The 487,587-nt window shown below is 40.8% G+C and overlaps 1 protein-coding gene and 1 long non-coding RNA gene across 7 annotated transcripts; one reads left to right on the top strand and one right to left on the bottom strand.

Annotated features, from left to right (window-relative positions):
* Positions 1-1,964: 1,964 nt before the first annotated feature.
* Positions 1,965-459,471, bottom strand: LOC140482816 (RAC-gamma serine/threonine-protein kinase). Of its 6 annotated transcripts, XM_072580467.1 has the most exons (14): positions 459,102-459,470; positions 457,615-457,756; positions 298,405-298,530; positions 194,331-194,442; positions 151,623-151,770; positions 91,524-91,655; positions 78,288-78,353; positions 77,051-77,119; positions 47,731-47,853; positions 44,441-44,569; positions 29,106-29,320; positions 19,246-19,333; positions 15,683-15,785; positions 1,965-6,133 (listed from the first exon to the last, which is right to left on the bottom strand). In XM_072580467.1, the coding sequence occupies exons 2-14, from the start codon at positions 457,658-457,660 to the stop codon at positions 6,048-6,050; spliced, it is 1,443 nt and encodes a 480-aa protein (XP_072436568.1). In that variant the 5' UTR covers positions 457,661-457,756; positions 459,102-459,470; the 3' UTR covers positions 1,965-6,047. The 6 variants fall into 6 exon arrangements, with proteins under 6 accessions (XP_072436568.1, XP_072436569.1, XP_072436573.1 ...); XM_072580468.1 differs by lacking the exon at positions 298,405-298,530; XM_072580472.1 differs by lacking the exons at positions 457,615-457,756; positions 459,102-459,470 and adding an exon at positions 399,883-399,902.
* On the top strand, positions 215,598-231,238 carry LOC140482818 (uncharacterized). The gene is made up of 3 exons (XR_011961797.1): positions 215,598-217,640; positions 220,102-220,150; positions 230,862-231,238. It is a non-coding gene; the product is annotated as an uncharacterized lncRNA (long non-coding RNA).
* Positions 459,472-487,587: the final 28,116 nt, after the last annotated feature.

Raw genomic sequence — 487,587 nt, 5'->3', positions numbered from 1 at the left:
TGATCCTTGTGGCACACCATTGGTCACAGGCCTCCAGTCTGAAAAGCAACCCTCCACCACCACCCTCTCTTCTACCTTCGAGCCAGTTCTGCACCCAATTGGTTAGTTCTCCCTGTATTCCATGTGATCAAACGTTACTAACCAGTCTACCGTGAGGAACCTTTGTTTGGATTCTCCTTAACTCTATTTGCCAAAGCTATCTCATGTCCCTTTTTGCCCTCCTTACTTCCCTCTTCAGCATATTCCTACTGCCTTTATACTCTTCTAAGGATTCACTCGATCTCTGCAGTCTATACCTGACATATGCTTCCTTCTTTTTCTTGACCAAAACCTCAATTTTTGTAGTTATCCAGCATTCCCTACATCTACCAGCCTTGCCTTTCACCTTAACAGGAATCTGGACTCTTGTTAATTCATTTTTGAAGGCTTCCGATTTTCTAGCTGTCCTTTTATCTGCATCCACCCCCAATCAACTTTTGAAAGTTCTTGCCTAATACCATCAAAATTAGCCTTCTTCCAATTTAGAACTTTAACTTTCAGATCCGGTCTATCCTTTTACATCACTATTTTAAAACAAATCGAATTATGGTCCCTGGTCCCAAAGTGCTCCCTCATTGTCACCACAGTCACTTGCCCTGCCTTATTTCCCAAGAATAGGTCAAGTTTTGCACCTTCTCTAGTATGTACATCCACAGACTGAATAACAAAATTTTCTTGTCCACGCTTAACAAATTCCTTTCCATCTGGCAGTCCCAATCTATGTTTGGCAAGTTAAAATCCCTGACATAACCAGCCTACTATTCTTACAGATAACTGAAATCTCCTTACAAATTTGTTTCCCAATTTTCCTCTGACTACTGGGGGTCTATAGTAGAATCCCAACAAAGTGATCATTCTTTTGTTATTTCTCTGTTCTACCCAAATAACTTCCCTGGATGTATTCCCAGAAATATCCTAAGTACAGGTGTAATGTTACCTCTTATCAAAAATGCCACCCTCCCCTCCTCTCGTGCCCCCCTTTCTAGCCGCCCTATAGCATTTGTATCCTGGAACATTAAGCTGCCAGTCCTGCCCCTCCCTGAGATAAAGAACAGTCAGTGAGGATTAAGAAAATAATGGAAATTAATACATCTTTTGGGGTTTATTGAAGATCAGTACTGACCTTGAATAAATGAGGAATAGTCATTTCTTTGTTTTGAAAATATCATCTGTATTTAAGATTTAAAAACTCGGTATATGAGGCAATGCACGATGGTTGATAGCTTGAGAGAACCATTGTTTTGAAGTTGGAGAAAAATTATATGGTTATCTCGAGTTAATAGCTGAGTATTTCTTTTTGTTTTTAAAAAGTATACAAATCAATTTCCTATTACAGTGCAGTTAAGAGTTAAATTAAGGGCTAGTCTTCTGGGCCTGGGGCTCATACATGTAATTTTATTCTCAATACAAGCCACAAGCCCTGCTTTTATCTTTCAAAATATTGAAGTTAAACTAAAAATAAAAGCTAAGAAAAATACACCACCATGGACAAGAAATAAGCTTACACAGGCACATCCATTACAAATGTGGACATAGGAACGTAGTGAAAGCTTAATCAATCCTTTGCAGCCCTGCACACGTGCCCAAGCAACATGTAGTCCATATGAAGCAGTGAGGTTTGAGATATTATATTGTGCCAATTTTAATGTTTCACATTTTATCCCTATTTGGAAAATGTTTTGATATTATCTGGTTAACATAAAGATCAAACTTGCATTTATAAATCACCTTTCAAAACTTTAACTCATCTCAAAATGTTTCATAACCAATGTGCTACTTAAGTGCAATCAGTCTTCTAATTTGGAAGAAGTTACAGCGCTTCAAGAAGCAGAGGTGCACATTAATTGGAGCTTCACATTCTCAGAACAAAGCTGACTAGCTTCAGTGCTGCCATTAATAGGCAGCTAGCTGGTTGAAGCATGAGATTACAGAGTCAATTTTTATTGTAAACATGGACACAGACATTTACAGTAATAAGTTTTATAACAATAACATAGAAAGCTTTTATAGATTTGAGATTTTAACAGATAGGTTATTGATAAAATTATCAAGATAGATAAAACCCTACTGAAGGCACATGGAGGACAAAGAATAAAGCAATCAAATCCAAAAGGAATAGTTCCTTTTTATCCTTGATTAATACATAAACCTGAAGTTGTGCCCACCATGATCCAATCCCCAGGTCTCTGCACCTGGAGGACTGTAGTTTGGATAATCTATATTAAAGATGATCTGTTGAGCCTAGGTTTTGCCAAATTTGCATAGTGGTTTATACTAGTGGAAGTAATGCAGTACTTAGAAATGGTATAAAGAGGTATACTGAGGCATCTTAGAAAGTATCCCTGACCTTCCATAAATTTTGAAACTGGATCTGCCATTTTCAGAATCAAGTTCAGGTAACCCTAGATAGGCCAGTACTGAAGTACAACACATAATGGCAACAGTAGATTTGTGCCAATAACAACAAACTGGAATCAAATGTTTGAAGTAAAAAGCTATGAAAAGGTTACAAATGCAGCAAAATAACATGATGAGAAAGTCCTGGTTAAATAACCATCTGTTGGATATGGGCACAAGATTATGATGGCCACCAATAACTGGAGAAAAAGAAAACATGGGTGCAGTTGTAAACAGCCTTGTGTAGATACAGAAGTGGGAAAGTGTGGATTAGACCAGAAGAGAACATCCTTAATGATAATATTGCCAGAAATTTCTTAAGACGACAGTTTCCAAAATGGATTTTTCCCTTTTCTCACAAATCGGTGTGTGGAAATGAAAACAAAAGGAGGAATTTTAAGTTTTAAAGCACAATTCATGATTGAAACACCATTGTACACTCAATTATGCAGAACCTCCATTTAACAAAATATCGTGAAAGATGACTTAATACATTTGACTACCAGTCCTACAGAACAAAAGGCATCAGGTACAATGACTAATTTAGTAAAACAGAATACTGCAGATGCTGGAAATCTGAAATATGAACAGAAAAGTACTGGACAAATTCACGTCTGGCAGCATCTGTGAACAGATACAGAGGTAATGTTTTGAATGACATATGACTTCTTCAGAACTCAAAGGGGGCTGAAATTGTGCCTTTTATGTTTTGTCAGTGGTGGAAGGAAGAACAAGTGAAAAAGATATAACAATTATTAGTTTGAATTGTGTTCCTGTCTTCAGCCTGAATAGCAAGGAATGCTATCATCAATTTTAGTCTGGACAAGGGAGGAAACAAGAACAAAACCAGGGTATTCCCAGTTCTAATCTTAAGTTCTTAAAAAGGTTTCAAGCATCCTAAAGCTCATCATGAGTTTATATGTGATTTAAAACACAGTCTGTTGACATCAAAAGAAAGACAAGGGTCAATTTCTTCAGGAAAACATTGGGGGTAATTCTGCAAAATATTACACAATGAAAGTAATAAAACTTCAAACAAACATACATTAGAGACCAATCAATCTTGGCAATCTATAATGACTTCATAAAAGTCATAAATAATGTTGATCTCAGAACATTTCAAATTTTCAAAACCCAAAAAAAAGGTAGCAGGTTTTCTATATGTAGTGATAAAATCCACAAATTGGCACTGCTAAGAAAATATCAAGTACTTGAACATTTACTGAAAAGCATCAGCTGTTTTTATGTACAGTTGGGAAAAATTAATATCCATTATTCCAACCTCATCCAGCTATTTGCAAATAGTGCAAGGACTTTCATTGATCAACATTTTAGTACCCTGAAAAAGTTCATGATTTATTATCTGATTTACAGTTGCATCAACCCAGATAATTAGAATAGATGAATGTTTCATTTAGAGATTTAAAAGCTCTAAAACTACAATATTCATGAATCGAGTGAACAGTATCCTCTTTCTTTTGCTAAAACAGAGAAAAAACAAATCATATTTCCAGTATTTAAAATAATCACTTCAAAAAACCTAAGAAATTTTTGAATGTTGAATTTGGAATCACAGAATAAAATTTTGGTTGATAGGTTTGAAAATTAGTAGCCCTAGAAATATTTTACTGTATTTTATATATCAGTGTTCAATCCAGTATTTTGAAGAGCTATCCCCAACAAATTATACATGCTACTGCTATACAGACATGACATATGGTAAACAATCAAAATTAATAAGTAGTAAGACTACACAACCCAATAGCGGATTGACGTAGTGCTTTATTTAAGCAGTCTGTAAGAAGGAAAATAATGTGCATCCCTATCATATACATTTATGTGTAAAAATACTAAGGATGTACAGTGTACAAAACATTTTGTTGCAGTTTTTCACATCCTTGTGGGTCTTATACTTAAGGAAATAAACAGTTAAATTTTACCAACAGTAATACAGTTCACTAAGTCTTAGTCCCTTCTGCTTACAATTCTTAACCATATGACTAGATCTTTATGCATTTAATGATAGAACTAGCAAGGTCAAGAACTTTCACAAATCCTAGGCTACACAGAGGCAAAAGTAATGACCAATTTAAGATTTTAAAATAAATACTTTACATCTTTTTCATGCTCATCTGTAATACACTACTGGTAGCAGATACAGGAAGTTCTATTTTAGACAGTACAAATAGTAGCAGCAAAGTGTGTACACTGAGGTGTAATATATAGACCCTGCAGTTAGTAGAGGACCTCACCTTTCACCTTGCCAATATACTGTGGTAGCAATGCATTGCCTCAACAAGGAGTGGCAAACCTTGTGAAGCGGCAATTAAGGTGAATACATGTGTTTAGTCATAAAAGCATTTAGATTCAAAATGCCACAGGAATGTGACAACAAAATGGATTAGTGTTAAAGCAAAGCTATGGAATCTTCACAATCAAACAGGAATGGCCTGTTTGGCTAAAGATGGCTGCAGTACAAGAGGGCATACTCAATCAGGAAAGGTCATTTCAAAATGAATCCTTGAAGATCTAGACTTTGCTTAGCTTACTGGTTTTCATTTACTTCTTACGCAAAACACAAAATCTTATGGATTAACAGTTTGAAAACCTTGTCCAAAAAAAAACTAGCATTGTACAGTTGGTCAACCACCATAATCAATAAACTTTTAGCAATAACCGTTCACTGATGGTGGAATGTATCTGACAAACGATTGTTACTACTAAAAATAAATACTACATTTTTTTTAACATGTGTACATTCAAACTTAACACCAGAAAACAAAAAGCTAATTCAGAAGTTTACAGGCAAACCTTGCTGTTCACCAACCAAGACTGGGGGGCATAAATATTCTACCCACAAGTTTGGTGAAAATCATACATTTGAACTTATGCCTGTCAATATCCTTCAGCCTTCATAAAACACGTGCAGGCAGAAGTGCAGGGTATCCAAGGTTGTAAAAAAAATCTGCGATTGCACTTGTTTAGTCTATAACAAGTCAGTTGGGCTAACTCAAGTTGAGCCTTCACTTACATGGGTTGGTACTAACTTTAATATTGACAGGGATTGAGTCCTGACAGTTGATCACAAATTCCCAATTTCAGCCAACTGTTAATGACACCAGCTCATTTCTTCAGTGATATGTCTAACAAAAATCTTCCATACTTGCCTTACATCACAAACAAATGCTTGCTATGAACAGCAATGAATATAACAAAAAGTACACCAGTTGCATCAGATGCTTAAATTTCATTTTTTGTCATTATTGTGAAATTTTGCCAAATGCCTTCTTCAGCGTCTATTAAACCTCGGTTCCATTGACAGGCTGAAATGCATTAATGCTGCATCATGTACAGTACATCCTATTAGGACTTCATTTGTTTAAAAATACTCTTTGCAGGACATTATGTCAAAATAGTAGGAGGTAACAGCTTGAATCTCCAGACTGACATTTAGATTCATGCAAAAAACATTCAACTCGAAATGATTCCTGAAGATGCCCTGCCTCTGAAATCAAGTATAGCTCAAACTCTTATTGTTCAGGAATGATTTCCAGTGATACACCATGACACAGCTGAGCAGCAAAAATAAACCAGAAAAAAAACTTGATGGCCTATTCTCTTCCACTAGCAGAGTATGAGAACTGGGGAAAATGTGGCCGTCTTTCATTGTCCATGCAGTCCATACCATCCTCATCATCTATGAACAACAGATAAAAGAAATCATTCTTCAGACATTTACTTCACAATAACTGCAGTCAATTTAATTCAGAACTTTATCCTTTATAGATTTTTTTAAGCATTTCTTGAAGAGTGAACCGTTTATTTTTCTTACAATTATACATCCCACAGGGCATATTAAAAATTATTTCAGTAAGCCATACTGATGACGAATAGAACCTAATTTTAACTGTACATTTAAAAATTCAATAACAATGACTAAATATACTTGCCAAGTTGTAAAATGAGAAATATTTAGAACTATCATTTACATGATTTGAAAATTTCACGATAAACTAATAAATACATTAATTTGCCAAGGCACCAGTGTAAAATAGCTTTTGGTTATTAGGCCAATAGGCTAGTGAATAGTTACATGCACAGAGATAGATTTTCAAGCTTCTAACATAGATATACAGCATGGAAACAGACCCTTCGGTCCAATCCATCCATGCCGACCAGATATCCCTACCCAATCTAGTCCCACCTGCTAGCACCCGGCCCATATCCCTCCAAACCCTTCCTACTCATATACCCATCCATTTAAATCTGTAAGACAAGTAAAAGAAATAAATAATATTCTACCCAATTTAAGTTTGAGCCATTTCAAAACCTGCATTCATTTGGTATTATCTGAAATTTAGCATTCATTTTATAATCATATTATTCATAATATATTAACACAGGTTTTGTTTAATACAGATTGGAGACTTTTGGAAACATCATACAGATAAATTAATTTGTACTAATTGAGGTAACCTTAAAACATCACTTATCAAAGCACTCAATATATTTTAAGGGAAAAGATTTAACAAATTAATTTTTGTCAAAATTCTTCTGAAGGAAGTTCACTGATTGGGGGAACGGGGATAAAAATAGCCGATGCCTAACCTTTGACCTCTTGTGTTACAAACTGTTTCTGTATTCAATCTTTGCTCTCAGTTGTTTGAACTTTATGAGTGAAGTGTTGCTCTCAGAGGTTATTGCATATGGATTAAGATGCTATTCTGCTTCTATCTGATATTGAAAATAAATGTTCTTCCAGCACTTGGAGATATGGATTGGCAAATGTATTTCTAAAATTTCAGGATAGTTTTAACTTTTCCTAAAATTCTAGGTCAATGCAGTATATTTATTCACATCCTTTAAAAGTCTTGAACTAATATGAATGTGGCGCAAAGAATGAATACATAAAGCATGATCTAAAATAAATAACAACACTATATGAAATTAATATAGTCATGCATCAGTTGATCTTTTTATTCTTTTGGTGTGTGAATTCTAATAATGGCGTAATGTCACTGCATACTCTTTCACTCTGATAGATATTTTCATGTGTTGAGTCAGCAGCAGGTATAATTCCTTTAAAAGGTGCAGAAATTAGCTATGTCAGAATGAAATCCTACATAATTCAACATATCCTTATCCTACTGGTTGCTACAATGGAAGGAAATTTTAGGCACATCTTATAATGAACAGAACAAGCGTTTTTTCCTATTACAACAAAATAAATTGGTACATATTGCTAGCCAAAATAGGACAGAGAATTTCAATAGATAGATGTAGAATCTTAAGTGTGTAAGAGCTGCAATTTAGCTTGTATCATTTAAGTATACCTTGGTGGTTTAGGATGACTTGCTTCTATCTTAAAAAGGAATTCTCAGGTGACTGACGAATATAATACGTGACCTAGTCTGTTAGAGGTGGGACAGAGTGGTTTGAGAGAACAGGAAGGTGGGATGCCTGGATTGCCATGTGCTCCTATCTCTATTGAAACTTGACTTCAGCTTGCCATCAGCAATGAGATGTATACATCTTTCCAAAATGTTTACTTTCCACTTTGGGTGGTCTTGAGGCAGGGTTTTCCAGATGTTAATGGGGATGCCGCTCTTTTTCAAGAAAGTTTTGAGGGTGTCCTTGAAGCATTTCCTCTGGCCTCTTAGGACTCCCGTGCCTTGTCAAAGCTCCAAGTAGAGTGATCACTTCTAAAGTCTGTCAGGATTACAGATGACGTAGCCTGCCTTGTGGAGGTGAACAAGCTTGGTTAATTCAATGATGATACTGACCTCAATAAGTACACTGACACTGGTGCACCTATGCTGGCAATGGATTTGTAGGATCTTGTGAAGGCACCACTAGCTGTACTTCTCTATGGTTTTGAGGTGTCTGCTGCGCATGGTCCACATTTCTGAGCCATATTAGAGGGCAGATATCACTACTGTTCTGTAGACAATGACCTTCCTGGTGGGTTTGAGATCTGGTCTTCAAAGGCTTTCATCCTCAGGTAACCAACAGCTGTGCACAGAAGGCCATACTGAACCTTACTGATGTCTGCTTTTTTTGACAGTAGCTCTCCAGGTATAGAAAGTAGTACACATTGTTCAAGGTCCTATTAAGGACTTTGATAACCCAGGGTTTGGGGTGGCTGCGGGGCAGAGATGGGGTGGGGGAAGGAGGAGGAAATTGCAAGAGACAGCAAGCAAGGGAGAGAAGGAGGGAGCAGAGAGAGAAAGGAGGAGGTTGGTGTGCCATCATCATTGGCAATCACTCACTAATGAATATGATTGACCACCTACGATATGCTTCGTCTTTCAACTATTCAGTGCAAGGCCACTGTTCTCATAACCTCAGTGAAAGTGTTGACAATGTTTTGGAGTTTGGCCTCAAAGTGTACACAGCCGCTAGTAAGCTAGAGGATAAGATAGAATCTGGCCTGGAGGCGGCAGAGGTCAAATAGGTTCTTATTTATTCTATAGGTTAGCTGACTCCAATAGCAAGCTTGCTAAGGGTGAGATAAAACATTACAGCAAGGAAAACAGAGAGGAATTTATCTCATCAAGATGAAAAATATGCAAACGTTTACCATCAGTTGGTTAACTAGAAGATAATGTTGAGCCACACTGTTGGTACTGATGCTGAGATCATAGAAATAAATCTAAAACCCAAAACAAGTTATTGGCTTTCCTGAGAGGCACTAAAAAATGTGTTGCTGGAAACACATTGCTGGACGTTTCAGGCATAAGCCCTTCTTGAGGAAAGAAGGCCTTTAAGGCCTGAAGAAGGGCTTATGCCCGAAATGTCAACTCTCCTGCTCCTTGGATGCTGCCTGACCTGCTGTGCTTTTCCAGCAGCACATTTTTCAGCTCTGATCTCCAGCATCTGCAGTCCTCACTTTCTCCTTTCCTGAGGCACATCAGAATGAATAGTGGAATATAAAATCAACTACAACTTTCTTCAGGTGAGCAAATAATCATTTAAATAAAATGCCCTTCAGCATTGATTAGCCAATCTGCAATTATTAAGGCTTCCAATAAATTGAACCATTCTTGTTAACCCTGTTTCTACTAATGACCTAAGTACACATCATTTGCTTGTGTGTTCACAATTAGATCAATACATTATTTTCTAATATGAAACTTAGTTTTGACATCTGGAATTGTCAAAATGTACAAGAACATCTATAGAAATACTGTAATACTCTACTGTGGTTAGTGTTGTTCTTCATGGTTGACACTGAATCTTTTTGAAAACATTTTTCACAGTGTGGGGAATGCTGTTCAGGCCAGCATTTGTTTTTCATTCCCAATTGTCCTCAAGAAGGTTGCAGCGAGCCAATTCTTGAACCTCAACACTCCATTCAACAAAATGACTTGCTAGGCCTTCTGAGAAGTCAGTTAAGAGTAAATCACATTGCTGTGCATCTGGAGACACACATCATGGTCTGGACAGCTAATTTCCTTTCCAAAGAAAATTTCAGATTTATTGATTAACTGAATTTAAATTCTACCAGCTGCTGTGTAGAATGTGATATGCATTTCCAGAACATTATCCTAGGCCTGAATTAGTAGTCCAGTGACATTGCCATTATATTAGTGTCTCCACAAAAAGACTGAATGGAATAGTAGTCTAGTATCAGATTATCAATTATCAAGTTATCATTCTCACAGAGTTTGGATTTAATTAGACAAGTATAGAATATCTTTGCTGCCATGTTGAATAATTTGAGTGGCTTAAAGCTTTTGACTAGACTAAGGGAAAGACTTAATAAAAATATTTTCTTGACGTAGATTAATGGCCTACACTTGGATGTACAGGGTACAATTTTAAAATCCTGCTGGTAACAAAAAATGTGGAAATATTGTGAATTGAGAGAAAGGCAGTAAAGGACTTCACATGGATTACAGATAGGTTACTGGAATGGTTGGCATATGGCAAATAAAATTTAACAGAGAGAAGTGTGAAGTAGTACATTTTGGCAAGAAACACAATGAGCCATTATAAAGGAAAGGGCACAATTTTAAATAAGGTGAATGTGCAGAGGAACAAGAGGGTATATACCCAGAAATAACTGGGCTTTGCAGGGCAGTTTGAAAATATAATTAATAAAGAGTTTTTTTTCACCTGTGGGACATGGGCATTACTGGCACAGTATTTATTGCCCATCTTTAGTTGCCTTTGAGAAGCCTTCTTGAACTGGTGCTGTCCAGTAGATCCACAATATTGTTAAGGAGGGAATTCCAGGGTTTTGTCCCAACAATACTGAAAGAATAACAATATATTTCCAAGATGGGATGATGAGTGCCTTGGAGGGAAACTTGCAGATGGTGGTGTCCCCATGTATCTCTGTCCTTGTCCTTCTAAATGGTAGTGATCATGGGTTTGAAAGGTGCTGTCTAAGGATCTTTGGTGAATTTCTGCAGTGCACCTTGTAGATGGTACACACTGCTGCTACTGTTGATGGTGGAAGGAGTGGCACCAATCAAGCTGGCTACTTTACATGGATGGTGTCAAGGGAGTATTGCCTCATCCGGGCAAGTGAGACATTGAGATGAGGCAATAATTGGCTGGGTTGGGTTTATCCTCATTTTTGTGTACAGCTCACATCTGGACAACTTTCCACATTATCGGATAGATACCAATGTTGTAGCTGTACTGAAATAACTTGGTTAAAGGCATGACAAGCTGTGGAGCACAAGTCTTCAGTACAACTGCTGGAATGATGACAGGGTCCATAACCCTTGCTGTATCTAGTTCCTCCAGCTGTTACTTTGTATCACATTGTGTAAAACAAATTGGCTGAAGACAGGCATCTGTGTTGCTGGGGATGTCTATAAGAGGCAGAGATGGATTATCCTGTTGGTAATCCTGGCTGAGGATTGCTATGAATGCTTCAGTCCCATCTTTTGTATTGATGTGCTGGGTTCCCCATTTTGATGTTTTTATTTTAGATTATCAGTATCCACAATGTTTTGTATTTGAAAGTTATGAAGAACCATCTCAAAATTTTGATTTCACCCCAACTGGTGGACTCTACCCAATTTGTGAACTGCACTTTAGGAAGACTGAGACAATGAGACGATACAGAAAAGCCTTATGAGAATATTTCCCTAGGCTGCAGCCAAGTAGTTGGATTTAGGTTGATGGGGTTTGTTCTCAGAAAACAGAAGTTTAAATGGAGGCTTGATATGAGGGTTTAAAATCATGAGGAGTCTAGGGTTGAGAACAAGAACACATCAATTTCCAAGTAATTAGCAAAAGAACCAAGAACAAGTGGTTAGGATCAGGAATGCACTGCCTGGATACGTGGTGGAGGTACTTCTTTAAAAAAGTGAGAGAAATAACTGAACAGAAAAAAATCTGTAGGCCTAAAGGATGAAAGTGGGACTACTTTAGCTGCAGAAAGTCAGCTCAGATGTGCAAAGCTGAAACACCTGTGCTGTTACCATTCTGTAATTCTAATTTCACCTTTAGACTAGAAAACGGAGAGCATTCATGGGAAGGTTTTAAATTTCTTCTGCGATGTGATCATGCTGTAATCAGGAGGATGGTGGAAATTCAGTCATTATGAAATTTTTACTGATCACCCTATTTCACTACGCTATCAATATCTAGCAAGGGCTCAAACGTACACTTGTCAGTTGTCTAAAAGCGAGCTGGTTACAATTCTTCATTATAGAAGGGTCATCAAAGAGCTTGGGTTTCCTTGGGGATAGAATCAGTTCCAGAATGGCACCTCTCAGAACAGAGAGAACTCTGAGAGAGATCCCATAATTTAATGCCTGAGGGAAGCAAGCATTATTACAGAAGTCTGGTGCATTTATGAGAACTGGAATCTGTATATAGCATTAGTTCTTTTCAGCTCCACAAGCCAACAGAAATAACCGACTTGCATTTATAAATCACCTTTCACAATCTCAGAAATTCAAAGTGCTTTAAGCCAATGAAGTATTTTTGAAGTGTCATCATTCTGATGTCGGACACACAACAATCACAGCAAAGCAAGGGACCACAAACAAGAATGCGATAAACAACCAGATAATCTGTCACGGACTATTTATGCTCAAGAGTTGAGTTCAGGCATTTGTTCGCAGTTCCTGGTACTTCGTCCCATGTCATTTACCTAATAAAGCAATTAGTACCATTCATTCAACATTACCCAGGCTTGGTATAGTGACACCAAAAGAAAAGTTAATCAGGAGTTGTTGTTTAAAGCACACGCACAAATAATCAATCAAACTAGATTATTTTGGAATATATTACCTGTAGTTAAATCAGAGAACTTAGAAATAGCAAGAACATCAAATGTTAACTCTTTATGAGATATTTTGCATTGTAAGTCTAAAATGTCTCGAAATTTGGCACGGTTCCATACAAATTTATGGTTAATATAATTCGTGGTTGGTCAATGATTTCTGTAAATTTCATAGGATATTTTTACACAACATCACAATCAATTAAAAAAATCCACATAAGAGTTAATCAAGCCATAATTTAAGAACGCTTGGCTCATAAAATGTAATAATTGTACAAAACCATGATTGTACAAATGTACAATCATGTGTTTTTATCTCAGAATGTTACTTCACTTAAGTTTTAGATAACTTACTCTGATACAAAACTTGTGAAGTAAAAATGAATTCATTTCGCCACATAAAAGCTAAATTGTAACTACAAATTTAGTAATTGTCACAGTTTGTGGTAAATTAAACCTATATTTTTAAATAGAGGTGTTATTTTTTTCAAAATTGTAGCTAGATTAACTCTTGCTTATATGACAAGCTCTGGAAGCCAAATTATGTAGATCATATGAACACACAAATCCTTAGAAGCAGACCATTCAATCTCTTGAGCCTGCTACACCATTCAATAATATCACAGAGAATCTGATTATAAATTTAACTCCTCATTCCTGTTTACTCCTGATAACCTTTAACCTCTTGCTTAATAAGAATCAATCTACCCTCTGCCTTAAAAATATTCAAGGATTCCGATTCCAACATCTTTTCAGCAAGAACGTCCCAAAGATTCTCAACTCAGAGAAACAATTTTAGTTTTAAATGGCTGACCTTAATTTTTAACAGTGACGTTGAGTTCTAGATTTTCCTATAACAGAAAACATTCCACAACTATCCTATCAACAGCATTCCCCTGTTGTTTTTCTTCTAGGCAGACCCATGAGGTGGGTGCATGACAGTTCCAGAATTGGAAGTCAATGCTGCAGTCCACATCAGCACACCAATTGTCGTGTGTGGACCTCTAAGTGGCTGTGCACGCATGCAACTTAGAGGGGACATTGGTTAAGATCCCTCAGGATCTCCTGTGGTTCAATCAAGTCATGTCTTACTCTTATAAACTTCAGTTTAGATTGTCCAACCTTTCCTCATTATAAGACATTTACCGACCAACTACAAGCAATCACAATGTGATCAATCACTAACTGTGTTGGCCATAAAACTTTATGAAAGAATGCCAAATAGTAATGGACAGTGAAGAAGGTCATCTCAGAGTACAATGGGACTTTGATCAGATGGGCTAATGTGCCAAAGAATGACAGAAGAAGGTTAATTTAGATAAATGTGAGGTGTTGCATTTTGGTAAGGCAAATCAAGGCAGGACATATACATTTAATGGTAGGATCCTGGGGAAAGTTGCTGAACAAAGAGACCTTGGGGTACAGGTTCATAATTCCTTGAAAGTGAAGTTACAGATACACAGGATAGTGAAGGTGGTGTTTGGTACACTTGCCTTTATCGGTCAGTGTAAAGTTGGGATGTCATGTTGCAGCTGTGCAGGACATTGGTTAGGCCACTTTTGGAGTACTGCATTCAATTCTGGTCTCTCTGCTATAGGAAAGATTTTGTTAAACTTGATAGGGTTCAGAAAAGACTGATGAGGATGTTGCTGGGGTTGGAGGGTTTGAACTACAGGGAAAGGCTGTATTCCCTGGAGCAGGACCTTATAGAGGTTTATAAAACCATGAGGGGCATGGATAGGGTGAAGAGCCAAGGTCTTTTTTGCAGGATAGGGGAGTAAAAAATAGATGTCACAGGTTTAAAGTGAGAGGGAAAAGACTCAAAAGAGACCTAAGGGGCAACTTTTTTCACGCAGAAGGTATGGATTGAGCTGCCAGAAGAGGTGGGGCAGAGGCTGGTACAATTACAACATTTGAAAGGCACCTAGATAGATACATGAATAGGAAGGGTTTAGAGGGATATGGGCTAAATGCTGGCAAATGGACTAGATTAATTTAGAATATCTAGTCACCATGAATGAGTTGGACCAAAAGGTCTGTTTTTATGTTATATAACTCTATGACTCTATTTAGAATTACTTTATTTAAAATGACTTGCTTTACACTGTTCTCACTATTAAAGACATTGGCAAATCTGAAGGACAGAACTTTATGCCCCCTTGCTGGTAAGTTTGGCAGAGTTGGTGGCTTAGCAGCCGCTGGGTGGTATTCCCACTGTCCCGATTTGTCTGCAGTGTTATGTAGAGGGTTGCTTCCTACTTGGCCTCAACTTTAGCAAAGCACTCTGCTTGCGCCTTGGACAAGAAGTGGTGTGGGACACCTCTTCCTCTCATTTGGTTTCTGAATCAAGACTGCCACTCCTTGACCTCTCAGATCCCCTTCTTGTTGTGGGACCCTTAAACTTACCCAATCCTGAACTCAGAAACTAGCAACTGCTTGTGATCATTGTCCTGGCCACTGCTTCCAGTTGGATTGCTAGGCTATTGGCTAATCAGATTGGCTGGCAATTTTGAGGTGGTACTTCAATTTCTAGCCAATTAACACTCATGCCTGTTGGGCTGTTAAGACCAGTGAGGACACGTTCCTCATCTACGTTTTGCTCGGTAGGATAGGAAACTGTGCCTTTCAAAAATTCTTGCCCATAGAAATAAGAAAAAAAAACATTGTTTGTTATCAGTTCCATCGTCCTGCCTTTCTTGGAAGCTGCTTTAGCAATGCTTATTTATGTTCATTTGCTCTGTTCTTCTCACTACAGTAGAATGAAGCCAAATATGATAAATGGAATGTAGTTTAAGGATTACCAAATTACAGTCAAACATGGTTGGAAATAAAATTCTAACACCTCAGTTTTCAGAAAGCTGAAGGTTAAAGGTTAACATTTCACAAAAAGGGCACATAATAAGCAGGAACCACTTTCAGAAACTAATGCTGTCAACTGAACAATACTTTTATAAACGATGCAGAAAGAATTACTAACTTATTTGCAGTAGTACTTACATTTTTCAGGAGGAGTTATTGTAATGGTTTGGGCTGTAAATTCTTCATCAAAATACCTTGTATCTGTCTCAGAAGAAACCTGAGGTTTAAAAGGAGGTAAAAGCTAAAAGAGAGAAAGGGGAAAATAAACAGATACAAATTATTATTGATAAAACCAAACACTTCTGCACTACTCAAATGACCACTGTCACACAAATCATGACTATACACATACAAAGATGTTTAAGACATAATTATGAACTATTATAATCTTGGAAATAGTTACAATTTAAGGAACAAAAAAAAGCTGAAACCTCAGTTACTTACTGAAAGATAGAAGCTACAATATTAACATATTTAAAACAGAAGTGATTTGAGTCAAACAAAGCAAGCACCAAATATTAACTTAGGTATCCACTAATATTGTAACTTTGGTAGATTCTGAATTTTAAATGCAACATGCAAATTTCAGTCAATTAGAATTACATATTAAAGAGCAATGCAAAACTCTACAAGTTGCCTCAGCAGCTCACTCAGCGTGTAAGTCATCAAACAATGACTAAATCTGTCAAAGATCTACTTTGCTTGTATGCTTTGCTTGTAGCTCCTGTCTTTCTAGGAGCACAACTAACCCAAGTTTTAAAGGCAAGATATTCACCAAAAATTATAAGTTTGCACAGAACTATCTCAGATTGGTCTTGACTTTTTGGTGGGTGTTCAGGGAGAAAAGGTTAGTTTCCCTTTTCATTTATAGTCTGTCTCAAAAGATACAGAGATAAATATAGGCCATTAAAAACAAATAGAAAACAGTAGGCCTCTGTAACTAAGCTGGCAATCTTGATTAGACAAAGGAAGATTCTAGCATACAAAATTCCATCTAATTGCTTCTAAAACTTCAACTGATATCCATATAAATTCTACAGAATTCAGATATATGACTTAGCTTTACAACAAGACCTTCACTATGTAGTTGAAGCCAGGTATTTGCAGCTGAAAATTCACCCCAAGAACTGTACATTTTTACAACATATTTGGCTGTACAAAACAGTGCAATTAACGTAAACCTCCATCACCAATATCTGAATTGATTAAGGTGTCTTTCTCATTAGTCAGATCTATTTTCTTTCTAATAAAGACCAGAGTGCAGAAAACAAAATCAGTATTACCAATTTACATAGCCAGCAGAGAATGAGAAGCAAAAGACATTAATCGATGGTGCTTCTATGTTACATTAGTCCCACCCTGACTATTTCTAGGTGCCTACAAAGAAAATATTCTAAACATTTTTCAGGATTGATTCCAAACTTTGAAAAGCATGATGTTAAGAAAACATATTGGCAACTCACTAATAAGTCAAAACTACAGGTTTTTTTGAAGGTGCAGATTTGTTGCACAGTGATTTTAATGTTGACATTTGGGAGCTTCACATCAGCATCTGCACCTGACCCATATTCAATCTCTCCAGTGCCTTTTCTCAGAAACAACAAATCAGATTTAAGACAAAAGACTTTAAAGCATTTCCCAGACCTTGCCTTTGCCATTGTATGTTTCCTTTTTAATAAATGTATTACATTCTGAGGGGATGGGTAATATACCTCATATATCTATTTAACTAAATCAAAGGTTTTACTGCAATATCTTAAACTCAATGCTCCTTCAACTCTTCACACTTGTTCATAATTATCTTAAAAACGACAATTGAGATAATTTTCATGTCCAAAATACAGAAAAACACATTTAAAAATATTCTATCTGTACATCCATCTCCCAAAAATTGCTGACATGCTTAAGTCTCTTTCATGACATTGGCAAAAAAAATCTCCCAAAGGCATCACTGAATACACTATGCATTTCTCTGTATTAAATGTTACCAACAATATTGCAAAGGGGATCTGGCACAGACAGAGCCCAGAGAGGGATGGGGCATGGACACAAGGTTCACACTGGGGACATGGCACAGACAAAGCGTCTGTAGAGGGAATGTGGCACAGACAAAGGCCTGCAGAGGGTGCAAGGAGGTCTAGAAAGGAAGGAAGAGAGAAAGAAAAGAAGATGGCCTATAATGTGGTGCATTAGGGGAAATACAAGTCAAAAGTGGGAAATAGAACTGTAAAGGGTGGAAAAGTTATTTATTAAGGAAACATTTGCTCCTAACTTTGCCTGTTGACTTGTGTCGATTTAGATACTGCAGTTCTGGATGTAAGTTTGGTCGCTAAGCTGGAAGATTCATTTTCAGATATTTCATCACTATACTAGGTTACATTATCCAATCAATTAGAACAACACACCCATCCTGGGATAAGCCAAATAGAGATATGTACAAAAATTCATAGAAGCTTGGCATTCCAACTGGAAATCTATCAACAAACACATCAACTTGGACCCCATTTACCGCCGTCTGAGAAAAAGACCAGGAAATGATATCACCAACCCAAGGAAACCTGAACCCATAAACAGAGAGCAGGTCATAGCACCAGTGCTTCACCGGAGTTCAGATTTTGATCATTGGAGATATCAATGAATTCTTCTAACTTCAAATTCCCCAACGATCAGCCCAAATACAGATGGTGTTATTACTAAGTGAATAGCCAAATGAAGGAGTTCGTGACACTGAAAAAGAAGTCCCTAGTTTGAGGTCCCTCGTGTACCCCAGCTGCTGTCCTGTTTATGATGAAATAATGTAGCCAAAACCAGAGTTTAACACTGGGATATTTCAAATCGGTGCAGTTGTATAGTGTGCAGTTATATACTAACTTGGCTGGTAATTGAGCTTCATAAAATATTAAGAGATTTCAGACATAGAGTCATAGGGATGTACAGCATGGAAACAGATCCTTTGGTCCAACCCGTCCATGCCAACCAGATATCCCAACCCAATCTAGTCCCACCTGCCCTCCATATTCCTCCAAACCCTTCCTATTCATATACCCATCCAAATGCCTCTTAAATATTGCAATTGTACCAGCCTCCACCACTTCCTCCGGCAGCTCATTCCATACACATACCACCCTCTGCGTGAAAAAGTTGCCCCTTAGGTCTCTTTTATATCTTTCCTCTCTCACCCTAAACCTATGCCCTCTAGTTCTGGACTCCCCAACCCTAGGGAAAAGACTTTGCCTATTTATCCTATCCATGCCCCTTAGAAATTTCAACCAGAAACTCACATGGTAGTTATGATTAATATTCTCATCAAATTAGAAACAGAGCTACAAATTGCAAGTGAAAAAGAAATACTATACTGAATGTGAATGGGCTAATTGAAGTTTAAAAAACCTAAATTAAGGTGTTAGCAAACTTCAGTTTTTCAGCTTTTGGATAAAATGTTACTGCTTCAAACAGATTCCAACTTGCTCAGAGCAGTAATTCAATGGAAGGAAAACAATATAAATATTTAAGATTTCAAATTAACGAACATAATTTGAATCAAGCAAATTGCTAACTACAAGAAAATATTAAGTATTCAGATATCTCAAATTGAGATTTGCTTTAATCAATATTGTTATTCCAACTGCTGATTAATGAAACCATTAGCTGACTGACCTGGAGGTGATATTGCGAGGAATGGATGAATGAAGTACACCAACCTTTTTGTCATAAACATCTTGCCAGTTAATTCCACTAAAAAAGCTGTGCTGCATGATGTCCTTTGCATCTTCTGGACCTCCACCAAGCCTGAAGGCAAAAAAAAATTGACAGTTCATATCCAATTTGTCAAAACAATTCTCATTCACTCCTTAGTGATTCTATTATACAGTTTGGTACTTGCGGTTGCAATATAATTGATTGTTTTACTTGTCATTAATAATCACCTGATAATAATGAAAATAAAAACAGAATGGCATTTATCTTTATTTTTTCAAAAATATGTATTTTTTGAAAGTTTACCAATTCTTTTATTCTTTTATCAAGTTACAGTTGCCAGCTGCTAAGCAAATTATAATGCAATGTACGACTCTCAATCCACCATGAGTGCTCATCAGCTCTGGGTGTTGAGAATGTACAACTATAAACCCCGGATGAGATTTCCTCCAATAAATAAATTCCATCCTTTTATTTAGTATTAATAATTATTTGGCAAGCTAAAATGTTGCTTTTGGAATTTGAAATGACTGGTACAGTGAAGCAGCATTCTGGCACAATGGACCTTCAGGAACAGAGCCAGAAAAGCTGTGGTCCTCTACTGTACTGCCTGGCAGTTAGTTACAAAATGTTAAGTCAGAGATGAGATCATCACCTAAACAGCTTTGACTAAGAAGACAAAAATTAAAAATTAAAGACACTAGGTTAAAAATATAACCCAGTCCATTTTTGGGTTCTTGATTCAGTCTAGTTCAGACCTCTGAGATGAAAGTTTGCTTTTATGCTTTCAGTTTTAATACACTACACTACAGCAATGGTTTTGGTAGAAAGGAACGATCTGTCCTGAGGTATCATTTTCTGCCTCTAGCTCCTACAACTGTCTTAATTCCTATTAACTATCAATTGCAAATCATCTCTGGAATTGTCGTTATCATCACACTTGGATCTACATGACAATACTTCATAATGTTGCTACCTAGTAGACAGTTCCCAATATGAGGGGAAGTCCAGGACCAGAATTATAGCTTTCTGGATACGTTATTTGGCATTATCACAAACAGAAGACATACACTACATAAATCATTTATTAGCAAGTACTTTCAAGCCAATACCTAGCAGGCATACATCTATACCAAAGGACGATCTGTGATTTGACACTAATTGTCAGTTAGAACCTTAGAAGTCACAAAAGTTACAGGTGTAATAAATAAATCCAAGTTTAATGCATTGGGAGGATGCCTAAATTATGATTAGAGGCATAAACAGATATTTGCAGATTGCTTACTGCGAACAGAGATACAAGGCAAAAAGAATAAAGTAGCACTTCAACATTACATTAGCTAGATCATGAAGAATTGAAAATCACAAAAGATCCTAAGTAAGATCCACAAGTATTTTACACAAAGGGTACAGAACTTTAACTAGATAACTTATTTTTGCTATTCCTCATGTGGATATGGATGCTGGAAATAAGAACATATTCAAATTCTTGATTAATGCAAATTTGAAGGGCTAAGGAGGAATAAATAATGACCAAAATATAACCCACTCTTAGAATTTATGAATAAAAAGGACAAAACCTGTCAGTTTGAAGGTTAGATTTTTGTGGTGTCAGAAGAAAGCTGAAGTCATTTAAAAATGGAGGGCAGCACTTGATTATGAGATTCACATCTCCATCCTGGCACTCACAAGTTTAGCTGACACAGAATAAGTATGCAAATAGCGAGCCCATACCCAGAGCTCATGACTTGGCTGGCTCCATTTCCATGCACTTGTCTGCAGTCAGGCCAGCTTCTCTATGACTTGTTTCACTGTGCCCAGTCAAGTCATGAATCATACAGTAAGCCTTAGTTTTAAGTTGACTTATTTAGCAGGTTTCATTTCAGCATCATGGACATAAACAGGGACAGTTTTTGTACTTAGAACAAGGGCTGGTGCTTTGCTGTGGTTTCATGCTGAAACCAACGGAGCATGTGTGAGCCAATTGGTGCCATCTTGAAGTGACATTTCCTGCTTCCCAAGAGACATTCTCACTGATTGTCTTCCAATCACCAGTTTCCCCTTCCCAAAGCTCCAGCTCACTGGTACTACCTCCCAGATGTATTCACTTACTGGACCAGACTTGTGCTCATTGCTCCCCAATCCTCCTCACTTCTTGATACTCCCATTTGTATCTCATTGCTCTTCTCTCTAACGTCGGCTTGCCTCTTGCTGTTCTTCCAATTCCAACCCCCGACTCCTCCCTCCCATTCCTCCTTATTGCTATTTCAACCCTCCTGTTCACCACTCATCCCACTTGCCACTCCTCCACCCTCCTCTTATCTCTAGTGTGCTGTCTCGTCCAACCACCCTGCCCAATGCTCCTCCATCCCAATTGCCATGCCACCTATCCTGATCCTCCCACACACCTCTCCTCCCTTCCTGATCCTTCCATCTGCTACTGCCCTCTCCCAATTCTCCCATCCACCTTCTCCCAAGTCCTCTCATTCACAGCCAGAGCTCAGGAGAGGAAATGGTGTGACAATGTAAACTTCACAACTTTAAAAATTTCCTGGATTGAAAGAATCAACAAAACTTGCTCTGGAATAAATTGTTTCTTGAGATGAAATAGACAAAGACAAGTTGTAATAGAGAAATTAAAAGCAATTAGCTATGGCTTGGTGAGATTATATAAACAAAACTGCTTTAACACCTCCTTGTTAAACTGGATACTTTATTGCCAAAAGGACCAGGATTTATGGGTGGCACAGTGGTTAGCACTGCTGCCTCACAGCGCCAGAGACCCAGATTCAATTTCCACCTCAGGCGACTCCCTGTGTGGAGTTTGCACATTCTCCCCGTGTCTGCGTGAGTTTCCTCCAGGTGCTCTGGTTTCCTCCCACAATCCAAAAATGTGCAGGTTAGGTGAAATGGCCTTGCTAAATTGCCCGTAGTGTTAGGTGAAGGAGTAAATGTAGGGGAATAGGTCTGGGTGGGTTGCGCTTCAGTGGGTCGGTATAGATTTGTTGGGCCGAAGGGCCTGTTTCCACACTGTAAGTAATCTAATCTAACTTTTTCTACAGAAGAATTTAAGGGGTTAATTGTAAGAAAAGCTGTTTTAAACAGATAGCTAAACCCCAAATGCAAGAAGGAACGGGGGCGAGGGGGGGTGTGGAGTGGTGGTCTACTTCTGATAAGAAGGCAACCTACACACTTGAGGTCTCCAAAAAATTAACCAATGTTGGGAATGAAAGAATCTTTTGAATCATCATAACGTCACACCACAAACTCAAAAGAGAGAAAACTGTTATTAGAATTCAACACCAGAACAAGTCAGTTACAGAACTTTGAAGAACAAGACTGCATAACGTTCAAACACTGGAAGCTTCCAGAGACAAACATGTTGGTGAAATCCTGGCCAGATTCCATCTTTAATTGGGTATTAGCCAAGTTGAGTTGCGAGGCTTAACTTGCTTACTTGAAGGATCTTATTTTGGTTGCTACATGCAATAAAGTTTATATCATTGTTTGAGTACTTGATTGTGAGATTTCTGTATAAGTAATCAAATTAAAAGGTAACTTGTGATGATTTACCCAAAACATTGGCGAATGGGAGGGTTTAGGCAGGCAAATGGCTATCAGGAAGTAAATAGAAAGAGATAGCATATTTCTTTTATTTCTAAAAAATTATTATGCTTTAATAATGTATTATCATTATTTATTGGAAAGGAATGGACTCATAAATATATCCAATTTTACAGTAGTTATTATGAGAAAACTAATTTGCTTAAAATTGTTTCACTTAAAGTTATACTTTTCATGAATACAGCAGCAAGTATAGTCTGGATTTGGAAACCTTTTGAAAGGCACCTTTGACCAATGTTACTCATCCAAGTACCCATTCATAACTTCAAGCATCCTACACCTTAGAACTCAGCTGCCCCTTTGGCTGCCTCCAACTTGCTTCTCAGAACAAAAATAGCACTTAAAGAGGCACTTTGTCTCCAACCCAGGGCATCATGCTGATAATACAAAAGGTACAAAACTAATGTTTTCTTATGATTCGCTGGGAGCACATGCTGAGAATACACACATTCAGATTTTATTCTCTTTGATTCATTATAAGAGATGGGAAATTCCAGTTTGAAGTATACTGGAAGTGCACTTCTTACCCTAGTCAGTAGCTACATTCATCTGCAATGTATTTCTTACTTTCTTTGGCCTTGCAACATCAAACATTAGTCACTTACTGGTTTCTGCTTTTCACCCCATCACGAACCTTTCTCCTTAGTTCTTTCTCCACTCCCACTGCCCTCCAGTTGCTTAAAATCTATTTCAGTGCATCTCTAAGCTGTCCCAATTCTGATGGAAGGCTACTAACCTGACAGATGCCATTATCTCCAGCATTTTCTCTTTATTCTTCTGGATGTCACGATGTTAGTTTGGTTCTACTGACCATTAAAGGTCAGATCTGAGTGTGGGATTCTGGTGATGGTGGTGGTGTGAAATTGTTGGGATTCAACGATGGAATTTGTTGTAAAGGTCTGCATTTTTTTTTACATGTAAACATACAAATTAGGAGTAAGCCACTGGCCCCTCATGCTTGCTCCAGCTTCCAACAGAATTGTGGCTTATCTGATTCATCCACATTTTATAAACAGACCTTCAGTGAAATGAGCAACTGAAAGGTACAACTGACCCTTCCCATTGCTAAGGAGTCCAGGACTACACTGATATAATTGGAAATAAAGTTATCAGTGGTCAGTGTTAGAAAATGAGTAGTTGCAAAAGTGGCAGAAGGTCAAATGTTCTGAAAATTAGTGATAGAAGATAAAACATACTCAATTTTCTTTTGACAAGGAATTGTGAAATTATAGTTCTGTTAATTATCCATCAGATGACGTAGTGGTATTATCACTGGACTGTCCAAAGATCCAGGCAACATTCTGGGTACCTGGGTTCAAATGCCATCAAGGCAGACGGTGGAATTTGAATTGAAAAGAAAATCTAGATGACCGTGTATTTTGATTGATTCTTCACCAATGTCCTTGAGGGGAAAGAATGTGCAGTCCTTACATTGTCTGATTGACAGCAATGCGGTTGACTCTTAATTGTCTTCTGAAATTATCAAGCAAGCCAATCGATTATATCAACTACTAGAAAGTCTTAATACAAAAGCAATGCCCTCACAGCATTGCGGATCTACCTAAACAAAATGGACTGCAATGGTTGAAGAAACCAGTTCACCATGACCTTTTCAAGGGTTACTATGGATGGGCAACAAATGCTAATCAAGGCAGCAATGTCCACATCCTCAGACTGTTGATAGTGAGGGATTCATCAATGTTAATACCATTGAATGTCTTGGAGAGATGTTAAAATGCTCTCTTGTTGGAGATGGTCATTGCCTGGCACTTGTGTAGTACATATATGTGTTCAGAAGCTCACCCAGGGTCAAATATAACTCCAAGGTTATGATTTTACTGGTTTAGTGTCAGGCTATGGCCAGGAATAGGCTGGAGTTCGTAACTAGGGAGTGGAGCGCATATCAAAAACAATAGCTTCAGTCTTCCCAATATTCAATGGAAGAAAATTTCTGTTCAAAGAACTGGATGCTAGATAAGCAGTTTGTATTGCAGCAAATAGTTGAGAAGTTGAGGTTGTTGGTAGTATAGTAGAGCAGGATGCTAATCATCATGTCAATTCAATACATTTGAGTATCGCAAGTGACATGTAGCATGTAGAGAAGTTTTTTTTGGTGGGTGGGGAAGGAGATGCAAGGACACATCTTTGGGAGAAACTAGACATAACAATGTGGAAGCAAGAAACAAAGCCATCCCACGTGACATCCTAGTTTTGATTAGGTAACTAACGAAGGATCACATAAGACCAGTCCCATCCAGCTAGATTGTAGAGAGGCATTGAAGGTGGATGGTGTGGTCAACCATGTCTAAAGCTACAATAGATCGAAAAGGATGAGATGGTACAGTTTACCTTTGTCATAGTCACACAGGGTGTTATTTGTGTCTGATATAGGCTGCTTCAGTGCTCTGACAGGGTGGAAACTTGATTGGAGGGATTTAAGTATGGAGTTCTGGGAAAAATGGTCATGGATTTAGGAGGTAACACCATGTTCAAGGATTTGAGAGGAAAGGCAAGTAGGAGAATGTATTGTAGTTTACAATAATAATGAGATCAAGATGGGTGATGGGAGATATATTTAAAGAGTGAGAAACACCAATGGAGAGAAAACAGTTAAAAACATTAATCAAAATGGAAGGCAAGTTGAACTCAGAAAGGTAATAGGTAGATAGGACAGAAACTAGATGTGTGATGTAAAATATCCACTACTATCAGACATCATTGACCTGAGCTTCTCATTAAATAAAAAATAGATTTTGTCATCTTAAAGAACAAATATTTGTTGAAGTGATAGAACAAACATTGTGTTACATGGTGTAATATTTATGTCCTTATAAAATAGCATAATTAATGCTACAAGAAAGGCAGCAATATTAAAAACAGCATGTTTCTTCACACGCACATCACATTTCATGAGAGATGTAAAACAATCTTAAAATACAATGTGTTTCTCAGCTGCAATGTGAAACCGACAACACACATTTCAATCACACAATTCTTTGGCCAGTTAAACTCAGGAGTTCTGGATGATTAGCAGTTGGCATTGTGTTCTCAAATTATGAAGAAATACCTTAACAGAATAATCTTTAAACGTGACACTTCAGTTCTTATACACCAGCACACTATCCAACTCAAAATGAGCAAGACTTCATATGCATTGTTTTAAAAATTATCTACTAAAGTATTGTCCCCAATGGATATCCACCATGCTCTAACTAGCATACTAAGATCCAAGTGCAAAACAATTGTAAAGGAATGATCAATTATTTTGTGCTCCTCTGAGCCTAAATTTACCAGCAACGTACTGCAGTCTAAGTGACCTCACTAATGTATACATTTACAACTATTGGGGTCCCATTAGGTGCACTTAAAGAATGGCTTCAACTTGTCAGAATAGTAATCATAACAGCCTTTCTCCAAATTGTCTGTTCTATTTATTAATTTTAGATTTGCGCAGAGATGTTGTTCATAACTTTTCTTTGAAAATTCACTGAGATAGCACATCAGCTCCAATTTTAACCAAATCTGTCCAATATTGTGTCATTCCTTTGAGGAAGTAACAAACAGGATAGATAAAAGAGAAGCTGTGGATGTAATAATATTTGAAGTTTCAGAAGGGACCTGATAAAGTACTGCATGTTAGATTACTTATTAAGATAAAAGCCTATGGTGCTGGGGGGTAGTATATTAGCATGCATTGAGAACGGCAAACTAATAGAAGACAGAGAGTTGAGATAAGGATAGCAACCTTTAACTAGTGGAAATCCATATGATCAGTGCTGAGCCCACAACTACTTGCAATGTATTCATGGCTTGCATGTGGAAAGTGAATGTGCTTCAGCAAGTTTGTGGATGCCACAGAGAAGTAGGAATGCAGGTGGTAAGGATGACTCAAAGGGTTGAACTGGGGATACAGACAAGTTAGGATTAGTGGTGCTGGAAACGCACAGCAGGTCAGGCTGCAGGAAAATCGACGTTTCGGGCGAAAGCTTTACCTAGTTGATGGTTTCCAGCATCTGCAGTCCTTGTTTTTACCATAGAGACAAGTTAAATGAGTGGGCAACAACTTGACACAAGATGAAATATAAAATGGGGAAATGAGAGTGTATGCGCTTTAGCAGGAAGAATACAGGAACAGAACATTAGTCAAATAGGGAAAGACTGCAGAATGCTACAGCACAAAAGGGGATTTGATAACCTTCATGCATAAAACTCAAGCATACAAGTTCAACAGATATAGCTCCTTGAAAGTGGAGTCGCAGGTAGATAGGATAGTGAAGAAGGCATTTGGTATGCTTTTTTTTATTGGACAAAGCATTGAGTACAGGTGTTGGGAGGACATGTTGCAGCTGTACAGGACATTGGTTAGGCCACTGTTGGAATATTGCGAGCAATTCTGGTCTCCTTCCTATTGGAAAGATGTTGTGAAACTTGAAAGGGTTCAGAAAGGATGTTGCCACGGTTGGAGGATTTGAAATACAGAGAGAGGCTGAACAGGCTGGGGCTGTTTTCCTGGAGTGTTGGAGGCTGAGGGGTGACCTTATAGAGGTTTACAAAATTATGAGGGGCATGGATAGGGTAAATAGGAAAGTCTTTTCCCTGGGGTCGGAGAGTCCAGAACTAGAGGGCATAGGTTTGGGGTGAGAGGGAAAAGATATAAAAGAGACCTAAGGGGCAATTCTTTCACACAGAGGGTGGTATGGAATGATCTGCCAGAGGATGTAGTGGAGGCTGGTACAATTGCAACATTTAAGAGACATTTGGATGGGTATATGAATAGGGAGGGTTTGGAGGGATATGGGCCAGGTGCTTGCAGGTGGGACTAGATTGGGTTGAGCTATTTGGTTGGCATGGATGGGTTGGACCGAAGGGTCTGTTTCCATGCTGTACACCTCTATGACTCTGAGATAACAGGGACGGCAAATGGTATGTCTGCCTTTATTTCAAAGGGAATTCAAATGAGGAAGTTCTGCTAAAGCAATACAAGGCAGTAGTCAGACCACAGCTGGAATACTGTGAACAGTTTTGGGCCACTTATCTAGGGATAGATATACTGGCTTTGGAGGTAATCCAGAAAAGGTTCATGAGACTGATCTCATGAATGGAGGGAGTGTTTTATGAGGAGAGGTTTGGCCTGTACAGATTGTAGCGTAGAAGAATAAAAGGTGACCTTCTTGAAACATGTAAGATTCTTAGGGGACTTGACAGTGTAAGTGCAGAAACCTTGTTTCCCCTTGTGCGAGAGTTTAAGACCAGAGGGCCTAATCTCAGAATACGGGCCAATCTTTTAAAACAGAGATTAGGAGGGATTTCTTATATGAGCGGTTAGTGAAATTGTGTAATTCTTTACCACAGGACTATTGAGGCTGACTCACCTAGTAGATTAAAGGCTGAGATAGACAAATTTTTAACGAGCAAGGCAATTGAGGGTTATGGAGAAAAGACAGGAAAGTGAAGCTAAAGATTATCAGATTGGGCGCAAACTCATTGAATGGGCTGAATGGCCTACTTCTGCTTAAATGTCTTACAGACAAGTTCAGTTCAGATACTTATTTTATACTCCATCTGATTTTACATATTTTTAGTTAACCTGCTCAGACATGTTATGACACATCTCTAGTGGGACTGAAATCAGGACATTCTGACCCAGAAGGAAGAACACTACCATTGTGCCACAACAGCCCTTTTATCTAATCTTAGACTTTGTAAAATTGGATGGAACTTCCAGTAGGCTTCTTCTCTGATTCAAACATCTCTTCTCCCGCATGCATGCCAGGTAAGTTGGGTTAGAATCATTGCATTGGTCACCTGCACTATAATGACATTACAATGCACAGAAATTCTATCTAATCTGGTTATATTTTCATTGACCAAATTCTGGTATGCACAATATTTCTTACCAAACCTGATCAAAACAAGAAGCTGCAATTAGAATACCAGGATGAGTCTAGAATATTCGCCAATAACACATTCACACAGAGAGGTGCACATGCAGCTTTACTCACAGCAAACATTATGTTTTCTCGATAATTATCAGAAGAATAGCTCACAGAAACTAGATCTTGTAATTTTACTCCCAGTCAATATCTTGAATTCTACTATCTCAGAGGTTAGATCACACTGATGATAGATAGCAGTGTTCCATAAATTACCATGGCACTGCATATGCGTCAGTTCAAGAACAGACCAAAATTGAAAAAAAATTAACACAAGGGAGTTTTTGTAGAAACATTTAATTAATTACCTTTTATTCGGATCTTTTATAAGCAATCCAGAGAGTAATGATTTTGCATCAGATGAAAGAGTTCTCGGAAATTTAATGTCCTCCATCAGAATCAATTCAAAAAGTTTCTCATGGTCCTGATTGTAGAAAGGTAGCCGGCCACACATCATCTCATACATAACAACACCTAAACCCCACCAATCAACAGCACGGCCATAGTCGTTGTCTTCTAAAACCTATGCAAACAAAGTGCATGTTGTTAAAGTCTGATCACTAATTTTGTGTTTTGAGTTTATCTAAAGCATTATTAAAGTAAATTTTCAGACACTGCACTTAAATATCAATGAAACAAAATACATTAAAATGGTACTGTATAGAATTCACCCCCGAGGTTTTCATTTCTATTAAAATGCATAATGTTTTGTGCACAATGTTTTATGCACAAGTGACATTTTAGTCCTATTTTCTTTAAGATAATAATATCCAAGTTCATACCAGAAGTGTTTGTACAGACACCACTCCTTGTTCAGCAAGAACACAAGAAAAAATATTCTTATAATTCAAACTGTCTGGTAAGTTTCTCTAAGCAGGGTACATTCAAACCACAGTTCTACACAAACATTCTGCTTGTGCTTCAAGGCAATAAAGAGAAAAGTAGATTGTGCCAAAATTTATACAGATATAGCAAGATTGTTTAGACAGAGTGAGAGATATCACAGGAACAATGAAAGCTTGTAGAGGACAGAGTTGGTAGGAGTTAGTTTGCCAGCAACGTGTCTAGACAATTGATACTGTTTGGCATGATATCTCAAATTTGATACAATTTGTTTTTTAAAAAAAATAAAGTCATTGCGATTCAATTTTGACATTCTACACCACCCTAGCACATCAGAAGAACTCCACATAGTCCACTTTCAGGAACAAAATTCATCACAGTTCCAATATAAAATTGATTTTTCTTGCCTATCGGTGTTTTTGTCTGTAAAAAAAAAGTCATTTTCAGTTACTGAAAACTTCACATGTGACATTTCAATAATCAACATATCAACTGTATTCATTTGCCCCAACCCACCTTTTTGGCACATGGGTAGAAAGTACATAGAAATCAGATAACATAGCAACCCAAAAAGCCCAAGCAATCCATGCTGGTGTTTTAATTTCCATTCAAGTTTGCTCCCATGTTTTTTCTTACTTAAATCTACTATTGGAAGCATCTATTTTCTTCTCTCTCAGAAGATGATCTAATTTCCATTAAATACATCCACACTGCTTAAAAAAACTCTATGCAAGCATGCTCCACATTTTACCACTCATTGGATAAAGAAGTTTCTTCAGAATGTCATGTTCAAATTTTTTTGGTGAGACTCTTCTATTACTAGCTTACAGTTATGCTCTTTTCCCACCATAGGAATCATTTTTTTTCTATATGCACTCTATCAAAACCTTTCATAATGTGTTACACCTCATTTATTATTTGCTATTAGGTGACCCCTCAAACCTTCTCTTTCAGGCATCAGAGACACAACCTATCAATCATTTTCTGATTATGTATACCTACGCATTTGTTATTGTATTTGTAAATCTTCTCTGCAACCACTCCAGCATCTTTATATCTATTTTATAATATCATAACCAGAACTGCATAAAGTACTCATAAGTGTGGCTTAGCCAAGACTTGACACAGTTGTTTCTGTTCTTTCATGGGACGTGAGTGTTCCTGGCAGTGGCAGTATGTTAAAAAATGTCGTGCACTTTACAAACACCTTCCACCCCGACCTCAAAACATTTTTCAACTCTGGTACTCCAGCATCTGCAGTCCTCATTTTCTCCTAGTGGCAGTATGTTGTCTATCCTTAACTGACCTTGAAAAGGTATTGGTGAGCCCCCTTTTGGAAGTGATACAGTCCATTACAGTGCTGTTAAGGAGCTCCATGATTTTGATCCAGGTACAGAGAAGGCACAGGAACAGCAATATAGTTCCAGGATGATATGTGGATTGGAGAGCAGCATACAAATTATGATGGTGAGAAATTGCTTCCTTATTCTTATGACAATCGTGGGTTTAGGTGTTGGGAAAGGAGACTTGGCAGATTATGGTACATACTGCTGCCACCACAGCATTGGTAGTGGAGTGAATTAATGTCTTAGGTAGCACATGGAGTGTCAATCAAAGCAACTGCTTTGTTTTGGATGATGCCAAGTTTTGAGTGTTTTTGAAGCTGCAATCGACCAGGCAAGTAGAGATTATTCTATTACACTTCTGAATTACACTTTGTGAATGCTGGACAATTGTTGGGGTCAGGTGGTGAATTATGTCCCAGAGAACCCCTAGCTCTGACTCACTCTTGTAGCCACAGTATTTATGTGGCTGATCCAGTTCAGTTTCTGGTTACAGTAACCATTAGGATGTTGATAGTCAGTGATTCAATAATAGTTATAGCATTAAATTTCAAGGGATGATGGTTGAATTGTCACTTGTTGGAGATGGTCAATGCCTGGTGCTATTGAGGCATGAATGTAACTTACTATGTATCAGCCCAAATTTGAATAGCATTCAGAACATGTTGCAAATGGACCTATTACCTGCAGCATCTGAAGATTTTCCAATGGTGCTTAATATTGTGCAATCATCAACAAACATCTCCAGTTACGAACTTATGCCGACAGGAAAATCATTGAAGAATAGCTGAAATGGTTGGGCTAAGGACACAATTCTGAGAAATTTCCAGAAGTGACAGGATTGATTAAAAGCCCAATCATCTTCTGTTACACTAAATATGGTTCCAACCATGGAAAAGCTTTCTCACTTAAATCCTTTCACTCTAGCTTTGCAACAACACTCAGTCAAATGCTAAATCTCCTGACCTCATTGTAGACTTGATCCCAACACAGATAAAAGAGCTGAACTCAAGAGGTGAAGTGAGTCACTTTGGTTGTTTAGAGTCCTGAAAATCAGAATCCTACTCCAAAGCAGCCTCAAACCCATTGCCTTCCAGTTTTAACTAAGGTAGACAGGTAGATGATGACCAACTCTTTTCAAAATGTTAGCACTTTAAATATGAACATTAAATCATAAGCCTCACTGTTCCAACTTTTTAAACATTAACCATGAAAACCAGGTTTCCTGATGACAGCTGTGGATCAAGGAACTAGGTTCCCTCGACCTTCTGGAATTCACAGTACAAAGCACCTATTTGGACTTTCCACACTGAGGCCTGGTCTGCCAACACTTCTCAGTGTCCATTCACAAGCCTCATGTAAATATCTTCACTGACTAACCATCACGTAATTAGACTTCAAAAATAAAACTTGGAGTCTATCAATCCAGGTTCCACTCTGGAAGCTGACTTTTCTAGTAACAGCTAGGATCACAACATTGTTATCTGATGTATAAATTGATGCTGTGTTTTTGGATAATATCGCCAAGGGATAATGTAGATGAGAAACGGGGACACTCTTTCCATGCATGGGACACCAAATGTAATGGTGCACGTGTAGAAACAGAACCAATTGAGGATGATTATCTAGCCACAAGTAAGCAGAAATGGATCAAGGCAAGCATAATCCCATGCAACTCATCAACAGAGGAGAAGAACTGGAGGAGAACTATGAGTCAACATTGAAAGGTGGTAAACAAGTAGAGAATGATGACAAGAGATAATGGACAGAGGTAACAGAATGTCATTTGTCACTGTGACAGGAGCTGGTTCAATACTGTTGCAAGAGTGAAAATAAGAATAGGGGGATTCAAGCAAGGAATTCAGAGAAGTGGATAAATTTGTGAGGAGACAACATGTTCAAAAGCTACAGAGAAAGGAGACTGGAGATGACGTTCACTACAATAAATAGATATGTACATTCAAATTATTTGATTTGAATCAGATTTTAGTCAGCACTTCTATTTCCGGTTATCAATCTAACTCTTAGTTTCAACCAAAATATTTGTACATAATATGATTGACAAGTTATACATTTGAAACATGATATTATTCAGAGCTACAGTCAAAAGTCAAAGATTCTACCTAATACTTCCATGTCTACCTCTTAATTCAGGTTAATATAAACACTTATCTCAGATAACTAGAGAAACATATACTTCAATATTAAATAAAATGGATATCAAGCTGCATTACTTATAAATGTCATGGTACCAACCGCGGGAATCTTGTGATTGAAAGGAGAAGAAAATAGAACAATTTAGAAACCAACTTAAAACAATAAACCAAAATTCATTGTAGTGGCATCCTACTGTCTGATTAAATAATAATTGTGTCATGGTGGTCCTCTCTTAAGCATTGCTGCTGTTACTTGGGAGCCCTATCTAGTGTGACAGTCTCTGTTTCATTTGCTGTAGAGAAAATCAATGGAATGAGAAGATGCATGATTCAATGTTTTCTATTTTTTCCTGGGTTCTCTTCACAATAAGTAGAGATATTTGTTTTCCTTTCCGGACCCACTTCGAATACTCTTCCAGTCAAATTCCATCGACAATCATTTGCCAGTTGTCTGCATTAATGTACTCCGCCTTCATTTTTCGATAGTCCCTCGGGCAATGATATAGATGTTCAAATAGTTATGACTCTGTGGCCAGGTCATGGTACAGAAGGTCCTTAGGTATTCAGTTGTCACCCATTCGATGACTGTAGCAAATACAGCACATATGTTGTTGGCTTAGCAATGATAGAATTAGCAAGTTCTAGGAACTTGACTTAAAGAGTTGGTAATCTTTGGAAGTGTCTTCCACAGAGAGCAGTGCAGGCTGGGTCATTGAGTATATTCAAGGTTGAGTTAGAAATTTTAAATCTGCAAGGTGGAAAAGGTGAAATTAAGGTCTCAAACAAATCAGCTGCAATTTTATTGACTGGCAGAAGGCTCTAAGGGACAAATGGCTTACTCCAGCTCCTATTTACAAGAGGTACCAAATATATATCTAAGCCAGCGAAGGGAAACCTGTTCAGCCCTTTCTTCTGCCTAGCATATCTTGTTTAGATGAAAAGCTGTTCAGCCTTGCTTGTCCAGTATTCAAGGCACAGGTATGCCATGCAGAAAGTTGCTCAATACTGATAATATTATACTAGCATTCCACACAAAGGAGCCTCTTCGAAATCAAACAGAAATAGCAGAGATACAAGACTGGAAGTTTGCTATGCATAGATAATTGGTAGTAGCTAGCAAAAAAGGCACAGCAACTAAAAAAGAGCTGTGGTGGTACAGAACAGATTACCAGATTGTTGAATTGGGAGGCTCCATTTATAATGCAGATTGTGACAAATAAGAAGTAGAGCAAAAGCCTCATTCAGGCCTTCAGACTATGTCACCACCATTCCAAACAGTTTAAAGAACTTCAAACATTTAGATCAAGGAAGATGTTTTTTTAAAAAAAAGTGAGAATCATCAATTTTAAATATTTACTTACATGAACGTATAGTTATTTGGGCAAGAGAAATCATCCTAACTGCCCTTGGTGACGCATGGTTCAAAGTCTGCGCAATAGCTTCCAACTCAAGCATTAGAGATTGAAATGAGTTCACAAAGGCAAACCCAATTGTAACTGTAAACATCAGAACTTATAATTTTTTTAAAAACTAACCCAAGTAGCAAATGTGGCAACAGGATTATTATAGTACCTGCTGCAGTGTTATGTATTAAAATATCCTATCAAAAACCTTACATGTGCATTTCTTTCCTATCTTCATAACTTACATCCTCCTAGATATTGTCAGGTATTTGTATCATTGTTTAACTACCAGTATATAGAGACCTATTAAGTGATTATACCTTCCTGATAGTGGTAGCTCCTATTCTATAGCTCCTCAGTCCATTGAAAGGCCTGAACTGCAGCAATTTTCCATATAATTTATTGTTAATTTAGTATAATAAATGTAAGTATGTTATATGGGAAAAGCAATAACTAGGGACCATTGTAAAAGTAATTCCTGGGTGCTGGTAAGGCAGGCCTTCTTTGTCTTTGATGTCTGGGAAAGTGGTGGTGGACCCTCATACTGCAATTATTCTTTTCAACAGTTTGTTATAACTTAAGTGACTTGCTGAGGATAACTGATAGCCAACTATGTTTCCACAAGGATAAGGATGCTATTTATAATGAAACTGCTGCATAGTCACTTTTATTCATCCAGTAATCTAACTACTTGACTAACATACCTGTTTCACGTTTGCATGCCTCAAACCAAATTGTCCCTTCGTTATATTTCTATGAAAACTGAAAAAAACACAATTAGACAAGTAAGCTTCCTTGATAACAAAATGGGATAGGAACAGTAATCGGTCAATTAGCCCATCAAGCATGTTTTTAAGGTGAGAGCAGAAAGATTTAAAAAGGATAAGGGGCAACATTTTTTTACACAGAGCATGGTTAGTGTGTGCAGTGAACTGTCAGAGGAAGTGGTGGATACAGGTACATTTACAATTACGTTTAAAAGACACTTGGATAAGTACATGAACAGGAAAGGTTTGGACAGATCTGAACCAAAAGCAGGCAGGTGGGACTAGTTTAGTTTGGGAACATGGTCGATGTGGATTAGTTGTACCAAAGGGTCTGTTACCATGCTGAATGACTCCATGACTCTCACCTGTTCCATCATTGAATACAATTATGGTGGATTGAACACTTTAGTGCTTTTTACTCATCCCATTCTCATACATCTGTACGTCATTGGTAATCATACATCTATCAATCTCTACCTTAAATAGAGTCAAAGACTGAGCCTCCACAGCCTCATGGTACAGAATACCAAAGGTTCATGATCTGGAGAAAATAAAACTATTTTCATTTTGGACCTAAAGGGCATTCCCCTATTTTTAAATTGTGCTGCTTCGTTGTAGACTCTCTAACTGAGGCAACATTTTATCTGCATTAGCCCTATCTATCCTTTTAATTGTCTTCTAAGCTTCATTGAGATCAGCTCTCATTCTTCTAAACTCTAAAGAATACAGGTCCATTTTGCTCAATCTCTCTTCATAGGTCAGATTGAGAAGTGTTCTGAAGAAGGTTCACTGGACTCGAAATATTAACTCTGCTTTCTCTCCACAGATGCTGCTAAACCTGCTGAGCTTTCCCAGCAACTTGTGATTTTGCAAGATTAATTTTCTGGGGAAATATGTTTGGATCTCACCATGATGATAAAATGTGAATTCAATTTTTAACAATCTAGACTTGAAAGCTAGTCAAACGGCTTTTTAAAAAATTCATTCACAGAATGTGGACATCATTTACTGGACCAGTATTTATTACCTATGCCTAGTTTTAGATTTTGATCCAGCAACACCGAAGGAACAGTGATATATTTCAAAGTCAGGGATGCAAGTGGCTTGTGGGGAACTTGGAAACTTCTAGATGGTAGTGTCATTAGTAATACATTGGGCTACTGCTTGACTAGTCTGAGAGTCAGCTCACCTCCAACTTCTAAAGGAGTCATATTAGATTTGAAACATTAATTTTATTTCTCTCTGCAGATGCTGCCAGACCTGCTGGTTTTTTGCAGCATTCTCTGTATCTGTTCCAGATTCTCAGCTTCGCAGTATTTTGCTTTTCTTGTTATGTTAATAAGAAGGATTTTGCAGAGTAGTCAAGGCTGTGTTTGCCACTTTTGCTTCTGGAACATTAGTTGATGCCAGGTGGTCAACTAATGTTTCATTGCTTTTTTTGAGACTTTCTAATGATTATTGCAAATGAATAGCTTACTCGGCTATTGCAGAAGACAGTTAAAAGTCAATCACATTGCTGTCAGTTATATGTAGGGCCAGACCAAATATTCTAAAGTTTCCCTAAGTAACATTAGTGTACCAGATGAGTTTTTATTACAATTGTCACTGTTTTCATGGTCACCTCTAGACTTTTAATTCGATATTTTTATTGAATTCAAATTTCACCATCTGCCATGGTGGGATTTCAACCCAAATACTTGGATATTGCTTGTATTTCTAGATTCCTAATTCAGCAAAATTACACTGGATTATTTTCTCACTTTAATATTATCACTGTCATTTGCTGAAAACAAACATCTGGTCTAATAAGGACTTTAGGAAAGAAAGTCTGATTGTCCTCATCTACATATTGGGTTCAGAAATGCTGTTTAATATTAAATTCCATTGAAATGGCTTGTCAAACCTTTCGGTTGTATCAAAACGCAACAAAATCTAATGAAAGAAATGAAACCAGAAGGAACCCTCAGTAAAGACCCAGGGACCAACAAAATCAAAAGCAGCCCTGTAAACCATGTAAGGTCCTCCTTTCTAACATCTAGAGGTTACGGCAAAATTCTTCCAAGAACTAATCAAGCTGCAGCCTGAAAATGTCTGTTAGGTATGATTCCATGGCTGTGTTCCAGACGTTACCATCACGGGCCCTGGTTATGTCCCAGTTACTGGTCGGACAGATCCACCAGTGGTGGTGGCACTATAGTAGATATTCAGGAGAGAGTTGTCTTGAAGGTCCTCAGCACAGACTTTGGACCCTATGAAGTTTCACAGTATCAGGTCTAACATGAGCAATGAAACTTCCCCAACTTAGTTGATGGATTAGTACACCTCCAAACTGAGTACTACTTGGAGAATGCACAGGGGATGGCAATGTACTGATAAAACGTCTTTATATTTTCCTCAATTTTACCAGCCACTGTTTTCTTGTATCTACTCTTTGCTTTCCCAATTTCTTTCTTGACTTCACCCTTGTACTTTCTACACTCCTCTAAGCTTTCCAAAAGAGTTTTTTTTAGACTTTCATGTGCCCGATTTTTGAGCATTACCTCATCTTCTATGCTTTATGATACTCAGAGACTCTCAACTTGGCAGGTCCATTATTTTTATATGTTTTACATCATTTATTTTACAGGCACAAGTCTACATAGTGTCTGTAAAATCTCATGAACGCATAACCTATAATACTTTGCAGGACAAGGGCAGCAGATGCATTGGAATGCAACCAACTACAAGTTCCACTCCTATCCACAAACCATTTTGACCTGGAATAGTAATTGTTCTATTTCTCCACTGTTGCCCTGTCAAAATTATGGAAGTCTCTTCCTAATAACACTGTGTCTATCCTTGTAACCTAAAGACTGCAGCAGTTCAAGAAGGTAGTTCAACACCACTTCTCCATTTAAAAATGGGCATTAAATGCTGACCTAGCCAGCAATGCACGCTTCCCAGAAACCATTTTTTAAAATACACTAGACTTCAGCTTCAGTATTTTTGTACAGAAGCCGTGTCCGAATATGTGCTATATCTTTTCTGTAGTTGTTCTCATGTTTATGTTAATTATTTTGTTTTCCTGGTTGTTTGAGGTTTGAAACAAGTAGAAGAAATTCAGCTGGTGTAACCATTTAGAATACACTACAAAATATGAACTGCATCACTTCAACTAGTTGTTTGCTTAAGTTGACACAAACTACATAATCTCCACACTCTGTGCAACCCAGAACTGAAAATTAAACCACAAATCACAACCACCCCAGAGGCTATTTACTTCTAATTTGACATTTCCCAGGTCTAACCCTACCTTGTTACATGAAACAGCCACAACCCTTATCCATACCTTCATCACCTCTAAACTGCACTTTGCTTAATTATTTTCTCAATTATTTTCTTGGTATTCTAATCTCCATAGACCCTAAATTGTTCAAAGTCTTAGTGACGGTCATTTTAAATTATTTTTGAGTTTTCTAAAATTTACTTTAATGAAATTGTTCATCCTACAGCTATCTTGTTTATCCATTTATCTTCTTTCACAATGTCAGCATTGGTGCCTAGGAGGGTATAGAGGAACATCGATTATCTGGCTTTCGATTATCCAAATATCGGATTATCCGGCAAAATCGTAAGGTCTCAATGCTTACAATGTTATAAAGTCAAAGAGTCAAAGAGATGTACAGCATCCAGCATTCGATTAACCGAGCGAAATACTCCTCACCTGTGTCCTTCAGATAATCGAGGTTCCTCTGTACTCCCATTTGCCATGGAGAATATGTGGAAGCCTTCTTACACCACTGTAGTCAGTGTGGTTCAGAAAGCTGGCATGGTGGAGACAAGATCCACGATGATTTTTCAACAACAGTGCTGGATGGCCAACTTCAGGATGGCTTGTAACATAGAGAGAAACTTGCAAGTGACTGTGTTCTCATGCATTGATCATCCATGTACTTCTAAGTGGTGGTGATTACAAGTCTGAAATGAGCTTGTTTGAAGAAGCCTTTGAAAGCTGTTGCAGCGCATCCTATAGGCAATACAAATTGCTGCCACTGTGCGTTGGTGTTGGAGCACGTGAATGTTTAAGGTGATGAAGGAAGTGAATATCTAAGGTGGCACAGATGGAATGTCAATCAAATAGGATGCTTTATCTTGGACAGTGTCATGTTTGAGTACTGAGTGTGTTGCTGGAAAAGCACAGCAGATCAGGCAGCATCCTAGAAGCAGGAGAAATGACATTTCAGGCAAAGGCCCTTCATCAGGATTCTCCTACTCCTTGGATGCTGCCTGACCTGCTGTGCTTTTCCAACACCACACTATCGACTCAATCTCCAGCATCAGCAGTCCTCACTTTTCTCAAGCTTGAGTATTGTCAGGATGAGAGTTAGCTTGTCAGAAGATTTTAGTCTCTGACCTGTCCTTGGAGAAAAGTATTTTTTTGTTGATCCAGCTCAGTTTCTTGTCTATTTATTACAAAAACATTCTTTATTCATAAACATCATCTATACATGAAAGGTTATAAATCAGTTCTGTACAGTCTTTGCAGAGAAATACAACAAACAAAACATCATTCAGCATGTAGTCCAAGACCTTGGAATGTGCCAGTCTGCAACATTCAGTCAAAGTCAACTCTGTCACAATATGTGCTCTGGGGAACAGCTTGAAGAGCAGAGTCCTGTGTCACAGGGCTGCTTGGGATGAACCTCAACAAAAACCACTGCATCTCTCTCCAAACTTCCTTTGCAAAGGCGCATTCTAGAAGATGAGTGGTCTTTTCTCATATTTCAAAAACATACTTCATGCATAAAAATCATATATAAACATTTGCAAATGTTCTAAATCAGTAATATACAGTCTTTGCAGAGAAAATAAACAAAGTATTGGAATTTTGACATTCAGAGCATTTCTACAGTTGAAAAAACAAAGGTGTTTTCTACTTATGCAGGGAACTATGTTCATTTTCATGCATCAAAGGCTTTAGATGCTGGTCTTTCCTCACTACACCTTGGGTGGCAGCTGCTCCAAGCTTCAGTGCGCCCCTCAGCACATAGTGGAGATGAGTAGTCAATTTGTTTTTTAATTGTAAAAAATATGTTTTTTAAGTACATTCACATTCACTAAAGCAGTTCTGCACAGACTTTGCAATACCAACAAAACCGAACATTAGAATTCCACATACCCTGCAGTTGCAAAAAAAAGGCATTTCTTACTAATGCAGGACAGTATTTACATAGAGTGAGGCAATGAGAGGGCCTGATAACGAAACAGACCCTCATTATACTTCAATAGAAAAACCTTAGATAGTAGCCTTTTCCCTCAGTGCTTTAGCGGCAGCTACTCCAAGTTTTTGTGCAGCCCTCAGCATGCAGTCCTGGATGTTACAATGTGCCAGTCTGCAACCCCCAATTGAGGTCAACTCTTTACACTAGTCAACCAGCAAATATCGGGCAGATCAAAGAGCGTCTTTCACCGAGTTGATGGTCCTCCACGCACAGTCAATGTTTGTTTCAGCGTGTACCCTGTGGAACAATCTGTAGAGCATAGAGTCTTGCGTCACTGAGCTGCTCAAGACAAACCTTGACAAAAGCTACGGCATTTCTCTCTCTCTCCAGATCTTCTTTGCAGAGCAAATTCAAGAAAGAGATGACAGTCTCTTTGTCAGTGCAGTTGCTTTGAGGGTAGCATGCGGTGGTGCACAAAGACTGAGCATGCATGAAGGTTCTGACGGGCAGTGCCCTTCTCACCATCAACCGTTTTGGTGCTTGCTGGAAAATTCTGGTGGTGAGGCATTCTGCCAAATGACTTTGACAGTCTGCTCAGGCAAATATGCGACAAGATCCACCACTCCTTTTCCCTCAGGAACTTGAGGACATTACTTGCCGATCACTTCTTGAAAGTCTTGCGGTCAAAGATATTTTTCTTTACAAACTTTGCATAAAGGACATGTAAATACAGTCCAACTACCCAGAGCATTCCACGGTGCTGAGGCCAGACCCACCCTTTGCAACACCAGAGAAAGGTAGAACCTCATTACTTACTGACACTTGGTGTTGCAGACCGAGGTCAACGGATGTAACCACTCATAACAGTGGCCATCAGAATAAAAGCAGTGTTGGGTGTGTCTCATCTTCCCAAGACTAGTTAAAACTGTTGCAGATGTTCGTGAGTCTTTTCCACAATGAGAACAACTAGAATATTTTGATCTAATAAACTGTAGATTTTAAATGAACAGAACACTTTATAATATCATGTGATTCTATTCACTTAACACAATATACATAGTGTAGATGACTCAAGTACATTTCTACATTCTATAGCCAATGATTCCTATAGCTATCTTCACTACAGCTCTTCCCACCCCACGTCCTGCAAGAATTCCATCCCATTCTCCCAGTTCCTTCGCCTACGTCATATCCGTTTGGATGATACCACCTCCAAAAACAGCGCTGCTGACATGGCTTCCTTCTTCCGTATTGTGGTTGCTTGGTTCATCATCTGGGCATTCTTCACAAAAAATACATTGATAAACATTTCATAATTTACTGTCTTTGATGCATCCAGCTTTCAATTCAAATAGAACATATGCTAGGAAAAAGCAAGCCTTTACTATTTTACAACAGTTCTGTGCAACATTTTGCTGGATTTCACAAATACCTGTACTACCCTTCTCATTTGTCCCCATCTGCCACTATCTGTCACTAGTTAACATCCACTTTTGGTGAGAACACATCATAATGCAAATATCACCTAGCACATAGGATATTTCTTTCCATCATTGAGTGTCAGGCTTCTTAACATTTATTTTCACATGGTTGAAGCTTTTTAAAAATAAAACATAAAATGCACCCTACATTGGATTAGTAAAAATCTTCTAATTCCTGAAAACTAGAAAATAAAAATTGTTCACCTGACTGTGTAGACATGCAACAAGATCCACCTTAAAATATTCATGACTTAAAAATATTATATACCAGCGCATCACCAATGTCTCTCATATTTACTAAAATAATGGCTTATGTCACATCTCCAAAATATGGATTGTTTTTACATGATACATGCAAAGGTGGCATTAATTGAATATGTTTTTCACAGATGCCTTGGGTAAACGCAAGTACGCCTGTTGCATATTTTCCATTGTGCTTTTCTTTAGAAGGCTGCCCCAGTGATACAGCATTTATTAACCATGATGTCCATTTGTTTTCAGCGGTTGGCCCATGTCACTTTGCAACCAGCCACTGGCAAGAGTGAAAGAGCAGACTTTATCGGCCCCAAGTACTGTTTCCCACTCCATACAACCATCTTTGCTATCCACGAGATATAGGACCAGAAGTAGGCCGTTCAGCTAATCGTGTCTGCTCTGCATTTCAGTGAGATCATGGCTAATCTAATAATCCTCAATTCTACTTCCTTTCCTTTTCCCCCATAACCCTTGATTTCTTCACCAATTCAAAATCCATCAACCTTGAATAAGAAACCTGTCTAGGTCAGCATTGAATTAAAAATCCATCTATCACATCCATGAATTAAATATTGTCTATCTGAGCCTTGGATAAAAACCCATCTAGGTCAGTCTTGAATTAAAAATCCGTACATTGTAGCCCTGAATTAAAAATCCATCTACCACAGCTGTGAATTAAAAATCAATCTATCTCAGCCTTGAATTAAATGCAATCTAAATTCACTATGGTGATAGTTTCTGGCATGAACCTGCATCTTACTTCTTTCTGTCAAATCACTCATATTGCGTCAAAAGACTACCTTCAATATACAGCTTTTAAATTTTATGTTGTCATTTACATCAGACAACATACTTGTGAGTACTGACTTCTAGTAATCTGAACAGTGATAATCTGTTACAAAATTGAAACATGATCAGTCAATTTCTGGATTTTACTATTTCTCCAAGTACATTGTTCTCAGAATTGGATGATTTAAGTAGATAAAAATCGGTGATAAAAATGCACATTATTATAAATTAATCATTTTAAAGAAGCTAAAAATTAAATGTCAAAATTAACATTATTGGTTCCCTTTTTCCGAATAGTTAAAGCAAAGCAGTCTAAATGTTGAAATAAAAATAAGACATACAAAACTGATATCAGAATGCAAACTTGGTACAGTTGGAAGTAAGTAAGAGATGTCAGAAATAGACATTATTACTTTCATTCATAAAGGGTAATTGAGATTTCAAATAAGAAACATCTTACCATGGAACCATTGTTTCACTGTTAACAGGCCAATTTACTTTTCAATTCTTTACTCTGCTTATTCAGAATTAAAAATTATAGGAATCATTTTTGGAAAAACTAAAATTATTTTATAACTGCATAGGGATTTTGCATGGGTGCACATGTTTAATCCCATTTTCTCCAAGATAATGTCACAAAGAAATAATGGAATGAATCTGGACAACGTAAGTAGGCATCACTTGTGAAAGCATTGAGTACAAGAGAGCACAAATTTAAATAATTAGCAAAAACAGCAAAAGTGAAATGAGGAATTCTTTTTCACGTAGTGAGTAGCTAGGTTCTGGAATGCATTACGTGAGATCACAATGAAAATAGGTTCAATCAAGATATTTAAAAATGAATTAGACGGTTATTTGAAAAAGAACAGTGTGCAGAATTAGGTGAGAAGTCTTTTAGAACGGCATGAAGCAAGATGTAAATTCGGAGAATCGGCACAGACACAGTGGGCCAAACAAACGTTTTATTTGTTGTTGTGTAGTGACTCAGTAAAAAGACACTGTAGTGTAAAATCTTCATTCCATACATTCCACCACCAGGAAGACACCCATGTGGTCAGTGAACCAGTCACAAGCAAAGCCTAATAAGGGCAATGCTTACATGAAGGAAGTGAAGGGAGAGAGTAGGGATTAAATCAAAATAGAATTGGCCAAACAGCCTACACTGTGCTGTAGCAACCTGAAATTGTGTAATTACACACTGCAATAGGATACATGTCTCTACGTAGCATACTTGACAAACAAAAGGTAACAGTTTAGCTAAATATCTTTTTGTTAAGTTGATGATCTTAAATTTTAACATATTGAAATGATACTATTGGCTTTGAAGAAATATTCTCTCTCTGATCTCTTTTAGAACTCTTATTAACATTGGAAGTTCTGGTGACTTTAGTTATAATGATCCTACCTCTGGAGCCAAGTATTCTGGTGTACCGCAAAATGTCTTCATTGTAGCGGCATCTGTAATTCCTTCTTTGCAAAGTCCAAAATCTGTGATTTTGATGTGACCATCTTTGTCTAACATTAAATTCTCCAGCTACAAAGAAAAAATCCATCATTTTCAAAAATAAGCAATACCGACAGTCATCAGAACCTACAACAATGGGAACTGAATGTTGGAGGGGTACATTTATTCTAAACCCTCCAACTTATAACAGGAAATAACAGTTATCTAAAATATTGATTTTTTTAAAAAATCAAGCTTTCTTACTGGAATGAGTGGAGAATATAAAGTTAACTTTCCTGCACTGCATTAATATTCTAGTGATAAGATCAATGGAAAGTGTCCTGAAACTTCATTAGAAAAGCAAAGGTTCTAACATAGTTTCCTGGTGTGGTACAACATAAGCCATTTCGAAGTTGTGCCCCTGCTGTTTCTAAAAGAGCTCCACTTGGATATTTTTCATCAATTGAAACAATCTAACAGGAAAGGTCACCATGGCTAAGAATTCAAATGCTAGTAAGAGAACAAAGTCAAGAATTTTTTCTTGGGCTAGTATTGTCTTCTTTAAAATAAAGAAGCACTTTGAACAAAAAATATTCATGGAGATAAAGCTTTTTTTTGCAGTATAATTGCCCTTGCCAAGGGAAAATAATTAAGTACTATCAATGAAAGATGGTTTAATCACCTAATATGTTTCGACATCCAATTTCCCGACTCTACTCTAGTTCTGTTATTAGGATCACCTAAATACAGTTATAAATAATCAGAATGCAACAACACACTGGGAACATAACATCACCTGATGGCACTTCTTAGAAGCATAATCAGCGAACAATAGGTATTGCACCAATGAAAAGGGTACTGAGAAGAGTGTCAGAAGGTTCAATTGAATTTCATGTCAGTTTTAAGGAGGGAGAAAGGAAGACAGAGAATTGGAGAGGGAGATGAAGAAAAGTTTAAAAAGAATTCCATAGTAAAAATTAAAAAGCACAGCTGCCAGTGGTGAGGTGATGGAAGAAGGCATTTAAAAGATCAGAGTTAGAGCAACACAAGAGCTCTCGGATATTTGTGGGAAAATCATGTCTTCGTCAGGACAAGCGAGGACCTCATTTATAAATATGAGAATCCGTAAGAAATTAAATTTCACAAATATTTATTATTACTTAGTGTGGAAACAGGCCCTTCGGCCAAACAAGTCCACACCGACCCTCCAAAGAGCAACCCACCCAGACCCACTCCCCTACATTTACCCCTTCACCTAACACTACGGGCAATTTAGCATGGCCAATTCACCTAACCTGCACATTTTTGGACTGTGGGAGGAAACCGGAGCACCCGGAGGAAACCCACAGACACAGGGAAAATGTGCAAACTCCACACAGACAGTTGCCTGAGGCGGGAATTGAACCCGGGTCTCTGGCGCTGTGAGGCAGCAGTGCTAACCACTGTGCCACCCAGAATTCTTTTCATTTGTTCAACAAATTAGAGTTTTTACTGACAGCATAAAATATTAATTTGGAACTCAGTTTTCAATACATCTTACACGCTGAAATTTGCCCATATGTAATAAACTATTATACGTAGAGTTTTCTCTTGATAATCAGAAAATCTCATTTGCTCTACCACATAGAATCATCAAAGAATTATAGAGTCCACAACTTGCGGAAAGAGGCCACTCAGCCCATTACGTTTGTACCACCCCTCCGAGGAACATTCATCTCAGACCCAGTCCCATACGCTATCCCCATAAACCCATATTTACCATGGCTAATCCACCAAGCCTACACGTCCCTGGACACTATGGACAATTTAGCAATCCACCTAACCTGCACATCTTCAGACTTTGGGAGGAAACCAGAGCACCCAGCAGAAACCCACATGGGCACAGGAGAACATGCAAGGTCCACAAAGACAGACAGTGACGCAAGGCTGGAATCAAACTCAGATCCCTGCCACTGTGAGGCAGATGTGCTAACCACTGGTTCACTGTGATGCCCTACAAAGATTTCAACATATAATATAAATTCAATATTCAAATCAAAATTGTTTAGTAACTAATTTTATGACACTATAAAGCAAATAAATAGGGCAGTCAATCCCTGCACTGACAGTTTGATTATTTGCAGAATTTTTTGAAAAGTTTTTCTTTCATTCCAATATTTATTTTTCAAATTTACATACTATTTCTATGATATAAAACATTTACTCAAAATTAACAGCACAATGGGACACACTTAGCCCAGAACAACACTGTCAGTTTTTGTGGGAACAATACTGCCCAAGCTTTATTCCAAAGTTATGTCTTCTTCTGCTTCAAATATTTATTTAATTGACTCTTAAAAATAGCAAGGGTCTCTATCTCAACCATCTTACATCAAAGCATTCTGTGATTAATAAAATCATTAAAGAAGACTTTTCATAATTTATTTCCTCACTCAGTGAAAACTTTAAATTGCTGACTCCGTTTCTATTATGCCTTCTGTAGCCAGGGCCTTGCAGTCAGAATTAAATTCCCAAGTCTGTAACTCCCCATTCATATTTAATATCCTCCTTAAGATGCATCTTTTTGACTAAACTTTTGATCACTTATTGGCTTCACCTTTAGCTTTTGAGGCGCCATTTGATATATTTAGTTACTAGCACTTTTACACAGAAAACAAGATATTTTAGTTGACCTACATTAATTATATTCCTGATTGCTTACATTAAATATTGCAAGTACAGTGCATTTGAATAAAAATAACTCTTAGATAAGTTACAAATAAAAAATTATAATAATACTACAGTGGATAAGTAAATTGTGCTGAAGTTTGCATCTAAGAAGCAACATTTTGGAAAGTTCTGTGTTTCAACCAGTTTTAGAAGGGAATTAACTGATCACTAGAATTCTTCTTCAAAAGGGAAAAGATATGAAATGAGAAGGAACTTGATTTGTTTGTCCATATTTTATAGTAATTGTTTATGAAGAAGTATTAGTAGCATGTGGAAGTAGGCTGCCATAGTTGAAGACAAGCACATGGGAAATTAAATTAAACTTAGGAGATACGTAGAAAATATGGACAGAAGTTTTTCTTTGAGAAGTAATATTTTAAAGCGTCTTTCAAATTCTAAAAAGAAACCAACTGTGTCCATTATTACAATAATTTGTGGTGGGAACAGCAGGTTCAGCTGTTGCAAGTAGGTTATGAATAATTTCAAGTATGTTCCTAGTGTGAAAAAAAGAATAAAGGTACAAATTCTGATTACATTGTTACCTTGAGATCTCGGTACACAATCTTCTCGGAATGCAAATAATCTAGAGCCGAGACAATTTCTGCGCCATAGAAGCGTGTGCGGTCCTCTGAGAACACTCGTTCTCTCGACAAATGGAAAAACAGCTGCAGGGTAAACAGCGGGGACAGTATTGTAATAATTACTGATTTAGTGGGGAAAATTAACACAAACATAAAACACCTCTCATCACCATATTGTGATGATAGATAGTGCACCCTTGGTAGATAGTGATAGCTCCTAGACGGCAGCTGGTTTATCTTTCAAAGTTTCCAAGGGGAAATGTGAGCTGCTAAATCAGCTTTTTAATCAATATACCAATCTTGTTCTAGACATTCTGTGCACTGCCTATTTAACCTCCTACTTACTCCTGAAAAAAAGTGCAGCAGTGCGATCTAATTATCCTTTTCATATTGTCAGATGTTGAGCTGCATTGTCAAATACCTGTATGTTCACACTGTCATAGGCATTGATACAAATTACCACTGTTACCTTCAAACAGTCCCATATTAATTGACCTGCCATCAAAATTTGCATAAGAAAGACCTGAATGTGTCAAACAGGGATTAGTCATCCTAACTAATCTACTGCTGTAGCTAACAAATTTCACATATTGGAACTAAAGGGTCCACTGAGTCAATCCAAATCTTTTCTGAGTTTTATTAAAAGATGTGTGAACATTTTGCAAAAGAAAAAAATGATATATTATGCATTTTTCTGTGTATGTAACCAGTCCAATAAAAGGTTTAAATTGAATTACGTCCCAAAAAACATAATTTGTATTGATTCTTTTAATGGTTTTTCACATAGGGATATTATGATAAATAATATGAATCTTATCATTAAGTTGCGACTACTCACAAATTTAAGAAAAAAATATAATTCTTTTATATAGGAGTGGACAACCAGTAAAATCCATTTTGCATTGTTCCTTCTAGGTGAGATCAAAAGCATGACACATTCGTGATCTCATGACCTTAAATGCATAGGCATATAAAATCCAAGTGCCTTTAATCCGAAATATATCAACTTAAAACTAGCAATAGTATTTAATAAAATATTAGTGGTTCATAACAATTGATTCATAGTACAATATTTTTAAAGTCTAACAATAACTGCTTAAGTATACATAAGCCTATTTGTAACTTATGAAAATTATACATAGCTCTATACACTCTTACTTGTAATACCAAATGTAAGGTAGTAGCTATCAATTACAGTCAACTGCTGAATTTCTTTGATTCAAAGATCTTGCAACACTTCACAACTATGATAAACCTTACAAATTGATTTTGCTTTACTGCATTTAGTGACATTAGTATAATATTACAAACTAATTAAAGATGAATTAGGCAAACTATTTACCTCACCATAGTTTATTCACCCAGGAAGGCACAGAAGCCCTATTATTGACAACTATTTTCAATTCTGCTGCTTTATTATTTTCAACAAATATCAGCTATCAGTGCCAAATCTAGGATTCATAACTAGTTTCAAAAAAGATCTTCATTGATATACAGTCCAACAGGCAAAGATTGTTTCATAATTGGGGTAGTATTGGAATTAACTGCAAACTGGAATTATCTGCCAGGGATGTCTGAATTTTAGATTGTACAAAATTAAGAATCAGCATGTGTTGAAGGGAGTTCTCCAGCACCATAAATGATGAATTAACATATTTCAAGCATTATCTGTGTTTGAATTATGGCTATGGTCCTCTTTATGACCCTACTGTCAACATGATTTGCCCCTATGTCAAACAGATCACTTCTCAAATCGATCCCATAATGAATAAAAGCTCAACTTTCTCTGGTATTGCTTTGTAGCAAACTGTTACATTCCTGTTTGTTAATTATGTAATACTTAGTGTAGTTCTGGGTGTAAGTTTGCTTACTGAGCTGGAAGGCTCATTCTCATCACCATACTAGGTAACATCATCAGTGAGCCTCCAGTGGAGCACTGGTGTTATGTCCCACTTTCTATTTATGCATCTTGCTTCCTTAATATAGGTGATATCTTTCTGTCATTTACATAAATGATTTGGAAGCGAGCATCAGACGTACAATTAGTAAGTTTGCAGATGACACACACCTGATCAGGTCCTGGGGATTTATCTACCTTTACCCGTTTCAATACATCCAGCAGTTCCTCCTCTGCAATCTGAACATTTTGCAAGATGTCACCATCTATTTCCCTCCAGTCGATATCTTCCATATCCTTTTCCACAGCCCCGACTCAAAGTTGGAAGTCAGAGGGTGGTGGGGGAAGGTTGTTTTTCAGACTGGAGGCCTGTGACCAGTGGAGTGCCACAAGGATTGGTGTTGGGTCCTCTACTTTTTGTCATTTACATAAATGATTTGGATGCGAGCATACAAGGTACAGTTAGTAAGTTTGCAGATGACACCAAAATTGGAGGTGTAGTGAACAGCAAAGAGGGTTACCTCAGATTACAACAGGATCTGGACCAGATGGGCCAATGGGCTGAGAAGTGGCAGATGGAATTTAATTCAGATAAATGGGAGGCGCTGCATTTTGGGAAAGCAAATCTTAGCAGGACTTATACACTTAATGGTAAGGTCCTACGGAATGTTGCTGAACAAAGAGACCTTGGAGTGCAGGTTCATAGCTCCTTGAAAGTGGAGTCGCAGATAGATAGGATAGTGAAGAAGGCGTTTGGTACGCTTTCCTTTACTGGTCAGAGAATTGAGTACAGGAGTTGGGAGGTCATGTTGCGGCTGTACAAGACATTGGTTAGACCACTATTGGAATATTGCATGCAATTCTGGTCTCCTTCCTATCAGAAAGATGTTGTGAAACTTAAAAGGGTTCAGAAAATATTTACAAGGATGTTGTCAGGGTTGGAGGATTTGAGCTATAGAGAGAGGCTGAACAGGCTGGGGCTGTTTTCTCTGCAGCGTCAGAGGCTGAGAGGTGACCTTATAGAGGTTTACAAAATTATGTGGGGCATGGATAGGGTAAGTAGACAAAATCATTTCCAAGGGATCAGGGAGTCCAGAACTAGAGGGCATAGGGGAAAGAGGAGAAAGATATAAAAGATATAAAAGAGACCTAAGGGGCAACTTTTTCACGCAGAGGGTGGTACAAGTATGGAATGAGCTGCCAAAGGAAGTGGTGGAGGTTGGTACAATTGCAACATTTAAGAGGCATCTGGATGGGGATAGGAGTAGGAAGGATTTGGAGGGATATGGGCCGGGTCGTGGCAGGTGGGACTAGATTGGGTTGGGATATCTGGTCGGCATAGACGAGTTGGACCGAAGGGTCTGTTTCCACGCTGTACATCTCTATGACTCTATATCTTTTCCAGTTCTTTATCTCAGAGGATGGTAGAAGGGGTGCAAATCAATGCGCTTATTGATGGAGTTCCGGTTAGAATTCCTAGAAGCATGGCATTCTACCCATAACTATCAATAAACACATCAATTTGGACCCATCTACCATCCTTTGAGAAAAAGAACTAGAAAGGATATCACCCATTCTAAGAAACTAAGACACATAAATAGAAAGTGGGACATAACACCATTGCTTCACTGGAGGCTCACCGATGATGTTACTTGTATAGTGATGAAACGTCTGAGAACGAGCCTTCCAGCTCAGTGAGCAAACTTACACCCAGAACCTCAATCTGAGCTACAAATCTTATCAAAAATCGCCAACTTAGCGTAGTCAAAGTGAATCGGAACACTCAATTTCAAAAAAACACATGGTCCTATGCCTAATTTCTTTTTCAGTCGTTTTCTGAATTTCTATCTAGGTGATGTTATGCAGTTTATAATGTCATAATTATCTAACCGTTAGTAGCTGCTAATTTAAATAAAGTTAACAGCCTCGATATTAATGGGGAGACTGGTTGCACGGGAGGCCAGAAACCCAACAAGTCTGGATTTCAGTTATGTCATGACATGTTATTATATGCAAGCCAAATTTTTGAGTCTCCAGTAGGGTTAGCCACATTTATATAGCACAGGTAAACTAAAATAAGTACAGGCAGTTCTCCTTTAACACTCGCCTATTAAATGCGATTTGTCTGTAATGCGACTTGCGAATTGCTAAACTTTTTTTTAATGAAGCAAACCCCCATTCACTGTTACTTGATTCTCATCCCCTGCACTAGGTGTCACGGTGCACAGAGGCTGGACTATGCGTCTGCATCACGTGATAAATCAGCTCATGCGCTTTCTCATGAAGAGCTTTGTGCAAGTTATTATGAAATGTATTTGCTAGTTGACTTGCAAAAGCATTGTGAAAATGTCTCTACAGCTTGAGGACAATAAGCTGGAAGCAATCTATTAATTTAAAAACTTAAAAAGAGTTTAGATAAGAGTGAAATTTCACTGGAATTGACTAACAGTAAAAGGACAGTATTGTGGAGCAGTTTGAAACTTGGTTTTGTTGCTTGTATTAAGAGCTTTTTTCCTCTCTTTTTATTTAAACAAACGTGTTTAGATGTTAAAGAATATCTGCAGACTCATCAAAATCTGTTTCAGTGACTAATCACAAGGCAACCAACTACAAAAAAATGTACGGGGCTTGGACATGGTCATTCAGCTGCTTAGCGTAGTCAGATTCAGGAAACTCTGCACGTAGTGGGTGAGGGAGAGAAAGGTGGGTGGTACACTGTTACTTTTAGTGCATTTGTGGAGATGTCCTGTGGGGCTGAGTAGGCTATGCAGAGGAGATTCAGGGTTAGTCAGGGTCAGATGTTAGCGAAGATGAGAGTGAGTGAGAAGATGCTGCAGGGAATGGTGAGTACAGTAGCAGAGACAGAGTGAGTGAGAGGTATAACCGAGATGATGGTGGCACTTCCACTGACAGAGTGGAGAAGGTCATTGATCTTCTTCCTACATTCTTCCATTGCTTGGAAAACTTAACTGACCCGATACAGATAGTTGCTTCAGATAGTTGAGATTGCACTGGCTTGGATGGTAACCCTGATCCAGGTTGGCATGGTTCCAGTGGAATAGCATCCTTTGTTGGCCTGGGAGAAAAAGATGTTCTGCCACTGCCTTACCCCATCCCCATCAGCAGCATCTCCATGCTCCTGCTCACAAAGACAGGCACCAATTTTCTGTTGTCTGCACACCCCAGGGCCAATGTCAGGAGCAATGCAGGGCACTCCAGGCTGACAGCTCTTATCTGGGGGCACAATATCTTTTTAAAGATGGTGCTACACCAAGGATGTCAGTCAATTCTGGAATATCCAGAAAGTGATGAGTTGTTTTGGAAATAGTACATGATATGATGGTGCAAGAATGGGAGAGAGGGGCACCAAAGAGTGGGCGTAGGTAATAAGTCAGGCAGTTTTGTAAAATAAGGTGATAGATTTCCCCAAGCTTCAGAATGTGAAACCCTTTGGAAAACCTGGCAAAAGAAATTAAGATTCAGCCCTTTACCTATCAAGGCAGGTTTCACTCTGGGATCTGACTTGTGCAGTGTTACCACTGAATGGGATCAGAAGACTGGCCAGAGTGTAGTGCAGCCAGCAGTTATAGATGTCAATCGAGAGTAATCAGTTGAAGATTCTGATGAATTGCACTATACAGTACCATACAATAGGTCAAAATTTACTAAGGCTGTGCTATCATTTTTGTTAGGATAACTACCATTTTTGATTCCATTTTTACTGATATTTTTGGTGATTACCACTAACCCTGTTTTTCCCACAGGCCCCATTATTTCTATGGCACAATTCGCTATAACATGGTGTCACACAAGAAAGCAACTAATACATTATAGGAGAACTACTTGCAGGTAATTTTAATTGTAAACTTGAAAAAGGTTTTTTTGAGCCTACAAATTGTCTGAAGCCTCTCTTTTAGACCATCTTCCTGAATGTTCTCCACAACTCAGTGCATTGTTACTCTCTCAAATCTATAATCCACTGTGCACCATGGTCCAAGGTCCAAGTACATTTTCCCAACAATTTTGCCAGCTATACTCTTCCTAGTCAGCATTGACTTTCTCTTAGCAATTCTCCCATCCCAACAGACAATCTTCCATCACCCATGATCTGATGGGATATATCACTACGTCAACTAAACCAGATTGCAATCTTACATCATTGACGGAGTGCCACAAATTGATAGAAATCGGGCTAAAACTCGCAATTACAACCTAACTATTATACTTAGATGGATTTGAGAAGAATTTGACATTACCAAATAGTGTGTAAACAGATGGAATTCAAATTCAACTTATTTAAGTTTTTTCTTACATGCATACACAAAGAAACAAAGACTCATGCATATCATATTAAAATATAAAGTACATAAATATACATTGGGAACATATGAATTCAATCAAACTTGCTACCAATGGCAGCTTATTAGTTAGAAGTCTAAAAATTAGAAATGAACACATTAAAAAAAATCAGTTTACAATAGAAGAGGTTAGCACCTGAATCAAATCATAACTTACTTATAAGCAACCATCTTTGGAATACTTTTAAGATAACAAGAAAACCTTATGATTTATCCCTATTCTATTTTAAACGTCCCTTGTCACACAACCAATTATGTTAATATAATTTTACACTGTGCAGTTCCCCAATTGTTGAAAGGATCTGGAACAGACATGGCCTGCCCTGTTCTCTCAGCCTCTTGCCTAGCTACTGTTTCTCTATATTCAAATTTCAAATCCTCTCTCTTCATGCCATCTTGCCACAGTTTCTCAATCTTCAGATTTCAGGCCTATTCTAATACCATCCACTTTGCTCCCAGTATTGGGTGTCATCAGAGATGAATTGTGTTTCCTTAGCGAATAATGCCATAAAGTAAATGCAATATAAAACTTAAACGCCGATGGGAACAACAGTAAGAATAGCTGAAAAGGTGACTCCAAGCAAAACTATTTTAAATGAATTGGTGATCCTTTAAAAATATGCAGGAAAGATATGATCAAGGAAGACAGTTGAGATGGTTTACACTTGATTTAATATCATAATTATTCTAAAAGTATTTTAGTGCCACTGAGTATAAAACAAACTGCAGTAGAGCACATCAACTTTCCTTTACCAGTAGGGTAATCTGAAGTTGGAATGAGCAAGTTACATTGCTACTTCAATTTATGCCTTTATATTTTGATTTTTTTAAAGCAGTTTGATACCTCGGATTAAGCAGAGCATTGGAACAGTTCAACACCCAAGCTAAATCTGCACATCATCCTTTAGATACATTTGGCAACAATATTATGCTGTTGTCAGACATTTCTTTTCACTCAGGATTAGGCAATAATATGTAGGAGAATAGGCCTTTCAGCCCATCGAGTCTGAACAGTACAGTACAGCAAAGAACAGTGCTTTTTCATAATCCTCAACTCCATTTTCTTGCTCTTTATCCCCACAACCATTAATTCCCTTACTGATTAAAAATCTCAGCCTTGCATACACTTAATGACTAGGCTTCACCAGCCCTTTTCAACAAAGAATTCACAAGCTCAGAGAAGTAATTTCTTCTCATTTCTTACATTGTGCTCTCTGCTCCTAGACTCTCTCCACATCTATGCTGGAAATTTCCCTAAAAATACTGTACAGTTCAATAAGGTCACCTCTTATTTTTGTGATGATGCTGTCACTTTAAAAGGTTATTTTGTCCTTGGATTGTTTCACAGAAATCATAAAAGCAAAGGTGCCTTAGAGTCTAGGAAGATGCTAATTTAATAATGGAAGAGAGTGCCCAGTTCTTCCAGTTTTTGTCTGTATTTTGTTTCAGCTGTATCAGTCATAAGATGTGAATCCAAGCTTCAGTAAAGAACTCCTCTGACCTTCTGCTGAAATCTCTCTTTGCATTTCGTTCCCTCCTCCTGTAAGTATCCATGTTTGAATTTAACTTTTTGCCAAGGGGTGTGTTTATGGAATGTTACCGTATTGAACACTTACTTAGTAATAGTTCCTGTATCGGGTCAGTTAAGTTTTCCAACAGTTAAGTCATTCTAAATTCACTTTTTGTTCGAATTTCAACTGTAATATTTAAATAAATTCTGTTTTGCTTAAAGCCGAGTAGTTTGACCAGTTGCATCACACCTGGAATATCCACTTCATATCGAAAGTCAGAGTCATAGAAATTTACAGCAATGAAACAGACCCTTCGTCCAACTCGTGAATGCTGACCACATATCCTAACCTAATCTAGTCCCATTTGCCAGCACTTGACCCCTATCCCTCTAAACCCTGGCTATTCATATACCCATCCAAATGCCTCTTAAATGTGGTAATTGTACCAGCCTCCACCACTTCCTCTGGTAGCTCATTCCCATACACGGACCACTCTCTGTGTGAAAAAGTTGCTCCTTAGGTTCCTTTTAAATCTTTCCCCTCTCATGCTAAACCTATGCCCTCTAGTTCTGGAATCCACTAACCCAGAGAAAAGACCTTGTCTATTTACCCTGTCTATGCCCGTCATGATTTTATAAACCTCTATACGGTCACCCCTCAGGCTCTAACACTCAAGGGAAAACTGCCCCAGCCTATTCAGCCTCTCCCTATAGCTCAAATCCTCCAACCCTGGCAATATCCTGGTGAATCTTTTCTGAATCGTTTCAAGTTTCACAACATCTTTCCGATAGAAGGGAGACCAGAATTGCATGCAACATTCCAAAAGTGGCCTAACCAATGGCCTGTACAGCCACAACATGACCTCCCAACTCCTATACCCAGTGCTCTGGCCAATAAAGGAAAGCATACCAAACATCATCTTCACTATCCTATCTACCTGATACCCCACTTTCAGAACCTGCACCCCAAGGTCTCTTTATACAGCAACACCCCCAGGACCTTACAATTAAGTGTGTAAGTCCTGCTCTGATTTTCCTTTCCAAAATGCAGCACCTTACATTTATCTAAATTAAACTCCATCTGCGACTTCTCAGCTAATTGGCCCATCTGATCAAGATACCATTGCACACTGAGGTAACCTTCTTCACTGTCCACTACTCCTCCAATTTTGGTGTTATCTGTAAACCTACTAACCATACCTCTTATGTTCATATCAAAGCCATTTGTATGAATGATGAAAATCAGTGTACCCAGCACCAATCCTTGTGACAGACCACTCATCACAGGCGTCCAGTCTGAAATGTAAACCTCCAGCACCACCCTCTGTCTTATATCTTTCAGCCAGTTCTGTACCCAAATGGCTAGTTCTCCCTGTATTCCATGCGATCTAATCTTGCTCACCAATGTACTATGAGGAACCTTGTCAAATGCCTTACTGAAGTCCATATACATCATGTGTATGGTCAATCATCACTCATCAATCCACTTGGTTACTTCTTCAAAAAACTCTTTAAGTTTGTGAGACAAGATTTCTCATGCACAGAGCCATGTTGACTATCCCTAATCAGTCCTTGCCTTTCCAAATGCATGTACATCCTGTAACTCAGGATTCCCTCTAACAACTTGCCCACCACCAATATCAGGCTCACCGGTCTAGTTCCCTGGCTTTTCTTTACGACTTTTCTTAAGTAGCGGCACCACGTTAGCCAACCTTCAGTCTTCTGGCACTTCTCCTGTGACTATCAATGATACAAATATTTCAGCAAGGGGCCCAGCTTCCCACAGAGTTCCAGGTACAACTGATCAGGTCCTGGGGATTTATCCACCTTTATGCATTTTAAGACATCCAGCACCACCTCCTTTGTAATATGGACATTTTGCGAGATGTCACCATGTATTTCCCCATATTCTATATCTTCCATATCCTTCTCCACAGTAAACACTAATGCAAAATACCCGTTTGGTAACAGCCCTATCTCCTGTGGTCCCACACACAGGCTGCCTTGCTGTTTTTTAAGGGGCTGTATTCTCTCCCTAGTTACCCTTTTGTCCTTAATGTACTTATAGAATCACTTTGGATTCTCCTTAACCCTATTTGCCAAAGCTATCTCATGTGCCCTTTTTGCCCTCCTGATTTCCCACTTCAGTATACTCCTCCTGCCTTTATATTCTGATAAGAATTCTCTCGATCTCTGCTGTCTATAACTGGCATATGCTTCCTTCTTTTTCTGAACCAAAACCTCAATTTCTCTAGTGTAGCATTCCCTACACCTACCAGCCTTTCCTTTCACCCGAACAGGAAAATACTGTCTCTGAATTAGAAGCGGACTAACAAACTGGCAGGGAGATTTGCTAAAGCTGCTCAGGAGGATTTTAAACTGGTAATGTTGGTGGGGGGGGGCGGGGGGAGTGTGGGGGGTTCGGACCCAGGGAAGTAGTGAGGAAAGAGATCGGTCTGAGACTGGGACGATTGGGAAAATGATCAAGTCAAACAGTCAGGGCAGGCAGGAACAAAGCAGAAAACAAGGTAGCACTGATGAATTAACCTGCATGTATTTCAATGCAAGAGACCTAACAGAGAAGGCAGATGAACTCAGGGCATCTCATTTTTGAAGGTTTCCCATTTTCCAACCATCCCTTTACCTGTGAACATCTATACCCCAATCAACTTTTGAAAGTTCTTGCCTAATACCATCAGAATCGGCTTTCCTCCAACTTAGAGCTTTAACTTTTATATCCAGTCCATCCTGTATCATCACTATTTTAAAACTAATAGAATTATGGTCGCTGGCCCCAAAGTGCTCCCTCACTGATACCACAGTCACCTGCCCTGCCTTATTTCCCAAAAGGAGATCAGATTTTACACCTTCTCTAGTAGCTACATCAACATACTGAATCAGAAAATGTTCTTGGACACATTTAAATTCCTCTCCATCTAAACCCTTAACACTATGGCAGTCCCAGTCTATGTGTGGAAAGTTAAAATTCCCTACCATAACCACCCTATTATTCTTATAGATAACTGAGATCTCCTTACAAATTTGATTCTCAACTTGCCTCTCACTATTAGGGGGTCTATAATACAATCCCAATAAGGTGATCATCCCTTTCTTATTTCTCAGTTCCACCCAAATAACTTGCCTGGATGTACTGCCAGGAATATCCACCCTCAGTACATCTGTAATGCTATCCCTTATCAAAAACGCCACTTCCTGCCTTTGTATTCTGGAACATTAAGCTGCCAGTCCTGTCCATCCCTGAGCCACATCTCTGTAATTGCTATGATATACCAGTCCCATATTCCTAACCATGCCCCAAGTTCATGTGCCTTCTTTATTAGGCCTCTTGCATTGAAATAAATGCAGTTTAATTCATCAGTGCTATCTTGTTTTGTTCCTACCTGCCCTGACTGTTTGACTTGATCCTTTTCCCAACCGTACCAGTCTCAGACTGATCTCTTTCCTCACTACTTCCCTGGGTCCGAACACCCCCGCCCCCCCCTTACTAGTTTAAGTCCTCCCGGGCAGCTCTAGCAAATCTCCCTGTCAGTTTATTAGTCCCCTTCCAATTCAGGTGCAATCCAGCCATCCTGTACACGTCACTTCTATCCCAGAAGAGATTCCAATGATCCAAAAATGTGAACCCTTCTCCCCTGCACCAGCTCATCAGCCACGTATTCATCTGCTCTATCCTCTTATTCCGACCCTCACCAGCTCGTAGCACCAGGACTAATCCAGATATTACCACCCTCGAGAACCTCCTTTTTAAATTCCTGCCTAACTTTCTATATTGTCTGTTCATAATCTCATCCCTTTCCCTTCCTATGTTGTTAGTTCCAATGTGAACAATGACCTCCTGCTGGTCACTCTCCCTTTGAGAACATTCTGCACCCTCTCCAAGATATTCTTGATCCTAGCAAAAAATTCTGATTTTTTTGCTACCGGCTGCAGAAACGTCTGTCTGTGCCTCTAACTAGAGAGTCCTCTATCACAATCGATCACTTGGAACCTGACGTACCCCTCTTACATTACAGCGTGTCTTGGTACCAGAAATCTAGCTGTTCATGCTACGTTCTCCTGAGCATCCATCACCCCCAACCTTTTCCAAAACAGCACACTTGTTTGAATTGGGGATAGCCACAGAAGACTCCTGCACTACCTGCCTCTGTCTCCTGCCTTTCCTGCAATTAATACATCTACCTGACTGTATCTGCAACTTTCCTCCCTTCCTACAACTGCCATCCATCACACCCCAGCTCCTGTGAATTCCTTATTGCCTCTAACTGCCGCTCCAACCGATCCATGCAATATGACATGATTTGCAACCAAAGACACTTCCTGCCGACATAATTATCAGTAACATGAAAAGCGCATCACTCTACTAAAGGCCATCTTTGCTCCTTCACAATCTACCGATCGGCACCATCTTACTGTTCTAAAAAAACACAGCTCCAGGCCAACTTAATACTTACAGTTTATATTTTTAGAATTTAATCAAGAGACAGTTCTCAATAAAACATATAATCAAGAAAGAACCCAGTCTACTCACTACTGCAGATTTATAGCAAGGTTACACTTAAAAACTATGTACTTATTTGGTCCTGTGTTGTGAGCTCTCCCACACATGTTCCTCCAAGGTCAGCTATGAATTTCTCTGTTTGTTATTTTTCCCTGGACACGCTCCGATCTCCAGAGATAGTTGAATGCAAACAGCAAAGGCAATAACTGTGTAGATTCACTGCTGTGTCAGAGGTTTCTTTCTCTGACCAAATGGTCACTGCCTTTGTCTGTCTTCCTGCTTGTTAAAGTGCCGTTATTTTGATCTGTTTTCCCCCAAAGTTCCAAAACAATGCAACAGCTTATAAAATGGTAATTGCTGCTCCTGGAATTTGAAGAAATCACATCCAACACCTAAATTACCTCAAAAAAGGAGCAACTCTTATAGCCACAATATTTTTCTGCCTTCATCCTGGATTGCCCAGAATTCTCTTTCTGCTTTTAAAATAAGAAAAGTCAGGGTCCAGGCTACCGTCTTAAAATATTTTGAGGGGGCCTGGCGCGGTCCATAAGTATTTTCTATATTCCAATGAGTACAGGGCTAATCTACTCAGGTTCTCCTCATACAGCTGTCATTCCATATCTGAGGAGCAGCAGAATCAACGTTTCAGGCAAGAGCCCTTCATCAGGAAACCTATTCCTGATGAAGGGCTCTTGCCCGAAAACATTAATTCTCTGGCTCCTTGGATGCTGCCTGACTGCTATGCTTTTCCAGCACCCCACTCTTGACTCTGATCTCCAGCATCTGTAGTCCTCACTCTTCCATACCATATCTGACATTGGGCTCCGTGAACCTTCTCTGGACTGCCTCCATTGTGAATAAGTCTCTTCTTAGATAACAACCCAAAACTGTTCACAATATTTCAGCATTAGTCTAACTAGCCTTGTATAGCTTTTAGCAAAATGTTCCTACTTTTATGGGCCTCTCCCTTTGAAATAAAAGCCAACATTCCATTTGTCGTGCCAATTAATTAACTTGGATTCTAGTATCCTAAATCCCTCTGATCCATAGTTTTCTGCAGTCTTTCTCCACTTAAACATTATTCTGCTCCTCTATTCTTTCTGTCAAAGTGCATAACTTCACATTTCCCCACATTATATTCCATCTGCCAAGTTTGTGCCCACTTGTCTATATCTCTTTGCAGGTTGTGGGTGTCATCCTAACTTGCCTTTCTAAGAATTTTGTGTCATCCATAAATTTGGTTATAGTACATTCAACTAACCTCATCCAAGTCATCAATGTATATTGTAACTAACTGTGGCCTCAGTACTGATCTCTGTGGCACTCCACTAGTTACAGGTTGCCATCCTGAGAACACACCACCTTATCCAAACTCTGTCTTCTATTAGTTAGTCAATCCTCTATCCATGCTAATGTATTAAGCTGAGCATGCATGACAAGATTTGCTTCTCAAAAGGTATTGTAAAAATAAAACACCTATATATTTTTGTTTAAAAGGCAAAGGAATGAGTATAAAATCAGAAACAGTAAATATAAGGCAGATATTTTTCATAAAAAACCATATAAGTTAATTTAAAACGCCATGCAAAAAAAAAGCCTTGCTCCACTCCACCCCAGGGTCAAAAAATTGTATTAAAGAGTGTGGTGCTGAAAAAGCACAGCCGGTCAGGCAGCATCCAAGGAGCAGGAGAATCGATGTTTCAAGCATAAGCCCTTCATCAGGAATGAGGCTTGTGGGCTCTCTCCAACATTCTAGAACAATTAATGACTGGACTGGAAACAAAAATCTTAAAGAAGCAGTTTCCTTATTTAACATGATTTTGAAAAAGAAATTCAAGTTTTCTTCAGAAAGATCTTATCTGCAATGTTGAACATAGAACAGCACAGCACAGTACAGTACAGGTCCTTTGGCCATTTATCCTACTCTAAGATCAACTAATCGACATACCCTTCATTTAACCATCATTAGGGCAAAGTTATTTAATTCAATCTTTAAACATCCCAACTCGCTTGAAGTTGGAGATTGTTTTAAAATGTTTACCACATGTGTATCCATAAAGTAATCTTGTAATCTAACATTCTTTTATTATCATGGCTAACCTGCTTCAGAACTCTGCAGTACAGGTATACAAGACAAATGAAATAGAGGAACCATAAAAACACATTGGACACATTAAGCAAAGCATCACCAAATTGAAGGAGCGGATCACTGGCTTCTGGAGTGGAATAGTGGAATGGCGCTGAGGTGGAGATGATCAAAAGCATCAAGTTCCTGGGAATGATGATCACCAACAATCTGTACTGGTTCACCCATGTCGATGAATGGTCAAGAAAGCACAACAATGTCTCAGGAAGCTCAGGAAATTTGGCATGTCCACAAGGACTTTTACCAATTTTTATAGATGTACCTTAGAAAGCATTCTATCTGAATACATTACAGTGTGGTTTGGAAACTGTTTCTCTCAAGACCGCAAGAATCTACAGAGAGTCCGGACCATAGCCCGGTCCATCCCGCAAACCAGCCTTTTATCCATTAACTCCATCTTACAGATTCATTGGGTTTTTAATATTTTCAGCATTTCAGCTCTACCTTCTCAGGAGACCTTCTGTACAAGGCATATCAATCTGCAGTTACATTTACCACAACAACATTATCTTCATCTTTCCCAAAATTGAGATAAACAAAATGCTATGTGCTGGCATATATTACATAATCAAATGCATGTACATAGGAGGTAAATGACTTTCTTTTTGAGAACAGTAATTATTGCCATAAGGAATGTTTGTTTGCTACTCATACAGATTTCCTTATTCTTAGAAATAAATTCAACTTTACAGAATAACCTCAGTTATCTGAATTGTGGATTATCCGAACAAGATCTCAAGGTCCTGTAAAGACGTTATCCATTATCCGAACAATCAGTTATTGGAACAAAATACTCCCGCCCGCCTCGTTCAGATAGTCGAGGTTGTTCTGTATATATAAACACACTGGCGCAATCTCACAAGGAAATGAATCGTGAAACTCAAATTATTTATGAAGAATTTTTCAAAGTTGAAACTTTTGCCTTTTACAGGGACTGAAATAGCAAAAAGGTCCAGCAATATTAAAACATTATTGTAATTGGAAATAGTAAAAGTAAGTAGTAAAAAATTTAAAAACCGATATGTTAAGTTCATTTAAAACTCAATGCAAAAAGGAATGTCTTGCTGGCTTTCTGCTCCACTCCACACCAAAGTCAAAAATGACTGTTAAAGTCAGAATAAGGAGAAAAGCCAAGTCAAGAATGACTTATGCACAGAGACTTAAGATTTTCAAAGAACCATGAAATTAACAATAGTCTATAGTCTTATTATTTTCCCTCATAATTTAATCTTTACATACAAACTGCAGAACGCCCATATGATGTAAAAGTTAGCAGTAGGACGTTAAGCACTATCTTCAAGATAGCTCGGAACAGAAAAGCAACAACATAGTTAAACGCATTAAACTCCAGATGCTAGAAGTCGGAAACAAAACAGAAAAATACAAATTCTGATGAAGTCTGTACACCTGGAACGTTAATGATTTTTAGTCTGTCCATCGTGGCTGACGCATCTAATTTGATACTTTTTAATTTGATCTCAATATATGTCAACTTCTCTATTCTTAATAAAATGCATTTGCCAGTAGGCACTGGCTTCCTCCTGGATTGTGGGAATGTTACATTTTCACTAAACAACCAAGGCAGATTAATGGTTCAACAACAGCACTAAATCATATGATAACTCTTTAACCAGCATGAAATTTACTGAGTCCAAATTGGATGAAAAAAGGCATTAAAAAGCCTGATATATAGATGAGGTGCTGCCAATCTTTATGGCTCTGGGATTGATAAACCATTCAGCTCAGAAGGGTGGTTCAGTATAAAGAAAACAGCCTCAAGCAGGGTGGGAAGCAATCATTGAAAAGGAGAATACAGTTTCAACACATGGAGACTGAACAGTATCTGTCAGAGAAAAGTGTCATTTTAGGCAATAAGGAACACAGTTGCACTACTAAACATAGTATAACAAATATTTCTACCAATGTATAATAAATTGAAAGCCTAAGAAATTAGGTGTTGTTTGCTGTCTGTTATTCAGTGCTTAATCAATGCCAGTCCATTACCTCTTTGCCCATGTGCTTTAATGTTGCCATTCAAACTTCATGGAGGGAAATCTATCAAAAATGGTCAAGAATTTCACAGATTCACTACCCTGAGAAAAGAAATTCCTTTGGATTTCCTTTTATATTAGCTGTTGTCATTTCCCGTAATTCCACTTTCCTTCTCATACATGCTGTCTCCCGTTCCTTCTGAACCTTCTGTATTCAGCTGGGTTTTCAATTTACTTAATACCTGACAGCTGTCATAAACACACTTGCTTCTTTGACAACCTTCCTCACTATCCACAACTAAATCATTTTCGTGTCATCTTCAAATTTACTAATCAGACCATTTACATTTTCATCTAAGTCAATTATATATATTACAAACAACAGAGATGCCAGCACTGATCCTTGCAGAAACTAGCCACAGACTTCCAGTGAGAAAAATGCCCCTCCACAACTGCCCTCTGTCTCCTATGACCAAGCCAATTTTGTATCCAATTTGCCAAATTACCATAGATCCCATGCATTTTAATCCTCTCAATCAGTCTACCAATATGGACCTTGTTAAATGCATTAATAAAGTCCATGAAGACAACATCCACTGCCCTACCCTCAATCATCTTTATCACTTGCTCAAAAACACAATCTTGACCTCCCCTTCATAATATCATGCTATCTCTAATAAGTCCATTCTTTTCCAAATGTGAGTAAATTCTGTGCCTGAGAATCTTCTCCAATAATTTTCTATAGATTTACTGGCCAATAATTCCTGGATTATCCCTGTTTCATTTCTTCAACAAAAGAGCAACACTGGCTATTCTCCAGGCTTCTAGGACTTCACTTTGGCTAGAAAGGATACAAAGATTTTTTAAAGGTCCCAGCAATCTCCCCCTCCCTTGCCTCCCTCAGTATCCTGTGCTAGATCCCATCAGGCCCTGAGGACTTCCTGATGAAGGGCATATGCCCAAAACATTGATTCTCCTGCTGCTCAGATGCTGCCTGACCTGCTGTGCTTTTCCAGCAACACACCCTTGACCCCTGGGGACTTATCTGTCATAATGTTTTCCAAGACACCTAACACCACCACCTTAAAATCAACATGCTCTAGAATATTAACATACCACCTCCTTAATCTTACCATCATCCATGTCCTCCCTAGTGAATACAGATGCAAAGTACCCATTAAAAACCTCACCCACTTCCTCTGACTTCACACAAATTTGCTCTTTTGCCATTGAACAGGCCTATCTTTTCCTAGTTACTCTCTTGCTCCTAATATCTGCATAAAATGCCTTGGGATTCTCCTAAATCCTACATTATAAGATTCCTTCTAACTTTCTTAATTCCTGTTTAAGTTCTTTTCTGCTTCCTTTATACTCAAGGGTCTTGTTTGATTTCCGTTTCCTGAACTTTACTTTCTTTGTGAAATGATGTTCAGTATCCCCTGTCATCCAAGGTTCCTCTCAGGGATGTGCTGGCGCTGAACTGTGATCAATTGGCCAGTATGGCTTTGAATCAGGAATACAACTGTAAGGTTCAAAGTCATTATGGAAAGGGATAAGCAGAGAGCAGAACTGTCTAAATTGGGGGAGGCCAACTTCAATATCATTAAGCAGGATCCAGCAAACAGACTGGGAGCAGCTACTTGCAGTTAAGTATATATGTGGGAAATGGGAATTTTTAAAAGTAGTACAGTGAGAAATCAGGGCTAATGTGTTCATTTAAGAGTGAAGGGCAAGGGCAGCAATTCCAAGGAACCCTGGATATTCAAAGTTTGTGAAAAGATTTGTAGCTCGGGTGCTCGTTGTTGTGGTTCTGTTCGCTGAGCTGGGAATTTGTGTTGCAGACATTTCGTCCCCTGTCTAGGTGACATCCTCAGTGCTTGGGAGCCTCCTGTGAAGTGCTTCTGTGATCTTTCCTCCAGCATTTGTCGTGGTTTGAATCTGCCGCTTCCGGTTGTCAGTTCCAGCTGTCCGTTGCAGTGGCCAGTATATTGGGTCCAGGTCGATGTGCTTATTGATTGAATCTGTGGATGAGTGTCATGCCTCTAGGAATTCACTGGCTGTTCTCTGTTTGGCTTGTCCTATAATAGTAGTGTTGTCCCAGTTCCTTGTCAACTGTGTGTGGGGCTACTAAGGATAGCTGGTCATGTCGTTTTGTGGCTAGTTGGTGTTCGTGTATAAATGGATCGTTAGCTGTCTTCCTGTTTGTCCGATGTAGTGTTTTGTGCAGTCCTTGCACAGGAATTCTTGGACATCATCAGAAATATACACATAGACAAGGAAGAAACCATGGTCTCATTCGATGTAACGGCACTATTCACCTCTACTGACAAAACCCTAGCCAGAGAAACAATAGCCAACCTGCTGGACATACAGAACAGACAACAAGACGGGGAACCTATCAACAAAGACGGCATACTCAAACTACTGGACCTGTGCCTCACAACACACTTCACATTCAACGACCAAATATATGAACAAATCAACGGCACACCCATGGGCTCACCCATCTCTGGACTCATAGCAGAAGCGGTAATGCAAAGATTAGAACAAACAGTCTTACCGTAAATTCAACCCAAACTCTGGGTCAGATATGTGGATGACACCTTTGTAATAATTAAAAACACAGAAATAGAGAACACACACCAGATCATCAACACCACACTCACAGGAATCCGATTCACTAGAGAGGAAGAAAAGGACAACCAACTCCCATTCCTAGATGTGATGGTACAGAGAACACCGAACGGAGAATTCACCACAAAGGTATACAGGAAAGCCACACACACAGACCAAGTCCTAAGCTACGAAAGCAACCACCCCAACACACACAAAAGAAGTTGCATCAAGACACTATTCAAAAGGGCCACAACACACTGCAGCACACCAGAACTGCAAAAAGAGGAAGAGGAACACCTATACAATGTATTCGCCAAAAACGGATACCCTCGCAATTTCATCAACAGATTCCTAAGGGAAAGACAACGGAACGAGGACATGCCGCACCCTAAAGGACTAGCCACACTACCATATATCAAGAACATTTCTGAACTGACTGCCAGACTACTGCGACCACTAGGACTCATAACAGCACACAAACCAACAGCCACTCTCAGACAACAACTCACCAGAACGAAGGACCCGATACCCAGCATGAGCAAAACCAATGTAGTGTACAAAATCCCATGCAAGGACTGCACAAAACACTACATAGGACAAACAGGAAGACAGCTAACGATCCGCATCCATGAACACCAACTAGCCACAAAACGACACGACCAGCTATCCTTAGTAGCCACACACATAGATGACAAGCAACATGAATTCGACTGGGACAACACTACTATTATAGGACAAGCCAAACAGAGAACAGCCAGGGAATTCCTAGAGGCATGGCACTTATCCACAGATTCAATCAATAAGCACATCGACCTGGACTCAATATACCAGCCACTGCAACGGACAGCTGGAACTGACAACCGGAAGCGGAAGATTCAAACCACGACAAATAACGGAGGAAAGATCACAGAAGCACTTCACAGGAGGCTCCCAAGCACTGAGGATGTCACCGAGACAGGGGTCGAAACATCTGCAACACAAATTCCCAGCTCGGTGAACAGAAGCACAACAACCCTGGATATCAAGGGAGTAGAGCTTACAGCAGATTGCTTTGGCAGCCAAAGCTTTTTATAGGGGTATATTAAGAGTAAGATGATTACCATGGAAACAGTGGCACCCCATTAGAGACCAAAGGGCAATCTGTACATGGAGCCAGCAGATGTGGGTGAGGTCTTAAATAAATACTTCTGTCTTCACAAAGAGATAGGCATGGTAGCCAGGAATTTCAGAAGGAATGGTGAGGTTCTAGAACATGTTAAGATTAACAAGTAGTATTAGATGTTTCAGTAGTCATACAGATGCAGAAATCCGTAGGCCAGACCTGATGTATCTCAGACTGCTATAGGAGGCAAGGAATGTAATTAATGGGGCACTGGTTGATATATTTAGTACTTCGCAGGCCACAGGCGAAGTGCCAGATGACTGGAAGATAGCTAATCTGGTTCCTTTGCTCAAGAAGGGCAGCAAGTATAGGTCAGGTAATTACAGACCAGTTAGTCTGACATCAGTGGTAGAGAAATTATTAGAAAAACTTCCAAATGAAAGGATTAATCAATATTTATCAATGCCAGATTGATCAAGGATAGTCAGCATGGATTTGTTACATGGTCATTCTGCCTGGCAAACCTAATTAACGTTTTGTAAAGGTGACTAAATATATTGATTAGGGTAGTGCAGATTATATGGTTTACATAGACTTTAGTCAAGGCCTTTGGCAAGGCCCCACATGGAAGGTTGGTCCAAAGGTAAGGGCCCATGGAATGCAAGACAACTTGGCAAACTGGATCCAAAACTGGCCTACGAATGGGAGGCAAACAGTGATGGTGAATGCTTATTTTTGTCATTGGAAGTCAGTGACCACAGGGATTGGGATACCCGATGTTTGTTATGTGCATTAACAACTTGGATGTGAATGTAGTAGGTTTAATTAGTAAGTTTACAGATGACATAAAAATTGGTAGTATTGTTGATAGTGAGTAGGATGGTCTCAGGCTGCAATCTAATATTGATCAGCTAGTAAACTGGGCAGAACAATGGCAGATGGAATTTCATCCCAATAATTGTGAAGTGATGTATTTTGAGAGGTCGAAGGGAAGGATATATACAATGAATGGTAGATCCCTAGGGAGTACTGAGGAACAACGTGGCCTCAGTGTATACGTTCACAGATCCCTGAAGGTGTCAGCACAGATGGACAGGGTGGTGAAGAAACCATGCAGGATACTTGCCTTCAGTAGCCAGGGCATAGAAAATAGGAGCGAGGAAGTCTTGTTACTGGAATATTGTGTGTTGTTCTGGTCACCACATTATTGGAAGGCTGTTATTGCCCTGGAAAAGGTGCAGAGGAGGTTTACCCAATGTTGCTAGGGATGAAAAGCCTCAGTTATGAGGAGAGATTTGATAGGCTGGATTTATTTTCCTTGGAGCAGTTGAGGCCGTGGGGCTTCTGATTAAGGTATACAAAATTACGAGAGACAAAGACAGAGTAGATCATGAGAATATCTTCCTTATAACAAATGTGTCTAAAACCAGAGGGCATGAATTTAAAGTGAGAAGTCAGTGGTTTAATGGAGATCTGAAGAAACATTCCTTTTCACCCAGAGGGTGGTAGTTACAGGGTATATGCTGCCTGAGGGGTTTGTGGAAGCAAATGCTCTTGCAACATTTAAGAAGCATCTGGATCAGTACTTAAAATGCCAGGGCATAACAGACTATGGACCACATGCAAGTAAATGGGATAAGTGGAGTTTGGCATTTGTTGGTTGGCATAGACATTAAGGGTCGAAAGCCCTGTTTCTATGATGTAAGACTCTATGATGGATACCTTACGACAAGCCTCGATGGATGCAGGTACTAAAACACTTGATAGTGAAGTTTCCCATGTGTCTTAGGCATTTCAAAAGTTCAGTGAGAACCAACATGGGGACCTTAAACTGAAAATATGGTTTGCTCCACATTCAATATAAAACATTATCTAACAGAGGAATTGAAGCCCATTTCAGAACAGTTGGCATGAGATTCTTTAGGAAGCTGATTGGGATGCACCTATAAGGTGCATGGCTTTCTGGTAGATAATACTTGACCCAACGCCTTCCAACAGTGATCAGTTAATTGGCAATAAACAAATCCTTTCAAAGTATTTCAAGTAATACTTAAATTTGGTGCTGGCAATGTTCCATCCTGGTAAGCCCTTGGCATGCACCATAGTGGTCAGTTCTGTGTTAAGCATTATCTGGTGTAGCTCGGGGTGGTATTCTGGCATTCCAGTCTCTACTGCATTTGCTGCAGAAGATGATAGTGAGCATCTTTCAACATCAGAACATTATGGTAACTACAACTGGCTGTCCAGCTAGCATTCCACTTCTTCAAAAGGTCAAGGTGGTTAGAAAATCTCCCCTTTACAAATTCAATTCTTATTCTATCAACATTAACCCCTCTCTTAGCCCTGGCATAAGCAGTATTTTAACCATTTCCCACATCAATTCAGGTAGATCCAACATACATGAACATAATCCAGTATGCTTGCAAAAAAAACCACATGATTCTAACACCATGGAAGTGTTAAAAATAACTGCAGTAATTGGAACTAGTGCCTGGTGGATCTAATTGACTATGAGATTCTTGATTGAGGTTGTCAACCTGGGCTAATCAGGGAGCACTTCTGACAGATGTAAATGGGAGATTCAGAGAGTCTCTTCATTCTAGGGACCAGCCAGCTCAGAGCCTATGTACTCTGCACATGTAAATAAAGGATGATTTGGTGTCAGGATACCCCCGGCCTCTCAGCAGTTATATCAGTTGTTTCTTGAAAAGGAAATTTTATAAAGTAGGAACATAGACATCAAGCACCAATTTTTCTGGGTCATCTGGATCACACAGAAATAAAATACCTTGCTAACTAGAAGGTGTAAGTATGAATGAATGATTTATTTACAATATGAATTAATGATTTATTTATTGTCACTTGCATTTTACAGCGAGTAATAGAGTAAAATACAGTGAAAAACAGTTGCCACAATCCAGTGTCATTTTGAATAGTTTAAGAATAAAAAAGGATAAAATATACAACTGAAAGAGAATCCTGAGCCCTGAGCTGGTGCACCAATGATACCTGTGCTACCACCCCTCCTCCACTGCCTCGTCAGCATGTGCGCCAGACCTACCAGCATAGGATTCACTACTCTGTAGGTGCCATCTCTTCGCTGCTGGGCCCACCTTGCCACCACCAATGCCAGGTCCCATGCTGAACCCACATTCACCCCGCAACCAATAGCCCCCAGCTCTGCTGCTGCCTCAATGATGCCAGGAGTCCCAACTCTAAGCATACTATGCTACTGTTATTGCAGCCACCACCTTGCTGCATCACCAAGACTTGCAGTCTGGCTGCCCTCCTCCAAATGTCGCCTTGCCAGTGCCGCCTCACACTTGTCTATACTGAACTTCATTTGCCACATACCCACCTACTCCACTAACTTGTTAATGTTTTTCTGGAATTCCGCACCATCTTCTTTCACAGTTTACAATTTTTCCAAGTTTAGTATTATTCTTAAACTTAGAAATAGCCCCTCGTGCACCAAGGTCAGATCATTAATATACAAATGGGAAAACAATGCTCCCAGAACAGAATTCCACTACAAACCCATCCTCCAACCCTAAAAATATCCATTGGCCATTAATCTGTTTTCTCATCACTGAGCCAAATTTTGTTTACACATTACCACTGTCCCTTTTATACTATAACCTACAACTTTCCTCATAAGTCTATGAGGGACTGTATCAAATGCTATCTGGAAATCAATACATACCACATTAAAGTCATTACCTTCATCAACCCTTTCTTTTACTTATTCAAAAAACTCCAAGTTAGTCAAACACAACTTCCCTTTAAAAATACATGCTGACTATTCCTAATCAATCCACCATTTGCCACGTGACTACTGATTTTATCCTAGATAATTGTTTCCAAATTGATAGAAGAATTAGAAGTAAGTTGAGAAGAAAACCTTTCACCCAGAACATGATGGAACTCCAAAACCCTATGCTTAAACCTTCAACATATTTAAAAACTACTTTTGAGGTGTCATTATGTACAGCGCAACAGATTGAAAGCTGGAAGGTGGCAATAGATTGAATAGCTCTTTCTTGGTTCTGTGCCTTAATCTTACTAAGCTTCTAAAAGTATATTCAGCCTCATGATCAATCTAAGACAACAGAAGATCAAGTCGCTGGAGATGCACAGAAGACAAGAAGGTTTGTGCAAGGATCAAAGCCACAAATTTCAACAGTTACAGACATTGGATTTTCAAGATGGAAACACTGAACCAGTGGAAATGTTAATGTACATTATGGAAATATAATAATACATAAAAAGGAACCAAGTGAGGCTTCAAGGCCCTGATATCACCACATTGCTTAACAGTGACAAGAAGACAAGCACTGCAATTGACTCCCTCAAGGATATCAAAATCTGTTGAGTGTTGGAAACTAGTGTCAGACTGCAAAAGGAAACTTATCCAAAAATTCAGTATGATAGATGAGAATTTAGTTGCTCAGCACCATTAATTAAGATACTGATTCGCAAGCCACAAAAAGAATGAAGCACGAGTTTTGAATTTCAACTGTTTACATCTCCGTTTAAGATTCTAATTCAATGAAACCTGCCTAGAATCTGAACTGATCCTGAAGCCTTATGACAGAAACTTTTGGCCAGATTTTTTGCCAAGTAAGTTAGCTTTTAAAATAGCAGACTACCCATTCCAAGGCTTTCTGAGTTTCAGGAATGTCTTTAAAGGGTGCAGACTGGTTCAGATTGCAAACCATAATCTGGTACTCTGGACCTAATTTTGCAGAGATTTCGTTGATATGACTTACTCTTCTGAAACTTTAATGGCATTGGTCGGGACTTTGAATAGAGTTCATAATGCATAGATATTGTGGACCATAGTCTGCATGATGGAACCTTTGGACAGGCGAGTTTAAAGTCTCCCTCATGCTAAAATCTGGCCTATTCAGCATGATATAATGCATAGTGAGTGAATAAATCCCATAGTGCCAACTGAATGTGTTTAAACAAAATCTCTAAAGGGAATCATTTATGATTTTCCAAAGGCATCAGTGTCAGTTATCCAGACACTTTAGAACATTGCAGCGCAGTACAGGCCCTTTGGCCCTCGATGTTGCGCCGACCTGTGGAACCTAGCTAACCTCCACTATTCCATTTTCATCCATATGTTTATCCAATTAAAGTTGGTGAGTCTACTACAGTTGCACGCAAGGCTTTCCATGACCCTACTACTGAGTAAAGAAACTACCTCTGACATCTGTCCTATATCTATCACCCCTCAATTTAAAGCTATGTCCCATCATGCTAGCCATCACCATCCAAGGAAAAGGCTCTCACTGTCTACCCTATCTAACCCTCTGATTATCTTATATGTCTCAATTAAGTCATGTCTCAACCTTCTTCTCTCCAATAAAAACAGCCTCAAGTCCCTCAGCCTTTCCTTATAAGACTTTCTCTCCATACCAGGCAACATCCTAGTAAATCACCTCTGAACCCTTTCCAAAGCTTCCATATCCTTCGTATAATGCAGTGACCAGAACTGTACGCAATACTCCAAGTTGGCTGCACCAGAGTTTTGTACAGCTGCAACAAGACATCATGGCTCCAAAACTCAATCCCTCTACCAATAAAAGTTAACACACCGTATGCCTTTTCTTAACAACCCTATCAACCTGGGCAGCAACTTGCAGGGATCCACGTACATGAACACTACACTGCCAAGAGTCTTACCATTAGCCCAGTACTCTCTATTCCTGTTGCTCCTTCCAAAGTGAATTATCTCACACACTTCCATACTAAACTCCATTTGCCACCTCTCAGATCAGCTGTGCCGCTCGCCTATGTCCCTCTGTAACCTGCAACATCCTCCGGCACTGTCCACAACTCCACCACCCTTAGTGTCATCCGCAAATTTACTAACCCATCCTTCTACACCTTCATCCAGGTGATTTATAAAAATGACAAACAGCAGTGGACCCAAAACAGGTCCTTGCAGTACACCACTAGTAACTGAACTCCAAGATGAACATTTCGCATCAACCACCACTATCCTCTTTCAGCTAGCCAATTTCTGATCCAAACACTAAATCACCCTCAATCCCATGCCCCTGATTTTGTGCAATAGACTACCATGGGGAACCTTATCAAATGCCTCACTGAAATCCATATACACCACATCAACCACTTTACCCTCATCCACCAATTTGGTCACCTTCTCAAGGCACACCCTGACTATCCCTAATCAACTTATTCCTTTCGGGATGATTATAAATCCTATCTTTTATAACCTTTTCCACAACTTTACCCACAACTGAAGTAAGGCTCACTGGTCTATAATTACTAGGATTGTCTCTACTCCTCTTCTTGAACAAGGGGACAACATTTGCTATCCTCCAGTCTTCTGGCACTATTCTTGTAGACAATGACAACACAAAGATCAAAGCCAAAGGTTCAGCATCCTCCCTAGCTTCCCAGAGAATCCTAGGATAAATCCCATCCAGCCCAGGGGACGTCCCTATTTTCACACTTTTCAGAACTGCTAACATCTCCTTCTTGTGAACCTCAATCCCATCTCGTCCAGTAGCCTGTATCTCAGTATTGTCCTTGACAACAATGACTTTTTCCAGTGTGAATACTGATGAAAAATATTCATTTCGCGCTACTCCTATCTCCTTGGACTCCATGCACAACTTCCCACTACTGTCCTTGACTGGTCCTAATCTTACTCTAGTCATTCTTTTATTCCTGACTTACCTATAGAAAGCTTTAGGGTTTTCCTTGATCTTATCTGCCAACGATTTCTCATGTCCCCTCCTTCTTAGTTCTCTCTTTGAAGGAAGAGGAGTTTAATGTTTCAACAGCTGAAACTTAAACACTTTAAGCTTGCATAAACAAACTTTTTGAAAATGATAAAGATCAAACGGCCAAAGATGTTAATCAAGCTGGGGTGCAGCTTCTTAACAAGTTAAGTGATTAGGTGGCTTGTTAGCCAAAAATATATAGTGGGATGTTGTTGTGGTATAGGGCCAAAGTCTCTATCTCTGAGCCAGAAAGCCTGATTTCAAGTCTCACCTGCTTCAGAGGCACAAAATACCATCTCTGAATAAGTTGATTAGAAAATATCTTTTCACTGAAGAAGACTCTTGAGACACATTGATTGTGTCCCTACCTTTGAGCCAGAAAGCCTTTGTTCAGTACCACTTGCTCCAGAAATTTGTCATGATAAATCTGAACTGGTTGATTAAAACAAAATCTACATCATAAGGCTTGAGGGTCTTCTGATGCAGTGATAGTTTTCCTGATGTCTGAGCTAAGAGGCCTGGTTCAAGGTCAACCTGCTCCAGAGGTATATCATAATATCTCTAAACAGGTTGATAAGGAAAATAACAACATAATAAGGATTGGCTGGGAGAGTTCAAGAGTTTCTGAGCCCCTACTTGTTGACAGTTCAAGCTGTCTGATCTCTATCAGTTTCACAACATCATTTAGACAAGCTTAGGTGGTTTCATGTTCCTTCGGCTTCAATTATTGAATAATTTATGGGTCTGGAAGAGTCAAACCTTGACACGAGAGTACAAGGAGTTACAAGTTTTGGGAAACCCTTGACATGGGAGAATGCTGGGTCACAGAGAATGTTAGTGGTGTAATGTAGTGTGAGAGATGAGGGCTATAGAATTTGGGATCTTTGTAAAAAGAACTACTGGGACTAAATCCCAGCAGACTGAGGGGACATCATTAAAAAGCTGCAGCTGACAGGCCTTACAGCTGGCAGACTTGTAGTTGCCTCCAAACTCCTTTGGCGCAACTTTAGCAGGCAGCCATCTGAAAAGAAGATCCCAGTTCTACAGCCATTATTACCCAAGGTGTACACACAAAGCTGGGACTTTGCCTGACTCAAATCAAACATTATAAGTCACATCTAGATGAAAACTATGCTCTGCAAATTCAAAGCAAGGGGCATCCCTTGCATAGACGTACAATTGACATGCACTCTACAGGTTATTTTCTCCCCAAAGAGATGGAACTAAAGCTGACCATTAGCAAAGATGGCTTGAAGATGATAAGCCCAAGTCTTTGAAAACAAACAGAAAACCAGGAGCCAAGGAAAAGGTACTACAATTACCTTTCAGGCAAAACTTTAACTCATCTTTTACCACTGCTGGAAATCGGCTGTTACATCAGTTTAGCTGGGAGAAAATAGTAAGAAAGAAATCTCTTCTGTAAATAAAATGTTAAGAAACAGAAATTGAACCTAAAGCATATAGTAATAAAAGAAAAAAACAAAGTGCTAAAGCTAATTAAGTGCACTAAGATAATCAAAGAAAGAATGTCAACGTGATTATGGCAGAGAAAAGGAGCAATCGACATTCAAGGTACTGACCTCTTGTATGCAAGTAGTATGCATGCTTATGAAAAGTAACAATTGTTGCACTAAACTTTATATCATTCATATTGAGGGCTCATTATAAACTTGCTGGTAATACATTGCTTTTTGAAGAAAATGTCATGGAAGATAATGTAGTTCATTTTAATAAGTGTGAACGCAAGATATTATTTTCCAATGTAAGTATGTAACTTATCTTATTAAAATAACATGAAACTATTGATTAAATTCTGTTTTATGTAAAATATTCTTTCAAAATCAGCTCAAAAAAGGCAAGAATATTTAATATTGTAACCTTTAAAAAACACAAACATTCAAGATGTCCAATCTTCAATTCTATTTCAATTCAATTCAATTTTATACTGTTTACTTAAAAATAATTGCTTAATAGCTGATGTCATTGGATTTATTAGCTTACTGTCCTGACCATGTGAGATATTAACTAAAATACAAATGATGCTGAACTATCTCAACTTGTGAATCAACCTTTGTGCAGAAAGTCAATTTTCCTATCTCCAGACTGCTCAAAATGTTTTACCCCATCGAATCATATTGCTCCCACTAAAATTTGTTACCACGTTGTCAACTGGAAATGGGACAAGTATTAAATGTCAGGTGGAAAAGGTGATTTTTGCATTTTAATGATTACAAACAAATTCAAATTTGAACAAGAAAAAAACTTGAATTTTGTTTTTTAAATACAAGCAAGAAAACATCAGAAATCAGTATCACTGACCATTGCAAAATGATTGCAGAACATACTGTTCACAATAGCTTGCTTTGTCGGATAATGCTTACCTCGCCACCATTCACATACTCCATGACAAAACATAAACGATCTTTAGTCTGGAAAGAATACTTCAAAGACTGCAATATAAAGAATCATAAGTGTATGTAGAATTATTTGGATTGTTTAGCTTTGACAGTTGTCATGCTACTGCATAGAACAAATTAGATTCAAAATGTTAATATAAATACTTTTTCTCTAAGTGATTGATTAAGTTATTAAAAATCTACATTTAACATGAATACTCCAAGCAGCTCTGATAATACCAAATAGTGATGAAAGATGCCAAGTGTTTTTATCCAATAGCAAATACAAAAATTATATCAGTACTCTCTTCTGAGAATAATTTATAATTGACGGTTATTTAGTGACATTTTACTTCTCAGCATTTCATAGGTTTGAACAGAATAAGAATGAAACTGAAAACCAGAGAAGATACGTTCTACTACCAGATACTGTTGGTTCACTTGGAAAGGAGAATATTTTCATATCTAGTCAGAAATACAAAACTTTTTCTGCTCCATTCGAATGGCATTAAAAGAAAGTTGCTTGTTTTTAGAAGAAAATATGTTGCAAACTTATTCTTTACTTCATATTAGCCATAAGAACGAAGCATTACGTTCTGCATTACTGCATCACCAACAAGTCACAGTGATTGAAGTACATAAGCATAACTTAATACTGTGTTGAGTGCTCTTAACATTTAATAAATAATTAAGAAATTGTGCTCCTTTAATGTACCACAAAACAACTTTTTATCACAGTTATCTTTGATCTCATAAAATGAGATTGTACAAATGAAATTTTACATTGAAAATGAAATTATTGTGCCTGAATTCTGAGAGAAATTGCACATAAACTCAATGATAAAACCCTCAAGAAATAAGTGCTTTTTGTTGTGATTTTGTTGTAAATTGATATATTTTGCCTTTGGCTATGGTTTGGAATGATTTGTTGCAACAAAATGCCAGTAGCTTTCTCACACTATATTAATTGTAATTTATAAATATATCAGTTAATACATTCAAATAGAAGAATGCATGCTCTGTAATTATTCCAATATATTAATACTGAACAGGTGTTGCCACATAATTTTGTAGCTAAGTTATAGTTGCAACTGTCATTGTAAGCACCAAATATTCTCTCCAGGTCTAGTTTGTAGAAAAGTAATGTATAATCTAAAGAAACAACAGCAGTTCGATCTTAATGATTAATGCCTGAAAAAAAACAAAGTTTTGTAGTACTTACTGTTAGAAAAGGATGCCTTGTATTTTTTAATACTCTGCTTTCTGTAAGCGTATGTGCTACCTCATCCTAATAAAAGGGAAAACAATTTTTAAGTATACGTGTCTTAGTGGTAGCTGAACTTCAGAAAATAATTTAAACTAAACCTTAACATTAGCATTGTTATAGGCATGTAAACCAGCAATGTGCATCAAAATTTTGGCAGTTACAAAATCACTATATTTTTATTTGCGCAAGTTCGAACAGGCTATTAGCAAATATTTAACAAAAGTTGGAAAAAAGTTGTGCTATTAAGATTTCAAGTTGTTCTTGGCTGCCAGTCCAAAAAAAAATGATGATTCAGTTTATAATCACTTTCTGTGAAACACTTAGAATAAGTAACACAGTCATACAGCACAGAAATAAGCCCTTGGGTCCAACTCATCCTTATTGACCAGACATCCCAATTTGATCTAGTCCGATTTGCCAGCATTTGGCCCATTTCTCTCTAAAGCCTTCCTAATCATATACCCTTCCAGATGTCTTTGAAATGTTGCAATTATACCTGCCTCTACCACTTCCTTTGGCAGCTTGTTCCTTACATGTACCACCCTCTGTGTGAAAAAGTTACCCCTTGGATCATCTTTAAATCTTTCCTCTCTCACCTTAAAGCCATGCCGTCTAGTTTGGCCTCCCCCATCTAGGAAAAAGACCTTGGCTATTCATCCTATCCAAGCTCTTCATGATTTTATGAACTTCTATAAGGTCACCCCTCAATCTCCAACACTCCAGGGAAAAAAAACCCAGTCTAGATTCTTTAGACTCTGAACAATTCCTACAGATTGGAAGATGGTTAATGTAACCCCACTATTTAAAAAGAGAGGTAGAGAGAAAACAGGGAATTATAGATCAGCGAGTTCTAGAACGGTAGTGGGGAAGATGCTAGAGTCCATTATCAAGGATTTTAAAACAGAGCACTTAGAAAACTGTGGTAAATCAGACACACACACAGCATGGATTTACAAAAAGGAAATTATGCTTGACAAATCTACTAGAATTCTTTGAGGATGTAAATAGTAGAGATAATTAAAAGAAGCCAATGGATTTGGTTTATTTGGACTTTCAGAATGTTTTTGATAAAGTACTACCTCAGGGGTTAATGTGTAAAATTAAAGGACATGGAACTGGGGGCAATGTATGCGATGGATAGAAAATTGGTTAGCAGACAGGAAATAAAGGATAGGAACAAAGAGTCTTTTCTGAATTGTAGGTAGTAATTAGTGGAGTACTAATTGGATTGATACTAGGACCCTAGCTATTCACAATATATATTAATGATTTAGATGAGGGAACTAAACATCTCAAAATATTCATATGACAAAAAGCTGGGTGGAAGGTGAGCTGTAAGGAGGATGCAGAGATTTTTCACACAGAGAGTAGTTTGTATGTGGAATGAGCTGCCAGAGGAAATAGTAGATGCAGATACAATACAAGATTTAAAAGACATTTGGACAGCTACGTGAATAGGAAAGGTTTAGAAGGATATGGGCCACATGCGGGCAAATGTTTGGGAAACCTGGTCAGTATAGACGAGTTGTACCGAAGGGTCAGTTTCCACATTGTATTAATCTATGGTTCTATTGTACCCTCTCAAGTTTATCAACATCATTCCCATAGAAGGGTGACCAGAATGGTATGCAAAAGCGCCTATTAACTGAAACCCAACTGGACGTCAAGCAGGCACTTAAACTGGCTTTATAATTGGAAAATGCGACAAGTGGAGCTTGTGTGTTCCAGGGTATTCTGATGGACATGGACACCCTCGCCACACTGACTGAACTTGGGGAACTCTTTGACTAAAGGCAATTGCAGTGCCTCACTCAGGACATATCCTGAACAGAAGGTCTCTAGGTTCAGCCCTCAGCAAAACCACGTAACAAAATCAAGCCTCGGCCTACTATTAACATTTTCTCAAGGATCCGGACTGGCAGGTCATTGTACTTGCTGTTGGTATGCAGACTCGAGACAGCAAAAGAGTCCCACTAGGCCTGAATTAAGCAAGAGAGCTCATAGGCCAGTATCCAGGGCAGTGTACTCCCAGTAAAGTCCATCTATATCTGGTTTGGAACAGTTAAACTGCTTATCAACATCCAAATCAGAACCATTCAAAATAAACATTTGCTTAAATAGTCACCCAGTTCTAATGGAAGTCGATACTCGCGTGGCCGTATCAGTGAATGCAGAACCAGTATTTACCAAAATTCATTCTGGATTCCAACCTTTACATTTGCATAAGACCTCAGCCACGCTCAGAACCTATACCAGGAAACCCCCACAGATTAAGGGTACAATTTTGGTTCCAGTCTCTTTTGAGAAGAAGCTGGTTCAATTACCCTTGATTGTAGTATAAGGCTCGGGCCCAAGTTTGATGGGGCAAAATTGGTTGAGAAAGATTCAAACTTTATTGCCTTATGATGGAAAAATGGATGTACCAGGCACCCCAAGTGACACTCATGGGCGGCAGAGTTGACATAACTGGGTTACACTGTTGGAAGATAAAATGGGGGCAGATCAAAGGAGCTTAGGTCTTTCCTTGGGTTGGTGAAATATTACAGAAAATTCACACGTAACCTGGCCTCCATCCAGGCACCCTTATATCTGATATTGAAAAGGGATCAGCCTTGGAAATAAAATCATAGCCAAAATGTAGCCTTTAAGGAAGTGAAGAACCATCTATTGTCATCTAAGGTCTTGGCACACTATGATCCCATGCAAAATGTAGTGCAAGATGACATGCGATACTACCCCAAATGAAATCGGGATAGTATTGACTCACTGGTGGCCCAGCGGAGAGGAACACTTGACAGCATATGCTTTCCAGACTTGGCTGATGCTGAACGAAGATACACCCAGATAGAAAAGAAAGAATTGGTGGCTATCTTTGCTGTGAGAAAGTTCCACTGATACCTTCATAGAGATAAATTCGCAATAATAATAGACCACAAACCCCTGCGAGGGCAACTTAAAGAAGACATGGCCATGCCTCCCATAGATTCAGGCTGAGTTCAGCAATTGGCTCTTATTGTGAGTGCACACAATTACAAGTTGGAACACTGTCCGGGAGGCTATGTGTCAAATGCATATGTCTTCAGCTGCCTCCCATTGGTAGATATACTACTGACAGTACCACCACTTGAAGAGTTTTGTTCTGGATATCCTTCCGATCACTGCTGGTGTTATCAGCCTGTGGGTACAAAAAGATCCAGTCCTGGCAAAACTAAAACAACTAGTGGTGATGGGGGAAAACAAAAGGGTCAGCACAACCAGAATTGAACCTTTCCTGGACCTGGTCAGACCAGATCATCATAGAGGATGGCATAATAATATAAGGAGCAAGAATGATTGTGCCGAGCAAAGGTCATTGCCAGATACTGGCTGAACTCCACCAGGGCCATCCAAGGATTTCCAAAATGAAGATGTTGGTGAGAAATTATATCTGGCAGCCAGGATTAAATGCTGACATAACTGTGTTGGTGGGGCAGTGACCAGAGTATCAACAACAACATAGATTACTGCCAGCAGTTCCCCCATATTCGTGGGAATGGCTATGTAAATGTTGACCATGCCAGTCCTTTCATGGGCTCAATGTTTTTAGTCATTGTGGACACTCATTGAAAGTGGCTGCACGCGCACAGAGTTCATTCGTCAAAACACAGGAATAGACAATAGGTGCAGGAGTAGGCCATTCTGCCCTTCGAGCCTGCACCACTGATTGAAAATGACGATTGAAAACTTGTGAGCATCTTTTGCAATACACAGACTACCAGAGGTGTCAGTCACGGATGGCAGGCCTTAATTTACCAGTAGGAAATTTGAGTATTTGCATTCCTCAAGGATGGATAGCTCTATTTCATCCATTGTCCAATGGTCTGGTGGAAAGAGCAATCCAAACTTTGAAGCAGGCTTAAAGAAATAGTCTACAGCTTCACTCACTACCAAACTGTCCTGGTTCCTGCTTGATTATAGGACCTCCCCTCACACAACTACATAGACAGCTCCAGCAGAGATGCCAATGGGATGAAGACTCCGCAGCACGTGACTCCTAATCACGCGCACGTGTGTGTGTGTGTGTATGGTCCCCTCATGCAAGCTGCGACCTTGCAAACGGTCAGGACCAACACATACCCCATTCCTCAGAACACCCAGAAAGGCTGTCACAAACCATGGGTTCTCCCCCTCTGCCTAGTGTTGAAGAAACCTCCGAGAGCAAGATGGAGATGGCACATGTCACAGCCTCAGCGACATTGCTGCCTCAACAGGATGAAGACAGGTGCAAGAGGCAGGCTATGGTCCGCTACATGCTGCCAGTATCCAAGATAAGAGTTGGTGGAACCAGACCTGTTGCACAAATGCACTAGGGCAAGCTACAGGAAAAAGAACGGTCCTCATCCCAAGACATAGAAGGGGAGGGGTGTAGGGATTGTAACAAGGTCAGCCAGGTGGACCACACAGAATGTGAATTCTCTAATTGGGGCTGTTAACCTGTCCAATCAGGGAATCCGGATATAAATAGGAGATATAAGTAGAGATATAAATAGGAGTGCCAGGGGTTCTGTTCTCTCTAGGAGCAAGCTCTGAGCTGGCTGGATCAGTGTCATGTATTATGCACATGTAAATAAAAGGTGGCTTGGCGATGGAATACTGCCTTTGTAGAGTTATTTCACACTTCCCTACCTACACTATCTGCAAACTTACTAACAACTGCTCCTATATTCACATCAAAATCATTTATGTAAATGATGAAAAGCAGTGAACCCAGCACTAATCCTTGAGGCACACCACTGATCGCAGGTCTCCAGAACAAAAATCAAACCTCCAACACCTTGTGTCTCCTACCTTCCAGGTAATTTTGTGTCCAATCAGTTAGCGCACCCTGGATCCAATGGAATCTAACTTTATTAACCAGTCTACCTTGCAGAACATTGTTGAAAACTTTGCTGAGGTCCATGTAGACAACATCTACCACTCTGCTTCATCAATTTTCTTTGTCACCTCTTCAAAAAACTCAATCAAGTTAATGAGACATGATTTCACACACATAAAGCCATACTGACTCTCCCTAATCTGTCCATGTCTTTCCAAATCCTGTCCTTCAGAATCCCCTAAACCAACTTACCCACCAGTAACATAAGGCTCACCAAGCTATAGATGCTGGCTTTCTCTACAACCTTTCTTAAGTAATGGCACCACATCAGATTTCCAGCACCTCACCCATGGCTATCGGTGACACAAGTATCTCAGCAAGGGGCCCAGCAATCTCTTCCCTAGCTTCCCAAAAACCTCTGCCCTTTGGCAATTAGGGATAGGCAATAAATGCCACCTTACCAGCGACGTCCTCATCCTGTAAATGAATAAAGGGAAAAACAAGTATACCCCTACTGCCATTATACTCCTCGAGGGACTCATTCGATCCTAGCTTCAATATTTGACATATGCCTCCTTATGTTTTTTGACCAGAACCTCTATTTCTCTAGTCATCCAGCATTCCCTACACCTACTGGCTTTATCCTTCATATTAACTGGAACATAATGTCTCTGAACTCTTGGTATGTCATTCTTAAAGGTTTCCCACTTTCCAACCATCCCTTTACCTGCGAATAGCCTCCCTCAGTCAACTTTTGAAAATTATAGTCATAGAGATGTACAACATGGAAACAGACCTCTCGATCCAACTCGTCCATGCTGACCACATATCCCAAATTAATCTCGTCCCATTTACTAGTACTTGGCATATATCATTCTAAACCTTTCCTATTCATGTACCCATCCAGATGCCTTTTCAATGTTGTAAATGTACTAGCCTCCACCACTTCCTCTGGCAGCTCATTCCATACATGCCCCTACCTTTGTGTGAAAACGTTGCCCCTTAGGTCCCTTTTAAATCTTTCCACTCTCACCTCAAACCTGTGCCCTCCAGTTCTGGATTCCCTCAAATCAGGGAAAAGACCTTATCTATTTGCCCTATCCATATCCCTTATGACTTTATAGACCTCTACAAGGTCGCCCCTCAGCCTGTAATGCTCCAGGGAAAACCAGCCTATTCAGCCTCTCTCTGTAGATCAAATCCTCCAACCCTGACAACATCCTTGTAAACCTTTGATGAACCCTTTCAAGTTTCACAACGTCCTTCGTTTGGTAGGGAGACCAGAAATGCACAGAATATTCCAAAAGTGGCCTAACCAATGTCCTGCACAGCTGCAACATGACCTCCCAACTCCTATACTCAATGCTCTTGCCAATAAAGGAAAGCATACCTTTTCACTATCCAATCTACCTGAAACTCCATTTTCAAGGAACTGTGAACCTGCACTCCAAGATATCTTTGTTAGCAACACTGCCAAGGACCTTACAATTAAATGTTATAAGTCCTGCCCTGATTTGCCTTTCCAAACTGCAGCTACTCACATTTATCGAAATTAAACTCTGCTATCTGCCACTCCTCGTATCTTTCCTGTTCATGTACTTATCTAAGCTGTAACTGTAGCTGCATCCACCACTTTCACTGGAAGTTCATTCCACACACGAACCACTCTCTGTGTAAAAAAAGTTGCTTCTCTTTTTTTTAAAGTCTTACTCCTTTCACCTTAAAAATATGCCCCCTCCATAGGAAAAAGACAAAAGATCTCCCTACATATTTGCTTCTCAATTTTCTGCTGGCTATAGAGGTGGAGCCTATAATGCAATCCCACAAGGTATTAATCTCTTTCTTGTTTTAAAATGACATACATACAACTTTACTGGACGACTTCTCAGAAATATCATTCCTAAGTACAGGCGTAATGTTCTCCCTAACCAAAAACAACACTCCTCCTCCTCTCTTGCCTTCCTTTCTATCCTTCTTCAGCATTTATACCCGCAACATTAAGCTGCCAGTTCTGTCCACTCCGAGTCACATTTCTGGAATAACTATACCAGTCCCACGTTCCCAACTATATCCTAAACTCATCTGCCTTACCCTGTCAGGCCTCTTGCATTGAAGTAAATGCAGTTTAATTTATCAGTCTTACCTCGTTCTCTGCAAAGCTCCTGTTTGTATTGACCATTTCACTTGCTCTCCTTATCTACTATATCAGCCTCAGCCTTTTCTCTTTTCTCACTATTGCCGAGATTCTCCACTCCTCCCCCACCCCTTTATTAGTTTAAAACCGACCAAGTAGCACTAGCAAATGTCCCTGTAAAGATATTGGTGTCCTTCGAATTCAGGTGGAACCCATGCCTCTTACCCGGGTCATTTCCACCCCTAAAGAGATCCCAATGGCCCAAAAATGTGAATCCCTGCCCCTGCACCAGTCATGCATACAAATACTCTATTCTCCTATTCCTACTCTCACTACCACGTGGCACTGGTAGTAGTCCAGATATTATTACCTTCGAGGACCTACATATTAATCTCCTACCTAGTTTCCTATATTCTCTCTGCAGAACTACATTCTTTACCTATTTTGTTGGTACCAATGTACACAACATCCTCCCGCGGGTCACTCTCCCCCTTCAGAAATATTTGCACCCTCCCTAAGACATCCTTGACTCTTCCACTAGAGAGGTGACACATCATTCTGATGTATTGCTGACTGCCGCAGAAATATCTGTCTGTGCCCAGACTAGACAGTCCCCTATTACAATCGCTCGCTTGGAACCTGACATACCCATCAATACAGAAGAGCCAGTAATGGTGCCAGAAACCTGGCTGTCAGTCCTATAAACCCCTGAGAGGCCATCCCCTTGTACAGCATCCAAAATGGCATACAGGTATTCCCCACTTTTCGGACGTTCACTTCATGCAATTTCGCTTTTACCAATGACCTACATTAATACCTGTTTTTGCGAATCCGAAGAAGAATTTTTGCTTTTACGAGAAACGGTGAAACTTTTTTCCCATATAAATCAAGCTATTTTCGCTTTACGCTATTTTCGGCTTACGAAAGGTGTCCTGGGAACGGTCTCTTTCAATAGCAGAGGCTACCTGTATTTGTTTGAGATGGGGATAGCCACAGGAGACTCCTGCACTACCTGGCTACCTCTCCTACCATTCCTAGTGATCAGGTATCGGTACCTGACTGTACCGATATTGTTTCCACCTTCCTAAAACTAACAGCCATCAGACCCCCTTGCTCTGTTAAACTCTTCATTGCCTTTAGCTGCCACTCCAACCAATCCATGTAGTCCAAGAAGATTCATAACTAAACACACTTCCTGAAGAAAGTCTCCAAGAACACTCAAAATCTCCTTCATCTCTCACATCTGACAGGAACAGCACATCACCATTTCTGCCCCTTACCATTCTACAGATCCAGGAATGACCTAAAACAACACAACACACATTGCTCAAAATACAGTGTTAGCACAGTCTAACAGCTCAAAACAGTGCTCTAGGATAACTTAGTACTAATCCTTAATATTAAAAGTCAACCAAGAGACAGATCAGGATTTGCGCCTCTTCATATTTAAAATACACTCAACTCTTCCATATTAACATGTCATGGAAATTTCTCTTTTATTGTTTATGTAATGGTCAAAAGACAACAAAGATAACTAATTTTCTGCTAAAATTACTGAAGAATATTGTTCTCTTCAACAGCTTTTTAAAATGATCAAGTGTAACATTCAGTTTTGTAAGTTAAAATGCTCTTTCAACAGAGAAAGACCTATTTGTTTTGTTCGAACCCTTGCTGATTTTTCATTATTTTTATTCTTTTATTAATTTTGGCTTGGAGCTGTGAACTGGAAAGTGTGGGCTTAAAGCTGATTTGTGGACTTTGGGAAACTGCTTGTGGTAAAAGGAAAGAAAGAGACCAAACAAGTTGTTTTTTGAGAGGCCAGGGCAGGAGGTTAATTGCAGGCTGATTCTTGAATAAAAAGTGTTCCTAAAGACACAAGAGCATTGTGTTTAAACAGATAGCAGAATTCAGCTATTAAAAAGGTCAGTATGAGAATTGGTTCCAAGTCATGTTCAAGTACACAGTTAGATGCTGAATGATAATTGAGACCAAGGGAAAAGATGGAAAAGCGCAGCAGGTCAGGCAGCATCCAAGGAGCAGGAGAATAGATGTTTCGGACATAAGCCCTTCTTCTCCAAGGAGCAGGAGAATCGATGTGTTGGAAATAAGCCCTTCTTCCTCCACGGAGCAGGAGAGTCAACGTTCCAGCAGAAGAAGGGCTTATGCCCGAAACGTAGATTCTCCTGCTCCTTGGATGCTGCCTGACCTGCTGCACTTTTCCAGCAACACATTTTTCAGCTTTGATCTCCAGCATCTGCAGTCCTCACTTTCTCCAAGGGAAAAGATGGTCAATCTCTCAGAACAGGATCATAGTTGAGTTGCTATTTTGCACTGTGATTTCTGAATGATGAAGTTGGCTCCTGATGACATAGCATGATGACTTGAAAGCACTCTGCCTAATCTCCCTCACCAGTTTTTGGAAGACTAAAAGAGTAAAAAGCTAAGTTAGAAGTATTACAGGTGGACAATCCTTTATCTAAAATGCTTGGGACCAGCTGGTTTTCGGAATTCAGAATTTTTCGAATTTCAGAGCAAGTGACAGTTTGATGGTGAAAGTTTTAAAATCTTACCTCACAGCAGACTCACTGTGATTAAAATGGGACCTGAAACAGAATTGAGGCCTGCCAGTGCTGGGCCACGCCTCCCCCCCCATGTCGCACCTGATTGTCACACATGGAGTGGGTGCGAAGTTGCGTTAACTGTTTGCATGCCAAACAACCTTGCTAATGAGGGGGAAACCTCACAAAAAATCTTTCATATTTCAGGGCTTTTTGGATAAAGAAAGTCTACCTGTACTACATTTACCTCAGTTAACTGAGAAGGTGACCCTGATTGATATTTCCAGAAAATCAAGCAACCGTTTAAAAAATCTGGCCAGTTTCATTATTTTCTATTAATTATCCCTTAACTGTGTTTGCTTATCTCTCAGCCTTGTGTGAGAATGGGGCTTAAAACAAACGTTTCAGGTTTGAAACACAGATATTTATTAGATTACTGTACTGTGCATTTTTTTCCGGTGCTAAAGTGATTGTGTTTTTAATAAATTGTTAAATCTTTTGTTTGAGATACAAACCTCTGTCTGGAATTAATCATTTTTAAAGTCTGGGACTGGTTATTCAAAATAACCATTGTAATAACAATTGAAGGTCTTCGAAGGGTTTAATTTTACTGTGTTGCAAATACAGAGGTAAAAAAGCTGTCTGGTTGAACTATTTATCTCCGTGCCATAACAATTTATGTCCACTGAATCTTCCCATTGCCTAAAAAAGCATTTAGTTGTATGGAGATCAGCACAGAACTAAAACAGTCAGGACAAAATAGATCTCAAAATCAAAAGTACTGCTTTTATTGATACAGTGACTCGCTGCTCTGAGGTAGACATGTTCAGTAACTGTAATTGCTTTCAGAAATAAAGCACTAGAAATTTACTTTTTTCATGTATTGCTTGTTGTTAGTGTCTTCATCGTAGCAACACAATATTAGAAGCATCTCATGAAATGATAAATGACCATTCTTAAATTTCATATGTGGCAGCAATGCATGTTTATTTCCAAAACCACAGTTCTCCTTTCTTCATTACAGCTATAGAAATGTCTGAATATGCAGAGTCTACTGTCCTGGTTACAAGAGAGAAGAATACATAGAATTGCAAATTGCTAGGGACAGCCTTATAAGATACATTTTAAAAGCTCAGAGACTATATATTCTGTTTCATTATTTTCAAAAATAAATGTTATCAACAGGTCCTACAAGCAATTAACAGGTACAGTTTCACTTTCACAAGAATGCAAAGGTGTGGATTTCCCAGAATTCAACACAATAAATGAGAAAATAACTCCTGTAAAAATAACTCCTGAAATCCTATATTTTTTGTGCAAGTAGTGACAGACACAAAATTGATAATATTGTACTTGTATTACGAACACACACAGAAAAGTTAAAAAGGTAAACCAAGTAAAATTATAGCATGGTAGTAATACAGCAGTAATTATATATTTCTGTCCCAAATCTTCCTAAGGCAATGCATTCAAACTGTAAGCTGGATGCATATTAGTTAAGCATCAAACAAGATTAGTATACTTAAATGTTTAATTATTTTAGAGCTGAAAACACCCAATTTAGTAAAACTTAACATTATGATTAAGAAAGCAGATTGCAACAGTTAAATTTCATTGTATTTCAATATAAAGATGATTAATTAGTGTGACATTTGTTGTTAGATGGCAAAATGTTCTACCCTTTACAGCATTACCATTTGGTTAGGTCCAGGAATGCCACAGCAGAGGAAGCAAGGTCAAAAGGTACACGCATAAAGAAAGACTGCAGTCAGAGCCAGATTAAGAATTTTTGTGTCCCCACTGTAACCCCATATTGCCTCAAGTCTTTAGCAATCTAATTGCTAATGTATAGTAAAGTATATAAATAAACAGGCTTGTAGAATGCTAAAACACAAAACTAATAAATCAATATTTTTAAATGTCAGGATACTTTACTTCAAAAGTTGTATGCCAATTTACTGTAATATGCATTTTCTATGGGCTGGTGGCACAGAGGTTCTAACAACTATTTGTAAAGTCTCCCCATGAAGACTGCATTCTGGACAATGGGTCTGTAAATATATAAGTTTTTTTGCCAGCAATAAAAGTATTCATACAGGAAGTTAATGTAACTATCTTTAACACAACCTTTGCCTTATAATTTTTTATTTGAATACTACATTGCTGCATAATTAAGGACTCACATTGAAAATAAACTTTACAAATTAAGTAAAGTTCTCATTATAGGAGAGAAAGGGAAAAAAATTCAAACTGATTTCATAAAGGTTTCACACTTCTTTGGCCCCTTTCCAGATTTTCAACAAGTATGAAAGTTTTTATTAATACAAATTGGTATAAATCTTGCTCCATAGCCAATTATTAGAAGGAGTGTGCAAATGTCACAGAATGATTATTGCTAATTATTAACAGGTACTTGGTCACAACTTGACGACTGCATATTGTGGTATTTGAAACTGAGAACTCCCCATCAGAAAAACCCTGTTGCACTATTTAGCAGTAGAACACATTGGAAAACTCATGGAAGTGTTTTTGAATTGGAATTATCAACAACTAACTGGGCACACTTATTTTGTGTTGAGGAAAATAACACTCTGAATAAACCGATGGGTACAGTAATCCTATTTTGCTTGCAGAAAGAAAAATTCAAAGAGGCTTAAGTAATTTACAACATTTCACAGGAACCTTAACAACACTACTTAAATACCTGGTATATACTGTATTATTCCATCATGTTAAATATGAGGTGCAAGTTGATACAATGCCAAACAACAAGGGGAATTTGGTTAATGTTAGCCATGAAAAAGCTGAAATTGACTGGGTATGTTGTGCATCTTTTTATATAGCAAATCTGTACAACTTTCAAGGGAATGCTATACATTTGATATACTGATTTTGATTTACGCATTTAAGAATCTAGCTGGGAGGCACTTTGCATAGAGTCCGAATATCTAGTTTAAGTGTATGGGGCAGGAGGTTGCTCAATTTGTTGCCCTTTGCAAAACATGTTCATAAAATATGAGTTATCTGGCTGTGAAAGTTGCTTCCTGATTGAGAGTGTTGCAAGTGATTAGTTTCTGTGTAAGGGCATATATTCTGATTTCCATTGAGTCTTGGGTAGGAGATTGCAAAATGTACGTTGTCACCTCAAGATCTCCATTGTGGACGGCAAGATATCAATCAGGAGTGGAGAATAAAGTTGCAATTAGAATTAGAATAAGCAAATAGTAAAGCAGTTATTTCTTCTCTATGCATCTTTTGTGTATGTTTCAAATATTTTTTCCCTTTCTTGCTTTTATTTTTAAATCAAACGTTTGAAACTAAAATAAGATTTCTAATAAGTACCTTAGCAAAAGCTGAACAATTAGTTGAGAGAAATCCTGCACATGTTAGTGATTTACAAATAAAGAAGCAACAAAACACAACCACACATACTTTAAATATATTTGTCATATTTAGTGTTGATCAATATAATTCAATGAAACATTAACAAAGCAATCCTCAACTCTACCAAGCATTTTTAAAAACTTTATTGCTTGCATTTTTGTACTTCGCATTAAAATCCAAACTCTGAAGATAACATGTTCAATCTTCAAATCTTGCTTCTAATTCAAATTCAATAAAAATAAGTAAACCATTGTGCCTACCTTTGCAATAATAATTTCTTTCTTTAGAATCTTCATTGCATAATATTTCCCAGTTGCTTTTTCCTTGACTAAGATAACTTTTCCAAAAGTGCCTTTTCCCAGTAGTTTTAAATAATCAAAGTCATTCATGGTCTGTAAGTAAAATGAGGGGTAGAAAAAAATGTCATAAACTATACAGCATATATAGAATCTAGGCTGAAATGTAGTCAAAAAATGAAATGAGCAATTAACCTTTAAAATACTAATGAAGACAAATCACATATTGTCTTTTTGAGGCTTTACATAATATGGTAATGTAAAAATATCTAATAAAGGAATAAAGCACCTCAAAAGTTGAGTTTATCACTAATGAAGTATAATAAAACAAAAACAGAATGGTGTAGTAACGTGCAAGAGGTTCAGAGAATAATGGCTAGTGGGATTAACGATTAGACAGCGCAAAGGCTAAGGTCATGAGGAAGTTAAATCACAAGTCTCCAATTGATGGTGAGTTTCAACTGTCTAGGCACTGTAGATACTCTGTCATCAAAAACATTCAAGTCAAATATTGGTAGATTTTTGAGTATAAAGGGAATCAAGCAATTAGGAGATAGTGCTCAAAGATATATACAGTAGGTGATCAGTCACAATATAACTGAACAGCAGAGCAGGCTCAATGGTTTAACTGGCCTATTTTTACTCTTTTTTCATGTTCTTATGCATCTTCAATATTTGAGAATTAAATATTGCCTTAAGCTCAGTTTTCAATTTTTCTAGAATTTACTTCATTTTTTAAAAGTGAGATTTAATTCAGAAGTTTAAATGATAAAGGGAAATGAGAAGGTAGCTAAAAAAAGAACATTTTCTCTGGTGGCAAAATCAAGAATGGGGAATAGTTTTAAAGATAGAGCCAGACAATTCAGAAGTGAAATCAGAAGATATTTCTAACTAAGGTAGCAGAATAATGGAACTTCAGGATTGAAACACAGATTAGCAGTAATCTAATCAAATGATGGCGCAAAATCAAGCTGAATGATATTCTTTTATGAATTCATGTTAAACATGAATTCAGCTATGGATGGCTAAAATTCAGTCTGCTTTTACTTTGGATTTTTTGAGACTTCCAGAGAATTAATGCTTTGTTCTAATGCTATAGAAACTAGTTATAAGTACAGAATCACCAGATTCTGTATGAAGGACCAGCAAGTGATTAGAAAGTCAACAGAATATTGTCCTTTATTGAAAAGAATATAAAAGTAGAGATGTTTTGCTTTAGTCTTAGTGTTGTGAGGCCATTTCTGGAGTACAACATACAGATTTGGTCTCTTTTTTAAAGGATGTAAAATGCACTGGAAACTATTCAGACACTTGACTGATGCCTATGATCGACAGGGTGAATGCTGAAAGGATGTTTCTCTTTGTGAGAGCAACAAGAACTAGCAGACATAATTTAAAAATAAGATGTCCTCCATTTAAGTTGAAAATAAGGAGGATCTTCTTGTCTCAGAGGGTCACAAGGCTTTGGAACCATCTACTTGGGACAATAGTGCAGATGGGCATCATTGGATATTTTAAAGGCAGAGATAGTTAGATTTTTGACGAACAGCGAGTCGAAGGTCATCAGGGTAGCAGAAATGTGGAATTGTGACTATAACCAGATCAGCCTTGATCTTATTGAATGGTGAAAGGTTAAGAGGGTCAAATGGCCTACTCCAGCTCAAGGATTGTACGCATATACATGTGTAAGCTACCCCACTTCTTAAAATATGGATTTAGAAGTCACTTGCACATAGCATAATTTCAGAAAAGTTCCTTGTCTCAAGATCCAAACTTCATATTATATATACAGTAGCAAATAGATACATTAGAAATCTACAATGTTATAGAATAAAATTATATAAAAATAAGAAAACTAAAAATAAAAGCAGAATATGACAGATACTAAAACCTCAGCAGCGTTCAACTCTTTTGCTGCAACTGTAAACTTACTTATATTTATCTGTTGCAATAAAATCATCAATTACAGATAAAGTACTAAATAAAAAGTGAAAGAACTGCGGATGCTATAAATCAAAGACAAAAACCAAAATTGCTGGAAAAACTCAGTAGGACTGGCAGCATTAGAAATTATTCTGAGCAAGGGTCACTTGATCCGAAATGCTCACTCTGATTTCTCTCCACAGATGCTGCCAGACCTGCTGAGCTTTTCCAGAAATTTTTATTTTTGTGGAAGAGATGCGGTGGAGGGCATCGTCGACCACATCTGGGGGGAAATTGCGGTCTTTGAAGAAGGAGGCCATCTGGGTTGTACGGTTTTGGAACTGGTCCTCCTGGGAGCAGATGCAGCGGAGGCGAAGGAATTGGGAATATGAATGGCGTTTTTACAGGGGGCAGGGTGGGAGGAGGCGTAGTCTAGGTAGCTGTGGAAGTCGGTCGGTTTATAGTAAATGTCCATGTTGATTCGGTCACCAGAGATAGAAATGGAAAGGTCTTGGAAGGGGAGGGAGGAGTCTGAGATGGTCCAGATGAATTTGAGGTCGGGGTGGAAGGTGTTGGTAAAGTGGATGAACTGTTCAACCTCCTCGTGGGAGCACGAGGCAGCGCCGATACAGTCATCGATGTAGCGGAGGAAAAGGTGGGGGAATTTGCACAAGTTAGCACAAGTGGGCAAACAAATCTCTTCACCAGGAGTTTAAATCCCAAAGTAATAAATTACAAATTCAATACATCTAATAATTTCTGGGCTGACAGCAAGAAAAAAGTACAAACATTTTCAGATGCTATGGGGTTCCTTGCAATAAGCAACACTCCATTTGCCTTCAAAAACACTTGTTACACCTTTCAAACTGCTGGAAAAACATAAGCAGTTCATCACTATCAAAGAAAAATGGAACTTGCCCACTTGACTTCTTCTCCTCTCCAGTCAGAGTAGGAATACACGCTAATGATACACCAACGAGTGTGGGTGTTGGAATTCTTCAATGTAAACCTCATGATGTCTCATGCTTTCAAGTCAACTGAAGTTAACCCTAGCTGATCACCACTTACTGCCCCTGTCTACCTTTAACTGCTCAGCTCTTACTATTCAAATTTGAAGATCATTTGGAAGAAGTTCTAAGGGAGCAAGGGTACAGAATATATTCTGAACAAAAGACCATGACATACCACAAGCTTGGCAGGATATTATTACCACTGTCCATAATAGCTGAATCTTAACCACATGATTATCATACTTCGCCTCTTTCAGACAGCAAAACAATCAACCCAATTAAATGCATACTGGATATCATGCTCATCAACTGGAAAAGCATGTTCGTCTATAGTATTATATACTTTCTGGGAATACAAAGTCTCATCTTCAAAGTTTATAACAATATTGCTACAATACTAAGTTGGACAGACCAAGAACTAAGAATCCACAAGTGACTGCTAATCATCAGGAACAGTAGAATTCTATAATTACAAAAATCTGTTGCTTCATAACACTGCAAATTCCTCACTTTAGTTATCATCTAGTCAGGAGACAACTTTGATCGAATATGACGTACAGAAGGAAGCACAGGCATAACTCAGAATTAGGCACAAACCTTGCCATCTGCAGTTAGTTATTTGCATGCTGAATACAAAAAGCAATCTTTTGACAGATAAAAAGGATTAGAGCAAAAATTACTTGCCCTACATTGTGTGTTACCAACTTATGACGAAAGGAGGGTGCTTCATGTACATTCCCAAAATTGGCCAGATTATATTTGTCTCGTCAGATTCCTCCCAATTATTATCAAAAGTGCTTTGAGACATTTTATTACATTATCATAAAAGATTAATGCCATCAAGGAACAAATCTACTCATAAAAACCTATTCACTGATGCTCAGTTCAAATTCTGCCATAACTACTCAGCCAGTTAGTTTTTAATTGATCTAGAAACTAATATTAGAGTTTTATGTTAAAGAAAAGGTAAGAATAGCTGCCTTTGACCTAAGGGGAGCATACAACCTGGAATAGCACCAATAAATTTGAGTAACAGTGAAGTTATTGAGGATCTAAAGGATTACCATACAATTTTTCATTTGTTCTTCAGAGGAACATGTTGAGCCAAACTAGCTCTGACTACTTTATCAATGAAATTTCCTCCATTATATAAAGTCATCAATTGGGTCCTTTTATCATTATTCCAGTGTTTGGCATCATTCACACTATCTCTGATGAAGCAGTTCGTGACAACCTACAACCGAAGCTAGTTAATACCTGATAAGTAAAAGACACAGGTCATAAAGATCGTCATACAACATTCTGCACTGCTCTGTACTAAAGGAAGTGCTCAATTCAGCTTTGATACGAAGCAGCCAATGTTATATAAATGAAAGAAAGGTCAAGATCCTAAAGATTTGGCCCTAGACGCTACAAGTGCCATTTGAAATCAAGCTGCATAATAAGTGTGTAAACACTGATCGACATAAAAACACAGAAAATACGAGGAGTTAGCCATTTGATCCTTCAAACCTGCTCACCATTTATTATAATCATGGCTGATCATCCAACTCAGCAGCATGTTCCCATTTTTCCCTCACATCCTTTGTTTCATTTAGCCCCAGGTGCTATATCCAACTCTTCTTGAAATCATACAATGTTCTGGCCTCAACTGCTTTCTGTGGTAGTGAATTCCATGGGATCACCACCCTCTGGATGAAGAAAGTTTTCCTCACCTCAGTCCAATATGGCTTACTCTATACCTTTAGACTGTGACCCCTGTTTCTGGATTGTCCATTCATTGGGGACATTCTTCCTATAACTAACCTATTTAGGGCTATGAGGATTTTATAGTTTTCTGTGAGAGTCCGCCCCACCTCCCTCTTTAGAAGATAGAACATAGAAAAGTACAGCACAGAACAGGCCCTTTGGCCCACGATGTTGTGCCGAGGTTTAATCCTAATATAAAATAACTTACACACCTCTCAACTCACTGCTATCCATGTCCATATCCAGCAGTTGCTTAAATGTCCCCAATGACTTTGCTTCCACAGCACAGCTGGCAACGCACTCCATGCATTCACAACTCTCTGCATAAAGAACCTACCTCTGATGTCTCCTTTCTTCTCAACTCCAGAAAATTTAATCTTAACCAATTCAACCCCTCCTCATAAATCAGTCCTGCTATTCCAGAAATCAGTTTAGCATATCTTCACTGCACTCCCTCTACAGTAATAATATCTTTCCAGATAAGTAGAACACAAGTGCACACAATATTCCAGGTGTAATTTCACAAAGACCCTGTATAACTGCAGCAAGACATTCCTGCTCCTGTACTCAAACCATCTCACTCCGAAGGCCAACATACCATTTGCCTCCTTGATCACCTGCTGCACCTGCACGCTTGCCTTCAGTGACTGCTATGCAAAGACATCCAGGTCTCATTGCACAGACCCCTCTTTCAATTTATAGTCCTTCAGATAATAATCTGCCTTCCTGTTTTGGCTCTTAAATTGGATAACCTCACATTTATCCACATTACACTGCACGTACCATGTATTTGCATACTCACTCAGCTTGGCCAAATTACACTGAAGCATCTCTGCATCGTCCTCACTGTTTGCCCTCCCATCCAGCTTTGTCACATCTGCAAATCTGGAGATATTACATTCAGTACCCTCATCTCAACCACGAACGAATATTGCAAATAGCCAGGGCCCTGCCACTAATCCATGCATTACTCCACTAGTGACTGCCCACCATTTGGAAAAAGACCCATTTATGTGTACTGCATTTCCTGCCTGCTAACCAGTTTTCAATCCATTTCAATACACCTCAATATCCCAGTTCCATGTGCTTTAATTTACACACCAATCTCTGATGTGGGACGTTGTCAAAGCCCTTCTGAAAGTCCAAATAAATTACACCCAAGCACTGTAGTTGAAGGTACTGGATGCTGCAAAGACTATTGGCCCTGACAATATTCCAGCAATAGTACTGAAGACCTATGCTCCAGACTTTGCTGCTCCTTAAGCTCTTCCAGTACAGCTGTAACACTGGCATCTACCAAACAATGTGGAAATTTGTGCAGGTATGTACTATACACCAAAAGCAGGACAAACCGATCCATTCAATTACTGTCCCATGGGCCAACTCTCAATCACCAGTAAAGTGAAGGAAGGTGTCATCAACAGTGCTGTTGAACAGTATCTGTTCATCAATAACCTGCTCACTGATGCTTAATTGCAGAAGTGAGATGAGAGTAACAGCCTTCAACACCAATGCTGCATATGACCAATGGTGGCATCAAGAAGCCCTAGCAAATTAGAATCAATGGGTATCAAAGGGTGAACTCTCTGCTGGTTGGAGTCATACTTGGCATATAGGAAGATGGCTGCGATTGTTGGAGGTCAGTCATCTCAGCTCTGTGACATCTCTGCAGAAGCTCTCCAACATAGTTTCTTTTGCCCAAACACCTTCAGCTGCTTCATCAAAGTCCTTCACTCCATTACAAGATCAGAGATGGAAATGTTCAGCAAGGATTTCATGATGTTCAGCACCAGTGATGACTTCTCAAATAGTGAAGCAATCCATGTTCAAATGCAATAAGATTTGGACTTGGGTTGACAAGTGTCACACAAATGGCAGGCAATGTTCATCTCCAATAAGAGACAATACAACCACAATCCTTGACATTCAATGCTATTATCATCACTGAATTCCACACGATCAACATCATGAGGGTTGTCATTGACCAGAGACACAACTGGACTTATTGAACAAATACCAAGAGCAGGTCAGAGACTAGAAATACTGTAGTGGGTAACTCACCATCTGATTCCCCAAGGTCTATCAACCAGCTACAAAGCACAAGACAGGAGTGTGATGGAATACTCCACACTTGCCTGAATAGGTGTAGTGCCAACAACATTCAAGAAGGTTAACAGGAAACAGGGCAAAGCAGCCCACTTGACTGACACCACATCCACATGCTTCTGCTCCCTTCACCACCAATGCTCAGTAGCAGCAGTGTGTACTATCTACAAGAAACATGGCAGAAATTTACCAAAGATGCTTAGACAGCATCTTCCAACCCCAATTACATCTAGAAAGACGTGGGAAGCAGATACATGGAAACACCACCACCTTCAAGCTCCCCTTCAAGCCAGTCACTATCCTGACTTGGGAATATATCCCCATTCCTTCACTGCTGCTGGGTCAAAATCCTGGAATTCCCTCCCTAAGGGCATTGTGGGTTAACATACAAGACATGGACCGCAGCAGTCACCACTACCTTCTCCACTGAAACTAGGGATAGGCAATAAATGTTGGCCAACCAGCAATACCCATGTCCCAAGAGTGAATTTTTTTTAAAAATCCACTGGCTCCTCCTGATCAATTCATCATCTAGTCGTACCCTTGAAGAATTCCTGTAAATCTGCCTAGCCTGATCTCCCTTTTAGAAAACCATGCTGACTCTGTCTGATCTTGTAACTGTTTTCCAAGTGTTCAGCTAGTAAATCTTTCAAAGTGGACTCTATTTTCCACTGTTATTGACGTCAGGCTGACTGCTTTATAATTCCTGGTTTTCTCTCTGCCTGTCTCTCTGCCTAGGCTGTAGGAACCGTTCTATGGTCTTTGGCAAAGACTTTAGCATCATACAGCAGTCCCCTCCATATGGTCAGTTACCAAAAAAGTGATCTTCTATAAAGCTACTATTCAAGCTGAACAATAAATGAACGGCTTTTGATATTCCAGCCACATACCAATTCATTACTTTAAAATAAAAGCCCATGTCCGTAGAATGCTATCTTCCAAATATTGTTTGAATATATATGAACAAAGTACGGGGTTAGTACAAAATGTAAAGACATCTGTGTGAATCCAATAATGTTCAGTATTTCTACTAATTTCCCTTGTTAACTAGATGTCACATCCTAGACCTCCCTCTGTTGCTTCTTTTGACAACCACTTTAGATAGGAGATTGGAGATTTCCATGGGTTTTATGGCTATAGGATTGAGGTGGCCCTCTGCTTCTAGCAGTTGCTGCTGACTATACATCTGAAGGACTGTCCAGACTTACCTGCCACCAGCTAAGGGCATTGAGCTTTGAGAGAAAACATTGGAGTCCTGGTATTTGTTCATGTCCTGAGAGACAGCAATAATTGTAGAAGATTTTCAGCATTGCTATTCCATTGAACTCAGCCACACGAGTCTTTTGGATGGCCAATCTAATAAGAGCTATCAGATCTGTCTAAACATTAATATTGAACCATATCAATTCATTCTGTCCTCAACTGCCTCTAAAGATGCCATCTGTTATTCCTTGAAAACAAAGGCTCCAAGTGGTCTCCCAACTGCCTCCCAGCTGGGACCTGTTGCAACCAACAATGCCACATGGCAACTGCAAGGACAATAAATGTTCCTCGTGAGTCTCCACAATTTTTGTCCATCTCTATGCGGTAAGATTTACAAATGATACTTCATTAACCTTAAAATGTGTGTTTGTAAAAAGAACTATTACTTGAATGGTAGGAAACTGCTGCATGCTGCTATGCAGAGGGACCTGAGTGTCCTTGTGCATGAATCACACAGGGTTAGCCTGCAGTTGCAACAGGTAATTAAGAAGGCAAATAGAATTTTGTCCTTCATTGTTAAAGGAATTGTATTTAAAAGCGGGGAGGTTATGTTGCAGCTGTCTGGGATGCTAATGAGGCCACACCTGGAGTATTGTATGTAGTTTTGGTCTCCTTACTTGAGAAAGGATGTACTGGCACCAGAGGGGGTGCAGAGGAGGTTCAACTGTGTTGATTCTGGATTTGAGAGGGTTAGCTTATGAGGTGAAACTGAGTAGACTGTGATTATATTAATTGGAATTTAGAAGAATGAGGGGTGATCTTAAAGAAACATAGAAAATTATGAAGGGAATAGGTAAGAGAGAAGTAGAGAGGATGTTTCCACTGGCAGGTGAAACTAGAACAAAAGGGCATCACCTCAAAATTAGGAGTATCAGATTTAGGACTAAATCAAGAAGGAACTTCTTCACCCACAGAGTTTTGAATCTGTGGCATTCCATACCCAGTGAAGTAGTTGAAGTTTCCTCATTGAATGTTTTTTAAAACTAGATAGCTAATTTTTTGAACAGTAAAGGAATTAAGAGTTATGGTGTAAGGACAGTTAAGTGGGGCTGAGGCATCAAAAAATCAGCCATGATCTTGTTGAATGGTGGAGCAAGTTTGCAGGGCCAGATGGCCTATTCCTGCTCCTATTTCTTATGTTCTTATGTATGAAACTGACAAACGCTGCACTGGAAAAGGGCAGCATTTTCTATAAGTGACAAACTGAGAATGAGGTATATTAGAGGTGTGGTCTCAATTTGCTGATTTTATATTGTGGTCTGTGCACTGCCCTCCTTTAGAACTACCAGCTTTCCATTCAATGACCAGCAGGTGCACTATTCACCGTTTCTTCTGCCACTGGAGCTCCTTGTTTACATGGTGAATATGCAAGGTAGGATTTCAGAAGGTGACCATATACTCACTTTTGAAAAGAGGAGGTATGTGGAATATGACAGAAGATTGAGAATGCAGGATAAAGTTGAGGGCTTCCGTGGCAATGATACATCTGTTGAGATGCTCATTTAACACTGAATCTTCAGGAATCCCCAATTTTTCTACAATAAATCAAAAACTTCCTGTCCTTGTTTCACTGTTGGTTATTTGAAAGGGATTTGTGTTTAGAATATTTTCAGTTAGCACACCATTTTTTTAGGAACACATTAGAAGTGCTAAATGAGGGTTAGCTGTAAAGTAATTAATTAAATGACAGTGAATATAACTAATTAACATAAATATTACAAAGATAATTTGTTGCAAAAAATTGAAAACAAATCACCATAACTAGTCACAAGACAAGGGTGCAATGTACAAGGAAAAGTAATCATATCATGCTCAATACATGTCAAACCTTGGCTGGATCATTCTTGGTGCACTATGTAGCTGCCAACAGTTTTTCCTTTTATAATCCTTTTTTTTATTTTATGAACATATTAAACAAATCACAATGGATCAATAAAATATTCATTAACTTCTATTTATAGCCTGATTAAATTAACCTATATCTCAAGGGACTCTATTTCAGTAACGAATACTATTAGCCTAGACTATCGCTTTCCATAAAGTAAGGCTGTCACTCCTGGTCGGCTTGCTGTCTACTGTACCCAGGAATCTGCGCCTGAATTCAATCTCCTCCAAGACAGAAATTAGAGGCCAGTCTGAAAACAAACACACACCCTTAGCTCTTGATCACAATCTCTTTCAAACAGCTGACTTGTGGTTGGTGATGACAAGAACACTTCAGGGAGAATCAAGTGTTTAAAATAACACAATATCAAGAAAAAAATACCTTAAGTTTGTCCTGCTAGTGAAAAATTAAGAGTGCTTAAGAGTATGAATACTTCCACTTTAAAACTTTTCAGGATGTACACACGTTACATGCTATGATGTTAATTTACATGTAAATGACCATGCATAGGAAAATTGTGCTATTTTCTGTGACTATAGCACCACAACAAAGGAAATTCAGAACCCAATTATGGCAAAAGGCACAGCACAGTTTCAAGAAAGTGCTTTTTAAAAGACTTATTACCTGTTTCACTCAACATATCTGTACAGTACTTTATAGGTACTGTTATAAAGGCGTAAGAAGTACTGTACCTTTAAGAAAGTGGAAAAGCTAGCAAGGACTTAGAGAAGGACACACTACTTGAAAATTTAAAATGTAACATTTGGTCAAACAGCTAGATTAGTTGGGTTGCCTGGATAGAAAAACAAATCAAGTTTAGCCAATCAGTTTAAATTATGCTCCAAGATACCAAACTCCAATCAAGTTTGAATTCAGTATTTTGACAAACTTAAAACCAATGAAATGATCCAATGCTTTGGAGTATAAATATCAGACATTTTGGAACAGTTAACCAGAGCGGCAAAGAGAACTGCCAAGCACCAACAACTAGACAGAGACTGCTTGCAGAAATATCTGTTCTCTTAAAGGTACCCTTATCTGTCAATGACCTGTGAAACAGAATCCCTAAAAAGAAAAGATGACAGAGGAAAATATAGAGGACACTCAGCAAGCTGACTGGTTTTGTAATTTGAATTTTTCTGTAAATCTTAATTGGTCGTTTTATCGGACCAGTATTGTAGAGGGGAAGGTAAAAGATAGGTTTAGAAAATTGAGTTGTAAGCAATTGTTAGCTAATTATTCTCTGTTAGATTTTTAAAAATAAAATTGTTAATTTTTACTTTAAATAGTGACTTTTGGGTTAGTTCTTGGCCTCAAATTTTAACAATTACAGCACAGGTTAAATCTTTTCTGTTGCTGGTTTAAATTAGAAGATGGGGTGGGGAGAGGGGTTTACCCCATGTGATAACATACCTTATTCATTCAATATTATTCAATTTTCTATCCGGGTAACGAGAGGTCGAGTCATTCCCGGATTAATAATCAATCCAGCTGGACAAAGAACATCAAATGTGTAGTAAGGTTTTACATACCAAAGTGAACAAATGAAATAACTGATAGGAAAAGATCCATTGGCCTATCCAATCTGTTCCACCTAAGTATGCTGCCTTATCTATCACAATACAGCACTTCTAATTTACCCTGAAATTATGTAATCGCTTGGGAGGTTTTAAAAAGATTTCAAAATATTTCTGACCCCTTTACACAATCAAGCCTACACAAGACCAATATTGAACTCCAATTAATATTATGTCCAACTTTAATTAAGTGATCATCTTTAAGCCCTGCTATTCGAGGAGTCATCATAAAATTTAAAGATTTCATCCAAGTACCCCAGTGACAGAAAGCACAAACCAGCTTGTGCACTTTACAAGAATTACTTCTTATTTCAAATAAATACGTTCTAGCTACTGAAAAATATTAAGAACTAATGGCACATTACTCTACAGTTAACACTCTAATCCCTTTTATAAACTCCCCCTTACACACAAAGAAAGATACTGAGATAAAATAAAATGGGGTGTTATGAACAAAAGGGAAGATTGGAACAGCAGCTCAATGATTCGTGTTCACAAAGTCATAGAGTCATAAAGGTTTACAGCACAAGAAACAGACACTTCAGTCCAACTCATCCATGCCGACCAGATATCTTAACCTAGTCTAGTCCCATTTGCCAGCACTTGACCCATATCCTTCAAAACTCTTCCTATTCATATACCCATCCTTTTAAATGCTGTAATTGTACCAGCCTCCACCACTTCCTCTGACAGCTCATTCCACACACTCACCACCCTCTGCATGAAACAGTTGCCCCTTAGGTCACTTTTTTATCTTTCCACTCTAGCCTTAAACCTATGCCCTCCAGATCTGGACTCCCTCATCCCAGAGAAAAGACTTTGTCTATTTATCCTATCCATGCCCTTCACAATTTTATAAACGTCTAAACATCGCCTCAGCCTCCGATGCTCTAGTGAAAACAGCCCCAGCCTATTCAGTCTCTCCCTATATCTCAAATCCTCCAACCTTGGTAACATCCTTGTAACTCTTTTCTGAAGCCTTTCAAGTTTCACAACTTCCTTCCGAGACCAGAACTGCACGCATGTTCCAAAAGTGGCCTAATCGATGTTCTATACAGCCGCAACATGACCTCCCAACTCTTATACTCAATGCAAAGAAAAGCATACCAAACACCATCTCCATTATCCTATCTACCTGCAACACTACTTTCAAGGAGGTATGAACCTGCACTCCAAGATCTCTTTGTTCAGCAACACTCCCTAGAACCTTACCATTAAATGTATAAGTCCTGTTCTGATTTGCTTTTCCAAAATGCAGCACCTCGCATTTATCTAAATTAAACTCCATCTGCCACTACCTCAGCTCTGAGGTAACTTTCTTTGCTGTCCACTTTCGTTAAAATGATTCTTATGATGGTCAGCATGTTGCTTTTCAGTTGTCGTCTGGCTGCTTCCATTGGTTTACAAAAGGCACAAGGTGTTTGGCTCTCTTGTAAAAGCTCGCTGACCTATCAATTAAAAGTCAGCTGAAGGAAAGATACAAGTTTTCTTCACACTTAAGTTAACTTTTATTGCAGAAAACCAAGAGAACTTCTGAGCTGGAGGAGTTTTGAATGGTTCCCTCCATTTTGATCACAGTTCCAAGCTGTTCAGTTACCTGAGAATCAAACACATAGTTGATGACAGCCTGAAAAACTTTGCTGTCAATAACTGGTCACTAATCCACAGACCAATCAGATTCTCATTCCCATTCAAAGCTCTGTTTCTGCTAAATACTTCAGTTCCAGCTAGTCTACAAAAGATGCAGCATTCCTCCGGTAATCCTTAGTTTCAAAACAATCCTTCTCTAATTTAGTCCATAACTAAAAATTCAGAAAAATAAAGAGGCAGTCTTATCATTACTTAAGCATGACAATTGGGCTTCCCAACCTCTCCAATTAATTTAATTGATTACATAAAGAATTATTTTACAAAATGAATCAAACATGATTATACATCTATTAAATCATCCAATAGTCTACATTGTCTGAAAGCTGCAGAAGAGCTAACTAAATGAAGGGATATCTAAAGCATTTCAAACTGGGAATGAAGTTTGCAGCTTTTTTGTGCCCTTTGCAAAGCCTCAATTTCTACCATGTGAAGTACCACACAAATCACATTGGTCTCGCTGACATCTAAATACAGAACTGATGAACATCAAACACACACACTTCACATTGTAATGCATTGTCCTATAATGGCAACCTGTATGCTTTAGTAATAGCTTCACGGCATTGGTCAATAAATCCACTTCACAACCACCAAAGACCACAACTGTATTCCCTAAAGTTACTTACTTCAGCATTAAGCTATTGAAAATATTTGCTTCTAACAATTGGAGCTTAAAGCTAAATATGAATGCCGATGCAATTTGAAAGACTTAGGAAATACAAGAGTGATTTCCACAGGCAAATGCCATAGCAACTACAATTCAAGAACTCAATGTAAATTTTAAAATTGTGAATGGTCATGTAATTGAGGTGAGGAGGGTCAAAAGAACAAAAATATTATAGGATAAATGCCAATAGATAATTGATATTGTACCTTGACTATTCACCCTATACTTGCCCTTCATGATTTTATAAACCTCTATAAGGTCACCCCTCAGCCTCTGACACTCCAAAGGAAATACCATCAGCCCTTCCGTATAGCTGAAACCCTCCAACCATGGCAACATTCTTATATATCTTTTCTGAACTCTTTCAAGCTTAACATCTTTCCAATAGCGTGGAGACCAGAATTGAAAGCAGTATTGCAAAAGGGGCCTAACCAATGTCCTGTAAAGCTGCAAAATGACCACCCAACTCCAATACCTGATGCACTGATCTATAAAGGCAAGTGTACTAAATGCCTTCTTCACTACCCTGTCTACCAGCAACTCCACTTTCAAGAAACTGTAAACCTATACTCCAAATTCCCTTAGCTCGAGAACACTTCCCAGGACCTTCCTGTTATATGTCCTGCCCTGATTTGCCCTACCAAAATGTAGCACCTTAAATTTATCAAGATTAAACTCTATCTGCCACATCTGCAGAATTTGTTACTTGTATGGTGTGCTCTAGAAGGAAAAATATCAGATAGAATGTGTGCTATTCATTATATCAAACCAGATAAGGATGAAGGACATACAATGACTGTTTTTAGAATTTAGCACAGATCAGCTATTCTCCCATAGTTTAGCGATTTGGAGCAGGCATATTACATATTGGTCATAATGATCAGGCTTAGTATTCTATCTATGTGCTTACTGACCATGACTTTTAATACCTGCAATAACATGTTATCACTGCTGAGGTATTAGAATCCAAGAGATATTTGTGGAAAAAACACAATATAATGCAATCTTAAACTGAAGTGCTTTAAAAGAGAAGGCCCCTTCACTATCAGAGTGAAATGTGGTCACTGGTTGCAGAAAATCCTTAGAATAGCGAGTTGAGGGGAAGCAGGGAGCAGGGTCGGAAATGGAAGGGATTGGGAGTGGGTGGGGGTAATAGACAGGGTTGGGGGTGGGCAGGGAGAACGAATGGGGTTGGGGGTGGGCAGGGGTAATGGACAGGGTTCGGGGTGGGCAGGGAGAACGAATGGGGTTGGGGGTGGCCAGGGGGAAGAGGACGGGGTTGGGGCAGGTAAAGAGGAGCAGACGGGTTTGCGGGCGGGCAGGGTAGGGTCACCAGGTGGGACTGGATGGGGTTGGGGCGGGGTCTCGTGCGCAGTGTGCTGCTGCCTAGTCTCCTGAACGGGGAGCAGACTTCACAGAAAACTCTGAGCCCCAGAGGAAATCAATTAACTGAATAATAAGACCATAAGACATAGGAGTGAAAGTAAGGCCATTCGGCCCATCGAGTCCACTCCGCCATTCAATCATGGCTGATGGGCATTTCAACTCCACTTACCCGCATTCTCCCCGTAGCCCTTAATTCCTTGTGACATCAAGAATTTATCAATCTCTGCCTTGAAGACATTTGGCGTCCCGGCCTCCACTGCACTCTGCAGCAATGAATTCCACAGGCCCACCACTCTCTGGCTGAAGAAAAGTCTCCGCATTTCTGTTCTGAACTGACCCCCTCTAAATTTAAGGCTATGCCCCTGGGTCCTAGTCTCCCCACCTAACGGAAACAATTCCTTAGCGTCCACCCTTTCCAAGCCATGTATTATCTTGTAAGTTTCTATTAGATCTCCCCTTAACCTTCTAAACTCCAATGATTACAATCCCAGGATCCTCAGCCGTTCCTCGTATGTTAGACCTACCATTCCAGGGATCATCTGTGTAAATCTCCGCTGGACACACTCCAGTGCCAGTATGTCCCTCCTGAGGTATGGGGCCCAAAACTGGACACAGTACTCCAAATAAGGCCTAACCAGAGCTTTATAAAGTCTCAGTAGCACATTGCTGCTTTTATATTCCAACCCTCTTGAGATAAATGACAACACTGCATTCACTTTCTTAATCACGGATTCCACCTGCATGTTTACCTTTGGAGAATCCTCGACTAGCACTCCCAGATCCCTTTGTACTTTGGCTTTATGAATTTTCTCACCGTTTAGAAAGCAGTCCATGCTTGTATTCTTTTTTCCAAAGTGCAAGACCTCGCATTTGCTCACATTGAACTTCATCATCCATTTCCTGGACCACTCTCCCAAACTGTCTAGATCCTTCTGCAGCCTCCCCACTTCCTCAGTACTACCTGCCTGTCCACCTATCTTCGTATCATCGGCAAACTTCGCTAGAATGCCCCAGTCCCTTCATCCAGATCATTAACATATAACGTGAACAGCTGCGGCCTCAATACTGAACCCTGTGGGACACCGCTTGTCACCGGCTGCCATTACGAAAAAGAACCTCTTATCCCAACTCTCTGCCTTCTGTCAGACAGCCAATCCTCAATCCATGCCAGTAGCTCACCTCGAATACCACTGGCCCTCACCTTACTCAGCAGCCTCCCATGTAGCACCTTACCAAAGGCCTTTTGGAAGTCTAGATAGACCACATCCACTGGGTTTCCCTAGTCTAACCTACTTGTCACCTCTTCAAAGAATTCTAACAGGTTTGTCAAGCACAACCTCCCCTTACTATATCCATGTTGACTTGTTCTAATCCGATTCTGGATTAGTGGTGGTGGAAGAGCACAGCAGTTCAGGCAGCATCCAACGAGCAGCGAAATCGACATTTTGGGCAACAGCCCTTCATCAGGAATAAAGGCAGTGAGCCTGGAGCGTGGAGAGATAAGCTAGAGGAGGGTAGGTGTGGGGAGAAAGTAGCATAGAGTACAACGGGTGAGTGGGGGAGGGGATGAAGGTGATAGGTCAGGGAGGAGAGGGTGGAGTGGATAGGTGGAAAAGGAGATAGGCGGAAAAGGAGATAGGCAGGTAGGACAAGTCCGGACAAGTCATGCGGACAGTGCTGAGCTGGAAGTTTAGAACTAGGGTGAGGTGGGGGAAGGGGAAATGAGGAAACTGTTGAAGTCCACATTGATGCCCTGGGGTTGAAGTGTTCCGAGGCGGAAGATGAGGCATTCTTCCTCCAGGCGTCTGGTGGTGAGGGAGAGGCGGTGAAGGAGGCCCACGACCTCCATGTCCTCGGCAGAGTGGGAGGGGGAGTTGAAATGTTGGGCCACGGGGCGGTGTGGTTGATTGGTGCGGGTGTCTCGGAGATGTTCCCTAAAGCGCTCTGCTAGGAGGTGCCCAGTCTCCCCAATGTAGAGGAGACCGCATCGGGAGCAACGGATACAATAAATGATATTAGTGGATGTGCAGGTGAAACTTTGATGGATGTGGAAGGCTCCTTTAGGGCCTTGGATAGAGGTGAGGGAGGAGGTGTGGGCACAGGTTTTACAGTTCCTGCAATGGCAGGGGAAAGTGCCAGGATGGGAGGGTGGGTTGTAGGGGGGCGTGGACCTGACCAGGTAGTCACGGAGGGAACGGTCTTTGTGGAAGGCGGAAAGGGGTGGGGAGGGAAATATATCCCTGGTGATGGGGTCTGTTTGGAGGTGGCGGAAATGTCGGCGGATGATTTGGTTTATGCGAAGGTTGGTAGGGTGGAAGGTGAGCACCAGGGGCGTTCTGTCCTTGTTACGGTTGGAGGGGTGGGGTCTGAGGGCGGATGTGCGGGATGTGGACGAGATGCATTGGAGGGCATCTTTAACCACGTGGGAAGGGAAATTGCAGTCTCTAAAGAAGGAGGCCATCTGGTGTGTTCTGTGGTGGAACTGGTCCTCCTGGGAGCAGATCCGGCAGAGGCGGAGGAATTGGGAATACGGGATGGGATTTTTGCAAGAGGTAGGGTGGAAAGAGATGTAATCCAGGTAGCTGTGGGAGTCGGTGGGTTTGTAAAAAGACCTGCTCTTCCAAGAATTTAGAACCCTCATCCTTAACGATGGATTCTAGAATTTTACCAACAACCGAGGTTAGGCTAATTGGCCTACAATTTTCCATCTTTTGTCTGGTTCCTTTCTAGAACAATGGGGTTACAAAAGCGGTCTTCCAATCATCCGGGACTTTCCCCGACTCCAGTGACTTTTGAAAGATCTCAACCTATGCTATTTTCTCAGCCACCTCCCTCAGAACTCTAGGATGTAGCCCATCGGGGCTGGGAGATTTGTCAATTTTAAGACCGTTTAGCTTTTCTAGCACTATCTCTTTTGTAATGGCAACCATACTCAACTCAGCCCCCTGACTCCCTTTAATTGTTGGGATATTACTCATGTCTTCCACTGTGAAGACTGATGAAAAGTACTTATTTAGTTCTCCAGCTATTTCCTTATCTCCTATAACTAACCTTCCAGCATCAGTTTGAAGTGGCCCAATGTCTACTTTTGCCTGTCGTTTGTTTCTTATGTATTGAAAGAAACTTTTCTAATATTACTGGCTAGCCTACCTTCATATTTGATCCTCTCCTTCCTTATTTCTCTCTTTGTTATCCTCTATTTGTTTTTGTAGCCTTCCCAATCTTCTGATTTCCCAGTGCTCTTGGCCACTTTATAGGATTTCTCTTTTTCTTTGATACAATTCCTGACTTCCTTTGTCAGCCATGGCTGTCTAATCCCTCCCCGGATAATCTTTCTTTTCTTGAGGATGAACCTCTGTACTGTGTCCTCAATTATACCCACAAACTCCTACCATTTTTACTCTACTGTCTTCCCTGCTCGGCTCTGCTTCCAGTCGATTTGCGTCAGTTCCTCTCTCATGCCCTCATAATTACCTTTGTTTAACTGTAACACCATTACATCCAATTTTGCCTTCTCTCTTTCAAACTGCAGACTGAACTCTACCATATTATGATCGCTGCTTCCTAAGTGTTCCCTTACTTTAAGATCTTTTATAAAGTCTGGTTCATTACATAGCACTAGGTCCAAAATAGCCTGCTCCCTTGTGGGCTCCATGACAAGCTGTTCCAAAAAGCCATCCTGTAAGCATTCCAAGAATTCCCTTTCTTTGGATGCACTGGAACATTATTTACCCAGTCCACTTGCATATTGAAGTCCCCCATGATCACCGTGACCTTGCCTTTCTGACATGCCTTTTCTATTTCCCGGTACATGTTGAGCCTCTGGTCCTGACCACTGTTAGGAGGTCTGTACATAACTCCCATTATGGTTTTTTTGCCTTTGTGGTTCCTCAATTCCACCCACACAGACTCCACATCATCCAACCCTATGTCATTTATTGCCATAGATTTAATTTTGTTCTTAACTAACAAGGCCACCCCGCCCCCTCTGCCCACCTCCCTGTCTTTTCGATAAGTTGTAAATCCTTGGATGTTTAACTGCCAGTCTTGAACCCCCTGCAACCATGTCTCTGTGATGCCTACCACATCATAATCATTCACGATGATCTGTGCCGTTAGTTCATCTACTTTGTTACGAATGCTACGAGCATTCAGGTAAAGTGTCTTAATGCTAACATTCTTATCATTAGAGATATTGGAAGTCATAAGATGTCCTAAGTTATCCTTCCTTTTTGTTGCATTCCTAATCTGCCTCAAGGTTAAATCCACCTGCATACATGCCATCCTCCTGCTTATCTTTCCATTAAATCCATACTCCCTGTCGCTTTCACTTTCCCTTCCCCCCAGCTCAGAAGTTTGAAGTCCTACTGACCACCCTGTTTATCCTCTTCGCTAGAACATTGGTACCAGATCAGTTCAGGTGGAGACCGTCCCAACGGTACAGATCCCCCCGGTTCCAAAACTGATGCCAATGCCCCAAGAAATGGAATCCCTCTTTCCCACACCATCCCTTAGCCATGTGTTTACTTCCCTAATTTTCTTATCCCTATGCCAATTGGCACGTGGCTCGGGCAGTAATCCGGAGATTATGACCCTTGAGGACCTGTACTTCAATTTCCTTCCTAGTGCTTGATAATCAATTATCTAAACTAAATAACGCCCCCCCCCCCCCCCCATCTCGTTGAGATAATCGAGGTTCCTCTGTAAAAGGCTATAAGCCCTAACATTCCACCAACAGTGTTGCGCCTCACTAAGCTAGTGCACTGGAAATCAAAAACTGCTTTTCCAGGAGTTGTCACATAATTTAAAGGTTCTATTGAATTCCGTAAATTCCCTCCATTACCTGATTTTTAGACTGAGGTTCACAAAAAACATGGACCAGGTTTCTGTACTTACAAGAATGACTAATTATTGCAAGTAAACAGACTTTAGCTATAGATAAACAACTTTGAACTCTACTAGTTAAACTATAATCCATACATAAAGTTCCTTACACAAATGCACAGATGGACAGATAAAGAGGACAAAACTTGGGTATTATAGGCAGAGGGGGAAACTGAATAGGTAGTTCAGAACTCATGTTCACAGGGTTCCTGAGACACTTCTCATGATTCTTGTGCTGGTTAAAACACTACTTCTCAGTCTTACTTCTCCAGATGCCATTGCTGGTTTATAGGAGACAGAGTGTGGCTGGTTCACACTTATAAAAAGGACTCTGGCTTATTAATTAAAAATAACAGCTTAAAGCAACTGCTGAAACAAGGATAAACTTATTTGCTTCAGGCTTAAATTGGCTTTTACTGCAGAGAACAGAGAGCTCCAGAGTTGATGGGAAATCTGAAAATTTCACTCTATCCTGTTCACAGCCCAAACTGTGAGCAAGCAGAAGGCCTTTGTCATCAATAACTTTGTCATCAATCACCAGTCCATAGACAAATCAGCTTGCTGAATCTCCATTTATACTTACCCTTCGGCTTCAGTTCTTTTGTAAAATATACTTCAAATATGGCTTGAACAAGCAGCTGCGTAAATGATGCTACAATGAGTGGCAGGTTACTTGCTTTAAAACTAGCAGCAATCCTCCAGAAATCCTGGGTTTTTAAGCAGATGTTTCCTCCATTTCACTCCACAATTAAAAACACAGAGAAACAAAACAAACTGTCCTTATTATAGTACTTGTGCTCCAGAATTAGCTGTGCCACTCACTGGACAATTCCAGTATCGCAACAATACAGGGATTCACCATGCAATATAGAAAATTGTTCAAAAAAAGCAGGACAGAGCTAACCAACCAATTATTCTCCTATTAGTCAACTCTCAATCACTAACAAAGTGATAGAAAGGGTCAGCGACAGTGCTACCCAGCAGCACTTGCTCAGCGGTAACCTACTCACTGATATTGTTTGTGATTTGTCAAGCCACTTAGTTCCTGACCTCATTGCAACCTGGTCTGAACAAGGACAAAAGATCTGAACTATAATGGTGAGATGCACTATGGCAAGGCAGCATTTGACTGAGTAATTAACATGCCCCAACAAAACATCCCAAATCTTGGGATGGAAAGCTCACAAAAGTAGATGATTGTGGCTATTGGAGGTCAATCATTTCAATCCTATGACATCATTGCAGGCGTTCCTTGGTGTAATTCTGTTATGACACGGCAGTGAACCCTTCTGTTAATTAAACTAAACACCCAGGAAAGCTCATCTCACCTCTGTCAAAATATGAGTGACAGAGAATTCCCAGTTCCACTATTTAAAGAAAATATCAATTTATTCTTTAACTCTAAAAGTGAACTCTTAAACAACAACTCACAACTCTAAGTCCCCTTTCTCTTAACTGCTTATTAGCTGCCTCCAACTCTGTAACAATGTGCTGTTCCAATAAGACATTTATTAAAATTACATCAACTTAAATTCAAAACTACACAGCGGCTAAGTTAAAAATCACACAACACCACGTTATAGTCCAACAGGTTTAACTGGAAGCACTAGCCTTCGAAGCACCGAACACACACACACACACATACAAAAACCCACATGCACACGTACGTTTGTGGGGTGAATTTGTACTTGCAGAGTTACATTGTACTTTGCTCAAAAACTACATGAATCCATGTAAGACTCTATTAACTCACTTTTTAGATTAGAACCAGTCTAAACATTATGGCACAGACAGGGAACACTGGGGGCTAACACCTTCAACATATTATCTGGTTGACACCAATTGTTATAGTTAACCTGAGAATGTAACTTTTAAAAAAGGTTTTGTAATTTACATATGAAAGAAGTGAAACTATCATGTTCATTCTAACAGATGAAAGACAATCAAGGTATTTCTCCATGTATAATTTCAGTTACATCACACTGTAAACTTTTGCTATAAATTCTGTGCCTTACAATTGTGTCCTCCACAACCACCTGAGGAAGGAGTGGCGCTCCGAAAGCTAGTGCTTCCAATTAAACCTGTTGGACTATAACCTGGTGCTGTGTGATTTTTAACTTTGTACACTCCAGTCCAACACCGGCATCTCCAAATCTCACAGAAGCTGTCATCTTCGGTGTCTGACTTCTTCCAGCTGAAGTTCTCCCTCGGTCATCGTCTTTCTTTTTACTGCGAATATGTTTCAAATGTAAAGGTACCTTTGATAGAGAGTGTTTCCTAATTTCTTGGATCTGTGTTGATGGCAGTTGCTCTGTCTCCAATTTTCAAAATGCCTGCCTTTTTTATATCCCCAATGTCGGATTGTCTCATTGGTTCAATATTGGCAAAACAATAAATTCAAACTCGATTGGGTTTTAGTATCCTGGGGCATAAGTTAAACTGATTGGTTAAATTTAAATTGTTGTCATGCCTTCAACTTCATAACAGTTCCTCGGCCCAATCATTATCAGCTGCTTCAGAAATTATCTTTCCTCCGGTCAAAGGAGGGAGGCAGTATGCTCATTGATAATTGCAGATGTCTAGCACATGTGACTCCTCAGATATTGAAGACGTTTATGTCCAAATGCAGAAAGGCCTAGACAACACCCAGGCTTCAGATGATAAATGGCAAGCAACATTTGGATCACAGAAGAGACAGGTAATGATCATCTCTCCCTAGCATCCAACACTATTGCCATGGCTGAAACCCCCAACTAAATCACCTTGGGTGTTACCATTGACCAGAAATTGAATCAGCTATATAAACACTGTGGCTGCAAGAGCATGTCAGAAGGTAGGAACTGAGGAGAGTAACTCACCTTCTGTCTTTCACTGTCTTACAGCTGCACACACACATTGGGTGCTGGGGAAAAAATAAGCACTACTGCAGTTAGGCGGTAGTGTGGAGGAAAGAGAAAAAAAGAAGAAAAAAGAAAAAAGAAAGAAAAAATTAACAGGCGTGTCAGAGGAAAAAAAAGAAGAAAAAAAAACAGAGTGTTCCCTGCCCTCTCCTTCACTGTTTGATCACACAGCATTGCCCTTTGATGTGAAGGGCACTGCTTGTCACAGGCCACTCGGGTGTTTCCTTTCTTCCTGGTGGTGGAAAATTGAATAAAGATTCGTGCACCTTGTCTCTTTCAAGAAGAAAAAAAAAACTAAAAAGAAAAAAAATTAAAAAGAATAAACAGGAGTGTCAGACATCCTGTTCATTCTGAGCTGGCTCTGGGGAAGATGGATCTGTGTCAAGGACTCTTCACGTATAATTAAAGGGTGACTTGGTGACGAGATACCAACCTCTGTGGAATAATTTCAGTGGCGACGAGAGAAAAGCACACTCCTGAAGAAATTTGCATGCACCAGTCATCTTGGAGTTGGGGTAGGCATTTCTGACATCGTGGACATTTTTTTAACTTGTTCAATCCTACTATCAAAGACTTAGCCCAGTATGTGGAAAGAAAGAACTACTTTTTCTGAGCAAATGATATTGGGGCAGCTGAAAAGCAACGAGTAATTCTCCTGACAGCTTTTGCACTCGTGACCTTTTCAGTTAGTAGGAGTCTAACTTTCCCTGAGACATCAGATACCAAGGCCTTTCAAGAGTTGATGGATTTAGTTAAGGAATACTATGACCCCAAGCATCCTCAAATTTGGTTTACTCAGCAATTTGAGAATCCATTTTGGGATTTTTGACTAGGTTAAGATGACTGGCAGAGACAGGTGTTCTTGTTTCAACTTTTAATGAAATGCTGAGACCTTGTTTGGTATGTGGGATCAATGATGTAACCATCCAAAAGCTGAAGCCCAACTACACTTTGAACAGGCACTACAAATAGCTTTACCATTGGAAAATGTGCTAACTGGAGCATACGAGTTACAGGACATTCCAATGGAAGAGAAAACCTTTGCCAGTCAGACAAAGCTTGGGCAACACCACTTGAGTAACGGCAATTGCATAGCCTCACTCAGGCTGCATCCTGAACAAAAGGACTTTATAGGTCAGCCCACAGCAAAACCCCAAAACAAAGCTAAGCCTCGGCCAAACAGTTAAAATTTCTGCAGGATCTGGGCTAGCAAGTCGTTGTATTTGCTGCCTGTGTTTGGATATGAGACAGCAAAAGAATCCCACCAGACCTAAACTGAGTAACAGAACTCATAGGCCAGCATCCAGAAAAGTGCACCCCCTTGAAAGCCCACCTTCATCTTGTTTGAAACAGTTAAATTGCTGAGTGATATCCAAATCAGTACCAATCAAAATAAAAGTCTGGTTAAATGGTCAGCTAGCTGTAATGGAGGTTGATGACAAAAAAAAACTGCAGATGCTGGAATCCAAAGTAGACAGGCAGGAGGCTGGAAGAACACAGCAAGCTAGGCAGCATTGGAAGGTGCAGAAGTCGACATTTCGGATGTAACCCTTGTTCAGGACCAAGGGCAGGGTGGTGAAATGGGGTCAGGTGAAGACAGGCAGAGGGTACAACCTGGTCAATGGGAGGAATGAATCCAGTAGGTGGCTAGGAGGGGGGAAAAGAGGGGGATGTGCTGGGAAGGGAGTCGGGGATGGGAACGCAGTTTATTTGAAATTGGAGAACTCAATGTTGCTGCTCAGGCAGAAGATGAGGAGTTGTTCCTCCAGTTTGCGGTTTGGATTGCTGTGGCAATAGAAGATGCCCGGCTGAGATGCGTGACAAATTGTTTCCCAAGTTTACATTTGGTTGAGAAGATAACATCGGGAACACCTATTCCCACTTCACCACCCTGCCCCTGCCACCCCCTTTATTGGCAACTCCCCCTACACGTACACCTAGTTCTGAAGGAGGGTTACACCTGAAACATTGACTTATCTACCTCCTGATGCTGCCTGGCTTGCTGTATTCTTCCAGCATTCTGCCTATCTGTAATGGAGGTTGATACCAGCACCTCCAGTGATCACAGAACCAGTCTTTAACAAAATTAATTCCAACCTTATTTTTGTGCAAGATGTCAGCCAGACTGAGAACCTATACCAGGGTACCTTTACAGATTAAGGGTACAACTTTGATTCTTGTATCTTATAAGAAGCAGCTAGTTCAGTTACCACTGATTGTAATAAAAGGCTCAGGCCCAAGCTTTATGGAGCAAAATTGGTCGAGAAACCTTCATCTGAATTGGCTCAACATTTTTTGATTAGAAAATTGCTGTCCTGAGTGAAGTCATAACTAAATACCCGGAAGATTTTCTGGAAAGTCTAGGGGCTGTCAAAGGAGTCAAGGCCACCCAGCATGTTGACCAGGAAGCAATTTTACAATTCTACTAGGCCAAGCCAGCACCATTTGCTTTGCAGGCAAAAGTACAGGCAGAAATCAGCAGGCTGGAAAGTGAAGGAATTGTCAAAGTAGTCCAGTTTGCAGAGTGGGCAACACCAGTCATACTGATTGTAAAGTTTGATGTGTCAGTTTGCATTTGTGGGAATTTTCAATAAGCGGTAAACTGTTTTTTGTAGCTGGATAAATACCTAATACTTCACATAGACAATTTATATGCAAAGCTGGCCAGGGATACTGTCCTTCATGAAGCTAGACATGAGCCATGCATACATGCAATTGCAGTTACATGAGGATTCCCAGAAGTATGCTACAATTAATACCCATAGCGGTTCATGCCATTTAGGGTATCATCAGCCTGTATAATTTTTCAGTGGACGATACAGAGCATTTTTCAAGGTCTACCCCAGATCATCATTTATCTTGATGATGTGTTGATAACAGGGAAGCCCAAGAAGCAGCACTAAGACATAGTCCTCAGACATTTCTCCCAGGTGGGCATACACCTTAAAAAGGAAAAATGTGTTCTAGGCACACCCTAAGTGACTCAGTTGGGCTACAAAATCAACAGGACCATGTTACACCCATTGGAAGGTAAGGTGAGGGCAATCAAATGTGCCCGGCTCCCACGTATGTATTGGAGCTGAGGTGTTTCCTTGAGCTGGTGAATCACTATGGAAAGGGGCATCATGATGATGGACCCAGTTCAAATCCAGCCTCAGGCAACTGAGTTTACACATTCTCCCCGTGTCTGCATGGGTTTCCTCTGGGTCTTCCGATTTCCTCTGACAGTCCAAGCATGTGCAGGTTAGGTGGATTGGCCATGCTAAATTGTCCACAGCATCCAGATATATATAAACCAGGTGGATTAGCTATGGGAAATGCAACCTTGTAGAGGGGGGGGGGGGGGGGGGAGGTGGAGTTGGGATGCTCTTTGAAAGATCGATGTGGACTCAATGAGCCAAATTGCCTGCTTTCACACTTTATGGGTTCTATGATTCAAATTCATATATAACCTTGCCTCCATCCGGGCACCTTTGCATCAACTCTTAAAAGCTTTCAAGGAAGTGAAGAAACAGTTATCATCCTCTAAGGTGTTGGCGCACTATGATCTCAAGCAAGATCTGCTTGTGATGCCTTCCTGTATGACATCAGGGTGGTATTAGCTCATAGATGGCCTTGTGGAGAGGAGTCCCCAGTAGCATATGCATCCAGGACTTTGGCTAAAGCAGAGCAAAACTACACTCAGATAGAGAAGGAAGGTTTGGCGGTCATATTTGGAGTCAGGATGTTCCACCAATACCTTTACGGATATACGTTTTTAATAATAACAGACTACAACCTCTGCTAGTTAAAGAGGACAAGGTAGTACTGCCCGTGGCTTCAAGACAACTTCAGCTGTGGACTCTAATACTAAGTGCGTACAGTTGCAAGTTGGAACACTGTCCAGGAGGCCAAGTAGCAAATGAGGATACATTGAGCCACCTCCTGCTGGCAGATCCGTCGCTAGAAGATTCCATAACGGTTTTCAATTTTCTGTACACACTTCCAGTCACAGTTGACAATATCAGACTTTGGACTCAGAAAAATCAAGTCCTTGCAAAATTGAACTAGCTGGTACCCACGGGGGAAACCAAAGTGAAACCTTTTTGGACACGGAGAAACCAGCTCACTGTAAAGGATGGCATATTATTATGGGGACCAAGACTGATTGTCTTGAGCAAAGGTTGCTGCTGAATACCATGGCTTTCCAAAATGACGATGTTGGCATCATGTCTGATGGCCAGGATTCAATGCAGACCTGTCCGTGTTGGTGGGGCAATACCCAGAGTGCCAACAAGGACAAAAATTACTCCCAGCAGTTCCCCCATGTTCCTGGGAATGGCCACATGAATCCTGGACTCGGTTACACATTGATATGCAGATCCTTTCATGGGCTTAATGGTCTTAGTCATTGTGAATGCCCACTCAAAGTGGTTTGATATGCATGGAGTTCATTCATCAAACACAAGGACAACGATAGAAAAGCTGCACGCATCTTTTGCGATACATGGATTCTTGGAAGTGTTCATCACAGATAATGGGCCACCATTTGCCAGCAGGAAATTTGATTATTTCCTAAAGTCGAATGCTATTAAACATACAAGGACAGTTCCATACTATCCATCATCCAATGGTCTGGCAGAAAGATTGAAGGCAAGCTTAGGCCCTCCATGGGTAAGAGCATGGTCAATGCGAGGTCAGGTCCAGTGATATAAAGTTTATGTAGATGCAACAGTCCTGAACAAGCACATGGAATATATGAAAGCTGCAAACTCACAAACGGTGAGTGGGGAAAAACGTGCCCGGCTCCTCAACTGCTTTTCTGATTGTGCTGGAACCCATGGGTTCTGTGTCTCCGTCAAGCATTCCAAGGTACCTCAGAATTGGAGGTGGACGCTGTGAATGTTACCGCCTTGACTCCTTCGTCACCTGCAGAAGAAAATGAATTTCTTCTGAGATGCTCCAGGCACAACAGACAAGCTGCTGTGTATTACACATCAGCTGTATCAGATGCAGGGTTGGAGGAATCTGACCCAGGAGGAGCTACATAAAAAGGAGCCGGTATATGTCCTCAGACTCAGAGGGGAAGGAGTGTAGTGATTGTAACAAGGTCAGCCAGGTGAAGCTCATAGAATATGAGTTTTCTAATTGAGGTTGTTAATCTGGTCTAATGAGGGAGCCCTGGCTGGCATATAAGAACAGGCGTGTCAGACATCCTGTTCACTCTGAGTCCTGGCTTGAGGGAGCTGGATCTGTGTCAAGGACTCTCCACATGTAAATCAAGAGTGACTTGGTGATGGGATAATGGCCTCTGTGGAGTTATTTCACTATATTTGAAATAATACAATTGAAACTTTAAATATTGGTTCTTTACAATTTTCTTTTAATGATACATTTTGAAATTACGCTTAGAATCATTTTGGTTCATCTAATAGTGACTAATTATGCTATTAACGTTCATTCAGCCTCTGGTCAAGTCACATGATCAAGGTAAATGTAGCAATAGTGCTAATAGCTCTGACAGGAAAGCAGGATTGTTTGCTTCACTTAGCAACTGACAGTAGGTCCAAACCAAAGCAGTGCCAAAACAATTTGCAGTGGAGACTAGGTACTGGACAATATTGTGCCAAAGCAATTTACACACTACTTTTTGTCACTTCAGATGTCAAAGCAATGACAGAGCTTCCCCAGACAACATGCAAGGTAGCCTAACAGCTGCCTGAAGCTACCTGCAAACCATTTAGAGTAGGCAACTAATTATACCCAACAGATTGCATCATCACTCTTAATCAGAGTTGATCAATAGAATAAAAGGAAAACATGTCACATCAGAGACAAGTGAGCTATGCTAACAAAAGAGATTTAGGAAAATTCTTTAGCAACCAAGTTTGATACTTTCTTTTCATCTTGGTTCAGTAATGTACATGAGCTGCATGTTAAACAATTTAGCATTGGTTTCAAAGAAAATATGTTTGCTCATCACAGTCATGAAACTGCTCTCTGCAAATATTTTTAACTCCTTATATAAAATAATGTAGCTTTGGTTTGTGAATGTTTTGTATTTTTTAACCAAGATGGCAAATATGAGTAAGATCTTATCACATGCATTTAAAGATTTTTTATACTATATTAGATTTTTAAATATTACAACAAATAGAAAGCAATGCAATTTAAAACAGTACAAATATAGTACAAAACTAAACACAAATACTGAAAAAAAAATTCCCCAACCCACCCTCCTATACGAATGTATAAACATATATAGAGAAGTATAAAATTTAAAACTAGCTATTTAACTAAATAAATAAATACCGAACAAACAAACAAATAGTAAGAACTCAGCCCAGCCAAACAAAACACTCATACATTCATAGTTCCTCCTCCCTGGATATTGGACTCATGAAACACAATCGTTACGACTATGTAAAAGCCCTTGTTAGTGTGGCAGATAAATCTGTTTCCAGGTATTTCAAAAAGGGTTGCCATGTCTTGTAAAAATTCTCAGTTTTGTGGTCTACCATATTTGTGAGAAAATCCAGGGGAATATGCTCCATAACAATCTTCTGCCAACCCGACAGGCCTGAGGGAGGGTTTTCGGACATCGAACCTCGCAAGATGTTCTTCCTTGCACACAACGTAAGAATATTGAAATGTTTTTTCAGATGCATGTCTGCAGGAAATACAATGGGTAGGCCAAAAAGGAGAGAAATAGGATCCTTCTCCACCCCTACACCCAAAATCCTCTCCATTGCACTCACCACAACGCTCCAATATGTTTGAAGCCTGTCACAAGACCAAAGACAATGGGTAAGAGTACTCGCATAGACCTTGCACTTGGGGCATGCTGAAGACACCCCTGGTTTAAATTTTGACAAACGGTCTGGGGCTAAGTGGACCCTGTGGAGAATCTTCAACTGTAAAGCATGGGTCTTATTGCAAATTGATATCTTCCTTGCATTCTCCCAAATATCCTCCCATGCCTCTGAAGAAACTTCAACACCCAGATCTCTTTCCCACATCTTGCAGAGTCGATCAGACTCATCTGAGGTGGCACCCCCCCCCCCAATTGGTGATACAAAGTACTGACAGAGAGTGTATTCTTAGCCCTTAGTGCCACTCCTTCTATGTCAGATTTGTAGGGATCAGTCAAAAGTGTGATCTTTTTTTGAATAAAATCCCTAACCTGAAAAAAATGAAAGAGGTCTCAATGAGGTAATTTGTACTTCCATAATAACTGATTGAAGGACATCTCCCTCAAATAAATCACCCATGCAAGATATACCCTGAGCTGCCCAATGTTTAAATCTTGAATCTATCACACCTGGTTGAAAACCCGGCATATCCACTAAAGGTGTAAACAAAGATGTTTTGCCAATATTACCTTCCCTCTGTCGAATTGCCCTCCATGCTTTAGCAGTATTGATGACTATTGGGTTATGGCAATATTCCCTAACTGTCCTCACCTTGTCCAAAAACAGCAAACTGGTAAGGGGGCACCTTGCCTGGGAGACTTCAATATCTAGCCATATTGAAAGAGGGCCCCCACAAACCCAATCACTCACATAGATCAACAGCGAGCTTAATTGGTAATTTTTAATGTCCGGAAGGTCTACTCCCCCCAATCTGTGAGGCAACTGCAATTTGGCTAATTTAATGAGGGGCCATTTACAGTGCCAGATAAAGGAGCTGAACCAACTGTTCAGTCTCCTGAGTGTTTGTTTATTGAAAATCGGGGGAGCATCCGTATAGGGTATAGCAAACAAGGGAGAATATTCATTTTAATAAGCACTATCCGACCCAACCAGGAGACTGGAACTGCCTCCCATCTCTGGAGATCTTGTTTAATTTTTTTCAAATAATTGAGTAAAATTGGCTTTGAACAGCCAATCCAGAACTGGAGTAATGAATATGCACAAATACACAAAACCCCTCTGTGACCACCTAAATGGGAATCTATAGTCTCTCTCAAGAGCCAACTCTTTCATAAGACCACCCAGAGGCATAGCCTCTGATTTAGCAAAATTAATCTTATACCCTGAAAAAGCACCAAACGCATGAATGCATTGTATCAGGCAAGGCACTGAAACTGCTGGATTTGTCAAGAAAATTAGAACATCATCTGCATACAGCGAGATCTTATATAATTTGGACCCCACTTCTGGAGCTGATATATTGAGATCCCCACGAATGGCCTCTGCCAACGGTTCAATCACCAACGTAAAAAGTAATGGTGAAAGGGGACAGCCCTGCTGGCTGCCCCTAGAAATATTAAAATTGCTTGATCGTACCTCGTTGGTAATGACCGCTGCAAGAGGTACACTGTAGAGAACCTTTATCCATCTTATGAAAACTTCACCCAGACCAAACCGGTCTAGAATATAGAAAAGGTACGGCCACTCAACTCGGTCAAATGCCTTCTCTGCATCTAAAGAAATCACCAATCCCTGTATTGACTGCTGTTGGCATTCTTGAATTACATTAAGCAGCCTCCTAACGTTACTGGACGATCTGCGACCCTCTATGAAGCCCGTCTGATCCTCTTTAATAATAGAGGGTAACACAGTCTCCAGCCTTAACGCGAGAGCCTTAGAGAGGATCTTAAAGTCCACATTTAAGAATGAGGTGGGCCTGTATGAAGCACAATCTTACGGATCCTTCCCTTTTTTAAGGATAAGTGAAATATTGGCATCTCTCAGAGATGGTGGGAGACAATCGTGACTGTATGAATTATTAAACATATTCAGCATCGGGCCTGACAGTATACTTATAAATTCCTTATAGAATTCACTGGGAAGTCCGTTCGGACCAGGCGCCTTTCCACTCTGAAGCTGCCTCACAGCTTCCTGCACTTCTTGCTCCGATAATGGGGTATTGAGAAAGGACTGTAGTTTGGGAGTCACACCCGGGAGCTTCAGATCTCTAAAAAAGGATTCTATTTTGGCCTGCCCCTCCTCACAATTCTCAGACTGATATAACTTAGAGTAGAATCTCTGGAACGCCACATTAATCTTTTTAGAATCACATGTTAGGTTCCCAGACCCTTCCCTAATCGCTGTAATGGTGTGTGGGGCACTTTTCTTTCTGGCAAAGTATGCTAAGTATTTGCCTGGCTTGTCACCATGTTCGTATAACCTTGGCTTTGCAAAAGCCAGCTCCTTCTTTGCCGTCTGCGTGAACATGGATTTTAGTGCAGACCGCAGTGCCATAATCCTCTGTAGTTTGACCAACGAGGGTCTGTCAAAATAAGCCTTCTCGGCTGCCTTCAACCGTGCTTCAAGGAGACGTTGCTGCTCACCCTTCTGCCGCTTCCCACTGGTGCAATATGAAATAACTAACCCCCTGGCACAAGCTTTGACAGAGAACAGATGAGCTATCAACCGAGTCTAAGTTGATGTCTAGGAATGTCTGAAATTCCCTAGAGAAATACTCCACAAACTTGCTGTCCATGAGAATAAAAGGGCCCATTCGCCAGTACCTTGAATCCACTGTAACATCCTTAATTTTAACCATGAGGTACACTGGAGCATGATCAGAGATGGCAATATTACCAATCATACAGGATGCCACCAGATCCAGGGTTACCGCAGGGGTCAGAAAAAAATCAATCCTCGTGTGACATCTGTGCGGATTGGAGAAAAATGTGAAATCCCTACCTGTAGGGTGGAGACACCTCCAGACGTCCACCAACCCTAATTCCCCATACAGACCCAATAACTGTTTAGTTTGTGCATAGAGTATTGAGGGACCTTTAGGCAACCTGTCTACTGTGGGGTCCATGAGGCAGTTAAAATCTCCCCCTATAATGATGTGCTGAGACTTGAGACTTATCAGTTTAGAAAAAGCATCTACCAAGAATTTAAGAAGATGAGCTGAGGGACAATAAACATTTAAAATACTATATTCTTCCCCCTTTATCAAGGCTTTAAGAATTACAAACCTCCCGTATGTGTCTTTAACACAATCCAACAATTTAAATAAGAGATTTTTCCTTACCAATATAGCTACTCCTCTACTTCTGGTATTAAATGATGAAAAATAAACTCGGTCAAAGCCATTCTGCTGTAATTTCTGATGCTCCTTGTCATCCAAATGTGTCTCCTGTAACAAAGTAATATCCACCTTCTCCTTTCTAAGACTCAAGAGTACCTTCTTCCTCTTAATTGGTGAGTGACTTCCCTTGATATTTCCAGGTACACCATTTCATCAAATCATTCGCCATAATCTTCTGCAATTACATTTAAATTCCAGAGAGGAGGAACCCGAACCACAAATTGCTGAGTCTTGGTGTCGCATGGTCCACCAAATATAAAAACTACATAAACTACAACCACTACATTTAACAAACATACAAAATTATTTAAAATAAAAAAACAACAAAAATCAGAAAACAAACCAACACATAAAGCGCCAATAGTGCTGAGTAGGGGAACTCGCCCCCCTGCCCGGAGGGGGCAACTACCCATCCCGAACTGCCCATAAATAGGCATCTAACCATCTCAACCACCTTCACTTATCCCAGCTAGAGCCGCATCGCAAGCACAAGCTAAAAAGAATAAACACCCCCATAGAATATCAATATGAATAAAAAAACATTCTTTTATTAAAAAGAAGGGGAATAAATACCCCACCCATCCTTTGGTATGTCCTAACTTAGAAATTTAAAATGTACATCGTAACCACTGCCAGACATAGTTGAACCAAATTATTATCAATAGAGGAAAAAAAAGGGGAAAAAACCAAAGCTCCAACCGGATTTCCTCCATTTCTTTTACAGAATGATAAACGCATACCCAAGCAACAATATTTATACATACTACAATTGTTTAAATTAGGTTAGTTTGTCCACAAAGTCTCTTGCCTTCACTGATGTGTCAAAAAGATAGGTGCTGGATTCATCTAAGGTGATCCAAAGCATTGCCGGATATCTCAGGGAGTACTGAATCCCAAGCTCCTTCAGTCTTCTCTTGACACCATCACACGATTTTCGCTTCTGGATCACTGCCGCTGAAAAGTCCTGAAAAAACATGATCTTAGACCCCTCGTAAATTAGGGCCTTTGGATCCTTCCCCTCGAGTCTGGAACCCTCCATGACCCTCTCCTTATCCCGGTAATGATGGAACCGCACGAGGACAGGACGAGGGCATTGACCCAGACCCGACCTCCGTGCTGTGACCCGGTGAGCCCTCTCTATCTTCAATCCTCTCACGCCAGTCTCCAAGTCAAGGAATTTCGGAAGCCAATCTTCAACAAATTCCACAGGCCACTCACCTTCCTTACCCTCAGGTAGACCGATGATCCAAATGTTTTTTCTCCTGCCTCTGTTTCCAAGATCATCCACTTGGTCACGCAAATTACGAACCTGCGTCTTCAGGGCTTGGATCTCATCCTTGAATGAACTGGCATCAGCTTCCACCACTGTGACCCTGTGCTCCACCTCATCCGTCCTCTTCTCCAGGTCTCCCAGCTGCTGCTCATGCTTCTGCAGCATGAGAGAGACTGGACCCAGCTTCTCTTCAATCTGTTTCCCCAGCATCTTGCGAGATTTCGAGAGATGGTTCACCAGGTCCTGGAGAGTAATTGGCTCCGAGGCTGCTGCAGACTGAGCTGCAGGCCTGGCCTCAGATGCTCCTCCTCCCTTTTTAGGCATTTCTGGACAGCTGGAAATATAGGTAAGTCAATTTTTAAATGTTTCTTGGGGCTCCACAATCTTTCCAACGCCCCAGGAAATCCTGATGACCTGGGTTGGGTGGGTTAAAGGACTGTCCTGCTCCTGCTGCAATGTGAATCTCTGCAGTGTGATCTTCTCAGATCACCGCCATCTTAGATCCCTTAAAGTTATTTTATTTCCAGCATATCCAGCAACTATTTTTACTTTTAAGATCATAAAATGATGGCTTCCTTTTATTATAAGCATAGCTCTCAGTACAGAGTTTACAGAGACCTAAGTGAATCGGTTAAACAGAATGATGACAGGACTCCTGCAATTAGAAATTTGGTACAGAAGGAGGATGAAGTGTGAAATGTAATTTCAATCAATGAGCAAGAAACAAAAACAAGTAAACATATAAATAATGAGAATCATGAATTGAATATAAGCAAATTAAGTTAAAATTGTAAGTGCGGGGCTTCAAGATGGTGACGACCCAGGAGGTCTGCCCTGTGGAGCTCTGCACCAGGCCCAGACAAAATGGTGCACTCACCCTCCCTTTATTATCCAATGTGGTAGAAATTGGTAGTTTTTGACCCCCAGAATTGTTTCTGTGTTAGTTTAAAATAATTAGAAAAATGACTAAATGGACAGGACCGCAAAGATCACAGCAACCAGGGCACTCCCCTGCAGCAACGGACACGTCCATGGCCATATCATTGGCCTCCGCAAACGCCTCAAGGGACTTACCTGTGGAGCAGAGCCTGGTCTCGAGAGAAGATCAATTCAGTGATAGAAGAGACCAGGACCAGGCTGGAACCGATCACGGTCATGCTGCAGAAGCATGATTAGGAGATCCAGAGTCTCAGTGCATTGTGGAAGTGGAGCAACGGTCCGCATCCTCTGAAACCGCGGTAGAAAAGCAGACACCAGCCTTGGAAGAGCAGGTCAACGACCACGAAAATTGAGGCCGTCAGAAGAACATCTGTCTGGTGGGACTTCCGGAAAGGGAGGAAGAAGGCCAGCTCGTCAGCTTCCTGGAGCAATTGCTCCAAGCCTCGAGAGTACTGGGGAAGTATCCACAGGTTCTGATATATAAAGGATCGCAAATTATGTTTTTTCAAGACTTTTCTGTGGTCATGATTTGCAAGAGGAAGGCCTTTGATTGTTTTTTCTTTTTTTTAGAAACTAGGAAGGCCTTTTATGAGGTAAAAAGGCAGCTGAGGGACTTGAATATCCAGTATTCCGTAAGATATCCAGCAAGATATTATGTTTCAGCCACGGAGGGTCTGTGTTTAATTTCGACTCATCGGAAGAGGCAAAGGACTTCCTGGATACTTTATAATAGACTGGCTGGCTCAAATAATATGGACAATAGTGTTTACTTTGTTTTTCTCTGTAATTTGCCTGATTCACCTGGTTATCGGGGTTTTCTATAATATACGTGAGGGTCCTAATTTTTTTTGCTTTTTCTCTCTCTTCTCCCTTCTCTCTCTCCTCCTGTTAACCTTTGTTCTTTTTTCTCATCATTTCCTTTTTGTTTTTTTCTCCCTTGGTATGGGATGGGGGAGCGAGGGAGGGTCATATATTTCTTTTCTACCAGGAGTGCCTAGGATTAAAGTATGGATGGTTCGGGTTGAGTGCCCACTTTTAACTTTTTCTTACTTTGTGTTTTCTGGGGCTGGGGCATGGCTTCAGCTAGAAGGAGCCATGGAGGGGTTAGTGGGTAGTATGAGCGCCCCCTGGGGGCAAGGGGGACGTCTCCTTTCACTTGTGTTATATGTTGAACTGTTGTATAAGTAGTTGTTAGAAGGTTTGATTTGGTAGTTTTGGTAGATGTATTTTTAAAGTTATATGCTGTTTTCACTCGGTGCACTATGAGTGGTGTTCTTCCTCCCGGGGGGTCACAGACTCTCTTGGACAGCTATGGCTAACTATTCGTTTAAACAGTGCACCTGAAATGTTAAGGGGAGTCATTCACATATTAGGAGAAAAACTATACTTTTAAGCCTTGGAAAAGAGAGGGTCAATGTAGCCTTGCTGCAAGAAACAAATTTAACCGATAAGGAGCACTTGAAGTTACAGCAGGGAGGGTTTGGATGGGTGTTTTCCTCATCCTTTAATTCAGAAAGTAGAGTTGTTGTTATACTCATCCAGAAGAATATCCCATTTCGACAGTTAGACCAAATTAAGGATGAATATGGGCTGTTTATGATTCTTAAAAGCTTTAACACATGGAGAGGAGTATGGGATTTTGAATGTATCCTGCCACCCCGGCACATCCCCTCAAATTTTTAACGGATGTGCTTTCCAGGTTTATGGCCCTTGGGGCGTGTCATACAAGTACAGGGGGAGACTAACCGACTTATTGACCCCGAAGTGGACAGGATGCATAGGGGCCTTGGGTATATTCCCGCAATCCAGGTGGACCTGAACATAAGCCACATAAGTGCTACACATTTTTTTTGCCCAATGACCTTTTTGAATTCAGTGTTGTCTTGCAGAATCAAAAACATAGCCATTTCTGATCATGCGGCAGTGTACATGTAGTCGAGGCCGATGGTAACAGGACAGGCCCGTGGCACTGGCACATGGATTCTTTCCTCTTGAAGGACAGCAAGTTTATAGAGTATTTTTTTGCAGGAATTTAAAATGTTTTGGGACATTAATTTAGGTATGGCCAGTAATCCGTTGGTAGTCTAGGAGACTGCCAAGGCCTATGCACGAGTTTGATTACTTCTTACTCAGCAACCCGGAAGCGCAGAGGGAACAGCAGCAGCGTTTGCTCGAGACTTGCCTGAAGGCAGCTGAGACAGCATACTTTGGCAGACTGTAACCAAACTGCAGCGACTTACAGCCCTCACGGCTACTTTGAATGTTATGCTCACCTAAACAGCAAAGAGGGAAATCTCTTTCGCGAAAAAGAGATTATTTGAGTCTGGTGGTAAACTGGGTAGATATCTAGTATACCCTGCCAGAAAGAAGAATGCGGGACAGAAAGAAGAATGCTCCCCAATCTAGTACATCCATTAGAGAGGGTGTTGGTTTTCTTACTTGCGATGTCAAAAAGATTAATGCAGCATTTTGGAAGCTTAACTTGGGGCTGTACCGGTCGGACGGCTGTGAGGACAGATTGGCGAAGTTGGAGTCCTTTTTTAAAACCCTGGACTTTCCAGGTGTACCTTCAGAACAGGTGTCTTTTCTGAATGTCCCTCTAGGAGAAAGTGAGGACTGCAGATGCTGGAGATCAGAGCTGAAAAATGTGTTGCTGGAAAAGCGCAGCAGGTCAGGCAGCATCCAAGAAGCAGGAGAATCGACATTTCAGGCATAAGCCCTTCTTCAGGAATGAGGAAGGTGTGCCAAGCAGGCTAAGATAAAAGGTAGGGAGGAGGAACGTTGGGAATGCGATAGGTGGAAGGAAGTTAAGGTGAGGGTGATAGGCCGGAGAGGGGGTGGGGGCAGAGAGGTCGGGAAGAAGATTGCAGGTTAAGAAGGCGGTGATGAGTCTGAGGGTTAGGACTGAGATAAGGTGGGGGGAGGGGAAATGAGGAAGCTGGAGAAATCTGCATTCATCCCTTGTGGTTGGAGGGTTACTCGGCGGAAGATGAGACGCTCTTCCTCCAGGCGTCGTGTTGCCATGGTCTGGTGATGGAGGAGGCCAAGGACCTGCATGTCCTTGGCGGAGTGGGAGGGGGAGTTAACGTGTTCAGCCATGGGGCAGCTGGGTTGGTTGGTGCGGGTGTCCCAGAGGTATTCTCTGAAACGTTCCTCAAGTAGACAGCCTATCTCCCCAATGTAGAGGAGGCCACATCGGATGCAGCGGATGCAGTAAGTGATGTGTGTGGAGGTGCAGGTGAATTTGTGACGGATATGGAAGGATCCTTTGGGGCCTTGGAGGGAAGTAAGGGAGGTGGTGTAGGCGCAAGTTTTGCATTCCTTGTGTTTACAGGGGAAGGTGCTGGGACTGGAGGTTGGGTTGGTGGAGGGTGTGTACCTGACGAGGGAGTCGCGGAGGGAGTGGTCTTTCCAGAACGCTGATGGGGAGGGGACGGAAATATATGCTTGGTAGTGGGGTCTGTTTGGAGGTGGCGGAAATGATGAAGGATGATACGATGTATCTGGAGGTTGGTGGGGTGGTAGGTGATGACCAGTGGGGTTCTGTCCTGGTGGCGATTGGAGGGGCGTGGTTCAAGGGCGGAGGAGCAGGAAGTGGAGGAGATGCGGTGGAGAGCATCGTCAACCACGTCCGATGGGAAATTGCGGTCTTTGAAGAAGGAGGCCACCTGGGTTGTTCAGTGTTGGAATTGGTCCTCCTAGGAGCAGATGCGGCGGAGACGAAGGAATTGGGAATATGGGATGGCGTTTTTACAGGGGGCAGGGTGGGAGGAGATGTAACCTAGGTAGCTGTGGGAGTCGGTCGGTTTATAGTAAATGTCCATGTTGAATCAGTCACCCAAGATAGAAATGGAGAGGTCTAGGAAGGGGAGGGAGGAGTCTGAGATGGTCCAGGTAAATTTGAGGTCGGGGTGGAAGGTGTTAGTAAAGTGGATGAACTGTTCAACCTCCTCGTGGGAGCACGAGGTAGTGCTGATACAGTCATCGATGTAGCAGAGGAAAAGGTGGGGGGTGGTGCCAGTGTAGCTGCGGAAGATGGACTGTTCCACATATCCTATGAAGAGGCAGCATAGCTGGGCCCATGGGGCCTCCTTTGGTTTGGAGGAAGTGGGAGGATTAGAAAGAGAAGTTGTTCAGAGTGAGGACCAGTTCAGTCAGTCGAAGGAGGGTGTCAGTGGAAGGGTACTGGTTGGGTCGGCGGGAAAGGAAGAAGTGGAGGGCTTTGAGGCCTTCGTGATGGGAGATGGAGGTGTATAGGGACTGGATGTCCATGGTGAAGATAAGGCATTGGGGGCCGGGGAAGCGAAAATCATGGAGGAGGTGGAGGGCTTGGGTGGTGTCCCGAATGTGGGTGGGGAGTTCTTGGACTAAGGAGGACAGGACCATGTCGAGGTAGGCAGAGATGAGTTCGGTGTGGCAGGAGCAGGCTGAGACAATGGGTCAGCCGGGGCAGTCAGGTTTGTGGATTTTGGGCAGGAGGTAGAAACGAGCAGTGCCCCTCCGACAATCCAAGAAATACATGAGGTGGTGAGGCAGCTCCAGAGTGGTAAAGCGCCTGGCCCACACTGACTTCAAAGTGAGTTTTACAAATAGTTTATAGACACGCTGGTCGGGCCACTGTTGGATATGAACAACTCATACTGACAGGGCTGCCTCCCATCCTCACTGAGAGAAGCAAATATTTCTCCTATTCTCAAGAAAGCCCCAGAGGATTGCACTTCGTCCAGGCTCATATCATTGCTGAATGTGGATTTTAAAATTCTGGCAAATGTTGGCGTTGAGGTTGGAGAGGGTTTTGCCCTTTATTGTAAAGGAAGACCAGAGAGGTTTTATTAAGGGTCGTAGCTCTACTAATAATATTAGAAGAGTATTAAACATGATCCAGGTATATCAGTAAAGATCAATTCTGGGCTTGGTAGTCTCCCTGGATTGCAGAGAAAGCATTTGACCGGGTGGAGTGCCTGTATCTCTTTTATGTACTGGAACGATTTGGTCTTCGGTTTTTGCCAGGTCGGTGGCAGTGTTATACAGTGACCCGAAAGCAGCAGTTCTCACTAATGGTATAAGGTCGGACAGTTTTAGTATCAGCAGAGGCAGCCAACAAGGGTGCCCTCTCTCACCGCTATTATTTACATTGGTGATTGAGCCGTTGGCAGAGGCCATCCGGAGGGACCCCAACATAACAGGGGGATCGAGTTTAAGAGCTGTGAGGTTTTGTTACAACTCTACAAGTCCCTGGTGAGACCACACTGGGAATATTGTGTCCTGTTCTGGTTGCCCTATAGGAAAGATACAGAGGATTTGGAGAGGGTGCAAAGAAGGTTTACCAGGATGCTGTCTGGACTGGAGGGCTTGCCTTATGAAGAAAGGTTGAATAAGGTCGGACTTTTCTCTCTGGAGAGAAGGAGTCGAAGAGAGGAGACCTGGTCAAGGTATACAAGATAATGAGTAGAATAGATAGAGTCAATAGCCAGAGACTTTTCCCCAGGGCAGTTTGACTGGTACAAGGAGTTGTAGTTTGAAGATATTAGTAGGAATGTATAAAGAAGACTTCAAAGGTAGGTTCTTTACGCAGAGATTTGTGAATGCATGGAATGCATTGCCAGTTGTGGTGGTGGAAGTAGAGTCATTGGGGACATTTAAGCGATTGCTGGACATGCACATGGATAGCAGTGAGTTGAGGGGTGCGTAGGTTAAGTTACTATATTTCACATTAGGATTAAACCTTGCACAACTCGTGGGCCACAGGGCCTGTTCTGTGCTGTATTTTTTCTTCTATGTTTCTATAATTACCGGACATAGGATAAGGCAGGCTTAAGATCACCCTTTACATGGATGACGCTCTTCTCTTTTTAACTGATCTGATAACATCTGTGCCCCGTTTAATACAAGTGATGAATCTATTTGGTTCATTTTTGGGATATAAAATTAACTTTATGAAGGCCTGTGGGGTCCTTACTAGAATATCCAATCTTGGGGTTGGAAACCATTTCCCTTTCGGGTGATCACATGAAGGTTTCTTGTATTTAGGCATTTTTATCACCCTGGCCTTTGATCAATTATATAAAGCTAACTTTGTGCAGTTGCTAGAAAAGATAAGACAGGAGCTTTGGCGCTGGGAGGATCTCCCGATATCCTGGTTAGAATAGCTCTGGTTAAAATGAATGTTCTTCCTCGTTTATTATATCTCATGAGAATACTCCCTTTGATGCTGCCTAGGCAAGCACTACGGAGGCTTGACAGTTGGCTTGGATCTTTCATCTGGCATCATAGGCGGCCTCTTATTAAGCTTGCCAAATTGCAGCTTCTGCAGGGGATGGGAGGCTTGGATTTCCCAGATTTTAAGAAATATCAATTGAGTTCATTACTATCCTATGTGGCTGACTAGGTTTGCCAGGACCGTGGTCAATCTGGTTGGACATCGAGGCCTCAGGCAAAATGCCCCCTCATCAATTTGTTGTTTAGGGACAAGGTGAGGACTGTTATGGACCATTACAGAAATCCAAATGTCCTTAACACAGTTAAAGCATGGAGAATGATGTGACAAGGTGAGGGCAACTTACAAAAAACTTCCCCTTTCACTCGCATAGTAGGAATGTTAGGATTCCAGCCGGGGTCGATGGACTCTGGCTTTAAGCTTTGGGAGTCTAGTGGAGTCTCCTGTTTGGGAGATTTATTTGACTGGGAGGTCATGATATCTTTCGAACAGCTGAGTCAGAAATATAAGCTATCTGGGGACCTCTTTCATTACTTTCAGGTTAGGGACTTTATACAGAAAAAGACTACATTGATGGTTAGTCCCTAAAAGTCGGGTATGGAGGGAGAGTGCTTCAGTCTACGGGCGCTCTCTCGATCAGCACCCTCTATCACTTGTTAGGAGGTAATGTTTTGAAGGACACTGAGGAGAATTGGGGGTGGAAATCTCCCTCAGAGGCATGGCAGGATATTTGGGAGAATGTAACGAAGATGGATGCAGGCTATGCAATTGAAGGTACTCCACAGGGCTCATTTGGCACTGCAGTGGCTTGCGAAATTTAAGACAGGGGTGCCCCCTATGTGCCCCAAATGTAAAACAGATGTTGTAACTCATACTCATTATTTGTGGTCATGCCACAAGCTTCGTAGGTATTGGGGTGTCACAGCGAGTGTTTTGGAAGGGGTCTTGGGAACTCAGGTTAAGGTGGGTCCAGTGTCCCTCCTTTTGGGCTTGCCAAATCTCCTTTCTTTGGACGTGCATGGGAAGTAACTGTTTCATAATTTTTCATTCTATGCAAGAAAGAACATTTTAATGAGCTGGGTGTTGGAGAATTCCCGGGACTGTCGCGGTGGTGTAGATTAGTTATGGAGCACATCCCCCTGGATTTCCTTAAGAGTATGATGCACCAGAAAATGGAACTGTTTTACAGAATGTGGTGGCCCTTTCTGAATTATATAAACGCAGACTTGTCGGCTATATTGGTCAGAGCCCTTGTGTAGTTATGAGGTTTATGTCTGGTGGTCCGGAGGCCCCTGGGAGGAAGAATCCTGAACAAATACAGGTATGCCTAGTGATGCTCCCAGCGGTGGGGAGCTTTGGTGGAATTGCGCTGAGTGCGGTAACTTAACTGAATGTAATTTAACTTACCTTGATTTAATTTAGTTTTTTTAGTTATTTATTGAATTGTAGTTTTTGTAACTTTTTTTTCTCTCTCTCCTCAGTGGTTCGTGTAGTAGAGTAGTAGTTTGTTTACTATTATTGTTGTTTTATTATAAGGTTGTTACATTGTTTTGTAAAAAAAAATCTTTTTTCTCAATAAAAATATATACAAAACAAAACTGAAAGTGCAACTTTGCAGGATGAGGTATGGAACTGGCTAGAAAACTGTGGCTATGCAACAAATTATTATGTTTTGTAATGCATTGTGAATAGGATGGTAGAAACAGATTCAACCCTGGCTTTCAGGAGGATACTGGATAAATGCATCAAGGAGAAAAATACACAGGGGTATGGGCAAAGAGCCAGGAGAGCTGAAACTGGATTGGTTTTCCAAAGCATGAGTGCAGACACAAGACCAGAAGAGAAAGGAACAAAAGTAGGCTGTTCAGCTCCTCAAGCCTGCTCCACCATTCAACAGGATCATGGCTGATCTGACATTCCTCATAGCCACTTTCCTGCTCTTTCCCAATAACTCTCAATTCCCCTCATGATTAAGAATCGATCTACCTCAGCCTTAAATATGTACAAGGACTCTGCCCCAAAACTCTCTGTAGCAAGGAGTCCCAAAGACTCTCTATCCTCAGAGAAGAGATTATTCCTCACCTCAGTCTTACATTGGTTCTCTTTTATTCTGCAATGATGCCATCAGTCCTAGATTCTCCCAATAAAGGGAAACATTCTCTCAGCATTTACTTTGTCAAGCCCCTTAAGAATCCCTCCGTACTGTGGATCATCCTAATGAACCTTCTCTTAACTGCCTCCAATGAAATAATATCTTTCCATAAGTAAGATTATACGGTCTTCCTTTTCTAAGATGTCACAAACAGCTTGTGCCTCAAAAACAAAATAATTTTCCAAATTGGTTGATAGTATTAGCTTCGATTTTCTAAGATTTCATATGTATAGTGAAGATAGATAAGGATCTACAGAAACAACAACAATCAGATAGCAAGATTTCAGCTGATCTAGTACTAGAGAGCAGGAAATAATTATAAATAGTTCTGATAAGGATACAGGATTCTGCATGGCTCTATTCTGGATCCTTGCTGGTAACAACATGTATTGGTCATACAAGTTATATAATTTCCTTCTGCTAAACAGACGAATAACACTTTAAGCTGATCAGATAAGACATGGAGGACAGATGTGAAAAATGAAAAGTTGTGAAATGTATTTTGTCCACAAACAAATGTGCCGTGTTTTGACATGTTCATTATCTAGTGTTGAAGAAGAAAATGATGGGATGATTACTAATAAAATCAGCACCACTATATGATCAATGTGAAGCTGTAATCCACAAAGAATATCATATGCTAAGTATAATTCAACACCATTTCATTAGATGTCAAGACAAACTACTTTGTCCTAACATTGATCATTATTGAAGTCACATTTGGAATAGAGAGAGAAATTCAAAACCTAGTGTAAAGGACAGTCACTGAAGAGGATCTAACAAAAAATTATATGGAACAGTGAATCTAATAAGCCCCATTTTTATTCAATAAAAGAAACTGGAAATGGACAGGATCTCTGAAATAAATAAGTAGTCTGAGGATAAAGTTTGTGCTGAAAGTGCAGAGCTGAAGGGAATACTTATGAAAGTTAACAAAATTCCACTAAATGGATTTCTGAATTTTTCATTAGAACCTTTCATTGGGTAGCCGTGGAATAAGTGATACAGACTATGTTCTACTCCATCCTTAGTGATAAACTACTTGACATTTACTCTGACTATCCCTTTCAATATTTTGTAGGTATCAATCTTCTAAACTCCAGATAATATAGTTGAAACTCACACAACACCAGATTATAGTCCAACGCGTTTATTTAAAAGTACAAGCTTTTGGAGCGCTGCTCCTTCATCAGATAGCTTGTGGAACAGGATACAGCTGTATCCTGTCCCACTAGCTACCTGATGAAGGACCAGCATTCTGAAAGCTTGCACTTTCAAATAAACCTGTTGCTCTATAACCTGGTGTCGTGTGAATTTCAATTTTGTGCACCTCAGTCCAACACCGACAGCTCCACATCCAGAGGATACAGGCAGTCTTCTCAATCTTTCCTCAAAAGAAAATCTTGTCATCCCAGAAATCAGTCTGATGCACTTCTGCTGCACCCCTTCTATACCAGCCCTTGGACAAGGGGACCAGCAATACTCACAATATTCCAAGCAAGTTTCACTTGCATTCTATACAATTCAGCAAGACTACTTTGTTTCTGTATACAATTTATCTTGTGATGAAGACAAATCATCTGAATTGCTTGCTGCACCTGCATTCTAGCTTTTTGTGACTTACTAACAAGGACAGCCAGGTGCTTCTCAATGTCAGCACTTTCTAATTTCTCATCTTTATTTCTCCTACCAAATGGGATAACTTCACTCTCATCCATATTATATTCAATGTGCCGTGCTCTTGCCCACTCACTCAGACTACCAAACTTCTCCTGAAACCTCTTTGCATCCTCCTCACAACTCTCATTCCCATGAAGTTTTGTACCATCTGTAAACTTGGAAATATTGTAATTGGCATCTTTCTGCACCCTGATATATATTATGAATAGCTGCCGCCCATACACTGGTCTTTGAGGTAGTCCACAGGTCACAGCCTCCAATCTGCTTCTCTGATATTTCTCAATTTCCTATTACAAATTCTCCTGTCTTCGCCTTTAATGGATCTCCAAGTGTTGCTAACCTTTTGTTATTCACATACAATGGAAGCTTTAACCAGCTTCTTTTTTATGTTTTTTGATACTTTACATTTATCTTTTATTTTTTCTTTCTTTATTGATCCCTTGGTCCTCCTCCACTGAACTCCATTTATTCCTACTCTGCTTTCTGCCTGTTAACCCAATTTTCAATCCATGCTAGTGTACTCCCAAATTCACACACTTTAATTTTGTTAACAAGTCTCCTGTGTGGGATTTTATTCAAAGTCTTTAAATCCAAATACACAATTACCCACTTGTTCTCCCTTACTGACTGTTGTTACAGACTCAACAGACTATCAAATTTGCCAACATGGTATCCCTTTCAGAAATCCATGTTGACTGCCTAATCAGGCAATTGTTTTCTAGATATCCAGTAATCAAATCCTTTACAATCAAGTCTGGTATTTCCCTTACTATTGGCATCCAGGTCTGTAATTCCCTATTTCTTCTCTCCCTCTTCATTAAATAATCAGATAATATTCACAACCTTCCAATCTGCAGGCACTGTTGCAAAACTAATAGAATTTTGTCAGATCGCCAATGTATCGAAAGTCTCTGTAGCCATCAATATCATCATCACTGGCGACCCTCACACACAAGGATGACTCTGTCCCACTCTCACGGTGAGTTCATAGACCTATGCAGCTACCACAGGTTTTGTTACGCTTGGGTCAGGCTGTGGTCACAGGAAGGTGTGGGTGAGTGGGGCAGTGTACTTTGTGCCCTCTTGGATGCTGTTTCATTCTATCCTGATAGCAAATCTCGTGGTGCTCAATGCCCTCTCAGATGCTCTTCCTCCACTTTGGACGGTCTTAGGCCAATGATTGCTGCCATTAATATCAGCATTCTGGGGGTAAAGGCTACTAAGTCACAGAGATTTGTCAACTTTCCCCAAAATTTCTCCAAAGCTCCTTTTTTAAAAATTTCTTTCGGCTCCAAACCCAAATTAGACTTGTGTATCTTTATTAGTTCCAGGGAAACTCATGGGGGTCTTCATCTGTGAAGACAGATGCAAAGTAATCATTGAGCTTCTCTGCTATTTCTCAATTTCCTATTACGAATTCTCCTGTCTTCGCCTTTAATGGATCTCCAAGTGTTGCTAACCTTTTGTTATTCACATACTATGGAAGCTTTAACCAGCTTCTTTTTATGTTTTTTGATATTTTACATTTATCTTCTATTTTTTATTTCTTTATTGATCCCTTGGTCCTCCTCCACTGAATTCCAAAATTTTCCCAGTCCTCAGGCTTACAAGGTATTTTGGCAATTTTGTAAGCTTTCTTCTTTGACCTAAGGCTATCTTTAACTTCCCTTGTTAGCAATGGTTCCCTTGCTTTTCCTATTGGATATCTTTTGCCTTAAAAGAAATATAAATGTTTTGCAAGTTAACCATTAATTAGTTAAATATCAGACACTGCTTATCTACAGCTAGATCTTTTAATATACTTTCAAATAGTTCTACTATTTAAGAAAGGTGGTGAGGAAAAGTCAGGGAACTATAGACCGATGAGCGTGACACTGATGATGTGCAAGCTGTTAGAGGGAATCCTGACGGACAGGAGTCACATGCATCTGGAAAGCAAGGACTGATTATGGATAGTCTATATGGCTTTGTGCGTGGGAAGTCATGTCTCACTAACTTGATTGAGTTTTTTTTGAAGAAGTAACAAAAGAGGATTGATGAGGGCAAGCGTTTGATCATTATCTATATAGACTTCACCAAAGTGTTTGACAAGGTTCCTCATGGTAGACTGGTTGGCAGGTTTAGATCACATGGAATGCAGGGAGAACTAGCCATTTGGATACAGAACTGGCTCGAAGGTAGAAGATAGAGGGTAGTGGTGGATGGTTGTTTTTCAGACTGGAGGCCTGTGACCAGTGGAGTGTCACAAGGATCGGTGCTGGAACCACTGCTTTTCGTCATTTATATAAATAATTTGAATGTGAATATAGGAGGTATGGTTAGTAGGTTCGCAAATGACACCAAAACTGGATGTGCAGTGGTCTGCGAAGAAGGTTACCACAGAGTACAGTGGGAGGTTCACTGGTTAGCACTGCTGCCTCACAGTGCCAGTGTCCCAGGTTCGATTCCAGTCTCGGGCGACTGTCTGTGTGGAGTTTGCACATTCTCCCCATGTCTGCATGGGTTTCCTCCGAGTGCTCCGGTTTTCTCCCACAGTCCAAAGATGTACAAGTCAGGTGAATTGGCCATGTTAAATTGCCCTTAGTGTTAGGTGCGTTAGTCAGAGGGAAATGGGTCAGGGTGGGTTGCTCTTCGGAGGGTCGGTGTGGACTAGTTGGGCCGAAGGGCCTGTTTCCACACTGTAGGGAATCTAATCTAATCTAATCTTGATCAGATGGGTCAATGGGCTAAGAAGTAGCAGATGGAGTTTAATTTAGATGAATGAGAGTTGCTGCATTTTGGAAAAGCAAGTCAGGGCAGGACTTATAAACTTAATGGTAAGGTCCTGGGGAGTGTTGCTGAACAAAGATACCTTGTAGTGCAAGTTCACAGTTCCTTGAAAGTGGAGTTGGAGATATATAGGATAGTGAAAAAGGCATTTGGTAAGTTTGCCTTTATTGGTCAGAGCATTGAATATTGGAGTTGGAGGTCATGTTGTGTTTGTACAGGACATTGGTTAGGCCAATATTGTGTGCAATTCTGGTCTCCCTTCTATTGGAAGGATGTTGTGAAACTTGAAAGAATTCAGATAAGATTTACAAGGATGTTGCCATGGTTGAAGGGTTTGAGCTATAGGGGGAGACTGAACAGGCTGGGGCTATTTTCCCTGGAGCATCGGAGGCTGAGGGGTGACCTTACAGAGGTTTATAAAATCATGAGGGCCCTGCAATGATAAATAGGCAAGGTCTTTTCTGCAGGGTGGTGATGTCCAAAACTAGAGGGAATAAGTTTAAGATGAAAGGAGAAAGATTTAAAATGGACCCAAGGGACATCTTTTTCACGCAGAGGGTGGTGCATGTATGGAATGAACTGACAAAGGAAGTGTGCAGGCTAGTACAATAATATTTAAAAGGAATCTGGATGGGTAGCAAGAATTTAGAAGGATATGGACCAAATGATAGTACATAGGATTAGATTAATTTAGGATACCTGGTCGGCATGGACGAGTTGGACTGCAGGGTCTGTTTCCATGCTGCACAATTATGACTTTAAAATCGATCGCAGTCAACTTCCTCGTGGCATAATTGCCCTTGCTTAGATTTAAAGCCCTTGTTTAAGATTGATCTGTATCATTTGCAAACTTAATGGAGAATTCTATCAAACAAAAGTATAATATGTCCTTCCTGTCCAGGTCGCTGGGCACCAGAAGTGATCCCAACTGCCCAGAAATCAAAAGCCCTCCCTCTTGCATCATGTTTCCAGGTTTGTTTAATTTGCTCAATGTTCCTATTTACATACTCTCTAGCAATCTTGAGATTACTAACTTGGAGGTCATGCCTGTCAGTCTCTTGCCTACCTATCTAAACTCTACTTTCATCCTTCCTTCTACCTACATTGTTGATGCCAATGGTAAACATTCTACCTCTCCTCCCCTCCCCCTCACCCCACCCCCACAACCCAAAGAACAGCTTACATCTATTTTGACATCCTTAACCCTGACACTAAAAAGGAAACATACTGTCCTGGAGTCATGTCTATGGTCACAGCAATGCCCTTCTGTTCCTTTAACTATGGAATTACCTATCACTCATGCACTGCCACACCTCTTCCCATTCCACCTGTGCAATAGAGCTACATGTTGTGCCATGAAACAAAAAATTGAAAGAACTGTGATGCTAGAAATCAGAAATAAAAACAGAAATTGATTTTAAAACCGCAGCAGATCTGGCAGCATCTGTGGAGAGAAAGTAGGATTAATGTTTCAAGTCCAGTGACCTTTTTCAGAACTGATGGTGGCTACAAAAAGGTAGGTATTTTTCCAGAAGATGGGATGGGGGAGGGGGGAATGGGAGGAGCAAATGGAAAGTGGAGACAGAGTGAAGAGAGAGCGAAACTAGTAGCCTGCCCTTAAACTATGGCATGACCACTTTGTTAAACATGCTATTCACTTAGGTCTCAGCTTTGCAGATTTATCACAGTGACCCCATCTGCCAGTAAAGGATTTTTTTCTTTTTCTTTGGCCTCTTCCTCCCCCTCCCCTTCTTGTGGATAAATACCAACTTTTCCTAGCCACCATGAGTTCTGCAAAGGGTTACTAGACCCAAAACATCATTGCTGCTTTCTCTCCACAGATGCTGCCAGACCTGCTGAGTTTTTCCCCACAATTTCTGTTTCTGTTGCTATGCTATAAGCTTGGTTCTCAGTACATTCCCTTCACGATCCATGTCCCCCACCTGTATCCAAAATGGAAAACTGATTACGAAGTGAGATAATGCAAAACAGACTAAGACAGAACTCCTGCACTACTTGGCTGATCTTTTTAGACTATGTAGCGGTCACCCATTCACTTCTTACTAGTCTGGTCTTAATTTGTGGTGTGATCACTTTGTTAAACATGCTATCCATTTGAGAACATAGAACAAAGAAAATTTACAGCCCAGAAACAGGCCCTTCGGCCCTCCAAGCCTGAGCCGATCCAAATGTACTGTCTAAACCTGTCGGTCAATTCCTAAGCATCGGAATTGTATCCCTCTACTCCCCACCTACTCATGCATTTATCCAGACGCATCTTAAATGAATCTACCCTGCCTGCCTCTACTACCACTGCTGGCAACACGTTCCAGACACCCACAACCCTCTGTGTGAAGTACTTACTGCATGTATCCCCCTTAAACTTTCCACCTCTCACCTTGAAAGTGTGACTTCTTGTTACTGAATCCTTCACCCTGGGAAAAAGCTTGTCTCTATCTACCCTATCTATACCCTTCATGATTTTATAGACCTCAATCAGGTTCCCCCCTCAATCTCCTTTTTTCTAATGAAAATAAACCTAACCTACTCAACCTTTCTTCATAGCTAGCACCTTCCATACCAGGCAACATCCTCATAAACCTTCTCTGCACCCTCTCCAAAGTGTCCACATGCTTTTGGTAATATGGCGACCAGAACTGTACACAGTATTCTAAATGCGGCCGAACCAATGTCTTGTACAATGTTAACATGACTTGTCAGTTCTTAGACTCAATACCTCGTCCAATGAAGGCAAGTATACTATATGCCTTCTTGACCACTCTATCCACCTGTGCAGCAACCTTCAGGGTACAATGGACCTGCACTCCCAGATCTCTCTGCCCATCAACTTTTTCCAAGGTTCTTCCATTCATTGTATAATTCACTCTAGAATTAGATTTGCTCACCTTTGTCGAGATTGAAAACCATCTGCCACTTTTCTGCCCAACTCTCCAGTCTATCTATATCCTCCTGTATTCTCTGATAGTCCCTTATGCTTTCTGCTACTCCACCAATCTTCGTGTCAGCTGCAAACTTGCTGACCATACCAACAATACTCTCTTCCAGATCATTTATGTATATTACAAACAACAGTGGCCCCAACACTGACCCCTGTGGAACACCACTGGTCACCTTTCTCCATTTTGAGAAATTCCCTTCAACTACTACTCTCTGTCTCCTGGTGCTCAACCAGTTCTTTATCCACCTAGCTAAAACACCCTGCACACCATATGACTTCACTTTCTCCATTAGTCTACCACGGGGAACCTTATCAAATGCCTTACTAAAGTCCATGTATATGACATCAACAGCCTTCCTTCATCTATCAACTTGGTCACTTCCTCAAAGAACTCTATTAAGTTGGCAAGGCACGATCTCCCCTGCACAAAACCATGCTGCCTATCACTGATAAGCCCATTCTTTTCTAAATATAAATAGATCCTATCGCTCAATATCTTCTCCAGCAACGTTCCCACCAGGCTCACTGGTCTGTAGTTACCCAGAATATCCCTACTACCCTTCTTGTACATGGGGACAACATGAGCAACATGAGTACTCCGGCACCTCACTTGTATTTAAGGATGCCACAAAGATATCTGTTAGGGCCCCAGCTATTTCCTCTCTCGCCTCCCTCAGCAAACTGGGATTGGAAATGGTATAACGGCTGCAGAAAGGCAGTTCGAGGGGGATCTGCCTTTGAAGGTAGTATGGGCTGAAGTCAGAAATAGGAAAGGAGCAGTCACCTTGTTGGGTGTTTACTATAGGCCCCCCCAATAGCAGCAGAGATGTGGAGAAACAGATTGGGAAACAGATTTTGGAAAGGTGCAGAAGCCACAGGGTAGTAGTCATGGGCGATTTCTAACAAATTTTGTTAGAATTGTTAGAATACTTACAGTGTGGAAACAGGCCCTTCGGCCCAACAAGTCCACACCGCCCCGCCAAAGCACAACCCACCCATACCCCTACATTTACCCCTTACCTAACACTACGGACAATTTAGCATAGCCAATTCACCTGACCTGCACATCTTTGGACTGTGGGAGGAAACCGGAGCACCCGGAGGAAACCCACGCAGACACGGGGAGAATGTGCAAACTCCACACAGATCAAGTAGATTGGACGGGTCGGTGTTTGTGCAGTGTGTCCACGAAGCTTTTCTAACTCAGTATGTAGATTATTTGACCAGAGGGGAGGCCATATTGGATTTGGTACTTGGTAACGAACCGGGACAAGTGATGGGCTTGTTAGTGGGTGAGCATTTTGGTGATGGTGACCACAATTCTGTGACTTGCACCTTGGTTAGGGAGAGAGATAGGTGCATGCAACAGGGCAGGTTTTACAATTGGGGGATGGGTAAATACAATGCTGCAAGACAGGATCTGAGGAGCATAAATTGGGAGCACAGGCTGTCAGGGAAGGATGTCGTGGAAAGGTGGAACTTTTTCAAGGAACAGATATGATGTGTCCTTGATATGTATGTACCTGTCAGGCAGGAAAGAGATGGTCGTGTGAGGGAACCTTGGTTGACGAGGGAGGTTGAATGTCATGTAAGGAGGAAGAAGGAGGCTTACATAAGGTTGAGGAAACAAGGTTCAGACAGAGCGTTGGAGGGATACAGGATAGCCAGGAGGGAGCTGAAGAAAGGGATTAGGAGAGCTAAGAGAGGGCATGAAAAATCTTTGGCAGGTAGGATCAAGGATAACCCCAAGGCTTTTTATGCGTATGTGAGAAACATGAGAATGACGAGAACGAGGGTAGGTCCGATCAAGGACAGTAGTAGGAGACTGTGTATTGAGTCAGAAGAGAGAGGAGAGGTCTTGAATGAGTACTTTTCTTCAGTATTTACAAATGAGAGGGACCCTATTGTTGAAGAGGAGAGTATGAAACAGACTGGTAAGCTAGAGGAGATACTTGTTAGGAAGGAAGATGTGTTGGGCATTTTGAACAACTTGAGGATAGACAAGTCCCCCGGGCCTGACGGGATATATCCTAGGATTATGTGGGAAGCAAGAGAGGAAATTGCAGAGCCGTTGGCAATGATCTTTTCGTCTTCACTGTCAATGGGGGTGGTGCCAGGGGACTGGAGAGTGGCGAATGTTGTGCCCCTGTTCAAAAAAGGGAATAGGGATAACCCCGGGAATTACAGGCCACTTAGTCTTACTTCGGTGGTAGGCAAAGTAATGGAAAGGGTACTGAGGGATAGGATTTATGAGTATCTGGAAAGACACTGCTTGATTAGGGACAGCCAGCACGGATTTGTGAGGGGTAGGTCTTGCCTTACAAGTCTTACTGAATTCTTTGAGGAGGTGACCAAGCATGTGGATGAGGGTAGAGCAGTGGATGCAGTGTACATGGATTTTAGTAAGGCATTTGATAAGGTTCCCCATGGTAGGCTTATGCGGAAAGTCAGGAGGCATGGGAAAGTGGGAAGTTTGGCCAGTTGGATAGAGAACTGGCTAACCAGTCGAAGTCAGAGAGTGGTGGTTGATGGTAAATATTCAGCCTGGAGCCCAGTTACAAGTGGAGTTCTGCAGGGATCAGTTCTGGCTCCTCTGCTGTTTGTAATTTTTATTAATAACTTGGAAGAGGGAGTCGAAGGGTGGGTCAGTAAATTTGCAGACAAAATGAAGATTGGTGGAGTTGTGGATAGTGAGGAGGGCTGTTGTCGGCTGCAAAAGGTCTTAGATATGATGCAGAGCTGGGCGGAGGAGTGGCAGATGGAGTTCAACCCTGTCAAGTGTGAGGTTGTCCATTTTGGAAGGACAAATAAGAATGCGGAATACAGGGTTAACGGTAGGGTTCTTAGTAAGGTGGAGGAGCAGAGGGATCTTGGGGTCTATGTTCATAGATCTTCGAAAGTTGCCACTCAGGTGGATAGAGCTTGTAAGCAGGCCTATGGTGTATTAGCATTCATTAGCAGAGGGATTGAGGTGATGTTGCAGCTGTATAGGACCTTGGTAAGGCCACATTTGGAGTACTGTATGTAGTTCTGGTCGCCTCACTTTAGGAAAGATGTGGAAGCTTTGGAGAGGGTGCAGAGAAGATTTACCAGGATGTTGCCTGGAATGGAGAATAGGTCGTACGAGGATAGGTTGAGTGTGATAGGCCTTTTCTCATTGGAACGGCGAAGGATGAGGTGTGACTTGATAGAGGTTTATAAGATGATCAGGGGAATAGATAGACAGTCAGAGACTTTTTCCCCGGGTACAGCAGAGTGTTACAAGGGGACATAAATTTAAGGTGAAGGGTGGAAGGTATAGGGGGGATGTCAGGGGTAGGTTCTTTACCCAGAGAGTGGTGGGGGCATGGAATACGCTGCCTGGGGGAGTGGCAGAGTCAGAATCATTGGTGACCTTTAAGCGGCAATTGGATAGGTACATGGATGGGTGCTTAAGCTAGGACAAATGTTCGGCACAACATCGTGGACCGAAGGACCTGTTCTGTGCTGTATTGTTCTATGTTCTAGATCCTGGGGATTTGTCCACCTTAATAATCTCCAGCCTACCCAACACATCTTCCCTACGTATCTCAACGTGATCCAGACTAATCAAACTTATATCTCTAATTTCAACGTTCATCATGTTCCTCTCCTCAGTGAACATAGCTTTCCTTTGTTATTCTTCAGTGGACCAATTCTTTCTCTAGTTACCCGCTTGCTTCTTTTTAAGAATAAAACGCTTTGGGATTCTCTTTAATTCTGCTCGCTAAAGCTATTTCATGACCCCTTTTCGTCCACTTGATTCCTTGTTGAAGACTTGTCCTACTCTTCCGATATTCTTCCAGGGCCCATCCTGTTCTTAGCTGCCTAGATCTTATGTACGTTTCCCTTTTCCGCTTAGCTAGTCGTACAGTTTCTCCTGTCATCCACGGTTCACGAATCTTGCCCTTCCTATCCTTTGCCTTCAATGGGACATGTCTATCCTGCACTATCTTTAACCTATCTTTGAAAGCCTCCCACATCTCAAATGTGGACTTCCCTTCAAATAGTTGTGTCCAATCCACATTTCCCAGCTCCTGCCTAATTTTGATATAATTGGTCTTGGCCCAGTTTAGTAATCTTCCCTTAGGACCATTCTCTTCTATATCTACGAGTATTCTAAAACTTACAGAAATGTGGTCACTGCTCCCAAAGAAATCCCCCACTGCAACTTCTACCACCTGTTCTGGCTCGTTCCCCAGTACCATGGCCCCTTCCCTCGTTGGACTATTGACATACTGCTCTAGAAAACTCTCTTGGACGCTTCTTACAAATTCTACCCCATCCAGACCTCTGACGTTAAGTGTATCCCAGTCAATGTTGGGAAAATTAAAATCTCCCATCACCACTATCAGATTGTCTCTGTATCTTTCCATAATCTGTTTACCTATTTGTTCTTCTACCTCATGCTCACTGTTGGGCGGCCTGTAATACAACCCCAACAATGTGACTGCACCTTTCTAATTTTTCAACTCTATCCATAATGCCTCACTACCCAAGACCTCCATAGTATGCTCCTTTAGCACAGCCATGATAATGTCCTTGATCAGCAATGCAACTCCACCTCCCCTTTCACTTCCCTCCCTGTCCTGTCTGAAGCGTCTATATCCTGGAACATTTAATTGCCAATCATCATGCCCTTCCTTCAACCAAGTCTCTGAAATTGCAATAACATCATACTCCCAGTCATCAATCCAAGCCCTAAGTTCATCTGCCTTACACACTATACTCCTTGCATTAATATAGATGCATTTCATGCCACCAGTTTTTTTGCGCTCATCTGCTCTCTGCCTACTCTTCCCTTTATTAATGGTATCTTCATAATTCTTACAATCTCCAGTCTCCACCTCACTGCTTACTTGTTTTCTCTTCTGGTTCCCAGCCCCCTGCCACATTAGTTTAAAACTTTCCCAACAGCAGTGGCAAAAACTCCCCCAAGAACATTGGTTCCGGTCTGGATCAGATGTAGACCATCCATTTTGTAATAGTCCCACCTTCCCCAGAACCAGTCCCAATGTCCAACAATGAACCCCTCCCTCCAACACCATCTCTGAAGCCACGTGTTCATCCTGCCTATTTTTTCATTTCTAAGCTGGCTACCACATGGCACTGGTAGTAATCCCGAGATCACTACCTTTGAGGTCCTTCTCTTTAACTTCTCTCCTAGCTCCCTGAATTCTTCTTTCAGGACCTCAACGCGTTCTCTACTTATATCGTTGGTGCCTATATGCACCAAGACAACTGGCTGTTCACCCTCCCCTTTTAGAATGCTCTGCAGCCGATCAGTGACATCCCTGACCCGAGCACCTGGGAGGCAACATACCATCCAGGAGTCCCATTTTCGGCCACATCAGCTTTGCAGATGTATCATAGTGATTCCATCTGCCGCCAAGGATCCAAAATCCAGAGCTCAGGTTTTTGCAGCTGGAGTAATTTCCTATAGAAAATGATTGCTTGGAACACATGAAGCATCCATGGTGCCCCACAAAATACAGGATGGATATTCCACACTACAAAGCTGTCTAGCCAGGCTGTAAGCCTAAATGTTTTGAAGTATCTGATGAGAAGCCAATGTTGTTTAATAAGGGAGAGACAGAAAGATAACCAATTTTGTACTCTCTTTCTGGTTCAAATGCTCAGCTTCTGTACGATATAATTTACAATGATCACTTGAGTGATCCACTAATCAAGGTACTATATACAGAAAAACATTAACAAATGAACAATATTAAATATGGTTAGATGACTGAACTGCCTTTTCTCATAATAACTGCAAGTTAAATTACAATATTGAAGTACCTACATTTTTTAATTAAATGCAGTAACTTCATGAGTACCCCTTTCTGATGAATGTAATTTTGCACAACCATTTTTTTGAAAGCAAAAGCATGTTTATTTTCCTTGTACCCTCAATCAATAGGAGTCTTTGTTAATAGTTAATTCTGTGCCAAATCATAACTGTTCTGATTTTAGCTAGGAAAGATTTTGTCAGTTCCTAGGCAAAAAAGACTTTTAAACAGAGTACAGGCAGTTCTGGGATAACATGCGTTTTGGAAACGCAATTTGGCTATAACGTCACTGAAGAATTAGGAAACAGTACTTTCAAAAACACTTACCTCCATTCGCAATAGCGCGATTCCAATGGGAATCAGGTATCAGGTTCACATGCTTCGCTTTGCGCATGCACCAATGTCAACATCGAAATTTCTGTGCCATTTTGCACATGCACCAGTGTCCGTGCCATTCTGCACGTGCCGGTGTCTGCGTTGTTCTGTGCATGTGCAACATTGGTGCCGGTTTTCGGGCCGTTCTGCGCATGCACCGATGTCTGCACACCATTCTGCGCGTGCACAATGTCAGTGCCTGGCTTCGTGCCATTCTGCTCATACTCAGAGGTCATGACGCTGCTGGCAGTGCAGCTTTCTGTGATAGATACTGTACAGTGAGCAGCCTTTTTTTTATTGTACGGTATTAAATTTACTTTTATTTTGTTAATAAGATCTCAACCTTCTTTCAGGCTGTGCTATACTTTGCTTTAGACTTTTGGGTGATTTTTGAGTGATCATGAGTGACATTCTTTGCTGGTCTTACCCTACCCCACTTTTCCCTCAGACCTCATTGTTTCTATTAAGCAATTTTCTATTAAGCGAAGTTTCACTGGAACACAACTTCAGCACTATAGGAGAACAACCTGTAGTAGGAGAAAAAATGGAAAGCAAACAATAAATTGGATTGAACTATTCTCCCCATTTATATTTTTATGGCAATTTTTTGTTTAAAATAGCAAATGAGAAATGTACCTTTCTTCCTATAGCAAGATAGTGCTAGGCAGCACTGACATGCTATTATCAGGTCACAGTTACTGCAAGCTTTGTTTGGGAATTTCAACCAAATGGAATTATTAAAATAACAATCTTTACATTTGACAACATCCAGTAGTAGTTTGAGAAGTAAAGGAGGAAAATAAATCATGTAATGTAGAACTATGTTTCATGTTACTATACCTGACTCTATCTTGCACAAGAAAATTATTAGGATTGATAATTCCATATATACATCAAGTGTACAGGTACAGTCTCAATCTGGCTCTGAGAACTAGAGACACTCCAACAAGCTGCCATGCGTGAACTATAATTCTTATAAAGTGAATAAAATAACCTACTATCTTGCTTGGCTAGATGCTTAAAGACGTGGCAGTTTGCTGAACTAGTTATTAACTTCACACACTAATCTCTTTCAAAGCAACTCTCAACTTGACCCAGCTCAACCCTATTCACCCAATGCAACTTATCTGGCCTTTAAACCACCAGGATCTGAAATGTGGCAATGACTTTGTTCTGCAGTTGCCAGTTTTGAGACACCTGCAGTTGTGAAAGGGTGAGGAAAGATGGTTGATAATTGAGGAAGTAAAGAAAATCGTGTGGGGATAAAGTTTTCATTTTGTAGTGTAAGAAAAAGAGATGGTGCGAAATTAGAATTGGAACTGGAAAAAAAACCTCATGCTAAACAGGAATTTCACAAGTTGAGAACCTAAAACTTAAAACACTGTGGAACAAGTGTTAAAAAAAGGAAAGAAAAAACATAAATATTGAAAATAATGAAAGTAAAGCTAAAAAACACATGGGAACACAGCTAGAAGTAAGGTTAAAAGCAGAATAGGAAAACAAAATACACTTCACAATTTTTTTTTAAAGCAAGTATTTTGAAAATGCAAACCAGGCAATAGGCCTCAGTAATGATTTTGTAAAAGATCTTCTCTTCTCTGAACCCTTACCCTTAAAAGATATGTTAGATCTGAGATCCTGAAGCAACTGACATAGCAGGAATTGCCCAGGAAGCCTAAAGTTACATAGAACATAGAACATTACAGTGCAGTACAGGCCCTTCGGCCCTCGATGTTGCGCCGACCAGTCATACCAATCTGAAGCCAATCTAACCTATACTATTCCATGTACGTCCATATGCTTGTCCAATGGGAAATCCCCTAGCTTTCTAGAACCCTGTGCACATGTCTCCAACTCAGTGTAAGAATTCGAGACTTGGAAGAGCTCTGACTGACTAACACGAAATTTCTCCAGGAAACCCTCCCCATCTGTGCACTCTTCACCATACCAGTGATCCCCACAACTCCATCCCTGATCTTCCAACACCCTTCCAGCCTCAGGCCCTCAACCCTACCTCACCATCCTGCTACTTACCCATTTATCTAGGAGTTGACATTCCCTAAAAATCTACTTAAATATCCCAATTTTTTTGTGTACTACTGAATGAAGACTTATCAGCAAACAGCAAATAGTGGGTCGTGACTGGTTTTCCCCTATCAATGATACTGTTGTGAAGAAGGCCTTTGACAGGGGTCTATTCTGCATTTCTGAAGAGGCAAGGTTCAGAAGCCCTGGTCAGGAATGCAGACCTCTACCATAAGATACAAAAAATTAGCAGTAGAGTGGCAATATGAAAACAGTTGCCAGTCCTCCAAAGATTCGACCCAATGAGTGATAAAGAAAAGTCGTACAAAATGTATCTGGAGAGCTGTTGCTTTGGATAGGTATATCAATTGCAAAGAACTGACAGGATCAAAGCTGATTCATTAGATTATCTACTCAGCCAATCATAGTGCAGACGCTTCCACCAGAATACTATTTCTTGTAGGATTCCAGCAGGATCTCAGATCAGTATAAATGGATAGTATGACAGGATTAAAATGGATTACAAACCTATTAACCAAATGTAAACTTGCAATCCATTAAAAACTAACTCACTGAACTTAAAATGTTTTCAAACTCCAAAGTCAAACCGTTTTTTTTGTATTAATTGATATCATGGTCCTCATTATAGCCTCGCCATTCTCACCTCCTTTTGCAAAGTTCACTATAAGAATGAAATGAAGGATGAACTCCTCAAATCCATTTATGTATTTGATTAGTGCTAAATAATTACAAGTTGTTTTGGTAAAATCATTGCAAGACTTAAATGTCCCACCAGATGATGCAATTTATTTAATACAATAACAATAATTGCTCTTACCACTCTGCGTTTGGGATGACTGAGAGAGGTATCCATTTCATCCTCTCCTGTAATATCTAGATTGGGACTGGAACTGCAGTTCATTCGATCTTCCTCTTGCCTTTGAAGTCTATCTGCTACTGCTTGGATTGCTTCTGTCCATTCTTCCCTGAATATATAAAATAAAAGTTGTCTTTGGTAATGAATGTAAAAGCATATTAAGTCTGAGAAATGTAAAAGCTCAAAATAATAACCATGGGGATTTTTGCATGACCATGGTTTTATTTTCTTGAAGTTACTGATTTGAATAAAGACCAAAATTGTCACTCAGTCACAAATATATTTGCCAAAGGTCAACTGCTACTAGGATTCTCGTTGCATAGCTTACCTTAAATTTCACTGAATTTTCAGAGTTTAAATTCAGATATTCTACTATTACCAATGAAGTGATTAGCTTTATGGCTACAATCTTTCTTATCAGATTATCATTAAAACACATACAAAAGTTTAATACAAAAACTAACTTTAAAAGGTTCATGTTCATTATGACTGTCACTTATTGCAGTTAATTTACACAAGTAAAGAGCTAAATTATTTGGTGGTGATTTTTTTTGAGAAACTTCAATCACAAAGTTACACTTACTGCAATTCCTAGTCACCCCGCAGCTTTTCAGTACAACATACATTTCTGAATAAGACTGTGTACTCTGAGGTAGTATGTCCTTTTGGACATATAAATAGTTGATATAACAACAATAATGTGAGTGATTGGCATTGTTCAGCATAGTGGCAGAGACCAGCTACACACATCCTTCTCCTTTAGCCATGGGCCTAAGGAAGCCTACAACTGAATACATTCTCAATCATGCTCTGGAGGAGTGTCATCTCCATTAAATTGGAAGATTTTAAGAGATTAAGAATTTTAAATTGATTTATCATAAATTTGCTCAACAACCCCTATGTTAGTGCCAATTCTGCTATTACAGGATTTTGCAAGGCATTGCTGTTGATATTTCTCCAGAGATTTGAAATGTTTGTTGAACATTGTCCATGCGTGTGATACATACAGGAAGTTAAATAACATAGTTGTCCTGCAGACTGTGGGGTCAGTACTAGGTTTGAAGTTCGTGTCATCAAACACCACACAGGGGATTCCTGATTTACAAATGTCTGACTTACAAATATTCTTTCTTATATCCCACACAAACATGTATTAGCATTAATTTTAAAGATCCGACATGCAAGCATTTCCTCATTCTTGCGAACAGTTATTTTATATTGTTTGGTATTGCAGTCCGACTTGCACACAAATCGACTTATACTCAAGAATGGAACCTGTTCACAACCTGAGGGCTGCCTGTAATCTTCACACGGCCAAATGCTGCACTGCAATATTCAGGAGATATTGAGTCTCATCGTCTCTGCCCTGACTGAAAAGTTTTAGGAATGATGCATGTTGTCCAGCTTTTTGCTGCAGTCTTCACAGTCTGGTTTGTGAAGAAGGAATGAAGTCTCATAGAGGACTTTTATGTTCAGGATGGCCTATTCTCTCATTTGCCTCCATGAATGAATTGATGATGATCAGGGTTCAGCCTCATCAAGCACAATGCAGGTATTTGTTATCTACTGCTTGATGGCACATGTTGGGTGGTATTGGCTCTGGACAGGAACACAGTGGAGCAGTTTCTTGCAAATCCTGTAAAGACACTCGACCTCATATTCATGAAGCTGTCCACTTATGTGGAGTGTTGCAGCAAATAAGATAGAAAAACAAATAACTGTGATGACTCCTCTTAATGGAAGGAAGAACTAAACCAAGGCTCAAGACTCATCTCCTTTATTCCTTGTATCTTCTACGGCAGCATTTATATACCCATTGCAACATGAACTGGAAGTGACTCAAGGCTAGTAAATGGTATACGTTTGCTTGACAATTACTTCGTATTTCTTCCAGCACTTCATGTATGCATCATACTCAACAATTACTCCTAAGTAGTTCACAACTCCAGTGCAATTTCTTCACAAAAGATATATTGTGGTTTGGGGAGGATTCTTGTATCAACACTCTTGGAAAAATGGGCATGTGCTGAAGCAGTAGAAATATGGCTCTAGCTGAAGCTAAGATGTCTCAGAAGCTTCAGATTAAGTGATCAAGTTGGAAGTCTTTAATTCTTTAGATTTCTCAACTTCTACAAGTTAGATTTCTAACTTCTTAACTTAACTTCTTAACTAACCAACATTCAACTGTTTTTTAATATATTTTCTAAACAGATCATAGATGATTACACCACAGATGGCCATTTGGCCCATCATATCTATGCCAGCCAACCAACAAAGACAGCCAACACTAATACAAAGAATGCTGGAGAAACTCAGCAGGTCTGACAGTATCTGTGGACAGAGAGAAACAGAGTTAACATTTCGATCTGATATGACATCTTTGGAGTTGAAAGGTCCTGGAAAATGCATTTTATACTTATGACAGAGACAGAGAGAACAAGTCACAGATGGTGTGGAGGCCCAGTAGAAAAGACCCATCACCCAGGAGGCTATGTAGAAAAGATTATCAAATCTCCTTAGCGTTTTATGTCTTTAATCTATATTCCCCTAATTTGTGTTCCTTTTATTAATTGAAAGTGTCATTCAAGCCACCTTATCTGTGCCCCTCAATCTCAAACACCTCTATTGGGTCCCCTCTTAACCTTCGCTGCTCCAGGGAAACAACCCCAACCAATCCAACTTTTTCTCAGAGCTCAGATCCTCCAGACCAGACAGCGTCCTGGAAAGTCTCCACTGCACCATCTCTAGTGCAATCACATTCTTCCTATAAATGTAGTGACCAAAACCACACAGTTGTGGCCTAATAAGTTCACTATACAGTCCAAAATAACTATTAGCTCTTGTATTCCATGCCTCGGTTAATATGCCTTATCAATATGTTCTACTACCTTGAGGGTTCTGTGGAATGCATAAGATCTCCAAACGTCAGTGTTTTTCCAAAGCCCTCACCCCTTATGAGTCCTCCTCAGCTGCATGACCTCACAATTTCACAGTTGAATTATATTTTCCAATGCTTTGCAGTTTACAGTTATTTTCCTCACGACTTACCACCTGAACAATTATGGTATTGTCTACATTTTGATCATACATTTGAATCCAAAACGTAAATGTACACCTCAAACAATAAGGGCCCCAGTGAAATGCCACTGGTAACAAATGCCTTCTCCCATCATCCTCTACTTCCTGCCTCCCAGCTGATTTTGAAGCCAACACGCCATTTTAACTTCAAACCCATAGGCTCATAATTTCTTGATTAGCCTGCCATGAAGAATCTTATCAAAATCCTTGCTAAAATCCATACTGATCATATCAAATGCACTACCCTAATCCACACTCCTGGTTACCTCTTGAAACCATTTGTTCATTATCTTCTTTGATTAATCAGAGTCTCCCTAGGAGCAGTTCACAGCATCAATTTTTTTTCTGATAACTTCACCACCACTCAGGTTATATTGACCGACCTATAGTTTCTGGTCTATCCTTCCACCCTTTTTCAGTAATGGGATAAATGTAGCAGTCCTCTGGTGTCTCACCTGTGGCCAGACTGAATGTTTCCTCTTTCAGCAGCCTGGGATACACCTCATTCGTGCTTGTGGATTTAACCATTTTAAGGTTGCTGAACCTGCTAGTTTCTCCTGTCTGTGTTAATTTCTTCTAATACTTTATAGTTCTCCACTCTGATTTCTATACCAGCACCATCCTTTTCTATTGTGAAGATCAATACAAAGTATTTATTGAGGACTAGTCCAGATTTTCTGGGTCCACATCGAGATTATCTCCATTAGCCCCTTTTGCTCTGCATATACTTTTTAAAAATCATTTGGGCTTTTCTTTATACTATCTGCCAATTCTTTCTCAAGGATTATCTTAACATTCCTAATTTCCCTTTTAGGTTCCCCTCACGTTCCACACTTCATGTTCTTAGGTACTTACAGCACAAAAGGAGGCCATTCTTGGCAAACTGATCCAAACCTATATTTTTCACTCCTAAAGTCATAGAGTCATAGAGACGAACAGCATGGAAACAGACCCTTCGGTCCAACCTGTCCATGCTGACCAGATATCCCAACCCAATCTAGTCCCACCTGCCAGCACCCAGCCCATATCTCTCCAAACCCTTCCTATTCATATACCCCTCCAAATGCCTCCAAATGCAATTGTACCAGCCTCCACCACGTCCTCTGGCAGCTCATTCCACACACGTACCACCTCTACGTGAAAAAGTTGCCCCTTAGGTCTCTTTTATATCTTTCCTCTCTCACCCTAAACCTATGCCCTCTAGTTCTGGAATCCCCAACCCCAAGGAAATGACTTTGTCTATTTATCCTATCCATGCCCCTCATAACTTTGTAAACCTCTATAAGGTCACCCCTCAGCTTCCGACACTCCAAGGAAAACAGCCTCAGCCTGTTCAGCCTCTCCCTATAGTTCAAATCCTCCAACCCTGGCAACATCCTTGTATATCTTTTCTGAACTCTTTCAAGTTTCACAACATCTTTCTGATAGGAAGAAGACCAGAATTGTACTCAATATTCCAACAGTGGCCTAACCAATGTCCTGTACAGCCGCAACATGACCTCCCAACTCCTGTACTCAATACTCTGACCAATAAAGGAAAGCATACCAAATGCCTTCTTCACTATCCTATCTATCTGCGACTCCACTTTCAAGGAGCTATGAACCTGCACTCCAAGGTCTCTTTGTTCAGCAACACTCCCGAAGACCTTAACATTCAGTGTATAAGTCCTGCTAAGATTTGCTTTCCCAAAATGCAGCACCTCGCATTTATCTGAATTAAACTCCATCTGCCACTTCTTAGCCCATTGGCCAATCTGGTCAAGATCCTGTTGTAATCTGAGGTAACCCCCTTTGCTGTCCACGACACCTCCAATTTTGGTGTCATCTGCAGACTTACTAACTGTACCTCAGTAATGTAAATGACGAAAAGTGGAAGACCCAGCACTGATTCTTGTGGCACTCCACTGATCACAGGCCTCCAGTCTGAAAAACAACCTTCCACCACCACCCTCTGTCTTCTACCTTTGAGCCAGTTCTGCATCCAAATGGCTCAAAGGATCATCCAAATGTTCTCCCTGAATTCCGTGAGATCTAACCTTGCTAATCAGTCTCCCATGGGGAATCTTGTCAAACACCTTACTGAAGTCCATCTACCACTCTGCCCTCATAAATCCTCTTTATTACTTCCTCAAAAAACTCAATCAAGTTTGTGAGACATGATTTCCCAAACACAAAACCATGTTGAATATCCTGAATCAGTCCTTGCCTTTCCAAATACATGCACATCCTGTCCCTCAGGATTCCCTCCAATAACATGCCCACCACTGAGGTCAGGCTCACTGGTCTATAGTTCCCAGGCTTGTCCTTACCCCCCATCTTAAACAGTGGCAGCACGTTAGCCAACCTCCAGTCTTCTGGCACCTCACCTGTGACTATCAATTATAAAAATACCTCAGCAAGAGGACCAGCAGTCACTTATCTAGCTTCCCACAGAGTTCTAGGGTACACCTGATCAGGACCTGGGGATTTACCCACCTTTACCCATTTCAAGACATCCAGCGCTTCCTCCTCTGTAATCTGGGCATTTTGCAAGGTGTCACCACCTATTATGCTACTTTCTATTTCTTCCATATCCTTTTCCACAGTAAATACTGATGCAAAATACTCATTTAGTATCTCCCCCATTTTCTGCGGCTCCACATAAAGGCCACCTTGCTGATCTTTGAGGGGCCCTACTCACTCCCTAGTTACCCTTTTGTCCTTAATTTATTTGTAAAAACTCTTTGGATTCTCCTTAATTCTCTTTGCCAAAGCTAGCTCATGTCCCCTTTTGCCATCCAGATTTCCCTTTTCAGTATACTTCCTTTATATTCTTCTAAGGACTCACTCGATCTATCCTGTCTATACCTTACATATGCTTCCTTCTTTTTCTTAAGGAAACCCTCAATTTCTTTAGTCATCCAGCATTCCCTACACCTACCAGCCTTTCCATTCACCCTGACAGGAATATACTTTTTCTGGATTCTCGTTATCCCATTTCTGAAGGTTTGCCATTTTTCAGCCGTCCCTTTTCCCTGCAAACATCTACCACCCCCAATCAGCTTTTGAAAGTTCTTGCCTAATACCATCAAAATTGGCCTTTCTCCAATTTAGAACTTCAACTTTTAGATCTGGTCTACCCTTTTCCATCATTATTTTAAATCTAATAGAATTATGGTCGCTGGCCCCAAAGTGCTCCCCCACTGACACCTCAGTCACCTGCCCTGCCTTAATTCCCAAGAGTAAGTCAAGTTTTGCACCTTCTCTAGTAGGTACATCCACATACTGAATCAGAAAATTGTCTTGTACACACTTAACAAATTCCTCTCCATCTAAACCCTTAACACAATTGCAGTCCCAGTCAATGTTTGGAAAGTTAAAATCCCCTACCATAACCATCCTATTTTTCTTACAGATAGCTGAGATCTCCTTACAAGTTTGTTTCTCAATTTCCCTCTGACTATTAGGGGGTCTATAATAGAATCCCAATAAGGTGATCATCCCTTTCATATTTCTCAGTTCCACCCAAATAACTTCCTTGGATGTATTTCCAGGAATATCCTCCCTCAGCACAGCTGTAATGCTATCCCTTATCAAAAATGCCACTCCCCCTCCTCTCTTGCCTTCCTTTCTATCCTTCCTGGAACATTAAGCTGACAGTCCTGCCCATCCCTGAGCCATGTTTCTGTAATTGCTATGATATCCCAGTCCCATGTTCCTAACCATGCCCTGAGTTCATCTGCATTCCCTGTTAAGCCTCTTTCATTGAAATAAATGCAGTTTAATTTATTAGTGCTACCTTGTCCCTGGGTGCCCTGTTTGACTCGCTTCTGTTCTCAACTGTACCAGTCTCAGATTGATCTCTTTCCTCATCATCTCCCTGGGTCCCACCTCCCCCTCATACTAGTTTAAATCCTGCCGAGCAGCTCTAGCAAATCTCCCTGCCAGTATATTAGTCCCCTTCCAATTTAGGTGCAATCCGTCCTTCTTGTACAGATCACTTCTATCCCAAAAGAGATTACAATGGTCCAAAAATGTGAATCCTTCCCCCATATACCAGCTCCTCAGCCATGCATTCATCCACCCTATCTCCTTATTCCTGCCCTCACTAGCTCGTAGCACCAGGAGTAATCCAGATATTACTACTTTCAAGGACCTCCTTTTTAAATTTCTCCCTAACTCTCTGTAATCTCCCTTCAGAATCTGAACCTTTTCCCTTCCCATGTCGTTGGTTCCAATGTGGACAATGACCTCTTGCTGCCCCCTCTACCCGGTGAGAATATTCTGCACCGTCTCTGAGACATCCTTGATCCTCGCACCAGGGAAGCAGCACACCATTCTGCTTTTTCACTGCTGGCCACAGAGACGTCTGTCTGTGCCTTGGACTAGAGAATCCTCTAACACACTTGATCTCTTGGAACTTGACGTACCCATAATTGCATTAGAGCCAGTCTCCATACCAGAAACATGGCTGTTCGTGCTACGTTCCCCTGAGAATCCATCACCCCCTACATTATCCTAAACAGCATACCTGTTTGAAATGGGTATATCCACAAAAGACTCCTGCCCTACCTTCCTACCTCTCTTACCTTTCCTGGAGTTAACCCATCTATGTGACTGTATCTGAGACTTTCCCACCCTTCCTATAACTGCCTTCCATCACATACTGTTGCTGTTGCAAATTCCTCATTGCTTCCAACTGTCCCTCCAACCGATCCACTCGATCTGATAAGATTTGCAGCCAGCAGCATTTATGACAGATATAATCCGCAGTAACCCTTAAACTCTCTTTAAACTCCTCTCAGGATTCTTGTTTACAACTCTGGGATAGCGTGCTGGAAATTGAGCTCCACTATTCCCAGAGTCATCTCAGAAGTTATATATTCTATAATTATGCAGTTTCCCAATTTACCTGTCGCTTGGAGCCAGGGTGATAGAAAGCACGAATCAGGTTGCTGTACAGAACAAAAATGACTATTACAAGTAGGTAGATTGTAGTTACAGGTAAATAGCTATAAACCATTGGCATATATTAATATATTACTAACCCTTTTAAAACTCCTCCATTTTACACACACACACTAGTTCATTGGGTAAAGGGGACAAAACCTGGAAAGAGAAGCTTTCGGAGTACTACTCCTTTGTCAGGTAGCAAGTGGAGTAGGATCATAGGACACAGAATTTATAGCAAAATTCATAGTGCCATACAACTGATGTGATATATTGAACAAACACCAGCACCTCTACATCATGAAAAGACAAAAGACATTTCAGTCATCTTTGTGCCAAGGTTCTGTTACTGACTCTTCCACTAGCCAGCCTGTTGTTCTAGTCATCATTCTCTATGTTTCCACTGACGAGTAAGAGATACATGGTGGCTAATTTATTTATAAAAGGTTTTTGACTTATCAGTTAAAAGTTACAGCTTACAACAACTGTTCCAGAAAAGATAAACTGGTTTTCTTTAGTTATATAGCTAGTTTTGACAGCAAGGAATAGGGACACTAGGGAAGTACAGAGCATTTCTCTCTCTCACTCTTTATGTAACCTTCCTGGCTCCAAGTTGTTCAGTTACCTGAGAACCAATCATACAATTGAAGGCAGACAAAAGACCTCCATCATAAATAACTCGTCATTAGTCCACAGACTAATTAACTTCTTCTCGCCAACAAAAGCTGTATTAGTACATCCCCATGGCTCCAAATTATCTGGAATTCAAACTTTGATTGCTGCTTGTTCAAATAGTTGTTTTCATTGTACTTGTATATGTGTCAGGGTTCTTGCTTTCAAAACATACAGCCACATTGTAAAACACTAATCTTAAAGTTTATTTCTCATTTCAGTCACAATTTTTATATGTCAATTTCTTGAAGAAAAATGAAACATGATTTCAGAAATGCATTTCATAACAAGAGATACATCCATTCATTCTTACCACCCATTTTTACAACCTTAAAGTCTTAGTATTTCATAAAACTTTAACTTATCGTAAAAGTTATAAACCACTGGCATATAACTACTAATTAACACACACACAAACACACACACACACAACGAAAAAAGGTTAAGGGCAGCACGGTGAGCATTGCAGCCTCTCAGAGTCAGGGACCCGGGTTTGATTCCCGCCTCAGGTGACTGTCTGTGTTGAGTTTGCACATTCTCCCCATGTTTGCGTGGGTTTCCTCTAGGTGCTCCGGTTTCCTCCAAGAATCCAAAGATATTCAGATTAGGTGAATTGGCCATGCTAAATTGCCCATAGTGTTCAAGGATATGTAGGTTAGGGATAAATGTAGAGTCATGGGGAATGGATTTGGGTGGGATACTCTTTAGAGAGTCCGTGTGGACTTGTAAGGCTGAAGGGCCTGTTTCCACGCTGTAGGGATTCTAAAAACAATAAGTTACTGGGGAGAGGGGAAAAATCCTCAAAAAACAATTCAGCAGTGTTTGTGCCCAGGTTCTGTTGCTGAAATAATTGTTATGACACTTCTGCTGGCCAGCATGTTGCTTCAGTTGTCTTTCTCCAGTTGCTTCCACCAGTTGCTAAGAGACACAAGGTGCCTGGTATACTTATAAAAGGTTCACTTCACAGTTAAAAGTCACAGCTTATTATAACTGTTGCAGGCAATTTTTTGGGTTTAAAGTTAGTTTTAACTGTAGTGATAGAGTGACTGCTCTTGAGTTGAAGAAGAACTGAATGCCTCTATCAACAAAAAACAATGAACTGTGGATGCCAGAACTCTGAAACAAAAAAACAATAATTGCTGGAGAAACTCAGCAGGTCTGGCAACATCTGTGGAGAAAAAGCAGAGTCAATATTTTGGGTGCTGTGACCATTCTTTAGAATGCCTCTCTCTCTCTAACCTGTTCCCAGCTCCAAGCTGTTCAGTTACCTGAGAAACAATCACTCCGTTGTTGGGAAGCAAAAGATCTCCATTATAAATAACTTATCACTAGTCCTTTGACTAATCAACTCTTGTTGCCAACATAGGCTGCATGGGTCACTTGATTGTACTTATTTATCTTAATTTATACGATTAGTTCATCTGTTTTGTTTCAAATGATACATGTATTCAAATGCAATGCCTTACATTTTGTCCTTTTATTATTTTTGTATTTTCTAGTTGATCTGCTCTTAGATCTACATCTCAATCCCTTCCTGTCATTGTCAGTTTCTCATTTTCCACATTCATTTGTTCCTCTTTCATTTTTCATACTCTTTAATTCACAACTTCCCAAATTTGTGCCCTTGCCCCCACTATTAATTTTAAAACTAACTCTACTTTCTTAGTTATGCAGTTCACAAGTACACCAGTTCCAGTACAGTCCAGATGTAGTCCATCCCACTAATACAGATCCCACTTTTCCAAGTATAGGTGTCAGAGCCCTATGAAGAAGAATCAACTTCACCAACACCAGTCTTTCAGCCATGCATTCATCTCCCTAACCTTGTTTATTCTACGTCAATTTGCACATGGCTCGGTTAATAATCCAAGTATTATTAATTTGAGTTTCTGCTTTTTAATTTGGTGCCTCGCTCCTCAACTTACTGTGCAGAACCTCTTCCCTAGTTCTAGCTATACCTTTAGTGCTGACGTGAACTAGATCCTCCCTCTCCCACAGCAAGTTCTTCTCCACCCCAGTGGTGGAATACCTAGTACCGTGCAAACAACACAGCCATCTGGACTCATGCTCTTTGTTGTAGGGAACAGTGTCAATCCCCTTGACAAGTATCCCCTCCACCATTACATTCTTTTTAGCCCTCCTCACTTGGATATAGCACAGTGCCATGGCCATTTTGCTCATCCATCCTTCCACCTCTACTCTCAGTCAAACAGGTTGAGAGGACCTCAAACCTGCGGACAATTGCACAGGCTGACAACCTGTCATGTGGATTCCCTTATCTATTTCAGGTGTAGTCATGCTGTCCTGTCCCTGGCTACTGACCGTATCAGAATATACTATCCTTAGACGCCCAACCGACCCTGGTACAAGGAATCCAGGTAACCGCACCCCTCCCCGAAGCATTGCAATGTCTGTAGTTCAATATCCAGCTCATAAACTCTGAACTGAAGCTGCTCAAACACAAAACATGTACCATAGATATATCTGTCCTGACACATACACAGAACTAGTGTTTTGACACACCATCTGTACTGCCATTCTTAATGAGCTTTTAAATAAACAAATGAATAATATAGATAACCAGTTGTGTTGTTTTTTATGTATTCGTATACACATTGGTGGTAAAGTTATATTAAAATTTGAGAACAGAATAAGTTTCAACCAATTAATTGTTGTTCTGTCCTGATGAACGTGTCAGGTTGTGATCTTATGTTTGGTTTGACCTTCCTGCTTTCAATTCCTCCCTTTCCAACACCAGCCAATAAATTACAGACTTCCTGTGATGTCACTTGTTGCTTTTCAACAAGAATTGACTGCAGGCCACTTTTCTAATTGCAATAATGTAAAATCTTTATATACATACACAGGTACTAAAGCAGTTTGTACAGTCTTTGCATAACAAGAAAAATCTAATACTGGAATCTGATATTTCCTTCAAATGCAAAAACCAAAGGCATTTCTTACTTACACAGGACACTGGTTACATACATCTGAAGCAACAAGAGGGTCTGACAACTGAATAGATCCCCATTATACTTTGGCAGAAAGACCTTAGACAGTGGTCTTTCCCCAATGCACATTGCCGGCAGCTGCCCCAAGCTTTAGTGCGTCCCTCAGCATGTAGTCCTGGATTTTGGAACATGCCTGTCTGCAACAGTCAGTCAAGGTCAACTCCTTGCACTGGAAAACCAACAGGTTTCAGGCAGACCAAAGAGCATCTTTCACTGAGGTGATGGTCTTCCAAGTGCAATGGATATTTGTCTCTCGGTTTGCATCCTGTTGAGCACAGAGTCCTATATCACAAAGCTGCTCGGGACGAATCTCGATAAAAACAACTGCATCTCAGGTATTCTCCAGGCTCTTCAGTGATGGAGGCTGCACATCACTCTTTCTAGGTGAAAATGAAGACCATCAATGATGAAATGAAAGAAATGGAAACAAAGCTTGAGGAAGGAGAACTACTTGTTTTGGGGGCAGGGATAGTGTTAAAAGGCACTCAACTTGTTCCAAACTAAAAGCAATGGAAACTAGTGTAGATTGACAGGTGCAGGGTGCTGGGTGAGCAGATCTACTGCAAATTTAACAAACAAAATGGATTTGAACTAAATGAAGTTTATGGAAGGTAGAGAATGGAGTGGAGAAATTGAGCATTCATTTACGAAGTACTGGAATAAATGAGCCAAAATGTCTCCATTCCATATTTTAACCATCTATGATTCAAAAATGTGCTGAACATTTCGTTGAAAATTGAGGCCAACTTGAGCACCTATCCTAGTATTAATATTGGTTTCAGGGTTTGAAATTAACATAAAATGGTCTATTTTGTCACTAATTGAAGATCACCTGAATTGCATTGGAAACTAAATAATAGATATTATGGTAACTGTTCCACTCTGCACAGCCAGGAAGTGAAAGTGTGTCAGAAATTCTGAAGCTCAAGTCTTAAACAGCAGTAAAAGTTAGAAAGCTACTGAGTACTACTAGCTTACTGTGTCTGGTGCTCCTGACATGGTCTTCTCTACATTGGTGAGACCAAACGTAAACTAAGGGCACATTTCGCAGAGCACCCCAGCTGGGCCTGCAAGGGCCAACCTGACTTCCCAGTCACTGCTGGTTTCAATTCCTCTTCCCACTCCATCTCCAACATGACCGTCCTCGGCCTCCTCCATTGCCAGAGTGAATCAGACTGGAAATTGGAGGAACAACACCTCATCTTCTACCTGGGTAGCCTGCAGCCCAGTGAAATCAAAACGGAGTTCTCCAATTTCAAGTAACCCCCCTTCTCATCCCCAACTCCCTTTCCAGCCCCTTCTCCTACTTTTCATTCCACTTACTTATCGTTCCTTCCAGCCACAAACTGAATTCATTCCTTCCATTGACCAACCAGGCCACACTCTCTATCTTCGGTCACCTATCACTACCTCACCACTCCGTCCCTCTCCCCATCCAAACACATCCCCATACCTTTGATCTGCAACTCCTCTCACCCCTACACCCAGTCTTGAAGAGGGAGTTTTAGGACTATTTGGCACAGCCATTTTGGCGCGAGTGATTTGGCGTGGCCTGTTTGGCGCAGCCTATTTTGCCACAGACCCATTTAAGCGCAAAACTATTTTGGTGCAGATATACGGTAGTCATCAACGAAAATCAACATAATAGTAGAATTATTAAATGGGTAGTTTCCAGTAGTTTGTAGCTATTATTAAAATAACTAGTCATCAAAGAAAAACAACTGTAGAGGGAACTTTACAAGTGATTAACGAGTGCCTAGAAAATTTGTCGGAAGCTTGCCACAGATCGATGCCTAACAACAGAGTGCTGAAGAAAGTGGTTCGTAGGACGAGGAAAGAAATTGCTGCTTACCTAGTAAATACAAGAAATTTAGAAGAACTTGTAATTCCAGATAGCTTTAAAACATACTCTGTTCATGAATATAATGAAGAACAACTTTTACTAGCCGACAGCTGCAGCACCACCTGCAGAATTCTGATATTCGGAAAAAAAAGGAATGCCGAGTTTCTGAAACAATCAAAAAAGTTATATGTTGATGGAACATTCAAAATTTCACCCCCTCTATTTTCACAAGTTTATGTTACTTTAGGGGAAACACATAATGGTGTGTTCCCAGTGTTGTATGCTTTACTCCCAAATAAGTTATGAACAACATATGATAAATTATTTGAAATGGTTCTGGAAATATAGCCTGAATGCCGCCCTGATATTATCAACTGTGACTTTGAACTTGTACATCTCGTAGCAGGGCACGATATTCCGTTGAAATTAAAGAAATTCAGGGAATTTAATGGGTTACATTTTCTTCTTTTTTTTAGAAATTTTGAGGAACCACGGTTAGGAGTGGACTAATCACAGACTAAATGCAGTTAATACACAAATAACGACAAACTACTGGAAACTACCCATTCTACTATTATGTTGATTTTCGTTGATGACTACCGTATATCTCATGAGGGTTGTCATTTATCTCAAGAAGGTTGGAATATAAAAGCAGCGATGTGCTACTGAGACTTTATAAAGCTCTAGTTAGGCCCCATTTGGACTACTGTGTCCAGTTTTGGTCCCCACACCTCAGAAAGGACATACTGGCACTGGAGCGTGTCCAGCGGAGATTCACACAGATGATCCCTGGAATGGTAGCTCTAACATATGAGGAACAGCTGAGGATGCTGGGATTGTATTCATTGGAGTTTAGAAGATTAAGGGGAGATCTAATAGAAACTTACAAGATAATACATGGCTTGGAGAGGGTGGACACTAGGAAATTGTTTCCGTTAGGCGAGGAGACTAGGACCCGTGGACACAGCCTTAGAATTAGAGGGGGCAAATTCAGAACAGAAATGCGGAGACATTTCTTCAGCCAGAGAGTGGTGGGCCTGTGGAATTCATTGCCTCAGAGTGCAGTGGAGGCCAGGACGCTAAATATCTTCAAGGCAGAAATTGATAAATTCTTGATGTCACAAGGAATTAAGGGCTACGGGGAGAATGCGGGTAAGTGGAGTTGAAATGCCCATCAGCCATGATTGAATGGTGGAATGGACTCGATGGGCCGAATGGCCTTACTTCCACTCCTATGTCTTATAGTCTTATGGTCTAATACCTGCGCCTAAATGGGCCTGCGGCAAAATAGGCTGTGCAAACAGCCGCGCCAAATCACTCATGCCAAAATGGCTGCGCCAAATTGGGTTATCCCGAAAGCATTGTCTACTCCACCTCCTGATGCTGCCTGGCTTGCTGTGCTCTTCCAGCCTCCTGCCTGTCAACTGAGTATTCCCTGCATTTTCTGTTTTAATTTCTTAAAACTATTTGCTACATGAATAAGTTACTTAATTAACAATATTTTTATTCAACTAATCAGTAAGAGTATAAATCTTAGTGCTCAAAAGGGTAAGGTTCTTTCTTTTAAGGATATATACTGTTTTTTTAAATTCTAAGCCACAATAGTTCCACAAAAAAGGTCAGATGGAATATAAAGTTTCAGGCAACTTTCCTCATCATGACTATGCTGTATAGAGAATAAAATCCCATCCTATGATAAGCAATCTCTTCTTCTTAAGTCAATGAAAATGTGTACACCTAAACAATTCAATAAAATGGAAAAGAGTCTTCAGGGTTCTGATGACTGTATCCCATACAAACAGGCTAAAACAAGCTCCTCATCTCTAGATTGAAGTTGGCGAGTTTGATTTCAATCTGGACCAAAACTGCCAAACACCTAACTAAAATTGTCATCCGCAATAAACAATATAACGTGCTAAGCTGTGAGATCCATACATCCTCCTTAACTAACAAAAGAAATTCAAATCTTCCTAAACCCACATTGAATGGTAACCAACAGCAAATGAGTAAAAGTCTTCTAAAGAGTTTATTACGTAATACTACATAAAACCATGACCCAAGATTATCTCAGTCATTGAATCTTGAACTCAAAATGCCAAACTTAATGGCAAGAATGCTATTAAAGAAGCTGAAGCTGAAATTTATTCCATCTTGAATTGCTTCTTCACAAAGCTTAATATAATGCACCAACAATTCCTTAATGAACAGCAGGAGGAGCAGTTCTAGGTTGTTCAAGCAGAATGATGCAATGCCAAAATATGCAAAAGATAATAAGGGCATGCACTCAACCAAGCCCACATGCTAGTATTCAAAATAGGACAAGTCTTAGACACAGCTGAAACTCAGATAGTCAGGTTCTTGTGAGATAGTTACTTTGAAGATTATGTACAACACCAACTATTTACAGAGTTACAATATCACAAAATTACAAATTCTGGGCTTACTGATGCTACTGTACATTACTCATAGTTACAAAAGTGAAGATACTACACTGACTCCATGACTTGGGACATGGCTGAGGCAAGGCGGGCGGTTTTATATTGAAATATTGCATGTTGTGATGTCATGGAGCTATATTAAAAGGTACAGGCCTGTCTGGTATGGAAACAATGCCATAATTCAACGAGTTCCGCCAAAACAGTAAAAGTAAAATCAGTAATGTACTTTCCTACACTTATTCTTAGTAAGAATTTCATTTTTTTACTTAGAAGATGAAGAACCTTTGGAGATTTCTACCTTAGATGGTTCTGGAAACTTAGTTTTCGAGTATATTTAAAATAGAGGTTGATAAATTTTGGCGTAAAAGATGATTTGATATCATTTATTGTTGTCATGTATGAGATACAGTAGAAACAGTTGTTTTGTGTGCTATACAGGCAGATCATACCATACAAAGTGCATCAGGGTAACAGAACAGAGTGCAGAATAGTGTTACAGCCGCAGAGAAGGCACAGATAGAGAGTTCAACATGAACATTTGAGAGGTCCCTTCAAAAGTCTGTTCGTGAATCTGTTCATACATGAATTCAAATTTTACATTTTCTGCCCAACGAAGAGGTTGGAAGAAAGTATAACTGGAGTGGGAAGGTTCTTTGATTATGCTCGTTGCTTTGCCGAGGCAATAGGAAGTATAGATGGAAGGCTAATAGTGTGGGTAAAAGGTATTGAAGTGTGACAGCCATAAAAAGAGAGGAGAGGCTAGAGGTCAGGAGCATGATTAGTTCAGAATAAAAAATCCATATCAGCTGATGGGCAGTTTAGTTTTGACAGTCATGAGAAATGGAAAGAAGTCTTAAACTGTTTTAACAAGCCAAATGGACAGAGCTAGAAAACAAAATCTGAACTTTTCTTAAGCATTCAGTGAGAAGTCAGTGAGTTAAGCCTGTATTAGGAAACTGTAAAAGAGAGAATCACACCTAATGAAAGTGCAGAAATTCACTGAAAGGAAGTGCCTGCAATCTCATCACTTAAGTCGTATTAAGTAAAAATAGAAGAAATAGAGTCGTAGATATGTACAGATTCTCGGTAATCCAAGATGGAGGATGGGAAAAATTTCTGGCTGTAACAGTTGCTCCTTTATTGAGATATTTTAGGTGTTCGAATTCCAGGAGCAGCAATTACATTTTTATATGCTTTTGCATTGTTTTGGAACTTTGGAAAAAACAAGTCAAAACAACAGCAGTTTTAAAAGGGAGAAGAACAGACAAAGGAAGCACATGGTGAGGTCAGTGCAAGAGGGAGAGAGAAAGAAACTGACACAGCAGTGAACCTGCACTGTTACTGCCTTTTCTGTTTGAATTCATGTATCGCTGGAATTCGAAGTGCATCTGGGAAAATTAACAAACAGAGAAATTCACAACTGATCTTGGAGGAATTGTCTGGCCGAAGTTCACAGCACAGAAGCAGATAATAGTATTGTTTTTAAGTGTGGCCTACAGAAAGTCTGCAGTAGTGAGTAGAGTAGATTCTTTCTTGATTGCATGTTTTATGAAATATGTCTCTTGATTAAATTTAAAATATAAGCCATAACTATTAATTTAACCTGGGGCAGTGTTTTGTAGAGGTATAAGACGGTGTTATTTTCTGGGTCTGTAGATTGTGAAGGAGCAAAAATGGCCTTTAGTAGAGTGAAATGCGCTTCTTGTCAGATCTGGGAGTTTAAAGAGAGTTTAGGGCTACTGCGGATTGTATCTGCAATAAATGCTTATCAGATCGAATGGGTTGGTTGGAGAGAAGCAAAGAGGAATTTGCAACAGCAACAGTATGTGATGGAAGGCAGTTATAGGAAGGGTGGGAAAGTCTCAGATACAGTCACATAGATGAGTTAACTCCAGGAAAGGTAAGAGAGGTAGGAAGGTAGCGCAGGAGTCTTTGTGGATATACCCATTTCCAACAAGTATGCAGTTTAGGATAATGTAGGGGGTGATGGATTCTCAGGGGAACGTAGCACGAACAGCCAAGTTTCTGGTATTGAGACTGGCTCTAATGCAATGGTGTGCTGCTTCCCTGGTGTGAGGATCAATGATGTCTCAGAGACGGAGCAGAATGTAGAGGGGTAGAGGGGGCAGCAAGAGGTCACTTTCCACATTGGAACCAACGACATAGGAAGGGAAAAGGTTGAGATTCTGAAGGGAGATTACAGAGAATTAGGCAGAAATTTAAAAAGGAGGTCCTCGAGTGTAGTAACATCTGGATTACTCTCCGTGCTACGAGCTAGTGAGGGTAGGAATAGAAGAATAGAGCAGATGAATGCATGGCTGAGGAGCTGGTGTATGGAAGAAGGATTCACATTTTTGGATCATTGGAATCTCTTTTGGGGTAGAAGTAATCTGTACAAAAAGGATGGTTTGCGCGTAAATTGGAAGGGGACTAATATACTGGCAGGGAGATTTGCTAGCGCTGCTCGGGAGGATTTAAACTAGTAAGGCGAAGGGGTGGGACCCAGGGAGATAGTGAGGAAAGAGATCAATCTGAGACTGGTACAGTTGAGACTAGAAGAGAGTCAAACAGCCAGGGCAGTAGCACTAATAAAGTTTGTCAGAAGATTTGTACGGACAGATAACCAGGTTTGACCTACAGAAAATGAAACCTGAAAGCAACAACACCCCCAGATTCTATGGACTACCTAAAGTGCACAAACCAGACATCCCACTCAGACCCATCATATTGCTACCAGGGACACCATCACACAAACTGGAGAAAGAACTACAACAGAAATTGAAACACCTGATAAGCGGATCTTGACACTCTATACAGTCAACACAGGAATTCTTGGATATCATCAGAAATATGCACATAGACAAGGAAGAAACTACGGTCTCATTCAATGTAATGGCACTGTTCACCTCTATCGACAAAAGCCTAGCCAGAGAAACAATAGCCAACCTGCTGGACATACAGAACCGACAACAAGACGGGGAACCTATCAACAAAGACGCCATACTCAAACTACTGGACCTGTGCCTCACAACACACTTCACATTCAACAACCAAATATATGAACAAATCAACAGCACACCCATGGGCTCACCCATCTCTGGAGTCATAACAGAAGCGGTAATGCAAAGATTAGAACAAACAGTCTTACCGCAAATTCAACCCAAACTCTGGGTCAGATATGTGGATGACACCTTTGTAATCATTAAAAACACAGAAATAGAAAACACACACCGGATCATCAACGCCACACTCACAGGAATCCGATTCACTCGAGAGGAAGAAAAGGACAACCAACTCCCATTCCTAGACGTGATGGTACAGAGAACACCAAACGGAGAATTCACCACAAAGGTATACAGGAAAGCCACACACACAGACCAAGTCCTGAACTACAAAAGCAACCACCCCAACACACACAAAGAAGTTGCATCAAGACACTGTTCAAAAGGGCCACGACACACTGCAGCACACCAGAACTGAAAAAAGAGGAAGAAGAATATCTCTACAATGTATTTGCCAAAAACGGATACACGCGCAATTTCATCAACAGATGCCTAAGGGAAAGACAACGGAATGAGGACATGCCAAACCCAAAGGACTAGCCACACTACCATACATCAAGAACATTTCTGAACTGACAGCCAGACTACTACGACCACTAGGACGCATAACAGCACACAAACCAACAGCCACTCTCAGACAATAACTCACCAGGATAAAGGACCCGATACCCAGCATGAGCAAAACCAACATAGTGTACAAAATCCCATGCAAGGACTGCACAAAACACTACATAGGACAAACAGGAAGACAGCTAACGATCCGTATCCATGAACACCAACTAGCCACGAAACGACATGACCAGCTATCGTTAGTAGCCACACACGCAGATGACAAGCAACATGAGTTCGACTGGGACAACACTACTATTATAGGACAAGCCAAACAGAGAATAGCCAGGGAATTCCTAGAGACATGACACTCATCCACAGATTCTATCAACAAACACATCGACTTGGACCCAATATACCGGCCACTGCAGCGGACAGCTGGAACTGACAACCGGAAGCGACAGAGACAAACCACTATAAATGTCAGAGGAAACAACACAGAAGCGCTTCACAGGAGGCTCCCAAGCACAGAGGATGTCACCTAAATAGGGGACGAAACGTCTGCAACACAAATTCCCAGCTCGGCGAACAGAACCACAACAAGTAGCACTAATAAATTGAACTGCATTTATTTCAATGCAAGAGACTTAATAGGGAAGGCAGATGAACTCAGGGCATGGTTAGGAACATGGGACTGGGATATCATAACAATTACAGAAACATGCCTCAGGGATGGGCAGGACTGTCAGCTTAATGTTCCAGGATACAAATGCTACAGGAAGGATAGAAAGGGAGGTAAGAGAAGAGGGGGAGTGGCATTTTTGATAAGGGATAGCATTACAGCTGTACTGAGGGAGGATATTCCTGGAAATACATCCAGGGAAGTTATTTGGGTGCAACTGAGAAATATGAAAAGGATGATCACCTTATCGGGATTGTATTATAGACCCCCTAATAGTCAGAGGGAATTTAACTTTCCAGACATAGACTGGGTCTGCCATAGAGTTATGGGTTTAGATGGAGAGGAATTTGTTAAGTGGGCACAAGAACATTTTCTGATTCATTATGTGCATGTACCTACTAGAGAAGGTGCAAAGCTTGACCTACTCTTGGGAAATAAGGCAGGGCAGGTGACTGAGGTGTCAGTGGGGGAGCACTTTGGGGCCAGCGACCATAATTCTATTCGTTTTAAAATAGTGATGGAAAAGGGTAGAACAGATCTAAAAGTTGAAGTTCTAAATTGGGGAAAGGCCAATTTTGACGGTATTACACAAGAACCTTCAAAAGCTGATTGGGCGCAGATTTTCGCAGGCAAAGGGACAGCTAGAAAATGGGAAGCCTTCAGAAATGAGATAAAAAGAATCCAGAGAAAGTATACTCTGTTAGGGTAAAAGGAAAGGCTGGTAGGTATAGGAAGTGCTGGATAACTTAGGAAATTGAGGGTTTGGTTAAGAAAAAGGAGGAAGCATATGTCAGGATAGATCGAGTGAATCCTTAGAAGAGTATAAAGACAGTAGGAGTATACTTAAGAGGGAAATCAGGAGGGCAAAAAGGGGACATGAAATAGCTTTGAAAAATAGAATTAAGGAGCATCCAAAGTGTTTTTACAAACACATTAAGGACAAAAGGGTGACTAGAGAGAGAATAGGGCCCCTCAAAGATCAGCAAGGTGGCCTTTGTGTGGAGCCGCACAAAATGGGGGAGATACTAAACAAGTATTTTGCAATAGTATTTACTGTGGAAAAGAATGTGGAAGATATAGAAAGTCGCATAATAGGTGGTGACACCTTGCAAAATGCCCAGATTAGAGAGGAGGAAGTGCTGGATGTCTTGAAACGCATAAAGGCGGATAAATCCCCAGGACCTGTTCAGGTGTACCCGAGAACTCTGTGGGAAGCTAGAGAAGTGATTGCTGGGCCTCTTGCTGAGATATTTGTATCATCGATAGTCACAGGTGAGGTACCGGAAGACTGGAGGTTGGCTAACATGGTGCCACTCTTCAAGAAAAGTAGTAAGGCCAAGCCAGGGAACTATAGACCAGTGAGCCTTATGTTGGTGCTGGACAAGTTGTTGGAGGGAATCCTGAGGGACAGGATGTACATGCATTTGGAAAGGCAAGGACTGATTAGGAATAGTCAACATGGTTTTGTGCATGGCAAATCATGTCTCACAAACTTGACTGAGTTTTTTGAGGAATAACAAAGAGGATTGACGAGGGCAGAGCAGTAAATGTGATATATAGGGACTTCAGTAAGGCGTTCGACAAGATTCCCCATGGGAGACTGATTAGCAAGGTTAGATCTCACGGAATACAGGGAGAACTAGCCATTTGGATACAGAACGGGCTCAAAAAGAGAAGACAGAAGGTGGTGGTGCAGGGTTGTTTTTCAGACTGGAGGCCTGTGACCAGTGGAGTGCCACAGGATCGGTGCTGAGTCCTCTACTTTTTGTCATTTAAATTATTTGGATGTAAGTATAAGAGGTACAGGTAGTAAGTTTGCAGATGACACCAAAATTGGAGGCATAGTGGACAGCGAAGAAGGTTACCTCAGATTACAACAGGATCTTGATCAGATGGGCCAGTGGGCTGAGAAATGGCAGATGGAGTTTAATTCAGATAAATGAGAGGTGCTGCATTTTGGGAAAGCAAATCTTCGCAGGACTTATACACTTAATGGTAAGGTCCTAGGGAGTGTTGATGAACGAAGATACCTTGGAGTCCAGGTTCATAGCTCCTTGAAAGTGGAGTCGCAGGTAGATAGGATAATGAAGAAGTATACTTTCCTTTATTGGTCAGATTATTGAGTCAGGGGTTGGGACATCATGTTGCGGCTGTACAGGACATTGGTTAGGCTACTGTTGGAATATTGTGTGCAATTCTGGTCTCCTTCCTATCGGAAAGATGTTGTGAAACTTGAAAGGGTTCAGAAAAGATTTACAAGGATGTTGCCAGGGTTGGAGCATTTGAGCTATAAGGACAGGCTGAACAGGCTGAGGCTGTTTTCCCTGGAGCGTCAGAGGCTGAGGGGTGACCTTATAGAGGTTTACAAAATTATGAGGGGCATGGATAGGATAAATAGACAAACTCTATTCCCTGGGAGGGGGAGTCCAGTACTAGAGGACATAGGTTTAGGGTGAGAGGTGAAAGATATAAAAGGGACCTAAGGGGCAACGTTTTCATGCAGAGGGTGGTACATGTATGGAATGAGCTGCCAGAGGAAGTGGTGAAGGCTGGTACAATTGCAACATCTAAAAGGCATTTAGATGGGTCTATGAATAGGAAGGGTTTGGAGGATATGGGCCGGGTGCTGGCAGGTGGGACGAGATTGGATTGAGATAGCTGGTCAGCATGGCTGGGTTGGACCAAAAAGTCTGTTTCAATGCTGTACATCTCTATGACTCTATGATTTCGGTCCAACTCGTCCATGCTGACATATTTTAAACTAATCTAGTCCCATTTCCCAGCATTTGGCCCATATCCTTCTAAACCATCCCTATTCATATACCCAACCAGATGCCTTTTAAATGTAATTGTACCAGCCTCCGCTGCCTCCTCTGCCAGCTAATCCATACATGTATCACCCTCTGAGTGAAAAAGTTGTTTTTCGATCCCTTTTAAGCCTTTCCCCTCTCACCATAAACCTATGCCCTCTACTTTTGGACCCCTCTAATCTGAGGAAAAGGCCTCGGCCTATCCATGCCCCTCATGATTTTATAAACCTCTGAACCTGCACCTCAAAGTCTCTTTGCTCCCCAGGATCTTACATTAAGTGTATAAGTCCTGTTCCGATTTGCATGACCAAAATGCAGCATCTAAAGTAAACTCTATCTGCCACTCCTCGACTCATTTGCCCATCTGACCAAGATCCCGTTATACTCTGAGGTAACCTTTTTCACTGTCCAGTACATCACCCATTTTGGTGTCATTTGCAAATTTACTAGTCATGCCTCCTATATTCACATTCTAATCATTTAAATAAATGATAAAAAGCAGTGGATCCAGCACTGATCCTTACGGCACACTGCTGGTCTCAGGCCCCAGTCCAAAAAGCAACCCTTCACCTCTGTCTTCAACCTTCGAGCCAATTTTGTATCCAAATAGCTAGCTCTCCCCATATTCCATGTAATCTAACCGTGCTAACCAGTATACCATGCGCAACATTGTCGAACACCTTGCTGAAGTCCACACCAACAATGACCTCTGCCTCCATCGCTCTTCTTCGTCACTTCTTCAGAAGACTCAATCAAGTTAGTGAGACACAATTTCCCATGAAAACTTATGGGGCATTTCCCTATTCTCTTGACAATAACAACTGGTACTGGTAGCAACTATGAAATGTTGATTCTGTAGATAGCACCTGTAATATTTTGAACCAATATGCCAGGTTTCACATCTGAATTTACCCTTAGAACAATTTTGTAGCAGATAGCGTCATACAGTCGTACAACACAGACAGCCCTGTGGCCCAAACTGGTCCATGCCGACCAAAATATCCATCCACGCTAACCCCATTTCCTTGTTTTTGGCCCCTATCCTTCCAAACCTTTCCTATCCATGCATTTGTCCAAATGCCTTTTAAGTGTTGATAATGTACCCAGCACAACCAACCACTTCCGCTGGCAGCTCAGTCCATATGTGTACCGCTCTGTGTGCAAAAATGTTGCCCCTCAGGTTCACTTTTATTCTTTGCCCCCATTCTTAAATTGATGCCCTCTAGTGCTCGATTCCCCAACCCTGGGAAAAAGACTAAGTGCATTCACCCTATCTATGCCTCTCATTATATTATAAACTTCAATAAGATCCCCCCTCAGTCTCTTATGCTCTAAAGAAAAAAGTCCGAGCTTGTCCAACCTCTTCTTATAACTCAGACCACTGAGTCCTGACAACATCCTTGTAAATTTCTTCTGCACTCTTTCCAGTTTAATAACATCCCTCCAATAGCAAGGTGACCAAAACTGAATACAATACTCTAAGTTCAGCCTCACCAACGTCCTGTACAACTGCAACATAACTTCCCAACTTCTATACGGAATGCCCTGACTGATTAAGGCTAGTGTACCAAAGCCTTCTTCACTGTTCTGTCTACCTGAGACTCCACTTACAGAGAACCATGCACCTGAACTCCAAGGTCGCTCTGTTCCACTACACTCTTTAAGGCCCTACCAGTTACCACGAAACTCCTACCTTGATTTGACTTTCCAAGATGTAATTCCTCACACTTAGCTCCATTTGCCATTTCTCGGCCCACTTCCCCAGCTGATCAAGGTCCTGTTGCAATTTCTGTTAACCTTCTTCACTATGCACAATACTGACTATTTTAGCGTCATCTGCAAACATACTAATCATGCCTTGTACATTCTTATCCAAATCACTGATATAGATAACAAACAACAATGGGCCCAGCAGCAACCATTGAGGGATACCCACTAGTCATAGGCCTCCAATCAGACAAGCTTCCATCCACCATTACCCTCTGCTTCCCACCATCAAACCAATTGTGTATCCAATTTTTTAGCTCCCCCTGGACTCAATGCAATCTAACTTTCCAGAGCAGCCTACCATGTGGAACCTTATCAAAGGCCTTACTGAAATCCACATAGACTACATCTACCGCCCTGCTCTCATCAACCTTCCTGGTCACTTCATCAAAGAACTCTATAACAAATTTATGAGGCATGATCTCCCACGCACAAAGCCATGCTGACTACTCCTAATCAAACACTCTCTTTCCTAATGCATGCACATTCCCTTTTCTACATACTCCAATTTCTATATGGCCCACAGCATCCACAGCTGCCCATTTCTATTTCACACAGGTTCCATTCACCTATCATCACTGTCCTTGCTATCTGCAATATCTCAAATATGTATTTATGCTTCTCAAGGCCTCACTTCCCAATTTCCTTCCCCAAACCTAAATGGCCACTACCCCCACCCCACACCCACAAATACATCTTTTAATTTGCTACTGGCAACTATATCTGCAGCCATTTAATTGTCAGACTTTGAAATTTCTTTTCAAAACTCCTATGCCATTCAGCCCTTCTACTATTTTTAAGGTCCTCCTTACGTTTTATCCTTTTCCCCCCGTGTTTCAAAATTCATTTATTTTGATGAGAATTATGTATATGTACAAAACGTTGAAGGTGGCAGGGCAGGTTGAAAGAAAAGTTAAGCAGATATATTTTTATATCTGGGTTTTACAAATAGATGCTTAAGACTACAAAAAGCATGGAAATAGTGATTAACATTTTTACTGGTTTGGATTCAACTGGAGTACTGAGTCCACTGTTGGTCACCACACTTCAGATTAAATTGAAGGCATAAGAGAAAGTACAGATTCACAAGAATAATTCCAGAGGTAAGGGACTTCCATCACATGGGTAGGTTGGAGATTGAAAGGAAAGGTATAAACTGTTCAACCTTTTCTATCTAATTTATGTTACACTGGTTGCACAACTGTAGGAGGACACAATCCTGATAGATTCTCAGCTTGTGGTTATGGTACCACCTGATGGTTATTCTAGATAAATCAGATCCTAAAGTGAAACCTGATTTGTTAGACGGTAAGTTGTATTTTTGCAATTTGGTAACCATGATCAGTCAGTGGCTGTTCACACAACACTGCCTGTGCACTTTTAACAAAACAACATAACTTTAACACACAAAAGAAACAAAGCCACATGTATTCATAAGACAATTTGAAAATATTTCATCATAAACAGTAAAATCAATTTGCTTTTTATCACATCAATATTATCGACATATATCAACCCCAGTGAAGTCTCTCATATCTCGGCACGGTGGCACAGTGGTTAGCACTGCTGCCTCACAGCGCCAGAGACCCGGGTTCAATTCCCGCCCCAGGCGACTGACTGTGTGGAGTTTGCACGTTCTCCCCGTGTCTGTGTGGGTTTCCTCCGGGTGCTCCGGTTTCCTCCCACAGTCCAAAAGATGTGCAGGTCAGGTGAATTGGCCATGCTAAATTGCCCGTAGTGTTAGGTAAGGGGTAGATGTAGATGTAGGGGTATGGGTGGGTTACGCTTCGGCGGGGCAGTGTGGACTTGTTGGGCCAAAGGGCCTGTTTCCACACTGTAAGTAATCTAATCTAATATCTCAACGTTCATGTCCTACTCAATTGACAAGTTAGCAGATGTTTCTTTTCATTCACTCTTCTTACAGTCACTCACTGTGACACACAAATACAGACTAACTCACTGACACTTCTCATTACAATCTAAGAAAAAATACTTAGGGATTACTAGAACAGTTTAAGACTTCTTTCCAGCTGTAGTGGCCCAGAGACAGCCAAAACCAAAACTGTCCTTCTGCAGGGATGACACTGTTAGACAGAATAAATGTTACTGTGACAGCTGAGTAGCTAATTAAATCCAGATTCTGTAGTGTCTGTGCAGTTGGCTATATATACAGGACTCTTTAGGGCAGCCAGAGGCAAACAGATTCAGCAAACAAAACTGAGTGTCAATGAGCGAGCTTGGTGAGTGGAAAACATGTTTCTTTTTCCTTTTAAGCTCTCATCACCCTGTGGGAATTGGTTCTTAGTCAACTACAGAAGGAGGAGTGGATGTTTGATGTTCATCTGATAAGTGGCAAATGTCTATTGTATTTTTACGTTTTAATAGCTATAGAAATTTCTAGTAAATAAAACTCATTCAAGGTGGGAGGGCAGATGATGTATCAAGGCTGCAGCATGTAGGACCTCCAGGATATCATTATGATCTCGGGCAAACATGGATGTAGGTTTGCTCGCTGAGCTGGAAGGTTCATTTTCAGACGTTTCATCACCATACTAGATAATATCATCAGTGAGCCTCTGGATGAAATGGCCCGCTTTCCATTTGTACGTTTGGGTTTCCTTGAGTTGATGATATCATTTCTTGGTTTTTTTTCTTGGGAAATGGTAAATGGGATCCAAGTCAATGTGTTTGTTGATAGAGTTCCAGTTGGAATACTATGCTTCTAGGAATTCTCGTGCCTCTGTTTGGCTTGTCCCTGGATGGATGTGTTGTCCCAGTCAAAGTTGTGTCCTTCCTTATCTGTATGTAAGAATACTAGTGAGAGTGGGTCATGTCTTTTTGTGGCTAGTTGATGTTCATTTATCCTGGTGGCTAGTTTTCTGCTTGTTTGTCCAATGTAGTGTTTGTTATAGTTCTTGCGAAGTATTTTATAAATGACAGTAGTTTTGCTTGTTGTTTGTATAGGGTGTTTCAAGTACATCAGCTGCTGTTTTAGTGTGTTGGTGGGTTTGTGGGTTATCATGATGCCAAGAGGTCTGAGTAATCTGGCAATCATCTCTGAAATGTCTTTGATGTAGGGGAGAGTGGCTAGGGTCTCTGGTTACCAAACTAGGTAACATCAGTGAGCCTCTGGATAAATCACGAGTGGTATTGCCCACTTTCTATCTATATTTTTGGGTTTCCTTGAGTTGGTGATATTATTTCCTGTTCTTTTTCTCGGGGGATGGTAAATGGGATCCAAGTCAATGTGTTTGTTGATAGAGTTCCGGCTGTCTGCTTGTTTGGGTTTTTTTTGCAGAGAAATTGGTGGACTGTGTTCATTGGGTACCCGGTTTTTTTGAATACACTGTGTAGGTGATAGTCCCCCGCTCTTCATGGTTCCTCTCCGCTGCAGTATGTGGTGGCTCATTGAAATAATATTCCAATGCAGCTTCGTTTGTGAATGTTGAGATGATTGTTTCTGTAATTCAGTATTTGGTCCATATGTTTTGTTTCATGTAGACGCTGGTTTGAAGTTCCCTGTTGGCTGTTCTCTCCACTGTGACATTTAGGAATGGCAGTTTGTTGTTGTTTTCCTCCTCTTTAGTGAATTTCATGCCAGTAAGGGTATGATTAATGGTCTTGAAGGTTTCCTTGAATTTGTTTTATTTAGTGATGACAAAGGAGTCATCCACATGGTGGACGCAAAGTTTGGGTTGGATGGTTGGCAGAGCTGTTTGTTCGAGTCTCTGTATTACTGCTTCTGCTAAGAACCCTGATATCTGAGATCCCATGGCTGTTCCATTGGTTTGTCTGCAGGTTTTGTTGTTGAAGGTGAAGTAAGGCATAGGTGCACTAGCTTGACGATACTGTCCTTGCTGATGAAGTTAGTGGTGTTTGGTGTATGTGTTTTTGGTTCATCTAATAGCATAGTCAGTGCTTCATTGGCCAGGTTGATGTTGATGGATGTAAACAGGGCTGTTAAGTCAAAGCAGACCATTATTTCATCCTCTTCAATCTTGGATGATTTTGAGGAATTCTTAGGTGAAGTGGATGGGGTCGCATGAATCTTCTACTAAGTGTAGCTTTGGTGTAGCTTCTTGGCCAATCTGTAAGTTGGTGTTCCAGGTAGTGAGACTATGGGTCTGAGGGGGGTTTTCCTGGTGCCCTACGGCACCTATGGGCGCAATACACTAAAACTGGCCTGAAATTAGGAAACCAGTGCTATCCAACAGAGCGCCACCTGTGAACAGCTGTACTTCCTGCACAAATGCCTAAGGAAACAGGTACTATCTAAATGTCTTAAATACAAATCTCCCCATAACACCCCACTAGCCAAAAGAATAGCAGAGCAAAATGTCCATAGAATGCTTAGAGAAATTATTAATGATGCCCACGACAGACTCCGTAAATACAACTAGGAAATTTCACGCCAAAAATCTTTACTCTACTGAAACAGACCACGAATGTACAGACACAGTACAACAAGCCGTAGACATTAGACAGTGACAAACACGGAAAATGAAAAAACTAGAAATGCAGAAAAAACTAGACAGACTTATGCAAAATAACAACACAGACAACACAGAAGCATGTCCCTTAAAAGACACTGAAAAATCTGTCTTTTTAAATTACAACCTCCAGGATGCAGACAAGAAAGATTTCTTAGCAGCATTAGAAACAACATTGAAAGACAACCAACTCACAGAAGAAACCCATCAAACCATCAGACAGACAGTCGCACCAACATTATGCAGGAAAAATGAAGGAAACACACTCAATACACAAGAAAGGAAAGCACTAGCAAGACTAAAAAAAATAAAAACATTGTTATCCTATCTACAAAGGACGCTTTATGGTCATTTTAAATCAAAGAGACTACATGGAGAAAGTGAACGCACTACTTGCAGATACCAACACTTACCAACAAGTGACAATAGCCCCGACCCCACAACTAGAGAACCGAATCACAGCCTTACTCAAAAAACTTCAGAAATCTGGAGAAATAAATAAAATTGACTTCCAAAAAATGAAATCAGATGAATCCAATAAGGTTAGATCTTACGGAATACAGGGAGAACTAGCCATTTGGATACAGAACTGGCTCAAAAATAGAAGACAGAAGGTGGTGGTGCAGGGTTGTTTTTCAGACTGGAGGCCTATGACCAGTGGAGTGCCACAAGGATCGGTGCTGGGTCCTCTACTTTTGTCATTTACATAAATTATTTGGATGCAAGCATAAGAGGTAGTTAGTAAGTTTGCAGATGACACCAAAATTGGAGGTGTAGTGGACAGCGAAGAAGGTTACCTCAGATTACAACAGGATCATGACCAGATGGGCCAATAGGCTGAGAAGTGGCAGATGGAGTTTAATTCAGACAAATGCAAGGTGCTGTATTTTGGGAAAGCAAATCTTAGCAGGATTTATACACTTAAGGGTAAGGTCCTAGAGGGTGTTGCTGAACAAAGAGACCTCGGAGTGCAAGTTTATAGCTTCATGAAAGTGGAGTCGTAGATAGATAGTGAAGAAGGCGTTTGGTATGCTTTCCTTTATTGGTCAAGAGTATTGAGTACAGAAGTTGGGAGGTCATGTTGCGGCTGTACAGGACATTGTTGGAATATTGAGTACAATTCTGGTCTCCTTCCTATCGGAAAAAGATGCTGTGAAACTTGAAAGGGTTCAGGAAAGATTTACAAGCATGTTGCCAGGGTTGGAGCATTTGAGCTATAGGGAGAGGTTAAACACACTGAGGCTGTTTTTCCTGGAGCATCGGAGGCTGAGGGGTGACCTTTTAGAGGTTTACAAAAATATGAGAGGCATGGATAGGATAAATAGACAAACTCTATTCCCTGGGGTGGGGGAGTCCAGAACTAGAGGGCATAGGTTTAGGGTGAGAGGGGAAAGAATATAAAAGAGACCTAAGGGGCAACTTTTTCATACAGAGGGTAGTAAGTGTATGGAATGAGCTGCCAGAGGAAGTGGTGAAGGCTGGTACAATTGCAACATTTAAAAGGCATTTAGATGGGTATATGAATAGTAAGGGTTTGGAGGGATAGGGGCTGCGTGATGGCAGGTGGGACTAGATTGGGTTGGGATATCTGGTTGGCATGGATGGGTTGGACCAAAGAGTCTGTTTCGATGCTGTACATCTCTATGACTCTGTGAGTTTGGCTGGAAATTATGGTGTTGGAGGCAGAGCTAAAGTCAATAAATAGGAGTCTAACATAGGTGTCTTTGTTATCCAGATGTTCTACAAAAAATCCTGGGGAAGACATTGTTTCCATTTATGGAAGTATCTAGAACTAGGGAACAACGCTTAAAATTAAAGGGTTGCCCACTTAACACAGATATGAAGTAAACCTTTGTTCTCAGATGATCATGAGTCTTCAGAACAAGTTGAAAAGGATACAGAGTCCTTGAATATTTTTAAGGTAAAGTTGGGTGAATTCATATGTAAGGGGTAAAAGGTTATCAAGTGTAGGCAGGATTGTGGATTTAAGACTACAATCAGATCAGCCATAGTCTTATTGAATGGCCTTCTCATGCTCCTAATTCATAGGCTTGTTTGAAAAATTGATGTGGGAACCCAGTGAAAGAAAGTATGGGCTGATTCCTAAATGGACATAATTTCATAGAGAACACAATGGGTTTTAAATATAACACAATGACCAGCTTCAGCAGTCAGCCAACTTTCTTCAATAACTTAAATAGGCTGTTCTCTTGGTTAAATACTTCAGTGGTTCATGACATTCCTCTTGCAGTTAACAGGCTCAGATGCTCATTATAAATGTGGATCTCTCGGTTTTGAAAACATTCGGGATAAATGCTATTAGCCAAGATTTGCAATCTCACAAGTAGAATATGGTGATGATAGCATACCACCAGAATTCAAACATGAGAATTCACTACACTTGCAGCATCTGCTGATGGGAGAGGCAGTACTTCATGATTTGCATGATGTAAAGATTGTGGTTGATCCCAGCAATTGATTATGTAGCTGTTCTGATTGGTATTTTCTAATTGACCTGTTGAGAAATGCTATTCCACACCTCTGGGACTTGAACCTGGGCCTCCCAGCTCAGGGATAGGGACATTACCACTCCACCACAAGAGCTCACCTCGTTATTCTGATTTTTAAAATTTTCTATTCAACATGTTCAAAGATGTTATTACACACCTCTGGAGCAGATGGGACTTGAACTTGGGCCTCCCAACTCAGAGGTAAGACCAGTTCCTAGTATTATGTGCAGCTGTAACTTTTCAATTCAGGTCATTCTGCTATAATGCGCTGGTTGTGTTCCTCCGCAATCCCACGCTATAGAAAATCGCGTTATGGATGACCGCCATAGAGGATCGCTAATAGAAAATCACGATACCCATTCAGTAGAAAGTTTGCATTCTCCAAAGTATCTAACTTGTCAATCTCTTAATTGCCAATTCACACATACGAAATGAGTGTTAAAGCAGAACAACCTGTAGCTAACTGTGATTTGAAAGAATGATCTGGAACAATGTACAAATAATCTATGGTACTAGTTGCTTCAATATGAAATCATTAACGCACCAAAAAAAGTGAACAAAATGCAGCATGTTTGAAAAAGTTAAGTGAAATATTATATTGACAGATAATGCTTAAAGTTGATGTTTTGATTCCTCACATTTGACCCTTTATCCAGTGTATACCTCATATTACTGTATCTTCAATTAGTGACACATAATGTATCATATACATTTATCACTATTCCTATCATTTTTAGAATTCGGATGTTTGAAATAGAGGCAAATGGATTTTGGTGTCAGTTTTGTGAAAGTAATTTATTTTTAAAATTCAGAAAGAGACCTAAATACATTCATTTCCAAGAATGGCTTCCATTCAGCAAGTGCCTAGTATAATACCTATGAAGGTTAACAGATGGAATGTTTATACTGCTGATTTTATGACAGATACAGAAAATAGACGAGAGCCATTATTTCAGTTTTTGACTTCAGTTAGGAAGGGAAGGTTCCTCCTAGCAGGAGGACCTAGTTTTTCAGTTAAGCCAAACAATCATCCTTGAAGAAGGGTTTTAGTTTGCAAAGCCTCAAAGCTATTAGAGTTTATATAAATTTATATTGTCAGAAATTAAGCCATGTTAGACCAGGAGTCTGAGAATGATAACTGGAAAAAGTCATAACACTGTCTCAACAGTCAGAAGGAGAAAAATAAAAGTCAGTCAAGTGAGAAATTAAAGAGTTAAGACAAGAATGATATTTTTCTGGGATCTGACTATCTGGAATGGACGTTGCTGAGAAATATCTGAAACTTTGTTGTTCTGCTTTTAATATCTTTCTGAACCGTGTATATAGCATTTATTGTATATTACAATAGCCTCACATGAATGTTTTCAGTAACTATCAAGATTTGCATTTGTAAAAATATAATTTATAATTTGATTAGCCTAGATGAGATACTTAAAGTGATTGCTCAATATGAAGAATTAAAAGGAGTGAATCCTGAATTTAATACATCATGACTAGAACTAGCTACATTTCAGCTAGAAATAAAAAGAAAATTATAGAAAGAAAGAGACAGCACTTGAATTTGAAGAAAAAGGGAAAAAAAGGAAAGAAAGGAGAAAGAAGAGAGAATTGGAAATAAGAAAGCTTCAATTGGAAACAGAGGAGGAAGAGAAACGGAATGGAAAGTGTAATGGAATTAAGAAACCTTGAACACAAAAGATATAAGGAAATCAGACTATGTGACATAGCTAAAGAAATGTTTAGTGTCACGACAAAGAGGAGGCAGTAGCTGACAGAATGATTCTGATTCCAAAGTGGGATTTGATTTAACTAATAATTTACAGAGGATAGAGCAGAAAGACATTTTACCTCACTTGGAAAACACAAGCTGGGCTGATAAGTAATATTTGATGTTTATGAGCTTGTTCTTGAAGCTCATCAATTAAAATTTAGGATTGCAAGAAAGAAATCTTATTAGACATTTGTAGAACTTGCAAGAGAAAAAGAAATACAATCGGATAGTGGTTTCGATAGCTGAAATTAGAAAAAGATTTTGGGAACATAATCATGATTACTTAAGAATTCCAAAATAGTATTCCAATAAAGCTCAGGTCTTGTTTAGATGTGTGTCAAGTATTGTCAAGTTTCAAGAAGCCGTTTTGGACAATACTTTCAATGACTCAGAGACAGTTACATGTGAAGAAACAACTATATATAAATTCACAAGGAAATTGAAGGAATAGGAAATCAGAGGATGAAAAAAGTACTAATCTGAGGGAGCAAACAGAAGAACAGCAAATAAAAAGGAGAAAGGTTGGAACTAGCAAAATAACGTGCTTGATGGAAGGTACAATGGGAGACCTCAGTAAAAGTGCAGAGCAATGAAAACAAGAACAGGTAAAATGCTAAAGTTCAGAATTTCATTGCTAGAGACAAATTGTCAGTATTATTATATATCGTTGAGAAACCATTAAAAGCAAGATGCACTGGACCTTATTAAATCAAAAATAAAAATAAAGATTCCTGAACCAATTTGTGTGAGTGGGTGAGAAAAAAAATCATTTTTCACTATACATGACATTAATGTGGGGGTAAAACAATGTGAAATTACTCAAAAAAACCTAAGAGGTACAATCTGTACAAAAAAGTTTCTTTACAGTCATTAGATATATAAGTTTCAAAAATCTCAATGTTTCATTTGAGCTTAATGTTACAGCCACACAACTTAGAAATCTTTCACTGTCACTGGCAAGAACAATATATATAGTGAATGCTTTGTCAATAGTAAATATGAATCAAATCTAATGTTGTGATCAAAATGGACATGTGTAAATGGCTATTATGAAAATCATTGACTGTTATAATGAATATTTAAACATACAATGTAACATAAATAATGATAAACAGGAATTTTAATACAAAATGAAAATGTTTCAAGGATACCTTTCCATTTTTCTTTGACGGAAGATGTGATGAACATATAAACTTTTATCATTTCTGGAACTTGACTTTTTAAAAAAAATAGAATTATAGTCTTTCAAAAGGTAACAAAAGCTCATTTGGAAGAGGGACCTAAACACCATTTCCGAGAAAGCATATGATTCAGTCAAGTGAATAGCAGGATAGATGAGGTGTTAACTGACAGAATGTTTGTACTGCCGAGGTAATGACACAGAGAAACAGACCATGGGGCATTAATTTAGCATTTATTAAAGCAGGAGAATTCAGTTTTTCAGTATAGGAGAACAGCTACCATAGCAGGAAAGTCTGAGTTCATTAAATCTCCAAGCTGTTAGAATTTTTATAGAAAGTTCTAAGTTGTTAGAAATAAAGGGAGGTTAAAGCAGAAGAACTGGAAAAAAAAGTAATAAAACTACCTCAGCAGTCTTTGAGGGAAAACTGCACAGTTAATTAAGCAATAAATTAACAGAAAAAATTAAAAAGTAATATTTCTTTGGGATTTGAGTATCTGTCATGGATATTGTTGGGAAGGAAGTTGCAACTTCATTTTGCCATTTATGTTAAGATCTTTCTAAACTTTTATGTACCAAAGATTCATAAAATTAATAATACAGGAGGCCATTCAATTCATTGTGTCTGTACTGGCTCCTAGCTAGTCCCATTCACTAGCCTTATCTCCATAGCCATCTAAATTAGTAATTTTCAAATATATATCCAGCTCTCCTTTGAAAAGTATGTGTACAGCATTTTTTTCTTTTTATGTAACAAACCTATGTTCTTCTGTTGAAGAATATTTGCAGCCCCATGTGAATGTGTTTCACTGACTAATCATAACAATAGCCAACTGCAAAGATTGAACTCAATCTGTCAAACCAGGTTTCACTCAGATCTGATTTGTTTCGTACCAACATCAGCTGGAATCATAACAACATGAACTCTTCAATTAGAAAACTGCCATTCAAGCTTGCCAGACTGGTGTATTTTATGACATTTGGACATGAAAGGATAAAATTGTTAAACTGTCAGATGAAGACAGAGTCTTGAAGCCTTGCCAATTCTTGGGAATATCTTAAACTTTATTTGGCTTGGATATAGCAAAGTTTTTTTAAAAAACTACAGATCAGATTGTTCACAAATTATTTCTTTTTCCCTCCAATCAATGTTATTTTTGCTTTGCTTTTAGGATTAAAGCTGCAATATTTCGAGGGTTAGGTTTTCCAGTTGGAGCTAACTGTAGATAGGTAGAACTTTAGAAAAGAACTCCATGGGAATGATAATTGACTGTATGTTAAATATAGCAAAAAAATCATGTTATCACAAGATGGAAAAGGACTCAATTGAAAATGTGTGTTCACTATCAGAGCTTGTAACAAATATGCGCGTTTAATTCTACTGCTTTCACATCTACAGTGATATTCCATACATGTGAAAAAACAACAACACAAATCAAGCGAAGAAAACAATCTTTAATGCACAAAAGACAGCTTTTGTTTAAAAAAAAGTCAAGAAAGATCAAATACTTTTCAGTGATTCTCTACAAACAGCAAAGAGGAAGAGAAAATATCAATGTTGGGGCTTATATAAAGACAGCACATTTAGGAAGACAATAATATCACTGTACTAGTAATCCAGAACCTCAGGTTAATGTTCTGGGACATGAGTTCGAAATGCTGAGATGTGAAATCAATAAAAAGTAAAAACCTAATTCAATTATGACCATGGCGGCACAGTGGCTAACAGGGATCTGAGTTCAATTCCACCCTAGGGCAACTGTCTTTATGGAGTTCGCATTTTCTTCCAATGTTTGCATACATTTCCTCCAGGTCCTGCAGTTTCCTGGTAATTTTCCTGGATAGGGTAGGGTGGATTTGGGGTAGGATTCTCTTTGGAGGGTCTGTGTGGACTCAGCTGGCCAAATAGCCTGCATCCATACTGCAGGGATTCTATTCTATAAATACCATCAATTGTTGTAAAAAAAACATCTAGTTCACTAATGCCTTTGCTATCCTTACTCTGCTATCCTTACCTGGAGTGCATTATATGTGACTCCAAATCCACACCAACATGGCTGACTCTAAACTGCCTCTGGGCAATTAGGGATGGGAAATAAATGCTTGTCTAGCCAGGGATGCTCACAACCCGTGAATTAATAAAATAAATTAGTAAGGTATCACAAGTATATACAATCTTCTGATCAATTATATCAACTCTAACTTAAAACTGTAAAGAAATAAAGTGAATATTTGCAGAGACATTAAGTGACAAAAAAAATCTCAGCACTCAGCAAAAAGGAGATCAAATAAAGGGATCAAAAGATTGCCCTAGATAAGCTGTAAATAAGAACAACAGCACCAGCATCAACAGATACCGCAGCTGAGGTTATGACCTGATATTGTTCAACTGAATGTTGAGTCTGGAAGTAGGTAAAGTAGCTGAATTGGCTAAATGGCTGGCTTGCAAGGCAAGGACATATTAGGGATAGTCAACATGGTTTTGTGCGTGGGAAATCATGTCTCACAAATTTCATTGAGTTTTTTGAAGGAGTAACAAAGAGGATTGATGAGGGCAGAGCAGTAGATGTGACCTATATGGACTTCAGTAAGGCGTTCGAAAAGATTCCCCATGGGAGATTGGTTAGCAAGGTTAGATCTCATGGAATCAAGGGAGAACTAGCCATTTGGATACAGAACTGGCTCAAAGATAGAAGACAGAAGGTGGTGGTGGAGGGTTGTTTTTCAGACTGGAGGCCTGTGACCAGTGGAGTGCCACAAGGATCGGTGCTGGGTCCTCTACTTTTTGTCATTTACATAAATGATTTGGATGCGAGCATAAGAGGTACAGTTAGTAAGTTTGCAGATGACATCAAAATTGGAGGTGTAGTGGACAGTGAAGAAGGTTATCAGATTACAACAGGATCTTGATCAGATGGGCTAATGGGTTGAGAAGTGGCAGATGGAGTTTAATTCAGATAACTAAGAGGTGCTGCATTTTGGGAAAGCAAATCTTCACAGGATTTATACACTTAATGGTAAGGTCCTAGAGGGTGTTGCTGAACAAAGAGACCTTGGAGTGCAGGTTCATAGCTCCTTGAAAGTGGAGTCACAGGTAGATAAGATAGTGAAGGCAGCATTTGGTATGCTTTCCTTTACTGGTCAGAGTACTGAGTACAGGAGTTGGGAGGTCATGTTGCAGCTGTACAGGACATTGGTTGGGCCACTGTTGGAATATCGTGTGCAATTCTGGTCTCCTTCCTATCAGAAAGATGTTGTGAAACTTGAAAGGGTTTAGAAAAGATTTACAAGGATGTTGCCAGGATTGGAGCATTTGAGCTATAGAGAGAGGTTGAACAGGCTGGGGCTGTTTTCCCTGGAGCGTCGGAGGCTGAGGGGTGACCTTATGAAGGTTTACAAAATTATGAGAGACATGGATAGGATAAGTCGACAAAGTCTTTTCCCTGGGGTGGGGGAGTCCAGAACTAGAGGGCATAGGTTTAGGGTGAGAGGGGAAAGATATCGATACAGAGGGTAGTACGTGTATGGAATGAGCTGCAAGAGGAAGTGCTGCAGGCTGGTACAACTGCAACATTTAAAAGGCATTTGGATGAGTATATGAAGGGTTTGGAGGCATATGGGCAGGGTGTTGGCAGGTGGGACTAGATTGGGTTGGGATATCTGGTAAAAACAATGACTGCAGATGCTGGAAACCAGATTCTGGATTAGAGTGGTGCTGGAAAAGCACAGCAGTTCAGGCAGCACCTGAGGAGCAAGAAAATCGATGTTTCGGGCAAAAGCCCTTCATCAGGAATACAGGTAGAGTACCTTAAGGGTGGAGAGATAAATGAGAGGAGGGTAGAGGTGGGGAGAAAGTAGAATAGAGTACAACGGGTAAGTGGGGGTGGGGAAGAAGGTGATAGGTCAGGGAGGAGGGTGGGGGAAGGTAGCAAAGTGTATAATGGGTGAATGAGGGTGGGGATGAAGGTGATAGGTCAGAGAGGAGGGTGGAGTGGATAGGTGGAAAGGAAGATAGGCAGCTAGGACAAGTCATGGGGACAATGCTGAGCTGGAAGTTTGGAACTGGGGTGAGGTGGGGGAAGGGGAAATGAGGAAACTGGTGAAGTCCGCATTGATGCCCTGGGGTTGAAGTGTTCCGAGGTGGAAGATGAGGCCTTCTTCCTCCAGGTGTCGGGTGGTGAGGGAGCGGCGGTGAAGGAGGCCCAGGACCTCCATGTCCTCGGCTGAGTGGGAGGCGGAGTTGAAATGTTGGGCCACAGGGCGGTGTGGTTGATTGATGCGGGTGTCCCAGAGATGTTCCCTAAAGTGCTCTGTTAGGAGGCGTCCATTCTCCCCAATGTAGAGGAGACCACATCGGGAGCAACGGATACAATAAATGATATTGGTGGATGTGCAGGTAAAACTTTGATGGATGTGGAAGGCTCCTTTGGGGCCTTGGATGGAGTTGAGGGAGGAGGTATGGGCGCAGTGCAATTCCTGTAGTGGCAGGGGAAGGTGCCAGGACAGGAGGGTGGGTTATTGGGGAGCATGGACCTGACCAGGTAGTCACGGAGGGAACGGTCTTTGCGGAAGGCGGAAAAGGGTCGGGAGGAAAATATATCCCTGGTGGTGGGGTCTGTTTGGAAGTGGTGGAAATGTCGTCGGATGATTTGGTTTATGCGAAGGTTGGTAGGGTGGAAGGTGAGCACCAGGGGTGTTCTGTCCTTGTTATGGTTGGAGGGGTGGGGTCTGAGGGCGGAGGTCCGAGATGTGGACGAGATGCGTTGGAGGGCATCTTTAACCATGTGGGAAGGGAAATTGCGGTCTCTAAAGAAGGAGGCCATCTAGTGTGTTCTGTGGTGGAACTGGTCCTCCTGGGAGCAGATACGGCGGAGGCGGAGGAATTGGGAATACGGGGGGATGGCATTTTTGCAGGAGGTAGGGCGGGAAGAGGTGTAATCCAGGTAGCTGTGGGTGTCGGTGGGTTTGTAAAAAATGGGATATCTGGTCAGCATGGACGGGTTGGACCGAAGGGTCTGTTTCCATGCTGTACATCTCTATGAATCTATGACTCTAAGTGTTGCAGATCCTGTACTTACATAGGAGAAGTAATGGGAAGAGGAGATGATGTGCTGGAGAATGGATCATGGTGTAGGCTGCAAAAATGGCCAAGATCAACCACTGAATTTAAAGGCACCAAGGTGGTTGATGGGGACAAGAGAAAACCTGTCAGGGTTCTGGAAGGGAAGGCAAAGGGTGGACGTATAGAGTTTGTGTAACAAGAGATATAGTTGTAGCCTCCGTAAACCATGGGAAAATGGAAAACTCAGCTGAGGAAAACCGTAGAAATAATCAGAGGGAAAGCTATCCTACGTTCTGAAATAATATTTCATTATCCTGAAAGAGAAAGCATATACCTGCTCATTATTATACTGCAATTTCTGTAATCCTACTTTGACTGCTGCATTCCTTACACTTCAATACAAGTATTTCAACAGTTGTGAAACAGATCTATACAAATGCAAGTCTATGGTTGTCTTTCACATGGATGGGAGAAAAGATGACTGCACTGGAAGGGATGACTAGGTTGAAAATAAATTGTCAAGTGTTACTTCCTTGAACCACCGAAATCCATTCGGTGCAGTAAAAGTCACAGTATCATTTGCAGAGGGAGTTCCAGAATTTTGACCTATCAAAACTGAAGAAATTCCCACATATTTTCAAGTCAGGATTGTGAGAGTCTTTGAGGGAACTTGCAGGTGTTTCTAAGTGTCTTCTGCTGTTGTCCTAGATTGTGTTGGTTGTGTTTGCTGGTGCAGCCAGACAAACCTCTGAATTTCTGCAGTACATCTTTGAGATAATGCACAGTACTGCTAATAAGTATTGGTGATGGAAGGAATGAATGTGGATGGAGTGCTAATCAAGTGAGCTGCTTTGCCTTAGTTCATTCATCACCTGCTGCAGACTAAGCAGCTGTGTCTTTTAGGAGCTGACTGGCTTGATCAGTATGGTACTATGAGCCCTCTTGGTAATGCACATTAAAGACACCCAACCAAAGTACACTCGTGCCTTTGCCACTCTCAGCACTTCCTTCAAGTGGTATTCAATGTAAAGGAGTACTGACTTATTGGGGGGGGGGGGGGGGAATATGTGATAACCGTGAGGTCAATTTGCTCATTTTTGGCCTGATCACATCAGACTTCATGGAGTCCAAAGTTAATGTTTAGGATCCCAAAGCAACTCCCTCCCAAATGTATACCACTGTGCCATCAATTCCACTGGCTGTGACCTGCCAGTGAGACTGAGACTGGACATACCAGGGATAGTTATGGTGTTGTCGAGGATATTGTGTGTCAGGTATGATTCTGAGTATAGCAACCAGTCTATGAGACAGCTCTCCCAATTTTGGCACAAACCTTCAGATGTTAGTAAGGAAAACTTCCATAGGGCAATAGGGCTGGGGTTGTTGTTGAGAGTAGGATGCTGGAAAAGCAGGCTCCTCGTATGCTGCCTGACCTGCTGTGCTTTTCCATTACCCCACTCTCGAATCTGAGCTCCAACATCTGCAGTCCACACTTTCTCCTGACCTTGTTGTTGTTGCTGCATCCAGTGCCAAGACTAATATCAGCTGGAATGTTTAGTTTCATTTCATCTGTTTTAAGAAACGTAGATGTTGTAAATTCGAGGAAAATATTTTCACAGACAGGGCTTTTTCTTTGTTACTATAGTTATTCTTTATACCTCCTTTTCCAAGACCATAACATTATCCATTATCACAAATTCAGATATTTTCGTCTTCCTCCTGGATCAATAAAGTACATCTAGAAAGACATGCATAGTGACCTGAAACCTCTTGTGACAAGCCTGAAGAGAGTTGTAACCTAATAAGGCCCTTAATCACTTGAACTGTTAGGAATTAGAGAACTCCCCCTTCTATATCTCATGCAAATGAATGAGTTGTGATGGTCAATAAGAGGTAATGGTGCATTTAAATCAAAAGATAAAAGATCAAGTATTACATATGAATAAAAGCTTCAAGGATAGACTCAATAAATGTAATGGGGGCTGGATTTGTCAACTGATATGGTAGTTTTAAATGTGATCTAAATACAATTTAGAGAAATAATACTTTGCATCTTACATAGTGAAGAGATTATGGCAAACATTTTGCATGTTTAGAGTTTGTCACTCCATTTGTTGAAACACAACATGAAGGCTCCTCAAATGATAAAAAGTGGAGAAAACGTCAAGGTATGGAGTGAAAGCAGGAATATGGTAAATGAGCTACAGGATCAAAGATTATTATTTGAACGACACGGCAGGCTTGAAGGGCCAAATTAATAATTTCTACTCCTAATTTGTGTTTCTATACCAATATTCAATTTGTAATTGCAAATGCCTCAAACCGTACATTGTTCTGAAACCCTTTATTTTCTAGTTAAGCATACAGGGTAACCCATTCCAGAGAGAGATTAGATAAACATTTTCTTACAGACAGTCACGAGTATTGGGAGCTCACTTCTTTAAAAGACTGTTGAAACAGAGGCTTTGAATAGTTTTAAGGCAGACACTGATAGATTCTGTATGAGCATGAGTGTGAAAGGTCATCAATGAGGTTGGCAGGAGTGTAGAGTGAAAAGATCAGCAATGATCTTACTAAATGGTAAAGTAGGGCTAGACAGGCTGAGTGGCCTGAAAGGCCTGCTCCTAATCCTATTCCCATATTTCAGCTGACTGCATTCACATGCAAATTAAGATTTATCTTTGATTGGGCAAAGTGTATTTGGAACATAAACACTAGTAATTATAATTAAATTTTATTTTACAATCATTGTCAAATATTACACTTCTGAACAATTTTAAAGATAACTACAACAGATTTTAAGTATCACTCACACCTTTCTTCAGGTGAATCCACATGGAACGTCCTCTCTATGACGGTGGTCCACTGCAAACATCTAATTATAAATGTGTTCGGTCTCGGTCGTTCTGTTTTCATTAGCTGGCATTCTGCAAAAAAACGGTTTATAAGTTATCTTCAATTCCACGGCTTCAACTTCACATTAGTTAATAATGCTCTTCAGTTATTCCCTATACAGCACTGCTATCATGATAGAAAATCTGAACAGTGATCAGTGACACATATTTTCTCATCTCCAGTATTCAATAAAGACAGTGACTGGTATAGATGACAGAATTCAAAATAATGCCAAATTAACAAAACTTCAAAGTTGTGCACTAACAGTTTAATTTGTTAGAAATCTACACAAAGGCTACAAAAATAGTGTTTAATGTCATACTAAATTTGAATGGTGTTTCAAAATATATCTATTGCAAACAACTGAAGTTCAGATTTTTGTTAATTAGGATAGCACACCTTCTGCACTAGGCATTATTCATATTTACAGTTTAGAACATCAAATTAACACAAATTTCTAACTACAAGTAATTGAGAGTAATTTTAGCTGTCATTCCATACTTATAAATATCGTCCACAAAATTGAACCCTCAGGGTAAAATTAAAGCAATATTTAGAATTTCTTCAAGAAAGCACAAATGGAAAAGAAATTAGCTTTACTCTGGGCATTAACTGGAATGAAGTCCATGACACACTGGATCATAAAATGGCCAAGACCTTCCGAATTCCATCTGAATGGATGTAGCCAATAGTCATCCTATTAAGATTACCAATTTACCTATCAACAATTATTTTTTAAAAATTCATTCATGGGACAAGGTCATTGCTGGCTAGGCTTGAATTGTTTGCTCATTACTGATTGCCAGGATAGCAGTTTAGAGACAGACTAGATAAGGATGACAGGTTTCTTCCCAAAAGGACATTGTGATCTGGATGGGCTTTTCCGACAATTGATAATGGATCCACAGTTATATTATTTCAAAATGGATTTAACCTAAATTCCACCATCTGCCATGGTGGGATTAGAACCTGGGTCCCCAGAATATTACCTGGGTCTCTGGATTAACAGTCCAACAATAATATCACTACTTTTGTTGCCTCTCTAGTATGTCCTACATTATAGGAAGCTAGCTAGGAATTTACTCAGTGCAGAATCAATATTGGAGGTCACAATGTGTCTTTCTTTTTACAGTAATAACTACAGTATTCCAGCAAATAAAATACTTAAAATTTCCAAAAGCCACTTGGCTAATGATCAAGTTATGGTAATTATTTAAGGTAATACAGAAGAAGAGGTATTTTATTGAAGCTTTTTGTCTTGCACTCATTGGAAGGTTTGCAAGAATACTATGCAAGGGGAAACAACATGTATGAGAAGGGACTGCTGCTTTGTTCTCAATTAGACTCTTTCTGGAGAAGTGCTGTCATGGAGAATGCAACAGCTCGTAACTATAATATTTAGATAGAGGCAAGATCTGTTTTAAATACATAAAAAGGAAAACAGAAGCCAAAGTGAACATAGGCACCTTGATAAATGAGGCAGGGGAAAATAATAAGGGGGGACTTAAAGGAATGGGCAGAAGAGTTGAATGCATACTTTGCAGCGTCTTCACAGTAGAAGACACTAATAGCATTCCAAAATTACTAAATAGTTAAGGGGCAAAAGGAGGAGAGCAGATAAATAAATACAATAACCAATACTAGAGAAAAAGTACTAATGAAACTAATGGGGCTAAAGACCACAATGACCCAGGGCCTGATGGAATCCAAGGATATTAGAAGCAGCCAGACAGATTGTGGATGACTGGTAACAATTTTCCAGGAATCCTTAGATTCTGGAAAAGTCCCAGACAACTGGCATTTTTCCAATGGAACACTTTTATATAAAAAGGAAAGGAGACAAAAAAAAACTAACTATTGGCCAGTTAGCGTGACATCTGTAACTGAAAATGTCTATTGTAAACAATACAATAGCAAAACATTTTAAAAATCATAATATGATCATGCAGAGTCCGATCAGACCTCGTGATGGGGAAGTTATACCTGACAAATTTATGAGAATTCCTTGTGAATGTAACAAACAGGATAGATAAAGGGGGAGCAGTGCATGCAAAATAATTGGAATTTTGAAAGTTGTCTGATAATGTCACACACATTAAGCAACTTAAGCCCATGGTGTAGGAAGTAGGCATATTAGTATAGATAGAGGACTGGCTAACTAATAGGAGATAGAGAGTTGCAATAAGGGGACATTTTCAGGATGAGAACCTATAACCAGTATTGTGCCACAGGGATTAGTGCTGGAGACACAATTTACAATATACATTAATGAAGTGGATGCAGAAAGTGAATATACTATAGCCAAGTTTACAGATGATACAAAAATAGATGGGCAAGCAAGTAGTGAGGATGGCAAAAAGAGTCTGCAGAAGAATATGACAGGTTAAGCAAGTCGGCAAAGATTTTGCAGATGAAGTATAATGTAGAAAAATGACAGGTCATGTACTTTGGCAGGAAAAGGAGGAGCTGAATATTACTTAGATGAAGAAAGACTGCAGAAAGCTATAGTACAGAGGGATCTGGGAATCCTCAACTCTAAATCACAAAATCACGGATTAACGTTGAATGGGCAAATGGAATGCTGGTCTTTATTTCAAAGGGAATGGAGTATGAAAGTAGTGATGTTTTGGGAAAACTGTTACAAGGTACTAGCCAGACTACCCATTATCTAAGAAAAGAAGAACTGGCCTTGGAGGCAGTCCTGAGAAGGCTCACTCGACTGACACAGGGACTGTTGTTTGACCAGATTAGGCCTGTAGTTGTTGAATTTAGACGAATGAGAGGTGACTATATTGAAACATACAAGTTTGGTATGGGACTTGACAGGGTAGGCAAAGTTTGTTTCCCTTTGTGGGACAGTCCAGGACCAGAGGGCATAATGTCAAAAAAGTGATGACACATTGAAGACAGAGATGTGGAGGAACTCTTCACTCAGAGGATATTGAATCTATGAATTATTTACCACGGACTCCTACCAAGGATGGATTATTAAATATATTCAAAATTGAAATAGGCAGATTTTTAGTCATTACAGAAATCAAAGGTTATGGAAAACTACAGAAAGTGGAGTTGAGGATTATGAGTTCAGCCACGATCTCATTGAATGGCAGAGCAGAGTCAACGGGCAGAATGCATATCATTACATAAAGCAAGTATGGTTCAGGTGGAGGCAGGTTCAATTACAACATTTAAAAGGCATCTGGATGGGTATATGAATAGAAAGGATTTAGAGGGTTATGGGCCAAATGTTGGCAAAACGGGACCAGAACAGATTGGGATGTCTGATCAACTTGGACAGAAGGGTTTATTTCCATGATGAATGACTATGACTTAGCAGGTCTGGCATCACTGGACCTAAAGCATCAACTCTGATTTCTCTCCACAAATGCTGCCAGAACTGTTGAGTTTTTCCAGCATTTCTTGTTTTTGATTCTGATTTTCAGCATCTGCGATTCTTCCAGTTTTTCAAAACATGGGATCATAGAATCCCTACAGAGTGGAAACAGGCCCTACAGCCCAACAAGTCCACACCGACCCTCCAAAGAATAATTCACCCACACTCTTTCCCTACTACTCTACATTTACCCCAGACTAATGCACCTAACCTACACATCCCTGAACAGTATGGGCAATTTAGCATGGCCAATTCACCTAGCCTGCACATCTTTGGACTGTGGGAGGAAACCGAAGCACCCGGAGGAAACCCACGCAGACACGGAGAGAATGTGCAAACCCCACACAGATACTCGCCCGCGGCTGGAATCGAACCCGGGTCCCTGGCACTGTGAGGCAACAGTGTTAATCACTGAGCCACTGTGCCTTTTCTTCACAGTTCAAATTTAGCTAAACATGAATTAGCATAGCTAACAGGTGAAAAAGAAATAGGAAATATATTCAAAATAATGTAAATCTCAATGGTGTGGAGGAATGAAAGGACACAGAGTGAAGATTTTAAAAACTACTGTGGAAAATCTCAGAGGGCAAGTGAAAATCTGATTTTTACATAGACCATTTAGAAGATACAGCATAATTACAGGCCATTAGGTCCACTATTCTGCCAGCAGTGAAACTTTACACAAGTCTTTCCTGCCCACACATCTCATCTCAGTATATGTATTTTTTTTCACACTGCCATTAAGTTTTGTATTAAAAGTAAAATTATTTTCCTCAACCACTTCATGTGATACAGGGTTCCACATGCTAAGTACCCTGAAGAAAGAAATGTACCATCATTGTACTTCTGGATGCATTAATAAACATTTTGTATTTATTTTCTTCAGATCCACCCAATCAATCCATTCACAATTTTAAAGTTCAATATGCTCAATATTTTCTAACAGCTTTTAGCTTTCACATCTGATATCATCCTTACAAATTTTTCTGCAATTTCTCCAGTGCTTTTATCTTTTTACAGCATGCAGATGTGAACTGCACACAATACTAAAAGAGCAACCTGACCAAGGTATTATACAACTTTAAGTACTTCTGAATTACATACCCTAGAAACACAGAATACAAATATAAGATGATGACATTGAACTTTATTGGTTAATCAATAATTGAATACCACATAAATTTGCATCAATTACAGAAGAATGGGAAATGAGAACCATGGGAAATATACAATTTTTGTAACCAGTTCGAGGACACATACAGGTTGAAACAGTGTATGTAGCAATGGCTATTCAAATTAAATTTATGTAAAGTAATACACCTTGACAATAAGAATACAGATTTAGTTGAAAAGTTCACAAAATGAATATTACTGATAACAGACTGGGAGAATCGAAAAACCTTGTACTAAATATATTAGTGCAAATAATTATTGAAGGGTAGATATTCAAATCATTTAAGAAAAAAGAGAAAATATTGCAGGTACACAATCCTTTATCTGAAATCCTTGAGGCCAGTTGTTTTTTGGAATTTTTGGGATTTCGGAATAAATGACATTTTCACAGTGAAATTTAAAAAAATCACCCAACAGCAGACACGTGTGAATAGTACGAGCGCTGAGACACAACTGATGTCTGCTGAGTGACGTGGTTCGAATGGCTGTGGAGTTGGGTCACTTGTTCGCGCGCCAAAATGATGCTCCACACTCCATGAAAACAAATTCGGATTTCGGAGATCCTTGTATTTCGGAATTTCGGATACAGGATTATGTATCTGTACTTTGAATCTAGAAAGATCTGATCGTCAGTAAGTGAATGCATAATTAGATCACAAAAAAATTCAGGTCTGATAAACTGTTTTATTCCCCTAATGTACCTTAATCAGCCCTGACAGAAACACAGTTTGCCTACAATAGTGACAATGACTAATCTGAAGCAACCTAATCCAATCTGTTGATCCTAATGAGTTGGTTTAGACCATGACAAAATTTCAAAGGCAGCAACATGACTGGAGAAAACATTTCAAATTATATTTAGATTTCCAGTTATCTCATCTTTGAATACAGTGCACCATTAAGAAAAACAAAACAGGAACACCATGGTTCCTATTTTACATAGCTGCATTTGACACTTTTTTTAAAATGCACTCCTGTAACCCTTCATACAGTGAAAGTTAGTTTGGAAAGTCCAATAGACTTTAAGAATTTTAATCACAAATACTTAAAAACCACATTAAGGATTCAAATACACTCAAGAGTTGTGAAATGTTGCCTTTATTTAGTGTAAATATGTTGGCCTCAATGTTTTCCCTTGCCTTTACGAGCTCCTCTTTCTTAGCTATCACAGAAAGCCACAAACCTATTTTTTTCTCCCATACTGCCATTTTCAGGTGTTTAAGAAAATTTGTTTTTAAAAAGTACATAATTCTTAGTTAGACTTAGTTTTCAAAACCATTAAGCTCACCAGCAGTCATGCGGGTAGCTCTTATATAACGTGATGGTTGCGTTCTTGTGCAACCCCACATTTTAGAAAAATCGTGCTTCAGAACCAGCGCTTAAAGTGTTGGCAATGTAATCGCCTTACAGTCAACACATGTTTTAAAAGTTCGGACTTTAGAAACAGTGTCCCCAATTTGTAAATCGCTTTACAGTGAATACATGTTAATGAAATGTGAATTATAGCAGAATAACCTGTATCTCAATTCACAATTTAAAAAGGACAATACTATAACTGAAAAAAGAATCTGTGACGGAGGTTTGATCTCAGCTGAATAAATTTAAAATACTATGGTCTGAATCTTACATTATTTTGGCTTAGCAGGAGTAGCATCAGATTTGGAGGAGTGAAAGTCGCCATGAGACCGGGCAGTTTTGTCACCATATTTTATTAAACTCATCACGTAAATTGCCACTGCCAACCAAATGGAGAGAATCACATTGGATTTCTGTCCCATCTTACCACACACCGTCCCCGAAAGAACTTACTCAATCACCAGGCATCCATCATAAGACTAATATCCTTGTGCACATGCCATTGTCAAGAACTTGCATTACATTTCGGGAAACATTGGGAAGTGGCATCTGCTCTGCTCATAACTGGACAGATTTGGCTGAAGAGGGCAAGTTGCTACCGAGGGACCCGGACGATCCATTGATGGGTAGTGCACAAGTAGTACTGTCCTCTTTCGAAAGAATAGAGGGAGGAGGTCGCATCACTGCATATGCCTACCTGGTCAGTGCCCTGTCCGGGGTTTAGAGGACCGGACAGCAATGCCAAAAGAAGATCAGTGACTTCTCTGTACTGCCAGAGTGATGTTATATTCTGCACTCTGCTACTTCATACTTCATTCTATCTTTGCCTCTGCATTCACCTCCCACGGAGACTTCTGTGCTAACACACCCACTCTGCTGCGTGGAACATCATCTGGAGCTCATTTCCCTTAGCACCCCCACACCCCCACCCCACCAATCTTTCCACAGCACTAATCCCTGTGTTGCCTTTTATCCCTCAGGACACTTCATCACTTGCCCACAGGCACCAGCACTAATAGCCATGCTATTCATTTGTATCTAATCCATTTGCACCATTATGTTGTTACGACACAGAGTAAACCCTCCTGCTTAATTTAAACCAGCAACACAGAAAAGATTTATCCCATGCCGTAATCTGTGAAAATTCGAGAGGCCAAGAACTATTTTAAGTAAAAATTAACAACTTTATTTCTTAATGCATAATAGAGAATAATTAACAACTATTTACAACTTGTCCGATAAAAGCCCCCAATAAGATTTACTAAAAATTCAAGCTTTCAAAACCAGCCAGCTGTCAAATCTTCTATGTGGAACTTCCTGTTTTCTTCTTCTTAGGGATTATGCTTCACAGGTCACGCATTAGTAAAGGTACCTGTTAGGAGAGCTATTTTTTGGGCAGTCACTATATGCTGGTGGCGTGGCAGTTTTCCTCCCAACTGTTCAATTTTCCCCGGTCTTATATTCCTAAAGCACTGGATTGTGTCATTCGTCTTTAAGACTGTCAATATACTAAATTCAAACTGGACTGGAGTTTGGTATTTCATGGGAGTATAATTTAAACTGATTTTGCCTAATTCAAATCTGTTTTTGTCTCCAGGCAACCAGCTACCCTAGTAACTGAACCACATGTTACATTGTATCTTATTCAGAACACTTGGTGCCGTTAGGTCGTTCTGCTAGCTTTTAACTCTCTTAAAGGTACAGTACACCCACATCTTCATAACAATGTCAATACAGGAAAAGAACACCCTCAACAGAGTACAGTGATGATGAACTGGTGAGGTGGTTCTGATATTAGTCTTTACCCACCTACAAGGAGCAGATACTCGCCCTGGCTGGACAGGACTGAAACAGTCCTGTGGGATGCAGAGTTATCCATGTGCCAGCAAATGAGTAAATACCACTTGCAATAGCACTAAAATGTTGACATTTGCCTGGTGCAGCGTGCTGCATCAGGCATTGCTTCTAACTGTTGGAAACACCTCCTGCCTCTTCAGTGTTACAGCTGCACCCATTATGTCCAGTGCCTGAGCCAAACAACAACCATTTTCTCCTGAAGAGACCTCAAACTCAGAAGAAGACATTGTTCAAGCATGCAGAAACCATTGGCAAGGCTACCATTTGGACTCCGCACCAACAGTGATACCGAACGTTTGGTGGGTTCGACAGACAAAGGGAGTGTGTGATGGGAGGTTGGTCCCAGAGGATCTTATATCCACTGTTGCACATATGAGTGAAAGAGAATTACCCCAGGCCACAGGTACTTGAAGTAGTGCCAGTGACTAGGCTCCTTCAGAGCCCATGGCAGAAGACCGTGTGGTTCCAGCAATGAGGAACTTCATGGACCTGTTGAATGATGAACAGGATTAGCCAACATTCGGAACAATATGACTCTCCATGCTGAGAATCAGGGCGGTGCAGCTAATTTAGTGACCATCTGGCTGTCTCAATTAACAGTTTGGCAGTTACAATGGAGACAGACCCAACCCTCTTGGATGTTCAGGACTATCATTGACAAAGCAACTGCAAGACGGATGCAGGGGAACCTTGGCTACTGTCCAGGTGCCCCATGCTCAGTGGAGACTGGGCAGCTGGAGAACCAGCCACACTCTGGTAGACTCAAAGAGACTGCAGAGGTGGCTAGGCCCTCCTTATCCATCTTGTTCACCCCACTCTAATCCTTGGAAGTTCCGATTAGGAAATAACACCTTGCCTCAGGCATGATTACCCTTGTCATGCTGGCCCTTCTGAACAAAAGCATCCCAGTATCACCTCCAGAAATATTCAGGGCTACTGTGAAGCAGGGGTCCACAACCTGATCTGCACAACAGGGGAGCTCAGTAATGTGGGGCAGGAAGGGGAGAATACAGGTTTGAGAGAGTATGGGGGTTAATGGCTGACACTTAAGTACATTGTTTGGGTTTGTAATAAATTTGTTTTTCAATGGTCATGTGGTCCCCAGTGTAGTGCCTGGGTGTTTAATTGCACCTGAAAACATCACTCCGCAGTCACCAAGGATGAAATATAGTTAAGTATACAATGAGTTCCAACAACATCATGTTGAAGCAGGATTAGCAATGCATTTACTTGACACCTTAGGTCCCTTGCCATTTAACATTGCCCAGTTTTTGGCTGGCGAATTATGCAGTAATGTCTATTTCAGGCAATCACCCAGCAGTGATGGTGTCAGGAAAATGTAACGCAGTAAGAGTCAGTGCCGCACAATGGCGAGAGACCCTAGAGTCTACATGCTCATACCATCAACATCTCATGTATACAATGCCAATGTTCTTCCATTGAAGGCTCAGTGACCAAATGTACCTGCAGCTCCTTCCCTTACACCTTAGCTCACTTACCTCTCCCAACTTGACTAACCAGAATCGGCCAACACCTACATAGACCTCCAACTTGTGGCCGCACCTTTCCCTGGTGTGCTTTGCTTCACAAATTTGATATTGCAGAGTGCAATGTCAGGGCCATAGCATAAATGCCTGGTGGGTACTCATTGCTCCTTAAAAGTTAGGTGGCAGTGACATTGGTGAAAGAGGGTTTGTGTCTGGTGTTAATGGGTCATAGCTTGATCTGCAGTTTGGCCGATCGTTTGAGCAAGTGGCAAGCTCAATCCGGCATTGATTTCCAAGTGAAATTTTTCCCCAATGGCTAGTTGGACTTTTAACAGGTTATTTAACAAGCAATGCTGAGTATCAATTGGGAACCTGCAATGCCACTGCAAGAGTCTTGCTACACAGCTTAAGATGGCAGGGGCTGCTGCGGCAGGACAATCTCATGTCAGGGTGATCATTTCATCTTATTCTATTATACATCTCACCATAGCCCAAGATGTTCAGTTTCTTTAAGAATGCACTTCTTATTTTCATTAAACTGTTAATAGCCATTGGATAGAGAGAACACAAACTACCAGTAGTACATAATGTAAAACAAATAGCAACACAATACACAATAGGATATTGAAAAAGGCTCATGTCCTCCCGATTCATTAGGTCTGGTTTTATGGTTTTGATGAGGCTTATAATGCTCACTATTACTTATTTGCAAATTTGGCATCAGTAACTGCATAAATTTAGGTAAATTTAAGTTTCTGGAAGTTTCTGTCCCATATGTAATATTGTTCTAAAAGACTCTCAAACAGTATGTAATAATTAAGAATTCACAAACATATTGAATGGTGCAATGTTCCTGGACCTTCCTCATATACAGGCTGACTAAACTCATCAAAAATGTTAGACATTGGCTATTCAATGTAGGTACCTGGTAACAGTGTAATAATTTTTAAAGTCAAACATCCTCTCTTGAACTGAAAACTGCAATTTACAGTTCTGGAGTTTCATTCCTTCAGTTTCTAATTGTTGAAAATTATTTATCTATTTCTCCAAGCTTCCATGCGATTTTTCTTTCCTTCTATTATTTTCTACTTTTAGTATCTAATTTGACATCAAATTGACTGTACAATCATTTACTGGTTCAGATTGTGCTAGCAATTAACAACTCTTTGGTTTAATTGATGAAGGGAATGCAAAGATTTAAAGCCTGTAGAGGGTGTTATGCCATTTGGATGTCTGGCTGTCAGCAATTTACCATGTAAAACACTGAAGAAATTCCATGGACAAATGCAGATTTAACGGATGAGAAACACTACTCTTACTTACTGCTCACAGCAAAAATAGAGCTTAGAAGGTAGCAAAACACCGTAAAACAGTAAAACAAAATATTTAAAGAGATCCTGGCATAACTGTTCGAAGTAAAACTTGGGACTTCTCCAAAGGGATATCTTTTAATGGTTACTTCACAATACAACTTTGCAAAGTGGGAAGACGCAAACCTATTGAAAACTAGAATAACAATGGACTCATTCTCGTGAAAAATGTTCTCCAGTCGAGAACATAGAATAAAGCATCACTGTGACATGGGGGCTGTCACTGGTGTTAAAAATAAAAGGGGAGGACATTTTTTCTGTAATTCTGCAAATATACTGTTAACTAACAGTATTCCAAAATTACAAAATAACTAAGGAGCAAAAGGAGTACAGAAACTAAATACAATAATTATCCCTAACAAAAGGTGCTGGGGCAACTAATGGTGCTAAAGATTGATAAATCCCCTGGACCTGATGGGATGCATAACAGAATAGTACCAGTTACAGCAATAGTGGATGTGTGGCAGTAATCTTCCACAAATCCTAAAGTCCTGGAAAACTCCTAGGGAATTCAAAAACACTTTTATTTAAAAAAAGGAAGATGTAAAAAAGGTGATGAGGGCAAAGAAGCGGATATGATCCATATGGACTTCAGTAGGGCGTTTGACAAGGTTCCTTACGCTAGACTGGTTAGCAAAGTTAGATCTCATGGAATACAGGGAAAACTAGCCATTTGAATACAGAACTGGCTTGAGGATAAAAGACAAACGGTGGTGCTGGAGGGTTAGTTTTCAGATGGGAGGCCTGTGACCAGTGGTGTGCCACAAGGATCAGTGCTGGGTCCACTGTTTTTCATCACTCATATAAATGATTTGGATGTGAACATAGGGAGGTATAATTAGTAAATTTGCAGGTGACACCAAAATTGGAGGTGCAGTGCACAGCAAAGAAGGTTACCTCAGAGTCCAGTAGGATCTTGATCAGATGGGTCAATGGACTGAGGAGTGGCAGATGGAGTTTAATTTAGATAAATGTGAGGTACTGCATTTTGGAAAGATAAATCAGAGCTCGGCTTATACACTTAATGGTAAGGTCCTGGGGAGTGTTGCTGAACAAACAGATCTTGGAGTGGAGGTTCATAGTTCCTTGAAAGTGGAGTTGGAGGTAAATAGCATAGTGAAGGCAGCGTTTGGTATGCTTTCCTTTATTGGACAGAGCATTGAGTACAGGAGTTGGGAGGTTGTGTTGCAGCTGTACAGGACATTGATCTGGCCACTTTTGGAATATTGCCTGCAATTCTGGCCTCGGAAGGATGTTGTGAAACTTGAAAGGGTTCAAAAAAGATTTACAAGGATGTTGCCAGGGTTGGTGGATTTGAATTTTAGGGAGAGGCTGAATATGCTGGAGCTGTTTTCCGTGGAGCATCGGAGGTTGACTGGTGACCCTCTAAAGATTTATAAAATTATGAGGGGCATGGATAGGATAAATAGACAAAGTCTTTTCCCTGGGATGGGGGAGTCCAGCACTAGAGGGCATAGGTTTAGGGTGAGAGGGAAAAGATATAAAAGGAACCAAGAGGCAACTTTTTCACAGAGGGTGGTGCGTGTATGGAATGAACTGCCACAGGAAGTGGCAGAAGCTGGTACAATTATAGCATTTAAAAGGCATCTGGCTGGGTATATGAATAGGACTGGTTTAGAGGGATATGGGCCAAGTGCTGGCAAATGGGACTAGGTTAGGATATCTGGTCGACATGGATGAGTTGGACTAAAAGGACTGTTTCCGTGCAGTACATCTCTATGACTCTATAACTACCTGTATTCATTTAGATACACTAATATCTTCCAGTTCCATGCGCAACTAGCCACTGCGGTCCTACTCTTTCCCAAGTTGTCCTTCTACCTTAATGTACTTGGAAATTAATTGAAGATTTTCCTTTATTTTACCTGCCATTATTCTTTCATGCCACTTTTTTGCTCTCCTAATTTCTTTTTCATGTTTCCCCTTACACATTTGCACTCCTCTAGGGCTTCTGTCACAGGCCAGCATTTTTCTCTTGAGCCAATCCTGTCCGTAGTTCTCCTATAACACCATAGTTGTGTTCCAAGCTAAACTTCATTTAATAGAAATAAGGGCGCCTACGTGAAAAGTGGGGTTGGAGCAGACTGGCAAAAAATATCACTCACGATCGCTCAAAAACCACCCAAAAGCCTGAATGAAGATTGAAATCATATTTATTAATCAAACAAAAGTAAATATGACACAATATATTTTAAAATGTAAGAAAGCTGGTCTCTGTAAAGTACTTCTCACAGAAAATTCCTCTGTCGGCAGCTGACATCGGCGTATGCGCAGTATGACACAAAGACCAGCCCAGAGACTGCGCATGTGCAGAACGACACACGACCAACACCGACATCGCACACGCGCAGAATGGTACGGCGATTCCGGCTCAGACATCAGCACATACACGGAACAGCACAATGACCAGCACCAACATTGAGCATGCGCAGAAAGGCACAAACACCGGCACATGCACAGAATGGGAGATGCCGGTGTTGGACTGGGGTGTACAAAGTTAAAAATCACACAACACCAGGTTAGAGTCCAACAGGTTTAATTGGAAGCACACTAGCTTTCGGAGCGACGCTCCTTCATCAGGTGATAGTCCCCTGATGAAGGAGCGTCGCTCCGAAAGCTAGTGTGCTTCCAATTAAACCTGTTGGACTCTAACCTGGTGTGTGATTTTTAACAGAATGGGGCAGACTTTGGCGCATGCGCAGAATGGCGTGGAGATTTCGGTGCAGATATCGGCACATGCACAGAACAAAGCAAAAGACCAATCCCCGCTGGATTCGCAACATTGCCAACTGAGTTAAGTGTTCTCGAAATTACTGTTCCCTAATTCTTCAGCAAAGTTGTACCTAAATCGCACTGACGAAATGCGCATTATCCCAGAACTACCTGTATATCCATTGATATCTATGGTTTTCTGGATTTGTTGGTCCCCGCTTTTTTTGTCTTTATTGGAACATGTAAGCCTTGCACTGTCCCAATTTCCTTCTTGAATTTGACACAGATTTACATCAAAGTATCTGCTCCCAATCTGCACTGGCCAAATCGTATCTGACCTCACTAAAATCAGCTTTCCCCTGTTTAGAACTTTGATTTTAGGTTCAACCTTGTCCTTTTCCATAACAATCTTGAATCTTGTTTGCTGTCTGCAAAATTATCCCCTACTGATGTTTCTAACCACTTCAGTACCTAAAACTAAGTTTAAGACCACTCCTCTTCTAAGGTCTTCAATGTACTGCCTTAAAAAGCACCTCAGATGCATTAAGAACTCTGCTCAATCTAAATCTTTCACACTATAACTATCCTAATTAATTTTTTGGAAGTTGAAATTCCCTGTCATCACTACCACTACTAGTACAACTTCAGAAATTTGCCTACATATCTTTTCTCAGACTCTTTGGAGAAAGGTCAAATTCAGAAATCTATGAGAATCTTTGACTGTGGGATAGAATCTAAAAATGTACAGTCAACATATCAGGAGTTTCATGTTTATTTGCAAGGAGTGGCAGAAGTTTGTAACTCTTCCACAAACATATTACAAAAAGTACCTTTGAAATGGCATCAAATAGCATGTATTAGTTTCCGATTTTAACTCAATAATAGCTTAGTTAACATAAATCCCAACAGTTATTGGGCAAAGGCAAATTAATATGAAGATAGATCATAGATCAGCCATAATCTTACTGAATGACAGGGCAAATTTGAAGGGGTAAGTGACCAACTCCTTTATTTTATGTCCTTAAAAGTGTGCGTTAGTTAATGCTTTGTTTACAGCAAAATAATAGTCTGCATTTTGCAGTCAGCAGCAAAGCAACAGTTGCTGATCTCAATGAAAAGTATCCACTTAGATCCAGCAATCTCTGTAGTGAGAGTTTGCGCTTTACTGATGGCAGTTTAAACCTGGTGTCAGGTTTTAACATGCAGCAATGATGTCATCAAGTAATGATGTAACGAGCATGTAAGCCACCAATCACCATACAGTGGGAGAACCATACAGCACAGAAACAAACCTCTTGGATCAACTAGTCCATGCTGACCAGGTTTCCTAAACTGAACCAGCCCCATTTGCTAGTGTTTGACCCATTTTCCTCTAAATTCTTCCTATCCTTGGACCTGTCCAAATTTCTTTTAAATGTTGTAATTGTAACCAGCTCTATGACTTTCTCTGGCAGCTGGTTCCATATATGCAACACACTGTGTGAAAGAGTTTCCACTCAGGTCCCTTTTAAAGCTTTCCCCTTTCATCTTAAACTATGTCCTCTAGTTTTTGACTCCCCTACCCTAGGGAAAAGACCTTAGCCATTCACCTCACCTATGCCCCTCATAACATTATAAACTTTTATACATTCATCCCTCAGCATCCTGCACTCCAGGGAAAATTTTGCTCTGATTTGTCTTACCAAAACGTAATACCTCACATTTATCTAAATTAAACTCCATCAGCCATTCCATGGTCCAATGGTCCAGTTGATCAAGATCACATAGCACTCTTAGATAAACCTTTTCACTGTCCACTACACCAGCAATTTTGGAGTCATCCGCAAACTTAATAATCATGCTTCCTGTGTTCTCATTCAAATCGTTTTATAAATAATGAATGATAGTGGACCCAGCACCATGAGGTATTCACATGCAGCAGGAATTTACAACCACATAATATCATTCACCTTAAATTATATTTTCTCATTCCAAAAATCTATCTGTTTCAGTGACATAATGTTATGCCTGGCAGTTTCACTATTGTCCCTATTAAATTCAGCCATCAAGATACAATTACTTTATGCTGTAATGCATAAGGCAGCAAATTAAATTATCTGCATATTGATCAATGCAAGCAGTATAGCATAAGATATACCTTTCCTAGCACCTACTGTATTATCTGAAATAACAAGGAAAGTAAGTAAACCACCCAATTGATCAGCTCTGTTAATAATGGATTTCTGTGGATTGCCACCTTGCTGTGGGGGGAGAGGTTTGAGTGTTCCATTAATCCCGACAGCAACGCTATCAGCACTTCTCAAGTCCTGGTAGTCACCTATGATGATAAGATGAGGGGGGAGGAACCAGACAAAACTCAATCCAAAACAAGTCCTCAACAGCAATTCAAGCAGAAGATATTTGCACGATATGAACGGCTGTGACAACAGATGAAGGCTGTAGGCAGAGAGCCCGAGTTATTGAGTTTTTCTTGCCCCTGAATTGAATCTACTTTCAGTCAAGAATCATGTGTCTGCTATATATGTTCTCCTTAAACAGTTGGACTAATATGTAATTTTGAATTACAGAACACATTTACTACACACTAGAAAAAAGTATGGCAAGGAAGGATAAGATAATTAAGAATATTTGCCTTAACATCAGTAAATTTGTATAAACAGAACACCAAGTGATAACATTCATGGCAGCTCCTTTCCGAAATTAAACAATGTTTAATTCTGACCTCAGAACGAAAATTGGTATCAATTAACTTCCCTCCCGAATTATTATCCTTCACTTTTATCTGTCTAGTTCAGAACATGCAGTGCTTTTGTTAACTTTTGTGTTTGTGACAGTAATGCCTTTGTAAACCTGTGTATAAAAATAGTCTGTTTTTGATAGTACGACGGAGTAACCTGCCAGGACTCTTAAAAGAAGAGCAATTTCTATTCTCCTGGATTCATAGAATCCAGTTAGCTTGACTTATAGATATCATTGTTATATTGTAACAGTGATGCTATTAGTAAATGAAGGGAATGATTAAAATTAAACTAAACTGTAAGAGTCTTTTTATTCCAGACCACCAAAGGGTACGATCTCCAGGACGAACCACGAGAAAGGCTTACAGATCCGTAGTCCACAATGGATTCCCTGAGCCATCTCAAATTTGTACTTTAACATTTGGTGCAGCGAGCAGGGTTCCAACAAGGGCTACGTTTGAGTGAAACTGGAAAAGAGGAGCTTCACTTAAGAGTCGGACTTGAGGCCAGTGGGCCCACAAAGTAAGATTATACCTTGATTGCTCTCGGTCTACATCTTTGTGATGCTTCCCCCATTTCACTCTCACAGTACCCTGACGGAACCCAAAATGAGATTGTTTAAATCGGTACTAAAAACAGAAACTGTCAGGGTTTTAGAAGAATGCTTTGCAGAAATAATTAGTCTTGTTGTTCATTGTCGAGTTGTTATCTTCTAAAATGTTCATTATGTGTGCGAGAGAGAGAGAAAACGAGACAGAGCGAAGTTTAATCCTTTGAAATTCGTTTTGGATGTACATTTGCTTGTTGGTGAGGGAATGTTTGTGTTTTGTGTTGGTGTTTTATGTTTTGTGGGGTTGGTGCCCCTGTGTTTTGTGGGGTTGGAGACCCTGTGTTTTGCGAGGTTTGAGCCCCTGTAGTAATTGGGGTTGCAGCCCCTGTAGATCAGTAGTTTGTGAAGGTTTAAAGTAAGTAGGATAAGTATGGGTACAACTCTAGATAAAACAAAGGACAAATGTAAGTCTGTATTCTAACTATGAGAAACAATTAAGGGAAATATCAACCACAGCTACTCAACAGAATAAGGATTGGCCTCTAGGAGGCACACAGGATTTAAATCTACTCATTAAAATTGAACAAGGGATTTGGAAAAAAAGAAAGGGAAGTAAGCAGAAAGAAGCCATATCAGCGTAGAAAAGTGTAGCTAGGGAAAAATGGGAAAAATCCATGCAATCAACATGCAAAACTGTATTAAAAGGGGAATTAGTCCATTAACTGAGGAAGGATCTGAACTAAATTGGACAGAACTAAAATGCAAATGCGAAGCGAATGATTTAGAAGCAGAATTGAATTGGTTAGGGAGAAAATAGTTTTAAAAATAAAAAGGACAAAGACTGTTCCTTATACCCCACCCTCCCCTCTCCCAAAGACCCATTACTAGAGAATCCTGATCCATCTGCGGATGAGAAATGGGACACTGATTTGGAGGAGGAAATATTTTACACCTCCCATCCTGTCAGCCGACCTCCTCCGACTCCCCCCTCAAAACTCACCTACAATACAACCAAGACAAACACGCTTCATAAAACAAAAAGTCGCCTGAACTCCCCTCCCTACTCTGAGGACAAACATGCCAAGGCCCATGCCCTTCCCCCAACTGTTCAGCTAAATAGGGATTCAGTTTGTCACAACCCCATAGTCCACCGCACAAGGAGTCAATTAAAATTAAAATGTGGAAAAAACACTCAAGGAACTCCTTTGATTTTCACTGCCCCTATACCAATAAATCCCAAAGACACTGATGAATTGCAATCAAAGTTTCAGGACCTTTAATATCAGTCTTTGCAATCACTCTGATGTGGGAGAGTCAGCAAAATTTCCCAAATAGAAGAGTGCCTAATCCATAGGCCCTAAATCCGGGACAAGCCCAAATTGTGGATCATTATCAACCAAGTAAACCTCAGGAACTCTCAACCACTTAAAATAAGGCTCCAGATTATGGCAAGAATCCGGACGGATTTGTTAATTACATTAATAGAACTAGGACCATTTATAATGCTGCCTCCCAAGACCTACTTCACCTCACAGAATGCACCCTTTCCCCTGGGTTGAGTTCTTAGAAATTTTACAATGTAATAATCATCCCCAGCTTGTAATCCAGCACCAGGCCAAACCTAACAGATCAGATTGGATTATTATATATCTCCGCCAAGCAGTGTATTATGCAGTTGATGTGAGTAAAGTTTTAACATGTAAACCCAGCTCAGGCGAAGGGGCTGAAGAGTACCTTACCCATTTTAAGGAATGCTATGGCGCTTAGTCTGGTGGCGCTAACTACTCACAAAGGCGATCACCCAATTTAATGCCCTATGTATGACCGCCTTATCTGATCAGGTAGAGAAAGATACTAAAACCCACAACATCCACTGGCAAGATGCCAAGGTTGCATAATTCAGCCAAGAGGTTTGTTACTTCTGGGAACTAAAGGATCCTAACAATAAGGCTACCATCAGCAAGGTCAAGACAGAACTTGCCCAAACTACAGGGGCCAGACCTAAATTCAGGATTCAAAATAGACCTTTCCGTCTGCAAGATCAGTCAGGCTATCAAATGGAACCCTCATACTGTCATCTAATACGGTAGGACAGTTGGACTGGTACCATGCATTCACAACATCCCAATGGACCTTGGGGTCCTCCTATGAATATTCCCTAACAGTCCATGATGCCCCTTACTCCCTATACATCCTCTTATTACTCTTCACCGCCTCCCCCACCCCCTAAAATCTCCCAACAATCACACGTTTGTTTCAATTGTAATCAACCAGGACACTGGTCCAAGAACTGTCCTTTCCCAAAGCAACCCTCAGTTGATTGCCAGAGTGGAAGCAGCTGGCAACCTCTTGGTTGCCCTCTCCAGGAACCTCATCAGGTTGCCCCTTTTACAGCACAAAACCTTTTTCATCATTGACACCTGTGCTGCAGCTGTTTTCACCCAGCAATATGGTTCCTCTTGACGCCCTGTTGCATTTTATTCTACTAAGCTTGACCGTGTTGCTCAGGGTATGCCTTCCTGCAACTATATTCTCAAACTATGGTCGTGGTTCTTCTTCTTCTATCTCTGCAGAGGGTAAACACATGTCAGGATATGCGTTTGTCACTTTCTCCCATTCAATAGAAGCTTATTCTGTTGATCCATCCTGTTCTGCCCAGCAAGCTGAACTTCTTGCTCTCACCTGTGCCTGTATGCTTGCTAAAGGAAAGTCAGCTAATATCTATACTGATTCCTGCTATGCTTTTGGATATGCCCATGGTTTTGGTCAAATCTGGCAGCAGCATGGCTTCCTTGCCTCATCAGAAACCCCTATACTCAATGCTTGTGTTGGTAATCTCCTCAGTGCTCTCAATTGGCAATTATCAAATATTCTGCTCACTCCTCTGATTCTTTTGATGTCAGTAAAAGCAACAACACCACTGATGCAGCTGCTAAGAAAACAGCTTTTGAACAAATGACAAATACGAAACCAAAGGGAGTTTCTCTTATTTCCTCTTCTGATACCCCGACCATGCCTGACCCAGAACAAATATGGACGCATCTGGGGGATGCCTCTGATGAGGAAAAACAAAGATGGATGAACCATGGTTGTTAAGTAACTAGTTACAATAAGCTTTGGGTTACGCCGGGAGGACAGACATGTCTGCCCAACTCAATTTTGCCTATTCTAGTTGATTATGTTCATACCCTTATGCATGTAGGTAAGGAGGAAATGGTGAACAGAATTCTCCAAACTTGGTGGAATCCCCACCTGCAAGAAAAAGCAAAACAAGCAGCTGCAAATTGCCTAATTTGTCAAAAGCATAATCTCAGGAAGGAGTAAAGTGTCCAGAGGTGAAACTCCCTTGCCAAGTGCACTTTTTGATACTATCCAGTTAGATTTTATAGAATTACCTAGATGTCATTGTTATAAGTATTGTTTGGTGATAATTGATGTATTTAGAAAATGGACTGAAGCTTATCCCTATACTGACTGCACAGCAACAACTATTTGTAAAATTATATTAAGGGAAATCATACCCAGATTTGGAATACCAGTACGGTCTCTTCTGTGTGGAGCTAAACAAGGCACTATATAAGAGTTTGAATATAAATCAAAAATTCCATTGTGCAAACCATCCCTGAGCAGCAGGAATTGTAGAAAGAGCCAATGGGACCTTCAAAGGTCAGCTAAGCAAGTTGGTAGATGATATAGGCCTTAATTGGCTGCAATTACTCCCAATTGCCCTTTTTAATATAGAATGTAGAACACAGAAAAGTACAGCACACAAAAGGCCCTTTGGCTCATGATGTTGTGCCAAGGGTTAATCCTAATGTAAAATAAAATAACTTAACCTACGCACCCCTCAGTTCACTGCTATCCATGTGCATGTGCAGCAGTTGCTTAAATGTCCCAAATGACCCTGCTTCCACCACCACTGCTGGCAACGCATTCCATGCATTCACAACTCTCTGTGTAAAGAACCTTCCTCTGACTTCCCCTCTATACCTTTCTCCTAATATCTCCTGCCAGTCAATCCTGCCCTGCGGAAAAGTCTTTGGCTGTTGACTCTATCCATGCCTCTCATTATCTTGTCTACCTCGAAGGTCACCTCTCGTCCTCCTTCTCTCCAAAGAGAAAAGTCCGAGCTTAGTCAACCTCTCTTCATAAGGCAAGTCCTCCAGTCCAGGCAGCATCCTGGTAAACCTTCTTTGCACCTTCTCCAAAGCCTTTGTATCTTTCCTATAGTAGGGTGACCAGAACTAGACACAATACTCCAAGTGTAGTCTCAGCAGGGACTTGTAGAGCTGTAGCAAAACGCCACAGCTCTTAAACTCAATCCCCCTGTTAATGAAAGCCAAAACACTATATGCTTTTTTAATAAACCTATCCACTTGAGTGGCAACTTTCAGGGATCTATGTTCTTAAACACCAAAATTCGTCTGTTCCTCCATACTGCCAAGAATCCTGTCTTTAATCCTATACTCAGCATTTGAGTTCAACCTTCCAAAATGCATCACTTTGCATTTATCCAGGATGAACTCCATCTGCCATTTCTCAGCCCAGCTCTGCATCCTGTCTATGTCGCACTGCAGCCTGCAATAGCCCTCGATACTATCGATGGCACCTCCAACTTTTGTGTCATCTGCAAATTTACTGACCCACCCCTCAACCTCCACATCCAAGTCATTTATAAAAACTATGAAGAGCAGAGGACCAAGAACAGAGCCCTGCGGGACCCCATTCAACACTGACCTCCAAGCAGAATACTTTCCAACTACAACCACTCTCTGCCTTCTGTCCGCTAACCAATTCTGAATCCAGATAGCCAAGTCTCCCTGTATCCTGTACTTCCTGACTTTATGAATGAGCCTACCATGGGGAACTTTATCAAATGCCTTGCTGAAATCCATATACACTACATCCATTGCTCGACCTTTGTCGACCTGTCTCGTCACCTCCTCAAAAAATTCAATAAGATTTGTGAGGCATGACCTGCCCCTCACAAAGCCATGCTGACTGCCTTTAATCATGCTATGGGTTTCCAAATAGTCATAAATCCTATCCCTCAGAATTCTTTCCAAAATTTTGCTGACCACAGATGTAAGACTGACTGGTCTGTAGCTGCCAGGGATTACCCCATTACCCTGCTTGAAAAGAAGAACAACATTCGCCTCCTTGCAATCCTCCAGTACGACTCCTGTGGAGAGTGAGGAGGCAAAGATCTTTGCCAATGACTTAGCAACCTCCTTTCTCACTTCCCGGAGCTGCCTAGAATAAATCTGGTCTGGCCCTGGAATTTATCAATCTTAATGTTTTGCAAAATTTCCAGCACATCAATTTCATCAATCTTGAGCTGTTCAAGCCTGTATCCAGCTCCTCAAAGTTCTCACTGACCACAAATTCTCCTGTCAATCCGTCTAACTATTGAGTCCCCTACCACTAGCGCTTTTTTATTCTCCCCCCCCACTTCCCTTCTGAGCCACAGTGCCAGAGACCTGACAACTATGGCTTTATCCTGGTAGGCTGTCCCCACAGCAATATCCAAAACAGTATGCTTATTGCTGCGGGGAAAGGTCACAGGGCATCCCTGCTCTGATCGTTGGTTCCCTTTCCTCCCCCTGACTGTAACCCAACTGTCCTTGTGTCTGAGGAGTGCCCACCTCCCTCTACATCCACTTAATTTCTCCCTCAGCCTCCCAGATGATCTGTAGTTCATCCAGCTCCATCTCCAGTTCCCTAACTCAGTTTTTGAGAAGCTGGAGTTGGGTGCACTTCCCGCAGATGTAGTCGACAGAGACATGTGAAGTGTCTCTCACCTGCCACATTCTGCAGGAGGAACATGCATCTGCCCTAACATCCATATCCCACTACTCTGAAAGCCCATACTGGACCATAAAGGAAGAGAAGAAAAAAAAATGAGAAAACCTGAAAACTTACCGAGTTTACAGACGCTTAGTAAGGTTAGAGGTGGTGGGGGGAGGGAGGTTCTACGGTGTAGGGTCTCGGGTTTAGCTCTCACCCACTTAAAACCTTCCCAGCAGCCCTCGTTTCTCTCCGCCCTCTTGCCTCACTGCTCTGTTCAAAAAATTTTGTTTTTTACTCACACCCCCAGCAGTCCTCCGTTCCTCCCGTACCTCTCAGCAAATGGAAGCCCCGATGCCTGAGGTAAGTATTTTAAACTGTTATACTCACCTTCCCAGCAGTCCTCCATTCCTCCCTTGCATCTCTCGGCAAATGAGAACCATGACACAAAAGCAACGGGATTCTCGGCGGCTGAACTGATATATGGAAAGCCCCTGAGGACTCCCTGGTCTGGTCCATTAACTGCCGAACACCCTGTTGATGTGCATGTCATGGCAGAAGAGATGCACAAGTACTTGATTAAGCTAACCAAAGCATTGCAGTCTTATCATCAACAGGTCAAAGAAGCCTCTTGAGTATCAGGGAAGGAAGAAGAAAGAGCTGCAACATTTAAAGACATTAACCCTGGTGACTACGTACTATTGGAAGACTTTAATCATGAAAAACTGGGCCTCTGCTGGAAAGGCCCTTATCAAGATCTTTTGACAACCGAAACTGCAGTAAAGGTAGCTGGACGTTCAACATGGTCTACAAAGAGCATGGCAAGGTTGTATCACCCTCACAGTCTTAATGTTAATACTGATACAGGCATCCAATGAAAACCCAACCCAAGTATATGCTCCCAGATGCAACCAACTCATCTGTGATATCTCAGACCGGCTAAAACTCCAATGTGACTGTATAAATGAAACCTGTACTAATACCATTGGAAGGCATGGGTGCAGCTCCTCAGCTGAAACTCATTTAAACTACTCACATTGCGTATCCAAACATCACTCTCAATCTTATTGCCATCCTCACAACACTCGTATGCCAGTCATCATGAGATGGCACAATTCCATAACCTCATATGCTCAGTCAACAGAAAACTGTTACTTTGAAATGTTTGTCTGTTCCCCTCTCAAAATGAATTGTACAGATTGCGGTATTGAGCACATAGTACCAAAATCACCAAACCCTAAGGCACCGATTGCCATGAGACTGACCACCTGTACTTTCTTAAAGGAATCCTCTCCTATCCAACCTACCACCACTGACAGAAATACCTTTACACGTTTCCTGTATTTAGTAGCTACTATAATCAACAAGACAAGCTGGAAAAATGAAGAAATACCAAAAATACTATGTCCTCCCAATCCTCCTCCTGTTACTAATGGTTTCTTTATTCAAGCTAAACCCCCTAATCTATGTGTTATCTGCTCATTCTTCCATCATTCTGATGTACAGTGTGTAAATAGGACTCACCCACTTATGTAATATCTCATTTGTGATGGAAAAACCCATTCAGTAGAAGAACGCGTTGTCGTGTGAAGTGCACTAACAAACCTGAAAGATTCAACGTTAATGTTGTTCCACTGTTAGAATGGTGCACTGAAAGACTTTCCCGTACCCATAACATGGGGCAAGTGAAACAAAACTATGTAAAAATATTATCAAAGACACTGGTCATACTCCTACTCTCCATCTGTTAATACACTTGGACAACCAAACATTTGATAGCACCCACTGTTTATAAGATTCAGCTCTCGCTTTGAGTGGACTAGTCATTCACTCACAGAAGTGCACCCTTGGAACTCCTTTAAACCTTCATTGGCTATGCGATAACAAAGCCTACCCATATTTACCCAATGACTGGTACGGACGTTGTGCCCTAGCATATACCTTACCCCTTTTTACCCTCCACATGAAGTACCTGAAGTAGATGATGAATGGAACACCCACCAACATGTAAATCAGTACAGAACAAAAAGTAGAGGAAAAACAAACGGGACTTACACAACTTTGTCCATCAATAAACCTGGTGATCTAGGTTGCTAGAGTTCTTATTCCTGGCGGGGGTTTTGAGAATGGCCATGATCAGATAAGTGACCTTGCGTATGCCAAATCAACTGCCCATGCTCTGAAGCTGGTGAACAAAGAGTTACAGGAGATCTGGATGTTGACTAGTGCTAGATTTCCTCCTTGCTAAAAAAGGAGGCACTTGTTCAGTCACTGGCCCACAATGTTGCAATTACACCAATGATTTCTCAAAAGACATTTCGGAGACAAAGATGTCAAGACACAGGAAAGACACCTGCCCCACTGTCGTCCAATTCATGTGGATTGAGTTTTACTTGCTGGCTATGGTCACTGTACGATGGATCGTGTGGGACGTACTGATAGTCCTTGGTCTCATCCTAGGAATATACATTGTAGTCTGCTTATGTATGAAATGCTTCTCACCTAAGCCAAAGAGGAATCTGGTTAATCAACCCCTGTCTACTCCTTTACCTCGAAGCCCAAACTCCCATGCTGAAATCCAGTATCTTTCATACTCCTCCTCCGGATGATGACTCGCCAGAGGTTGCACTTGCCTTATTAAGAATACAAATCGACTAAAAGGACTAATTATACTTATATAAACTATGTAGTTGTCATGAAGTGACAAAAGGAGGGAATGAGAAAGTTTACAGCTTTAGATGTTCTCCTTAAACATTTAGACTAAAATGTAATTTGCTGCACACTAAAAAAAAGTATGGCAAGGAAGGCTAAGATAATTAAGAACATTTGCCTTAACGTTAGTGATCCAGAACACCAAGTGATAACATTTATGGCGGTTCATTTCTGAAATTAATAAACAATGTTTAATTCTGACCTCAGAATGAAATTCGGTATCAAGTAACCTCTCTCCCGAATGATTATCCTTTGCTATTATGTCTAGTTCAGAACATGCAGTGCTTTTATTAACTTTTGTGTTTGTGACAGTAATGCCTTTGTAAACCTGTATATAAAAATAGTCTGTTTTTGATAATATAATGGAGTAGCTGGCCAGGGCTCTTGAAAGAACAGCGATTTCTATTCTCCTGGATTAATAGAATCCAGTTAGCTTGACTTATAGGTATCAATGCTATGTTGTAACAGTGATACTATTAGTAAACCAAGGGAATTATTAAAATTAAACTAACTGTAAGAGTCTTCTTATTCCAGACCACCAAAGAGTACGACCTCCGGGATGAACCACGAGAGAGGCTTACAGGTCTGTAGTCCACAATGGATTCCCTGAGCCATCGCAAATCTGTACTTTAATATCCCCATGTTAAAAAATGACTAGCATAACATGTCTACATAAAGGAACTCAACCCCAAACCCCTCCCCTATCAACACATACAAACACATATCCTTGGCAATCAGCAAAAGTTGACAGGGACAGGATTGAGAGATCTGGAAGCCCCTAGCTTCAGACCAGCGCATAGATGGTGGTGTTTGACTCAGTTATTTCGCTCTTGGAATTGGAAAAGGAGAGCATTCAGCAGCATTTTTTCATGACTGAGCACACTCTGTTCACCTCACCTGGAGAAGGGGCAAGAAGAAATGCCCAAAAAATAGTCTGTTCTGCCACCAACATGGCTAGTAAACCTCATCTAGGAGGGTCATCTACCTGTAATCTGGAAGTTCAAGTCAAACTCAATCTCAGAACCTGGAAAGTACAAACCCTTATGGATAAGGAGCAAAGCAAACGTCCGGAATGAAGAACTGTTGTCTGCAAACTCAGACACTTCAATACTGATACACCTTCTTCTGGAGAGGAAAACCCAAGGATCAATCCAGGACATGTGGAATTAGATTCGCTATCGAGAATGAACTTATCAACTGACTCTCAGAGCTCCCTGCTGGCCTCAAGAGTACAACTTACTAGTAGGCAACAACTGTGAGTGCCTGTGCCCCAAACTTAATGCTATTGATGAATTAAACAAGATTTTTGCTCCACCCTGGACACCACACTCACCAACATCCCTAAAGAACATAAAATTATGTTTTTTAGGGACTTCAATACCAGGGATGGAAAAGCTTATCAATTCTGGAAAAGAATGATCAGAAAGGAAGGAGTCTGGAATTGCAACTCCAATGGGATTCTCCACTCATATAATGTGCCAAATGCCAGCTAGCCATCACCAACACACTGTTCAACCTAAAACACAAGATCAAGATTTTTCTTGGAGTCATCCTGACCTAAGCACTGGCACATGATCAACTATGTCATCATTCGATCCAGAGACCAGAAGGATGTCCTCGTTAGCAAAAGGATGACCAGAGCAGGCAACTACTCGACAGACCACTGACTCATCTGCTTCCCTATGCCCATCAATGCCACCAAAAGTAACTGAAGACAAAGAAAAGTTCAGTGCTGAGCAGCTTTAAGACCCAGGCAGGCTGGAGAACTTTCAAACATGTTTACACCAGAATCTCCAAAGCATACATTTTAATTGAATGGAGGAAATATGGAAAGAACGTAAGACAGCCATCATCTCATGCTGTGAAGAAACTATTGGCTACACCAAGACTGGTTTAACAAAAGTAACCACCAATGCAAGACCTCATCAAGAAGAGGAAAGCTCTCTGTGCCTTACAAAACAGCATCACGGGCAAGGCAAAGAAGAGAATGCAAACAATAAAAGCAGAGTTACAAATAACGATAAAGAAAATCAAGACATAATGTTAAACTGAGAAAGCTCAGGTGCTGCATCTCACCGCCAACAAATATGACACCTGGGGCTTCTTCAGTGCTAGAAAGACAATGTACGGACACAATACCCCTGGTCTCATTCCAGTACAGACTGGGATGGAACCCTTTTGAGAGCCAGTGAAAACATCAGCCTTCAATACAGACAATGCTTCAAAGAACTACAAAACCATGAAATAACCGCAGTTCAGGATGTGTTTGAGGAAATTCCCCAAGTCCCTAAAGATTATCTTGAACTACACCTACTGTAGCAGATGTCAAAGTTGCCATTAAACATATGAAGAATTGAAGAGCTGCAGGAATGGACAGGAATCCAGTAGATATTTTCAAACTTAAAGGAACAGAGCTTATCAATCATCTCTGTCAACAATTTATGAAAGTCTGGGATAAAGAAGAAATTCCTACCAATCACAAGGAAACTGTTATCTAACCATCTTCAAGAAAAGAGACAAGACCTTCTCACTGTCGTCAGGAAGATCATTACCGAAATCCTCACTAGGTGCCAAATCCAGTCTCTGGGAATTATTTTTGGAAGTCAGTAAGGTTTGCGACCAAACCACAAAACCATAGACACGATTTTCACAAGGGAGCTTTGAGAAAATGTGTAGCTCAGGTTGAGGTTCTGGATGTAGGTTTGCTCGCCGAGAAGGAAGGTTCGCTTTCACATGTTTTGTCACCATACTACGTAATATCAGTGAACCTCCAGATGAAGCACTCGTGATATGGCCTGCTTTTTATTTATGTGTTTAGGTTTCCTTGGGTTGGTGATGTCATTTCCTGCGGTGATGTCATTTTCTGTTCTTTTTCTCAAGGGGTGGTAAATGGGATCCAAGTCAATGTGTTTGTTATTAGAGTTCCGGTTGGAATACCACGCTTCTCGGAATTCTCATGTTTGTCTCTATTTGGCTTGTCCTAGGATGGATGTGTTGTCCTAGTCGAAGTGGTGTCCTTCTTCATCTGTATGCAACGATACTAGGTGAGAGTGGGTCATGCCTTTTTGTGGCTAGTTGATTTCATTTATCCTGGTGGCTAGTTTTCTGCCTGTTTGTACAATGTAGTGTTTGTTACAGTTCTTGCAAGGTATTGTGTAAATGACATTAGTTTTGCCTCTCGCTTGTATAGGGTCTTTCAAGTTCATTAGCTGCTGTTTTAGTGTGTTGGTGGATTTGTGGGCTACCATGATGCTAAGGGGTTTGAGTAGTCCGGCAGTCATTTCCGAGATGTCTCTGATGTAGGGGAGAGTGTTTAGGTTTTCTGGATATGTTTTGGCTGCCTGTTTGGGCTTGTTGCTGAGAAACCGGCAGATTGTGTTCGTTGCTACCCGCTCGTTTTGAATATACTGTATAGGTATTGACAAAAAAAAGAACAGGTCCCCAATGAACACAGTCCACTGATTTCTCAGCAACAAACCCAAACAAGTGGACAACCCAGGGTTAACCCTAACCCTATCACAGGTAATCCTAAACCTAACCCTAACCCTCTCCCCGACATCAGAGACATCTCGGAAATGATTGCCAGATTACTCAGACATTTTGGCATCACGGTAGCCCACAAACCCACCAATACACTGAAACAGCAGCTAATGAACTTGAAAGACTCTATACAGGCGACAAGCAAAACTTATGTTATTTACAAGTTACCTTGCAAGAACTGTAACAAACACTACATTGTACAAACAGGCAGAAAACTAGCCACCAGGATACATGAACATCAACTAGCCACAAAAAAAAAGACCCACTCTCACTAGTATCTTTACATGCAGATGAGAAAGGATACCACTTCGACTGGGACAACACATCCATCCTGGAACAATCCAAACAGAAACATGTGCGAGAATTCTTAGAAGCATGGCATTCCAACTGGAATTCTATCAACAAACATATTGAGTTCGATTCCATTTACCACGCCCTGAGAAAAAGAATTTAAAAATGACATCACCGCAGGAAATGACATTACCAACCCAAGGAAACCTAAACACATAAATAAAAAGCAGGCCATACCACCAGTGCTTCATTGAGAGACTCACTAATGATGTTACCTAGTATGGTGACGAAACATCTGAAAGTGAACCTTCCAGCTCAGTGAACAAACTTACAACCATGATTTTCACTGCTCATCAACTCTAGGAGAAATCTCAGGAACAGTAACTACTCTACATTGCTTTCTTAGATCTGACCAAGGCTTCTGACTCAGTCAATTGTGAATTGTGAGGGACCGTGGCAAAGGCTGACTTTCCAGAGAAACTCATCAACATCCTCTATCTCTTCCACAACCTGGTGTCAGTGATGGTCCTCACCATTAGCAACATGACAGAATCTTTTAACGTCAAGACAGGAGTCAAGGAGTGATGTGACATTGCCCCCATGCTTTTCTCCATCTTCATCGTAACCACCCATTTGATAAAAACAAGGTTAGATAACCTTTTTCTTTTCATTCATTCACGGGATAAGGGTATTGTCAGCCAACATTTATTGCCTATCCCTAACTGCCAAGAGAGCAGTTAAAAGTCAACCACATTGCTGTAGGTTTGGAGTGACATATAGGCCTAGATAAGGATGGCAGTTTCATGACCTAAAGGATATTAGTGAACCTGATGGGTTTTCTGATAATCAAAAATGGATTCAAGGTCATCAACAGATTCTTAATTCCAGATTTTTATTGAATTCAAATTCCACCACCTGTCGTGACAGGATTCAAAACCAGGTTCTCAGAACATTACCTGGTCTCTTGATTAACAGTCCAATGATAATTTCACTAGGCTACACTCCCTCCATATATACAGGATCAGAATTAGGCCATTCAGCCCATCGAGTCTGCTTCTGCTAATCGATCATAACCATTTTGTTTCTCAACTCCAGTCTCCTGACTTCTCCCTGGTAACCTTCAATCCCCTTACTAATCAAGATTGTACCAATCTCTGTCTTAAATACATTCTGTGATTTGACCTCCACAGCCTTCTCTGGCAATGAGTGCCACAGATCACCACTCTCTGGCTGGAGAAATTCCATCTCATCCCATTCAAAGGGGTCATCCCTTCATTCTGAGGTTGTACCCTGAGGTCCTTGTCGCTCCTACCAGTGGAAACATCTTCTCCACATCCATTCTATTCAGGCCTCTTGTTATTCTCTAATTTTAAATCAAATTTCCCCCCATATCCTCCTAAAGTCCATCAAATACAACCTCAGAGTCCTCGACCTAAGACAAGCCGTTCATTCCCAGGATCATTGTTATAAACTTACTCTGGACCCCTCCAAGACCAGCACACCCTACCTAAGATAGAGGACCCAAAACTGCTCACAATATTCCAAATGCAATGTGAGCAGAGCTTATACAGCTACAGCTGTACACCCCTGCACCTATAATCCAGCACTCTTGAATTGAATGCTAACATTGCATTTGCCTTCTTAATGACCAACTGAATTTGCATGTTAACCTTAAGAGAATCCTGAACTAGGATTCCCAAATCTCTTTATGCTGCAGATTTCTGAAGCCTTCCCCCATTTAGAAACAGACTTAGAACAAGCATTCGTGAAGTTGAAATACAAGAAGAAAACGAAACTGATATCACTTGTGAATCTTCAGTTTGTGGATGACAATGTCATCGCTGCTCTTGCTGAAGAGGAACTTCAAGCCTCACTTAATACCTTCACAGAAGTATACCAAAGAATTTATCTCTGCCTCAACATCAACAATACCTAAGTCCTTTAAAAACCCATACCAGGGCAAGGTCCAGTCCATCCCTCTAAATTTAACAAAAAATCCTCCCAAATATGAAGCATTTCCTCGACCTGGGCTGACACTAATACAGAGATCTAACACTGCATCCAATTCATGAGCACCACCTTTGGACGTCTAAGGATGAGAGTCTTTTATATACACAGCATTTGTACCTGTACCAAGTATCATTAAGTTACAAAGACAGTTGTCCTTCCAACTTTTCCCAATGACTCCAAAACTTGGACTACTTACAGACACCACCTCAAGGCTCGGGAGAAGTACCATCAACACTGTTTGAGATGGATTCTCTGCATCAGCTAGGACAGGTTTACTAACATCAGCATCCTTGAAGAAGCCAGTAGCACCAGTATCGAGTCCACTATCATCCAAAACCAATTCTATTGTGCCAGGCATGCACTTGGGATGCCTGAGTTCTCATTGTCAAGCAAATCATTTTCAACCAGGTCAAGGAAGACACGTTAACAGGCAGAGAACCAAAGGAAGCATTTCAAAGACTCCTTGAAGGCTTACTTAAAGAAATACAATGTAGATGTCAATGCCTGGGAGACCGTCACTCAGGAAAAACAAACTTGAAGGAACTTTTTGCAGGAAGGGACACAATTCAGGTGACTGACTGTGTAAGAGTTTGCACATTCTCCCCGTGTCTGCGTGGGTTTTCTCCAGGTGCTCCGATTTCCTCCCACAGTCCAAAAATGTGCAGGTTAGGTGAATTGGCCATGCTAAATTGCCCGTGGTGTTAGGTGAAGGAGTAAATGTCTGGGAATGGGTCTGGGTGGGTTTCGCTTTGGCAGGTCAGTGTGGACTTGTTGGGCTGAAGAGCCTGTTTCCATACTGTAGGTAATCTAATCTATAATTCTTTGAGAACACCCATGGGCAACAGGAAGTATGGAAAAGGAACCTGAGAAAGCAATGTCAGCAAACTCAAGGCCAATGATATAGTCCACCTCCAGGAAACACCTGCCATGTGTGGTTAGAGATGTGGCTCTAGGATTGAGTTTATCGACCATGTAAGGACCCACAGCACACATGTCTAGTGACGTGGAATTTCCTAGGTTGACAATCATACTTACTAGCTAATTATTACTGATGACAAGTTATGGATTTAGTTAAGATTTTCATGCAGAAGCCAAAACTCAGGACTAGCGAATACTTCTCAGTCTATTGATAGAAAACTAATAATCAAATAAAATGTATTTTGTTTTCAATTAAAGGAGGACATAGTGATAGGTGATATTTCAATATTTTCTAGTTTTCAAGAAAAAGCAAATATTTGAAGTTCATAAAAAAGACATACAGTACATGATCCTCTGTCATATTCAAAACCAAACAAGATTAACTGGAACTATCATTTAAAAAAATCTCACCACCTCCACAAGTCTCTACTTTTATGATGCTAGCCTTGACAGCACCCATGCTTCTTCATCCAACTATTAGATTAATTTACTAAGGCTCCATACTTGGGAACTTCAAAGATGTGCAGGTCAGGTGAATTGGCCATGTTAAATTGCCCATAATGTTAGGTACATTAGTTGGAGGGAAGTGGGTCTGGGTGGGTTGCTCTTCGGAGGGTCGGTGTGGACCGGTTGGGCCAAAGGGCTTGTTTCCACACTGTAGGAAATCTAATCTATCTAAATCCCTAATAAGTATCACAACTTATCACATCTTTAAAAATGATGCCTTCTAATATCCTCTTTTTACCAGGCATCCATTTTCTTCCAACGCTTTGTAGCAATCTTATGACTTCTAGTACATTATGAAAGTGTATAATCAAACTATAACACAATACTGTTCGTATTTCATCAGTGCATTCTATCCACTACCTCAATAATTTGTTGCAGGCCAAATCCCAGGAGAACAGAACTATCCAAATTGATGATGTTAAAAATCACACCACACCAGGTTATAGTCCAACAGTACAGATTTATTTGGAAGTACAAGCATTTGGAGCGCTGCTCCTTCGTCAGGTAGCTAGTGGGGCAAATTGATGAAGATATCCTTACTTTAAGACAATTTGCAATAGAGTCTGTAAGTGAAGTGGTCACTACGATGGAAATAAAGGTCATAACAATTTAGCCAGAGACAGTAACAGTAAGGATGTTTGTATGCCAGTAGGGCAAATGGCTTCATGGTCATGGTCTTCATGTCAAGAGGGTTTGAGTACATAAGCCAGGAAGTCTGACAAAAACTGTACAGGGTCTTAAGTGAGACTAATATGAAGTAATCTGTGCAGTTTGATCTGCTTATCGAAAAAATACACTCGATACAAATGGAGTGCAGCAAAGGTTCACCAAACTAATTCCTAGGTTGGTAGGTTTGTGGTATGAGGAGAGAGCAGGCTGACTGGACCAGTATTTACTGGTGTTTAGAAGAATGGGGAGTGGGGGTCTAGTTGAAGCATATAAATTTCTGATATGCTTGGAGAAACTAGGTACAGTTTATATTTCCCCAAGACATGAGGTCCGGAATAAGGGGTGACAGTCTGAGGATAGGCCATTTCAGACTAAGATGGAGAGAAATTGCTTTACTTAGAATGATGAACCTGTTGAATTCTCTACCATAGATGGTTGTGGAAGCCAAGTCACTGAAGAGGTTTAAGAGATAAGTACATCTATCAGTATTAAACATGTAAAGGGGTATGGGGGAGAACTGGAGCAGTCTTGATTGGCCCAACAGATTACATCTGCTCCTACCTTCTATGTTTCAATGTTTTATCCTCGTATTCCCAATTATGCACAGATATAAACACTCCCAATGATTGGAATAGCAAATAAAAAGTGAAACCAAGGTTTTCACAGAAGCTGAACATTTCAAGTAGATTTTTGTTTTAATTCTGAAAGTATAAAAACATATAACTGCCAACTGAATGGCTAAATATTATTTTACTGTAAATTATGTAAACATTTTGAATTTTTAAACTTTACATGAAACCTGTTAAGATGCAGTTCATGGTTAGATGCCAGAGCTATTTTTGCTATTTCTCAGCCTGTGTCAGTTAGGCACTGAACATACTCACAAGAGGCTTTGGTATACTTTTAACAAAAGTAGTTTATAATACACAAAAGAAAAAAAAAATTTCAACTACACAAAAACAAGACAAAACTGTCTTATTACAAATATCAGAAATAAAGATTCAACCCTTTTACCCTTAATAATCTTTCAGATACTTGTACTTGAGTGCAGGGCCACCCAGTTAACATTTAAAGTTTCCTTGTTCAGTTAGCACAGCTGAAATTGGTTCCTGGAGCTTTTTTCTTGCTCATTTGAAGGCATTCGTTCAGAGCAAACATATGGGTTTCCCATACCTCAGCTTTCAATGGTTTTCTGCTTCTGGATGTTTTCTCTTAAGCCACTCAGAACTTGTCCCCCAGTCCTAACTTTCCAGAGATTGCTGATCTAACAGCATTATTTTTATTCTGGCTGAACTTGCATATAATGTCTGACCTTCTGGATGGTTCTTTCTTTCTGTGCCCAAGTCATAGTGCACCTTGTAGCTGGTAACACTTATTTTTATTTTTTCTTCTCTACCTTTGCTTCTAATGCACTTAACTGTACAGAAGTGATTGGATGACACAAAAATAGGTGGAAAGTGGTGAGGATAACAAAATCTACAGAGGAATGAAGTTAAGTGACTAAGCAAAAACTTGGCAGATGGAATATAATGTTGGGAAAATGAGACATTAAACACTTTGGCAGGATGAATAGAGGAGCTAAATATTATTTAAAATGGAGAAACAGACTGTTTAAAGCTGCAGCAGAAGGGATTTGCAAGTGCCTCATTCATAAGTCACGAAAACTAAAATATGGCTTCAAAAGTTACAGAGATGGCAAATGGAATGCTAGTGTTTATTTCAATGGGAATTGAGAATAAAAACAGGAAATCTTGCTGAAACTATAAAAGGCACAAGATGATTCCACCTACAATACTGTGAACAGTTTCAGTCTCCTTATCTCTGGAAAAATGGAAAAATTGGAGGCAGTCTGCAGAATGTGACTAGATTAATCACAGTTATGGTGTGAATAGGCTGTGCCTGTACTCATTGGGGTTTAGAAGAATAAGAGGCTACCTTGTTGAAATGCGTAAGATTCTTAATGAGCTTTACAGAGTAGATGTCAAAACGTTGTCTTCCCTTCTGGGACCACAGGACATAATCTCAAGTAGGAAGCTGTCCAGTTAGGATACAGGTGAGGAGAAATTTCTTCTCTCAGGGGCCAGTGACCTTGTGGAATTCATTACCACAGATGGCTGTCAAGTTTGGGTAGTTAAATACATTCAAGGCTGAGACAGACAGATTTTTAATCAGTAAGGAAATCAAGGGCTACAGAAAAAAGGCAGGAAAGTGGACCTGAAGTATGAGGTTGACCAGGATCTCATTGAATGGCTGAGCAGAATCAATTTGTCTACTCCTGTTCCTATATCTTACGGTTTTATAGGAAAGAAGCAGTGTTATCAGACACAACAGAAAACTACAAAATAGGAAATCTAGAGGCTGAAGGCTCTTAGCAACAAGTCAGCTAATGAAGACTTTATCCCAAAACTGGTTTACTGAGAGTACGGGATCAAGCACTAATCAGTCTCCCAAGTACCGCTCTCAAGTTCAAGGTACTTTAAGAACATTCTACTTACAGTTTAACAGATATACATACACTCAATCTTCTGCTCCCTTACAGTTCTCTCGACATAATCATGTGACACTGACATCATACATCATTATTCTACATTTTGCTAATATCTCATCACTCTAAGCCTTTTAAGATTTTCCCCCTCTTGAGCATCTTTGCCCAGAGTCACAGAGTTCACAGGGTCAGTCTTTATGGTGTTCTGATCAATTTCCTGATTTGATACTGGTCTGAGTTCTATCTGTGGTCTCCAACACATAGATCGCAATCAACTAACTAACTGCAGAATCTTTGACAATCAATTTAACCATCCACTTATGATCCCTCACCCTCTATGTCTCTGACAATTGATTTCACTGCCCGTGACTCCTTGCTATACCTATGTTAACCATGCTATTACATGAGTTTTGCTACAGGAAGTTGCATAGCAAAGTGTACACAACAGGTCTGGCCAATTGTAGCACTGTGTTTCAGTTTGGTTAAAACAGATATGTCAGTGCAGGATAAATTAGGTTTTATGATGGAAATGCAAACATAAATAAGAAAGATGTATGAAGCCAGTGCCTTACAGGACTAGAAGCATGTTAGGCTATTCAGCATATCATGTCCATGCAGATTCTCTGGAAAAGCAACTCAGCTAGTTACATTGTTTTCCTCATTCTTTGCAGACTTGCAGATGTTTTCCTTCAGCTGCTTTTCTGATACGCCCATGCAGGACAAATAAAAATTATGGGTAACACTGTTGTGTTCCACATCTAATATCCGAGCAATGCAACAAGACTAGGGGTTCCGGAAACAAACTGTGATCACAGACATGACCACCCATAAATCCACACTTTAAACGTGGTCAATAATGTTCTGTATGTTCCAGGGATACTGTTCCAGAGGCCTACCATCAGCGAGACCAGTGGAAGATTAACGTCACGAACTACAGGGTGAAGCAATAATATTAAATGATAATTCCAGATCATGAAAAAAAAGGAACATGTACAATTCCACACAGAATGGGAAAATGAATTTCTGTTCATAGTTGTAAAAGATAAGAGCTACATCCCATAAGTCACCAAAATATATTGGCAAGTAAAGTGAGGAATTTGAAATGACATCACACTATGTTGAATAGAAAATTTAAGCACAGTTTTTCCTTTGCATCGTATGCTTCAGACAAAGGAAGTTCACAAATTGCAGACTATTTTAAAACTCAGTAGTCATTTTTCTCTACACCTGCAGCAATAAGTAAGACCTGTATTGAAGCATGATTTATTGTTGGCTATCTTCTGGAAAAACACAAGAAATTATTCACAGATGATAAAACAATGGTTATGGTCACTGACACTTTATTCAGAGTTCTAGTCCCCTGGGTGGCGGGGTGTGATTGAGGTTATAGTCCTCTGCGCGTTACCGGGGTTCGAGTCCCCTGAGGTGTGTTTGGTTGCAATTCCAAACACACCTCAGATGGTGGGGGGGGATCGAGGTTCTAGTCCTCTGCGCATTACTGGGGTTCGAGTCCCCTGCGGTGGTGAGGTGTGATTGAGGTTCTGGTCCTCTGAGCAGTACTGGGGTTTGAATCCCCTGGGGTGGTATGGGTTTGGTTGAGGTTTGAGTCTGTTGTGCGGTACGGGGTTCGAGTCTACTGGGTGGGTTGATTTGAGGTTCAAATTCTCTGCACAGTGCTGAGAGTCGAGCTTTCTGTGTTTAAGTGAGCTTCGGGCTCTCTGTGCTGAGATTCGAGCTGTGTTTAAGAGAGCTTCAAGCTCTCTGTGTTTAAGTGTGATTAGCGTTTTGTGTTTAATTGGGATTCGAGTTTTCTGCGTTTAAGTGGCATTCGAGTTCACTGTGTTTAAGTGGGTTTTCTGCCCCGTGAGGAGTAAAGTGAGAAAGGGGTCAAAGTTCCCCTAGTGGCGGAATTTGAGGCTCTGCAAGCCTTTGTTCTGGGGGAAGAGTGTGGCTTGGACTGCGGCGCCATATGATCTGCTGTGAGGGCTTTCTCTTTTTATAAGTGTGGTTTCAGTGAGAGGATGCAAAAAAAAGGTGAGGAACACTGAAGTTAAGGTTGTACTAAAACTTGGGTTGAAAAAGCAAAGTTTCAATGTAAATTCTGCCATGCTAATAGTGTTTGATGTTTAAAAAGTTTGGTTCAGAAAATCCCTTTAAGTAACTGTTTTGCCTTGTTTGAATCAGGATCTCAATTCAATATGTTTTGTGGGCTATGTAATGGGGCAGATTTTGTTTTTACATTGAAATTGTACAGCATTATGTCCTTTTTTAAAATTATCAAACTTGTAGCCTTAAAACAAATTGATTGAGTGCCTTGAGCCCCTGATGTGTTTGAAATTCTATAATGCCTGTTTAAAAAGGAACAGTTGGGAGAGTGGTCATGCTTTAACCAGACGAGGGTATTGTATTATAATATTTTTGCTGCTGTGCTTTTAATGCAAAGCGTTCACAAAAAGAAAAGTACATTTTTAGTTTGATGTTTTGTTAAGATTTTTTAGAGAATATAAGAACTTGAGACTGAGCTGTTTAATTTCTGTTCATTAATGTTAAGAGTTCACTGGCCCCCTTCATATTGCAAATTCAAAAATGTTGATCTCTACCAAAATTGCCACCATAATTCCAACTATTTTATTTGGGAAGTTTCATTTGAAGAACATATTTTAAAATATTCAGCATTTGTTTCCCACAAATATTTGAGATTTAAATCTGACCAGAAACTGCCACTTCAGTTGCTCAAGTACAGGAAACACTTTGTTGTTTTCTTGCACTTCCAGACTTTTGTAATACTTTTCCTGACAGCTTTCACATTAGCCAAGTCTCAATTTGTTAAAGGAAAATAACATTTGCATAACCTGAATGGAGTTACCCGAGGGTTTGATTTTAAGATCATTGATTGTTGTTGACTGAATTGTTGAGGCAGTACAATTTAGAAGTTTATGGATTGTATAAAACTTGATAATGTCATAAATAGAGAACAGAGTAATAGACTTCAAGAATTCAAAGAATGTTGAAATAGGCAGACACAATTTAGTGTAGTTGAATGTGTGACTGTCTCCATACTGATATCCACTTTGGTAAGGAAAGAATGAAAGAGGAAATGTAAAGATACTTTCAGCAGCTAACACCTTCTCTAGAATTTCTCCATTCACAGGTAAAGCATGCCTTCGGACCATGACCTGCCCCTCCAAAACTTGATCCTATGTATTCAATCAGCACCCCAGTCATGAGCATGAAAAGTGAAGAAGTTAACAACAGTGAAGAGGAGGTCAGTACACTTTTTGTCAGTAGTCTTTCTACAGACATTAAACCATGTGAGTTTTACCTTATATTTCAATCATTTAAATGATATGAAGGTTCACTGATTAAGCTAACATCAAAATAGCCAGTTGTTACATTTGTTACACTTAACAGTAGAGCAGGAGCAGATGCAGCAAAAAATGCTGCATTCACCTAGCTGCAGTTGCAGCTGCTGCACTGCATGCTCAGATGTGCTGGTATCCTCCAGCTGAAGCATCTCCAGAAGGATGAAAGTCTTGTCAGTTTTGTTAAGTATTTAACTGTCCTTATCCAAGAATTCAGATTTCTCCGAGGAATGATGCAGAAGGATAGGATGAATTTTGTTTTCAGGGTGGACTTTACAGAAGGAGATTTTAGAGAAATGGCCCGTTTCTACTCGACTTGATGGTGGAGGAGTGATCACTAAGGACTGGGGATTTAAGAACTTTGCTGGTGGATTTTTTTTCCACATGGGAGGATTCTTCAAATTATTTTTACTGTAACAGACGAGTAATGTTTGTTGTTATAATCGCTGCATGTTGTGTATCAATAACTTGTTTAAATCCTGGCTGTCAAGAGTCTTATGAAAGCTGGTAATGCCATTGGTTATCATGAAATAATAAAAGGAGGGAATGAGAATTTGTATAGGGTATAAGCAGGTAGGGAAAGAGTTAAGTTCTGAGTTTTGTGAAACAAGAGGTTCAGCTGAGCATGACTCAGATCAGATAAGAACTTACAGTTAACAATGGGATGCTCGAGGCAAGGGTAATGGATTAACAAGGTGGAAAAGCATTCATTATGTACAGCCATTTAACAAGATGAGGTAGGATTCAGTTTGTAACGTCAGTTAACGAGGTGAAAAGTATTCATTATGTGAAGTCATTTATTTATTGTCTAACAGCAGATGGCTTAATCTTTGCTATTGAAACTCGTTGACTACAATGGTCACCCAATTAGTATGTATGTTGCCTTATCTGGATGCTCCTCCCTGTAAAATAACTATATAATTAATTGAAAAACTGCTGTTCCAGAGAAGACTGTGAACTCCTATCTCTGTGCACATGGGCGATCGTTCTCTCTCCCTCTAGGGCCCGGTATAAAGATGAAGGAGACAAAACTACACTGAGTCTCTGAGCATTTTGCTTTGACAGAGAGGGGGGAATGGGCCGGCAAGCCTTCCTTTCACCCTAACAGCAATATACTATCTCTGGATTCTCGCTATCTCATTTTTGAAGGCTTTCCATTTTCAACCCATCCCTTTTCCGGCGAACATCTGTTCCCACTCAGCTTTTAAAAGTTCTTGCCTAATACTGTCAAAATTTTCCTTCCTACAATTTAGAACTTCAACTTTTAGATCCGGTCTATCCTTTTCCATCACTATTTTAAAAGTAATAGAATTATAGTCGCTTGTCCCAAAGTGCCCCCCACTCACACCTCAATCACCTGCCCTGCCTTATTTTCCAAGAGCAGGTCAGGTTTTGCATCTTCTCTAGCAGGTGCATCCACATACTAAATCTCAGAAACTTTTCTTGTACACACTTGACAAATTCCTCTCCATCTAAACCCTTAACATTACGGCAGTCTCAGTCTATGTTTGGAAAGTTAAAAACCCCTACCATAACCATCCTCTTATTCTTACAGATGACTAACATCTCCTTACAAATTTGTTTCTCAATTTCCTGCTGACTATTAGGGGTTCTACAATGCAATTCTAATAAGGTGATCATCCCTCTTTTATTTTTCAGTTCCACCCAAATAACATCCTTGGATGTATCCCAGGAATATCCTCCCTAAGTACAGCTGAAATGCTATCAATTATCAAAAATACCACTCCCCCTCCTCTCTTGCCCCTCCTTCTATCCTTCCTGTAGCATTTGTATCCTGAAACATTAAGCTGGCAGTCTTGTCCATCCTTGAGCCACGTTTCTGTAATTGCTAAGATATCCCAGTCCCATGTTCCTAACCATGCCCTGAGTTCATCTGCCTTCCCTGTTAGGCCAATTACATTGAAGTAAATTCAGTTTAATTTATCAGTCCTACCTTGTTTTCTGCTTTGTTCCTTCCTGCCCTGACTGTTTGACTCGCTCCCTTTCCCAACTGTACCAGTCTCACACTGACGTCTTTCCTCACTATTTCCCTGAATCCCACTACGCCCCCCACCCCCCAACCTACTAGTTTAAATCTTCTCAAGCAGCTCCAGCAAATCTCCCTGCCAGTATATTAGTCCCCTTCCAATTCAAGTTAAATCCATCCTTTTTGTACAGATCACTTCCACCCCAGAAGAGATTCCAATGATCCAAGAATGTAAATCCTTCTCCCATGCACCAGCTCCTCAGTCACGCATTCATCTGCTCTATCCTCACTAGCTCATCGCACTGGGAGTAATCCAGATATTACTACCCTCGAGGACCTCCTTTTTAAATTCCTGCTTAACTTTCTATATTCTCCTTTCAGAATCTCATCCTTTTCCTTTCCTGTGTCATTGGTTCCAATGTGTACAATGACCTCCTGCTGGTCCCTCTCCCCTTTGAGAACATTCTGCACCTTCTCAGAGACATCTTTCATCCTTGCACCAGGGAGGAAAAACACCATTCTGATTTGTCACTGCTGGCTGCAGAAACATTTGTCTGTGCCTCTGACTAGAGAGTCCCCTATCACAATTGATCGCTTGGAATCCGATGTACCCCTCATTGCATTACAGCCAGTTTCAATAGCAGAAACTTGGCTGTTCATGCTACATTCTCTTGAGAGTTCATCCCCCTCTATGTTTTCCAAGACAGCATACTTGTTTGAAATGGGGTTAGCCACAGAGGGACTACCTACCTTCCTCTCCTACCTTTCATGGAGTTAACCCATCAATATGACTATATAAGCAGCTTTTCTCCCTTCAAATAACTGCCAACTGTCACACCCCCTAGGGCTTGTAAATTCCTCACTGCCTCCAACTGTCGCTCCAACCGATCCATTCGATCTGATAGGATTCACAACCAAAGACACTTCCTGCAGACATAATCCTCAGTAACATGTAAACTCTCCCTAAACTCCCACATGAAAATAATCAAGTCCAAGTATCTGAACCACCTCAGAGAAAACTATTTGATGGCCTGCATATGATTAGCAGTCTCGAAAACTAAAACCTAGGCATCAAGACACTAGCAGATAATGTGCAGTCAAAGGTGTCATTTAGATTTGGAATGTAGAGGACAAAATTAATAATTATAAATATTTAATATATGTATGACCTGTGTGGAAGTGTCACAGTATAATAAATGATACAGACAGGATAATGCAAAGAACAAATCCAATATGAGCAATTACAGCAGGAAAAGGGGCCCGTGGTGAATTCTGCAACACTCAAACTTAGTTTGGATTTGGATGATCATGACAGTAATAAAAATTTTTGAACCACTTAAAAAGCAGCTGGATACAGTGAAGTATGTTATTTCATATGGGGTAGCCTAAAGAAGCAACAAGTGATAAAGTGATAAGATTCTATCCAGTCAGATAGGTTATTTGAGATGGGTAAGAACATTCAGTCTTGAAGCATCCATATGGAATCTGCAGACAAAAGGTCCATCCTCTTGTATTTCTAATCACTTCCACCAATAACCAAGAATCATCCTTCTCAAAAGATTACAAAAGCATAGAATCAGCATGAACTCCTGAGAGAAAATGCTACACTCAGCTTTGGAGAACAAGATGCAGGTTAAATGTTTAAAATAGCTTCTAGGAATCCTCATCTTTAACAGCTTTTAGTATTTAGAGAGCAATTTTCTAGAAAGGACAGAGTTGGGAACAAGAGGACACATGTTTGTGATACCGAGAAGAAATAATAAAGACTCAAGGCAAGCTATTGGACACAGATGGTGGTTGGAATCTGGAAATGGACTATGTGAGTGAGTGACAGAGGCCGATTAAATCAGGGTTTTTTTGTGGGAATTATATTATTACCTGAGAAGGAAGAATGTACAGGGCTACGGAGAGAAGGCCATTGAATGGCAGCACAGACAACAGGCTGAAAGACCTCGCCATGTTGTAACCATTATGGGGATGTGATGTCATTGTGGTATTATTGTGAGTCTATTAATCCAGAGACCCAGGTTCCCTGGATTCAAATTCCGCCATGACAGATGGTGGAATTTGAATTCATTAAAAATCTGAACTTAAGAGTCCAATGATGACCATGAAATTATTAACAATTGTGAGAAAAAAAACCCAATTGATTCAGTAGCCTTTCGGGAAGAAGGTTGCCATCTTTTCCTTATCTGATCTGGCCTACATGTGACTCCAGCACTGAAATTCTCAGCAATGTAGTCGACTCTGGGTTGCATTTTTGGCAATTAGTTAGTTATAAGTAATAAAGACCTAGTCAGCAATGTCCACATCATATGATTGAACTTTAAAAAATTCTGCTATAATTGTATAATTGTCACAAAATTTATTAAACTCCCTAGGATGCGAACAAACTAAGGATTCTACTTCATTCTGTTTAATCATGTTAACAACAGCACTATGCCTGATATGCAAAATAATTTGCTGCTCTTATCGTTTGTATGGTTTAACAGAACAGAATGTAGACTTCAAAACAGGCATTAGTTTTAAAAAACTATAAATTTTCAAATTTAGTAAAATTTACTGACATGGAAAAGTTACATATTTAAATCAAAAACTGTTCTGTCTTTCGATGTGGTTTGGAGTTTGAGTGATTTATTTACCAAGATGTGTGTAACAGCTTCAAATTTGCTGCATCGATACTATTGAAAGGGATCTCTTACCATATGGGATGAATACACTAAGGAAACTGTAAATTACTCTGTACGTTGCCTCAAAGTCATTGTTTCAGGATGGTTGTTGATACTTAATTGATCTTGATGTTCTGTGATAATTGAATGTGCCGTTGATTATACGAAAAGAAAATTGATTGTGATTTCTTCAGTCATGAGACTAAAGAATCACATGATTTACTGTACTTAAATGTTGCCTCCCTTTAAAGTATTTAAACAGTGTGGCTTTGAAGTAGTGACAATCTCCAGCCTAGTCTAAAATTGGGTATGCATGAATATCTATGGTGTAAGGCCATCATCAGGAATAAAGGCAATGAGCCTGAAGCGTGGAGAGATAAGCTAGAGGAGGGTGGGGGTGGGGAGAAAGTAGCATAGAGTACAATGGGTGAGTGGGGGAGGGGATGAAGGTGATAGGTCAGGGAGGAGAGGGTGGAGTGGATAGGTGGAAAAGGAGATAGGCAGGTAGGACAAGTCCGGACAAGTCATGGGGACAGTGCTGAGCTGCAAGTTTAGAACTAGGGTGAGGTGGGGGAAGGGGAAATGAGGAAACTGTTGAAGTCCACATTGATGCCCTGGGGTTGAAGTGTTCCGAGGCGGAAGATGAAGCGTTCTTCCTCCAGGCGTCTGGTGGTGAGGGAGCGGCGGTGAAGGAGGCCCAGGACCTCCACGTCCTCGGCAGAGTGGGAGCGGGAGTTGAAATGTTGAGCCAAGGGGCGGTGTGCTTGATTGGTGCGGGTGTCCCGGAGATGTTCCCTAAAGCGCTCTGCTAGGAGGCGCCCAGTCTCCCCAATGTAGAGGAGACCGCATCGGGAGCAACGGATACAATAAATGATATTAGTCGATGTGCAAGTAAAACTTTGATGGATGTGGAAGGCTCCTTTAGGGCCTTGGATAGAGGTGAGGGAGGAGGTGTGGCCGCAGGTTTTACAGTTCCTGCAGTGGCAGGGGAAAATGCCAGGATGGGAGGGTGGGTTGTAGGGGGGCGTGGACCTGACCAGGTAGTCACGGAGGGAACGGTCTTTGCGGAAGGCGGAAAGGGGTGGGGAGGGAAATATATCCCTGATGGTGGGATCTGTTTGGAGGTGGTGGAAATGTCAGTGGATGATTTGGTTTATGCGAAGATTGGTAGGGTGGAAGGTGAGCACCAGGGGCGTTCTGTCCTTGTTACGGTTGGAGGTGTGGGGTCTGAGGGCGGAGGTGCGGGATGTAGACAAGATGCGTTGGAGGGCATCTTTAACCACGTGGGAAGGGAAATTGCGGTCTCTAAAGAAGGATGAACACACCAGATGGCCTCCTTCTTTAGAGACCACAATTTCCCTTCCCACGTGGTTAAAGATGCCCTCCAACGCATCTCATCTACGTCGCGCACCTCCGCCCTCAGACCCCACCCCTCCAACCGTAACAAGGACAGAACGCCCCTGGTGCTCACTTTCCACCCTACCAACCTTCACTTAAACCAAATCATCCGCCGACATTTCCACCACCTCCAAACAGACCCCACCACCAGGGATATATTTCCCTCCCCACCCCTTTCCGCCTTCCGCAAAGACTGTTCCCTCCGTGACTACCTGGTCAGGTCCACGCCCCCCTACAACCCACCCTCCAATCCTGGCACTCTCCCCTGCCACCGCAGGAACTGTAAAACCTGCGCCCACACCTCCTCCCTCATCTCGATCCAAAGCCCTAAAGGAGCCTTCCACATCCATCAAAGTTTTACTTGCACATCCACTAATATCATTTATTGTATCCGTTGCTCCTGATGCAGTCTCCTCTACATTGGGGAGACTGGGCGCCTCCTAGCAGAGCGCTTTAGGGAACATCTCCGGGACACCCGCACCAATCAACCACACCGCCCCGTGGCCCAACATTTCAACTCCCCCTCCCACTCTGCCGAGGACATGGAGGTCTTGGGCCTCCTTCACCACCGCTCCCTCACCACCAGACGCCTGGAGGAAGAACGCTTCATCCTCCGCCTCGGAACACTTCAACCCAGGGCATCAATGTGGACTTCAACAGTTTCCTCATTTCCCCTTCCCTCACCTCACCCTAGTTCTAAACTTCCAGCTCAGCACTGTCCCCATGACTTGTCTGGACTTGTCCTACCTGCCTATCTCCTTTTCCACCTATCCACTCCACCCTCTCCTCCCTGACCTATCACCTTCATCCCCTCCCCCATTCAACCATTGTACTCTATGCTACTTTCTCCCCACCCCCACCCTCCTCTAGCTTATCTTTCCACGCTTCAGGCTCACTGCCTTTATTCCTGATGAAGGGCTTTTGCTCGAAACGTCGATTTCGAAGCTCCTTGGATGCTGCCTGAACTGCTGTGCTCTTCCAGCACCACTAATCCAGAATCTGATTTCCAGCATCTGCAGTCATTGTTTTTACCTCTATCTATGGTGTAACCAGATTGCTACTCCAGAGGACTCAAGTATCTGCAAATTCTTTGAGAAATTAACTTTTAACACACTATTTTACTGAATGGCTCCAAAGATCATTGAATTCTCACTTGCAACAAGCTAGAACAGGAGCTTGACAAAACCAGTGATAATTAAACAATATTATTCCAGCAAATTTGATGTTTACTAGGCCCCATGAAGCCATCAGAAGCAGTCCAATTAAGGAAATTTTGCATTACTGAAAGCCTGAGAAATGCTTCTATTGTTTGTCATTGATTGCTAAAAATCCATGACAACAGAGACCTTGGAACCAGGTGTCAGCATGGACAAAATAGGCCAAAGGAACATAGCCTTCAGAAGGCAATGTTCCCAGGCCTTACTACTTCAGTAGTCCTAAAAGAGAGGAACAAAAAAATGAACTTCTTTGCCTTTGTTTTTTGTATGGGAAATAAATTCAACTCATTCAAAAAACCAACAGCTGCTTTGATAAGAGACTTAAAGCAGACAATGTAAGCTTGTGAGTTGTTCGTGACCTGCCTCATTATAAATTATTCCATGTGCTAAGCTTCATCAAAATGTTGCTGGATTTGATCCTGTATATTCAGTCAGCTGGAAATTAAGCTTTTCTGAAAAATAACCTTGATATCCCTAACAATAAAGGCAGTCCTTTTACTTTCACATCTAATAAATACATTATGTCAATGTAATTGATAAGCTAAACAAAGATACTTCATTAATTTGAAGCAGAAGCATCCATCTTTTCCTTCAGTAGAATCACACGCTGAACATTAAATGTCATAAGAAAATAAACTTAAGGTGCTCAGATCTGAGAAAATATCCAAGTCTACATGAGCTGTGCTCCGTTAAGGCCAGCTTACTTCCTCAAACTAAAACAGAATTAAAACAGAGTTCATCATAATTTCCAGGAGAAAAACATTAAAGCATAATTATCAGGAGGCAATATTGATTGAGAAACTGAATCATGAATGTAATCTTCAACAAGATAATAAAAAACAGAAATCCTAAATAAAAATGGATTTGACTTGATTCGTAACCTTACATTAGGCCCTTTGTTATAAATGTTAGCAATTTAATGCCCTGTGCAGAAAAGTTCAATACTGATCCACTTCAATCCATACCAAATTTGATACTTTATGTGACAGAAGCCCTGAACCAAATTAATTCCAAGCAAAATATCACCATTCCAACCTGCACAAATTATATAAAATGCAACATAACTGAAGTAACAAATTCCCTTAACATGATTCAATACTTTCATCATTGTCCTGTCATGTAGTTTCGGGTCAGTATATTACTTCATGCTATAGGAAGGACAAGCCCACATCAGCACTCGAGAGGATGCCAAAGAGATTCATTAGGATGTTGCATGGGCTGGAGTGACTCAACTATTGAGAAAAAAAATGGAGTGAGACAAGAATGGCTGGGGTGGTTTTTCTTGGAACAGACCAGGCTGAGAAGAGATCTGATTGAGACGTACATTACTCTAAGGGACACAAATGCGGACAATAACTGGAGGTACAATTTTAAGTAAACAAACAGAATGTTTAGAGGGGCTTTGAGAGGGTGAGAGAAAAATCACCCAAAGGATTGTGGGTATCTGGAACTCACTACCTAAAAGAGTGAAAGAGATGACAACCATCAAGATATTTAAGAATTAGTTTGATGAAGTCTTGAAGCGCATACAAGGTTACAGGCCGAGTGCTGGAAAAGTGAATTAGAATAGATGGGGATTTTATACCTGGGTCACTTTATGTGTTGTAAAAATTCTATGGCTCATTGACCCTAATTATTTTTTTAAAAGCTGAACATGTAATTAAAAACACACTCATTCAGGCCACATATTGAGTAGTATATCCAATTTAGATCATTGAGATACAAAGGACACTTGTTAATGGGATACAGGTATTGACAGCTAGTCCAGCATTTATTGTGTTGAATCTCAGAAATGATGATGACGATGCAGAAAGATGACATTTGGTCAACTGTGACTGCATTAGCTGTCCAAATAAGCATTATGACTTAGTGCCACACACCTGCCTTTTCCCTGTAACTCTGCACACATTGTTTTGGTTCAAATGATTACTAAATGCCTCGAGTCAATCTGCCTCCACCACACTTAAGCATGATTCTACAGCCCAAATACTTACTCACTGTTGAAAAACGTTTCTAAAATCATATTTTCTTCTTTTGCCAATTACCTTAAATTTGTGCCCTCTTGTCTTTGCAAAATTGTATCAGCATTTATTCCCTCCTCAGACATTACCAATAAAATTAAATACTTTCAAATAACATTGATGACCTAAATTGGTTTTCAAGAGAAGTGATGTTATTTTGATGCCATGCAAGCTGAAAATGAGTGAACAAAATCAAGAAACTTGACATCCTAATTGTCCAATATGAAAATCTTTGGGACATTTTATCAATGAAGCAAAGATAAAAGTCTATACTCCAGTAAATTATACACACTGACCATCACTTTCATCACTACAAAAGTAAACTGAATTTGTGGGGGACATTTAACTGCAAAATAAATCAGAAAATATTAACTGCACCAAGCACCTCCCAAAAAGAAATCCTGTCCCAATAAAACACTACTATTAAACAATACAACAATTCTTTAATAATCAGTTTCAATCATTTGTAAAACAAACTTTCTTACTGGTTTATGTTATTTCGTCCTCATAGGAATTACTGCAGCCTATCCAAAGATAAGCAGAATGAGAAATGTCACAGAATGTCTCAGACACTACCATCCTCAATCCTGATTATGTCCTGGTACAGGACCAAGAGCGGCAAAAATACTTGAGGATACCTACATGGTGCAGATTGTGAGAAGGCAGTGGTATAGTAGTAATTTTATTGGACTAATAATGTAGGGTCCCCAGACTAATTTACTGGTGACATGGGTTCAACCACCAGGCAGATGATGAAACTTGAAATCAAAACCACCAGGCAGATGATGAAACTTGAAATCAATTAAAATATAACCCTAGAATTAATAAAGCTAGTCTTATGCTGACCATTATTGATTGTCATAAACACCCATCTGGCTCACTAAGGGCTGATGCCCGAAACGTCAATTCTCCTGTTCCTTGGATGCTGCCTGACCTGCTGCGCTTTTCCAGCAACACATTTTCAGCTCTGATCTCCAGCATCTGCAGTCCTCACTTTCTCCTCAATGTTCTTTAGGTGGCAGCATTCGTAGAGAAGCAAGTGTGTCACCTATACCTGACCTGGTCTACATTTGACTCCAATCAATGTCATGTATGGACTTCAGAGGTCCACTCAGAACGAAAAAAGGTAGCGGGAACACTGATCTTTGTCCAGTGCATTTAGCTGTTTCTTTATAATACATGAAGTGAATTGAATTGGCTAAAGACTGGCATCTGTAATGCTGGAGGCTTCCAGATGAAGCTGAGATGGATCATCCACTTGCCGTTTTTGGAAGAAGATTCTCTCTTTGCGCTGATGTGCTTGCCTCTCCCATCATTGAAGATGGGGATATTTGAGAAGCTTGCTCCTCCAATTAGGTTAATTGTTCAAACCCATTCATAATTAGATATAGCTTGACTACAGAGTTTACACCTCATCTGTCCAGCTCTGTCTATCGCTTGCTGCTTATGCTGATTAGCACACAAATAGTCCTATAATGTACATGACACCAACAAATGGAAGTCAAAACTGCAAATGGCATCAGCACATTAATCTACATGTGCAGACCTTCATTGTAATGCACAGCCTACAGAGAAACTTACTGAAGCCTTGTGCACCAGAACTTGTTGCTAAGCCCTTCTAGTGCAGCTACAACATTGGCAACTAAATGACCATGTGGAAAATTGCCCAGGTATGTTCTGTACACAAAAAAATGATAAACTCAATTCAATCAATTACCACCTCATCAGTCTCCCCTTAATCAACAGTAATCTTAGCATTAACCTGCTCACAGACACAATCTTGTTTTTATGAGGGTCATTCAACCCCTGCCCTCAACAATAATATTTCTTTTGGATAGGGCGGGGGAGAGGAGACAAGGACGAGGAAGAGGAGACTCTCTACCGGTTGGAGTGAAAGCATGCACAAAGGAAGAATGCTGTGTTTGCTGAAGTCTATCATCATAGCAGGAGTCCTCCCTAGTCTTAAGCATCTTCATCTGCTTTATCAAAATATTTCCTCCATCATAAGGTCAGAAGAGGAAAACCAAATAGAATTCATGCCACACCGGTGCCAGACAGTGACAATCTCCACAAGAGATAAAATTTAAACATCATTCCATGGCAATCAAAATGAGTCAAAATCCTGGAACTCTCTCCCCCTAGCAACATTTATAGGTGTATCTACAACAAAGAGATTGCAGCAGTTTAAGAAAGCAGTACCATCTTTTGAGGGCAATTAGGATTATGCAACAAATATTGACCCAGCCAGTCAAGGCACCCCCACTGAATGAATTAATAAAGTTTTGTAAAAATATTAAAATTTAATTAGAGTCATAAAGATGTACATCGATTAATAATACTTGTTAATATTTCCATTGGTTTAGTTATAAAACATAATTTTATTTTCCATGATCCATTTTCTGAATAGTTTAAGAACTAGTCAAAGGAATTGGACAAATTCAGAAATCAAGTTAGAGTTATTCACATCTCCAAACTGCAACATTAAGCATGGAGAATATAGTTAGTGACTTTGTACGGTAAGTCAATATTGCTTTAATATAGTAAAGCTACCAACAGAAAAAAAACTGATTTTTATCCTCAAATTTTCAACCAGATTGAGAAAACATAAACAAATCATCTTTTGCAAAATAAATTTAAAATGAGTTCAAAGCTAAACAGTATTGCAATGAAATGATGCCCATGTGACAGTGCCATTGCTTTATGCCCTGCCTTTTATTTTGAAGAAAGATTTTGAGCCAGAGGTGTCAAGTTGTCTCTTCCAAGCTAATAAAGTAAACTGCGTGAGAGGATCTGGGTTTAGTTTTGAGAAGTTAGAACAATAGAAGCAGCATGAATAGATGGAGTCAGGCTCCCACAGAACCAGGAATTTAGTTTAGCCTTCAGTTGTTCGTGTTTTGAAGCTAGATGTGGAAGCTGCTATATATTTCTCTCAGCCACAGCAAAACACCAGAGCACTCTCTCTGCAGGATTTTCTCTTAGTGTTCTTTTCTCCTGGACTGGAGAAACACCACATGTAGGACAATCTATTTTACTGATTTTGCCTTTACTAAGGATGTACTTATGGAATGTTGCTATATTAGAACAGTTGCTGTTTAGAAGTTAAATAATCTATTACTGTTAAGTTTTCCAATGAAGTTAGTTATACCAATTCTTCTTTCTTTCATTTGCATTTTAGCTGGGTATAAGAATAAAGTGTTCAAGGTTTGTGTAAAGATTTGTGGCTTGGGTGCCAGTTTCAGTTATAGAGTCATAGAGATGTACAGCATGGAAACAGACCCTTCGGTCCAACCCATCCATGCCGACCAGATATCCCAACCCAATCTAGTCCCACATGCCAGCACCCCGCCCATATCCCTCCAAACCCTTCCTATTCTTATACCCATCCAAATGCCTCTTAAATGTTGCAATTGTACCAGCCTCCACCACTTCCTCTGGCAGCTCATTCCATACACGTACCACCCTTTGTGTGAAAAAGTTGCCTCTTAGGTCTCTTTTATATCTTTTCCCCTCTCACCCTAAACCTATGCCCTCTAGTTCTGGACTCCCCCACCCCAGGGAAAAGACTTTGTCTATTTATCCTATTCATGCCCCTCATAATTTTGTAAACCTTTATAAGGTCACCCCTCAACCTCCGACGCTCCAGCGAAAACAGCTCCAGCCTGTTCAGCCTCTTTCTATAGATCAAATCCTCCAACCCTGGCAACATCCTTGTAAATCTTTTCTGAATCCTTTCAAGTTTCACAACATCCTTCCAATAGGAAGGAGACTAGAATTGATTGCAATATTCCACCAGTGGCCTAACCAATGTCCTGCGCAGCCGCAACATGACCTCCTAACTCCTGTACTCAATACTCTGACCAATAAAAGAAAGCATACCAAATGCCTTCTTCACTATCTTATCGACCTGAAACTCCACTTTCAAGGAGCTATGAACCTGCACTCCAAGGTCTCTTTGTTCAGCAACCCTCCCTAGGACCTAAGCATTAAGTGTATAAGTCATGCTAAGATTTGCTTTCCCAAAATGCACCTCGCATTTATCGGAATTAAACTCCATCTGCCACTTCTTGGCCCATTGGCCCATCTGGTCATGGTCCTGTTGTGATCGGAGGTAACCTTCTTCACTGAAGGTTACCTCAGAGGAAGGGCTCATGCCCAAAACGTCGATTCTCCTGCTCCTTGGATGCTGCCTGACCTGCTGCGCTTTTCCATCAACACATTTTCAGCTCTGATCTCCAGCATCTGCAGTCCTCACTTTCTCCTAACCTTCTTCACTGTCCACTACACCTCCAATTTTGGTGTCATCTGCAAACTTACCAACTGTACCTCTTATGCTCGCATCCAAATTATTTATGTAAATGACAAAAAGTAGAAGACCCAGCATTGATCCTTGTGACACTCCACTGGTCACAGCCTCCAGTCTGAAAAACAACCCCCCACCACCACCCTCTGTCTGCTACATTTGAGCCAGTTCTGTATACAAATAGCTAGTTCTCCCTGTATTCCATGAGATCTAATCCTGCTACCAGTCTCCCATGGGGAACCTTATCAAATGCCTTACTGAAGTCCATATAGATCACATCTACACTCTGCCCTCATCAATCCTCTTTGTTACTTCTTTGAAAAACTCAATCAAGTTTGTGAGACATGATTTCCACACACAAATCCATGTTGACTATCCCTAATCAGTCCTTACCTTTCCAAATACATGCACATCCTGTCCCTCAGGACTCCCTCAAACAACTTGCCCACCACTGACGTCAGGCTCACTGGTCTATAGTTCCCTCACTTGTCCTTACCACCCTTCTTAAATGGCACCACGTTAGCCAACCTCCAGTCTTCCAGCACCTCACCTGTGACCATCGATGATACAAATATCTCAGCAAGAGGCCCAGCAATCACTTCTCTAGCGTCCCACAGGGTTCTAGGGTACACCTAATCAGGTCCTGGGGATTTATTAACCTTTATGCGTTTCAAGACATCCAGCACTTCCTCCTCTGTAATATGGACATATTGCAAGGTGTCACCATCTATTTCCCTACATTCTATATTTTCCATATACTTTTCCACAGTAAATACTGATGCAAAATACTCGTTTAGTATCTCCCCCATTTTCTGTGGCTCCACACAAAGGCTGCCTTGCTAATCTTTGAGGGGCCCTATTCTCTCCCTAGTTACCCTTTTGTCCTTAATGTATTTGTAAAAATCCTTTGGATTCTCCTTAATTCTATTTGCCAAAGATATCTCATGTCCCCTTTTTGCCATTCTGATTTCCCTCTTCAGTATACTCCTATGCCTTTATACTCTTCTAAGGATTCACTCGATCTATCTAATCCAACATGGAGGACGGGAAAAATTTCTGGCTGTAACGGCTGCTCCGTTTTTGAGGTATTTTAGGTGCTGGAGGTGATTTCCTCAAATTCCAGAAGCAACAATGACTGTTTTATATGCTGTTGCATTGTTTTGGAACTTTGGGGAAAAAAAGTCAAAACAACAGCAGTTTTAAAAGGGAGAAAAACAGACAAAACAAGCACATGTTGAGGTCAGTGCAGGAGAGATAGTTATTGTGGGTATGTTCGCTGAGTTGAGAATCTGGCTTGCTGATGTTTGTCCCTTTTCTAGGTGACACCCTCAGTGCCGAGGAGCTGCTGTACTGTGTTGGTTGGAATTTATTTGGTTCCTGCTGCTTCCGGTTGTTTGTTGCAATGGTTGGTATATTGGATCTAGGTCAATGTGTTTATTGATGGAGTCCCTGGATGAGTGCATTGCTTCTAGGAATTCTTTGGTCATCCTCTGTTTACCCTGTCCTATTATTGTTGTATTGTCGCTTGTGTGTATAGATACTAAGGATAGCTGGTCATGACGTTTAATGGCTAGTTGACATGCATGAATGCAGATGGCTAGTTGTCTGCCAGTTTGACCTTTATAGTGTTTTGTGCAGTCTCTGCATGGAATCTTGCATACCATGTTTGTCCTGTGCATGATGGGTATCGGATATTTTGTTCTGGTGAGTTGTCGTCTGAGCATGGCTCTTGGTTTATGTGGTGTCATAAATCCGAGTGGTTGGAGGGGTCTGTCTGTTCAGTTTTTTTTCACATAAGGTAGAGTAGTTAGTGTATTGGGTTGTAGCATGTCCTCGTTGCATTGTTTGTCTGCCAAGCATCTGCAGATGAAGTTGCGGGGATACCCATTCATGACAAAGACTTTGTAGAGGTGTACTTCTTCCTGTCTTTGCAGGTCAGGAGTACTGCAGTGTATTATAGCCCTTTTGAACAGGGTCTTAATGCAGCTATTCTTGTGTGTGTTGGGTGGTTACTCTTATAATTCAGAATCTGATCCATGTATGTGACTGTGCTGTACACTTTTGTTGTGCATTCCCTGTCCTGTGTTCTTTCTACCATCATATCCAGGAATGGGAGCGGCTTGTTAATTTCCTCCTCTCTCGTAAATTCTATCCCTGTCAGCACGGTATTGATAATCTGATGTGTGTTCTCAATCTCTGTTCTTTTAATTACTACAAATGTTTTCCACATATCTGATCCAAAGCTTGAATCGGATTTTTGGGAGGGCTGTTTGTTCTAGTCTTTGCATCACTGCTTCTGCTATGAGCCCACAGATGGGTAAGCCCATAGCTGTCCCATTGATTTGTTCATATATCTGGTTGTTGAATATGAAGTGAGCCATCAAGCACAGGTCCAGTAGTTTCAGTATGCCATCCTGGTTGATTGGTTCCACGTCATTGTCATCTGTTCTGTTTGTCCAAGAGGTTGGCTATTGTCTTTTTGACTAAGATTTTGTCAATCGAGGTAAACAGTGCCATTACATTGAATGAGACCATAATTTTATCCTTGTCTATGCTTATGTTCTTGATATTGTCTTGGAATCCCTGTGATGATTGTATGCAGTGTTTGGATCTGCTGATTAGATGTTTGAGTTTTTGCTGATGTTCTTTTGCCAGTATATGTGATGGAGTTCCTGGAAATGCCTAATGGGTTTAAGTGGTATCTCTGGTTTACATACCTTAGGTAATCTGTAAGATCATGGGGTGTTGGTGCCTTCTGGTTTTATCTTTTGTAGGTCTATCTTGATTATCAATCCACTTTAGTGTAGGTTCCATAGTGTGTTGTTTATTCTATTGGTTAACTGTGACATGGGGTCACACTCCCTCTGTAGGTAAGTGTCGGTATCTGCAAATAGTTTCTCTGCTTTTTGAATGTAGTCCACTTGGTTCATGATTACTGTCATTCTGCCTTAATCCGCTGGTACTATGAATATGATTTTGTCATTTTTAACTGTTTTTAGGGCTTCTCTCTCCTTTGTGTTAAGGTTGTTTGTGTTTTCTATGTAAGTAAGGGTACAATGGTTTGTCTGACCGTTTGCTGTCTCTCTTTGGTTAGTCCGTTTGTTCTGAGCATACATTCTAATGCAGCTAGGAAGTCTGTTTGTCCTGCATTCCTATGATTGTAGTTGAGTCACTTAACTTGTACCACTTTTTCTGTGTCTGTGAGCTGTCTGTGGAGAGGTTTCTAACCCAGGTATCTGTCATGTTATCTTCTTCTGATTAGTTTAGTCATTTTGTCTTATAGTGCCTTTTTTTTTGTTTGTGGTTCTGTCCCATCTTATTGTGATGGCCTGCTTGATTGTTACAATCTACTTGTCTGGTCACTTTTGAAATTAATGATTTTGGCACGTGATTTCTTGTCCATCTGTTGTATGCATTCATGAACATCAACTAACCACTAAACCCCATGATCAGCTATCCTAAGTATCTACACACACAGACAACAAGGACCAGAAATTTGACTGGGACAAGCCAAACATTGGTCAGCCAGAAAATTCCTAGAGGCTTGGCACTCCATCAGTAAACACATTAACCTGGACCCAATATATTGACCATTGCAACAAACAACCGGAACTGGCAATTGGAAGCAGCAGGAACAAAACCAAATAAATTCCAACCAATCCAGTCCAGCAGTGCTTCACAGGAGGCTCCACAGCACTGAGGATGTCAATTAGAAAGGGGATGAAAACATCTGCAGACCAAATTCCCAGCTCAGCGAACATACCCACAACAACTGCAAGAATAAAGTGTGTTTTTCTTAAAGCCAAGAAGCGTGACCAATGGAACTACATCTGTAACACAACATCTTACATATGCCTGTAAATAAGATTAAACTTGAAGAGTTCCATAACACACAACACATACCTATGGAGGTCCCAATTCCTGTAGTTATTAATTTAAGGACAGACCTATTTTTGGTTGATCTTCTGGGCTTATCCTACATCAAGGCTACTGAAGACATGGACCTAGATATGCCATATTAATAGTTATACATATTAGTTCACAGATTACAGCAACTAGAGCCGTGAAAAGCAGTAAATCTTCCTCAAAGACTTTGCCACATTGCTACCTATGAAACACTGTTGAGTTAAGAAGGTTCAGTGTTCAGAAGACAGATCCAAAAAATCAAAGGAAGGCATGTATATAACATCTTGTGAAGTCTGGGTTATCTAAAATGGGGATACAAATCCAGATCAGAAGATTTGGGCCACAATCTAAGCATGTGGAATTTGGATTTATTGAAAAAAGTGGTGTTAAAATTTAAAGCCAAACATACCTGAAATTAAGATAGAAGAGAACTAACTCAAGAAAAACTCTTATAAGTCAAGTCACAACTTTTACAAAATCATAACAATTCCTCTCCAGATAAACCCTGCAATTATTCAGAGATTGCATTTGTACTTCATTCCATGCCAATTTTCATGTCTACTCAGAGATCAATCTTGCTAATGCTCTTCAGAGGGGTTTAAACTAATGCAGCAGGGGGATGGAAACCTGAATTGTTGTTCCAGAGTACAGGACTTTGAGAGTAGTGAGGTCAGGAATAGGTTTACAAGGTCGCGAGAGGACATTGGCAGTCAGGATGTTGGTGTGAAATATGTGTACTTCAATGCCAAGGGAATTCAGAATAAGGTGGGTGAAATTGCAGCATGGGTTGGTAGTTGGGATTTTAATGTTGTGGCCATTTCAGAGAAATGGCTAGAGGAGGGACAGGAATGGTTGTTGCAGATTCCAGAATTTAGATGCTTCAGCAAGAACAGAAATGATGGTGGGGGGGGTGGGGTTGTTTGGGGGGTGAAGAGAGACAGAGGGAGAGAGAGAAGCAGGAGGAGGAGGAAAAATGTGGCATTGTTAATCAAGGGTAGTATTACAGCAGCTGAGAGAACGTTTGACGACTCATCCACTGAGGTCAGAAACAGGAAAGGAGAGGTCACCCTGTTGGGAGTTTTCCATAGGCCTCCGAATTATTCCAGGGATGTAGAGGAAAGGATAGCAAAGATCATTCTCAACAGGACCGAGAGTAACAGGGTAGTTGTTATGGGGGACTTTAACTTCTCCAATATTGACTGGATATACTATAGTTCAAGTAGATTAGATGGGTCAGTTTTTGTTCAACGTAAGCAGGAGGGTTTTCTGACACAGTATGTAGACAGGCCAACAAGGGGAGATGCCATATTGGGGAATGAAAACTGCCAGGTGTTAAGATTTGGAGGTAGGTGAGCACTTTGGCGATGGTGACCATAATTCATATATGTTTACAATAGCAATGGGCAGGGATAGGATTATACCACAGGGAAAGAGGCACAACTGGGGGAAAGACAATTATGATGTTATTAGGCAAGAGTTAGGATGCATAGGGTGGGGAAGGAAACTGCAGGGGATGGATACAACTGAAAGGTAGAGCTTTTTCAAGGAACACCTATTTGTGGGTCCTTGATAAGTATGTGATTTAGCGGTTTGGATCAGAAATTGGCTAGCTGAAAGAAGCCATGGTGGTTGATAGGAAATATTCAGCCTGGAGCTCAGTTGCCAGTAGTATGCCACAAGGATCTGTTTATCATTTTTATAAATGATGTGGATGTGGGCATAGAAGGATGGGTTAGTAAATTTGCGGATGACACTAAGGTAGGCAGAGTTGTGGACAGTACTAAAGGATGTTGGTGGATTACAGAGGGACAGTGATAAGATGCAGAGCTGAGCTGAGAAGTGGCAAATGGAGTTTAATGCGGAAACGTGCAAGGTAGTTCAGAAAAAGTAACAGGAATGCAGAGTATTGGGTTATCTGCAAAAATCCTTGGCAGTGCAGATGAACAGAGAGATCTCGGTGTCCTGGTGCATAAATCTCTAAAAGTTGCCACCCAGATTGATAGGGTTGTTCAGAAAGCATCTGGTGTGTTGGTTTTTATTGATAGAGGGACTGAGTTTCAGAGCCACAAGGTCATGCTTTAGCTGTACAAGACATTGGTAAGGCCACACCTGGAGTATTGCATGCAGTTCTGGTCACCGCATTGTAGCAAGGATGTGGAAGCTTTGGAAAGAGTTCAGAGGTGATTTACTAGGAGGATGCCTGGTATGGAAGGAAGGTCTTACGAGGAAAGGCTGAGGGAACTGAGGCTGTTTTCGTTGGAGAGAGGAAGGTTGAGAGATGACTTAATCGAGATATATAGATAATCAGAGGATTAGATAGGGTGGACAGTGAGAGCCGTTTTCCTCAAATGGCGAAGGCCCACCCGAGGGGTCTTAGCTTTAAATTGAGGGGTGATAGATTTAGAACAGATATTAGGGGTAGTTTTTTCACTCAAAGTAGTAGGGGCTTGGAACGGCCTTCCTGCAACAGTAGTCGACGTTAAGGGCATTTAAATGGGCATTGGACATACATATGGATAATAATGGAACGGTGTAGGTTAGATGGGCATCAGATTATTTTCACAGATCGGCACAACATTGAGGGCCGAAGGGTCTATACTGTGCTGCAACATTCACTATTCTCCTTCACAGACCTGATGCTCTTAGGTATGTTTTAATCATTCAGGAAGCATTTCCCTAATTAACTAAAAATATTCAAAATAAATTTGAAGAGGAAGAAAATACTGGAGACAAGTTACTGGATGCTGAAAACTGAAACAAAAACAGTAACTGCTGGAGAAACGCAGCAGATCTGGCAGCATCTGTAGAGAGAAAGAAAATCTCACATTTTGGGTCCAGTAACCTCTGAAAAGTAGATTTGAAATGTTAATTCTGCTTTCTTTGCACAGAGGCTGCCAGACCTGCTGAGTTTCTCCAGCAATTTCTGCATCTTCCTTTCTTTCTTATTTTCCAAACATCAAAATATCAAAAGCTAACTTTGTAGGATATTCATTACAGACACAGGACATTTGATCCAACAAGTCCAAGCCATTCACATTTCATCTCATCCTTTCACCCCAATCTATCATTCCTTCTTCCGTATGTTTATCCAACCTAGCCTTAAATGAATCTGTAGTGTTCATTTCAACTACTCCCACAGAAACAGGTTCTACCTTGCCATGACCCGTTATGCAAAGTAACTTTTCCTGAACTGCCTCTTGGAAATTTTCCTCATAAAATGTTGTTACAGCTGTTGGACCCAAGGTCACACGTGAGTTTGATTGTGGGAGGGGAAAGGACCAGGGCCTAAGTGGGGTGGCCTTTCACAGTCCCCTCCTTCCTGATGCTATGATTCTTGATTGAGTGCAGAGTGCCCGTTGATGAGCAATACCACCCATTCCCAAGTAGACTGGTTTCACAGTAAACAAGCTCAGATAATTGATGTCAACTGACTCATTAATAAGCCTGACTGACATATCTCCATAGTGGATGCATTTCTGACATTGGCCCCTTCATACTGATTCAAATACTAGAGGTTTCCTGCTGCTGGCAAACTGACATGCAGCCTCTCTTCCAATTAACTGGGCCACTGCTATAACATGATGGGCTGGATTAAACTCTGCCGAATGAGTGATAGTAATAAATGAAGGCTGACATTCAATGTAGTTTTAAAACTTGCCACAGTATGAAACCACAACTTCTGAATTATTACTGATGATTGATTTAGTGTCTTACAATCTAGGTTCATGCCATTCTAATTAGCTATGCCCATACTATTTAATCTTTGTTTAGGTGAAACTCTGCATATGCAACATTAACCATAACAGTATGGCAAAGTGTCATTGTAAGGCAAGTATAAGATACAGAATACTAATTAATTATCCAAAGAAGTACAGATGAACCATAGTCTAGATTTTATATTGGGCCAGCATACTCTGAAGACAGTATCAACTTTAGGATGTAGCTCATGCAGATATTCTGAAGTTGCAGTTTCTCACTCAGTACTCCACCAGTGGCTACTGCTCACCACTCTCTCCCCCAACCCACCATCACCTGTGTATTAGGATCCAACAGCTGTTACTCAAAGCAATATAGGCAGTAGTCATTGAACTTTATGGTGATGCTTCAACAGAGAGCTGCCAGCCTCTAATTTGATTTCCATCCCTCTGTTCATAGATTTGGGGAAAGTCCCCAACATTCTCCAGTTAAGTGTCTGAGAGTCACTTAATTAATTTGGGCTTTTTTCAACATAAACAATGCAGGATTCCCACTAAATTTCTACACAATGAGAGAGACACCCATCCCCATACTAAATCCCAGGCCATTAAGTCAGAAATCTCTAGACACAGCTTGTCCTTTCACGTAAGTGTTAAAGATACCATGGCACTATTCAAAGATGATGTCTTGACAATATCTAGCCCTAAATCAACTTCACTGTAGAAAACTACCTGGGTATCATCATCACACTGCTACACAAAAATCTGTTTTTATGTTTTCGATATCACAATAATGACTAGAAAGCATTTTGCAATGTATTTAAGATTCTGAAAGATGTCATATAAATGAAATTTCTAAAGGAAGAAATCTAATAATATATGGAATAGCAAAAAGAAATTTCCCAAGGAAGGGAAACTGTCACACCAACTAATCCCCATGTGACTACATGCAGTCAGGACAAACATAGGCTAAAAAAAAGTTTTACCAGTATTCCACACATCCAGAGAACAAATTATTAAAGAAGGATCTCCTGATGGCAGGAAATTTTGCACATCTTTTTAACTTGCAATGAATGAAAATAGATTGGATTTATCTTTGTAAAAAGATGATTATTTATGTTCCCTTCACACAAAAAAACCTACTGATTTCCATTGAGCCTCCTCTAAGTCTGGACCTTGGCTATCAGGAAAGGCTTGTAGAGAAAATGCACCAAAAAAAGACTGCTGACATGACTGGTGAAAAATTAGAATTATTTTTGTCTGGTGTGGATACTTATTTTTGTATTATTTTTGGGTTTTAATGAAATGGAGAAGGAATATGGATATCACCCAACAAGAGGGTGGCCTCTAATTTCCAAGTAAATGCATTGCATATCCTGTTTAAAAAAAAGAGGATGAAGTTGATAGTTTTATGCAAATAGCTCCAAAGTGAAATTTGAATCAATTCTATGTCTCAAAATAATTCAGAGATTTTATCATCTGTGAAGCCACAGGATTTGAGAAGTATTCGCTGCTTCATTGCTCAGTCCAGTTAAAAAAGAAATCTTATGAGCTATGCACCTAACAATATCTAGATGAAGTTTATGAGATCAAGTGATTCCTGGTGATTGATTTGGTAGAATATTTATGGTACCTATTCTCTTAAATACATATTGTTGAGTAACATTATATTGATTTCTTAGCGCTCATGTGGCACTAGGGTAACGTCCCTTCTTCTGAGCCAGGAGACCAGGGTTCAAGTCCTACCTCCTCCGCGTGTCATAACATTTCTGAACTGGCTGGTTAGAAAATACCTGTACTGGTTTCTTGATAGCTGGTGAGACTGATCTGAATTTTAACTTTACCTGGCACATACTTTTAGGGGCGAGACTGTGGTGCTGGAAAAGCACAGCCGGTCAGGCAGCATGCGAGGAGCAGGAGAATCGTCGTTTCAGGCAAAAGCCCTTCATCAAAAACATCGATTCTCCTGCTCCTCAGATGTTACCTGACCGGTTGTGCTTTTCCAGCACCACACACTCGACTCTGATCTGCAGTCCTCACTTTCTCCTACACACTTTTAGGGTCATTGGCTGTGGATGAATAAATGGCTGTCAACTGAATCGCTACTTATAGATAGACAGGCTAGTCAATAGATGTCTTGAAGCAAAGTGATAGGCAATTGAAAATAGCCAATCATAGTTTACCCAGAGTAACGCAAGGCAGTTATTTATCCTTATTAGTCCTTATTTTCTGTAGTCCGTCACAGTTATCCAGAATAACCCAAAGCAGATAATACAAGCCTCTTCATACTTCGAGTACCAAAAAAACAACTTGAATTGATAAAGCACTGTGAGCATAGTAAACTGTTCCAAAGCACATCAACGGAACATTATCTATTAAAATTTCACTCCAAACACAAAACAAAATCAAATGAACTTCAAACAGACCAGTTTTAAACTCCATTGTGAAGATGGAGAGGTAAAGAAAATAGGAAGGTAACTCCTGGTGCTTAGAGTCCAAGCAGATGCAGACATTACTGCAATGGCAGAACAACTAAAACTGGGCAACGGAAGAAGTTGGAAATTGCTTGTAAATAATTAAAGAGCTGAAGGAGGTTACACAGTAGGGCAAAGATGAGATTATTGGAGGAAATTTAAAACAATGATGACAATCTTAAATTTGAGTTGCTGGACTGGAAATCAATATCAGTCAGCAAACAGTGGGGTGATGGATAAACAGAACATGGCATGATTTAGAATACAGTTTTGGATTAGTTTAAATTTATATAGGGTAGGTGACCACCAGGACAGGAGTCAGCCTTTGTCACATTTAGTACTGTGAATTGATGGTTACCTGTACATCCTCAGCTTTTCCCATTGGGGAGGGGTCAGGTGCATCATGGTCAGTAGAACCCTGCAAGGAATGATCAATTTATTAAGTGTTTGGAATCTTTTTTGAATCTACTATTTTGCTAGTATTATGCTAGTGTGTTTGGCTTGGCAAGTTTTTTTCTGGAGCTAGAATAGCTTAAGAAACAAAAGGTAAACAATTTTCAAGTTCACCTGCAAAAACAGACTGCAAAATGCATTAGAATGTTTGATTAGGGATGCATCAACAAAGTTTACTCTGTACTTTCCTGCAACTGTAAATCCAGTATCCCTAAATACAAAAATCGGACCTCTTCTTCATAAATAAATTAATGAAGCTCCTCTGACATTGCTTGTTGGGAGCCAATCAATAGATTTTTGTGTACATACAAGCAACATTATGAAAAGCTAAGAGACATTGTTTGTGCCATATAACAGAAAATATATCAAGTTTACTCAGTGACTGAAACTAAGGATATCACAGGGTATTTTTATTGTAGGAGTGTTTGAGATATTTCCTGATATTTCCTGGCTCCAACTCTTGGAATCATGTGCATTGTGTGGAAAATTTAATGCAATCTGTACCACTGGTTTAAAGTCGAAAGCCCAAACATGCGAATAAGGAACAAGTGTAGGCCATTCAGTCCCTGTAGCCTGCTCTGCCATTTAAAAGATCATAGCTCATCTGACTGTAACCTCAAATCTACACTATTACCAATATTCTTTCACACCCTTGCTTAAAAAGAATCTTTCCACTATAGATATAATAAAGGCAAGATATTACAGATCTGCAAATCTGAAAACGACCACGAGAATGCTTCATTCTGAAGAATTCATACCAGGCTTGAAACATTAACTCTGAAACATTTCTCCCCTGGAGATGCTACAAGACCAGAGTTTCTCCAAAAATGTATCCACTAGTTTCTTAAAAATACTCAAGGACTGTGCTTCCTTCACCTTTTCAGATAGAGTTCCTAAGACCTGTGACCCTCCAAGGGAAAAAGAGTCTCAACTCTATTTTAAAACAGTCGATCCCTAGTTCTCAATTCTATGAGACACATCCTTTCCACATCCAACTTGTTCTTGTACACCAGTCAATGAAGGTAAGCATGCAGGTACAGCAGGTAGTGAAGAAGGCTAATAGCATGCTGGCCTTCATAACAAGAGGGATTGAGTATAGAAGCAAAGAGGTTCTTCTACAGCTGTACAGGGCCCTGGTGAGACCACATCTGGAGTACTGTGGGCAGTCCTGGTCTCCAAATTTGAGGAAAGACATTCTGGCTATTGAGGGAGTGCAGCGTAGGTTCATGAGGTCCATTCCTGGAATGGCGGGATTACCTTACACTGAAAGACTGGAGCGACTGGGCTTGAATACCCTTGAGTTTAGAAGACTGAGAGGGGATATGATTGAGACATATAAGATTATTAAAGGATTGGACACTCTGGAGGCAGGAAGCATGTTTCCGCTGATGGGTGAGTGCCGAACCAGAGGACACAGCTTAAAACTACGGGGTAGACCATTTAGGACAGAGATGAGGAGAAACTTCTTCACCCAGAGAGTGGTGGCTGTGTGGAATGCTCTGCCCCAGAGGGCAGTGGAGGCCCAGTCTCTGGATTCATTTAAGAAAGAGTTGGATAGAGCTCTCAAGGATTGTGGAATCAAGGGTTATGGAGATAAAGCAGGAACAGGATACTGATTAAGGATGATCAGCCATGATCATATTGAATGGTGGTGCAGGCTCGAAGGGCAGAATGGCCTACTCCTGCACCTATTGTCTACTGTCTTTTGTTAAGACACCACACGTTTCAATTAAGTCGCCTCTTACTCTTTCAAACTCTAATGGAGATAAGCTTAGCCTGTCCAACATTGCCTCATAAGAAAACTAGCAAATGCCTGGGAATAGTCTGGTAAACTTTCTCTGAACTGCTTATAGTGCATTCTTTAAGTAAGGTAAACAGTACTGAACACAGTATTGTAGGTGTGGTCTCACCAAAGCACTGTGTAACGGAAGCATAATCATCCTACTTTTTGAAATCAGTTCCCCTCTCAACAGATTATAATATTCTATTGTCTTTCCTTATTATTTGCTGTACCTCCATACTTACCTTTTGCGTTACTCATGCCTTAAATAGTAATTTCATGTCTTAACCCCTCACTTGCTTCTGAAGCTTCAATTAAAAGAAAAACAGTGAGGAAGGTGCCCCAAGTTGCAAGTAGGCAAGATAACAAAAGGCAGGATTCAAATAACATAATGGGTGCTGGAGAAACTGACAATTAATATTACTATTGGGATATTGATGCAATAAGTAGGAGCATTGAGAAGGTTACAATTGATGGTGACACAGTTCTGGAAAAATCAAATGACATGGCTACATTTAAGAAGGACAGCAGAAGCAGTGTCTAGGAAGAGTGAAAATATTTTTCCAGCAGTAACTGAGAAACCTGTAAGATTTTAAATAAATATTAATGGGCATTTTTAAAATATATACATATAGCTTCCCAGGAGAAGTCTTTCAACCACAATGCATCCTTATGATGATGGAAATTGTACTCTTGCAGATGAATATTGAATGAACAACAAAGAATCCAGTTGATGTGACGGAAGTACAATGATTGGAAATGTAAGGAAGTTACAATTTCAAGATAATAAATTAAGCATACTACATTTAATTTTGTGGAAGAAATTCAGCAGTGAACAATAATATGGAAGAACAGATCTCTTAGCACCACCTTAACTATGGGCATTCCTTCTTGGGGAAAAAATGACAAGTTATTAAAAATAAGACTTAGGTCTGAATCGTAACATTAAACAACTGAATTAAATAAAACTGTCAATAAGAGGTCTATTCATTAGAAGATAGAAAGAGGAAATTAATTTATGTAAAGAACACTGGACCAAAGCTCATTATACAGGTTTGTGTCCTACAAAGTGGTCAGAAGAACCAGAAAAGGAATCCTGTCCTTGTAAATTTTCATGGCAAAATGAAGCTCTCCTTCAATTTAGCAAAGACTCTTCTGAAAATAACACATCTAGAAAATCGATTGCCAAAAAGTAGGTAATTCTGTCCTCATTTAGGTTTGTAGAATTTCCTTTAATTCAGTCACAATAAAGAGTTTAAAAAACAGGAACATGCCCCAGACTGTCAGTACAATTGTTTTAAGTAGAAAGTTGTATGATCCTTCTGAAAAAGTATCTGATGGGATAGTTAATATCTCTTTAAATTGACAGAATTTCCAATTAGCAGTGGTTAGGTTTTCCTTTCCAAAGAAAGATTCTCAAAAACAGCACTGGAAGCATAGGAGACCATTCAAAGGTTTCTTTCTATTTTCCTCATTGAACTCATATCAAACCTAGGGTCCCAGCCTAAATCAATGAAAATGTTGCAAGTAATCTTGCCTGATGCACTTGAAATAGAAACATCAATTTAATACCTTTTCTCCATGAAGATTATCAGAAGTACAAGATAAGATTCAATGTAAAATCATTTAAATTTTTCTTTGCAGAATGCTTATCAGAATCCCAAACAAACTTTAGGCCTCACCCCAATTCCTTTTTTAAATCATCAGATGCTACAGAAATCATCACCTCCATCGTTGATGAGTGACCAGGCTGGTAGTCATTTTCAACTCTCATTCTAACCATTCAGACTAAATGTCAACAAATAGCATGTTGAGATTTCACAGTTTAAATAGTCATAGCATCATTTTACCATATACAGGCAGAAAATTAATACATCGGGGCAGATTCACTGTTCAGGAAAATGAAAGCACAGAAGGTAAACCTTAAAGTCTATATCAACATTAAAGGCTTATTTTGCACAAGTTCAGACTAGAATAGTACAGGATCTGTTTTGAGAAGTTTGCCTCCAAATTAGTTTGCATATCACCAAATACAAAATCTGCCACAAACCAGCACAATCAAGCAGCATTTCATAAAGTCATTTTGTTTTAAAAAGATACCTTGATAACTGTGTGAATTATGCTTAAAGGACAGCTGTGCAACATGAGTAAAAACATCAGGACAATCAATCTGCGACAAAATGTGGAGCAATAGTGAGTACAGAAATACTTCAATATTAGAATAGTTGTTGAGACAATTCCACAAAGATTGAAAATAACCATTTCTACAAGAGTACATACAGAAATAAGTTCTTCTAAATTAGAAAACTAATTTTGCTACCAATTCCAAAGTAAAACAGAAATTACAAACAATTCTAGAATCTTACAAGATCTTTAAAATGACTATTTGCAGACATTTAGTGTTCAAAATCATATTTCAGTTTCAATAATAAAGTTTTACTGACTACAACAAGTCAAAAAGAAGTATCAACAGCTTTTACAGAGGATAAGGTGGAGTAGTCAGTCAGAACAGTGTCACTTTACCTCTGGGTTCAAGGTATAAATGTAGTCAATGGGAGGTGGGCATTTAGTTCAAAAATGAACAGATTTTAAATGCAGTATGATAAAAGGCAACAGCCTTAGTTCTAAATTACTCATATATGCAAAATGTTGACCCCTGCCTATAAAGTAATCCCAACTTCAAACTGCTGACTTATATGCAACAACATATCTCTGCCACAGAATACTACTGAACCACGATATGAAATAAGAAAATCATTTATCTTATTTAGAATAATCTAAGCACAAATCTGAAACTAGCTAAATAGCGATTTTTGAAAAGATTTGTAATTCAGGTTGATGCTAAGTATGTAAGTTAACTCGCTGTGCTTGAATGTTTTCACACATTTTGTCATCATATGAGGTAACATCATCAGTGAGTGTCTCCAGTGAAGTACTGGTGGTATGTCCCACCTCTGTATTTATAGATCTTGGTTTCTTAACATGGGTGATGTCATTTCCAGTTTTTTTCCAAGGGAAGGTAGATAGGATCTAAATTATGTGTTTATTGATGGAGTTCTGGTTAGAATGCCATGCCTCTAAGCATTCTCGTGTCTTTGTTTCACCTGTATTAGGATGTGTGTGTTGTCCCTCTTTGTCTGTATGTATAGAAATTAGTGATAGTGGGTCAAACTTTTGGTGGCCAGTTGGCGTACATGTATCCTGGTGACAAGTTTCCTGCTAGTTTATCCAATGTGGTGGTTTTTTTATTCTTCTTGCATGGTATCTTGTAAATGACGTTACTTTTTCTGGTGGCATTTAATTGATCCTTTAAGTTCATTAGTCACTGTTTAAGTGTGTTGTAAGGTTTGTGGGTTACTATGGTGTCAAGGGGTCTGAGTAGTCTGAAAGTCATTTCTGATGCGTCTTTGATGTAAGGTAATGTGGCCATAGTTTTTGGTTGCGTTGTGTCTGCTTGTTTGGGTTTGTTTCTGAGGAATCGGCAGATTGTGTTTTTCTTGAAAACATTGTACAGATATTCTTGTTTTGCTTTTTGTAGTTCTTGGGTGCTGCTGTGTGATGTAGCTTGTTGAAATAATGTCTTGATGATAAACACAATCTGCCGATTCCTCAGAAACAAACCCAAATAAGTGGATACAACACACCAAAAACTATAGTCACATTACCTTACATCAAAGACATATCAGAAATGCCTTCCAGACTACTCAGATCCCTCAGCATCATGGTATCCCACAAACGTACCAACACATTTAAGCAGCGACTAATTAACCTCAAAGATCCATTACATACCACCAGCAAAACTAACATCATTGACAAGATTCCATGCAAGAACTGTAAAAACAAACTAGCAGGAAACTTGCCACCAGGATACATGAACACCAACTGGCCACCAAACGACATGACCCACTATAATGAGTTTCTATACATACAGACAAAGAATTACACCACTTTAACTGGGACAACACACACATCCGAGGACAGGTGAAACAAAGACACGCATTCAATCTAAATCAGTCTACCATCCCTTGAAAAAAAAAGAACCGGAAATGACATCACTCACCTTAAGAAACCAAGACCTATAAATACAGAGGTGGGACATACCACCAGCGCTTCACCAGAGACTCTCACTAATGATGTTAACGAGTATGGTGACGAAACATCTGAAATGAAACCTTCAAGCTAAGCGAGCTAATTTGAATACTTACCACTAAATATTTAAAAACACAATTCCTTATACTGTAATTATTTGATTTTGTGTTTACTGAATTATTTGCAAATTGAAAATCAGGCCAGACTTTTAAAACTAAATTATGAGAGCAAATTCTTCAAAGTAATTACAAACTGCCAAGTCTATTTCTACCTTGAATTAAACTCTCATTCCCAACATTTGTTTGTTTAACATACTGTATCCAAAAATTTGGAGGAAGTACAGGACAATTTAGTTTAATCTGTAGTGAAATATGAAATTCTCATTTGTTGCTTTTCTCTTTGAACATCTGATGCACATACTCATTTCCAAATTACTTTCAATACATTATTTTATCTTTAAAGAATTCCAAAACAGTAGCACTAAGAGCAGCGCAACAACAATCAGTTGTGAGCCACATTGTAATCAAGTCCTACTGTAGGGCAAAAGTCATATACATCCATCAGTGACTTCAAAACATGCTACACGAGTTCTTAGCTAAGATGTTTTGAATTGTCATCACTGTTATAAAGGAGAAGCCAATTTGCACAAAGCAAAGTAATAATGTCCAGATAATGTGTTCAAAGATGTTGGTCTAAGGGATGGAATGGAGTGGCCAACTGTTAGCCTGGACTTTGCATCCAAATGTGTGGATCAAAATGTGATCCCGCAATTTCCTAAGTAATAAAATTAGAGGGAATGAGGACAAAGAGCTCTAAAGAGAATATACGAGATAAATGGGATGAAAAGCTCAGATGTGGTTTGGAACTAGGAAACACTTCTGTCACCAATGCAGCTTTGGTAAGGAATTTTGATAATGCATCTTTTGGGCATGTTCAGTATGTCAACAAACTCATCCAAAACTGTTGTACATTAGCGTTATGTAGAGGGGAAGTTAATTAACATACCTGTAGGGAAAGTTTGTTCACTTAAAACATATGTTCAACACTGAACAGCTGTGAGATTGAATAGGCATTTATTAAGACGCTTATTAAACACAATCTGCATTTTAAGCAAAATGCAAACTGTGCTTAGCAAAAAGAAATGTATCATACCCGTTTAAAACTCAAATTAAATCAGAGATCACTATACATTTTTCCTGTCTTGACAACAATAAACCTATAAAATTTCTGCAAGTTTCAGTACTGCATTAAGATTTTAGACTAAATGGCAGAACCAGCAAACACTGGAAAATATATGTAAAAACAAAAATATACAGGTTTTCTAGGCATTTAAAGTCAGGGTTGCTGTGACTTTTAGAAGATTTAAGAGATGTATTTTGTCCAGTCTTTTGAGAGAGAGGTTTTAAGACAGAGGCCAATCCAATAAAGTAAACAGCTTGTGAAGCCTTGGGTTGTTTTTTGAAGTTGGAACAATAGAAGCAGCCTAAATATGTGGGCTCAAGCTCCCCCAGAGCCAGGATATTTAGCTTTAGTTTTTCTGAAGCAGTTGTTGCTGATGGCTTAAAGCTGGGTTTGGAAGCTGCCAAGTCTATTTCTACTCATTATCACTCTCTCAGAGTTTTCTCTTGATATTTTCCTTCTGGATTGGAGAATTGCATGTGAAACAATCTATTTTACTGAACTTACGTTTGTCAAGGGGATATTTGTGGGATGTTACTATATTGGAACAGTTACTGTTTAGTAACTAAATAGTCTATTATTCTGTTAAGTTTTCCAATAGAATTAAGTTATTCCAATTGCTTCTGTCTTTTGTTGTATTTTAACTATACTGTATGAATAAAGAGTGTTTTGCTTGAAATCTGGTAGTTTGGCCAATCAAACTGCATCCGGAATGCAATGTCTGGCACTTGCCTTTAAAATAAGAAAAAGTTAGAGTCTAGGCTATCTTCATAATATATTTTGATAGGGTTTGGTCTGTCCATAACAGTTACTTTCCTGAGAAAAGCAATTATAACTGAAAAACTAAAATGAAGCACTGACATCCAAAACTGGAGTTTTGATTCTGTAAAACATTACTTTTCAAGATGAAATATATTTTTATGCAACTAAATTCCTACACTGGAAAATAAATTAATTTTAATTTCATTATCATTTCAGAAATGCCACAACATGGACATTGTCTGGTGTCATCCTTTTGGGTGCCAATTCTTCCTTGCTGACTCTCAAGAGTCTGCTTAGGTCTGCTCAGTGGAGCTATGCTGGATAAGGTCAGCAGGTCTGGCAGCATCTGTGGGAAGACAGCAAAGTTAATGTTTTGAAGTAGGTGACTCTTCATCAGAACTGAGTCACCGGATTCAAAATGTTAACTCTGCACAGACACAATGGACCAAATTACCTCCTCCTTTTCTGCAAATTTTAGTGATTTATTGTGAAGTATACAGCAATTTTCTCAGTAAGTGAAGAGCTACATAATTCAAGTACTATTCGCCCAAACGGAATCCAGTGACATTCAAACAATTCCAAGCTGAGTTTCAGAGACACGTTTTATCCATCAAGACTACATACTTACTTTTCCATATCAACCTTATTTGCTCCCTTTGAAAAATTAATGACTAAATTCTTTATCAACAACTTTGATATTCTGGTCTCCTTCCTATCGGAATGATGTTGTGAAACTTGAAAGGGTTCAGAAAAGATTTACGAGGATATTGCCAGGGTTGGGGGATCTGAGCTACAGAGAGAGGCTGAACAGGCTGAGGCTGTTTTCCTTGGAGTGTCGGAGGCTGAGGGGTGACCTTATAGAGGTTTACAAAATTATGGGGGGCACGGATAGGATAAATAGACAAAGTCTTCTCCCTGGGGTTGGGAAGTCCAGAACTAGAGGGCATAGGTTTAGGGTGAGAGGGGAAAGATATAAAAGAGACCTAAGAGGCAACTTTTTCACGCAGAGGATGATATGTGTATGGAATGAGCTGCCAGAGGATGTGGTGAAGGCTGGTACAATTGCAACATTTAAGAGTATATGAATAGGAAGGGTTTGGAGGGATATGGGCCGGGTGCTGGCAGGTGGGACTAGTTTGGATTGGGATATCTGGTTGGCATGCACGGGTTGGACCAAAGGGTCTGTTTCGATGCTGTACATCTCCATGACTCTATGACTCTATAGCCTCAGGTACCCTACAAAACCCCAAAGCTTATATGTGTCATTACAATAAAAGAAGCAAATATTCATTATCTAAAACTCTGAATCCCTACGGTTTCCCAACACTCTGCACACAGTCTTCAAAATTTTCATCCTCAGCTTCAAACTCCTCTGTAGCTTTGCACCATCCTAACTAGAGTCACTCAATACAGAAATGGGCCCTTTGGCACAACTCATCCATGCCAATCAGGTTTCCTATACTGAACCAGTCCCATTTGCTTGAGTTTGGCCCATATCTTTCAAACCTTTCCTATCCATGGATCTGCTCAAATCTCGTTTCAACGTTGTAACTGTATCTGTCTCTACTACTTCCCCGGCAGCTCATTCCACATACACATTACCCTCTGTGTGAAAAGGTTGTCCTTCAGGTCCCTTTTAAATCTTTGCCCTCTCATCTTACGTCTATGTCCTCTAGTTTGGACTCCCCTACCCTGGAGAAAAGACCTTGGCTATTCACCTAACAGAGGTTCATAAAATCATGAAGGGCAGAGATAAGATCACCTGTCAACCTCCTACACCACTGGGATAAAAGACCCAGCCTCTGGGGTGGCATGGTGACTCAGTGGTTAGCACTGCTGCTTTACGGCACCAGGGTCCCAGGTTCAATTCCAGCCTCGGGTGACTGTCTGTATGGAGTTTGCACATTCTCGTGTCTGCGTGGGTTTCCTCCAGGTGCTCCCACAATCCAAAGATGTGCGGGTCAGGTGAAGTCGCCATGCTAAATTGCTCATAGTGTTAGGTGCATTAGTCGGAGGGAAATGGGTCAGGGTGGGTTACTCTTTGGAGGACCAGTGTGGACTGGTTGGGCCAAAGGCCTGTTTCCACACTGTAGGGAATCTAATCTCTCCTTATAACTCAAACCTTCCATTCTCTGCAAGATTTTTGTAAATGTTTTTTGCGCCCTTTCCAATTTAATAACATCTTTCCTGTAGCAGGACGACCAGAATTGTACACAGTCCTACAAATGTGGCCTTACTAAGGTCTCAGACCGGAGGGTGGTGCGGAGAGGAGAGTCCCAGACCGGAGGCCAACGCAGGACAGCGAGTGCTGGAGCCAAGTCCAGGACCAGAAGCTGGCATCAGGAGGCGAATCATGGGGTGGGAAGACCAGAGGCCATTGCAGGGAGGCGAGTCTTGGACTAGTGGGTATCACAGGGAAGTGAGGCCCTTGTGGATTTGAGGCAAGGCCTCAAGCTTTGAAGCCCAGCTTAGTCTGGACACATGGCCTGGTGCGGTTTAGAAGTGAGGTGCTGGCATGGTCTGGAGTGAAAAAAACTGTAAATTGAGTACTTTTTTTCTTTTTATTCTTATGCTGGACTTTTATTTATTATTCTTTCAATTTTTTAACAAATACTTAAGTATCTTGTACCTAACATAGCCCTATAAGCAGCAACATTGCACACTTTTCACTGCACTCATTCGAGTGCACATGACAATAAAGCTAATTCATTCATTCATCTTGTATCGCTGTTACATGATGCCCCAACTCTGTACTCAATCCTCTGACTGATGAAGATAAGAGTGCCAAATGCTTTCTTCACCATCCTATTTACCTATGACGCCACTTTCATGGAACTATGCACCTGCACCCCTAGGTCTCTTTGTTCGGTAACACTTCCCAGGTCCTACCATTAACTGTATAAGCCCTGACCTGGTCTACCTTGCCTAAATGCAACACCATGCATTTATCTGAATTAAGTTCCATTTGCCATTCCTGGACCCACTGGTCCAATTGATCAAACACCCATTGTATTCTAAGTTAACCTTTGCAATCCACTGTACCACAAACTTTGGTGTCAGTCACAAACTTACTAGACATGCCCTCTACATTCTCATAAAAAATATTTATATAAATGACAAATAACAGTGGACCCAGCAGCAATCCTTGCAGCTTACCCTTGTCACAGGCCTCCAGTTTGAAAGACCTCTACCAGCATCCTCTGTCTCCCACCTTGAAGCCAATCGACTAGCTCTCCCTTGATCCAACGTGATCTAACCTTACCAACCAGTCTATAATGTGGAACTTTGTTGAAGACCTTGCTAAAGTCCATGCAGACAACATCTACCACTCTACTTTCATCTATCTTCTTGGTGATTTCTTCAAAAGATACTAATCAAGTTTGTGAAACATGATTTCCCATGACAAAGCCATGCTGACTATCCCTTATCAGTCCTTGCCTTTCCAAATGCATATAGATTCTTTCTCTCAGAATCCCTTCCAAGAACTTTATCCACCACTGACATTAGGTTCACCAGTCTGCAGTTCATCAGCTTTTCCTTGCAGTAATAATGTCACAACATTAGCCACGCTCCAGTCTTCTGGCACTTCACCCGTGGCTATCAATGATACATATCTCTCTGCTAGGGGACCTGCAGTTTCTTCTTTAGCTTCTCATATTGTCCTGGGATCAGGTCCAGGGGACTTATTCAGCTTTATGAGTTTTAAGCACCTTCTTTTTTGTAATGCGGACTCTTTTCAAGACATTACTATTTACTTGCACAATTTTCCTAGCTCCCATATCTTTCACCACAGCAAATACTGACAATAAATATTCATTTAGGATCTCACTCATCTCCTATGGTTCCACACATAGATGAAACATTGATCTTTAAGGGACCCTTTTTTCTCCCTAGTTACCCTTTTGGCCGTAATATACTTATGGAATCTCTTCGCATTCCCCCTTAGCTTATCTGAAAGCTGTCTCATGTTGCCTTCTTGCCTTCCTCATTTCCCTCCTTAAGTGGACTCCTACCACCCCTGTACTACTCAAGGAATTCACTTGATCACATACGTTAGCTCTCCACACTTTCCTCCAATCACTGGGTAATTTCAATTTCCATTGCTGGCACAGCTTTCACCCATAACATCGTCATTAAGAATTCAAAGAGGCATTAACTCGTACAACACCAAAGTATGCATGTAATTCATTACGCTTATGCCAGCTATTTGAAAGAGCTATCTAATTATACTCAATCCTCTGCTCTTTGCTATTAGCCCTGCAAATGTTTTCTCATTGGTTGTTTTGCAAATTATTTCAAATCTGTGTCCTCGATTCCTAATTTTACTTACTACTCTCAATTTTGAACAGATTAGTTAAACCTCTCTTAAAGAAAGATTCCATAGGTCCAATTGAGGCATTCCAGAGAGAATGAGATGATTATTTAAATATAGTCCATGTGCAGGGATACAAGAGAAAAGCAAGAGAATGACACTAAACCAAATGTTCAGAGAGTGAGTGATGGGTTGAATGGTCTTTTTCTGCACTTTAACAATTCCACAATTTGTGAAAATAATTCCAGCTTCTCCATAAAGTCCATGATTCTGATTCCATTCTAATAAATATCAATTATGCATACTCTAACTCCTGACATCATTCCCAAGTGAGGTATCCAGAATGAGCACAATGCCAGCTGCAACTAACATGTGATTTATAAAGGTTCAGAACACCTCCATTGTTTTTTTTTCATTCTATGTTTAATTTAAAGTCTAGGACCTCAAATTTTTCAATTCCTCCAACCAACAACAAAGGTTTATGAGAACCCCATCTCTGTTCTTGCACATCATTTAAGATACTATTTGATTTATATCTCCTCGTTTTTTGTTCCAAAATAAATTACTTCACACTTCTCTGCTTTAAATTTAACTTACCATTGGCCTGCTCACTTTACAATCTGCATCCCCCTGAAGTCTATTAATACCACCCTCTTCTCCACTAAACTATTAAGTTACATATCATTTGTGCCCTAAGTTCCAATCTTAAAACACTTACTTCAGCTAAAGATGCTGCACAATAGTTAACATTTCTGATTGATGGGCTGTGGGCTGCCTTTTGGACAAGCCTAATCTAAACCTTATGCAGCCCAATACCAAAGTTCCAAACACAACAAGTAGAATTAGAAAATTCTGCAAGGAGATTTCTTTAACTTCCTCTGTGGGGTATGGATATTGCTGACCCGACAGGGTTTATTGCCCATCCCTAGTTACCCTTGAAAAAGTGGTGGTGAGCTGTCTTCTTGAACTGTTGCAATCCACCTACTGCGGGTGGACCCACAACGCCATGAGGGAGAGAATTCCAGGATTTGACCAAACAACATTGAAGGACCATCGATATATTTCCACGTCAAGATGCTGAGTGGCTTGGAGGAGAACTTGTAGGTAGTGGTGTCAATGGATTGAAATTGTGGAATTAATGGCATGCAGATGTACCTACACCAAATAAACCAAAGTGATTCAAGGCAGCAGCTCACCACTACCTTCTCCTTAGGATTGTACTATAGATCCCCAGTAGTTGTAGAGTCATAGAGTCATACAGCACAGTCCACGCTGAATATAATCCCAAACTAAACTAGTTCTACCTGCCTGCTCCTAGGTCATATCCCTCCAAACCTTTCCTATTCATGTATCTACCCAAATGTCTTCTAAACATTATAACTGTACCTGCATCCACATCTTCCTCAAAAAGTTCATTCCACTCGCAAACCATCCTCCATGTAAAAAATTTGCCTCTTATGTCTTTTTTAAAACTCTCTCCTCTCACCTTCAAAATGTGCTCCTTGACTTGAAATTCCTCATCTTAGAGAAAAGACAACTACCATCAACTCTACCTATACCTCTCATTATTTTATAAACTTCTCTCAGGTCACTTCTCAACCTCTTATGCTCCAGTGAACAATGTCCCTGCTGATCTAGCCTTTCTTTATAACTCAAACCTTCCAAATCGGCCAACATCCTGGTAAATTTCTTCTGAACCCTCTCCAGCTTGATAATATTCTTCCTATGACTGGGTGATGTCAGGCTAACTGGTCTGTAGTTCCCTAGCTTTTCCTTAGCACCTTTCTGAAATAGTGGCACCACATTAGCCAACTTCCAGTCTTCTGGCACCTCATCTGTGGGTATCGATGAAACAAATACCTCAGCCAGGGGCCAAGCAATCATTTCCCTAGCTTCCCACAAGGTTCTACAGTACACCTAATAAGATCCAGGGATTTATCTACTTTTGTGCATTTCAAGAAATCCAGCACCACCTCCTCTTCTAGGGATTCACTCAATCCCTGCTTCCAAATTTCCAGCAGTCTGTTTACCTGCGATTATCAGCCCCCATCAACTTTTGAAAGTTCTTGCCTGATACCATCAAAATTAAAAGCTTTAACTTTTATGGAAGGCTTATCTTTTTCCATAATCATTTCGAAACCACTAGAATTATGATTGCTAGACCTAAAGTATTCCCCCATTTTCACTTCAGTCACCTGCCTTGCCTTATTGCCCAAAAGAAAATCTAGTTTTGCTCCTTCTCTTGTAGGAGCATTCATATACTGATAGAGAAAGTTTTCTTTTGTCATTTATATAATTGATTTGGATGTGAACACAGGAGGCATGGTTACTAAATTTGCAGATGACAGCAAACTGGACATGTGTGGACAGCGAACAAGGTTACCACACTGTATAAGATCTTGATCAGATGGACCGATGAGTGGTGGATAAAATTTAACTTAGATGAATGTGAGATCATAGAGTCACAGAGGTGTACAGCACAGAAACAAACTTGTCGGTCCAACTCGTCCATGCCGACCAGATATCCCAACCCAAACTCGTCCCACATGCCAGCACCCGGCCCATATCCCTCCAAACCCTTCCTATTCATATATCCATCCAAATGCCTTTTAAATGTTGCAATTGTACTTGCCTCCACCACTTCCTCTGGCAACTCATTCCATACATGTACCACCCTCTGCGTGAAAAAGTTGCCCTTTAGGCCTCATTTATATCTTTTCCTTCTCACCCTAAACCTATGCCGTATAGTTCTGGACTCCCTCACACAAGGGAAAACACTTTGCCTATTTATCCTTTCCATGCCCCTCATAATTTTGTAAACCTCTAGAAGGTCACCCCTCAGCCTCTGACGCTCCAGGGAAAACAGTCCCAGCCTGTTCAGCCTCTCCCTATAGCTCAAATCCTCCAACCCTGGCAACATCCTTGTAAATCTTTTCTGAACCCTTTCAAGTTTCACGACATCTTTCCCATAGGAAGGAGACCAGAAATGCACGCAATATTCCAACAGTGGCCTAAACAATGTCCTGTACAGCCGCAACATGACCTCCTTACTCCTGTACTCAATACTCTGACCAATAAAGGAAAGCATACCAAACGCCTTCTTCACTGTCATATCTACCTGCAACTCCACTTTTAAGGAGCTGCATTTTGGAAAGGCAAATCAGAGCAGGACTTATACACTTACTGGTAATGTCCTAGGGAGTGTCGCTGAACAGAGACCTTGGAGTGCAGGTTCATAGCTCCTTGAAAGTGGGGTCACAGGTAGTTAGGATAGTGAAGAAGGCTTGCCTATATTGGTCAGTACATTGTGTATAGGAGTTGGGAGGCCATACTGTGGCTATTTCGGACATTGGTTAGGCTACTTAGAGTCATAGTCGTAGAGATGTACAATTCTGGTCTCCCTACTATGGGAAGGATGTTGTGAAACTTGAAAGGGTTCAGAAAAGATTTACAAGGATCTTGCCTGGATTGGAGGATATGAGTTATAGGGCCAGGATGGATTGGCTGGGGCTATTTCCTGGGGTACACCTGATCAGGTTCTGGGGATTATCCACTTTTATGCATTTTAAGACATCCAGCACCACCTCCTTGGTAACATGGACATTTTTATCATGCTGCTATTTGTGTTCCCAAGTCCTCTAGCTTCCATATCCTTCTCCACAGAAAGCGTTGATGCAAAATACTCATTTAGTATCTCTCCCATCTCTTGCGATTTCACACATAGAGAATGGAAAATAGCTGTGTGGTGAAATTCTTACTGTGACTGAGAAAGATCCCTGGAGTTCAGGCACACAGTTAAAAGGACATTTGCAAGTCAAATAGGAAGTATGGATTTCTTACATAGGGTCACAGAATTCAAAACAAGGTGGTAATAAATAATCTGCTCGAAGTTGCTTAGGTCAAAGCACGGTACTGTTCATGTTATGGAAAGTTGGAACGAGTGATTATCTAAATGTGAGCTGGACGGCATTATACATTATACTCAAAGTTAACAGGCAGCAACCGCATGGGAGGCAAAAGGAATTTTATTGAAAAGGAATTGGGACTAACAGTAGGTAAGTATGATTACAATTGCACAGGGACTTGTGCCAACACCTAGCGTATTATGTACATCTTTGATTTCTTTATTTAAGGGGAAATATACTTGCACTGGGAGGTGCTTGGGAATGAGGGATAGTTTTATGAGGAATGTTAGAGCATGGTGGGCTTACACTCATTCGAGTTTAGAAGAACGAGTATTGATCTAATTGTAGCAAAAGATTCTGAGTGGGCTTGACAGGATAGATGCTGAGAAGATATTTGTCCTAATGGGGGATTCTAGAATGATGGAGCAGTTTCATAAGGGTTTTGTATTTGAGGAGGAATTTCTTATGAGAATCACCAGTCTTTGGAATTATCTATATCGGAAAGAAGTGGAAGTGGGATCACTGAACGTATTCATAGCTGAGTTCAAGAAATATTTTGTTCCACAAGAGGATAAAGCATTATTTTAGAGGATGGGTGCAGCAAAATTGAAATAAGGGCACAATTAGAACAGTTTTGATCTTAAATTGAATGGTTGAGCAGGTGAAGGGGCCAAATAGCATATTATTGCTTCTGATCTGCCAATCAATATGAGGACTGATCTTCTGTTTCAACTTCACTTTCTTTTCTGCCTCTCATATCTCTGGATTCCAAGATATCAACAATCTAACACAAACACTTACCTCTATTCTTTCCAAGCTCCTTAAAACCAATCTTTTCTGCCCTCATTAACACAACTTAGTGACATATTACTTAATAATGTTCTGGCGAAGGCACTTCGGGATGACCTCATCCTTCAAGAATTCTATATAAACACAAGGTGGAGTTGTAGGAGGAGGATCAGGGAGTTGCAATGGGAGAGGAACTCCCTGAGATTCTTGAAGAGAGATGAGGAAAACTTCTTCAAGGCATCCTTGCAAGAGACAAACAAGTGTGCAGACCATTTCAGATTAATGATCTGTCTGTGTGTCAATTTTCTCTGCAGTTCAAGTCTTGTGTCAGTGACCCTAGGATGTCATTTCAGTCTGGGTGGGTTACTCTTCAGAGGTTCGGTGTGGACTTGTTGGGCCGAAGGGCCTGGTTCCACACTGTAGGGAATCTAATCTAATCATAACAGTAGCAAATAAAACCTCAGCAGATAACTAACATTAACCAGCTATATGAAGTTTTAGCCTTACCTAGCCCTTCCATTATATTATATAAACTGAATCTTTTGCGTAAGAGAGCTTGATAATCTATTCAGAAGACTTACTGGAGTGAGTGTTCATTATTTACAGTAACAGAACATATTTTAGTTGAGGTCAAGCTCAATTTCCACTTTCTTTTGTCTGTTAATGACAGCAGCTGCTCATACATAATTAAATTATCTATACCAACCTTTTCCCTCTTTAACAAATCACATCACAAAAATGTGGGACTTACTCTGACTGACTGTTCCCACAATGGATAGAAATACACTTTTTATTTGGCAAATTAACTGATTTTAAAAGAGGACAGGAAAATAATCATCAGTCTAATCGATTCACAAACACAAATGAAACACAGATTTTCTATTTTCTTTAATAACCAAGATAAAATACCAGGGAATTAATCTCAGAACTGTTATTCTACATTCAGTTCAGAAGTGGCAAACCATAAAAACACTACTGTAAATATTAGATTTTACACTTAGTAATATATACTGAAAAACACTTCAGTAAAATAGCCTCTTATGTAAGCAGCAATGTCAAAGAATACTTTCTAATTCAATGAAGCAGAGGCATATTGAAAGGTCAAACTAAGATTATGCAAACTGTGGATTAAAATCTAAACTCAGATGTGCACACTGATAACATACAAGGACATATTTTTATGTGGAACACTGTTTATACAAAATATAAAGTTATCATGTTGCCAAGCATCTCATCTCCAGTTATTTTAACAAGTTCACTTCCTTGCTATTATGTGATGACATAAATTCTTGCTAAGTTTAAGAAAGCATGGCATCTGATCAAAGCTATTATGCAAATTGAGAGGATCATACCAAAATGAAATGTTTTAATTTAACAAAATTATAAAATAGGTGTTCTTGTCCAGGTACAATGCAGATGAAAATAACAAATAAGAATATCTACAGCATCATTAAAAAAAAGTTGGTTACAATACCAATTCAAATGCATTGAAAAACCTACTTAATTTGCCCAGTGTCTAATATGAAGCACAGTACTATATAAATACATTGGCTTTTTTTTTGCAGTACCAATCATTCTAGGAAGCGATGTTATAAACGAAGAAGGACTTGAGTTATTTATTAATGGTTAATCTCCATTACACATTTGTCACATAACATCAAATGTTATTCCCTAATGCCACAAACGTTAGACTGAAACCTGGAATATATTTACCTTGATGACAGATTCTTTGGGCCAACAAGTGTTTCATGAAGTGTAGCCACTGGTTTATTGGCAAAAGTTCAGTTTTGCTTCCTTTGTATCCCAATTTCTACCCTACTGCTTCTTGCGAATAGATATCCCACCTTGCTCGCTACTTCCAAACAGTACAATTGCTCCCAAAACACTCAAAGTTCCCACGTGCCTCTTCCCAGTTAAACCATCAACATAAATAACTTCTATTTCCCCATAAATTCTGCATCTGTCCACTTCTGGGCTGGGTACAGTCAAGCATCAATCTCAATGCTGTGTTTCAAGACTCATAACTGCAATGTCTTATTTAGCTCTGCTTTATGCCATTTTTTGGCATTCCAGCCTGTAGCCACGTTACAAATTGTTGACCTATCAGGGGAATGGATGACTCCCTCTAGGATTCCTAAGTGGCCTGTCTATTAAAGGTCAGGACTACTGCATGTGGCACTTTTTGGAATTTGTGTTCTCAGTTAGAATGTTATTGTCTGTCCAACTGTTCTTCTCTCTCCTCAGACTCTATCCAGACTATTGTTTACTCCTTACTCCTGTCCCCACCCGATCTTCTGCATATAAACCGATATTTTCTAGCCACCATCTGAGAGGAGCTGCAGCTAGACACACTTCCTGCAGACACAGTCACCAGGGATGCTTGACTGCTCCTTGATTTCCCACATCTGACTGCCATCTTTGACCCTTTAACAACTAGCAAACTTAGGGAGGGGAAAAAAAGGTCTTACTCTGGACTTAAAAGAAACTAAAAAAAAACTGCAGATGCTGGAAATCAGAACAAAAACAGAACTTGCTGGAAAAACTCAGCAGATCTGGCAGCATCTGTGGGGAGAAATCAAGGTTAACGTTTTGAGTCCAGGAAGGGTGATTGGATCTTGCAAGACCTGCTGAGCTTTTCCAGCAATTTCTGTTTTTTTCACCTTGCACTTGTCTTGCTGCAGTTCACCCTCTTCAACAAAGCCTGACATTCACTTGGGCCTACACTTAAAACATACAGCAACACTTCAACTACAAAGCAGCCTCTCTCAAAAATGGCCATAACAATATACAACAATGCTTCCCTCTCCTTGTTGCCAACCTCCCAACACTTAGCTCAACCCCCAGTGTTTCCACTCTCTGCAGTTCACATTCCAATGTTAGGAAGTACTTCTACATACAAAGGGTGATAGATGTTTGCAACTCTCTCCCACAGAAGGCAGTGGATGCTAGGTAAGTTGTTAGTTTTAAATCTGAGGTAGATTCAATTCCGTTAAGCAAAGGTATTAAGGTATATGGAGTTAGGCCACAGATTAGCCATGATCTTATTGAGTGATGGAGCTGGTTCAAGGGGCTAAGTAGTTTACTCCTGGCAGATATTGTTAACAAAAAGATCTAAGGAAATTGCCATTTTTGTCACAACCAATGGATTGGACCAATGTCAGGTTATACTATTTTGATTTAAGAACACCCCAGCTACATTTCAATAGCCAAAGCACTTAATTGTAATATATCATACTGCATGGAAGGGATATATAGTAATCTTGTTTCCACAATTGTAGTCAGCCAGGTTGGTATCTGGCAAAAAGTGAATTTGTCAAAGTGGATATGTTGCAGAACAGGTACAAATGTCACCCAAAATAGCAAAAGGAACAGCTCTAATTTACTTTTCCACCCCAAAACAAAATGAGACATACTGAGGTCTTTGGAAATGTGCAGATTTTATTGGAAGTTTGTACCTAAATTTAGTACAACAACCATACCCTTACCTAACTTGTTAAAACAGATGGCATGGTCAACAAGATGGCAGGCAGCCTTTGAAAAGCTGAAAGCAATCTTAACAAATTAAGCCAAATGGACTGCATCTAACTTTAACAAACCATTTCAACTAGGTCTGTGACCAGTGGAGTGCCACAAGGATCGGTGCTGGGTCCTCTACTTTTTGTCATTTACATAAATGATTTGGATTCGAGCATAAGAGGTACAGTTAGTAAGCTTGCAGATGACACCAAAATTAGAGGTGTAGTGGACAACGAAGAGGGTTACCTCAGATTACAACAGGATCTGGACCAGATGGGCCAATGGGCTGAGAAGTGGCAGATGGAGTTTAATTCAGATAAATGTGAGGTGCTGCATTTTGGGAAAGCAAATCTTAGTAGGACTTATACACTTAATGGTAAGGTCCTAGGGAGTGTTGCTGAACAAAGACACCTTGGAGTGTAGGTTCAGAGCTCCTTGAAAGTGGAGACACAGGTAGATAGGATCGTGAAGAAGGCATTTGGTATGCTTTCCTTTATTTGTCAGAGTATTGAGTACAGGGGTTGGGAGCTGAAAAATGTGTTGCTGGAAAAGTGCAGCAGGTCAGGCAGCATCCAAGGAGCAGGAGAATCAACTTTTCGGGCATAAGCCTTTCTTCAGGAATGAGGAGGGTGTGCCAAACAGGCTAAGATAAAAGGTAGGGAGGAGCATTGGGAATGCGATAGGTGGAAGGAGGTTAAGGTGAGGGTGATAGGCCGGAGAGGGGGTGGAGGCGGAGAGGTCGGGAAGAAGATTGCAGGTCAAGAAGACAGTGCTGAGTCCGAGGGTTAGGACTGAGATAAGGTGGGGGGAGGGGAAATGAGGAAGCTGGAGAAATCTGCATACATCCCTTGGAGGGTTCCTAGGCGGAAGATGAGGCGCTCTTCCTCCAGGCGTCGTGTTGCCATGGTCTGGCGATGGAGGAGGCGATGGAGGCCAAGGACCATGTCCTTGGCAGAGTGGGAGGGGGAGTTGAAGTGTTCAGCCACAGAGCGGTTGTCCCAGAGGTGTTCTCTGAAACGTTCCGCAAGTAGGCGGCCTGTCTCCCAATGTAGAGGAGGCCGCATCAAGTGCAGCGGATGCCGTAAATGATATCTGTGGAAGTGCAGGTGAATTTTTGACGGATATGGAAGGATCCCTTGGGGCCTTGGATGGAAGTGAAGGGGGAGGTGTGGGCGCAAGTTTTGCATTTCTTGCGGTTGCAGGGGAAGGTGCCGGGAGTGGAGGTTGGGTTTATGAGGGCTGTGGACCTGACGAAGGAGTTCCGGAGGGAGTGGTCTTTCTGGAACACTGATAGGGGAGGGGAGGGAAATATATCCTTGATGCTTGGAGGTGGCGGAAATGACGAAGGATGATACGATGTATCTGGAGGTTGGTGGGGAGGTAGATGAGGACCAGTGGGGTTCTGTCCTGGTGGCGATTGGAGGGGCGGGGTTCAAGGGCGGAGGAGCCGTAAGTGGAGGAGATGCAGTGGAGAGCATCGTCAACCACATCTGAGGGGAAATTGCGGTCTTTGAAGAAGGAGGCCATCTGGGTTGTTCGGTATTGGAATTTGTCCTCCTGGGAACAGATGCGGAGGAGGCAAAGGAATTGGGAATATGGGATGGCGTTTTTACAGGGGGCAGGGTGGGAGGAGGTGTAATCTAGGTAGCTGTGGAAGTCCTCCCACCCTGCCCCCTGTAAAAACGCCATCCCATATTCCCAATTCCTTTGCCTTCACCGCATCTGCTCCCAGGAGGACCAATTCCAATACCGAACAACCCAAATGGCCTCCTTCTTCAAAGGGTTCAGAAAAGATTTACAAGGATGTTGCCAGGGTTGGAGCATTTGAGCTATAGGGGGAGGCTGAACAGGCAGGGGCTGTTTTCCCTGGAGCGTCGGAGGCTGAGGGGTGACCTTATGGAGGTTTACAAAATTATGAGAGGCATGGATAGGATAAATAGACAAAGTCTTTTCCCTGGGGTCGGGGAGTCCAGAACTAGAGGGCATAGGGGAAAGAGGGGAAAGATATAAAAGAGACCTAAGGGGCAACTTTTTCACACAGAGGGTGGTACATGTATGGAATGAGCTGCCAGAGGACATGGTAGAGGCTGGTACAATTGCAACATTTAAGAGGCATTTGGATGGGTATATGAATAGGAAAGGTTTGGAGGGATATGGGCCTGGTACTGGCAGGTGGGACTAAATTGGGTTGGGATATCCGGTCATTGTGGACAGGTTAGACCGAAGGGTCTGTTTCCATGCTGTACATCTCTATGACTCTTGCAGCAGATGCTGATAATGTGGGAATTAGTACATTTCTCCTACAAGATGACAAAGTTGGAATGGAGAAGCTAATAGCTTATTTTTCGAAGAAGTTGAAGCAAGATCAGAAAAGAGGGCATTAGCTGTATTGGCAACTCTTCAACACTTCGAAAGTTTATATTCAACATGAAAACTGAAACTTTAGTTTTGACTGATCATAATCCATTAACTTTTATTGAGAAATGTAATACTAATACTTCTAGACTACTCTGCTGCAGGTTGATACAGCAGCTTTTTAATGTAAATATTATACATATTTCTGTGAAAGAAAATGTAATTGTTAATGCTTTATCCCAAATGTAAACTGTTCAGAAATCAGGCCAGTTTACAATCCCATATGCCTGTAATTCTTTCAATCATTGAAACTGCATAAATGAATTGGCCTGTTTATATCTTATTTTTATTTCAACTTATCTCTTAGTTGTCTATCTTTGACAGAGTGGAGGCTAGAATCTAAGAAGACTGGGTTTAAATCACAGACATTAATTAGGTTACATTATTTATCTTTGCTCAGCTAAAGCTACTGTATTAGTAACAAATTGTTATTTCTTTTGTTTAAGCTATTAACTTGGTATTTGGTACTGGTTATTCAAAAGGTCTGGCTAGGATCTATTCAGACAATTCTGATCATCATTGCTTTAATTTTACTGTGTTTTGAATATAGTAGTGAGGCTAATTTGATCATTGAGGATCTACTGACACAAATTGACTGCAGCTTTTAAAAAACAAAAGACAGTAGACATTTAAAGACAATTTGTGATTAATGCCTCTTTCCAGATTGCTAATAGCTGTATAAGCAGAATGGAGGAACTGTTCCTGATAGCTATGCCAGTTCTACTGGTGGATAATCAGACGTCGCATGATATCCAAAAGTCTTGCTGTTTTGCCAGAAGGTTTATGCAAAAGTTGAGAGTTTCACAGAATTGTATGATTACTCATTAGTGTCTTTGAATCTTTTATCTCAAAGGTGGTTCTTTCCTTTTAGATATTGTGCAAAGGTCCAAGTTTCCGTTAAAAATGTCTTCACCAGATGGTTCATTTTAGTTTGTTAGTGTTTCCAATAACATTGGAATGTTGATTTATGAAGATACCAATCAATAGAAATAGCTTGCAGTAGGCTCTGAGGTATTGTTCTTTTATTCTTCTAACTGGGATTCTATTCTCTGAACCTTCGGTAAGTTGGCAATGGAAGGAAATGACCAAACAGCCATCCTGTAGCTTTCTGAGCCACAATCCTTCTGACAAAAAAACAGTTCAAACTTTGGTTCCTTTTTGTTTTTTCAACATTCTCTTTGTTAGATTGGTTGGCACTGGCTTCTAGGTGATAGCCCATAAACATCCGAACATCCCCTAACACTTTAGGACAATGCACATTCACAGCCGAAACATCTACCCAGTGTTCTTTGAACAAGAATCAACCTACAATCAACTTCCAGGTCAGGTCCAAAAAATAAATATCAGGTTTCTTTTGTTTGTTAAAAAAAAAGAAAGCTATCTGTCCAAGGATCACCTTCAAATCTCCAAAGAACCAAAAATGATTTTAAAAATATAAAACTGCTAGGGTTTTAATGTGCATCAACCCTCAAAACATGAAAAGCCATTTCATGACAAGATCAGTAGCACTTAAATGACAACAAACGGAGTGCAGGTTCAAAGTCCCTTGAAAGTAGTCGCAGTAGATAGCATAGTGAAGAAGATGTCTGTTATGCTTTCCTTTATTGGTCAGAGCATTGAGTACAGGAGTTAGGAGGTCATGTTGCGGGTGTACAGGACACTGATTAGGACACTTTTGGAAGAGTGGCTGTAATTCTGATCTCCTTACTATTGGGAGGATATTGTGAAACTTGAAAGGTTTCAGAAAATATTTACGAGGATGTTGCCAAGGTTGGAGGATTTGAGCAATAGAGAAAGGCTGAATAGGCTGGGGCTGTTTTGCCTGGAATGTTGGAGGCTGAGGGGTGACCTTACAGAGATTTATAAAATCATGAGGGGCATGGACAGGATAAATAGGCAAGGCCTTTTCCATGGGACTAGAGGTTTAGGGTGAGAGGAGAAAGGTATAAAAGGGACCAAAGAAGCAACTTTTCACGCAGAGGGTGGTATGTGTATGGAATGAGCTGCCAGAGGAAGTGGTGGAGGCTGGTACAAATTACAGCATTTAAAACACATCTGGATGAGTATATGAGTAGGAAGGAGTTAGAGGGATATGGGCCAGGTGCTGGCAAAGGAAACTAGATTAGGTTAGGATATTGGTCGGCATGGATGAGTTGGATCAAAGGGTCTGTTTCCGTGCTGTACATTTCTATGACTGTATGACTCCAAACAAAACTCTCATCAATTCATGCTTCTTCCCATCACTAGACAACATCCTTAATTTGTAAATTATATTCTTAAATTTTTTTAAGGGAAGGTGTGACAATATTATGGCTTTAAGAGGAGTGTTTTGTGCTGGTTGTTTTTTTAAAGATAGGTTTTGAGCCAGAGGTACCAAATTGTCTCTTCCAAGCCAATAAAGTGAACAGTTTGAGGCGTCCTGGGTTTATTTTTAACATTAGAACAACAGAAGCAATGTGATGGTTACAATCAGGCTCCCACAGAACTAGGGGTTTTAATTTAATTTACAATTACTGGGGTTTTGAAATTGGCTGTGGATGTTAATATACAGCTGTCTCAGCCATAGCAGAATTTTCCCTTGGTGTTCTTTTCTCCTGGACTGGAGAAACATCACATCTGAGACTATATTTTCCTGAATTTGCCTTTGCCAAGGGTGTGTTTATGGGATGTCACTACATTTGATCAGTTGCTGTTTAATAGTTAAATAATCTATTCTTCTGTTAAGTTTCTAATAAAGTTAAAATTATACCATTTCTTCTTTCTTTTGTTTGCATGTTACTGAGTATAAGAATAAAATGTTTTGCTTAGAGCTGAGTAGCATGACCAATCAAAATACATTTGGAACACAACTCCTTACATTTACCTTTAAATAAGATAAAAGTTAGGGTCCAGGCTATGTCCTTGATATATCTGAAGGGAGTTTGGTGTGGTCCATAACACTACATGGACACTAGTAAAGCCTTTGGCAAGGTTCCGTATGGTAGCCTGCTTAGTAAGGTTAAATCACACTGGATCCAGGGAGAGCTAGACAGTTGGATACAAAATTGGCTTGACGGCAAGCGATCGAGGCTGGTGATAGAGGATAGTTGTTCAGACTGGAGGCCTATGGATCGGTCCACTGTTATTCCTCTTTTATATACATGATTTGGATGAGAATATAACAGACCTGGTTAGTAAGTTTGCAGATGATATCAAAATTGATGGTAATGAAGGTTATCTAAGAGTACAACTGGACTTTGATCAACTGGGCCAGTGGGTTAAGGGTTCCAGGCCCACAGCAATGTGGTTGACTCTTAGCTGTCCTCTGGGAAATTAGGGAATTTTAGAGGCAGCATGGTGGCTCAGTAGTTAGCACTACTGCCTCACTCTGCAACAGGGACCCAGGTTTGATTCTACCTTTAGGCGAGTGTGTGTGGAGTTTGCACATCTTCCCTGTGCCTGCGTGGATTTCCACCGGGTGCTCCAGTTTCCTCCCAGAGTTCAAAGATGTGCAGGTTAGGTGGATTGGCTATGCTACATTTCCCGTAGTGCTCAGGGCTGTGTAGATTAGTTGCATTAGCCATGGGAAATGCAGGGTTATAGGATAGGGGGATGGGTCTGAATGGGATGCTCTTCAGAGGGTCAAATTGGACCAAATGGCCTGTTTCTACACTGTAGGATCCTATTTAAATCACACCTTAGCCTTCTAAATTTTAGGGAAAACAGGCCTAATTCATGTAAGTTCTCTTTACAATTCTGAAGTCCAGGTATCATTCTTGTAAACCTAGGTTGTTCTCCCTTCATGGCTAATATATCTTTCCTAAGATGTGGTGTCCAGATTTGCTCACAATGGGATCTAACTATGTTACTGTATAACTGCAGCATAATTTCTGCATCCTTGCATTCCAGTTCTCATTTATAAAGGCTAATATTCCATTAGTTTTCCTTATTATTTTCTGCACCTGTTCATGCAATTTTAAATATCCAAGCACCTGAGACCCTAAGTTTCTTTGGACATCCACTGCATTTAGAACAGTACAACACAGGACCAAGCTCTTCAGCCCACGATGTTGTGCCAAATGTGACACCAAATTAAACTAATCCCTTCTGTCTACCTTCAGACAATATCCCTCCATTTCTTGCATATTTATGTGCTTGTCTAAAAGGTCCTTAAACGCCATGACCGTATCTGCCTTCACCACCAGCCCTGGCAGCATGTTCCAGACTCCTATCATTCTCTTTAAAAATCTTGCCCCTCACATCTCCTTTCATCTTTATCCCTTTCGGCTTAAATGCAGGCCTCTTAGTATTAAACATTTCAACTTTGGGAAAAAGACTTCTGACCGTCAACTTTTATGAAGTTCTATTAAGTCTCCCTTCAGCCTCTGTCGCTCCAGTGAAAACAACTTGAGTTCTTCTGGCCTTTCCTTGTAGCTCATACCCTGTAATCCAGGCAGCATTCTAGTAAACCTCTTCCAAAGCCTCCATGTCCTTCCTGTAAAGTGGCAACCGGAATTGAACGCAATACTCAAATGTGGCCTAAATGTCTTCTAAAGTTGCAACATGATATCCTGACTCTGATACTCCATTTCACAATCAACAAAGGCAAGCATTTAACTTCACACCAAATAGAGTACCCTGATCTATCCTTTCTCAGTCCAAAAATTGATAACCTCATGCTTGCTTACACTGCCATATTTTCTGTCAGTCACTAATAATTCAAACAAATAAACGAGGTCTTAATACAGAACCTTGTAGATATCACTGGTCACATCCTGCCATTTTGAGTATCTGCTATTTCCGCACTTTCTGTCACCTGCAACTCAACCAATTTTCCAGCCACATCAGTAATTTACCTTCAATTCTGCGCACTACCTTAGTTAACAGTTTCTTCTGTGGAACTTTATTAAGTCTTCTGGAAATCCATATAATCAAAATGCAAAGACATTCCTCTCTACACTACTTTAGTCACCACTTCAAAAAATGTAATAAGGCTTGTCAGGCATGACCTGCATGTCATGAATCCATGCTGGGTTTCCCCAATTAACTGAAAATTGTCAAGGTGTTTAGTTACCCAGTGCTTGATTATAGATTCCAACAATTTCCCCACCACAGATGTTACAATAACTGGTCTGTAATTCCCTGGCTTCTCTCTTTCGCCTTCTTAAAGTAGAGCGGTATGTACAATTGTTTAATCCAGAGGGAAGACTACTATACCTAAGAAATTCAGAAATCATAGTATGGCATCTGCAATTTGCTCCCCTAATTCCTTTAACACATTGACGGAAACCATCAGGTCCCAAAGATTTGTCACTCTTTAATTCAATTAATTTCCTCACTACCAATGTTTTACTTATATTAATTTTATTCAGTCCGAGTCTCCAATTCACTATTAATTTCCTCAGGACTTCTTTTCTAATGCAAATAATGAGGTAAAATAATTATTCAACATGTCTGCCGTTTCCCCACATGTCATTGACAATATCCCCACTTTTAGTCTTTAGTGGGCCAACATTGCTACTGACTACCTGCATTCCTTTATGTAACTATCAAATTTCTTATTGATCTTTATGCTATTGGCAAGTTTCCTTTCATAATCCCTTTTAATAGCTCTTATGAGCTGCTTTGCGGCCATTCACTTGCCGTTGTATCCTTCCTTATCAGCAGAATCTGTGCTCTTCTTTGTATTTTTGTGAACACTTTTAGTTTCAGATAATGATGCACTACCAACTCTATCAATACAATCTTTAGTCAAGGAATAAGGTACAAATTTGTCTTTGCGACTGTATTTACTTCCCTATAGACTACATAATCTGGTTTAGAAACCAATTCCACAAGAGAGCTTCGATTATTATGGCTTGGTTCAATCAATTAGTTCACCAATATATGTTGATGTACCTTTGTTGTTTGGCCCTGTATCTTCGAGTTTAATGATTGCCTTTCTTTTAAAAATCATACCTGAATTACCTAAATTAACATAGTGTTTGGTCAATACGATACACCCCCAAGCATATCTTTGCGAACTTCTTTGTACTTTCTAAGTAATTTTACGATACTTTTTTTGTATTTTCTAAGCAATTTCACGATATCTTTCTCCAGATATGAAAAGTGTCTTATTCTAAATTTGTTAAAAGGAGAAGGTTTGCTATGGGAAATGCCCATTTCTTTTTTGTTTTCATCCCTCTTTCTTCTATTCTCCTCTATTATATTTACTACTTGACACATTTGTACTTTCTCGTCATCATGTCTATGACAGTAATGTTTTAACACTGTCACATCACATAATCAATTCCTTTTCCTACAGACAGATGTATCAATTACATGTCATCTTATTAACCTCTTTTGACTACTTTGTAGGGATACTGAATCTTGCTTCTAGCAGATCACCTGGTAAAGGCAACAGAATCAAGACTTCATCTCCTGCTTTGAAATTTCTGGTTGTCACACATTTATCTGCCCACTCTTTTGTTTTGCAAAGTTACAAATGCTCCTTCACAACTTTACATGCTCCAGTTAACTTTTTGACAATGTGGACACAATCTAAAATTGAAGATTTCTGATTTAATTTCTCTTCAATCAGTATTAGTCGTCCTCTTATTTCATGGCCAAAAACTAATTCAAATTGGCTAAAGCCAGTAGATTCAGTAGGAGAATCTCTAGTTGCAAATCAGAGAAAATTTAACCCTTGTCCCAATCCTTTGGAAACTTATAACAATGGGCTTTGAACATGGCTTTGAGAGTCTGGTGATACCACTACAAAGCATCTTGGGTTAATGGTTGGTTGATTTCAGTTGTTAAATCCCAAGCGACTTATGATATGCTGAAAATTAGAGTCATAGAGACATACAGCGCAGAAACAGACCTTTCGGTCCAACTCGTCCATGCCGATCAGATATCCCAACGCAATCTAGTCCCATCTGCCAGCACCCAACCCATATTCCTCCAAACCCTTCCTATTCATATACCCATCCAGATACCTTTTAAATGTTGCAATTGTACCGGCCTCCACCACTTCCTCTGGCAGCTCAATTCATACACGTACCACCCTCTGCATGAAAAAGTTGCCCCTAAGGTCTCTTTTATATCTTTCCCCTCTCACCCTAAACCTATACCCTCTAGTTATGGTCCCCTCCACCCCAGGGAAAAGAGTTTGTCTATTTATCCTACCCATGCCGCTCATGATTTCATTACCCTCTGTAAGGTCACCCCTCAGCCTCTGACACTCAGGGAAAACAGCTCCAGCCTATTCAGCCTCTCCCTATAGCTCAAATCCCCCAACCCCAGCAACATCCTTGTAAATCTTTACTGAACCTTTCAAGTTTCACAACATCCTTCCAATAGGAAGGAGACCGGAATTACACACAATATTCCAACAGTAGCCTAACCAATGTCCTGTACAGCCACAACATGATCTCCCAACTTCTGTACTCCAAACTCTGATCAATAAAAGAAAGCATACCAAACGCCTTCTTCACCATCATATCTACCTGCAACTCTACTTTCAAGGAGCTATGAACATGTACCCCAAGGTCTCTCTATTCAGCAACACTCCCTGAGACCTTACCAATAAGTGTATAAGCCCTGCTAAGATTTGCTTTCCCAAAATGCAGCACCTCGCATTTATCTAAATTAAACTCCATCTGCCACTTCTCAGCCCGTTGGCCCATCTGATCAAGATCCCATTGTAACCTGAGGTAACCTTCTTCGCTATCCACTACCCCTCCAATTTTGGTGTCATCTGCAAACTCACTAACCAATCCTCATGTTCACATCCAAATCATTTATATAAATTACGAAAGTTGTGAACCCAGCACCGGATCCTTATGGCACCCCACTGGTTTTTAAGACAGGAGGATTGTGACAAGTCTCTACCACCAACCTCTGTCTTCTACCTTCGAGCCAATTTTGTATCCAAATGGTTAGTTGTCCTGTATTCCATGAGATCTAACCTTGCTAACCAATTTTCCTTGGGGAACCTTGTTGAACACCTTACTGAAGTCCATACAGATCACATCTATCACTCTGCCCTCATCAATCCCTTTGCTACTTCTTCAAAAAACTCAATCAAGTTTCTTTTACAACGTTTGATAAGATTGCAATTCTATTGGTAGACCATAAGTTAAAAAAAACTCTTCAGTTTTTTTTCCACTAGCACCTTAGCTCTGATTGACCTTAACAAAGCAGCCTCTGGAAATTGTTCTGCAATAATGCATATTTCGTCAATGCAAATTTGCTGTAACACAATTGACGAATAGGGTTCGCTGTTTCTAATGCGCACAATTTTAAAACGTGTCGGCTATAGCATGACTATTATTTGTATTGCACGATTCTTGTATAATGTGGGGTCGCACAGAAATGTGACTATCATACTATAAAAGAAATTACAGTAGTCATATCCATAAAAGTCAGGATTTATTTTTGTTTCCAACTTCCATTTTAGATTACGGCCCTACACAATCCACTAGTATAAGACTGAATGGTTCCTCAGAAATCAATATAGAAATCAGGGTTTAATTATATGTTGAATATTACCTACAACTAGGCAAGTATGGCATGTTTTATAAAACTGGACACCATATTTATTCAGTTTTGGCTAGGAAAAACATCTGCTTATGAATGCCTGAGTTTTTCAAATCCCCCATTTGCCCTGTCAAGGGAATTTCATATGCTACTCACAATACTGCCCAGCTATTGTATGAATATACTACTATCTGATGTGCCCCAATCCATCCTTTCGCCTGTGGGTCTGTGGGGGTGGTGCCTCCACTTCCTCATCAATAATTTGTTCTTCAGATAATAGCACAACAGAAAACTCCTTCATCCGTTACCTCCACATTAACTGACTGTAAATGTATTTAATTCAGGATCTTTTTCTTGTGTTTCAATTAGGGATGGCATATCAAACACTCTGCCTGAATTATTTTCACCTCTTAGGAAAATTCCACTTAGTCTTTCAATTGTTTGTGACATCACATTAATGCTTGTTGATAGTTTTTGTTTAACCATCACTCTGGCTACTACATTCAAGGGAAAAATACCAGGAACCGGTTTCTACAAATGTTTTTGAACCTCTTTTGGACACTCTAGCTATAGATGAAGCTACAACCTTTCATCCTGCCACACCATTACTTAGAAGAAAGTCTACTCTCTCAATAAGTAATGTCTTCATTACTCTGGTAATTACTTCTCCTGATATTAACTCACATTCCAGTTGTACATTATATTGAATCACAGAATCCCTACAAGCATGGAAACAGGCCATTCAGCCCATTATATATTGGAACCAGAATATATTCTGCACCAATCCCATTTATTAGTACCTTAGCTTCGATCAAACTCTACAGATAGAAAACTAACAGTTTCTCTAGTACAAGTGAGCATTTCATCCAGGGTTTTTAGTGTAGGTATGGGTTTAGCTATATCACCTGAAGAAAAATGAGTCAACTACCCCTTCAACTAAAATCTTGCATTTCTCACACAGCTGAACATTTTTTTTATTAATGATAGACTTTAGCTCCGGCCTTTTTTGTAATTGTTACAGCTACAACTTGGTCCATGGTACGATCATTTTCAGTTTCCTTTTCTGACATGTTTACTTACTCCTATAAGTTCCATGAGTTTATCTTGCACCTTGCAACATTCTGAAAGCACGAGGCCTAACATGACATAGAAACATTTAAGCTTCCAAACTTCACCTCCATCCTCAGCGATCTCTTTCTTATTCTGAGGAGTTCTTGGCGTGTTCCCTACAGTTCATTCCGTACACTGCCTTCCTTTCACTCTCCCACTTCTATTCTTCACAAAGTTCCGGGGTGATGGAAAAAAAATTTAACCACCGGTTGATAACCACCAATCATTATAGCTGCTTGTCTTGTCGTTGCTGTTCTTTAGTCTTCTACACGAGTTCTGATCACAGAAGGTAGTGTAGTTTTAAAATCTTTTAAAAGAAAAATTTCTCTAAATGCATCACAAATATTCTCAACATTTAAGACCCTTATCCACCTATCAAAATTATTTTACTTAACCCTCTCAAACTCAACAAAAAGTTTGTCTGGGCTATTTCAGCAAGTTGCAAAGCCCCTGCCTGTATGCTTCTGGGACTAATTCATATGCACTTAGAATATCCCTTTAACCCCAGCATAATCCCTTGATCATTCTTCCAATAGGGATGCATAAATCTCTTATGCTTTACCAGTTAATTTACTTGGCATGGGCAAGGTCCAATCTGCTACTGGCCACTTCGTTTGGGTTGCTGCTTTCTCAAACAATATGAAAAATGCTTCCACACTGGGGCAGCACGGTGGCTCAGTGGTTAACATTGCTGTCTCACAGTGTCAGGGACCCGGGTTCAACTCCAACCTCGGGCGACTGTCTATGTGGAGTTTGCATGTTCTCCCCATGTCTGCGTGGGTTTACTCCAGATGCCCCGGTTTCTTCCCACAGTCCAAAGATGTGCAGGTTAGGTGAAATGGCCGTGCTAAATTGCCCATAGTGTTCAGGGATGTGAAGGTTAGGTGCGTTAGTCAGGGGTACATGCAGAGTAATGGGCATTGGGTTTGGGTGGGATACTCTTCAGAGGGTTGGGGTGGACTTGTTGGGCCGAAGGGACTGTTTCCAACTTGTAGGGATTCTAACATTGCTGTCTTCAAAATGTTGGCAAAGTTTGCACTGCGTTGACTATTTCCTGATTTAACCACAGATTATGTCTAGAACTTTCCGAATCCAAGTCACTCAAGTGTCTGGTTTAACCTACCTAACCTACCATAATTTGTGATTTAAATTCTTGTCCTCCCTTCTCTTTCCTCCCATTCTCTTTTCCCTTTCTTCTTACTGTTCTTTCCTTCTTTATTCGCCTTTGGAATTCTCTCTCCAAGTTCCTCATTCCCAATTGTGTTAACTGCAACTCAAAATTCATTGATGCAGCCAATGCACTGCCTGTATCACTTGGCTTTTCTATTTCCACTAAACCCAATTCTTTCATTATTAAATCTGCAAACTTAGCTTGCCGTGGATACTTTACTTCCAGTTTGCTGTCTATTTCTACAGGTCTAGCTTTAATTATATCCTGCAACCATACCAGGAAAACTTCTGACACTTTCAAAGATCTTCAACAATTTCCATAAGACCATGAGACAAAGGAGCAGAAATCAGGCCATTCAGCTCTTTGACTCTGCCCCACCATTCAATCTCAACCCCATTCTCCCACTTTCTCCCCATATCTTTTGATCCCCTTGACAATCAAGAACCTATCTATTTCTGCCTTAAATATACTCAGTGACCTAGCCTTCACAGCCTTCTGTGGCCATGAATTCCATAGATTCACCACCCTCTGCTGAAGTAGTTGCTTGTCCTCTCCGTTCTGAAGGGTCCTACCTTTACTCTAAGGCTCTCTCCTGCTAATGGTGGCTCAGTGGTTAGCACTGTTGCCTCCCAGCACCAGACATAGTAAGGTTAAAATCAACTAGGAGAAAGTGAGGACTGCAGATGCTGAAGATCAGAGTTGAGAGTGTGGTGTTGGAAAAGCACACCAGGTCAGGCAACATCCAAGAAGCAGGAGACTCGACATTTCGGGCAAAAGCCCTTCATCAGGAATGTGGCTTGTGAGCCGAGGAGATGGAGAGATAAATGGGAGGGGGGTAGGGTGGACTGTGGGGAAGGTAGCTGAGAAAGCGTCAGGTAGATGGAAGTGGGGTAAAGGAAATAGGACAGAGGAGAGGGTACAGCGGATACATGGGAAGGAAGATGGACAAGTAGGACGAGTCATAAGGGCAGAGCCAAGCTGGAAGGTTGGAAACTGGGAAAAAGGTGTGGGAAGGGGAAATGAGACCGCAATATCCCCTCCCATGTGGTCGATGATGCCCAGCGCATCTCATCCACTTCCTACACCTCTGCCCTCAAACCCACCAGTCCAACCACAACAAAGGCAGATCACCCCCGGCCCTCACCTTTCACACCACCAACCTCCAGATACATCACATCATCATCCGCCATTTCTGCCACCTACAAACAGACCCCATCACCAGAGATATATTTCCCTCCCCACCCCTATCCGCTTTCCATAAAGACCATTCCCTCTACGAGTCTTGTCAGGTCCATGGCTCCCACCAACCCACCGTCCTCTCCCGGCACCTCCCCGCCACTGCAGGAATTACAAAACCTGCACCCACACTTCCCCTCTCAACTCCATCCAAGGCCACAAAGAAGCCTTCCACATCCATCAGAGTTTTACTTACACTTCCACAGATGTCATTTACTGTATCCATGGCTCCCGATGCGGTCTCCTCTACATTGGGGAGACAGGACGCCTGCTCGCAGAATGCTTCAGAGAACATCTCCGGGACACCCGGACCAACCAACCTCACCGCCCTATGGCCAAACACTTCAACTCCCCCTCCCATTCCGCCAAGGACATGCAGGTCATTGGCCTCCTCCATCATCAACCACTAGGACTCATAACAGCACACAAACCAACAGCCACTTTCAGACAACAGAGGAAGAACGCCTCATTTTCCGCCTTGGGACCCTCCAACCACACTGCATCAATGTGGACTTCACCAGTTTCTTCATTTCCCTGACCCCCACCCCCACCCCAACCTTATCCCAGTTCCAAATTTCAAACTCAGCTCCACCCTCATAACCTCTCCTACTTGTCCATCTTCCTTCCCACCTATCCATTCCACTCTCCTCTCCAATCTAACACCTTTACCTCCACTTTCATCTACTTATCGCACTCTCAGCTACTCTTCCCCCCAGACCACCCCCTCCCATTTATCTCTCCACCCCCTTGGCTCACAAGCCTCATTCCTGATGGAGGGCTCCTGCTCCTCGGATGTTCCCTGACCTGCTGTGCTTTTTCCAATACCACACGCTCATCTCTCACATAGCAAACTTATTTGCCACTATGAATTTTAAAAATCGAAATAAACCATACTAAATTATATATAAATCATTGCAGTATAAACAAGACAACTTTGATTTTGCTAACATGGAAATGCAGAAGCATTTATGAGCAAGTTGAAAAAGGCAGGTGGACAAAATATAATCATGTTGAGCACAGTTTAGAAAAAGTACTGAGAGTTCAAAGAGGACAGAATAGGAGGACTTATTGTTCATCACCTAAAGTGGCTTGAAATTAGCTTATTTTTGAAGATCAGGATGTAGAATCATTTGGATAAAGGTGAGAAATAGTAAAGGGAAGACATAATTTGTGATGGTCATTTACTGTACCCTCCAAAAACAAAAGCAAACAGTAGGACGAAAAACGTTAACTCTGATTTCTCTGCACAGATGCTGCCAGACCTGCTGAGCTTTTTCAGCAATTTCTGTTTTTGTTTCTTATTTACAGCATCTGCAGTTCTTTCAATTTTTATTTAGTAGGACAGGGTAGACAGCAAAAGATAATGGGGACTTGTGAGAAAAGTACAAAGATAATCATGGGTGATCTAACCTATGTACTGGATGAATTCAGTTGGCAAAAATAGATTATGAGCTCATGAATTCTATTATTGTTGTGGTTCTGTTCGCCGAGCTGGGAATTTGTGTTGCAGACATTTCGTCCCCTGTCTAGGTGACATCCTCAGTGCTTGGGAGCCACCTGTGAAGCGCTTCTGTGATCTTTCCTCCGGCATTTGTAGTGGTTTGAATCTGTCGCTTCTGGTTGTCAGTTCCAGCTGTCCGTTGCAATGGTCGGTATATTGGGTCCAGATCAATGTGCTTATTAATTGAATCTGTGGATGAGTGCCATGCCTCTAGGAATTCCCTGGCTATTCTGTGTTTGGCTTGTCCTATAATAGTAGTGTTGTCCCAGTCGAATTCATGTTGCTTGTCATCTGCGTGTGTGGCTACTAAGGATAGCTGGTCGTGTCGTTTTGTGGCTAGTTGGTGTTCATGGATGCGGATCGTTAGCTGTCTTCCTGTTTGTCCTATGTAGTGTTTTGTGCAGTCCTTGCATGGGATTTTGTACACTACATTTGTTTTGCTCATGCTGGGTATCGGGTCCTTCGTTCTGGTGAGTTGTTGTCTGAGAGTGGCTGTTGGTTTGTGTGCTGTTATGAGTCCTAGTGGTTGCAGTAGTCTGGCTGTCAGTTCGGAAATGCTCTTGATGTATGGTAGTGTGGCCAGTCCTTTGGGTTGTGGCATGTCCTCGTTCCGTTGTCTTTCCCTTAGGCATCTGTTGATGAAATTGCGCGGGGATCCGTTTTTGGCAAATACATTGTATAGGTGTTCTTCTTCCTCTTTTTGCAGTTCTGGTGTGCTGCAATGTGTTGTGGCCCTTTTGAATAGTGTCTTGATGCAACTTCTTTTGTGTGTGTTGGGGTGGTTGCTTTCGTAGTTCAGGACTTGGGTCTGTGTGAGTGGCTTTCCTGTATACCTTTGTGGTGAATTCTCCGTTCGGTGTTCTCTGTACCATCACGTCTAGTAATGGGAGTTGGTTGTCCTTTTCTTCCTCTCTAGTGAATCGGATTCCTGTGAGTGTGGCGTTGATGATCCGGTGTGTGTTCTCTATTTCTGTGTTTTTAATGATTACAAAGGTGTCATCCACATATCTGACCCAGAGTTTGGGTTGAATTTGCGGTAAGACTGTTTGTTCTAATCTTAGCATTACCGCTTCTGTTATGACTCCAGAGATGGGTGAGCCCATGGGTGTGCTGTTGATTTGTTCTTATATTTGGTTGTTGAATGTGAAGTCTCTTGTGAGGCACAGGTCCAGTAGTTTGAGAATGCCGTCTTTGTTGATAGGTTCCCCGTCTTGTTGTCTGTTCTGTATGTCCAGCAGGTTGGCTATTGTTTCTCTGGCTAGGGTTTTGTCAGTAGAGGTGAACAGTGCCGTTGCATCAAATGAGACCATGGTTTCTTCCTTGTCTATATGTATATTTCTGATGATGTCCAAGAATTCCTGTGTTGATTGTATAGTGTCTGGATCCGCTGATCAGGTGTTTCAGTTTCTGTTGTAGTTCTTTAGCCAGTTTATGTGATGGTGTCCCTGGTAGTGATACTATGGGTCTGAGTGGGATGTCTGGTTTGTGCACTTTAGGTCGTCCATAGAATCTGGGGGTGTTGTTGCTTTCAGGTTTCATTCTTTGTAGGTCAAACCTGGTTATCTGTCCATTTGTTTGTAGGTTCCTCAGTGTGTTGTTTATCCTATTGGTGAGCTGTGGGGTGGGGTCAAACTCCCTCTTTTGGTAGGTGTTGGTATCTGCAAGTAGTTGTTGCGCTTTTTGGATGTCGTCTGCTTTGTCCAGGATGACCGTCATTCTGCCTTTGTCTGCTGGTAGTATGATTATGTTCTTATCGTTTCTTAGTGATTTTAGTGCTTCCCTTTCCTTGGTGTTGAGGTTATGTGTTTGTCTTTTCCTTGTTATCAGGGGTACGATACTTTGTCTCACTGTTTGTTGTGTCTCTTCTTTCAGTCCATTCTTCCTGAGTGTGCATTGTAGTGCTGCTAGGAAGTCTGCTGTCTTGGCGTTCCTGTGGCTGTAGTTGAGTCCCTTGGCCAGTATTTTTCTTTCCGTGTCTGTGAGCTGTCTGTGGGAGAGGTTTCTAACCCAAGAATGTAATCATACAGGAAAGCCACTCGCAAAGACCAAGTCCTGAACTATGAAAGCAACCATCCCAACACACACAAAAGAAGTTGCATCAAGACACTATTCAAAAGGGCCACAACACACTGCAGCACACCAGAACTGCAAAAAGAGGAAGAAGAACACCTATACAATGTATTCGCCAAAAACGGATCCCCGCGCAATTTCATCAACAGATGCCTAAGGGAAAGACAACGGAACGAGGACATGCCACAACCCAAAGGACTGGCCACACTACCATACATCAAGAGCATTTCCGAACTGACAGCCAGACTACTGCAACCACTAGGACTCATAACAGCACACAAACCAACAGCCACTCTCAGACAACTCACCAGAACGAAGGACCCGATACCCAGCATGAGCAAAACAAATGTAGTGTACAAAATCCCATGCAAAGACTGCACAAAACACTACATAGGACAAACAGGAAGACAGCTAACGATCCGCATCCATGAACACCAACTAGCCACAAAACGACACGACCAGCTATCCTTAGTAGCCACACGCAGATGACAAGCAACATGAATTCGACTGGGACAACACTACTATTATAGGACAAGCCAAACACAGAACAGCCAGGGAATTCCTAGAGGCATGGCACTCATCCACAGATTCAATCAATAAGCACATTGATCTGGACCCAATATAACGGCCACTGCAACAGACAGCTGGAACTGACAACTGGAAGCGACAGATTCAAACCACTACAAATACCGGAGGAAAGATCACAGAAGCGCTTCATAGGAGGCTCCCAAGCACTGAGGATGTCACCTAGACAGGGGACGAAACGTCTGCAATACAAATTCCCAGCTCGGCGAACAGAACCACAACAACGAGCACCCGAGCTACAAATCTTCTCACAAACTTTGAATTGTATTGTACACATTTTCTGAGTAGTACATTCTATAGCCAATCAGAGAGCAGACTATGCTAGATCTATTAATGTGTAATGAAATAGGGTTAATTAATGATTTTAGTGAAGTGCCCCAGGTAGCAGTGATCATTATATAAGATTGAGTTTCACATTCAATTTAAAGGGGAAAAGAATGGCTCGCACTCTAATGTTTTAAAGATTAAAAAAACGTCAATTATGATGGCATGAAAATAGACCTGGGCAAAGTGAAGTGGATAACTGGTTTAAAGAATAATTCAATAGAGGTGTAATGACAGACACTTAAGAAGATTTTCAGAATTCTCAGAAAGGATACAATCCAGTGAGAGATGAATACACGAAAGAAGTTTAAAGATCGTATCAGATGAAAAGAACAAGCAAATAATTCTGAAGAGATGAGTGGCAGGTCAGAAAATTGAAAAAATGTAAAGAGAAAACAAGGAATGGCTAAAAGAGTATCATTCTATGACTCTATAAATTAGAGTATGACAGAAAGCTAGCAGAAACAAAAGTAGTAAAGCATTTCTATAGGTATATAAAAAGCTTGTAGTTAAAATGAGCATTGGTTCTTTATTAATTCTACAGTTTCAGTCTGTAATAGAGGAAGGAAACAGCAGATGAATTGAATAAAAATGTCTACCCTATGAAGGTTGAATAGAACATGAAGGATAGTGGAAGTAAAGCAAAGCAGAGTATCAACATGTGTTTATCAACCCCATGTTTCCTGGTCATATAGCAAGGGGCAATAGACAGATTAGAAATCTGAATCTTGGAGTACACCTGAGGTGATGTACAAGCATTGGAAAAGGCATTATGGAAGGTGGAATGACTACAACATAGGAAAGGGAATAAGGGAGTGTGGTACAATGAAGGATTAAGACAAGACCTTCTGGCTAGTGGTATAGATATTCTTGTCAAATTCCAGAGCAATTAAAAATAATTTCATTTGCACTATTATCATAATTGCCCAGATCATTACTGATGATTTGATGAGTAGGAATAAAAATGTGAAGAACTGGTAGAAACTGACTTATTTAGTTGTGGCAATATCTTGGACAGTTGAAGATGGGGCAGCAGCTGAACAGCAGAGTGGTCCAGAGTAGCTACCCAGTAACTTTTTTCTTTAAATGTTGGAACAGGGTTAGAAGTACACTATATCTGAGAAAGGAAACATTACACTAATACAAGATATCCGAGTAACCACAGGAAAAGTCAAGATGATCAAATGAACTCAAAATGGTTTTCTCATGTAATTAGTTATGATATAGCTGAGATCGAGAAAAACTAAAATTAATGTTGTTTTATTGAAACAGAGGCAGATACTGCCCTAATCTACATATAACACAGTATATAGCTAAAATTTAAATAAAAAGTCTTGGGATTGCAATTTGTGTTCACATAATAGAAAAAACTGACAGCATCACTTTTCCTAAGAAAATCAATTCTGTTTTCAAATGGAGACTTCACCACAGATTTCTCCAATAAAATAATTTCTTGAACAATAATATTATTCCTCTAGAACTTGCTTTACCATGAATATGTTAGTGCACTAAAGGACAATACTGGAATATTATGTCCACTAAAAACAACTCCAGAAATTTTAATAGCATTTTCAACACAAATTAAAGGATTTGCAAAAATGCATGAGTGAAATGCATTTGATTGTTATTGAAAATTACAGCTAAATACTACTGTATACATTAAAAAATAAATTTGATTTTGCAAAGACTTACTTGCCACTGAGAAGTTATTTAAAGGATATGGTAGATCTGCATCTTGAGGCTTCTCCTTATATCCTATGAAGGATCCATCTGTCTTCAACAGAAAGTACCTTGGTCTCCAGTTTTTGATATATTCCCCTACCAGGGAAAACAAAAAATTAATTCATCTGTCCTGTTTCAGGAATAATATTTTTAAAAGATATAGCTGAAGTTGATATGTTAGTAAAAGGAAGAGAATCTGTAGATGTTCAAGCTGAGCTAGATCATTCCTAACTGAAAATAAACAGTACAGGAGGGGCTATCTGATGTTATTAACAACCAAGAAAGTGTGTTCCAGAAAAACCCCATTTTCTAGCTCAGTCTGTATCCCTACAAGTTACACCATTTCAAGTGAATATTCGAATTAAATGCATTGAGGGGTTCTGCCTTAACCAGCCTCTATGTAATGAGTTGCAAAATTATGATCATCTTCTGGGTGAAACAAATTCACAACTACTGCTGAATCCTCTTGCTAATTACTTTAAATCTATACCTGAGTCACTGATTTCTTTAAGGGAAACTGGTGTTCTCAATTAGATATCTCAATTTTACTGCAAATTAATATGATTTCAACAAAGCAAACTACTACATCACACATTTCAATCAACAGAACAAGGAAAGAGGATACCCCATTATTCTGTTATGATCACAACTGATATAAGTAATGAACAAGTCAGACCTCAAAGTGAAACTTAGCTTGATGGATCATAACTGATCTTCAAAAAAACATGGAAGTCATTTACTGAAAATATTGACAAGTTTAAGGTTGAAAGTCATTTTTATATTATATATATATCGAAAAAGTGATGAAATTCACACTATCCCTTTATCCAGCAATATCCATACAAATACCAAACTCCAGCAAAGAGTTACCACTGTTCTCCTCAAGACTTCTTGCTGGAGCCAACACACTTTCACCTGGTGGTCTTCTAGCAAATTTCTGCATATTAATCAATTGATTTTTCCTTCAATTAGTACCGCTCCAAGCAACCTAAAAATAACCTGCAAACTGAACTCTGTACTTCTTTAACTTTAGAGCAAACACCAGATTTTTTCCCAAACTCTGGTTCAAGCAGTCTCTGGCATACATCCACTGAATGAGTGACTGGCATTTAGACTTTTCTGTGTCTATTTTATCCATGGACCTCCTGTTGGCAAGGTACAGCAAGGTATTTCTCCTTTTTTTTGAAAATACACTGAACTACTAACCTTCAATTCTTTACGTAAGCAATGTAAAACCTTATTAAAAATGCATACAAACAAAAAGACCTCAATTTCCTGCACCAAACCCATGAAAACTCAAACAAAATCAAAACGTTTCCCCTTTCTAATTACAAAATATAATTGAAGTTATACATCATTGTCATTAAATCTAGGTGAACCAAAAAGGCATTAGTAACAGTTCAATTTCCAATATGTCCTAAATGATTTGATCTCACTCAGCAGAAGCTGAAGAATAGTTCCAGTCTGTATTCACAGAAGAGATAGACATTGTAGCTAGGGATTTCAGTTCGGATGTTGCGGTTTTACAACATATTAAGAATAATATGGATTATCAGATGTTTTAGTGGGCATACAGGTGCAGAAATCCCCAGGACCTGATGAATCGTATCACAGATCCCTATGGGAGGCAAGGGATACAGTTGCTGGGGTCCTGATAATATATTTAAGACCGCAGGTGGATGGGGTATGGGGGAAAGAGGTTTGGTAGAATCTGATCGACATATCCACAAGTATGAGAGGCATAAACAAAGTAGATCATGAGAATCTCTTCCCCATGGCAGTCACGTCTAAGACCAGCAGAGACATGGTGTGTATACTTCAACGCAAGGAGTATCAGAAATAAGGTGGGTGAACTTAAGGTGTGGATCAGTACTTGGGACTACGATGTTGTGGCCATCACGGAAACGTGGATAGAAGAGGGACAGGAATGCTTGTTGGAGGTTCCTGGTTACAGATGTTTCAGTAAGATTAGGGTGGGGGGGGTGGTAAAAAAGGAGGGGGGTGGCATTGCTAATTAGAAATGGTATTAACGGCTGCAGAAAGGCAGTTTGAGGGGGATCTGCCTTTGAAGGTAGTATGGGCTGAAGTCAGAAATAGGAAAGGAGCAGTCACCTTGTTGGGTGTTTACTATAGGCCCCCCCAATAGCAGCAGAGATGTGGAGAAACAGATTGGGAAACAGATTTTGGAAAGGTGCAGAAGCCACAGGGTAGTAGTCATGGGCGATTTCAACTTCCCAAATATTGATTGGAAGCTTTTTAGATCAAGTAGATTGGACAGGGCGGTGTTTGTGCAGTGTGTCCAGGAAGCTTTTCTAACTCAGTATGTAGATTGTTCGACTAGAGGGGAGGCCATATTGGATTTGGTACTTGGTAACAAACCGGGACGAGTGATGGGCTTGTTAGTGGGTGTGCATTTTGGTGATGGTGACCACAATTCTATGACTTTCACCTTGGTTATGGAGAGAGATAGGTATGTGCAACAGGGCAGGTTTTACAATTGGAGGAAGGGTAAATACGATGCTGCAAGACAGGATCTGAGGAGCATAAATTGGGAGCACAGGCTGTCAGGGAAGGATGTCGTGGAAAGGTGGAACTTTTTCAAGGGAACAGATATGACGTGTCCTTGATATGTGTGTACCTGTCAGGCAGGAAAGAGATGGTCGTGTGAGGGAACCTTGGTTGACGAGGGAGGTTGAATGTCTTGTAAGGAGGAAGAAGGAGGCTTACATAAGGTTGAGGAAACAAGGTTCAGACAGAGCGTTGGAGGGATACAGGATAGCCAGGAGGGAGCTGAAGAAAGGGATTAGGAGAGCTAAGAGAGGGCAGGTAGGATCAAGGATAACCCCAAGGCCTTTTATGCGTATGTGAGAAACATGAGGATGACGAGAACAAGGGTAGGTCCGATCAAGGACAGTAGTAGGAGACTGTGTATTGAGTCAGAAGAGATAGGAGAGGTCTTGAATGAATACTTTTCTTCAGTATTTACAAATGAGAGGGACCGTATTGTTGAAGAGGAGAGTATGAAACGGACTAGTAAGCGAGAGGAGATACTTGTTAGGAAGGAAGATGTGTTGGGCATTTTGAAAAACTTGAGGATAGACAAGTCCCCCAGGCTTGACGGGATATATCCTAGGATTATGTGGGAAGCAAGAAAGGAAATTGCAGAACCGTTGGCAATGATCTTTTCGTCTTCACTGTCAATGGGGGTGGTGCCAGGGGACTGGAGAGTGGCGAATGTTGTGCCCCTGTTCAAAAAAGGGAATAGGGATAACCCTGGGAATTAGAGGCCAGTTGGTCTTACTTCGGTGGTAGGCAAAGTAATAGAAAGGGTACTGAGGGATAGGATTTATGAGTATCTAGAAAGACACTGCTTGATTAGGGACAACCAGCACGGATTTGTGAGGGGTAGGTCTTGCCTTACAAGTCTTATTGAATTCTTTGAGGAGGTGACCAAGCATGTGGATGAGGGTAGAGCAGTGGATGTAGTGTACATGGATTTTAATAAGGCATTTGATAAGGTTCCCCATGGTAGGCTTATACGGAAAGTCAGGAGGCATGGGATAATGGGAAATTTGGTCAGTTGGATAGTGAACTGGCTAACCAGTCGAAGTCAGAGAGTGGTGGTGGATGGTAAATATTCAGCCTGGAGCCCAGTTACAAGTGGAGTTCCACAGGGATCAGTTCTGGGTCCTCTGCTGTTTGTAATTTTTATTAATGACTTGGAAGAGGGAGTCAAAGGGTGGGTCAGTAAATTTGCAGACGATACGAAGGTTGGTGGAGTTGTGGATGGTGAGGAGGGCTGTTGTCAGCTGCAAAGGGACTTAGATATGATGCAGAGCTGGGCTGAGGAGTGGCAGATGGAGTTCAACCCTGTCAAGTGTGAGGTTGTCCATTTTGGAAGGACAAATTAGAATGTGGAATACAGGGTCAACAGTCGGGTTCTTAGTAAGGTGGAGGAGCAGAGGGATCTTGGGGTCTATGTTCATAGATCTTTCAAAGTTTCCACTCAGGTGGATGGAGCTTGTAAGAAGGCCTATGGTGTATTAGTGTTCATTAGCAGAGGGATTGAATTCAAGAGTCATGAGGTGATGTTGCAGCTGTATAGGACCTTGGTAAGGCCACATTTGGAGTACTGTGTGCAGTTCTGGTCGCCTCATTTTAGGAAAGATGTGGAAGCTTTGGAGAGGTTGCAGAGGAGATTTACTAGGATGTTGCCTGGAATGGAGAATAGGTCATACGAGGATAGGTTGAGAGAGCTAGGCCTTTTCTCATTGGAACGGCGAAGGATGAGGGGTGACTTGATAGAGGTTTATAAGATGATCAGGGGAATAGATAGAGTAGACAGTCAGTGACTTTTTCCCCGGGTACAACAGATTGTTACAAGGGGACATAAATTTAAGATGAAGGTTGGAAGGTATGGGAGGATGTCAGGGGTAGGTTCTTTACCCAGAGAGTGGTCGGGGCATGGAATGCGCTGCCTGTGGGAGTGGCAGAGTCAGAATCATTGGTGACCTTTAAGCAGCAATTGGATAAGTACATGGATAGGACAAATGTTCGGCACAACATCGTGGGCCGAAGGGCCTGTTCTGTGCTGTTTTGTTCTATGTTTTATGTGGCTGAACAGTCTGTTTCTATGCTGTATGACTATGAGTCTTTAACTTGGCTTGGCTGCCACGTGCCCATCTCCATCTATCTTCTCATTTGTCAGCAGTCTCCATCATATGTGAACAGTAAATATCACCAGAATCCATGTAGAAAAACACAATATGATGAATGATTTGCCAAGAAAAATCAAGGTCAGGCTAATTGAACTGGCTGAAAGTTAAGGATAGAGTTAAAAGTCGCTGCTAGAAAAGCTGATTTATAATTGAATTGAATTGAATTTAGTGTCACGTGTACCGAGGTACAGTAAAAAGCTTTGTCTTGTGATAAATACAGGCAGATCAAAAAAATATAAGTAGCACAGCTCAGTAAATAATAGGTAAACAGCTGCAAAACCAAAACACAGGTACAGGCAAATGTTAAGAGGTTGAGAGTCTATTCAGTATTTTAACAACAGTGAGTGGGAACTGTTACGAAATTGGCTGGTGCGTGTTCAGGCTTCTGCACCTTCTCCCCGATGGTCGAGGTTGTATTGCCAGGATGAGATTAGATTAGATTACTTCGAGTGTGGAAACAAACCCTTCGGCCCAACAAGTCCACACCGACCCGCCAAAGCGCAACCCAGACCCATTCCCCTACATTTGTGGGCGGCACGGTAGCACAGTGGTTAGCACTGCTGCCTCACAGCGCCAGAAACGCGGGTTCAATTCCCGCCTCAGGCGACTGACTGTGTGGAGTTTGCACGTTCTCCCCGTGTCTGCGTGGGTTTCCTCCGGGTGCTCCGGTTTCCTCCCACACTCCAAAGATGTGCAGGTCAGGTGAATTGGCCATGCTAAATTGCCCGTAGTGTTAGGTAAGGGGTAAACATAGGGGTATGGGTGGGTTACGCTTCGGCGGGTCGGTGTGGACTTGTTGGGCCGAAGGGCCTGTTTCCACACTGTAATGTAATCTAATTTATCCCTTCACCTAACACTAACCTAACCAATTTAGCATGGCCAATTCACCTAACCTGCACATTTTGGTCTGTGGGAGGAAACCAAAGCACCCGGAGGAAACCCACGCAGACACGGGGAGAATGTGCAAACACCACACAGTCAGTCGCCTGAGGTGGGAATTGAACCCGGGTCTCTGGTGCTGTGAGGCAGCAGTGCTAACCACTGGCTGGCTGCCTTTCATTGACAGCGGGCCTGGTAGATGGATTCTATAGATGGGAGGTTGGCCTTTGTGATTGTGCAAGGTCAAGTTCACCAATCTCTGTAACCGTCTCCAATCTTGAATGGTACAGTTGCCATACCAGCTAGTGATACATCCAGACAGAATGCTCTCGATGGCGCACCTAAAGAAGTTGGCGAGAGTATTGGACATCGTGCCAAATTTCCTCCGCTGCCTGAGGAAGAACAAACGTTGTTGGGCCTTTGTAACCAGTGCGTCCACATGAAGCGTCAAAGAAAACTTGTTGTGGATGACCACTCCCAGGAACTTGAAACTCTCCTCTTGTTCCACCTCTGTGCTGTTAATTTGTAGGTGGGCATGAGTAACAACCTGCCAAAGTCAATAATGAATTCCTTGGTTTGCTGGCATTGAGAGCTAGGTTGTTCTCAGTCCACCATTTTTGCAGGTCTTCCAGCTCCCGTCTGTAGCCTGTTTCGTCGCCATCTGAGATTCGACCAACTATGGTGGTGTCATCAGCGAAATTGTAAATGGCATTAGTCTAGTATTTGGCAACACAGTCATGGGTATACAGTGGATACTGTAGAGGGCTGAGTACGGACCCTTCAGGGGCTCCAATGTTGAGTGTTAGTGAGGATGAAATATTGTCCCCAATCTTCACTGATTGTGGCCTGTGGGTCAGGAAACAGAGGATCCAGTTGCAGAGAGTGGGGCTTAGTCCAAGATAATTAAGTTTAATAATCAGTCTCAAGGGGATAATAGTGTTGAAGACTGAACTGTAGTCAATTAGTAGGATTCTTATTTCGCTGTTCTTTGTGTCAAGATGTTCTAAGGAGGACTGAAGAGCAAATGATATGGCATCTGACGTGGATCTGTTGGTCCAATAGGCAAGTTGGAGTGGGTCAAGAGTAGTGGGGGGGCTGGAGTTGATTAATGCCATGACCAGCCTTTCAAAACACTTCATGACCATCGAAGTTAAGGCCAGTGTGCAGCAGTCATTGAGACATGCTGCATGAGCCTTCTTAGACACAGGGATGATATTGGCCCTCTAGAAACAGGCAAGAACAGTGGCCTGCTGCAGGGAGAGGCTGAAGATATCCAGGAAGACCTCTGCCAGTTGATCAGCGCATACTCTGAGTGCACGGCCTGTTACTCCGTATGGTCCCACCGCTTTCCTTGGATTCACATGAAGGAAAACTGATCTAACATCTGATGCAGCGACTGTTGGGATAGGTTTGTCAGGACATGTCAGGATAGGTATTACCTCCCTGTCAAAATTCTGCCCAAAATGAGCATAGAAGGCATTGAGGCATTCTGAGAGGGATAGGTCCTCATCTGCCATCTTGCACTGTCTCTTTTTAGAACCTGTGATGTCATTCAGTCCTTGCCACAGTCACTGGCTGTCTGTCTGGGTCTCTAGTTTGGATCGATATTGGTCCTTGGCTGTCTTAATGGTTCTAAGAAGGTCATACTCGGATGCCTTATATTTGAGTGGGTCTCCTGATCTGAAGGCCTCAATAGCAATTGAAGTCGGAACAGCAACACCAACAAGATGGTAAATGTAGTGACTGTAACAAACTGAGTCAGGTGGACCTCATACAATAGTAGTTCCTTGATTGGAGCTGTTAATCTGGTCCAATCAGGAAGCCTTGGCTGACTGATATAAACAGGAGATCCAACTCTATTTTGATTTAGTCCCTACCCTCCCCTCCACTGTTTTGCTCACACAGCATTGCCCTGTGGTTTGAAGGGCAGTGCCTGTCACTGGCCACCCGGGTAAAAAAAAGAGAAAAAAAAAAAATGAAAAAAAGAAAAAAAAGAAAAAAATATATATAAACAGGAGATCCAACTCTATTTTGATTTAGTCCCTACCCTCCCCTCCACTGTTTTGATCACACAGCATTGCCCTGTGGTTTGAAGGGCAGTGCTTGTCACTGGCCACTCGGGTGTCTTTCCTGTCTTCCTGGTGGTGGAAATTGAATAAAGATTCGTGCACTTTGTGTCTTTCACTGTGTCTCACACCTGCACGCACACACACCGTGGGTGCTGGGGAGAGAATAAGCACTACCGCACTTAGGCGGTAGTGTGGGGAAAAAAAAAGGAAAAAAAATTAAAAAAAAAGAAGAAAAGAAAAAGAAAAAAAAACATAGACCAATCAGGAACTCCAAGAAAAAGAGAAAAAAAAAGAAAAAAAAAAAAAGGAAAAAAAAAGACCGGAGATCCAACTCTATTTTGATTTAGTCCCTACCCTCCCCTCCACTGTTTTGCTCACACAGCATTGCCCTGTGGTTTGAAGGGCAGTGCCTGTCACTGGCCACCCGGGTAAAAAAAAGAGAAAAAAAAATGAAAAAAAGAAAAAAAAGAAAAAAAAATATATAAACAGGAGATCCAACTCTATTTTGATTTAGTCCCTACCCTCCCCTCCACTGTTTTGATCACACAGCATTGCCCTGTGGTTTGAAGGGCAGTGCTTGTCACTGGCCACGTGGGTATTTTTCATATCTTCCTGGTGGTGGAAATTGAATAAAGATTTGTGCACTTTGTGTCTTTCACTGTGTCTCACATCTGCACACACACACACACACCATGGGTGCTGGGGAAAAAAATAAGCACTACCGCACTTAGGCGGTAGTGTGGGGGTTAAATTAACAAAAAGAGAAAAAAAAAGGAAAAAAAAAGAAATATATAAAGAGGGATTTGATCAAAAAAAAAGAGAAAAAAAAAAAAACAGGAGATCCAACTCTATTTTGATTTAGTCCCTACCCTCCCCTCCACTGTTTTGATCACACAGCATTGCCCTTTGGTTTGAAGGGCAGTGCTTGTCACTGGCCACTCGGGTATTTTTCATATCTTCCTGGTGGTGGAAATTGAATAAAGATTTGTGCACTTTGTGTCTTTCACTGTGTCTCACATCTGCACACACACACACAAAAAAAAAGAAAGAAAAAGAAAAAAAAATAAACAGGAGATCCAACTCTATTTTGATTTAGTCCCTACCCTCCCCTTCACTGTTTTGATCACACAGCATTGCCCTTTGATGTGAAGGGCAGTGCTTGTCACTGGCCACTCAGGTGTTTTCCTATCTTCCTGGTGGTGGAAATTGAATAAAGACTTGTGCACTTTGTGTCTTTGACTGTGTCTCACACCTACACACACACACCATGGGTGCTGGGGAATAAAAATAAGCACTACCGCACTTAGGCGGTAGTGTGGGGGTTAAATTTTTTAAAAAAAGAAAAAAGAAAAAAAAGAAAAAAGAAAAAAAAATAAACAGGAGATCTGCAGGGAGTGGAGTGCATCATTTCCCCTTCCAGCTCTATTTTGATTTAGTCCCTACCCTCCCCTTCACCGTTTTGAGCACACAGCATTGCCCTGTGGTTTGAAGGGCAGTGCTTGCCACTGGCCACTCGGGTGTTTTTCCTATCTTCCTGGTGGTGGAAATTGAATAAAGATTTGTGCACTTTGTGTCTTTCACTGTGTCTCACACCTGCACACACACACCATGGGTGCTGGGGAAAAAATAAGCACTACCGCAGTTAGGCGGTAGTGTGGGGATTAAAAATAAAAAAAATAGCAACAGGAGTCAATTGATCACAACAAAAAAAACCCAGGAGTTGATTGCCCTTTGATGTGAAGGGCAGTGCTTGTCACTGGCGACTCGGGTGTTTTTCCTATCTTCCTGGTGGTGGAAATTGAATAAAGATTCGTGCACTTTGTGTCCTTCACTGTGTTTCACACCTGCACACACACACCATGGGTGCTGGGCGATAAAAATAAGCACTACCACCCAGGGGTAAAAAAAGAAAAAAAAAAAAATAATAAACAGGAGATCCGCAGGGAGTGGAGTGCATCATTTCCCCCTCCAACTCTATTTTGATTTAGTCCCTACCCTCCCCTTCACCGTTTTGATCACACAGCATTGCCCTTTGATGTGAAGGGCATTGCTTGTCAGTAGCCACTCGGGTGCTTTTACTATCTTCCTGGTGGTGGAAATTGAATAAAGATTTGTGCACTTTGTGTCTTTCACTGTGTCTCACATCTGCACACACACACCATGGGTGCTGGGAAAAAATAAGCACTACCGCAGTTAGGCGGTAGTGTGGGGGTTAAAAAAGGGGAAAAAAAAGAAAAAAAATATAACAAAAAAAAGAGGAGATTTTGATCACACAGCAAAAAAGAAAAAAAAAGAAAAAAATAAACAGAAATGTTAAAAGAAAAAAAAGGAAAAAAAAAACACTGGTTTCAGAAAAAAAAGGGAAAAAAAAAAGAAATAAACAGGAGATCCGCAGGGAGTGGAGTGCATCATTTCCCCCTCCAACTCTATTTTGATTTAGTCCCTACCCTCCCCTTCACCGTTTTGATCACACAGCATTGCCCTTTGATATGAAGGGCAGTGCTTGTCACTGGCCACTTGGGTGTTTTCCTATCTTCCTGGTGGTGGAAATTGAATAAAGATTCGTGCACTTTGTGTCCTTCACTGTGTCTCACACCTACACACACACACCATGGCTGCTGGGGATAAAATAAGCACTACCGCAGTTAGGCGGTAGTGTGGGGATTAAAAATAAAGAAAAAAAAAATAGAAACAGGAGTCAATTGATCACAACAAAAAAAAACCCAGGAGTTTATTGCCCTTTGATGTGAAGGGCAGTGCTTGTCACTGGCGACTCGGGTGTTTTTCATATCTTCCTGGTGGTGGAAATTGAATAAAGATTCGCGCACTTTGTGTCTTTCACTGTGTCTCACACCTGCACACACACAACATGGGTGCTGAGGCAAAAATAAGCACTACCGCAGTTAGGCGGTAATGTGGGGGGTTTAACAAAAAAGGATAAACAGGAGATCTGCAGGGAGTGGAGTGCATCATTTCCCCCTCCAACTCTATTTTGATTTAGTCCCTACCCTCCCCTTCACCGTTTTGATCACACAGCATTGCCCTTTGATGTGAAGGGCAGTGCTTGTCACTGGCCACTCGGGTGTTTTCCTATCTTCCTGGTGGTGGAAATTGAATAAAGATTCGTGCACTTTGTGTCCTTCACTGTGTCTCACACCTACACACACACACCAGGGGTGCTGGGGAAAAAATAAACACTACCGCAGTTAGGCGGTAGTGTGGGGGTTAAATATGAAAAAAAAATAAAAGTGCTAAAAGAAAAAAAACAGGAGATCTGCAAGGAGTGGAGTGCATTATTTCCCCCTCCAACTCTATTTTGATTTAGTCCCGACCCTCCCCTTCACTGTTTTGATCACACAGCATTGCCCTTTGATGTGAAGGGCACTGCTTGTCACTGGCCACTTGGGTGTTTACTTTCTTCCTTGTGGTGGAAATTTGAATAAAGATTCGTGCACCTTGTGTCTCTCACTGTGTCTCACACCTGCACACACATAAAAAAATAAACAGGAGATCCACAGGTAGTGGAGTGCATTATTTCCCCCTCCAACTCTATTTTGATTTAATCCCTGCCCTCCCCTTCACTGTTTTGATCACACAGCATTGCCCTTTTGTGAAGGGCAGTGCTTGTCACTGGCCACTCGGGTGTTTTCCTATCTTCCTGGTGGTGGAAATTGAATAAAGATTTGCGCACTTTGTGTCTCTCACTGTGTCTCACAACTGCACACACACACCACGGGTGATGGGGGGGAAAATAAGTACTACCGCAGAAAAAAGGAAAAAAAAACAGGAGATGCTGAGGAAAGAATAAGCACTACCGTAGCTAGGTGGTAGTGTGGGGGTTAAAAAACATATAAACAGGAGATTCAGACTCTTCTCAGTTTAGGGGGCTGACCCTATGCTGGCTTGTATTACAGTCAGTATGTTACTGTTAGTTTGGTTTTTTTTGGAGGGGGAAACCTGATTTCTGAACTGGCTGAATTATTTAGTCAGTTTGTTAACTAGCATTCCTTTTAGCGGGGACTGATTGTGTGCATCAAGAGTTTAACAATGTGTTTCAGGTTTGACTCAGTTCTCATTAGGAAAGTGTTGTTTCACTGGCTGGTTATAGCCTGTGTGTTACTCTTTTCGAGAAAAGGATAATGTTAATTTTGTGGTAGGGCTTAGCCCTTGGACTCTAGTTTTCTTTGTTTTTTTGTATGCGTCTTCACTTTTTATTGGTGTTTGGACTGAGCCCTTGTGGAAGACATGCATTTTACCAGAGGAGCTGTTTCTGTGGGGAGGCCTAGCCCTGGGACTGGGCCTCTGAAGATTGAACACCTGTGTGTGTACTGGGAGGTGAGCAGTTGCTGTATCCTGGAGTTTGGGAGAAGACCTTTCCTTCAGGAGTGGACCAAATCCCTGTGAGTTAACTGCACCTGTACAATGTACTGTGTTCCTGGGAGTGGACCTGGCTCTCCAAGGCTGGACCATGACTCCATTGAGACTGAACACCTGTGTGCATTTGCTGCCTTCAGGAGTGGACTCTGCCGTTGGTTGTGGACTCTATTTCTGACAATGCACACTGTATACTGGAGTGGAGTATTCCTGGGAATGGATTCTATATTTTGAAGACTGTATAGATTTGGACTGTGGACCAGAAAGGACAATTTTTTGGTAGCTAACTGTATTGTGGTGTTTCCTGGTTTTATCACCTGCACTGTCTTGCATGTCCCTGTGTCTGGCAGGCCTTGCTGTGAGCTGGGAGGCTCATGGGTCATCCTGAAAGCTGTCACCCCGAGAGCTGGAGGGTGGGTAGGCCACCCTGTGAACCTGAAGGTTGACAGGCTGTCCAGAAAGCCAGAGGGTGGGTAGGCCACCCTGATGCCAGTTGCCCTGAGAGCCAGATGGTGGGTAGGCCGTTCTGAGCACTGTCGACCCAAGAAGGGGTAATCGGGACGGGCTGTCCTAGAGGTGGTCGGAAGGTGTGTCAGAGCAGCCGAGCATCAGAAGGTGCGTAGGGACAGGCTGAGATCCAGGCTTGTGGGCTACCCTGCATGCTGCCTTCCCAGGGAAGGGGACGGGCTATCCAAGAGGTGGCCAGAAGGTGTGCCTGGATAGCGCATCAGGGTGGGTGAGAGCCCAGTGGTATGTAGGGGCAGACAGAAAGCCAGAAGGCAGGTAGCTGTCCTCCATGCTGTCACCCCAGGCAGGTACCAGGGTGGGCTGCCCCAGAGGTGGTTGAAAGGTGTCAGGGTGGACTGAGAACTGGGGGGGGCATGGGGTGGACCGTAAGCTGGAAGGTGGGTATGGGTGGGCTGCTTTAGAGTGCTCGGAAGGTGGGAGGGATGGGGGCTTGCTGGGTCTATATTGTATGCATTTTATGTAACTGGATTGTCCTTTTTTATGTACAAGTGCAATTGTCACTGTCTTGTCATATGTGGAACTGGGATTTGAGGTTTGCCCTCGTCTCCCTGTAAACTGGTTGAATGGTCGGGTTTGGGGCCTGGCTTTGTTGCTCCTCTCCCTTGTAAAATTGCTGTTGTATACAGCTGTTAATGGGTTTTTTTTGTATACTGTATTTTGTAATTTGTTTAATAAAATATTATAAACAGGAGATTCAGAGTCTTCTCAGTTTAGGGGACTGACTCTGTGCTGGCTTGTGTTACTGTTAGTTTCGTTTTCCTTTTTTTTGGAGAGGGAAACCTGATTTCTGAACTAGCTGAATTATTTAGCCAGTTTGTTAATTGGCATTCCTTTTCGTGAGGGCTGATTGTTAAACTCCTGATGCACATAATGTGTTTCAGGTGTAGCTCAGTTCTCATTAGGGGGAGTGTTGTTTCACTAGCTAGTTACAGCCTGTGTTATTCTTTTCTCTCCTTTGTCCTTTTTGCAAAAAGAAAAAAAAATGTGGATTTTATGGTAGGGCTTAGCCCTTGGACTCTAGTTTTCTTTGTTTTTTGTATGCATCCTCACTGTTTTTGGTGTTTTGGACTGAGCCCTTGTGGAAGACATACATTTTACCAGAGGAGCTGTTGTGTGGGGAGGCCTAGCCCTGGGACTGGGCCTCTGAAGATTGAACACCTGTGTGTGTGCTGGGAGGTGAGCACTTGTTGTATCCTGGAGTTCTGGAGAAGATCTTGCCTTCAGGAGTGGACCAAAAACCCGAGTTAACTGCACCTGTGCAATGTACTATGTTCTTGAGAGTGGGCCTGGCTCTCTAAGGATGTGGCAGGACTCCATGGAGACTGAACACCAGTGTGCTGTGGGGTGTGCATTTGCTGCCTTTGGAAGTGGACTCTGCAGTTTGGTGTGGACTCCATTCCTGGGAATGGACTCTATATTCTGAAGACTCTATATATTTGGACTGTGTACCAACTGTATTGTGGTGTTTTGTTAGGTTATCACCTGCACTGTCTTGTGTCCCCAGGTCTGGCAGGTCTTACTGGGAGGCTCATGGGTCGTCCTGAGAGCCGGAGGGTGGGTAGGCCATCCTGTGAACCTGAAGGTTGGTAGGCTGTCCTGAAAGCCAGAGGGTAGGTAGGCCACCCTGATGCCAGTCACCCCGAGAGCTGGATAGTGGGTAGGCCGTTCTGAGCGCTGTCATCCCCGAGAAGGGGTGATTGGGACGGGCTGTCCTAGAGGTGGTTGAAAGATGTCAGAGCAGCTGAGAGCCAGAAGGTGCGGAGGGGCAGGCTGAGATCTGGAAGGCTTGTGGGCTACCCTGGACGTTGTCGCCCCAGGGAAGGGGACAGGCTATCCTAGAGGTGGCTGGAAGGTGTGCCAGTATAGCCCACTGGCTGGACAGTGCATCAGGGTGAGAGCCCAATGGTATGTAGGAGCAGACAGAGAGCCAGAAGGCGGGTAGCCGTCCTCCGTGCTGTCACCCTGGGCAGGTACTGGGGTGGGCTGCCCCAGAGGTGGTCGAAGAGTGTGTCCGGGCGGACCAAGAACTGGAAGGGACATGGGGTGGACCGAGAGCCGGAAGGTACATAGGGGTGGGCTGCCTTAGAGTGGCCAGAAGGTGGGAGGGACAGGGGCTTGCTGGGTCTGTATTGTATGCACTGTTTATGTAACTGGATTAGTTTTTTTATGTACAAATGTCATTGTCTTTTATGTGAAACTGGGATTTGAGGTCTGTCCTCCTTTCCCTGTAAACTGGTTGAATGGTAGGGTTTGGGGCCTGGCTTTGCTGCTCCTCTCCTTTTGTAAGAATTGCTGTTGTATACAGCTGTAAGTGTTAATTGTTGTTTTGTAGTTTGTTTTTATAAAATATTATAAACAGGAGATGGTCTTCTCAGTTTAGGGAACTGACTCTGTGCTGGCTGGAGTTACAGTCAGTATGGTACTCTTACTTTCTGTTTCCCTTTTTTTGGGAGGGGGAAACCTGATTCCTGAACTAGCTGAATTATTTAGCCAGTCTGTTAACTCTCATTCCTCTTAGTGAGGACTGATTTGTTAAAGTCTTGATGCACACAATGTGTTTCAGGTGTAGCTCAGTTCTCATTAGGGGAGTGTTGTTTCACTGGCTAGTTACAGCCTGTGTTACTCTTTTCTCTTACACTCTTTTTGAGAAAAGGATAAAACATGTTAATTTTGTGGTAGGGCTTAGCCCTTGGACTCTAGTTTTCTTTGGTTTTTTTTGTATGTGTCTTCACTTTTTTTTTTATTGGTGTTTGGACTGAGCCCTTGTGGAAGACATACATTTTTACCAGAGGAGCAGTTCCTGTGGGGAGGCCTAGCCCTGGGATGGGCCTCTGAAGATTCAACACCTGTGTGTGCTGGGAGGAGAGCACCTTTCCTTTGAGTGGACCAAACCCCTGAGTTAACTGCACCTGTACAGAGTACTGTTCCTGAGAGTGGCCCTGGTTTTCCAAGGGTAGGCCAGGACTCCATGTAGACTGAGCACCTGTGGGGTGTGCATTTGCTGCCTTCAGAAGTTAAATCTGCAGTTTGGAGTGGACTCTATTTTGGACAAGCACCTCAACAACTGGAGTAGACTCCATGTCTGGGAATAGACTCTGTACCAGAAAAGACTTTTTTGGCAATTAACTGTATTGTGGTGTTGGGTTATCACCTGCACTGTCTTGTGTCCCTGGGTCTGGCAGGTCTTACTGTGAGCTGGGAGGCTCATGGGTAGTCCTGAGAGCTGGAGAGTGGGTAGGCCATCCTGTGAACCTGAAGGTTGGTAGGCCACCCTGATGCCAGTTGCCCTGAGAATCAGATGGTGGGTAGGCCATTCTGAGCACTGTTATCCTGAGAAGGGGTGAGTAGGATGGGCTGTCCTAGAGGTGGCCAGAAGGTGTGGCAGGATAGCCCTCTGGCTGGACAGCACATCAGGGTGAGTGAGAGCCCAATGGTACATAGGGACAGACTGAGAGCCAGAAGGTGGGTAGCTGTCCTCAGCGCTGTCACCCTGGGCAGGTACCGAGGTGGACCACCCCAGAGGTGGTAGAAAGGTGTTGGGGTGGACAGAGATCCAGAAGATTCATAGGGGTGGGCTGCCTTAGAGTGGCTGGGTCTGTATTGTATGCACTGTTTATATAACTGGATTAGCTTTTTAATGTACAAATGTCATTGTTGCTGTCTTTTATGTGGAACTGGGATTTGAGGTGTGTCCTTCTCTTCCTGTAAACTGGTTGAACAGTAGGGTTTGGGGCCTAGCTTTGCTCCTCTCTCTTTTGTAAAATTGCTGTTGTATACAGCTGTACATGTTTACAAAAAAAATTAACTGTTTTGTAACTTGTTTATTTTTCCCTGTTTAATAAAATATTATAAACAGTTGTGGTTGGGATTGGAGGTTCCTTATTTCCCTGAAAACGAGTTAAATAGTAGGGTTTGGGGCCTAACTTTACCATTCCTCTCCCTTGTAAAATTGCTGTTTCTCTGTATACAGCTGTTAACATTAATTGTTTACTAAAATAGGAAAAAATACAAACCGTAATGGCAGCCTGCCTTCGAATGGGTGGAAGGTGGGAAGAATGGGGAGTGGTTTAGTACATACAAGACAGTCCAATTACATAATGTCATGACAAAACAGTAACAATGACTGAAACTGGAATTTAAGGTTCCTCACTTCCCTGAAAACCAGTGGCATGTTAGGGTTTGGAGCCTGGCTTTGCTCGTCTACCTCTAAAATTGCTGTTTCTCTGTATACAGATGTAAATTATTTTATGAATTGTAAAGAAACCGCATTGGAGCCATTACGCAGGAATCCACACCTCTGTACTCCCCGTTCGAGTGGCTGTCGGAGGGAGGGCTGTGGCGGCAAGGGCGACCAGTGTCGGGGATGTGCTGGGTGACAGGAGTCTGGGCTGTATGCTGCCACAGGATATAGTGAGCAGGGCAGCAGTAGACGGCTGGTTCGTGACCAGTGCCATTTGACTCCTTAAAATGTCAGTGCTCGGACCTGCTGTAGTGCACCAGTTGAAGGATGCTCACGTGTGCAGTGGAATCCCATCTGTGATCACCACTGCGTGGATGGAATTTCACATTCATCCCAAGGTCCCGTACTTTCCCCTGGAAACCTCTGCCCCACAACTTAAGCTGCCTCCTGAATTTTAGTTTTGTACCTTGTTTCATGTCCTTAAAAAATGGGCCCTGTCCTTTGATGTAAAGGGCACTGTTTGTCACCGGCCATTGGGTGTTTCTTTTCTCCCTGGTGGTAGAGACTGAATAAAGATTCGTGCACCTTGTGTCTTTCACTGTGCCTCACATCTGCGCATACACAAGACGGGTGCGGAGGAAAAATAAGCACTATGGCATTTAGGCAGTTGTGTGAGGGTAAAGAGCAAAAATAAACAGAAATGTCAGAGATTCTGTTCACTCTAAGGGAGCTGGATCATTTAAAAAAAAACACTGGTGTCAGACATCCTGTTCACTCCAAGAGCTGGCTCTGAGGGAGCTGGACAGTGTCAAGGACTCTTCAGAGTGGTGCCCCATCCTCAAATCACCCTATGTGATTAATTATTTCAGTGGTGAAGAGATAAAAGCACACGCCTTTTAAAATAAAATTGCTTGTAACAGCAGTCTTTGAATTGGGTAAGAATTTCTGGCATCATGCTGCTATCTAGAAAGCTTGACTCATTCAATCATGCTGTCAAAGACTAGGCCCAGTATGCGAAAGAATGTCTTATTTTTTCCAGGCAAATGATATAAGATGAAAAGCAATGAGTAATTCTCCTTACAGCTTGTAGACCCACAGTATTTTCAATTATTACAAATGTAACTTTCACTAAGGCACCGGATACTAAAACCTTTCAAGTGTCGATGGATTTTGTTGAGTATTACAACCCCCAATCCTCCTCTAATTCTGAGATGCTATCCGTTTTACTCCGCAATTCAAGAACCAGGTTCTGGTCTCTTATGAGAAGCAGCTTGTTCAGATGCCACTGCTTATAGCAAAAGACTCAGGCCCAAGTCTCATGGGGCATGGTGGCTCACAACACCAGGGTCCCAGGTTCGATTCCAGCCTCTGGCGACTGTCTGTATGGCGTTTGCACATTTTCTCCATGTCTGTGTGGGTTTTCTCCAGGGGCTCCAGTTTCCTCCCACAGTCCAAAGATGTGCAGGTCAGGTGAATTGGTCATCCTAAATTGCCCATAGGTTAGGTGCGTTAGGCAGACAGAAAGGGGTCTGGCTGGGTTACTCTTTGGAGGATCGGTGTGAACTTGCTGGGCTGAAGGGCTTGTTTCTACATTGTAGGAAATCTAATAAAATTGGTTGAGAAACGTAAACCTTTATTATCTCAATATGTTTTGATCAGAAAATGCCTGTCCTGGGTATTTACTTATATCTTAACTCAGAAATTTTCAGGAATGGCTGGAGTATCAAAGGAGCCAAGGCCAGCTTACATGTTGTAGGAGAAAGTGAGAACTGCAGATGCTGGAGATCAGAGCTGAAAATGTGTTGCTGGAAAAGCGCAGCACGTCAGACAGCATCCAAGGAGCAGGAGCCCTTCTTCAGGAATCGGAGAAAGTGAGGACTGCAGATGCTGGAGATCAGAGCTGAAAATGTGTTGGTGGAAACGGTTCCTGAAGGGCTTATGCCTGAAACATCGATTCTCTTACTCCTTGGATGCTGCCTGACCTGCTGCGCTTTTCCAGCAGCACATTTTCAGCACCTTACATGTTGACCAGGAAGCAATTCCACAATTCTGTAAGTCCCACCAACTGCAACTTGCATTACGGGCAAAAATAGAGGCAGAAATCAGATAGCTAGAAAGCAAAGGAATTATCAAACCTAGTTTGCAGAATGGGCAACAGCAGTCGTACCAATTGTGAAGCCCAATGGGTCAGTTCTCCTTTGTGGGGATTTTAAACAAATGATAAACCACTTTTTGCAGCTACATAAATACCCAATCCTTCATACAGAGGATTTAGACACAAAGTTGGCAGGATGGGTGGCCTTTACGAAGTTGGACATGAGCCATGTGTACTTGCAATTCCGGTTAGATGAGGATTCCCGTAAGAATGTTGCAATTAATATCCATTTGGGGTATTGTCAGCCTGTGCAATTTTCAGCAGATGGAGAGCAATGTACAAGGTCTACCCAGGTCACCATTACGTGGATGACATGCTTGGACATTGTCCTTAGATGTTTCTCCCAGGTGGGCAAATACCTTAGAAGGGAAAAATGTCTGTCCCAGGCATTCTCAGTAACTTACTTTGGGTACAGAGTTGACAAGACCAGGTACACCCTTGGAAGATAAAGTGAGGGCGATCCCATGTGTGTACCAGAAATTTCCCCGAACTGGTGAATTACTACGAAAAGTTCACACGTAACCTGGCCTCCGTCCTGGCACCTTTGCATTGACTCTTAAAAAAAGGGTCAGCCTTGGACTGGTGGTATCACCAAGTGATAGCAGTTTCTTCACTTGCCTGAAACCTATCATCCTCTAATAGCTGACACTTTGATCCCAAGCAAGATCTAGTATTGACATACAATGCCTCCCCATAAAGCATCAGGGTAGTATTACCTCATAGGTGACCCAAAGGAGACAAATGCCAGAAAGCATATGCATCCAGGAATTTGGCTAATACAGGGCGTAGAGAAAAAGAATGTTTGGTGATCACATTTGGATTCAGGAAGTCCCACCAAAACTTTTACAGACATAAACTTGTAATAACAACCGACCACAACCCCTGCTAGGTCTACTTAAACAGGACAAGTCTTCAGATCAAATGAAGCAATGAGTTCTAATACTAAGTGCGTGCAATTATAAATTGGAACACCATCCGGAGGCTAAGCAACAAATGCAAATACATTGAGCTCTTTCGCTGGCAGATAGACCACAGTGGTACCTCCACAGTGTCAGAAAATTCAAACCATTATGGACTTTCAGTCACAGCTGACAATGTCAAGATTCTGCACACAAAGATCCAGACCTGGCATTTAAAGTTATGACAATAAATGAGGAAATGACAGAAGAATTATTGAAGCATAAAACACAGGGCATTTATACGGGGGCCACAAATTCATAAATCTAGTTAACTGTGTTACTGCATTTTTCATTTCTCTTCTGATAAAACTTACTACCTGAATACGTATGATCCCTACCAAAGTCATTACTTAAGTACAGAGTACAAAAAGTAAAGCTTACACCAGTTTGTGAAAATGTGAAGTCATCATAAGTCAAAGAACACACTTTCCCACATGGTTTTCTGTTAGCCACTTCCTCAACACTACCTGTCCCTCCATCTATCTTTGTGTCATCTGCAAACTTAGCAATAATGCCCTCAGGTTCATCAGCCAGATCGTTAATATACGATTAGTTGTGGTTCCAACATTAAACCCTGTGAAATGCCACTAGACCAGCTGCCATCCTGCAAAAATCCCTTTGTCCCCACACTCTGCCTTCTGCCAGTCAGCTAATCTTCTATCTATGCCAGAACCTTGCCCTTAAGACCATGGCCTTTATAAAGGCCTATTTGGATTTCCAAATAGATCACATCCACTGGCTCTTCTTTATCTAACTTGCTCATTACCTCCTCAAAGAATTCTAACAGATTTGTAGGTATGACCTCCCGTTGACAAAGCCATGTTGACTCAGCCCTATTCTACCATGCACTTTCAAGTATTCTGCAAACTTATCTTTAATGCATCCCTCCTTTCCTAAACACAGGTGGTGCATTGGCCACTTTCCAATCTCCAGTGACTCCTGAAAGATTACCACCAATGCCTCCACAATCTCTTCAGTGGTCTCCTTTAGAACACTGAGGTTTAATCTATCTGGTCTGAATAATTGATTCATCTGGAGACCTTTCAGCACCTTCTCCTTAGTGATGGCAACTACACTCATTCTATCCCCAGAAACACTCAGAAGTGCTGATGTGCTGCTGCTGTCTTCTACTGTGAAAACTGATACAAAATATCTGTTCAGTTCCTCTGCCATTTCATTGTCCCCAGTAATCCTTCTCCAGGCTCATTTTCCAAGCAGTCCGATGTCCAATTTTGCCTGTCTCTCAATGTTTAGATATCTTAAAACAAAAACTGTTGCAATCTTCTTATATAGTACTAGCTAACTTAGCTTCATATTTCATCTTCTGTCACCTTGCGGATTTTTCAGTTATCCTCTACTGGTTTTTAAAGGCTTTCCAATCCTCTGGATTCTCACTAATCTTCACCACATTGTATGTTTTTTTTTCTTTTGATTTTATGCTGTTCTTGACTTCCCTTATCAGCCACGGTGGCCTCCCCTTACTAAGTTTCTTCTTTCTTGGGATGAATTTCTGCTGTGCCTCCCAAATTAGCCCCCAGAAACTCCAGCTGCTTCACTGTTTCCCTGCTAGACTCCCCTTCCAACTCTGGCCAGCTCCTCATGCTTTTTTTTAGTTACCTTTATTCAATTGTAATACCATTACATCTGATTCAATCTTCTCCTTATCAAACTGCAGGGTGAATGCTATCATACTATTGTCACTGCACCCTAGAGGTTTCTTCACCCGAGACTCAATCAATTCTGCCACGTTACACATAAATTCCAGAATTTCTATTTCCTACTGGACTCAACTATAAGCTACTCCAAAAAAACTCATTCCTTTGCTTGGGAAATGCATTCAACCTGATTTTCATAGTCCACTTGCATGAAGTCCACTATGACTATAATAATAATATTGTCTTTCTTACATGCTTACCTTTTGATTTATTTTTTGCCCCACATCTTGACAATGGTGCAATTCTAGTCTCCGGAAGGATGTTGTGAAACTTGAAAGGGTTCAGAAAACATTGACAAGGATGTTGGCAGGGTTGAATGATTTGAGCAACAGGGAGAGGCTGAATAGGCTGTTTTCCAAGAAGCGTCAGAGGCTGAGGGGTGACCTTAGAGGTTTCTAAAATCATAAGGGGCATGGATAGGGTAAATAGGCAAAGTCTTTTACCTGGGGTGGGGAGTCCAGAACTAGAGGGCATAGGTTTAGGGTGAGAGGGGAAATATATAAAAGAGACCTACGGGGCAACCTTTTCATGCAGAGGGTGGTGCGTGTATGGAATGAGCGTGTATGGAAGGGGTGGAGGCTGGTACAATTACAACATTTACCCATCCAGATGCCTTTTAAATGAATAGGAAATGTTTGGAGGGATATGGGCCAGGTGCTAGCAGGTGGGACTAGATTGGGTTGGGAAATCTGGTCAGCATGGACAAGTTGGACTGAAGGGTCTGTTTCTATGCTGTAAATTTCTATGACTATGACTCTATAACTGCTCGGACACCTGTACACAACTCCCATCAGGATCTCTTTGCAGCCATGGCTCTGTAATACCACACTGTGTATTCTGTTGTGTGTTCTCTGTAATCGCACCTGCCAATTTCATCTGTACAACAAGCTGATTTGCCTGGCTTTGCATATTGCATGCATTTAAGTACAACACCCCTTCAGTCTTGCACTAGTTGCCCCTCTTCTCATATTTGTCCCCTCATCTGCTGTCCCTAATCATTTCCATACTGTATCCTAGTAGTTGCTACGCAAACGTTAATAATGTCTGCTGCAGCCCCACCCCACAACTACAACCACCCTACCCCCACCAAATCACACCCCCAACTATTCTTTAACATTTTCCATTATTTTTTGGGTAACAGAACTCACCCCCTACTATTTAAAACCCTAACCACAGCCCTGGTTATGCAATTCACAAGGAATCTAGTCTCAGGATGATTTAACTGCCAAAGGAACAGCTCACTCCTTCCCCAGTAGAGCTGCCAATCTCCCACATCAATATTAGAGCAACGCATTTATTTTATTTTCAATCTTGGTAACTCTGTACAAATTTCCTCCTGGCCCAGATAGTGGTTTGGAGATTACCAACTTTTTGGTTCTGTATTTTAATTTAGCTCCTTGCTACTCATATTCCCCTAGCAGAATCTCTGTCCTCTTTCTATGTGGTCCATGACAATGGGATCTTTCCTCTCCCACTCCGGTGAAATATCCTGAACCTAGATACCAGGCAGGCAACATCACCTTCAGATAGCTCTATCATGGCCACTGAGGATAACATTTCTACTCCCTCCCCCCCCCCCGCTTCCTTGAATGGTTCCCCTTGCATGGTGCTATGGTCAATTTTCTCATCTACAAAGGGAGGAAGAATCTCAAACTTGTTAGAGAAGCTCGAAGGCTGAGGCTCCTTCAGTACTACCCCTTGAATATCTTTATCTGTTTTGTTCAATGTCACACACTCCCATCCCTAATTATTGACCAAATTTGAGGCAGTTAATCTAAGGGATGTGACTGCCTCCTAAAACCCAGCATCCAAGTTACTCTTCCCCTCTTCTTGTGTCAGTGTTGAAGCTCAGACTCCAGACCGGAGTTCCTCAAACAACCAACACTCGCTACAAATGTGGTCACTGTGATCCACAATGGTGTCACCAGCTCACACATCATGCAGGTATAGCACACCTTTATTTTAATTACTTAGTTCTTAATTTGATTTTTAAAAATTTCCAACTGGTCTTTTAGCTTGTAACTTGTAAATACTTCCTCTTTTTACATTCAATCTGAAAATAACCTAAAGTAGTTAGTCATATTAATAGTTATTACCAGCCAATGAACTTGCTGTTTTCTGTAATGTCACTGTTTGTGCTGGATCCCTAATCCTGGGCTTCAAATTATCCTGTGGAAAGGCCTCACAAACAATGAGCCTAAAGTCAAGTACAAATCTACACAAATGAGTTAGGAAAGACTGAAACAGCTAAAATTGGGAGGCAATAATGTAGTGTATTATCACTGAAGCATTAATCTAGAGATCTGGGGATCAGGGTGCAAATCTCGCCACAGCAGATAGTGGAATTTTAATTCAATGAAAAACCTGGAATTAAGAGTCTAAAGAGATCATTAATCTGTTGCCAATCAAGCCAGTAATGCCCTCATCCCATGAATGAATAAGATACAAATCAAACATCAAAACTGGTGTTCCAGTTTAACAGTGATATCACAAAACAGGTAAGTCAATTTTTATAGCAATCTCATTGAAAACAGGAAACTTTTCACAATGCAAACAATAGTCCATTAAAGCATGCCTAGATTTAACATTTAAATCCTGACTTAAAGTGCGTAGGAAAATGAGAGAATGTAAAATTATCGAACCTGCCATGACTAATGAAATAGTGAAGCAGGCGTAATTGACTGTTTATTGGTCAACTTGAGTTAAAACTGTGTGAAATATGCAACCGACTATTTCCAACTTGTTTATACAAGAATCTATGGTAATTCTGTGCTCAAAAAGCATCAACACAAAAATTAGGTAAAAATAACAACAGTTCTAGCAGCACCTATTTTCAAGAGAAACACTTAAAGTTTCAAGTCCAATTTGACCCTCCTTCAAAAGAAACATTAATTGTTTCTTTTCAAAGATGCTATGTTTCGCTAGCATTTTCTGTTTTTATTTCAGTTTTTCAGCAACTGCTGTATTTTGCTTGAATAAAAATGATACACCACTCATTCACAAGTTATTGAATACAAATCAGAAAATGCGACATTTCTATGCTTAAATGAAAATGGAAAGTCTCAGGGTTTTCTTCAGATTTTTTTTAAAAATTGCAATACCAAACCAATTGCAATTTATAAATAATTGTGATGCAAGGCTTACCATTCTTATGCCTTATTATAAGTTCTGAGAGTTTGGATTTCATAATTTGAACTAGTGGCATACAGCCTTAGTGTCTGAAGGGGTTTAATGATTAAATTGCAAGTACATTTGTAGCCTTGGTGATGTTTATAAAAGCAGCCTAATAGTTTTGCATGCTTATGGGAATTTTCTTACATCGGGAGAACTTACAAACAAAGTAAACACTGTAGTGTATTAAGATTTCAGACAAAATTTTGAAATTTTTCAGGGGCTGTAGGGAATCACCCACATCTTGGGAGTAAAATGGTTTAGTTTCAGTTGAACAGTTTTGCAGAGTCTTGGCTCTTGAGAAAAAAAGTTAGAGATGTTAAGAAATAGATTAATTTAGTGTAAAAAGTTTACTAAAAGTTCCAGACAAGTAGTATTTGGTTAAAATCTTGAATGGATTATTTGAAGCTAAGGAAGTTCAAGTTTGTTTGTATGACAGCCGCACTAAAAGGCAATCCAATTCCCAAGAATGACAGTTGAAGCCACAGTTAAAAATACGCCAAACATAGGGGTGGTAGAGAAAGGAATTCTCTCTCGCGTGAGCACTGAAAAGGGGTGTTTTTGAGATTAATGAATTATATTTTTACCATGTATTTCAAGATCTTTAAATGTCTGTTATATGTAAATAGTTTGTTTTATTCTTCATCTTCATTTCATTTGCGTAATAAACTTGTTTCATTCTTCAAACAGAATCTGCAACATTGTGTGTTTATGTTTCAGATCATCTCATTAAAAACGTAAGCAAAACATAATCTATTGAGTCAGATTTCAGTCTGAGATCTGACTTGCCCAGTAACATCAGCTTGGATCATAACAAATGGGAGCTCTTAACAGGATTTCTAAATTCACTGGATTAAGAGGGACCTGTCTTTCTTCATAAAGGAATAGGTATGTAGTGATTATGGACAAAGCAGCTGATTTGTGTAGTATATTTGAAGACGATTTTGAATGCTGCTAAGGCATAATATTTAAAATCATTAACTAAACTTAAATTGAGCGAGTTAGCAAATAAATTGAAAGTAGTAGTAAAATCAGGATCTTGCAAGGAAAAGAATCTTCAAGTGATTATCCAATCCTGACAATTAGGAGAAAGGAAACTTGAAATTAAGGTCATAAATGGAATTTGCTAAGAAACTGTTAGGACTGAAAAGATTACTTTAAAGAAAAACAATGTTACGAACATAGAGTTAAGAAAACTTGAATTGGAAAGGAGTTAAAACAGGGAAAGATGGAAACTAAGGAGAACAAATAAGTACAGGTCGTTCTGCTATAACACACATTTCATTAATGCGAATTTACCTTAACGCAATTGTCATAATGGAGACACTGTTTCTAAAACGTGAATTTTTAAAATGTATATTGACTGTAATGGGATTAGATCACCAATACTTTAAGTGCTGTTACCAAAACTTCATTTTTCTATAACACAGAAGAACTACCTGTACAAGACAATGGAAAAGGAGGAAATTGAGGAAAACGTAGAGGGAGATGGAATTTTAAAAACTTGAAGTTGAAGAAAAATAGGTAACATAAAGAACAGGAGCTGGCCAAAGAAAAACTTAGGGCAAAGGGGGAGGGAGGTGTTATTAGCTCAAAGGATGATTTACGAAGAGAAAATATATTTAGTGCCTAAATTTACTGAGGATGAATTTGAAAGATATTTTACGTCTTTTGTCAGGTTAGCCAGACAGATGAAGTGGCTGACAAAGGTTTGGTCCTTAATGTTAATGTGTTTTGGCAATAACAGCTATAACTGTGTATGTTCCTCTGACAAACTGGCAATTTCCAGAGTTCAGAACTGTCAAACAGGCAGCAGTCAATGCTTAGAAGCTTGTGCCTGAAGTATACCTATTGAAATTTAGGACAATAAATAAACCTAATCAGATATTTGTAAAATATGCAAATGACAAAGAAATCCGTGGGATCAGTAACTTAGTTTAGTTGAAACTTTGAGGATGTAAGGGAAGTATCATCATGGAAGAATTCAGAAATAGAATTCTTGTAAAATTAAAATGCTTAAAGATGAGCATCAAGCATTCAGGATCAGAGAGACAGCAGTAGTTCTGGCAGACAATCACGGCATCTTTTACAGACAATTTCAAGTAGAAAAACAGTCAGAATTAAATTAGAGAAACAGAAAATCTGCAGATCCAAATAGTGTTAGTTTCAGAGAACAAACAGAGTTATAAAGGAGAGAGGACAAACCAAAAAGTGGTAAACAAGTTTACATACGTCCATTGTAACAAGATTGGACATACCAAAGTCAATTGTTGGAAGTTAAATTGGAGACCAATTGCAACAACAGGAATGTACAAGAATGTTTCAGAAAGGGGTTATCAAGAAAGGAAGTAGGAATTAAAATGAATAGTACAAAACAAACGTGCTTCGTTGGAATGTACCAAGGAGAAATGTTTCAGAACAGTCATGAAAATTATCTATTGACAGCAAAAGATTAGGCACTGTTAACCTGAGTATTTTAAACAGGGGGCATTTCCTCACGCTTCAATCAAGAAGGTAAAGCAATGGGAAAATTGAGACACACTGGGGCAAGTCACTCACTGACGCTGGCTGATGCTATGTACCATCCAGAGGTATCAGTAAAGGAAAAAAATATCAGAAGAAGTACTGTATATGTGAAAGTTACAAGCCAGTCTCATTATATTGAGCTATAGTAATGAGTGACTTAGTTAATGGGCAAGTGTCGTGGGAGTAATGAAACAAATTCCTATAGAAGGAATCTACTTTATTTTGGGAAATTAAGTGGCAGGTTCAAAAGTATGTCTTCACCATGATTGTTAACACCAGTGGAAGTAAAAGAGATTGAAATGTTACAAGAGGAACATTTTGAATTGTTTCCTGACAATGTTGTGATTAGCTCTTAGGCCCATATAATTAGAGGGGAAGAAAAGGAATTAGTGCAACAGAGAGAAAATATGAATATTCTGTTATTGTTTTAAAAATTTAACTAAGGAGGAATGATGAAGGCAAAGAGAATGACGCTTGTTCAGCTCATCTTTAATAGAAATACAATAGACTTAAAATTGGAAAAAAAGTCAGAACAAACAGCCTACTGAGAGACTGAACCAGAAACAATAGCCAAGCCTTATTACTTGGGAAACAGAACTAATGAGGGAATGAAGATCATCTCAAATACCAGCCAAAACAGGAATGGACAGTGGTCCAAATGACAGTTCCACCCAAGTATCCAAATGAAGTTTTACAAGCACCTAAATAAATTCCTGACAAAAATATACTGACGTAACACTAAGGTATTAAGAAAACAGGCTAAACTATTAAAACATTCTCATTGGCCAGGATCACAAAAATGCAGTCAGATTTTACCAGAAAAATGAGGAAACCCCCCAACACTCTTAAACCTGGGCCTGAAATTCCAGTTCCAGCTTTTGGAGTTTGGCAGGGTCTTAATAAACTGAGTAGGAACCCACCTAAAACAAGGAATGGGAACCAGTACCTGTTAACTCTTATGGCTGTTTCAACAAGACTTTCTGAAGCAAAGACTTTAGGGAAAATTATTGAGAAAATGGTAATAGAAAAGTTAGCTGAATGTCTTTTTTAGAAACAAAATATAGATTACTCAAAGAAATAAAATTTGAACCTAGGCTTGGCAGTATGTTGCAAATATTCAAGAATTTTGGAAATAAAACAATTTACATCTTCTGCTTATCACCTACAATCTCAACAGTAATGAAGAAGTGGCACTAAGCAGATGATGATGATTAGAGCCCTATTGCCAAAATGTCCTAATGCTTTAGATGAGGAAATTCCTTTGCTACTATTGCTATAAGGGACTGCCCTAACGGGTCCACAAGATTTAGTCCTTTTGAACTAATATCTGGACATCAGATGAAAGAACCACCTGAATTGATTAAAGAGAAATTGATAAACTGAAACTTAGACTATGCTTTCAACCTACATTTCAGCTTTCTGAGAGAAAGTGATCAAAGTGCAAGAGCTGGCGAAAGAGCTTTTGAAGGATGCATAACAAACAATGAACACTGGAGTAGATTAAAAAGGCCAATATTTGAAATTTTGTTGCTGAAGACAAGTTTTTAGTGTTGTTACTTACATCTGGGAAACCATGAAAAAGCCTTATCAAATTAAATAAACGCCATGATGTGAATTAGGTAGTGATTACCCCATATAGGTGAGTGAATCAGTAATGTTGAAAATACATTATGACAGGAGAAAATGTGTATTTATAGGAGTGAAAGAAGTAGGGAGTGAAATACATGCATCAGAGACAGAATCAAGAAATTAAAAATGCAAAAATTGACTCTCTTCCAATTAGACTGGAAAACACGGAGGTGCTTGTAAGGTTAGATACCATTATGTTTTATCTCTAGAAAACTACCAAAGTGACTTATAAAGCCTGTTACAGAAAAATCCATTTTCTTTATTCATTCATGGGACATGGGTGCTGCTGACTGGGCTAGCATTTGTCTATTTTTAACTGCTCTCAAAAGTGTGTAGCACTGAGCAATTGATACAACTTAATGGCTTATTAGGCCAACTCCAAGAGAGTCAAGAATCAGGAGTCATGTGTAACTCAGGTAGGAGAAAAGTTTCCCTTTCTAAAAGGGGACATCTGTGAACCAGATATTGTTTTGAACACAATCATCAACAATGAGTCCTGATCATAGTTAGATGTTTAATTGCAGATTTCTTTTTGATTGAATTCAAATTCCACAATTTGCCACAATGGGATTTGAACCAGGATGACTGGATTACTAGTGACAGCAATAATACCACTGCACCATCACCTCTCCTATTGTAGGAATAAGCCAGGATAAACAGTTCTGTTCAGGATACTAATATATGGAATGTTACCTAGAAAGCATCAGTATAGACCTCAATCGAGAGAGATTACCTCAAGTGAACTAAGAGATTGAGTTCATGAAGAACAGAACATTGTTAAACTGGGTCTTGTAGCTGAAGCTCACATATCACGATAGTGCTGAAACTGGATGAGTCACAAAAATTCTGAATTGATTATCGCAATGTTAAGCAATACAAGACTTATGGTCAGACAGGAGGACTGCATTGAATGAACAGGACAAGCATGATTTGTCACAAAAATCAACTTGTTAAAAGGATACTGGCAAGATCCTCTGATTGTCAGATCTAAAGAAATATTAGCTTTTGTATGTACAGATGCAAAGACATGCTGTTCTGAATGGATGTTGCTGGTGCATTTTTCAATGATTAATCAATAAATTAATAATCGATTGGGAACGTAATTGTTGTTCACATCAACTATTTTGTTGTTTTTAGCCAAACCTGGGAATAAAATTTACACTATCTGATTAACTTGGTTGGTTACAGAAAGCTAACTTGATTATATAGGTAACTAAAAAGAGAATTTGCCAAGGCCAAGGTGACTTATTTGAGCAATACTGTCACAAAGCCAAGTAGCACCTTAGGATTTTCCCTAATACAAACCATGAAATATTTTGGCATGATTGGTTTCTCTCACAAGTTTGTCCTGAACCTCAGCACTGTCATTGCACCTTTTGCAAACTTGAAAATCTGTCAGAAAAGGCAGAACATTTGAATGACACCACTGTGTCAAAGTGCCTTTGAAAACTTGAAAGTTGTGCAGGCAACTGCACTGAGTTTAGCTATGTCTAATTATAGAAAATCATTCAAACTGGCTGTTAATGCCAGCAACCGTATGGGTCCAAGCTATGTCTTGCTTCTTATAAGGTAAGTGAACAGTCTCCCTTCAGCAGCTACATCGGCATAATCCCCCACACCTTTTCCTCCGCCAAGTAGAATTATTTACAAGTAGAATAAGTAAACATTGTAGTGCATTAAGTTGTCAGGTAGAAGATTCTGAATTTTGGCAGATCTCAGGAGAAACATCTATAGCTTGGGAGAGAAAAAGCTTTTGGATGTAAGTTGGGCAGTTTGCACAGGATATTGGCTGAGAGTGCATGTCTAAAAATAGTTGCTTGAGAGAAAAGGGAGGTATTTTGAATTGTGAAGAAATAGATTACTTCAGTATAAAGAGTTTAGTAAAAAAAAATTATCCTGTCTTCTGTCCATCAGTCAGTCACCTACACACTTTGCTTGTAATCATTTGATAACAAGCAAAGTGGATAATGGGGATCCTGTAGACGTAATATATCTGGACTTCCACACAAAAGGTTAATTCACAACGTTGGATCATATAGGACTGGGGTAATTTATTAGCTTGGATAGGTGACTGGTCGATGGACAGAAAACAGTCACAATAAATGGGATTTTTCTCTCTGGATGGCAAGTAGTAGCTTGTGGAGTTCCATAGGGTTTGGTCCTTGGGCCCCAACTAGTTACAATCTACATTAATAACTTGGATATGGGGGTAGAAGGCTCTATAGCCAAATTTGGAGATGATACAAAAATAGGCAGGACGGTAACTTGTCATGAGGAAATGTAAGGGGAAAGTGAGGACTGCAGATGCTGGGGATCAGAGCTTAAAAATGTGTTGCTGGAAAAGCACAGCCGGTCAGGCAGCATGCCCGAAACGTAAATTCTCCTTCTCCTTTGATGCTGCCTGACCTGCTGCGCTTTTCCAGCAACACATTTTTAAGCTATGGAGGAAATATAAACCTTACAAATGGATATGGATAGGTTAGGAGAGTGGGCCAAAATGTGGTAGATGGCATAAGTGTGAGGTCATGTATTTTGGTCAGAAAAATAGGCAGGTCACCTATTATCTAAATGAGGAGACATTTCGGGATGCTCTGGGACAGAGAGATCTGGGTGTCCTCATTCATGAGTCATAAAACTAGCTTGTTGGCACAGCAGATAATAAAGAAAGCAAATGGAATGTGGGCTTTTCTAACTAAAGGAATAGTATATAAAGATAAGGAAGTATTGTTGCAACTATACAACACATTGGTGAGACTACACCTGGAGTACTGTGCACAGTTTTGCTCCTCTTATTGGAGGAAAGATGTAGTATTGTTGGATGCAGTTCAGAGGACATTAACTACACTGATCCCAGAGATGAGGGGTTTGTCATAAGGTCCCAAACGAACAAGTTTGACTCACTTCTGTTCTCAGCTGTACCCGTCTCAGATCGATCTCTTTCCTCACTATCTCCCTGGGTCGCACCCCCCAACCTTACGAGTTTAAATCCTCCCAAGCAGTTCTAGCAAATTTCCCTGCCAGTATATTAGTCCCCTTCCAATTTAAGTGCAATCTGCCCTTCTTGTACAGCTCACTTCTACCCAAAGAGAGATTTGAACAGTTCAGGTCTATACTCTTGGAATTTAGAAGAATGAGGAGAGACCAAATTGAGGTATTCAAGGTAATAAAAGGTATGGATAAAATAGACATGGAGTGGATGCTTCCGCTTGTGGGGCATTCCAGGACGAGAGGTCATAATCCTAGGATAAAGGATTGCAAATTTAAAACAGAGTTGAGGAGAAACTACTTCTCCCAGAGGGTTGTGAATCTGAGGAATTTGCTACCCAAAGTGCAGTGGCTGCTGGGACAGTGAGTAAATTTAAAGACAAGTTCCACAGATTTTTAATTGGTAATGAGTTGAACGGTTATGGGGAGAAGGCAGAAGAATGGGGATGAGGAGCATATTAGCCATGATCGAATGGCAGATCAGACCCGATGAGTCGAATGGCCTAATTCTGCTCAGATATCTTATGAACTTATGAAAATTGTTAAGGGATTATCTGAAGCTGAGAAAATTTATGGTCAGTCACAGGATAGACCAGGGTGGTCAAGGTAGTGTTTGGCATGCACCTCATAGGTCAGAGCACAGAGTACAAGAGTTGTGATATCATGTTACAAGACATTACACACTGAGTACTGTGTACAATTCTGATTGACCTGTTATAGGAAGAATGTTATTAAACTGGAAAGGGTGCAAAAAGATTTACAAGGGCATTACCAAGACTGGAAGTTTAAAGTTATAAGGAGAGACCAGATAGGGTGGGACTTTCTTTTAAACCTGGAACGTAGGAAGTTGAAGGGTGACCTTACAGGGATTTATGAAATCATGAGTGGCATAGATCAAGGGAATAGACAAGGTTTTTCCCCAGCAAGGGGAATCCAAAACTCAAGGGCATAGGTTTAAGAATGAGAAGGGAAAGATTTAAAAAGGAGCCTGATCAGGGATTTCAAACACAGGGTGGTGCATATATGGAACAAGCTGCCAGAAGTAGTGATAGACACAAGTAAAATTGTAACATTTTTAAAAATCGACAGGTACATGGATAGAATAGAATATCCTTTATTATCATGTGTATTCCAGTACAGAAGTACAGTGAAAAGATTTTACAATGGCTGCCTTTTAATGGCACCATCATAGGAACAAACCTTGGATACAAATTAGGAATAAAGTGAAAAGTAGTAGCATTATTTAGTGTCTAAAAAGTCAGTCAGTAGTAAGATGCTAATAACATAATTAAAATATTGACATTAGAGTTTGGTAAAGAATTTCACACAGACATTGCAGCAGCTCAATGAACACATTGCATGACCACCCACACAAGGTCCCAAACGAACAAGTTTGACTCACTTCTGTTCTCAGCTGTACCAGTCTCAGATCAAACTCTTTCCTCACTATCTCCCTGGGTCGCACCCCCCAACCTTACGAGTTTAAATCCTCCAAAGCAGTTCTAGCAAATTTCCCTGCCAGTATATTAGTCCCCTTCCAATTTAGGTGCAAGCCGTCCTTCTTGTACAGCTCACTTCTACCCCAAGAGAGATTCCAATGATCCAAAAATGTGAATCCTTCTCCCATACACCAGCTCCTCAGCCATGCATTCATCTGCTCTATCCTCCTAATCCTGCCCTCACTAGCTTGTAGCACTGGAAGTAATCCAGATATTACTAACCTTGAGGACCTCCTTTTTGAAATTCTACCTAACTCTCTGTAATCTCCCTTCAGAGTCTCGATCTTTTCCCTTCCAATGTCGTTGGTTCCAATGTGAACAATGACCTGCTGCTGGCCCCTCTCTCCCGTGAGAACATTCTGCACCCTCTGAGACATCCTTGATCCTGGCACCAGGGAAACAACACACCATTCTGCTTTTTCTCTGCTAGCCACAGAAACATCTACAGAATCCCCAACACAACTGGAGCCACAGAAAATGGGGGAGATACTAAATGAATATTTTGCATCAGTATTTACTGTGGAAAAGGATATGGAAGATATAGACTGTAGGGAAATAGATGGTGACATCATGCAAAATGTCCAGATTACAGAGGAGGAAGTGCTGGATGTCTTGAAACGGGTAAAGGTGGATAAATCCCCAGGATCTGATTAGGTGTACCCGAGAACTCTGTGGGAAGCTAGAGAAGTGATTGCTGGACCTCTTGCTGAGATATTTGTATCATCGATAGTCACAGCCGAAAGACTGGAGGTTGGCAAACATGCTGCCACTGTTTAAGAAAGGCGGCAAAGACAAGCCTGGGAACTATAGACCGGTGAGCCTGACCTCGGTGGTGAGCAAGTTGTTGGAGAGAATCCGGAGGGACAGGATGTACATGTATTTGCAAAGGCAAGGACTGATTCAGGAGAGTCAACATGGCTTCGTGCATGGGAAATCATGTCTCACAAACTTGATTGAGTTTTTTGGTGAAGTAACAAAGAAGATTGATGAGGGCAGAGCGGTAGATGTGATCTATACGGACTTCAGTAAGGTGTTCGACAAGGTTCCCCATGGGAGACTTGATTAGCAAGGTTAGATCTCATGGAATACAGAGAACTACCCATTTGTATACAGAACTGGCTCAAAGATAGAAGACAGAGGGTGGTGGTGGAGGGTTGTTTTTCAGACTGGAGGCCTGTGACCAGTGGAGTGCCACAAGGATCAGTGCTGGGCCCTCTACTTTTTTCATTTACATAAATGATTTGGATGAGAGCATAAGAGGTACAGTTAGTAAGTTTGCAGATTACACCAAAACTGGTGTAGTAGGCAGCAAAGAGGGTTACCTCAGATTACAACAGGATCTGGACCAGAAAGGCTGAGAAGTGGCAGATGGAGTTTAATTCAAATAAATGAGAGGTGCTGCATTTTGGGAAAGCAAATCTTAGCAGGACCTATACACTTAATGGTAAGGTCCTAGGGAGTGTTGCTGAACAAAGAGACCTTGGAATGCAGGTTCATAGCTCCTTGAAAGTGGAGTCACAGGTAGCTAGGATAGTGAAGGCGGCATTTGGAATGCTTTCCTTTATTGGTCAGAGTATTGAGTTCAGAAGTTGGGAGGGCATGTTGCGGCCTTACAGAACATTGGTTAGGCCACTGTTGGAATATTGCGTGCAATTCTGGTTTCCTATCGGAAAGATGCTGGGAAACTTGAAAGGGTTCAGAAAAGATTTACAAGGATGTTGCAGGGTTGGAGGATCTGAGCTACAGGGACAGGCTGAACAGGCTGGGGCTGTTTTCCCTGGATCTTTGGAGGCTGAGGGGTGACCTTATGGCGGTTTACAAAATTATGAGGGGCATGGATAGGATAAATCGACAAAGTCTTTTCCCTGGGGTCGGGGAGTCCAGAACTAGAGGGCATAGGTTTAGGGTGAGAAGGGAAAGATATAAAAGAGACCCAAGGGGCAACTTTTTCACGCAGACGGTAGTACGTGTATAGAATGAGCTGCCAGAGGATGTGGGGGAGGTTGGTACAATTACAACATTTAAGAGGCATTTGGATGGGTATATGAATAGGAAGGGTTTGGAGGGATATGGGCCGGGTGCTGGCAGGTGGGACTAGATTGGGTTGGAATATCTGGTCAGCATGGACAGGTTGGACCGAAGGGTCTGTTTCCATGCTGTACATCTCTATGACTCTAAGTGTCCTGCTCCACTCCAAGCCTCCAATCTGTTCCACACTGGCAATCAGCTGCACCGCTCCAGGACTCCTAAGAAGAGAGGAAAGGAAAGAACAGGTGGAGCAGGGGTGTTCCAGATGGAGCGTCCTATTCTGCTGCCATATGAGATTAGAAAATGGTGAGCGGGATGTGGTACCAATGCAGGCAATTCAGTTTAGGAAACATGGTCAGCATGAACAAGTTTGAATGCCGGTTTCCATGCTGTATGCCTACATGACTCTAAAGGCTCTCAGATTCTCAACTGGGATTTAAAATCACCATTATATTAAGCCCCATAGGAGTAATAGAGAACAGAATTCTGCCATAACTACTATAAAGGGGTGCTATTGGGTTTAACGAGACTATACTTTTATCATATGACATTTTAAAAATATTGAATTATATGTAAATGGGGGTTGGTTGGCTCAGTAAGCTGAGCAACTGGTTTGTGATGCAGTGATACCAACAGTATGGGTTCAATTTCCATACCAACTGAGGTTAGCTTGAAGGCATCCATCTCTTCTCTTACTCTAAGATGTGGTGACCCTCAGGTTAAATCGTCACAATCATCTCTCTCTTTCTCAAATCAGAGCACAGCCCCATAGACTGGTAAGACTATGCAAACTTTATTTTTAATTTTGCTTATTCTATTTTATCTTAATTTCTTTTGTGGTAAATGTTTTATTCTCAAAATCAAATTTGAAACATTAGTGAGCAATCACATTAAAATCAAAGCAACAAAAATATAATCTATCAAGCCAGAATTAGAATTTATTGTCATGCATTCTTAAGTACAGGGATGCTGGAGTACAGATAGTTGCAACGGTTGCATCCTTGTACAACTCATTATTGAAGAATCACGCTTTAGAAACAACGCTTAAAGTGTTGGCAATGTAATTACATTATAGCCAACACAAGTCTTAAATGCTCGCACTTTAGAAACAGTGTCCCAATTCGTCAATTACATTACAGTAAATCAGTGTCAATGAAAAGCACGTTATAATAGAGAAACCAGTACCGTGTACAATGTCGCCATTCCTGGCGCCATCTTAGGTACAAAGGTACCAAGGTACAAATAGCTGCAAAAGTAGAAAAGTATAAGGAAATAACATAAAAAATTCAACATTTAAAGTGTTTCTTAGTATAAAGTAGAAAAATAAAGAAATAAACTTTAAAAAAATTGTAATGTTGAACTTTTAAGTGCTTAGCCATGCTGGCTTGCAGGGTTCAATCTCCTCCATGCTGGGCCCAATCTCTTCCAATTAGGGCTCGCTCTCCCCCACAGATGTCGGAAGACCACAAGCTGCTGCTCTTGCCACTGCCACAGATACCTACCGTCGCGCTAGGTTCACTGTCATGCACAGACTATCATGTCCATGCTCAATCTAGAACCTGACTTATCCAAGAATATCAACTTGCATCGTAACACATGGGAAATTATGAGCCTAACAGATGTTATTACTGGACAAGTCAGGATTATATATTGATTCTTCTTTAAATTTACCATGCTGGCCTTTCACATAAGCACATAAGGCTGCAGATTTTGGTATAAACTTCTGTCTTATTGCTTAAAACAGCAACCATGCATGACAATGTAAAATATTTCAAAACACATGGCAAAACAAATTCTTATCTACAGCCCAATACCATCATATTAAAAAGTTATTCAAAAAACTACTTTTTAAAAAATCTATCAAATTTGTATCAAAATTATCTCTTTTCACTTCCAATTCTGTAAGCTGCAAAACCTTTTGCTTAAATATTCATATATTTCTTCAGTCTTCTAATAATCAAAGTTCTATTCAAACACTTCTGGTCTGGAAGCTTCACAAACTACAATGAAGTAACTTATTTCCTCAACAGCTGTGAATTATCTTTTTTCTAAGCGATTACACTTGTTACTGATCCCAACTGGTCTCCTATGAACAATCCAAAAGCTTTGAACTAAGAGATTTTAAAAAGTTTTCTTAAAAAAAAACTGTAAGCTAATGGCCAATGTCCTTACTCTATCATCATAAATGCCAACAGTAAAAACAAACTTCCATTAACATGTGAATAACGTGCAGAGAGTCAGCATCACTATAAAGTGGAGAAAAGAGAGTGTGCAAGTCAGCATCACTGCGAAGCAGACTGGGCAAGATGGGGAGAAGCATGTGCTTCTGAAACAGTGCAAAAGAGCAGAGACAGCAGCTTCACAAAATAAGGCAGAAGACAGGAGTCAGCAGCTTCTCAAATGAGAGAGAACTGGTTATCTTCACAAAGAGAAGAGCAGACCTGTGTGAGGATGGCGATAGCAGAAGATAAAAACCGACAGAGCACTTCAATTCGTTCTTTAAGACCCAATGTGTGACATCACAGGAAAACATGCGGATGAATGGTGTGTATATCTTTGTGTCTTTCAATAGGCCAACTCATTTAAATCAGAAAACAATATTACAATTGAAGGTTACATCTCACAAATGTTAAAAATTATTTTAGATGTTATATACAAGTGAAAACAGATGACTGGGCAGATGAATGTTGCAGTTGTAGTATGTGCGAGCTCTGAAACACCAATGTGAACCAGAGCGACCACTCTTACAGCAAGCTTAAGGAGGCAATCATACCCTTAAATAACTACATCAAATATGTTCTGTGGCCAGGGACAGGAGAGTGCGACTGTGAATGAGGCACATACAGAGATCCAAAATGTAGCTCTGGAGGAGCCTCAACCACTACCCTTATCCAAAAGTTATGAAGATCTCACTCAGAGCAAGTGAGAGCACATGCTGCAGGGATGATGAGGGAAGTGACTATACTACCATGGTTCTGAGTGCCATTTCAATGGATGAGAAAGAAATGTGTTGCAATCAAGTATAACATAGTTAGAGCATTGGATCCTGTTCTCTGCAGCAAAGACAGTCCCAAATGTGCTGCCTCTCTGATGCCAAGAATCAGGACATTTCTTCTAGGCTGATTAGCCAGTTTGCAGATGACACAGAAATTGGTGTAGTTGTGGAGGATGAGGAAGGTTGTCAAAGGATACAGCAGGATATAGATCAGTTGGAAAGATAGGCAGACATATGTAAGGTGATGCATTATGGGAGGTCAAATGCAAGAGGAAAGTATCCAATAAATGGTTGGACCCTAAGGTGCATTGATAATGCAGAGGGGGATCTTGGGCAGTAAATCCACAGCTTCCTCAAAATGGCAACAGAAGTGGATAAAGTGGTGAAGGCGGCTTACATAACTTCAGTCAGGGCATTGAGTATAAAGAGTTTACAAGTGATATTGGGACTATACAGTTAGTTCAGCACATTTAGAATATTATGCACAGTTCTGGTTACACACTATATGAAGGAGACATTGGAGAAAACGTTGACAGTTCCCATGGATGTTGCCTGAATTGGAGTGTATTGGAGATTGGACAAACATGAATTGTTTTCACTGGAGCATCCAATACTGAGGAGGTGACCTGATAGGATTATACAGAATATATAGATAGAACCAGGCAGATAGAAGTATATAAAACATGAGGCATAGATAGTGTGGAGATCTTTTCCCCCCATGGTGGAAATGTCAAAAAGTAGGGGGGCACAGATGTAAGGATAGAGAAGGAAAGTTTAAAGGAGATGCGCAACACAGGGTTTTTTATATAAAAGAGAGTTTGGTAGGTATCTTTACACTTTGCCATGTGAGGAATTAGAAGCAGATAGGATAGTAACATTTAAGATGCATTTAGAGAGACATGAATAGACAGGGAATAAAGAGATAAGGACCATCTGCAGGTGGGGGGTGCGGGGGGGGGGGGGGGGGGGGGGGATTAGTTTAACATAGCATCATGCTCAGCACAGACATAGTGGGCTGAAAGGTCTGTTTTTGTGCTGCACTTTTTTAATATTCACTTGGGGGAAACTGGTGCCACTGGCTGACCAGGATTTATTGCCCATCCCTAACTGCCGTTGAACTAAGTGAGGACAGTTCAGAGTCAATAATATTGAGAGAGTCTGGATCAACAGATAGGCCAGACAAGTGAGGGCAGCAGGTTTCCTCCCTGGAGGACATTAGTGACCCAAATGTTTTTATTTCCGATGATTGGCAATGGTACCATGGTCATCATGGAATGGAGAGACAACAGTTTGTACCCATGTGAAGGAAAAGTTCCACCTCTCAAGAAAAATACCACAGACATCTGAGATGGTAAGGGATAGCATAAAATTAAAAGAAAGGGCTTATAAAGATGCAAAGAACAGATCCCACAGAATGGGACAAAAAGTGGCTTATAAGAGTACCTAAATTTTTGATTTCTTTCAGTATTCACAGCAGGAAAGGAGGATAACTTGCCAGACATCCCAAAAAGATTAAGAGGATCAGGGGCAGAATCTAATAAATTGGCTTAAGTAAATCAATACTGGGGGAATGAATGAAACTGAAAAGTAACAAATCCCCAGAATCTTAATGGCTTTCATCCACAGGTGTTAAAGGAGAGCACATTCCCAATACACTAACCATAATGTTTCATTGTTCCCTGGATTCAGGGGTTATACTACTAGATTGCAAATTTGCTTACGTCACTCCATTCTTTAAAAGGGTGACAGAGGGAAGCCAGGGAATTACAGATCAGTTAGCATGACATCTGTGGTGGGGAATATAATCAAGAATAGGATAACTGAACAGCTCAAAAAGATTCAGTCAGGGAGGGCCATGAAGGGGAGGTCACGCCTGACAAACCTCAGTTTTCAAAGAATTGACAATGGTGATAGACAGAGGTAAGTTGATGTATGGTGTTTATATGGATTTCCAGAATGCATTATGATAAAGTCCCATACAAGAAACCGTTAGCTAGAAGTGGAGGCCCACAGGATTGAGGGCAAATTATTGCCATGGATAGGAAAGTGTTTAAGTGACAGGAAACAGTTGGAAAAATAGGCAAGTACTCAAATTGGCAGGACATGACTAGTGGAGCCTCTCAGGGATCTGTGTTGGGGCCTAAATTATTCACAATATGCATTAATGACATTAAAAAAGTCAAATATCCAAATTTACTGACAACACAAAATTGGTCAACATTGGAGGCAGGGTTAACAACATAAAATTACAACAGGATATTGATAGATTAAGTGAATGGGCAAACCTGTGGTAGATGGATTTTAATATAAGTGTGAGATTATCGATTTTGGACCAACAACAGATAGATCAGGATATTTTTAAGAAGACATAAACTTAAATATAGTGAATGTCCAATGAGATTTGGGGTCTCAGGTGCATAGCTCCTTAAAATGCCATGAACAGATCCAGAAAATAATAATTCAGGCAACTAATTGATATGAAGGCTGGCATTCTAAAATACTGGAGCACATTCTAGAGTATAAGGATGCAGACGTTTGCTGCAGTTATACAAAATCCCAGTTAGACCCCACTTAAGCTACTATGAGCAGATCTGGGTGCCACACCGTAAAACTAATGTTTTGCTTTGGAGGGTATTCAGAGCAGGTATATAGGAATGATATCTGTATCTTGACCCCTGAAGTCCAAAGGACAGTTTAGACAGATTAGAGTCAGATGTACAGCAGGTAACAGACCCTTCAAACAACTCATCCATGCCAACCACATATCCTAGATAAATCTAGTCCCATTTGGCCCATATCCTTCCAAACCCTTCCTAATCATTTATGCATCCAGATGCTTTATAAATGTTGTTATTGTTTCAGCCTCCACCACTACTTCTGGCAGCTCATTCCATATACACCCTCCACCACCACCCCCTTTGCATTCAAGGGTTGTCTGTTGGGCCTTTTTAAATCTTTCCTCTCTCACCTTAAACCTATACCCTCTAGCTTTGGACTCCCCTACCCTGGAGAAAAGACCTTGGCTAATCACCCTATCCATCCAACTCATTGTTTTTATAAGCCTCGAGAAGGTCACCCCTCAGCCTCCGACACTTCAGGGAAAATAGCGCTAGCCTATTCAGCCTCTCCTTACAGGTCAAACCCACCAACATTCTTGTAAATCTTTTCTGAACCCTTTCAAGTTTCACAACAACTTTCCTACAGCAGGTAGAGCAGAATTGAACACAGTATTCCAAAGGTGGCCTAACCAATATTCTATACAACTGCAACAAGACCTCCCAACTCCTATACTCTATGCACTGCCCAATAAAGCGAGTGCATTGATCTTTACTCGCCAGAATTTAGAAGGTTAACAGGTGAATTAATCAAAAAGTATTTACAGTGAGAGACAGAATAGTTAAAGGTAAATTATTTCCATTGATTAAGATTCTAGAACCAAGGGGCATAGTCTAAGAATTAGGCCATTCAGCAGAATTGTTAGAAAAGTACTTCTACATGGAAAAGGTAGAGAAGGTTTGGATCTCCTGACCTCAAACAGCTATCGGTGCTAATTTAATTGTTAAATGTTAACTTAGTTGTTCAATTTAAATCTGACAGACTTTTTTTTAATATTAAAAGCAAAAGTAACAATAGATATGGGCCCAAGACAGGCATATGGAATTAGGCCACAAATCAGCCATAACCTTATTTTGTGGAGCAGGCTCAAGGGGCTGAATGACCAATACCTGTCCCTATATAAAGCAACTAAGGGGTAGATGTTTCACAAGATTAAATATGAAAGTAATGGTGCAATAACAAGGACAGTACAGCCTTTAACAATTTTCTTCAAATCACCTAGCAATTTTGCATGCATCTAAACTTCTTAAAACGTGTAAACCATTACTTCAAAAATGAATTACAATTGATATAACCATGCCAAAGGATGAAGGAAGTGACAAAAGTGTTATCTTCTATACAAACACCAAAATAGTGATTACCTTCTTTAAGATTACACATCTTCATTGCATCTGCATGTTCAAATCACTACTTGCAGGCAGTTTGATACCAGTGAAGGAGAATGTTGCCACTACCTCCATCAAGTTGGATAGTGGACTATGAAGGCATTCAATTCAACTACTTCAGTTTGTTTCTTCTCCATCCCTGCTAAAAATAAACTAATGGTTTTGCAGGTGCAAACCAAATCCACCAGCATAGATACCTCACCCTAATCATTCTTCCTTCCTGTTGGATCTGGTGAAAAAAATTGAACATGAGCCCTGAAGTGCCAAGAGAACAGGTCAGCATTATGTGCAACGTACTAAGATTTGTATACCAGATCATGAGAATTAGTAGCTACAAATATGGTAATAAAAAAAACTGAATTTCTATGATTAATTAGACTAATATGCTGGAGACAGGTTGTCATGAGATCTATTATGATAGATACCACCACTATGGTAACATTCTAAACGCAACAAAACAAAATTAAAAGGTTTAAAAGTCTGACTGAGCCACACTGGCTCAATTTTTAGTCACTGACTTTGAAGTATCATTTTGTAGTTTGGAAGCATATTGCCCAACAGCTCTCCCTCTTGGTTACTGATGGCATATGTCATGTCGAGTGTGCACCGAAAAACTAATGTTGCCCAGATAAAATAAACTGCTCCTTTACAGACAAGCACATTTCTATGATGTGTAAATCTTTTAGGATGCATCTAAATGTCTTAATGTATTTTAAAATCAGTACATTGGTACTTCAAAAATGAAGTGCAACTGATGAGATGTAAAAGATGAAGCTCTATATGGGATGCAAAACTATTCACTTCATTTCCCAATAGCCTGCTTCATGGCATAAGTAAAATAATCTGTCTGTTTTCAGTGCCCCAAATGGAAGGGACATATGGTGTGCAGTGATTCAGTTCCTGAACCCTGTGGTTATTGTTAGTTTGAGCATGACTCTGAGCTAAATGAGACTTGGGGATCTTAACATGGTGTTAAAAAGCTTGCAGCTGGGAGCCTTGTAGTTACTATTGGTTTCTAACAGACATCCAGGTCAATCTGATTGAAATAACAGCAATTTCCTGCCATTAAAATATACGCAAAAGACCAATAACCTTGATTCAATGGAGAAGCGCATTAATTTGATAGGAATTTTACAAAGTAACAGCTTCACATGATAAACATGAGAAACACACATGAACTGCATGTAGTGTTGTTCATTTAAAGTATTCGATAGGGTAAAGAAAGAGGAACTCTTATCTGGCAGATAAATCAAGAACAGCAAGGAGAACCTTAAATTTAGAGTGAGACCATTCAGGCATAATGTCAAGAAGTACTTCTCAATGAGTAATTAAAGACTTTCTATAGTCTCTGTTGTACGGTTAGAACCATAACACCAACTTGTGAAGGGCAAACTCCTCCAAACAGGAATGTGACAACCAGATGATCTGTCTATGTATACTGAGGAATAATTTTGGCCAGGACAATAGCAAAAACTTCCTGTTAGAAGATATTTAATATCCACCCAAGAGCAAAGATACGACAATGTCTTAACTCTCAGCACTGTACTGAGCTAGTGGCATAGAATTTTGTGCTCAAATTATATGTGTACAAGTGTGCACGTAAGTCCATGTGTGCACCATTCTGAGCTCTGTTTCCTAGAAGTACTTCAGTTGCTATCCAGTGTCACATTATCACACATCCCTAATTCTCTTCCCCCCACCCCCCCACCAACGAGAAAAGCGTGCTATGAACCAAGCCAATGGTCTCAAATCTTTTTAAATTGGTGTTGGATGGAGGTGGTAGGTAGGACATTCATGTTTGTATATGCTCTTTGGTTGCTCGTGTATGTCCTCCACTTGGGTCTGCCAGAAGTGTTTGAAATTGCCTAATTCTTCTTCTATAAGTCATAAGGTAATGTGTTCCACAGATTAACCACCTTTTGGTTGAAGAAGTTCTTCTTTACCTCAGTTCTAAAGGGTCTTCACTTCACCATGAGGCTATGCCCACAGGTCCGAAATTCAAACTAGTGGAAACATCTTTCAGAATGATTGGTATTTTTGCGGATATCCCTTACCCAGTTTGCAGTCTTGGGCAAGAAATTCCCATGAATGGTGAGGAAACAGAGCTTATTCAGGAAATGTTTTGGAAGTCCATGAAGCATTTCTTCTACCATCCCTATAGCTACTTACGGAATGATTGATTTGCTGTCATGTGTACCAAGGTACAGTGAAAGGTTGTATTTATAAATGGATCATTGTAAGCAAGGATGTCAGAGTCATAGAGATGTACAGCATGGAAACAGACCCTTCAGTCCAACCCGTCCATAATGACCAGATATCCCAACCTAATCTAGTCCCACCTGCCAGCACCTGGCCCATATCCCTTCCTATTCATATACCCATCTAAATGCCTCTTAAAGGTTGCAATTGTACCAGCCTCCACCACTTCCTCTGGCAGCTCATTCCAAACACGTACCACCCTCGGCATGAAAAAGTTGCCCCTTAGGTCTCTTTCATATCTTTCCCCTCTCACCCCAAACCTATGCCCTCTAGTTCTGGACTCCCCCACACCAGGGAAAAGACTTTGTCTATTTATCCTATCCATGCTCATGATTTTCTAAACCTCCCTACGCTCCAGGGAAAACAGCCCCAGCCTGTTCAACCTCTCCCTATAGCTCAAATCCCCCAACCCTGGCAACATCCTTGTAAATCTTTTCTGAACCCTTGCAAGTTTCACAACATCTTTCCAATAGGAAGGAGACCAGAAATGCACGCAATATTCCAACAGTGGCCTAACTAATGTCCTGTACAGCCGCAACATGACCTTCCAATTCCTTAGATTAGATTCCCTATATTGTGGGAACAGGCCCCTCAACCCAACAAGTCCACACCAACCCCCCGAAGCATAACCCACCCAGACCCATTCTCCTACATTTACACCTTCACCTAACACTACGGGCAATTTAGCATGACCAATTCATCTGACCTGCACATTTTTGGATTGTGGGAGGAAACCGGAGCACCCGGAGGAAACCCACGCAGACACGGGGAGAATGTGCAAACTCCACACAGAGTTGCCTGAGGCGGGAGTTGAACCTGGGTCTGTGGCACTGTGAGGCAGCAGTGCTAACCACCGTGCAGCCCACTAACACTCCTGTACTCAATGCTCTGACCAATAAAAGAAAGCATACCAAACGCCGCCTTCACTATTCTATCTATCTGCGACTCCACTTTCAAGGAACTATGAACCTGCACTCCAAGGTGTCTTTGTTCAGCAACACTCCCTAGGACCTTACCATTAAGTGTATAAGTCCTACTCTGACTTGCTATCCCAAATGCAGCACCTCGCATTTATCAAAATTAAACTCCATCTGCCACTTTTTGGCCCATTGGCCCATCTGGTCAAGATCCTGTTCCAATCTGAGGTAAACTTCTTTGCTCTCCACTAAACCTCCAATTCTGGTGTCATCTGCAAACTAACTATACCTCTTATGCTCACATCCAAATCATTTATACAAATGAAGAAAAGAAGTGGACCCAGCACCGATCCTTGAGGCACTCCACTGGTCACAGGCCTCCAGTCTGAGAAACAACCCCCACCACCAATCTGTCTTCTACCTTTGAGCCAGTTCTTTATCCACATAGCTAGTTCTCACTGTATTCTGTGAGATCTAACCTTCCTAACTAGCCTTCCATGGGGAACCTTGTTGAACACCTTACTAAAAGCCATATATATATCACATAGATGTACAAATAAAAAAAAGACTTAGAGGCATACAGGTTGCATTGCACAGGGCATGCACTAAGGGAGATCAGTGTTAGCAATATCAACATTATTTGAAGCTAGAGAGTCCATTCAATGCTGTTAGGTATTCCAGGATTTTAACCCATCCATACCAAAGGAATTGTGATATATTTCCAAATCAAGATGTTGTGTGGCTTGGAACAGAGCTTGCAGGTGGTGGTGTTGAAAAATATGTTGCTGGAAAAGCGCAGCAGGTAAGGCAGCATACAAGGAGCAGGAGAATCGGCTTTTCGGGCATAAGTCCTTCTTCAGGAATGAGGAGGGTGTGCCAAGCAGGCTAAGATAAAAGGTAGGGAGGAGGGACTTGGGGGAGGGGCATTGGGAATGCGATTGGTGGAAGGAGGTTAAGGTGAGGGTGATAGGCCGGAGAGGTGGGGGCAGAGAGTCGGGAAGATGATTGCAGGTCAAGAAGGCGGTGCTGAGTCAGAGGGTTGGGACTGAGATAAGGTGGGGGAAGGGGAAATGGAGAAATCTGCATTCATCCCTTGTGGTTGGAGGGTTCCTAGGTGGAAGATGAGGCACTCTTCCTCCAGGCGTCGTGTTGCCTTGGTCTGGCGATGGAGGCGGCCAAGGACCTGCATGTCCTTGGCGGAGTGGGAGGTGGTGGTGGTCCCATGTATTTGCTATCCTTGCCTTCTAGATGTTAAACACGCATGAGTTTAAAAGGTACAGCCCAAGAACCTCAATTTCTGAAGTGCATCTCATCCACGGTACACACGACTACTACTGGGCATCAGCGGTGCAGATTGAATGCTGCTAATCAAGCAGGCTGTTTTGTCTTGCACAGTAACAATGTTACAGCAACGCTCATTCAGGCAAGTAAGGACTATTCCACCTCACTCCTGAATCGTGCCTTTTAAGTATTAAGTCAGCTGTGGGAAGTCAGGAGTTACTTACTGCGGGATTCTTAGCCTCTGTCTAACTACTCTTGTAACCATAGTATTTGTACAGATAGTCCGATTAAGTTTGTCTTAAATGGTAGCTGAAAACCAGACAAGACAGTTGAGCTACATAGAAACTAGCAGACTAAAGACTAAGGGTTGAGATCACAGACTGGCATATAAAGTTGAGAATTATAAATGTATCCTGAAGTTCTTTGAGTAAGCTAGATAAGCTCCTCTCCTGCATCTGCTCAAATAAAATCATTACTTGAACCATGCTCACAAGAGTTGTCATTTTTCACAACAGCTGTAGTTGTTTCAGGATATTTGAAGTTCAATCACAAGGACTAGTGGGCAGCATGGTGGCACAATGGTTAGCACTGTTGCCTCACAGCGCCAGACACCCAGGTTCAATTCCCGCCTCAGGCGACTGACTGTGTGGAGTTTGCACATTCTCAGTGTCTGCGTGGGTTTCCTCCCACAGTCCAAAAATGTGCAGGTTAGGTGAATTGGCCACGCTAAATTGCCCGTAGTGTTAGGTGAAAGAGTAAATGGAGGGGAATGGGTCTGGGTGAGTTGCGCTTCGGCGTGGACTTGTTGGGCTGAAGGGCCTGTTTCCACACTAAGTAATCTAATTTTTTAAAAATTGACATCAGGTGATGGATAAGTAGGTTTTCTGTACCACAGATTAGCCTTAGGTTACAGAAGGAAATAGACAGACTGATCAGATGGGCTCAGTGACAAATGAGTCAGCCTGGATAAACAAAGACAAAAGTTGCTAGAAAAGCTCAGCAGGTGTGGCAGCATATGTGAAGACAAATCAAAGTTAATGTTTGGATCTGATGATCCTCCCTCAGGTTCTGACTTACAACAGCCTCAGTTCTTTCTCAGTCTGGATAAACGTGGGCTGATACACTTGGGCAGGACAAACAAGGCATACTCAACTGTAGTATTAAGAGAAGCACCAAGGATCAGACGGACCTTGGTATGCATGCACAGTGGACCTTTAAGGTATCAGACAAGTGGATAAAGTGGTTAAGGCAGCATAAAGAGATACTTGCCTTTATTAGCTGAGGCAAGGAATTTAAAAGCAGGGAGGTGATGCTGGAACTGTATAAAATTGTTAGGTAGACCACAGCTAGTGTTGCGTGTAGTTTTAAAATCCACATTATAGGAGTGATGTGACTGCACTGGAGTGGGTGTACAGGATACTTGCCTAGGCTGCAGAGTTTCAGTTATGAAGAGAGATTGAACAGACTGAGGTTAACATCTTTGTTCCAAGGAAAAAGAGGGGTATATGATTGCAATATGTAAAATGGTAAGGGGCATAGATAGGCGAGACAGGAAGAAACATTTTCCCTTGGAGGGATCAATAACTGGGAGTATATATTTGAGGTAAGGGACAGAAGCTTTAGAGGATATGCAAGGAAGACTTTTACCCAGAGAACGCTGGGAACTCTGCAGGGCAACAGTTCTTTCAGGACAATTCAAACTTAGACAAAGTAGGCTGGGGAAAACATGAGACAGGGTTGATAAATATAGACCACCAACAGGGCAGCTGTGTCTCGCATGCAGCCTGGAGATTTTACTCCCAACACAAGCCCCTGGAAACTGACTGTCCCATTGAGTATAGAAGTTAGGATGTCATAATGCAGTTGTACAGGACATTGGTGAGGCCACTTTTGGAATACTGCATGTAATTCTGGTCACCCTTCCATATGAAGGATGGTGTTAAATCAGAGTGTGAAAAAAGATTTACAAGGATGTTGCTGGGACTGAAGGGTTTGAGCTACAGGGTGAGGCTGAATAGGCTGGAGCTTTTCTCACTGCAGCAGAGACTGAGGTTTATAAACCTTATAGATGTCTATAAAATCACGAGAGACATGGATGGGTGAATAACCAAGGATTTTGTCTCCAGGGTAGGGGAGTCCAAAACTAGTGGGCATAGGTTCAAGGTAAGAGGGCAAAAATTTAAAAAGGATCTGAGGTGTAACTTTTTCTAGCAGAGGATGGTGCATGTATGGAACAATATGCCAGAGGAAGTGGAGGATTTGGGTACAGCATTTAAAAGGCATCTGGATGATTTTAATGAACAGGAATGGTTTAGAGGGACATAAGCCAAATGCTGGCAAGTGTTACTTGGTCAGATTGGGGTATCTGGTTGACGCAGATGAGTTGGACCAAAGGGTCTGTTTTCCATGCTGTATGACATCTAAGTAATTTATTGACAATGAGAATGCTGAAATGCTGTATCAGTACATCACCTGCTCCTGTAATACACTGTAAGCCATGAGTAACAATTCTGCCCTGATCTTTCATCTTGAAAAGGCCTGTAATGGAGTCCAACCTTCCACCATGCGTTGACAGTTGATGGGTAGAACAACGTTTCTTTATGTAAGATTGGATTGTGACAACAATCACACCATCTGCTTACAGATCACTAATCGCTTTACTGTGGAGGACTTTCATCTGGCAGGAAGGCCCCACACCAATTACATATTCAGTCTACAGTACAATAGTTTGTTGAATATTAACAATGCTTCAGGAAGAATGGTCCAAGGCTTAGCCGTCAGCAAGCAGTTTTCTAAATAAAGATGTCAAGCAACCACAGGGGTAGAGTACAAATGAACCGAGCAAGGAATCAACTGGAATATCGGAAGACTCAGTGGTCAAGACAGCAACAGGTGGTATGTAGGGAGGCTGGCAGCAGCCACTGTGGTCCTGTAATTGCTGCTACAAAAGACTGATGGTGCTCCAGGACCAACTTTGGGACATTTGTGAAGCCATAAGCAAAGCACAATTTAAAAGGTCTGAAGACCAACCAATCTGCAGCTGGATTCTTGCAGTCAATGGTGGATAGAGGATCTCATGATGTGCCTGGCATGGACAAGGTTAATATTAGAAGGTTAAAATCCAGATACACAACATAGAATGAGGAGAACTGCAGTCGATTTACTACGGAAATTAGCATTCACAAGGCTTAAATTAACAGGGGACCTAACATTAAATTGTGAATTCTAAACGCACACCAGAAACTATTTTTGAGAAGTTCTGGATAATTGACATGAGCATCTCCCTGGCATAAGTATGAATAAAATCCTTGTTTATTTGAAGCATGTAGACTCAAGAGTGGTCATTTTTCATCAAAACAGTTGGCTTCTTTTATCCTGTGGATCAAACTACTCTGCAGTATAAACAGAACAGGAGGGAAAAATCCTTAATCTGCAGAATAAATAGCCTTCTCAAATCAGTCCCTTCTGAAACATGCATGTGTCAATCTTGATTGTGTAACTACTTACACAGTGCAAATTATGTAACACATCTAGATGCCTGATGTCCATAGAGTCTACTTTAGACTATCCAAGTTTTAGTGGACAGAAGGCAAGGAGGTGAATTGGGAAGAAGAACCTAATTCTGTTTTAACTCTATACACAGTGCAAACATTGCAAGGTTAAAAAAAAGGATATATTTACACAAATGAAGATACAACCAAGTTTATATTTTCTTTCTCATCAGCTGCATGCAGTGTAAAATGAACAGCACTACAGATCCAAGGAAACGAGTCCAAAATTCTACCGTAAAAAGGTAAGGGAGCTAAAATAGATACATACATACAAGAAGCCAGTCTGTGAAGCTCAATATTAAAAGCCAAAATTGCAAAGCTATGGAAACCCCTAGTGTCCACTCCTAAAACAGTAAAGGAAAAACGGCAAATTGCTCTCCTTCAATTGTACCCAATGACCACAAAGGTACAATTACCATAAATGTTACTGCATGATATATTCCCAACTGGAATAAAGTTTTAAAGGTTGGAAACTGAAGCATTTAATCAATCTTTTCATTCAGCAATGTTGGCTGAGTTTTGAAATTATCCTTGAATAAGTTAACAGGTTATCATAATACAGGAAACCTAACTTCTGCCAGTAAACATCACAGATTTTACAACAAAGAAGGGTTTATTTTAGTAACAAAACTGTTTGAAGACATGGTCTCAACTTTTTTGTCATGTACGTACAAGTACAGGAGTTTCACGATTCTTTTTGAAAATAATTAGTCAAACATTTGTGTTGCTATGTTTCTGAATTCTGCTTCCCTTAGCTAACAATAAATACAATAAGCAATAAAGTTACAGCTGCCTACATGCACCATTCTTAAATTATCCTGTCATCTCAGTGCTATACAACTAGGGTTTCAGTTTGAAATTTGTTGTTAACCTTCAGCATTAAGTTCGTCAACAGCAGAAGGAAAAATGCTTGATGAACTGTATAAAATAAATAAGTTCAAGAGTACGGTAGCCATGTTTGAATTGAATCAAAAATGCAGATCAAGCGTTGGTTTTCCAGCACACACATGGTAGTTAGGGATCTTTGCTGTAAATACATTTTCGCAATCAGGGGATGCCGCTTCAAAACAAAAAGTACAAAACTATTAAGTTCAATAGCACCCACAAGGAATAAATAGTAGAATTGGCAAAGAAAGAACAGGCAACATAAGATAAAATCACATCGATCATAAAAATGCATTTTTGAAAAAAAAAGCTTTTTAGCACTAAAGTCACAAATTTAAACATCAAATAATCCTTGAAAAGCTGCCATTCACCTAACTGATTAGAGCAAGTTGAAATGATATTTGATGCTCAATGTAAAAGAATTTACAACATTGCTACTGAAAACTTTGTTGGATGATATAGATAATATATTGCCAGAGGAGACAGCATTATCGAGCATTTTGAACTCCTGTCAGAGTGCTGTTTGACATCTGCACATGTTTATGCGTCTCTCCAATAAGCTCTTGAACACCCTGCTGGAGCTGTCATTTTTTTATTCTTCCTATCTGGCAGATGGCAAGTCAACAATCGACATCAACAGCAGCAATGCCTCACCGCAGAATTGCTAGCTCCTTGCGTCACAGACACAATAATAAACTCTTTGTTGTTGCCCCACAATACAGCTGCTTAAACCACTTTGGTATGAAGCCGGTCTGTTGAAAACACAAACTCCCTTCTGTCAGGGGTTTGTTAAAAAAAAACGGCAAAATGTTAAGCAACCAAAGCCACAACACAGCTGCAAACAACCAGATACTTCAAAAGCTCCTCCCTAACAAAGACCCTGAAAGGGGGCTTGTCTGTAGCTATGGAGCAATTAAAAAGTATGACAGCTTGTTTTGTACATTAAACAACTGGACAGAAAAATTAATATAGTTTGCAAATATGATCCAGCCAAATTTTTAGTTAGGTAACATTAAAAATTTGTTTGTACAATTTCTTAAGTATAGCAAACAATATAAATGATGAAGAAACATTTTAATAAAAATTAAAAATCAAAATTCCATGTTCAAACATGTAAATGTGGCCTCTTGCTCAATCAATGGGAGAAAATTAACTTGGCTCACTAAGCAAGCAGGTTCAGTCTATCTTTTTAGAACTTTTTTGGGGGGTGATAACTATTAAAATAGGGTATGTACATCAAATATCAGGCATCCTCCATCAGTATTGCCATCAGTATTGCACCAAAAGCTATGACTTAATCTTGATTTGTTTATCCACTTTCCCAGCTGATTAAGAATTGCATACACCTCAATAGTTTTTTTTTTAAAAACAAGATAAATAAGCTAGACAGCACCTTGGTGAGACTTGTCTGTTAAGCACATACATATTTTCTTTCCAATTCCCTCAAAGTCTCTGCAATTCCACTGGACAAATGAAATAACTCCACAGAGCCCTTTATCCCATCACCAAGTCACAGTTTGTTAACACAGGAACCTCAATTATCCAGCATCCAATTATCCAAATATTGGATTATCCAGCAAAATCGCAAGGTTCCAAAACCTGGCCAAACTATGTTATCCAGCATTCGATTAACCAAATGAAACACTCCCCTTCTGTGTCCTTCCGATAATCGAAGTTTCTCTGTACACGTAGAAAGTCTTTGACACTGATCCAGCTTCCTCAAAGCCAGCTGTCAGTGACAACATCTGACAATACTGCTTTTTTTTCCTTTGACACTACTTTTTAATTGGTCAGCCAGGGCTCTGATTGGTGTCGTCAATCTGGTCCAATCAGGGAATTAATTCTGCAAGGTCCACCTTGCTGACCTTGTTACAAATTGAGGGTGTGGTGCTGGTAAAGCACAGCAGGTCAGGCAGCATCAGAGGAGCAGCAGAATCGACGTTTCGGGCATAAGCCCTTCATCAGGAATTCCTAGAGGTCTGATGCCCAAAACGTCGATTCTCCTGCTCCTTGCATGCTGCCTGACCTGCTGTGCTTTTCCAGCACCACACTCTTGACTCTGATCTGCAGTCCTTACTTTCTACTAACTGACCTTGTTACAATCAATGCAACACTTATTTTTGGTAAGTGAGAAGTGGAATGAAAACTACAAAAAGTAGAGCAAAAAAATTGACTTAACCAATATCAGATGATCTCCCAAGATGCTGCTCTTGATTTTAAAAAAAACCATAGCACGTAAAGTAAATAACATGGGCGTGGCCAAGCTTAGATATGGGACACTGATCCAGTCAATAACAGTTTAACTCTTTGTTCTTTCATTTCACATTCAAAAGGTCCCAGCTGCAAAAACAAGACCATCTAGGCCAAGATCGCTGAAAAGTATTGACTAACCACTACATTGCATTTTCAAATGAGATGCTAAACCATGGGATAGTACCACTTGTAAGACGAGTGTTGATATACTAACAATGTGGCAATGGAAGAGCTCTCTTTTAGTTAGTCCATTAGGATTGAAGGTGCCTTGCTTGTACTCTTGTTTGATGAACTCGCAGATAATGGAATTTCAATGCACGGTCTGTATGACTTACAACCTGTGGAGCAAGTGGTGCTTGGAAGATCAGTTGGTTAGTCTATTTGGAAGTTACGTAGCCCTCCAATATTTCAACTTTGCGTCCCTGAACGAGCCTTCTCCAGTTTTATCAGTAATATGGCAGGGACTAATTAGCTGGTGAGGATGTTCAACTTCTACATATAGTAGTTTCAATTCTGGGTTTTGGCATATAAACCAAGTGTCCATTTCAATAGAGATGAGTTTGAATTATTAGAAGCTCAATGCTGATCATACTGACTTAGGAGAGGACCTTGATATTCGTTCCACTGGATTTTAAGGATTTTGAAGACAACGCTGGTGATCCTTTTCCAGTACAGTCTGTTCTTCTATAAATGCAATGGTTGCATTCTTATGCAACCCTGCATGACAGAAAGTTAGTGCTTTAGAAACAGCGTTTAAAATGCTGGTGTTGTAATCGCATTACAGCCAATACATTTTAAAAGTTCACACTTTATAAACAGCTTCCTCAATTCATCATCGCATTATAGCAAATTCGTGTTGACAAAGCACGCATTATAGCAGAACAACCTGTACTGAGGTGCCAAAACATAATAGAGCATGGTGAACACTGGTGCTGGTAAACCGTAACCCGAATTAAAGACGAGAGCTGGTCCTCAAATATCTCTCCCTCAGATCAAAAACTGAGCCAGTGTATTGGAGGCAATGCTGGATTTTATTGCCTATGTCTGCCTTCACACTGAGAGGACTCCTCTAAGATATGAAAAATTGTCTCCATTTTCCAAAATTTCAGGTTTGATCTTAAATCACTAGAGAGAAAATATACTGCCAGTGATGGTTGAAAGACCATTTTAGCTTGCCATATGTTTAGTGATATGTTTCAAAGGACTTGACAATGACTTGGAAATCTGTTTTTGAACAAGTGTGCACACAAGTATCATCTACATACCGAGGCTCTTTGACAGAGGTTGCAGTGGTTTTGGATTGAAGGCGGCAGAGGTTGAACAGTCCCTATGGCTGAGAACTTGCACAGGATCAACAAGCTTAAGGAGATAAGCACATGGTACAAAGATCGGTGAGAGAGAAACTGGTTCAAATTCATGGGACATCAAAAATCACAACAGCAGCTTATACTCCAAAACATTTATTTGAAAACAAGCTTTCAGCACCCCACTCCTTCAGATATTAGCTGGCAGCAGTATTGGGAAGAGAGATAGATTTTCTGACAGAAAAGGGTCTACCCAAATCATGTTGGGACCAGAGCCTTTGTGAATTGCATAACAAGTGCTGTGGATAAGGTGTCAAACAAAAGTGAGAGGGGGTGGGTTCAGTTGCACAGAAAATTACGCAAGAAGTTAAAAAGGTGGGGGGGGGGGTGCTCCAGAGGTTATTAAAGTTACCAGAACAAGTCATAGTCAGAGTATGGAAAGAGTCAGGAATCTAACTTCAGGCACAACAGATAAAGGACAACTATGAGAAGGGGGGCAATCACCACAGGACTGACTGCATTGTACTTAAATGCATATATTACATGAAACAAGGTAAATAAGCTTATGTCACAGAAATTGTACCTGCCAATGTTGTGGGTATTGCAGATGGGGCTGCAAAGGGGATCAGAACTGGCAACTATATATCCAAGGATACATGTCCTATTGAAAGAGCAGACAGATGGGCTGAGAGGGTGAGATTGCCTTGTTAGTAAGAAATGAAGCCTAATTGATAGCATGAAGTGATGTGAGGTTGGAAGAAATAGAATCTGTGTGGGTAGACTGAAGAAACTGCAAAGAAAAAACACGGCTGATGGAAGTTATGTACAAGTCTATAGCAGTAGTCAGGATATAGTGTAGAAAATAATTCAGGAAATAGAAAAGGCATGCAAAGGCATGCACTATTACAATAATCATGAGGGACTGTGCTTCACAGGTGGACTGGGAACAGTTAGTAGTAGATCCCAAGACAAGCATTGCGTGGAATGTCTACGGCATGTTTTTTTTGGAGCAGCTTGCAGTACAGCCCACTAGGCAATAGACAATTCTGGATGTGGGAATGTGTAATGATTTGAATAGGGAGCTTAGGAGAAGGCAGTGACCATAATAGGACTGAAACTGCAGGGTAAATTCTGAGTGAGAAGCTCGAATCAGATGTGACGGTATTATTATAGAATAAAAAGGTAACTACAAAGACAGAGAGGAGCTGGCCAGAGTTAACTGGAAGGAGAGTCTAGCAGGGAAGATGGTGGAGCAGCAATGGCAGGAGTTTCTAGAGGCACAGCAGAATTTCATCCCCAGGAATAAGAAATAATAAGAGGAATAACTAGGTAACTGCAACTGAGAAGTGAAATCAGGGACAGCATAGAAGCAAAAAGAAAAAGCATACAATGTGGTGAAGATTAGTGGGAAACCAGAGGACAACTAAAAAAGCTAGAATATTGGGGGAAGGTGGGGTGGGGGAATGAACTATGAAGGTATTGTAAAAGATTGCAATAATTTTGTTTTAAGGAACAAAAATGTGAGAAAGGCAAGAATGGACATTTGACCAATGGATAATGAGCTTGAGTAGTAATAGGCAAAGAAGTGGCATAGTGAGGAAAAGGTGCTGGGAAGACTGAAAGGTTCAAAGGTGAATAAATCACTCGGGGACCAGGTGGACTACAACTTAGAATTCTGAAGGTGGTGGCTAAGGAGATTGAGAAGATGTTGGTGGCGATCTTTCAGAAATTGCTAGAGTTAGGGAGGGTTCGAGAGGACTGGAAAATGGCTAATGTAACACCCCTGTTTAAGAAGGAATACAGAAGACAGGAAACTATAGGCTAGATGGCCTGACCTCAGTCGATGGTAAGATTTTAGAGCCCATTAAGAAGGAGATTGCAGAATACTTGGAAGTGAATGGTAAAATAGGGCCAAGTCAACACAGCTTTGTTAAGGGAAGGTCACGCTTGACAACTGGGTCAGAATTGTTTGGCGATAATGAGCAAATTAGACAAAGGAGGCTTGTTTGGATTTCCATGAGGCTTTTGACAAGGTGCCACACAGCAAACTGCTAAATAAGAAAAGGCATTAGGGACAACGAACAGGCGTGGACAGAGGATTGGCAGAAGGCAGAGACTGGGGGGTAAAGGAGTCCTTTTCAAGATAGCAGACAATGTCTAGTCGAGTCCCACAGGTGTCAGTGTTGGGACCTCAGTTATTCACATCTTACATTAACAACCTGGTCGTGAAACTGAGGACATTATTGCTAAGTTTGCAGGTGACACAAAGATAGGTGCAGGAATACAAAGTGTTGAGGAAGTGGAGAGGCTGCAGAAGGACTTGACAGACAGAGAGTGGGCAAAGAAGTGACAGATGGAATACAAAGTGTGAGGATATGCACTTTGGTATGAAGAACGAGATTTAGACTATTTTCTATAAAGGGAAAAGGCTTTGGGAATCAGAAGCATAACGGAACCTGGGAGTCTACTTTAGGGTTCCCTTAAGGTTAACATGCAGGTTCAGTTTGCAGTTGGGAAGGCAAATGCAACATAAGCTTTCATTTCCGGAGGGCTAGAATACAAGAGGAGAGATGAACTGCTGAGACTGTATAAGTCTCTGACCGGGCCATACTTGGAATATTGAGTGCAATTTTGAGCCCTGTATCTAAGGCTGGATGTGCTGGCCTGAAAGGGATTCAGAGGAGGTTTAGAAGAATGATCCCGGAATGAAGAACTTGTCATGTATGTAGCGGTTGAGGACTCTGGGTCTGTACTAGATAGAGTTTAGAAGGATCGGACAGATCTCATTGATACTTATAGAATATCAATGCGCCTGGATAGGCTGAATGTGGAGATGATGTTTCCTCTGGTAGGAGAGGAAAGGACCCAAAGGCATAGCTTCAACATGAAGGGACAACTCTTTAGAACGGAGATGAACAGAAATCTCTCGAGGTTGGTGAATCTGTAGAACTCACTGACGAAAGCTGGAGGCCAAGTCATTGTGTATTCAAGATAGAAACTGATAGGTTCTTGATTAGTAAGGGGATCAAAGGCTATGGGTAGAAGGCCAGAGAATGGAGTTGAGAAACATATCAGCAGTGATCAAATGGCAGAAAGGCTCAATGGTCTAGTGTACCAGTTTTGGAGAATCAGGTGGTGAGTTACTTACTTAAGGATACCTAGCCACAGTACTTACATGGTTAGCCCAGTTCAGTTTCTGGTCACTAGGAATACCCCAGGATGACATGGTCTAGCACTTGCGACATATCACTTGGCATGTGTTAGCACAAACCTAGATACTGTTCAGGTCTTGCTGAATTTGGGCATGGGTTGTTTCGATGTGAGAGTCATGAATGGTGCTGAACATTGTGCCAATGAACATGTCCACTTCCGGACCTTATGATGGGAGGAAACATTATTGTTGAAACAGAAAATGGTGGACATACGACACTCCCAAAGAACTCTAGCACAAATGTTCTGGAGCTGAGACAGACCTCCAACAACCACAATCCATCATTCTTTGTACCAGATGTGACTAACTAGAGTTTTCTCCCCAATTCCCATTGACTTCAATTTTGCTAGGTCCCCTCTATGCCACACTGTCAAATGCCGCCTTGATTGTCAACAGCAGCACTCTCGCCTCACCGCTGGAATTCAGTTCTTTTATCCACATTTGAACTAAGGTTGCATTGAGGTCAGGAACGGATTGATGCTCAGTTCAGCCTCTAACATGGCCAGTGAGTAGGTTATTGCTTAGTACTGCTTGATAGACACAGTACAACAGTGCTTCACAGGAGTCTCCAAAGCACTGAAGACGTACCCAAACAGGGAATGAATCATCTGTAAATTAACTTCCTCCCAGCTTGGCAAACATACCCACAACCACAGTAATTGGCACCCGAGCAACAAATCTTTACGCAAACCTTAAGCGCTATTGATGGCATATCCATCGTTTTACTGATGATGGAGAATGGACTGATGGGGCACTAAATTTGCTGGGTTGGATGTATCTTGTTTTATGTTTACAGGAGATAGCTGGGCAATATTCCACATTGTCACCCAGATGCTAGTGTTGTACTAGAAGAGTTTGGCTAAGAACACTGCAAGGTCTGGAATGCAAATTTTCAGAACTGTTGCCAGAACATTGTCAGGGACTATAGCTTTTGCAGTATCTAATACCTCCAACCACTTATTGATATCACATGGAATGAATCGAATTGGCTGAAGACTGGCAGCTGTGGCACGGGGGACCTTCAGACGAGGCTGACATGGAGCAACAACAACACTTCTAGTTAGAGAGTTGGAAATGCTACAGCCTTACCTTTTATACTATATCCTTCGTTAGGGAATGAAAGAATGAGTAATAGACAACCATTGGTCATACAATCTCAATATTTATTCACAATATATACACATTCACTTTAAGATGCATGCTTATTTACAAGATTCTGAATGAGAAACAGTAGAGGAGACGCTTAACTGATTCTAATTGATTACGGACTAGCGGAAAATGGCTAATAAATACAGACCTGCATAAAGTAAATTTGATGGTGTAGAGGTATGCAACTTGTTTCAAATTAAAAGTGTGTATATGGCTTGACCAGCATTACCATGGCTATACTCCAGGTAGCCAGCAATACATACAGAATAGATTGGGAAATTCCCCAGCCCAACGCACGGTCCTTTATATAAATAGTTTTACAAGTTATTTGCTGATTGTGGAGTTTTGTTATGCACAAATTAGCTGCCTGTTTAAATGCATAAAGATCCAAAATTACATTTCAATACAATATTTCATGGGACACAATGCAAAATTTTAGTCCAAAGATCTTACTGCTCTTCTACAATTCTTCTATTCTAATTCTCCAATTTTCATACTTTTAATTGTTCACAGTGGATGCCTGACACACACTACAATTGCTTTATAAAATATTTGTCTCTATCCATTTTCCTTTCTGCTTACATCATCCCTGCACTCTTACACTTTAATGTAAATCACCGCAGGTGCTGCATGGTCAGACATCTGAGATAAAAACATGTTGGGGCTCTTAAAGTGCAGAGGTAGTATCCCTATCTTTAAGCCAGAGGTCCAGGTTTAAGTCCTATCTGTTCCAGAGGCATGTAATAACATCACAGAACAAGTTGATTAGGAACTAGGTTTAAAAACAGAATTTAAAATCAGCCTGTTCTGAGATATTATTAAACACCTCTGGAGCAGGAGAGACTTGAACTTAAGTCTCCTGGCTTAGGGATATGGACATTACCATTGCGTCACAAGAATCCTTTTTTTTCTATTTAATTTATTTTTCTAATCAACTTGTTAAGAGATGTTATTACACAGACAGGAGCAATAAATGCTGGCCGAGCCAGAGATGCCAAAATCCTAAGTGAATTAAAAAAACACACCTCTGGAGCAGGTGGGACTTGAACCCACGTCTCTCAGTCCAGGGATAAGGACACTACCACTGTCACAAGAACCCTGACATGCTTAAATTTTATTTTCAAACCTATTTTCTAAAAATATCTAATAAATTGATTAGAAAAATAGGTTAAATAAAAAGTCAGGATTTTTGTGCAGTGGTAGTGTCCCCATCTCTGAGGCAGAAGAGCTAGGTTCAAGTTTCACCTGCTCCAATAATTAAAGCTCTGAATAGGTTGATTAGAAAATACATTAGCCCAGCTAAGAAATCCTGGCCAGCGATTGGGCAGGAGTGGTTCAGCCACCAGACTGGATTAGTCAAGAGTGCTATCTTACAGGAGACAAGTGCTGGTCCATTTCACCCCTATCCCTAGTTTTGTCACAAACATCCAGATGATGCTGGTTTACTTCTGGGACAAGACGATGCACGGGTCATAGAGTCAGAGAGATATACAGCACAGAAACAGGCGCTTCGGTCCAACCCATCTATGCTGACCAGATATCCCAACCCAATCTAGTCCCACGTGCCAGCACCCGGCCCATATCTCTCCAAACCCTTCCTATTCATATACCCATCCAATTGCCTTTTAAATCCAATTGCCATTTACAATTGCCTTTTAAATGTTGCAATTGTACCAGCCTCCACCACTTCCTCTGGCAGCTCATTCCATACACGTACCACCCTCTGAGAAAACGTTGCCCCTTAGGTCTCACTGCAGAGGTTCTAAATCTCCCCAAGAAGGTCAGTCAGTTGTTGGTGCGCCTCTGCACCCAGGTGGTGACTTTGTTTTCGAACACTGCAGTGATATTTTTACATCAAGCTTTCTGTTAGATGGCGGGCCTTGGCAAAGTATTTCTTCCATTGAGTGCACAACCTCAATTATGACATGCAGCTCCCGCTTACAGACTGTGTGGGTCTTTAAGGTCTCTCTCAGGATGATGCCTGTCTTTAACCAGGAATGAATCAATGTCTGGAACATGATCAATTGATTATGACTAACTTGTGATTTTGTCATATAGGAGAAAGGCAGGTATATCACAATTACCATTTTATGGAAAAGGTATTTAAAAGTTCTACCATGCTTTATTTCCTAATTTTACACCCTAGGAATCCAGTTCAAAATTTTTAGGAATTGGAACCTAAATTCTCAAAACAGCAAAAACAATTTGTCTCCCCTCTGTTCCCCTTAACATCTTGAAAATCTTGATCAAATCACACCTTAACTTGAAAAACTGTATTCCATGGAATTTACAATCAAATGCAACACTTGAATCGATTCTGATGGATCTATGCTGCACTCCCTTCAAGATCAATACATCCTTCCAGAATGCTCAGAACGTGCCAGCTTTGATCTATTCAGACGTCTGCACAGCTTTGGAAAACAAAATTAATTATTATTTTCTGTACATAAGGACAGTATTATATTAGCCTTTTTGATTGAAATATCATTAACAGGTACAGAATAGCATGATACAACCGGAATACCCCAAATCTCACTGTTTCTACCTTTCCAAACTTACAAAGAACCTGCTTCAATTCTTTTTAGATTTAAATTTGTCACAGTTTTGTCCATTTACTTTTGCCTCAATTTTATGTTTCTATCTAATTCCCGCAATTTCATGCTTACCATGCTACCCATCTTTGTGTCACAGTATTGGGATGACAGCACTTTGCCAAGTAGTTTTCTTAGAGACAAAGAAACTGCAAATGTTGGAATCCAAGGTAGACAAGCAGGAGGCTGGAAGAACACAGCAAGCCAGACAGCATCAGGTGGTGAAGAAGTTGCTGTTTCAGGTGTAACCTTTCTTCAGACTGCTTTCTTAGTCAAGGGTAAGAAAGTAATTCTGAACCACTGAGCATTATCTTTTAAAAGGCACCTTTCCTGCTATTCTCAAACTTGTTAAAGATGTTAACTAAATCTGGTTATTATTCATTACTAAATCCAAAATGGCAAAACCTGGTGGAATGGGTAGGCTGTCTTGCAGGAAGGTTGAGTAGGATTAGCTTCTAACTACTGGAGCTTAGAGGCAACTTAACTGAAACATACAGTACCTGGAGGGGTGTTAACAGTGCACATGGAAAAATGTTTCCTCTCACAAGGGAATCAGTTTCACAACAAGGGAACTCTCCATTTAAGGTAAAAATGAGGAGAACTGCTTTCTCTCAAAGAATCATGAGACTTTGCAACTCTGCTTCCACACCTTTTGAGGAAGAGTGTTGACATACTTATGGTGGAAGTAGATAGATTCTTGATAAGCAAGGGGGTGAAAAGTTATTGGGAGAAAGCAGGAAAGTGGAGTAACCAGATCAGCTATGACCTTATTGTGTGGTGGTGATGCTTGAAGGACCAGCAGTCTTCACACATGCTCTGTTTTCAGTCATTTGAGCATTCACTTCAAAGTCTTTGACTATCGAACTCACCCACTAAGGATCCGTATGATTCTCCTTCAGTGAAGGACTTAGTGATGTCTTACTAAAGGCACTAAATAAATACAAATAATTGCTCTTTAAATGGAAATTTCTCCACTTCAACCACCACTAACCTACATATACACCCCATTCATTCAGTAGATATTTTCAGTATAACCTGAAGTTGAAACTTCTTCTATTCTGATAAGGTAAAGTCAGATATTAACACAGTTGGCCCACGTCAAAATATGATCAATTATATCAAAGAAAGATGTGTACAATTTCACTAACAACGAACTCCATGCCAAGAATCACAGATACAAGCCCATGTTTTGCAGCAATGCACTTTCCAAAAGGCTTGAGACACCTTTAGCCTCAATAGCAACTCAAATCTGAGTCAGTCATTATCACAATTCATTTCAATAATCTTGTGCTAATATTTTATGTAGTTGTGAGAGCAGACAAGTCTGATCAAGCATGCCTATATTCTTGTTCCAAATAAGATCCAAAATACTACACAGACTAGTTTTAGCACAGCAAAAACACTTCCAAGCTCTTTGCAAATGAAAGGGAACAAAACAACAGGCATTAAATTGAGAACTCTGGTTGAGGTGGTTGGTAGTATTGGATGAGGCAGTATAGAAGGTCTTTAACACTTAACATTATGAGAGATAAAGACAAGTGAAAAGGGTTAAAGTGCATGAGTGGTGAATTTGTGGAAGCCACTACCACAGAAGGCTGTGGAGACCAAGTCACTGAATTTCTTAAGACAGAAATAGATTTGATTCCTTTACTAATCAAGAACCTAAGATTACTGGGGGAAAGTAGGCAGTTGAGATTGAGACATGGCTGGCATGATCGAGTCTGCTCTGCCATTCTATGAGCTGAATGGCCCAATTCTGTTCTTATGGTCATTCAGGCAAGAGAACACAGGAGCACAGGAAATTGCACTGTGAAAATGGAGGGGTTTACAGGCTAAAGTCATATTCATAGAGATGTACAGCATGGAAACATTCCCTTCAGTCCAACTTGTCCATGATGACCAGATATCCCAACCCAATCTAGTCCCACATGCCAGCAACTGGCCCATATCCCTCCAAACCCTTTCTATTCATATACCCATCCAAATGCCTTTTAAATGTTGCAATTGTACCAGTCTCCACCACTTTCTCTGGCAGCTCATTCCATACAGGTACCACCTCTGCGTGAAAAAGTTGCCCCTTAGGTCTCTTTCATATCTTTCCCCTCTCACCCTAAACCTATGCCCTCTAGTTCTGGACTCCCCAACCCCAGGGAAAAGAATTTGCCTATTTACCCTATCCATGCCCCTCAATTTTGTAAACCTCTATAAGGTCACCCCTCAGCCTCCGACACTCCAGGAAAACAGCCCCAGCCTGTTCAGCCTCTCCCTGTAGCTCAGATTCTCCAACCCTGGCAACATCCTTGTAAATCTTTTCTGAACCATTTCAAGTTTCACAACATCTTTCTGATAGGAAATAGACCAGAATTGCACGCAATATTCCAAAAGTGGCCTAACCAATGTCCTTTACAGACTCAACATGACTTCCCAACTCCTGTACTTAATACTCTGACCAATAAAAGAAAGCATACCAAACGCCTTCTTCACAATTCCATCTACCTGCAACTCCACTTTCAAGGATCTATGAACTTGCACTCCAAGGTCTCTTTGTTTAGCAACACTTCATGGGACCTTACCATTAAGTGTATAAAAGTCCTGCTAAGATTTGCTTTCCCAAAATGCAGCACCCCGCATTTATCGGAATTAAACTCCATCTGCCACTGCTCAGCCCAATGGCCCGTCTGATCAAGATCCTGTTGTAATCGGAGGTAACCTTCTTCCCACCACACCTCCAATTTTGGTGTCATCTGCAAACTGTACCTCTTATGCTCGCATCCAAATCATTTATGTAAGTGACAAGTTGAGTAGTTCCTCAATGTGTTGGATTTTGCATCACATAATTGTAGACACTGAAGGAGAAGAAAGTCCACATAAAAAGACAACATAGGTCAAAAGTCTCCAAGCTTACAGCAACACTGGCAATGAGATAAGACAACAGAAGGGCAATCTTGCAGAGATGGAACTAAGCGGTTTCACAGCATATACTCTGGGGTTTGAAGCTTAATTCAGGGTTAAACAAACCCTAAAATGCAAGATAATGTCAACAAAAACAGCTATGCTGGTTTTCTGCCAAGGGTGATTTTGGTCCTTCCAGAGATTAGCCATAGGATGTCCTGGCAGATTACCAGCAACAATTGATAAGCAATAAGACAACACAGCAATAGGTATTAGGGAGCACAAGAAAGAGTTAGAGTCGACCACGTCAAGAGGGGCTAAAAAGCTTAGGACATGAAACCAATGGATCAAGTGGTGAGGTCAGAAACTGGAAGATAGGATTAATTTTAAAGGGGATCCTGCAGTGTCGATTAGAACTTTTACCTCTTCTTTCAAACCAGGTACTAAGAAGTGAGGCAGCATAGGAGAGCAACCCAACTTATCAAGGATGGAGCAGTGGAAAACTCTGACACAGCTGCAAGTTCTCAGAAGGTAAATAATTAACAGGTTAGATTATGCACAATAGAAATTTATTGTAACATGTACTTTTACATGTAAAATAGTGAAACATTTTCTAAGTTGACCCACCACAGCTCCTACAATGACAGAAGTCATACACAGTAAAGATAAAATTAAGACGAAGTTCATCACAGTTCAGTTAATGGCCCCTCGGTTTGTGGAAAACTGATTAAAGGAACAATGGAATACCCTGAAGATGCACCTGAGACATGACAGCCATATGAGGCCTCTGGAATACTGGGCCAGAAGCCTCGCTAAAGACTACCACCATGCCAGGCTGAGACTGCCGCACCTGGAAAAGACCACCTTGTCAGGTCAGTGGAATATCTCGAAGCCGAAGACCTCCACACTGAGACCACCACCACACTGGGCTGAGACCGCCACTTCTTCAGACACTTGGGTCAGGCTGCAGACCTGAAGCCTCAGCCTAACCTGCGATACAAGTATGGCAGACTGGGTAAAATAGTTAGTTTTGTGCAACATACTTTCTAGAAATTTTAATCCTATTGGAATGTAAAAGGTTTTACTGGAAGTGCAGGATGTACAAACAATCTTCTATCCTACACATCCAATAAAAAAAGATTCCTTTTTCAATAAAAGAAAGAGGCTCTACTGTCTCTCGACCTGTAACTCCCCACCCCCCACCCCCGAATATGAGCCAAATAGTCTGACTGGTCACCATTAGTAGCAGAATGTTACAACCTCTGGGTAATACAACCTATACCAATGGGGCAACCAGATAAATGACAGAGTTCATAGAAACATAGAATATATGATAGTAGTCTTGCAATCCTTCAAGGCTATACTGCTATTTAATACGATCCAGTTGATCATCCAACTCAGTACAGAGTTCCTGTTTTCTCCCCATATCCTTTGAACCCTTTAGTCGTAAGAGATATATCTATTTCCTTTAAAACATTCAATGTTTGGCCTCAACCGCTTTCTGGAGCGTAGAATTCCACATGCTCACCATTCTCTGGGAGAATAAACTTTTTGTTCAAATCTTTAAGTTGGAGATGTATGAAGTACTTCAAAAGGCACAAGTTCTGGCCTTTACATGATAAAATGTTGGGCAATACTGTATTAATCACATTTCAGCAAGCAGGTTTCTTAAAACCTATCAAACTAGATTATTTTCCATGGAATGACAATGTTTGGCCTCATATCCTCTCCATCACAAAGACTGCCTGCTTCCATCAGCAATAACATCATGCCCAATGTTCCCTTAATCCATCAACAGATGAAACTTTCAACCTGATAACAGTTGCTTCTACATTTTTGGTCACCTCCTATCTCCTCAGTTGGCTCAGTATAGTTTCTGGCTGTTGCATTTGGAAAGGCAAATAATATACATTTAATGGGAAGGTCCCAGGGAGTGCTCCTGAACAAAGTGACGTTGGAGTACAGTTTATAGTTTCTTGAAAATGGATCCGCAGATAGATAGGATAGTGAAGGTGGCATTTGGTATGCTTGCCTTTGTCAGTGCATTGAATATAGGAATTGGGAGGTCATGTTGAAGCTGAATAGAATATTGCATAGGCCACTATTGGAATACTGCATTCAATACTGGCCTCCCTGCTATAGGAAGTTGTGAAAGGAAGTTCAGAAAAGATTTACAAGGATGTTGCCTCAGTCAAGGGTTGGAGAGTTTGAGCTATAGAGAGGCTGAATAGGCTGGCGCTATTTTCCCTGGAGCGGAGGCTGAGGGGTGACCTTATAGAGGTTTATAAAATCATGTGGGGGCACGGATTGGCTATTCACCCTATGTCTTTTCCCCAGGGATGGGGGGAGTCCAAAACTGGAGGGCATTAGGTTAAAGAGAGAGGCGAAAGGTTTAAAAGGGACCTAAGGGGGAACATTTTCATGCAAAGGACAGTGTGTATGGAATGAGCTGCCAGGCAGAAGTTATGGAGGCTGATATAATTACAACATTTAAAAGGCATCTGGATAGGTATATGAATAGGAAGGGTTTAGAGGGATATGGGCCAAATACTGGCAAATGGGACTAGATTAGTTTAGGGTATCTGGTTGGCATGGACTAGCTGAACTGAAGGGTGTTTCTGTGCTGTATGTCTCAATGACTCTAAATGCTTTGGGATTTTAGAGATGCCATGTAAATAACCAATTTGCAGTTTGTCTCAATACTGAAAATGAAATTCGTGGTCACTATAGTTTCCGTCGAACTCTTTCTGATCCTCTTCAGAAGTCAAAAATTTTCCAAATACTTTTCCCCAAAACTATTTTAGCATTTCTCTTTGCCAGGACAACATGGACGCTGATGGTAAGAACCTGGAGATGGTCATTAGATGCTTGCTTGCAAAATGTTTGGAACATACTTAATAGACCAGCTGTCATATTTGTTTAGTCATTTTCATATAATCTTAAATCAATAAACATTTCACATCCATTACCTTGGACTTCTCAGGAGGATTCTCTATTACAGGGCTTTTCTGCAGGCTATCAACAAAAACTTAAAGATAGAAATGCTCACTGACAGTCAAGGTTTTAACTAAATAGAAGTAGCATCCAAAATCAAAACACCATAATAACACAATGATAAGACAGGTGTCCATACCAGTAGTCAGCACCAGATATAACTAGCATCATGGGAAAGAATAGTTAAATGGCCCTTACATTTTGGTTGGAAATATGTAGATGAAGATTAAATTAGATTAGAATCCCTACAATGTGAAAACAGGCCATTTGGCCCAACAAATCACACCGACCCTCCAAAGAGTAACCCACCTAACTCCCATTTCCCTCTGACTAATGTGTCTAACACGGTGGGCAATTTAGCATGATTGATTCACCTGATTTGCACATCTTCGAACTGTGGGAGGAAACTGGAGCACCCAGAGGAAACCCACGCAGACACGGGAGAATGTGAAAACTCTACAAAGACAGTCACCCGAGGCTGGAATCGAACCCAGGTCCCTGGTGCTGAGGTTGCAGTGCTAACCATCAAGCCACCGTATTGCCCATGATTTAGTCATTTTACTCCTGTTGGAAAGAAGGCTGAATGTAAGCTTCAACATTAACACATCAGATTACATTTTGGAGACCATTAACATGTTTAGCATTTTAAGAAATCAAATCCCAGGTATACTTTTAATGAAAATGAAACCACATGGTAAATGGTTTAAAAGCAAAGTAGTTTTACTATACCAAAATGAATCATACAATTACAGTAATCATTTTATTAAAGATGTTGAACTCAATTATAGCTGAGCCAAACTTAAATGTACATCCCTTCCATACTAACTTGACTCAAGTAGGAATCCTTTCATTTCCCATTCGACATAGGTATTTCTAATGTCTTGAACATAGCCAGCTATGGTCAGAAATCTCTTGCCTTTAATCTTCTTTAACTCTGGGGTTTTGCAATGAAAAAAAAACACTCTGCTCCTTTGAGAACTCAATTTCAAATACTGTATATACTTGAGTAAAAGTCACATTTTTTTGATTACTTTTTAAGGTAAACTTATGGGTTTGACTACTACTTTAGAGGGGCAGAAATTCATACCCATCAAAATTCAAATCATATCATTAGCAGAAGCCCAATTTCTAAATGAATAAAGGAGGCAAAAAAAATGAATTATGGCAATTCTGAAAACCCGGAGCAAAATAAAAAAGCCAGTGGACTGGAAGACCGGGAGCAGAGCAGAACAGGACAACCAGAAGACTGGAAAGCAGGACATAACAACCGGCACACAATCAAACATTGATCTGTCATCTGTGAAGATCTAGAGTAAACTATGATTTGGAGATGCCAGTGTTAGACTGGGGTGTACAAAGTTAAAAATCACAACACCAGGTTATAGCCCAACAGGTTTACTTGGAAGCACTAGCTTTCAGAGCACAGCTCCATCAGATGGTAGAGAAATCTAGTTCTTAAAAGGACCACAATTCCAATTTAAAGAAAGCGCACCTCCTCTCCAGTCAAAGCAAATGGAACATCACAATAGCCAGGTAAGCAGTGAATGAAGACCGATTAAATAAACCAAGGTCTAAGACTCATGGATGAGACAGCGGAAAGCAGTCCCTAATCCATATTTGGAGTACATCTACAAGGTGGCATCTTGTGGTGCAATGGTGGTATTCCTCTCCCTGGACTGGGAGGCCCAGGTTCAAGTCCCACCTGCTCCAGAGGTGTGTAATAAAATCTCTGAACAGATTGATTAGTTAAAATAGGAGAAAACCAAGAAGTTAGAGTACATCCACATCAATAGATGACAACTGAATTTAAAGATTTGAAAACTGGAGTTTGCTACAATATGTAAATACTCTGGTCTATTCGAAATTCAGTTAGATCTCAACTTGCATTGCAAGAGGGTACTCTAACTGGATTCTGTTCCTTACTTCTTAAGTGAGAGGAGAGGTGGCCAGGGTTCATACTACTCTGAATCCCTCAATAAAATGCATGCTTAGGAGTGGGAAAATAAAATCAAGTTTAAATGAAACAGCCACTTGTGTGTAAGCTAACAGATGAAAAATAAAAATGTAGGTAGTTTATTGGATGAGTCAATTTACTTTTGAACAGGGCGAAAGGTTTATAAGAAATCTATGATGCAAAATGTGACCGAAAGACAGCTGGCTATAAAATGCCTTCTGTACATTCAATCAATTATAAAGGGTTCAAAACGTTCTACTATTTTGAACAACTATTCCCAGTACAGGAAGTGCCACCAGCAGGAACTTTCTGTTCACTGTTCTATCACGCTTAAAATTAGATAAAGTGGTGAATCCACAGTAGTTGTCAGAAACACAAATCTTTATAACTGACGCCAGTAGGATTATTTAGTTGGACAGCAAGTACCACAACAACCATTGGAACAGGACCATGAATATATTAAACATAAGTATGCACACAAAAAACTATAATTTTAATTTTATGCACATATATGCCTGTGCACATTTAAACTTTTTATAGGAGCTAATCGAACTTTGGAAAAACAAATCACCACTGAAACGTACATATCTCTACACAGCAATTTCATTATGGTTGTCAAAAGCTCCTTATTAATAATGAAAATAGCAAAGGCAAAAATTCCTTGCTCTCCAATATCTTTAAAATTTTCCATTTATTTTTCTCTTTAAATTCTTACCTAGTCTAAGCCTTACAGTCACCACTCATCCTCCAACAGCACGCTTTCCATCAAGGTGTTCACATTTTAAATTCTGACATTTTGCAAACCTTTTAAAAATTCACCTCCTGGACCAAAGATGTTGCGAAACTTGAAAGGGTTCAGAAAAAATTTACAAGGACGTTGCCAGGGTTGGAGGATTTGAGCTACTGGGAGAGGCTGAACAGGCTGGGGCATTTTCCCCTGAAGCGGAGGTTGAAGGGTGACTTTATAGAAGTTTAGAACATCATGAGGGGCATAGAAAGGATAAATAGACAAGGTCTTTTCCCTGGGGTCGGGGAGTCCAAAACTAGAGGGCATAGGTTAAGGGTGAGAGGGGAAAGATATAAGAGAGACGCAAGGGCAACTTTTTCACAGAGGGTGGTACATGTGTGGAATGAGCTGCCAGAGGAAGTGACAGAGGCTTGTACAATTGCAACATTTAAGAGGCATTTGGATGGGTATATGAATAGGAAGGGTTTGGAGGGATATGGGCCGGGTGCTTGCAGGTGAGACGAGATTGGGTTGGGATATCTGGTCGGCATGGACCGAAGGTTCTATTTCCATTCTATACATCTCTATAACTTTCTCTAAACAACTATGAATTGCCTTGAGCTTTTTGTCCATATTAACGATACCATTAAAAATGGAAATTTCACTGTTATAAAGCAATTATCAATTTCAGAAACAAAGTGAAAAAAAACTCTGAATAGAAATAAATCCAACTAGAACACAATTTTCACTTGAAAACACCTCAAAAGAATGATCAGCTATGCCTAGAAAATTTTCCATGCACCAGAGTGTAAAATCCAAGACTTCAGAATTGAATGTCTAATACGGTCTTCATTCGAATTAAAGCTTCCATTCAAGTTTAACATTCGATCAACATATTATCAGCAGTATAATGAGAAATTTACAAAAACTCAAGTTGTGAAACACAGATTAATTTTCCACATATCAAAAAAATGAGCCATTTCATTTTGCCTCCATATTCATTTATTGAAAGCATATGGAAAATTGTTAAAATTTATAATCCTAACCGAAATCGGTTAGCTCTAAAATTATTAGATTTTTAAACCATGATTTTGTTTTAATGCAATTTGCATGGCAACACATAATACATTGTTGGGATACAAGACAAACTATCACGCGACAACTGCAACAAGCACCTCATCAGACAAACAGGTAATGAACTAGCCATCAGACTTCACAAACACTAACTGGCTACGAAACAAAACAATCCACTCTCCCTCATCTCCGTACACACAAACCAAGAGGACCATCAATTCAACGATGGCATAGTTACTGTCCTAGGGAAGGCCAATCAGAGACAAGAAAGAGTTCTCGGAAGCCTGGTTTTCAACCAAAAAGGCCAACAGAGACTCAGTGTAAAAATTGCTGCAGAGAAGACCCATAAGTGACACTCACCTCAAAAGACTGGACCAAATAATAAAAAAAAGTCAAGCAGGGCAGAACAAAGGGCTTCACAGAAACCTTACTGAGGTTGCCCAGTATGATAGTGAAACATTTGCACAATTACCCAAAAGCTCAGCAATCTAATCAACCAGCTCATCCACGACCCAAGCTACTAATATTCGCGAAAACCTTAGAGTACTCTCATCTGTGACTTTGTCCCCTTTTTAAACCTTACCTCCAAATAAAGTTTATTTCTTGCTATCTTCTTTATTCTATCTCATGCTAATACAGCCACCACACGACCCTTCCTGTTTGTCCTTTCTAAAGGTCACACATCTAAGTATTTCATTTCCAGCTTTTATCTTCTTGCAATCAAGTTTCCATAATTTGAATTACTTTACTTGAATTTATTCAAGTAAAGAGCCATTACATTTTGCCCTTTAACCATACTTTTACCTTTTTATCTATTTATCTATGTTTGTACTCTATCCTTTCCTGTTCTATGCTGAGTATCGGTATCTAAATAGCTGCCCTGTAATGCTGCCTTTTGTCTTGTTTTCTAAGACACTTCCCATCTCCCAGAATAGACTTCTCTATCGCGCCACTGGTCCCATCAGTATTAAAGCTCTTTCTACAGCCTAGGGTACTTGCCCCAGTATGGTTCACCAGAACAGGTACTGTTAGCCACTCATTGTTTTAGCTACTAATAGTCCCCACTAGCAGCCATCCATTCTCCTAAGCTGACCATTATCCACTCCTTTGTCTATCCAACTGTTCACTCTCCTTGGGTTCTATCATTTACTGTTTATCCCCTTCCCCTCATCCTATCTACTGCATGAAAAGAAACTTTTGCCTCACTACCATCAGTTCTGAAGGAGGGTCACAAGACCTGAAATCTTAACTGATTTCTCTCCAGATGCTGTCAGACTGGCTGAGATTTTCCAACAATTTCTGTTTTTGTTTCGGACTTTCAGCTTCCACAGGTCTTTTGTTTTTGTTTTAATTCACTAGAACAGCTTCTTTCTACCCCAGTCAATGCCACTGCCCATGAATCAAAGCTATTTTACCAAAAAACTTGAAGTCACACATTTATTTCCTTGACTTACTTTACCCATTGCCAGTTAGTCCTGGCTCAGGTAGCATTCCATTGATTACCACCTTGGAGGTCCTATTTTAATTTAGCTCCGAACTGATCAAAATATTTCAACAAAACCTCCCTACTATTCTTACCAATGTCATTGGTGCCAACATGGACAACTACTGGATCCTAACCCTCCCACAAGTTCTTTTCCCAGCGAAATTACCTTAATCCTGACAGTGGGGCAGGGAACATCACCTTCCGGACTCTCTCTCAAACCTTCCAGGAACAGCTACATTCCTTCTCCCCAAATGAGAATTATTTCCTGTACCAAGGTGCCATTGCTAGTTTACCCAACCTCCCTACAGTCCATACACTTGCCTGCACAGCTTCCAAGAACCTCAATGGTTGGACACTTGCAGGGGCCAACACTCCTCAATTTTAACCTCTTGGACCTCAACTTGCCTCACCTGCTGCAACTGCCTCCCCTCCTGTTCCTGATCACAAATTTGGGATTACTGAGTCTGAAGAATGAAAGCGCCCAAATTACTTTCCTCTTCCCTGATGAGGCACAATGAATGCAGCTCAGACTCCAGCTCCTCAAGACAGATCTGAAGTTCCTCAAACTGCAAACACTTGGATCAAATTTATTCATGCTGGGTCACATTGGAGTCCAGCATCTTCCAAATGTTGTAGCACCAATACATCACTTGCCCTGGTATTATTACTACATTTGTAGTAACTTCTAACTTAATTATTCAAGATTCCCTTTACACTTTACTATAATTTATATAAAATCAAGGGGGGGGGGAGGAAATCACACTACCAATCTAACACTTGAGCAGTTATGTTTGAGAGGAAAAACACTGGAGATCTGACAAACTGAAGACCTTACTTGTAAACACTGGACATATTCACCAGCTTCTTTCTCTGCACTCAAGTCACACTATGACATCACATCACTCAGCTGCTGAAAGGCCTCTCAATTCACACCTTTTATCTTCTTCGATCTGGAGCTTACCTTATGCAGCGAATCCTAGTTAAAGCATCTCTGCCTCCCTTTGTACCAAATTTCCACCTTGAACCAAAATTTCGAACAGCAAGTTATTACAGTCATTCTGGCTTTGTCTCACTCACCATGCTTTTAACCCTTGCATTTCTTTAAAATAATTGGCAAGCAAAAGCTATAAAATTTAGTTTAAAAATGCATACAATTCTATGAACCACAACTGGTTCATATGAATCATAGAAAGTAAATTAATTCATGTGGTAGACAGAAAACTCCAGAGGTCATAAAAAAGTCATCCTACAGCAAACTGCGGTGTTATTTAAGAATTTTCTTCATTCAATCACAGGAGGTGGGTATTGCTGGCTAGCCATCCATAACCACCCTTTAGAGAGCGATGGCGAGCTACACTCTGAATTGCAACAATCCATGGGAGGTAGGTTTACGCAGAGGACAGTGTTTTTGGATCTTGACTCAGTCAGTGATGGAACAGATGATATAGTTTAGGCCAGAGTAGGGGAGCCCAAAACTAGAGAGCAGAGGGTTAAGGCGAGAGAAAAGAGGTAAAAGGGACCAGAGGGGCAACTTTTACATTCACAGGGTGATGTATGTATGCATTGAGTTGTCAGAAATGGAGGCGGCAGCCAGTGTTTACACTTAAAAGGCATCTGGATGGGTACATGAATTGGTAGGGATCAAAGGGATATGGGCTAATTGATAGAGATTGCACCAGATTCATTTAAGATATCTGATCTACGTGGATGAGTTGGACTGAAGGGTCTGTTTCTGTGCTGTTCATCTCTAATACAAAGTCAGAATGGTCTGGGGCTTGGATGGAAATTTCATAGGAACACCACCTGCATCTGATCTTGTCCTTCTGGGCAGCAGAGGTCATGGGTTTGGAAGTTGCTGTCTAAGAAGCCTTGGTGAGTTGGTGCAGTGTGGTACCATGATTCATAGCATCTGTATGACAGCAATGAAAAGAGTAAATGTTAAAGCTATTATCACATGGGATGTCAATCAAGCGGACAGCTTTTTTCTGGATCATATCAAGCTGTACTCATCCAGGCAAATGAAGAGGATCCCATCACATTCCTGACCTGCACTTAGATAAATTGAAGGAGCCAGGTGGATTATTTGTCACAAAATTCTCACCCTCTGCTCTGCCGTAGTTACACTATTTATATAGCTGGTCTAGTTCCATTTCTGGATAAGATAACATCTAAGATGTCGACAGTAGTAGATTCAATGACAGCAATGCCTTTGAATGCCAAGTGGTAATGACTGGATTCCCACTGGAGAGAAAACATGCATTGAGTGACACTATGGTGTGAACGTTATTTGACTCTAAGAGCCCAAGTCTGAAATTATCCAATCTTACTAAAGCAGTATGAATGAACATTGTGCAGTAATCAGCAAAAATTCCCATCTCTCACTTTAAAATGATGAGGTGGTTATTGTTGGAGCTGCTCATACAGTCACTGACTCCAGTCTCAAGTTTTGCAAGGGTTCCTCAATTTCACAATCAAAGATTGCTTTAATGTAAAGGGCAATTAGTCTCAGTTCCCAGTATTTCACATTAGTATTTACTGGGGAGAAGGATATTGAAGCTAGACACCTTGGGAAATTAGATTAGATTACTTACAGTGTGGAAACAGGCCCTTCGGCCCAACAAGTCCACACCGCCACGCCGAAGCGTAACCCACCTCTACCTCTACCTCTACCTCTACCTCTACCTCTACCTCTACCTCTACCTCTACCTCTACCTCTACCTCTACCTCTACCTCTACCTCTACCTCTACCTCTACCTCTACCTCTACCTCTACCTCTACCTCTACCTCTACCCCTTACCTAACACTACGGGCAGTTTAGCATGACCAATTCACCTGACCTGCACATCTTTGGACTGTGGGAGGAAACCGGAGTACCCGGAGGAAACCCACGCAGACACGGGGAGAACGTGCAAACTCCACACAGTCAGTCGCCTGAGGCGGGAATTGAACCCGGGTCTCCGGCGCTGCGAGGCAGCAGTGCTAACCACTGTGCAACCGTGCCGCCCACTTAAATAGTGATACCTTGAAAACTATTCATATTACATTGTGTTTTAAGACTGAGCACCACCAAAGGCAGACAAATCCCCAGGACCTGATCAGGTGTACCCCAGAACTTTGTGGGAAGCTAGGGAAGTGATTGCTGGACCCCTTGCTGACATATTTGTATCATCAATAGCCACAGGCGAAGTAACAGAAGACTGGAGGTTGATAATGTGGTACTGTTATTTGAGAGGTGAGAAGGAAAAGCCAGGAAACTATAGACCGATGAGCCTGACATCAGTAGTGGGTAAGTTGTTGAAGGTTACCTCAGTATAACAGGATCTTGATCAGATATGCAAATGTGCCAAGGAGTGGCAGATGCAACTTAATTTAGATAAACATGAGGTTCTGCATTTTGAAAAGGCCATCAGGGCAAGACTTATACACAAAGTAGTAAGGTCCTAAGGAGTGTTCCTGAATAAAGACACCTTGGGGTGCAGATTCACAGTACCCTTGAAAGAAGAATCCCAGGTAGGTAGTAATGCTTGGTATGGTTGTTCTAACACATCTGCTCGCAGGAGGACCAGTTCCATCACAGAACCTACCAGATGGCCCCCTTCTACAAAGATATTTGCTATAGCTGTTCAGAGACTGGTACAGTTGAGAAAAGTCAAACAGTCAGGGCAGGCAGGGACAAAGCAGAGAACAAGGTAAGACTCAAATTAAACTGCATTTATTTCAATGTAAGAGGCCTAACATGGAAGGCAGATGAACTTAGGGCATGGTTAGGAACATGGGACTGGGATATCATAGCAATTACAGAAACACGGCTCAGGGATGGGCAGGACTGGCAGCTGAATGTTCCAGGATACAAATGCTACAGGAAGATTAGAAAAGGGAGGCCAGAGAGGAGGGGGAGTGGTGTTTTTGATAAGGGAAGACATTACAGATGCACTGAGGGAGGATATTCCTGGAAATACATCCAGGGAAGTTATTTGAGTGGAACTGAGAAATATGAAAAGGATGATCACCTTATTGGGATTGTATTATAGACCCCCTAATAGTCAGAGGGAAATTGAGAAACAGATTTGTAAGGAGATCTCAGTTATCTGTAAGAATACTAGGGTGGTTATGGTAGGGGATTTTAACTTTCCAAACAGACAGGGATTGCCATAGCGTCAAGGGTTTAGATGGAGAAGAATTTGTTAAGTGTGTACAAGAACATTTTCTGATTCAAGATGTGGATTTACCTATGAGAGAAAGTGTAAAACTTGACCTACTCTTGGGAAATAAGGCAGGGCAGGTGGCTGAGGTATCAGTGGGGAGAACTTTGGGGCCAGCGACCATAATTATATTAGTTTTAAAATAGCGATGGAAAATGAGGGGCCAGATCTAAAAGTTGAAGTCCTAAATTGGAGAAAGGCTAATTTTGACAGTATGAGTCAAGAACTTTCAAAAGCTGATTGGGAACAGACGTTCACAGGTAAAGAGACAAAATGGGAAGCCTTCATAAATGAGATATTGGGAATCCAGAGACAGTATATTCCTGTTAGGATGAAAGGAAAGGCTGGTAGGTGTGATGACTAAAGAAATTGAGGGTTTGGTTTAAAACAAAGGAAGCATATGTCAGGTACAGACAGGATAGTTCGAGTAAATCCTAAGAAGAGTATAAAGGCAGTAGGAGTGTACTTAAGAGGGAAAATCAGGAGGGCAAAAAGGGGACATGAAATAGCTTTGGCAAATCGTGTTAAGGAGAATCCAAAGGATGTTTACAAATACATTAAGGACAAAAGAGTAACTATGAAGAGAACAGGGCCCAAAGATTAGCAAAGCAGACTTTGTGTGGAGCTACAGGAGATGGGGGAGATACTAAATGAATATTTTGCATCAGTGTTTACTGTGGAAAAAGACATGGAAGATATAGAATGTAGGGAAATAGATGGTGACATCTTGAAAAATGCCCAGATTACAGAGGAGGAAGTGCTGGATGCCTCGAAATGCACAAAAGTGGATAAATCCTCAGGACCTCATCAGGTGTACCCTCAAACTCATTGGGAAGCTAGGGAAAGTGATTGCTGGGCCTCTTCCTGAGATATTTGTATCATCGATAGTCACAGGTGAGGTGCTAAAAGACTGGAGGTTGGCTAACATGGTGCCACTATTTAAGAAAGGTGGCAAGGACAAGCTAGGAAACTATAGACCAGTGAGCCTGACGTCAGTTGTGGGCAAGTTGTGGAGGGAATCCTAAGGGACAGGATGTACATGCATTTGGAAAGGCAAGGACTGATTAGGGATAGTCAACATGGCTTTGTGCATGGGAAATCATGTCTCACAAACTTGATTATTACTCCTTCAAAAGTCTTAAAGAGGATTGACGAGGTAGTCGTGATCCATATGGACTTCAGTAAGGTGTTTGACAAGGTTCCCCATGGGAGACTGGTTAGCAAGGTTAGATCTCTCAAAATACAGGGAAAACTAGCCATTTGGATGCAGAACAGCTCAAAAGGTAGAAGACAGAGGGTGGTGGTGGTGGTGGTGGAGGGTTGTTTTTCAGACTGCTGTGACCAGTGGAGTGCCACAAGAATCGGTGCTGGGTCCACGATTCTTCATTTATACAAATGATTTAGATGAGAGTATGAGGTATCGTAGGTTTGCAGACAACACCAAAAAGTGGAGGTGTTATGGACAGCGAAGAAGGTTACCTCAGATTACAACAGGATCTTGATCATTTGGGCCAATGAGCTGAGAAGTGGCAGATGGAGTTTAATTCAGATAAGTGCAAGGTACTGCATTTTGGGAAAGCAGATCTTAGCAGGGCTTAAACACTTAATGGGAAGGTCCGAGGGAGTGATTAGAGTTTAGATTAGATTACATTACAGTGTGGAAACAGGCCCTTCGGCCCAACAAGTCCACATCGACCCGCCGAAGCGCAACCCACCCATACCCCTACATTTACCCCTTACCTAACACTACGGGCAATTTAGCATGGCCAATTCACCTAACCTGCACATCTTTGGACTATGGGAGGAAACCGGAGCACCCGGAGGAAACCCATGCAGACACTGGCAGAACGTGCAAACTCCACTCAGTCGGGAATTGAACTTGGGTCTCTGGCACTGTGAGGCAGCAGTGCTAACCACTGTGCCACCCGTGTGCTGCTGAACAAAGACTTTGGAATGCAGGTTCATAGCTCCTTGAAAGTGGAGTCGTAGGTAGATAGGATAGTGAAGGCAGTGTTTGGTATGCATTCTTTTATTGGTCAGAGTATGGAGAACAGGAGTTGGGAGGCCATGTTGCGGCTGTACAGGATATTGGTTAGGCCACTATTGGAATATTGCATGCAATTCTGGTCTATCGGAAAAATATTATGAACCTTGAAAAGGGTTCAGAAAAGATTTACAAGGATGTTGCCAGGGTTGGAGGATTTGAGCTAAAGGGAGAGGTTGAATAGACCGGGGCAGTTTTCCCTGAAGCTTGAGGGTGAGGGGTCACCTTACAGAGGTTTACAAAATTATGAGGGGCATGAATAGGATAAATAGACAAAGTCTTTTCCCTAGAGTGGAGGAGTCCAGAACTAATGGGCATAAATTTATCGTGAGAGGGGCAAGATGTAAAAGAGACTTAAGGAGCAACTTTTTCACACAGAGGATGGTACGTGTATGGAATGAGCTGCCAGAGGAAGTGGTGGAGGCTAGTACAATTGCAACATTTAAAAATACATCTGGATGGATATATGAATAGGAAGGGTTTGGAGGGATATGTGCTGGGTGCTGGCAGGTGGGACTAAATTGTGTTGGGATATCTGGTCAGCATGGACAAGTTGGACTGAAGGGTCTGTTTCCGTGCTGTACTTCTCTATGACTCTATAACCACAACTTCCATGTGGCTGATGATGCCCTCCAGTGCATCTCATCCACTTCCTGCACCTCCAGCCTCGAATTCCACCCTCCCTACCAGCACCTTCCCCCCACAACTGCAAGAACTGCAACACCTGCGTCCACACCTCCCCCCTCACCTCCATCCAAGGTCCCAAAGGAGCCTTCCACATCCAGAGATTTACCTGCACTTCCACACATCATTTACTGTATCCATTGCTCCCAATGCGGTCTCAACATGGGAGAGAGGGGATGTCTACCTGCAGAACATTTAAGAGAACATCTCCAGGACACCGGCACGAAGTAATCCCAATGTCCCTTGGTCAAACACTTTCAATCCCCTTCCCACTCCGCCAAGGACATGCGGGTGCTGGGCCTCCTCCATTGCCAAACATTAACCACCCAACACCTTGAGGAAGAACGCCTCATCTTCTGCCTTGGGACCATCCAACAATATGGGATCAATATGGATTTCACCAGTTTCATTTCCCCTGCCCCCACATCCCAGATCCAACCCTTCAACTCAGCACCGCCCTCATGACTTGTCCATCTTCCTTCCCACCTATCCAATACAACCTCCTCCCTGAGCTATCACCATTACCCGTACCTTCATCTACCCATCACCCTCTCCGCTCTCTCTCACCCCTTGGCTCACAAGTCTCATTCCTGAAGAAGGGCTTATGCCTGAAACATCAATTCTCCTGTTCCTTGGACGCTAACTGACCTGCTGTGCTTTTCCAGCACCACATCTCTATTCTGATCTCCAGCATCTGCAGTCGTCACTTTCTCCAGGCTTCCCTTTATTGGTCTGTGCACAGAGTATAGGAGCGGTGAGGTCATTTTGTGGCTGTACACGATATTGGAATACGGTGTACAATTCTCATATCCTTGCTATAGGAAGGATGCTGTGAAACTTCAAATGGTTCAGAAAAGATTTACAAGGATGTTGCCTCAGTCAAGAGTTGAAGGACATGAAATAAAGGGAGAGGTTGAATAGACTGGAACTATTTTCCTTAGAGCAGAGGCAGAGATTGACCATATAGAGGTTTATAAGGTCACGAGGACCAAGGTCTTTCCCCCAGGGTAGGCAAGTCCAAAACCAGAGGACATAGGTTTAAGGTGAGAGGGGAAGACTTAAATGAAGAGGCAACCTTTTCACGCAGAGGGTGGTGTGTACATGAACCGCACAGCCAAAAGGTGGGAGGGGAGGCTGGTACAATTACTATATTTAAAAGGCATTTGGATAGGTACATGAAGAGGAAGAGTTTGAGGAGGATAGGGGACAAATGCTGGGAAACTGGACTAGATTAATTTAGGATAGCTGGTCGGCACAGACAACTTGGACCGAAGGGTTTGTTTCCATGCTGTGTATCTTTAATGACAAAGTTCAAATCATGCCCACATTTAACTAAAACTTCCAACAAGGTCAAGGACCAAATGGGCCTGCCAGAAATCAAACTGACCAACCAACACACGACTGATGACTGAGTCATGTGGAAATTAGTCAGGTGGGACTTTCCTGCATTTTGTGGACAGGACATACCTGAATAATATCCCACATTGCAGAGTTGATGCTAGTGTTGTAGCTATAATGGAACAGCTTGGCTGAAGGCATTTAGTTTTGAAGCATAAATCTTCAGGACTAATGCCAGAATGTTATCAGAGCCCACAGCCTTTGCAATATCCAATGCCTTCAGCCATGTATGGATATCACAAATATACTTTGTTATGGTGGTCATCCTTGGTTTCATCAGTTTGACATCACATTTTTAAGTATATCTGGTGCTCCTACCGGCACATCCTCCAGCACCCTTTGCTAAACCAGAGTTGATCCCCTGGCGTGATGAAAGTAGAGTAGGAGATATGCCATGCTATGATTTAAAGATTGTGGCTACATACAGTTCTGGTCCTGATGCTGGAACATAGAAAAGTACAGCATAGAACAGCCTCTTTGGCCCACGATGTTGTGCCGAGGTTTAATCCTAATGTAAAATATAATAATTTAACCCATGCACCCCTCAACTCACTGCTATCCATGTGCATGTCCAGCAGTCACTTAAATGTCCCGAATGACTCTGCTTCTGCTACCACCTTTCCATGTATTCACAACTCTCTGCATAAAGAACTTACCTCTGATGTCTCCTCTATACCTTCCTTCTAATATTTTAAAACTATGACTTCTCATACCAGTCAAACCTGCCCTGGGGAAATGTCTCTGGCTATTGGCTCTATCGATTCCACTCATTATCTTATATACCCTCGATCCGGTCTTCTCTCTCCCTCCTTCTCTCCAGAGAGAAAAGTCTGAGCTTATTCAACCTTTCTTCATAAGGCAAGCCCTCCAGTCCAGTAGCATCCTGGTAAACCTTCTTTGCACCCTCTCCAAAGCCTTTGTATCTTTCCTATAGTAGGGTGACCAGAACTGGACACAATACTCCAAGTGTGGTCTCACCAGGGACTTGTAGAGCTGTAGCAAAACCTCGCAGCTCTTAAACTCAATGCCCCTGTTAAATGAAAGCCAAAACACCATATGCTTTAACAACCCTATCCATTTGGGTGGCAACGTTAAGGCAACTATGTACTTGAACACCCAGATCCCTTTGTTCCTCCACATTGTCAAGAATCCGGTCTTTAATCCTATATTCAGCATTTGAGTGCAACCTTCCAAAATGCATCACTTTACATTTATCCAGGTTGAACTCCATCTGCCATTTCTCAGTCCAGCTCTGCAGTAGGCCTCTATACTAATCAAAGACACCTCCAACCTTTGTTTCATCTGCAAATTTACTAACCCACCCCTCAACCTCCGCATCCAAGTAATTTATAAATAACTACAAAGAGCAGAGGCCCAAGAACAGAGCCCTGTGGGACCCCACTCAACACGGACCTCCAGGCAGAATACTTTCCATCTACAACCACTCTCTGCCTTCAGTAGGCCAGCCAATTCTGAATCCAGATAGCCAAATCTCCCTGTATCCCGTACTTCCTGACTTTATGAATAAGCTTACCATGGGGAACCTTATCAAATGCCTTGCTGAAGTCCATACACAACACATCCACTACTGAACCTTCGTCAGCCTGTCTTGTCACGTCCTCAAAGAACTCGGTAAGATTTGTGAAGCATGACCTGCCCCTCACAAAGCTATGCTGAATGCCTTTAATCACACTATGCTTTGCCAAAGAGTCATAAATCCTATCCCTCAGAATTCTTTTCCAAAGCCTTGCTGACCACAGATGTAAGACTGACAGGTCTGTAATTGCCAAGGATACCCCTATTACCCTACTTGAAAAGAGGAACAACATTCACCTCCTTCCAATCCTCCGGTACGACTCCCATGGAGAGCGAGGAGGCAAATATCCTCACCAGCGGCTTAGCAACCTTCTTTCTCGCTTCCCAGAGCAGCCTAGGAAAAATCTGGTCTGGCCCTGGGGAGGAGTTATCAATCTTAATGTTTTCCAAAATTTCCAGCACATCAACTTCATCAATCTTGAAGTGGTCAAGATTGTATCCCAGGTCCTCAAAGATTTTATTCACAAGGTCCCTTTCCTTGGTGAAAACCAAAGCAAAAAACTCATTTAGGGCTTCCCCTACCTGCTCAGACGCCACACACTGGTTCCCTCCGCTATCCCTGATTGGCCCTACTTTTCCTTGATCATTCTCTTGTTCCTCACGCATGAGTAAAACATCGTTGGGTTCGCCCTAATTCTTCGTGCCAAGCATTTTTCTTGCCCCCTCCTGGCTCTCTATTTCAGAGCCCCTTTCTAGCAAGCCTGTAATCACCTAAAGCTGTGCTAGATCCTTGCTTCCTCCACCTTATGTAAGCTGCCTTCTTCCTTTTGATGAGAAGCTCCTCCATTCTCATCATCCAAGGTTCCTTAGTCTTACCCCTTCTTATCTGTCTCAGGTGAACAAATTCTTGCATCACTCACAACAACTGCTCCTTAAATAGTCCACATGTCTGCAGTGCCCTCTTTGTGGAACAACTGCTCCCAGTCTATCCTTCCCAACTCCTGTCCGATAGCGTCATAATTTCCTTTTCCCCAATTAAATATCTTCCCTCGGTAAACAGATGCTTTCCCTCTCCAAGGCTATGGTAAATGTGAGGCAGTTGTGATCACTGTCACCAAAGTGTTCTCCCACCGCAAGATCTAACACCTGTCCTGGCTCATTGCCAAGCACCAAATCCAAAATGGCCTCCCCCCCCTAGTCGGTCTGTCTACATAAGGAGTAAGGAAACCCTCCTAAACACCTAACAAAAACGGCTCCATCCAAACCATCTGCACATGAGGTTCCAGTCGATATTGGAAAAGTTGAAATCATCCATAACAAATCCGATACTTCTGCATTTTTCCAGAATCTGCCCGCCTGAGTTCTTCAATCTTTCTACTGCTATTAGGTGGTCTGTAGAAAACCCCCAGTGCGGTGGCTGCTCCCTTGCTGTTCCTAACTGATGTGTAGCAAAACTTTACATTCTCAATTTAGAGTTGTTAAATCTGTTCAAAATCTACCCTTTTCAACATGGTAGTAATGAAACACAATGTAAAGGCAGGACTTAAGCTTCCAAAGCACTACATTGGTCATGGACAGACATCAGCCTCTGAAGGTTACATTCTTAGAGGGTTCTAGTTCATCTGAATGACCAAGAACAATATATCCAACAGGTTCCTGAGTTGTTACATTCAGGCCGCTCAGTAATGATCTTTTTGAGTAGTTCATTGTTACAGCTGATCATCAATAAAAGTAGACTGCTAAATCTCCTGTTTGGATGTGACTAAGATGAATGAAATTTATATTGTGGTCTGAAATCTTTGTTGATATAAATGATGCGTTTATACTTCAAGATCATAACATGCAAATCCATCTATTTTGGCAGACCAATAATAGGTGGTCCATCTGTTTCAAAAAAGTATAAGTTTCAAGTGTCTATCCTGAGAAGCATTTGACATTTAAGACAAATAATGTCAATGCATGTGCTATTGGACCCATTGTAAGCAGTAATCGTATTTTGTGTGGACTGCACCACAATGTCAGTTTCCGTTTCAAAAAGATAGCATAAAGGGATAATAACTTGTGCTACACAGGTGTCAATTTTCACACCTTTCGCACGTTGTCCATTTTGGGATATTCCATTTGGATGGAGGTAAAGGCTTTAGTTTTTCTGAAGGCAATCAGACGTATCAAGTTCACCACATGGACTGTCTCATGGAGGTCTAAGTTGCAATGTTGCAATTACTTCCTGCATTTTTTTTTACAAGTTTGCACGCCATTGGCAGAGCTTTGAACTTCTTTGGCATTATACCTTGGTTGGTTATAAATTATATGCTACTGCAGACTATTCCTGTACTTAGGGTTTTTCTGGATGATTAGACTCCTTGCACATTTTAGCCAAATGCCCTTTTGTAGACCATAGCTTGCATATGCCACTGCTACAAATATTTCAAATGAGCTTGGTTCTTCTAGTAGAGCGTCAGTGGAACGTTTTTGGGTTTGCTCAGAGATACTTTGAAGGATTTGTTGACTCTGGAGACAATAATCAGTTTCATGAGCCTGTCCGCTAAGTTCTTTTTATTTCAAAAATAAACTTTATTCATAAAATATTTTGATGATCTGTACAATTAGTGGTGCCATTCGTAGGCACACGTTGCATTTCTTTACGTACAGGGATCGGAATTAATCATTCATATATACAGATCTGTACATTGACCATCCATATACTTATGAGGCTTCAGCGGAACCCACTTACTGAGTGGGGCCCCCTGCTTTTCTTTGGCAGGCAGACATTACACGATGGTCGTTCCCCACTGCACCGAGGCAGCAGCTGCCCCAAGCTTCAGCGCGTCGTCCTGGACCTTGAATGTGCCAGTCTGCAACATTCAGTCGGGGTCAGCTTCTTCAGCTAGAAGATCAACAGGTTTCAGACAGACCAAAGAGCGTCTTTGACCCAGTTGATGATCCTCCAGGCACAGCTGATGTTCATCTCGGTGTGCGTCCCAGGGAACAGACCGTAGAACATGGAGTCCCATGTCATGGAGCTGCTCGGGATGAACCTCAACAAACACCACTGCATTCATCTCCAGACATCCCTTTGCACAGGCACGTTCCAGAAGGTGGTGTGTTGACAGTCTTGTCCCCTCCGCAACCGCTTAGAGGGCAGCGTGTGGTGTAGAGAGTCCGGGCATGCATGAAGGATCTCACAAGCAGAGCCCTTCTCACCACCAGCCAAGCCATGTCTTGGTGCTTGTTCTGGCGATGAGACATTCTGCCAAATGACTTTGACAGTCTGCCCAGGGAACCGCCCTCTCCTTTTCCGGAAGGGTCTCAAGGACACTACATGCTCATCACTTCCTGATGAACTTGTGGTCAAAAGGTGTTTTTCTTCATAAATTTCTCTACAAAGGATAGGTGATACGGAACGGTCCAACTACTGAGTGTTCAGTGGTACCGAGGCCAGGCCCATCCTTTGCAACATCGGGGACAGGTAGAACCTCAGTACATCGTGACATTTGGTGTTTGGGTACTGGGGATCCACGCACAACTTGATGCAGCCACACACAAAGGTGGCCATCAGGAGGGGGGTGGCATTTCGTGTGTTTTTTTTGCAGGCAGTACACGTCTGCTGCATCAAACCTGCAGCACTCCAACAGAACCTTCTTGACAAACACTGCCCGATCGACAGGTGTACAATCCTCCACCTTCTTCACAGTCACTGTGTTGCGAATGCCCTGGCCTGGGCTGCGGGTGGCTCCTGAGGCCATAGCTCAGAGTTTGGCTGGTCCCTGAATTGGCGTTAGGCCGAAGCCAGCATGAAGATCCACCAAGAGGAGGTCAGCACAATTAAACGATCCTCCAACATCCAATCACGATCCAGCAATGATCTCCACTAGCTCTGATGACTCGAAGCTCCACTCGAAGCCTGTCTGCTAAGTTGTTCAGGTGAAGTCACATCCTGCACCTTTATGTCAATACTGGCCAATTGACTATTGGCAATATGGCATGAACTCAAGCCACTTTATCCCTAAACTGACTAAAACTAAGTTGATCTTAACTTTGAAAAGGTTTGCTGCAGGACTGAAGTATCAATGGATGACATTAACTCTTCAGTACCCAAAGCTCTGACTGCCTAATGGTCTTCAGTTATCCACTGATCCAGGAAATAAAGATTGATTGATGTTTAACAGATGTACAAGATAATACATGGCTAGGAAATTGTTTCCATTAGGTGAGGAGACTAGGACCCGTGGACACAGCCTTAGAATTAGAGGGGGTAAATTCAGAACAGAAATGCAGAGACATTTCTTCAGCCAGAGAGTGGTGGGCCTGTGGAATTCATTGCCGCAGAGTGCAGTGGAGGCTGGGACGCTAAATGCCTTCAAGGCAGAGATTGATAGATTCTTGTTGTCTCGGGGAATTAAGGGCTACGGGGAGAATGCGGGTAAGTGGAGTTGAAGTGCCCAACAGCCATGATTGAATGGCAGAGTGGACTCGATGGGCCGAATGGCCTTACTTCCACTCCTATGTCTTATGGTCTTATAGAATGTCAATGGAAACGGAGCAAAGAAAATCAGAGGTGTTGGTGATGGGTCTCAGGCAATAATCTGATATTGATCAGCTGGTAAATTAGAAAGAACAATGACAGATGGAATTTTATCATTAATGCGAGGTGATGTATTTTGGAAGATCTAATAAAGTAGGGATATATATAATCAATGGTAGATCTTTAGTGAGTACTGGGAAATGAGTGTACAAGTCCATGGACCCCTGAAGATGTCAGCACAAGTAGACAGGAAAGTGAAGGCACCATACCAAGGTGCATAGAATAAGGAAGTCTCGTTACAACTTTATAAACATTGGCAAAGCCACAGATTACTGTGCAGATCTGACTATTACCCTATTGGAAGAACGTGACTACACTGGAGAGAATGCACAGGAGATTCACGAGATGTTGCTTCAGATGAAAAGTCTGAGTTATGAAGAGAGACTGGGTTTATTTGCAGAAGAGGCCAAAGGGATATCTGATTGAGGTATACAAAATTATGAGGGGCACAGACAGGATTGATTGGGGGATTTTCTTCCTCCATTGGAGACATGTCTAAGACAAGTTTGTGAGGAGCAATTGGTTTCAAGGAGATCTGAAGACCAAACATTTCTTCATCCAGGGGATGACAGACATATGGAATCCTCTGCCTGAGGGGGAGATGGAGACAAGCACTCACATTTAAGCAGCATCTGGATGAGTACTTAAAATGCTGGTGTCCAGTAAGCTATGGACCAAATGCAGGTAAATGGGGTTAATGTAATTAGATTCTTGTTGATTGGCATAGACATGGTAGGCCAAAGAGCCTGTTTCTATGCCAAAATGCCTGTTAATCAATGGTTACATATTTGCTTTCCATTTCTTGTGTGGTTTATGCTCCTTTTTTTAAACAAAGTCTTCCAACGTAGCACTTTGCTTCTTCTCGGCTATTTTTTTCTTTTGTTCTTATTGCTTTAAGAAACTGATGCAGGCTTAAAACTTGCAGGTCTGTGCCGGTCGGTGATGCTTTCACCTAAAAAACCAGCAGTGACGACATAAATGGCAAACTTGACTAAACTCAGGTAAGGCCTCTTTAATATAGTGAATTATGTTTCCTAACACTTTTGAGCTGTATTTTCCTGTAGAAATCCATTCCTTAGATTGGAGCTATCCTTTCAGCACCTTTTAACTGCCCTTTTTAAAAAAAACATAAGGAGCAGGAGCAAGCAATTTAGCCCCTCAACCTGCTCTGTCATTTGATACGATCATGGCTGATCCCGTCTCAGCCACAACTCCACTTCTCTGCTTTTTCTCCAGAACCCTTCAATGCATTAATTGAAAATCTATCGCCTCAAAATTTAGTCAATGCTCCAAGTATTCATCCACACTGTTGCACAATGAATTCCACAGATTCAATGCTGAGATAAGTAATTTCTCATCTGTTTTAAACATTCTACCCTTTAGCCTCAAACTGACTTGTCATGCTAGATTGACAAAGTAGACATGGAAAGGATGCTCACTCATGTGTGCCGATCAACTTTAGTATCTTACTTACAATTAGATCTCCTTCCTTTCCTCTGTACTCCTAAACTGCTCAATCTCTCAAGAGAGACCCCTCATTTCTAGAATCAATCCAGTGAACCCCTCTGGCCTGCCTCCAATACAACTACATCCCTCAAATAGGAGTGCAAAATTGTACAAAATACTCCAGGTGCAGTTTCACTAATGCTTTATACAATCGCAGGTATACTTCCCTACTTCCATAGTCTTCCTTTAGCAATAAATATCAAAATTCTATTTGCCATCCTTATTACTTGTAGCTGCATACTACTTCTCAATTTGCACAAGGACACCCAGATCCCTCTGCACTTAAGCATCTGAAGGTTCTCTCCATTTAGATTATAAATTGCCTTTCTTCTCCACCAACCAAAATGGTTAACCTCTCACTTATCCATGTTAAACTTCATCCACCAACCTTTGGACTGTTCACCTAACCTATTCATATACATTTATACATTTATTTCTTCATTGCAACTTACTTTCACACCTATTTTAAGTGTCATCCACAATCTGGCTAAAGTACTTTCTATCATCACACCCAAGTCATTCGTATAGATTATAAATAGTTGGGGCCCTGAGAACCGAACTATTGGGTGGCATGAGATTAGGTCTTGCCAACCAGAACAGGACCCATTTATCCTAACTACCATAGATACCACAGGTACATAGATCCCTTAAAATTGCCACCCAAGTGGACATGGTTAGTAAGCAAGCATATGGTGTTTTGGCTTTCATTAACAGAGGGATTGAGTTTAAGAGCAGTGAGATTTTGTTGCAGCTCTATAAAACTTTGGTTAGACCGCACTTGGAATACTGTGTCCAGTTCTGGTCGCCCTATTATATAGGAAAGATGTGGATGCTTTGGACAGGGTTCAGAGGAGATTTACCAGGATGCTGCCTGGAATGGAGGGCTTATCTTACGGAGAGAGGTTGACTGAGCTCGGACTTTTTTCATTGGAAAAAAGGAAGAGGGGACCTAATTGAGATGTACAAGATAATGAGAGGCATAGATAGAATTGATAGCCAGAGACTTTTTCCCAGGGCAGAAATTGTTAACATGTGGGGTCATTGTTTTAAGCAGTTTGGCAGAAAGTATAGAGGGGATGTCAGAGGCGGGTTCTTTACGCAGAGAGTTGTGGGAGCAAGGAATGCGTTGCCAGCAGTTGTGGAAGCGAGGTCATTGGGGATATTTAAGAGACTGCTGGACATGCAAATGGTCACAGAAATTTGAGGGTTCGCACATTAGGTTTACCTTACACGAGGACCAATGGTTGGCACAACATCGTGGGCTGAAGGGCCTGTTCTGTGCTGCACTGTTCTATGTTCTACCAGCGCTGTTGGTTAGCCAACTCCCTATCCAAGTTAATAGGTTACCCTTAACCCCATGTGATCTCACCTTTTTCGCAGCAGAGAGCGGCGGGAGCTGGGCGGAAGTTCAGACGAAGCACAAAGCCGGTCGGGAAGGTAAGTGATTGTTATTAGAGTGGGTGTGTTCTAAACCCCAGGTCCTACAAAGTAGGGTCTCCCTCCCTCCCTCCTCCTCTAACCTTAATTAAGAGTCCACAGACTTGCCATAGGAAGAGGGTCTAAGGAAGTTTAGATCGAAGAGTGAGGCTTCAGCTCAGGAATCTTGATAAGGAGGTTGAGTAAAGAGATTACGCCACAGTTGAAGAGGGTGAAGACATGACTGCTCAGCTGGTTCAGTGCGCTACGTGTTTGATGTGGCAAGTCAACGACTCTGGTGTGTCTGGCTTGTATATGTGTGGAAAGTGTGCTCACATTCAGCAATTGACCGAGCATATTGCAGCACTGACGAAAGAACTCGAAGACCTTAGGCTCATCCGAGAGAACGAGATCTTTCTGGACAAGACCTTCAGTGATGTTATTACACCAATCATGCCAGAAGAGAGCAGAAAAGTGCAGACGATGAGGAAGGCAGAGAGGAGACAGGTGCAAGAGACGCCGGGAGAAGTACCTGTCAGGAACAAGTTGAAGCTTTTGGAAACAGTAGAGTCTGATGACACTACCAGTTCGCAAGGCGGCCATGTTTGTCAATCAAAAGTTGCCGCAGAAGCAGAGCGGAAGAGTCGGACATCACACAGAGCCGTGGTAATAGGGGACTCTATCGTGAGAGGAACTGACCGGGGTTTTTGTGGCAGCAGACGGGATTTAAGGATGGTGTGTTGCTTTCCTGGTGCTAGAGTGAAAGACATCGCGGACAGAGTGCAGGACATCCTCAAGGACGAGGGTGAAGAGCCAGAGGTGGTGGTACACGTCGGCACAAATGATGTCGGGAAGAGGAGGAGGAACATACTACAGCGGGACTTCGGAGAACTAGGGAGAAGGCTAAAAAGCAGGACGTCCAAGGTGGTTATCTCCAGTTTGCTTCCAGTTCCTCGGGCTAGTGTGGCCAGAAACCGGGAGATAATGGACTTGAACGTGTGGTTGGGGAACTGGTGCAGGAAGCAAGGTTTCAAGTTCTTTTTAGATTAGATTAGATTCCCTACAGCGTGGAAACAGGCCCTTCGGCCCAACAAGTCCACACCGCCCCGCCGAAGCGCAACCCACCCATACCCCTACATTTACCCCTTATCTAACACTACGGGCAATTTAGCATGGCCAATTCACCTGACCTGCACATTTTTGGACTGTGGGAGGAAACCGGAGCACCCGGAGAAAACCCACGCAGACACGGGGAGAACGTGCAAACTCCACACAGTTAGTCGCCTGAGGCGGGAATTGAACCCGGATCTCTGGCGCTGTGAGGCAACAGTGCTAACCACTGTGCCACCGTGCCGCCCACAAGTTCTTGGATCACTGGGGTATATTTTATGGTAACCATAAATTCGACAAGAGAGACGGCTTGCACCTTAACAGATCAGGGATCGGCATTCTGGCAGGCAGGTTTTCTGCTGCAACACCGCTACATTTAAACTAAGTAGCGGGGGGGAGGGGACAAGCTGGATGTTTAAAAAGGAAATTGAAGGGGTAGTTGGAACAAGAGAAGTCAAGAAAGACAACTGTATCAAGGAGGCAGAAAACTGGAAAAGGCATCATGCTGTAAAGTTGAGTGAAATAAGGGTTGAGGGGAAGGGTGAGAGCAGTAACAAATTAAAAATTCTATATATGAATGCACGAAGCATTAGACACAAGGTGGATGAGCTTGAGGCTCGTTTGGAAATTGGCAGATACGATATTGTGGGGATAACTGAGACGTGGCTTCATGGGGACAGGGCCTGGGAAATGAATATTCAAGGCTACACGTGCTATCGTAAGGACAGACTGACGGGCAGAGGGGGTGGGGTGGCCTTGTTGGTAAGGGAGGATATTCAGTCCCTTGCGCGGGGGGACCTAGAGTCAGGGGATGTAGAGTCAGTGTGGATAGAGCTTCGAAACACTAAGGGTAAAAAGACCCTCATGGGAGTCATCTACAGGCCCCCAAACAGTAGTCTGGATGTCGGATGTAAGTTGAATCAGGAGCTAAAATTGGCTTGTCGCAAAGATGTTACTACAGTTGTTATGGGGGATTTTAACATGCAGGTAGACTGGGAGAATCTGGACGGTATCGGGCCTCAAGGAAGAGACTTTGTGGAGTGCCTCAGAGATGGATTTTTAGAGCAGCTGGTGCTGGAGCCGACCAGGGATAAGGCGATTCTGGATCTGGTATTGTGTAACGAACCAGAATTGGTCAGTGACCTCGAAGTGAAGGAGCCATTGGGAAGTAGTGACCATAATACAATAAGCTTCAATCTGCAATTTGAGAGGGAGTGGGTACAATCTGAAGTGACAATATTTCAGTTGAATAAAGGGAAATATGGAGCTATGAGGGAGCAACTGGCCAGAGTTCAATGGTTCAATACCTTAACAGGGAAGACCGTGGAGGAACAATGGCGGATATTTCTGTGTATAATGCAGAAGTTGCAGGATCAGTTCATTCCTAAAAGGAAGAAAGATCCCAGGAGGAGACATGGGCGGCCGTGGCTGACGAGGGAAGAAAAGAAATATATAAGGTTAAAAGAGAAAAAGTATAACTTAGTGAAGATAAGTGGGAAAATGGAGGACTGGGAAGCTTTTAAAGAACAACAGAGGATTAGTAAGAAGGAAATACGCAGAGAAAAAATGAGGTACGAAGGTAAACTGGCCAAGAATATAAAGGAGGATAGTAAAAGCTTTTTTAGGTATGTCCAAGGCAAAAAAATGGTTAGGACAAAAATTGGGCCCTTGAAGACAGAAGCAGGGGAATATATTACTGGGAACGAAGAAATGGCAGAGGAATTAAATGGGTACTTCAGATCTGTGTTCACTGGGGAAGACACAAGCAACCTCCCTGAGGTAACAGTGGCTGAAGGACCTTAACTTAAGGGAATTTCTATTTGCCAGGATTTGGTGTTGGAGAGACTGTTAGGTCTGAAGGTTGATAAGTCTCCGGGACCTGATGGCCTGCATCCCAGGGTACTGAAGGAGGTGGCTTGGGAAATCGTGGATGCGCTGATGATTATTTTCCAGAGTTCAATAGAATCGGGGTCGGTTCCTGAGGATTGGAGGGCGGCTAATGTTGTGCCACTTTTTAAGAAGGGTGGGCGGGAGAAAGCAGGAAATTATAGACCAGTTAGTCTGATCTCAGTGGTGGGAAAGATGCTGGAGTCTATTATAAAGGATGAAATTACGGCACATCTGGATAATAGTAACAGGATAGGACAGAGACAGCATGGATTTATGAAGGGGAAATCATGCTTGACTAATCTTCTTGAATTTTTTGAGGATGTAACTCGGAAGATGGACGAGGGAGATCCAGTGGATGTAGTGTACCTGGACTTTCAGAAAGCTTTTGATAAAGTCCCACACAAGAGGTTAGTGAGTAAAATTAGGGCGCACGGGATTGGGGGCAAAGTACTAGATTGGATAGAGAATTGGTTGGCTAATAGGAAACAAAGGGTAGTGATTAACGGCTCCATTTCGGAATGGCAGGCAGTGACCAGTGGGGGTACCGCAGGGATCCGTGCTGGGACCGCAGCTTTTTACCATCTTCTATATCATTTACATATATTGTATCAGCAATAACATTAGCAAATTTGCTGATGACACAAAGCTGGGTGGTAGGGTGAAATGTGATGAGGATGTTAGGAGATTACAGGGTGACCTGGACAAGTTAGGTGAGTGGGCAGATGCATGGCAGATGCAGTTTAATGTGGATAAATGTCTGGTTATCCACTTTGGTGGCAAGAACAGGAAGGCAGATTACTACCTCAATGGTATCAAATTAGGTAAAGGGGCTGTTCAGAGAGATCTGGGTGTTCTTGTACACCAGTCAATGAAGGCAAGCATGCAGGTACAGCAGGTCGTGAAGGCGGCTAATAGTATGCTGGCCTTCATAACAAGAGGGATTGAGTATAGAAGCAAAGAGGTGCTTCTGCAGCTGTACAGGGTCCTGGTGAGATCATACCTGGAGTACTGTGTACAGTTCTGGTCTCCAAATTTGAGGAAAGACATTCTGGCTATTGAGGGAGTGCAACGTAGGTTCACGAGGTCAATTCCTGGAATGGCAGGATTGACTTACACGGAAAGACTGAAGCGACTGGGCTTGTATACCCTTGAGTTTAGAAGACTGAGAGGGGATCTGATTGAAACGTATAGGATTATGAAAGGACTGGACACTCTGGCAGGAGGAAACATATTTCCGTTGATGGGGGAGTGCCGAACCAGAGGACACAACTTAAAAATACGGGGTAGACCATTTAGGACAGAGATGAGGAGAAACTACTTCACCCAGAGAGTGGTGGCTGTGTGGAATGCTCTTCCCCAGAGGGCAGTGGAGGCCCACTCTCTGGATTCATTTAAGAAAGAATTGGATAGAGCTCTTAAAGATAGTGGAGTCAAGGGGTATGGAGATAAGGCTGGAACAGGATACTGATTAGGAATGATCAGCCATGATCATATTGAATGGCGGTGCAGGCTCGAAGGGCTGAATGGCCTACTCCTGCATCTATTGTCTATTGTCTATTGCATTAAGCTTTTGTGCCAGAAATGCTTCTGGAAGTCCAGATATACTGTGGATACAGGATCTCATTATCTAAAGTATTTTTCTTCAGCATCTAAGGAACATTTTTCCCCACACACTTGTGCACACGTCCAATTTAATACTTAGTTTGCGTCAAAAAAATTTGAGCAGGCCCTGACGTTTGTCAAATAAGGTCAATAAACAACTGGCCTACTTTTAGAGTCAAAAGATGAAAAGCATGGAAACAGACCCTTCAGTCAAACTCGTCCGTCCAACCAGATATCCTAACCTAATCTAGTCCCATTTGCCAACACATGGCCCATATCCCTCTAAACCCTTCCTATTCAAATACAGAGGAACCTTGATTGTCCAGCATTCAATTATCCAAATATCAGATTATCCGGCAAGATCGCAATGTCCCGATGCTCAACTAAACTACGTTATCTGGCATTCGATTAACAGAACAAAATACTCCCACAGCCTATGTCCTTCAGATAATCGAGATTCCTTTGTACCCATTCAGATGCCTTTTAAATGCTGTAATTGTACCACCTTCCACCACTTCCTCTGGTAGCTTATTCCATACACATGGAAAGGTTGCCCCTTAGGTTCCTCTTATATCTTCCCTGCTTCCTCACTTAGTTTACAATGTTGGCCACAACAGGAGTTCTGACATTATTCTTCACAATAGTGGTGTTATGGGGTATATTATGTTCACCTGAACAGGTTAATGAAGCCTTGGTTAAATTTCTTTCAAAAGGATGAAACATCCAATGATAATTTACCTTTAAGTTCAAAGAAAGGGTTTAATACTTTAAATACAGACTGCACTTTTTTTCAGATTTCCAGCTCATGTAGTATTTAATTTTTGATTCACTTAAGGAAGAGATTTGTAAATATGAGAAGTAGAAAAAGGTGATGCTGATGGGTTCTAATAAGTAAGGTTCAAGAGGGTCACGTGGAACATAAACATAAGTCATTGAGCTAACAAAGCAGGTCTGCCTCATGAGTTAATCTTGCAAATGTAAGCCAGTAGAAATCAGTTCTGTAACTGTTTTATTAGATGTGCTACCTTTTAAGCATGTTTGGGGAGTTTGTTGTGGAGTTAACAGCAACAGGACTGAATGGGATAAGCAAACAAGGGCAGAGGGAAAAAAAGTGCTTAGAATAGTCAGAAAAGCTTTAAAACACTGCCATTATGCCAATTATGAAGTTAGTTAATATATAGGTGGAGATTAAATAAAATCAAACATTGAGGATTTGAAAAGGGAAAAGTTAAGAAATTTGTGCATGTTGATGACACCAAGGATTAATTAGCATCTCCACTGAGGGTGCAGCAAGAAATTAAACAGACTTTTGGATAGCAGCCGAAAAGGAATACTACAACAGAGAAGTGAGCAACGTGGAGATGTTCAAAGAGGTCAGATAATGGTGGAATCTTGGGAACTGCAGTTAATAAATCAACTTTTGAAGCCTCAGAAATCCTATTAAAACTGGTCACAAACAGTATAAAATGCAGGATGGTACACAATCAAATTTTCAGTACAAGTAGGCCATTGTCCTTCAAGCCTGCTCTGCTATTCAAATATGATAATCTGAGTGCAACTATTCCTGTCTACCCCAGTAACCTTTCATATTTGCTCAATGAGAAGCTACCTCTACCTTAAAAATATTCAAGGACTCTGCCTTCACCACTTTTAAGAAAATAGTTCTGAATATTTGCAACCCTAAGAGGAAATTTCACCTAATCTGTTTTAAATGGCAAACTTTAATTTTTAAACAGTGACTACTCATGCCATTTTCGAAATGAGAAAATCAATATTAGTAATTCAAAATAAATCAGTGACTCACTCTATTGAATAAACAAATTCTATAAAGTTTCAACCAAAATCAAAATACTTATTTTTTAAAAAGTATTCACCTGACAGGTCAGAGTTTGAGGTTGCTGTTTATAGTGATTACAATGAGGTCTGCCAGCTGAACATCACAGAATACAAGTTCCTTGATTGAACCAGATCATAGCCAAACCCGACCCCACAACTAGAGAACCGAATCACAGCCCTACTAAAACAAACAAAATCTGGAGAAATAAGAAAGACCGACTTCCAAAAAAATGAAACCAGGTGGACCCAACACACCACACTACCCAAAATTCACAAACCAGGAGCCCCCCTGGAAATTACATCACCATAGAAAATGACATCACCAAGCCAAGGAAACCCAAACATATAAATAGAAAGCAGGAAACACCAGCATTGCTTCGTCCGGAGGCTCACTGAAGATGTTACCCAGTATGGTGACAAAACATGTGAAAATGAACCTTCCAGCTCAGCAAACTTATATCCAGACCCTCAACCTGAGCCACAAATCTTCTCAAAACAGATCACAAGCCTCAATCAGGGAGACCTGGCTTACATAAAAGGATGAACGCTTAGGATATTCGGACCCTAATGCCTGATTCAATGAGAGGCAGTACAATTGTCAAAGGCAATTTGTAATTAAACACAGTCATTGGCAATGGGATGGCAGTCTCTCAAGTTATTTCAATGACAAGTGTTGCACACGTTCCTGAAGAAACTCATTTGTAGATTTTTTTCTTAATATGTAGGGAAGCATTTTCTTATATCATGCTGCTGTTTGGGAAGATTGATTTGTTTGATCCTGCCATCAAGGACTAAGCCCAGTGTGTGGAAAGAATGTTATTTTTTTTCCAGGGCAGATGACATTGTAGCAGATCAAAAATGAGTAATTCGCTTGACAGCCTGCAGAGCTGCAGCTTTTTCAGTCATTAGGAGCCTAATTTTCCAAAGGCACCAGATACTAAAACCTTTCAAGAATTAATTAACATCGTTAAGGACCATTACAACCCCAAGCCTCCTTTAATTCTGAGGCATTAGCACTTACTTGGCAATTTGTGAACTAACAGAATCCAAATCGGGTTTTTGACTATGTTAAGAGGACTGGCAGAAGTCTGAATTTGGTTTAATTCAGAATGAGGTTCTTCTAGAGAATAAAGCAGTGCCACACATAGGTTCAGGCTGCATTCACCAGTGAGCTCTGACACTAAACGCTTCGAATGACAGGCCGGCGCAACATCGAGGGCCGAAGGGCCTGTACTGTGCTGTAATGTTCTATGTTCTATGAATTACAAATTAAAGCACTATCTGGAAAGCAGAGTTGTGACTGTGGATGATCCATTAGCAGAAATACAACCCATATTACGCCCAATGGAAGATTTGGTTGTGACATTGAATTTTCTAAGCAAACTACAAGTCACAGCTAACAATATCAGACTTTGGACACAAAGGTTCTGTTCTTTCCAAATGGAAATACTTTGTCTTAATAATGGAAGCCAAAAGGCTGTCACAGCTAAAATTAAAATCTTTTTGGAGCTGGAGAGACCAGCTCATAGAGGATTATGTATCGTTATGGGGAGGAAGAGGGGATGCCCCAAGCAAAGGTCACCACAAGGGCCATCCACAGGCCTCAAAAAGTGAAGATGTTGGCAAAGAGTTATGTCTGGTGGCTGGGCTTGGACACAGACTTAGCCACGTTGGTGGGAGACGGCCCATAGTGTCAACAAGGACAATAATTACTGCCAGCAGTTTCCACCTGTCACTGTTAACAGGCCATTTGCTAGGAAAGACTTGCATCACTTCTTAAAATTGAATGGGATTAGTTAGACATATTAGGACAGTCTCATTCCATCCATAATCCAATGGCTGGGAAGAAAGTGATCCAAATTTTAAAGGCTGGAATGAAGAAACAGCCTACAGACTCACTAGATACCAACTCGTCTTGCTTGATTACAGGATCAAAATATCCCATGTTTATCAAGCATGATTTTCCTCGTATAAATCCATTCGATTTTGCCTAGGATCAATTTACACAGTTAAGGTAAATTGTAAATTTTTTATACTGCATAGATTTTTTTTAGTTCAATGTTGGGTATCAGAAATAAGAAATGTACCTTTTTAAGTTACTCGTGAGACTACTAAAAGACAGTTCAGTGAATGTATGATTAAACCGCAAAGAGACACATTTTATTTCTTTAACTTACGATGAGAGATTCATAACAAATTACTATTTGAAAATCTGGGTTCTAAAGTGGACAAAACCATGAATAGCTTTAAGAATAATTTGTATTTCTCTATTGTGTTGGTTAGGGGGTGGAAGGACATCGTTATAGATTCATTTCTGCAAGTAGTACTGTGCTGCTGCAAATGTGTTTACATACACTTAAGTGAGGATTGTTTTTCCTCAAAATATCCCTAACAGCGAACAATGTACTGCTGCTAAAGTGTTTTTTTTAAAAAACTTGTTTCAATGGGGTCCTCTGAAGGTCAGGGAGCGTGCAGGTTTCTTTCAGAGATGTAGGTCAAGAGCAAAAAGGCCGGTAAGCAACAAAGTGCAGTCGCCACAACAGTCAAGGCAGAAGGAAAGTCATAATGAGGGTTTAGAAATTAGTATGAGAAAAGAACCAGAACCAGAAGGCTTTAAGACATCAAACAGGAAGATAAGCATTCGGTGACCTTGTAGGATGAGTTTAAGGAACAGAGTAAGCAAGCTGGTAGCAGTCCATTCAAGGGTTGGAAGAGGAGACATTAAATAAGATAGCACTTAGTGAATGCAACAGTTTGTCAGAAAGTAACCAAACATAGCTGTGCCCAAAGAATAGGGAACTTTGAAGTAGAAATCGGGGACCCCTTACTGAATTTAGTAAACGGGTTGAATCATTATCGCTGATATCTGTAATAAGACTTTTTAAACTACTTCAGTTTTTTGTTTATAAATTTGGATCTCTTGTTAAAATGACCAATGCAAACAAATAAAAACAACTTATGGTCCTTAAAGGAGAATTCAGTTTGGGATCCTACTGTGCAGTAGTACCATCAGCTAAGATCATAAACTGCACACAAGACATTAAGCAATGTTGTGTTATCTGTGGATAATACAGTAGAATATCCACTAGTGGGAGAGCTTGTCTGACAACTTTCTAATGGTTAATATTTAAAAAGAGATGCAGTTGACTGTGATAAATATCCTGCTGGGTTTTATTTGGTACAAAACAAACTGTACAGTACATGGATTCGTCTGGAAATTAATATTGTCAGCTACAGTTTCACTATTTTCTGCATAGGAATCTAGTCTGAAGTCAGTGACAGACCTACTTTAAAACTTGACAGCTTATTTGTATATTGTAAGAAGAAAACTGAGTTTTACAACAGTTACGATAGATAAACCTTACATCAACCTACTGTGGTAGGTTGACCAATTAAGCTTTTTCTATATCTATATATATATATATATATATATATATATAGTTTTATAAAATTTATTGTGAAAATTATCTTTTTGACCTTGCAAAAATATCTATAGCAATTCTACTTGAACTTTTAACAGTCAATGAGTTCTAACACCAGTGTTAAATTAGAAAATAAAAGCTCTCAGAATGATTTTGCAGGACATTGCAAAGTTTCCCCAAATTGAATGCATTATTAGCCATTTTAAAAATGTACTACTTTTTAGAATAAATTATTAATCCGCCACTTTTAAGAGATGAGCCCCTAAGTGAATTTTACTCCCTTTAGCCTAGCAGTAATGCACAAAATCAGACAAATCACTATTTTTAAAAACTTGGTTGAAATTACAGCTGCCTCAGATTGGTTGGGGAGTTCCTTGTGATTTAAGGTCATTACAATTGTGCAACCACTAAATTGCATTTTAATTTACAAGTAGAAATTAAACTCAGAAGCACATATTCTGCAAGCATATCAAACAGCAGGTTCTCTTACCATTGTATGGAGGGGAGAAGAAATGTTCGGACTGTAATCCTGGGACCACTTCTGATGTAGCCAAAGGAACAGACTTCCTTAAAGTATTAACAGAACATCTGCTTCCTGGTGGATCACTAATCATATTTGAGTCAGAAGTCACAGCACAGAAGGCAGCACTTCAGCCCATTGAGTCCACACTGGTTGCAAACAACTACATATCTATTCTAACCCCAGTTTCCAGCATTTGACCTATAGCCTTGTGTGCCTTGGCATCGCAAGTTTACATCTAAATACTACTTAAATGTTTGAGGATTTTTGCCTCTACCACTCTTACAGGCAGTGAGTTCTGATTCCCAACACCTCTGGGTGAAAACATTTTACTCACCATAATTTTAAGACATAGAGGCGCCAGTGCTGGGCCAAGTCAAAAATCGCATGACACCGGGGTATAGTCCAATAAATTTGCATTTGCAGATATGTTCTATTTTGTTCAAAAATCACACGATCTAGTAACAGTCAATGTGGCATTTTATAAATTGCTACTTTGGAAATAAAACCAGTCTGACTGCAGGTCGAGACACACACAGACTCAAAACAAGACCTTACACCTAAAATGCATTACCTGACCGGAGATGTCATTTTTATACTGGTAAGTTATCTTGGTGCAGTGACTTGAAAGAAACTCTGGGATCTAGATATTAAAATCAAAACCTGAATTTCCATTCTTACTGATTAAAGACTTAACAGCCATCTACATTTTTCAGTACATTCGCCTAATTTGCACGACCTTTCGATCTTTTACTTACAAATTCTGTGTCCGATATATTCTGTCTCACTAACTGCTTGAGGAAAGAGATGGGCTCCATAAGCTTGCAGTTTCAAATAGATCTGTTGGAACATAACCCAGTGTTATGCGTTTTTTGACCATGTAACTTTATGCCTCTCAATCACATTTCCCTCAGTCCGTTCCGCTCCAAGGAGAGCAACCCCAGTCCATCCAATCTTCATACGTAAAACTCTCCAGACCAGGAAACATCTTTTTAATCCACTCCAGAGGGATCACAAACCTCCTACAATATGGATTCCAGTACTATACAATACTCTAGCTGCAGCCTAATTTTAAGAAACTTCCAGTATAACTTCCCTGTTCTTTAGCTCTACCCCTCAACTAACAAAAGACAAGTACTCCATATTTCTCAATTATAGCTACGTGATCAATTCTTTACAGTTAAATAATTTACTTGTGTAATAATTTCAAAATGTTCTCTCCAGAAATATACACTGTGATTAAGTCCATCCTTAAGTTGTGACTACATAGCTCTATCAGACAGAACATATCAAAATTTAATCTGCTCAAAACTGTACTTTATTTAAATTCCACAATCACTGAAATCTCCCAATTGAAGTCCAAAAGGTAAAAGTATGGATCCAAGTGGGAGGAGCATTAATAGGCAAAGAGTGGTGGTGGAGGGTTGTTTTTATGATTGGAAGCCTGTGATCAGCTGTGCACCACAGCCATTGGTGCTGGGGCCCTGGTTGTTTAGATTCCTTGCAGTGTGGAAACAAGTCCTTCGGCCCAACAGATCCACGCTGACCCTCCGGAGTAACCCACCCAGACCCATTGCCCTCTGACTAATGCGCTCCACAGACAGTCGCCAGAGGCTGGAATCAAACCTGGGTTCCCTGGTGCTGAGAGGCAGCAGTGTTAACCACTGAGCCACCGTGCTGCCCATGTTTGTTATGTTAATGACTTATTCAAAAAACTTGCATATTTATGTAAGTTTGCAGATGACAAAAATTGGCAGAGCTCACCTTCATTAGCCAGGGCTTAGAATATACGAATAAGGAAGTCTTGTTACAACCTTAGAAAACATTGATTAGCCACAGATAGAATACTGTGTAGTTCTGATTGTTACGCTATTGCAAGAACGTGACTACATTGGAGGGGATGCAGAGGGGATTCACTGGATGTTGCTCAGGATGAAAAGTCTGTTATGAGAAGACTAGGTTTGTTTGACTTCCAGCAGAGGCGGCTCCAGGGGGATCTGATGGGAGGTATACAAAATTATGAGAGGCACAGACAGAATAGATCATGAGAATCTTTATCCTGTGGCAGATGCATCTAAAACCACAAGGCACAAGTTTCAGGTGAGAACACTGAGAAAAACATTTTTTCATTGCGAGGGAAGTAGAAAATGAAACTTGCTGCCCAAGAGTTGTGGAGGCAGGTACTCTCAACGTTTAAGCAGCATTTGGAGGAGCACTCAAAATGCCAGGGCACAGTAGGCTTTCAACCAAGTCCAGGTAAATGGGATCAGTGTAGTTTGATATTTGCTGGTCTCTATGCTGTATGACTAAGTGCAACTCTTTACACGACAGCCAATTCAGCTGGTAATACAAATTGTAAGAATAAATCCACAAACAAGTTAAAAAACCTTATGACTTGTTCCTACACTGCCTACATTGAACCATAAAACCTCCTGGGGAGGCAAAGACCTAGTGATGTTAGCACGAGACGCAATGCGGACATCTTCTACAAACCCACCAACTCCCGCAGGTACTTGGATTACATCTCCTCCCACCCTGCCTCCTGCAAAAACACTACCCCTTATTCCCAATTCCTCTGCCACATCTGCTCCCAGGAATTCCAATTCCAGCACATACCAAATGGCATCCTTCAAAGATTGCAATTTTCCCTCCCATGATGCCCTCCAGCACATCTCATCCATATCCCACGCCATTGCCCTTGAAACACCCTCCAACTGTAACAAGTAGGCCCTAGAGAACATCTCCAGGACCCGTGCAGGAACCAACTCCACTGCCCTGTGGCCAAACACTAACTCCCCCTCCCCAAAAGTCATGCAGGTCCTCAGCCACCTCCAACCGCCAAACCTTTACTACCCAGCATCTGGAGGAACACCTCATCTTCTGCCTTGGGACCCTCCAACCACACTGAATAAATATCGAATTCACTAGTTGTCATTCCCCTCCCCCACCTTATCCCAGATCCAACCTTCCAACTCAGCACCGCACTCTTGACTTGTCCTACCTGGTCATCTTCCTTCCCACCCATCCACTCCACCCTCCTCCCCAACCCCCACATAAAATTTACCTATTGCATTCTCAGCCACCTTATCGCACACCGCTCCCCCGCAGCCCCACCCACCTCCCATTTGTGCCTCAGCCCCTTGACCCAAAAGCCTCATTCCTGATGAAGAGCTTATGCTCGAAATGTCAATTCTCCTGCCCCTCAGGTGCTGCCTGACTTGCTGCGCTTTTCCAGTACCACTCTTGACTACTGATCCAGAGTCAGGTAATTTTCTGGGACCTGGATTCAAATCCCATCATGGCAGATGGAATTTAAATCTAATAAAAAATCTGGAATTAGTGCAATGGTGATGACCATAAAATCATTGTGATTGTCATGTCAGCAAGAGGACACCTACTGAATTTGTTTTGTTACCCAGAAGGATGTTCTTTTCTTCCTTGGATGGTAGTAAGGACTTCAATAATCAGAATATAATTTTTGCTTAATATCTTAATTGGCTACAGATTTATTACTGCTGAGCTGTAGGTGAAGTGTCACAAGCTTTCACTTATACAACTTTGGAGCTCTGCAAGTGCAGCCAAGATTTTACTATGGATAGCAAAACAAATTCCATGGATTAGAGTCGCTATCAGCTTTATATTTCCAGTAAGTGTATTCCTCAGCTCATTTCTTCACCATCCCATCTCTGAAAGGCAGGTCTCAGAGGGCAGAAATGCCAATTTGGAGTCTACAGAGTTCACAATGCAATTACAAAGTTTGTAGGTAATCTCAAGTTACTGTCCAGCAAATGTTCTAAGTGTAAGTTGCAAAATTTAGAGAGCTTTTGTTCTTTTACCACAGGAATAAGAGGTCCCAAGGATATGGCATCCCATCAGGAGAAAATGGACAGCCTATTTGAGCACACTGAGGCACAACCCATTTCAATCCAACAGTAGAGTTTTTTTTAAGAAAAAGAGAGTGTTCTTATGGGTAACTTTACTAGTCATCTTGTCAAGGACAGAGGAGCTCTCACTGAGCTGCTTCAGCAAGTTATTTTTCTCCAGCAGCTAAAACAAACTATCTCCGTTCAGTTTAAAGCCTTGGTGAGATCAATGGAGTCAGATGTAGTCGTCACCTTCATTCATTATTTCTTTTGCGGTTGCCAAACTGAAAACATATGTCTAATGTAGCTTTTGCAGTTCTGAAACCACAGGATTCAGGATAGATGCAGTCAGCCGGGATTCTGCAGTTAAAAGGGTAACTCAAATATAATTTCCATGACACTCAGCAGGAAGATACCTCAAAATCTGCATACACCCCCACCCCCAAACTATATAGGCCTACAGAGTTAGCATCACACATTCTGAAGTACTGTCCCCTCCCTCCAGCCAAGATAGAAACAATCATGCTGAGGCAGCAAAAATGCCACTTTCTATGTTGATGAGTTCAGATAGAATCACATTAGCATTTGCAGCATTATCTATGGCAATCAAATCAAAAGCTTTGCTAAGCTCTTCTACTATAGGTAAGATATCCAGTTTAGTCATAGGAGACAGGCTCTTAATGGTGTCGAGAGCTTCTTTGGTTACAGTGCTCTCGGAAAGCAATTCAAGGCAGTGTTGTACCCAATCAAATATGATCCTGGCCGATACTAATATCGGCCGTGAAAGATCCCAAAGTGCAATCTGGCTTGATAGACCTCAATTTTTTTATATATACTGAAGCCACAGAGATCAGTTACTCATCACATTCACAAGAGTCTGCCAATATACTTCCAACAACAGAATGTAAGCTTTACTAAACAAAGAGAAAACTTGGACTATAAAGACCAGACCCAAAAAAAAGGTGGAGGGGGACGTATGGAAGCTCAGGACAAACGTTTTTAAAATAAGTCGATTTGCTCTGCTGACCTTTAGCAAATTTGATGTCCTGAGGCTAGGGTGGGATGCCTCTGATTTGCAGGAAGATTGTAAGGAAATCACATTCCCATCACTTGGCATTCAAAGCCATTTGTGTGGCCATGTCCTAGCTATTCAAAAGCCATGTGATACAGGGCAAAAGGCAAGACCTTTAATCAATTGAGGCCTGTTTCAGACATTAACTTAGTTTGGTTTCAAGAGTCCCATTCACTCTTTTCACTATTCCTGCCGTCTGAGGGTGGTCAGTGCAATGGAATTGCTGCTGGATTTGCAGCACTTCACATAGCTTGTTGATTTTCCCCTACAAAGTGGGGGCCATTGTCTGAACTAAGCTGTTGAGGTACTCCAAACCTCAATGATCTCTGTCACGAGTAATTTTACCACTGTTGAGGCTTTATTTGTGGTCAGAAAGGCTTTGATCCATCTACTAAATCTGTCCATAATAACAAGACAATGCTTACAACAACGTACGCATGGCAGTTCAATGAAATCAAGCTGGATACATTGCACTGACCACCCTCAGACGGCAGGAATAGTGAAAAGAGTGAATGGGACTCTTGAAACCAAACTAAGTTAATGTCTGAAACAGGCCTCAATTGATTAAAGGTCTTGCCTTTTGCCCTGTATCACATGAGGATTACCCCACACTCTACCACTGGCCTATCGGCAGCTGAAATAATTTATGGCTGACCCAGTAGGACCCCTTGGGATGCAAATGCAGGCACACCCACCCATGTAGACTTAAATATTCTGGGACAGGAAATGCAGAGATACTTTCAGCAGCTAACGTATCCCTAAAGTTTCTCCACTCACAGGTAAAGTACCCTTTTGGAACACTGTTGGATCAAGATTCAGGTGATCACAGTGAGCCCCCCAGACTACAAACAGGAGTACTCGTGCTAATCAAAGACTGGGATTGCCCCAAGCTCGGACACAGGTGGAAAGGAACGATCCAGGTGCTCCTGCAGAAGCCAACAGCAGTCAACGTCCAAGGCCAGAGTTGCTGACCCCACCTGAGTGACTGTAAATGATGGGCCCCTCAGATGGCCTAAAGACTACATCTGCAATCTCTGGTATCATGGCCACCATCACAGTATTAAGCCTAGAGAATAAATGTTTTAAGACTGATCTACTTTTGAATGGTAATCAAATTGTGTTACCCACTTGCCCAGTCAGTAGAGGCGTTATTTGTAGCCATTCCTGGGCTGTGCCGACACTTTGGTTCCCACAAATACCTCGTGCCCAAAACCAATGCACTTGCAGGCATTGCTAGGTGATGAACGGAATGTTCACCTGCAGACATGACAAGGAAATGTGCTTAAATGTTACTGCAGAAAGGCAGTTCATTCGTGGGCATTGCAACGGAAACCATGTGAGCTTGGCCTTTTGGTCATATCCTTTTGATTACCAACTGATCGGATCAGGAGAAGACTCCAGTCAAGAGAGAAACTGGAGATATAAACAGTTCACAACCGCCAATAACGCAGCGATGAAATGCTACCGGGTCAAAAGAGCGTTTGCATTCCTTCTCAACAGGACCTTTACTATGACCACCCTGACTCTCCCCATCCTGTCCACTGTAGGAACAGTAGAACTCCTCACTGTCCCATTACCACAGAATAGTAACCAGAGCTATTAATCTGGAGTTGTGCAAATTGAAAGGACCCAGTCACTCTAGGCTCTTCTCTTGGCTACCGGTTCCTGGGGGCACTGTACCTCAGAGGGTCAATGGGAACGATGACAGCAAAGAACCAAAATTACCTCATTTGTAGGTTAACCATCATGAGAACCAGTAGTGAGGGGATTGGAAACAGTTAAATCAGGAATTGGAGGAGTTAAAGCTCTACAGACAACAAACCAGATATGCGGTAGACTATGGGCCCAGTGAGGTGGGGGAGGGGGGGGATGGTGGGCAAAGAGATGTATACAATAGTGAGGGACAAATGCATCACCCAGGTTACAGACGAGTCATACAATATAACCAGTGCTAGTCTATTCAGAACCAATAAGATAAGTTTTAGATATGGCCCTACAAACAGAAATGGTTGACTGGGATGGCTACTGGAGCTCCTGGGGATCGTATCTATTGCATGGGCTACTGATTTTTGTTATAATCATTGTATGCTGTGTCAATAACTTAAGTACTGGCTGTAAGATTCTTATGAATAAATTGGTAGCACCTTTGTCATCCCCTATCTGGGTGGCTATCGTGGAATGATAAGGAAGGAACGAGATATTAAAGAGCGATTTGCTCTGCTGACCTTTAGGAAATTTAATGTCCTAAGGCTAGGGTGGGATGCCTCTGATTTGCAGGAAGATTGTAAGGAAATCACACTCCCATCTCTTGGCATTCGTATGGCCATGTCCTAGTTATTCAAAAGTCATTTACATTTTTATCCCCTATTCAGAGATCATAAGAACATTACAGTTGGAATTTGACTACTCCCCTATATTTACAAAAAACTATTTGCAACAGATTTGACCATTAAAGGGATGATTGGCATTACACTGTTTCTGGAGGTGAAGTCATCACTGCATTGCATCTTGAATGGCATGTGACTGTGGTTGTCTTACAGGCATTTCTAACTGTGACATAAAGATTTTGTATAAAGTAAGAACTGTTTCCTTTGTTCGGAGAGAACTTCTGACACGACCCTGTAAGCCCTGCGAGTTGTGTTAAAGGTTCCTCCAGAAAGTTTGTACTGAACTGTGCTTAATAAAGTTTGGTTGTTAGTCACAGAAGCTGGCATGTTGCAGTTGCATCTAGTACGCAAGAACCTCAGGAAAAAGAACTTAACACCAGCAAAAAGGATTCAAATGGAGACTATTGTTTTTATTCCAATAATATCCTCAAGCATCAAACCAGAGGAAAGACTCGCCACCCTCTCCGTAATAAGGCTGTTTGTAAATGCTGGCACAGTAACATGTTTTCTTTCTGCTGAATACCTGCACATTCGCTAGGTGGGAACAGCCCTTAGAAAACTTTATACAGATCACCGGATGCCCAGATGTCAAGGTCCGCCTCACAATTTTCCTACCAGTCCAAAAGTCAAGTCACTGGGTTGGTTGAAGGTGGTTCTGGAAAGATGACAGTTAGACATCCCTCCATCTTTGGGGTCATCTCCAAATATTTCTGGGTTGACTTTTAATGGCCTCCAACATTCCACAAACAGTGGAGCTATATCCATTACTGGATGCTTGCTGTAGGAGTGCAAAGGTGAGTCCACACGAGGACTTACACATTGCACTAACTATAAGCCAAACCTCCTCGAATCTTCAATGAAGCTTAAACACAAGGACCCCATAATCAGTCACATCTCAGTTGCGAAAGCCCCTACATGAGTCAGAACATAAAAATCACAACTGACACTGCTGTGCAGTACTCAGGGAGGCTACAGTACTGAAGGTATTGTCTTGCGTTTAATATGTCAAATGATATCTGTGGAGTGTGGCTGAAGAGAATTAACACACTTTTGAGAGCTACTTTGCTTCTCATTTTCCACCCACACTGCTGATTAGTGGTAATATTTCCACACTTTCCATTGACAGGTCTTGATTTGTCTCCTTTCATGGTGACTTAATCTAATACAACCAAAGCTAAATCATTAACTCTTGCAGTTTAAAGAAAAAAAGTGAAAGTAATGACAACCTTGTTGTTTTGTTGAAAGCTACACTGTGCGTCAATATACTAATGCCAAATATGTAGCTAAAATTAAATACTGGATACTAGTTTTTTTTAAACTTTTCTATAAGTACAATAATTTGTAAGCATCTTTACAATTTTCTTTACATATAAAATACTGGTTTTGAAATGCTAACAGTTCTGTTCCTGTGTATTATACATGTATCTATGGTCCATTTTTGTCAATGTAGCCTCAAAGGAAAAGAAACCAAGCAATGGTCCAAAACACAACGTTTGGTTTTGACAGTTAGTGCCATGATTTGTATCAGAATACTGGTGCTTTTTTCACTAATTACACAGCCTGTTTCTGGAAACTGCCAATTTTATGAATATTTATTTTCAACAATCTTTTGCTTTGTTTCATCCTAAGGTATTGCTTAAGTTTTAAAGTATTCCCAGTGGCTATTCATGATTTGATTGCTAATTAGCATACTCCCACAGGTACCAGACACCCCTCTAACTAAAAGGGTATGGTAGGGTCGAACAACTGTCTAGACCACAATATTTGACAAGGATGACAGATCTGAAGCCAGCAGCCATCTATGAAAAGATACTTTACTGAAACAGGAATTCATTCACCAGGCTGTACTTAAAATTCAGGCCAGCATTGACAGACTTGCTGCCAGGTTCCTTACAACTTTCCACCTAATCAAAGTCCAAAGATGTGCAGGTCAGGTGAATTGGCCATGCTAAATTGCCCGTAGTATTAGGTTAGGGGTATGGGTGGGTTGCGCTTCGGCGGGGCGGTGTGGACTTGTTGGGCCGAAGGGCCTGTTTCCACACTGTAAGTAATTTAATCTAATCTAATCTAAAAGCACTTCATAAACATACTCAGGGGGATCTGGGAAGGGTGAAGTGAGGCTGACAGTACTGGCCAAAGACTGAACTCAAGCACATCATACCTAGAGAGTTTTGAGAATAACACCACAGGAAATGACATCACCAACACAAAGAAACCCAAACACAAATAGAAAAGCAGGAATCAGGAACAGTGCTACACCTAGAGGCCCACTGAAGATGTTACCTAGTAGGGTGATGGAATGTCTGGAAATGAACCTTCCAGCTCAGCAAGCGAACTTACATCCAGAACATCGTACCTTGCCAGGGCTAAGGCAAAATACAATGGAGAAAGAGAGTGTACTGCAGATGCTGAGGATCAGAGTTGATGAGTGTGGTGCTGGAAAGGCATAGCCAGTCAGGCTGCATCCAAGGAGGAGAATTGACATTTCAGGCATAAGCCGCTCATCAAAACCAAACTAATTAGGTTAAATATGTGACAGGCATTGAATAATATAGACTAGTGAAACAGAGAAGAAAATCTACAGATAAACTCTGACCAATAATGATAAATATCTGATCATAGGCCAGAGAATAGAAAGCATGAAAGGGAAAGGAATCTTACATTTGATCACCATTTCCAGACACAGCAGGAAAGCAAAAAATTGAAACTGAAAACTCTTGAAATCCAAAGCAAGTTTGCAGCATCCATGAGAAGAGTAACAGAGCAATGTTGCAGGGCAATTAGCTTTCATGGAGTGACAGGTTTTAAAGGTGACAAAGGAATCTTGAATTGTTGCGGTACATCTTACAGGTAGTACATACTTCTGTTTGTGCACCGAGAGTGGAGTGTGGTAATGCTTTAAAGTGGTACATCATGTACTGACTAAATGGACTGCTTTGCCACAAAGTGTCAAGCACATATCCAAGTCTCAGTGGACAGTATTCTATTGCACTCCTGACTTGTGCCTTGTAAAAGAATAATGAAGGCTGTTTACACAGTGCTAAAATCACTCACCACAGAATTCAGAGCCATTTGATCTGTTTGTGCAGTCATATTTATATATGTCTAGCCAATTACTTTTTTTCTGGTCAATGACAACCCTCAAGATGTTGATGGTAGGGGATTCAGTTATGACTGTTTTTCAATGTCAAAAGGAGATGATTAGATCCGCTTTTAAGATGGCACTTCATTTTTGTGGCTTGAATGTTATATACCACTTATCAGTCCAAGCCGGACATTGTCACATCCAAATGCTTGCAAGCAGAAAGAGTTTCAAATCACAGAAGCTGTCAACACAAAGGCGTTGGAATTAAGATCATTAATAAAACATCTGAAAAGCCCACCTACAAGTGTGTCATAACATATTTGAACAGGTTGATTAGAAAGTCTCCAGGCTGAGGAGAATCTGTAGTAGATAGGATTTCAACCACGGAATGTCCCTTCCACCCTCTCCATTGGCAGTTTTTACAATGGGGCCCTCCTAACTTCAGCTTTGCAGGGGTTCCTTGAAGTCATGCAAAGACATATGCTGCCTTGACATCGCACTCACTTCAGCTCTAGAACTTCCCCATTTTTGGGCCAAAGCTCTAATGCAGCACCACCCACAGTATTTACAAGCAGCTTATTGTGAAGTACTGCCCGATAGTGCTAATGATAACACCTTCCATCATCTTACACTTGCTTGAACATTGACCAAATGGACAATAATTGGTCAAACCAGATTTGTTCTGCTTTTCTTCAGTGGATGGAGCATAGTGGGCAGTTTTCCACATCATGAACAGTTGGCAATAATGTAGTAGTTCTGGAACCAACATGACTAGTTCTGATACTCAGCTCTTCGACAGCACAGGCAGCTTTGTAGTATCCAATTCCTTCAGCGTTTTCTTAGATTGAATTCACGCCATCTGATTTTATGATGTATTAATGATGCTGGGGTTTTCAGACAGAAGCAATGATGGATCTTAGAATACAGACATTCAGCTGAAGATGGCTGAAAATCCTTCAACCTCTTTTGCAATATCTTCCACGGCTTTTTCATCACTGAAGGTGGGATGTTCGTAGAGTCCCCACTTCCAATTAATTGTTCAACACCATTTAAGACTGGATATGACAGTAATGAGAGCTTTGATCTAATCCATTGAATTTGGGATTGCTTAGCTCCTCCTGTAGCATGCTGCTTCCATATTTAACACATATGCCCTTTGCTATACCTTCACCTTGTTTTTAGGTAGGCCTGGTGCTGCTCCTGGCTTGCACCTCACATCAAAATAGGAATTGACCCTGGTTTAAAAGGTAACGATAGAGGGAGACCATCAAGCAACAAGTTTACAGACTATGCTAGAATAGGATTCCACCTAGAATAGAAAGCTAGGAAAGTGATGTTGGACCCCTTGCTGAAATATTTGTATCATTGATAGTCACAGGTGAGAAGACTGGAAATTGGCTAAGCTTTAAGAAAGATGGGAAGGAAAAGCCAGGAATTATAGACGGGTGAGCCTGACATCAGTGGTGGGCCAGTTGAAGGGAATCCTGAGGGACAGGATTTACATGCCTTTGGAAAGGCAAGGATTTAGTGGGGATAGTCAACATGGCTTTGTGCATAGGAAACCATGTCTCACAAACTTGATTTTTTTTTTGTAGTAACAAAAAGGATTCATGAGGGAAGAGCAATGGATGTTATCTATATGGACTTCAGTAAGGCATTTAACAAGGCTCCTCATGGTACACTGGTTAGCAATATTCAATCACATGGAAAACACAAGGAGAACTAGCCATTTGGATACAGAACTGACTCAAAAGGTAGAAGACAGAGGGTGGTGATGGAGGGCTGTTTTTCAGCCTGGAGGCCTGTGACCAGTAGTGTACAAGGATCAGTGCTGAGTCCACTGGTTTTCGTCATTTATAAATTATTTGGATGTGAACATAGGAGGTAGAAGATTTACAGATGACACCAATATTGGAGGTGTAGTGAAGAGCGAAGGTGAGCTCAAATTACAATAGGATCTTGATCAGATGGGCCAATGGGTTGAGGGGTAGAAGATGGAGTTAAATTTAGATAAATGAGGGGCTGCATTTTGGAAAGGCAAATCAGTGCAGGACTTGTACACTTAATGGTAAGGTCCTGGGGAGCATTCCTGAAGAAATAAGAGTGCAGGTTCATAGTTCATCAAAAGTTGAGTCTCAGGTACATGGGATAATGAAGGCAGCGTTTGGTATGCTTACCTTTACTGGTCAGAGCATTGAGTATAGGAGTTGGGCGGTCATGTTACCGCTGTACAGGACGTTGATTAGACCACTTTAGGAATATTATGTGTAATTCTGGTCTCCCTCCTCTCGGAAGGATGCTGAGACTTGAAATGATTCAGAAATAATTTACAAGGATGCTGCCAGGGTTGGAGGATTTGAGCTATTAGGAGGCTGAATAGGCTGGGGCTGTTTTCCCTGAAGGGGAGGTTGAGGATCTTATAAAGGTTTATAAAATCATGAGCAGCATGGATGGGGTCAATTGTTAAGGTCTTTTCCCTGGGTGAGTCCAGAACTAGAGGGATAGGTTTAGGGTGAGGGGGAAAAAGGCATAACTGTTTTACGCAAGGGTAGAACATGCATGACTGAGCTACTAGAAGGAAGGAGTGGACCCTAGTACAATTGCAACATTTAAAAGGCATCTGCAGGGTATATGAATAGCAAGGGTTGAAAGAGATATCGGCCAAGTGCTGGCAAATGTGACTAAATTAGGTTAGGATATCTGCATGGCCAAATTGGACCAAAGGGTCTGTTACATGCTGTACATCTCAATGAATTTGACTGTTACTAGTGGCCCACAGCATGGTGTGGATATGTCCAAACTGTGCTCTCTGTTCTAAATCTACTTCATTTGACATGGTGGTATTGCCACACCACACAATACAGTATGTCCAAGTATGATGGTGGGATTTCATTTCCATTCAGTGGTCACTCCTACCAATTCTATCACAGACAGGTAGATCTGTAATATATAATGTGAAAGGGTGACATCAAGCAGGTTCATCCTCTTCTGGGTTCCCTTAAACCCCAGGAGATGAAAAATGCCATGAAAAAAAAATCTGGGATATGCAAGATATTGGAGTTGAGGTTAAACACAGATCAGGAATAAGTGAGGACTGATGCTGGAGATCAGAGTCAAGAGCATGGTACTGGAAAAGCACAGCAGGTCAAGCAGCATCCAAGGAGCAGGAGGCTATCTTTCAGGCATAAGCACTTCATCAGGAATCTGCTCCCTTAAACACAGATCAGCCAGCTCGAAGGGTCAATTGGCCTACTTTCATTCCTTGTTCATCAAGTCTGATATGTGCATCCTTCAGACCTTAGTCAGTAATGGTGCTACTCAGTGACTTTTGGTTGTGGATGAGCAGTCTCCAGAGTACATCCTGTACCCACTCTACTTTTGATGCACCTTCCAAGTGTTATTCTCCATAAAAGGAGTAATGGTCCGTCAGACAGCACAATTTCGAAGATAAATAGCAAGTATCTTTCTTCCTGTTTGCAAATGCCATGATATATCATTAGGTACAGAGTTGGTGTCAAATATTCCTCGAGCAATACCTGCTCAAATGTACACCAACATGTTGTCACCTCTGATGGGTCCCTTCTGCCAGTGAAACAGGGATGATGAATGGGCACCTTGGATGTTGGGTATGATTTGGCAAATACGATTATATCAGGTTTTTTTACTAGAATAATATTAGGAGACAGCATTCCCAATTTTGGTTCAAATTTCCAAGATAGTAGGATGTTGTAGGACAAGTGGGTATGATGTGCCTTTGTCATATCTGCCACCTAGGTCAATGCTGGCTGACTGGTCAGGTTTTCACAGAATTACAAGTGTTACAATGAAGAACAATGCCAAATCAGCTGAGTATCTACAGTACACAGCTCTGAAAATGAGTTTTATGACAGCACCATTCTCTTGCCTTTTCCTCAAATCTCAGCACATAACTTTGAATAGAAACAATCACCAAATGCTCTTTTGAATGCCTCAACTGAACCTGTGTCCACCATACTTAAAGTGTGACTCAAAACTTGTGAAAACATTTTCTCATACCACATTTGCTATATTTATAAATCACTAAGTCGGAGCCATCTCAAGTGGAACAGTTTCTCCTTATTCTATCCAGCCCTCTTATAATATTGAAAACTGTCAGGTCTTTTCTTAACCTTCTCTTCAAGGAGACTGGTCCCAATACCATCAATGTATCCTTGTAATTGAAGTTTCTCATCCCTGCAAATCTCTTTTGCTCTGTGTGAGCATCTTATGTTTAATGTGGTGCCCAGAAATGTACACAATACTCCAGCTGAGATCTAACAGGTGATTCCTATATAATTTTAGCATCACCTTACTCTTATACTCTACACCTCTTAAAAGCAACCCAGAATACTGAAAGCTTTATTAACTGCTCTCTCCACCCATTCTGCCACCTTCTGTGCAATTTTCACCCAGGCCCTTCTGTTGCAGCAACAGCTTTAGAATTGTACACTTTATGTTGTACAGTCTGTCCATGTTCTTCCTACCGAAATGTATCACCTCTCACTTCTCTCCATTGAATTTCATCTGCTGTCTTCCCATTCTACTAACGTATCTACATACTTTTGATATCCTCAAAATTTACAACACAAGTTTATACACATGGAGGTTCATACACTTTAACGGTTGCAGAATAAGTTGATACAGCATGAAAATATATAAATATCCATGCTAGGCATAGCAAGTGTACAGAAGCAGTAAAATTATGTTATAACTTTTATAAATCACTGGTTAGGCCTCAGATGAGTTGCCAATTCAAGAATGATATCAAGGCCTTAACAGTACAAAGATTTACTAGTATGGTTACAAAGTTGAGGCATTTCGTGTGTGTAGCAAGATTTGATCAAGGGTGGTCAAAATTATGAAAGATTTCAATTGAGTAAAACAGAACAGTTTCCACTGGCAGAATAGTCAATGACCATTGGAAAAAGTGTTGAAGAATTAAAGAGACAAGGATAAGCCACTTTAATCGAGGAAGTGGTTACTATCTGAAATGCTTTGCCTGAAAAACAGGTGTTAAACAAAGTTCAAAACTTTAAAAAGCAACTGCATATACACTTAAGGACATAGAGGTATAAGGAAAGGAGCAAACAGAGCCAATTTAAAGGTTAGCAAGGTTAGATCACATGGAATACAGGGAGAACTAGCCAGGTGGATACAAAATTGGTATGAAGGTAGGAAACAGTGGTGGTGATAAAGGGTTGCTTTTTGGACTGGAGGCCTATGACTAGGAAAAAAACAGATATAATCGTATTTACCAAATCATACCCAACATCCAAGGACTGGTGCTGGATTTGCTGCTTTGTCATTTATATAAATGATTTGGATGTGAATACAGGAGGCATGATTATAAGTTTGCAGTGGACACCAAAATAGGTGGTGCAGCGGACAGTGAAGATCTCAGTCAAAAACAGAACCTTGATCAGATGAGCCAATGGGCTGAGTAATGGTAAATGAAGTTTAATTATAAGAAATGAGGTAAAGTTTGGTAAAGGTAGGACTTGTACACTTAAATGGTAAGGTCATTTGAAGTTTTGCTGCACAAAGAGACTTTGAGGTGCAGGTTCATAGTTGATTGAAAGCAGAATCACATGTAGACAGTGTAGTGATAGCAGCATTTAGTGCACTGAGTATAGGGGTTGGAGATCATGTTGTGGCTGTACAGGACATTGAATAGGCCACTTTTGGCATTCTGTATTTAATTCTGGTCACCCTGTTACAGGAAGATGTTGTGAACCTTGAAAGGGTTCAGAAAAGATATACGAGGATATTGCCACGGTTGCAGGGTTTGAGCAAAAAGGGAAAGTAGGGTGGGGTTAATTTCCCTCAAGCACCAGAGGCTGACAAGCGGATCTTGTAGAAGTTTACAAAGTCATGAGTGGCATGGATGGGGTAAATATTCAAGCTCTTTTCTCCAACGTAGGGCAGTCCAAAACCAGAGGGCATAGGTTTAAGGTGAAAGGGGAAAGTTTGAGAGAGACCAGAGGGGCAACTTTTTCAAGTGGAGGATAGTGGGATATGGAATGATCTGGAGGAGAAGGCTGATACAATGACAATATTTAAAAGGCATCTGGATGGTATATGAATAGGAAAGGTCTGGAGGGATAAGGGCCAAATGCTGACAAGTGGGACTAGACTAATTTAGAATATCTGATTGGCGTGGACAAGTTGGACTGAAGAGTCAGTTTCTGTGCTGTACATCTCTGACTCTACAACTGGATGGCTGTTCTGGATAGCCCCCTCCCTGCTCCACATTCCTGATTAAGGACTTACGTCTGAAACACCAACTCTCCCTGCTCGTAAGATCCTGCCTAATCTGAGCTTTTTCCGGAGCGACAACTTTTGACTCTGACCCTCCAGTATCTGAGGTCCTCATTTTGTCCTAGCTTTTTGGAGACCTGTCACAGGTACTAAGGGCAAACAGCATTCTTGCTGTACAATGATAATATTACAAAATATTCTCAATGGAAGAATCAAGGGGTGGTGGATAGATGGATCTCAATATCATATGGACGTAGAAAAGGAAGGGACCAAGAACAGATCCTTGTGAAACTGGAAATACAATATCGACAAAGTGGAACCATTGCTTCAAGAGCTTTTGCTACATAAGACTGCAAACAAGGACAGCCTATAGAAAGGGACAAGGAAAATAGCACGGGTGACTGGGATAATGAAAAGTAGTGAGCACACAAAACAGCACATCACAAGAGTTATATAGCAGGCCATAGTGACTTTGATCAGGGCCAATTCTATGCCTTGGCACGGGTAGAAACCAGATAGGAGATTTTCAGACATCATTGTATTTTATATTCAGTTCAAAGTGAGTGAGCGTGTGTGGAAAGGGAAGAAGTGGATCAAAGAATTTGCGTTATTCAAAAAAGTGAGGGCATGAAAGCAGAGCTTGCAAAGGTGAATTGGCACATTAGATAGGTGACTTGATATATTCCAATAAGGAAAAAAGATCAAGGGACAAACACATGATCCATGGTGCACTAGTGACATTAAAGGCTCTGGATGTAGGTTTGCTCACTGAGCTGGAATGTTCATTTCCAGATGTTTTGCCACCCTCTAGGTAATATCTTCAGTGGGCCTCCGGGCAAAGCACTGCTGATAATTCCTGCATTCTATGTTTAGGTTTCTTTGGGTTGGTGATGTCGTTTCCTGTTTTATCTCAGGGGGCGATAGCTGAGGTCTAACCTGATATGTTTCTTGACAGAGTTCCGGTTGGAGTGCCATGCCTCTAGGAATTCTCGTGCATGTCTGTTTAGCTTGTCCTAGGATGGATGTGTTGTCCCAGGTGAAGTGGTGTCCTTCCTGGTCTGTATGCAAGGATACTAATGAGAGGGTCATGTCATACTACGGCTAGGTGATGTTCATGTAGCCTGGTGGCTAGTTTTCTGCTTGTTTGTCCAGTGTAGCATTTGTTACAGTTCTTGCACGAAATTTTGTAAATGACATTAGTTTTGCTTGTTGTCCGTATGGGGTCTTTCAGGTTCATTAGCTGCTGTTTTATTGTGTTGGTGGGTTTGTGGCCTGCCATGATGCCAAGGGGTCTAATAGTCTGGCAGTCATTTCAGAGAGGTCTTTGATGTAGGGGAGAGTGGTACATTAAAGGTAGCATCAAAAATGAAAAGCAGCATGTTAATGTATAAAAATAGATGACAGGTCAGAAGATTGGAGAGAATATAGAAACAGCAACAAATAACCCCAAAAATAAACGATAAAGTGGGAATACGTATAGAGAAAGCTAGACAAAGAGATTAAGAGTCAGTAAAAGTTCCTAATATTGGGGGGGGGGTAACAAAATGAGTCTTAAAAAAAAGAGACTTGAGAATTAATACTAGAAAAGATGGAATTAACAAATTAATTGAATGGGTATTTTGCATCAGTCTTCACTATAGGAGGAAGAAAAATCACATGATAAATCATGAAATGAAAGAAGGGAAGAACTTGAAAATACCAAATCATTAAAGTGACACCAAGTAAGCTGCTAGAGCTGTGGGCTGATAAGTGCACGATCCATATGGATGACATCCTAGGATTTTAGAATAAGTGGTTCATGCTATAGCTGTTGCATCGATTTTAAATTTCCTGAAATTCTTGATATGGGAATAGGGAGATAGCCAACGTAACCCCTTTATTCAAAAAAGGGAGACAGAAAACAGAAACAACAGGCCAATTAATTTCACATTAAGTTTTAGGCAAAAAAGTTATTATTGTACAAGTTATATCATGACACTTTGATAAGTTCAAGATAGCTAGGCAGAGTCAATATAATTTTCAGGAAGCAAAATAAGTGTGTCACCAATCTACTGTAGTTCTTGCAGCAAGTGACATGATTTTTATAAAGGGAATCCAATGAATGTACCATACCTACATTTCCAAAAACCATTTCATTCAATCCCACAAAAGGCAATTGCTGAAACAAAAGTGCATGGTGTAGGAGGTAGCATGGATATAGAACAGCTTGCTAACAGGAAGCAGAGAGCAACATCAATTAGACTTTTTCAGGTGGTAATGTAACAAATGGTGTGCCATAGAAATTTGTGCTGCAACTTGAACTGTTCACAATTTTATATAAGTGACTTAGATGAACTCATTTATGATTGTATTATCAGTAAATTTGGCAAAGATAGCAAAGTAAGTTGTGATGAGGACATAAGTGCACTGCAAAGCAATATAAATAAAGATCCATGAGACAGCAAGGATGTGGCAAACAGAACAAAATTTCAGAAATTTTGAAATTGTCCATTCTGCAGGAAGAATAAACATTATCTAAATGGTGGGAGATTGCAGAGGACTATGCAAGCATAAAATTTAATGATGAAAGTTAATGGAGTGGTATCATTTATCATAAAAGGACAACAATACTTTGTTTAAAGTAGTTTGGCCAACTGTATATCTCCTGGAATATCGGTGTTACACATGCTTAAAACAACTAGCAGGGGGATCTAAGATGGCGGCAATCTGAGAAGATCACACTGCAAAGCTTCGCATCACAGCAGCTACAGGACGGTCCTTTAACCCGCCCAACCAGGTCATCGGGATTTCTTGGGGCATTAGAATGATTGTGGAGCCCCAAGAAACATCTAAAAATTAACTTACCAGTATTTTCAGCTGTGCAGAAATGCCTAAAAAGGGAGGAGCAGCATCGGAAGCCAGGCCTGCAGCTCAGCCTGCAGCAGCCTCGGAGCTGATTACTCTCCACGACTTGGTGAACCAGCTCTCGAAATCTTGCGAGATGTTGGGGAAACAGATTGAAGAGAAGCTGGCTCCAGTCTCTCTCATGCTGCAGAAGCATGAACAGCAGCTGGGAGACCTGGAGAAGAGGATGGATGAGGTGGAGCACAGGGTCACAGTGGTGGAAGCTGATGCGAGTTCATTCAAGGAAGAGATCCAAGCCCTGAAGACGCAGGTTCATAATTTGCATGACCAAGTGGATAATCATGAAAACAGGGGCAGGAGAAAATACATTCAGATCATCGGTCTGCCTGAGGGTGAGGAATGCCTGCAGAATTTGTTGAAGATTGGCTTCCGAAATTCCTTGAATTGGAAGCCGGCATGAGAGGATTGAAGATAGAAAGGGCTCACCAGGTCGCAGCACAGAGGTCAGGTCTGGGTCAACGCCCTCATCCTTTCCTGGTGCGGTTCCATCATTACCAGGATGAGGAGTCACGGAGGGTTCCAGACTCCAGGGGAAGGATCCAAAGGCCCTAATTTACAAGGGGTCTAAGATCATGTTTTTTCAGGACTTTTCAGCGGTGGTGATCCAGAAACGAAAATCGTACGATGGTGTCAAGAGAAGATAGAAGGAGCTTGGGATTCAGTACTCAGATATCCGGCAGTGCTTCGGAACACCTTAGATGGATCCATGCATCTCTCGGACTCAGAGAAGGCAAGAGACTTTGTGGACAAATTAACTTAATTTAAACAATTGTAGTATGTATAAATATTGTTGCTTCGGTACGCATTTATCATTCTGTAAAAGAAATGGAGGAAATCCGGTTGGAGCTTTGGTTTTCCCCTTTTTTTGCTCTATTGATAATTCGGTTCAAACTATGTCTGGCAGTGGTTACGATGTACATTTTAAATTTCTAAGTTAGGACATACCAAAGGATGGGTGGGGTATTTATTCTTTTTTTTTTAAATACAAGAATGTTTTTATTCATATTGATATTCTATGGCGTGTTTATTCATTTTAGCTTGTGCTTGCGATGCGGCTCTGGCTGGGAGAAGTGAAGGTGGTTGGGATGGTTAGATGCCTATTTATGGGTAGTTCGGGATGGGTAGTTGCCCCCTGAGTAGGGGGGGGGGCGAGTTCCCCTACTCAGCGCTATTGGTGCTTTATATGTTGGTTTGTTTTCTGGTTTTTGTTGTTTTTTTATTTTTAATAATTTTGTATGTTTGTTAAATGTAGTGGTTTTAGTTTATGTAGTTTTTATATTTGGTGGACCATGCGACACCAAGACTCAGCAATTTGTGGTTCGGGTTCCTCCTCTCTGGAATTTAAATGTAATTGCAGAAGATTATGGCTAATGATTTGATGAAATGGTGTACCTGGAAATATCAAGGGAAGTTCCTCACCAATTAAGAGGAAGAAGGTACTCTTGAGTCTTAGAAAGGAGAAGGTGGATATTGCTTTGTTACAGGAGACACATTTGGATGACAAGGAGCATCAGAAATTACAGCAGAATGGCTTTGACCGAGTTTATTTTTCATCATTTAATACAAGTAGGGGAGTTGCTATATTGGTTTGGAAAAATCTCTCATTTAAATTGTTGGAATGTGTTAAAGACACATATGGGAGGTTTGTAATTCTTAAAGCCTTGATAAATGGGGAAGAGTATGGCATTTTAAATGTTTATTGCCCCCTAGCTCATCCTCTTAAATTCTTGGTAGATGCTTTTTCTAAACTGATAAGTCTCAAGTCTTGGCACATTATTATAGGGGGAGATTTTAACTGCCTCATGGACCCCACAGTAGACAGGTTGCCTAAAGGTCCCTCGATACCCTCTGCACAAACTAAACAGTTATTGGTGTGTATGGGGAATTAGGGTTGGTGGATGTCTGGAGGTGTCTCCACCCTACAGGTAGGGATTTCACATTTTTCTCCAATCCGCACAGATGTCACACGAGGATTGATTTTTTTCTGACCCCTGCAGTAACCCTGGTTCTGGTGGCATCCTGTACGATTGGTAATATTGCCATCTCTGATCATGCTCCAGTGTACCTCATGGTTAAAATTAAGGATGTTACAGTGGATTCAAGGTACTGGCGAATGGACCCCTTTATTCTCATGGACAGCAGGTTTGTGGAGTATTTCTCTAGGGAATTTCGGGCATTCCTAGACATCATCATAGGCTCAGTTGATAGCTCATCTGTTCTCTGGGAAACTGCCAAAGCTTATGCCAGAGGGTTAGTTATTTCATATTCCACCAGTAGGAAGCGGCAGAAGGGTGAGCAGCAACGTCTCCTTGAAGCACGGTTGAAGACAGCTGAGAAGGCCTATTTTGACAGACCCTCATTGGTCAAACTACAGAGGATTACGGCACTGCGGACTGCATTAAATTCCGTGCTCACGCAGACGGCAAAGGAGCTGGATTTTGTAAAGCAAAGGTTATACGAACATGGTGACAAGCCAGGCAAATACTTAGCATACCTTGCCAGAAAGAGAAGTGCCCCACAAACCATTACAGCGATTAAGGGAGGGTCTAGGAACCTAACATGTGACGTGATTCTAAAAAGATTAATGTGGCGTTCCAGAGATTCTACTAAGTTATATCAGTCTGAGAATTGGGAGGGGGGGCAGGCCAAAATGGAATCCTTTGAGAGATCTGAAGCTCCCGGGTGTGACTCCCAAACAACAGTCCTTTTTCAATGCCCTGTTATCAGAGCAAGAAGTACAGGAAGCTGTGAGGCAGCTTCAGAGTGGAAAGGCGCCCGGTCCTGACGGACTTCCCAGTGAATTTCCCAAGGAATTTATAAATATACTGTAAGGCCCGATGCTGAATATGTTTAATGATTCATACAGTCATGTTTGTCTCCCACCATCTCAAAGAGGCCAATATTTCACTTATCCTTAAAAAAAAGGGAAGGATCCGGAAGACTGCTTCATACAGGCCCATCTCCCTCTTAAATGTGGACTTTAAGATCCTCTCTAAGGCTCTCACGTTAAGGCTGGAGACTGTGTTACCCTCTATTATTAAAGAGGATCAGACGGGCTTCTTAAAAGGGTCGCAGAGCCTCCAATAACGTTAGGAGGCTGCTTAAAGTAATTCAAACATGCCAACAGCAGTCAATACAGGGATTGGTGATTTCTTTAGATGCAGAGAAGGCATTTGACCGAGTTGAGTGGCCGTACCTTTTCTATACTCTAGACCAGTTTGGTCTGGGCGAAGTTTTCATAAGATGGATAAAGATTCTCTACAGTGTACCTCTCGTTGCGGCTATTACCAACGGGGTACAATTAAGCAATTTTAATAGTCCTGTCAGCTGCCCCTAGAAATGTCTCCTTTCACCATTACTTTTTACGTTGGTGATTGAACCTTTGGCAGAGGCCATTCGTAGGAATCTCAATACATCAGCTCTAGAAGTGGGGTCCAAATTACATAAGATCTCACTGTATGCAGATGATGTTCTAATTTTCTTGACAAATCCAGCAGTCACAGTGCCTTGCCTGATACAATGCATTCATGCGTTTGGCGCTTTTTCAGGGTATAAGATTAATTTTGCTAAATCAGAGGCTATGCCTATGGGTGGTCTTACGAAAGAGTTGGCTCTTGAGAGTGACTATAGATTCCCATTTAGGTGGTCACAGAGGGGTTGTGTGTATTTGGGCATATTCATTACTCCAGTTCTGGATTGGCTGTTCAAAGCCAATTTTACTCAACTATTTGAAAAAAAATTATACAAGATCTCCAAAGATGGGAGGCACTTCCAGTCTCTTGGTTGGGTCGGATAGCGCTTATTAAAATGAATATTCTCCCTTGTTTGCTATACCCTATATGGATGCTCCCCCTGATTTTCAATAAACAAACACTCAGGAGACTGAACAGTTGGTTCAGCTCCTTTATCTGGCACCGTAAACGGCCCCTCATTAAATTAGCCAAACTGCAGTTGCCTCACAGATTGGGGGGAGTAGACCTTCCGGACATTAAAAATTACCAATTAAGCTCGCTTTTGACCTATGTGAGTGATTGGGGACCCTCTTTCAATATGGCTAGATATCGAAGTCTCCCAGGCAAGGTGCCCCCTTACCAGTTTGCTGTTTTTGGACAAGGTGAGGACAGCTAAGGAATATTGCCATAACCCAATAGTCATCAATACTGCTAAAGCATGGAGGGCAATTCGGCAGAGGGAAGGTAATATTGGCAATACATCTTTGTTTACACCTTTAGCGGGCATGCAGAGTTTTCAACCAGGTATGATAGATTCAAGATTTAAACATTGGGCAACTAGGGGTACATCTTGCATGGGTGATTTATTTGAGGGAGACGTAACGATGTCCTTCGATCAGTTAGTACGGAAGTACGAGTTACCTGAAGATAGATTAGATTCCCTACAGTGTGGAAACAGGCCCTTTGGCCCAACCAGTCCACACCAACCCTAATAGAGACCTCTTTCATTTTTTTCAAGTTAGGGATTTTGTTCAAAAAAAGACCACACTTTTGACTGATCCCTACAAATCTGACATAGAAAGAGGGGTACTAAGGTCTAAGAGTACACTCTCTGTCAGTACTTTATATCATTAATTGGGGGGTGCCACCTCAAATGAGTCTGATCGACTCTGCAAGATGTGGGAAAGAGATCTGGGTATTGAAGTTTCTTGAGAGGCATGGGAGGATTTTTGGGAGAATGCAAGGAAGATATCAATTTGCAATAAGACCCATGCTTTACAGTTGAAGATTCTCCACAGGGTCCACTTAGCCCCAGACCATTTGTCAAAATTTAAACCAGGGGTATCTTCAGCATGCCTCAAGTGCAAGGTCTGTACGGGTGCTCTTACTCATTGTCTTTGGTCTTGTGACCGGCTTCAAACATATTGGAGCGCTGTGGTGGGTGCAATGGAGAGGATTTTAGGTGTAGGGGTGGAGAAGGATCCTGTTTCGCCCCTTTTGGGCCTACCCATTGTATTTCCTGCAGACTTGCATAAGGCAAAACTTTTCAATATTCTTACATTCTGTGCAAGAATAATATCTTGCTAGGTCGAATATCAGAAAACCCCCCAGGCCTGTCGGGTTGGCAGAAGATTGTTATGGAGCATATTCCCCTGGATTTTCTCACAAATATGGTATACCACAAAACTGAGAATTTTTACAAGACATGGCAACCCTTTTTGAAATACCTGGACATAGATTTATCTGCCACACTAACAAGGGCTTTTATATAGCCGTAACTATTGTGTTTCATGAGTCCAATATCCAGGGAGGAGGAACTGTGAATGTATGAGTGTTTTGTTTGGCTGGGCTGAGTTATTACTATTTGTTTGTTTGTTGTTAGGTAGTTTAGGTTTTTTTTTAAATTTTATACTTCTCTATATATGTTTATACATTCGTATAGGAGGGTGGGTTGGGGAATTTTTATTATTTGCGTTTAGTTTTGTACTATTTTGTGCTGTTTTAAATTGCATTGTTTTGTATTTGTTGTAATAGTTAAAAATCTATTTTTTCTTAATAAAAATATTATTAAAAAAACTAGCAAAGTTAGGGTTTGGGCTACTTTCTTGAAATGTTTTGAAGGGGTCTGTCCTGGTCCATAACAGTACCCAGAACAAAGTGATCAACCTTTTTAAAATCATGTATTGATAAAAATTCTCAAGGAGGATCGTGTATCTTTGGAACAGTTTTCTTGAAAAAGGGTGCTGAGGCAAAGTCCTTGATTTTATTTTGAAGGCGGAGATGGATTGTTGTTCAGTAAGGGATTGAAAGGGTAGATGGAAATCGGTCAATTCAGCTGTAACCTAATTGAATAGCAGACCAGACTGTAGTAGATGAAGAGATCACCCCTGCTCCAAATTCATAAGTAACATACAGGGTAAATGAATGCAGATTCAAGAATAATGGAAAAGACGGGAAGATTAATGATTCAGTGATACTGGATTTTAAAAAAAAGTTTAAAAATCAGATGTGTTATTGGTCATCAAGTTCTCAAAACGCCAAAAAAATACATTTCCTCATTACATTCAAACAAAGGTCAAGGGCGATTCAACTAAGAATACCAGCAGTATTACAAGAAGTCTGTTTCCTGTACTTAGGAATTCTTTACTTCTGCACAAAAACAGTACATTAAATCAATTTGCATTGTGCAGTACCAATGCAAAAATACAATTTAGCAACTACTGTAGTTTTATCTAACAGTTATTTCATGTTAAAGATAGTTTAAATGTTTGTTTTTAAACCATAAAGAACGAAGGTTTCATTTTTAGTGCATTTGATGATTAGATTGTGTGCAGAAGCTACCATTTTACATGCAAAACTCTGCACCAACATACTCAGCACAGAGGGAAGTAATTTTTGGTTCATAAATAATATACTAGGATGCAAATACATTTATATAGTTTTGATCACTATAACTCTCCACCCACTTTGAAACAATCAGGTATTACTAACTGTTTATCCTTGTATTGTTCTTAATATCAGATTTCCCTCAATTTTACTTTCATGGTGAGTCAGAAATTACCCTTAACAGGAATGGGGATGCTAGAATATGGAAGGACTGAAAGAAATTAGTTTGAAAAAGACCTTTGTACTATTACATATTTATCATAAATCAAGAAACATCAGGTCTTCCATTTATCAGAAGTGCAGGTGAGGGTACAACAGCTGGATGATTGCAGAGTGATCAGGAAATTTAAGAGGTCATGCTGAAATTAAAAGGCAATTCCCTCACGTTTTTCATTTTTTTAAACCATCCAGCAGCCATCTAACCACCAGTAGTAAAACCAGCACTCAAGAAATTTGACAGTGTGAGGGAGAGAATGCAGACATGAGACAGAATGCAAGATCCAAAACTAGCCGCTAGAGTGCACGCAAGGGGTGGGGGAGGGGAAGAAGGTGGGGGTTGTACATATTCCAAAGTACTGAAGGAAATAAGAATCACAGGGTCTAAATGATTTTTCAAAATTCATTGCTAATGGAAGTTGTGCCAAATGACTACAAATTGACAGATGTTATACAGTTGTTTAAAGATAAGTAGGTCATAAGCTAACTGAATTCCTTGAATATGCCATAGATGCTAAAGACAATGAATAAATGATTAGAAGGATGATTGAATAATTGGCATGGATAGGTCATGTTTCAAAAAACTGATTATATTGACAGTAGAAAATATTCTATAGATCATGTGGGGAAATGCTATATATTTACATAGGTGGTGATAAAGATTTTTAAAAATATATTAGAAAAGCAAATAAACTGAAAAGGTTAAAATCACAAAAAATTCAGTTGTTTGAAAGATGCCTCAGAGTTAAAACAAAGAACAGCAAACTATTTAAAAAGTCGCAAGAACAGAAAATGGGAGCATGAGAATCTTTTGATTGTGATATCCATTGTATTAGAGAACCAGGGTGGTTAACAATGGGGGCCCGTTAAAAGTCTTACATGTCGACTTTGAGACTCTCAGTACCCTGCATTGATATTTCTTGGTGATGACATACCAGGCAAAGGAAACTAATATTGAACCATATGCATATATTAAACTGAGATGGACTTTAATGATTATAATCAGATTAGAACCAGCAAACTGTCAAGAAGAATGCAGAAGACTAAAGCAGAGAATGAATAGATCAGAGAATGGGCATGAAGTCAGCAGTTGAATGCAGAAAAAGAAAATCCACAGAGAGAACAAAGTTATAGAATGGAGATTTACCACAAGAGAACACAGAACAATACAGCACAGAACAGGTCCTTCGGCCCAGGACGTTGTGCCGAACATTTGTCCTAGCTTAAGCACCCATCCATGTACCTATCCAATTGCCACTAAAAGGTCACCAATGATTCGGACTCTGCCACTCCCACAGGCAGCGCATTCCATTTCCCCACCACTCTCTGGGTAAAGAACCTATCCCGACATCCCCCCCTATATCTTCCACCCTTCACCTTAAATTTATGTCCCCTTGTAATACACTGTACCCAGGGAAAAAGTTTCTGACTGTCGACTCTATCTATTCCTCTGATCATCTTATAAATCTCTATCAAGTCACCCCTCATCCTTCGCCGTTCCAATGAGAAAAGGCCTAGCACTCTCAACCTATCCTCGTACGACCTAGTCTCCATTCCAGACAACATCCTGGTAAATCTCCTCTGCACCCTCTCCAAAGCTTCCACATCTTTCCTAAAGTGAGGCGACCAAAACTGCACACAGTACTCCAAATGTGGCCTTACCAAGGTCCTGTACAATTGCAACATCACTTCATGACTCTTGAATTCAATCCCTCTGCTAATGAACGCGAATACACCATAGGCCTTCTTACAAGCTCCATCCAACTGAGTGGCAACTTTCAAAGAGCTATGAACATAGACCCCAAGATCCCTCTGCTCCTCCACCTTACTAAGAACCCTACCGTTAACCATGTATTCCGCATTCTTATTTGTCCTTCCAAAAGGGACAACCTCACACTTGACAGGGTTGAACTCCATCTACCACTCCTCAGCCCAGCTCTGCATCATATCTAAGTCCCTTTGCAGCTGACAACAGCCCTCCTCACCATCCACAACTCCACCAATCTTCGTATCATCTGCAAATTTACTGACCCACCCTTCGACTCCCTCTTCCAAGTCATTGATAAAAATTACAAACAGCAGAGGAGCCAGAACTGATCCCTGCAGAACTCCACTTGTAATTAGGCCCCAGGCTGAATATTTACCATCTACCATCACACTCTGACTATGACCGGTTAGCCAGCTTTCTATCCAACTGACCAAACTTCCCTCTGTCCCATGCCTCCTGACTTTCCACTTAAGCCTACCATGGGGAACCTTATCAAATGCCTTACTAAAATCCATGTACACTACATCCGCTGCTCTACCCTCATCCACATGCTTGGTCACCTCCTCAAAGAATTCAATAAGACTTGTAAGGCAAGACCTACCCTTCACAAATCCGTGCTGGCTGTCCCTAATCAAGCAGCGTCTTTCCAGATACTCATAAATCCTATCCCTCAGTACCCTTTCCATTACTTTGCCTACCACCAAAGTAAGACTAACTGGCCTGTAATTCCTGGGGTTATCCCTATTCCCTTTTTTGGACAGGGGCACAACATTCGCCACTCTCCAGTCCCCTGGCACCACCCCCATTGACAGTGAAGACGAAAAGATCATTGCCAACGGCTCTGCAATTTCCTCTCTTGCTTCCCACATAATCCTAGGATATATCCCGTCAGGCCGGGGGGACTTGTCTATCCTCAAGTTGTTCAAAATGCCCAACACATCTTCCTTCCTAACAAGTATCTCCTCTAGCTTACTAGTCCGTTTCATACCCTCCTCTTCAACAATACGGTCCCTCTCATTTGTAAATACTGAAAAGTACTCATGCAAGACCTCTCCTATCACTTCCGACTCAATACACAGTCTCCCACTACTGTCCTTGATCGGACCTACCCTCGTTCTCGTCATTCTCATGTTTCTCACATACACATAAAATGCCTAGAGGTGCTCTTCGATCCTATCCGCCAAAGGTTTCTCATGCCCTCTTAGTTCTCCTAATCCCTTTCTTCAGCTCCCTCCTGGCTATCCTGTGTACCTCCAACGCTCTGTCTGAACCTTGTTTCCTCAACCTTATGTAAGCCTCCTTCTTCCTCTTTACAAGACATTCAACCTCCCTCGTCAACCAAGGTTCCCTCACTCGACCATCTCTTTCCTGCCTGACAGGTACATACATATCAAGGACACATCATATCTGTTCCTTGAAAAAGTTCCACATTTCAATGACATCCTTCCCTGACAGCCTGTGCTCCCAATTTATGCTCCTCAGATCCTGTCTTGCAGCATCGTATTTACCCTTCCCCCAATTGTAAAACCTGCCCTGTTGCACGCACCTATCTCTCTCCATAACCAAGGTGAAAGTCACAGAATTGTGGTCACCATCACCAAAATGCTCACCAACTAACAAGCCCATCACTTGTCCTGGTTTGTTACCAAGTACCAAATCCAATATGGCCTCCCCTCTGGTCGGACAATCTACGTACTTAGTTAGAAAAGCTTCCTGGACAAACACCGCCCCGTCCAATCTACTTGATCTAAAGAGCTTCTAATCAATATTTGGGAAGTTGAAATCACCCATAACTACTACCCTGTGGCTTCTGCACCTTTCCAAAATCTGTTTCCCAATCTGTTTCTCCACATCTCTGCTGCTATTGGGGGGCCTATAGTAAACACCCAACAAGGTGACTGCTCCTTTCATATTTCTGACTTCAGCCCATACTACCTCCAAGGCAGATCCCCCTCAAACTGCCTTTCTGCAGCCATTATACCATTTCTAATTAGTAACGCCACCCCCCCCCCCCTTTTACCACCCTCCCTAATCTTACTGAAACATCTAACTAGGAACCTCCAACAAGCATTCCTGTCCGTCTTCTATCCACGTTTCCGTGATGGCCACAACATCGTAGTCCGAAGTACCGATCCACGCCTTAAGTACACCCACCTTATTTCTGATACTCCTTGCGTTGAAGTATACACACTTGAACCCATCTGTGTCTGCAAGTTTGCCCTGTCAGTGCTACCTTCGCCACAGCCTCCCTACATTCTTGGACATCCTGACAAACAGCTAGCCTACTTGCTGGACTACAAGTCCGGATCCCATCCCCCTGCCAAATTAGTTTAACCCCACCCCCGAAGAGTGCTAGCAAACCTACCTCCCAGGATATTGGTGCCCTTGTGGTTCAGGTGCAACCCGTCCTGCTTGTACAGGTCCCACCTTCCCCAGAATGCAGTCCAATTGTCCAAATACCTGAAGCCCTCCCTCCTACACCATCCTTGCAGCCACGTGTTCAACTGCACTCTCTCCCTATTCCTTGCCTCAGTGTCACATGGCACCGGCAACAACCCAGAGATAACGACTCTGTCCGTTCTAGCTTTTAGCTTCCAGCCTAACTCCGAGCTCCTAAATGACCTCCCCACCCCTCTTCCTACCTATGTCATTGGTGCCAATGTGCACCATAACTTCTGGCTGCACACCCTCCCCCTTAAGGATTCTGAAGGCACGGTCCGAGATGTCTCGGACCCTGGCACCAGGGAGGCAACAAACCATCCGAGAGTCTCGCCCACGTCCAGAGAACCGCCTGTCTGTCCCTCTAACTACAGAGTCTCCTATAACCAGCGCTCTCCTCCTCTCCCCCTTTCCCTTCTGAGCCTCAGAGCCAGACCTCATGCCAGAGACCCAGTCACTGCAGCTTACCCCTGCTAGGCCTCCCACCCCCACCCCAACAGTATCCAAAGCGGTATACTTATTGTTGAGGGGACGACCACAGGGGATCCCTGCACTGCCTGCTTCCTCCCTTTCCCACCTCTAACTGTTACCCAGCGACCTCTGTTCTCTGGCGTAAGTATGTCCCTGTAGCTTCCATCTATCACCCTCTCGAATAATCCTCAGTTCATCCAACTCCAGCTTCAGTTCCCTAACACGTTCTGAGGGGAGCAAGAGTTGACTGCATTTCCTGCAGATGAAGTTGGCAGGAGCATCGGTGGTCACCCCTACCTCAAACATCCTGCAGGAGGAACAAATAATAACTTTTCCAATGAAAGGAAGAACAATGCAAAGTATAAATAAAAATCTCCTTAATTTTAAAATCTGTGCTACCTTTTGAGAAAATAAGACTTTTCTATTGAAAAGGGACTGAATAAAAAAAAAGACGTAGTGAACCATGACTGCATACAATGGCAGGCTATATCTGGAATATTAAACAATTTTGAGTTCCTCAATATATAGATGGAGGACAATAGCCCTGGAAAAAATGCATAATTTCCAAAATGACACCTGCACGAAGTCAATATTACAAATAACCTGAGCAAATATGGCTGCATTGATTTAAACTAAAGTGGTTAGCACTGCTGCCTCACAGCGCCAGAGACCCAGGTTCAATTCCCACCCCAGGCGACCGTCTGTGTGGAGTTTGCACGTTCTCCCAGTGTCTGCATGGGTTTCCTCCGGGTGCTCCGGTTTCCTTCCACAGTCCAAAGATGTGCAGGTTAGGTGAATTGGCCATGCTAAATTGCCTGTAGTGTTAGAGGCAGGGGTAAACGTAGGGGAACGGGTCTGGGTGGGTTGTGCTTCGGCGGGTCAGTGTGGACTTGTTGGGCCGAAGGGCCTGTTTCCACACTAAGTAATCTTATCTAATCTAATCATAGGCTGGGATGAAATTAAGGTTTCCAAAATTACTATAAGGAACAAATTATTTCCATTGTAATAATTGATTTATTTAATATTCAAGATAAACATTAGATATTTAATAAAGATCCAAGAATTACCATAATGTGGAATGCTTTACAACAAGTGGCAATGCTAAACCAACACTTGCAAGGAAAGTAATTACTCAATATAAAAAGATAGAAGAAAATGAACTTAATTTGAACAGAAATCAAGTAAGTGAGACTACACAAAAGTGAGCCCACTAAAAATCACAATCAAAATAGGGGCCTCCTATGCTAAAATTATTGTTTCTAAAATACCATACTATTGTCCTTAGATTTTCAAAACATTACAAAAAAAAAACTGGGCTTTGATTAACCATATCTTAATTGAATACAAGAATATAATTATCAATATTTTGACTTAGCCATCAATACTTATCCATTATTACTTAAACTCATCTAGCAAGACTATATCCTGTACGTGGAATCCTAATCAGATTAAAATTCAGCAGTTCCTGCACATGGCGTACAAAGTAAGTTACTTGGAACTTAAACATCTTAAAAACATGAAAAACCAAATTAAAGAGCCCTGTTTTAGAACTTTTATTCTTTTAAGGGTAATGGTAGATGGTTGCTTTTCAGTCTGGAGGCCTGTTACCACCAGCATGCCACAAGGATCCCTGCTGAGTGTACTGCTTTTCATTATATAAATGATTTGGATGAGAATATAGGAGATATAGTTAGAACGTTCGCAGATTACTTATTGCAAAATAAGTACAATGGACAGTGAAGCTTAACTCAGAGTACAACGGGACATTGATCAAATGGGCCAATGGACCAAGGGGTAGTAGATGGAGTTTCATTTAGATAAATGTGAGTTGCTGCATTTTGGTAAGGCAAATCAGGGCAGGACTTGCATACTTAATGGTACGGCCCCAGGAAATGCTACCAAACAAAGAAACCTTGGGGCACAAGTGCATAGGTCCTTGGAAGTAGAATCACAGGTAGACAGGGTAGTGAAAGCAGCACTGACACACTTTCATTGGTCAGAAAATTGAGTATTGAAGCTGGGACATCATATGGCAGTTGTACAGGACATGAATGAGGCCACTTTCAGAATACTATGTAGAATTCTAATAACCCTTCTCTAGGACGGATTTGTTAAACTTGAGGGGTACAGAAAAGATTTACAAGGATGTTGTCAGGACACTGAAGGGGTTGCCAGTTATAGGGAGAAGCTGAATAGACCAGGGCTTTTTTTTTCCCCTGGAGTGGAGGATAAGGGGTGACCTAATAGAGGTTTGCAAAATCATAAGGGGCATGGGATAAGGTGAATAGACAATGTCTTTCTACTGGGGTGGAGGAATTCAGAACTACAGAGCATAGGTTTAAGGTGTTATGGACCAGGCCAGACCCCATTAAAACATTTGAATGTAGATCAGACCCTAACTTTATATCTGCCTTTAGAAAAAAAAAGTGGATATTCCAGGAATGACGCAGCTGGTCAAACCAGAGCTTTAAACAAAACAGAATTTAAATACTACGGATGAAACAAAAGAAAACTGAATTTGGATCAACTTATTTGAAAGCCCATTATAATCTCAACTGAAAGCTGTTCCAATCCTGCAACATCCCAGAAACACACTCCTTGGCAAAAGGTAATGTCAAACTCAAATTCTTACAGACAGGAGAGTTTTCAGAGAGAAAGTTCAGGCAAGACCGCTGTTGTAGCATAGAAATGCTTTTCATTGTGGTTGCTTCTCTAGGTCCCCAGTTTTCTGATTGTTTTTTGTGTTCGCAAGCAAACAAGTAAAACCTGAACTGGGAGAACTGGACGCTCCCCTGCCATTGTTCAAATAGCCATTTCCAGATATAGCAGAACCTCTGGCTTTTCTCGAGGGGTCGTAAAGGCAAGGACAACATAACTTTGCTAAAGGGGCATCACCACAAGTGATAGGGAAAGACATTTTAAAAAAAAAAATAGGATCTGAGAGATAACCTCCTCATGCAGTACGTGGTGTGCATATAAAACGAGCAGCCGGGGGAAGCATTGGTGGATATAATTACAACATTTAAAAAGGCATCTGGATGGGTACAGTGGGATATGGGCAAATACTGACAAAATGGGACTAGGTCAGATTGGAAAGTCTGGTTGGACTGAAGGGATGACTCCAAATGAACTGTTCACATAGAAAAGGCAAGGGGATCTGTAATCTTCGATTCTAACAGTAATAGCAAGTACATTAGGATGCTGACTAAATACCAACTGAAGACCCCCAGAAAGCAACTAAGTGTGGTTAACATTAAAGAATCACTAGTACCTGCAGCAAATTAAAATAAGTACCTGGCATAAAACCCAGCAGTGTACAGCTGAACTATACTGCAAATCCAATAAATAGATCTAAACTGTCCAAAAGCATTTCACATTCAAAACATCAAAAGTGAATATTTTGACCCAAATCATCTGATCTGGGCCAGAATCCCTATTTCCACAACCTTTTAGCATCACTATGGCACAAGAGTCATACAGTCAGATGTATAGATTGGAAACAGACCCTTCGGTCCAACTCAGCCATGACAATCAGATATTCCGAATGAATCTTGCCCCACTTGCCAGTGCTTTGCCCCCATCCCTCTAAACCCTTCTTATTCATATACCCATGCAGATGCCTTTTAAAATTATGTAATTGTACCAACCTGCACCACTTCCTCTAGCAGCTCATTCCATACACACACTTTGCGTGAAAACATTGCTCCTTTAGGTCCTGTTTAAATCTTTGCCCTCTCACCTTAAACATATGCCATCTAGCTCTGGACAACCCCACCCCAGGAAAAAGACCTATTTACCCTATCCATGCCCCTCATGATTTTATGAACTTCTATAAAGGTCACTCCTCAGCCTCGGACGTTCCAGAGAGGACAGCTCCAGCCCACTCAGCCTCTCCCTATAGCTCAAACCCTCGAGGATGCTCTGCCATTCAACTGGATCATAAACTATTTTATGACGTCAACTATCACAACCAGATATAAGGCAGCACAAGGCACATCCAATGAAGAAAGTCATTCTGACAACTTAAGAGCAACTGAGCCCAAGGAGACCTAAAGGCAGACTTGAATTCACAAAATCACAAATGTCACTCCAGAGCCTTATGGCTACAAAGATATCAGATCTTCGAAGATATAGAAGATGACAGCCATTGATTCTGCTTAGCCAGTCAACCAAATCACAGCTGATCCGACAATCCTCAACTCCACTTTGCTGCTTTTCTCCCCTCTTTACCCTTGATTCTCTTACTGATTAAAAAGGTGTGTACCTCAGCCTTGAATATACCTAATGAGTCAGCCTTGACTGCCTGCTACAGCAAAGAAGTTTCACAGATCCACAATCCTCAGGAGAAATGTCTCTTCATCTGTCCTAACCATGTAGCCCCTTATTCTGTGATCATGTCCTCTACTCCTAGACTCTCCCACAGGGAGAATCAACGTATCCACATCTACTCTGTCAAGTCCCCTAAGAATCTTATGTTTCAATAAGGTTACCATTTATTCTTCTTTATTCCAAGGAGTACAGGCCCAATCTACTCATCCTTTTCTCATAAGACAGCCCCTCCATATCTGGTATCAGCCTAACGAGCCTTCGCTGGACTGCCTCCAATGTTTCCTCTTTCCTTAGATAATGGATCCAAAACTATTCATTGTATTCCAGCAGTGACTTGTACAATTTTAGCAAAACCTCCCTAACTTTTATGCTCCATTCCTTACAGTATCATCTGCAAACTAGGTATAGTACTCAAACTTTGCAAATCAGGAACGAGAAATCACATCCAGAGCAAGATACAGTCCAATGAGTGAATAGTTTAGGGGAGTTTGAAGGCAGCTTGGGCATTTGGTACAGAGAGGAAGAGGTGCTTTTGCTTTTTGTTAAGCTGTTTGTAAGGTTTTTCTGAACAAGATAAATTGAAGGCTAGGCACAAGGGCCCGGCACAAAAAACATGACATCACAGGGCAAACTGCAAGAACATTGCTTTATGTAGCTACTAGTTTGACCATTACAGGTTACTTTCAGATTAAAAAAAGTAAATAGAAATATTTACAGGTAACAAACTAAAAGATCAATATAAAAGTTTCAATCAAATTAAGAACTAAGTAATTAAAACAAATGCAGGGCCCGGGCAACATGTTGTATCTGCATATGGGAGTTGGAGGACCCGTTGTGGTTAGTAGTGAACACATCTGCAATAAGTGTTGGTTGCTTGAGGAATTCTAATTCACAGTCAATTAGCTATAGTTGAGCTTCAACCCAGTAAAGGGAGACAACCACCTGGATGTTGTCTCAGGAGATAGTCACACCCCTTAGATTAACTATCTCAATTCAGTCAGTGGTCAGGGATAGGACAGCATGACTACGAGTCAGACAGAGGGTTGAAGTAGTAGTACTGAAAGAGTCTCAGCCCTGGAGCTTGTCTAAGAGGGAGAAGAATCACAAACCTGTGTGAATGATAGTGGGGCCACAGAGAGGGCGAGCAAACTGACCATAGTTTCGTGGTACAGGGAGTCACTCAAGGCTAGGGAAGAAACAAATGTAGTTGTACATGGGAGACAGTATAGTCAGGGGAACAGATGTTGTTCTCCTGTAGCCAGAATCTAGAATCCCAAAAGCGGTGTTGGCATGCCCTGGGCTCTTCTGGGCTGCAGAGAAACTTGGAATGGGAAGAGAAAGATCCAGTTGTCACAGTCCATTTTGGCACCAATGACATTTCCTGAGCAGAATAGTCTTCCTCTTTTTATGTAAATGAGTAACTGGGGGCCAAATTAAGACTGAGCAACACAAATTGGCACAGGGTCAAAATGACTAAAACATTAGGTAAGTACATGGTTCAAAGATTGATGTGGGAGAAATGGATTCAAATTCCTGGACACTGGCAGCTATACTGAGGTAAGAGAAAGCTGTTCTAATGGGCGGGCTCTACCTGAATCATGCTGGGGACAACAGTCCTGGGGAATCACATATGTTAGGTTGTGGATAGGGCTTTAAACTAAATAATGGAGGCAGGGCTCAGTGGCATAGAAAATTATGGAAAAATTAGGAGGTGGTCTCAGCATAAGATTAAAGTTTACCGAACAAGTAATAGGACAGGGTATGGAAAGGGTCAGGAATCCAACTTCAGGCACAGCAGACGAGGGGACAGCAATGAGAAGGAGGCCTGAGGGTATTGTACTGAAATGCATGCAGTGTACGAAACAAGGTAAATGAGCTTGTAGCACACATTGAAAATTGGCAGGTACAATATTGAGAGTTTCAGAGACATGGCTGAAAGGGGATCAGGACTGAGAACTAAATATCCAAAGGATATACATCCTAGCAAAAGGACAGGCAGATGGGAAGGAGTCCTGAAGGGTTACACCAGAAACATCAACTTCATCTCCTGATGCTGCCTGGCTTGCTGGGTTTTCCAGCCTCCTGCTTGTCTTGATGGGAAGAAAGGAGCCAAGTTGCCTCGTTTGTAAGAAATGAAATAAAATCAATAGCATGAAGGCAGAGTTGGAAGGCATAGTAAAGTGGAGGGACCACAAATGGAAGAGACCATGATGGGAGTTGTGTGTAGACCTTTAAACAGTAGTCAGGATGTGGGGCAAAAAATAAATCAGGAGACAAAAAAGGAGTTTAAAAAAGATCTTATGACAATCAGGGGAGACTTCAATATGCAGGTGAACTGGGAAATCAGGTTGGTAGTGAATCCCAATAAAAGGAATACATGGAATGTCTACGTGATGGTTTTTGGAGCAATTTGTGATAAAGCCCTTTAGGAAAGAGTCAATTCTAGATTTGATGATTGTGTATTGAGGCAGACTTGATTAGAGAGCTGAAGGAACCCGTAGGGGGTATTGTCAATAATATGGTAGAATTGGCCCTTCAGTTTGACACAGAGAAGCTGGAATCAGATATAACAGTATTACAGTTTAATAAAACTAACTACTACAAAGACATGTGGGAGCAGCTGGCCAGAGTTACAGTCAGAGTTGTACAGCATGGAAATAGACCCTTCGGTCCAACCCGTCCATGCCGACCAGATATCCCAACCCAATTTAGTCCCACCTGCCAGCACCCAGCCCATATCCCTCCAAACCATTCCTATTCATATACCCATACAAATGCCTCTTTAATGTTGCAATTGTACCAGCCTCCACCATTTCCTCTGGCAGCTCATTCCATACACGTACCACCCTCTGCGTGAAAAGGTTGCCCTTTAAGTCTCTCTTATATCTTTCCACACTCACCCTAAACCGATGCCCTCTAGTTCTAGACACCCAGACCCCAGGGAAAAGACTTTGCCTATTTATCCTATTCATGCCCCTCAATTTTGTAAATCTCGATAAGGTCACCCCTCAGCCTCTGACGCTCCAGGAAAAACAGCCCCAGCCTGTTCAGCCTCTCCCAGTGGCTCAGATCCTCCAACCCTGGCAACATCCTTGTAAATCTTTTCTGAACCATTTCAAGTTTCACAACATCTTTCCGATAGGAAGGAGACCAGAATTGCACATGATATTCCAACAGTGGCCTAACCAATGTCCTGTACAGCCGCAACATGACCTCCCAACTCCTGTACTCAATACTCTGACCAATAAAGGAAAGCATACCAAACGCCTTCACTATCCTATCTACCTGCGACTCCACTTTCAAGGAAGTATGAATTTACACTCCAAGGTCTCTTTGTTCAGCAACACTCCCTAGGACCTTACCATTAAGTGTATAAGTCCTGATAAGATTTGCTTTCCCAAAATGCAGCACCTCACATTTATCTGAATTAAACTCCATCTGCCACTTCTCAGCCCATTGGTCTTCTGGTCAACATCCTGTTGTAATCAGAGGTAACCCTCTTCACTGTCCACCATAGCTCCAATTTTGGTGTCATCTGCAAACTTACTAACTGTACCTCTTATGCTTGCATCCAAATCATTTATGTAAGTGACAAAAAGTAGAGGACCCAGCACTGATCCTTGTGGCACTCCACTGGTCACAGGCCTCCAGTCTGAAAAACAACCCTCCACCACCACCCTGTCTTCTACCTTGGAGCCAGTACTGCATCCAAATGGCTAGTTCTCCCTGTATTCCATGAGATCTAACCTTGCTAATCAGTCTCCCATGGGGAACCTTGCTGAATGTCTTACTGAAGTCCATATAGATCACATCTACTGCTCTGTCCTCAATCTTCTTTGTTACTTCTTCAACAAAACTCTATCAAGTTTGAGAGACATGATTTCCCATGCACGAAGCCATGTTGACTATCCCTAATCAGTCCTTGCCTTTCCAAATACATGTACATCCTGTCCCTCAGGATTCCCTCCAACAACTTGCCCACCAGAGAGATCAGGCTCACTGGTCTATAATTCCCTGGCTTGTCCTTACCACCCTTCTTAAACAGTGGCACCACGTTCGCCAACCTCCAGTCTTCCGGCACCTCACCTGTGACTATCGATGATACAAATATCTCAGCAAGAGGCCCAGCAATCACTTCTCTAGCTTCCCACAGAGTTCTCGGGTACACCTGATCAGGTCCTGGGGATTTATCCACCTGTAACAGTTTCAAGACATCCAGCAGCATCTCTGTAATCAGGACATTTTGCAAGATGTCACCATCTATTTCCCTACAGTCCATATCTTCCATATACTTTTCCACAGTAAGGACTGATGCAAAATATTCATTTAGTATTTCCCCCATTTTCTGTGGCTCCACACAAAGGCCGCCTTGCTGATCTTTGAGGGGCCCTATTCTCTCCCTAGTTACCCTTCTGTCCTTAATATATTTGTAAAAACCCTTTGGATTCTCCTTAATTCTATTTGTCAAAGCTATCTCAAAGCTGTCCCCGTTTTGCCCTCCTGATTTCCCTCTTAAGTATACTCCTACTTCCTTTATACTCTAAGGATTCACTTGATCTATCCTGTCCGTACCTGACATATGCTTCCTCCTTTTTCTTAACCAAACCCTCAATTTCTTTAGTCATCCAGCACTTCCTATACCTACCAGTCTTCCCTTTCACCCTGACAGGAATATACTTTCTCTGGATTCTTGTTATCTCATTTCTGAAGGCTTCCCATTTTCCAGCTGTCCCTTTACCTGCAAACATCTCCCTCTAATCAGCTTTTGAAAGTTCTTGCCTAATACTGTCAAAATTGGCCTTACTCCAATTTAGAACTTCAACTTTTATATCTGGTCTATCTTTTTCCATCACTATTTTAAAACGAATAGAATAATGATCACTGGCCCCAAAGTGCTCCCCCACTGACACCTCAGGTCACCTGCCCTGCCTTATCTCCCAAGAGTAAGAACCCACATACTGAATCAGAAAATTGTCTTGTACACACTTAAGAAATTCCTCTCCATCTAAACCTTTAACACTATGGCAGTCCCAGTCGATGTTTGGAAAGTTAAAAACCCCTACCATAACCACCCTATTATTCTTACAGATGGCTGAGATCTCCTTACAAGTTTGATTCTCAATTTCCCTTTTAGTATTGGGGGATCCCAATAAGGTTATCATCCTTTTCATATTTCTCAGTTCCACTCAAATAACTTCCCTGGATGTATTTCCAGGAATATCCTCCCTCAGCACAGTTGTAATGCTATCCCTTATCAAAAAGGCCACTCCCCCTCCTCTCTTGCCTCCCTTTCTATACTTCCTATAGGATTTGTATCCTGGAACATTAAGCTGCCAGTCCTGCCCAGCCCTGAGCCATGTTTCTGTAATTACTATGATATCCCAGTCCCATGTTCCTAACCATGCCCTGAGTTCATCTGCCTTCCCTGTTAGGCTCCTTGCATTGAAATAAATGCAGTTTATTAGTCCTACTTTGTCCCTGCCCGCCCTGACTGTTTGACTCACTTCTGTTCTCAGCTGTACCCATCTCAGATCGATATCTTTCCTCACTATCTCCCTGGGTCCCACCCCCCCCACCTTAGGAGTTTAAATCCTCCCAAACAGTTCTAGCAAATTTCCCTGCCAGTATATTAGCCCCCTTCCAATTTAGGTGCAAGCCGTCCTTCTTGTACAGCTCACTTCTACCCCAAAAGAGATTCCAATGATCCAAAAATGTGAATCCTTCTCCCATACACCAGCTCCTCAGCCATGCATTCATCTGCTCTATCCTCCTATTCCTGCCCTCACTAGCTCGTAGCACTGGGAGTAATCCAGATATTACTACCTCCGAGGACCTCCTTTTTAAAATTCTACCTAACCCTCTAATCTTCCTTCAGAGTCTCGACCTTTTCCCTTCCAATGTCGTTGTTTCCAATGTGGGCAATGACCTCCTGCTGGCCCCTCTCCCCCGTGAGAACATTCTGCACCCTCTGAGACATGTTGATTGAAAGGGGAGTCTAGCAGGGATGATGATGGAACAGCAATGACAGGAGATTGTGGGACTAATTCGCGAGGCCTGGCAGTCAGCCAGTAGACATGATCCCATCTGGAATTCCAGAAGACCTTGGACAGGAGGCTGCTAAATAACATAAGATCCATGGTATTGGGGGCAAGGTACTGGCATGTAGAAAGGACTGGCTGAAAGGAGACAGTAAGGTTAAATATTTTTTCCCAGGATAGTAGCCGGTGACTAATGGAGTTTCACAGGGGTCCATATTGGGGTAACTATTCACATTATACATCAACAACCTGGACAGATGAACTAAGGGCATTAATTAAGCTGAATCTGAAACACAAAAGCACTTGGAAGCCCTAGTTCAGGATTCTCTGAAAGTAAAGATGCAGATTCAGTTGGCAATTAGGAAGGCAACGTTAACATTCATTTCAAGAGGGTTAGAATACAAGTGCATAAATGTACTGCTCTAGTTGTCTCAGGCTGTGGTCAGACCATGGAATATGGAGAGCAATTTTGGAGCTTATGTCACAGAAAGGATGCACTGGCTTTGGAGGATGTCCAGACGAGGCTCACAAAAGTCATCCCAGGGATTAAAGGCTTGTCATATGAGGAGCAGTTGAGGACTCTGTCTTTACTCAATGGACTTTAGAAGAATGAGAAGGAGATTTGATTGAAACAGACAGAGGCCTGGAACACACTCAGTAGACAGATGTTGTTTCCACTGGTGGGAGAGACTAGGACTGGGGGCACAGCCTCAGAGTTAAGCAACAACCCTTTATCTCACTTGTAAAGGACATTTCTTCAAAAAGATGGTGGTAAAATCTGTGGAACTCATTACTGCAGAGGCTAAGTTATTGAGTGTATTTCAAACAAAGAGATCATAGGATCTTGATTGGTAGGGTGATCAAGGATCATGGAGGGGAGGCAGGAGAATGGAGTTGAGAAACATGATCAAAGGAGCAAAAGTAGACTACTTGGCCCAATGCCTTATCGCCTTACTCACTTTCCTCATACAAATTAAGTTATATTGTAAATAAGTACAGCCTAATCGTTAATCACTGTGCTTCATTAGTTAAAAAGGTTGTCATTCTGAAAACGCCCCCTTATCCCAATTGTCTTCTGCAAGTAGCCACTTCTCTATCCATGCTACTATACTACCTCCAACACTATAGGTTCTTTTCTCAAGTAGCCTAATTTGTGATAGTTATCAAGTATCATCTGAAAATTGAAACATATCACATCAATTAGATTAGATTAGATTACGTACAGTGTGGAAACAGGCCCTTCGGCCCAACAAGTCCACACCGACCCGCCGAAGCGCAACCCACCCATACCCCTACATCTACCCCTTACCTAACACTGTGGGCAATTTAGCATGGCCAATTCACCTGACCTGCACATCTTTGGACTGTGGGAGGAAACCGGAGCACCCGGAGGAAACCCACGCAGACACGGGGAGAACGTGCAAACTCCACACAGTCAGTCGCCCGAGGCGGGAATTGAACCCGGGTCCCTGGCGCTGTGAGGCAGCAGTGCTAATTCCTTACCCTTTATCTATCCTGGTTGTTACAAAAGAATTCTAAAATTTGTCAGGTGTGACTTCCTTTTCATGAATCCATGCTGATTCATTTGTCAAGAGTCATACAGCATAGAAACAGACCCTTTAGTTCAACCAGTCAGTCAATGCCGAACATAATCCCAAACTATTAGTCACACCTGCCTCCTCCTGGCCTACATCCCTCCAAACCTATCTTATTCATGTATCCATTTAAATGCCTTTTAAATGCTGTAATTGTACACAATGTTCTGATATAACACAATAGCTCCATTCCCATACGATCTCGCATTATAAGAAAAATCACAGAATAGCAGCACCATTTAAACCAATGAAATTGGAATCGTGTTACAGTCAATACAGGTCAGGAAAGTTTGTGTTCTACAAATAGTGGTCTAAATTCTTCAATCGTGTTATAACCAATTCATGTTTGAGAAACACACATTTGAGCAGAACCAACTGTACCTGCATCCACCACTTCCTCAGGAAGTTCATTCCACACGCGAACCACCCTGTGTAAAAAATGTGCCCCATGTTTTTTTTAAAGCTCTCTCCTCTCACCTTAAAAATGTGCATCCTAGACTTGAAAACGCCCCCATCTTAGAGAAAAGACAATTACCATCAACTCTACCTATACCTCTCATTATTTTATAAACTTCTATCAGGTCACCTCAATGTATTTCTAAAAACCCTATTACATTCCCTTTAAATAGACCAACTTTTTCCAAAGGGCAGATGTTGAGTTAACAGGCCTATAGTTTTTTTTTAAATGTTTCTTGCCCTTTTTATTTAAAAAGGTGTTACAATTTTCCAATCCTCTGGGACCTTTTTTAGAATCTAAGAGCTCCTGGAAGTGGATGCACTGGTAATAAACTGCGTAGACTAGGTTTATTAAAGTTTGTTCTGAAAAGATTCCATATGATACTTGGGCTGCTTTTATTTTAGGCAAATATTTTTAGCAATATATATAAAAATATAGAAAGCTAAAATTTTAAACCCAAGCTTAACATCTAAAAAATGGGGTCAGTAAACACAGAACAAGTCCTGTGAAAATGCCACTGAGTTTATGATTATTGCACCTGAAATGGATAAAATGTTTTTCTTTTCACATTTTTAGAAAGCATTTCATAGCTTTTTTGTTAAAACTAATAAAAAATTCTAATTTAATCTCCACTTCAACTTTAACTTTAAATGCGACTAATTTTAAATTGGAATTTAATAAAAATGTTTTCCTGCCAGAGTATTTGTTTAACATCCTAATCTACCTGATGCAGTGCAGAATTAAGAGAAATTTTTATGATTTAACTACATTGATTTTTTGTAAGATTATAAATTACAAACATTACCACACCTAGTTTACTTCAACTTTGGTTGCATTTATAGTACCAAGGAGGGTGGAAAGGTAGAGAGACTTGATGACAATTGTCTTCCAATGATATCACTGCTCATCTTGTCAATGATCAGGATTATGGATTTGGAAGTGCTATCTAAGTAAAGATTGGAATTGAATAATGGGTTCTAATTAAAGTTAAAATACATTGCCTTTTCACCCATGCACCAGTCTACAATACATATCAGATTTCTGGAATGAAGGGTCTTCCCCACTGGCTTTAAAGTTTCTATGGAAGTGAGTTTAGCACTCTTAAATCAAATTTGTTTTTGGTTCATTCAAGTCCAAAACACAATTTCCAATAATTCACCACCGATAAGTTATCACTTATTCATTACCAATAAAAAGACGTGGTAAAACTCACCACTTGACCAAGGCTGTTATTAAAACATTGTTGAACAGATCTTCACTGCATAAGACTCCCATCTTACTGCTTGATGCTGATGTGGTTACAGAAAATATATTCCATTTCCCAGCCCCAAAATAAAAAAAATCACACTTCTTGATGTATATAGAAACATTTTTCTCGCTTTTTTTGTTTGAATTTGTGTTTTAAATAACCTATGGTCAAAAATGCACAATTACTCAAAATATATGATCAAGCAAAGTAACAATGTGGCAGAGTTCCTGAAACTGACAGCATGAAAACCTACAATACACTTTATTCTAGGAGCTTTCAGTGATCTTAGTCATTATAAACAAGAGTCTGAATTTCAGTTGCTACTTACAATTGGGCTAAATAACTGCATTTTAAATTTCCAAATGATTTACTTAAACACCAATTTATAGAACCTGTTAGTTAGAGTTAATCCTGATCCCTTTAACGATTGTTTTTGACTGAATCTATAGTAAGTCATTTTTAAAAAGCTGCAATAAAGTTGTCATGAGAAGGAAGAATAAAGACCAAGGCTGAACTTGTGTAGGCTACTTTAGTTTGTTTGGATAAATTTAAATACTTAAGTTCTAATTATTGTACTTTTTTTATGGCAACAATCTTACAATAATTCTCAGATCTAAATCATCAACAGGAATCAGATCATTACTTTCCAAACATCTATTAAATGGACCCCTGCATCAAATAGCATGAATGATATTTCAAAAGTTAAGTACAAAAATCACAGGACAACTTTGGTTCCAAACAGGAGGAAAGGCCAAGAACACTTGTTAACAAAACTGGATTCAGTATTTCTATTCATTTATAGACTCAATTAAAAAGTAAATTTATTTTAAAAGTTAGTATGCCTTAAATGAGGTGCTTCCTCAAGGAAGAGTATAAAGTCTGCAATACTGTTAAATGGAGAAAACGTGTTTCAGCTTTTCCCATTTATCTCAGGGTCATCACACTGCAAGTTGACCATCCTTCTCCATCTCTTTCAGTCAAATCATTCATTCTTGTTCCAATCCACTGCCTTTAGATTTCTCACCATAACATTCATGAGACCTTCTGGTCCTTCTGCCTGGCAATGCCATTTTCACTCAACTCACTGCATCCTCTCCCAAACAGATGACAACAGGATTTCAAACTCTTCTCAGCTACTTTATTCAACAATTCCACAAGCTTCAATAACCTTTTAAAACACCGGTTCCTGATCATGTGCTTTTTAAAAAAAATCACTATGCATCCATTGGTATTAGCATTTCATTTGCATCCAGTCATTATTCTGCTCTTAGTAAAGTATTACACACACTTTTGCACAACATCACAAAGCTACTCAATTATAGAGTCAGAGTCATACAGCACAGTAACAGACTTCATTCCAACTCTGTGCTGACCAAACATCCCAAACTGACCTAGCTCCATTTGCCCACATTTGGCCCATATCCCTGCAAAACTTTCCTACCACATAACCACAGCACAGTAACAGACCCTTCAGTCCAAGCCAAACATATACCCAAACTAAATTAATCCCACCTGCCTGCTTTCTGGCCCATATCCCTCCAAACCTTTTCTCCTCATGTACTTATTCAAATGCCTTTTAAAATGTTATAATTATACCCACATTACCCTCAGGAAGTTCATTACTCTCACAAACCACTGAAACATTTGCCCCTTATATCTTGAAATCTCTCTCCACTCACCTTAATGAGCCCTCTAGTCTTGAAACCCCCCATCGTAGGGAAATACTATCTATACCTCATTTTATAAACCTATCAAGTGGCCTGTCAACCTTCTACACTCCAGTAAAAAAAAGTCCCAGCCTATCTTTTAACTCTAACCTTCCATTCCTGGCAACATCCTGATAAATCCCTTCTGAACCTCTCCAGCTAATTTAGTTTCTATAACTGGATGACCAAAACTGGACACCGTATTCCAGAGGCCTCAATGCCTGTACAACCTCAGTGGTTAGCACTGCTGTCTCACAGCACCAGGATCCCAGGTTCGATTCCAGCCTTGGGCAACTGTGTAGATTTTGCACATTCTCCCCATGTTTGAGTGTCTGGGTACTTCCAGTTTCCTCCCACACTTCAAAGATGTGTATGTCAGGTGAATTGGCCATGCTAAATTGTCCAGAGATTTGGGTGCATTAGTCAGAGGGTTGGGATACTCTTCAGAGGGTCGGTGTGGACTTGTTGGGCCAAAGGGCCTGTTTCCACACTGTAGGGATTCTAAAACAAAACCTCACATGACTTCCCAACTCCTATATTCAAAGGACTGAGCAACACCCTTTTAACCACCCTGACCATATGACACAAACTTCAAAGAATTATGTACCTGAACCCCTAGGTCCCTCTGTTCTATAACACTATCCAAGGCCCTACCAATAGGGCCATAGAGATGTACAGCATGGAAACAGACCCTTCGGTCCAACCTGTCAATGCCGACCAAATAGCCCAATCCAATTAGTCTCACCTGCCAGTACCGGCCCATATCCCTCCAAACCCTTCCTATTCATATACGCCTCTAAATGCCTCAATGTTGCAATTGTACCAGCCTCCACCACTTCCTCTGGCAGCTCATTCCATACACATACCACCCTCTGAAAACATTGCCCCTTAGCTCTCTTTTATATCTTTTCCCTCACCCCAAATCTATGCCCTCTAGGTCTGGACTCCCCCACCCCAGGAAAAAAAAAACTTTGCTTATTTACCCTATCCATGCCCCTCAATTTTGTAAACCTCTATAAAGGTCACCCCTCAGCCTCCGACACTCCAGGGAAAACAGCCCTAGCCTGTTCAGCCTCTCCCTATAGCTCAAATCCTCTAAACCCTGACAACATCCTCGTTAATCTTTTCTGAAGCCTTTCAAGTTTCACAACATCTTTCTGCCAGGAAGGAGACCAGAATTGCACGCAATATTCCAACAGTGGCCTAACCAATGGCCTGTACAGCTGCAACATGACCTCCCCAACTCCAGCACTCAATACTCTGACCAATAAAAGATGGCATACCAAACGCCTTCTTCGTTATCCTATCTACCTGTGACTCCACTTTCAAGGAGCTATGAACCTGCACTCCAAGGTCTCTTTGTTCAGCAACACTCCCGAGGGACCTTACCATTAAGGTGTATAAGTCCTGCTAAGATTTGCTTTCCCAAAATGCAGTACCTCACATTTATCTGAATTAAACTCCATCTGCCACTTCTCAGCCCATTGGCTCATCGAGTGAAAATCCTGTTGTAATCAGAGGTAACCCTCTTCACTGTCCATCACACTTCCAATTTTGGTGTCTTCTGCAGACTTACTAACTGTATCTCTTACGCTCACAACCAAACCATTTATGTAAATGACAAAAAGTAGAGGACCCAGCACCAATCCTTATGGCATGCCATGGTCACAGGCCTCCAGTCTGAAAACAACCCTCCACCACCCTCTGTCTTCTACCTTTGAGCCAGTTCTGTATCCAAATGGCTAGTTCTCCCTATAATCTGTGAGATCTAACCTTGTTCACCAGTCTCCAATGAGGAACCTTGTTGAACCCCTTACTGAAGTCTATATAGATCACATCTACTGCTCTACCCTCATTAATCCTCTTTGTTAATCTTTAAACTCAATCAAGTTTGTGAAACATGGTTACCCACAATAATTGTATAAGCACTAACCTTGTATTTTGGTACAACAAACAATATCTCACATTTATCCAGATTGCCTTGGTTCTTCCCATTATCCATGTTCATGATTTCATAAACTTCTATAAAGGTCATCCCTTGCCTCAGATGTTTCAGTGAAAAAAGTCCCAGCTGTTCAGGCTCTCCCTATAACTCAAACCTTCCAGTCCTGGCAATAGCCTTTTAAATCTTTTCTACAGCCTTCAAATTTAACAATATCTTCCTATAGAAGGGTGACCAGATTACACACAGTATTCTAGAAGTGTCCTGTACAGGCACATGTCCCAACTCCCATATTCAATTTTCTGGCCAACACAGGCAAGCATGCCAAATGCTTTTGTCACCATCCTGTCAACCTGCAACTTCACTTTCAAGGAACTTTGAACATGCACTCCTAGGTCTCTTTATTCAGCAACAGCCCCAAGGGCCCTACCATCAAGTGTATAAGTACTGCTCTGGTTTGCCTTACCAAAATACAAACACCACACATAAATATATTAATTAAACTCATCTATCACTGCCCAGCCCTTTGGCTCACCTGATCAAGGTCCTGTTGTACTTAGATAATCTTCTTCACCGTACCACCTATTGCCAAGGCAATCCGAATAAAAGAGAGATATTGTTTGTTGTACCAAAAGGCAAGGTTAGGGCTTATACAATTATCGTGGGAAATCATGTCTCACAAACTTGATCGAGTTTTTTGGAGAGGTAACAAAATTACTAGCCATACATCCAAATCATTTGTATATATGACAAAAATCAGCAGATCCAACACCAACCCTTATGACACTCTGCTGGTCATAGGCTTCCAGTCAAAAAGCAACCCTTTATCACCAACCCCTCTCTCCTACCATCAAGCCAATTTTGTATCTAAATTGGCTAACTTCCCCCACCCAATCTCATGTAATCTAATATTACTAAACGAATCCACCACGTAGAACCTTGTTGAAAACTTTGATGAAGTCTACATAGACATCTACTACTGCCTTCAATCTTCTTTGTCACCTCTTCAAAAAACCTGAAGTGAAGTGAGATACGATTTTACCAATCACAAAGCCATGTTGATGAATCCTAATTAGTCCTTTCCAAATGCATGTAAATCCTGTCCCTCAGAATCCCCTCCAACAACTTGCCCATCACTGAAGCAAGGCTCACCAGTCTATAGTTCCCAGTCTTTTCTTATCCTTCCCTTTCTTAAATAATGGTATCACATTAGCCAACCTCCAGGCTTTTGGCACCTCACTCATGACTGCTGATGATACAAATATCTCAGCAAGGGGCCCAGCAACCTCTTCCCTGGCTTCCCACAAACCTCTGGGAAATACCTGATGAGGTCCTCGCAATTTATCTACCTTCATGCGTCTTAAGATCTCCAGCAACTCTTCTGAAATATAAACTCTTTTCAGGACATCACTTTATTTCCCAAGCTCCCTAGTTTACATGTCCAAATCCACAGTAAACACTAATGTGAAATATTTGTTTATTAGCTCACCCAATTCCTGAGCTCCACACAGGATAGCCATATTGATCTTCAAGGGGCTCTTATTCTCTCCCTAGTTACTCTTTTGCTCTTAATGTGCTTGTAGAATCGCTGCTTTCTCCTAACGCTTCTTGCCAAAGCTATGTGCCCTTTTTGCCCTCCCAATTTCCCTCAAGTATAATTCTATCACCCTTATACTTCTCTAGCGATTCACTTGATCCCAGCTGTCTATACCTAATCCTTGCTTCCTCTGAGCAGAGTCTCAATCTCTCTCGCATTCTCAACATCTGCCAATTTTACCCTTCACACCAACTAGAACATACCATCTCTAAAGTCTCATTTTTAAAAGGGCTCCCACTTCTCAACTGTCCCTTTACCAGCAAACAACCTCCCCCAAATCAAATTTAACCTTTTGCCTAGTACCTCCGAAATTGGCCTTGCTCCCATTTACAACTTTAACTTTTAGATCAGTTTCATCCTTTTCCACAACTATGTAAAAAGTAATAGAATTATGATCACTTGCCCCAAAGTGCTCCCCCACTGACACCTCAGTCACTTGTCCTGCCTTATTTCCTAACAGAAGGTCAAGTACTACTCTTTCTTTAGTAGGTACATCCACATATTTAAGTTAGTTTTCTTGTATACACTTGACAAATTCCTCCCCATCCAAGCCCTTAACACCAGGACAGCCCCAGTGTGCCTGGAAAGTGAAAGTCCCCGATTATAGCCCTGTTATTCTTATGGACATCTGAAAATCTACTTATTTACTTCTCAATTTTCTGCTGTGTGTATGTGTATGGGGGTGCATGCGAAAGAGAGCACAAATTTGGTGGTGGTGGTATAATTCAATACCAAAGTCAGCATCCCTTTCTTATTTCTCACTTCCACCCATATAACTTCACTGAATATCCTCCCCAAGTGTAGGTCCCCTAACCAAAAATGTCACTCTCCCCTCCTCTCTTGCCTCCCTTTCTATTCCTCCTATAGCATCTATACCCGGGAGCATTAAGCTGCCAGTTCTGTCCACCATTTCTGTAATAGTTATGATATCCAATTCCAAAGCTCCCAACCATGCCCTAAGTTCACCCACCTGACCTGTAAGGCATCTTGCATTTAAGTAAATGCAGTTTACTTTACCTCATTCTCTGCCAAATTCTTGTCTGCCTTGACTATTTTGACTTTGCTCCCCTTACCAACTGTACCAGCCTCCTCTTTTCTCACCATCTCTTTGGTTCTTCTGCTGAACCCCACCCCGCCCCAAAGCCATACTTTCAATTTTTAATCAATCTTGAAGGACCTCAGGAATTGGAAGCTACTCACTTTCTCCTGATCTTCACACCTTCACTCAGATTCTCTTTTCTAGGCTCTATGATGGTCAATATATTAGATCTGGTCTTAGTCATTTTTGCCAAATACATAATCATGTTCTCATCACTTAGCTCATGTCAAAAGAACATAAAAAGGAAAAGCAGCCGTTCAGCTCCTGAGACTGCTCCACCATTCAACACAGATGGCTGATCTGATAACTTCAAATCTACATTCTCACCTCCTTTGACAACCTCTCACTTTGACTATATTTCTTCACATATCACTTGCGCAGTCAGAGCACCCATAACAAATCACAAAAAGGAAGAATTCCACCCAACCAATAATGAAGAAACACAAGGACATACCACTTCCAAGCCCAGATAAACAACAATTTGTAACAGGATGAAGTCCAGTTATAAGACCATCCACTGATTCCAAATAGTTTACATTCAAAGTTTGGGAGAATAGTTTACATAAATGGAAAATGATGCCCATGGTACAGTATTGCCTGAAACTGGCACACAGATCCATGCCCAAACCCTGTGAGGAGTGGGAAGAGATATTATCCAGTGTCCAGGGATGGCTAAAAGATGACCAAATTCATTGGTCACTCTAAATGTCAATACCTTAATAGGTAGAGATTGTGAAGTAACTAACCTGATGGTATAAATATGCTAACTTTTAATCCAGCAGTAATAAACCAAATTCAATATTGAGTTTAAAAAAAAACAAGAGATTGCCAATGGATAAAATCCTAATTTCAGGCTATGTTAATCCTTATCTAAACCAGGCTGGCTTTGTGAAGCTTGGGCAGCCTTTACGGATTAGGTGATGCTGGAGTCCAATTTAAAATCAGTTTTTTGTTCCCTTTTAAAAGCCAATTAAAAAGAAAGTTGGAGATGGAATTTAAAAAATCCAGAAAATATAAACAAACCAACAAGGCTCAAAAAAGGTAAAGAGCAGTACAAAACAACAGATCAAATGCAAAAAAAAAGCCATGCTTAAAAATCATCCCAGGCCATGGAAGCATATCGAAGTTTCAATACCAAAGAACAAGATAATTTCAAAACAAGATAATTTCAAGAGATAGATTAACAAAAGATGTTTCTTTGTAGTACATCTCTATGACTCTGGAAAAAAACTACAATGAAGTTAAAGGCTTAACTTTAGTGAGAGAATGAAATCAAAGAGATGCCCCCAAAATTTTAATTGGCTCATAAATGATAAAGTTCAAACACAAAGAAGAGTTAGCTACAAATCAAGGAATCACATCTAGCATCAATCTAAAAAAAAAATCAGAGCAGTTATGAAAGGATGATAAGATTAACTATGTTTTAATAGAAGTCTTCACTCAGTTCTAGGTACAGTATATATTTAAGGAATCCAATTACAAGTCACAAGAGTATTAGCATGAAACGAGACATTGCTGTAAACAGTTTTTATTTTGTATGAATATTTATTACGAGGATTCAGACTCCCTTTTGGTGGTTGCAGTAATGGTGGAGGGGTGTAATTCTTTTTCATCATATATCAAGTGCCAGTACAGTACCTAGCAATATTCACAGAGGATACCATGTAGTTGCCACATTTATTATTACATGCATGATATTGTAACCTATTGGAATAAGGACAAAGTTACTATTTACAGAACAGTGGAGAGAAAGTACATACATATATCAGCATAAACTGAAACATCATTGCAGTGCTTTGTACAAAAATAATTTAGCAATGACTAGTTCATATTATTTTGATACTTCACATTACCTTCTAAACACACAGGCAATGGAAATAGGATGTAGTGTTCATACTTTTCTCCACTCCCCCCAATTTACAGCTAAACAGATTAAGCAAATCCAAACACAAATTAAAACTACTTTATCAAAACCTGCGTTTTCTCACATATAGAAAACAATGTCATAAAAGGTGCTTACAAGAGTTAGATTGGATTATCTACAGTGCGGAAACAGGCCCTTTGGCCCAACAAGTCCACACCGCCCCTCTAAAGAGAAACCCACCCAAACCCATTCTCCTACCCTATATTTACCCCTGACTAATGCACCTAACACTGGGCAGTTTAGCATGGCCAATCCACCTGACCTGCACAATTTTGGATTGTGGGAGGAAACCGAACCCAGAACCCTGGTGGTGTGAGGCATCAGTGCTAACCACTGAGCCACCCTAGAATTAAAACAAAGCTTCTTGAGCCTAGTAAAGTACTGAGACTAAGTAAAGATTGGGACCATCTCTTTAGATTAGAAATTGTTATGGAGAGATGGAATGAAATGTTTGAAATTCAAAAAGGTACAGATAGTATTGAAAAACTGTTTCCACTGATGAATGGTCGAGATCCACAGGGAAATAGCTGTTTCATTTATGCCAAAAGTTCTTACAATCTAAGTATGCTGCCTAAAAAGGAAGGCAAAAGAAGATTCAGAAAGGAAGTTATGGGCACTTGAAAAGGTGAAATAAAAAAAAAGCAGGGTTACAGAACAAAGTAAAAATTAGTCAGTTAAGTCATGCAATATAGTTCATAACCAAATACCAACTGAGAACGAGAAACTCCAAATATAATTAATACCTTAAGAGAAAACAAAAATTGCGGGAAAGGTTCAGCATGTCTGGCAGTGTCTGGGGAGAGAAATCAGAGTTAATGGCTCAGGTTCAGTGACCCTTCGTCAGAACTGATGGTAGCTAGAAAAAAGCTGATTTTTGATGCAGAAGATAGGGGGTAAGGAGTAAACAACAGCTGGAGATAGAGTCCAGAAAGAGAGAGAAAACAGCTGGACAGATAAAGGAATGGATAACAATCAGCCTGGGAGAATGAATAGCTGTTGATGGACAATTCGTGACTAATGATGGGTGGTGTGCAACAGCAGACCAAGTGACAAGGCCTAGTGTGCAGGGGCTGGAGTTAAGATCATGGGAAAATGTGCCTCAAGCTTGAAATTTGCCTGAAAATAAACTTGATATTGAGTCCAGAAGGCTGTAGAGCTCCCAAACAGAAAATGAGGTGCTGTTCTTCCAGCTTGCGCTGAGCTGTACTGGAACTCATAGCACGCCTGAGACAGGCGCTGGCCGGGGGACAGAGTGGTGTGTTAAAGTGGCAGGCAATGGAAAGATCAGTCTTTTTTGCAGACAGAACGTAGGTGTTCATAAAGCGTTCACCCAGACTATGCTTTGTTTACCCAATGTAGAGGAGACCATATTGTGAGCGAGTGCAGTAGACTAGATTGAGTGAACTGCAGGTAAATGGCGGCTTCACCTGGAAGGTGTGTTTGGGCAATGGAGCGGAGGAAGTAAACAGGCAGGCATTACACCTTCTATGGATCCAGGGAAAACATGCATCAGGTTGTGGGAGGGATGTTGGGAGTGGACCAGGTTATCTCAGAGGGATCTGTCCTTGTGGAAAGCTGACAGGATAGGGGAGAGGAATGTGTGCCTGGTGGCGGCATCCCATCGGAGGTGATAGAAATTGTAACTAACGATTCTCTGGATGTGGATGCTGATGGGACAACAGGTGAGGACATGAACCCAATCACTGTTGGGAGGGAAGAGAAAAGAGAGTGAGGGCTGAAGTGCATGTGATGGCTCAGACCTGGTAGAGGGTCCTGGTCAGCTACTGTGCTGGGGAAATCCTTGGTTGAGGAAGAAGGTGAACATTTCAGAGTCCCTTTTGGGAAAGCATATGTGCACGAGCATAGAGAAGTTGGTATCATCAAAACAGAGGCACCAGAGATGAAGGAACTGGGACAATGGAAGTGTCTTTACAGGAAGTAGGATGCAATATTTCAGTGTTGGAATGACTAATGTGAAAAGCGTGATTGAAATAGCAATTCATCTCAGCAGGTTCAAAGTACCAAAGTGATGGAAGGGATTGTTGAATCTGATCAAACAGAACTTGCAAAAGAACAAACTGCTACTAACAGAGTTTGGGTTCGAACAAGGCCACTCATTTACAGACCACATTACAGATTTGATCAAAATATTGTCAAGACAGTTGAATTCTAGAGGCAAGGTGAGGTGAGATCAGCTGCCTTTAACATCAAGGCAGTATTTGTCTAAGTATGGTATAAAGGAGCCATAGCAAACTGAAGTTGATGAGAATCAAGGAGGAAAACTCTGCTCTGATTGGAATTCAACCAACACAAAAAGGTGGTGGTTGCAGTTGTTAGTCCAAAGATCGCATCGCAGGAATGCCTTAAGGTAGTGTCCTAGACCCAACAATCTTCAGTACTTTAATGCCTTACCCTCGATCGCAAGGTCAGAAGTGGGGATATCCCACAACAATGCTCATTTATGCTGTGGAGGTGCCAGTACAAGACTGGAGTGGACAAGGCCAGAAGCAACACCACACAAAGTTATAACCCAACAGGATTATTTGAAACCTCACGCTTTTGGTGTACTGTTCCTTCGCCAGATGGAATGAAGAGAAGTGCATAGCCACACAAGTTATAAGCAGCGAGATCAAAAGATTGTACAAATAGGGAGTGGAATGTCGACAAGCTGAATAAGAAGTCTCTACAGGTGATCAAAAGCTCCAAAGCACCATTCAGCACTCCTGAAATTCTGAAGCAAAACAAGTCCAGTCAGACAGACCTAGACAGGCTTATCAACCCAGTTTGGATCAAGTAACATTCAAATCATATTAATGCCAGTAGATGATAGTCTCCAACAAGACAGAATTTAACATCGTCCCTTGACTGTCAATGGCACTATAATCTCTGAAACCCCCATCAACATTCTGAGGCTTACCATCGACTAGTGAGTTGAGAAGATTTGAGAAATCTAGCCACCAGAATACATGAACATCAACTAGCCACAATAAAACATGCATGAATAAAAGAAATGGTGGCAAGTAAATCAGCACTTCAAAACCCACAATAAAGTGCTGTTAAAACAATAACAATGACATTAAATGAGAGAAATGTTGACCTACAGTCAACATAGAATCTCAAAGGAGCTGCTCCTCAAAACATGATTGTCTCTCTCATGCTCAGTCTCAACTTCTCTAATCACATAGCTAGAATTCAGGTATTACAGGTTAGGATCAAGGATACCAGTGGAGGGGGGAAATAGGTGGTGCAGACAAGCCAAGGAGCTGGGTAACTCCAGTGAATTTTATTGTCTAGTTCTCAAATTCTTTAAAGACACCAAATGGAGGCCAGTATCAGTGATCCAATCTATAGGCAATCTCAAATCTATGGCTGTCCAGAGAATCAACATTTGTGCTAGTAATTGTTTTTTTTTCATATTTAAATTGACTGTAAAACTTATTTAATTCAGCCTCTAGCTCGCTGACAAGAGACTATAATAAGCTATAATGCAGCAAGGCATGAAAAATTGGATAAATATTTAGCAGGAAAAGAATTGCAAGGCCATATCCAAAAGTAGGTTGGAGTGGGAACCAATTTGATAATTGTTAAAAGAGTCATTACACATATGACTGACTGAACGGACACCTTCTGTGTTTCAACATTCTATTATTTCAGCCGCCACAATTGTTTGTTTCTATATTTGTGTATAGATTTTCAACATCCACTAAAAAAAGTATAGCATTGGGAGTCACTGTTAGTGAATTAACCATCTCTATAAAGTGGAATGTGTCTTTAATGTAAACTAGGAAACTTCTGTGCTCAAGTCTTCTAATCTATGCCTATTAAGACATCAAGAGGTGGTACATTAGTTTGGGAAACAAAACTAAATTAATTATCTGATTGTTAGCTTGGTGTGAAAATTAATGTGTACAGTCAAATCCTTGGAAGTGAGTATCCTGATACTTGTTAGTAATGACATTTAAAAGGCTGAAGATTTGTGGCTTATCTTGCACTAAGGAGTTAAAATATGGATAATTAAGTTAACAAACATTTATAGATTCCAAGTCAAATATTTAACAAAAACATGCACACAGCCTTTGTATTTGTGCTGTTTTCTCTAAAGAACCACAAAATATAGTACTTCACAAGTACAGGTCATTCTGCTATAACGTGTTTTGTCAAAGTGAATTGAGGATGTTATTCAGATAATGCAAACTTTCTACTAAACAGGTATAGCAATTTTCTATTAGCTGCCATCTACAAAACAATTTCTATAGCAGTTTTCCATGAAGAAGATGCAGAGGAACAACTGTCGCGTTATAGCAGAAAGACCTGTAGAGAAATTAATGTGCCTACGTGACTGCATCACCTGATAAAGGAGTCAATGAAAATAAAAAAGAAATCCCTGCAAACAAAAATTGACCTTCAAGAAAATCTAAATAACAGTTCAAGAAAAAAATCCTTGTCTCATGAACAGCATATATTAGACTCCTACCTTCAGGTGTTAAAATCTATTAATCTTGTCCTAACCTAATTTTTTTTGAATGGGAAAATTAGTGTTTATTTTTAATTTCTATAATAAATCAGCCCCAAGGACCAAATGATTGGATTAAACCAAAAATAAGCACAAAATGCTTGATCTTATTTTACATTTAGAAGTATCAACATCATGAAAATTGTTCCACGGACCTGATCTTTTTCAGCATAAAATGCTTTTTAAATATTCAATATTAATTCAGCAGTTGTTCATTATTTCCACAATATTAATGTTGCAGATTGAATGCCAGCATTAAATATTGTACACAAGCAAGACTGATGTCAACAGGAAAAATGTTAATTTTGTTTTACTGAAACTAACTTCAAAACACAAGTGCTCCTGGGTTTTAAGAGGTATCATTTCTGCTCACATAGTAGATAGACTATTTTCCCTCCTCAATAGACCAACCAGATTAAAACTAATCAGATAGTAACAGGGCTTTGAAACAAAATAACAAAACTAAGCACAATTTCCAAAAATGTAGTCTGAGTTTTACAAGTCTTTAAATTGAATGAATATCAATAGTTCTAAAAGTCAGTCTGTAAGCGCTTCAAGAGCAAAGTTTCGAACAAACCTACATCTATTGCCTTGGAATTGGCCTGTGCGTCTTCCAATCACGTCTAATATGTAAAAACAATAGCTATTTTTCCCCTAAACAGCAGGACTAGACGTTACAGTCAAACGCCACAGTATTAGACAAATGCACAACTTCTCCACAGGGAGGAAAGTCAGTTCAGTAAACAGGAAATTACTTTGTCATTTCCAAAATCCCTAATCACTTAAACTATTTTTAAAATCGCACAAGCGAATAAACATAAGCCACTAAGGATCAACCGCAAACATTACCTTTAAAACAACTGAACAGAAAAAAAAATGGATGAAAGCCAAAACTAATACACATACAGTTCTGTTTCCTATTTTGAGTGCTATGTAACAAATGCACCAACTGAAGTAGGCGTGACTCAAAGAAAGTTAAAAATCTACTCGAAAATTATGTCGAATTGACATGTCAAACATCCCGAATCAAAAAAGAAATGTTTACAAGTATTTTACCCGTTACGTTAATACTGAAAACACGCTGCCTTACACTGTTTCTTTACGCACAAAACTCTACTAATACATTCTCATCCCCGCCCAGTTTCATTCATCCATCCTCAAAATCTGGTTCCAGTCTAACTTGCTTAGAATTTGGGAGAACATTTACTATAAGTAACCTTACCTCTTTTCTGCACCCATCCTTCCTTCACAATAGTTATATCACTCATATTAGCGGTCCCCCCCGAGCCCAGTTAGTCGTCTTCGGGACTGGCTCTGCCCTTCCCACCGCTCCCTCCTCAAGGCAACTTCCACTCCGATAGCCACTGTTGCCAAGGAAAAACAATATCACAACTTGAACACGAAAATGACGCATTTAAATGATCACATTATTACAATCTCAGTCTTGTGATAATTTAATGACATACTTTAAGAAAATTTAACACTTAAGGACATCCGTTTTTACAAATTAGTGATTTCTAAATAGACCTGGCTTCTCAGTTGATCCAAGAAAAACTCAATCAAAAACAAACATTAAAACATATTATTCAAATAAGTCGAATAAAATTATTTCTATACATAATTGGGAATGGTGTAAATAATCGGTCTCTGATGTTATTTTCGGCAATCTTGAGTTTTTTTGGTCAAGATTTGACTTTCCAGATCAAATATTGTTAACCCATTACCTGTAGAGTCTTATTCATAAGAATATTCACATCACTCAATTCTAAATTCGTCAACATAGACTTATAGTCTTTTTTGTGCAAAAAATGAAAGCAAGTGTTTATTCGTCATCTTTAAGCCATGAATATTGATTTAAGTAGCATGAGAGAAACATTTGACAACATACGCTGTGTAGACGCAGTCTGTCTACGCCCTCCACCCAAGGCCATATACTTTTCACAAGTTTAAAATATAAACCTTGAAAATAAAGCGAAATTAAAACAAATGCACAGGAATAAACCCCCACAAAAATCCAAACGTTATTTTTTCTTCAAAATCACGAAACATTCGCCGAATCAGTCTGGTGTGCATGTATGTTATTTTTTTAAAAATCATAAAACGTGTTCGGTAAAAGTGTAACACGCAGTCTGGTTGGATTATAAATAGTCGCCACTTTATTTATTCCTGATCGGTTGTGCGAAAACAAGTCCTTGAAATACAAAAAAAAAGCCCATCTCAGTAAAATTGCACGCAGGCCTTTACACCCACCAGCAACCCCCTCTTCTCCTTCTGATAAATTCAACTCAGTCAAGGGGAGAAAAATAACAGTCGTCCAATATTACAAGGAAACATCCGCAAATAAGTTATCGTTGGTCCCCCGCCGGCGCAAATGTGGTGTAAAGTTGTTATTGGGATTAGTTGGCAGTAGTTACGGTGATGGAGGAGGATGGTATAACTAGGCCAGAGTCAGTAACCCCTCCTCCTCCATCATCAGTATCATCATTCCCCCATCTCACCAAAAGGCAAAGTCTCCCACATTTATGAATCCACGCACACCCCCAACCGCACCGTAAAGCATGCGCCACTCGACCCAAAGCTCAGAACGTACAGCCGTGAAAAAAAGTAATAAAAATATGCACCGGCGGGGGAAGTAGAAGTGGCCGACTCCCCCCTCTCCCAAAATACACCCAGTCCAACATAGACCAAGCATCTCCATCCTCCCCTTACCTTTTGCGCTCAGTGGCGGGCCGGCCGGCCGGCTTCACCCTTCTCCTGCCGGACCGACCCACACTCAACGGCTGTTCTTCGGGCGTATGGGTGAGGTGATGGGGAGTGAAGGAGTGGGAGTGGGAGTGGGGGTGGGGGCAACGCGGCTCGACTTCGTTTCCCCTCCCACCCAGCCGGTGTTTTAATGATTGAAAAATTATTGGTGTGATTTAAAAATATACAAAGATAGATAGGTAGATAGATATTTAATTGCCACAGAATTCAAACTCCGGTTCCTTCTTGTTCTTGTTGACTTTGAGGGGAAAACTCCTGACGTCACCGGCGACGCGTCTCGTGCTCTGTCCGTTACTGGAGTTTTTTTTCACCAGCCCCCAAACCACCACCTCTTTCCCCTCCCCCCCACCTTCCCTTTCCACGCGCCCTGCGTCCTCAGGAGGAAATCTCGCGAGATCTACTGCGCCGCCCTCCCTTGCTCATGTCCTCCCACTACCAAGCCGACCCCAACTTTGTCCGTGACCCTTTCCGCCACGTCCCTTTCCTCCAATCCATTCTCCACGCCGTTGGCTCCACCTCCACATTGCCCCGCCCTTCCTCCAACCGCCTCCTTGCATAGCCCCCTGCCCGCCTTCCCCCGCCCCTCTAACCTTCCGCCGTCCCCTACCCCTCAAGCTGTTCTTCTTTTCTCGGTAGTAGTGGAATCAGATGGTTGGAGGTGTCAGTGCGTGAGAACTTCTAAGCGAAATAGTTAGTTGAATGAAATAAATAATAATAGTAGCGGTATTATCATCAGCGAGCCTGCGCCAGCGCTACTTTGCTATTACATTTAGCAATGTGTTCTTACAGGTCCAGCTTTGAGACTGGCTTCAGGGAGGTCTTCAATGCAGATTCTAATCTAAGTAGTTACACTTTAGAACTTAAAATTCATTGTAACTGAAAAGGGGTTATTATTTTGAAAGGTGTTGTATTGTCAAAGAAAAAAGACGTGCATTTATATAACATTTCACCTGTTATGTTGCGTGAATACATTTCAAGTGAACTGAAATCATTGGTGTACTTCCCTACTAATAGTACTGTGTTCTGAAGAAAAGTAATGGGACTTGAAACGCTAACTCTGTTTCAGTCTCTACAGATACTGGCAGACACTAAGTTTCTCTTGTATTTTTTGTTTATATTAATAATACTGTATATTGTGCACAGATTCTCCTTTAGCGTTTTCCCTTTGTGGTTGATATATTTATCCACAAATATGAAGAAATTATACTACAATGAATTTAATGATTCTGTAGCAATAGCTATGACTTCAAGAAGATGCTCACAATTGTTTCAACCATGTTGAAGACAGGCAATTTATGTCTGATTTCTTTTTATCATCAGATACATTACAGTTAATGTCAATTTATAATTGTTGTTTTACAATTGTTCAAAGATCACAGATAATGTTATCACTGTAGGAATGTAATTCATTAGCACATCTCCCTCCCTATCTGTTGCCAAAACTTTGCTGGTTCTGGATGAAATGAAAGTTCTTGCTTTCTCTGTTTTGTAATCAGCTAAGTTTTAATAATCTGAAGTGAGACTGGAATAGGAGTGAAATACTAAACGATTGCAGTCTCACTTGTGCGATTATTATGCTTGTCTAAAGAAAAAGTAAACTGTATGCTGAAGCAATGGTGAAGTTCTTCTAAAGCTATGGACAAGTAATATTGTTGGGACAGTTATTTGTGATTTCCAACATAATTTTTAATATAAATGATAGCACTTTATAAGTAAGTGGTCAACTATTTTGAATTATGTATTGTCTGTTAGAGATATTAGATTTTGAATTTAAATCAAAAACTCTACATATACAATATTTTTGGATGAATCCTTCTGATTGTCAATAGAAAGCACTTCAATGTTGGAGCAAATAATTAATTTTCAAACTTTTGTACCAAATGGTAGCATTGAATAATAGGTCAAAGAGGAGGATGGAGTAGATAGATGGAAAAGAAGATGGACAGATCATGAGGGCGGTGCCAAGTTGAAGGTTGGAACTGGGATAGAGGTGGGGGAAGGGGAAATGAGGAGACTGGTGAAATCCACATTGATGCCATGGTGTTGGAGGATCCTGAGGCAGAAGATGAGATTTTCTTCCTCCAGGTGTCAGGTGGTTAGGGAGTGGTGATGGAGTAGGCCTAGGACCTGCATGCCCTTGACGCAGTTGGGGAGGCAGGGGGGAAATTGAAGCAGTCAGCCACGGGACAGTGGGTTGGTTGGTGCGGGTGTCCCGGAGGTGTGCTCTGAAGCACTCTACGAGTAGGTATCCTATCTCCTCAATGTAAAGAACACATTGGGAGCAAGGGATACAGTAAATGATGTGTGGAAGTGTAGGTAAAACTCTGACGGATGTGGAAGGCTCCTTTGGGGCCTTGGACGGAGATGAGGGGGAGGTGTGGGCACAGGTTTTGCAATTCCTGCGGTGGCAGGGCAAGATGCCGGGAGGGGAGGGTGGGTTGATGGGGGGGCATGGTCCTTACGAGGGAGTCGCAGAGGGAATGGTCTTTATGGAAAGCATAAGGAGTTGGGAGGGAAATAGATCTCTGGTGGTGAGGTCCATTTGTAGGTGGCGAAAATGGTGGATGATGATGCAATGTATCTGGAGGTTTGAGGGGTGGAAGGTGAGGACCGGGGGGGGTCTAACCTTTTGCAGTTGGAGGGGTGGGGTTTAAGTGCGGAGGTGCAGGAAGTGCATGAAGATGCACTGGAGGGCATCGTCAACCACGTGGGAGGGGAAATTGCAGTCTTTAAAGAAGGAGGTCATCTGGTGTGTTCTGTGATGGAACTGGTCCTCCTGGGTGCAGATGTGGCAGAGGCAAAGGAATTGGGAATAAGGGATAGCATTCTTATGGGAGGAGGTGTAGTCCAAGTAGGAGTCAGTGGGTTTGTAGAAGATGTCAGTTTTGAGTTGGTCATTGTTGATGGGGATGGAGAGGTGCAGGAAGGGGAGGGAGGTGTCTGAGATAGTCCAAATGAACTTAAGGTTGGGGTGGAATGTGTTGGTGAAGTTGATGAACTGTTCAACCTCCTCATGGGAGCACAAGGTGGCACCGATACAGTCATCAATATAATGGAGGAAAAGGTAGGGAATTGTGCCGATGTAACTGTGGAAGATGGACTGTTCCCCTCCCCCCACCTTATCCCAGTTACAACCTTCTAACTAGGCACCATCCTCATGACCTGTCCTACCTGTCCATCTTCCTTCCCACTTATCTGCTCCATACTCCTCTCCAACTTATCACCATTACCTCCACCTCCATCTACCTATTGAATTCTACTTGACAGTGTAGACAAACAGAGGTGCATAAATCCCTGAAAGTTGTCACCCAGGTTCATAGGGTCGTTAAGAAAGCATATGGTGTGTTGGCATTGAGGTTCGGAGCCACGAGGTCATGCTTCAGCTGTACAAAATACTGGTAAGGCCGCACCTGGAGTATTGTGTACAGTTCTGGTCACCACATTATAGGAAGCCTGTGGAAGCTTTGGAAAGAGTTCAGAGGAGATTTACTAGGATGTTGCCTGATATGGAAGGAACGTCTTACGAGGAAAGGTTGAGGGAACTGAGATGATTTTCGTTGGAGAGGTGACTTAATCGAGATGTATAAGATAATCGAAGGGTTAGATAGGTCGGACAGTAAGACCCTTTTTCCTCAGATGGTGAAGGTTAACGCAAGGGGATATAGACTTAAGACAGATATCAAGGGTAGTTTCTTTAGTCCGAGAGTAGTAGGGCGTGGAACGGCCTGCCTACACAGTAGTAGACTCGCCAATATTAACGAGGTAAAAACAATGACTGCAGATGCTGGAAACCAGATTCTGCATTAGTGGTGCTGGAAGAGCACAGCAGTTCAGGCAGCACCCCTCCAACCGTAACAAGGACAGAACGTCCCTGGTGCTCACCTTCCACCCTACCAACCTTTGCAAAAACCAAATCATCCGCCGACATTTCCGCCACCTCCAAACAGACCCCACCACCAGGGATATATTCCTCCCCCCCCCCCCCCCCCCCCCCCCCCAACCCCTTTCCACCTTCCGCAAAGACCGTTCCCTCCGTGACTACCTGGTCAGGTTCACGGCCCCCCTACAACCCACCCTTCCATCCTGGCACCTTCCCCTGCCACCGCAGGAACTGTAAAACCTGCGCCCGCACCTCCTCCCTCACCTCTATCCAAGGCTCTAAAGGAGCCTTCCACATACATCAAAGGTTTACTTGCACATCCACTAATATCATTTATTATATCCGTTGCTCCCGATGCGGTCTTCTCTACATTGGGAAGACTGGGCGCCTCCTAGCAGAGCGCTTTAGGGAACATCTCCGGGACACCAGCACCAATCAACCACACTGCCCCGTGGCCCAACATTTCAACTCCCCCCTCCCACTCTGCCTAGGACATGGAGGTCGTGGGCCTCCTTCACCGCCGCTCCCTCACCATCAGACGCCTGGAGGAAGAACGCCTCATCTTCCGCCTCGGAACACTTCAACCCCAGGGCATCAATGTGGACTTCAACAGTTTCCTCATTTCCCCTTCCCCCACCTCACCCTAGTTCTAAACTTCCAGCTCAGCACTGTTCCCATGACTTGTCTGGACTTGTCCTACCTGTCTATCTCCTTTTCCACCTATCCACTCCACCCTCTCCTCCCTGACCTATCACCTTCATCCCCTCCCCCACTCACCCATTGTACACTATGCTACTTTTTCCCCATCCCCACCCTCCTCCAGCTTATCTCTCCATGCTTCAGGCTCACTGCCTTTATTCCTGATGAAGGGCTTTTGCCCGAAACGTCGATTTCGAAGCTACTTGGATGCTGCCTGAACTGCTGTGCTCTTCCAGCACCAGTAATCCAGAATCGCCAATATTAAGTGCATTTAAATGAGCATTGGACATACATATGGATAATAATGGAACGGTGTAGGTTAGATGGGCATCGCATTAATTTCAAAGGTCGGCACAATATCGAGGGCTGAAGGGCCTATACTGTGCTGTCACATTCTACATTCTATGTAATTACAATAGAATCATTGAATCCCTACATTGAGAAAGCAGGCCATTCAGCCCATTGAGCTCACCCCGACCCTCCCAAAAGCATCCCACCCAGATCCTATCCTAACCCATTAACTTCGCATTTCCCAATACTACAGGACAACTTAGCATGGCCACTCCACAATCTTCGCATCTTTGGATTGTGGGAGGGAACTGGAGCACCCAAAGGAAACCCACATAGACACAAGGAGAACATGCAACCACACAGACAGTTGCCCAAGTTTGGAATCAAACCCCGATCTTTGGCGTCGTGAGATAGTCTTTCTAAGCACTGAGCCACCACACCAAACAAACTTCTGCATGTGCTAGAAATCTGAAAGAATCTTAAGAACAGAAGCTGCTGTATAGAATCGGCAGGTCTAGCATCGCCAGTGGAGAAAGTGACATTTCAGGTTGATAAAGTTAGAAGATTGTTTTGCAGCAGTAAACTTTGACAACATATTCCAGATTCTCAGGGAAAGAGAGTCCTCATAGGTTACTTCACATCCATTAAACACATAGATGCAGAAGGTACACATACTCACTGCAGCACAGGAGGTTGAGGGGTAACCTTACAGAGGTTTATAAAATCATGACTGGTATGGACAAAGGTGGGTTTTTTTCCCTAGGTTGGGGGATTTTAAGATAGGGACATATTTTTAAGATGACGGGAGAAAGATTTTAAAAAGACATGAGGGCCAATGTTTTTACACAGTGGTTTTTGTGCAAAATGAATTTCCAGAGGAAGTGGTGGATGCAAGTCTAGTTACAATCTTTAAAAGGCATTTGGATAAACGCATGAATAAGAAATGTTTGGAAGGATATGGACCAAGCTTAGGCAGATGGGACTAGTTTGGGATTATGATTGGCTTGGACTAGTTGAACTGAAATGTCAGTTGCTGTGTTCCATGATTCTATGACATAGACTATTTATAAACTATTTTTCTTGTAAAATTACTTAGAATGATCATTCTGTTTAATTCAACAGTCGAATAGGAATAATTTCTCCCTGTCCACTCAGTCAAGGCCCCACATGATTTTGAATGGCTGTGTAAAATCGTCTGTCAGCCTCTTTATCTCTTAGAGTATTAATTCTAATTTCTCTAATCTATCTTCATAATTGAAGTTTCCAATGCCTGGAACTATCTTTGTGATTTTTTTCTATACTGTCTAATGACTTAACATTCTGCCTAAAGTGCAGTGTCAAGAAATGGACTCAATGCTCTAGCGGACATTGAGCTAATGACCTCCTTACATTCAACATATCCTCCTTGCTTTTGTACTATTTGGTGCTGGTAGGAAAAGCTAGAATGCTGTAAACTTTATGAACAGCTCTGTCAACCTGTCCTCTTCAATGACTTAAATGCATTGTTACCATCATAGTGAAGTGGACTATCAATATTCAACTTCTGTCATTTGACTTTAATACCTGAGATCTTAATGGATGAAAAATGGTTTAAGAAAGGACAAATGCTGATCAAAAATGGCTGCTGCCATCACCTGACTACACAGAGCCAAAATTAACAACATTATAAAAGAACACTGAAACTTAGAATTGTATCTTCTAGTTGATTCACACCTTTCTAGAAGCTATATATTGTGATGAAAAATTGTCTGCAGAGTATTCAGTTTGGAAAACAACAAGCACATCAGTAATGTACAAATGAACCTTTATCAACAGCTATGTCTGAGCTGTGGAGGAGAGACCAGAAATAACTGGCTTGTAGGCAAGAACTGAAAGACACTTTAGCTGCCTTTCTCTTTCTCTTAAACTCAAAAGTCAGTGCCCATTCAGAAAAACAACTGTTGATTAATAAATCAAGGTTATCTGCCAGTTTTGCCATAGAACATAGAACATAACATCGCAGTAATGCGCCGACCTGTGGAACCAATCTGAAGCCTATCTATCCTACACTATTCCATTTTCATCCATATGTTTATCCAATGACCATTTAAATGCCCTTAAAGCTAGCGAGTCTACTGCAGCTGCAGGCAGGGTGTTCCACGACCCTAGTACTCTCTGATTAAAGAAACTACCTCTGACATCTGTCCTATATCTATCACCCCTCAATTTAAAGCTATGTCCCCTCGTACTAGCCATCACCATCCAAGGAAAAAGGCTCTCATTGTCCACCCTCTCTAACCCTCTGATCATCTTATATGTCTCAATTAAGTCACTTCAACCTTCTTTTCTCTAATGGAAACAGCCTCAATCCCTCAGCCTTTCCTCATAAGACCTTCCCTCCATACCAGGCAACATTCTAGTAAATTGCCTCTGAATCCTTTCCAAACCTTCTACATACTTCCTATAATGTGGTGACCACAACTGTATGCATTACTCTAAGGGGTAAAAACAATGACTGCAGATGCTGGAAAGCAAATACTGGATTAGTACTCTAAGTACAACTGCACCAGAGTTTTGTACAGCTGCAACATGACCTTGTGGCTCCAAAAATCAATCCCTCTACCAATAAAAGCTAACACACTGTATGCCTTCTCAACAACCCTCTCAAGCTGGGTGGCAACTTTTAGGGATCTATGTTCATGGACACTGAGATCTCTCTGCTCATCTAACAACCAAGAATCTTACTATTAGCCCAGTAGTCTTTATTCCAGTTACTCCTTCCAAAGTGAATCAGTTCACAGTTTTGCACATTAAACTCCATTTGCCACTTTGCAGCCCAGCTCTGCAGCTTATCTATGTCCCTCTGTAGCCTGCAACATTCTTCGGCACTGTCCACAACTCCAACACCCTTAGTGTCATCCACAAATTTACTAACATATTCTTCTACACCCTCATCCAGGTCATTTATAAAAATGACAAACAGCAGTGGACCCAAAATGGATCCCTGTTGTACACCACTAGTAACTGATCTCCAGGATGAACATCTCCATCAACCACCACCCTCCGTCTTCTTTCAGCTAGCCAATTTCTGATCCAAACCACTAAATCACCCTCAATCCCACGCCTTCATGTTTTGTGCAATGGGGAATCTTGTCAAAAGCCTTTCTGAAATCAATATACACCACAACAACCACTTTACCCTCATCCATCTGTTTGGTTGCCTTCTCAAAGAATTCAATAAGGTTTGTGAGCCATGACCTACAAAACCATGTTGACTATCTCTAATCAAATTATTCCTTTCTAGATAATTATAAATCCTATCTTTTACAACCTTTTCCAATACTTTAACCACAACTCAATTAAGGCTCACTGGTCTATAATCACCAAGGTTGTCTCCATGCCCCTTCTTGAACAAGGGAACAACATTTGCTATCCTCCAGTCTTCAGGCACTATTCCTGTAGACAATGACGACATAAAGATAAAAGCCAAAGGCTCTGCAATCTCCTCCCTGGCTTCCTAGAGAATCCTAGGATAAATCCCATCCAGCCCAGAGGACTTATCTATTTTCACACTTTCCAGAATTGCTAACACCTCCTCCTTGGGGACCTAAATTCTATCTAGTCTAGTAGCCTGTAGCTCAGTATTCTCCCCAACAACATTGTCTTTCTCCAGTGTGAATACCAACAAAAAATATTCATTTAGCGCATTTCCTATATCCTTGGATTCCACACACAACTTCCCACTACTGTGCTTGATTGGCCCTAACCTTACTCTAGTCATTCTTTTATTCCTGCCATATACACCACAACAAAACTTTAGGGTTATCCTTGATCTTATCTGCCAACGACTTCTTATGTCTCCTCCTAGCTCTTCTTAGTTGTCCCTTTAGGCCACTCCTGAGAAAACAGGACAATAGCTAAACCATTAGGGCCCTCACAACTAAAGGACTCTAAAAGCATTTAACTACACTTGCATGTACCTTCTTGTCATGTAGGCATACACAACACACCACATTTTAAGGTTATTGCCCGTGTTTGCATTTGTTAAATATCACGTTTTCTTGTTTTTCTCAGATTTAACAATAATAAAACTCTATTCTCACTCAAGAAAGTATTGGAATTGGCTCTCCCTCATTTTTGATACGTTTAGGTAAAATTGAATTGTGATAACTATGTGCTAAAAAGAAAAATAAGTATTTATTGCAACCAAGGGCTTGAAAACAAAGGAGGGCTGATCACACCTCACCTCATAATGGCAACACACACATATATATATATATATATACTGCATCTCTGTTCCTGTATTCCCTTTAGAGTTATCCCCCTTATACTGTCTGTATAATTTCATCCTACCAAATGAATAACTTCACATTTTTCTGTGTTGGAATTCATCTGCCATCTGTTCAGCTATTCCAACAGATTTTCCATGTCCTTTTGAAGTTCTGTACTATTCTCTAAGTTCACGATGCTTTTAAGTTTTGTATCATATGCGAACTTTGAAACTGCCCTATACACCAAGGTCTAGGTTATTTAAGATATATCATGAAAAATAAGATTCCCAAAACCAAGTCCAAGGGAACTCTTTTACAAACCTTCCTCCAGCTGAAAAACATTCATTAACTATTACTGAATGGCCAAGGTATTCCAATCAGGGCCAGAAAGTCAGAGCTTGATCAATTAAAAACTTTCCCAGTTACCTTTTAGATGTCTTCTACACTGGAGATTCTTGGAGCAAGGTCCTCTTGTTGCAAACCCATCAAATAATCTATGAATCCAGCAATGAGGAGTATTGGAGTGGAAACCATGTCCCCCTTTATACAGTTATAAGTATGCCATGTTCTGTGACTTAAATGTTGAGGCCACCCCAAACTACTTCAACAGATCCTGTAAAAGGAGTAAGATAAGTAAGGGTGAATGAGTTGGGAATAGGTAGCAGTTAAGTGAGGGGAAGCAGGGTGCTAGATAAGTGAATGAGAGCTCAGGGTAAGGGAGTGTTAGATCTAGTGACAGGAATGGATAGGTGCAGGTGGAAGGGGAAGACCAACTCTGGGAACAAGTGGGCGATGGGGTTTTTATTTAAGAAGACTATGCTGGTTTTCCTTACTTAAACTGCATTGGTTTATGTGACTATCAGTTGTGTATCACATCATTGTTTGCAGTCATCCCACTACCAAGGTTAAATTGGTTTGTAGTTGCTGGGCTTACTTTTGCTGCCTTGCATGAACAAAGTGTTCAATATTTGCAATTCTTCAGTCCATGGCACCACTCTGAGTCTAAGAGCTAGTGAAACATTATGGTCAGTGCCTCTCCATTTTGCACTTTCAGCATTCTTGAATACACCTCATTAGGTTCCAGTGCCTTATCACCTTTAGGGACAGATAAACTTGCCAATGCCCCTTTTCAATTTTAAATCCTAATAGTGTTTGAATTACTTCCTCTTTTACTATGGCCTGAGTAGCATCATCTTTGGCAAAAATAGCTATAGGCATTAATTTAACAGCCTGGATATACCGAGGAGTGGCAAGTACAGTCAGATTGCCACCATGCTTTTATTTTTTTCCGAATCTGGCTCCTTCAGAAATTCAGAACACTCTTGAAATAAACACAGCTCTCCTCTATGGCAGGATTGTCAGAGGAAGTCAAATTTTGCCTCCTTTTGTAGCAGACAGCATGCTGTATTCTAGGAATTAAATGTCTAGCACAGACAGTTTTGATAGCTGCTGGGCGAGTATGAAAGGTCAGTGTGGGGTTAGGATGGCAGTTGGTTAAGGGACTCGAAGCCAAGTGGTTAGCATGCCAAGTAAAGAGGGTTTAGTATAGGTCTGAGGAATATTAGGGCAGGGGTGTCAGGCCAGCAGGGGGAGTCATGTTGAGGCCAGTGGAAGTAGGGCTGGGGGTGTAGAAATCAGCTGAAAGGTGCTGATCCAGGAGGTGGTGTGGTTATCACGGGTTCAGGGCTGTAAGAGTGTAAGGGAAAGTGTAGTTGAAGGGGTAGTGTGGTAAGCTTAGGGGTCAGTTTAATTGTTGCCCATAAATGAAATCTAACTTTCAATGTGCAACTATTAATGGAAGCAGAACCTTCCAAATGGTTTATTTTATGGATTCTTTTAGAAGGTCCCACACATACAGAAATTGCCCTTTGGACTGTTCAATATCCCAAATGATTCCCAGACAGTCTGCTGCATTCAGGATTCCACATGATCTTGACACATAACTCCAATATGCGTTGCTTCAACGATTCTCTGGCTTTCAGAATATCTCAGCCAATATCTCAGCTTTAACTTGTGTGTCCATACAAAAATCCCCTCTTTGGTTACTAATTATCCCTACTCGTCCTTCTATCACCCTTTTAGCACTTATGTTTTGAAGGATTCCCTCTTATGTTGGCTGCTGGTCTTTTTTCAAATTTCCTCTTTGCTTCTTTTACTTCTTCACCTCTCCTTTGAATATTCCATATTTAGCATGGTTTTCAATTGTATATTGTCCCTGACATACTTTGTTCTTTATCTTGATTTCCAGCTCTTTCGTCATCCGAGAAACACTGGATTCATTTGCCTTACCTTTCCCTTTCTAGGAAATATGCCTTAAATGAGCCCAATTCTTTGAATTATTCAGAGACCATTTTTTTCTGCCAACTTTTGACTCCAATTTATTTAGCCTGTATCTGTTCTTATTGCACTAAAGCTGGATTTCTGCTAGCTTTTTTTTAAACTCTAGCCTGTGTTTTGTCCTTTTCTATGTCAACATAAATTTTATGATACAATGATCACTGACCCCTAAATGTTCTCCTACTGACACTTAATCTACTTGGCCCACCTCATTTCCAAGAACCAGGCTGCGATATAGCAAAGATTCCAGATCAGACAGGAAGTGTACCTTTAGGACAGTTGCATGACATCACAGCATGTATAAAATTGGAGTAAGTGTAGACCATTTGGGCCTTCAAGTCTGGTCCGCCCTCAATTTGACCATGGGTGATCATCCTACACAGTACCGTGTTCTTGCTTTATCCCCATATCCCTTGAGCCCTTAAAGCAATATCTAACTGCTTCTGGAAAACATTCAATATTTTGGCCTCATCCAATTTCTGTGACAGAGAATTCTGCAGACTCACCACCCTCTAGGTGAAGAAATTTCTCCTCATCTCAGTACTAGATACCTAGCCCATATCTTTAGACTGTGAACCCCTGGTTCTGGACTCCGTAGTCATCAGCAATCTCCTTCCTATGTTTATCCTGTCCTGTAAGAATCTAATAGGTTTCTATGCGATCACCCCCTTCATTCTTCTAAACTCAGTGAATATAGTTCTATTGATTGAATCTCTCTTCATACATCAGTCCTGCCATCCCAGGAATCAATTGCAGTATGTGAAATTCCAGTATAAAAGTATTCATCTCTCCTTCGGTCAGTCTCTACAGAGGAACCTCGATTATCCAAACAAGATTGGTGGGCACAATTTCGTTCGGATAATTAATTATTTGGTTAATTGATTCAATGCCTCCTTTGGGGCTCTGAGTTTTCTGAAGTTACATTTTTCCTCCCTCTGCCTGTCGTTCTCCCTCTGCCTGTCGTTCTCCCTCTCTCTGTCTCAGGGTTTATTTCTGAGCAGACACACACTTGTGTGTAAGGGACCTGCAGCATTGCTGAAGCCCCCTGCCCCAAATCAGTTCAATGGGATTGACATAGCATGCACTTGCTAAGTCCGCTCCCCGTTCAGGAGACTAGGCAGCAGAACACTGTGCAGAAGCCCCCCCCACCAACCCTGCCCACCCCGTCCGACTGTCCCTGTCTGACCCCAAATCCCGCTCACGTTTGACCCCCCCGCCCCCCAACCCTGCCCCGGTCTGACCCCTAACCCCACCCCTGTCTGATCCCCAAACCCTGACCCTGTCCAATTCCGTCCATACTATTTGTAGGTCTGATATGAAAGAATATTATCAACAGTTTGTGTTGTTAATAAACCTCAACATATTTCCTAACAAGAACTTTGTAGTATATGAACTAATATGTTGGGCAGCACGCTTTATGTCATACTACCTGTTTGACACAAGAAACCATGTCCTGATGTTAGCAAGTGGCACTGAAAGCCAATGGGTACAGCTAGTTAGTGGCAACAAAAGGCACTAAAAGGTGGCAATTGTAACAAGTTTTTTCCCTAACAGTCATTCATCATATACCTGAGCTTCAAGCTACAACCTGGAATAATGTGTTATGACCTGTATTGAAAGACAGTAACTTTAATGGAGAAGAAACATTTGTGGAGTACTTTTTTTTTCAAAAAGGTCACACGCAGTTGCTCAGATTTATTAAAATGACAGTTTTATAATCACTGAAAAATAGGTCCAGTTTAGAAAAAAATGGTCTTAGAATAAATTAGAGAAAAAGTTTTATGTGTTGCTATGACCTTAATCACCATCTTGCTTTTTTTGGAAATGGTATAAAAACAACAAAAAAAAGCAGATGTGACATCACTGCTCATTTTTTTGATACAAAAACCATCTACAGGCTCAAGCCTACTACTTTTCAGGCAACGACAGAAAAGGAGAAGGCAACAAAAAAAAATATAAAATAGAAGAAGACTGACTTTTTAAAGAGCATTGTATAGATGGAAAGACAACATCTGAGCATGGATTGGAACTCCACTGATATTCTGTTAGAACTTCAGTTATTTAAAGAAAATAATCAACAAGTAGCTGACATTCAAGAAAAGCTGAAATTAGAATTGGATTCTGTGGTCCAAAACACAATCATCCAACAGTCAAGCATCATACTGGTTAGTGCGCTTCATACACTGCATTTTGACACTATAATGGGTGACTAAATCTGAGGCAACTAATATCACACTCAAGGGACACCCATACAAGACTCCTTCCCTAGAAGAGCTGAATCCCAAGTTCTCAAGAACCAAACATATTTCCAAGCATAATGCCAAACATGGATGTTGGTTCATTCATCTTTTCCTGGAGACACAAGAACTGATAATTTCAGAATACCTTTCAGTAAATTCTGTTTCCTCAGTTTACCATTTGGATTATCCTTAAACCAGGTGCAGTTATGAGAGTTTATTGACAGATCATTGCTAATGGTTTCTGTTTGGTACAAACAATGCTTGCAAATAAGAATGTGGGAAACAATTATATTCTGCAACCAGATCAAAAGTTTACCTTTCAATGTTGGAGTAGTTTGCCTGAGCTGACAAGTCACAATATTTCAGTTGAATAAAGGGAACTATGGAGCTATGAGGGAGGAGCTGGCCAAAGTTCAATAGTGCAATACCTTAGCAGGGATGATAGTGGAGGAACAATGGCAGATATTTCTGGGTATAATGCAGAAGATGCAGGATCAGTTCATTCCAAAAAGGAAGAAAGATCCTATGGAGGCAGGGGTGGCCGTGGTTGACGAGGGAAGTTAAGAAACATATAAAGTCAAAAGAGAAAAAATATAACATAGCAAAGATGAGTGGGAAAATGGAGAACTGGCAAATTTGCTGATGATACAAAGCTGGGTGGCAGAGTGAAATGTGAGGAGGATGTTAAGAGATTACAGGGTGACCTGGACAGGTTAGGTGAGTGGACAGATGCATGGCAGATGCAGTTTAATGTGGATAAGTGTATGGTTATCCACTTGGTGGCAAGAACAGGAAGGCAGATTACTACCTAAATGGAGTCAAGTTAGGTAAAGGGGCAGTACAGAGAGATCTGGGTGTTCTTGTGCATCAGTCAATGAAGGCAAGCATGCAGGTACAGCAGGTAGTGAAAAAGGCTAATAGCATGCTGGCCTTCATAACAAGAGGGATTGAGTATAGAAGCAAAGAGGTTCTTCTGCAGCTGTTCAGGGCCCTGGTGAGACTGCACCTGGAATATTGTGTGCAGTTCTGGTCTCCAAATTTGAGGAAAGACATTCTGGCTATTGAGGGAGTGCAGCGTAGGTTCACAAGGTCAATTCCTGGAATGGCAGGACTATTTTATGTTGAAAGATTGGAGCGACTGGGCTTGTATTTCCTTGAGTTTAGAAGACTGAGAGGAGATCTAATTGAGTCGTATAAGATTATTAAAGGATTGGACACTCTGGAGGCAGGAAACATGTTTCCACTGATGGGTGAGTCCTGAACCAGAGGACACACCTTAAAAATAAGGGGTATGCCATTTAGGACAGAGATGAGGAGAAACTTCTTCACCCAGAGAGTGGTGGGTATGTGGAATGCTCTGCCCCAGAGGGCAGTGGAGGCCCAGTCTCTGGATTCGTTTAAGAAAGAGTTGGATAGAGCTCTCAAAGATTGTGGAATCAAGGGTTATGGAAATAAGGCAGGAACAGGATACTGATTGAGGATGATCAGCCATGATCATAATGAATGGTGGTGCAGGCTCGAAGGGCAGAATGGCCTACTCCTGCACCTATTATCTATTATCTATTTACAGATGCAATAGGCTTATTGTCCTTAACAGACATGTTCCAAGCCTGTTCTGGGATGTATTGCTTACTACCAATGCAGTAAGCTTAGAAGGATAATAATGTTGAAGAACACATTGGTTGGATGTTGATGGTACAGTGGCTCAGGGGTTAGCATTGCTGTCTCAGTGCCAGGGACCTGAATTCAACTCCACCCTCGGGTGACAGTCTGTGTGGAGTTTGCACATTCTCCCTCTGTCTGCATGGATTTCCTCTGGGTGCTCTGGTTTCCTGCTACAGTCCAAAGATATGCAGGTTAGATGGATTGGCAATACTAAATTGCCCATAGTGTCTAGGGATATGTAGGCTGGGTGCATTAGCCATTGGAAATGCAGGGTTACAATAATAGGCTGGGTCTGGGTGGGACGCTCTTTGGAGGGTCAGTGCAGATCCGATGGGGGCTGAATGGTTTGCTTCTACATGGCAGGGATTCTATCATGATAAAGCATTTTTGAGAGAGTGTAAAATACACTGGTGATATTTCAGGCATGTGCATGGTTTGTTTTTGTGGAGAAGATAGAGTCACAGAGATATACAGCACAGAAACAGACCTTCAGTTAAACTTGTCCATGCAAACCAGATATTCTAATTTAATTAGTCGCATTTGCAAGCACTTGGCTTATATTCCTATAAACCCTTTCAATTCCTACCAAAAACCTATGTTTTTATTTTTGCCACTGTTTACCTATTATTTACTGTCTATGCTACCTAACTATGTGATCTGCCCATATTGCTCGCAAAACGAAGCTTTTCACTGTGCCTCAGTACACGTGACAATAAATTCAATTCAATTCAGATGCCTTTTAAATGCTGTAAATGCACCAGCCTCCACCACGTCCTCTGGCAGCTCATTCCATACATGCACCACCCTCTGCGTGAAAAAGTTTCCCCTTGGGTTCCTTTTATATCTTTCCCCTCTCACCTTAAACCTATGCCCTCTAGTTTTGCACTCCCCCACCCGGCAGAAAAGACCTTTTCTATTTACCCTATCCATGCTCCTTTGGATTTTATAACCTCTATAAGGTTACCTCTCAGCTTTCGATGCTCCAGAGAAAATAGCCCCAGTCTATTCATCCTCTCCCTATAGCTCAAACCCTCCAACCCTGGCAACATCCTTGTAGATCCTTTCTGAACCCTTTCAAGTTTCACAACATCCTTCCTATAGCAGGGAGACCAGAACTGCACACAGTATTCCAAAAGTGGCCTAACCGATGTCCTGTACAGCAGTAATGTGACTGCCCAACTCCTATACTCAATGCACTGACCAATAAAGGCAAGCATACCAAATGCCTTCTTCACTATCCTATCTACCTGCGACTCTGCTTTCAAGGAACTACAAAAATGCACTCCAAAGTCTCTTTATTCAGCAACACTCCACAAGTCTTTATCAGGTCCTGCCCTGATTTGCTTTTCCAAAATGCAGCACCTCACATTTACATAAATTAAACTCCATCTGTCATTCCTCGGCCTATTAGCCCATCTGATTGAGATCCAGTTGTATTCTGAGATAACTTCTTCACTGTCCACTATACCTCCAATTTTGGTGTCATCTGCTAACCTTACCTCCTGTGTTCACTTCCAAATCATTTATACGAATGATAAAAAGCAGGGGACCCAGACCTTCCAGAAGAGATAACTTGGTTGCAAAATTCAGAATAAATGGAGATTTAAAAATTGAACAGCCTGAGGCAGTTTTCTAAGTCAGCCTTGTCTTGTGTGTAGGCATCTTCAGTATGTCTATTTTGGCAGGATCAGATCTAATACCAGTTGATGAATAGTTTGAACCAAACAAATTGATTTAGCTCGTGTTGATTTGAGAATTTTTACTGTTGAAAATTACCAAGGTTTACTTGCAACAGTCATTAGCACAAACAACTCCTTGTAAAGATCTAATGTAGAAACACAATACAAATGAGATTCCCATGTGACTATTTCTATGCTCGGAGCAGACTTTCAAATCCCATTAGGAATAAAGATACTCCTTTAGACTTACAAATGGAGATTATGGAATCTGAGTTAGAAGATAGTCTTAATATTGACATAAATTATTTGCTCACAGCCAAGCAGAACAGATTCAGCAAGCCATATCAGATGATGACTAGCTGCAACATTTCAAAAGAGCACTGGGTGGCCTGAATGCATCCAATCGGTGCCTCAGCTAGTACACACTTTCTGCACATTCAAAAGCAAACTAGGACTTAGTAAAATTCTAATCTTCAAATGCAAACAAATGGTACTCCTGCAAGATCCACACCAAGACAGGCTACACAATTTTTTATCTCTCCACCCTGGAGGCTTCCGACCTCTATTCCTGATAAAGGGCTTTTGCCCGAAATGTCGATTTTCCTGCTCCTCGGATGCTGCCTGACCTGCTGTGCTTTTCCAGCACCACACTGATCTAAACTCTGGTTTCCAGCATCTGCAGTCCTCACTTTTGCCTACACAATATGTAAGTCAAATAGGAACAGGAAAAAGCAAGGGATTGGCATGTGAGCTCATTTTTTGTGGCCAGGCAGAAATAACGATATTCGTCAACTAATCAAGTTGCATGAAACATACTAACTCCATCAACCTTAACAATGGCGAGAATATTTTTTTCCACATGAAATTCTTTTGGCCATAGCACAAGATTACTATGGAAATTCTCCATGTCCAATGATATGATTACATTCTGGTGACTGACAACATCACTAGATTCCTTTTTGTACAAAAAATTAAGGATGCCTCTAACACAACATCTGTTGATACATTGACAGCCATGTTGCAAAATTCATATGAATATGGTTTGTGTTCCTCAAGAAATTGTTGGGACAACAGTCTGCAGTAGTGCACCCGTGTAGGAAATGGGTGTTCAATATTTTACCTCTTCTCTCTACCCTCAGTTGAAGAATCTTGGAGAATGCACTATTCATACAGCAAGATCTGTGATAGTGAAATGTACAGTGACTTGCCAAGAATTTCAAATAGTTATGCAAAATCTACATGCTACAGTTTAATGCAACAGTTTTGTCTCACTTGTAGTTTGCATGTTTGGAAGACAGCCACGCAGTTTTTCCCTTCCACACTTTCACCACCCAACCACATGTACATGACAGATCATTGAAAAAGAGGGTGAAAATGGTTCCAAGAACATGATCAACAAGCATGCTAAAAATTATCTCAACTTGAAAACAAATTAAAGTTCAAGATTTTAATACTATGTTATTATGTTAAGCCTAGGTCATGTGACAACACAATGAGCAAAGATCAAGTCCTCCAAAGAATCAGTCAACGTATCCAAACTACATAAAATCAACCACCCAGCGCACAAGATTATGACTTAGATACTGAAGATATCATGCCAGACAACAACTTAGGCCATCAGGGAGGTGGGACTAGTTTAGTTTGAGATTGTGTTTGGCATGGACTAGTTGCACTGAAGGATCTGTTTCTCTGCTGTATGACTCTATGACAAATGAATACACATGTATCTATTCTGACAAACAGCACACTGCACAGTGAAGCTACAGTGCTAAATTGTGATAACTGCATAAAAACTAGGTCTGGTTGTGTTGGATATCCACCAAAGTATTATCTAAACATGTAGAATTAATATATATATCTGCATTTTTATAAATGTTAACGGAAAAGGGTCTCCATTATTTGATGGGGAAATGGACTAATGTTATAGCATAGATTCCAGAACAGGTAGGCATTGTACCTTTCAAGATAGTTACATGACATCACAACATGTGACATTTCAGTAGTATACTCTTCCTGTTGCCAGAAATGCATGTGAGACATTCCATTTTACTGAATTTGCCTTTGCCAAGGGTGTGTTTATGAAATGTTACTATATTAGAATAGTTGCTGTTTAGAAGTTAAATAATCTATCATTTTGTTATGTTTTCCAATAGAGTTGTTAGTCCAATTCTTTGTTCTTTTGTTTGTATTTTACTGATAGAGTAAGAAAAAAGTGTGTTTTGCTTCAAACCCAGTAGTTTAAACAATCAAATTGTATCCTGAACATAATGCCTTACACTTACCTTTAAAAATAAGAAACATTTGGGGTCAACATATCCTTGTTATGTTTGAAGGGGGTTTGGTCTGATTCATAACAACATACATTGTCATGATCCCAATTAATGGTATTACTGGACAAGTTCGATCCCACAACATAACCTAAACTGATAGAATTTTTAAAAATTTATTTAGAATTCCTACAGTGTGGAAACAAGCCCTTCAGCCCAAGAAGTCCACACCGACCCTCCAAAGAGTGTCCCACCCAAACCTATTCCCCTACCCTATAACACTACATTTACCCCTGACTAATACCCCTAATCTACACATCCCTTAACACTATGGGCAATTTAGCATAGCCGATTCACCTAATCTGCACATCTTTTGGGTTGTGGAAGGAAACCAGAGCACCTGGAGGAAACCCACGCAGACATGGGGAGAATGTGTAAACTCCATACAGACAGTCACCCAAGGCTGGAATTGAACCTGGGCACCTGGTGCTATGAGGCAGCAGTGCTAACCACTGAGCCAACGTGTTGTGGTCAGTCACTGAAGTATAGCCACACAAGACTGCAAAGATCTTTTTAAACATATAGAAGTTTATTATATAAAAAGAGAAAAAGAAAACACTTGACCTGTCTAAATATCAAACACAGCTTGAAAGATACTAAAAATAACAGCCAAACAAAGTTTCATCCCATTTCCTAACGCTATACCATAAGACCATAAGACATAGGAGCAGAAATTAGGCCATTCAACCCATCATGTCAGCCCTGCCATTCAATCATGGCTGATAAGTTTCTCAACCCCATTCTCCCACTTTGTCCCCCTAACCTTTGATCTCCTTGATACTCAAGATCCTATCTATCTCAGTCTTAAGAATGTACAATGACCTGGCCTTCACGGCCTTCTATGCCAATGAATTCCATAGATTCACCACACTGGCTGAAGAAGTTTCTCCTTATCTCCATTCTAAAAGGTCTATCCTTTATTCTAAGGCTATGCTCTCAGATCCCAGTCTCTCCTACCAATGGAAACATCTTCCCAACATCTACTCTGTCCAGGCCATTCAGTATTCTACATGTTTCTATTAGATCCCCCTTCATCTTTCTAAACTCCATCAAGTATAAACCCAGATTTCTCAAATATTTTTCATCTGTTAAGCTTTTCATTCCTGGGACCATTCTCATGAACCTCCTCTGACACAATCCAGGGCCAATACATCCTTCCTGAGATATGGGGCCCAAATCTGCACACAAAACTCCATATATGAATCTGTCACTCAGCTCAACATAGATTACAGAGACTTAAATTACCCCTCTATAAGATCTTTAAGTTCAACTTCATTGATTCTCCCAAGTACTCCCTGTGAACTGTGATGACTTTTCACATGAGCTGAGCACTTAGATTATCAAAGCTCATAAAACCTGCAGATTTCTAACCAAACACTCCTCGTTTTGGAGGTTGTATAAACTAAGTATTGCTTCAAAGGAAAATCATGCTTGACAAATCTACTAGAATTCTTCAAGAATGTAACACATAGAGTTGATGGAGGCAGCCGATGGATGTTGTTTATTGGACTTTTAGAAGGCTTTCAACAAAGTCCCACAAAAGAGACAAACGTAAAACTAAACTACATGGAATTGGGGATAGTGTATTGAAAATCAATAGAAAACTGGGGTACTGCAGGGATTAGTGCTAGGACCCCAGCTATTCAGAATATATATTTGTTATTTAGATAAAATATAATATCTCCAAATTTGCACGTGACACAAAGCTGAGTGGGAGGGTGAGCTGTGAGGAGGAAGCAGAGATCTTTCAATGTGACTTGGACAAGCTGAGTGAGTGTGAAAATGCATTGCAGATGGAGTGTAATGTGGATAAATGTGAGGTTATCCACGTAGGGAGCACCAACAAGAAAGCAGATTATTATCTGAATAGCTATAAACTGAGAAAGGGGAATGCGCAAGAAACTTGAGTATCCAGAAAGACTATCTGACCTAGCAATTTCTTAAACCCTTCTGTAAAATAACCATACCCATATGCTACTGTTTTAAAATGCAGTCTTTAAAAGTGATATATATGTCAGACACCTTATAATATGCACAGTGACCCTGATTTAGATGTCACTAATTTCTCCTTTACTCTAGTCCCACCTTAGTCTAGTGTTATCCATCTCTCCCAACATTCTGTGCACTTTGGTATTTTCTCTGATATTGTTTCCTGGTTCCCATACCCCTGCTGAATTAGCACTAGCAAAATATCCTGCAAGGAACTCCAACCCAATTCCATTCAAGTACAACCTGTCTGGCATGTAGAGGTCCCACCTCCCCCACATTCAGCCAGGCACCAATATGTCCCAGGAATCTAAAACTCTCTTCAGCACCATCATTCCAGTTATTATTTATTTACCATGCACATGGCACTGGCAGTAATCCAGAGACTTCTACATTTAAGATCTTTGCTAACTTACAACCTAGCTCCCTAAAATCTGGATGCATAATTGTACCCCTCTTTCTACCTCTGTTATTGGTACCATTGTTGTTCATCATTCCACACAGGGTGCTCTGCAGATTGCTAAATTTTCTTTTTCTCTTAAACTCAGTAGTTTTTCCTAACAATTTCTCTTCTCCCAATAATGTATTCAGTGGAATTGAAGCATTTCATTATTTTACAGCTTGTTATCATTTAAAAAGGATAATAGATTAAATTAGAATTATAATTTAGCAAATTGATGTAAAATATAAAAATTGAAATAATTATTAAACTGATAATGTAACATGTGGTATAAGTACATTATTCCACAAAAACATCTTTCACTTTTAAATTAAACTAATTACAAATAATTGCATACATCCTAAAAGAACAAACACATTACAGTTATACACATGGTAAATTCTGTTGTTCATCTGTTTCTATTTGTTACCAGGCTTTGAGCAACGTGGGCTATGTTGAGATGTGATAGAATCAGGTGAGATGGCCATCTTAATGTTGAAGTCATCTTGCTGCAACCTCCTTGCTTTGCTCAAGTTGTGTGGTGATATTCTCACCAGGAAATTACGATTTTCTAATTTATCCTCTTTATTGCTTGTTAAATGGCTTCTCAACAGTGCAACCTGCCACAGTTAGTGAGTTTACCAAACATGCCATGCAAACCATTGGAGAGTTTCAGCTTTAAGGAGAGGCTGAATAGGCTGGGGCTTTTTTCCCTGGACTGTCAGAGGCTGAGGGATAACCTTATAGATGTTTATACAATCATGAGGGGCATGCATTGGGTGAATAGTCAAGGTCTTTTTCCCAAGGTAAGGGAGTCCAAAATTACAGGACATAAGTTTAAGGTGAGTGGCGAAAGATTTAAAAAGAATCTGAGGGGCAACTTTTCATGCGGTGGGTGTTGCATATATGGAATGAGCTGCCAGAGGAGGTGGTGGAGGCTGGTGTAATTACAAAATTTAAAATGCATCTGAATGGGTACATGAATAAGTGTTTAGAGGGATATGGGCCAAATGCTGGAAACAGAACAATATTAATTTAGGATATCTGGTCAGCGCAAATGAGTTGGACCAAAGGATCTGTTTCCGTACTGTATAGCTCTGTGATTCTATGACAACAGAATGGGATCTTGGTGGGTTCAACTCACTGCTTGCTTTAAAAGACCTCTATGTTGGACACTAGGCACCAGTATGTAGGGCATGCTCCACAACACCAGCCACACAGAGTCAGAGAGTCATAGATATGTACAGCACGGAAACAGACCCTTCGGTCCAACTCATCCATGCAAACCAGATATCCCAACCTAATTGAAGCTCATTTGCCAGCCCAAATCCTTCTAAACACTTCCTATTCATATACCTATCCAGATACCTTTTAAATGTTGCAATTGCACCAGCCTCTAACACTTCCTCTGGTAGCTCATCACTAACACACAACACCCTGCATGAAAACGTTGCCTATTAGGTCTCTTTTATATCTTTCCGCTCTTATCATAGATCTATGCCCTCTAGTTCCGGACTCCCCCACTCCAGGGAAAAGACCTTGTCTATTTATCCTATCTATGCCTCTCGTGATTTGAGAAACCTCTATGAGGTCACCCCTCAGCCTTCGACAGTCCAGGGAAATCAGCTCTAGCCTATTCAGCCTCTCCATATAGCTCAAATCCTCCAACCCTGGCAACATCCTTGCAAATCTTTTCTGAACCCTTTCAAGTTTCACAACATCTTTCCGAGAGGAAGGAGACCAGAATTGCATGCAATATTCCAAAAGTGGCCTAACCGACGTCCTATACAGCCACAACGTGACTTCCCAACTCCTATACTCAATGCTCTGACCAATAAAGGAAAGCACACCAAACACCTTCTCCACTATCCTATTTAACTGCGACTCTACTTTCAAGGAACCTGTGAACCTGCACTCCAAGGTCTCTTTATTCAGCAACACTCCCTAGGACCTTACCATTAAGTGTATAAGTCCTGCTAAGATTTGCTTTCCTAAAATGCAGCACCTCGCATTTATCTAAATTAAATTCCATCTGCCATTCCTCAGCCCATTGAACCATCTGATCAAGATCCTTTGATAATCTGAGGTAACCTTCTTTGCTGCCCACTACACCTCCAATTTTGGTGTCATCTGCAAACTTACAAACTATACCTCCTATGTTCATATCCAAATCATTTATATAAATGACAAAAAGTAGCAGACCCAGCACTGATCCTTGTGGCACTCCACTGGTCACATGCTTCCAGTCTGAAAAACAACCCTCCACCACCACTCACTGCCTTCTACCTTTGAGCCAGTTCTGTATCCAAATGGCTAGTTCTCCCTGTATTCCGTGAGATCCAACCTTGCTAACCAGTCTCCCATGGAGAATCATGTTGAACACCTTACTAAAGTCCATATAGATCACATCCACCACTCTGCCCTCATCAATCCTCTTTGTTACTTTTTCAAAAAACTCAATCAAGTCCTTGAGCCAGGATTTTTCAAACACAAGGCCATGTTGACTATCCCTAATCAGTCCTTGCCTTTCCATATACGTTTAAATCCTGTTCCTCAGGATTCCCTCCAACAACTGCCCACAACCGTGTCAGGCTCACCAGTCTACAGTTCTCTGGCTTGTCCTTACTACCTTTCTTAAATAATGGTACCACATTAGGCCAACCTCCAGATTTCTAGCACCTCCAATGAGGGAACTCATATTCTATGATGATACAAATATGTCAGCAAGGGGCCCAGCAATCACTTCGCTAGCTTCCTTCAGAGTTCTTGGGTACACCTGATCAGGTGCTGGGATTTATCCACCTTTATGCGTTTCAAGACATCCAGCGCTTCCTCCTCTGTAATATGGACATTTTTCAAGATGTCACCATCTATTTCCCTACATTCTATATCTTCTATGTCCTTTTCCACGGTAAACACTGATGCAAAATACTCATTTAGTATCTCCCCCATCTCCTGCAGCTCCACACCCAGGCTCCATTGCTGATCTTTGAGGGGCCCTGTTCTCTCCCTAGTTACCCTTTTGTCCTTAATGTATTTGTAAAAACCCTTTGGACTCTCCTTATCTCTATTTGTCAAAGCTATCTCATGTCCCCTTTTTTCCCTCCTGATTTCCCTCTTAAGTATACTCCTACTACCTTTATACTCTTCTAAGGGTTCACTTCATCTATCCTGTCTATACCTGACATATGCTTCCTTTTCTTAACCAAACTCTCAATTTCTTTAGTCATCCAGCATTCCCTACATGTACAAGTCTTTCCTTTCACCCTAACAGGAATATACTGTCTCTACACTTTGTTATCTAATTTTGAAGGCTTCCCATTTTCCAGCCACCCCTTTAACTGCCAACATCTGCCCCCAGTCAGCTTTTGAAAGGTCTTGCCTAATACTGTCAAAATTGGCCTTTCTCCAATTTAGAACTTCAACTGTTAGATCTGGTCTATCCTTTTCCATCAGTATTTGAAAACTAATAGAATTATGGTCGCTGGCCCCAAAGTGCTCCCCCACTGACACCTCAGTCACTTACCCTGCCTTATTTCCCAAGAGTAGGTTATGTTTTGCACCTTCTCTAGTAGGTACATCCACACACTAAATCAGAAAATTTTCTTGCCCACACTTAACAAATTCTTCTCTATCTAAACCCTTAACCCTATGGCAGTCCCAGTCTATGTTTGGAAAGTTAAAATCCCCTACCATAACCACCCTGTTATTCTTACAGCTAACTCAGATCTCCTTACAAATTTGTTTCTCCAGTTCCTTCTGACGATTGGAGGATGGGCCTACAATACAATCCCAATAAGGTGATTGTCCCTTTCTTATTTCTCAGTTCCACCCAAATAACCTCCCTGGATGTATTTCCGGGAATATCCTCCCTCAGTAAAGCTGTAATGCTATCCCTTATCAAAAACATTACTCCCCCTCCTCTCTTGCCTCCCTTTCTGCCCTTCCTGGAGTATTAAGCTACCAGTTCTGTCCATACCTGGGCCATGTTTTTGTAATTGCTATGATATCCTAGTCCCATGTTTACATCCTCCTGAGCTGCTCTAGGAAACTCCCTGACAGTATATTAGTCCCCTTCCAATTTAGGTGTAATTTTTCCTTCTTGTACAGGTCACTTCTACCCCAGAACACATTCCATTGATGCAAAATTGTGAGTCCTTCTCCCATACACCAGCTCTTCAGCCACACATTCATCTACTCTATTCTCCTATTCCTACACTCACTAGCTCATAGGACCGGGAGTGATACAGATATTACTGTTCTCGAGGACCTTCTTTTTAAATTCCTGCCTAACTCTCTGTATTCTCCCTTCAGAATCTCAACCTTTTCCCTTCCTATGTTGTTGCTTCCAATGTGTACACTGACCTCCAGCTGGGCCATCTCCCCCTTGAGAACATTCCGCACCCTCTCGGAGACATCCTTCATCCTGGCACCAGGGAGGCAAAATACCATTCTGATGCTTTGCTGCTGGCTACAGAAATGTCTGTCTGTGCCCCTGACTAGAGAGTCCCCTAACACAATTGATCTCTTGGAACCCAACATACCCCTCATTGCATTAGAACCAGTCTTAATACTAGAAACTGGGCTGTTTGTGCTACATTCCCCTGAGAATCCATCACCCCCTACATTTTCCAAAACAGCATACTTGTTTGAAATGGGGTTAGCCACAGAAGACTCCTACACTATCTGCCTACCTCTATTACCTTTCCTAGAGTTAAACTATCTATGTGACTGTATCTGCAACTTTTCTCCCTCCCTATAACTGCCATCCATTACACCCCCTTGCTCTTGTAAGTTCCTCATTGCCTCTAACTGTCGCTCCAACCGTTCCATTTGATCTATAGGATTCGCAACCAACAGCATTTATTGTAGATATAATCTTGAGTAACATCTAATCTCTCCCGAAACTCCCACATCTGACAAGAAGAGCATATCATTCCACTTGGGTCATTTTTGCTTCTTCTAATCTGCAGACACAGAAAATAGCACTGTCTTATTCCTCTACAAAACATGGCTCCAGGCTAACCTAATACTTATGGTGTATATTTTTAAGGTTAATCAAGAGACATATCTCAGTAAAACATATAATCAAAAAGAACTCACTGTATTCATTTCTGCAGACTTACAGCAAGGCCCCAAGTCCAAACTTAAAAGTATTCACTTATCTGTCTCTGTGCTGTGACATCTCCCAAAAGGTTCCTCCAAGATCAGTTGTGAATTTCACTATTTGTTAATTTTCCCAGATGTACTCCTATGAAGCAGCAAAGAACTGGAAACATATGTTGATGAATTGGAGTCCATTGACAGAGGCAAATATGTCTGGCATTCCATGTGTAGAAAGGATGTTCTTCAGAGATGTTATAACATCTTCTGAGATGTGTTGATTAAGCTTTTGGAACCCAATCCATTGGGAATAATTATCAGCTGAGAATAGAAAAGCCACTTGTTTTAATTCAATAGATCAATGCCAAGGTGTTCCCATGGCCTAATAAGAAAGGAGGAGTGTGAAAAATTCTTTCTGGTCCTATCTGTGAGTGGTGTCGGTGAAACAGTTGGAGACTATTGCTTAAGGGAACGTGAGATAACTGGCCAACATACAATTTTGTGTACTCTGGCCTGACACTTGGAATTACCCAGGTTTCACTGGTGGATCTTTTGCAGGATGTCCAAATAAATGGCTCATAGAACTACTAACCTTTCACAATCACCTAAAAGGTCATTAATAATACTGATGTGATGGCATTGTTCAAACTACAGCTTCTGCCAAGAATCTGTTCACATTATTTATCAGGCAATTGAGGTTCACAAAATTCCTGCTTCTTCTTCACTATGGCTGACAAATTGTGATTGGTTAAGGCTGCAGAGGCCTCAACTTAGACCATAAGACATAGGAGTGGAAGTAAGGCCAATTGGCCCATCGAGTCCACTCCACCATTTAATCATGGCTGATGGGCATTTCAGCTCCACTTACCCTCCACTCTCCCCGTAGCCCCTAAATTCTTGATCTTGAAAGGAATTATCAACCTTTGCCTTGAAGACATTTAATGTCCCAGCTTCCACTGCGCTCCGTGGCAATGAATTCCACAGGCCTCCCACTCTCTGGCTGAAGAAATGTCTCCTCATTTCCGTTCTAAATTGACCCCCTCTAATTCTAAGGCTGTGCCCACAGGTCCTAGTCTCCCTGCCTAAAGGAAACAAATTCCCAGTATCTACCCTTTCTAAGCCATGCATTATTTTGTAAGTTTCTATTAGATCTCTCTCAACCTTCTAAACTCTAATGAATACAATCCCAGGATCCTCAGCCATTCATTGTATGTTAGGCCTACCATTCCAGGGATCATCCGCGTCAATCTCCGCTGGACACACTCCAGTGCCAGTATGTCCTTCCTGAGGTGTGGGGCCCAAAATTGGACACAGTACTCAAAATGGGCCTAACCAGAGCTTTATGAAATCTCAGAAGCATATTGCTGCTTTTATATTCCAACCCTCTTGAGATAAATGACAACATTACATTTACTTTCTTAACCACGGACTCAACCTGCAAGTCAAACTTTAGAGAATCCTGGACTAGCACTCCCAGATCCCTTTGTACTTTGGCTTTATGAATTTTCTTACCTTTTAGAAAACAGTCTATGCCTG

This window comes from Chiloscyllium punctatum, chromosome 11 (assembly GCF_047496795.1).
Source record: "Chiloscyllium punctatum isolate Juve2018m chromosome 11, sChiPun1.3, whole genome shotgun sequence".
Classification (NCBI taxonomy): domain Eukaryota; kingdom Metazoa; phylum Chordata; class Chondrichthyes; order Orectolobiformes; family Hemiscylliidae; genus Chiloscyllium; species Chiloscyllium punctatum.
The sequence above is the reverse complement of the archived record's forward strand: the minus strand, read 5'-3'. Positions and strand labels throughout refer to the sequence as shown.

Excerpts from the sequence above, each read along its gene's own strand:
- LOC140482816 (XM_072580467.1), bottom strand. The coding sequence starts at position 457,660 with ATGAGTGATATAACTATTGTGAAGGAAGGATGGGTGCAGAAAAGAG. Across the intron at positions 194,443-298,404 it reads AAATAACTTCTCAGTGGCAA|AATGCCAGCTAATGAAAACA; the intron begins GTAAGTCTTTGC and ends GTTTTTTTGCAG. Across the intron at positions 44,570-47,730 it reads TTGTGTACCGAGATCTCAAG|CTGGAGAATTTAATGTTAGA; the intron begins GTAACAATGTAA and ends TTTTCTTTGTAG.